This window comes from Dermacentor albipictus, chromosome 4 (genome assembly GCF_038994185.2).
Source record: "Dermacentor albipictus isolate Rhodes 1998 colony chromosome 4, USDA_Dalb.pri_finalv2, whole genome shotgun sequence".
Lineage (NCBI taxonomy): Eukaryota > Metazoa > Arthropoda > Arachnida > Ixodida > Ixodidae > Dermacentor > Dermacentor albipictus.
This window is the reverse complement of record NC_091824.1, coordinates 130,695,526-131,235,134: the sequence shown is the minus strand read 5'-3', so window position 1 is coordinate 131,235,134 and position 539,609 is coordinate 130,695,526. Positions and strand designations below refer to the sequence as shown.

Below are 539,609 nucleotides of genomic sequence, written 5' to 3'. Positions count from 1 at the left end.
CAAAACGATCGAGCAGCAACGTGCAACCCATGCACGTTGCTGCAGTGCATGGGTTGGTACCTGCTGCGTTGCAGTGCAGGTATCTTTGCTGGTGTAGCAAAGAAACCTTCGCTTTTAAAGCAAATTGTTTGTACCTCACAGAACACGGAAACATGCAGGTGGCACTTACTTGTCATAAAGGGGGAAGCAAGTGGTCTTGCTTGATGCTTGGTTTATGCTTGATAAAGTGGCCAAGCAAAGTAAGTGTCCCTAAGAGTTATACTGCGTTCTTTATTGTTTTATTTTTTGACATTAATGGTCGGCCGCGGAATTCTCGAAAGTTTGTCTCGAAATGCGGCTCTTTCTCATGTGCAGGCGAGGGAGAGTCTGAACCTGCTACATCGCGGTTTCAAGCCGTCGCTGCACCTAGCCAAGCGGAGAGGTACCCACGAGACCGAGACTACCAGCAAACTAAATATGAAAAACGTGAGTATACGCTGCTTTAATTTGCTTACACATATTCTGTTGTGCCGCATTCTTTCTTTGGCATTTCCCTTCATTTCGCCATTTGTTACAAGCTATGCGCGCACGCTTTTTCAAGGAAATACGTGATACGGGAGCAAAAATGGAAAGCAGGGTGATTGCGGTCGCTAAAAAGAACTCATTTTGTGATTTTAGGCGACAAAACAGCGATTTAATTATGAGGCACGCCTTGGCGGGGAACTCTGAATTAAGTACCACCACCTGTGGTTCTTTAATGTGCACCCAAAGGTGAACTATCGATGAGGGCTAGGGCTAGGGTTAGGGCTAGGGTTAGGTTAGGGTTAGGATCGGGATTGAACTCGTGGCTTCAAACTCAGCAGTGCGACACCACGGCCGCTGAGCTACGGTGGCGGGTAAGAGAGCAATTGAACTTGCCCTTGTAACATAACCTTAACGGGAACAAATCCAGACAGAGGTTGCAGTAACAATTACTATGAGAGCCGGGGAGCAGATGAAGATGACAGAAAAAGAAAACGAGAGAAAACGCCGAAAAAGGATTTTTACTACCAAATGGGCTCCGCTGTTTTTTTTTTTTGACGGAGTTCTTTTCAAATCACTATTGTTTGATTTCAGACAGTATTCGGAACTGTGAGCAGATAATACTGTTGGATCAGTGTAGTGTTTCGTTGCGTCTGTAGTCCGACTTGCATGGTTTATTTATTTATTTGTTTATTTTATACCGTCGACTAGCGTGACAAAACAAGACTTGCTGTTGTAGTGCACAGGGGGAATAACAAACACAACGTAGTTTTAGTAAAAACAATAGCTTTTGCAAAAACCAAGAATTGAAAGGTTATCATAAAAACAAACACGCACAGAAGGCTCAAAATGACATAATTCAAATGAGCATGACAGTACATATATACCGGCGTTCTTGAGAATAGCTCTTCAAAAGCGTGGAATGTGCCGTGTGGAGTTTTTTCGACTAATATAGGGCGATGCATAGCCCACGCCGTTTTCCAAGCGATACCCAACATATATAGGAACCTGTCTTCGTGAAGATGAGCTTCGAATTTTCAGTTTCTGCACTTATTTTGACATTTGCTACTTACTCAATACAAAGGGGTCAACATTTCTATGCAATAAAGCACACATGCGTCCGTTGCTTGCTGTGGCAGATGTCGCTACGTTCGCAATTAAAAATAGGCAGTAAATACCATTAACAACACTACTACTATTACTACTTGGAAATACCTCGCACCACATGCACGCTAAAGCTGGGTTCACACGACGGACCAAATTTCGCGGGATGAACATTTCGTGACTCAGTGCAGCCCGGTCACACCGCCGACAATAACAAAGCAGATACGGTAGCGCAGTTTCGCTGCGGCTCAGCCACGTCATGCTCGTTCGCGGAATTCGGTCCTTATACGCGTGACGTCTCGGGTTACTAACCGTGCAACACTTCTCTGTTCTCCAGTTCCAGCATCAGGACGAGATCGCCTCTGGAAGGACCTTTCTCGAGAGTATCGGACAGAAGGCGAGGACGGTGACTCGGAGGGTGCTGCAGGTCTCAGCCGCGTGTGCTGTGCTCGTAATGGGCCTGTTGTTGACCATCACTGCTTACCTGTTTCTCTCCACCACGCTCTGGACACCATTAAAATACTGCGACTCTCCGCATTGCGCAGACCTCGCCAAGAGACTTGCGGACTGGATAAACACCAGCGTGGATCCGTGCGACGACTTTTACTCTTTCGTCTGTGGCCGTACTCACGTGACATCCGTTCTCGACGATGCGAACGAGAAGGCGACGCAAGACCAGCTCGCGGAGCTCGCCCAGGACGTTTGGCACGTCGGGAGAGCAAGCCACCTGTACCATAAGTGCCTGGAACCCGAACCAAAGGAGAGAGCCGCCAATATTCGCGCAATAAAGGAGCTTTTGAGAAACTTATCGCTTCGCTGGCCTGAAGAACAGCCCCTCCCAGACGACAGGCATCCGATGGACGTGATGCTTGAGATGGCTATCAAGTGGGACATCAGAACAAGAGGAAGACGACGACGTTTCCACGCAGACGTGGTTTCCTTGTGTTCCTTGGAAATTGCTCGACAGCAAAGAAAATCTCGCCCTTATCCGGATACGAAGCTCATCGGAAGCCTATGGGGACCTGTGGACTCTGGTGAGGACTCTTCTTTGCCTTGTCCTACTGATCCTGCTCGTCTGATAGACTCAAAACAAGCACGGTTGGCGCTTAGGCTTAGTGCGGCCGAGCCGCCGCGCTCGCCCGACGAAGAAGAAGTGTTTGTGCCAGATGTGAGCTCCTCATCTGTACCTTCCACCGGACTGCTGCGCGTGACAACATCCATGCCAACCATGCAGCCGAAGTGTGCATCCGATAGCTCGAATACCCAAGATGAAACACCGAAGGACAGTCCTCTGCGTGATGTGAATGTGAACCTATCCGCAGTCGTGCCGACGGACACTGGTGACCATATGGACGTGCAGCCCTCTGGCGGTTCGACGAATGCAGCCAAGCGAGGTCCCCCTATCAACGTGCTTCAACAAGACGCCATCGCATCGGAGCAACCGGCAAAAAAGGTAAGGGCCACCCCAGACTATTCCTCCACGGCCTCCCCTACGCCCGCTCCCTCTCAGTCTTACCCAACGCCCACCCCTTCTCAATCATATCGAGTTCACATACGGCCCCTTTCATGCTACGACATAACTTCAGTAGCCACAAAATATGTCCAAAGGGTCATCGACCAATCTCTTGAAACCACCGGATACAAAGGGTTCGCAGCATATAAATCTACCAACTCGATCACTGTGCACTTGGCATCTCTCAGTGATGTGCAGAAAATGTGCACTTTAACATCTATCCCGCTGTCAGAAGATCAACACCTGCCTGTGCAGTGCTACTTTGCATCGGGCCCTAATATACAGAGGTGTGTTGTCTATGGCATTGACCCAGAAGACACCCCTGAGGTAATATGTCGTGAATTGACCTCCACGACACACAGGGTGCTCGCAGCTAGATTCATGGGCAAAAGCCGTACATGCTTAGTGACGGTACAGGGCCCTCAATGTATCCCAGAACGGTTTTATTACTATGGTTGCATATTGCGACCTAAACCATACCTCCCTCGAGCAATATTCTGCTACCGCTGCTTTCAACGTGGACACATGCAGGCATTTTGCCCACAGCGTACTATTGATCCAGAAAAGCTCACACCAGAAGGCCAACCACGATATCGATGTGGCTTATGTAAATCTGATGAGCACGATTTGACAAGCACAAATTGTCCGACTAAACAGAAGGCCACAATCCGGATACGAAAGGCTATACCAAAAACGACTATAGTAACAACACACAATCGTTATGAGGTTCTTGCAGAAGAGCCAGAGATGCTCCTGGCAGAAGAAGAAAAAGCCCCAGAAACACAACTGTATTCTTCTGTTCTTAAACGTGGCAAGCAGTCGCAGACAAAGAAACAGAAATTACCGGAACCTCTGCATCAGTCAGATGATGACCATGATGACATTGACGCTCGGATAGACGCACTGGCCAGAGAGATTGAGCGACTACGCAAACATAAAGAATTGGTAATTCTGCGTCGTCAGAAAATAGGACCGACACGTGACGCTTCAACCACTGCTAATGCCACCGTTACGCCTGGATCCCGTCCGGCACCACAGGTCAACCAAGCTGTTTGGACAGCAGTTTTAGATCAACTTGCTCAGCTAACGTTGCTCATTCAGAATTGCCTGCATCATGGCTAATTCTCTGCAGCAGCTGTCACAGGATGGAATTCTTCAGTGGAATTGTCGGGGCCTAAACTCCAAGTTAGGAGAAATTAAAACCAAGCTTCAATACAATAAGCTACATGTGTGGGCACTGCTTATTCAAGAGCATAATAAGCTATGCTCCCTAACCAATTTTAATGGGTACCATAACCCATCTATTAGAGATAGACGTGCTACTACAATGGCTTCAGCTCCGGGGAAAGCTGCAGTTTATATATCATCGCAAATTGCTCACACAGTGATTGACCTGGAGCCATGGTGTAGTGGTAATCAAGAAGTTGTCGGGGTCCTGACACGACCAGTGAAGACTCCTGTCATTCTAGTGTCATTCTACGCCAGACCGCAGCGCACACGTTTGAACTTGGGGTGGATAGCCCATCTCCGGTCTACGTACCCGGGAATTCCTATTCTCGTGGGTGGAGACTTCAATGCCCCACATACAGAATGGGGGTACAAGTACAACTCCCGAAGAGGATGCCAAGTTAAAAACATCATGAGCGATGCCACTTTTACACTGCTGAACCATCATGCTGTGGCTACCTGTACTGTACCCGCAGTATCTAGAACAAACGCCCCAGACCTCACGTGGTGGTTGGGTCCTGGAATGCCGCAGTGGCGGGTGGAACCAGATACATGGGGCAGTGATCATATGCCAATAATAATTGGTTTGCACAGAACGTGCATAAAGAAAATTCGACGACGAGTAACAGTCACGCATTGGGATAAGTTTCGGGAATCATCGACTGATAAAGTACCCTCAGAGCCCTCAGAAATTCTTCCCGCTTTGAAAGAACTGCTACGGAGGAACACCACTGTAACCACAGTTGACGAGGAACAACCTCAACCGGACCTCACCCTTTTGCAGCTTTGGGCAAAGCGACGTCAGGCAGAATTGTATGCGTCGAGAAATCCCGATGCACCAGGTAGCCGTGCACGTGCTAACCATATAGCGGCGAAGGCGCGTCAGCACGAAAAGCAACTTTCTCGACGACGATGGTATGAGTGGTGCGAGAATCTTGGATCGGGCATTGGAAACAGAGCACTTTGGCGCACGTTCCGGTCAATGGAACGCGGTCATAAGCAACCTGACCCTGCAGCGAGCGTTAGGTTAGCGATGCAGAGTTCGCCGCATCAATTTGCAGAACACGCTGCTAGAGCGTTTTTCCCGAAATACGATCAAGCGTCACCTATAAACTGCCCCGAAATTGATGAGTGTGACACAACTTCCATATCCGATATATCCAGCCCTTTCACCATGGCCGAACTAATAGCGGCGATTGAAACTTCTAAGAAACGAACAACACCTGGTCCCGATGGTATTCCTTATGAGGTTTTCAAGAACATGGAAGGAGCAGCTCTCGATGCACTTCTTCAGGCTATTAATAAAGTATGGGAGACTGGAAACGTTCCACCTGATTGGAAGCACTCAATTGTTGTCGCGATTCCGAAACCAGGAAAGTCTCCAAATAGCCTGCAATCTTTACGCCCAATTTCACTAACCTCAACTGTCTGCAAACTCGCTGAAAAGATGCTGGCCACACGAGTTTCCTGGTGGCTTGAACGCCACGATAAATATCATCCTGCTCAAATTGGATTCCGTTCTTACTTGGGAACTGAAGACGGACTTTCTATCTTATCAGACGATGTTTTACAGGTTTCTCCACACAGTCACGCTGTGCGCACGGTAGTAGCAACAGACATAACGAAAGCTTATGACAATATAGACCATGAAATCATTATATCCAACCTCATCGACCTGGGACTTCCACCGCGGGTGATAAGATTCATCTACTCATTCCTTCAGAATCGCACATTTGCGATTAGAGTAGATGGAAGGCAAGAAGGATACTTCACATCGAACAGAGGAGTCCCACAAGGTTCGGTTCTGGCTCCTCTTCTCTTCAACGTTGCTCTAATACCTCTAGCCTGGCAACTACATCGGATTCCAGATGTGAGGTTCTTAATCTATGCAGATGATGTCACTTTGTGGTCCGTGCATAAAGATATATCTAGACAAACTCAACAGCTTCAAGAAGCCCTTGATGTGCTGAACAACTACGCTCGGAAAGCAGGATTGGACATTTCCGCCCAAAAATCAAGCTATGTTGTGGTGGCCAACAAGAAAGGACGCACAAGAATCACGCAGCACCCCTTTACATTTAGACTCGGCGCAGTAACAATCCCTGAGGCTTCTGAGGTCCGCATACTGGGTCTCGATATTCACCAATCCGGCAGTGGTGCACACTGGCTCCGTAAAACCAGACAGAGTTCGACAAAAACACTTCACCTTATTCGTCGCATTGCAGCAAAAGCAGCTGGAGCTCGTACTGACGTAGCTCGACGGTTGGTGCGTGCAGTCTTGCAGCCACGAATTTTATATCAAGCACAATTTCAACGGCTGACGTTGGCACAGCTAGCACAGTTGGAGACGATTAATCGCGATGCTATGCGCACAATCACAGCACTGCCCCGCATCACTCCGATACCAGCCCTACAGGAACATGCCCAGCTCAACACAATTGCAGAGCTAATTTTGCAACGTGAAAAAGCACGTGAAATAAAAAAGCAACTTATTCCGGCTGTCGCTGCGCTGCATGCTCATTTTCACCGCGGCTCTCGGATTGACAATCAGCCCTGTCCAATGCCTCCCTGGGAATTCACCAGCATCACAACTAATAAGCCAACGAAGTTACGACGCAGCGATACAACAGGTACTATTGACGAACACAACATCGTCGCTGCATCATGCGTTAACACCTGCAAAGTCTATACGGATGCTGCCATTCTCCCAGACGGCGGAAGGACATCATTCCTGAGTACAACGCATAACTTCATCAGCGGCCACCAGCGCTATTTATCTACGGAAGCCAGCGCTCTAGTAATGGAACTTCAAGCCATCCACGACGCTATGCAAGATGCGACATCTAAGCTGCCTACCATCAAGCAACTAGACATCTTCACGGATTCTTTAGCGGCTATGCAGGAACTCAAGAAGGTCGATAAGGCGATGGAAATCTGCGAGAGAATACACACTATGAATAGTAAGACAGCTACTTGCGTCAAGGTACACTGGATTCAAGGCCATTCAGCGAACCCTCACAACATTGCTGCTGACCAGCAGGCACACTGCCCTCCTAATCCTGATCCTCCACCTATTCCCCTCCCACCCCAACCCCGTAACTCGCTGCGAGCCCGTAAAAATGTTCTCCGGCAGGACACACGCGCTCTTATCCCACCGTGTGTCTGCTCCCTCCCCCTTCACCTTACTAGGGCGGAGGAAGTTGTGCTTAGGAGGCTTCGGGCCGGGGTGGCCCTTACACCGGCTGTTGTCTCAAGGTGGAACTGGTCGCATTTACCACTGGGTGCTACGTGTCCATACTGCTCCGTTCCTGCGGTGGAATCAGATGCATACCACCTAATATGGACATGTACGGGTTTAAGTTCGGAACGCTCGCGTCACCTACTGCAAGCCGGCCTCCGCTACAGTGTGACAACCAGCTATGACCGCTGGATACATGATAACAGATTTCACAAAACACTGCTTCAATTCATACACAACACAGGCCTCACAGCACACATATAATACACATATACGCTCCAACAATTATGCCTTAAGGGCAAGCCTTCATCGCAATAAAAAAAAAAAAAAAAAAAGTGGGACATCAACTTTCTGTTCGGTTTACAAGCCATCGACAGCCATCTCACTGGCAAAGTATTGGTCTTTCGCAAAGCCCGTCATACCGCTGCATGGGTAGATCGCATTGAGAATCCCTTAAGCTTAGCCGAGTACGCAGGGCATGTCGAACAGCACCTGAAGATCATGGAGGCGTCGAGCAAGGTAAACCACGCAATCCTGATGGAGTTAGAGAGGTCGTTCACCGAAGCCATACTAAGCACGTCGCACGAGCAATCGTGGCTCACCCTAAGTAAGTTCGACAGCAAGACAGCGTCGTTAGGGAAAGGCATTTTTCTAAAATACCTCCGCCTTCATTATAACAAAGATCAGTTGAACCACTCATGGACTTCAGACGACTGGGCAGTACTTGAAGACGCCAATGCCCTGACAAACATCGACAAACTCTTCGAGAAACACAATCGGGAGCATCTTCTGATCGGTATTGCGTGGCTGTTCATCCAATCTCACCTGTGGGCGGTCACCGGTGAGCCAGAACTCATGTTCCGCAACGACATAGACGAGAAAAAGAAGCACGCCTGCCTGGAGTACGTGAACTCGCGCTTAGGTCTTCTCACCTCCGCCGAGCATTTAACGCAGCTCTTTCCGACGTCGGAGTCCCGCCAGGAAGTCTCGGATTTCTTGCTCAGCCTCAAGAGCGAGCTCAAGTCGCTGGCCGAGAATGCCCGGTGGATAGACCTCGAGACCCGAGAGATGGCAAAGCGCAAGATTGATCGCGTCGACCTGAACGTGCTGCCGGCCGAGAAGTTCTTTGCGCCTCTACAGCGCGCATTGCTTTACGAAGCCTTTCCATCCATGAACGATTCGGTGTTCTTCGAGAGCTGGCTGAAGGCTTCGAGCACGTACCAGGCACTTCAGAGCCACAAGAACTTCCGGGATGTGTACAGCAAGAGGCGGGTATGCGGCCAGGAACCGCTGTCGTACAATTACTTACTCAGCGTCGTCGACGCCGCGATGGTGGCGCTCGAACCACCGAGATACTATGTTGGAGCGCCCTTCGCCTTCAACTATGCCGGCGCGGGGACGCTGTTCGCCCTCGAGATTTCCAAAAGCTTCGACGAGCTCGGCACGACCGTGGACAGCCGTGGCGAGACCGTGCACTGGTGGGGCAGAGCTCGGTCGGCCAACTACGACCGTCGCCTGTCTTGTGATCTCGGCAAACACGTGACGATCCCTCTCATTCCCGCGATACCGGCGCTGGAGGCGTCGTACTCGGCGTACAAGACAGCTGTCTCCCGCGAGGCGGGCTCGCGCGGTGTCAAGGATGAGCTCAGGGTTCGAGGCCTCGACACTTACAGCGAAGAGGCGCTATTCTTCATGACTTACTGTTACGCGCTGTGCGGCGGGAAAGGCAGCACGAGGCTGCAAGAAAAGTGCAACGTGCCGCTCAGGCACTCCTCATAGTTCGCCGAGGCGTTTCGCTGTCCCGAAGGTTCGAAAATGAGCGCTTTGAAAAAGTGCACGTTCTTTTCTTGAGCGCCCAGATGCGCCGCACCATGCTTGGAGTGTTGCAAAGTAGTCGCACAAGCAGGCAAGAACAAAATAATGCTTGTGGTCTTTTGTTTCCTTTAAACTAACAGACCTGCAGTAGTATTTCCGTGACAGTATGATAGTTTTTTCTGTGTCGTATTTTTCCCTCGCTCGGTGCTAATTATGCCACCTTGCTATTACTTAAGATCCTCAACTGCGTTTCCTAATGTGTTTACGAATTTCTAGCCTGTATCTTCTGTCGTGAGTCTGTGCTACATTCTGCAATGTAAAAACGTAGCCTATGTTCGTGCACATTCTTGGACAACGCTTGAGCTATGCAAAGTTCAGCTTGCTCAGGTTTTTCAGTAACGAGTTCCAAGGGAAGTCGAATGCATTCCAACACTGTGTTTTACTGTAAAATAGGATGTTCGGTTAAAGATAGCGATATATTTTTTGGTATTTGGACTAAGGCTTTCTTCGGGCATGACAGTGTAGTAAATTATTGGTTTAATATTGCTGCGTAGTCCGTTTTCTAGTTCTTTTCTTTTCTGCTACCGCAGGGACGTAACTACATGGTTACTAAATGGTCATTTGCATGACTGCTGAGATGATCAGGGAAATAATACGTATGAAATTTGACGAAGGACAACGCAGAGCGGAGACGTACAATTGCATATTTGCGTACAGCAAAATTTACAGTAAGTAACGTAGGGTGTGGTGCGAGAGCAAAGCGAAAGTTTTAAGCGATACCGCTGAAGCAGGGCTTACAAATTGCTCTTACCACTGCACCGACACAGACAACAGAATGATTTGGTTTGTTTTGCTTGCATTGATTATGTGCTCCTTCCTGTCTGAAAAATCTTCTCGCGGTCATGGAAAATGTCGGTACTGGGCCAGCACGTATATTACTGCACGTTCCTCTGTCACATTTCGGCACTTATTTCTTCACTTTATCTGCCTAATAAAAGGCTATTCGAGCATGTTGTAGCATTACGCCGTCACCCAAGAATTTCGTTGATGCAAATAAAGCCGAGGCACGCAAGAAAGCTTGGTTACCGCTGATGTTTGTGCGGTAAATTTTACTGTCCTCAAATAAAATTAAGTTGCCGATAATACCTTTTTTAAAAGTATTTCAAATCCCTTGACCTGGTGAGAAGAGGTTCAAGCTCACATAAGCTACGGACAGGACAAGCGCAAGCTTGAAGAAGCAATCCGGAGCGAAGAACTCGCTCCCCAACTCTGGGCCGTCCAGCAGGTCCACGACGCAGCCAGGAAACTCAACCTCCCGGTTCCGTCGTGGGAGACGCGCACTCCATGAGAGCCCAAAGCTCTCGTGGCCTGCAGGACCTCGAATAAAGTTGGTTTCCTTCCTTCCTTGCTTTTCACCTCTCATCTTCCTTTCTTTCCCATCTATTCCTCCCCTTTCCCCTTCACCTTGATGTAGCGGAGTAACCAAGTGGATGGCTACTCTGAATAATCTTTTTTGCGATTCATCTGTTCCTTACTCTCTGTCGCTCGTTTGTCGGTTTTCTGGCATGAGCGATATATTACTGTTTAACAACTATTAGGAGTTTGTGCCGGCTTAAACTGTTCTTAGTGTGCAAAGCTTTCCGAGTGAGTTTGTTTTCGCATCGCCGTTAAAAAGCGTTTTACATTTGCTGAAGCTAGTGACTACGAAATCATGCCACTCTGCATAATCAAAAATAAACAATCTTTTTTAAGATGACCTGCGTGCGTACAGATACTAAATTAGCGCAAAAACGAGCAATAAACGCTGTCAGTAATCTTTCATAGGCAGTTAAGAAATTACCAATATTCTCGGGTTACTCTGCTTGCTGCGTTGTTTAACCTTCGATCACTGGGAAGGTTAGGAATGATTCTCTGCGGGGTAGTTTAAACCGACAAGCTTTAAGTATATGCCTGGAAAAAAGTGCACTTTCAGATATGCTAAAATAGCACCCCTGTGTTCCGATAAAGTGAAGGCGCCAATAAGCCCGCTCGTGGCTTCGCTGCTGGCAGCTAAGCAATGAAGGCTTTATTCACAGATTTGAGTCTGCAGGATCGAACCAATTTACTAAACGAACAGGCTTCTTATCTAAGCTCATCTGTGCTACCCCAATACAACACCAAAAAAAAAAGAGATAAAGTATATTTTCCGACGTGCAAAACTGTAGCGCCAACGTACGCTTCTGTTCAACATTACTGCCCGCTTGGGCCTTCCGTGCTAGGTCACTTTCATTGGGGCAGGAACGTGTATTTGACAGAAGACTCATGCACGAAGAACATGAAATAAAGAAGCTCAATTACGTGCCGATGGGCTCCATCATGTTGACGTTCGAACGGACTACAGCAATATTTTCTACCTTTTACTTCTTATTCAAACATGCTTGCACTAAAGAGAAGAAAAAAAAAAGGCATGGTGAAGTTCACATCGGCCAAAACGTTAGCGATAAGGAAGAGGATGGGGCCTAAAATAGAAATCAAGGCAAAAAGTGAGAAAAATCAAGGTGAAATGCCGTGAGAACTTCTAAAGAAGCCAAGTAATCGACTGAACTAGTGGGATGTGGGTAGGAGCGTGCACTTGTCTCGAATCCCGCAAAGGGTCCATAGGCGACATAGCAAGCGGACGGGGAAGATTAGGCGAAAAATGATCCGATAGGGCGCTCTTATGGTAAATCATTCGCGCGCCCCTTTCTCCGCAACCAGCATCCGCAGGGTGTGTCGTAGTGATCGGCTCAAATGCGTCCGAGTAAAGGACCACCGCTGGCACTCCTAAGTGGAGGCGACGACCAGGGCTGCTGATGGAGACTGTTTCTTTAGTTATCTCCGGAGCTCGTTCCGCTATTACAAACCGAGACAGCATGGCGAACAAAAGAGAGGAAGAAAGGAAATGAAAAGCGAGGGAGCAAACAAAAGGGCAGACGTCTTGTTTTCCTTCAGTAACGTCAGCAGGAACCGTCCACAAATTCTGTAAGTACGTCAGAAAACTCGAGGGAAAAGTGGGTATAAAGCCATGTACGACGAGCAATAGGCTGCTTGATTTGTGCGTTTATTAAAAGCGCAGGACAGCTACCTAAGTTCTATTCTGAGAGATGTTTCATTTCATTCATCTTTTGTCATCGAAGATTTTATAGAAAGGCAAATAATGTGCCAATTGCTTCTTCATTCTCTACCGCTATTCAGGCATCTTCGAATAGCGCGAGTGCATAGTTTATCTTTTCTCTTTTTGCACATTATTTCTGCCTAATTGGAACAAAGAAGGAAGTGTAGATAATGTGGAGTGTACTTCATGGCACCTGTACACAACCTGTTCTATTTATTGTACATCATGACTGGAGATTGGGGCGCAGGCTTTGTACTACCTTTATTTCGTATCTCCTATTCAGTTTTACTACGACGACTGCTGCCCTCTCATTAATGCTGAAGAGTTCATCAATGCTTCCCGCCATGTCCTTATGGATTAGAAATACTGCCCCGTCTTTTCTCTTCTCCGGAAGGCCTCTGTAGAAGAGGACGTGGCCGTGAGTCAGTGCTGTATAGGCCTCACTCCTTTTAACCTCACTAAGGCCAATAAAATCCTAGGCAATGCCTGACAATTCTAGCCTCACTCGAGAGGGCTCGTGTGTGAAACGTTGACAGGTTCAGTTTCCAGGGATGGCCTGTCCGCATACCGAGATTCTTGGTACCCTCTGTCGCGTCGCAGGTCTGACTGCCGTCTTCATCAGGTGTTCTGTAGCCGGTGGGGACTGAGGGTCATGGGTTAATTGCAGGAGTAATGTGGGAGAAAGAGAGAGAGAGAGAGCGAAACATTATAGAAGAAAACAAATTTGAGGTACCGTGGCTGGGGCCCCTGTTTTACGATACGATTATACGATACATTTACACGGTGATACAGTATCACACTTGCCGCACGATGACATTGAATGCAATAAACAAAAATGCAAGAGCACGTCTCAAAGGGATGTAGTAGATTGTAAAGTGCTTATTGAAATAGCTATAGAAAATACTACAGCATCATTTTAATGGGATACAAACATCGGGACATTTGTCAATCTTATATGTCTGAAAAGAAACAGCGATTTCATAAACTGCCTAAGACGAGATATGCTTACTCAATGTTTTGTAACTATTGTGCGTATGTGACCTACTTCGTGTGTTTCTTTAGGAACTTTATCATTTGCGAAAATGCATATTCGACAACTTAAAACAGTGAATTGTCATATCGAGAGTGTTCGATCCATATTCGAAATTTTGAATATTCGCAAATGCCTAGTAAGAAATACTATAGTAAATCAAAATAGGTAAGAACACTGGTGCTTCTTAACCATGAACAACGACAGCTTGCGCTAGACACCGCAACGATATTTCTTACGCAAATGCATGTGGCGCAGTCTGGCGCTGACTAATTGTTGTCAAGAAAAAAAAAACAACTCCGAACCGCGCATATTGTGCCCTGGAAAGAATTTTAAGAAATCGAGGAGCATTGTTCTCTTCTTAGAGGCGCCAAACGTGCATTGAACCACGGCACTGAACAAAAGCCAATTTCCCGTGCGGTCTGCAACCTTTGTTACCGCGCACTGAGAAGGTGACGGCATTCATTAGCAATCCCAGTATTATTCGATGTTATTCTTAGAAGACTCCATGTGATGAACTAGCTGGTTTGACCATATGTTATTTCTCGATGACGCCGTTTTTTTATGCGCTTCATGGGTAGCAAACTGGCCTAATGGCCGAAGTGGGAGCTTCAACAGAATCGGCGATTCTGCGTTGCGCCTGAAACAACGTTACGGCGCGGAACAGAATTGGCATGACCGGGTTCGTAAGTACAAGCGTCTGGGTCGAGGTGGCCGTGCGCTTACCAACACGTACCTATAGTATAGACTCACTCCCGCATTAACTCAACTCGCGAGTCGTAACAATATTATCGTGGGGTACACAGACAGAAAGGGTAAGTATCTTGATGAAATGCTTACGTATTGAACACCCGCTTGCTCTCTGTATGCTTAAAATGATTAGTGCCGAACCGGTAACCGCTATAATTCTTTTGTTGTTGAGCTCAGGTTCAGGTTCAGCCACGTTCTAAGGCTATCCGTAAGAATATAAGAGTCTAAGTATAAACCCACATATGCTACCTTAATGCATGAATATTGATGCCTTCAGGTAGCATGTGTGGATTTATTGGCTACTTGCCTTCAACCAAAAAGCTGACTCACTCGTGACGCCTGCGGTAGAAAGGATGTTCCACATCCGCCGCCAAGGTTTGTGAGTGGTGGCGCTGGCTAACACTCCCAAGGTTAGTTCAAGTTGAAAACACAAATACCCAAGAAAATAGATTGGAAAACGGCGTCACGGCAGCTGAATTGGTAAGATCATCTCACGCGTAATGCGAAGATGTGGGATCATTCCGCACCTGCGGCAAGTCCTTGTTTCATCCGCTTTCATTTCCATCAACTGATCTTTTCTTTATTTCAGTTAGTAGGCACAAGTAATTTCCCCGATTTTGCCCTTGGTGTCCTTGCTTTGTTAGCTTCTTGTGATATGACTAATAAAAATTTGGCCCCTCGGTTAACTCCCTTTCTTCTAATCCTAGTGTAAAAATTTTTGTGAATTCGGGCCCTACTTTTTAAAGAAGATCCTGTGTTTATTGCAGAAAAGAATTCTATAATAAAACGAAGTTTCAGCAAGAATGCTATGCATTGTAATTGTGGACGGGTTAAAAAGTACAAGGAAGAATGAAGTGAAACATACAAGAAAGGTTACAAATAGTTTCAATACATACAGAAAATTTAGTACAGGAATGGAATCTCTTGTTACAATCAAATTCCCCGTTCCGCAAGCCCCGGATTTCAGCTATGCGTCTTGGGTCTCCGCTGAGTCGCGAAAGAGCTTTAAGTTTGAACGCAACTCTAAGATTAACGCGAACAAATTCATTAAGTTAGGCCCAAGAATAATAATTGCAAATTTGTCTAGAACTAATGTTTTTCCCCATATATCTTTCTCTGTGTTCTAACAGAACACTATAGGCATTGCCTGCCATCGACCTTCTCGAACAAAAATACATATAGAAAATCGATTGCAAAATACCTTGACGACATGGTCAGTTTCCTCATGCATTCGAGCGTACTTCCGTAAGTAAGATAGCTTTTTTGAAAGAAAGGCTTTTGACGAAGGAGCTTAGACATCCGGTTGATTTGTCTATCCTGTTAGACAGGCAAAATCAATAGCCGTGCCTCTTGAAATTAATGCTGCTAGCAGCCAAGGTATTTCGTATATGGAGCAAGACAGTAAAATGACTCTCCAGGAACCTGGTAAGCTGGATGAATTGGTTGCATCTGCTGCGAGTCTTGTCCTTACAGCCGCTCGTGATGATGATCCTCATGCCTTTTATTGAGTAAGACGACTACTGATATTTGCAGAAAGGTAAGGGTAGTGTGCGCCTGTTGCATTTCTTTAAAAATCAAGAGTTAGCTTTCTTCTCCAGCAGTATGTTTTTGTTTTGCTCGAGTATTTTGTTTTACTCTCAGCAAACTGAGAAAAATAAGAAAAGAAGGAGGCAGAATCAGAGGATGCTAGAATACTTAAATATCAAAGCGTATGGCAACCAAATAAAAAAAAAAGAAAAAGACGAAAAGGAATCAGGGCATGGAAGCGACAAAATATAGTACAATGGCGAAATAGAACAATGCGTTTTGTAGATTATTGCACAAAACATTAACCCGCGATTCTGCTGAAAAGGAAACAGCCTCCTATGCATTACCCCTCACGTTTCCGCGATGTGACCCGTCTCACGTTTCCCTTTAAACGCCTCACGTAAAGGCGCTTAGCAGCATCACATTACACATTCATGGCCCATTGACACGTGCCGGCAGTTCTGCACAACCTCACCTGCATCCCGCTTTTGCTTGTTTTCATTTCACACTGGCATCTTTGCGAAGGGATTGTCGACGCCTTTTCCCCCAACCGCACGGAACCTCGGTCGCAATATCCGGTAAGACTTTCGCTCTTAAAAGCAGCAAGAGCGCAGTGCATCCATATTAATATTTAAAGTTCCCTCCTCGCCTCTTTATTTTTTTTTGTACGCTGCACGGTATAACGAGCGCAGTTTTCAGCATAGAAGGAATGAGAAGCGTAACAAAATGAAGGAGAACGCCCGAAGCTAAAAGTGCTAAAAGTGAACCGACCGCCTACCCTTTACGTTACAGCAAAGGGTTTCGCACGTTCGCGCATTTGCCAGCGTCAAACGCGCACGTAAGTGCGCTGCGGCTTGATACGTTCCAACGATGTCTGTACGCGTGGCAGGAATGCATATTCAGGAAGCGAGAAGCCGGGGCCTCGCATCGCAATGATCAAAAACCGGGGCCGCACGAGTGCTCCTTGGTGCCGGAAGCACGTGCCAGACAGCCTCAGGGCTCTTGCTATTGATAAAAAAAATTCTAAGTACCTCATTGTTAGAACGACCTGCAATCGAACATTTTGTCATCGGGTCGAGTGGCAGAAGAGTGAAATCTAGGCGTAAAAGCACCGTAGTGAAACGTGCCTTAAAGCACACCCATTCCATACATCTTCCGTAATACTGTGGCAGAAATGACGTGCAATTTATATTGAATCAAGCGTTCTGTAAAATGGCACCGAATACGTATGTGACAACTTGCGCCGATAAAGAAAATAGGTCGACTACGGCGATTGCCCGCCCACGTTCAGAGTGCATTGTGCCGTGGCGTTGTAGTCTTATGAATCGTAGAAACTCTTGCTTAAGAAACTTTTGCTTAAACTCTTGCAGAAGCCGCAGAATCGCGGCTTCTGTGGAAAGCTAGGCTTGCAGAGACGTCGTCTCATAAGAAACACAGTGAATGATTGTGAGGCCAGCCAGACATTGTAGAAGCCGGCAACAATGAGATGCCGAAGAAAACCACTGATTTAATGCTGCTGCAGAAGAATGTCGACAGCTTGAGCGAGAAGGCAAAAAGGAGAACGATTGCAATAAGAAAATAACACAAAAAGCACGGTTTCGTGCTATGACCAAGATGTTTCACTGAATTATTTTGTGAAAGTTGTGAGAAAGACATGAAGCTTACGTTTACTGCCTTATGCACGAACGCTTCTTGACGCAAAATTAAATGAAGCAGAATGGCACTCGGAGATAATATTGAAAAAAAAACATCATAGAATTTTTTTACTAATTCTTGTGAGCTGTGTGCAAACAGAACTCGCCACAAAGTAAACATGAAATATGCTTTTTTGTGAAATGGTTAGCCACGTGCTTATTATATTTTCTATAATCGAGGAAAGCAATGGCACAAGCTCATAATTAATCAGAAGCAACATTTCCATTTCTACATATTTGCTACTCACAGTGTTTTGACACGTGGGTGCGCTATGCACAGAGTGTCATGACCGGCTGAATTGTGTTAAGCCATGGAATTAAGCACCGGCTATGTCAGATGCCTGCAACAGGTATATGTGCCAGACGCCAGACTGCTTCGTTTCAAGGTTCACCACTGTTCGTGACCTCTGAGGACGTGTCACAAATGTTGCATGTGCTCTGGAAGACGAGAAGGAAGGTAAAGGTCGTAAACGTGAGGCTGTTTTATGTAGTGCGAAATGGGACAAGGGACAAATAAAAGAGAGCACAAGCGCTTGTCTCTTGTCCTGCTGCGCACCGCACCATACAGCCTCATGGATAACCAACTGGCCCAAACCATCAGGCTTCCAAGTAAGTGTGAGACTACCGGCAAGGTTAACAACGGAAGTACTAGCTGACTAAGAAAGGTTTGCGACTGCGATGAAATAACTTTGTGAGCACTTTATAGTAAGCCATGGACCTGGGGGGGGGGGGGGTGTACAAGATGGCACCGAGTAGGTCGCACGTGCTCCCATCGGCCCCTGCTTTTACTCGATGTCTTGGAGGTTTATGAAGTGGTTACTTTTGAACTTTCGAGTGTATTACCTCCGTGAAGTTCTGCCGAACTCGTGGATAGCAATTTTTGGAGGTGGGTGGACTTTATGAGAATTTATCGCCGATCTTGTGCCAACCACGCCGTACTGAGTGCTAACCCTAACGCTAATCGTAAGGGCGCCATTCTCGGTGAGGCGTTCGGCCTGCTGCCACTGGCCTGCGTTAGCCTGTAAGAGCTAGTTCTCCGCTTTTTGTGTGATGGAGTGCCAAGTCGATGAGGAGAATGTAGCCCCCGAAGGTTTTCGAAAAGATTCTGGCTGCATGACGGTCGCCAAACGGCGCGTATACAAGAACGCTGCCGGGCGTCTTGGCGCCAACTCATCCGCGGCCCACCTTGACGTACAAAATATGCTGCCAGGACGAAATAGGTATAACGATGCTAAAGGCAAGGTTCTCCGGGGCAGCAAGAGAGAGAGAGAGAGAAAATAATGTAGAGAAAGGCAGGGAGGTTAACCAGAGGTAGTTCCGGTTGGCTACCCTGCGCAGGGGGAAGGGTTAAGAGGGATAAAAAGAGAAACAGAGTAGAAGGGGGAGATAGAAAGAAAGGGAGACAAGCACGAACAAAGCGCGTACACGACAGAGCGGTAGGGGGCGGCATTCTTAGAGTCTGTCGTGAAGCCCCGTGGACCGCAAGAACCTTACTAGCGCGAGTAAAGCCTTCAACGCAGATGTTCTTTCGGAGCATTGGCCTAAAGCTTTTAGTTCTGAAAGTGGACGATTGTCCAACTGGTCCAGCACTCTGCACATCACTTGTCTCTCAGCACTGTATCGCGGGCAGACACAGATAATGTGTGCGAGTGTCTCGTCGATGTTACATGTGTCGCACGTGGGGCTGTTGGCCATTCCTATGAGGAAAGCATAGGCGTTTGTAAAGGCAACGCCTAGCCACAGACGGTAGAGCATAGTCTGTTCACGTCGGGGTAATCCAGGCGGGAGGTGCATCCGTATGTCCGGAGACAACGAACGCAACCGACACATTGTGAAAACATTCGAGTCCCACAGGGGCAAAGTACACTCACGGGACATCAATCGCAGCTGAGCCGCAGCGTCTGTTCGCGAAAGCGGAATGAAGACTCGTTGACCACTTTCATGTGCAGAACGGGCGGCTTCGTCGGCGTGGTCATTCCCGCTGATGTTACAATGTCCTGGAAGCCACTGAAAGATTATGTTGTGTCCCTTGTCATAGCTTTCGTGATATATGTGCCGAATTTCTGAGGCCAGTTGTTCATTGGGTCCGTGGCGCATTGGGCTTCGTATGCACTGAAGGGCTGCCTTGGAGTCACTAAAGACTGTCCATTGTTGCGGTGGCTTCTGCTTAATGAAATCAAGTGCAGCACGGAGCGCCGCGAGTTCTGCACCCGTCGATGTGGTCACACATGAAGTTCTTAATTTGATTTCCTCAGATGTTGCAGGGATGACGACTGCAGCAGCAGAGCTGTTGAGTTTTACCGAACGGTCTGTGTATACATGTTGGCGGAATCTGTGCACGTTGTGAATGTGCTCCAAAGTTGCTTGTTTCAAAGCAATTTTGGCAGCAAGATGCCACCACTACCCAAGGACGAAATGAAGATATTGGGCACACCCAGGGGCGGACTGAGTATTACCAAGGCAGGCCCCATATTGGTCACAGACGCCTTATGGGCTTCTGGGTGGAAAGAGTATGGGACGCTATGTTCCCCAATCCGGTGTAAAATGTGATGGTGATCAGCACATCTAGCCACGAACACGCGGTTCGCTACACCGCTATGGAGAGCATTACAGTCACCGGGCAACAGGATGAGGTGAGCGCCTATGTTGGTGCGCCGCACGCCACTTGTAAGGAGGTAATTCGGCGCATCGCAATCGAGGACGGCCCTGATGTCATTGACAAGAAGATCGTGAACCGGAGAAATCCGCTCATGCTAGGTTCCAAAATAATCAACAACACTGAAACTGTTGTGACGGTATTCGATGGATATAATGTCCCAAATTTCGATGCATATGGGGACACTCTGATCAGGTGCATGATTACCGCAAACAGATGGATACACCTGCGGACGCCTTGGGCTCCGCTCAGATCTCTGCCCGTCACCAAAGGAAGTGGTATACACGGGCTGTGGAGCAACCAGTCCCGATGAACAACACAGCAGCGATCCAAAATGCAAGTTATGCGGCGAGGCCCACCTCATCGCCGCTAAGGGATTCAAGGAACCCTTCCAGACGCCGTACGTGGTTCGACGCCGAAGAGGAAAATGTGCTCGCAACACTGAGCGGGAGGAAAGAAGCAAGCCATCACCACCCTTCAAGGATGGCCAGCATTTTCCAGCTATCTTCGGTGAAAAGCACCCACACTCTCAAGAGTCGGACTCATGGGCCCCATCCACCACCAAAGGCCGTTCCCGAACCAGAGGGCGATCCAGATCCCGGCGGTGCTCCAGATCCAGAGGGCGGACAACGTCCAGAGGGATAAAAATCCGCATCAATTCTGGAAGCAGCATAAGTCCCGATAGCCACACCAGGTCAAGTTCCGTCCCAGAGGGCACCAGACAGGACCGGTTCTTGTATCATCGGGACTGACCATCTGGGCTGACATAATGCGTGGAGGACAGGCGTAGATGAGGTCGGGGGCATCCTCAGAGCATGCGACAGGAAGCGTGCATAAAATAGCACAACTTGAACGCGAGAATGCGAATATAAGGGCCGACTACCAACTCTGACTACCAACTCTGAGCTGAGCGTAGACATTAGCACGGAAGAGTTTAAGAGCATGCTGAATCAGCTTAACGGCAAGTCTCCTCCTGGTCCTGACGGCATCGCAAACAAGACCCTGCGTAACCTGGACGATCACTCGATAGAATACCTTACAGAAGTCATCAACGAATCATGGAAGGAAGGCAAGGTTCCGGAAGCGTGGAAGCAGGCGCTTGCAGCAATAATCCCCAAATCTAGCAGGTCGTCTAGTCTGGACGATTGACAGTGACACGCGGGACACTCGGCACTTCCTTGAATTAGATTTGGAGAAGGCTTTCAATAAGATAACCCATCAATTTATACTGCCATCGATATCCCAACTTAGTCTGGGCGTAAGATTTCATGATTACACCAGGTCACTTTTACACCAAAGGGCGACTCTCCACGCAGGAGACATGATGTCGAAAGACGTGAAGCTTGGAACAAGGGGCATTCCACAGAGCTCGGTGATCTCGCCCACTTTGTTTAAACTGCATGATCGGCCTTTCTAGGACACTCTCACGAGTCGAGGGCATCAGGCATACCATCTATGCAGATGACATTACCACTTGGTGTATTGGAGGAAGTAGCAGACATGTTGATGGTGTGTTACAGGAGGCCATCGAAGTCACGGAGAACTATCTTCAACCCACGGTATTGAACTGTTCGGCTAAGAAGTTACAGCTCTACCGCCCCATAAAAAGAGGTCTTAAGCCCATGGGCTGGAGACCACTGTCTGACAGCGCCATTTGTCTTCGCACGGGCAAGGGAGACAAGATTTCTAGGATCGACGCAATACGATTACTCGACATGCTAGTCGAATCTACTGGATCGAACGCGCAAACGATAATTGAGCTCTCGACCAAGATGGACAACGCAGTGCGATTCATCCGAAGGGCGACTAACCGCCGTCATGTCCTTAAAGAAAACAATCTGTTCGGCTTGATTAACGCCTACGTGGCGGCTATGCGCAGATGGCAAGGAGCTCAACACGTAGCTCAGGAAAATCACTAAGCGAGCCCTGGGTATACCGATCTTCACAAACACCGATGGTCTCGTTCAGCTAGGTGCGCACAACACTCTGGAGGAGATTGCAGAGGCTCAGGAAAGAGCACTACTTGCCAGATTCTCTATGACCACCGCCGGTAGGAGGATATTACAAGAGCACGGCTACCCACAATCAGCAGAGGCACCAAGAAAATGCCAGTTACCACGAGACATACGACGCTTGATTGTCGCTATAAAGGAATGTATCTCGTGATTACAACAAGGGTAGCAAAAAAGCAAGAGCTTCCACCATACTCAAACGGATCCAGGAAGACAGGCGTAGAGTCTGCTTTGTTAACGCGGCCGCATATCGGAAGGGGTACTCCTCTCCTGCGGTAGGGCTGGATTCCAAACAACGCCTCATGAACTGTGCATCTGTACGAACCTGGGATCCGGCGATAGCCGAGCAGGTGGCCATTGCCTTGGCGATGCTTGATGACAGCATCGACGTCAGGTACAGTGACTCATCATTGACCATTAGGGCATTTGAGTGTGCGGTAATCTCACAAAAGACTTTGCGGCTGCTTCGAAGGGCAGGTCCGGATAGAATCAAGCATCACTTGCTCATTTGGTTCCCAGCCCACGTTGGGCACATGGTGGGTGTCCCCGCGAACCTCAATGAGACGGCCCACGCTGCCGCGCGCACTTACTGACCGCGCTGGTGGCGTAACGGCCGAGGAGGGAGTTACTGATGGTAAGGACGCGCCCACCACCAGTTATAATTTACTTACTAAACACTTTTATATCTCGCAGCGAGAATATCCTCCTTCTCACCCCAAGCTCACCAGGGCTACCAATCCACGCCTATTGCAATCTGTTCACGTTACATGGGATATATCCGGAGATTCACCCTGAGGTCGTGTGCCCTGCTTGCAGGGATAGGACAACACTTTCACACATGCTCTGGGGTAACAAGCCCTGATCTCAACTCAACTAGGTGGGAAGCGGCCCTCCGCAACCCATTCCTGGCTGAGCAACGCTGGGCCGTTCAGCAGGCCCACGACGCGGCTGGCAGGCTAGGCCTGTCGGTTCCGTCGTGGGAGCGGCCTGCGACGTGCTAATACGCGTTCTGCAGAATCAAAAAAATAAAAATTAATTAATTAATTAATTAATTAATTAATTAATAACTAATTATTTATTATTCACTTAATCAATCAATCAATCAATCAATTAATGCCGCTGCGGGATGGCGTGTGCGAGGCAGAGACGGAGGGAAGGTGGGGAAGAGGAGACGGAGGAGGACGAAAATAAGGAACGTTGCTGAGCAACGTTACTTTTGTCCTAATCCACAGTTCGAATATTATTTACAAGGCTGCGTTTTGCCGCATTCCGCCATTTAATTTTTAATTGCACAGATGTGGTCTGGTGGCATTCCCTTCATGCTACCTCTGCGAGGAGCCGGAATCCGTCGATCATTTTTTTACTGTCATGTCAGCAGTGTTCTACTGTACGAAAACGATGTTTGGAAATTCCGCTACAAAATCTAGGACTGCCTTTATGTGGTACAGTTACACTTTCACTTGGAGCAACGGTATCAGGATACAGCCACAGGAACGTTTGCCGAGTGATCTACAAGTTTCTCTATGACACAAGAAGGTTCCCTGGTTAACATTTCCCATGGTCCATAATTTTATCCTTTAATAAATTAATAATTTAGCAAATTGAAATAGCAATGACATAAATTCACAGTTACAATATTATTAATGTAATTGTTCAAAATTTACCTTCCTCATGTTTTACGTCTACACTCGCAGGCGCAAGTTGGAATCCGTTGGCGCAGGACGGGGATATTTTTAGATCGCTTGGAGAGGCCTTTATCTTGCAGTGGACATAAAATAGGCCGACGATGGTGATGATGATTTATTTTACGTACCCACCATATTAAGTTCATGTTATTATTCTTATATATGCAAGGCTGACTAACTTATTGTACACTACTGAATTTTATTTAATTTCGTTTTTTTCTCAGCCTTGATTATTCAGTTGTAGTTCTTTTTTTCTAAATCATTTTACCCCACGGTTTGTGGCCCACCCGCGACAATGGGTTTGTACTAATGAATAAGGAATCGTCGTCGTCGTCGTCGTCGTCGTCGTCGTCGTCATCATCATCATCATCATCATCATCATCATCATCATCGTGTCGCAAGGAAGGCACCGTTGCAAGGCGTGCATCAGACGCACTTGGGATCTCCCTTCAAGTGTTTTATAGGGCTCACGTCGCATCGAAAATAACTGACCGGCACTTCTAGCTCAGCTCTATGTGGAGATGAAAGCTTGATGAAGGGTAAGACGAGGGGGGGGGGAGGAGAATGCTAGTCATAAGGCATTAGAAAAGAGGCACTACAAAGGAAGGGTCAGGAGGAAGAGCACAACGTCGGAAGAAATTTGTGTCCTTGAGACGTGAGCGAAAGGACGGCGGCCGAGGAGAAAATTGAGGCATTTTACTCACCACTCGTTTCCACGGACGCCGCGTCATTTCAGCGTTCCGTCTTCAGCGACCTGGTTATTTACCCGCTGAAGTACACAATCGGAAGCAAGAAGGAATATACGACCAGCAATAAGAGAGGATCTGGGCATTTAGCGTGTAGCTCACGTCGGTCCTGGTGGTCCTCCAGAGAAAGGCTTGCAGTGTGTCTTCTCATTCGTTGATGTGCCCCTACTTCACGTCTTTCTTTCTTACCCGCGCTTTTCTTACAACATGTTGAACAAAGCAACGTTGCTTTAGGTGCTGCTAGCGGGACTGCTTTTTGCAGTATTCAATGTATTCAACTCGGCTGGGCAGGAGAAAGGCAGAGATAAGCAAAGAAAAATAAAGAAGGGAGAAAGCTACGTCTCGTAGCGACGTTGGTGCCGTCTCGTAGTACCGACTCGGCACTCGTAGCGACATTGGTACCGTCTCATTGCTACGTCTCGTAGCAGCATCGTCTAGAGGAAGAGGACATGTTCGACTGAAAATCGATACCGGAGAAATGTATTTGTCGGGTTTTCTCTTTTCTATAGTGTCTCTGTGCGGTGTTACTTGTCGATGGCAAGCACTCACTTAATATATGTCTTTCTGTTTCCTAGTGCGGGAAATGCTAGCGTAAATTTTTACCCTCCTGATGAAACCCACTGTGTTTCTAAAATAAAGAGACCGATAGCCGCGACGACAGGGTAAACACAAGACAAGTTAGTTGGCGTGGAGCTATAGTGATTATGAGTGCTATTTACGGTTATTAATTCGTATGACTTGAACTTTGATTTTGTATGCGTGTAATATATTGCACTTACGTTCGGTGCATTTTGGTGGTAAATCCGCCTGCATGCATGGCGATAATCCAGTTCAGAAATCATTCTTTTCCATTGATCAGCATAAAACGAATAATTTAATTCAGGTTGAGTGTTCAATCCTCTTTATTGCATTTTTGCTTTTTTTTCTGTTTGCAACTGAAACTGCTTCGAATCCATTGTCATGTGTCATGCATGCTATGACTTGTCAAATATTCATGCTGTCCCAGGATGCTGTCAGTATAAACAGACTGGCAGGCATATGAAGAAAAAGTCGCGAGGTAATAACGTTTACTAATGAGCGCTAAACGAAAGAAGAATGCGGCGACGGTGAGAGTGGCGAGGAGATTGGGAAATTGGCGTGTCTCTACGGACATGCGACTCCACTTCACAGGAAGTGAACGCGCATTGCAGGCAAACAGGCGCCACTTACAGGCACCGCTTACACTCTGCACTGTAAAAGGCATCCTTTTGTTTTTACAGGCATATACTTAAAGCCTTATAGGCATAGACTGGCATATTCGGGATTGGACAAGCGGCTGTGAGAGTGACGTCGCGTACCATGCCAGAATGATGGACTCCAACGGACGATGTGTGTGTGCTGTGATATGTGCTCTCTCTCCCTCTCCCCCTTCCCCATCTTTAATCTCCCCCATCCCTCTCCCATGTGTAGGGTAGCAAACCGGTTAAGCCATACTGGTTAACCTCCCTACCTTTCCTTCTCCACTTTTTCCTTCCTTCCTTCCTTCCTTCGGGCTTTCAAAATTTTTCTGTAAAAATAACAGTAGACGGTGTTTCTTTATAATACATCACTTATTGTAACATCCACATCAGTATTTAAAAATGACATACTTAGAAGCGTGCAATAGTGCGTTGTTTTTATAGGAATTTCAACGTGTATTTTACAAGAATAACAAAAACGTTGCGGGAATCTTACAGATACTTGATGCTCAAATTCACTTGCAATATCGAGTAAAAAAGAAAGCGCATTGCCCCCGCAGTAAATGGTTTTCCTGTAATTTGAACCTTTTTCTATAAAAGGCACATGTGGTAGTTTTCATACAATCTGCATACTCATGATTCGTACCTACAAAGGAAACAAATTTCTACTTTGTAGACTATATCTCATCTAGCGAAAAAAGGTTCTACAATAATATTTTATTAAACTCTTACAGAATAGTCGAAGGGAAAATATATCCGACAATTACGATACTGCCTAATGCGAAATTTGAGCACAGCTGCATAGTGGTTTTCACTTGGCAATATATTGAGGCAAACAATTTGACACCGGCACTGGCACTGGTTCACCGAACCGACTGGCAATGAACCAGTGCCGTCAGTACCTTCACAGAAGGAGGTTCAGCGTGGGAACGCTGGCATGACGAGCAGCATCGGAGCCAGCTGTGGTAGAAAATGACGACGAACGCGCGAGCAGTGACACGAGTGCGCTAGCGCGGTTACGCCAAGGGACGCCGACACTCAACCCGGAACGGGTGCTTAAGCTGTTAGCTTTCCGCATGAGCTTAAGACGTCGTGTTTCTTTGCGTACACATGAGGAATTCCAGGTGAAGAAGAAGAAGGAGAAAATCAACTTTATTAAAACGAATGGTACGGCAGTTTTGGTTGTGGTGGCCCCAGGAGGCGGCTGCAAGTCCCCGAACTCGGGCCGGGACTACTGCTTTATTATTTAGGGGAAAATAAATCGTTATTTAGAGCAGCTGTCTCCAAAATGCGCACTTGTATGCGTTGATGTCGGGTGAAATGAAAAAAAGAAAGAGTTATCTTATTGAATTGTTAACACATGCTATTGTTATAATAGTGTAACAGCATATGATTGGTAGTGTTAGCAAAAAAGAACAAAGAAATACTTCGTGTAGGGCCACAGAAACAAGCACCATACATGCTGCACTTCTCCAGTGTAAGTGCAAGCAGCACGCATACTAAAATAAAGAGAGAGAATTCACTAGAGGAAAGGCAAATAGGTAGGCTGCAACTACTACGCTGTATACTAAAATACTTACCTGTAGGTTCCGGTGGGTTACATAATTTTTAAAGCACGTTAGGGACCCGCGTGTTTATTTTGGTACTTAATTTCTTTCTTTGGCTGTCACCATGAGGATTAATCCCGAGAAGAGCCCTGAATACTAGATATTGAAAAAGAAATGTATGAAAATTATATATTGATCCACACTGCCGCAGTGTATTAACATTTGAATTGTTACAAAAAGCAGAATTGCAATAATGCCTCTGAATCCCTAGCCTGAAGCTAGCTGGGATTAATTCAAGTATACCTACGAAAAAGAGCATGTTACATAACAAAATAACAATATGAACAAAAATATTTTTATTAACATTATGACATTTGAAAAGTAATTATAACCCGATTATTACGCTATAATACTATTTCAAACGTATGCTGCATTTATACAGGTGAGTTTCACAACATTAGGACCCGTAGTGTTAACACATTCATGTAAGTACAGAGCATAACGTATGACACAATTACACGTGGTGGTCAATTAAATATGGTTACTCGTCTTGAAAAACTTTTTTTGCAGTTGATATATTAAGTGGCTACATATTAGAAAATGTGTTTTCAATGCAAAGGAGAAAGTCGTACACTTTTTTAGTTCTAGTGGAAGGTTGTTCCATACAGTGACTCGATTAGCTGCAAGTTTTCTCTTACCATATGTAGATACTTTTTGTTTGCTGAGTGAGGTAGCTACCTTTTACTTTGTTACAGCTTTCGTCGCGAGCACATGAAAATCTGATAAGCAGAATGAATAGTTGGTGCTAATACTAGAACGGACCATTTAATTAAAGTGGTCTGTGGAGTGGTAGACTACCGCTACCACAGACTTGAGGAGGGAACGTAAGAAACTGGTACATAAGAAGCCGATCAATGAGTTAGTGGTAAGAGGGAAAATAGACTAATTCCGGAGGAAGCTACAGAACAGGTATTCGGCTTTAACTCAGGAAAAGGACATTAGTGTTGAAGCAATGAACGACAACCTTATGGGCATCATTAAGGAGTGTGCAATAGAAGTCGGTGGTAACTTCCTTAGACAGGATACCGGTAAGCTATCGCAGAAGACGAAAGGTCTGATCAAGAAACGCCACTGTATGAAAGCCTCTAACCCTACAGCTAGAATAGAACTGGCAGAACTTTCGAAGTTAATCAACAAGCGTAAGACAGCTGACATAAGGAAGTATAATATGGATAAAATTGAACATGCTTTCACGAAAGGAGGAAGCCCAAAAGCAGTCAAGAAGAAACTAGAAATAGGCAAGAATCAGATGTATGCGTTAAGAGACAAAGCCGGCAATATCGTTACTAATATGGATGAAATACTTCAAGTGACTCAAGAGTTCTATAGAGATTTATACAGTACCAGTTGCACCCACGACGATAATGGAAGATGGAGTAGTCTAGAGGAATTTGACATCCCACAAGCAACGCCGGACGAAGTAAAGAAAGGCTTGGGAGTTACGCAAAGGGGGAATGCAGCTGGAGAGGATCAGGTAAGAGCAGGTTTGTTGAAGGATGGTGGTCAGAATGTTCTGGAGAAACTGGCCACCCTGTATACGCAATGCCTCATGACCTCAAGCGTACCGGAATCTTGGAAGAATGCTAACATAATCCTAATCCATAAGAAAGGGGACGCCAAAGATTTGAAAAATTATAGACCGATCAGCTTACTGTCCGTTGCCTACAAAGTATTTACTAAGGTAATCGCAAATAGAATCAGGAACACCTTAGACTTCTGTCAACCAAAGGACCAGGCAGGATTCCGTAAAGGCTACTCAACAATAGACCATATTCACACTATCAATCAGGTGATAGAAAAATGTGCAGTATATAACCAACCCTTATATATAGCTTTCATTGATTACGAGAAAGCGTTTGATTCAGTCAAAACCTCAGCAGTCATTGAGGCATAACGGAATCAGGGTGTAGATGAGCCGTATGTAAAAATACTGAAAGATATCTATAGCGGCTCCACAGCCACCGCAGTCCTCCATAAAGAAGCAACAAAATCCCAATAAAGAAAGGCGTCAGGCAGGGATATACGATCTCTCCAATGCTATTCACAGCGTGCTTGCAGGAGGTATTCAGGCACCTGGAGTGGGAAGAATTGGGGATAAAAGTTGATAGAGGATACCTTAGTAACTTGCGATTCGCTGATGATATTGCCTTACTTAGTAACTCAGTGGACCAATTGCAATGCATGCTCACTGACCTGGAGAGGCAAAGCAGAAGAGTGGGTATAAAAATGAATCTGCAGAAAACTAAAGTAATGTTTAACAGTCTCGGAAGAGAACAGCCGTTTACGATACGTAGTGAGGCACTGAAAGTGGTAAGGGAATACATCTACTTAGGGCAGGTAGTGACCACGGATCCGGGTCATGAGACTGAAATAACGAGAAGAATAAGAATGGGCTGGGGTGCGTTTGGCAGGCATTCTGAGATCATGAACAGCAGGTTGCCATTATTCCTCAAGAGAAAAGTGTATAACAGCTGTGGCTTACCAGTACTCACCTACGGGGCAGAAACCTGGAGGCTTACGAAAAGGCTTCTACTCAAATTGAGGACGACGCAACGAGCTATGGAAAGAAGAATGATAGGTGTAACGTTAAGGGATACGAAAAGAGCAGATTGGACGAGGGAACAAATGCGAGGTAATGACATCTTAGTTGAAATCAAGAAAACGAAATGGGCATGGGCAGGGCATGTAATGAGGAGTGAAGATAACCAATGGTCATCAAGGGTTACAGTCTGGATTCCAAGAGAAGGGAAGTGTAGCAGGGGGTAGCAGAAAGTTAGGTGGGCGGATGAGATTAAGAAGTTTGCAGGGACAACATGTCCACAATTAGCACATGACCGAGGTAGTTTGAGAAGTATGGGATAGGCGTTTGCCCTGCAGTGGGCGTAGCCAGGCTGCTGCTCTTGCTGACGATACTCGTAAATACGCTGTAATCATGTGTAATTTGCGTAAAAGAATAATTCCATCCTTAAATAAGAAAATTACTTGTATCTGCTGCATGAAAGTGTTTGCTGTTGAGGAAGATGTCTTCATGTTATCTCTTAACCTACGCCCTGCGTAAACAACGGCAAGTTTACCTCACAAATTGGGTTGTGGAGCTTGTAAGGCAATGACACGTGGGGAATCTAGTATCCACCGAAAATTCTCTTAGCTCCATGTGCTTTTTACCAGAGAGTTCTGAAGCGCAAGCAGAGTGGGGGGGGGGGGGGGGCGAGAGCAGAAGAAGCTTCGGCCCTTCCGGTCCTCAAGGCACCGGGCTGCTCAACAATTCAATGCGATCAAAAATTCGATCGAAATAACGAAGTAGAACTAGGGCCGGGAAACGCCTTTATCACGATCTTGTAGCGATGCCTTCTGCTCGTTTCTGTATCACTCTGGCACCCAGCTTTCACGGCCGGCTGATCGCATTGATAACGCGGTCGGAGTGTCGCTCTGACCACATACGAAGTGCGAAAAGCTCTAAAAAAGTACCACAAGAAAAATTCACGGGTGGCTAGCCAGTGTCCCGTGGTCTTTACTGATGGGAAGATAAACATTGTAAATCGCGCTGCGCAGCTACTGTTGTTACCTCCGTTGTTACGAATTTACTATACGTGTTGCGTTTGCCAGTTCATTTCAACGCTGTCTGTTATCTGCTGTATGAGGCAATGAGTTTAGGAGTCTGCGCTTGATGTGTGACTGTCGAGGTATGTTGATGCTCAATATGCATGCAATTTATGTTGGGTTTATTTGCAAGTGAATAGCGCAAAACGTGTGTGTACAGTGAGACAAGGACAGGGACGAACATGTGCGTGTTCGGTGACTGTGTACAGCAACCCAAGAAAGTGTGCGTTTGTGATTCAGTTCGTGGGCGCTATTTATTCGTGCGACAAGGTCTAGCTGCATTTTTTTGTTGGCGTTTATGAGACAAACCTTGCGTCAGGCTGGCTTGATGCATGGCTACAGTGAAGCAGGCATTCGATGTTGGTACCTGGTGGCAGATGTAGCGTTGCCTAGGCAAGCTGCCTAATAGGCAATGCTAAATGCTAACACTATATAATTAGACTGACACTTCTAGGAAACTACAGGAAGTATTTAGGCACATTTCATCAAAAGAGAGGTTTAATATACAGAATGCAGCGCCACAGTGCAGCTTCACCGCCTAGTGCAGAGCAGAGGTTTCAGAAAGTGTTTTTGAAGTGGAGGGGCTCGAAACATTTGCAGAGGCTGCAAGGGCAGGCTGAATAGCCCCCCCCCCACATGCCAAGCCGTTCCCGAGGACCAGGGGGCAGGTAGAGGGGGAGGGGGCTCAAGTCCCTCCTATCCGAGAATCGACGTTGAAGTGGTGGTTTGGAATGCTGAATTCCTTGTGTATATTGAAAACGGCGAATATCGCACAGGCAAGCGGAACGCTTCCCGTCTGCATGCTGGCCTATGCTACCGGGCCACGACCAACTATGCTCGCTGGGTACGCGTCAACAGATACCACAGAAGAGAATGCTGCTTGAATTCATACAGGACACAGGCCTTACTCTACACATGTGATACACGCTACACAATATGGATTAAGGCAAGTCCTGATCGCAATAAAAATATAATAAGCTTTTCATGGTGCTGTTGGTAGCAATAAATTGTGTTGGTCTGCTATTCAGGTATTTATTATCTCATGGTACACTACGAGCTTTTATTAGCGACGCACACTTGTAGCTGTTTTTTTTCCCTTTCGCTGTGCACCAACTTTCACCTGTCTACATAGGTAGAAGCACTGTGTTGTGTCTCATGTCAGTGGGTGACCAGGCAAGGGATCAACAGGAAAACGGTGTTTATTGCCCGCAGCTTACGGGCTTCTGGTTACATCTAGAATCAACGGTTGACGCACATAGCAAGACATTATAAGTACTTGTGCGCACATGCGCACTAACACAAGTCTGCTTATCAGGCGCGCTATCGCCGACACAACACTTCCTCCTCTTTTATTATGAAACTATCAAAGTTCACGTTCCTGCTTGGAACCTATCAGGTGGTCGACGATTTCGAATTGGGTAGCGTCGATCATTGTCACCCCGTGCAGTGTCAGCCTGTGACGTCGGTGGTGAGAGAGAAACACTAGCTGGTGGTACCGAAAAGGCTTGTCCCGATCCGGGGTCGCTGTGTGGCCCCACGGCGAACCCATCGCCTTCCACGGAGTTTTCCGCAGCTGATCCCGATCCGAGGTCGCTGTGTGGCCCCACGGAGAACTCGTCGTCTTGAACGACGTTTTCCGCAGGCACGGTCGTGCTTTGAAGCAACTGGTTCTTGTGACGCCGCCACTCCAAGCATCCTGAAGGGGTTGATACACGAACCTTGAAAGACACTGGTCCAGTCTGGGCCATCACTACTGCTGGCATCCATTTTGGCTGTCCCCTGTAATTGCGTGCGAGAACATGATCACCAAGAGTGACTTCGCGCACTCGACATGGTCGGTTCACCGTCTGTTTGAACTGTTCGTAAGCCACCCTCTCCCCCACCACAGGTTTGAGCACGTCAAGGCGCGTACGCAAACGTCGACCCAACAACAAGTTGGCCGGCGCCTCGTGCGTTGTAGCGTGAGGAGTGTTCCGATAGGCGAGCAGAAACTTGTTTAACTTTAGCGTCAGTGGTTGGCGCGTGTCATCCTTTCGCAGCGCATTCTTCAGAGTTTGCACGAAACGTTCAGCGAGCCCATTTGCGCTAGGATTGTAGGGTGCTGTTTGCACGTGTCGGCAGCCCATCTCTCGGACGAACTGTTTGAAGTCCTGTGACGTGAATTGTGGCCCGTTATCCGACACAATTGTCTCCGTGAAACCGAAACGTGCAAAAACATCTCTTAAACACTGAATTGTGGCCTCTGTAGTAGTCGACGGCATCACAAAAACTTCCGGCCACTTGGAGTGGGCATCGACCACTAAGAGAAACATAGATTGTTGAAAAGGTCCTGCAAAATCAATGTGTATGCGTTGCCACGGCGCTGTGGGCCAGGACCACGGGTGCAGTGGTGCTTTGCCAGGGGCACTGCGTTGTTCTTGGCACTTTGCACATGATTGAACCATACGCTCAAGATCCGCTTCGATACACGGCCACCAGACATAACTTCGCGCGAGCGCCTTGCTGCGAACTATACCTGGGTGACCCTCGTGTAACTCTTCCAAAACTGCACTCTGCAGTTTTGCGGGGATGACTACTCGTGTTCCGAGCAATATGCATCCTTGATGCAAGGTTAATTCATTGCGCCTGGTGACGTAATGTTTCAGCCTGTCTTCACCGACGGATCTTGGCCAACCTGTACTTATGAATTCTTTTACTTGTACAAGCTCGTTGTCGCGTTGCGTGGCACGCGCGATTTCTTTACTCGACACTGGCAGGGAGGCCAGTCGCAATGTATAAAAAGTTTCTTCGCTTTCTTGCGTCTCGTCCTTGACATAGGGAAGCGGCAACCGGGAGCAAAAATCAGCTTCGGCGTTATCGGCTGACTTCTTAAAGAGAAGGTTGTAGCTGTACGCCGATAACGTCACTGCCCAACGCTGTAATCGCGCAGCTGCAATAGGCGGGATCCCAGTTGTTGGTCCCAAAATTTGCTGTAACGGCTTATGGTCCGTGATTAGAGTGAATGATCGACCATAAATGAAGTAGTGAAACTTCCTTATGCCAAAAATTATGGCCAATGCCTCTTTTTCAAGCTGGCTGTATTTCTTCTCAGACTCGGACAACGTGCGCGATGCGAAAGCAACCGGTCGAGACCTACCGTCCTCGAAAACGTGGGAAAGTACGGCACCTACTCCGTACTGCGATGCGTCACAGGCCAGCTTCAACGGTCTATCCGGGTCGTAATGGGCCAGCACCTGTGGTGATGATAACATTGTTTTGATTTGCTCGAACGCTGCGTGGCAGCGGTCGTCCCAGCACCACGAAGTGTCTTTCTGCAAAAGCCGGTACAAGGGGTTAGCAACAGTTGACAAATTAGGTACGAACTTCCCGTAATAGTTGACGACACCTAGGAAGGACTGCAGTTGCTGCTTTGTTGTCGGTGCAGCAGCCTTAATAACTGCCTCAATTTTGTCCGGTGACGCAGCGATTCCTTCCGCACTTATTTTGTGCCCCAGGTAGCAGAGCTCGTTTTGAAAAAACGCACATTTTTCTTTTTTCACCCTGACACCTCGCTCTGACAGACGTTTCAGGAGAGCTTCTAGGTTTATCAAATGCTCTTCAGTGGTTTTTCCCGTGACTAGAATGTCATCGAGATAACAGCACACTCCGCTCAGGCCCTTCAGCATCGTGTCCATTATTTTCTGAAAAATACCTGGCGCTGACGCAATTCCGAAAGGTAGCCTGTTAACTGTAAACAGACCTTTCTGCGTGTTTAATGTCAAGTACTTCTTTGACTCTTCCGCCATGAATACCTGCTGGTATGCCCTGTTCAGATCGATCTTCGTAAAATGTAGCCCCCCGGCCAGCGCTGCCAGTAGATCATCTATCTTAGGCAGCGGGTAGTGTGTGATGTCAAGTGAGGGGTTTATCGTCGTCTTATAATCCCCACATAGGCGTATGCTGCCATCTTTCTTTATCACGGGCACTACGGGCGTGGCATACTCCGCTGTATTCACTGGCGTGAGAATTCCTAGTTCAACCAATTTTGCTATCTCGGCTTCTACAGCTGACTGCAATGCGAACGGCACATTCCTTGCTTTCAGAAACTTCGGCCGGTGGTCTGGTTTGAAAAACAGCTCGGCCCGTTCGTCTGTGATAGCACCTAACTCATCATTGAACAGAGTTTCGTACTTGGCTAGCAAGGAATCGAGCCTTTCCTTCGTTCGAGAAGACGAGTCAAACACTGACCTTGAGATGTAGTTCAGACCCCAAATACTGTCCCAGTCCAGACGCAGTGTGTGTAGCCATTCTCGTCCTAGCAGTGGTGGTCCTGCTTGGTCGACGAGGTAGAGCGGCAGCTGCGCCGTCCGTCCACTATGCTGCACGTTGACAACCGCGACGCCACAAGGTCGGACGAGAGCTCCGGTATAGGTGCGTAGGGTGACGTCAGTTGATCGGCAGCTGGTAGAAGGAAGCCGCTTCTTGAACTGCTTGAAAGGCATGATTGACACTGCAGCTCCCGTGTCGAGTTCCATTTCTACCGGTGCATCATTTATATTTAGTTTAACAAAAATGGGAGCGCGGCTGGCAGCCCCTTGTTTGGAAATGCTGATAGTCGGCTCCTGTGCCACAACATTTAGCGTTTTCAGGCTCCGTTTTTTCTTATACCCGTCATGAGAGTGCCTGTTGCTGCTCCGACAGGCTCTTTGAATGTGTCCTTTCTTCGAACACTTAAAACAGGTATCGTTAATGTGAGGGCATACTGCATGAGTGTGGCTCGGGGAACCGCAGCGGTAACAAACTAGTAGCGGCTTACCAGCTCTCGCTTGCACCTCGTACAGATCAGCATGTGCCTCTCTATTGTCGTCTTCAACTTTGTGCAGCTGTGTGGCCAATGATTCCACGACTCGAGTCTCGGCGACATTCTTCCGGGCTGCTTCCATGGCCAGCGCGCGGTCCACTGCTCTCGAGAACGTCAATGTGTCGCCCTCGGTAAAAAGTACTCGCTGCACGTCCTCACGGAGCAGTCCGCACACGAAACGATCCCGCAGCGCTTCGTCTAAACTGGCTCCAAACTGGCAGGTCTGAGACAACTTTCGAAGTTCGGCAACATATTCCGGCAGGGGCTCACCTTCCTGCTGTGTTCTGCGGTAAAACTTGGCTCGTTCACCGATTATGGACGGCACTGGGGCCAGGTGGGCGTCCAAGATGCTCTTCAGCTGTTCGAAACTTTTAGCCGACGGCAGGTCAGGCGCCGTCAACGACTTCAGCAGCCCATACGTTCGCGGGCCGATGATGCTGAGGAATGCGTGCACCTTGTCGCTGTCAGGAACCTTGTTGACAATCAGAAAAGATGTCAACCTCTCCTTGTATGCCGTCCAGTCACTTGCGGTAACATCAAATGACTCCATCTGGCCAAGCTGTCCAGTCGACTGCATTGTCGCTTCTTTGTTATCCATGCACAGACAGCCGCAAAATCAGCATTCTTCAAGTCCAACTTGGAACAGAGGCTGACTTTGAAAAGACTTGCCTTCTTCACCAAACTGACAGCGGCCTTCGGGTCCCATCCTCGTCGCCAGTGTTGTATCTCATGTCAGTGGGTGACCAGGCAAGGGATCAACAGGAAAACGGTGTTTATTGCCCGCAGCTTACGGGCTTCTGGTTACATCTAGAATCAACGGTTGACGCACATAGCAAGACATTATAAGTACTTGTGCGCACATGCGCACTAACACAAGTCTGCTTATCAGGCGCGCTATCGCCGACACAACACACTGTAAAACATTTTTTGTGGGTCCTCAGGAATAGAACACACTAACAGGGATAACGTATTACGCGAACAACACGCTGCTAACATAACAAGGAGATGATTTTACCGACGTTATAACCCTGGAAACCTGTAATAAAAGGAGGTATTTGGAAGTTATGCAGCAGTTTAGTAGTGCGTGTGCGTTCATTTCACCTCGTTCATTTTTCAGTACGTTTCTATCGTTACCAGGCGTCTCGCCCTGCTATTCGCTAACCTTAGTTAGCTAAATTCTCTGGTTGACTAAAGAAAAGACAATCAGTTTGCATATAATAGCAATAAATTGTCGATGAACCAACTCAAGGTAAAGCGGGGACATGTACTCCGCCCATTCATTATGTATCCACTTTTTTTCTGCTGACCAAGTTACACGAAAAACGGCTAAAATGACTGTCAGAAAGGCATTCCGTTATTGATGCGTAAGGATTCTTTGGCGAGTACCTCAGCAAAGTTTGTCCATCTCGTAACGCCTTATATCCGCAATATAAATGCATAATTGGTGAAGTTAACACATGTGATTGTTATAATAGTGTAACATTATATCACTGGTAGTGTTAAAAAAAGAACAAAGAAATACTTCTGACCGGGACTCGAACCATGGACCGCAGCCTGCTATAGGCACATATCTCTGTGAGTCACATTACATCCATGGGAGTGAAAGTTTCTTTGGCCTCAGTGTATATCCCACCCGGTTCAAGTCAAAAGGGCATTAAGAGGTTTATCTTCATTTTCTTAGTTTCGTACTGTCCTGCAGTAATGCGCGAGTATTCCCTGGCAAGTACCGGAGCGAAATCTGTTCGTCACGTGACTCCTTGTATCTGCAAAATAAATGTAGAATTTGTAAAGGTAACACATGAAGTCGTTATAGTAGAGTAAGAATAGATTTTTTTTTTGGTAGCGTTAGAAAAAGAATAAAAACATACAAATTTAATCCGGTTACGTCACTGCCGCCACGTGAAGCTCGTAACAAAACAGAAAAATAAAGATTTCACACATATAATTGTGATAGTAGTATAATAGAGATGATTGGTAGCGTTAGAAAAACAAAATACCTGTAAAAATAATATAAAGTCAAAATAAAAATAATAAATAACGCGTGAAGGTCACAACAAGATGTAATAAAGATAACAAGAAAGCCATGGTGTGGAAAAAAAAAAGTCCGGTTGCAACAACGTTTCGGCTTCGTTGATACGATGTAGCTGCAAAATAAATGCACAATTGGTTATCACATGTAATCGTTATAGGAGTGTAATAGTAGATGATCGGTAGCAATAAGTAGACATGCATGAGGTAGTTAAATAATAAAGAAAAAGCGAACACCGCTTTCGCATTAACAGACAATTCTCAGAATTTCTGTAGCATTTTTGTACGTCAATTTCTTGTCTGCGCAACGGCGCCTAGCACAGCAAGGCATATTTCTCTGGTCGAAGCATGGGGCACCCACGTAACAAAGAATTTTTGGAGAAAAGTAAGGCCAGAAAGTCGTCGACGAGACTCCACAAGGCGAGCGAAGGGTACGCGTGCCTTAGTGAGCGCGCACGTGTGCGAGCGTAGAGTTTTCGCAGCAGCGGCAAAGCCCGCATAAGGCGAAGCGTATACGTGCCACCCATAAATATCCGGCTCTCCAAGAAAGGCGTTGCCCGACTCGAGGGACAGGACAATCTATCGCCCACATACGTCAGCTCCGAAATTGGTGTCCCGTAACCCTCGCCGCAAGGCGTCGGCCTCGACTCGACGACGGAAAACAAAAAAAAAAAGAAAAGAAGAAAAGGAAAGAAGCCTCGGCCGCGCCTCCGACGAGTATAGTCGTTCTCGGTGCGCTCCTCCCTCGAGAGTCACAGCTTATATATCACGTCAAAGCCGCGCTTCAGCGAGAACCGCCGCAGGATTATAAATTTTCGTGGGCCTCCCTCCTTTCGCCCTCCGCATTGAGACAGCTGGCTAGGAGCGGGCGTTTAAAATTCGCTTAAAGCGAGAAAAAAGGTCCCGGCGTGTCCAAGAGGAAAGCTCATGGAAAACGAGACTCTCTTGAAATTTAGGCGCTCGTTACACAGGCGCCGGGGCAGAGCTCTGGCAACGCTGAGTTCTTTCAATGCTTCGTTGCGTTGCTGGTATTGTTTTCCGTTATTTGGCTTATCTGTAAGGACTCGCTTCCGTTACACCTTTTGGTTAAATAATGGCGAAAGCTGGTGACGTGTGTGGGGTCGATGTCTTGAAGCAGGCGACACCACAGAGGTAATCTTAGGTCGGCAAAGGTCATGTCAGAGGAGCGTTTACCTGCTAAACCTGTACAGTAGCCCCCGGGACACGAAGCAGAGTTTCAAATCTCTCTTGACCAAGGCAACCAATCTGGCTAAGGATGCACCGTTGCTTATTGGAGGGGACTTCAATGCACCATATCATGTGTGGAAGTATGCTTATAGCACTATTAAGGGGGAGAGACTATGGCAGCAGGCACTAGACTTGAATTTAACTCTGATTACAGACCCCTCGTATCCCACCACATGTGGCACGTCGACATGTAGAGATTCGACACCTGATCTCACTTTTGTTCGGGGGGTGGTGGATTCGTCCTGGTCCAATTCTAATATAGATTTTGGTAGCGATCATTACATACTTATGATTACTTTGGTAGTGGCTAATAAAAAGGAGCGCACATTCAGGATGGTTGACTGGGATGCATTTAGGAAAAGAAGAGCGCAGAGAATCGATGATTAGGGAAATGAGTTGACCTTGGAACAGTGGACTAGTCAGCTTAAAAGTGACGTTGAGGCGTCCACTAAAGAGGTTAAGACCGATATTGACACGGAACACATGGATAGTCGCCTGGCACATTTGTTGGAAGCAAAGCAGTCGATGTTAGCGGGATGGAAGGGTCAGAGATTAAATAGAAGGCTTAGAAAGCGTATAGCAGTGGTTAATCAGGAAATTGAAGACCATTGTCGGGTACTGTGCAAGCAGCAATGGGATGAAGTGTGCAATTCTATTGATGGTCGCATTAAGAGGGGAGGCGCCTGGAGTTTGCTCAGACATTTACTAGATGAGACAAACACTAAGTCTAATCAGAGGACTGTGATAGGTAAGCTGGTCCATCAGGCGTGTCGGGACTCCACGGAGCAGGAGTTGCTAAAGGATTTGGCTCAGAGATACCTTCCGTTGGAGACCTGGCACGATACACCTGATGTGGTTTTCGAATATAGTGGAGACGAAAATGCAGCTATGGACGCGGAATTTACTGAAAGTGATATAAGGATGGCGCTGCAGAATCTTAATGGTCGATCGGCATCAGGGCCGCATGGCATTACGAATAAAATGCTGCGGAATTTAGACGATGGGTCAATTGAGTTCCTTACGCGGCAGATCAATTGCCTATGGAAGGAAGGCTCTTTCCCGGATGAGTGGAAACTGGCAACTACTGTTCTGATACCCAAACCGGGGAAGGCCATAGGGCTTGAAAATCTCAGACCCATTTCCCTGACGTCGTGTTTGGGAAAAGTCGCTGAGCATGCCATTTTAAATAGGCTAACGCGTTATGTTGAGGGCAATGGGGTCTTTCCGCACTCGATGATAGGATTTCGGCCCGGCCTCTCGACTCAGGATGCTATGATCAGGATTAAGCATGAGATCCTTGACCGGCGAACAAGGGATACTAAGGCACTAATTGGACTTGATGTGGAAAAAGCTTTCGATAAAATCCGACATTCTTTCATTATACGGGTGCTATCGGACTTGAATTTGGGGCAGCGGCTTTTCAATTTTGTGAAGGCTTTCCTTACGGATAGAAAGACATGTCTCAGGTTTGGGGAGATAAAATCGGAAGTCGTTAAATTGGGTTGCTGTGGTACTCCGCAGGGATCCGTACTCTCGCCTATGTTATTCAATCTGGCGATGTCGAAGTTGGCTAATAGACTGGACACTGTCCAGGATATTGGCTATTCTATCTACGCGGATGTCATTACTATATGGAGTGTCGGTGGTAGTGATGGAGAGCTTGAGGCTAGGCTGCAGCAGGTGGTAACGCTTACGGAGGAGTATCTGGGTCTCATGGGGCTCAAGTGCTCCTCTAAAAAGTCGGAGTTGTTGATCTTCAAATCTAAGAAGCTAGGTCGTAGGCCGAGGGGTTGGGTACCGGACGTTGAGCCTTGCATTAGAATTCATACTAGGGAAGGGTCAGTGATACCCAAAGTTGAAGCAATCAGGGTCCTGGGTTTTGTACTTGAAGCGAACGGATCGAACATTAGAACCATTCAGCGTATTACCAAGAAAACGGAGGAGGCCATATAAGACTTATAAGAAGGATCTCTAATAGGCATAGGGGTTTAGGAGAAGAAGGTGCAATGCGCTTAGTTCACGCATTTATTATGTGTCATTTCTCGTATGTGGCAGCTATGCTAAATTGGAATAGGGGGGAGAAAAATAAATTGGATGCATTAATCAGAAAAGCCATCAAGGCTGCGCTTGGTCTGCCTATGACTACGTCAAACGATATGTTGTTACGACTGGGTTTGCATAATACTTTAGATGAAATTGCTGAGGCTCAACGTTCCGCACAGAGGGAGCGGTTGCTAGGTACACCACCGGGTAGGTATATATTAGAGTCAATTGAAGAATCGGTGGCTGTGTCGCACGATAGGGCGCCCCTACACGAGTTGAACGTGAACCTTAGGGCAGATATCATGGTTCGTCCATTTCCGCGGAATGTGCACCCCGTGCACAATGTAGGGAGGCGGGTCGCGAGAGCTAGGGCTTTGTTACGAGAGGCAAAGGATCAGGAGGAGGAGTCTGCGTTTGTTGACGCCGCATGGATTAATGGTAAAAATGCTTATTCGGTGGTGGTAGTAGATGGCAAAGGGAGCGTTAGAAATGCTGCTTCCATTTATACCAAAGATCCGGGAGTTGCTGAACAGGTGGCTATTGCTCTAGCACTAATTGATTCTAGAAGAGTTTTGGTGTTTAGCGACTCGCGATCTGCGATTACAGCCTTTTCGAGAGGACTTGTTGCGGAACCGGCTAACAGACTGCTGCAGGGTAGGGATATCACTTCGCATACCGTTACTTGGTTCCCGGCGCACATGGGGACAGTGGAGGGAGCCCCGCGTAACCTCAACGAGGTGGCGCACAGGGAGGCACGAGGATTAGTGTGCCGTGTACTCCCTGAAGGGGCTGGATCTCCCGCTCCTGAGTACAGGGACCAACTGTTAACCTACAACGAAATCACCAAGCATTATTACTTAGGGCGCAGGGCATTCCCGTTGCCACATCCTAAATTAAATAGGCCGCAGGCGGTTACATTAAGGCTTCTGCAGACACGGACGTACCCTAACCCTGTCATCATGAATAAAATTAATCCGGACTGCGGGGTTTCAGTCTATTGTAGTAAGTGTGGGGGTTTGCTCGATTTACAACACATGCTGTGGCGCTGCTTGGCGTTGGCCGGTGATGGTTCTCGAGGTGAACAGTGGTGGCAGCGAATGCTGCACAGTGAAGTGCTGGCGGACCAGCTCAGGGCTGTCCAGAGGGCCCGTGTGATAGCAGAGGGGCTCGGCCTCTCTGTACCGACGTGGGAGTGGCCCGCATCAGTCCCAGACTGATCCCTCAGGACCTAAATAAAGTTCTTCATACCATACCATACCACAGAGGTACGCGGCTTAATGGGCTTTGCCTTTTTAAACTGGTCCAAGCTGAGCTATGAATGGCCTCGTAAACGTATCATCACGTAGATAAGCCAGTCACTTAGCAGGCGTTAACATGGCGCATTATCATCAGCGTCAGAGCTATGCCCATAAAGTTTCGTACAATAATTAGTAGTGGGAACTCTGACACTAGTGTCTACGGAAGCTGCAATCGGGGAGATTCAGCCAGCATAGAAATTATGGGAAGTACATGGATTTGCCTGAACTTCGGCCTTGTGGCTTTGAAACGGCTTCGTGACTTTGTAAGTTCGACATTTTCAGTCAAGCATTGCGTAGTAGACCAGTAATAAACAATATTAAAATTTTCCGAAGGATGGATTCCAACGCATGATCTTTGGCACAGAAGCCGATATTGAGGCCATTACGCCACGGCTGCACGCATCGACAAGTGACATAAAGCGCCCATATAAATTTATCGCGGACAAGCCAGTACCTTGAGACGTTTGGCGCGTTTCGATTTGACCCCCTCGACAAGCTGAACGGTTTGCAATTAGTATCATGGCTGCGTGTTCGCGGCGCCTTCTGCACTTCAAAAAGTTTAGATTGTTGTGAAATTTACGACAATGAAGGCATATAAAGCACAATAAACGAAGCCACAAGAACGCATGAATCGACAAGCACGAGGATCAGACAAATCCATGTATTTCCCATGGTGGCTGGACGATTGCAGCGCCAGAGAGCTCCCTCTAGTAATTATTGTAGGAAACTTTATGGCTATGCCGATCACTCTGCCGATCGAACGCGCACCGATGTCACGGCTCCCCGGTACCTATCTTGTCAACACCGGTGGTCAGCTTTTCTGTGCGATTCCAGTAGAATAACCTACCATCTCCAGGAGAGCGAATAGCCGAATGTTTCCAAAATATGAGTACTTTAATAATCATGTTCCCACAATACTTGTCCCAGAAGATTGCCCGTTTCGATCTCTGAAACCACCTGCTAAGTTTAGCGGTTAGTAAAGAGCACGGAAAGTACAAGCGCCTGTAATAATATAGGACGCTTCACCTGAGTACCAACAGTGCTACGCTATTGAAACGTTGATTGAATTGTATTTCACTCCGCAATGCACAAGAAAACTACATACATGTGCCCAATGCACGTTGCGCATTTATTTCATTCCAGCAAATCAGAAGCATGTACTAGTGGTCGACTAGGGAACATTATGTTTTTTTTTCTGAGAACTTGGGTCAGTATAGCACGGGACCAGTTTTCTGTGGTAGCAAACAGCTGGTACCAAAGCGCGGAGTGAGGCTTCCCTTCGCATGTTCAAGATAAATGTATCATAACTTGTAGCTTAAGCTTAAGTGAAGTGCATCAGCAATGACCAGCAAGAAACATTGGAGAAACGATGGGCTTAGTGGAATGAAAGTGCTCGCCTGCTGATGCTCTTGACAGGAAATGCGTAACTTTCACAATATCACTCGTGAACGCACCTAAATCTCATGGCTAAGACCAGCGACGATTTCACAGAAAATAAAAGCATCAGTTGCTTTAACAAGATTCACGCCGAGTGCGGATATTGCTGAGCTAACCAAGCAGATACACGAAAAGATCGAATGACCAAGTGAACACATACAGGTAGAAATTTGTGCAAACCCACTTGTGGTGTCGCAATTAAATTTTCGCATTAGCGGTCCGTCCTTGAGCTAAACCGAGCATAAAAGGCGCTCGTGTTTCATTTCCTCAATTACTGCTCCTTATTTTAGTAGATTATGTTACAGCTTAGAATATCGTGTTTCTCCAAGTTGCGGCGTCATTATAACTATGGTGCCACAAAAAAGCTATATAATGAACTGTTTCAGGCACCACAGCAGACCATTAAAATTTTTGGGTTCTCACATTCGGCTGTAAAGTGAGAAGCCATAAATGGTGTTTCCTTTCTTTGATATTTCTTCCTTTTCTTTGCCTTTTGTTGTTTTATATTTATTCCTTTTTTGTCAGAAAGCGTTTGCTTGATAAGTGCTGCTTTCGCGGATCGACGTTTATGAGGATGCTAAGCTGAGGTGCCTGATCCTCAAGCATCCGTCGTTTCGCGCTCCTTTTCCTAAACCACAAGCAAACATGTCCTAAACGTTCAACACGCTACTTATCATTTTTGCTCCGCCCATTCCTTATAATGCGCATCCTCCGGCCGTGTGCTTCCTTTACAGGCTGAAATTTCGCTTCCCCATTCTTTCTTAGCATTTGTTTCACGCAGCAGTTGTTTGGCGGTCCTCCCACATTTAGCTCTTGGATACACTTTCAGTGGGACTACTTCTCGAGCAGCATTGGATTCATGAAGGAAGCAAGGTAAATTGATATCAGCATAAGATGGCTCAATACAAGAGCGCCATTACTTCCATTTCAAGCGAACCTACTGCTCTCGTAAGAACGGTGAGGCCAAAGAGCTCCCCCCACTGAAGACATTTTTACGATTACTATACGTCGTGCGCCTGATTGCTTAGTTTTGAATTCATACGAAGATACAATGAGGAAGCAGTTATTACAACTTCCAGTGCGCGTTCATTTCGAATCAAATTTGGTGACGCTGCCTTTTATTCTTTTACATGTGATGATATCACGCCTTCTTTCCTAGCACCCAGGGCTCTTGATTGTCGTTAACTAAAGGCTATCTGTGTGTGCGTAGTATGGGTGCTTCGGAGTACTTTTACGCTGCCCATTTTCAAAACTGGCCCTCTGTTGAAAACAATGGACAGTCGCACAACAGTGGCAGCTTCTACTCCCATTCATGTTGTCGCATGTGGTGCTCTTGATTTCATGGTTGCCACTTGTGCAGGGGCGGTAGCGCAGTTTGTGTATCTCGTGAGCTAAACCGGACTATTTGTGTCGGGTTACTTTCCACGCAAGCTGCATGCTTCTTGCGCGAATCGGACGCAATTTCCATGCTTCGTGGCTGACATTACCAGGTTGACCTGGTTGTATATCATCATCATCATCATCATCATCATCATCATCATCATCATCATCATCATCATCATCATCATCATCATCATCATATCATCATATCATCATCATCATCATCAGCCTGGTTACGCCCACTGCAGGGCAAAGGCCTCTCCCATATTTCTCCAACAACCCCGGTCATGTACTAATTGTAGCCATGCCGTCCCTGCAAATTTCTTAATCTCATCCGCCCACCTAACTTTCTGCCGTCCCCTGCTACGCTTCCCTTCCCTTGGAATCCCGTCCGTAACCCTTAATGACCATCGGTTATCTTCCCTCCTCATTACATGTCCTGCCCATGCCCATTTCTTTTTCTTGATTTCAACTACGATGTCATTACCTCGCGTTTGTTCCCTCACCCAATCTGCTCTTTTCGTATCCCTTAACGTTACACCTATCATTCTTCTTTCCATAGCTCGTTGCGTCGTCCTCAATTTGAGTAGAACCCTTTTCGTAAGCCTCCAGGTTTCTGCCTCGTAGGTGAGTACTGGTAAGACACAGCTATTATACACTTTTCTCTTGAGGGATAATGGCAACCTGCTGTTCATGATCTGAGAATGCCTGCCAAACGCACCCCAGCCCATTCTTATTCTTCTGATTATTTCTGTCTCATGATCCGGATCTGCAGTCACTACCTGCCCTAAGTAGATGTATTCCCTAACGACTTCCAGTGCCTCGCTGCCTATTGTAAACTGCTGTTCCCTTCCGAGGCTGTTAAACATTACTTTAGTTTTCTGCAGATTAATTTTTAGACCCACTCTTCTGCTTTGCCTCTCCAGGTCAGTGAGCATGCATTGCAGTTGGTCCCCTGAGTTACTAAGCAAGGCAATATCATCAGCGAATCGCAAGTTACTAAGGTATTCTCCATTAACTTTTATCCCCATTTCTTCCCAATCCAGGTCTCTGAATACCTCCTGTAAACACGCTGTGAATAGCATTGGAGAGATCGTATCTCCCTCCCTGCCTGTATATATCAAGAGTGTGTAATTCCTGACAATGTCAGTGTCGCCTATGGTAAAAGGGCAGCGCGCAGGCTATAGCTCAAGTGTCTGTGATCAGCGAATCAGGATTTGTTCGCGGCTCGAGGCAAAACGTTCACCTCACCTATGGCTGCGTAGTATTTGCACAAGCTCATTAACACAACTCCATCAAGAAAGACGTGTTTACGGGACGTCTGTTGTGCGCTATCCCTAAAGTATCTTAATGAGCTGAATTCACATTCTAGTGCTTTTTTACGTGACATCTTTTGTGAGTTGTCCTTCCTGCACTTGTGTAAGCCGACTTTATGTTACCGTGCGTTTTGTCCTGTGATCTTTTTTCTGAGCTCTTTGTTGTGCATCTATGTCAGCTTACTTCAAGTGTGACATTCTGTTCTTGTTATACATTTTTTTTGTTCAGTGCTGCTTCATTATTTAATTTTCAGTATGTGTCAGTTCTAAGTGAGAACGAGTAGCAAATGCACGTTTAAGGCAACCAACCTTTCGAGAGATTATGTAATGCAGAAACACAAGTCCACCTACCAGCACCTCCTCGCCTTTTAACATTATCACATTAAAAATAAAGTGAACGTAGAAACCCGCACAGCGATGCAGTGAAAGGAGCACACTGTCTCAGCGCACGGAGTTTCTTACAGAAATTACTACAGATAACCCTGAAAGAGCTAGCGTCTATGGGCGCTGAAAGCATGATGGTTTATCCAGCATGTAGGTGGTTGTTAGCACATGGATTTGCTTAAACTTCTTAATTCTAAGCTCAAGCGGCTTTGCGACATTCTCAACTGATAATTAAAAAAAAAATATTGAGACAGAAGCCCTACAATTTTCAGCGATTATGCATGTATATGTCGAGTCTTATCACCTACTGCATCAAGAAAAGTAGAAAGCCTCCGAAATTTCAGCCAATAAAGGCAGATACAGCGCAGTAAGTAAAGCCACAAGAACGTCTCACGCCACATCGATGCACAAATATCAGACAAATCCGTGACTATAGCACTAACCATAACTTACGGGGCTGGTGAATGATTGCAGTGCCAGCGCCATTTCTAGTAATTTCAGTACATAGCTCTATGGCTCACCTAACACGACAACGTGAGAGAAGGAAGGAAAGGGGCAACAGGCGAGACAACTAGGCAGCAAGCCTATCGTCGGCTAACCCCCCTGATATGTCTTCGCGAAGCCATCACTTAGCGCGCCTTCGTGTTCGAGCTTCCGCGTACTTCACTCAGACGCGCCATGTACCTCACTTTCGCGCGACAACCGACGCCCGACAACGGATAGGCTTGGCACTGTCCCAGCGCGATGCTATCACTTCTACCTCTCCTCCCTCAGCCCTCCCCCCTACCACTCGTGTCCCCTATGAGCTGCAAGTCAAGCGAAAGCAATCAATGGCAGGCGCTCTCAGCTGCCAGCCGCGGTTAATTGGCGGTTCCGTGCTGGCCAAGCGCATTCAGTTTACCGTTGCCCACCTCTCGCTTGCGCGGGAAAAACGCGGTTGTTTGTTGGACTCTTACAGAAGCGCCTCGAGGACCTTTCGATCCTTTTTCGGGAAAGATCCCCCGAGGCGCATAACAACGGCATCATCGTTTCCTTCTTAATATTTCCGATCGATGTTTGTTTGTTTTCGTCCTATTTGCGCGGTTTGTTTGTCTTGCGTTCAATGTTTGTTTCCTGTAATACTAGGAATGCTGGCGGCTCACGTTGGAGATTAGTTGCCTCATAGGCTGCTCGCTAAGAATTAATTAACGCTAAGCCTTATATTGTAAGGAAAATTAAACTGCACGTTGTTAGTAGTGGCCTGAAAACGTATGCACCACTTCTGTGTTCTCCTTAATAAAACAGTCGTAATTATTAATTGTAATCGTAATGGGCAAATGAATAATAATTAACTGACCAACTTCTAATAATAAAGTTATCGACCAATACGTCGGTACAAGATTTCACGAGGAAACTTAAAAACACTCACTTGATTGCGGTGCTTATACTTACCGCAGCTCTTTCTTCCGCTTCTAAATTAAAAACGCGCGAAATTTGTATACGTCCGATGCGACATATAAGTTGTGCGCCACTGTATACGCACAAACCAACTCATGGATGACACTGTTATGTTGCGAAGTCCCCTAAATACGTTTTTGTTCAGAGTAATAAATCGGCGGAACGGCGCGTTAGGGCTGCGATTGCAATTTGGCTGATCAGCTGTGACCTCTCGCCTGCGTCTTCTCTGAGTGATCTTATTATTTGATTGGCGCATTCGTCGCACCATCAAGGCAAGATAATTGGGCAAACAAAAAAGGTTGTAGGAGATGGAAAGGACGCCGTGAGGAAGGCAAGGGCCTAAGGTAAATTAACACCTTCCAGTCACTGTGGCATTTATCGTTTTTCTCAGTTGCGCAAGTGAAACGGAAGTTCCTGGTGCTCACTTTAAATAAGATATTAAAAAGCCTCTTCCACTATGTTTAGCGAGAGAAGGCGCGATGATTTAGCCCACTGCAGCAGTGGTGTGTAAGAAACCCACAGTATAATCTTGAAATCCTACAGATTAAGTTTAAACATACTATGCATCGTAGCCTGTAAGCGTCTACGCGTGTCACCGGTACAGCGCTTAATTCATTCAGAACTGGAATGATGGGTACGACATGGATTTGCCTAAACGTTGTCCGTATGGCTTCGTACATCGCATTTTAGCCAAATATTTTCATCTCAGACTTGCTCCAACGCAATAGTTAGTATAATTTGCCCTGTTATTTGTACCATCGCATTGTCTTCAGAACAGTATAGGTAAAAAGGACTCTTCATGGTATCTATAGTGGTCACCCATTACGGTTGACACGACTCCAAATCCACTGAGATTAAGCGACACAAGCACTCAGTAGTGTCAGTATTTGTTTATGGAGTTGAAATTTCGTGACAGTGTAAAACAGTTGCAAACTTAAAACACTGCCCTGCTCTAAAGAGATGTACGAATAGCATGTAACACAGCTGAACCACAAAAAACATTAATTAGTTAACTAAAAGAAGGTGTAGTTGGCTTTCTCAACGAAGCCATCCACAATCGAAGTCCGAAATCCAAAATCCTATCATTTCCAAGGTGGCTGAGTGACTGGAGCGCCATATTTCCCTCTGGTAAGTCTGGTAAAAGAGCTGTATGCTTAAATCATGTCCTTCGAGACCTCATATGTTGGAGACTGTGCTTAATACTGCGCAGCCCTTTGCAGCTGTGATAATATGACTAAAAAAAAAAATTGACTCACCTTCCCTGCTCTGCGTAAGTGGATGTCCAGCGAAGCTGTTGAAAACGACCACTACAGCTGCTCAGGGGTGTATTCAATGCTTTATTGCTTTAGGGTAATGGTAGTAAGGGTAATTTAGAGTAATGATAGTAATGGAAGTAATGATATTTTGACAGTACGCCGCCGCCCATAGCGGTGCTGCAACAACGCTGAAATTAGTTGCTAGGCTGGTTTTTTTATACGAAGTGCTAGTGACGTCACTCCCCCACGTCGCAAGCTGCCGTCGGCGCGGCAGCTTGCGCACTAGTAATCTTCCCCGAGAAAGGCATGCAGGGGGCGCCACATGCTTCGCATTGTTAGCAGGGGCGCATTATGATAAATTATGTGGTTCGGATGATTGTTTTGTGCTTGTACTTTACTGAAACGTGTGTTCTGTTTGTTGTACGCGTGATTCCAAAGGATGTATGCACTGTTCGATTCACTTTGCTGACTGCTTCAAGCATCTGCCTTACGGGTATACGAGCCACTTGCTCCTGGCCCGGCACTGCCTCCGGAATCGGTCCACATTTTTGCTGGCGGACGCGGACACGAAGGGAAAAACCAGCCAAAAAACACAAAAGACAAGAGGAGAGGTTCCCACCACAACGACTGTCGTTGTGGTGTGAACCTCTCCAGTCGTTGTGGTGTGAACCTCTCCCCTTGTCCTTTGTGTTTTTTTTACTGATTTTTTCCTTCAAGTATGTACCAACTGGCCCGGATTTCAACCCTTCTGTGGATACGAAAAGTTCCGACCAACTAGAGGCTAACTGCTTCGCTGTAAAATCAAATTCTGGTGTTTTGCGAGCCCAAACCCACGATCTGATTATGAGGCACGCCGTAGAGGGGAACTCCGGAATAATTGTGACCGCCTCGTTTTCTTTAAGGTGCACCCAATGCACGGTGCATTGGTGCTCTTGCATTTGACCCCTATCGGAATGTGGCCACCGAATGTGGACTCCGTGCCTTCGGGCTTAGCAGCGCAACGCCAGAGCCACTACGTCACCACGGAGAGTTACCGTTTCATGATATTGGAAAGACCAGTTCCTTGATATGGAAAGATCAGGATTAAAAATTCCTTAACAATATGGTCAACGTTTATGGCACTGCTAGATGCGGAAGGTTTCCGGTACAGCGAATAAAAAAGGATTTCGGAGCTTTTCATAACGCCTGTGTTTTGTTAGGTTACGTAGTGGTTCTCTCCAAAAACCATACATTCCAAGTATGTGCATTTGTAAATAAAATTGAATGGAACTAGAAAAAAAGCATTGTCTAAGAAAATAAAACTTCGACGTTTTTCCTTTTTCAGCGCTTTCACGCAAATTGCTTTCTAAACGTTACCACTAATATTCAATTTTATGCCCAAAACTGCTATAGTTTTAAAAATCGCAGTAGACCTTTTCAAAAGGCGTTCGTCGTAGGTGTAAGCTATGACCCTACATTTTTAAAGTTTATCTGAGGAGCTATATAAGCATTAGCCACTTAGGCTCGTCGGCAGGGATTCATACTCGCGCCCTCGGGCTTAGCAGCGCAACGTCATAGGCCCCAGGTCATCGCGGTGGGTCTCATCTCTCCTGCATCCGACTGTTTCTGAGAGCAGCGAAACCTTCACATCGCTATAACTTAGTTGCTCAAAGCAGCCAAAAAATAATATGCGCAACATTTACCGCATCGTGCTCGTGCAGGAAACGCGTATCGTCTGCAAATTGTTTCCTCCTGCATGCGCTCTCCCCGCCAGCCAGTCTGTTACTTTGTGCCTGCCGCCAGAATCGAAGGCAAGAGCAGCATTCTTCGAGCATACTTATGTATCTATATTCAATGCCCTCGATTCACCTAATCCAGCTTTGTGAAAATACCTGCAGCAGGGGGGGCTCAGGGGCACGAAACGTTCTTTAGTCACGTACGACGCCGTACAATGCGGCCAAAATTTCTACGTATACTGAAATAAAGATTGAAAAAAAGAAGCGTAACTGAAACCAGCCTCCCTTGTTTCATTATTTGTCAGCGTTTTGAAAGAATTTTCCCTTTAAGTTCGTAACTATGCTGGTACAGCAATTATCAGGATAGGCGCATTATTTTATCTCATGAAAGTGGTGCCCTCCACCACTTGCGAGTACATTACAAAGAAAATTGAATTCATTTGTTCATTAGCTCAACGTATCGTCCGAAGAATTGTTCATTAAGAGTGATCCGAAGCAAACGTTAAAGAATGTTGAAGGATGTATGTTTTATTGTTCTCCTCTTCCAACTTTATTTTTTGTCTTTGTGTCTGAAATGCTTATTCAGTTTTTTAACTGAAGCTTTCCTGCTTCCTACTTGGAGTTCAAAGCCTGGATTTTCATAAATATGCGCAGGACGTCTGTACGAGTGTTGCTGTGTGCGTCTTATTTTCTTCATTTGCTTTAGTTATTTTTCTCCGCTGTATTAGCAGTGCTATGGAATTAGCGCGCTCAACCGAGACACGTTAGCAGCCGAAGAATCCGGCGTCTCAAACGTCGTTGCCGCTTCTGGCAGAACGTGCCCACTGTAACAAACCGTAAGAAAATGCCGAGATATTTAAAGCAATTCTGCGCCTGTAAAATCAGGCGGCGCTGTGGGAAAGGATTGTGTACTCTCCCAATGCTCTTTCTCTTTCTTGAGCGCTTTGGTGTATCGGAAGTTCATGCGAAAGAACGAAAGAGAAATGGGAGGACCGGCGAGCGCCTTAGTCACGATTTTGTAGCAGTGTCTTCTGTTCGTTTCTATGTCACTCTATCGTCCAACGTTCGCGGCCGACTGATTGTATTGATAACGCGCTCGCAGCGGCGCTCTGACCACAGAAGAAGCGCAAAAACCTCTAAAAATATAGCATTGGAAAAATTCGGTCGGTGGCTAGGCAGTGTCACGTGGTCTGATGCTGATGGAAAGATAAACGTTGTGGATCGTGCCGCACTGCTACCGCTAGCCCCCCAATACTGTGAAGTTATTTTACGTGTAGCGTTTGCCTGTTAATTTCGGCGCTCGTTGTTGTCTGCTGTTCGATGCAGGGACGTTGGGAGTCTGCGTTTGGTCTGTGGCTATACAGGTATGTGGTGGCTATAAATTTATGCAATTTAGATTGGTTTTATTTGGAAATGAAGAGTGCTAAACGCGTGCGTATAGTGCGAAATGGACAGGAACGAACGTGTCCAGTGTCTGTGTGCCACAAGCAAGAATGTGCACGTCTTTGATTCCCTTCGTGGGCACTATTCGTGCACCAAAGTGTACCTTGATTTTGTGGCGTTTATGAAACAAACCGTCAGGCTAGCTTGATGCATGGTTACGCTGAAGCAGGGGTGCGATGTTGCTGCGTGGGGGCAGATGTAGCCTTGTACAGTCATGCTGCCTAGCAGGTAATGCTAAATGCTAACACTTTATAATTGAAGATACACACTTCTAGGAAACTACGGGAGGCATTTAGGAACATATCATTAGAAACGATGTAGACATAATAGAATACAGCACCAGAATACAGCTTCACGTATGGTACAGAACGAAGGCTTCGGAGGTATTCTTCAAGTGGGACCCGCCGTGGTTGCTTAGGGGATTTATTGTTGCGCTGCTGAGCACGAGGTCGCGGGATCAAATCCCGGTCACAGCGGCCGCATTTCGGTTGGAGCGAAATGAAAAAACACCCGTGTACTTAGATTTAGGTGCACGTTAAAGAACCCCAGGTGGCGAAATTATTCTGGAGTCCTCCACTGCGGCGTGCCTCATGCTCAGATCGTGGTTTTGGTGCGTGAAACCCCATAAATTATTATTTTTAGTTCTTCATGCAAGGCGAGGGGAGGGGGGGGGGCTCAAAACATTTGCGGTAGCTGAAAGGGTGTGCCTAATCTCCCCCCCCCCCATTCTAGAGGAGGGGGAGGAGGCTGAAGCTCAGCCTGCCCGCCTTACACTTCCGAAGCTCCTGTGCTAAAACCATGAACATCCAACTGCTAGCTGAGAAATGTGAAACAGAACATTTAAAATAAATTCAATAATGAAAGAATACCATTTCGTACATCTTACATTTACAAGTACTTAGTCATATACCGCTTGTTCTAACTCACTCTACGAGCATTCCCATAATTCCGCCACAGTTTCTTCGCCAAATGTTTATCAGTCGCTGTTTTTATTGAATGCGTATACGGGACGACGCCGGCTGCTTGACAACAGCATGACTTTTCCGTCGCCCTACCCGTAAGACCACAAGGACATCAGAATCGCAAGGTCCTTGAGGAGTCACTAAAAATATTCGTCAACGCTGAAAGAAATCGCCTACGCTTTCTGCTAGGTATCTTCAGCCCATCGACGCCCCACCTGAGCCCTACACCAGTGTAGGTTTGGACGTTCTCGGGCCCTTTCTTACACCGGCTTCAGGAAACAAATGGGTTGTCGACGTTACCGATTACGCGACGTGCTACGCAACAGAGTTATAGTGTGGCGAGCCAGCGGGCCCAGCGGGCCAGCGTAGACGACACTGCTCATGTTGCACCGCGCATGTTCACTGACGTCTACGCTGGCACACTAGGCCGGCTGGTCCACTGGCTCGCTGAACTCTAACCCCTATAACTCTCTAATGACAAGAGCTCTGGCAACCCCTTGGGATACAGACGTGGCGGACTTTCTACCCCGTGACGTTATTTTAGTACACGGTGCCCCATGTCAACTGCTGACTGACCGGGGCAGCACCTTCCTGTCGAAAGTCGTCGACGATATCCTGTGCTGCTGCTCCTAGCAGCACAAGATCACCACGTCATACCATCCCCAGGTTAACGGGCTCACTGAGTGCTTGAATCGGACCTTAACAGACATGCCTTCAAAGTACGTGTCGGCTTACCACCGTGATAGGGATCTTCCACTGCTATATGTGGCATTTACGTCTAATTCTTCCCGCCACGACGCTGCTGGTTACTCTGCCATTCACCTTTTTGTTCGGACGTGAACCAACTTTAGCTTTGAACACATTTCATCCTTCCCCTGCAACTTCGACTAGTGAATATGCACGAGACGCCATTGCACGGGCTGATTACGCGCAGGAGATAGCCCGTAGTAGACTTGCTGTTTCCTAACACAATCAGAAGCGCATTTACGACCAGCGACACCACGATGAACGTTTTGCTCCTTCTTCGATACATGGGCCCATACCGCGTCCTTCGACAAGTGACTGACGTCACGTACGAGATTATGTACGTTATTCCCACTACATCTTCTTTTCTGTTGTCCAGCGACGCCATCCACGTTTCGAGACTGAAGCGTTACCACCCTTCCTCTGCTGTGGGTCTTTAGTGGAGCCGGCCCGGTGCTTCTGCCACCGGGGGTAATGTTGCGTACCACTAGGAGACGATGATGTTGACCCTTGGATATCATGGGACGTGCCCATAAGCGGCCACTGCTAATCTGATGACGACGACGTGGCTTGTTTGATGTTGGCTGGTTTTTATGTTGTCCACCGCTTGCTACTCTTGCAAATGCACCCTGTAAATAATTTCGCTACTGTGCCTTCACGTAACGATATTGTGGAGATAGAGCTTATAAATGCTATTCGCAGTCACTCAATTAAAGGAAGGAACGTCGTTGCAGTCTGGTTATTTAGCTATTTTGATGCCTTCAATTATATTTTCAAAGGTTCTATTGGATGGCAAACAGGATGCGTCATAAATGAATTCTCTGGAGTTTCCAGTTACACTCTTTTGGACCCATAATGATTTTGTTATCATTGAGAATCTCCCAGTAGCCAGTTCCAGTGGGCAAGGAAGCAATTAAACCGCAACCTATATGAATTACCGAACAAACTTGTTTTGAGCTAACCATTCCCTAAACGTACACTTTAAAAGAAAGCGTGGAACTGCTCTAACTGCGAAAATGAGCAAGTAAGTTGCGGCTAGCGTATGCAATCTAATATTAAAAAGAAACACTACTCAGACCTCGCACAACAGTGCAAAACCCATTATTTATTTTCAGGCTCCCTACCCAGTCCTCATACTGTTTATTTGAATTTTCTTTTATAATATCTTCTGGATTTTATTTTGTCTCGTCTCTCCTTGTATTTTGTCTTGTCTCTCCTCGTCTCTCCTTGTAGTTTGCTTTGCACCCTCCCCCGCAAAGGGTAGCCAGCAGGTCTTTAGAAGGGCTAACCTGTCCGCCTTTGTCTCTGTTGTTCTTCTATCCGCTTGGTGTGTATCTCATTTCATTCTAGAAGTGTTAATAGATGTTGACAGGTGCTAGATATTCATCGTAAATTTCAAATACAGCTAGGTATTCAACTGATCACTGCATACATTGGAGTCAGCTTTATTTGACATTTCAAGAAATGCGCGACCTAAGAAATTTTCGCCGCAGTGCCTCCACACTTTGCTGGCGCATTAGAAATAATTCACTGATTTAACGCTGTAAAATAATTTTAGCACATTTCTTTTATATACTCAAGCATTTTTCCATTAGCTGGACACGAGTGATTGCACGCGTACAAGGGCATTTTGCAAAGCATTGCAACATTGAAAAAAAAAATAGTTTATTAAAGGCAAGCAAGCCATGTTCTTTTTTTTATTACAAGCAAAGCTTCCGTGTAAAACGCAAGACTTCAGTTATATTGACTTATGTTCATTTCATCTTTAAGTAATATTTTGGCCGGTGCTTTGTATTGCAGTTTGGTGCAGGAAAATAAATAATAAAGAATATTAGCACTTGAATGTGGCATGTGCTTCACTAGCTTTTCGGTTATTACGCTGTGAAGAATGGAACTGCATCCCACGTCTCTTAATGGCAGCAACTGTATTGTCTTAGTTCATTTGATATATTTCTCATATTATTTTTTGCACAAGTTCATTCAATGGACGCTTTGGATGAGTAAGCAAATGGCAAGCGCACCAATAGTAGCCGACTTCGTTTAGGTGAGGCAGGAGTTATTTGCATGGACGCAATTCATACAAATGCTTCCTTGATGATGCAGTTCAGTGAAAAATGCGCTCTAAATGCTAACCTTATTCGCAACTGCATATTTATGTTTTTCGAGACAACCAGTAACCGAAGACGCATATACTAGAAAGTGCGAAATAACAAATTTTCTTATTAGAAACCTGCTTCTTATTTTTATGCTATTGAAATTAGTCCCAATTTAAGCAACATAGGCGTAACAGAAGATACGTTCGAAACATGGAAACACAGGGGCCATAAAATAAAACACGGCGTAGTCAAATCAGTAGCTGCATTTCTTGAGATCCATACAGCGACGAGATATGGCGACGAAACTGTTTCGTCTCAATATTTACTCCCTTTCTCCTTGCCCCATATTCGTTTTTCTTCGCTCTCTTTTATTTATATTTTTTTTTGGCAGCGGCAAACAAATTTGCTCCCACTAGCTCACAAGTTCTCCGAAGGAAATCGCCTTTACGACTCCTATTTGCCAGATGTAAGGAGCAGGAGAAAATGGTATAAAGCAGCAAAAAATAAAAATAATAAATAAATAGAAAAAATAGAAATACAAAATAGAAAGCGAATGCACGCTCACCGAGCTGTAAGGCAGTTCCCGCTTCCCTACCATTTCCCGATGCAAAGACTACTGCCAAGCTCTTTCACATCGTTTCTCCCGCGCGCTCAGCCTATTCAGTGCAGTCGAAAGCTTGTGCTTCTGCTCTTGAATTCCTGCAGGCGCTAATGAGATGGTCTTCTGGAACGGAGGCTCGTTAAGATGACCGGAATGAGATGGGCTTTTAAAGGGGCTCCCGTACGTCTTGTGCAAGGCCGCCTCGTCGAACATTGAGGAACGCAGTGAAATTGTTGCTTTCAGCGCTCTCATATACGCGGCTTTTGCGGGTGATTCTTAAAATCACATTTCATTCCGATAGCAACTACTCCAGGTGCATTCCTGCCGTCGCCGTCGGCGTGATGTTCCGTGTAACTTCCAAGGGTGATAACACTGTCCCCACGCCTCGTGTGCTGTATGTGCGAGTGGAAGCATGCGAGAGAAGCGGACGATCGCGGCTCAATATGCTGCGCTCGAAGGAGAAAGCTGAGGGTAAACGCGCTGTTTTCCGTCGGGGGAAATTCCTTGAGGGAAATGGGAGGGAGGGAGAGGGGGGAGGCGTAGTGCTCCGGCAGCAACTGCGTATTTCGTGACCGGGCGCAAGGGGAACTGACAATCGCGGCTCAATCTCGCGCGCTATATATGGAGAGAGAGAGAGAGAGAGAGAGAAGCGCTATATATGGAGGAATGCGGGGATGGGGCGCTCGCGAGGGAGGGCAGGGGCGGCTTCTACTACGCCAACAAGTGCGTACTTTGCACGGGCGCGCACGGTCACGCGCGCTTTATTTTCAAAGGGTTCTGCAGACGGCTCATACTTCTGTGCGCGCTGTATTCTCTCTCTCTCGCTCTCTCTCTTTTTTTATTGCGACAGCATGCCTCCTGGCATAAGGAATTATTTACAAGTGTCGATACACGCCGGATTGCCGGAGGAAGTCCAGCAGAGTCCCGTGGTTCTCGCCACTCTTGCGTTGAAGCCACACTCTGCACGAAGGTAACTTCGCTCGCTGCTGCAGCCGCACTTGCTCACACCAGCGTCTGCCTTTTGGCAGCGAGTGTCCGTGCTAATCGAGTGTGATGTGTTCATGTTTGCTTTGCGCGCGGACACCATGCTTGTTAATCGAATTAGTAAGCGAATGTTTCCAAGTTTATGCGGCCGATAAAACGACTGCCCTTAATTCATATAGCTGTCTACTAATTCGCCATCTCAATCGAGGCTTCGCCTTTCGGGCGAAAGTTCGACTTTTTCATTGCGAATCTATAGATTTTTTTTATGTATAGTGCTTTATATGCCGTGCAGAAACAGGAACAGTGCCATCGTTTTTCACAGTGCTGTAAATAATAAATAAGTGTCCATCCTTCCTGAAAAAAGAAAAAAGAAAATGTTCTAAGTGATCGCGGCCTGTTAAACGTGACTATTTCTCAGGTCAACATAGCGTGCAGGATGTAGGCGCATCGTGATCACTCGGCTGTTATATTTTTGTCGGGGTCATGGAATCAGATGCCTGTATAATGATATGTTAAAATAGTTTAGCTAGTATATGTAGCTTTTCTTTATTTTTAGAAGATGGAAGACGTAGCTATTGTAGCCGACTATACCACTAAAAAATAGGAAACGAAGGAAAATGAAAATTGACATCAAAATGTTTGTTCTTTGCTGGCTGTATTATCGCATTATAATAGCTTGAAAATAATCTTGCAACTTCTTGGCACCTGAGTCGACAGCCTGTATGTAACTATCCTTTCATATTGCCTCGACCGTGTTCATTCTGATAAAAAAGAAAATAATTACATGATAAGTTTTAGCAGAAAAAGACGTGGAAGTGGCGGATTGCAATTTCATTAAGGTGCCTTGCGGTGCCGAAAAATCACTCGTTTCTGCTTTTTAATTATGGAATTTCAAGCTGACCGGTATGTGCTAGTCCTAGTTAACAAAACGTTTATCAAAATTAACACATCACAACAAATCTGTTTACAAATGCCATTGTCTCGTAAGAAGCAATGAACATGGTTCTTTGTTTCCTGGCTTTATGACAATGACAACATCAGAATATATGTCTTTGTCATATTTTTGAACTAAACAGACGTAAAATAAGCCTCTTCTGTTCTGAATATAGTATTATAGTACTATATCTTGTAAATTTTGTACCACACTATAGATCTGTTCATCAACTCTCACACGCTGTTTTTTACGAAGCCAACGTTAAATGTATTTTAGTTTAGAATGATTGTTTTGAGAAGGATAAAAAGGAAAAAGTTTCTGAAGTTAAAGCCTCGGAAGACTGACACACGTCGACCATGGCGAAATACCACGTATACTGCCTTAGTTCTTACATACGGATATTCTGTTATTTGTCTATGGCTGCACGACGCAAGAAGTTTATACGGTGTTGCGATACGGCAAAGACTCTCACTACTGCAATGACCACACGGAGCACTGCGCGAGTGCAAACAAGAACCTGCGCAGGTGTGGGATCGCGCTCATTGTTCGAGCGGTGCAGCAACTGGTGAGGCCTGTTTCTAGTCGCTCCGCTGCCCTGTTAGACGTGCCTGACAGGTTTCGTACTCGCTCAGCCAAACTGAATGAATACTCTTCCAGCCTTGGGCAATATACCATCACGCATTCGGCCTGCATGAGGTTTCATGTGCGGTCGTTGGCTAAGCGTCGCACCCGACAAACTCGCAAACACGTCATCGAAGAGTTACGCTCGCCGCTTCATAGAGGGCGATAAAGGCGCTTAGATGGAAGCGAAAGCGGCCGGGAGTCGGATTTGAACGCCAGGATTCGTGTACTTACCCATATCGTTCGCCACAGCGATCCATATTGACCGGAATCTTCGGCTCTCGCTTACGCCTTACCCACTGAGTCGGAAAGCGAGCGTTCGCTGCTACCAGTAGGATAAAACAATATTGAACGGCACATTCATATGCCTTATTTTTTGTTGAAACACATATGCGATACTTTTTACGTGCATTTGGCAGACTTCAATATTGTGTTTCTTTTAAGTTTAGGTTTGGTTGCATGGCTGGCACGGTCAGACGAAATCACATGGGAACGGAAGGTAATTTAAACATGTCGGGGAGAACAAGTGATAGAGGTGAGAAGTTTGTACCTAAATTCTGATTCGTGTGTTTGTGATGTGCGTGGTGAATGTGGCACATGCATCAGCAACGCACCATAAAAGCATAACGACCCATGAAGTCGCCAGTATATGAGCAGTTGTATGACAAATTACACTTTTTATAAGCGAAAAAACGAACGCGCGGAAATTAAGACACAGGTCCAGAAGGAGGCACACACACACAGTCGCCGGTCTTACAACTAATTTATTGATGCACCCACGTACATTTAAACGGCGCTTTCCTTCGCAAGCATACTTGATAAAGATACAAATGAATCAAACACATTGAAGATGTCAGTCAAACTCCGTTAAAAATCGCCACTCTTTCTCTGTGATAAGCACAGATAGGTCGCTTATGAAAAACCCGCTCGTTCTTTTTGATTTGAAATACTTCAAACCATACGCGCACGTGCTCGCACTTCCCCCTGCCCACCATGCTAGTGTGGTGAAACAAAGGTGAGCAGCAGTAGCAATCTTTTACGTGCTAAAGCCAGGTTGTTCCCTGTGCCTCTGAGGCGTTCATTTAAGCACTGCTCCGTCTGGTTGATACATATACTTTTCCACAAACCGTGGGGATTGAATCCCTCCCCCCACCCCCAACGCACTCACTGAACGTTTTTCGGCGCTTGATCTGCAGGCTGATTCTCGTTTACAGCCAGTGATGTGGGCTTTGCATGTTTAAAAGTACGTGGATGCATCTATAAATCAGTTGTAAGTTCGGAAACTGTGTGCGTGTGCCTCCACTTGGTCTTGGTTTCCACTGGTTCCTTTTCACTTAAAACAAGAACCAACTAGCCCAGCAATTCACGCATCCATAACTTTTATAAACACTAAACTCAACAAACAACGAAAGACGCATTTGAGGAAGCCACTCCTGGACGGGAGAACAAATGGCGAATTTGAGTGCGTAAGATTATTTACGGCTTCTTTTACCCAATTAATGTGCAGAGAGATTGAGCACTCATATGAAACTTCGCGCTATACGTGAGTGCTGTTCAAGATATCAGAAAAGCATGTGCGAACACTGATTGTTGAAACTGAATCGAAATCAAATATTTGTTACATTGAAGAAATAACGTCACCTATCATAAGCCTAATATTGCTTTTGAATATTTTTAAGTGTCGTATGTATCTCTAATGGACGCTTAGATAAAAAAAAAAAAAACATTAATAGTTTTTGTCAACTCGTCAACACTCCTCAATAACGCTATTGACTCTCGAATCTAGCAGACATTTGATTAACTTGCTACCGTAATTCGATCTGGTGGAACATAAATATATCCGCATCTGACAGAAAACGAAATAGATCTAAATGGCAATGTATGCGAATCGATGGTAGGAACCATTCATTAAATCAGTGTTTTTATCTTTCGTCTAGGGCATGAAATACTTTGATGTCCAGGTATTCATTAGAGCGATCCAGATGCTCGTGAGCCACACACTGCTGGCTGATAAATGACAACATGCCAGAGAGGTCGCACGAAAACGCATGCCGTAATCTCCGTAGATGCATAAGCAAGAACTTTTACGCATCTTACGTACACAGAATTGCAGTACCAACGGGAGTGAAAGAAAACGCGGCTGGTGCGTTTAAAGTGCGAATCTTTTCGCTTCACCGCAGGAGTCGAAATCTTATGCAAAAACTTAAACCATAAATAGACAGCCCCTATGAGACCTGGCAGATTGAACGTCCTTTTCTCAAAGAGTGACTCCTTTTTTTCTGGCGAAATTCAAAACTATATCCAAAGCAATCCAAAACGGGACTTCCTGGTGGGATGAAATGCAACCATACTCGAAGAGACTGGCGTATTATGCCGGATTTCCCGGCTGAAGGAGGCATCGAAACAAACTAAGAACGTTGTGTAAGCTGTCTATTTGTGCCTAGATTTAAATAGATGGATAATCTGAGGAGAAGTCCATGTAAGCACTGTGTAGCATTTGAAGAACCTATCGCCAACATATGACGCGTTCATAAGAAGAAATAATACAAGTAAGATAATATGCCCGGGGAAGGCGAATAAATGAAGCGAGTTCGCGCTTCATTTTGCTTCATTGAAAGAGGAAGTAATTTATATGCAGGCACTGTGAGAATAGAAACGCATGCATGTCATTCCCTAGTGACAAAACGGGGTGCCGCTCGCTATGAAGAACCCACACGCACAGAAATAAATACGCTTGCTACCAGGCGTATTCATGGTCGAGGTTCAAACTCGAAGAGCGAATGCTGAAATTCTCGGAAACAGGGCGCTCGCAGCTCTAAACTCATGCCTTGCGCAATTGTGACATGAGTCACTCTACAGACTCTCTCTTTTTTCAATACGAAGTAGTCTTCGAGGAAAGAAGAATGAAAAAAGAATAAAATAGAAGGAGCCCCAATGTGAAGATGAAATCGCTAAGTCATGAGCTCTGAACGGCACGATTTCGTGTGATACGTGCAATTCTATTCCTTTCGCACGCCTGCTACCCCCCTGCCCCCTTTAGCCGTAAGGAGAACAAAAAGATCAGTCACGGATGAAGAACAAATGAAGCATGTAAAGTCAGCTTTTGGCTATTCATGGAGCTGCATGATGCAGTAAAAAAATGCTATCAAGTATCAACCAAAGCTGCGGAAAGAAGGAAAGGGGAGAAAAAAAGACAGAGAAATAGCTGTTTGAGATGAGCAGCTGGAACAGAAATTTCAGGAAATGCCAAAAACCAGAAACCCTCCTTTTGAATTGAAATGTCGATGAAGCGCGAACAGAATTCGTCTTTGCCGTATGCGGAAATGAAGAGCTGTGGGGGAAAGGGGATGCCGACACTTAAAAACCTCGCGAAGGCATACTTGACGTAGACGTTAAAAGAAAGAAGGGGTGGGAGGGGAAAGGACAGCGGTTGAGGAGAGCACAGTAGCGAAAGAAAGACAGGCAGGAAACGAGGAGGAGGAGGTCGCCCTTTAAGCGTCGTTCCTTCTTAACGAAACCGTCTGCCGCAGCCTCTACAGTGGCTCGCGGGTAGAAATCGTTCGGCAAGGCAAGTACCACGCACGGGCATCCTTCACTTGGCACCCTCCATATTTCAGGAAACGCGCAGCTATAGCTCCCCATCGGCTGCGCGCCTGCGTGCGGTACGCGCTTTCCTGTTCCACGACGTCGGCGTAGACAGGCCTATAGACGGGCAGCTGAGCGAACCTGCGCCTACGTTGATAAAGCCTCATGCGCGGGCCCGTAGCTCACGCCGTCACCCGCACCCTTCGTACGAAGTACGTTGCAGTAACGCCGGTGGAAAGAAGCGCATATATAGTGCGTTTTGGGCCCGAGTCTTATATACGTGACATTGACGGACGTGCGCCCAAAAATGGCAACGCAGCCTTTCTTCTGTCTCAACACCACGTTCTTGTTTCGCGTTCTTTTTTTTTTTCCTTTTCACGAGCATGCACTCTTATGGCAATAATTTAAAAAAAAGGCAGCACGAATTTTCCTGCAGTCCAAGCACGCCTGAAGCGAATTCGGTGTTTGCTGGGAATTTTCCAAGCGGGCGAAACCTACCATGTCTAGCCGAATATGTGTACGCAACACGGCGAGCCTCAGCGAGCACTGAATTTTGGGGAAAAGGAAACAAATTTTTCTTCCTGACTGCCCGCCGTCGCTGTTTCCTCCTGAGTCCAGCGGAGCCGAAAATGAGTTTCTCGGAACCAGGATCTCAAGCTTAACTCGGCGTAAAAGGCGGTGGTGGGCAAGTCAGACGGCCAGTCCTTCATTTTGCGAGCCGAATCTCGTCGACGGTACGCTCGGTTGCGTCGTTTTCACTCCGATGTGAACATTGCGCGAGTTAAAAATTAATTAGGAAATGACTGTGGGCCTAACCAAGGGGTCAGGAGTGGAGGCTCGAAAATCTGCAGCGCGTTTGGAGGATTGCTAAAGTCGTGGACCGAGGATTATTAGTGCCCTGAATATTGAATTTTTAATTACTGGGTTCTACCAGTAGTAACCTACGCGGCAAAAACGAGGAGACCAACAAAACTGAAAGGAAGATTCATTACAGAGGGCAATGAGAGGAGGAAAGGTAAATGATTGGCATGCTGTCCGGACACGTAAAGTACACCAAATATGGGTTGAACGTGACAGAGTAGACTATATATATATATATATATATATATATATATATATATATATATATATATATATATATATATATATATATATATATATATATATATATATATATATATATATATATATATATATATATATATATATATATATAACAGGGTGTCCCAGCTAACTTGGACCGAGATTTTAAAGATACCCCAGAGCTCTAGAGAAATCGTACCGACCGCACAGTAGCCGTAGTCGCATGTACTTACGGCTAGAATTTTTTTCATCACGAAGTATTACTTCATTGCTTTTAACTAATGAACTTCTTAATTATTGTTTGAATCGGAAACATATCAATTACAAAGTTGTAGGGCACATTAAGCAACCTCCGAATCATGCATTTATTTCGTGCTGAAGGGGTCCCGGTTGTTTTTTCCAAGAAAAAACAAAAGTCCGCGAAATACGCGAACTACGAAATGGATGCACACTTTCACGCCGCTACTCAAGCGCCTATGGGCAACCAGCGCTGAAGCTTCGCGTGCCGACAGCAGCGCCGTAACACATAGCCTAGCGAGCGGTAGACACAGTTTCCAGTAGCACACGCAGTGATTTCGTGTCAGCAAATTCATCGATTGTCTTGAGTCACACTTTTCACGGCTCACCAAACGGCAGGGAACCGACGTGCTAGGACGTAGCAGCGCATGCGCTCTACGCAGCGCGCATGGCCATGGACAGAACTTGGCTGGCCGCATCGGGCTAGACAAACATTGATACAGGCGCACGTTTCTTATCGCGAAATATGTCGTGCCATCTTCGTAGCCTCCCTATCGGACGGTTTCAGCATATTTTAGTAACGCATGAAAAATGTCGTAGCGCCTCCTGGCCAGCGCTGGTTCCCCATAAGCAACCATTGAAGGACATACGGCTGCATACTCTTATCGCCGCATCGTGCAAGGCTCCGCTACGCTTATCAATGCGTCAGCGGCGTGTTCTCTTGATGCCGTGACCATCACATAGCGTGAAGCCCTGTATTGAGCTGCTGCCGCTAGTAAAGCCGTGTATCCGTGGCTATTCGCTTGGGAGCGCTTGAGTAGCGGCGCGTGAGCGCCTATTTCGTATTTTGGATGTTACGCGCACTTTTCTTTTTTCTCGGAAAAACCAACGAGGCAAAGCTGAGCACTAAACAAATGCTTGATTCGGAGGTTATTTGAGGTGCGCAACAACTTCGTAATTGATATGTTTGCGATTCAAGGAATAATTAAAATGTTCACAAAAAAGTAATTAATAAAGTAATACTTCATGATGAAAAAAATACTGGCCGTAAGTACATGCGACTATGGCTACTATGCAGTCGGTACGATTTCTCTAGAGCTCTTGGGTATTTTTGAAACCTTGGTTCAAGTTAGCTTGGGCACCCCGCATATATATATATATATATATATATATATATATATATATATATATATATATATATATCAGAGAAAAGGCAGTTCTGGATCCGGGTAAATATTCACAGTGAAGTAGACGCACGTGCGACGCGGTTTATTGACATTATTGACGAAACGTCAATTCTGATGAAGGCCGGACCCCGGCCGAAACGTCAGTAAACCGCTTCATACGGGCGTCTACTTCACTGTGAATATATATATATATATATATATATATATATATACATATATATAATTGTGGCGTAATTGTGAAATTGTGAACACAATTACGCCTTTGCCGAAAATTTGCACCAGCAGCAAAGCAGAGTAAAATAGGTTACTTCAATTTTAGCTTTGTGTTTGTCTGGTTGAGCTCTACAACACCAGGCGGCTGCACTGCTCCGGCCGCTCACGTTTAAGCCCCCGACCATGCGGTAATCCGCATAAACTACCCCCATTTGCCGGAATAGCGGACACGCTAAATGTCTCTACTATCTCGGCCGGCTTGTTCCCTCACAAAGTTCCTAGTGAAAAGCTCTAGTGAATAGACGTATTTAGTGATGTCGAGAATTTTTTTGATGAGAAAGAGAGAAATTACCTTTCAAGGAATGCTCAGCAGTGTAGTTACAGCAATAAATCATCATAAACACGTAAGTGAAAGACTTCTTAGCTCTAAATGGGGATGCACATCTTAAGGACGAACAGGAGAAAAAAAAACGTTGCTATGCGAAGGAAAAAAAGAACTGAGGAAGGACGTTATAACGAAGTTTTATTATTTAAAGGAAACGCAACGCAGGAGGCTATAAGCATGCAGAATGTGTTAAGGGTGAAGTGGAGCGGAGATAAGCGTTTGATGTTTATGACATTTTTGCTTGTGCCCAAGAAAAACGTCACGTATAATCAGTTCATCACGGACGCTCCTCGGTTGGGAATCTCCAGCTAGCATCACCATTAATAAAGGAAAAATGAGACATGTTCCTTGTATTAATTGCTTCTCTCCACTTTTCAGGTTTCTGCAGAACTATTATGTAATAGCATCACTATACGCATTCAATGCTGAGAGCGAGGTGTACGTGTGAAGCAAACGCTCTCTAAGGAAGACTGAAAAAAAAAAGAAAGCCAGGAAAGAAATGCAATGCCCTTTACCCAGTTCGGCGCTACAAACTGAGAACCCAAATCCGTTAATGGCCTGCATGTCACATATATATAAATGATAACGGAGGCTCTGACGTAGTGCCCTCCAATAAATCCGACAAAAAATTTATTTTCGATTTTTTTTTTGCAACACCATGCGGCGTGGGTTATCGGTTGGTTATCGGTTTCTCGTGTGATAGTGATGTGAGCCAGGCTCCATAAACTGGCATTTGTATTATGGTCTCTTGCCAGCTACTTTAGCATACCATGAAAGAATGAAGGTAAAATTCTGCCCGCTCACAAGACATGCACTGCATTACTTGACGTTTTCATTCGAATGCCATGTTACTTCCTATTACTTGTCTTCTATTTACTTGTTTTTCAATCTAATTGTTCATTGTTTCCTAGACATTGCCACTGGTTCTGCGTGGTTAGTGGCACGTTAGAACAATCATGGTAAGTATATGAGGGCCATTAAGACACATACGCAGTTTCCCTGGATTCCCTGGAATTTCTTGTAGCGCAGGCAAAATGAGGCAAATTAGACAAACACAAAGCTCTGACTTTCAACAACAGATTTATTTTCATTTCCCACAGGCGTTCCCACAAGCGTACTCCTCAAAACGTCATAAGACACATGCACATTGCTCGGCAAATATGAACAAAACCGGGAAAATCACACGCAGATGCCATTGTATGAGAGCTTGACTCGGTATGTGGAGCTTAACTCCAGCCAGCGTGAGGCAAGGGATGCTCAGTTTACTAACGACTTGGCGTCCTGTCGCGGTGTGGGAGAGGCGTTCGTATTGAGCTAGGCGCTGGCGGTGTTGTGGCTTCATAACACTCTAGATGAGCTGGTCGTGCCTATGCAGGAACGAGAACCATGTCTCGAAGTGTATATGTAACATAGAATAGCTACAAACACATTGATGTTCAGTCCTTTCGGTGGGTTGTCAGTTTGTTGACCAGGATGTACATGGCGCGAGCAACCTATTGTAAGGATGACCGCAGACTCTACCCTCATCGTGCAAACATAACCACTTTTCGTGGTTATAGAAACGCATAAGATGAAAAAAGACACGTCGTGTCAGCTAATATCTTGGCAATAATTTATGAAAGTCCACTTGCGAAGAAGAAAAAGTACAGACTAACGCCGGTTTTTCATGTATTGTCGCTCAGGAAAGAAAATGATTTTTTTTATCTATTCAGTTTTCTATGCCACTGCATGGTAGCAATAAACTAAGTAAGTCAATAAATGATGCACAATGGGTTTTTCGTTCTTCTTGATCTCACCCCCCTCCTTTTTTACTTGTAATCCCTTAGGAAAACAAATACATATAAGACAAATCAAATCTGGCAGACGTAAGGCTAAGCTACAGCCTACATACTACCAAAAATACTTTCATGCAACGGAAGTAATATAGACAAATTGTTACTCACGATATCTGGCGAACGTTCTTTATTTCGCGATGCTAGATATATCCCAGTTACGAACAAGCAGCGCGGTTCTGAATACGGGTGTTTATTTCACTGTTATTTCGTACTTTCCGTGCTCGTTTCTTGCTCTGAGGAAGCGTACCGAATACAGGCGTTGCCCTCCAACACATACGTCAGTTGGCGCCGCCGTGCCTCACAGATGGCGTCTGGGCTCCGTGAGGCCGGTCATTTACTTCGATACTTCTGCTCGATACTCCGCCAGCTGTCCTGACCGGCTCTTTGAGTACAGCAGCACCCTTCTTTTCTTTTTTTTCGCGTTGCACCTCCATGTAATAGACCAGAGCCTGATCGAACCAATCATTCATAGTTAATGAAAAGGTGGGCAGGTGAATCGCAGCTTCGAGCTAGAGGCAGAAGACGAACTTCTTTTCCTGGCTGCGCTCTGTAGTTGGCCACCACATTGCTTTTCTTCTTTCTTGTACTTGTCCTATTCATTAAACCATAGTTCGAGATTTTTTTTGCGTATCCAGCACATTTCTCATTCTCAGCTTCTGCGAAGAGGGGTGAGTGACGAGAAAGAGAAAAAAGAAACACTGATGGTGTGCAGACACAGAATGACTGCTATGCAGCTGCCAAGGGAAGAGGATATTATTTGCTCTGCTGGCTGCGGAAAAATCCTCATTCTGCAGTGTCAGCTCGGCTGCTACAAGCACTCGCGACGCTCGGCCAGTGCGAGTAATCTTCCTGATCAACACTCCACACGTGTCGGTCGCCTTGACTGGCTTCATTGCGGGCGCGAAAAAAGAACAGAGCTGCCATAGCTGACTCAAGGCATGCTTCACAACGAGGTGAGGGTCATAAAATTGATTTCGATCGCTCTATCTGCCGCTCTAAGCACAATGCCCTTAGCTATTTCTTTTAGGTTGGTTGAGAGTACTCATTTCTAGCTTCTCCTTCTATGAGCTTTAAGAAAACTGTGTTAATAAATATAATTCGTGCTCGCGCTTTTGGGCTGAAATCGGTGTGAGAGAAAGATGCTGTCTTTAAATAAAGATAGGGGTGTTTGACTGGCTGGCTGCCCGATACCTTATTCCAGGTTTTGCGTGATAGTTGTGACACATACCAAAAATCGCAAGCTCACAAACGGCACATACACCAACAGACATGCACTCGCACACAACCAGCTCATGGTCTCAATAAAGCCCGTTGTTCTGAAAAGTCTTGAAACAACTTTCGTTGCGCGCAATACGCATGAGTTGTTTCGGCATGGACCAAGAGTGTCCGGCAGTTTTAGGCTAGACTCATGGTACAGATTATTCAATCCACAGCCCTAATAGGCTATCTCATTGCATATAGATTCACTGCCAGAAAGGAAGATATGATACAGTCGCACTTGAACTCCGTAGCTTATGATTTCATTGAGGGACACACAAAAACGAACAAACAGATTTTGTTACAGGCACCTACCAAAGAGAATAAAAGGATTTCTTGTTCATGAGAACACTGATAATTATTGCATATTGGCGTGCGGGTCGATGAATAATCGCGCGTTCACTCTGTAGGCAAAATCAATAGCAGTAGTCGACGAACTAAACTTACAGGAAACCACGTTGCAGTACTTTAAATTTAGATTTTTAGATATGTATCTCTGATGGGACATTGGATTGGGTATGATCAGCCGCGATGAAGACCTGTTAGAAGAGCTGGTAAAGGGTGCTAACTTGGGTCGGTGGGTACATGTTGAAACGGAGAGAGAACGAAAAAGAAACGGAAAGGAAGAGTGGCGAACCAGGTTGCAGCTAAGTGTAATAACAGCGCATGGGTCGGGACTAACAGAAGAAAACGCATGACGTGGTTACGTGGTACTATATTTACGAGAAATGCGACACGCGCGAGTGCGGGCCTCTGATGCCGCTTCTCATCAAAGGAATCGCGCTTTTTTTTTCTACATGAATAATGACGGTGGCCATTAAATGTCCTTTTTTTCTTGTTCTGCCTCTTTAATTTATTTCTTTTGTCGCGTAGTTCGCATGATTGTCTGCTCAATCCTCTCCTCAATTTGTTCCTCTTCACCTTTATACATTGCACTGCGCGCAACTAAATTTGTTTGAAAGTCAGCGCTTCATACGTTTCCTTCTGTTCGTCCCGCTCCATGCGCTTTTACTATATTTTCCTTATGATTATTAAATTCAGAGGTTTTATGTGCAAAAACCACGATATGGCTACGAGACATGCCGTAGTGAGGAACGATGGACTAATTTTAACCACTTGGGGGTTCTCTAACCGACACCAAATGCACATTACACGGACATCTTTCACAATTCACCCCGATCGAAATGCGGTCGCCACTGCAGGGATTCGATTCCGCGCCCTCGTGCTTATCAGCGCAACGCCGAAGCCACTACGGCACCTCGGCGGGGGTAGCTTCAACCTCAAAGATATGATAACAGGGAGAATGAGAAAGAATGGATAATGAGAAAACTTCGACGTTACCTCGTCTGCCACGTGCACTCAGTGATTTAGTGCATATAGGAAGGGAAAAGAAGCCCATCCCAACGTAACCAAACACACGCAGTTTCACACTAACTGATGTACAGGCCGACTGATCAGAATCGTAAATAAAGCCCGTGTGCCTCTACTTGTCCTGATCGAGGAACGTATCCCCAGCGTCACTATCTAATGGCCAGGTCGGGCCTAGAACGTGTTGGCAGACAAGAAAAAGAAAAATGGAGCGCGTCACACTAAAACAAATAAGGAGGGAAGATGAGATGGTCGACCTGCTGCCGCTGCCTGAGAGAAGCTTCGCGATGAGCCGACTCCAAGCCTCGGCAAAGAAAAGGATGGTAACGTCTAGTGCTTTGCTTGTGATTTAGTGATGTCTTGTCCAAGCTCTGCATCGGTGCCTCTACAAAGAATGTTTAACCCCTAACTGCACGTACGCGTTTGTGAGCGATGCAGCTTTCTTAATAGAACTTTTTGCGCCTGAGCTATGGTTCATATTTGAAACTTTAAACGAACACTGAAGAGAACCGTGGAGCAAGTTTATATTAATAAATTATTGTTGCAGAAGTCTACATTCAATTAGTTTCCGGTAACTGATTGATTGTTAGAAGAGACAATGATGGGGAGAGTTGCATTTTCGGATTTCGTGCCAAAAACACACTGCTTGTATGTCAGTGTGACCTCACGGTTTGCCAAGTGTGTTTTTTAGCATTTCGGCCGTTGTGCTTTCATAGACGTTCTTCACATTGTCAAGGTCAGTCTGTGGTTGTTTTGCAGTGCAGTGTAGTTCATTTTTACCGATAACAATTTAACTGTGCTCAAGCAGACAGCGTCAACGTCGATAACGTAGCGGTGCTCTGGGGTCAGAACTTTATGGTGGTGTCGTCACCAATCTTTATAGTTTTTGCAGCTTTTTGGGCTTACCAAGCGTCTTCTCGCACTCAGGCTGTCTTTTCTGGTATTTTTCTACTAAATCCTTCAACAGCTCTTTCTTGCCGGTAGCTATTGCAGAATGGAATAGTTTGCCGGACCGCGTAGTAATCGAACGTAACCCTACCAAGTTTCGAAACATACTAACGAACTTTCTGAGTATTAATGCTTAATGGATTTTACTTTTTACTACATCACCCTTTTTTGAGTGCATTGGTTATTACTTTTTGTGTTTGACATTCATTTGATTGCTCCTTCTTTGCCCTTCTGAATGTTTATTATTATTGTTTCTTAATTCAGTCATGACTGTTTGTACGTTTCTTTTTCTTATGTATGCTCCCCCCTTATGTAATACCCCAACAGGGGCCTTTAAGGGTCAATAGATGATGACGATGATGATGATGATTTTGGGAAGCTAATTTACTAGGCCAGCTGAAATAGTTTTGCTATTTCGTGTCTCTTCAACACGCGCGATCCCTAGACGTGACAAAGGAGGCAGTCGTGTTTTGTTTATCTTTCGTATGCGTTTTCTTATGGAGGGGGGATCTCAAGCCCACACCTTATCTATACCTATTTACGTCGCTGGCCCCTATCCTCAGGACAGAAGTTAAGCCCTCCATTAGCTTTCTCTCCCTCTCTCGCCCTCGATGAGAAAATGCTGAGGTGTCTGAGCCACTCCTATTTATCGAGACAACAAACACGTTCACCGCTCGTAAACTGAACCGAAATGGGGTCCGTGGAGGTCTTCGGCGAAATGGCCACCGGCATCGCTGGCACCGACGAGCACTGCGAAGAATGCGTTGTCGAGCCAATCGGCTCTCGTTAAAAAGGATCCTTAGGGAGTAAAATCGCAATGGTCTTATTATCCAGGCTTCGCGAGCGCCACATGCGCACGTCTCGATAGCAGCGCCACCGCTGCAGAAGCCCATCCACGCACCCTACTCCGCTCACTTACAGAATGCCACGGGAAGAGGTGGACAGAAACGTTGTGTGAGAGGCCGCAGCATAGCTCGCGACCTGTTAAGTAGAAGACAATGGCCGCCGCCATCACTAGCCACATTTCACCCTTCCGAATGAACACCATAACTAAGGCGTTTACTATGCACCAGGAAACAGAACTCTAGGGAAAATAACGAATTTGCGCTCTTGCTCGCGCGTGTGTAGGAACCGGAAATTCGTAACTAGTTTCGCGAGAAGAGTTCTGTGTGCTTTAGCTGAGATGACTACTGGCGGATTTTCTATCTAAGCAACGCCCCTGTGTGAAAACACCTCCGTTCTCGTAGAGTAGTCCATGAGACAAATCATTGTGGCAGAATCCCGCAAGGTGACGGAAGTGTCATGATAGGGAAATTGTCATCCACCCGAATGTAGCACGAATATATATATATATATATATATATATATATATATATATATATATATATATATGTAAAGAAAATGCATACGAGAAGCTCATAAAGTCTTTCTCTATCAGTAAACCATGTACTTATATGAAATAAGCCGTGCTTTGCAGCGCTGCGTGCGTAGGAGGAGTATGGAATTTTATTATTGCAGAAATCGTTGCGCGGTTTATTCCTGGGTGGTTCCCTCTGACAGGGATCCACTGGCGATCGCAGCTCGCCGGGCCTGATCGAGGGTCGCCAGTTGGCTTCTCAGGTCTAGTTAGAGTCTCGCCTCCCAAGACCATGTAGTGAGTGTGTGCTGTGACTCGTGGCAAAATTGCGTCGCCCGGACCAGAAGCGCTGTCGCCTGACGTCTGTGAGCGTGCTCCCCAAGACGAGGGGACAAGAGCGGGACAGTGGGAAGGCGGCGAGAAAAGAAAAGAAAGAAAAGGAGAGAAAAAAACGGGGGGGGGTGCACCAAGAGGAAAAAGAAAGTTCCCTCGTCTTGGGAACCACACTCACAGACGTCAGGCGACAGCGCTTATTATCTCTGAAGTCTCTCCCTTTATAACCAACCGCCACCGGCAACAACCTCGCGTGACGTCACTGCACTAACCCTTTAAAACTAACATGCAGAGGATGACGAGGCCGCCTTTGACGAAGAGAGGTCCTCCTTTCGAAACGTTGGTCAGACTTTCTGAGGGACCTTATCCCTGTTTATAAACTTTATACCACAGTGTGCTATTCCATCTGTCAGCCCCTCTCTTGATTTTGGGCAAGAAACTGTTGAAATTGTTGCTGTATTTGTTGTATCATTTGTTGTTGAGATTGTTGCAGTGCTTGTTACAATCGGTCCTGGGTTACCAGGTTGCTCTCAGATGGTGAGTGCGCCTGAGGCTGCATTGGCGGTGTTGTTCAGGGGGAGGGGGGCAGTTGTGTTTGTAGGGGGGGATGCCCGATGAGAGTGCTTAGCTGTGGTAATTGAGATTGTGGCGATCGCTCATGGGTCGCAGCCTGTGCCGATTCAAGCATGGCCACTCGTTCCGTTAAAGTTTCGATTTTGTGCTCGTAGTTGGTTAGACGTTGTTTTTGCTGCCTATTTTCCTCAATGAGTCTCTGGTATTCCGGATTTTGTGTGATCGGTGTGGATGTGTTTCGTGGCTTAGGAGAGACTACTTCCGCCCACCTTACCTCGTGTGATGGCTTCTACTTCCTTGCCGGAGGCGACGGGTTCCTTTTGGGTGTTGGTGGTGCCCGATGCTCGCGGCGGCTGGCTTTGGGCCACGGGAGAGTTGCTCGGTATTGACCGGCCGGCCGCGAGTGTCCGGTCTGTAGGTCTCTTCGTCGTCTTCCGAGGTGAACCATCGTGGGGCTTTCGACTTCTTCATCGGGGCTGACGATAGTGTGGGTCGGGGTCGAACTAGTTTGAGTCGTTGCTTGCACGAGTGGTCAGCGGTTGGGTGAGCCTCACCGCACGAGGTGCAGTTTATCTCGCATTTGTGTCCGTTGGTTGGATTAAGCAATCCACACAATCTACAAATGGGTCTGTCCCGGTTTGGGCACACGTCGGTATGGTGATCCCTTTCCCTGCAGATCTTGGAGACTTGAAGCGTCGGTCTAAATGGGTAGCAACGGATTTCACCTCCGTAGTAGTACACAAATCGTGGTGGATGGGGACCAATAAAGTTGCAGCGCTGCACTTTGCGTGGCACCGATCATCCTGGCTGTAAGGATTTGCACGCCTTGTGTTCTCACTCTAAGGTGGGCCATGAGGGCTTTGGTGGTTGTGTGCAACGATATTCCATGTGTATTCCCCTGAGGGTGCCTTCTCCTTGGGCGGCGTGTGCGCGCACTGCGTGACTTCTGCCGCTAAGCGTTAAGGTGTGGATGTGTCGCACTTTTTCGGCGACCTCTTCGTACTGGGTTGATAGGATGGCTATGTTGGATCCCGGGTTGATTATCAGAATGAATTTGTCATCCGTGAACTGGTTCGGGCACGCGTCGATGATCGCTCGCGCGAGTGTATGAGTCAGCACGTTTCTTAATGGTAATCCTTGATTTGAACGAATGATTATTTTGTAGTCATTTTTCGGAAGCGGTGGAGGTCTAGCGACTCTCCCCGTTGTTGATGATGTCTTACTGGTGGTTGTGGGGTCTTGTGGCTTTACACTACCGCGTCGCCCCTCCAAAGCTTCCTGCTTGCGTTGCTTTTGTGTTCGTACTGATTGCCAGTTAATATCTTCTCTCGCGGTGTTATGGTACAGAGTTTCTTGGCTCACCCGTTCGGTAGTCTGGTCCATGCGTTCTTCTTCGGGTCCTCCCGAAGTTGTATGGAGGGGGTCAGTGATCCCAGTCGCTTCGTTCACCATAGTTAGGCCAAGTGCCGGCACGGGAATCCCCGTCGGCGAGGGGGGTGGCTGCCGCCGCCGGTTTGGGATAGCGACTCACCCGTAATGACGAAATTTTCAAAAATTCTCCTGGGGTCCTGGGTGGTCGGATTTCCACGGGGGTGGTGTAGACGCGGTCCTTATAGCTTTAGGTAGCTGGCGAAAGCGTTTTGGGGGCGTTTTCTGTTGAAAAAACTATCGAAAACTCACGAAGCTACGGAGGCCGACGCGAGCCGATGTTGTTACCAGTAAATTGAACGAATAACTAGACGCCATTAATTTTTTATTTTTGTTTTGGTTTACAGGGCCGTATTGAAGCATGGAAACACGGAACTAGGCTTTTATGGTGATTCCCATCAGATATTCAATATACAGATTGGCCGTAAAATTTGTAACAACGTTAATTAGTGAAATTAGACTAATTAGCGCATGGCTTGGTATGGTTTCTGCTGTAGACGATGTCTGCCAGCGCAGATAATTATTCTGCAGTGGCGTGATTTCGGTAACCTTTGTGGGCTTCGAAGAAAAGAAGATTCGAAGTAAAAAAAGAACAAAGAAAGAACGGTGATTATTGCACATACAAACTTTAGCCACTACAGGCAGATGGTCCCCGCAGTCTCCAGAATTCCTCAACAAGAATAATCGAGCGTGCGCTTCGTGCTTTGTTGAAGCATATTGACACGTGTACTTATCTTTATCGGGCGACCACGTTTCGCCGCTTGACAACTGTAATCGCACAGCGAGGGACGCGCCTGAATGTATCCGATGTTTCTGGAAAGTTCGCGATGCTTCTACCCGGCTGTCTGTTGTCGCCGAACCTTGTGTTATCTGATTTCATCGCGTAACGCGAATGGTGTAGAACTTTGTGGAAGGCACATGGGTCCGAACGATTAATCTGGAACATTCGACGACTGCTCTATAAAAGCCGACGCGCTTGAACCGCTGATCAGATTTTCGACGATCGCCGACTGTGTTCGCCGCTATCGTTGTGCTTTAAGTGTAGCCTGTTTTGTGGGCACAGGTTCGCCCAATAAAAGCTAGTTTTGCCTTTCACAGTACTGCTACTGTGTTCTCTCTTCACCGTCACTACCGCGTGACATCTGGTGGAGGTGCTAGTGCGTTCATGTACCGAACGCCCCCGCAAAGCCGCGATCCGAGCCCGAAGCCCGAGGACCAAACTAACATCGCCGAAGACCAGCGTGCTAGCCGCAGACTGCAAGGACTGCCCCCAGAGCACGGACTTCTACCTGAGTCGACAAAGAAGATCGTGGTCAAAACAACTCCAATGGCTGCCCCAGCGTCCCCCGTTACCCTACAGCAACCTCGGGACCCACCAACTTTCCATGGAGCAGCAACTGAGGACCCGGAATACTGGCTGGAGACGTACGAGCGAATCGCGACTTTCAACAACTGGGACTCCGACGACAAGTTGCGGCACGTATACTTCGCCCTAGAAGACGCCGCCAGAACGTGGTTCGAGAACAGGGAGTCGACATTGACAACATGGGACCTGTTCCGTACCGGCTTCATGCGCACCTTTACAAGCGTCGTGCGCAAGGAAAGGGCCGAAGCCATGCTGGACGCCCGAGTGCAACTACCGAACGAGAACGTTGCCATCTTCACGGAGGAAATGAAGCGTCTCTTCCGCCACGCCGACCCGGATATGCCCGAGGAGAAGAAAGTCCGCCTTCTCATGCGTGGTGTGAAGGAAGAACTTTTCGGCGCAATGGTACGAATCCCACCGAAGACCGTAGAAGAGTTCCTTCGCGAGGCAACCAGCATCGAGAAGACACTCGAAATGCGAAACCGGCAATTCGACCGCCGCACGAACGCGACAAACTACGCCGGACTTCAGTCACTGGCCACCGACGACCTGCGCGAGACTATCCGAGCTGTCGTGCGGGAGGAGCTACGAAAGCTGTTCCCATCATCACAGCCTCAGGTGGCTTCGATTGCCGATGTCGTGCGTGAGGAACTCCAACAACAACTTGGAGTAGCCCCTGAATCGCCGCAGCCCGAGCCGCAAGCAATGACCTACGCCGCCGTCGCACGCCGTCAAGGCCCCCCTCCGCGACCGCGCCAGGGCCCTGTCACGCCACAGTTTCGTCGTCCGCCGCCGCCGCCGCCAGCACGACCACCCGTCGCCCAGCGCACCTACGCGAGGAAGACGGACATCTGGCGTGCTCCTGACCACCGCCCGCTCTGCTACCACTGCGGAGAAGCGGGTCACGTCTACCGACGATGTCCGTACCGGGAGATGGGACTGCGAGGTTTCGCCGTCAACGCGCCGCGTCCACAGCTTGGCGAGCGCCCACGTGACATCGCCGATTACCTCGCCGCTACTCAGTGGAGCCCTCGACGGCCGTCCCGTTCGCCATCACCAGGCCGCTACCTGTCGCCGCAGCGCCGACCATACACTGGCCCAGCCCGGGGCCGGTCAGCGAGCCCATATCCGGAAAACTAAAAGCAGCAACCGATGGAGGTGCGGTTGCTGTTCGTCGAACTGACCAAGATCCTCCGCCGCCGACGAAGACGACGACGAAACGATCTCGACGACATAACAACGACACGCCGCCGTCCCGACGAAGTCAGGAAGGCAAGACTACACCGACGAACGACGACTCGACGACGCGACGTTCCAACTTCAGTTCAACACGACGCAGCCGTGATCCGACGCCACGACCTAACTGCAACGCGAGACAAAGAACCACCGACCTCGACGTGCTTCTCGACGGCCACGCAGTCACTTCCTTAGTCGACACAGGGACTGATTACTCCGTCATGAGTGGACACATCGCCGCCCAGTTGAAGAAAGTTAAGACTACGTGGGAAGGTCCTCAAATTCGAACCGCTGGAGGACACCTCATCACGCCGTCTGGAGTCTGCACGGCAAGAATTACCATTCATGACCGGACTTACCCTGCCACCTTCGTTATCCTCCAACAGTGTTCTCGAGACGTCATTCTCGGTATGGACTTCCTGAACCAACACGGCGCAGTCATCAACCTGAAGTCGAAGTCAATAACGCTGTCGGAAGATAAAGCGATACCGCCAGAGAGCCCTCGTAGTCACCACGCCTTGAGTGTGCTCGAAGACCAAGTGAGCATCCCGCCCCGCTCCAGCATTGTTATTTCGGTCGGCACCGAAATACCCGCTGACGTAGAAGGTGTCATCGAAGGCGACCAACGTCTCCTGCTAGACCGTGAAATTTGCATCGCAAGAGGGATCGCTCGACTGCATGGATGGAAAACTGATGTGTTGCTGACAAACTTCAGCCCGGAGTTCAAGCACATCAACAAGGGCACGACGATCGCGTACATCGAGGAAATTCTGGAAACCGGTAATGCGTTTGTCCTCTCGGATTCCGCCGCATCTACCCCGACGACCATGGTTCCCGAACAAGACTACGACATTAATCCAAGTCTCCCAGTGATTAAGCAACAGCAGCTCAGAAGTCTGCTTCGACGATACAAAGACTGCTTTTCGACGTCATCGAGGATTCGACAAACCCCAGTCGCAAAGCATCGCATAATAACCGAAGAGTGCGCTCGACCACTCCGCCAGAGCCCTTACCGAGTTTCGACGCGAGAACGCGAAGCTATAAGACACCAAGTCGACGAAATGCTGCGCGACGACATCATCCAGCCGTCGAAAAGCCCGTGGGCGTCTCCAGTTGTTTTAGTGAAGAAAAAGGACGGAACCCTACGTTTCTGCGTCGATTATCGTCGATTGAACAAAATCACGAAGAAAGACGTATACCCCCTCCCACGGATAGACGACGCATTGGATCGGCTCTGCAATGCTAAATACTTCTCATCGATGGACCTCAAGTCTGGCTACTGGCAAATAGAAGTCGACGAAAGGGATCGCGAAAAGACCGCCTTCATCACGCCAGACGGCCTCTACGAGTTCAAGGTTATGCCATTCGGGCTGTGTTCGGCGCCTGCAACGTTCCAGCGAGTCATGGACACAGTATTAGCAGGATTGAAGTGGCAGACCTGTCTCGTTTACTTGGATGACGTCGTCGTCTTCGCCGGAAATTTCGACGATCACCTTAGGCGGCTTGCCACAGTACTAGAGGCCATCGAGTCATCAGGGCTCACTCTGAAGCCAGAAAAATGCCGCTTCGCTTACGACGAGCTTCTGTTCCTAGGCCACGTCATCAGTAAATCCGGAGTACGCCCCGACCCGCAGAAAACAGCTGCCATCGCAAAGTTCCCGCCGCCCACCGACAAGAAGGCAGTGCGTAGATTCCTTGGCATGTGTGCCTACTACAGGCGCTTTGTCAAGGACTTTTCACGCATCGCCGAGCCGTTGACACGTCTAACTAAATGTGATGTTGAGTTCAAGTGGGAAACGCCGCAGGCCGACGCATTTGAAGAACTCAAACGACGCATGCAGTCGCCGCCGGTACTTGCGCACTTCGACGAGTACGGCGATACAGAAATCCATACTGACGCCAGTAGCCTAGGCCTCGGTGCCGTTCTAGTCCAGAGGAGAAACGGAGTCGAACAGGTGATATCTTACGCTAGCCGGTCGCTGTCAAAAGCGGAAGGCAACTATTCTACGACCGAAAAGGAATGCCTCGCCATCGTTTGGGCTACAGCTAAATTTCGCCCTTATCTTTATGGCAGGCCATTCAAAGTCGTCAGTGACCATCACGCTTTGTGTTGGCTAGCGAGTATAAAGGATCCTTCAGGACGACTGGCGCGGTGGAGCCTCAGACTACAAGAATACGATATCACTGTAACCTACAAGTCCGGACGAAAACACTCCGATGCCGATTGCCTGTCGCGCGCCCCCATTGACCCGCCGCCGCAAGATGACGAAGATGACGATGCCTTCCTTGGCATGATAAGCGCGGAAGACTTCGCTGAACAGCAACGGGCAGACCCGGAGCTAAAAGGCCTGGTGGAATATTTGGAAGGGCACACCGACGTTGTCCCCAGGGCATTTAAGCGCGGACTATCTTCCTTCACGCTTCAAAACAGTCTCCTCGTGAAGAAGAACTTTTCACCAGTCCGCGCCAACTACCTTCTTGTTGTCCCGTCAGGACTTCGTCCAGAAGTATTGCACGCCCTACATGACGATCCGACCGCTGGACACCTCGGTTTTTCCCGGACACTCTCGAGAATACAACAAAAGTATTATTGGCCGCGCCTGACCGCCGACGTCGCCCATTATGTCAGAACATGCCGAGACTGTCAGCGACGTAAGACACCGCCGACAAGGCCAGCCGGATTACTACAGCCAATCGAGCCTCCTTGCCGACCATTCCAGCAGATCGGGATGGACTTGCTGGGACCCTTTCCGAAGTCAACAACCGGAAATAAGTGGATCGTCGTGGCGACAGACTACCTCACCCGCTTCGCTGAAACTAAAGCACTGCCGAAAGGTAGCGCAGCCGAAGTGGCGAAATTTTTTGTCGAAAACATCCTGCTTCGACATGGCGCCCCAGAAGTCCTCATCACCGACAGAGGAACGGCCTTTACAGCGGAGCTCACCCAAGCCATTCTGAAATACAGTCAGACAAGGCACAGGAGGACAACGGCCTACCACCCGCAGACGAATGGTCTTACGGAGCGGCTGAATAAGACCCTCGCCGACATGCTAGCGATGTACGTCGACGTCGAACACAAGACCTGGGATGCCGTCCTGCCGTACGTGACATTTGCTTACAACACGGCGGTGCAAGAAACAACACAGATCACGCCGTTTAAGCTGGTTTACGGCAGGAACCCGACGACGACGCTCGACGCCATGCTGCCCCACATCACTGACGAAGAGAATGTTGACGTCGCTAGCTACCTCCAGCGCGCCGAAGAAGCCCGACAGCTCGCCCGCCTACGGATCAAGAACCAACAGAGGACCGACAGCCGACACTACAACCTCCGACGACGCTTTGTTGAGTACCAGCCCGGCGACCGTGTTTGGGTTTGGACACCGATACGCCGACGAGGACTCAGTGAGAAACTACTCCGACGCTATTTCGGACCCTACAAGGTCATCCGACGTATTGGCGCTCTGGACTATGAGGTCGTGCCAGACGGCATTTCGCATTCACAGCGGCGCCGCGCACGATCTGAAGTGGTCCACGTGGTGCGCCTTAAACCCTTTTACGGACGCTGACGAAATTCTTTATTTTTTGTTGTTGTTTTCTTTGCTACGGGTGTTTTTATTTCGCTTGTATGTAGCATCGGGTCGATGCTTTTTAAGAGGGGGGTATTGACACGTGTACTTATCTTTATCGGGCGACCACGTTTCGCCGCTTGACAACTGTAATCGCACAGCGAGGGACGCGCCTGAATGTATCCGATGTTTCTGGAAAGTTCGCGATGCTTCTACCCGGCTGTCTGTTGTCGCCGAACCTTGTGTTATCTGATTTCATCGCGTAACGCGAATGGTGTAGAACTTTGTGGAAGGCACATGGGTCCGAACGATTAATCTGGAACATTCGACGACTGCTCTATAAAAGCCGACGCGCTTGAACCGCTGATCAGATTTTCGACGATCGCCGACTGTGTTCGCCGCTATCGTTGTGCTTTAAGTGTAGCCTGTTTTGTGGGCACAGGTTCGCCCAATAAAAGCTAGTTTTGCCTTTCACAGTACTGCTACTGTGTTCTCTCTTCACCGTCACTACCGCGTGACAATATCGCATAGAGATCGAGTATGGAAAGCTTCAAATGAAACACTGAAACAAATCTAAGAATTTTCTAACATTCTCTTTACACAAAGGGCTGCTTTGAATATAGTTTGACGCAGCATGGTGGTTATCTTTTGTTGATTTTGTTTTAATTGAAACAAGTGTTGAAATTGCAAAACTAGCGTAGCTTATATTTGAGGTGATTGGAAACTGTGTAAGCTTTGCACATTATTTTATTTTATTCTTTTTTTATTCTTTTGAGCCACATTCTAACCTAGTCAAGGAAACGTTATTTTATCTTTACTGTTCCAGTGAGACAGTTCGCGTATCCATTGGCACATGAGACATTTATAGTGTGCACAATCTTTCATTTTTTGTTCGTCTGAACCGTTGTTTACATTATGGTACAATACAGCCAACTAACAAACTACACTAGCAATAAACAAGCCTAGTGTACCTGTTGCAGTCTAGCAAATCAACCGGCAATAAATTTCATTTGAGCGCTCAAACTGAAACAACACAGAGAACCGGTACAGGAGCAGTAAGGAAAAGAGTAAGTAAATAGCAACACTTGTATTTATGTTGACTAACAAAAGGAATGACACAAAGCGCGTATACTTATACCTGATGAATTGTGACAGTGTAGCTGCGAAGTGAAAAAAGAAAAGAAAACAGTTATCAGCAATACGTGAATATAAATATAAAAGAAAACCAGAGCTTCGCATTGTTGGGCAATCACTTAGCGAAGCAGTAACGAGGAACAATCTTTGTTCACTCCGGGCTTTATTTATTTATTTATTCTTGCACTTTACCATGTTGCACAGTTAAAGAAGGCTGAAAAGAAGTACAGTTAGTTTCTAAATTTATATTTCGCGTCGACATGTCATTTATATTCTTTGGTCCCTAAAGCACAGAGGGCATTTCACTGTAAGTTTCATTTCTTTGGAAACATGCCCTGTCGTAGTCTTTATAATAGCCTGCTCCTCATCATTCTTTCAGAATGAATTAGGTGCTAGAAGTAAATAATATTAGGAGATATTCACTTTAGTAAGGATGGCGCGATGTAAGAGCCTAATTTTTTTTTCCGGAATATAAGGCTTCAAGCTCGAGTCGAAGCGGCTATCAATACGCGATTAAAGCACCATCGTCATTCTTGGCCCAATTTTTATGCCGAGCGTTCATTAAAGTTCACGTGGCGTGCCGTTAAAGCTTCGTTCCGAGCAGCCGCGAAAAAGAAATGACGGGAAATGATGCAGGAACGTTCTCAATCATAGAGCGCATTCCAGAAAGTGGTACCCAGTTTTTACTTCTACGGCGTTGTGCAATAATGGCTTGCAGCAGCGCCTTTTATCCCAAATATTATCTGTGAGCAGCAAAAATTGGCTTACGAAGGCGGTTGTAGAAGTTTTCTCGAAGTCCCTTGACGTTTCCAACGCCGCAAAAGCTGTGATTCATTTCTTGGAATAATACTATGAAAAACGTCGAGGCAAGGACACCGCGAAACAGTCTCCTGTTGGCGTCGCTACGGTGTCTTCGTTTCCTCTTGAATTTTTTTGTGCTTTCAAGAATTTACTAGAACCCATTTTACTTCTTCGCAGTCCCCCCCCCCACCCCCCCTCTGTTTTAACCAGGCCCTCACTAAATTCGAATAACGCGTAAAGCTTAAGCTACATCTGCTACAGTGGACGTGTAAAGTAGTTCCTCCGCGTGTAAAGCAAGGAGGAGAAAAGAAAGTTTGCAGTTTCTCAATTATAAACCTAAAGAATCGCCACGCCAACCATTTACTACTATTAAGGATTTTCACCAAGGAGGACAAACCAGCCTTTCTCTCTGTGGACATTAGTGAGGATCAGTTGGCTCATTTATTCTGGCGTGAAGAACACTTCCTATTGGGAACAGCAATATCGTATAACAACCGACACCTTTGTTGAAAGTTTACTCGACCAGAGTAAAGCATGGTTTTGACTCCTTCGCGTCAGCTGGCGCACTTATGAACGTGAGAGAAACGGATTTACTCTTTAATGTACCGGAACGTCAAACATCCGACACGGAGACGTTCGGAGTCAGAAAATTTACAGACAACACAAGCGCCAGTGTTGCGTTATCGCCCAGTCTAGGAGCCGTGGCTTTGATTTACCTTATTCCGATTGCACAGTTACTGCCTGGCCCGAGCTGTGGCACTAAACAAATTTCGAAGGCTGGCAATGCTCGGGCGTTATTTGGAGCTCGGTGCGCGAACGAGGGTACAGCGACCATTGAGTGTTGTTTCGAAGGTGGTGAGGCACGTGCGTTGAATGGAGGATAGTAATGCGGTGTGCTGGTCTCATTTGGATCGAAACGTGTAAATACGTACAGCTAATACGTACACACGTATTAAAAGCGTAAAGCGTAAATACACACACACACACACACACACACACACACACACACACACACACACACACACACAAACACGCACACACACACACATACACACACATACACACATACACATACACACATACACATACACACATACACACATACACACATACACATACACACATACACGCATACACACACACATACACACATACACATACACGCACACGCACACACGCGCGCGCGCCACAAAAAGAGAAAGGTGCGGCTGTTGCAACTGCTGTGAAACAAATAGTAGGGGAAGCGAATTTATAGAAGCTTCAGTCCTACATGTAATACCGCGGGATTCATCGTTTCGAAGGGCCGCTTTCAAGTGAGGATCTCCACTGCCGAATGCCGAGTTCTCCAATTTTATTGAAGCATTCATGCGGAACTAAGTGAACGGGCCAGAAATATATACTTTCTCTCGGAGTGCGTAAAGTGGGAGCTTAGGCGAGAAAAATGAAAATAGGCGAGTGGCTTAGTCGCCTTGCGTTTCTCTGAGTGTTCTGTTCCATCCGATATGAGGCAGAAGTGCCCGGCGCTGCCACTTACGCCAGCCAACTGTCGCGGGGTATGGAAGCGACGGGGGCCTATGGGTGGCAACCGGGCTGAGTTGTTCGGTGCTCGAAGCAGGACTTCCTCCCTCAAGTGCATTCGAGCAGTTTTCGTCTCCTAAACGCCTCTGTGGCAGAAACAACCGCTAAAAAAATTACTCCAAGCTTATTTTTTTCCTTGCAGCGTATACCCGTTGTATTTGTCGCCATTTCCTGAGTCTCGCTGGCGCCGGTGTCAGGCACACGTGCTATTCTGCGCTCGACAGGGCACTTCGGCGCCTGCCCCCGCCAAGAGCGGCGCCTTCCCTCGGCGCCTGATAGAGAAATACAGGAGGCTTTGAAGCAAACTAAAAGCGAGTTTTCTCATCATGAGTATAGGTGGAGAGAAACCAATCCCAGTACGTAAGACTAGAGTTCTTCCTTGATGGAAGAATGCACCTACTACAAATTTGATGTGTTTTGGACTATTCGTAAACAACCTTATGCGCTGACGGAAGAAGTGCTTTGTCTCTTAAGTGCTTACAAGGTCGCCTATTGCTAGGAAATATGTTCTTGGAATCCTAAAGGCTCCTCTATGCAACAGAGACATGGCGCCTTGTTTTGGCACCTTACACATGTGCTCTCTGTTGAGCCATATCAGGAGTGAACACCAGGCAGCGCGCTGGAGATTCATGGCAAGTTGCTTGCTTTCATCAGAGAAAACGTCTATACTCCGACTGTTTTATTTTGCAGATCTCAATTCGCCTCCTTTCTTCCGTTTTTTTTTTTCTATAAGCGAAGCTTCCTTAGCGAACGTTCCTAGGCGGTCTTCCAATACTCGCCGTAGATGGCTAAGTAGACGGCTAAGCGGACAGCAGCCACCTTAATTCTCGTTCCAATTCTCACGAAGACGTCAAATTAGACAGCTTCCCGAAGACAACATCGACGTCAAAAACTATGAAGGCTACTTTCCTGTCCAAACAAGATCGCAGCGAAGCAGGAAGCTGCGAAAGCCGACAGGAAGGTTGTCTGAGCACGCCCTTAATGTAAGCTACATCATGTTTTTCATAAGTTTGCAGGCGCAACTACTTAAAATAGAGAAGTAATGTGTGCTATTCTCAACATTTCTTGTCGCCGCGAGGTGGCGTCACGTCGCAGAAGCGTCTTCTGTGCGCCTTCCAGACGGCTTGAAACGCGTTTCATTACATGGTCTCGAAGTTTTCTCAAGCTGTCTCCTTAGCTGTCTACGTAGACTGTCTCCGATGTTGACCGAAATTCGAACACACCCATGGACATTACTGACCGCGGCTGCTGCTGCTCTCTTACCAAATAGGTGCGTGCCTCACGTCGTCGCATTGCACATGCGCACGAGACCACGTTCGCGCATGCCAATTTACATTGGACCATAAACGCAGGAATACATCAGGAATTGGCAACCTTATGCCCTAGTATTTTGCATCATTTTAGAGCGCAGCCCTCGTCCTACCTCGTAACTGAATGAGCGAGCACAGCGAAAGATGAGAGCGAACGAGGAGCGCAACGGGAAATGAAAGACGGGGATAGCAAAGAGAGCGCTAGGAAGGAAAGCACGGCAGGAGGGTGCTGCAGAACCATGAGGCGGAAAGGGGAGGAGGAAGGTATGGTGATAGCGTGTCAAGAAAAGCGTTCTGCCGCACACGACAGGCTTTGCGGCGACGATGGCTACGAGATGGCGCGAGACTAGCGCGCGTCGTCTGTATGAAAACAAAGCACTGCATGAATGGAAGTCTGTCTGCGGTGGCTGCCGTGAATCGCGCGAACGTGTCACGATTAGTGAGGCAGTCGCGCCGCACTTATCTCCGTTTGCAACGGGCCGCACGAGACAGATTGTCTGCGAAATGCAAATACGTATACAGTTGCGCTCAAATTTCGCATTAGGGAGTATTGTAATCATCGGTGAATATTTTTTTCTTCTAGCATACATGTGGCCCCACCATTCTTCTCTCGACAAACATAATCTTAATCTTGGTCCTCGTGACATCTCTGCGTCGACGTCTGGCCCTGCGCATTCTCATGAACTACTGCTGCATGCATTTCGTTTTAGCTCGAAAAGTGTAGCGCATAAACATAAACATTGCGTGAGATTACACCTCACATAGATGACAATAAAGATAATTGTACAGACCCCATTTTGGTTTATAGCATTTCAGTAAAAATATTAATCCGTCCACACTGTAGAGATATTTGGATCTTATTGCCCCAAGGAGTGCAGCCAGTTTAATTAAGGACAAATGGAGAAGTCTTAAACAATCACAGCACGAAAACTTCCATATCAAACTGGCCGACGTTTTTGCAACCGCAACAATTGCACGAAGGTGTGTCACACATCTTAAGAATAAACATGTATTTAAATTTAAAGGCAACCCTTATCGATAGCAGACAGAGAAGTGTTGCGTTGTAGATAAATATGGTGGAGATGTTGCAAAACTATGAAATATCTTGCATTCTTCCGTTCGCATGGAGGCGGGTTGCTAGTAAAACATTGCTACCTACTTCAGTTTTATATGAGAAGAATTCAGTGTTAAAAACGTGGTTCACTAAATAAACAGAACGCGAACAACTTTTGGTTCTCGTTGCTCGAACACTTTAGTCTAAGCACATTCGTAAGTACGTATTCCTAAAATTGCAGAAAACCGCAGTCATGTGTCATGAATGACACATGACTCACTCACCGGGGTGAGTCAGTGGCTATGGCGTTGCGTTGCTGAGCATGATGTCGTGGATTCGATTGCCGGCAGTTGCGGCAGAATGTCGGTGGGTGAGGAATGCAGAAACGCTCCTGTATGCACAGTGCTTTGGGCTCACCTTAACCAGGTAGTCAAAAGTAATGCGGAGCACTTCACTATACGGCGACCTTCATAGTACACTTGCAACTTTGGGTCTTTATAACCTCCACATTGTATTTTTTAACCCATGACCCAGCGATTTGTGCAAGTGCTTTTTTGTTTTTAATGAAGGTAAGCGCAGTTGACAGACAACAGCTGACCTGGCACGAACTGCCAACATAGGCCATCTCTTATCTCCATGAGTCAGTCCTTCTATTACTCTTGCTGGCAGAAAAAGTGCGCACAAGGCAGTGCATGCTTGAACAAAAAAAAAAAAGAAAGAGAAAGACGGCGTTCATGCAACAATGGCTAAGAAAAGAAAAGGACAAAGAAGAAAGTGACTGCATTGCGTGTGTTCAAGCTGAACCATAAAATAGAGAAACGTGTGGAGTCCGAAATAAGAGAAGGATAAAGTTGAAGCCAGCACCCTTTATGTTTTTAGTCACGCCAGGCGCGTCTAGATGGTGGTCTTATCATGTGGCAAATGACCGCCGCACAACCCCAACCCACTTTCATTAATATATTTTTGAGTTCGTGACGTTTTTCTGCAAAAAGAAAAAAAAAACTAGGCAACGAATGCCTTCCTTTCATCTTCTCTAGGAGTAGCTGCCAGTGTCACAACGCTTACCCAAGTATCCCTCGCTCCGCCATCTTGCATCTTCCCTGTTTTTTGTTAATTCCATTCACATTATCGATTGCTTTCCTGCCTAACTTAATCGCGGAATCGGAAGATGCTTCTTCGTCTTCCTACTATCTACTATCTTGTGTTTCCTGTTTTTCGTTCCTGTTTCACACACAGACTATTACAGATGCCTTCCTTCTCTCCTTTCCAACCAACATTCTGCTAACGGTGTCTTTCCGACAAGGTTTCATCAAACGGTATTAAAGGATAAATAAGCAGACGAAAGAAAGCGAAAAATCTTTACCTGTTGCCTATCATCAGCCTTTTTTTGTGTTGCCTGTCTCCCTGTGGTTGCGCAGAGTTACACAATTTATCAATAAGAAAGCGAGAACACGCTGGTGGTATTGTCCCGAGGCAGGCATCTGATAAGCCACGTGCACAGGCTGTGCCACCGCTGTGGCACGTGGGTGCATGGCGAGAGCAAGCGAGGCGCGTTTAACGTCACAAGACCGACGCAGCTGACCGCTGGCAGCTGCTTCTTCCTTGGACCTTGTGTGCATAGCGCCGAGTACTGGCCATGCTTATTTAATGAACCAGTGATCGCGAGAAAGGCACCAAAGAGGGAGAACAGCAATCGCTTGTGTGTTCACATGTTTATGTGCTTGTCCTTAGACAGAGATGCTGACTCACTGGTTCATGGAGAGAAAGGAATAGAGGGAGAGGGGAGCTTAAGGGGCAGCGAGGTTAACCAGATATAAGTTTCCGGCTCCCGCTCTGTGGGATGCTAAAGAAAAACGAAGGAATATAGAGAAAAGCGCAGACGCTGAGAACCAAAACCAGCATCCCTGCTACCGAGCAAATCACAAGACGCCATTCCGGCCCCTAATGTTACGATAAAGAGGTTACCCATTGATAATGCACGACGTTTGTCCCGTCAGTCCGCGCAACCAGGGCCGCATCGTGCTGCTGACTTGGAGCTTCTGATGTCGTATCGGTGCTCTTTCATCAGTTTTGTTCGGGCTCGGTAAACAGCGGTTTGAAGCTGCATATTGATGCCTCCATAATTGTGTGCTATCGAAGGCTGGACCAAAGCAGTTGCATTTTATATGCAGTAAAGGGTCCTTCACTGCTGCCCATCGACATTCTTACGATACGTAAAGAAAACAAGAAAAAAAATCATGCGGATCCCACGCACTGTGGGAATCAATGTAAGTAAAAGTTTCTGTGCTGTTTACTTTAATTAACGATAATTAACGGCTGTGTTGACGGCAGATGTTTAATTTATTTTGCGTTTAGTGCGGTAAGGGAATGATGAGTTTATGTTAAACGTTAACTTCCGTGCGCCACTGTTGTTTGTGCTCAGACAACGGATCGAGACGTGTTTGCTTGAGGAGTTGTGCGCTATTGTTCATAACCTTCGACAAGGTAAGCGCCATCATTGCCTTACACGCCACCTGGCATGATGGCAGAAATGTTAAACTGCGATTGAATTATGGGGCTGTACGTGCCAAAATCACAATCTGATTATCAGGCGGAACCCGCGATCTCGAGCAATGCCATAGTCGCAAGGTTACCGCGGCAGTGACAGAAGTGTTGATTGACATCTGGCCGCTTTCGTTGTGCCAGCTAGGCGCTACGGGGATTAGAGAGCAACTCCAGCGTTTTTTTTACCGATATTAAGATATTGTCATTTTCGGATGGCATTGACAGTCCTGTCACCGGTAGAGTGGTTCAATTTGCTTAGAAATTCAGCATTAATATTAAAAAACCAATATACGAAATACAGAAACCGAAACGGGTAGCTTCTTTGTGTGACGTCACGATGAGTCGATGACGTCAGATCTTACACTACCATAATGTAAACATGCAGAACGCGTGCTAAACGCGCCATACATGGGGCACTAACGCCAAAGAAACGAAGCTGATTATGTGTCCTCATGACATGGGGAGCTTTTAGATATTTTCCGAAATAGCCAGCGGCGATTTCAGCGATGATTTCAGCGACAGTGGCGGTGTAATCTCCGACGTCACAAACACAGGGTGGCCAGTAGACAGTAATGAGTCGGGAACGCTACCAATCATTAAAATTCATTTTAAGGAAAACTAAATGAGTTGCATCCATATTGTTTGGTGCAGATAATCAGAGTGTAAAATAGAACGTACATTCAAAATTTTATGAATATCAGTGGACATCGAAGAATCGCTGGAGTTGCCCTTTCATGCAGCTTTGCCTCTGAACGCTCTGCGTCACTAGTTCGCTTGACAGAGTTGCAAGTCATGTATTTTTCAGAAATAGCAGAAACGTACCATTACAGAAATTTAAGATATTTATCCAACAAACTCCGCAATCGCTGTCGTGTCTAGTAGTAGTGATTTCTTGCCTTCTTACGTGCCTCTTTCCGTCTCCCTCCCCCCCCCCCCCATGTACGGGAGTTGCGAGCCAAGAGTGGCAAGAGTGTCATTCACTCTGGTCAGTACTAAGTTAGGCGCTGGAGTTTCTGCTATGCTTTTGCGGGGAGAGGTCACGGATAATTGCAGTCGCCAAGAGGCTATTGTGGCGACGCCCAGGCAGCGGCAGAAAACATTTAGGCAGACGAAATAGAAAGGCACAAACAAGTTTGTCGCCTTGCCTTTCCTGTCTGCCACGCCTTGCCATGTATATGCATGCTCTGAACCACCAGCCGACGCAGCGCATAAGACAACAACAGTGAAGAAGGAGAAGCAGGAGAAGAATAAGGAGCAGAAGGTGGAGGATAAGGAGATGAAGGAAGAGGAGGATGACTAAGGGGAAGGAAAAGGGGGAGGAGGAGAAGTAGAAGGAGAAGAAGGAGAACGAGAAGCAAAATCGGAGGAAGAGGCAAAGAAGACTTCTAAAGAGGAAAGCGTAAAGGTTATCCTGTTGTTGCGTGCAGTGGCTCGCTGGCTTTTACCGAGAGGCGGGGTTTACGCGGTGTTTCTCAGCCAAGTAATGTTTCTTGGGTAGTGTTCTCTTATGTGGCAGGACGCGCCTGTGTACGTGTAAGTCTGTTGAAAATGTAAAACTTACTATGGCTAGCTAGCATTTACAAGAGAAGCTTCACTCTCACGTCCTTCGTCCAAGGTTTCATTCGAGAAAGATGGTTTCTTCCAACGTGACTTAGTTTCACTAAAGCAGTTCAAGCCAGCTCGAGACAATTACAGTGCCATCGCCGGACTTGACTCCTTACAGAAACGGAATGTTAATGATGAAAACATATAGGATAGTTTACAACTGCAGGAATCAAGTGGTTGCAATTTGATCGGCGTTATAATTTTAAACTTGAGTGAGCCAAACCTTTCATATCATTCCACAACATAGTAATGCAGTAAATTTTCTTAGAACTGCTAAAAAGAAAGTTATATATTCAGTGGATCACATATTCGTGCTTTCTTGGAGCAACGCCAACTCGGTTCATCCAATTTCATATCTGAAATTAGACAGCCGGAATGGTGGGCCATATCATTAGGAAAACGCACAAGAGCACACCCACCGAGGTTCAACCATCGTTAGCATTAGGGTTCTAAGGCATCGTTTTTTTTTTCTTCTGAACAAACGCCTGAAGGAATATGCTGCACCCTATGCCAAAGTGACGCAAGCGACAGCCGAGCTAATGACGTTCGTGCGGTTCAGGTTTTTCTAGGGCAACGAGCACTGGATCATATTGCAGTCCTGATTTCGCAGAACTTCATGAACGAAATCGCGAAACAAAATGCAGAAAAGGTCTGTTCTCGAACAGGGCGCACAACTTGCCTTTATGATGTCCCTAACGAATCTCGTCTAAATTAGATTGTCCCGAAGAAATGTGGGGATGACGAGCATTTGGCAGTGCCCTACAATAAAAACATTTTTGTTCAGTTTTCTTTTCGCTGCAGACACATGAATAAATGATATAAAATGAGTTGGGAGCCTCTAATTCGCAGTGAAGTAGCTTTAAAATAAATTGACCAACTGTCAGGGATTATTGTAAAAATTTGTTCGAATTGTCACCTTCCTTGTTATGGGTGGGAAGTACGAGGTGTGGTACATCGACAGAAGTTTGCAGCTAATGAGAAAGACGAAGCCATAGGAACATATAAAATTAGTTTTTTTTTGTTGTGTCATCTATTTTTATTTCGCCACTTTTTTATTTTGTTATATCTCATATTGTGTATACCCTCAGGAAAGTTTTTGTTTTGTTGGCTCTATACATTATTACCCCCTCCGTCCCTAGCTCCTTGGCCTATCCATTGTTGCATCATTTCACGTTATTCCATTCCTCCATCATTAGACCATCCACCATGCTCAACAGAAATGACCACAATGTATTGATTTATTTTGTCTCACTTCATTACGGCCACACTATTCCAGCCCCGGGCATTGCTGCATTGCTACATAGAAGCGTAAGCATCTGTTGGGGGGCTATTCTAAAGGTATTTTAGCGGTGGGAAATGCGCAACCTTCATGGATATCGAAAGAGGGCCAGTTACCCTAGCCTACGATGTTTCACGCTCGAGCACTGTCAAGAAGCTCGTCACTGCGTGAACAGTTTTGTTCGAGACGAGCCACGGACCTAGAATGACATGGAACATCGTTTTCTTTAATGTTAGGGAGGGCGGTTGGCTTCACGCCGAGATGCACCGCCCGTACTGCGCTGCTTTGCTTATTGCCTCTGATGGACAGTTTTCTGGAATGCTCAAATTCACTTTGCTAGCATGCCCACACGCGTGCTTTTTTATTTTGCTATCTCCTGCTTTTGATGCCTTGTCCGCGTTTCTGCCGCCTTCTAGCTTGCTGCCCTTGAAAAATGTGACACGTTCGTCACACGCTTCCAAAGCTGTTCAACGAACTTCAGCAATACGGAATTAAATTAGAAACAACTGGGAACTGTGCAATCGGGGCATTTTTTGTTGCGAAAGATTGATGCATTTCTTTTGCGTGAAAGCTACAGATTATGTATAATTCTATTCCAAATTTCAGAATTATTTTTTTTGCCGTGTTACAATTGTATGAATGAATTATTGTCGTGAAGTTATTGTCATGAATGCCTTAGGGAATTATCATTATTCAACGTGTACACACATTTTGTATTTCCACGTTCTCGCTGTATGTCATGTAAAGGGGGGCTTGAAGCGTCTCAAGTTGATAGATCCACTTTTCTTCGAGACCTCGTTTTCCACAAAAGAACAGATTTGTGGATGGAATAAATTTTTTTGATTGATTGGTAAGAATGACACAGTCAGGAGATTCGGTGCGGTTATGTAAGCATTGACGAAATTCAAACCGAGTAGCTGTGACTTAATGAATTATATGCAATGTTTCATGTAGTTTTAATGTCAACACTTCAACGTACTTCTGAAATGAATGTTCTGAGATAACCATTGCACCCTTTCTTTTATGGTGCAGCAGACACTCTCATCGATCGCTCTGTCCGTTTCTTTCTATCGTTATTTTTGTAAGGGTGGCTCTAATTGGAACGTCGGTAACCTCAACATACTGCTAACACTGACACATGGTCAGGGCTGGTACAATGGTGAAATTCCTTCGCAGCTTGTTAGCTGTATGCCCACAATTATTGAAAAAAAATACATGCTAAAACTTTGTGCAGTGAGCCCGCTTCGGTTTGTTGCCAAATGAATGAGAAACAAAAACACAGAAACGAGAAATTGCCATGTCACAGATGGAGAAGTTTGTCTACTAGCGCGAGTACGGGTTGAACAGCTTGCTGGGAAGGGGAAAGCAAATGTGACCAAACACCGTTCCCTAACTGTATGGTTGCCGATTACAGACGGAAATAATGTTATGGCTTAGCTCAGCTTCGCAGGCAGGCAGAGAACTCACCCGGCCAAGTCACAGGCACACACGCATGAAAAACGAAGCGAGTTTTTGTCGGGCACAAAGATGTATCTTGACATTTTTGTTTGCTGACTCGAAAACGCAGTCGATGAACACATCATTTTGTGTCGCCTTTGAATTGTCGCTTTCTAGCTTTGCGAGAGTCTCGACCACGACACGTTTTCTTTCGCTGGGTAGATGCAGGAAGAAGCGAGTGCCATTTAAGATTTGGCGTCAACGATAATTTCACCGACACATGAGAGAACGCAGAGGGCTAACCATTCGAAAACGAAACAAGATTTGTCTCAATTTAAACACTAGAAATTACTTTCGCCTCACTGGTTGCATTGCTTCTTCAAGCCAATACGTTTACGCATCTAGCGACACGTCGACCAGGTTTTATTCACAAGTCCTGAAGGCTTGCAAGAAAATATGGGAGAAGATGTTTTGGGTGCAACACCTACATCTACCATCTTTTCCCTACGTCTACATTTCAAGGTCTCAGAAAGTGCTAGAAAAGCATACCAAAGTTCTGCATTGCTGTTTGTTCTTTATATTGGTTAAGGGGACGAAATTAAATGTACAATAAAGATTGAGCGAGCTCAGCCTAAGAGCATGAAAGCATAAAGGCGGAAGTGTAGAAGATGGTATATCATTCCTGAAGCGAGGTTGCTGTAAGAAAGGAAGCAGGTGTGGCATAGCACGAGGGGTACATTTGAGCAGTTCGTGCAGCGCTTGGAAATAGAGACATTCTCATTGCGACCGCGGGTGTTTATTACGCCCTGTGCAATAAAGCAGCGCCATTAGTCGTCGTAGTAGTAGTCACGCGACTTTGGGCGATGGCTGTTGAAAGTGCCCATCTGGTCCTGCCTTGAATCCTGCAGTAAAAACAAGGTAGAAGAAGGCTGGGGTTGCCGGCCAAGCGAGTTCCACTCACTGACCCGAGGGACCACGCTACTTGTTCCTAGAGTTACTGCTGCTGCTGGTGTTGGTAAGGCTTGCCCTTACTATGAACTATTTTAATGCTAAGCATTCTACTCCGAGCCTAGTCAGTTTTTTCGAACCTGGCTGTTTTCATGGGTCAACTAGCAGACGACTACTGTCGTCTGCAGACAAGGATGGGAAGTGGCTGACGCTCGTGGGACGACGGGGGCGACCCAGCCAAATACGTTGAGTGTGGGCAAAATTGTCAAGTAAGCTGAGTCACAAAGCAATAATACAAAGTGGGGGATACATTCACGTAATCGAATTCGGCTCGCCAAGGGTAACGCACACCCTTTCTTTGTTTTTTTCGGTCATCACGACAGCCAGACAGAGAGCTCTTGCATAACCAAGTAGCCACATTGCAGATAGACTCCGTGGCCAAGCAATATTGAGCGTCTGTCCTCCGTACGGCTGTCTCACTCCATGCCCGCGTGTCATCGGCCACGAGATTTGCATGTCTTTATGCATACGGCGATGCGCCTATACAAGGCTTGAGCCACTGAGATGATACGGAGGAAGTCAACACTGAGGTCACTGCGATCGCCGTGAAGCGAAAAAGTTAGTTGCCTTCTTTGCTGATAAGCGCTATAGGGCGTGCCTTTCGGATAGCGGACCGAATGTTAACCAGCCTCACTTCATGCCGAGAAGCAAAGTAAGCAGCTTTCTTGTACTCTCCGAAAGTTTAGGCAAATAGCGAGTTTGTGTTGTTGGAGCCGACAAAGAAAGCTGAAACCGAAATTGTCTAGGTGAATTACAAAACGGTGGGTACATATACAGCGAAAAACAGCGCTGTGGTACACGAGATAAGAGCACGCACACAGGCATGGTTTCTGCAATACGTGCAAGAATTGTAGAGGAGTAACAGCTCGCGTTTCTTTTTCCGTAAAAGCAAGTTGGGTGCTTGAAAAAAAATGCTGAATCTATCCTTCCGTTGATAGGCAAAACAAAAAACTGAAAAAAAAATCCCCATCAACATGCAAAAAGCCCAAGCGCTTTTTCTTTCTATGGCTTTCGTGCGGATGCACTATTAAACATGAAAACGCGCGCAGCGAAAAATAAACAAAAAACATTCTTATGACATCTAGGCGCACTTGTAGCATACTCTCAAATTGAAAAGCGTCGTGTCATTTGTCTAGCTCATGCTATAAATTGTCTAAAGGAGATAAGACAAATGCGAATTTCCATAAAAGCAACAAACTGCAAATCAAGCAACACATGGTTTTTATGCGTGCGGAAGCTTCTCGTTTATACTGCGTCCTACTTTCTTTTACGTCTTTTTTTATTTTGCATCACCCAGGATGTCAGGCAATCACAGAAAGACGTAGTAAGAAACATACGTTTTGTTCTCTATAAAGAAAATGAAAAGAATGAGAGAACTCAAAGCGCATCATCGTTCTCCGATTCTAACGATGTCGCGATGACTTCGCGACATCCGACACCCGTGATCTCGAAATAAAGACCCTCCGCGACCCGCCTTTCAGCGTCGAAGAGCCCGTCAAGGTTCATTTGTCGACTTAAAGCGCAGTTAGGGACAACGGAAGTTTCAGGGTGCCGCGTCGTACGTCAGCAGCCATATGTCGGCAGGGGATTCTGCTGTGGCGCAGCCAGCGGAAGGCAGTAAACCGGGAGGTAGGGAACAAGATGAGCGTGGAAGGCGACGACCTCTGGAAAAGAAAGAAGCAAAGCGAACGCGTCAGACTGACTATGGGGCCCACGATGGGTGAATACTGAACGCATTTGCACATGACTCACCGAATTGGCTCCTCCTGCTCTGCTCCAACGCGTCTCCTCACACAAGTGGGCGTATTGTGTGTGCGTCTCACGCGCCACGCCACCGCGAAGCCCACTCTCTGGGTTGAAAAGTACATCTGACCACGTCACCCTCTGCCAAATGCTCTGCTCCTACGCTTCCCTACTCTCTTCTCCCTTATTCCCACTCCCACTCATTTCGCTTCGCCTCTTCTCCAGCTTACTTGTCTTGCTGGTTATGCCTGTCGGTAGTTGCACCGTTTCACCCACATAATATTTTGTCCTGTGCGCCTCTGTTCGAAGCCTGACTATGAAGATTCGGCATCCAGTTAAGATGGCAAACAAAGAACGACTCAGTGCAATTAGTGTGTTGCGAAAATATTCGTTCTGCGTGTGGATTGCGCCGGTTACTTTCATCGCATGTGTGCACGGCCATCGTTACAGGAACTTTTCTAGCTCTAGACGTATCAAGCGCACCATGGGGACGTCCTCATATGCAGTTTTAAGCAATAGAGTTTGTAGTGTTTAAAATACTGCGGTTGGGGGGACCGCCTTCATCAGTCTAACAAGTTGCATTGATGGATGGATGACTGGATGGATGGAAACAACTTTCTTGTACGTTCGGCAATGTTTGACGCGACCCGAGCTCAGGTCTGCCACGGGGGAACGTCCAGGCCCTGCCTCAACGCCGCCTCACGGGCTTGCTGGACTGCCCACGTCTGGATTCCGAGGTCAATCAATCAATCAATCAATCAATCAATCAATCAATCAATCAATCAATCAATCAATCAATCAATCAATCAATCAATCAATCAATCAATCAATCAATCAATCAATCAATCAATCAATCAATCAAAGTGTTAGCTATTTGTAGGAGAGAAAAGACCTAACGTATGATAAAGCTACAAAATCTACTGCTTGGCAAGCCGGTCCATTATGTAATAAATCGGCAGTGTGTAGCCTTGGCACACATCCCTGGCGCATCTACTATTACGGAATCCTAACTTGGGCTGGTTGTTACATGTTGAAGGGAAATCGAGCGACGACGTAACGGAAAGGATAGACAGAAGGAATCGGACGAAGCGCTGTACTACATGCTATGCCCACAAAACGAAATACCAGAAAGAAAGTTCATCCTAATACGCCATAATTTCGTTAGACACTCCGCAGTTGCTGGGATATCGGCGTAATTTTGGCACGTGTGCTTATATCAGTCTATATCGCCTTTCACGACCAGATGCATGGTGGCGTGACATCAAACACTCGAGCACGTGCGGTATTATACTCTTCGAGCGTAGCTCCTAGGCAGCCGTTTCTGCGCTGAGCGTAGGCTTGCCTCGGCGTCCTTTCTCGGCGTAACCGAGCGAACGAGTGCCGCTAAACATGAAAGCGAACGCGGAGTGCAACGGGAGATGAAAGAAGAGAACGCAAGGAGGAAAGTGGAGGAGGAGGCTACCGTTAAAGCATGAGGTGGAAATTGGAGGAAGAAAGTATGGCGAAAGGGTCAAGAGGAAAGCAGATTGCCACACGAGACTACGAGATGGCGCCATAATACTTCTAATCTGATTGTATGCGCACCGCGAATTGTGTAGTACTCTCTGGAAGCCACGCGATTACACTGGAACCTTCGACGAGTCATGTATAAAAGCCGATGCGCCTGACCCACAGATTTTCGACGATCGCTGACTCCGCTCGCCGCTATCGTTGTATATGAGTGTTACACGCTATGCTGGGCACATGTTCGCCCAATAAAGAATTAAATTTCTTACTAAGTTTCGACACTGTGTCGTTCTTCACTGTCACTACCAAGTGATATTGCAATCATAATACAAAGTAATGTCAGCCAATGTTTTCTGGACAATGAGCGATGTAACCGGTAGAAGTCCATCTGCCGCAGCTGCCAAACGAGCTACCCAAGCAGAGGCTCAGCTGCGCCAACGTCAGAATCCAGAGGTGCGCGTCACCGAGGCTCAAGCTAAACGCCGTCACCGAAAATAAAGAGATGTCTGTAACTTTACGTACATACAAGTCTCTCTCAAATTATTTGCCTCAGTATATGGCGAAGTGAAAACACGTGTAGAGCTGCTTTCAAATTTCGCATTAGGGAGCATCGTAACCGTCGCTGATTCTTTCCTGTCATTGCGTGAGTATAGTAAAGGGGCTATTACACAATATTATGAGCACCACAATAATCACTGCAGCATTAAACACTTTTTTGAGACTAGTTTGAGAATGAAAAAAAAATAGTATCGTAGGTGAACTTAGTGTTGTAAGAGTCAGCGAACGCAGGAAATTAATCCAGCTATCGATGCTTGTGCAGCATCTTCTGCACAACAGGCAATTGAAGCCGCTATTGACACTTGCCTAACGGGATAAATAGCAGAAAGGAAAAAGCTATAAGGAATGACATGGTGCGAAAGAAGAGCCTGATGAAAAGAAGAAAGGGAAAACTAACTTTGTCTTGCAAGAGGACATCCCTGTGTAAAACTCTTTCGTGTAAGAAGGATGTGGTGACCTATCTCCTGAATGTTCAAAACGTCTTCAACGCTAGCGCTGTTTAGTGATTCCTGGGTGAACCTCTATGATGAGACCTCTACGTCGCCTCTGACACTCCTCAACTTTTTCTCGTTTTACTTCACTGATTGCACACTCTGAATAAATTATGTATGAATGCAACTGAGGTATAGCTTTTCCGCCCCGATAGTTTACCATCTTTCCATTAAGCGAAAGCTTTAGCTTGGGAGCTTTTATCAAAATACGTTGAAGTGGGAAAAACATGTTTTTTTCCCGCTGCACACAACTTGATGAGATTTGCTGCATAAAAACAAAAGTCAGAACCTAGTGACCGTGAGATGAAAATGTTATATTTAGCGTGCTATGTTTTTTTAAGAAATTTTTGAAAATTACATGAAAAAAGAGTAAAGTATCAAGTGTACAGCTTAGTAACTCTGCAATAAAAGATAACTATCACAATTATATAGAATGCGATGTTGGGCTAATAGGTTCATGCTTGAAATGTGGTTCTGGAGCAGCAAAACTAAGTACAAAGAAGGGCTTAGAAGGCCAGTAGCGCTCCTGTTGCCGCTTCTTCTTCCCGCTTAATTTTGCTGTGCCAGAACCACATTTCAAGTACAATTTAACTGCACCTAATAATAAATCTAAAGTGGGGAAAAACGTTCAGCATTATAAAATCTTTTAAAAGATACCACTAATTTGTGAGTGCCACTTTTTTCAATATCCTCGTAAACATTGTGACAGTATCATGTAAGGTGTAAAATTATATATTTGCATTGCCCTCTTCGGATGCCCTGTGAAACGGCGACATTTGTTGTTCGTGCAGAACTACAAATTCGAGAACTTCATGCTTCAATTTTTTTTAGTTTACCAGTTTTCAGTAATTTTCGCAAGAAACTGAAGGCCCGAAATAAGAATTCTGCTTACTGGACTTAGGAGAAATTAACTTGATCTCTTAGATGCAACAAGATTTATTGAAATCTGTTCAGCGGTTTTGTCATAAAAGCATTTCTGCGTTTTACGTGTACATGAGTAGGAAAATTGCAGTTGGCCCTGAAGATGCGGCTTAAGAGAGTTCCGCATAGCTCCTGCAGTATTACAAGGCATTTATTAGCGCGGTCATACCTATGGAACTTCCTTAGTAAATTTTTATTTTTTAAATTTTTAGGGAGCCCTAACACACCCACCCAATGAATAAATTACATCGAAAATTAACAAGATTATTTCTCATTCGTGGCGATAAGTGATCGATATGTCACCTCTAGAAATCATAGAACGTAAAATATGCACCAGGTACTCCTCTCTTATAACCACGTATGAATACGTTACAGTGCATAATATAGTCGTCTCTGCGATTTCTCACACGTTCTTTGGTGGGAGAAATATCTTTTTTTATTTAACAAACGTACCCACTGAATTAGAGATAGAGATTGCATATGGTTACAGAGCAAAGTAACTGCAAGCTTACACACCAGCGCACACACGAAACGTTGACGGGTGGGGAAGTTCTGCAAAGATTTCTGTCATTTCTCCAGATTGGATTTGGGGAAACGTCAGCTGTAGCCGAAGTGAAAGAGTGCTTTGCAGCGCATGACAGTTCCCGGTCGACAGAACTTGGGGTGGTCGCTTTCTCATTTCGGTTAATGGAAGCGCCGGAAGGGGCCCTTTGCTCGGCCGTCTTTCGCAGAGTGAGGACCCTGACAGAATGACACCTCGTTCACCGAGGAAACAAATTGACTGACTGTCGTCTCTGCGTAGTTTGTTCGCGGTTGCATGATAAGCTAGTCAGGCGCCTGCGAATGTTTCGATCAGGTTAGTTGATTCATGCAGACGGATTCATGCAAAACAAGTTGAAAAGTTGCCGTAACAAGCGTAGCAAACAAACGCAAACAGAAACTTGCAAGCTTTTTAGATCGTTATTAGAAACATGGACAAGTTTTTTAGGAACGTCTTTGCATTTAACGAATGGCCCTTAGAGAGAATTATTGTAAGACCGCAATGTCACAACTTTGGAATAACAACAAACAATCTTCTTCTTTATTATGACAAGAACATTCTTTAAAATTGCCTTTAGGTCTTCAAAATACTTGTGTAGAAACAATGCACAAGGCAAATACGAACTGCGATGATTAGCCTTAAGGCCACACTGCCTTCCTCAATAGCTGACTATGCAGCGGAAGAGGAAAAACACTGAAAGTATTCTAAGCAAGAACATACTTGAAAAGCTGATAACTTTAGTAAATAAACAGGTGAAAAAAAGTGGTGCAGTAACATGCACAAGCATACAACGTTTCGCTAACTATCCGCATGGCAGGAAGAAAATAGTGTCCGAAAGGGAGCAATACTTACGGTGGCATTGGTGGTCAAGTGTGACAACTTGACTGACCTGTGGCAATGATTCAGCAGGTTTTCATAAGGGTTCCAAGAGGACTCATCACTGCTGCTTGTAGCAGCTGAGTTATTTGAATCAAAGCGACAGGGCAGTCTGCGATTTTTCTCGCGTACTTTTGTGCCTCGGATAGGGCCGCAGCTCCAGCAAGGAAGAAAAACGTTAAGTACAGACCCCGAAAAAATGCTATTTTATTTTTTTTTCTTATCATATTTAGGTCGTCGATTACTCGCCAAATTCTTGTCTCCAAGAAGAAGTAGAAAAAAAGAAGTCTCCCCCATCTATAATGTTACACATTGTCATCACACCACATCATTCTCACTCTCTTCGATCATAGACTGAGTGACTATTTAGTTTCGTTGTTAGGCTTTTTAAAGCAAGTGTCCCGACTGAGCTTTGCTCTCGCTTTGGGTTATTGAAGTCTTCTAGCCCTGAGACTGACGGCTCGTCACCAGCAGTCGCCGGGAGCGTTTGCTAGCCACTGCGAAAATGAAAGCGCCGTACAGACGAGAATGGCAAGAGCTTACAAGATCAAAAAGCGCGAAGGAGAAGAACACGAGAGAAAATATAGCTCGACAATTACATCCCACGAGGGACAGAGTAACACAATATATACCGGGAACGCGCATCACAGGGAAGCCGACTCGTCAGGACCAGGCGCGCCGCCTGCGGGTGACCTTCCCGTCTGTCCTCCGTTATCTGTTAGGTTGACGCGGCAGTGCGCAGCGTTTCTGTGCCAAGCGGAATCGTCCGGGCGTTCTTATTAATAGGCGACCGGGCTGACTCGACCCATTGAGCTTCAAAGGGAAGGCAACCCGCTCCTCTCCGCTGGGAGCCACATCGCACAATGGGACGCGGCGGCGCGGCGCGGAGGATAAATAGGATGCCCCGGCATCTCTGGAGAAGAGAATGCTCGCGCGCCGAATGCATCCGCCACAACTCGGCGTGCGTCTGTGCCACAAACCGACATCTCTATCGTTGTGTACGGTTAGACGTATATATAGACACACACGCGCGCAGATATGAGAACGAATCAATGGCAGAGGTCCTGCTCGACGGAAATAAGAAAATGGAAGGAGGCTTGACATAAACGAAGCGGGCATGCCTCCCGCGCGGCCCCGTTGTCGATGTCGCCATGCACTGGAATTCTTGACCAGCATACTCTCGCCCACTCCCTATTACAGACGATTTTTCGACGATGGGGCAACGTTTCCTCCTCACATCCGAAAGAGCTGTGGCAGCATTCCAAGGGCCAGTCGGAATTTCCTTCCATTCACCTCGGGACGCCATCCTCTTTCACGACTCGTTCTTTCTGTATCGTTCGTCCCTTCCTGGCAGTGTGCTATGACGCCGCTTTTGAACGCTTCCCATTGACTTTCCTATAAGTGTAGCTAGGTGCTTTTTTTCTTTTGCTGAAGTCGGGAACAATTCAGCCGCCGTTCTGTAGAACTATCTCAGAAATGCATCCCGTGTAGTCACGCGCAACGCTTACTATACGGATATTCAGCGCACGTAAACGCACGCCCACGCCGTCTAGAATGCTCCAATAAAACGAGCCTGCGTGAGTCTATGCAGATGAAAGGGTACGACACTAGGGATGAAAGCATCCAATATAGAAACTCGAAAACAGTAGGGCACACCGAGGAAGGATCATTGTATATCTGTTCTTCTCGTATATAAAGCCGAGACATGGTACACATTTATACATTCGACGTCCCAAGTTCTAATCCTCATCCAGGCCACTACATTTATAGTCTTGGAGTGGCGCCTGAGACCAAGAAAAAAAGATCGTCTAGAGTCAGTGGTGCTATACTATATTGCATGTGCAACCAAGTTACGAAGGCCCACTGAGCCTAATAAACAGACACGAATTGACCTCACTGGTGCTGCATTTGGCCGCTACCTCCCTAATGGCTCTTGCAATGGCACATACTTACAGAGAGAATATTGACAAAGGACATGTTGCAATGGTCCTGCACCCTACTTCTTTCCTAAGAACGCTCGTGTATTCCATATATTGAATCATACGAACGTCTCGACTAGCGAAATTTTTAGCATTCAACATCGCTAGCGAATAATTTTCTTTGTGTTTAATAAGATGCGCTGGGTTTTAGCTTTCTGCTTATGTAGTTTTTATAATTCGAGAGTATTAAAAGTTCGTACCTCCGGGTACCACGTAACCTGCTCCTTGAAAAGCTCACGCGCCAATAATGCGATACAGCATGGTTTTATCAATGACTATAAACCGTGACCCTTCAATGGCACGTTTAGCTGTTCAACATACAGTTTAAATATTGAGCTTACTTGCAAGTGAACCGGGCGCTACGCTTAGCCGATACTATGGAAGCGTAAAGGAACCGTGATGTCTCCTTTTGATAGCTGAACTAGTTGTCTGTTGCTGAACTGTAGTAAACGTAACACATCAGCAAGGTCAGGAGCGCGGAAAAAATTATTCGTCTGCTGTAAGCCATCGAGGTTCGTTACGTGTTTGAAATGCTCTCTCATTTATGTTGGTTGAGGTATGCTCTCCCTCCATTGCCTAACAGCACATATTGCCCAAAGGAAATCGCTGCACACCGCTTACATGTGAAAACTGTCATGTGAAAGGACGGGGCCAGTGCCTGCTTCTGAGGCGCTTTTGTAAGCATCACCACACCGCTCGTAGCATGTGCCAGGAAGCCTGCTGGCTGCAGTTGTGCGATAATTTGCGAAACGTGTTTTCTTCTCAAACATGCCAAGCTCGGTACTCAGCAAGCTTGCATAAACTCAGTATGCACGTAGTTCTTCTTCACGCTGGGTTGGGCAGCACATTTATCTCGCAGTGCGGACATATGCCGCGTCAACACGCATGTGCACATTTAGCGCAATTAAGGCGACGCTTGACCGGACGCATGTTCGATAACATGCGCGATTTGAGCCCACCGCCGAAATCGGGCCAATGCTGTAAACAAGTAATCACGGATTATCTCTTCGTTTCTAGTGGTGGCCGAAATTCTATGGAAAACATCGCAAGCTGAATACAGCATAGTCAGCGAAACTAAATAGACCGGTGTCACACAACGTACATTGCGCCCAGTAAAAAAAAAAAAAAGCGGAAAAAAAAGCGGACTTCAGAATTCTGAAATACGCTAAAAGCGATCTCGCTCAACACTGCAGTGTTTTTCCAATATCAGGCTTTGTATTTCTTAATATTACTGCAAGTGCACTGCATAGTAGAATCTCTCACAATAAACAGGAATAAACTAACAATATATAAACTAACAAGATACTTTTTGTGTTTATACACTCCTCTGCTAAATAACATTAGTGAAAAAGTATCTCGTCTGCTCTTTCCGCACCACTCCACCATGTTCCTTTGCTAATGATAATTTTGTGGCATGACACACGAAATGACTCTTAGGTATTTACGAAAATGTCCAGGCTTCGGGATTACGTAGTGAACGTTTGCCTGTCGCAGAGGAGTTCGATAGCCCTTTTTGGAGCTTCTGCTTTATAACAGCAAAAAAAAAATAATAATAAAGAAGAGGCAGCTTAAACAATGATGCTGCCGAAAATGAGGAGAAAAAAATTAACCGGAACCTTCCTGAAAGGGAGCTGTGCAAGATGTGCGCAGCCTTGTATGGCGGTCGGCGTGGTGCGGAATCTGTCATGCGAGGTAATGATGTGAGTGGGGTTATACTCATGTAGTATGCGTTATTTATTTGTATGTGTGAGAGGACTACGAGCAGAGAAATGCACATACTTACATCGGTGAACATATTCCGCGCCACGCAGACCGCCATATAATGTTGCGCATATCTTCGCCAGTTCCCGTTCAAGGAGGTCCCGCCTAATTTTATTTGCGTGATGCCCGGCGTGGCATAACCAACGTGCTAGTGCCGTATAAGGCAGCGGAAAGAGGGGGGGCGGGGGGTGCCTGCGCGTTCACGCGTAATTAATGCACGAGTGGTGCATCCATTCGTTTTGTGTCCCGTTTAGTCGCACTCCATCCTCACTGGTCGGGTGTCTACCAGGGCATTCCATACTGTTTGCTATTCCCCTTTTAGTATAGGCTGAGGCATTTCTGGCCTAGGTTTAACGCCTCGTTCCTACGTATAATGTATGGGAAAATGGGAAACGGCGTAAGCGGACGGGCTCGTAGAATGTTTTGTGCCGGTACGGCCAATGTTAACGCAGACAATGGGTCTTTTGTCACCGTACTCCGGGTGGCAGCTATCAACCGCGCACACAATGGGCTTAAACTGCGCATTTTCGCCCTGTATTGGGAAAGGGGTTTTCCTGCTGCCCACGGAATTTTTCGACCGGCTGACCATATAGGGCTACGCATTAAAAGACATGTAGACAAAGGATAAGTGCCTCAGACATGCTTTTGAAACATATTTGACGTCTAGGTAGCGATACTGGCTTGTCGATACCATGAACAGTGTTGAATTAATTTTATACAAACGAAGCATAGCTACTTCTCACCGTGGTTCTGACGTGCTGGAAACAATTAAAACTGATTTAGTTCGGTGTCTTGGTGCAGAACTCGGCACTGAAACGTGCACTGTCCATAACTCAGTATGAACAGTGGTCTATGACTGGCCACTGTTAAGCTAGATAAGCGTACTCCTGTACAGGCTGTTGAGGCTGACTAGTGATCCTGAGTCCTTGTTCCGTTGCCAGCCTATTGAACATTAGCTTTGTCTTCTGCACATTAATCTTCAACCTCACTCATACAATTTCTTCAAAGTCTTCATTCATTTGTTGTAATTCGTCTCCAGTGTTGCTGAACAGGACGATGTCACTTGAAAACCGAAGCTTGCTGAGATATTCGCCGCTGATCCTCACTCCTATGCCTTCCCAGTCTAATGGGTTGAATAATTCTTCTGAGCATGCGACGAATACCATGGAGAGATTGTGTCTCCTTGCCTGACCCCTTTCTTGATAGGTAACTTTCATATTTTCTTGTGGAGAACCAACCTAGCCGTGCAATCTCTGTATATATTTTCCAAGATATTCACGTATGCCTCCTATTCCTGATTAAGCACTGCCGCTATGATACTTGGTATATCAACTGAATCAGATGCCTTTTCATAATCTATGAAAGCCATATATAGATGTTGATAGTATTCCGCAGATTTATTGATTACCTGATTGATGACATGGATGTGATTCGATGTAGAATATGTCTTCCTGAAACCAGCCTGCTCTCTTGGTTGACTGAAGTCAGTGTTGCCTTGACTTCATTTGAAATGGTCTTGGTGAATATATTACACAACACTGAAAGCAAGCTAATGTGCCTATAGTTCTTCAATTTTTTACCGTCTCCCTGCTTAGGGATTAGTATCATCTTGGCATTATTCCAGCTTTCTGGTAGGCTTGAAGTCGCGAGGCATTGCGTGTAACGGTCCGCAAGGTTTTAAGGGATGATAACTCCTTCATTTTGATTAAATCGACAGGTAATACATTTTCTCCAGCCGATTTTCCAGTGTCATGCCTTGCAAGGCCCTTCTAATTTATTCGCTTTATATATATATATATATATATATATATATATATATATATATATATATATATATATATATATATATATATATATATATATATATATATATATATATACATATATATATATATATATATATATATATATATATATATATATATATATATATATATATATTGCACCGATCACCTCAAACGACGGTTCACTTCAGGAGATATGCCTGCAGTCATGGAGGCATTGCGTATAATCAAGGAATAGCGGAAGCATACTTGAATGCCTCAGCAAATATCTGTAAAGATTACACCATCATTAATCTTTTTTTAGATAAGCCGCGAAAATATTGGTTAATGAGGGCGTCAGGCAACGAAACACCGACCCACTTCAGTGCATGTTAAATTCACTCAATTCAGTCAATTCACTTCACTTACTGCATGCTTAAGCATACGAGCTATATTATGGGAAGGACACTGCTTCTGGTAATACATAGGTATCTAGTTTTATATTGTACTTTGTCAATCTGTTATTACTCACTGATCAGGGAATTATCTATGAATCACTGTAGGGGTCTCTTCAATAATACGGATCGCGAAAGGGCAGACAATTTTGCAAGAAAAGAAGAAAACACCCTGAACTCAACAATAACAGTTGCTTCGACACAAGCAACATAAGACCAAACTAAATGGATCTTGGACGGGCATCCAGATCTTCCCATAAAGAAAGAACCTCGCTTTCAATTATTCAGCTGTAAACACCAAAACAAGTCTTCATCATCGGAAGAAAAATATTAATCAAGAGGACCATTTTTCCGCATTTCGATGGGGGCGAAATGCGAAAACATCCGTGTGCTTAGATTTAGGTGCACGTTAAAGAACCCCAGGTGGTCAAAATTTCCGGAGTCCTCCACTACGGCGTGCCTCATAATCAGAAAGTGGTTTTGGCACGTAAAACCCCGAATATTATTATTATTATTAGGACCATTTTTCATCAATATCTTATTTCATTCTTTTATTACATTGCAATCAGTTAGACCCGCAATCACCCACCCACCTGGTTTCCGCCACGCTATTGCGCATGTTCTCTTTTTGAAGTATTACTTTATTGTTTTTCTCCCTAAAACATTCACCTTTGACACATGTCCGATTAACTTTATTTCGAAAGCCTTTGGTTCTTAGGTGCGACAGGCGGGGCATAAAACTTTATATTCTTTTAGGTATCCTTATCCCTGCCTAACGCCAATTTTCTCTTCTGTTCTGCTTCTGGTGAATCAGAACGCTGGATTGAGCAACAAGGCACTCAGTTGCGGACCATGCGAACCGACGAGATTCGGTGACGGGATGAGCACAAACCCGATTATTCAGTCCGAGCTTCTTGTTGCCGGGGGAAACCTGGCTCGAAAGCAGGCATTGCCTCCATTGTCTGGCCTATTCATCCTTGAATGGTCCCCTGCCGATGTAGGCAGCCTGCTCGATTGGCAGCCCTTTCACTCCTCTTCATTACCCACCTCCCCCTCCTTCACGCACCAGTTTCCGTTTCCGTGTGTCGGTCTACGCGCCTCGCAGAATGCGTGGGGCACGGGGGGAGGAAGGAAGGGAGGAGCCCTTCCATGGTCTCGGCTTCTCTTGTATTGGCTGCTACTGCTGGCTATATACTGCTAAGAACAGGCGGAAAGTGCTCAGCCTGGCGGTAGTCTGGTCGTCTGACTGGCCGACTCTCCTCGGCTACGTTTTCATGGCTGAGTCGGTGTGTGTTTCGATGTATGTATCGGCGTACTTAGATGGAGTGATGCGGGTCGATTCGACTGATTGTGCCGCGCCGGCCTCTTCACTTGTACATTCTCTAGTGTCCTTCAACGCAAGAAATGCAAGGAATGTGCTTCCTCTGATTCCGTTCGTCAAGATTCTTTTTTTTTGTTACCTTGCTCTGCACAGAAGCAGTTGTCTATAGGGGATAGCTCGTTGCTATGACCATGCATACATTGGATATCATACCTCTGTTTCGTGCGTCCTGCCCGAAAGCAACACCTAAGTTATCAAGAAAAAAAAAAGAAGGACCGAGGTGGTGGGGATGGTAGAACGGTTGTTTAAACATTATGGCGTAACACAGGATCAGTTGAGACTCCGGCAACGAACAAATTAAACGCTTTCTTTTCCTATATATTTCCTTTGGTTTCCCACTGCACTATAGCATTATCTTTTATACAGATGCTGAACGTATGGTATGTATAAAACATATAGATAGCTGTGTCGCCATAGCGCTAAGATTGAAAAGAAATTCCAGCGCTTTTTTATACCCATTGAGGTCGCTGTGCTTGTACGAAATAGTGTAAAGGACCGAGATTGCGTATAAAACTTTCTTTTTTATTGTTGAGGTGAAGAACACGTTACTTTAGTAATGGTCTATATAAGTTCGTTGAATTTAAACAAATGACAAGCAGAATACTTTACTTGTATTGTTCGGAATTACATGGTGTGCGCTGGTGTAGAGCTTGGCTATGTGAGGAATAAATGTCAGGATAATGTTTTTATAATATTAAAGCAGGCTAAGTATGGTCCTGTATGAACCGAAATGATTTATTACGAAGTTACGTGCCTGTGTTCTTTTAAATAGCTACATAATGTGTAAGAAAGCGGCCACTGTTATAGAACTACTTCTGGTCACTGCCGGGTATTTAATTCGTTCGTAGGTGTCCTTACCATCGCACACAAAGGCCGTACTCTGCCGCAAAAGCCTGAAACGCCACGTGAGGAAGAAGCACGAAAAGCTCCAAAGAAAAAAAATCATTGTTAAGTGGGATATAATCCGCGTCGCTTTTCAGGAAATCTGTCTTGCTTATAGCAGGAATCCGTTAAGCCCTCTTCGTGACTTGTATACTAGCAGCTCGAGATAAGGAATAAAGCATTACCCATCCAATTTGCGTAACAAGAACGCTTAAGCAGGCTTTCTGTATCCTTACCCAACTTCTTCCCGCTGAAAATCTCGAAAAAAAAAATAAACGGTTGGGCACGTGCGTTCCTGTATCCATAGAAACGTTACGTGGTTTATCGTTACCGCGAGCTGGGACTCCTCTCCTCCCACTGCAGCCTTATTTAGCTTAACGGCATGCCATGTTCTATGGCGGAGTCTCGATGTCTCACAAACAAGAACAACAAATGAAAGAAAAAGTTCGAATGAAGAAAGCCATGGTAACGGGGTTTTTAAATGTAGGAACCGCTCAATTACTTACACGAGTTTCGTGTACCTTTCTTGCTTCTGCAGCTCTCGTTACATTATGCAAAAATGGTGAATGAAGAATAATGACCGACTGTATTAACGCTGTACAGCGCGTCCTCCATATAGCTTTATTCAACGATAACCAGTTTCTTTCTGGCGATCTGTATTTACCAGCTTTCCGAAAAGCAATCTTGTTTTAACCCGTTGCACTTTCTTCTATATACTCGCTGTTTTTTTTTTATTCTGTAATAGGGACGCACAGGCACCGCTGATAGGGTTCATCAGTTCTTTTTTTTGTTTTATTATTTGCGGATCGCTCTTGCCGTAAGAAAGTTTGAGTTTTTATTGAGGGTAGGATCCCGGATCATCGTCCCGGGATTACGGTACGAAGCTAATAGACCAATGGAAGCCAGATGGGTAATGTGGAAACGATACCAAAGTGGAGCCAGCAACTGATCCCGGCTGAGAGGGCCTTCGTAAAGGGAAGGGTGATTCAAGAACAAATGGCTTGGAGCGAAGCTACAAGCCAGTGAAATTAGGCTTTTCCTGGGCACGGAAACGGTCATGGATGAACCTTGGTTGACATACGAGTTAGAAGTGGACAAGGAGTTCCCCTGCTGCATCTGCACCCCCTGTAGACTTTATAGGGAACGAGTTTGCTCTCACAAAGAGACGACGGCGTTGGTAATCGAGGAGGCATAAAAGGGTTTTCTGGGCAGCCAATCGACCAATGCTTGCTGTCCCGCTTACATGCAAGGGGCGTAACAAGGGAAAGGTTGCGGTAAGGCTGCAAAATGCGAATAAAGTAAGAATTTAATCTCTGTTTCTGGACACATTTCATTCGTGTTTTATTTGCCCATAAGAAGCAGACATTTGCCAATAAAAAATAGAAAAAAAATGAAAAAGGAAGTACACATTTAAGATGTCTCACGCGACATCATCAACTACTGGAGGGGTTGAGACCAGAATGTAGTGGTTATTTTTTTTTTCGTACCTTGTTCTGTCTTTCCAGGCAGGAATAACAAGCCGAAGGAAAGAGAAGAGAAAAAAGTAAGCGATGGTTACAGGGCAAGGGTATAATGCCGCTTCATTGCTTGCTTCATTTTGCTTTTTTGTTCATCGGTCGCCCTAATTCCGTCACGTTCTCAGCTGAAGTTTGTTGATAACTACAAGATTTTTTAAGTGTGTTGGTACAAGATTTTTGCGTGGCCTGTACAGCGCGCGCAAGGCATTAATGCTGCTTTCGGTGTGTTATCCCAGCAAAACATGCACGTATTTTACGATGCTAGTAGAGTGAATTTACATTTTATAAGATTTACTGAATCGAAAACAGACAAAGTATTCAAAATTTTGGCACCATTGAAAAGTAAAGGCCATTATCACAGCAAAAAAGAAATCGCTTCAAAATGATTGATATTAAAGCACTTCCATATATATATTTAATGACAGCTTGCCGATATTTTTTTTTCACATGCACCAGTAGTTTTGTCACATGTTAAGGCCATGCGCTTCCAGATATCTGAATACTTGCGAGGCAATAATACGTTCTTTCTCTCTCTTTGCTTTTTGGACTCAGCGTGAGTGACCAAAAAACTTTGGGAAGTAAGTCAGTGCACACATTTGTGGAGCCTCCACAAATCAATTGACATTTTATTCATTCATTCATTGCATGTTTAGAATTATCTGGCGTTACACAGACGGTGAAAAAAGTTATAACGACAAAAAGTTTGAAGATAATGAAAAAGAAATAAGAAACTTGTTTCCCAATCCTGCTGAGCGAATGGCACACTTCTAATACCTGCACGAGCCCGTCAAAGTACGCAGACGCCTTATTTAACTATGAGCTTTCCTGCAACATAGAAATTGCAGTGAGAGCTTATTTTTTCTAGTTACGATCACCCGTTTGGCTGCTGTGTGTGTGTTTGTGTGGAAAAAGAATAAACATGTAATAGTGTGTTTACAAGTTCCTCTAACTCTGAAGTTTAGGGCTCTTCGAACTCGGCGCTGCTTTTCCAAAGATTAATAAGAACCAGCGCTTGCGTTTTGAAACATTATACAATTATGATTGCGCCGGTACAGTGAGTGAGGGAGCTAGTGGTGTTCCGACAGTAAAAGACGTCGTCACTCAACGCTCCACTTAACGCAAGAACACCAAGAGAAAATAATCACAGAACTTTGGCGCCCTTCAGACTCACGTTCTTTTTTGATTCCCACGCGCTAAAACGAAGACAGAAACAGCGCATGCAGGGTATTCGCGAGAAGGACGAGAACGAACAATTTGTCATTATGTTTTTCTTTTTTGTGCACCAGTTGCAAGAAGTATCCAACTCTGAAGGGGCTTTCTTTTCATATCTTCATTCGCTTTCAACATACTTCATTGTCACAGTGGTACATTTGTTCTTTTGTAAAGCCTTTCCACGAGTGCAGCTCAGCAAAAGGAATACGTTTCGGATTCAGAAGAAGAAAAAGAGTGAGCAAATTTTAATGGCTGACGAGGGAATCCCAAGGAAAATTGTTCACTTAGAATCAAAGTCCTCGTCATTAATTTTCGGGGCTACTCGACACTCCTCACTTTTTTCACTGTTAATTTTTTTTCCATTTCGAAGCTGTCAAAGTGATAACTGAGGTCCATTTCTCAGGTTACCGCAAACTTGTTTTTAGAACGGAAGTATGTCTTTCTTTCCGACGAGTGTAAGAACTGGCTGCACTCTGTAACTTGTAAGGTCCTCGAAGAAACGAAGGAAGAAAAAGAAAACAATATTATAATTCGGGTTTAGGCGGCGCGTGTGCTCTTTCACATTCGCCATGAATATTTTTTTAGTATAACATAGCAGTTGCAAAGCCTTATATTCTGGAACGAGATTACTGGCCTGTTGATTTGTGACATCGCCACTTTCAAAACAAAACTATTTGATTCTGTATAATATAGAATGGGTGCCAAATGAAGGGAAGGGAAACGCAGTCGAGGAGGGCACAAAAAAATTAGGTGGGGTGAGGAACTTAAGAAATGAGCAGGCGCAAGTTTGAATCAGCTAACACAAGACAGATGTAATTGGATGTTGCTGAGAGAGACCTTCGCCCTGCACTGGTCATAAAAATAGACGGCTGACGGCGATGATAAGGATGATGATCAATCTATTAAATTTACGAACGACGTGAAACTTCCTGTAAACGCTCTTGTCAGCCCTCTTTGTCGCTCATATTGCGCCACTGAATAAAGAGTACCACCACTGGCCAGCTTATTCGTACTGGTGCATATATTACGTTTAGGGGGTCACGGATGAAAGAGCAACGTAGAAAGCACAGCATGGTCATGCATGGGTGACCAAGGGCCTCGATCTTATCACCTCATTTTACAGATGTCGCTGCTGTATATTTAAGGTCCTTTCTTTTAGGTAAAAGCCGGTAGCGCCCACCTTTTGCACCCGGAACCAATTTTATGAATATCGGGTTAAACCTGATCTTTCCCTGAAGTTTAACCTTGCATAAATGATGCTAATAAATGTAAGTGTTGCAAACCGAATGAAAGCTGTCCAGCGTCTTAGAACAAGTGGTCAAGATATATTATTATTATTATTATTATTATTATTATTATTATTATTATTATTATTATTATTATTATTATTATTATTATTATTATTATTATTATTATTATTATTATTATTATTATTATTATTATTATTATTTCACGTACACGGCATGCGCCTTCTCTTCCCCTAACACTCGAGCGAAAACTGGTTTAGGTGTATAAAAATATAGTATACTCAGCATTTGCCGGCGCTAACTGAACGACAGCTCGTTGTTCTATCAGTCACCGAATTTACATGAATAGGACAATAGCGTATTATATCGCACTTCCCGCAAGTCGCACACAGTAAATGACGGTAGTGTGCTGCATGAACCGAATTAACGCAGTGCTGTAGTTGCTCTGAATTTCGAGCGCTACATGAGACGCTGAGAGGATGCTTACCGAACTGGGTTCAAAGAAGGGTGACTGATGCGTGTAGTTGGGATTTCATTAATTTCGTTGCAAGAATATATACCTGTAACAAGTAAAACATGACGACAACAGAAGAGAAATACGAAATATCTGACAGGTCCGTCTTCCCTTAGGATGGACGCAGACATGCTGCCAATGCACATAATAACGCACAGTGCACACGGAATGGAGCGCGTCAATTTAGGGCTAACGAATGCGCATACTTTCGTTTCCATCGACTGTAGTTCGTGTCACATCGACGTAATTTTGACGCGTACACTCGGATTCACTTAAATTGGAGTCCGCTTCACCTTTGGTCCCCAGGGGAGGTATTCTGTAAGAGTCTACCTAGTGGACGTGTCTATTTCGTCTTCTGTTGAACTTCTGATTGGCTGGGCTGGGCTGCGCATTAGGGCAGCAGCGAGGCGCCACAGCCAATGAGCACTTCGGCAGCAGACGAAATGGGCTGGTCCACTATGTAGACGCTTACAGAATACTTTCCCAGATTCCTAGCGACATGACATCGTACTCTTGTGTACTTTGCACACATGCAGGATCCTACTAAATGCCCCCTGTCGCGTTTCACTCAGTGAGCGCCGTGCGTCAGCAAGGGCTCCTAAAATGCGGAAAAGCATCACACCTCCCACGAAGCCATGCCAGTGGGAGCAAATTTCGTACTTGTTTCTTTGTGTAAAAGAGTGCAGGTGTAATGTATTAATAATGCTGACAACGAAGATTTGTAGACATGAGTTCGCTACATAATTTGCGAGCAGCAGGATTTGTTGTAGCGTGTTGCTGTGAGTGACTTCGCTTGGTTAACTAGAACGTTTTGGCCCAAAAGGAGACCATTGCTGGTGTTCATCATTTGTATATGTTTCCAGAAAAATACCGAAATTGGAGCTGCCAGTTAACAACACCGTCGATTTCTCGCCAATTTTTCTGCCAAACACGAAAGCACAAGATTTGTCCCCCGCGTCGGCCTCTTAAAAAATAGCGGTCGATGTTTACCCCCCTAATTTATGAAAATATAAAACCCAAAAACGAAGGACCTATGTATATTAAACATTATGCTTGTTTGCCTGTCCATGAACGGTTCGTCGCTTTATTAAGTCAGCAGCATGAAGCTCAACATAGGGCGAAAGGGAAGCAAGAATCCGGAAACCGGAACGTTTCAATAAGAAAGCGGCTGACGCCATCGGTTAGTCGTTATGCAACATTAGCGTATGGCTGCCTGGTGATAGTGATAAACTTTATTGAAAGGGGGAAGGATAAAGAGGGACGTGGCTGAGGGTTTGGGCTCAAGTATGGCCCTGGGCCTGCTTGGCCTTTTCCGCCCAGTCCACCAGTTCAAGTTGTCGGTCGACGTCCCCGGAACTGAGCCAGGCTGTCCAGTCAGTCTCGCTGCTGACGGGGGGATGAGAGAACGGGAGCGAGGTGCATTCCTACATTATGTGTTTGAGCGTTCCTGATTCTGAACAGAGCCTACATTGGTCGCTTTCCTCGCCCCCTGTGATTTTGTTAATGTATTTTGGGTGTGGGTATGTGTCTGAAGTCGCCGAAACGCGACCGCTTGCATTTTGTCGAGTTGCTTGGCCGGTGGTGGGAGCGCGCGACGCCTCAAGCGATACCGATGGGCTATTTCATAATAAGTCTCGGAGGGTTCCTCGTGTCCCTCCTCCTCATTCACGCCGTCCGCATCCGCGGACGAGGCTCGGCGCACGAGATCTCGAGCCAAACTGTGAGCCGACGCGTTGCCTAGTTTATTATTTATGAGTAGTTTGAACCTGACTTGGTGCTACAGAGGGTGTATTATTAACGGTGTTCACTTGCATGCACACAAACGGGCAAACCAAAAGGCGTCCTCCATCTACGTTCTGAATTAAGAAAGCACGGAAAAAGGAGATAGAAGAACACAAGTACCAAAATCACCGCAGAACCACCCTTTGGTTGATATCTTTGTAAGCAATATATTTGTAAGCGTCCCTCGGTATACCACGTTGTGCGGTAGCTAACCGATACACAAATATATTATACGTATTGCATATTTACGCATGTCCATGCTTATTTTTTCAAAAGAGTTTTCATTGAGTGTCCATACTTTCTTTATTTCCTTCCGCATGATTTTTTTCAAGTACCTTTTCAATACGGTGCTGTTGATATTCTTATTCACTACTGATGATGTCTCCCGAGATGACGCAGATCTTCTTCCTTTCCTCCTCGTTTCGTTGGCGGCATATATAATACGTTCAGGCTCCGCGGGGCGTCGTTTGCATTCGTCTAGATCGGCGGGAGAGTCCTTCTTTGGACGACCCATTGAAGGTGACTGAGAGAACGCGGCCACGCGTCCCTGTTACAAGCCGTAAAACCTGTATCTATCTCATTTGTTAGAACATGTACCGTGACTTGTTGGAACGCGTACCATAACTTCTTTTTTCTTCATTGTCAGCAGTAAGGTACGGCCGATAAATTATTGTAAGTAAACTGTTGCTATGCGACGTGTCTGACGCGCAGAGTAAGCGGTCCTTATATTCTGCATTAAAACACGTTCACTAACAACACACGACGTGCATGACCTTGTAGGAACGTGCCACGGCACCATAGTAGGATGAGACAAGCTTAGCTAATTTTGGGGACGAATTTCTTTCTTCATAGTAAGCTAGAAGAATCGCACTCTAACTTCTTATGCGTAAACATTTGTCATGTGACACGCCTGTTTGCTCTAGTTTATTCCGCATTTTCAGATACGGTTTTATGATCTAATACAGCATCAGTATTCTGGGCTGCGGGGCCTGGGTACGAAGCCCACAATGGGACGTTCTTATTTATTTATTTAGTTTATTTCTACTGGCAACTAGTGACATCTATAGCCTGCCAAGTTGGCCATAAATGGCCAGAAACTGACACGCCGCGAAGAGGGGAGCAGAGCGTAAGAAAGCTATTGTGTAGATAAGTTAGGAAATGAAAAAGAGAATCGCTACCATTTCCCGATCTCAAATACTCGCACATTTGCGATAACGTAGAATGTGCGCTTCGCGTGAGGATTCGCTAACCGTACGGGCGTAGATGTGATGAATGCGTTTGCGCTACAGTAGACATGTGTATTTTGTCATCTCAGACTACGCAGAACTGCAACGACGCACGATGCCAATATTTTCCTGAACCACTTTCAGCTAGAGCGTCGATAGGGGGTAACCTTAAACAGTGAACCACACTTTTCATCTGTTAACAGTGTTGTAAACCATTATGGCTTTGTGCTAAAATGCGAAGAAAGTTTTTGTCATGGATAGAACTTTCTTATGCGCATCGAGATGATATGCAACGACCAAAGGTGAAGCTGATTGAAATGCAATAGAGTAAGCAAGCGAAGGGGCCTTTTAAAAATAAGCTAGAGGAGTCGGCGCTGGCAGCAGAAACGTAGCCCTTCAACCGCACAATGATCGCGCGCCCGTCATACAACTCTTAAGTAACGAAAGCCCAGTGAACAGCAACATCGCTCACCAGCGCCGCTCTGGCAGGCTAAAAAAAAAAAAAAGGCGTCACTGGCCAAGCGGCAAATGGCGAGCCCGTTTTCTTCCCGTCGAACGCCTTATGTTGCACCCACATCACGTCAAGAAATAGCTGACCAGCACTTTTCGCTTAGCACTGCTGAGAAATAAATGTATATGGGAGGTTGGTAGGGCTGAGGAGTGAGTAAATGTGGCAATGAAAAAAAAAATCCAGAGCAGGGACGAAGGCTACCAGACGTGGCGGAAAATAAGGCGGCGGAGATAACACGATGGAGCGCAGAAGCTCTGAGGACTAGCTTGCAGGGGCGCCGCACCACCTTTTTTTTGGGTGATGGGTTTCGGTGCGTAGTTTCCAGCGCGTTCCGTACGTACACTTTGAAACCAATGAGCAAAGAAAAGGACGACCAGCCATGGCGACAGGGACAGCAATCAGCGGGGATCCAGGCTGTTAGCTTGTACCTCACGTCCGCCTTGGCGATCATCTGGAGAAAGGATTGCCAAGCGTGTCATATAGCCTTTCGCGTTCTGCTCTCGTACCTTTATTTATTTTTCTTTCCTTACATCCCACCACGCAGCCATGTTTTAATTCGGCCGGTTGCACTTCTTTCTCAGTTGTTGTTTTTTCTGTGGAAAGGCAAGAGAAAGAGTAATGAGAGATCAGAAACTGTTGTTCCTCTAGAAGAAAATGAAAACATTGATGTAAAGGAAACCAGTGAGGCACGAATTGATTACAACGTCAAAATTTTATTGCCGTTTTGCTCTTCCTAGCACTTCGAAAGCAAGCATTGCTGACTTTCTTTTTCATTCTTACATGAAGATCAGCTGCGGCTGATCCAATGAGCTGAGCGGATGGCCCGTGCCAGTGGGACCTCGGAATAGGGTCAGCACCCTACCGGACAAGCTCCCCCTATTCACCCCGCTACTTCCTCTGGGGGACTGGGGCTAGGAGCCCGTTTGGTTTCTGTATATAATAAAATTTTTCTACTACTACTACTGCTACTACTACTACTACTACCACTACGACTACTTTACCAATGAGGAAGAGATCGTCGTGGTATAAAGAGTATGAACATGTGATTTCATTCTATGCTCGTGCAACGTGAGAAAATTTGTGACGAATGTTATGAAAGGCCTCATTAACATGGCTACGAATGATGCTGTTCAACGGTAGCGTTACAGCGGGCGGAATGTTTTTGAAGCAGATCGATATTACAACTTATGTGTTGTTTGCCGCATGCCCCATCTACCGAGTTGTCATTAGTATCGCATTTTTTTTTTAGTGTGGAACGCGCGTGGTGTAAACGATAACGTCAGCTGTGTTACGTCATGCTAGAAGCTAGAAGCACGGACTCCGTGTGACCAGATTTTACGCGCCTCGTTATTAGTGGTGTAGAGATTCTGCAAACATAACAAGGGACATTTAATATGTGTTCATGTGGCTGTTCCTGCAAATGCGTATGTTCGTAGTTCCCGCATTGCTATTTTCCACTATGATGAAACTGAATAGGTAGGTAGGTAGTAAACTTTACTCAGGTCCGGTAGAATCTTCACCCGGTTGTTATAGGGGAAAGACTGCGGGCCCTATAAAAAATGGATAGAAACATCTATAAGACATGTATAATACATGTATAATACATGTATAATACATGTATAATACATGTTATACATGCATAAAACATGTATACTGAAACGAGAATAAAAAAAAAAAAAGGAGCCATTGCACTCTTTGATGGTGAATGACCAGTGAAGCTACTGCAGAGCACACAGGGTTAGAGAAGTGTACATGTATTTATTTTCAGCATTTGGTAATGATAGTGATGATAGCTTTGGTATTGCTGGGATATACACTGATTTATTCGAGTACAACCTTAGGCATATCTTTGGTCAAAGTTAAATCTATACACGACCATTGCCGAGTAGCTCAGTGACTTGGGTTGGTGTGCCACTTTAAACTAAGCTCTTCTAGCCCAACCTGAGTGAACCATTTCTTGTCCCGTTTTTAAAGGTCCACATTGAAGACTCCAACGATGATCACAAGGGTAGTGTCATCACGGCCAACCCATGCAATATGCGTGGAAATGGACTTCTCGATATCACATTTTGGTGTGCCTGGAGGTTTATACGCAGTGCATATCACCAGTCCGTCCTTCGTTTGTACGCCACAGACATTCCCACAGTCGGTGGCGTTGTACCTTTTGTGAGTCAAGGGTGTATGGTGGTACAGTCTATCAATCAATCATCAATCAATCAATCAATCCTTATCAATCTTTCTTGGACAGAACATATCACGTCAATTTCAGCTAATGCCTCCCAATCGTTGGGGTACTTGCGACGCAACTTAAGAAATGTTCCTTCAAATGTTCGCAAGCTAGCTTACCTAACTCTCGTTCGTCCCAAGCTCGAGTATGCATCTCCCATTTGGTCCCCTCACCAGAAATACCTAATTGAAACGCTAGAACGGATCCAGAATAGAGCAAGCCGCTTCATCATAAACGATTACAGCTACCAGTCTAGTGTTACACAAATAAAACTTAAGCTTTCATTACAATCCTTGAGCACTCGCCGAGACATTGCCCTTTTAACACTGTTCCACAAATTCCTTCACTCCACTCGAACACCCGCATGCTTGAAACGACCCTACTCCACGTCACATAGGCTTCATAATCATTTCAGCTATGCCCGCCTTTTCGGGTCTACAAAGGCATTCCATTGCTCTGCTCTTCCTCGTGCTGTCAGAATATGGAATTCGCTCCCTGACAGCATTGCAAGCCAATCTAACTACGATTCATTCCGTGATGCCTTGACCGAATACATGAATAAAGAAAAGTGAAGTTTTACGTTTTTCGCACAATGCTTTCTATACTTGCACTATATTTTACAGCTTATTTTCGCATTATTACTGTTATGTCGCTATGTTTACCGTTTCGTTGGAATGTCGCGTCCGTAACTTTTCTGTCATTGTTTTTCATCATTACTGCTTTTATTATTTAACTGACTTCACTGAAAACAATCTGTGTGATTTATTCCTTGTTATTATATTATGTTTTTTATGTTTCTTCTTTTCCCTAGTGAAGTGTGATCTAAATAATTCTTTTCTCATCTCAGTTGTACTCTGGTTGTAGGTTGTAAACAGATACGGTTTATAGATGTCTTGTATTCAATGTATTTTCTATGTACTGCCCCCCTTACTCAATGCCTCACTTTGAAGCCTGTAAGGTATTTTTAAATAAATAAATAAATAAAAAAGCTTACAGGATACGGATTCCCCTGCGAATTTGAATTCCTGCACTGCTAAGGCAGGGCCTTTCTAATTTATTGAATTAGTGACCAGGCAGGAGAATGCTGCTACATGCTGGAACATTTCATTCGAGGCTGTGTGACCACGCTTCGCGAGAATTCAACTTCTTGTTAGATCCTGCATCCCGTAAACTATTGCGGTTGACGTTGCATACATTTTGTCCTTTGGGTATATGGCAAAGCCATCTGCTCGTGAGTCTATCTGCTCTTCACAAAAGATTCCAATATAGCCATAGACCTGAAACAATGCATCTTGATTTATTGTGATTATTATTATTATTATTATTATTATTATTATTATTATTATTATTATTATTATTATTATTATTATTATTATTATTATTATTATTATTATTATTATTATTATTATTATTATTATTATTGTGCCGACATGCCGGGCCAAGTCACGCAAGCCACTTCGTTGGCTTTGACGGGCCTGCCTTCTGATGTACGATTATTGTAAGATGGCAACAATAAATATTATTATTATTATTATTATTATTATTATTATTGTGGGCGGAGTGCTTGAAGCCTGCATCACCTTCGCCGTGGGTCGGCCCGCTGTTGGACTATCTCCGCGGTCGGCCCACGCTCACGTTTTCATTGTTAACACACAAACACGAAAAATACAAGGAGCCCTAGCCATATACCACTTCGCTTTAAATAGATTGGAGGACGCTTAAGCTTCACCTTTAAGAGTGGACCGCAATAGCATTCACAAATTTCTGACTGCTTCTCACGATTCTCAGCAACTCTAGCTTACGTAACCGAATGGTTAGCAGGAAACGCTGGCCGCGAACGATATATGCACGATGGGGAGCTTTCCGGTAGAAACGCAGCCTCTTGTGTGGGCCGATCTCGGAGACAGTGCACTGCGGCGCTAAAAGAAATTTCATAATTTTGAGGTTTCTGTTATCGTTTCGCACTTTTAATATTTACGTCTGAGGAGATTTAACATAAAAGGCATGCGCTGTCGGTGTTTTGTTTCATGACATTTATTTTTGGGCTGTTATTCTCAAAATTTAGAGCAATAACTTTGTCAAGAATTTAAGACAAGCAATGAGCAACTTTAGTGATAGAATGGTGTGGCAATTAACCAGTGTATACCGCATGTCATACAGCAAGGCGTGGCAAATACATTTACCTAAATATATTCGGGAATTTTCGCTCACGGACAACTCCGCCGGCGCCGACACCAACACCGAATTTTCTGCGACACGGGGCCCTTAACGCTCTTGCGATAAATCTAACCAAGTGAAAATCTAGTGCTGGTAAGATGCATGGCGTCAAGAATGGAGGACTTCAAGAGTAAATAAAAAGTAATAAGAAACGTGAGAGGCACTTGTCGGACATAACATCGAAAAGCACAGCTCCTCTCTAATTATGGTAATTTCCTGCACGCACCTACGACACCTGAAGACCAGAGCGTATATTATACCACATTTTTTCTTTATCTGCGTAGCATGGGAGAAGGTCAATATAACGCAAAATGTGACAAAGAAAAAGATACCTCCTTTTTGCAGCGTGTTTACTCTTGAAAAGCGGGATACTTAGAATGCAACACGTGTGCTCGTTAATAGTGACAGGCAAGCTACACGCGTGCTTTAGCACGGAGAGATGAGCACCGACATATATTTTTCAATGTTTACTTACGCCATATATGATCCTTATCAAGCGGTAAAAGAACTACAACTGAGCTGCATTACAATTTGTATCTGTCCATGCTCTTTTACTTGGTCTATTCATGTGTGTCTTCTCCTGGAGCTTTCTTTGTATAAAATTAAAGAATCCATTGATGCCTTTCTTGACTCCGCCTACTCTTCATTTACTGTGCCAGCAAAACTAAAAGCACAAGATGACTCAAACGCACTTGCGACCGTTAAAAAGTACGGAAACTTGCGAAATCACGCGCCTGAGTCGCGGAAGGCACAGGAGAATGTGAAATTATAATAGGAGACACACACCACTCAGTAAACAAGGGAAAATGCAGAAAAGACATTGAAAACAAGCACGAGAGTTGCAAGTTTTGCAGATTAAGCAGCTGACGTTTATGCGCCTGTGTACATAACAAGGCATACAAACAACTGACAAAATCAGACGTGAACTACACATATACGATATTTGGCATTAAAAATAAGAGTGGCCTCAACCACTAACGTTTAGTATAGGCTAATGTTTTCGTCTTTTCCGCGAAAATGTTTGAAAGAGCCTCAAGTGCTCCTTTCTGTAGCCCCAGTGTTGGCCAAGTATCTTTTTTCCGGAGTGAACGAGTATCTGGACAATAACATTTCCTACAACTCGCAAAGGCAGAGCCAGATAAAGGCAATGAATTGAGGGCTGCAAGGAATTGTAACTTAGCGGCACACAAGACGGAATGAAATATTTTGTAGATTACATTTCCAAACCACGAATCAATGAAGTGTCAAAACAATGAACAATGGTAGAGACGAGCAAAAGAAAACAACATTTACTGCTGAATCACGGAAAGCTCAGGATGCTTAAAGAAAACTGACTAGGATGCCGCGCTGAAGAGGCTGTCCCGAAACGTTTACTTTCATTCACTCCCTGCCTTCTCGCAAAATTCTCTTTCCCGTGAACCCTTCACCACGTGGCAGCAAACAAGCTTGATTTGTCGAGGGAGACCACAAGTGCTTCGTTATTGTCATCCTTGTTTCCGTTTTCTCTCTTTGTAGACGCCCTTCTCCAAAAAGAAAGATCGTTCTTGCTTCGGGAACACGTCCTCGAAGGGAATTGCTTTTAGGACTTTTCTTTACTATACTCAATGTAAAAAATGGCTGTGGCTTAGGTAAGGTTAAGCCCAGGATGCGAAGCATACTAGCCTTTATTTTAGTTGTTGAACCACTGTTTAGCCTGGTGAACTGCTGTTGCTTGGCTATATTTGGTTCGGCTAGACGAAGAAACAACTCATGCATTACTGCTTCGCCTTCAAGAGTGGAACGCGACAGCGTTCCCGTCAACCCGCCAAGGGGTGAATGGGCTACAGGGCAGCGACTACGCACCCCGCATTGGACGCGGTGAGCGTCGAGCAAAGCAGCGTTCGGCGCGGCAACGAAATATGCGCCTGAGCAAGAGACGCACGCCTTAGAAACAGCGCGTTTCTAAGGCAACACCGCATTCACTAGAGGCGCTTTTGTACCGCTTTGAAGCATCGTACTCGTGGCTCAGTGGTAGCGTCTCCGTCCCACACTCCGGAGACCCTGGTTCGATTCCCCCCCAGCCCGTCTAGCAAGAGTTGAGCCAAAGCCACTTCTCCTCTGTCGTGACGTCACGGTGTCACGTGGTTTCAAGGCGACACCGCCGCGCCTGAGGAGCTGGGTTGAGCTCTCGTAATATGCTTCGCATAAAAAGAGGAGCAAGCAACGACGAGAACGTGGTGAAGACAATGAGGATGAAAGTGGGTTTTCGTTAACGAAATCGAAAGTGAATATGAAGTTATGAAAACTTCCCTATACCGGCGAGCGGCTCTCCGAGCGCGATAAGCGTTGAAGTACCTAGGTGAGCACCGAACTGTAGTGCCTAGGAAGACAGCCTTTAGATCGAGAGGGCCGTGTGAAATATGCGTGCGGCCTTTTTTATCTTAGTTGGACGTGCTGACACCACGAAAAGCTTAGGAACAAGTCGCTAAAATGGGCCGGAATGGAATCGGCAGTTAGAAACATCAGGTGCGCAATGCCTACAGCGTTTCGCTTTCTAACGCCTGGAAAAACCTACAGGAAGCTTGCTTTTCGAAATTGAGTGGGTGGTTATTAGGCAGTTTTAGTACTGCGTACGTAGCGTACGCAACGGCGTTGCGTACGTAAGATCGCTGCGTTCTGCAAACTGCGCATGTGCAGAACGCAACACAAACGGTACGAGATGCGTACGCGGCCGTTGCGTACGCACGCATCCGATTCTTGCGTGCGTACGTAGGGAGCCTTGCGTGCTGCTCTCGTGGTTCTCGTTTGTTCGGGAGAGCGCGAGACAAAGGAGTTTCCCAAGATGGCAGCGTCAAAGGCGACTCGCGGAATGCGGTACTTTCAATGGCCTACGATTTGGCTTTGCTGCGTGAAGTGAACGCGCAGAAGGCATTCCCAGACCCTGCACGTTGGGAATGCATAGGAAAAATAGGAACTTTGTTTTTGAGGAAGTGTTCAGTGTGTGCTGTTTGCGCGAAAGGCTCGACCTGCTTTTGGCGCAGTTTGTCGCAAATGACCGTGCCAGCCTGAGAAAGCAAGTACTAGTTTTTTTATTTTTCTCGATATGATTCGTGCATTATATCCGCATTAAAAGTAGAGTCTTTTAAAGGCCTAAATATAGTCCGACGAAGCGGTAACGCGCCCACACGATTGCGAGATCAACAGCGTCTAGTTTGGCCGACGGTTCGACGTACTGGCGGACACGGCCAATGCGCTCCGACGCGCCCGGCGTCTAACGCTCACCCTCTTACGTACGTAGGCATTTCGCAGTACTAAAAGCCCCAACGCGACACGCGCTCCTACGTTCCGCAAAGCCCTTGCGTGCTGCGTACGTATCGTCATGACGCAGTACTAAAACTGTCTATTGACTTGATAATTCAAATAAAGAATTATTTTCGCAAGCAGGGTTCACTTTTGTTTCTGCTCATTCAAGTGAATCAAGAAACGTCTTCCTATATTAAGGAGCTTCACAAATAGCTCCCCTAAATGGTTTTGCTAACCCCATGTCTCTCTTGCGTTTCTTGCCGTACTTTTTTAGTTCTTTTGTAGGCCTGGTGGCTAAGCATCCTCAAACTTTATATTTCCATATGCCAAAACTTTTTGTTATACCAAAATCATTTTGTTACACGCTGTTCCTTTTCTCGTATTCATCTGCGGCATCTATAACAAGACCATCCTTTGTTCTCTGTGTTCAATACATAGCACAGTTCCTGGCCTCGGCTTTCGGGCCAGTAATGTTGAAGGTGCTCTGCACTTCACTGTGGTACCTGACCAGGAAGTAGGATATCACCAAATGAATGCATGCTTGAACAGCGAAGGTTTTGAGCGTCTGCATAATTCCCGCATGGCAAAACCTTCCGTGATCACATTTTCGTTTACAATTACGAAGGCTTGCAAAAAAATGAAGGCGGCCACAGGTCAGCAGTCCGCCCTTCGACGACGACCAAGATGTCCCAGTCATACACACTTATATAAAAAGCGGTGCGACTGTTAATACCGCAAGTGGCTTTGCGCACTGAATCGCTATCGGAAACGCTATGGGGGACGCTATGAGAAAATTGCGTGCGAAGTTGAAGGCATGTGAATAATATAAAGCTTGTTCTTGCGAAGTGAAACATGTTTGGATTATTTATTGCCTTAGTGAAATTCCTCAGGAAGGGCTCGAAAGCGATATATGCGGACCAGGTTTCAAGCCGGCCGGTAAATATGCGGGAAACGCTACCAACTTTGTGATTTCTGTACAGGCACCTGATATTTTTAATACAGCTACTCGAAAGAAACAGATTATCTGGAAATTGCGATGCGATTTTGTAAGGTCGAACAAGTGTGCAGTCTTGCGGTGTTTTGGGCGTGCTGGTACCTGTCTGAAAAATGAACAGCACAAGCAAAAACAATAAAAAATAAAAAAATACGACACAATCAGCGCTCGTCATTGTCGTCCTGTCTCCGTCCGTTTCTTTTTTTCTTTTATGCGTTACCGCTTTTTCAAGTATGGAGTCTCTTTTACCTTGAAACTTCACATGGCGTGTTTTTTCGACTTTTGTTTCATGTAGCTATCTTTTTTTTTTCATTTGCAGGCTTCTTTCTTTATAAGTATCAGTAAAGTATGTTAACTCCATTTAAGAATGTTATAATTTGGTTACGAGGCACTGAATTTTAAGTGCGCCCTCTTTACGCACCAAATGACCCTGTTCCCATTGAAAGCTTCAATGCGGTGGAGCTAATGCGATTGAAATTCGGCGTTGTGTTACCGGGGGCCAGCACAAAAGACACGTATACTTCAGGGATAACAGACAGGGAGGGCTTTGTTTGGTCACGTGTCATGCGCAAAAATAAAACTAGGTACAAAGGATTGAAATTATTACTGAACCGTACCCCGAAGAAATGACTTCAGGGAACTGTACACCCCATTCGCTTGTGTATTCGTGCGCATATAATAATGACTAAACCACACATAAAAGAAATTGCTCGCATTGCTAAACCCATAAGGTAGTCCTCGGTATCTTTTTGCGTGACCACTGGCACATACCTAGTGCTCAGACATGCAAGAAAATATATGTCTGCAGCTTATTCGAGCTTTAGTTGTGTCCGTTTAATACGGCGTAATGAAGAAAAAAAAAACGTTCCCATTTTATTATACAACTTGTGCATCAGAATCTTCCATCATATAGGTTTTATTTTTTTGCTAATTTATATATAACTTTTTTTTTCTCACGAGGTTGTACGTCCACTTGTATGCGCGCTGTGTTAAGTGTCTCCCTCTTTGCCTCTTTGTATTCCCCCCTCCTTTACTTTTAGTGTATAGAGTAGCAAACCAGACGCTCGTTTGGTCGACTTTCATGCATTTCTACTAGTTCTTCTCCCTCTCTCTCTCTCTCTGCTTAGACTTAATGTGTCCGATTGACAGCCATAAAATTAAACAATGTTGCCACTCAGTTGTATCATCCAGTAATGTACCGATTGGAGATCCGCTTCACTCATATATAGTAAGGGAAAATCCGTTTATTGAAATGCAAAGATTTCTGCAGACCTATACGTGCGTGCGGCGACGTGCTACTCTGCATAGGGAAAGGGATCGGGTACAGAAAGACTTTAAGAGTATAGGGAGGGCAGGATCGAAAAAAAAACAAGACAAGAAAATATATCATCATGGTATGTACAGGTGGGACAAATGTCATGATGCTGATCTAAAACAGGCTCGAGGTATAATAACAGATAACACAAAACCAATAAAAGCAGGCTCATAAACGGACTACCGCTCAAGTCACTTCAGCCCCTAGCCGCTCAACCAAGATACCCTTGTTTACCTGTGGAGAGCACGCGTGGGCCGCCTGGGGATGCATTAACGGATTATCGCTAATGCTTGCAGCGGATACCGGAGATATAGAGGGATCACACATTGCAGTGACGACACAAACCATCGCTAATTAAAATGTGCAGAACGCTTATTGCAGTGAGCAACTAACCTATCGGCTGATGTAAAAAAAAACAACGAAGGCTTTATACATTTCGTGAAGTTATTTTTGGCTCGGTGTTTTTTTAGGGCAGCTGCCGTGTAAGACGAGAAGGTTAGTAACGGAATAAGATTGAACGCAGTGCCGCATGGCGCCAGGATATGTTCTAATCTGCGTCGCCGATATAATCATAATACGGTAATGCTAAATAAAAAATATACCTGATGCTAAACATCCCTGTTACTTCACGAAAGGCAAGTTCTACCTCTTGACCTAATCCCAACTGGCTTCTCAAAGCCACGATATTTCCAAGCGTGTTATCACCCTTTTCTCAAATCGACGGTGATGAATGAGTTCACGACGTCGCACTCGGACCTACCGTGGGGATACTGTTGCAGAAATGAAAAAATCCACCCCACTAGGCATGTTGGTTACAAAAGTAAAAGGAAAAGTTCGTTTTCTATAAGCCTGTTAGGTTTTGTTTTTTAATTGTTAGCTTGCTCCATGGCATAAAACGGGTGAGGCATTTACAACTGTGCGACATGGATGAAGCCCGAATTTGAACGCACAGTGGCGCATGGATGAGCGTAGTCCGTTTTGTGTTTATCATTGTGCAAATAAGCCGATATCCAATATCACGAAGAGGGAAGTTCCCGTGTTCTACTCTTCCTCAATACAAATGGAACAGCGCACCTTAACACAATTGAGTGCGGTAACGGACGTCAGACTGATCCCTCTATCTCGTAGTGGGCAGGGAGAGAAGATGGATAAGTGGTGTCCCATTCTCCTGTGCTCGACAGAGCAGCTGTATTTCAAAACTTTCCTCTTCTGGCGCTCTAACCAGAACACTCGCAACAGACACCACAAGTGCCACAGAAAAGGACTTTTTAGCTTCTGCGTTTCTCCTGCGGGAAGCCATGTACACACCTGCAGAGTGAGCTATCCATCAAGCCCTCCGATTCCCACACCTATGGAGTCCTGTCTTCTTGTAGTGCTTTCAAAGTTTGGTGCTTCAAAGCTGCTGTAAGATAGGAGTGGTGTTGGGGTACACGGACGCTCCTGTTTTCCGTTCACTTCGCACAACATTGTGCCTTCGAGCGTAGTACGCCCAATCCACGAGTTATTACACCGGTCTCTGTTTACGCTCCTCTCACGTTTGTCGTACGTAGAAATTTCGGCCCTTCAAACATGAGTTGATTAATTTCTCCGCTCAAAAAACGTTCATATAATTCTAACACACACCATCCTTAACTCCCCCGAAATCTTATGCTTGTGCCTAACTTCATTTTTACATTTACACCATATCCTTAACAAAACAGTTCCAAACAGTTTAAAACATCACGTTATTTAAAGATTAACGTTTAGTAGCCAGGTTTCTCTGTACACCGAAAATTACTTTTATTCTCGCCGATCTACTTGGACGCGTTGCGGTGGGTTGCTTTTATACAGCGATTCACACCACGACACACACACACACACACACACACACACACACACACACACACACACACACACACACACACACACACACACACACACACACACACACACACACACACACACACACACACACACACACACACACACACACACACACACACACGCACACACACACACACACACGCGCGCGCGCGCGCGCGCGCGCGCGCGCACGAGCACGCACGCACGCACACACGCACAAACACACGCACAGACGCACAAACACACACACACACACAAAGAAAAAAAGCCTTCAATTGCTTGAAGGCAAAGGCGAAGCAAACAGCTTGCCATGCCTAGGGAGAATGCCTACATTTCGCACCTTCATCTGAACAGTAACATTGCATATCTCTCCTTAATATAAATGTTTCTAACAGGCACCCGTACAGCACGAGAATCCGTTTTCTATGCGCATCCCAGTTTTTCTAGTAATCCCGTTCACTTTCTTCAATTCCGTGAAAACTATGGCTAGAGGTGCGAGTGCTATCTAACAATAAACTGTTTTAGTTGAGCGTCTTTACGGTACGCTCCGCTCCGAGTCGCCCCGCTAAGCCACAGCGGAGCGGCGGGCGATTTTCACGTTTTAGTTGCACGTTTAGCGTAGCGGAACGGACCTTTCGTAGTTGCAGCGCCCTCTGGCGAAATTCAGGGTAACGAAAGAAAATAAAAACACCCATTGATCACTTTTATAAAGTAAAACGTATATGTAGAACTTATTTGTCCATGAAGCATCTAGACGTGCGCTTGTAATGCGTTACCGGTCCATTTTATCCAGTGGAAGGAACGAAGGAAAGAAAAAGTGGAGAAGGAAAAGCAGGGAGGTTAACCAGTTTAGCTTAACCGGTTTGCTACCCTACACCTGGGAGAGGGATGGGGGCGATGAAGGATGGGGAAGGGGGGGGGGAGAGAACACATAGCACAACACATACACATCGTCCGTTAGAGTCCATCAATCTGGCATGGTACGTAATATCACTGTCACAGCCGCTTGTCCAATCCCGTCTCTTCCAAAAACCGAAGTAGTCCCTTCGTCGCCTTCACCTGCGATGTCTTCTGTCGGCGACATGTGAAAATCGTGTCGAGGGACAATGGTCTGGTGTCAAGGTAAGCTAGAACGGATGCCAGGTACTGTCGCTGAACATTATATTCAGGACAGTCGCACAGAATGTGTTCCAGCGTCTCCTCGCAAAGACAGACATTGCAGAGAGCGTTGTCGGCCATTCCAATGCGGAACGAGTAAGGTTTCGTGAAAGCCACCCCTAACAATAAGCGATAAAGCTGAGAAGAACGCCACGTGATAGCCAGCGAGCTTGCTTTCTGCATCCAATGCAATCCTTTATGACGCCAACGCTAGCCAAAGCGCTGCGCAGCACGCTCCGCTCAGGCAGCTTCTCAGCGGACCGTGTTCCTCGCTCCACTAGCCCGCTTACGGCTAAGTGGACGGCGCATGGGCATTCGCGCTTCCGCTCCGCTTAGCTGCTTAGCGGAGCGTAAACACGCTCAACTAAAACGCTCTAATGTAGGTTTACGCATAAATCAGAAAAGCAAATGTAATTCTGCAACGAAGCACAATGTCACCAATATGTGTTGCTCCAAAGTATACGTCCCGCCTGTCGGAAGATGGCAGAATAGCGAGTGCTCATTTCACGCCCGGACCACCATGGGCAAGAAATCGTTGCACGACTAATCGTAAAGCAGTGGTGATTGAGACGCAGCCCAAAAGGTGATTCGACAAACCCATCAGGCCGTGCCACTGTCGGCGTAGGAATTTTAGCGTCAATCCCGGTGAATGTTCGCCGTCACCATGACGTTCCGGATAACGTCCAAGTGCGATAAGATCCTATCATGCTCCAGGCCCCTTGAGCTTTGGCATCAGGAAACGCAAGCGAAAGTGAGCCGAGTAGCATGTAGCTTGATGCGCGCCGTCTTCCCGCCCGTCCGGTGTTGAAAATCACGTGATCAAATGCGTGCTAGGTGGAAGGCTGGTGAGGGTGCGTCTTTTCCTCTAGCTCGGCCATGGCTGGGCATGGCTAACCACGCGGCTGAGTGCATACGCGGCCCGCACGCTCTGTTAAAGCGAATTGAATTTTAGCCTCTTTCACCAGCTTTCGTGGTTGGTGGCCACGAGTTAATGGTTGGTGGTCGGACTTGCATTACAAACGCGCCGAGGGAAAGGGCGCGTGCTCTCGCGCCATCCAGTTGCGTGGAGGAGCATTGGGGGGGGGGGGGGGGAGGTGCAGATGTAGGAAGGCTGTCGCGCTTGAGCTCTCGCGCAACCGAGCTGCAGGGAGGTAAAGTAGCGAGGGGAAGGGGGGACTGTTTTGCGCGAGCTTTGTGGAGTGCGCTCGTTTGCTCACTCGTTCGTTCGGACTATTGGCCTACATTAACAAACATCGTCGATAGTTTCTGCACACTTTTTCCCTCGCTATGATGTGCAACGCCTCTCTCTGCGGGCAACCTTAAACCGACATATCTGTCACTGGTACGAAAAGCGATTTGTGCACTAGTACAATACTTGAAGTGCAGCGGCTTAAGGGACCGTTTATAATGTCCCTGCGCATGCTCCCACATGCACTCAGTGCTTACTCTCTCCCTTTCTTCCTCTTTCTATTCCCCTTTCTCCCATCCCCACTGTAGGGTAGCAAACCGGGTGTCCGTCTGGTTGGCCTCCTTGCCTTTCCTGTCCTTGACATCTCTCTCTCTCTCTCTCTCTCTCTCTCTCTCTCTCTCTCTCTCTTTGGCGCTCATCACGCCCGCGCTGGGATATCGAGGGTTCGCGGTCATCAAGTGAAATCGGTTCTTGTTTCCGGGAGCGCATGCGGTGCCATGCTTGTTAATTTAATTAGTAAGGGAATATTTACTGCAACCTATGCGGCCGATATAACTGCGAACATAAGTTCGTGTGGTTGTCTAATACTTTACTATCGCCATCACTGCTTCGCCTTTCGGACGAAAATGACTTTCTTGTTTGTTTCATTTTTTAAAACTGATTTCACGGCGGCCGCATTTCGATGGGGGTGAAATGCGGTAACACCCGTGTACTTAGATTTAGGTGCACGTTAAAGAACCTCAGGAGCTCGAAATTTCCGGAGTCTTCCACTACGGCGTGCCTCATAATCAGAAAGTGGTATTGGCATGTAAGACCCCAGAAATAATTAATTTAGAACTGATTTCATCGCTTGCAGTTTTGCAACTTTAGCAAGGGTGGCAGATAAAGGTAAAACTTGGATGAGAAAAATGGGGAACTGTCAAGCTGAGTGACGTGCCTCTACCATGCCACTCCAAGGGATAATAGTAAAGCAAAGAGAATAATGAAGCTGGCGAAGTCTATTGTTTCGGTGCACAGTGCACATGCATGCTTCGTTGTGCGACTACTTTGGTAAGGAGTGGTCGAGGGCACATACTGAAGTGTAACCAGCATAGGGCCCAAAGAATGCGTGATTAGCCCAGTTGTCGTGGCCGCAGGCGTATTACGACTGAGAGAGCAGCTGCTGCATGAAGTCAATTATTTGCCACAGCACCGCATTGACCACAGAGCTCGATAGGCAGCAGTGAACCGCAGAACAACTTGTATGTATTCAATTCATACATGTAATAAAGAAGGCCACCACACAGTTAAAGCAAAGAGCAGTCTGGAGGCCGACTTCTCATCAGCAAAAAAGAAAAAAAAACAGACAAGTGCCTTTAATTTATTATTGTGGTGTTGATATTTATAGTTATATTACCATGGCGTTGATAGATAATGAGGCACTAGAAGTGCACGGTCATTCACTTGTGCTATTCGCGGTAGTCTTGCAAACGCTTCCTTTCTTTCGATTTTCACCTTCTCTCTAACGTATTACGCGACCAAATGCCCCCTGATGTCTTTGTTGCCTGCGTTCTTTGAAGTTCGTGATGTTACACGAACAGGGGCGCGTGGAAACGATCCTAACTATCTTTAGTTTTCATAGAGATATGGTGATCACTTGGTTTTGCACGCCATCTACATCCAGTACCACGGAAACTAAACACCCGGTAAAAAAGAAGAAATCATGAGCCATTGTACTCCCTAAAGGTGGACCACCATAATAGGTAGGAAAGTATATATATATATATATATATATATATATATATATATATATATATATATATATATATATATATATATATATATATATATATATATATATATATATATATATATATATATATATATATATATATATATATATATATATATATATATAAATATATATATATATATATATATATATATATATATATATATATAATATGCAGGCGCTTGGAACGCTGACAAAGACCCGCCGCGGTTGCTCAGTGGCTATGGTGTTAGGCTGCTGAGCACGAGGTCGCGGGATCGAATTCCGGCCACGGCGGCCGCATTTCGATGGGGCGAAATGCGAAAACACCCCTGTACTTAGATTTAGGTGCACGTTAAAGAACCCCAGGTGGTCGAAATTTCCGGAGTCCTCCACTACGGCGTGCCTCATAATCAGAAAGTGGTTTTGGCACGTAAAACCCCATAATCTAATCGAACGCCGACAAAGACAGCGCGGTGCGAATGTAGACATGGACGACGTGTGTCAAAGTCCAGTATCCGTCTTTATTAGCTTATTACCTGATACGGGTTCTACTTATACCCAAGATAACAAAGTTATTCTTATGAGTTGGCATAGTGCTTGTAGCCTGTTTCGACTCAGCCGCGGATCGGCCTGGTATTGCACTACGTTGGGGATTGGCCCACGGTTCTTGCTCGCGGAGAACAAGAATGCACGGAACCCTAACAGCTTCGCGGTAAAGTAAATGACTGAGGCGGATAGACAAAGAAAAGTGAGGCGCAGTTTCGTTTTGGGCGCTATTCAAAGAGAACCCAGGTGAAACTTTCTCGCTCTGTTTTTGCTGGAGCATGCGATCGTATTTCAATGCTGTTGATCTTGCGATCTTTTGGCCTGGATGTTTTGCACAACTTACCACTCCCCAGTATAAAAGAACCAATGGCTCTATATAGTTAAGCAAAAGCCACCGGTAAAAATATATATAAGGGTTCGGATTTCTCGCTGCAGATGTTTCTGCCAGCTTAATACTTTTCTTTACTAAAACATCACTGCTAATAATGAAGCCACCGAGCTAGCCAGTGCTCACTTTTTCGTGTCCTGTACTTTGCTGATAACACCGGGCAGACGGCCTCATTCGGGCGCGTTCTCATTTCGTTTTCCTTTTCAGTTTTGAAATTGCATTCCATTCCGGCCTTGTGCAGCGTTCCAAAGCAGGGTCTGAATTACGCATCTCTTGTGTGCGCTGGAATTCAAACCAAGAGGTTAAGCCTGAAAACAGAAAAGTAAGATGTGGAATGTTTTCATACTGAGCAAAATGAGCGTATATGTATAAAGGAGGTTTATTACACGACGGACTGATGGCGGGTAGAGCGCTTCACCGAGCACAGAGTCTAAGCTCGAGCATCTTCGGCACGCGATGCTGTTGGCAATCCTGCTGCCTACGTCCACGCGTTCTTGTTCATTACAATATATATTGCAGGCAGGTAATCCTGTACTTTTATTCTCTGCGCTCACTCACGCAACGCTTTCCCGTCCATAGTTCCAGAAAAATATTTGAAGCGTAGTCATAGGGCAGACGGGATATTCGTTGCCGCACTTGCATCAATTAGTAGAATGAATCCCGGGCACCCCATGAACGAAAACAATATTTGATTTTTTTTTTAGCTTGAGTGAGTTCTTCCTGTAGAACGAAAAGGGTGCAGGAGACCACCACGACTGCTCTCCTACAAGTTTCACAAGAATAGCGCACGTGGCTCAGGCTTTTGCGAGTTACGGTTTGTAGAGTAAAATTATACACCGCTGTTTGTACGCTTTGATTACGTAAGCTCTTTCTGCGCAAAAAAATAGCATAATAGACCTGTTTCACCTAATTAAAATATTTTTTATGCGAAGCATATTACGAGAGCTCAACCCAGCTCCTAAGGCGCGGCGGTGTCGCCTTCAATACCACGTGACACCGTGACGTCACGACAGAGGAGAAACGGGGCTCCAACTCGCGCCGTCGCGGCGGTATATAAACAGCTGCGCTTGCCTCTGCTAGACACTCACGAGGTGAGATGCCTCCTGGAGACAGAGCTGCTCGTTGGAATGAGAAGCGGAGGTTGCGGCGTGCTACAGAGACTGATTTTCTAGGTGGCTTTGGCTCAACTCTTGCAAGATGGGCTGGGTGGGAATCGAACCAGGGTCTCCGGAGTGTGAGACGGAGACGCTACCACTGAGCCGCGAGTACGATGCTTCAAAGCGGTACAAAAGCGCCTTTAGTGAATGCGGTGTTGCCTTAGAAACGAGCTGTTTCTAAGGCTCAGGCGTGCGTCGCTTGCTCAGGCGCACATTTCGTTGCCGCGCCGAACGCTGCGTTGCTCGACGCTCACCGCGTCCAATGCGGGGCGCGTAGTCGCTGCGCCGTAGCCCATTGTCTTACACCCCTTGGCGGGTCGACGGGAACGCTGTCGCGTTCCACTCTTGAAGGCGAAGAAGAGTAACGCATGAGTTGTTTCTTCGTCTAGCCGAACCAAATATAGCCAAGCAACAGCAGTTCACCAGGCTAAACAGTGGTTCAAATAAAATAAAGGCTAGTATGCTTCGCATCCTGGGCTTAACCTTAGCTAAGCCACAGCCATTTTTTTTTCTGTAACTGTGAACTCCCCCTTTTTTCTCCCGCTTTCTTGGTCATTTCTCATTGCACAATCAAGTTATCAAATTAGACTACACCACTTGGATGCCCATGATAATTAAAGCACGCCATTTTCATAATGTATAGACTACCGAATATTAGACTACAGTTTACTAATTAAATGCGAGGCAATATATATCCATGCAAACCACCGGTTAGCGCGCCCAAGGCGATCTGTATTTTTTTGGTATTTGCTTTTTAAGTTACGCACTCTCGTTATTACCTCTGCTGCTGTCTGTGTATATGTTAGTATTTCTTCCTCGTGTGTGAATTAGATTAGAAAAATTCGTATTGCCTCCAAAACTGCCGTCTTTTCTTTTGTAGTTAACTTGTCAGGGCTTAGTATTTATTGATTGTTCTTGCATCTGTGATTTCTCTTTTCTTTGGAATTCGCAGATTGCCGCATAGCCACTGCGGCGGAACAAAAAAGATTATAACTATCCAATAGAAAGATAAATATACACCTGTTACTTTTTACATAGAGGTATAGGATAATCACGAGGCTCTGCGAGTTCCTTTTAGCATGAAAGGCGCTACTGTAGTGCAGATCGGACATGTAGGAATACCAAAAGCACGCGATGAGCTCTTAAAATGGTATGTTAGAAGTGAGATACACAAAGCATGCTGTAGATGAAATGTCTCACTTCAGCAATCATCATCCTTCACTAAGTTACCAAAGTTGCGGAGCCGGCGACATACTGACACGTATACTTTTTCATCATTTTCCGGTGACCACTTTTCACAGGCTACCTAATGTTAAGCGTTATCGCTCGGCACTGAACGCGCTTACATGTATCGGCTGGAATGTTATCGATGGTTTAATTCGTTGTCTGTTGTCACTGAACCTTGTCTAACAAGATTACATGCGCGACGCGATAGTGTAATGCAAATAAGGGTCAAGGTGGGCGGACACGGATACTAGAGAAGTGGACAACACGAACGCCTTCTCTTGTCTGTGTCTGTGTCTGCCCACCTTACCCCTTATTTGCATTATGAGTGCTTACCAACTAGTTCAGCTTTCTCTCATACTAAGCGACATTGTGTAGTACTTTCCGGAAGGCACGCGGGCGCCAGCGATCACGTTGGAACCATTTCTTTCTCTATGCTTGAACCTTCGATGAGTCATGCATAAAATTTTGCCAACGCGCTTGACTCGCTTGTAAGATTTTCGACGATCGCTGACTGTGCTCGTCACTGTTGTTGTGCTTTGAATGTCTATTGTTTTTAGGGGCACAAGTTCACCCAACAAAGAACCAGTTTTGTGATACACAGTTATTGCTAGTCTGTTCTTCACCGTCACTAATACTTGTCAGTATTGAAGTTGCTGCCAACATGTCGAAGAACCCATAATAAATAAGTTGCAGATAAGGAGATCGGCACACTATGGTGTCGCGTCGTTATCTCGTGTCTCGGGGGCCTGTTCGCCTACCTAGCTGAGCTCTCGACCCCACCTCTCCGCTTCTGGCTGCCTCTCGACAACCAGAATAAACCTGCTTACCAAATAAATAAATAAATAAATAAATAAATAAATAAATAAATAAATAAATAAATAAATAAATAAATAAATAAATAAATAAATTCTCCGTTAGCATGCTTGAACATCAGATTGTTTAAAGAAAGCCAATATGAAACGTAAGTATATTGCAATATATATATGTATGTATGCGTATATGTATGTGCGGATATTTCAAGGATAGCTTTTTTCCAGTCCCCCATCTATATATGCACAGGATGGCAAATAAACATTTTCAATTTCTAAGAAAATGTGCGTGACCCAGAACCTTTGGGCTTGCGTAATATGAGAGAGAGAGACAGAAAACAGGGGAAACGCTGGGAGGTTAGCTAGAAGAGAAGATGCGGTCTGCTACCCTACGCTGCGGGAGAGGGACGTAAAGTGACAGGAAAGCAGAGAGAAGAGAGGAAGAAAGAGAGCACAGATACGCAGTCACAGTACGTCATTGTCACTGCATACTGTCAGCGCACAGCGCAGTAGCCCTTGTGGCGCTATAAACATCAGTTCAGGCTACAGGCACTTGTATATATCTGTTGCCCTTACAGATTGCAACAGTGCCCTCGTCGCCTTTCGCTTCGATGGCTTGTGATGGCGGCAGTCTAAAATGATTTCCTCAGTTAAAGAAGTTTGGTCAAAGTGTGCTATCGCGATTGCGAGTGATCGTCTATGCAAATTGTAGCGAGGACAGTCACAGAGGAGATGCTGAGTCTCCTTGTTACAAGTCATCACACTTGGTGTCGTCGGTCGAACCGATACGGAAAGCAAAATATGATTACGAGGAAAGACTATGGGGTCTTATTATTACTGAACACACTCATTTATCAAAAATTGGAAGTGAACACTGCTATAAAAGCATATCAAACCTACGCTATAAACGGTTCCAATTAAGATGCCTTCTTGAAGGATGATGCCAATCTTCCGAAGGCTTAATAATTGCTATGAAAGCGCGTTGAACGTTGAGAAAGCTTAGCACTTGACGTAGCAGTTCTGCGGAAACCCGCAAGGTGGAGATAAGTAATTAATTAAGGGAAAATGAGACATCCACCTAATCGTAGCAATTGATACAAAGGAAACCCATACGGGTTTCTCGAAAAAAAAAAGCCTCTTAGTTGGAAAAAAAAAAAACTAAGGAACTGCGAGGCTTTTCTTTCGAGGAACGCGTATGGGCTTCCTTTGTCGCACTTGCTACGGTTGGGTGGATGTCTCATTTTCCCTTAATTAAAAACTTAGCACTTTGGATAAAAGTGATATAAGTGATAACCTCTCCTTGAGAAGAAAGGGGGTTAACCGAGGGACCCTATTTTTATTAGTCATATTATAAGAAGCCAACAAACACTCACACCGAGGACAACATAAACCTCTGCTTGAGTCGCTTTTGACACTTGAAATTATTATTTAATTAACAACTTTCATCGAGAAGAGTATCATAGTGAAGAAGCAATGAAGGAACTGTGCTCTCGAAGGTTAAACACTGAGCCAGAAGGTGACCTTCAAAAGACATGAGTTGGTGGCGGCCCCCTTCTCGTATTCTTGTCCATCGCAGACGGCGGGTGTAACTAACACCCCGCAGATGGCGAGCGCATCTAACCAACTTCCCGCAAACCCGAAGCCGTGTAGTAGCTTCGATTCATGTACATGGACAGTATCACGCAGCCAGACTTGCCTTAATAGCCGCTCACGTGCGGCACAAGTACTGTAGGAGAAAGTCGAGCTTTAAGGTATCTTTCCGTGCCCCCAATGGAGATTCACTTCGCCGCCACCTACAGCTGCGGCAATGCCGAGACACAGAGAGCGACCCTCACTCAACCGCGGCGCTAAGTCGCGTTCACTCAGGGTAGCTTCCTCGATCTTGATAATTTGCTATGAGCCATTTGCTTTCGCCCCAGTGCCAGACAGTTCCGATTAATTATGCAAGAAAACGGTGTGCGAAGTTCCTTCCCGAGGTGCGCCGGCCAGGGGGCCATCGCTGGATTCCCCTACGCTTAACGTCCCGGTGGCGACGCACGTTTCAGTTGTGAGTGAGCATAGAGCGACTCATAATTATGGTGAAACAGCCCGAGGGTGGCGATTGCAGAGCACTACCTAATGCAGGGGATGAAACGATGTATCATCCACAGTGACCACAGAAGTTCGGTTCTGGGCTCCACTCGGCACGTGCCACGCCAGGAAGTTTCCCGGCACCGTCGACATCTGCTGTTGGCGCGTAGTCTGTGAGCTTACAGCAGTTAGTCGCGGTGGTTTCGTGCATCACGTGCGACGATGACAGCACTGTGCCGTCCCAGACACACCGACTTATACGAAAGAAGCGCTGTGATTTATTCGTCCTTTCTCGCTGCGCGTAAAAGACGTGTAGGTATTATGTGGGTTTTAACGGCTCTGTGTGGTTTCTGCTGAAGGTGTATACGGTTCTGCAGGTTTCACCTTCGAGAGGACGTATTCCTGTCCCTCTAAAGGTTGCGCAGTTCTTCGACAGATGTGGCGGCAAGTTTTTGTTAAACGCGCACTGCAACATGACCATTCTGGAAATGACGCATTCCGTGCTTTCCGATGAAACATGAGCTAGAAGTGACGGCAACGAGAAAGTGCTATATAGAATATCGCCGTAAATTGGTCTCACCCCTGAAATTATTTAACGCGTCTTTATGTGTTGCAGACTGTTTGGAATAATTATGTAGGTGAGGCATCCATTTGTTAAGACCCCTACATTTTTCGCTATATAACCAGTCAATAATATAAGGCTGCTGAACATGTAGAGTTTACATGACTCCATGTTTAGTGAAACTTCCAAATCTTGCCGCTGCCCTGCTTAGCACGAAGAACATGGTTAATGTTTTCCGCTGTCACGCCGTCTAACACGCTTCAAACACACTTGGCCTTGTTATATGACCTAATTTAACCAAACTATATAGGGCCTGAATGAACCTCGTAAGCTGTAAGCAAACATTGTGAAATTAAATATTCGTAATGCGGATACATTTCGAGTGCAAGGGGCGAGAGAGGAAGTGACTAAATTATGGGAAGCTGTTCTGATAAATTGGCGGGAAAGAAAATGTGTCTTTATACTGAGCCTGGTTGTATCGATGGAAAGGAGGCTTACTTTATTCAACGGACAGATTGATCATAGTTATTAACACTTGAACTGTTACCAAAACGCGGCTTCTTATTTCATGATCCGTAATACAACTTTGGAACTCGCAAGGGCTTATCACGTTTACGTAATTCCGCCACAATGTTTTCATTAATTTGTTCATTTTACAATAACCCTCGTGCGGAGAAATCATGCGATATGCGCACATTATGTACCCACTTGCGGGTTCATGAAGCCTCCTTCAAGATACGATATAGTTAAAGGAAGCGGAGCGCGCGAAGCTTTGATGCACCACAGCATGTGCAACTTGCCAGCTTGCTAGAGTGGCGCCCAAATTAAATACCTGCAAGAGCAATGTATGAACCGGTTGTTTCAAAGGAAGCAGACCACGGCCACGCTAATGACTTAGTCAATGCTTCGCAGTGAGACCAATCTGCGGGTGAGCATTCGGGAAAGATTCTTCCGTTCGTGTAGTTTCGTGACCACTCAAAAGCATTGACCAATATGTCGCTTGTGTCGTGCGTGCCATACAGGTCAGAGGAAGGCATTTGCGCGTCAATAATTATAGTGTAATGAGACGTGTATTCCGCGTTTGAGAGGTAGCGAAGATCTGGAGAGAAAACTTTGCTATGGGTGAATTCAGGCTTTTCCATGTAATAAAACAAAAATTTCTTCTTTCTAGTAAAGATCTCTCTCTCTCTCTTTCTCTCTCACTCTCTGTAGGTACAAGAAGTTGGCGTTAAATAATGCGCAAAATTGCTACAAATGTTTTCAAAAAGTAGATACATTGTAGCGGTTGACAGGTGATTGCAGCGTGTAGGAAATATTTTGCTGACGCAGATTACTTGTCCTTGCATGAGAGTGCCTAGTTCGTACTTCTCGCGTTTTAAATATCAAACGCTGCAATGGAGCATCGCTTGCTACCATAAAAGATCACTTTGGCTTTCTTCTTTTTCTTTGAATACTCTACCGGACGCCATTCGGGAAACCCTCGTTCATCTGCATAGGTCCATAATTACCACGATGTCTCACCCGCTTCGATGGAACATTATCTAAGGTGGTTAGTGTCTGAACACAATATGTTCAAGCACAGTCAAGTGACTTTCGAGGATTTCCCATGCCACTCTCCATGTTTTCAAGTTCAATGTCCCCGTTTTCGAAGTTAGCATAGCTAGGAGCTCAACTCCTCTTTGCGGATCGACATAAATCTACCCTGGCAGCAAGATTTTTCCTCAGCTCAGAAAGCTGCATGGGCATTTGTGGCACTCCTAAAGTCAAAGGGCTTGAATGGTCATACACATACATGCTGCCTCTTCTGCCGTGCAAGTCAACTGTTAGGCTTCAGTGATCATCTACCATAACCATGTTCACGAGTGTACTAATTTGTGCATCAAAAAGTTACCTTGCTCTACACGGAGCAAGACTAAAGAAAAAGGGGTTACATACTCACATACTTTCTGTTTCTCTTAATTATGTGGCTGTAGTGCGTGTTACATTTGTGTAATTATCATGCAATAAACGGACAGTAAGGTTCTGGCAGAGTACATTCATTCGAGTGTTTAAATTTACCCCAAGACCCATGCTTCTTGTTTCATTCATCGAGGTGACTACCTGAATGCTCTTGAAAATGTGTATTAGTAAAGCTTCGGAGGACATAGACTGCTCAACACGCCTGGATGCTCTCGAGACACCACCTATGCATTATTTTAAATAACTTTAGAAGCGAAGTATGTGGCATTTCTTATATTTCTGGCAAAAGTATGCGAATATTCGAAATATCGAATACGAATAGACTAGTCTTAGTTAATCGAGTCATATTCGTTCCGAATATTAATGGTCTGAATATCTGAATATTTGTTCTCGGCGTATAGTGCGGGGTATGAATGGTTGTTAATCTCTCTAAGGTGAAAACAAAATAAATAAAAAGGCACTGAAAGATTTCACAAATGCTTACTGTTAGTTCTAATTTAGTACAGAGAGGGACCTGTATCAGAGCTGACGCATGGAGCAGCTTTTTTCCTTTCCTTTTTTCGCTTTACCGTGCAGGTACTTACCTGATTAAGAATGCCTCGTCCCTGGGCTGCCTCAAGATTTTTCTACATCATGTTAGGAGAAATAAAGTTTAGTGAACTTCATTATAGTTGCACTGAAACGGGGCGTTATTTCATTGGTTATAAAGGAAATATATGTTATTTCATTCGATATTCGAATGTAAGATTTCCGAGATATTAATATTCGACACGTTTTGAAGGTTTTGCTAGTAGGCACTCCTTATTTCGGGGAATCGATTGGTTTTCAGTGTAACAACTTTGTGACCTTGTCACAAGAGAACAGACTTAGAGCGTTTGGTGAGATCGAAGGATCAGGAGAATTTAGAAGCAGAAATTAATATAATAACGCTGGAAGAATCGTGTCAGGAATGGCTGATGGGGCGAGGTATGAAAGTGTGGCTGAATAGAAGCAAAATGGCACTGCATAGCAGCTCTGAAATTTCAACGATGGCAACAGAGGAGTGTCTCTGTCACCTTAGGTGTGCCTGTCTGGCGGAAGCTTGCCGCATTTGTGAGACATCGGAAAAGAAGTCAGATATCGGAGAAAAAGTACCCTGTATCTGACGCTGCCAGCCGAGTCCAATTAATCAAAAAAAAAGACTAAAAAAGCTGCTGTCTTGCATCTCCACTTCGCATTTTCCATTATATTTTGTATGTGAGAAGCCTCGAGTCGTAGTGGTAGCAGCGGCTAGTCGCAGTGGTATGGTGGTAGCAATGTTTCACCAGGAATTGTGCCCGCTGTTCCGGATTTCTCTTTCTCGCAGATCACGTTTGATCGCTGTCGCGCTCGAGGGTGGCTGAGAACTGGCAAAAAAAAAAAAAGATTTTGCTTCCATTCAGTTGTGCTAGTTTCGGCAATGTCGTGATGGGTCAGGGGTGAAGCATAGAAGAGTTATCAGTTTCAAGTAAGCGGCCTTCTCTGACGTCAGAGACATGACGCTTACCAGGCCATACGCGCTCTAACAAAGCACGTTTCTGCTGCGGAAAATGTCCTGTAAATCAATATCTGTAATCACTTTTTTTTGGTTTCAGGGCGCTTGGCGCTTCTCGGCACCTAGTTGGCGCATCGAAAAAAGAAAATCATGTTTTCATAAAGGTATAATCACGCTTGCACATCTAACCTTTAGAGCAGGCGTAGTTGTCTGGATACGAGAGATAGGACTTCAGGCATGGAAATCAATGATAAAGGGTAAGTAGCGGCTGTCTTTTACTCGTGAGGCTGTTCCCTTGTAGTGCTAGTTCTAAGTTAGAGGGAAAAAAAAGCAGACAACTGGGAGGGGGTGATGGCGGTTAAAAAATTTACCTCTGGACTTTACGTCCCAAAACCCGGACATAATTATGAGGCAGACCGTAGTGTAGGAATCCGCATTGATTTTTACCGCCTGGGGTTTTTCAACACGCTTTGTACACGAGCGTTATTTTATTTTTAATTTTTTTTTTATTTTAGAAAGGAGCAGCAGGCGCATTCAGTCAATGGTGCAAAGGTTGTCCAGGCACGGGACAGTTGCAAGACTCACTGTTGCCTAGATAATTTTTTTAGAAATATTGGAACGTATTTGCAGCCCGTAGATGCGGTGCATGTTTTATATTCGAATGCCACGCGCTTGTTTACCCTAGAAACGAAATACTGTCGAAGTACGAAACACTCGTTGTATAAGTGTTCATTTCGAGCGCTTGCTAAATATGCGATAGCTTTTGTCTAAATATTCTTTGTCCTGATCACGGGCGTTCGGAAATATAGCTTTCTTATTTCTTAATATTTTCTTTGATTGATGAACCGTAATAAACTTATTTGCAAGGAAAATCACATTCAAGTTAATGACTTCACCACATATCAGCGAAAGCAAATAAATCATAGCTCAATTAATATCTATCGCGCGATTTCTATAAGATTCTGCAGTTCTGCATTAATTAACTAAAAAGGAACTGAATCACTCTAAAATTGTGACAGAAAATCGCATCACATATTGCTCGAGACAAAATTATTTTCTCGAGCCTAACTATATTATGGGTATGAAAGCAGAAGAAAAAAAGGAATACCGAATTACACTCTTTCAGCAGTCGTATACACTTTCATTGATTCGCTGAGTCGATGATCTTTTCAATTGTCGATCTTCTATTACTAGTTCATTTCAGTATCACTTGCTCAGTGATTAATACCGCGTTCCATTTCCGATGTCCTGGAAGCATTTAAAATCTCATTCTTTCCACTTAGCGTCTCCCAGGCTAACAGGGTGTTCATTAGTCGTGTTGATCCTCAGCACTATCTGTCAGAAATCGTTTGCCCCTTTTAGCAGCTTTTGCAGTGGACCACTTATACGAAGTCTCTGCAGGGCCGAGAACGTATGCGAAAACGTTAATTAGAGATAGCGTTGATCTGAAGACGCATTCTGACCAGGCGATCATTAAAATGTCTGCGAGCAATCGGGTCCAGTTCCAGAGCGCACTGTATTGGCGCACGAGAGTCGGCTGCAGTTGAATCTCAGTCGTGACAAATGGAATTCGAATGGACGTAAAACGTCAGCGTGGGCAAGATTAATTGCGACGCCACCACAAGCTACTTCCTTTTTGGCGGTTTCGCTTCTCTTTCTTTCTTTTGCGGTGCGTTTTATGCCGCGCCAAGCGCCAATTTGTCCAGGACACGTTCCTTTCGTTGCCGCAAGCAAAACTTGCTTGCATTTAAGGCATAGGTGCCAATCTTCAGTAAGAATTCAGTAAGTCATCAAAGCAGTGGGAAAGAAAAGGATGTCGTGTGTTTTCGTTTTCTTCTTTGATTGTCGCCACTGCGTGCGTAAAGAAACTCTACCTGTGCCTCGCTATCATTACTGTTACATTAAATGAATAACAGTCATAGAAAATGTACTGCACTTTTTTCTGTCATCCTAACTTGGACTAGGCTAAACGTTTACGTCCTGAAAAAAAAAAACAAAGAAGATAACCTGGTCAAAGGATTTCTTAAATGGAAGACTATGTCGTTTTGTTTAATAGACGGTAGGGAATGGTTGGTTAATTCATTGTCGCCACTGCGCGCGTAAATAAACGCTATCTCCATCTCGCCCTGATTACTTTTACCTTAAATGAATAGGAGTGATAGAAAATGCACTGCACTTTGTCTGCGGTTTTACTTGGACTGAGCTAAACGTTCAAGTCATAAATAAAAATAGTTAGCCTCGTCAGGAAATTTCTTAAATGGAAGACTATGACAGTTTATTCAAGAGAAGTTAGGGAATGGTTGGTTAGTTTAGATTCCATCTGATGTATTTCACTTGTAGATATAGCATTGCCTTTTTATTCATACCTTGCTTGTCCTAAATCGCTACTTGTATACGAGCTTTCCTGTACGATTGCTAACTTTGGGACATTCTTAGGTATGTAATTTTCAGTGCATTAGCTTTCTTTATTGCGAAATCAAAGAAACCGAAGTATGACTCCGAATTTTTGCATCCACGAGACTCTCCTGTTTCCATTCGCAGCATTAGCAGCATTCGTGTAATTCGGGTTTTGTTACATCGTGGTCATGCACGCTGGCACCACCAGACTTAGGATTCAGTTGGCGAAACAGAAGGTTAGGGATATTCGGGTTCCGGGTTTGATTTTATACTCAAGCATTTGTCTTTTTTGCATTAGGTTATTGACGGCGGATGCAAAATGTTACATGACTTTATTATTATGTGGGCGCGGACTTCACTGCAATTTATTATTTCTTGAACGGTGTGAGTCCCATTCATGAATTTAAATACAGACGTGCATAGGGAGGTCTTTCTTGGCGCCTCGCAGAGACATCCGCTACACCTCTGCTCAAACTTCCGGTGAAAAAAGGAACACCCTGAGAAGAACAAAGACATAGTACTTCAATATACGATCTCGTCAGTAGTTTTTAAACTTGTGTAACGTTAGCCGCAAGTTCACGATTCAAGTTCACAAGCCAGTAGACAGGCTCTGTGCTGCCCGCGTGAAAGATGGTAAAAAAGAAATAAAACTAAAGACCATCGAATATGCCACACACGGCAGTATAAGAGCATGCAATGAACAATGAACATACAGGAACACATTTCAGGAATCAGGGTCTTGTTTGCCACAAGCGCTGCAAACGCTGATGCACATAAGTGCAATACGTGCAAACGGAAATAAGAAACAGTATATGATCTTCGAGGTTATACTGAAAAATGTAACTCAGTCGTTCTATTGTACAATCTCTTTTCCTGAGATTCCTGTTTCTCAGAAAAAAGTCGATGAAATTTGCGAGATTGTGCAAGAAGCCGGCTATGATGTGGCTGATGGAATCTCATGAGCTTGTGGGTCATTGCCCACTAGTATGAAATTACGAAATTGAGTATGTAGGACTACGTTGGGCTTGTGCCATATACTACTCTATGTTACAGGCTTCACGAATACTAAACCGTATTCCGCCTTCCACCGCTACTGTTATTTAAGATGGATAATATGAATTGAGGGTTACAAGAACAGGTTTCTTAATTTACATCCCGCCCACATTTTGGACGCAGCCTCTTAGTACTCCCATATTTTACTGTCATTGGAAGCAAAGTAGACAACACAACGATTATACTATAACAACTCGTAAACTTATTAACGTCATTTGGAGCGGGACAGTGCATTTCTGTTTTGAATCATTTCAATATCAAACGAAAAATGCGCGAGGGAAAATGGTGCAGGCTTCAAAGGGCCCTTGGCTTTTTGCCTTCATAATGTTATATGAATATTGAGATTCCATATTCATGTTCCTAGCTTTATCTTCAGAAAAGCACTGACCAAAACCATAGCCTGCTCACTAGAATACCGCAAAGTCTGTTTTTAAGACCACAGCAAGTCCTTTGCAACGAAAAATACTAAAGGAGATGGTTGTTCGAAGTCATTCCTAAGGGCAGTACATAAAAGAAAAAGAAAGCTTCGGCAGAACTCATCTCACGATAACTGTCTATGGTAATGCGATGAACACTCGAGCAGTTTCGCGACACACCGTATTTCTGAACTCAGGTTTATTTTACATTTGTAGGGTTGGTCTGAGACTTGCACTGCTTCTACTGCTTCGACCTACTCCGGTATTGTCCAACTTTGGTATGATACTACGACAGTACGACGATGGCGTAATGACAATGGTATGACGTTCATGAGAGTATATACGAGTATGTGTATATATATGTATCTATACATATGTATATGTGTATGTGTATATATGTATGTATGATGCACATGTGCTTGCATGTATGCTGTTGCCGAATATTCTGTAGAGGGGGCTGCGGGCCTCGTCAAGCTGCCTACTGGAGCAGCTTTTACTTGCAGCCTCCTCCATCAAGTAGATGGAAATAAAGCTATTCTATTCTATTCATACCGAAGTGATGACGATGGTAAAACGACAGCACGATGAAGACAGCGCGGCGACAATTTTTTTGACGATGACTGAGTGACGGCGTCGGCATTACTAAATTCGGATGATGAAGTTGGAGTGGGGACGATGGAACGACTACGTCGGTACCACAGCTGCGGCGTGACGACGAATGCCTGACGACTATACGACGAAGATGGCACAAGAACGACGGCAACGACGAGAGTCTGCGACAAAGCTGAAATGGCGACGATGCAACGACCACGATAGCGTAATGACCACGGGCGCATATCTAGCCACCAAAGGCTCAAGACAGCTTCTGCCCCTTGCTTGGTGTGGAATGCGTGACGACGACCCTGTGACGAGAGTCAGATCACGAAGCTGAAATGACGACGATGGAAGGACCGACACGACGGCACTGCAACCATGAGCACACACACCTAGTGGGCCAAACTGGTATGCTACTAGGGCTACGGGTCGGCGAAAGAGAATGGATTTCAATAGAATAGCAGCTTGGGCTTGTTGGTTTTCCATCCTGGTGTTAACAGCACAACACGTATATAGACGGGACACGAGACGAGAGGACGACACCACAATCACTAATCCTCGGAGTGTTAGCCCACCTGCGGCAAGTTGGGTTAGTTCTAGTAGCAACACATAAATACACAAGAAAGTGGATGGGGAAACGGCACCGCGGTAGCTCAATTGGTAGAGCATCACGCTCGTATTGCGAAGATGTCGGAACGTTCGCCACCTGCGGCAAGTTGTTTTTTCATCCGCTTCCATTTCCAATAAGTTATTTCTTTAATGCAAGAAGTGCAAGTAGTTTCCCCTATGTAGTCCTTGGTGTCATTGTTTGTTGGTTTCTTGCTATATCCCTTGTGTCAAATTCACGCATACCCATTCTGCAGTGGCACATAACCATTATGGAGGATTAGCCAAAAATGGGCTGATACTGAGAGGTGCATACTTAATGGCTAAATAATGAAAAACGAAACAAGGCATTGAAGCCACTGAATATAATCCCCTCCTATATAATATTCTCCTAAGGCCGGTGTGCGTTAGCGATGCCTTTGAGCCGACATTAGATGTCGAGGCATTATGTAGGAATCAATTTTGTATTACGCAGAACGAGGTTGCGCTTACTCGTGCAGCTTTGACGGTCAGTCATACAGGCTTTGTACAAATCCATTCGCTGGCGTTTGCATCATGAGATCATATAAGTTTCGTTTATATATATATATATATATATATATATATACATATATATATATATATATATATATATATATATATATATATATATATATATATATATATATATATATATATATATATATATATATATATATATATATATATATATGTATATATATATATATATCCAGCGAGAAGCAGACGACCTATGCCAAACCATAGGGTAGAGGCAAACAGAAAAAATAGCTTCGCTTTAAAACACAGGTTCTGAAACCGCCCACCGCCCCCAAACCCGTCGTTAATTTTCTATTTCCGCGCATGTAGCCGTTTCCGTCTGGATATGGCAAGCCACTGCGCCCAAGTGCTCCTCTGCACTGCCGCTCATGTTTCCTTCGCTACTGCTGGCAGTATCGCTTTTAGGTGCGCTGTAAAGATTAGCGAAAAATTATACGTTGCCTTTTATGAGCCTCGTGGGGGCCTGAAAGCAGAGACCGGGGCCAGGATGGAGGGAGCTGCGGAAGTCGGTACCGGGGAACGAACCACGCCAGAAGTGAATCAAAAATCAACTTAGCCTAATGGTCCGAATTAGCGATCCTATTAGCTGCGATGCTGAGCTTGCCATATTTGCCAGTACGCGCCGCCAATGGCTAAAAGAGCGCGCATTGTTAGCCCCGATGAGAGATTTTATGGACAGTTGAATATAAGCAGGAAACGTAATTCACGGAGAGGGAGCGAATGTGCATTTTGTTTTTGAGGTTTCTTTGTTCCTTTTCCTCCTCCTTTATTTATTTTTTTTAAAGGTTTTAGTATTTTTCAATCAATGCTCTTAGAGGCGGCCGTCTGCGAGATCAGTCTGGGTATACTGAAGACACACGTGCTTTGTCATCGATTCCAGGCGTCTGTACGAAGCAGTTTTCTTATATCAGGCGTGTGTCAAGTGCTTTTGAAGCTTTCCATCCTTGTTTCGATCGTAGTAATAGCAGTTGTTGCTTTGCAGCGCAAGAACAGCTAGCTACTGGGCTAGCTATTTCCCAATCTACAATCCTCGTTGAATCCTCAACCCTCGATGAATAGCGTTGTATTACGCGTGTTGATAGAAGCGATCAGTTTTTTTTAGAGGTTTCTTGCCACTACGAAGCCTTCGCCTTGGGCGCGAGGGACGCCGTAGTCAGGAGGCCATATTATTTTCGATAATATATAATGGCAAACTTCAGCCGTTCAAGTACGTCTGCACACAGGTTGTGTTGGATCCTAACTTATCAAAGTTATACTTCTGTGGCAGGGCACCAAACAGTACTCAAGAGTAACACGTGACAGCCGCTAAGGAACTACCACCGTTTTGCAGTGAGAAGTCGCCCGTTTTGAAATTTTGCACACCTATTAAACTTATTATTATTCATGGCACAAAACATCGCGATTCTATTGGTTTTGCGTCTTCACAAAAACACGCTTTGACATTCCTAGACATTCTACTGAGTTTGAATAGCCTTCTGTAAACTTTCGTCATAAGATATACAGGTATTAATTTTCTTTTTGTATGTTTGCAAGAAATCTGCATGCACAGATATCGTTGCAGCCATAAAGCTGTTCATTCCCGATATCGTTTTTCATTTATATTTGTTTATTCACTTTCAGAAACGGCGTAAGAAGCCGAGACAGAAAGCACAGTTAACAGCTCAGTGCTACATAACTACACTAGGAGGCAGGAATACCAAATTCAAACATTTAATTCTATACGTTTTCATAAATCCCTTATCGACTTAATCTAAACCAGTAATAACTCTCTCTCAATAGTACTAACTTCTTTTTGACTTCGTTGAATTATGTGTGGATTCACATTACCTTTGGCAGCATTTGCACTCACCTGCACTGAATTGTGTACTTTCGAGCTGAATTGTATCGAATTCGCGTGTATCCTGCATTTACTATAGCACAATGTTGGTTCTTCTGACGCCTTGCTTTCATTGAACAGTTGGTATAGGGGCGCTGGTATGATGTGTGGTGTTATCTTTGTGGTTTTTGATTAGTCTTTTCAGAGCCGGCGTTGGTTCAGAGCGACTAACGTTGGTTCAGGGGAATTCATCCGCGTTCACAAGTGCGTGCCTTCATACCCTGGACCCTAATTTACAGCTCCGTATTCCGTCCAACATTCCTCGACGTGATTGCACCCTCCTAGTCCTTCTATGGCTTGGAGTAGCATTGTCAAATGCGTACTCCGTTCTTATCAGAATGGCCAACAGCCTACTGTGTGACTACGGAGGGTGCAGTGAAACGATCACGCACCTCCTTAGCGAGTGCCCTCGTTTCAATACGAAAAGAGCAGCCCTCTCAGCCACGCTAGACTGACTGGAAAATCGCCCAATAATGGAAAACAACATCCTTGGAAACTGGCCTACGCGAACCTCAGCGAGATCCAGTATGAAGGCGCATCTGCGTTACGTAAAAGACACTGGACTTCATGACAAATTGTTACTGCACACTGTGTGACATAGGATTGGACGATGACACTGTGTAACACTATAGGAACGCCTTCGCAGATTGCGTGACAGCGCCCACAGGAACAGTTACGTATTGTGTGTGCGTGTGTGCGTGCGTGTGTTTTTCGTATTCTTTTTCCCTCATATATCGCTTCCATTTCCGCCTCCCCCGGTACAGATTAGCCAACCGGAGACAATCTCGGGCTAACCTCCCACTCTTTCCTTTGCCTTTTTCCCTCTGTTTTCTCTCCGCTAAAAAGAACCGTAACAGCTTGCCCAGCAACAAGTCCTTTTGAGCTATAACACAGGTTCACTCTATACGACACATCTCATAAAGCCATAAACAACTTAATGCATAAAAAATATTAAAATAACAAGATATCGATAGACGAACAGTGCACAGGAAAGGGTCACGGGAAGGCAAGTGTGCAGCCCTGCTAGGTTTGATAAAGCAAGCAACTAAGCGATCTCAGGCGACACTCCGTGTCGTACCTTGCTCTTCACTTCGACGGTGACAGCTGCTGTGATGAACGATCGGTTCGCACACGAGAAGTCAAGGCCCAGCGGCGCAGCGCAGTTCAAGCTCTCTGCAAAGTCCCCGGTCCGACGGGGAAAAGACCGGATGAAGAACGCAATCAGCCGTCACTATACCTGTCATCTGTCACCGAGGGCACCGAGGTTTCTTTTTCTCATCGTTGCGCGAACGCTGTGACAGAGCGCCTTCGCGGCCTTGATCTCGAAATGTTCGGGCAATAGTCGGACAAATCGAGTCGGCGCGGCGCGGACATTCCTTTTTACGCTCAGTGCACCGTAAGCGCTCGTACTGCTCCATCCCAAGCTCCATGATTGCCAGCGCCCGAGCTGGAGTGCTGAATTACATGCTGCAGTACACAGCGTCAAATATGACTAGAAGTAAAGTTATTATCTGATGACAAATATTAAAAAGCTAAATATTTCAGAACTAGATAACAATAAAGTAGAACATCGGCTACCTCCCCCCCCCCCCGTTTGTTCTCTAATCCACCCCCGTTAACGTTACGCCTATAATTTTTCGTCCCATGGCGGCTTTCGTGTTCATTGTGGGCTTATTACATGTTATGCAGCTTCGGCAAGAGCATCGGATGATTACGCTCACAAAAACGGACGATATTCATGAATGCACGTGAAGGCCCTAACGAAACAAAGCAATCGTTATTTCACCTTGCTTTTTCTCGTTGCGAATTTTTAAGAACCGTATTTTTTTATATTTTTACACGAAATAGAAAATGCTCGTTTCATTTTTTGCCTATGAGCAAGCGACGCGACCAATTCTTTCTCGCAATCTAGCGCGCGCCGATGTTCCTGATTGCAAGACGCAATGAGTCCCGCTCAAAACTCGAGTACGTAATGATAGACTGCGTGCCTACCCTCTATGATAGAACCACATGCGTTAAATAAACGAGAATAAAAATATAAAAACATTGCGAGCTAATTACGAGCCTTTCCCATCGGCCGAGTGCGATGCGCAATTCACTGTTGTCCCGCTTTATTCTGAGACATCATTATGACAATGCTCAGCTGTTGTATACAGCTTGTTTTTTGTCATTCCCTAGTTCAAGTTGATGTCATTTTGATTGCCACCCCATAATTTTTTTTTACGACAGTTGAATTTTAAAGGCTGCAACCCGAAACAACTTTTTCTTGAGCCTTTCTCAGCGTTGGAGCTCACGGTCACGTCATCTTATGTGCTGCATTTTGTATTATGTACGGTGCTGTTTGGCGCTTACCGATGCGTGTTGCATATTCATTGGAAATTATTTATCAGCCAGATTTCGGCCTGATCCCTATATAGGAACACAGTGCTTGTATACACTCCATTGAAGTAAGCATTCTACAAGCGTAGGCTAGCATTTCTAATAGAAATGTGCTTTTGCAGAAATGCCGGCAGCAAAAGGCCATTGGTGGTGATATTCGCCGATCTCTATAATCTTTAAATTTTTCACCGATGAGTATATGGTTGGCCCCACCCATTTTGTCTTAGTTCTTTCAGTCGAGCATTGTCATGGATTGTGGATAAAGATGTCACAACTGCACATTGCTATTCCAAAGCGCTGCAAACACCGTTGAAAGCACACAAAGGTAGTAGGATGATGTTTGCCGCATTTTATATTGACTTTTCATGATGCGCAATAAATAAATAATTATATAATACAGTCACACAAGTCCCGCTTCTTCATAAATGTAGATTTTATTTTTGGCTTGAAGCATACGTAAGGCATAGCTATTGGCTGCAGATATTACGACAGAGGAAAAACTATTATATCGCTGTTTCTAATGGAACGCGGCACGTCGGACATGCGGTCAAATGTGAAAGTGCCTTCATTCAATAGTCGTAAGTATAGCAATACTCAGTAGCTTCTATAGAAATACGCAGCAGTATCTAAAGGAATACTCAAATAATTGCCCCCCCCCCCCCCCCCCCGCCTTTGTTTTTCTTACGCCGTTGGAGGGAACGGCAAAAAACAAGTCGCGTAAGACACATCATTCACGGTGCTGGGTGTGAACCTCATCGGTTAAGTGCTCCTCTTTCGTTTACGCTGCATGGCCAATGTCCTTCTCATCATCATCAGACTATTTTTATGTCTACTGAAGGCAACAAAGCCTTTCCCAGCGATCTCCAATTAACCCCCTCTTGTATTAGCTGATTCTAACTTGCGGCTGTAAATTTCCTAATTTATTCATGTCACCTAATTTCCTGCTTTCTTCGGGTGCACTTTCCTTCCCTTGGCACAGATTCGTTTACTATAATGATCCACCGGTTATCTGCTGTGCGCATTGCATGGCCTTCCCAGCTCCATTTTTTTTCTCTTAATCTTAACTAGAATATCGGCAACCCCCGTTCGCTCTCTAATCCGCACCACTCTGTTCTTGTCTTTTGACCTATCTTACAGATGGCCGATCCTAGATATTAAAGAATACCAGGAAGCGGATCAACGGCTCTACCAAGTTTTTTTATAATGGTCCGTCAAACTAACCACGGGTAACAGCTATTTCTTCATCGACGTTCCTTAACGAGAGAATGTGAATTGAGTGCAAGACGTTGGCTGAACGTTGCACAAATAGCCAAGCAAAGATTCAGGCTACGAAGGTATAGGAAACAGGACAGAATGGAGAGAAAGAGGGAGGCATAGCGGTAGAAGATATAGAGGCTCTCAAAAATAAAGAATGGGCCTTCGGCAATACCAACGAATTACCACAATGGAATGGACATGAATGTACGCAGTGCTATCTCCAAATACCAGGTCTCATTGCTTCAAGTAGCAAAGCAGCCGGAACACGAGGTGTACTATTGCGCGGAGCTACTAGATAAGTAGGCTTGCGCAGCATTCCACCCATGCCCTTTATTGTTGCTGCTGCAATAAAGCAAACGTCGTCGTAGGAGCTAGCACAGAGTAGGCTTGCTTCCTCCATCGGTGTTTCACTGTAAGGAAGCCTCACGTAAGGTTAGGAAGTGGTCTAAGGAAAGGAACGTTTCATTGTTTGGCCCTAACTCACTGTCGCTGAGCCTGGATACACATGGCTTCACAGTGAGCTGAAGCAACAATCCAAGCTGGAGGCCAGTTCAGAAGTGAAACGAGCGAATCCCTCGTCGACTGCCTCGAGGAATCACATTACCTGCTGCTGCTAGCTGCCACAGTTTTCCCTGTTGCTGCGTGCGACGCTGCCTTCTTTCCACCAGCGTCAATCTTGTGCGTTATTTTCTCTCTGGAGCTCCTTCGACCACCCGATCTGGAGGTTTAAAGGCCTGAACAAGCCACGCCAGTGAAGTGCGCCGAGAAGAGAGATTGCAAATATCGAGAATGACATGTAAACGATACCCCGATTCGATTGTTGTCGCAACAAAGGACACGGATCAAATTTCAATTTAATTTAGACTGCACCAAGCGAGGCATCACGCAAACACAATACATTTTGCATAACATAGTGTTCAAAAAAAAAGAATAAATGCTTTGGAGAGAGAAGGTATTGACACTTGATTCAACACGCCCCATCAGTGCATAAAACCGCTATTCGGCAATGCTGCACACAACTACTTACACACAGCGGACGTCCCATAATGGTGTGGGATTGTTTTCAATCAATTTCAAAAACAGGTACGCTTTCAAGACTAAGTGCGCTTGTAAATACTTGTAGTGTCATCGCTGCTTTAAAATCATCTTTCTTTCAAAATCGGCTCGTCTTTCTTTTTCCGCTCGTTGCTCGTTGACCTCATCTCGATGCGTAGATCCATCTCTGAAATGTTCATCACCCGTGTCGGTTCTTTGCAAGAATTTACTACTGCCGTCTTAATTTTTCCTGTCTATGCAACATTCTATACGTCGCAACTTTTGCTCAAGGGTCATCAGTTTCGGTGCCATCTTGACACAAACCTTTTTCATTTCCAAATGTTCAGTAAGATCCGCTGAACGAATGACTTTCCCAGGATGTGTGAAGATTGTGGGATCGTCCCTCACCTGCGGCAAGTTGTTTTTTCATCCACTTTCATTTCCATTATATTATCGTTTCTTTATTTCATTTCTTAAGCACAAGTCATTTCCGCTATGTTGTCCTTGGTGTCAGTGTTTGGTTCCTATGACGTGACTAATAAAGATCGGGCCCCTTGGTTTACCCGCTTTCTTCTTGTTTCCCAAACCAAGCGCCTCTGCTGTTATTGTGATTTTGCCAATATTGAGCACAAGAGGACGTATACACCATCAACGTTTTCATTTTCTCCCAATGCATGTGGAGGGACATACAGATCTTGCATCATCCGTGGGGTCATCACGGGCTTCCCGAAAACGCTGAAACGACTCGAACACAGTTTCCTTCCTTTAGAGCACCTCTTCCACAGGCCTTTTGCAATATCGGTGAGTTCTTGCGTAATTCTTGTCCAATTTTGCAATAAATTTGATATTGATCTTTTTTTACGTCTGTCCGTCGATCTCCATTTCGGCAAAGACTAAAACCTTATGGCACAAGAGCATAAGAAGTGCACGCATAAACACCTGCCTTGTCGTACAGCAGTGCGGCTTGTACTGTAGGTCGACCGTGCCCCGTCCAGCGAAAAGAGCGAGAGAGGGGCACCACCGTGCTCCCTCCCACTTTTTTCGCTGACTGACTGCATCATCTTTGTAGACAGACCTCGTACACTTTTGTTTGTGTAAATTTTTAAACATCTCGAAAACAAAATCAATCGTGCGGGCAATGCATCCGGATCGTAATGAAACGTGAACCCTCGCCATGCGGGAGCAACGTAAGGACAGGTTAGCATGCTAAGGTCAATCGGCAATACATCTTCGTTATCTGTTACCAAGAATCGAACATATGGACCTAACGAAAAATCATATGAACCATACGGACCATCTGAATCTAATGGAACATTTTTCTTGGCAGTCCTCTGAAGCCCACCCTAAAAGATACAGCCCTTCCCAAGAATGTAGCAATACATAGTCTATTGTTTCTTGTTTCAACCTTTAACCAATAAAGATAGCAGAAGTTGTACAGAAAGCTACAGTAACGTGCTCAAAAGTCAGAGATTGCGGAAATTGCAGGTACTTTCATAAAGGCCACTGTATTTAAAGAGAAATATACTGCATTAGGACCTCATCCTTTAGATATGGCTTTCGCTCCTATAGTCAAATTCATGCTGCGAATTAAGATTTACGCCTTCATTTCCTGTCTTGAAAAAAAAAAAAACGTACGTTAAACTGTCTTTCGAGAATCGAAATATACTTTGCCTGCTTACTTTATTTCTTTTATTTCTCTCTTCTCATGTTGATTTTTTTTCCTGCAATAGAATGTGCTCTTATTTCCGGGCCTATCGCCGTTCATTGAGATTATAGTCTTGAGCATTTTGTTTTAGTCTGACAGGCCCGGGAATTCTGTCATAATGGCTTCAGTAAAAAAAAGGCTTTACCTTATAGATATACGTTATAGTTTAGAGCGGTCTTCTAGGTTTGTTTAAGAAAGAACAAAAATGCTCAAAATGCATGAGCGAAAGTATTGAAATAGCAGAACTCTGAGTATTCAAGCGAAGGTGAAAAGAGACCAAGAGAGTAACAGCAAGCCTAGGATTGAAATCTTTGCACCATCAATTTCCTTTCCCTACCGAATGAAGTCTGAACATTTAGATCCATAAGAAGCTGTGTGCTGAAGTGAGTTCTTTTTCCGTGCTTTTTTTTACATGAACTTCAAACATAAACTCAGGAATGGCAGATTTGTCTCTTTTCTCGAGCGGCTACGCATTTCTTTTTTTTTTTGCCCAAGCACTAAAAGTAAGCACAAAATCGAACTGAAATGCGGTTATTGGTGCCAAAAGAGAACGTTTTTGTCCTCCTGCTGCGACAGACGTCTGAGAGATTTAAACCCACTTCATCTTTTAACAACGTGCGGATGAACGCTCCTTCAAAGACACTTTAGATAAATATGTTATTTGAATTGTAACTTGGCGCCGATAGGTTTCTGTGGGGCGTGCGAAAGAAAGAAGCCAGGTGAACCATTATGTAATATTGAAGCCTACTAGAGTATTAGTCACATCGTCTCTGGCTGAAAGTCGTCCGCATGTACTTACCCTACAGGCGTGGACTTACCGTACATATTTGGCGTTTATAATTTGTACAGACAAGCGTGCCAGCCTGGTAAATGCGCCACTCGAAGTTGCTGAATCATTACTGTCCATATTGTTCGTTTAGAACAAATAGAAATATATGCGGTCGATAAGACGTAAGGGCATGCACAAACCACACTTTGTATTCACGGTCCTTAGATGTGCAGGTAGTATGCTGGCGATCAGCTTTCTACGTTACTCCAAGCGCAGTCCGTCACAAAAGAAGCGCCGCACAGCTAACGATAAAAAATTGCTGGGCGCCGCAGTGCGCAGCATCAACATCTCTTTTGGCCAGGAGCAAATTTTCACTTCATCAAAGGCTTTCATGTTGCCTGAAATACTGTGAGCAGCTGTACAATGGCGAGATCACTGCACTTTGCTTGCTTTTGTAGAGAATCGCTGGTCGCGCATCGTGAACTCTCGTGAACTGTATAGTAGAGTTCATGAGCGTTTATGATGCTCGGCCAGCCATTCCTACAGCGCTGTGTCGTAATTTTCCCGGATGCTCGTCGGAACGCGCTCTGTGCTCACGTATAATTTGTCGGAAGTGGACAATGCTGGCATCAAACTACTAGCTCAATATAGGCTCCGATAGACTAAGAATGTTATTAAGTACTGGAAAGAACTTACAACACAGTGCTCGAAGAGTGCATCTAGACAGAACGTATCAGCTGTTTCCGCTGTTGGCAGCGTATTCAGACTGTGCAAGTCGATTGCCGACGGTCTGGTTCTTGCACGTTTTATTCGGATGGTACATCCTGCCGAAACTGAAAGTGCTAAACTGACGTGGTGCGTATAGCGGAAAATTTTGAGCAAGAGAGAGACAGATTGGGGAGGCAAGGCTTCGAGTGTGCGCTCTGTCATGTCGGAAGAAGGTACCACGGGCATTGGAGCACGAAATCCAATAACACGGTCCTCGTGTAAAGGGCTTATGGACAGGAACCAAACACGAAATGTCCGTAGACCTCATTACTACCAGATAAGAGAGGCTCTTGTTGCCTAGAGAACCCTGGCTTGAAAGCAAGCGTGATGCGCATTGGCAGGCCTATTAACCCGTCGATGGGTCCGTGCCGGCAACGTGAACGTCTTTCTCTCGAGGGTCTTTTCATTTCCCAAGCTTTACGCAGGTCTCCCTTTCGGGCTCCCGTCCGCACGCTTCACCGCCGATGCTTGGGGAGGTAAGAGGGAGGGGTGGTTCTCGCTTGGCCTGAACTCTTCCTGGCCCATGCCACTGATGTGCACATAGTAGAGCCCCAAGAAAGCTTGGCGGAAGTATAGTTCGGTCGTCTAGACGGTGTTCTGCTCCGATGCACTGTCCATCGCAATGTCTGCAGTGCGCATCTGACCTAAAGAGGTACGATTCGTCCAGCTCGATTGATTGCTTTTTTCACTGCCCTTCACTTTTTGTGCCCTTTGATATCTAGTGGGGCGAAAACTGAAAGGAGGTGTTGGTTTTGTTCGCCGTTTCTTATGTGTTTTCTGATCATTTTTGTGTTTTTTTTCTGATCTGACCTGAACCGCAGTCGCTTCGCAACGGCCACCCCGCGTCTGTGGCCATGTTCACTTGACCCTTAGCGACGGCTTTACGTAGACTACAAGGGAGGTCGTGTTCCAGGTTTAAAAAAGAATAGACGTTTTTCAACCTCGTAGGATGAGACAGAGAACGTAAAGGAGCAGGACAGACTCCATTCCCGGAGATGCAATTATTTCACTCAGAACAGCCGTCGTCTTACTTATTTTTCATGAAAGAAGTAATATTCAATTTCAATCAAGCACATGTGCTGCAGTTCCCACCAGTACCCTTTGTTCAACCGGCCAAGGGCAGGTATGGCCGAGAAGGATTAACCGGGTCCCTACTGGAGGGGTTGTAAGTTGCTTGCTTGCGGTTACTTATGTTCACTTACCGAGGAAATTGGAATTTTTGTAAAGGTAATAGTGCACAGAAAAGAAATTAAGAACGGCCTCAGCACCCTAAAAAACTAACACACGTTTGCAAGTGAAAACACAGACTGATACTAATAAGAATGCTTCATCGATCTTTTTTTATGTCTTCAGATAAGATTTGAGGTTGATAATGATGTAGTTATGCTCTTCAGGTTTATATTTGAATGGGCTAGGCGTCGTGACGGCGAATGATAAAACATCACTGTAACGTTTATCAGCCAGACTGTCCATGCGAGACAGCGATGAGTAAGGCTTGTGTGTTTTTTCAAAACATTTTTCAGAAGTGCGCTCTTAGTCTGTCGGCAGTTTTTGTTTACTGCGAGTAAGCTCTTTTCCCATTTAGCACCGCGTAGCCTGATGTGTCACTCAATATCCCGAAGTGCACTTAGCTTGGCCGCTTGACAAGAGTATAAATTCCTTTACAACCGCAAAGGACAGATGTCAATAATATTCTGAGACAAGGCGAACCATGTGAAGCCCTCGCACACAACCCCCTCTTCCTATTCCATGTAATCTTTTCCAAACTGTTCCGAGCGCCTCCAGATCAGCTCCGCTTCCCCCGATTCTTTATTTTCGCCAGGTACACCAAGATGCGATTCCTTTTGTTGCCCGGCTTGCAAAACACCTTAGAAAACACGGGAATCAGGTGGGTGAAGTGAATCCTTCCTTAAACTTCGCCGCTGAGCGTACGTAGTTTTGCTTGAACTAAAATTATCGAGCGGATACACAAAATGTAGACAGCGTCTTAACAAAAAGTTCTCGTTTCCTCAAGCTTGGTGTGTGTATTTTTTTCGAGAACTATAATCATAAACAAATGTGACATCTACCACTTCTCGCTTTTCCTTTTTTCTTTTCTTGCATCCTCTGTCACGGCGTCGCTCAAGTATTGTTCAGGTGGTACATTTGTCGTGGCCCGACACTGCATAGCATTTTCTTTGTTTTTTCAAACTTTCGTAAGACTCTCTATTTCGCCCTTATTTCCTGTAATCTTACCCGTTACTTTCCTGGCTTTGTTTCTACGCTATGGCTACCGCTGCAAAAGCTTTATTTTTTTTCGTTCGCTGACGTCTCGAGGGGCGGCGGAATAACACGACGCTGTCTCCTGTGGCGAAAAGCCTAGCGCCCGCAATAAATAGGGATCACGGCACCTGTTCCTTTGCTGTCAAGCTGCGTGTCTGTGCCTGGTACACGGGCGCCTCTCGTGCGCAATGCCGAGCTAGAATGGCATAACTGCGCTGGTCCTTCGGGTGAAAAGAAAACGCTTGCAGCTGGAACAGCAATGCTCGGTGATTTAGGGCAGATTGAGGGGGAAAAAAAAGAGGACATCAGAAACTTGTGGACGCAGAAATAAGCATTTTGAAGAGAGCCCTCTTTCTCAAAATTTTATTTTCTTCTTCCGATGGTTATATATGAACGCAGACACTAGGTTCCTTTATTCTGAGATGTCGCTGGGGCCGAGCATCTTCTCAGGTATTGGACATGCTGATATGGTTGCATGCGAGAGCTGTGCGCTCTGCCATGCACATGCGATTGGGCTTGAAAACAGAATTGAAATGTCTTTACATTACCAAAGGGGAGGGGGGAGGATTTTTAAGGGGGGAGAGGGAAAAGACGGGGGAAATGCGTTAACAAAGAGTTATGCTGTTTCTACGTTTACAAGCGTTCAGCGCATTGTGTAAAAGTGCCTGTGTGCCGTCAAGCGGGACACCAGCAGAATGCGCAGTGGCTCCTTCACCAAAGTTGTGCAGAATGCGCAACTTTGTTGAGGGAGCCGCCCTTGTGTTGGGTAAATAGCTTAGCGATGTGGCTTTTTTTTTAGTGTCGCGCTTTCCCCTGTTAAAACAGAAAAATATAATATTAAATTCTGTTTAGTACGTAAATAAAGAGAGCAAGAAAAGAAAAAAAGAACGACGACGACGACGAAAACAACAAAACAACAAAGAAAGCGTCGGAGAATTTTGCATCGAAGTTCGGAATTCACTGTTAAAGGAGGGTGTATTTTGTTGGGAAGGTATCTTTGTATTCGTGAAACGAAGCGTTGAACTAGCTCCTTGTTAAATACATGATTGCACTTACGCCTATTCCAAGCTTCTCGTTTTTGTATTAGCAACTTTGCAATAATATAAAGGCATAGAACTGATTTAGTGCTATGTTTTATTACTGACAAAATGTAGCCTGCCGCTGGGGCTCAGTGGATATATTGTTGTGCTGCCCAACACGATGTCGTAGGTTCGATTTCCGATGTCAACATTCCACATTTCAACAGCCGTATTGAACAGCCGTTCAGATCGACGCCCCTTATAACCAACTGTGCTGTTTTGGGAGGTCAACACCTCAATCTAACTTTGAGTGAGATAAGTAATCATTTGACGAATTACTTGCATTATTATATATCTGAGAGGAGCTTTGATCATATGGTGTAATGTCTGTCGTGTATTTTGTAGTGCCTGTGTAGCGTGTGCATTCAAAGAGTACTTCCAGGGGTCTTATGCACCCAGCCGAATGCGTCATCGTAACAAATGATAACTTGAAGAATAACTTTGGAAGCGTACTTGGAATTTGTCCGCCATTGCACTGCAATTAAAAGAAGGAATAAATAGCACGCACACGGTAACCTTTACAAGATACCATATATTCAATTTTTTTTTATTACAGGTTGCCCGACGAAAACACTGCAGGTCCATTTGTAGCTTTCACAGATTATCAGCTATGTCAGTTCAGCTCAATCCCCAATCGCTGAGAGATCTTCAGAACAAAATGCACTGGTGGAATCAGTCCTGCAGATAGTAGCCAGTCAATATTTCCGCACTTGAAATTTCCAGAAATTGAAGACTGTAAAGAAACAGAAAAATAGTCACATGACTTTCACAGCATTTAGCTTTTGGCTTAACCGCTTCCTGCCTAATTGAAGCCAGAAATTAGAGCACTATATTGGTAGCACGGTTGAAGGTTTTTTCTCGGTAACAAGACCAATGAAAAATAAATTGCAAAGAGGGTAATTTTTAGCAGGCACTCTGATAAACAAGCAGGTTGATCAGCATGAATGCTACGTGTGTTAATCAGCGTTCGCGGGCTAATGTAGAGATAGCTATTTAAATAATTTAAGCGCTTGAAGCGAATGAAATAGATCTACAAACACACAACCGTTCACGGACAGTGAGAGCCACATAGCAATCAGATTGTCAGGAATCTCGGGCTACTGCCTGGAGTTCAGCAAAGTTACTTGATCATCACACGCCATTGCGGACGATGTACAGTCTCTATCATACTTAAACCTAAGATGCCTTAAGCGGCTTTTTATTTCTGCTGTAGGCGTTGCTGAGTGTTTCGCGTTGGGGTGGTCCGTCATTAGTAGAGGCACATCTGCCGAGAAAAGTTCCTGTACAGCATCAAATGGAAAAATACTCAAATGCATGGAGGTCTCAGCGTGAGGTTTGAAGTCAAAACGCTATAATGGATCGTAAATACACATTTCAGTTTTGGACTGCATGCTGCGACCACAAAGTACTTGGGCTCTTTTTTCAGATTCCTGTATTCTGAAAGATTTCTGCTATGGAACTGCTCCCATGTTTTTGCAGGCAGAGGCATCCAGATAAAAGGACTTATAAGGCACCTAAGCAATTCTTATGATGTGTAAATGGGAGGGTGTTACTTGTCGCTGAGTTATGCGCTGAGTTTAGTGTAGCAGCGAAATGTTGCTCAGTTTAGTGCTATTGCGTTATATTTCCGAGTGTTATTGCTGCTTATGAGATCGCAACAACGCAAGGCCACAAATCGGCCATATTATGATCTCTCAGCTGAATTTTTGCGGAGTTCTCACTGAAGTAGTGTTTCACGCACTTTACAACACGTTTCAGCGCGATGATACCACTTCGCGGAGCGATGACAGCACTTTTCTGAGCGGCACCTTGATGTTGTCACTACATTTCTTCAACCAGTTCGTAGGAGAACTCCCCCTCATATGTTAGGGGGGTATGCCGCAGTCGTCGCCCGAACGGGTATCTGAAGCGCGTTCCATCTTACTCGTCGTCGTCGTCCTCTACCATCGGCTCCGGCGACGGCCTCCGCGGGTCCAAGTTGATCGACAGTAGCATGTCTTTGCGATCGAAGCAGTATCTCGATCCTTTCGCGTTGTCGGGGGCTTCGGTGGTGAACGCTCTTTCGCTGCAGCACCTCGCTTCGCACGTACGCCGCGTTGCGATGGTCTGGTACTTCTTCGGCAGTGAACCGGGCACCTCCGGCCACGCTTTGGTGTCTCACCTGATGACGCAGACGCGAGCGATGCAACTTCAGAATATGAAGACTCCACAGTGCCGACAGCGGCACCACTCCTATTGTGCACCGTCTAGTGAATCGCTCGCCAGCCACGTGCCAACCACGTGCGCAGCCTAGTAGGTATTCATCACTGTCGCTTGTTGCAATCCCACTGGTTAGCATGCTCGGCTATGGAGCAGTAGGAGTGACAGTGGGATAGAGAATAAAATCTTCACTGTGACCACTTGTTTTTTTGTTAGATGAAGATTACGCGATTGTGTGCCGCATTTAAGCCCTGGCTTTCATATGACGATGGCGCCGCACAATGAGCCAAATAATGCTCTCGCATTAAAACATTTCTGGGTTATGTGGTCGTGCGTTTCTCGCGCTCCGGGCCTAATAAAACTATGGAGATTGAATATGGCAGTTCACTACACATACCCTTTTGGTAGAAAGTTACGAGGTTTTACAGTGACGAGCCTCATTGCACAAAAAAAATTAAATAATTGGGTTTTACGTGCAAAAACCACTATCTCATTATGAGGCGCGCCGTAGTGGTGGACTATAGATTAATTTGGATCACCTGGGGTTCTTTAACGTGCACTTGAAGCTCAGTACACAAGTGTTTTTCGATTTCGCCCCCATTTAAAGGAACTCGCAGTCACTGGGATTTGATCCCGCGACCTCGTGCTTACCAGCCCAACCCTATAGCAACTAATCAACAACGTTGGGTCCCCATTGCACAGCTCACAAAGTCTTGCAAACGCCACGCTCTGGAAACTCGGATGGTATTAAAGACAATGTCTTCCTCACCGTGTCCCCTCCCCCCTTACCACTTTTCCATATAGGGTATGTGTATTTCCCGCCTCTCTTATGGGCCGATCCCGGGGGTAGTGCGGTCTAAATGTATGAGCCAATTCCGAAGGTTGTGTCACCTACAAGTGTGGTCTGATCCCGAAGCTTGCGAGGACTAAAAATGTACTCCGTTTCCGTGTGTATGTGCACTCTTTAAAAATGTGGGCCAATCTGTAAGATATGTGTAGTAAAACAGTCTACGCAGTCCGACGCTTACTCCCTTCACGCGAGGGATGACGCGATAGAGTGCCATGCGCAGTGACTCTGCCCCCATTACAACTCTCAACTCGCTCAGTAAAAGATTTTCTTCAAATGACTTCAACTAAAGGTTGAAGTTCCAAACTTTCTTTTTAATTCGGGTAGCTTCGTTTACCTTGGTCTTGGCCTTTCAATAGCGTCCATTTGGCAGGGTGTCCCCCTTTGAAGTGGTACAGCATTTTCTTGCTTAGGAGTTCCTATGACCTCTACAGAAGAATAAGATGAAGAGATTTAGGCCAACTTGGCTAAAGGTGAACCAGACCTAATGACAAAGCAATGACTGAAAATATTGCTACCATAAAAGCTTCTTGACATCTTCATGCTTTTACAAAGCATACGAGAATCAAATCATCACAGAAATTCACTTTCATAAAATGCAAGGACAGGTCAATCTGTGTTACTCGCCTCAAACAGAAAAGGAAGCGAAAAACAACAGTGGAGCCTCATACAGCATGTGAAGTGGCTGTTTTGTATGACGCTCCACTGTTACATTCATCTGTGACAATTATCCTTCATGGAGCAGGTATTATACACAGCAAACAATGAACTAAAATATAAATTTATAGAAAAAGTTGTAAAAAATACTTTTAGAAACGTGTGTAGTGGCTACAGCGCAATATTATGTAAAGAACTGCTTCCTCTACTTTCTGTCTATAAAATTAAACGTGGACCTCTTTCATTTCATGCAAGCGAACGCGCCTTATATAGACGATGAGCTTACATGTGAACCCGTGCTCAACACCTTAAGTGCCCTCGGTGCCAAGTTGATAAGATAAATAATTAATTACGTTATTTTTAGGCAGTGCAAACATCATCATATGAGCAAACATGAATAAACAAGTTTCAGTGGCTGTGCTACAGTATAAACATCACGGCGGGTGAGGAGCACATGAGCTGGCACTCTAAAGTAGTCTATGTTTACAGCAGGGTTCAGCGGGCCTTGCGCGTCTCGAACGAGAAAGTGAACGTATCCTAGTTATTCTCTTGCCTTTAGTCTTCTAGATCAGATGTTTTCACATGACGGGCTATTGGAAATCCCCCGTTACCTGAGCCATGCTACGTGAATATAAAAAAAATAAAGTTCAACACGCGAGGAAGTGCGGCCTCTCCCTCTTCACTTACGACTTGACGGCCTTGCTATACATGACGTGTCTTGTCAACTGACTTGAAGGCTTGACAGTTATTATGGACGTGTTCCATTGTCGCAAGGTCTTGTCATACGTTTTGGAAGTGTGTGCACAAAGGCTACGGGCATTTACGTTAGCCTTGGTGATTCGTGACAGCGTGCGACACGGAAACGGGAAGTCGTTAGACAAATGGAGACACGTGGCAGCTGAGCGGTAAAGTGCTAAAGATCACGATGTTTTCAATAAACTCTAAATCTCTTTCAGCTCATTGTAACCTCACTCTGGCATATTTTGTCTACGGCTTAAGTGCACTCGGAGTCGGCAATAAGAGGTGAGGTCTTTGAGAAACGCCTTCTTATCACGGATGTCTTCATTTATTTACACATGGGCATTCGGCACGCAGATATTTTTCTCCGTTAACTATGCCTGCGTGAGCGAAATTCAGGTCAAGTGTTGAACCCTTGTAGTCCAATCGACGTCGCAATAACCAGTCTGAAGTATAAGGACTCACCCTAAAACCCGTGTCAGCTTCCACCACTTCTCAGTGGGTCGGAAAAGGCAAAAAATAAGCTCATCCATGCTGGAAGTAGCCAGCTGAGTTTTGGTTTTTCTGAAATGGCAGAGAGCAACTTAAAGAAATGGACATATTAGGATGTATAGGAAATTTCAATTAAATGTTGTCAGTGCCGCTTTGTTTAACTACTAAAACTAAACATTCATGTTAGCTTCACCAGACACATGAGCCGCATGAATCCGCACAGTGCGAAATACTCTCCCAACAAGCGGTCACTTTAAACGGATGCCCTAATTTAGGGGTAGCTCCTGAATAAATGAGAAAACATCTCAATTATTAGTCGATCCTTTTGATGAGATTTGCAAAAAAAGAGCGAAACAAATGCTTTGAATGAGGACTTCTTGAGGATGACAATAGTAAATATTAAACTTCTGCGACTTCGACAGTGTGCAGACTCTGAACTGATTTCTCTGGCACTCACAGACACGCACCTGACTCTTACCTGCAAAGGAGCTCTCCTCAGTGAAGAATAAGCTTGCCTGGTGTGTGACGTTGAGAAGCACAGCGGCATCGTCGATGCCCTTGGGATTTCTAGCAACGAACAGTATTTCTCCGCCGTCGTCGGGGTGAACTGACCTGATATCTAGAGACGTGGTTCTACAAAAGGGTGTATCGGCACTCTGAAAAAAAAAAGAAATGAAAGGTGCAGCATGCGTTTAAGGACATAAATGAACAATATCACAGCTAAAACACAAGGTGAAATAATTAATGGCAATTTTCTTGTCATTAGCCTAATTTTCGAACGATGTTAAAGACCCTTCTATTCTGCGCAATGATGTTTCAGTATATTTGAAGAGCGCTTGTTATTATCGAAACTCTTTTCCGAAAGCATACTGCCGAGTCCGTAGATAACCTTAGTATTGAGGGACGCAGAAAGAAAAGTTGTCTGGAACAAGCGAATCATAGTTGAACGGAGGCATTAACTCACCTCTGCCCCATTTCACTGCATTTGCCTGCTTATTGATCTACCAGTAGCTGATTAGGTGTTCTGCGCATAATGCGCACCACTTCTTTTTAATGCATTAAGTTCCTTGGAACTCCGAGAAGTACTTTGCTGGATCGAGAACGTTTTTTTCGGTCCAACAATACCGATCCGATTTAAGCGTGTCCGATAGTTAATTCTACTCAACACAATAATAAAAACATACTAAAGATATAAATTCGTCTTCATTCTTTTAGCACTTTCTGCCGCATTTTGTACGTATAACATGAGGAGCAGAGCGAAGGTCGTGAATCTCCCATTACATCACTAATGCCTCAGTTCTACTATGACCGAAACCTCATGAGCCCGTGTAAATCTCGAACGCCGCGTAGCAGGGCTACAACGGCCACTGCAGCGCTTAGAACGAGCTTTGTTCGACCGTTGCGCAGGCCTTCAGTGTATTCGGAAAGGCACACACTCACACTTTTACTCTAATGCGGCGAAGATACTGCCCCCACGTCCTCACAGAATGACTCACACTGTAGTTGTTGGCGACGTAATGGGCGTGGGACGCGTCTCCCGGACTCAGAAGCACGCGCCTCACGATCCAGTAAGCTCGTGTCGGAGGTGGATTGGCACAGACCAGCACCGAGATCCTGACAGGCTTTCCCACGATCGCCGTCAGGGTTCTATTTAACGCTCTGACGTCGGGTCGGCCTGCAAGGAAAGCGATAAAGTGGCGGCACAATGAAACGTATTGATACTTGACAACGCGGCTTCAAGTGACTAGATCTTAGCCAATTGCAGTGATGTGCCGGAAACACGCGCAGCGTTAGACTCGTTTAAGTGAGGAAATGTCTTCAATGAAGACAATTCTGGACAATTGCATAGTTCCTAAATGTGGGTTCCTTAAACCAACTGCTTTAAGCGATCAAAGTTTATTTCGTTGCATTTCAAGGATTTTGGGGCGTCCTGAGCACAGACACTGTGGAAGACAACATGATAACTGTCATATACGCGACCATCTCCTTAAACGTTTGGCTAACTGGTGTTCCGTGATCAAACTTCTTAGAGCGTTAAAAATGAACGAGACAGAGGGGGAACGAGATACACAAGCACTAATTTTTACCTAATGCACTATTTCTGCTAACATGAAATTTACACATAAAAAACCATGTGCAGGAGCCATATTACAGTCCCCATATAGGACGAAAAACCAAAGAAAAACAAACAAGACAAACTAACAAGTGGTGAACGTACGCTAAATGTAGGGAAGAAAATACTAAAATTCAAATAAACATAGTGCAGTTCCTAGCTTCTAGGACGCTGCCGTTATCGAACTCTGCTTTACATTTAGAGCTTCTGATATGCACCGCCACGCGTTCTTGCAATCTCCCACGGACGTTGTAGCAGTGTGGATTACAACAGCAATAAATGACCGCCTTCGTCAACCGCCTTCGGGATGAACACAGCTACGGCATCCGGGGGAGCTGTGGTTGTGAAGCAGAGTTTGAAGAGGGCGACGTTCTGTACGAGCATGTTGACCAGTGGAGGAGAGAAATAGTGGAAGCTGCAGAAGTGGCAAGGGGGCACCGTCCATGCGTGAGTGTGCCATCTATTGCTTTGTCAAGCAAGTAATTATGCTATCTAACTGCCACATGTGTAAGTCATGTCTGATGAACAGATCCTGGCACGTTAGTTGAACGTGTATGCACGTGATCCATTTTACTTGCTTTGTACTTGCAATTGTTATTCATATTTCATTGGACCCGCAAATAACCTGTGGCTATGGGTCCAACCAGTTTTGGTATTTTTGTATGTTCTATGTCTGCAAATAAAGAATTCAATTGAACTCTAACATTTTGCGCCCTCACATATAGCATACGATTGTAAATTGTTGATTTATTTTGGCATTCATTCGATTGCATTATGCCTCTTGCGCATGAGCGTTTATGCATAAATATATTGTCATCAGAAAAAAAATTGAGACAGAAAAGTTTAATGATATGAAATGCAGACAGGTCGGCTGGAGAAGCATACTCTAAGCTTGAGTTCGAAGTTAAACTCTTGTGCATGTCGTTTCAACTCTGTCTCTTCTATTGCTTCCGCGCATAGACGTTTTAACATTGAGCGGCGTATTTTATTACTTATTTTACTTAAACGCAGCAGTAAATGTGACACTTATATTTTCAGTTTCCTCAGCTAACCTGATTGAGAATGTAATACCGCATTCAGGAGAACTATCACGCGTGCGCGCACTGCCTGTATAGCATTCCCTTCGTTGCCACAGGAAGTTGTTCGCCAAAAGTGTAGTTGCGCACAGCAAAATGCTAGACAGTATCAATCCGTGTTATGTACGCATTAGGCCCATCGCCAAATTACTGACAAGCGAATAAAGAGCTAACCCGATATGGTCAGCAGGATGTTCCTGGTGCGGGCCCTTTCCTCCTTCCATCCAAGGTGATTTGTGGCCGTGCATTGGTAGCTACCGGCGTCCGAGTACAGCACCGGGTCCAGCATGAGGGAGCTCTCGGAGGTCATGCTTTCTAGACGGCCAGAACGCACGCGCGTCCAGCAGTAGGATGGCGGAGGCTTTCCGTCGGCCTTGCAGTCGAGTTGCACTGGTTCACCGAAGTCGGCCGACACCTGCGATGGTGGCTGCTCCACAATCTCAGGCCCGTCTGCATCGAAATTTCCCATGAGTAACGTTAGAACAAGGCGTACAAATTAATCAGCACGCCTCTGGCACGTCGCCTCAGACATTTCTATAGAAGGGAATATGGTCGCGTTGCAATATGTCAATTTGCGCTCTCTATCAGCCTCGCTTGTTCCTCTCTCTCACGCACACTGGTTTCTTGTAAAAAAAAAAAAAAGAAAAATAACGTCGTGCTTTCTCAACTTGTAGATAACACTTGTTTATTTTTCTCTTTTCCATGCTGGGTTTCGTAACTTCTTCCAGGAATCATTCAGGCGTATGCAAGGAAGAACTTGTCCAATTTTTACTAAGCACGACTGCTTTCGGTTTTTTTACGTCTCTCCCGAGAATTATAGGACGTAGCGCAAGGGCTGCGTCCTTAGCACTCGCAATAGACCTGCGTACAGATGGTGCTGTTTGTTGGAGCTGCTTGTTGAAGCTGTAGCCTTCAGGTCGAAGTTACTCGTTTCAAGAATGAATGTGGCGGCTGTTACGTTATATACATCGCCTTTCTTTATTTGTAGTAGGCATGACAGGATGATGATAATTACCAAGGCAACGCTAAAGTAGTACCACAAATGTACCTGAAAAATACAGAGCTTCCTAAGTTATTGTAGGAAACTCTATGATACAAAGTACGTACAATAGCCGCTGTGGCGAAGCTTAGCTGTCGCTTCACTCAGGAAAAAGAAAAAAAGAGAAATGTGCATGTAAATAATGCCTGCCTGCAGGGAAAAAACAAACACTTGTTTTTCCTGTCCCGCGCTAGAGTCTAAAAGCAGGCACCCGCCATGATTGAACGCTTTCTCAGGGTCCAATTTTCGGCCTTCGTTTTTGTTTATTAGTGCCCGCACGCTCTCGTAACATCTGGGACAGTCAAAGCAAAGAAGTTTCAACTGAACAGGAAAAGGGGAACGCGTGTAAAGGGTACGCAACATGTGCTGTCGTTAAGTCTTCTAAGCAAGAATGCAGCATCTGCTTCACGACCCGCAAGAAACACGCTTTCTAGACTATAAAGGCAAAGAAAGGCGTCGCCTCCACTCTGAAACGATTTTTTTTGCTTATTGGCTGCTTCCAAGAAGGAGTGGGAAAGACGGGCGTTTCTTTCTATATGTAGCAGATGAGCTGTTAACTTCTCCCTTGTTTCTCGAAATTTGTTTGAAGCCAGTGGTCACTGTAATAACAATATCTCACCCTAGCAAGCTACGTTAGCGGGATAAGGAGGACAAAACAGGAGTGACAGCAGTTGACTGGCTAATTAAAATCTTGTCACAGCGTGCCATTTCCCCTCCTTTCTTAGCAAACTTCGTCGATCAGAAAACAGCTCGTCGGGAAGATGGCTGACATCTTTTTAAAATCCTTTGTTCTTCGAGAAATTGTTCTTTTGTGCTTTGCTTTATTTTCAAACGTTACGGAAGTTTATACAGCGTGAATAGCGGGTGTTAGCGTTCCCGGACTCAGCAGCACATATTGTTCGTGTCTAGAGGAGACAGCTTTGGTGAGGCAGGAGGCACAAACCTAATGACAAAGCTATAAAAAAGCCTAATGAAGTGCAATAAATTTAAAGAAAAAGAAAAGTTCAAATGCGGGAGGCATTTAATGAGCGCTCCTGAAGTTGTATACCGAAAGGGTCGGAATTATCGTACTGTACCCGGCCCGTCATTCTGTTTCTCCCCAGAGAAATTTCACCTGTACTCAAATCTTGAAGGACTGCAGCGCTTTATAATGGTGTTGTCAAGTGCATCAGAGACAGTCAACAATAAAAACTTTCCTATGGGAGCAACGAGATTGCCGATTATATAATAAAAAAACGGCCCATGATTTCAATTTATTAAGTGCTCAAGAAGGTAACTTTATGAGATTTGTGAGATTGTTGTAAACGTTAAGTCCCGTCACACAAGGAACGTTCAGTTTAGCCATGACAAGCGACGCTTTACGGAGAGCGGACTTATCGGTGCATTGAGGCGCTGTTAAACTGAAGCATTCTCTCGGCGCAGTTGCTACTGAGCGAGGACACGGTAATAAACTTATTCGAGTTCACTGTACACATATTACAAAACATCGATGTTATATGTTACTTGTGGTGTAGTTACTACAGCAGCTAACGTTAATTAGAAGACACTTCTATGGGCCCTGCTATGTGATACGGAGACGACCAATTCGGGTCGGACAGTAAACAGATAATTCGGAAAGTGAGCCAATTCGGTGCCAACATCGGACACTGCGTCCATCATGTTATACGATGTCTAACGTTTCTGACCGGAACGGTAGTTGTTTTCTGCCCAATCAACACGCGCAATAAACGCATTCAATGCATGAGCGGGACATGCTAAAATATTCATTATCATCCTCATCTTTGTATGGCCAATGCCGGACAAAGGCCTTCACCAGTGATCTCCAATCACTACCGTCTGTTCGACGCGTTAATCTTCATTTAGCTAAGACACATGCAGTTTTTCTTGATACCAAGAAACCGTGAGCGTGTTTCTGCTATTTGTTCCTCAACCTGCTCTCCAAAAAAACGTCTTGCCAATGGTCATATCTGCCTCAAGCCTAAGTGCAACGTTTGGGGCGTTTGATTACAAGAATGCACACTACACTTATTGCACTCACATCGCACGTTGAGGTAGTATCCGAAGGAGGCGAACGTCCCGAGACGATGGACGGCAGCGCAGCGATACCAGCCAGCATGATGGCGCTCGATGGCTGAGAAATTTAGGTATCCGTCGGGGCTCTGAGGTACCGGGGGTGGCCCGTCGTCCTTGAGCCATCGCGGGGCGCTTTGCGGGTTGGCGTCCACCGCGCAGTGCAGGGACACCGGCATCTTCTCCAGGATTGGGAAACCGAAACCCGGCTCCCGGGAGATCGAGAAGGACGGCACGTCTTCGGAAAATAGAGAAAGACGTCCTGCTCACTCAGCTGTGGGGACGTGTTATCTAACTCCACAATACGTGCACATGGATCTAGCATCACGATACGTGACTCAGATTAGCCCACGCGCCTCCCATGGCCGCAATCAGAATTTTTGTAGTGAATGATATCGCGTGGTAAAGAGGCGTGCTTCTATGGAGGGCTTGTCTTGTTGTCGTCTTCCTCAGAATCTTTTTCCGTCGAGCATTGCGCCTTATTTAACGATGAGCAGTTAAGCACTCCTTTAATTGGTATTGCAGTGCCTTTTCGGTCTAAAGAGATGTATTTAACGGTGAAGGCTTTTGCAGTAGCTGGACTAAGTGGTATTGAGCTTCACAGTAAAACTGCGGAACTAACTTTAATTAGTCATTACCACAGTGACCGGCAAGTGCAACGAATTATATTTCTTCATCCTAGCTGCGCTGGTATGGAGAATGGCCTACGACCTTGCCAGTTCTCTAATCAGTAGAAATAAAAGAGGCGATGCACAGGGCACTTGCCTGCACAAGGAACTCGTACAAAGTTTTCGTGTTTAGAATTAACCTATGAAACCGGACACTTTGCATCGTGTATGTCATTCTGAATTTCCGTCCTTGCTCCATTCACGCATTAATTGGCTGCACTCTAAGACCTACCTGAAGCGTGCATTCCTTAAGAATTGAGTTTTTTTTATGTGCATGAAGTCCAGCGGGACTAGGTGTCGTATGTGCGACAGCGGTGGCATCAGTTACATTGGATAGTTTTGACGAATGATTTTAGCTGGAGGGCCAGGCATAAGCGCAACGATAAAAAAAATAAAGTTCAAACGCATGCACACTGTCGGTGCTTTGAGGCTTAAGTGCACGAACCAAATACATTTTTCACAAGGCAATGTGTGGAGGAAGCCCCAGTCTAAGATTAACCAGTTAAGAGAGCTAATGATTGCCCATTGCTAACTATGACAGGAATTATCCAAAAACACATGACTCACGATCTGCAGGACCTCAATAAGGTTTTACTACACCATACTGGCAGGAAGCATTAGTTTACTAAAATGAAGACTAGTATTGAAGGCTTTTTCTTTTTAGTCTAAGGTAATAAATAAACTATAGCAAAAGCGCAAGCATCACATCACCTATAGTCATCGTGCTAGTACCAAGACAGCGAATGAACACTTTGTTCGTCCATGTAGAACAACTAGTGGCTATTCTTGATGCATATTAATCAACAAGCTGCGCTATACTTTTGGCCTTGCGTTCATCGGACAGCTGGTTATATTTTCTCCACGTTTATGAAAACCGACGACGCAAGGCGATAACACTGACAACTCACAGAGGACATCAAGCGAGGCGGCGACGGCCGTGGAGGTTGGCCACGACACGTGGTACACGTGGCAGGAAAGCTGCAGGCCGTGCAGGTCCCGCGAAGCGTTGAGGCTGAGCACACTGCGCGTGGTGTACGAGTCCTCCTGGGGAGAGAACTCCACGAACAGCTGGCTGGCTCCGGTCATGTTTGTCTCGCCCAGCATCCAGTGCATGTTTCGGACGGCGGGAACGGCACGACGCGCCACGCAGCCCACTTCCACCTCCTCGCGCTCCTGGACGGTGACGCGGGAGCCTTCTTGCAGCCGCTCGCCACTCAGTGTCAAGAACGGCTCTTCTGGAGCACCTGCGCAGAGTGATTACCTCCTTGATGTAATGCAGTGATTTGGGCTCGTTGGTATGACATCGTGAGGCTTATAGCGCGTGAAAAGAGCAGGACTAAAGTAAGACATGACACACACAAACGCTCTGTGTGTCACGTCTTCCTTTCGTCATTGTCCTTTCAGGAGCTATAAGCCTCACGATACCTTCTTGAATAATTTGATTACCAATATAATGTTTTTGTGAATAAATAATTGCTGATATAGCTTTGTATGAAGGAATAACTTCCCAGGTTTCTAACTTCCCAAATAACTTCCCAGCAATTGCATAAACGTAGGTCTAACCCAGCCACAGAAAGATTAGCAGTGGTGCGAATTCGTGCACTTACGAGAAAGAAAAGAAGGAAAGGAAATGCGCATGAGGAATACGCCTTTCCTTTTCTTGCAGCGTAAGTAAGGAATGAAACGCAGTATTCAAGTCATTGGGTCTCTGCTACACTCAGTGCCTTTGTGAGGCGTTCACTGTTCCGCCAGTGGAATGACATGCAGATCGGCCCGAACGTTAATACATTTAATCTAGAACCATCGGTAAACGGAATTTTCTGAGCATGGCTTGACTTTTTTTGTTCGGCTGTTTCAAAGGACGCATTCTTTTATTTGCTCCTTTTGTTGGTTCTCCAATGTATCCAGCCTACTTTAACACCTTGCTCGCAAAGCTGTCAGGATTGTGCTGTTCACAATTGCTGTCAAGAAGGTGTTTTGCTACGTTGAAGATTTTCTGGTGATCCTTTCTGCCCACCCTAATGAAGCCACAACCCTGGTCGACCAAGCGTTTGAAAATTCAGGAGCATCTATCGAGGTTTGACGTTCACAAGAGAATTGCCGGAAAAAGGCCAGATCCACTTCCTAGACCTTGCACTACACCTCCAGGAAGGGCACACGTGTTGGATGTATGCCCCGCGTTCCAAAAAACACCTTCTCCCCTAAACATCCAACCATTCTAAAGTGGTGAAGCACTCCATCGACCTAGGGGCCCTTAGAAATGCGGTCGTTCACTCTTGCCACCACTCGATGTCCAGCAGACTCTCCAATCAAGTCCAGCGGCTTAAATCAAGTGGCTATCCTGAACAACTGCTGTCATCCTTGGCGGAAGTTTATTGCAAGAGGCTCGTTCCCCCAAGAAACAGCGCGAAGCGGGTGATGTCTTAACCAAGACTATTGCGATCCCGTATATACATGGTGTGTCCCATCGCATCAAGAAAGCCGCAGGCCGGGATAGTATAAAGGTCGTGTTCACTGCGCCTCATAGGTTGGGAAGGATGTGCAAAAAAGTCAACGAAAACCGGAGAACACCTGGACTGTGCAATGCAATCAACAACATGTCGCCAAGCCTGTAGATTACAGTACCAATGTAGTGTATTCCATTCCCACCTCTTGGGGCTGCACTTACATAGGGCAAACAGGACGCTGCATCAATGAACGGTTGCGTGAGCATGCGCACTGTGCCAAGATTAGGACTGGCAGGAATTTGGCTGTTCATTGTGCAAAGTGTGGTTGTTCACCACTCCTTGACGACACACGTGTATTGAAAAGGTACAGCAATCAGATGGCCAGAGAAATATTTGAGGCATTTTCAATGTGTCAGTTAGGAGCCAATGTCAATGTTAGTTCCCCTTCCATAGCACTTTGTGATAAAGAACTTAAGTTCCTTAGAAGTTAATCAGTTTGGCTTGTGTCCGCTATGTTGTGGTTACTTTTATATGGTTTAATGTTATTCACGCATGCGCAGCAGGAGTTCACGGACGATGACCCACTTTCCCCTTCTTTTTTCACTCTCTTTATGCCCGTTGCAAATTGTATATATTTGCGCAGGCTCCAATAAATGTGTTGTTGGCAGTCAGCGCTCGTCTTGGGTCCTCCCTTATCCGTGTTTTTTTGGCGCTGTTTTAAATATGAATGATCCGCACAACTTAGCTCGCACCGAAACCCTTCAGAGAAATATATATTCGCGGAACGATCACAATTCCTTTTGATCCATCGTTTACTGCTCTACCAAGTTAAATGCGAAACCCGACTCGTATTGTTTTTTGGGAAGTTGCATAATGATGCGTGGCTGCCAGTTCCGTACAACCGCGCAGAGCGCAGGACGCTGAGGTTCTAAACGCATTCCGCCCACCACGGAATGTTACAAAAACAACCACATAAGCAAAGAAGAGAAGTGGCTACGTAAGGCGGCTGGACTGATAACTGTAGAAGCGTCCCTCAAAACACCCAGAATCCTTCTCCATTTCGTTGATTCATAAATATTTTCACGAACAATGGTTAAACTTGTTAATTTTCCCTTTTCATTCCTTTTCGGCTCCCTCCTTTAGTAGATCGCTTAATTTCTCGACTCCTTGTGACTCTTGTTTCCAGTTGCTAATTTCGCATGAAAAGTGCTGTACAATTAGGGGAAATCAAGATGAGGTAACGGGTGACATTCATATTGCTTATGGGTTTAACAATTATTGCAGGGTTCCATCATGGACGCTGTTTCGCGTGATTTTATTTTCCACCTTATCTAACCCATATCGCCTGTATGTGGTTCCGAGGATATGCCAGCGTTGCGGCGAGCCGTCACTCGAGGAAATGATGAAGCAAAAAGAAGAGTTGCACGCAACTGGCATTAGAAAGTTTTAGAATAGCGTTTGTCGCCTTGTACGTTAAGAGTAATCACTTTTTTTGGGACGTTACGGTGCGCGTACTTTACAGACATTTATCTTACCGTACGGGAGCGCAAACGCAAGGAAGACGTAATGAAACAGAGCACCATCTGGTGCCTCGTGCCAAACGTATCCAAGCGAAGACAATCCATTACCAATCATCCTGCTGTTGCTATGCCGACGCGCCTCGTATGGTGTACGGGCGTCGGCATCGCGAAGAATTTCAGAAATTGGACATGCTATGCGCTCATCACTAACGTTACAGGTGAGTTTATAGAAAGCGAACACTCATTACAATAGTTACTGGCGATCAACGCGAGTCAGAGCGCAGCCATCACGAGAATTCACGCTGCAGCGAGAGTCATGGGTCCCGCCATGTTCGCCAACGCTATTTCTTGGCGTACGTAAACATTCGAACGGTAAACTCGCCAAGTGGCGTACGTTGTCATAGCGCATGTAAACAGCAGAAACCCAATAACGTTCAGAGCATGCGCAGTGGTGACAAAGCTATTTCTTTACCTACGTAATGCGTTTACATTTCGTTGCAAACGCTAAACTAAAACTGTCTATTGTCTCAGGCCGCAACTCGTTCCACGAGCATACGGACCAGCTGACTACGGACTGAATCCTTTTCATGGTAACTGGATTAGTCTAAACAAAGAAGGTTGAACTAAAAACGCAACAGCGATGCGCGTGGCTTTTGCAATACATGATGGCAACTGAATGCATCTCGAGTTAATCGCGCGGGCACCGAATGGATGAGAAAACTGGCTTTCACACCCTAGGAGATGTCGATAACTACCGCCATCCAAAAGGAGTGAAAAGGGCAGCAAAATGTGGACCGCCGAGTAGCTATCAAGTCTCAAGAATTATTTGGCGGCGCTTTAGGAATGTGTGTGAGGAGTGGTGGCACGAGTACGGGGGTGGGGGGGGGGGGGGGAGGAGGGGTCGGCATGCCGCATAGTTTCGGGGCATGCTGATTCTTTTTCCGTTCTGCTAATTAAGGGACTGTGCACAAAGCTGATTCACTAGCGGCGTAGTTTTGTGGCTCCTCAACCTCGTAAAATGCGCTGCAGTTCATTAGTGAACGGAGGCTAATATTACTTCTGAATGGAGTGATGCTAGCTACAGCACAACCACCGCGCATATTTCAAAACGTCTTCTGTGGTTGAAAGTAGACGTTATCTTGTCGAAGCTGGAAGGCTTGGCTCCTCACACTGCGGCGGACCCTTTGCTCATAGCATTTACGTTGTATGTTCCTGCAGCCGTCTTTCACTACTGTTAGAGCCAATGTAAAGAGCGACACATCGTTCGCAGTGTAACGTTGGATTTTCGCTTGCGTTCTGCCATTCAGAACGCAGCCAATCTGCGAGTAAAGAACGAAGTCGGCTAAAATAAAAAGACAGAAATTTATAATGATTGAAAATTGAGCAAATTGGTAGTGCGTCACGTTACTGGATTGTAGGCGTGGAACACAGACACGAACAGTAACGAAAAGGACAAGGATGGTTGTGTTGTGTTTTTCGTTACCACTGAACTTGAACGTAGTAGTAGTTCCACGCAAATATAGTTCTATTATGGTTGCTGTTGCGGGCATCCTATTTTACTGGAACAAAGTAGTGCTCTCCGACTGTCAGCCTTGAATGCGCCTGCCTCTGCATCGAGAAATCTCAATAATTTGGCCTATCTTCCCACACGCTAGAGGACGGCTCATAGTCGTGACAGCTGCTGTCCGCAACATATTACATCTAGCTACTGGTAGTGAATACTCGAGGCTCCTCATAGACATCGACATCCGCAGTTTTGGCAGCTTGGCGCTACAGCACAGTTGTGGCCTTGCCTCCGGCAAAAGACAGCTGTCACTACTGGGAGATATTCTCTAAGTCTCCGCCTAGTGGACATGTTCATTTCGTCTGCTACTAAAGTGCTCATTGGTTGGGGACGCCTGTCTCCTTCTGGCGCGTAACTCAGCCCAGCCAATCACAACATCAGCAGCAGACGAAATGGACATGTCCCCTAGGTGGTCACTTACAGAATACCCCTCCTACTCTCGCAAAACGTGGAGTGCGAGTCTGGATTTCTCCTTTCAAGTGAGTGTCCGGTACTTCCAGCATTTCTTTTCGGAAAGCAATGGAAGGCTGCTTCCAACTGATATGAGTGGAAAAAGCTTTTTTTTTTCCTTTTATTTTTGCGAACACTCACAACTTTCGCAGCTCAATGTCGGTTCAAATGCGCCAGTCAAGAAAAAATGCACGGAAAAATATAACTAAGGACAGCCCCGCCAGCGAGGCTGGAATCTGAGCCACACTGCGCATTTGCGCCATTCAATTACCGACAGGGTAAACACACTCTCGTCTTTCTTGCTTCCAAGCTCTGCCGAATATACTTCTTATTATCTTTATCCAATTAAGTCGATGTGCCATCCCGTCTCCACTGCCTGGATGTCTCGGAGATGACGTAAAAGGCTTCCCGTACATTCTAGTTCTGCATTGGAGCCGGCGCCGAAGAGTACAGGAAATACGAAGAAGTGCAAACAAGCACGCGAGACAGCGGTGACACCGAGAAGTCGAAGTGCCCACTCCCAGTTCGTATGCACGTGTCCTGGGGGATGTGGAAACTTCCTCGCCTTGAGCGTTTATCGGACGGCGAATATCCGATGTTACCTTCTTGCGTAATGACTTGACTTGTGCGCGTGTTGGATTTCCCCGTTCCTTACATGGTGGATGCTCGTGGAGTACCGAGAGAGCCTTGGCGAATTAGGAATACTTGCTTACCTACTCGAAGGCTTTGACTGGAACCATAATCACAATCCATTCTCGGACAAAGTGTTCTTGGATTCCCTAGTTATATCACGCCTGAATTCAGTCGCATAAAAAAAATTAAGGAGATTTGGTTCAGTACCCTGGCTATTTCGTTGATGCGTTCTCCGATATTATCGGATGAAATAACATCAATGCAATATCTCAGCAAATTTGAAGACCGCTTCGCAGGCACGTCTGCTAAATTTACACGAATGAGATATTTGTGTAACGTTGTGGGACGGTGTTACGCATAACAACACAACGGCGAAGTGCATGTAGATGTGAATTCCAAGAAAAGCTTGCACAACTTAAAAAATTAAACATTGACGTTTTACGTGCTAGAACCACGATCTTATCGAGATGCATGCCGTAGTGTGCGACTCTGGAAAATTGCGACCAGCTGGGGTTCTTTAACTTGCACCTAAAGTAAGTACACGAGTGTTTTCGCATTTCGCCCCCATCGAAATGTGGCCACCGTAGCCGGGATTTAACCCCACGACCTCGTACTTAGTAGCCTAATACCATAGCCACTAAGCAACTACGGCGGCTTGCACAATTTAGAGCCTATATTAGTCCCAAGAAATAATCGCTACCTACGAGCGTTTCAATTCTCTAACGTTGTGTGCTGGGTACTTCCAGGTCACGAATGACATGCGCATATGAGCTTGACACATTTTTTTTTCTATTTCATTGCGAGTAAGACTTACCTTAAGACATAAGGCAGGACGTGTATTACACGTATGCCGTTAGCGCAATATTGTGTAGGAAATCAAGCAGTAGTTTCACAGAAACGTTGCAAACGCAGAGTGTTGAAATTTACCTTATATTCTGGGGTTTCAAGTGCCATAAGTCCCCCTATCTGATCATGAGGCAAGCTACACTAGGGGGCTCCGGTATAATTTTGACCGGGAGGAGTTATCTATTGTGCACCTAATGCACAGTACACGAGAGGTTTTGCATCCGCCTCCTTCGAAATGCGGCCGCCGCGGCTGGAATCGAACCCCCGACCTAGAGCTCAGCAGCGCAACGCCATAACCACTGGGCTGAGCGCAGGTTGTTAAAGAATGTAACTTCACCCAAGATATATGGCGAGTGTTTTTTTAGGATAAAATAACCCCCAAAGGAGGACTTTTTAAGTGCGTAGGTATAAACAACTTTCACTCGAGGTATTTGTTTCCGTTAATATTGCAGAATTCTGTGACAGTCTGTCTAATGCTTATATGAGTTAATGAGTTGTAAAAAATAGCAAGACGATCCTGCAGATGTCTTTCACAGGGAGCAATTTTATCACCTTTACGGCGCCACGTGCTACAATGGCCCTACGTTCACACCAGTTGTCTAGAGGGTCCATTATGGCAGTCTGCCTATAGACGCAAACAGTTGGAGGCTCTTTATCTAGTCAGCGCACACTCGCCCAGTTACGACTTGTTTCTTACCTGTGACGACCAGCTTGAGCACCTTGGTCACCCTCCTGACGGAGTCGTCGTCGCCAAACTCTCGGCACTCCCACAGGCCGTCGTCGGCTCGCGTCACCTGCGTGATGGTGAGCGCGGCCGTGCCGTCGCGCGAGATGTTCCACTGGCGACGGCTGCCGGCAGCGCCCGAGCCCAGATCGAGAACCACGGGGTGGCCATTGCGCATCCACTGCACGCTTCCACCGGGAGTCTCGAGGAAGCACGGGATGCTGAGGCTCTCGCCGGGGTTCACCACCTGCAGCCACCGCGAGGCCAGAAGAGTGCACGTTGGACATCAACGTATTTACGTATCCTTGCGCCATTATATTTATTATTTTGCTAGTACATAATGCAGTTGCCATAATCAGAATTACGGAGGAGACGGTATTAATTTATGGGGCTTTTGCGTGCCAAGACCACTTTCTGATTATGAGGCGCGCCATAGTGGGGGACCCCGGAAATTTGGACCACCTGGGGTTCTTTAACGTGCGGAGACGGTATTCATCACGGAGGTAGTGCGAGTTGACAACGTTAAATAAGAAACTTATAGCCAAAATACATTTATGTTCTCGTACCCGAGCCGAAAATGTTTGTTCTTACTTTTTGATTCCTGGTGCTGATGCGGTCGGCTACATGGTTTTGATACAACTGCGCTATTTTCTCATTGCTGTCAGAGTGATAGGCTGGGACAAGCATCTGTTTGTCGCAGTGAATGTCTAACTTCATCGATGGTTGCTCAAAGCTACGGATGTGAGTACATTTACCTTGCCTAATGCATTAGTGTGGTCTGAAAAAAATAAGTGAAATCAAGCACATGATTTATCAAGGTTACAGCAAGTAACTTGTTGCTTAGATGCATTGCGTACAAGTATAGTGCACTGCGCCAATATCGTATTCCCACTGGGCAACCTTTCTGTTCCCCTTTTCTCGTACTCCAGCGTAAAGTAGCCAACAGCGCAGGATAGCTCTTCTGGCTAACTCCCCTGTGTTATCGCTTTGTTTCCTCCTCCTCCTCCTTCTTCCACTGGTTAAGCGTCCCGAGCGGATCTTCTGAGGTTCATTTCTGACTTCTGCTAGCGTCTTAGGATGTCTCGTGCGTCACAGTGTGCATCTCCTCCCGTTTAACCCCTTCTCTCCTTTTCTCACGTTTAGCACACTTTCGCCATTCCCTACTGCGCGATACACACCTGGGATAAGCGCAGTTAACTTCCGTGCCTTTCCTTCATCTCTTTCTTCTGTATCTCTTAAAGAAAAGTGAAATGTGCTCATTTTAATTTTTTGTACATTTACCATCACATTTATCTTACAAGTGAGGTCACAAACTATCTAAAACAAATGAACACGCATTCAGTTTCAATCACGGACTCCTTGAAGAACATGCTTGCACTGCGAACCCACACTATCACTTAATTGAGTGATGAAAATAATGTATTAGGGGCTCTTAGGCATGATTACTACTTTGTCTTGAATGCCATTCAAAACAAAGGTTCAAGACGGGGTCTGAATGTAAGACTCCCAACGGTCATGCAACGTGTAATGTTGTCGCGAGGAACCTCTGTCTGGCAGTCTTTCCAAGCTTTAGTAAATACAAAACACTGCTATAGACACGCTCTATCTGTGAATGCACGCTGAGAAGCGCGGCTCTTGTCAGCAGGCGTGTATGGTACACGTTAATGTGCGACCCCGCTTAAGTCTTCAGTCACTTTGCTTATACTGATGCAGCAAGGTGTGATAAAACTCTTACTGCGCCTGTAGCCTTTGATTGCAATACTATACTTGAGAAATTTCAGGGTTCAGCTTTATCGTCTTCACAACCCCTAATCCCCCCCCCCAGTGCAGGGTAGCAAACGGGAAACTCGCCTCGGGTTAACCTCTCTGCCTTTCCCTCTCTCTCTCATTCCCTCCCTCCCTCCCTCTCTCTCTCGCGGGGTTCATTTTTTTAGAGGGTAATTACTGCGTAACTGTGAGCTGCAGATTTCCTAAATAATGCGTGTTCGTCCATTTCATAAGAAGTTATTTTAGTAACATTAACGGTTGATATGTTCTTGATTCTGAGGACATAAGAAAGATTTTAAGGAAAAAGGATACAGCGGGGTGCGAACGTATCTCGCAGCACATTTTGGGGGCGAACATCCAAAAAGTCGTGTTAAAACCAGGACTAATAGCAAATTGACTATTTGTGAGCTCTCAGCTGCTTTAATAATGCCTTCTTTACCTGTGACCGTTCGTTAATTTGTAAACCAGCGAATTGAACGTTCTGACTGCGTGTCATTCAAGTAATACATGAGAAATATCTTACATGCTTCACAAGTGTAATAACACAACCACATGCGGATTTGCCGTTATTTCGCAGAGCATACTTAAAACAGGGGCAGCTGCATGTTTATCACCGGGTTAATCCCAACGATTCACTAAACGACGGCTTGGTAGGCTGCAGGATCCTCGGTACGCAGTGGCTGCTTGCGCTCTGCTGCACGAGCCTGTTCTTGTGCCCGGGCTGCAGCATCGGGACGGCGTAGCTCGTTCCCTGTTGTGCTCGTGGCGTTGCCGATCGAAAGCTACCTGCTCGTCAGCGGTACACATGACGCGTGGCCTACCAATTTCGGGGCCGGAGAGAAACTGTTGCTCGTGCGCTCGGCTGCGATGGAGAGCAACGACGTCACTACTGGCGCAGCCAATCGCACGCCTCTCTTTCTCTATCTTTTTGCGCATGCGCATGGGATTGCACCGGAGGAGTTTTCAGCGTACAGGCGACAGACAGACGAACGAATAGGCTAGCCAAATACAGCTTCGTTGTAGTAAATCAACTTGTGTATTTGTCGAATCCCCTATCAAAATTTTAAACATAATCTATTCTTATGGCATAACATTTTGTATCTTTGTTCTTCGTTTGGTTCTTTTCTAATATGTTATGAAATCTTGAAATACCTGTAGAACCGCGCGAGAAATTTTCACGCGCATGAGCGGTTCCCATTCGTTAAAATATAATTATCATCTGTAAGTAATAAATTTTAAAGGTCTGCATGCACATTTTATTTTCATTCACTTCGTTTCCGAACCCGAAAGGCGCCTACCTTTTCTGGTGGCTCCCCGTTGTTTGCAGCCGATCCTGCTGAGCCGGGCGTGACTGCTGCCGCTACCAAGAGGATAGTGCAGATCACAGCTGTCAGAAGGGTTTGTGTAGCTCCTAGTTGTGATGCTGAAAGCAAGAATAATTAAAAAGCATGTTAATATAACCGTAAATATGCTTATTGATAACGCAGGGTGACATAATGCCTCGGTGAAACGCATATTACAAACAGAAATCAGACGAAGAAAGGAAGCTTGTACCCTACTGCTACGTATTTTATAAGAAATGCTCAGCCATGCAGGAGATGCAATTTTATTTCCCTGGCAATGGCTAACAGAATAGCTGGAGCATATACGCAGCGGCTTGGCGAACACATGGTGCCCCTACAGGTCTTCGCAGTATCTGTTCCACGCTTGCCTGCCTCTGGTGCCGTGTTAGTGTTCACTCTATTTATGGGCGCTTGGCTGGCCTGGTTCATGCCTTTATGTTTTCCTTTGTTTTATGTCCTACGTGTGACTGATTTCTAACTTGGCTGCTAGACACGTGGTAGCAGGTAAGAAAGTTTGCACCATGAATGAAGTGCACGCATGCTCGCGATCGTTGCCTTACCAACGATCGAAATTTGCAGGAAGCACTAAAGATTTCTTTGAGCAAGTTGGTTGTCCTTAGCCCGTATAATAATCGTGCTCGTGCTAGAAAACCTTGAGGAATCGAGAAGTACACCCGTTGTCAAAACTTTGCAATTTGCTGACCGTACTACCGAGGTTAACATCGAACCACGTGGCACATAATTTATTGCATCCCAGTTCCATAAATTTTGGAGAAGAAAAAGCACTATTGTCTACACCTTCTTATACCTTCATAGGATTGGATATGCAATAGAAGATGCACTACATAGCCGGGAGTAAGGTACGATAACACGGGAATGGGGTCAGCGCTTGGTATGGGAAGAACATGCTACTACTTCTACAAAGCTCAACTGAAAAGAAACGTGGGCGAGAGGTAAAAATACAAAAACAAAACAAAGACTTGGCTTCAGGACGGGACAGATTAGTGAGCTCGGCTTTGGCCTTACTAAAGCTAAGCACAAGCGCTTAATAAAAGCAATCGATAACTACCTCTCTAACATTTTTCTCCTTCCTCATAAAGATATGGTCCAGTAAACAAAAGCACGCAGCTATATTGCTATTCAAAATTTATACGTTCTCACCATCCCTGTGCTTGAAGAACGCTTCCTCGCAGTCCAGACAGCAGCTCTTTGTCGGAGCACGCCTATGTGCATCAATTCGTGTGCGTCAATGTATTCGCTTGTTCAAGCGAATGTTTTGGATTCTGTAGGCGTTTGAGGATTCCGTCGAGATAGGGCCTTACTATAAGTTTTCTGAATGTACTAGCGCACAAACCACCATGAGATCCCAACAGAACGCCGATAACAGTAAAATATATGGTAGGCGACCCTATTCTTTCGCTTAGGTGTCGCTTAGTGGCCCTGGCACGTCAGCGTTTGTGTTCTTTAGGTTAAGCGAGCGAACGTCTTTCCCATGGCGCGATATGCGGGCGAGGAGTGAGGGAAGGCGAGGAGGAAGCTCAGCGCGCACCACCTGGCGGGGCGTAGTCCCCTAGCGAGCGGTGCACGAAGCGCACATTACGCGCCCTCCCTGGTGCTGACGTCAGTGCATGTAAAGGGCGCGCGCGCGCGCGCAGCCGCTGCGAGCAAGCGAGCAGGGAGCGCCAGGAGAGAATAAGAGAGAGAGGAGGGAGTGGCGTCACATCCACTCTGCTAGGCAGATGTTCAGTTCGTGCCGCGGAACTGTTTTCCATTAATTAGCCGGTTAAATATCACGCCACCTTCTTGTGCGTGACGTCATTACTGCTGCTTTCTACTTAAGTGTTTCCAGGAATTTCGCGAAAGTCGTGCTCACATGGCGGGTCTATGTAAAGTCTACGATTATGTAGAAGGATCGACATTTGGGCGAGTTGGTACTGGTTGAACATCTTGAAGGGGCAGCGCAAAAAGACGATGACAGAAGGCAGGAACACACAGGACAGCGCTGATTAGCGCTACGAATATGTGCTCTGGTTCGCGGTAATCAGTGATTTCTAATTATTTCTAATTATTCCAGACACTTCAGTAGCTCAACCTGTAACTAAACTTGTGCTCTGACATCATATCTATATATATATAGTGAAACCTATTAAATTCGTACTGTGCTATTTTTTTTTCTATGTTTCTGTCTGATTGATTTTGAACTTCATCTCCGGTCGTCTCGGAAGGTGAACCGAAAGTGCTGCACAAGAAAAAAAGAGTGCCACTCGGTGCTCGCGCCACTAAAAATGAAGAGAGAGTATTTGTTGTCGCACTCTCCTGCGATGTCGACTGCATGACAACGAGGTCCCCACGGATATTATGTACTTTGAAAAGCAAGAGACGGCGTGCGCATGCATGCAGAAACCGTGGTTATCGTTCAACTGCGGCTCGTTTTCTTTCGCTTCGTCTGCGGCCGTGCCAGGTGCACGTCTGATCCATACCTGCAGAGGCGAAGCGAATCAATATTCCGCCTTCCTGTGCCGGACAAACCATCATCACGCAGTGGAGCCAGTGTGCGGCGTACGAGGGCTCATCGGATAAGCGTGTCGCTCTGGATAAGAGCGCGCGCACGCGATCGAAAGTCACGCTTGCCGTCTCGTCGGCGCGGAACAAAGAAACAAAGGATAAAGGAGGCGACGGAGGGAACGTGGCTGGTGATGTGACCCTAACGACGGGATTTGCATATCTCTGCCGCGCGCTGTGCCCGACTTGTATTGACGCGAAGCTCCGCCTGCTATCTTTATCTTCAGCGTAGGGTCAGAAAGCGCGTTTTCGCAGTTGCGCGCAGGTAATGACATGTGTCGCACACCTGTATCATTACAGATGCATTGCCCTTTGCCTCATGTTTGTTGCTGTGACAATTTTAGAATAGCAGAGTCTTATAACGCAGTGATCCCCAAACAGTACTGCCCACAAAGGAGAGCTTGAACAACTTGTACAACTTTACTTTTGCCCATGGACGATAAATTTGTACAAATAAAAACAGTAAAACATTTGCAAGGATTTACTGACGGGCTACTTGGTTCATTATCAGAGAAAGACCAGCGCTTCAAGACGGGACAGCCAGCGCAGTGTGTGTGGTTCCTCCTTTGTGTCCCGTCTTGAAGGGCTGCTCTTTCTGCAGTAAAAGGCTATTCGAGTTTTAAGTTGTTTATCACGTGAATTAAATATTTTAATTGATTTGCTGAACTAATAATAATATTGGGGGTTTTACGTGCCAAAACCACTTTCTGATTATGAGGCACGCCGTAGTGGAGGACTCCGGAAATTTTGACCCCCTGGGGTTCTTTAACGTGCACCTAAATCTAAGCACACGGGTGTTTTCGCATTTCGCCCCCATCGAAATGCGGCCGCCGTGGCCGGGATTCGATCCCGCGACCTCGTGCTCAGCAGCCCAACACCATAGCCACTGAGCAACCACGGCGGGTGATTTGCTGAACTATGCACAACTGAAACCTCCGTGCAGCGTATGAGGACGCGTTACTATAAAGTATGTGTTAGATTTCCCGCGTTTGAATGACAATTTTCAGGTGCAAAAATAGTCAATTGAGTCTGCTTTTGGCATTTGGCACTAAGAAAAACAGAAAATAAAAACGTATTTCCCTGTCCCTTACGCTCGTAAAGTTCTCGGTGCCGAAGTGAAACTCTGGTTCAGCAGGCAAGAACCAGCAGCAAACTTTCTATTGCAATGAACGAATCCAGCTGGGGCGGGCATGTTTGTGCTGAGTGAGGGTTTCTTGCTTTTTTCGGTGATACGGGAATAATTGAGGCTGAATCGTGCCTTCCAATACATTAAGGCCACCATCACTTCTCTCGCGCTCGGGCGTTGTTTCGATGCAGTCAGATTTAGAACGCGGGGGAGCCCATTGTTCACAAACGATAAGTCATTAGTTCCTGCGTATATGAAAAAAAGAAAGCTGCTTGGTCGAATACATGGACGATATTCCGGCTTGAAAAGCGGACAATGTTTGTTCACGCGCTGCCTAGGTGCCCGGATCAGTATCTCGCAACACGGCATTGTGACAGCGGCGTCAACTTTTCCTCGTTTTCCCAAATAAACGGCCATTTTCACGGTAGAAAAGAAAATCGGGCAAATCACCAGATGGTGTCAACACAACCTTAAGCACAGTGTCAACGTCAGTCAGCGTGCGAATTTTATCGTTTCGTTCAGGGGTCCTGCCACGCGTAATCCACAAATGAATAGTTGAAACAAATCACCACCCCTTCCTGTCCGTGAAGATGGTCGAAGAACGAAGCTGTGTTTGTTGCACCATGTGTTACACAGCGCAAGCCGAACTTCGCAAGCAGTCTATATTGTAAATCCTTTGTTTCACCAATATTTCACATTTTCGCTTTTGTGTGCTTCGCGTGGTGAGCATGCTTCAGGAGTGTTTATTTTTCGGTTCTCCCAGTGTATGTGTGTGTGTGTGTTTTTTTTTTTTGCTTAGTAAGGCAGGTCCTACGACGACGAAACCGTTAATGAATCAACTCTCGCTGACGCTCGCGGTAGGCAGCTTCTTGCTGAGGAGTACGCACTACTCGTGGCCTTCCCATAGTTGTAGCTGGGGTGGAATGTGCAGAACCACTAATCCAAAGCGTCGTATATTGGGTGCAAGGACACCACTGGAAATGCGGCCTCTGCCATCGTTTTGACAATTGGTTGGATTGGTTTGACGATTGACGTCTTTGTGTTCCTAATGAGGTTACACAAACGTTCGGCTGTGACGGAGAGAACGACGTCAGTGACGGTATGCCCGCAGTCCTCCGTTGTCGCTTGCGTTCGATGTCTCAAGTTTGCGCACTGGCGTACTTAGCAACATCCGCCCGGCATTTCTGCTTTCGATTCTTCCAAATTAAATTACTTCAAAATCAAACAGCGTCTTCAGACACGCTGTCGTGCATCCATTGTCATGTCATAGTTGTCATTTCGTAGTCCGGTTGTCGTATTACGGTCGCCATACAGTCATCGTCAGCTCATTGTCATGTCGTAGTCAGCACGCTGTTGTCGCTACACCAAATCATAATTTCATAATTGACATCTCATTGTCATCTTGCCGTCGTCGTTATACTGCATTTGTTGTTCGATCGATATGGTTCCTCCTTCCTCATCTCATCGTCAATGCATTGGCGTCACACAGCCGTCATCATGCCTCCATGTTCATGGGAGATTTTGGCAAGCGACAGCCAGAGCAAAGTTGGACGATAATGGAGTATATGGAATGTAACCTAAGCAACGAAAGTCTCAGAATTACCACTACACGTGTTAAATAAACGCGGCTTCAAGAATGAGGTCTATCGCTACATTGCTCGAATGCTATTCGCATGAGCATCGACAATCATCATGAGATGAGTTCCGCAGTAAATTTTTAGCTTGCCACCGGCTATAGCGCAGTGCACGACATCCATCAGCGTGGTATTCGGAGACATTGTCGAAGGTGGACACGAACCTAAATAAAGAAAAAAGAAAGAGAAAAAGAGAGGGTGGGGGATGAAAGCGAGTGCCTCAGCTTTTGGCGAATGTAAACTGAAATAAACATAGCTCCGGAATCGCACTTACACAAAATATCGCAATTCTTGACGAAATATGACGTTTGTCGATAAAGCATGAGCGAAGTGTACCTATGCTGTCTGAAGAAATGGTGAGACCTCTGGAGAAAGGCGACTGCCACCGCTTACAATTTTCTCGGGAGCTAGACAGCCTATCACTAGAGGCGAACATGGAGAGGAGAAATCAGAACGGAGAGTATATGCATTCGAGCGAAAGGGGGGCGGGGGGGGGGACGAACATGCGGAATGGGAAGCAAATTCGCCTTTGAACAAGCGGCGGCAGCAGCCACAAAAACTTCGGCGAAGAGCAGCATCGCTCAGCTTGCGTTCTGCTCCCGAAAGGACTATTCACCCAGACTGATTGCTAGGCAGCTATAATTAGCAACCCTGCGGCAGCACGCGAAAGGTAATTCTTTCTGACGAAGTACGCGCCCCGACCGACAGAGCGAGCATAGGTCGAACGCCCACCAAAGCAAGCTTGAATTTCAACCATTAAAGACTGATGCTGATAAGAAATCACCCTTGCGGTGAAAGCAGCACAATATTTCCCTTCCACACAAAGAAATTCCAAAAAACGCCAAGTAAATGCACCGAGCGAGAGAGTGAGAGAAATGAAAAGGGAGAAGTAGGGAGGTTAACCAAGTACCGAGCACTGAAACCTCTGTTTTGTCAGTAGGTCCCTTAAACTATAGCTTTTCGACTGTCTTCTTCTTTTCTTTTTTTCTTTTTTGGGACAGCAGGATGCACGTTGTAAAGTGAAACCGACGACTACTCTGAGGAACGCGGACGGGAGGTTCACTTTTGTCGCCGGACAAACGATGAATCCTGCAGAAAGAGATATCATTAAAGACGATTTATTTTCCGGTGTGTCGTCACAACAAATGACTGTCGTTGTTTTTGCAGCATTTTTAGATGGTGCTTGAACTTAACGTTGATCTTGGCAGTAAAACACGGCCCACTGAAAACAGCAATTTCGCTCACCATCTGCAGTTGGTGCACGTCTGTCTGGAGACTTCGTTCGCGTAAGCCTCTTAACAATCATTTAGAAGATATGGCCACTGCTACATTAGGAACTCGGCTATCAAAGCTGGGCCCCTTGTTGGAGAATGGATGCTGCAGCAGAGCGGCCCACAACATCTGAACGAGGGCGCTCCGGAACACAATTTGGCCGCCACCCGCATGTTTCTAATCGCAAAGCACGTAGGATAAACAACGTAATTGTTTTCGTGTTGTAATAAGTGCAATGCAACCGAAGCATGAAGCAGTCGCTATTGTTAAAGCTTACCCATGTGCGCCTCGCGGAAAGCACTGCTCAGGGGAAGCGGTGCAGAAGCTAAGGTAACTGGATAATGAGTTCTCTCGACTATATTGAGGTAGAACAACGGTTCCGGCTAAAGTAGTCCGAACAAAACAAATGTAATCGCAGCGCACCGCTGGTTATAGCGCGTTGTATTAGGCTTTTGCCTTCGAATCTCTGACTGGCAAAACACCATTCCCGCCCATTACGAGTGCCCCAGAAATTGCACGTTTGTGTTGGCAAGATCCTTGCTGTTGTGGTGGCCTTTACTGTGGGCCTAGGATTCTGGCCCTAATTAGGCCTGGAACACTGAGGTGCTTAAAACATGCTTCGTGTGTTTTCACACCGAATCTCCGAGAATAGTTATCTGTGCTCCACTTTGGACTGGCAGAGGTAACTGTTGTTTTACATTGCGGTAGTATGTTTTTCTTATGATAAAAACACACTTGGCTTAGGAAACATCATATGTTAATTGCACCAGCTCCACGTGTTAGTTCATCCCACTCTAGTGAAAAATTTTACACGATGGAAAAAATATTGCGTTCATCTATGTCCCATATTTCTTGAACGAGGCAAAAACATCGCGTTTAAGAAGTAAATAAAAAAATCGCATTTAATATAACTTTTACAAGACGGTGGCAGTCTATTGGAGTGCGCACCTCTTCTCAGCGCTTTTATGTGAAATAGCATTCGTGTGCATGATAGTTGCAGTTATCCCTCCAAAAGCAAGTTTTTACTGCAGCTGTAATTGCGACTGTATGCATGAATGGAAAGCCTCCTGCTGAGCTCTAAATATCCACTCCAACAGTCATCAAAAATTCACACAGAGAACCACTCACGCTACCAAAGTCAAGTTTAGCGAAAATGTTGAGCATGTCATGGGTGATGTACGGGTGAACTTGACTATGTGCGAATATTAGGTGTGCTGAGGAAAATTCCCGTGGCGATGCTAATCGCGGCCTTTCAGAATAATGCGGTATTTTAGCTTCAAGTCGGCAGTGGTGAAGTGGATGGGAAGCAGGATGGTGTAATCTTACAAATAAAAGCTTCTTGAAACGAGACACTTAACTAATCAAAATTGTGATAATTGGAATTCCTCTCTGCTCTAGCAGCACTTTCTGTTCGCGAAAGAGCTTCCGTTTGCTAACTACATGGCGTGTCAAGACGGAACTTTCTAATTAAAGAAAAGCGTAGGGAGAAGGTAATATGTAAGTAAATGTTTAAATATGCTAATGAAACTATATCTTCCTAAAATTAGAAGCGCTAATTGGGAGCAATCGTGCCCTCAATGACCCTGTAGCCAGCGCAATTAACATCTGTGGTTTGGCGTGGCAGGCGAGGATGGTTTTAGAGGGTACAAGGGCTGCAAGACATTTCCTCAGAAACAGAAAAACGCCTGTTTGCTGGGGGAACCATCCGAGCTCGCAACAAGAAGAAAGCAACGTTTTTTTTTATTATAGAGCACTTAGTAGATGTCGCTTTTAGTTGGCGCCGACTGCTCCTTTTCACGCAGAGATTTAAACAAAATTAACTTAAAGCATTAAAACTAAAAGTCAACTCCAAATCATAATTACAGACATTCCAGTTACATAAGTACACTAATTCTACACTAAAACTGAAAGTCAACACCAAATCATAAAAACACGAAGTCCAGTCACACAGCTACACTAATGCCACACTAAAACTGAAAGTCAAATCAGAAACGCAGCAACAAAAAGTCCGGTCAGATAAGTTCACTAAAATCAGGGCGCATCAGAAAGCACGGATTACATTCAAGTGGCGGTACATTAATCCAGGCATTGAATTGGCCAGAGCCAGGTTAAGAAAAATCCCATAGCATGAGCTTATCTCATATAAACACTCTACTTAATAGTTACCGAGAAGATTGCTCGCTTCTAGACATTTTCGAAGGGCCACAGAACCCTAGTTGTGCTGCACAAACATATCTCATTTGCGAATAATTCCTTCAAACGAAAGTTCGATTCGGAAAGCAATATTTTTGTGAGCCTGCTACATTTCTCAAATATGTCTGATGTGCCACCAGTAAGCATCAAGTGGGTTAAGCTAGCCAAGTTTCCTAAAATCACAGTAGCAACGTGTTCTCCCTGTACTTGCATCATGTCGGTTAAGTGTGTCAGCGGAATTTATGTCGCCTGAACGTGTCAATGCGGTACATTTACGGGCAGCTGGTTTCAGTAGCTTGCTTCTTAATACCGTGACTTCTTTTTTCATTCTTTCTCATTTATAGGGCTCTCGTCACCGAGAGGGTATTGAAGGTCGCGAACTTAGCTGCAAGTCCAGCATTCGTACAAGAGCATTCATAATAAGTACTTCCATGCCAACCCTTTCTGACGGTTAGAATGTGCATGCAGAATACCTCGGCGCTTCATTGTTCAAGAATCCCTAGCAGGCTGTTGCACTGTTCCTGCACTGTGCATGTCCCCCAAGCAAACGGAAAAGCTCACACGGCAATTAGGTTATGCCTCATCACCAGTTATTCCGCGAGCTTGGAGCCGACCTTTTTGGGAGAGCGCAAGAACACGCTCTTTGACTCGAACCTCGCAATTTCCTTTGTATACAGCATTGTAGAGTCAGGTACTCGCAACACTACAGAGTACACTAGGTGCACTACAATGAGTGCCAATGGAACGCGCAGCGACAACTTCTGACAAAAGTCCACAACGACACGTGCTGTGCCAGAAGCCTTCTGAACTGAGTAGAATAGTTCTCGGAAGATAGCCGACGTGTCGAGAACAAAGAGAACAGTATGAGGTGGCTGTCCAGCCCTGCCTTGATGTCCCTTGTGGCAGGCGCGCTAGACGGAGAGAAGTAACAGATGTCAATTAGAGGCCTCTCCGTCTTGTCCCCTACAGAAAAGAAAGACAGAAGCGAAGCTCCAGTCTCCTTTTATAATAGAAACAGGTGTCTTTCCGCGCTTTCCCGGTTTGGCGTAGCATTGCTATAGTGCGCGACCGAGAGTGCCTCAAGACAGGAGAAACTTTCGTCTTCAGGCACTCCCCGACAATGGGAGAGAGCCACGGTATTTTATTGTTGCTTCTGCTGCTGTTGCCGCTTGTTACTGGCTATGTCATGCGCACGCTAAGACACTCCTTGTTGTGAGAGCGCTATCCATCAGGAAAGTGAAAGGGCTTCCTGTCAAGCACTGCACCCTTGACGCACACTAGGAGTAATAGTGCGGCACCGGCTAGGTGGTGTGGCACTTAGCAAGCTTTTTCCGGCAAGGGTACACACCGTCTCCCAATGCCGCAATATTAGTGCTCGACAGAAATATCAGTCGATGCATCGTATCCCCGCATGTTGCTGGCTACGTTGGTTTGCTGTTTTGTCGTTAGCTAATGTCATTTCTGGTCCTCTTACACCATAACAAGGGCGTCGATCTTGTGCATTCCTTACGTGCTTCGTCTCAGAACTACGACATAGCGGGAAAAACAACTGCAGCCACGAAAAGTACACGTTTCAAAGATTTTGCCCAGCTTATAAACATCGGCTATACCCTGCCTCCCCCACCCCTCCGTTAGAAAAAAAACAACTAAGAACAAACAAACAAGCAGAAGAAAGACATACGGAGTGTATTTATTTTCTTCTCCTCTTTCAATCCTCTTTACCGGTTCCCCAGTGCAGAGTAGCCTACCAGGCTCAACTTGGTTAACCTCCCTACCTTACCTTGTGACTTATCTCTCTCTCTGTCTTCCAGATTGTTCAGTGATGTTCCTTGTCATATTTCTGACTACACTGATATGACCCAAAAATAGATACTGTGTGCTACAGCCTTCGACAGCGCCATCGCAAGGAATTGTAGGTGTTGTCTCTGCTTGGGCTCATTGAAAGAATGCTCCTCCAGATACTAGCCGGACAAATGAATCTGTGGTTCTGTGATTGCACGGCGACTAGCAGATGTCAAGAAATCAGGAAACCTAATATAATTGACGAGAAGTACACAAACTAATACAAAGGCTCGTGTACAGTGGCGTGCTATTGTAAAACTATTCGCGCACACTATTGTGGGAGGTGCAATAGCATGGACGAAGGCGTTCATTAATCAGCCTTGAAAAACAGGGATGCATTTTAATATGCGACGCTACAACGAAAGAACTATCGTAAATTCGAAAATACGTTCGGTATAAAGCCCATGTTCTGAGTACGTCTCTCGTAATGATTGTCGAACAAAGAAGGCCACTCACCTCGACTAAAAGCCCCACTGTGCTAAAAGCACCCACTGTGCTTGTACTTCTCGACAATTCGGCCACTTCCCGCATTCACCACTCTCGAACTTGCATTTCCCCCAATCTGCTTAGCTTTCGCAACATTACACTGCAGTAAGTTGAGATGCTCGGAAAGTTTTCGTCGAATGGATGAAGTACTTTCGCAAAAGAACGGCTTATTGAATGCCTGTCATCAACTAGAACCAACCGCGCGCATTCCATTGCAACAACTCAGCCTAAGCAGCTTGTCTCTCTGTGGTAGCTAAGCCACAGTTACAATAGAGGCGGGCTGCTGTTTTCCAACTTGCACTTGTATATGTGGCTACGAATGAAGAAACGGAATAGGGATAAACTTTATAACTAAAACAAAATTCGCAAGTTGGCTACGAGACGATGAAAGAAGTCATTTCATAGGTTACCTGCAGTTTGTTTTTGAGGCATTGGAAAAGAACCCGCGATGGGAATTTCAACGGAGTTAACCGCAATAACGGGACTGCCAAGAACGTAATTAGGCCTGCATACAGAACTAGCTTACTCAAGCTTTAAACTGACAATGTAATTATAAGAAAATACTTGTGCCCCATTTATCTCATCATTATTTGTACAAGGAAAACTAGGAATTCCTTCACATACCTAACCAGATATCCTCGTTGCAACAACTAATGCAGGCGATACTGAGAGCGGTAACTGAAAGCGGCTCACAATGAACAATGCGGCAAGGTATCAACATTCCTTGATGCGAATGAAAAAATGTATACTGCATTCAGTATTGTTGTAAAAGCAAACACATCAACTATATTTAAACTCACTTTTCATGTCCTCCCAATCAAAGTTGCAGGCGTTCAAGTTATTACTGCCGACGTAGCAGGGGAGCAGCAGGCTTCACACATTTTCTGAAACAAACGGATAAAAATAGTTTTAGTCGTCCATACTGATACGGAGGAGGAGACTAGTGTCAACACTTGGCATTCATCGCATTCAAATTCTCTCTCTTTCTCGCTTTTTTATATTCACATTTTTTCCTTCCACAGCTTAGGGTATTTAACCGGACTCTCAGCTGTTAAGACCATGTCTTTTGTTTTATTTCGCTCCCTCTCATTTTCTTGAAATAATATATTTGCCTGACAATTCTCAGTGAATCTATGGTCTGCAACTTTATGCGGCGCACATTAGAAACATTCTTCTAGCAGTATGATGACTTGGCGTACAGTGCTTATTCCAAAACAAAGAGACCGGTATTTTGTACGCTATTCAGCCTTCATCGCAATAGTATTAATTTCATATCTGCCTCTGCAAGTTGAAGACGGAATTTATATGCCGTTGCGTGTAGATATTGTCCTCTCATTTCCTCGCAATTCATTCCTTCGTGCAGAGAGAGGAAGTGAATCAAAAGAAAGGTAGGCAGATTAATCAGAAAGTAGTCCGGTTTGCCATCCTACACTGGGGGAAAAGGAAAAAGAAATTTCTTACAGGTTTAACACACGCTAACCTTAAGACGGCAAAAGGGAAGGCTCACAAAGGACAAACACCTGTCCTGGGTCTTAAAGTGTGCACTTGTTAGACCTGAAAGTGTGCACCAACTATCCGAATTACAGGTTTCAGTAAGTTTTTTTACTGTTCACTTGTCACGTAACGAGGACCTGCACTATAGCCGGACAAGTGAAAGGCACAATAATATCGATACTACATGAATTGAAATGTACACGCACCTGGGATACAGTTTTCTGTTCCGAATGCATTACTAAATGGAACTATTGTCTCCTTGCATGCTTAGCTTTCTTTCGACACAGCTTTGTCAGTAGCCTGCAGGAAGGCCCGAGCGACCCCGTGTCTTGTAATATTGAATTTCCTAGTCGGCCTTTCTCGCTCATATTGACCTTACAGCAATATTTCTAAGCGATGATAAAAACCAAGCCTTTCTTTCTTTTAATTATGAAATATCATACATTCATGTGCTAGCAATAATGCCTGTCTTATAACTAACTATACAGCCCCTCTGATTTTAAGATTGTTTAAAAAAGTTTAAGCCTGCCTAAACGTTACCAGCGTTAAGCTTTCCAGAATTGTTACATTTATGAGACCCGTGCCATGACGACGTTATTGTAGAATAAAGATAATATTCCGACCTAGTCTGGCTCTTCTACTACTCGTGAAAGAAAAAGAACTTTTCCTGCGGGATCGTTTTCGTCAGGAGGTCTCTTTCTTATATTGACGAGGCAGAAAGCGACCGCAAATGTTGCTTTCAACTGATTGTCTACATTTTTGCCGCGGCAACTGTCACAAGACAAGCGCACTCAGAAGTATGAAAGCCACAAGAGAGTGCACAAATTCCAAACTCAGGTTTGCGGCTCTACGCCACAATGCTAGAGAGAAGCAAACATCTTACTTCCGTTCCTGTACACAAGGCTTCGGAAACACCGCGCATTCACCCGCAAGAGTCAATTTCCCGCGTACAATAAGGTACCGCGTTTTCTTTGTCATCTCTCTCCTTTCCTGCCCTAGAGGCTTGGCTCCCACAGAGAGTTGACAAGCGAGAATAAAGGCAAACCCAGAACGCACTCCACGGAGCATAGGGACGAGGACGAGTCGGGAACGGAACGAGACGTCAGCATCAGGCGTCTTGCTGAAATACACGTCAAGCTTGCGAACTCCCGCAGAGCCACACACGTGGTGTCACGCCAAGCCAGTGGAATAGACAACAAGAACAACGACAACGACGACAACAACAACAACAACAACAACAACAACAACAACAACAACAACAACAACAACAACAACAACAACAACAACAAAAGAAAAACCATCACACCGCTACTCGTAGTGAAGCGTTGGTAACCTTGGACGAAAGACGTCGCATCTGACTGACCCGACAACTTCGTGGTCACTATACACTTCGTATTTATTTATTTATTTATTTATTTATTTATTTATTTATTTATTTATTTATTTATTTATTTATTCATTCATTTATTTATTCTTACAGCGAAGCTCTTAGTGTGGCTATTATGAATTCAATGCTCCGAAACGTTACATGCATATTCTAGCGGTGTCTTGCAAGAATGAGAAGATCCAGTGAGCTAGAGAAAACGAACAGTCATGATGTCATCATTGTCATGATGGCCATGGTCATGATGAGCCTACAGAGCCATTTGAACACAATTCATGGTTGCCACCCAAATTGACACATGTCTTTGAACACTGCAAAATAGCAACTCGTATCATTTATCCGTAAACGTGTCCCGGTGAGAACAGTTTATAACGTAAACGGACTTCTCCTTGAGCGGGTTTGACATTACAAATATCTAGGGGCCTACGTTTCCAAATGTGATGTGTAACAGACACATTTAATTCATAAGATGTATCTTCATAAGGCCTACGAAAATGGGAACAAAAGAAGCTTTACAATACAATGTTAGCCCAGTACTCGAGTATGCTTCCACGTCTTGAGCATCTAACTCGAAGAACACGAGAATTTTTTTGCATTCCACCGCCTTCAAAGTGCGACCGCCTAGGCCGGGATTGAAACCAGTGGCGTAGCTAGGTCACGTGGCACCCGGGGCCCTTAGGTCTTCTGTCAGCCCCGCCCCCCCCCCCCCCCCCGCTGGGTGTAGCCGGCGGAAAGAGGGGTGTCTTCAGACGTATATGACACCCCCCCCCCCTCACTGGCCCCTTGCACCCGGGGCCCACGGCCCCCCGGCCCCCCCTGTTGCTACGCCACTGATTGAAACCATGACATCAAGCTCGGCAGCAAAACGCCATACGCACTGGGTTACCGCGGCGAGTAGCACGGGATCTGCTCCATTGCATTGCACAATGTAGCTCACGGCCAGGAAGCTATAAACTAATAGAACTTGTGACCAGGCAAATTAGTCAATAGATGTGCTGAGCGTTCTAAAAAGAAAGGTATTCCGGAAAATAAAAGAGTAGTAAAAGGCACATGAAACAATGCGCCCCTTCGCTTTAACCCTGTTTTTTTTTTCTTCGCGTTCTTTTTTTTTTTTGTCTTCCTTCGGTGGCAGCCTTTTATTTCTTATTCACGCAGAATAATGGCGACCGTGTAGCAACACGTTCTTCGTCTGGTATATGTATAAATAGACCAGTTTTAGCGGCGCTGTTTTGCAACGTCTTTTATTTCGTGTCATATGTCAGTCCACGAACTTAGAGAACAGGTGAAAAATGCCAGAAGGGGTTTGGTCTCTCTTTGGTTTTGTATTCATCGCGTTTTATTAGTGTTCTGTTGCACGTGCTTGACATTGCTCTATCTTATAGAAAAAAGATGACGCCATATTTTTTTGTTCGTACTTATACAAGCATTTTGAAACAAGCTGATACGACTTCACGAGTTTTCCACATACAGGATTTCACAAGCAACAAGAAGTAGCACCGCAAATGCAAGCAAAACGTCCAATCTGTACATTGGATACAAGTGTAATTACGGTAACATGCATTTCGACATTACAAAGCGGGCGGATGCTCATCGCGATGATTGTGTGTTTGATGAGCACAGGATATTTGTGCGCGCGTGTTTGTTTGCCTGGGAGCTTAGCGCTCGCAGTTCCAAACTTCGGTGGGTAAATAAAACCTCAGCAATAGTCATCACCAAATCGAAGTTCTCACACGACAGACAGCGCGCGTGCGCTAACGAGTTCGTGATTACTTTCCGATGCTATCAATCCACCCATTCTCGGTCACGCTCGGCGAACAACCCTGTTCTTTTTTTATTCTTATATGTTTGCCACGTTTTTCTATATTTATCAAAGATTTATCTCGGCAGATTCAACGTGAACAAATATGATCAAAGCGTTGCTGTCGTAGTTTCTGGAAATGTCCCGCAGGTTAGAAGAATGTAGTTGTTCATCCTTAATCAATCGTAACGATAAGTCCATTTCGTACAAGAGACGCATCAACTAAGGCTATGCGAAAGTGCTGAAAGCTCATTATATTGATCGACAATCGGTGGGCTGATTAACTTTACGCCAGGTACTCTGCATAAGACAACTTGACGGATGATAATCTTTTCCGCTACCTTTAAAGAAAAAAAAAACGTTAGCTTTGCGTCTTGTTATATCTATTGTGCTCATATCTTTGTTAAAATGAAGCATCCGGCCCTAGAGTAAAACTCATACAAGGCATAAGAGTAGCCACCACCATCAATGACGCGGTTCATGGTTGGGTTTCATGCGCTACTATGCCGCTCCATACCTCCATCACGCCAAAACGTTCTCTTTCTGTCTTTATGTTGTAGTGTCTGAGTTAACGAAATAGAAGTGCTTATTTCGCGCACGTCCCGATGAAGCATCGCCGAAGTTACCCGATTGTCTGTGTATTGCAACTGATGCTGTAACAATTTTGTGGCACGCCATCGCTTGGCGCCACCAGCAATCCTTCCTCGCTCGCCGCCGTGCTTCCACCGAGGGGCAGCAACCAGAGGACGCCTGACCGCAGCGAGTGACCGAGAGGAGGTTTGAGAGGGACGGAAGTTGCGGAAAGACCCGGCTGGATTAGGAAGGAAACAGCGTGACAGCGGCAATTTAATAGGCACGAAGGCCAGCGCCCACGGGGTGGCTTCTCGCACCGGTCGGAGCCGACGGGCGACAGCTGCGGGCGCCGCTGACTGCGTGGAACAGCACGCGCGAGGTTCGCACAGAATCTCGTGCTCTGCATAATACATTACAGGAGACACTAACGAACATGCGGGGTAGCGGGGAGTAGGGGCGGCTTATAGGAAATTATGCAGGCGATGGCTGTAATACGCCTCGAGGATCTGCGTCGCCTCGAGCGTCGCCATGTGTGTGACGCTCTGCGGTGCCTCGGAGGGCGAAGCTGAGCGAGCCCTTTGCCGTGTCGCTAAGCAGAGCGCGCATTAACAAATTGGCTCGAAGTGAGTGCATTTCGGGTCCTGTCCTCTTTGCTCTTTCCCGCTGCTCTGTGACGCGCCAGAAGAGCTGCAGGGAAGTTCGGGGACTCCGTCCGAGTGCAGGATAAGGTTGGGGGGTAGGGGAGCGGGTTAGGCGCGCTGCGTGATACTTTTGAAAGCGCAGTCACCTCTCCGGGGAATAAAGCACGGCGGCGGAATCAAGCTGACTGCCTATTAAACTCAAATTAGAGCGCGAATGCGTCTCCGCTGGGTGGCGCTGCTTTACTTTTGGCGTTATCTTATGCAGAGATTTTGTTGCGTTATTTTATGCACGGTTTGCGAATGCAGAGCACGGAGCGAGACAAATTAGTTAAAGGGTGGTGTGAGCGTTACATCCGGGAAAAGCAAGAGGACATTTGTGCTCGTTGTGTAGAAGACTGACGGAAGAAAGAGATTCCATTAGGTGGAATGCAGTAGTTTTTGGACTAGCGAGAACTCAGCGGAAAAGCACACTTATCCTACGAGGGCCTTTGTGGAGTACTGATAAATTCGCGCTTCCTGAGGTGAACCGTGGGACAACGTGCAGTTTAGATAGTTGCCATGTCCTGCGTTAAGATACTTGTCATTGTTACGCGTATATTTCTGATGGCTATAAGAGCAAGTGAGGAGACCGATTTGGAGAAAAGTTGCGTACTGAAGTTTGTTTTCTTGAAGCTGCTATAACAAGGCCAATCAACTGTTCTACGCCACCCAAAAGCGCCCCTCACTCGTACTCATCGTAATTGTAACATTTCATCAAGATAGAGAGAGAAAGTTAGGAATGGCAGGGACATGGTGCTGTGCAGATAAGTAGGCAGACCAGCCGGCTATTGGCGAATTCCTTGCAAGAGCTCTACAATGTCTCTTGAATATTCCGCACCTTTACTTTAAACCAAGTATCACTCTTTGGCCAAAGCACGCTTGCACAGTTTTCTAGCCAACAGCGCTCTGTTTACTGCATTGTGGTTCATTGTCACGTGCGCCGGCCCCATATTTGCAGCATAATATTCATCGAAATAAACATATTTAGGAGAGGTATATGTGCACTTTGTTTGATGTCCCAGTGGCATGGGGATGAAAAAAAAAATGAAACCCTGGTGCGCTTGCTTACTACAGGGTGGGGTCACTTAGGTGGCAAGCTAGTTGCATTCTCCTTTTTTTTTCAAATCTTGAACGCAGCATCAAATAAGTAGTTTGTTTGCGTTTCCTCGACTCATACATGTCGCAACACGAAGAGAAGTTCATAGTGAACGCAGGTTAATCAGCAACAGTCGCACGCAGAAACTTGGAACGGCACTGGGCAGATTTTGTCATTAAGTGCAGCTGTAACAGCAGTGCCAGTGAAAGCGGCAGCGACGTGAGACACATAAAACCAAAAGCATAAGATAGAAGTTCTTTCACTATTACGGAACTTGCCTGTGCTCTCATTTCTTCGAAGATGATTCTGGCAACAACAAAAAGACACAGCAGCACGAACGACGGGCGTCCCGACATCGTACGCACCAGCTGATCAGCATCGCAAATATAGCGCGTGCACGCCTATACTTATGCCCCTCATCGCCGTACGCACTTCGTTGTGTTCTCGCTCAGAGCGCCGTCTTATGCGCAGGCGTTGTACCGCACAGAGCTAGAACAGTGTGTAAGGCAAAGAGAAGATGGAGAAATATACAGGGGAGGAGGAAGCGGTCAGGAATAGGGGGTAAGCGCAAGAACAAGAAGAAATGATAATCAATGCACAGCTGGCTATGTGTGCGCGGAAGCGCTTTTGTGATCCGCGGCGAAGAAGGGGATGCAAATATCTCGAGATCTGCTCACGACGGCCGCCCAGTGCAGATGCGCCGCAGAGGGCTCTCGACGAGAAAAGGCCGCTGCCTCGGACACCACTCTGTGGTAACGAACGAGACCCGTGTGCTAGTCGTGTAGCGAACAGAGAGGGAGGTAGGGCGGTGGTTGCCGAAATAACGACTGGTGTCGTTACCACAGCCGGTGGGTGCGAGGCGGGTACGAAACTCTCCTATAGACGGTCTTAGAGCGGTGGGGACGGGGAGAGGTATATCGAAAGCTAATGGTTTTATTATCCGGGGCTCGACGACCGTGCACTGTGGCCCTGGTGATAAGCCGCGCGCAGCCCTGCTCGCGTATACAGCGGCACTGGAAGTGCCAAAAGGGAGCGTGTCAGAGCAGGGGCCGCGTTAACCGTGACGTGTTAAACGTGACGTGTTAACGAGACCCACCCCTTTCTGCCATCTCACTGACCGCAAAAAGCGAACACCATTGCCCCATTTCAGCGTAACATGTCCCGAAACAACAGAGATGTCCGCCGTTTGCAAGCTTGTGGAAAGCGTGCGTCTTGTAACACGAGAACACTTCCGCGGGTCCTGCAAGAGACAAGAACTGAAACTCGGGCGAGTTTCTACGAAAGCATGCCTGTCGTAATAGCGCAAGGAACGCAGCAATGACTCTTGTCCTGTCGTTTTTACTTGTCTATCTTCCTTGCACTATGAAAGCAAACATGCTGGAATAAACAGCCACAGTTGTGCTTGCTACCTGCGACGAGGTACAGGGTGTCCCAGCTAACGTTAGCCAAGCTGTTCAAGGAAAAAAAAAAGATCAGAAAGGACGGTGTAAGGTACAATTTTATGACCGACGGTGCTCGGTTGTCAGACCTTAGGGGTGCGATCTTGTACGCGTTCCAAAATAGAACGGAGGCGTTCCGTTCCACCGAGCCGCACACGATTGGTCAATTTGAACGATGATGAACGCCATGACGTCAATTGTGATATGATATCTGCTGTCAATCATTTCGTGTCGTCTGCTATCGGACGAACGCAATGGAACGGATGGCCTATTTTGAGACGTAAAGAACGGACCGCCTCCGTTCGATTTTGGAACGCGTACAAGATCGCACCCTTGATGACCGAACACTGTAGCCTTGTAATTGTCTCTTGGAAAGTGCCTTCTAAATCTTTATTTTTTCTCGTTGAGCAGCTAGGCTAACATTAACTTTGACACACGGTAGTAGGGTCACAACAAATAGTACTCGGGAAAGACTCCACCGAAAGTGCGCTTTACAGCGTCGTGCGACGGCGTGGTCGATACAAAATACATAAATGCAACGCAACGTGTGTCGGCGCCCCTACATTGGTTTGAAACGGGATTCTGAATGCTAACCAAAATAAAGCTATCTTGCCTATATCTCATTCGAAAACAGAACAACCTATATGCACGTCCTATTTTTTTTCATCCACTTCTGGACGGAAACTGGATGGAATGAAGCGACAACTTGATCACGCATGTGTAGCGTGCACAGATGGCGCCATTGTCGTGCAACGCAACGGGGCCAGAGTGTATGCAATGTATAAAAGTGGGGGCAGGATGCTTTGTGTACGCTAAGAATAGAAAAAAAAAACATGAAAATTTACAAGAATGGGAAGGAATAAATTAGAAGGGAACATCTGTACGAGAACACAAAGAATAATGCCTTGCTATTTGACGCTCGAGCTGGTTGCTAACGGACAAAAACGTACCGGTGCAAATAGGCGCAACAAGATGAGGCATGTGTATGCTGCAGGAAAGCATCTGGAGGCCACTCAACGCATCCTAACGGAATGCGAAAGGATTCACTCAGTCAGACCCGTAGGTAACGTACACCTTTGAGAATCGCTTGGATTTAAAGTGGACGCAAGCATAAACCAGTCAACAATCGAGATAAGCTGAAGACGTTTAGAGAATTGGTGAAAAAATAAAGCAGTGAAAAGGTGGATACGAACGGATCCGTTACAGGCATAGGTAGCGGTAAAAGATGGAAAAGTTTGAGGAAGAGAAAGAAATATTGATGAAATGTATGCAAAAATTCTCGAAAGAAAGCATGAATAGCATACCTGATTAACTCAAGCAGGCTTGGTGGCTATTTGACAGCTCATTTTCAAAGGAGATGCCAATCAATCAATTCAATATCATCATCATGCAGGATCGGAGATAAACTTAGCTTTTGGCTTGGCGTTCAGAGAGGAGTGGCTCGACAGTACGTTTGTCGTTTCGAGCGGGAATGTTCGCGTTTCAGAGAGCTCACTCTGCCATGGTAGGCACAATTGATCACACACCAACCTGTGGTCATTATGAAATAGATGGCTTACAAGTGGGCAATTTTTGGCATACATTTGACGGTTGATCGGCATGATGCCCCGCATTCGACACGCAGGGTCCAGAAGTGACGTGAAGAGATTCAGGCGGCAAAAAAGAGGGATGCCCGTCCACACCCACCACTTTTGACTACGGTGGGCCCGGTACTAATAGGGAGACCCCGATTGTAAGGTTAGACTCTTCGGTAACACTCTTCATCAACCTTGCAGTATCATTCTTCACTATAAATGATGATGCAGACAAAGCCTCTGGGATGCCATACGAAGAAGACCACTACGACCCGTTTCCACTTTCTATAGGACATATTCTGAGAGGTGGCTTGGCCTTCTGGCACGAACACTCTCGTTTGTTGGGCGGAATACCATTCATTTAAAGGCACCAAATGGCGCGGACTGAACCCTTCTCTGCAACTCGGAGCTTTTCCCGTACTGCCCCGACGCGAGGCATCTCTTTGTCGGTTGCGGTAGAGAATTGCTTTAATGAAAGCTTATTCAGAAGTAATTGGAATGGCTGACAATCCTACATTCGATGTCTGCGGCTGTGAGGAGAACATGGACCACCTATTGCGGCTCTGTCCTCTATTTGACATATAAAGACGATCACTTTCTAATGCATTGGAGTTGCTAAATATGATAGACAAATGAGCAAACAGACAATACAGGAACATGGTCCCCGCTAGTCATTAGCCCGCAAGGCAATAAGGGCACTTTCGTGACTTTTGCAAACAACTGGCTTGTGCGAGCCCCTTTGGCCTCATGGTGCTGTCCACATTGGTACAAATTCAACGCTTTCCTTTCTTTCTTATTTCTATTTCTACGTTCCCCTCCCCCAGCATATACATGCTGACCAATAAGACACTTTTGTGGTTAACACCCTCGTCTTCTCTTTCTGTTCTCTCTCTCTCTTCTCACGCGCAGCGAAATTATCTGCACGCATGGTAGCGTTTGTTCTGACTCAGCTACTGCGCTTAACGCTGTTTCCAGGAGCATTGCTAAAAATGGAGTTTGACTGCTCTCACATTTAAAAACAAAACATTTGCTACAAGCTTGTGTGGAACGACAGAACGACAGAAAGCTGAGCTAGTTGGTAAGGATATATTATGCAGAAAAGAGGTGAGGCGTGCCGACAGGACACAGTAGTAGAGAAGTTGACAACACGAACGCCGACTATCAACTGAAGGGAGCACTGAGGCACGAAAACAGAAAGAAGAGACAAAACTCATCTGCACAAGCTCAGGAATGGTATCACCATGTGTTAGTCGGGTACATGTGCCGGTCTACGAGTGAGATAACTCTTAAGGCACTTAATCTCTTCCTTATGTAAAGTAATCGAAGGCTGACTCACGCACGCACTTCCACCATTATAGATATGCCATGCCTCTACCATAAGACTCGTATCTTCATTCTTATGCCTGTACGATATCGCGCATTCATCTAACTCTGACGTGCAGTTATAATCTTGGCAATGTAGGGAGAAATTAGAAGGCGATCCACCGGTTAACGACCTTCTATGTTCCATTAGCCTCTGATTGATACACCGTCCCGTTTGCCTTTGGTAGAACTGGCTAAAGCTAGGGGGAATTTTATAAACCACAACCATACGACAGTCAGTAAAGCTGTTGTTCTTATTGTGCTTCACTGGACAAATATCTGTTGTTTTTTTGCCTTCTACCTGCTCTGTTTTTCTCTGTACGGCAGCGCATATCTTACCTAGCTTATTCGGCAACATTAACATCATATCTACTTGCAACTTTTTTAAGCCTGTGCGACACTGAATGAATGTGCTGTATAGCCACTACTCTCTTTTTTTTCTGTTACTGCTTTCTGTAATCACGTCCATCCCCATTGAAACCGACTTCTTTAGGTGCTCAGCCACAATGGCCACTGACACGCTAGGATAACCTGCTTCTAATAGGCGCCGTACGTGCGCATTAAAACTGGCGCTCATTTTGTGCATGCAGGGTCTGGTGAGAGAAGACTTAAGGCGCGACATGGCAATTCCGCTTTTTACTACTTTGTATAATGCTTGGATTGAAAGTTCAGCAACGGCTTCGAATATCTTGGGGAGTATGGCCGACAAACGTCATTTTGTTCGAAGACCAAGGAAATGTCAAGAAACACAATTACGCGACGCTGAAGAAATTCCTTGGTAAACTTTAATCCTCCTCCATGAAGGTTAAATTGCTCACTTACTGAGGTAGCAGCGGAATAGTGCGCGCATATTAAAAAACGAAGTAAGATCGTCTTGTCATAGATGTCGTTGACATATACATGTCAATTGCAAGTCCTAATATTCCGCATTTCTAGCGGACAATGATTAACGGAGTGTTTTAAAGAGACTGACAACCAATTTTCATGGTAACCATAAAAATTTATATGTACAATGGAATGCTTACCGGTCAGAGTGTTTATTCATCAAGTCATTACGCGGAAAACACCGTGGAACATTTTTTATCAGAAGTTTTCCATCTGGAGTGAGTATATAGTCGTTCAGTGGAAGCATGCTGCAAACAGTGATAGGTGAGCGTGAAAGCGATTATACGCCTGCATTAGTGGGAGGCAGACGACAAGTACGGTCGTAGATGTGAGAAAGCATAATCTCGTTGATCAAGGCGATGTTCCTGCGTTTCATATTTTCAGTAGCGTTAAATTAGTTCTACATAAATAGCAATGTGTTTTAGTGGTTTTTTGACCAACTTACTTGGCCATTAAACAGTCACGAGTGTTCTTTAGTCAAGCCAAGTTAAGTTCTCGAAGGCGAAACGACGCTTTTACACGTGATACACAGTTCAGCGTGTTGTCGTAGCCTTACGTGTGCTAATATTGTAGTGCAGACACCGATTTAGAATACAACTAGTTTATGATATAAAGAGGAAGAGTGACGAATATAAATAAAGAGGAAGAGTGACGAGTGTTGAGAAAACGTGAGCGTTGCGATCCGGAAGGTAATTGTTGAGGTCATCACCATGTGCGCCTGTACCCCAGTGGGCAGTAATATTCACAAATGTAGAATTCTGAATTTCGTGTCTCTGCTCACAAATATGCAACGTTTTTGTAATTTGTTCGAGATGCTTAACCGCTCTGAGGGTGTCAGTATAAATGTGGGTTTCGTTGATGTTAGGCAAGTAGACAAGGCTTTCTATCGCATGGTGTATAGCCTGCAGCTCAAATAATTAGGGGTCTAAATAATTAGGGTAACGTGTTTGTAGCGAAATTTATGTGTCGATATACGTATTCGTGTGACACACCAAGAAAGTTTTCGCCGTTGTTGGCATTGTATCTCAAGGTCTCTGTGAGTGGACCACAGTGTAATGTTGTTGGGAAAAATGGGAAATCTTATATTACCAATGTCCTGTAGTTTAGACACTAGAGGTGTGAAGGCAATATTAAATAATAACGGTGTTCGAAGGGAGCCTTGTGGTACCCGACGATCTGACGTAAAGGAACCAACCGATGCAAAAAAATTAGCACAGTTACACAGTCATAACCCTCGGTGCTGGAAGAAAGGTCAGAGTCTATATATGTAGAAAATATAGTATTGTTATTGATTTCTAAGAGAAAGAGCGAAAACAGCTTATTTCACCACACGCACGACTCGAGTCATGAAAAAAGTATTAAAAAAATTAGAAGAAACAGTGCTTGTCAATGACGGAAATAAGGGGATGAAATAGACGCTTTCTGGCAAAAAAGATATCAGCTTCCCTCTATAGGTCTCTTTTTTTTCAATCTTCTTTTGCTACATTTAATATAAACACAGCGAAAAATAAGAGGTACGTAAATATGGCTTTCCGCCAATGTTTTTTTTACTTATTTTTGTTTTCTCTTAGGTAAGAAAGCAACCGTCCGTAAGTTCACGCGCGTTGTACTAGTCTGGACTTCCTCCAGTCGGAACTCTATTGATAACTGAGAAGTTATTGCGGCCCACATGCGCTTTCACATTTAAAAAAAAGTAATAACACAAATGTTTGGTCGTTATCATTTAAAGTAATCGGCCTTGTGTGATAAAACATTGAAAGGGAGAACTAAGAGTGATACAAAAAATTAATTACGCTAGGTCTATTATCGGGAGCAATGACATAGTACTCGGCATCCGTTATATGTTCAAGTTTGTAAGCCTGTGTGGCCCTACATTCCTTAGCTATCTTCAATTATATATTCGCTACGATACGCAGGAGCTGCTGAAAAGAAGCAATTGCAACTGTGAAACATGTGCCCGTTGGCCAGTAAAAAGCAGTTAAAGGAGGTAGACAAATGGTAATGTGTAGTGATAGCGACTTCAACATATTTTTGGGGTTACGGAAATATGTTTAGGAGTTTCCGACGCTGTGCGTTGGAACCTCGACTCCGTAACCACGTAAGGAGTGTGCCCGCCTCGTCCACGTATCCACACCTGGGCAACGTGCCTCCCAAACCTATACACTGCTTCGTACATCAGGTGCAACGCTGTGAAGGCCAGAGATAACTTTTGCAGTGGCTGCGTTCGCACGTAAACATAGTTCGGTGCATTTTGACCAACTTTTGCGAAAATGTTCTTTATATAAGCTCAGTTCTAAATGAACAAAAAAATTACCCTTAGAAACAAACAAACCATGTACTATTATGGCTGCTAACACGTTGTCTTAAATCAGGTTACCCTTCGTTGTGTTTTATGTGCAGCCCATCGCGGCAGCCTCACCTGCGTGCTCGCGCGAGCAAACGCTGATGGCGCGCAGCGAAGCATAGGCAGAACGCGCGGAGTGATGATAAACTTTGGTGACCGAACTTCTTGCTTAGCTTCCACAGCATTGCACCTGATGTATGAAACTATAACGAGACACCAACACACGTTTCATGTTAACCAAAGTTTGAGTGGCGTTGTGTCCAACGACAATTTGTGCAAAATCACGTGAATTCTTGCCCCTTAGTTATCCCACTTTCTCGCTTATTTGAAAAAGATTTGAAAAAAAAAAAACATTGCGGTGTTTTAGTACTAACGTGTTCTTTTGCGGTATTCAAGCGCCTTTCACTACTCTCGGTATACGTTTTAAGAAATCGATCAATACATCTCTTAGAAGTCCTTATCATCATCGTGATTGTTATCCATTTAAGGCCCGTAATGTTACATTACGTAAAAGAGAACCGACGTCTTAAATCAAAGACACTCCTATTATTTCATTTACCGCGCATCAAATACAATGCAATTATACATCTGTTTACGTTGAAGAATTGCAGAAAACACAAGTGGAGCGTGTATAAAAACTGTAGTACAGAAAACAGCTGTTATAAAGTTACCTAAAGCTCCTAAAATTTACTGAGCGTGAAAATAGGCCAAAAGCGGCAACACTACCGACTTCTGAGCTATGGGGAAATTCTGCGTCTGCAAGCAGTAGGGGGGTGGCTTGGTGTTGCTACTGCTGCCATTCTAGCTGCGTAGTCCGTCTGCAGTCAGGGCTTGATGACATGTGATGTAATAATGTCGTTTTTTCTTTCTTCATAGAATGTACACTTGAGTGAGTCTGGCCACCATATCAAGGCTAGCCGAGCAATTTTCTCAATTTCATCTGAGATGCTTCCGTCGTGCACGCAGTACTAATGACAAAGTGCACTTTCGTTTTTCGTCCATTAGCTGAAGTGCAGCCTCCACCGCCTTCAACGCCATTAGAAAGGAATCACCCACTCTGTTGCAAGACTTGGACGCTGGGCTACACTCGACGAAACATTTTCCGTGTTGGACAGCATCAAAAGTGGTTGGCTCTTTTACATTTAGTTCAACATTGACATGTTGAGTAAGGGGCCCTTGGTTGCCGGGTGAAGAGAGAGAGAGAGAAAGAGAGCAAGGGCAGGGAAGTTAACCAGAGCCGAGTTTCCGGTTGGCTACCCTGCACTACGATTGGGCATAGAGGGGTTGTAAAGACGACAAAGAGCAGTGACGGGTGAAGAAAACCAAATAGACCAATGGAGGCGATAGAGCTAGCACTGCGGCCTTCATAGGTCGAATGGTATCTGTTTTTTGGGGCGAAGTAGCTTTAATATAGCTAAATACATATAAAAGATACATATGCAGATGCGATGCACACGTTAGGAGCTACATAAAGCAAAGCTTCAGAGGAAAGCCTAATGAAGTGCTATAGAACTAAAGTCTATGCGTAAAATTGGCTTTAGTTTCATCATTTGCGACGTATGGTCTTATGCAAATTGTGTTTATACACTGTAAGGAAGAAAAAAGTGGAGAAGGAAGGCAAGGAGGTTAACCAAGCTTAGCCGGTTAGCTACCCTACACATGGGAGCGGGATGGGGGGATGAAAGATGGGGAGAAGAGATAAGGAGCACATAACACGGCACACAGTGTTTACAAGCTGTACATAGAGAAATGAAAACACGAAATTAGGCGCACGCACACAATGAAACGTCGACGCAACGAGGTCACGAGGACGCTGTCCATATATGGGGCTTGTCGTAGGAAGAATGGTGATGAGAGGTGTACGGGGGCACAGAGGAGTACCGCAAGTGTCTAAATACTTTGAAGGCGTCTGTACCTGTCGTGTCACTGTGTCACATACTAATTCTACAGGATTGTCCAAGATAGCGCGCATATCCTTTGCACCAAAGCATGGTGTACAAGTCAAATCTAAAGATAAGTCATTTAAATATTGGGTGCCATTAATCCGAGAGGTGCGTGTGCTCCCTATGACAGTGTGTGCCCTACTACTACAACATTTTTTGCATGTTTATGCAATGATTTAAGCAGCAGCATGGTTTTCGCAGAGGCTATTCGTGTGACACTAAGCTCGCTGGCTTTATTCACGAGATACATTCATCAATAGACACCGGAATTCAAGTAGATGCCGTATTCCTAGATTATTGAAAAGCATTCAACCATGTCCCTCATCGTCGACTTATTCACAAGCTGACACAGCTGAACATCGATTCTACTGTTGTCACATGAATAAAGGACTTTCTTTCTAACAGGATACAATTTACATTGGTTAACAATCACAGTTCACCTCTAGTCCTCGTAACATTTGGTGTACCACAGGCAAGTGTCCTTGGGCCCCTACGCTTCCTAATTTATATTAATGCTTCAGAAGAACTTCAGTTTGGCCTAGTTGGTATTTACTGCAAATCATATTGACCGCAAAAAAGACGGGGACAGAGGAAGAAAACACATAAACAGCACACCGCCTGTGCTGTTTATGTGTTTTTTTCCTCTGTCCCCGTCTTTTTTGCGGTCAATATGATTTGCAGTATATTAATGATCTACCAGACGGCATCAAATCCAATTCAGACTATTTGCTGATGACTGCGTCATATATCGTAATATTCACTCTAACCATTATCATGACATTCTTCAATATGACCTAAACGCAATAAACGTATGCTGTTCAACCTGGCTACTGTCTCTAAATCTTGCTAAAACTAAATTCAGGTCTTTTACTAATCAGGTACCCCGAACTTCAACATATTACGTCTTAAACGAGAGCCTTGTTGAACAAGTTTCCAGCTACAAATATCTTGGCGTACACCTAACCCCTAACTTGACGTGGAATAATCACATTAACCACATCCTCGCATCTGCAAACCGTTCGCTTGGTTTCCTTAAACATAAACTCAAACATGCTCCCGTACGCTTACGCAAATTGGCATACACAACACTAATACGCCCTAAAATAGCGTACGCGTCAGCCATATGGTATCCCATCAGAAATACCCAATAACTGACTTAGAAGCCCCGCAGAACCGTGCTGTACGCTTCATCTTTTCAGATTATTCACGAGAAACCAGTGTAACAGCATTAAAATATCGCACCGAACTTGAAGCCTTGTCCCTTCGTCGTAATATATCTCGTTTAACACTATTCCATAAGCTTTACTATCACGTATCTCTTCATAACGAGTTCATGTGTGAACCCTCAGCTATTTTTCCGCCTCGGGATAATTCTTGCAAAGTCATTTGCATCATGTGTCGTTCCCTCGGATTTGGTCAGTCATTTATACCTCGCAGAGCAATAGAGTGGAATAATTTGCCACCGCACATTATCACGGAAAGAAATGCCTCGAAATTTACAGACACTCTACGCAGTACCATGCATACCTAATATATGATGTTTCACTCTGATTTGTAAAGAGCTTTTTTTTTCTTTCATGCGCCGATAACCAAAGCCTCCACGACGTTGTCATAGATTGTGCAAATCATTTAATGTTGCTGTACTGATAACTATTGTTATTTTTTTTATGTTTTGGTTCTTTCGGTGTTTATACGTTGATGCACTGTAATGAATTTTGTGCCAGTTTTGTTTTTGTGTTGTATTTACATTTACGCACTTTTCTTTATCTCACCGATGTAACCTCTACCCTATGTAATACCCTCCCTAGAGGGCCTTTAGGGTTATTCTGAAATAAATAAATAAAATAAATTTCTTGTCGGTTACGCGTTGCAGAGACGCTACCACCGGTAGTACTCATCAGCACGCAGTGTCATAATTATAATATATCTATGAATTGGGCCTGTATGCTTATATTTAGCTCCATTATTGCGTAATGCTGCATGACAACCCAAGCGAAAAAAAATTATAAGCCGGCTTGTATACATTCATAAGTATGTTCACCCAGACCCACACAGAGCGAGCGACTGACAAGCGCTGTGAGATAGGCAAAATTGCTTTGCTTTCGTTAACAAATCAATTTACGCCCATATGGAGCACATTTCAGAACATAAGTCCATGCATGCGCTCGTTCCCAACAAAGGGATTCTTGACCTGAACGATTCAGGAAACATGGATTGTCGAGCGAGCATGTGTTTAACGTGGGCGCACATGGGGCGTTTCTCCTGGTTAGCCTTATCAATGTGAAAGCGTCAAACGGCTCATTGAGCGAAAAAGCCGGCGTCAGTAGCAGCGTCAGTAGCTGCGACGCACTTCGACGCAGTTCCCATTGCCGAAGATACAGTGTGTACATAGTTCCCAAGATACACTGTGTACCTAGATAATCATAATACAAAATATTGACTCGCATACTTCTTCCACTTGTAGAGCTGCGCTAAAATTTCGCATTACGGAGTATCGTAACCGTTGCCTAACTTTTTCATGCCTGCACTCCCCTGCTCTGGTCCATATTCGTTTCCTTCGAGTCATCCTGCCAAACACATCTCGGAAGTGCCTGCGTTTGTACTGACAAGAGCAGCAGAGCCTTCGTAATCTGTATTTCTGTACGTGAAACATAGGCGCCGCGGACTGTTGTAATCGTTATGTGCTTCATATTAAAATGCTCGCACCGTCATTAGTTTAACTTTTTATTCCGTCTAATGTTATGCAGCTGTCGGGTTTTCAATATTCAAAATCATAAGTCACTTTTATTTCTGTGTATATATCAGTTCTTGAAACATCTGAGTCTTGATTTCAGCAAACGGGTGCGTACTGTTAATGTTTCCGCGCCTCCTCCATTGATTACATCTTTTTTTTTTCAGTTTCTGCACTTGCAAAGGTAACAGAATTATGCACCGTTACTCAGTCGAGGTCTCTGCCGAGTTGGGAACTACAAAAAAAGCGATCAAGAACGGGTGTTGAAGACTGGTGCTTTCTGAACAGCGGAAGCAATAAGTCGCCTTCCCGCATTCATCATGTTTGGATGTAGAGCGTATCGGCGCACGCGATCCGCTCCAGTGAAATCGCAGCCATGACAAATGGAAGCGGAGGTGACGTGGATGTCAGTGTCGACATAAATTATGGCACTGCACACCAGATCGCTTTCGTCGTTTCGCAGTCCGCTTTTTTGCAATCTATGCGAAGCGTATATCTGGGTTGACCTAGCTTCGTTACTTCTTGCAGAACTCGGTAATGAAGTGACTTTCATTGCAGAGCTTCTGTGTTCTGCATGGTTGCAAAGCAAACCTGAAAACGAAACCAGAGCTTTATTGTTTTTGTCTTTCGTTGTCCGGGCAACACCACTACAACACCACTATATGATTGATCACTGTAACCGGAATGAAACAGAACAAAGACTCGGTTTAATTTTATCTGTACTAAGCAATTAGCCTTGCTACATTACTTATATTCGATAGCCCAGTGGCAAAACAGCTTTTCTACATGTGCAGCAATGTTTATCAACACGGCGATTCTTCCGCACGCTGATATTCCCTTGCAGTAGAGCGGCAAGTTGGGCTAGTTGGTGGAGAAAGAGAGAGGACAAATGATAAAGGAAAGGTAGGGAGGTTAACCAGGACTGAGCCCGGTTGGCTGCTCTACACTGGGGAAAGGGAAAAGGGGACGGAAAGATTAAAAGAAGAGAAAGTCTACTGGGGATATCGTTCGGTCACTCAGTCCGGATCACAGACGTTGACTCAATCCAGTAGCTTTCAAATATCGCAGCAGCGCTTTTGTGGCCTTTTTCGTAGCCTTGTAGACTAGTTGGTGGAGGTTCATCTTGTAGTAAGGGAGTTAGTGCGCTAATAAGGCACGGACAACAGAAGTAGAAGGGAGCAGGACGGGCGCAGTCTCACAACTAAAATTCAGATGTAAATTCAGTTGTGAGTCTGCGCACGTCCAGTCCACTTCTACTTCTGCTCTCCGTGTCTTTATAGTACAATAATCACCTTACTACAAGGTGGACATTTAGTGGACTAGGTAATGCCATTGCATTTGTTTCCCTACTGCCCCCACTTTTGATATTTTCATGCACTGAAGTTAACCTATATAATTAAGTGAGGTGTCGGAGACGTATATACAAAGCGCTTACACAAGCAACAAAAGAAAAAAAAAGAGTGAAGGTGGATTGGGAAACTAACTTAAATGTTGACAGATTAAGGTACCTATTACATGAGACCTGCTTTTAATGAGAGCCACGCAGTTTACGACAATTTACGGTAAGCGCAACGGTTAAACTTTGCTAAATTAAGGCTCATTAAAGGCTAAGCGATAAATTGTGATAAGTGAAAAAACTTCTAAATCAACTGACAGAACTAAGAAATGGCCTATGAACGCAGTGTTGCTTTTGTTTTGCATGCCCTTTGTAGTTCTTCAGATTTACAGAACGCCCTTTATCATACCCAACTGTAGCACCTTAATAGCTCCGTTTTGAAATTGTCCTTTTCCATTCGGTCATAACTTGCATCGAATGGACATATTATAGTATTGTTCTGGGGTGCCGTAAGTAGTTATCGCTGCGCGTAAGATGAGATGCCCTAATAATAAGAAAACACAAAAGAACGAAAGACATAGCGTTATGGCCAAGTGATAAGGCGAAAACGTAAAAACTACTAGTATTATTCTTCATATCAGGAGACGCTAACAAACAAAGACACCAAGGACAACATAGGCGTAATTACTTGTACTTACAAATTGAATTAAAGAAATGATAAATTAATGGCAATGAAAGTGCTTTGCCATGGTTTGTGAGCGGTGGCGCTGGCTTAACGCTCCCAAGGTTAGTTCTAGTAGTAACACATAAATACCCAAGAAAGTGGATGGGGAAACGGCGCCGCAGTAGTTCAATTGGTTAGAACACCGTACGCGTAATGCGAAAACGTGGTATCGTTCCCCACCTGCGGCAAGTTGTTTTTTTCATCCACTTTCATTGCCATTAATTTACCCTTTCTTCAATTCAATCAGTAAGTACAAGTAATTTGCGCTATGTTGTCCTTGGTGTCTTTGTTTGTTGGCTTCTCATGATATGATAAATAAAAATCGGGCCCCTCGGTTAACCCGCTTTCTTCTCGTTTCATTCGTGTACGCTGGAGTACATGAATGCTACTTGCAACGCCTGCCAGTGTGCGCAATAACCATCAAGAGCAGACCTCCAGTAGAGCTCGCCTTATACTTATATATATACATCCGAAGAATTTCTTTCATGTGTGTCGTTTAAGTCTAGCAATAAATTATTATTAATTATTATGAGACACGCCGTAGTGCGGGACTCCCGATTAATTTTACGTATTGGGGCTCCTTAACATGCACCTAATCTAAGTACACGGGCGTTTTTGCATTTGGCCCCCTTCGAAATGCGGCGCCGTTATAGCCGGGATTTGATCCCCCGACCTCGTGCTTAGCAGCGCAACGCCATAGCCACTGAGCAACCACGGCGGGTAATAAATTATCGATTCTATTCATTGTAGACTTGGTGCAGATGGGGATGGGTTGGAAGTGGGTGCAAGTGAGCGCACCGCACGAGCGCAGAAGCGGAAATCGATGCAATGCTCTGAATCAGCTGGGCTTATTACGACGGGGAGACCGGCCAAATTCGCCACGGACACTTGCCAATGGCTAAAGAAGAGTTCATCGTGAGCCCCATGGTGGGAGGCATTATCGCTATAGAAGAAAATGACCGGACTCGTGGCTTATCCGCTTCCAGCTGTGTCGCTTCTTCGTCGCACAATGAGTGCTCGCTGTACTGTACGCGTCCGACGGGTTGCGGAGGGCGAGAGAGTGCATGAATTGTGCGAGATTTTATGAATGTTGAATCTGATCATCGTCTCAATGGGTTCGTGTTAGAAGGTATAAGCGAAGTTAAATGCTTTTCCTGATTCACGTGTTTGAAAAATGTTGGAGCTACCACAGGTAACGAACACTCTCTGTCTTTCATTGTTCGTCCCCAAGGTTGTTTTCCTTCCGTGTCACAAATGTGGGCCGCCTTGGAACAATCTTTCGTGCATTTTCAGACACAATGAACACTGTAGCTTAGCGAGACGCCTGTGCTAAAACCGTCTTTTGCTAGCTCTAGAAGTTGCCATGCATTTATTTATTGCCACATTCTACATTGTGTAAATAGCTTCCTCCGTCCTAGTCTATCCTCCCTCCCTCAATAGCAATGCTAACAGCATGAAATTTGAATGAATCATTCATATGACCATAAAATTTCAGAAGTTATGATGTCGGCTCTCTTGGTAAACTACCTGTTTTGGCACAGACCCATAGAAAATTCAGGGACGCACTCCCCTTTTGATTACTACCATAGTAGTAAACTACGCATATATATCGTGATATATAGCCAAAGGGATATATATAGAGTACAATGAATGGCTGCTTAACGTGAAAGCGGGGAGACATAGTCTCCCAAATTTTCAGTAACAGTGCAAAGCCTTACATATATATTCGTTGTACTTAGGCATTCATTAATCGTGAAGTGTGGCACTGTACTGCATTTTTTTCGTAAGCAATAATCATTAGCTTTGTGAAGACAAATAACACGATTTACACAGCTGAATCTCCAAACTTTACAACTTCGGCCCCGTTGATAGAACGTGTACAAGAACGTTCAGGCGCGACAGAGGACCACGGGATTCTCCTGTTTCCACTACTGCGCTGCAACGTTCTCGAGCAAATGTGACGAGGACGCATAATTTACATTCTAGAAAGAATGTTGCAGTTGTTCATTTGCCCACCGTTTTCCGCTGTTGATGTAAAAAGAGCGGCTCGACCAACGAGTGCTATATCTTCCGATTTTTCCCGCAGGCGACAACGTAGTCACTGTAGGCAAAACTAGCTAACAGGTAAGCGGAGCGTACAGCCAACAGATGTTCTCGCACGCGTACCAGCAGGGTAGCCATCAAGCGATTGTGTTCTTGCTCCAGTGATCGCGACAAGCGCGCCTACATACCCCCCGTACATAGGCGAAAGAAAAATGTTTCGCGTAACCACGGCCAGCGCAGGAAAAAAGAAATATTAGTCATTGCGCCGGGAAGTTCGCGAGCAGAAAAAATAAACATGAAATGAGGTAGGCACGGAGGTAGCATACGCAAGGTATACAGATGCAGCGAAGCACCGAGATGCAAAAATTGAAGCGAGTGACCCGGCCCGCTCTCTTTATCTTCTTTAGGCACGTCAGTCGTGTCTGGTCGGCGGCGTTATCTCGTGGCAAATGACCGGGCATAGTGAGCGAGCCGAGAAACCCCGCCCGCTTTCATTAATCTTTTTGCGCGCGTAGCATTTTTGTTTTTCTGCGCTCAGAAAGCACCGCCACACCCCCTTTCCTATGTCCCTTCGCTTAGCCACTGGCGGTATCAGTACTCACCCCGTGCTGTCCCTCGTTTCACCGTCTTCGCAACTCCCCTTTCGATTTGTTTCATTCATCTCGTTCCCCAATCTTCCTTTCTTTGTGCGTTCTCTAAAGATTTACTTATGGAAGCTCGAGGCGTTACCCAACTACCGCGAACGTATCTATCAGTCCCCATTTTTTATCTCGATTTTTTAGGAACTATTCCAGCTTACTCAACTTTATTTCTTTCCGTATATAAGGTTAGCTCGCTCTAACGGCGCGTCTCCGCCATTGTTTGGCTGGCCAGTCACAGAGGGCGAGGGGGGAGGACAGGGAGGTTAAGAAAGTGGAGCGGGAGATCTCCGCTTTCGCTGCATTTTTTTTTCTGTTCTTTTGCCCCCCCGCCCATCGTGTTTGCGCAGAGCCGCATGTTTTATCAATGGGTACGAGAACGCTCGCTGATGGCCGCGTCCCGGGGCGCACATTTGTTGGAGCACGTATACGACCACGGCCGGGGCTGCCGGGACACGCGCGCCCATGACCAGGGCTAACGAAGCACGTCTAAGGTTACACGTCGGACGTGCTTCCCTGCCCGCGGACGCTGCTGGATCAGATCTCGCGGGCTGTAAGCGCTCATTCCCTGCGAGGCTTGGTGTCGACAGCAAAGGAGAGAGAGAGAGAGAGAGAGAAGGGGAGACAGTGGAGGCGAAAGAAAAGAACCCGTGAGCGTGCTTTTGTGTATTTGCTTGCGCGTACTTGCTGCCGCTTTTGCGATAAATTCGGGGAAGGAAACAGAATGCAGTGTCTCACGCGATCGGGGGGGGGGAGGGGGGGGACTCTGTACGGGAAAGAACCGCACCTAAAATGAGTAACTCCGTAAGGAGGGTCATCGGCTGATGTCGCGCCAGCTAAGACGCTGTTGCCCCTAACGCTGCCGTAAAGAAGAAAGTTCATTGATAATGCATAGCATTTGCGCCACCCGTGCTCACCTGAGTATGGCAATGATTCAGGCTTTAAGCCTCTGCCAGCACTTTTTACTGATTTGTATGCTTCTCGGCGCAAGTTCGTGGAACACCAGTTTGAGCCCGTACGGACACATTAAAGTAGAACTTTATGAACTTTGAGAAAGAAGGAAAGATTACGCCTCCCCTTCCCACCCCATACCTTCTTCTGAGTACATATAGACTGGCACAGCAGCCAATACACATGTAAACATAACATATCAAACAACGCTCGTATGTAACAAAGTGTCCAGATCGAACAGTAGCCTATAGCGATATGCGACCGCTCAGCATAAGGAAAGGAAAGCAACATGAAAGTGTGCGTGGCGCATAAGGACCATTTCTATCCAATGCTGCTGTCACCCGCCGCTCCTATTAAGACGAATATATTTAACGCCCTGTCAATGCATCGTTTTCATTGATACAGTGTGGTTACACTATTACTGCGCCCCTCATAAGAACATAAAAGAACAACACAAATACATTTTTGCTGTATAATGGTATGGACATCTTTATAAGTGTTTAATATGCCCCACACGTTTCTGTACGCATTCATTTGCACTCTTAATTGTGGCTCATAACATCCTTCTGAGAGCATAAACTTCCGATCTGTACTATTTGCAGCTGCGTAATGCACAGTCTGGCCCGCAAGAACCAGGCCCGCAAGAAAGAGTCCATGCGGTTTGTTGTGCAAATCTAATAACCGAAAGTGCGAAACCATTTTTAGTCTCCCAATTATGGTAGATGTTCCGATCTGTGCACAATGCATGCACCACCAAGTACGTGAAATATTAGTCAACTGCGGCACTACATTTTTATAGAGCACGTCTATGTCCGGTAATTCATCCGTAAGTGGTCTCGATGCTGGTTAGTGTATTCTCCACCACATTTAAAGACAGATAAAATGAACTGAAGTGACTCAGACGATATCATCACTGACACAGTAAGCTACTTTTATACCCCCTGCCTTCTAAGCCGCTATTTGTGCCTCTTTTATACAAGAACGCGTATGGCATACAAAATCATCGTGATTTTAACTTGAAGAATAATTTAGCACCAGCTCTCACTTGTGGGAATACGTAGCTGATTTGTTAATAAACTTTTTTCCTGCGTAAAAATGTTTTTTTGTTGTGTTTTATGTACTGATTTCTATGAGTGTACTGTGCGTTCTGGTATCGCGTTCCTAGTGGTATGCTTCGTCACCTTAGAAAGCAGTTTCTTATTTTCCACATGAGCAGTACTAGTGGCATCGATCACGCACAGTTCAGCAACTGCTCGGTGCTTACCAAGTTCCAGTACTGTCGCTTTGTATACCAAAAACGACTTTGAGTTCCCACTGCTACCTCTTTAACGATGTAATACATGAAGACGACTTGACGGGTCTCGCGCGCGTGTGTAGTCATGGTTATATGTATGATGAAACGCATGGCAATATACGGTTAATAAACATAGACTTCACTTAGGATGCACCTCTGCACACGTATGCTCTCGTCTTTGTCGTTAAGTATAAGTACTTTAACTGGGCGTGCTATATATAGAGGTTGGAAGAAACATGCTTGCAACTATTCAGTTTCACTTTCCCGCAAAATAAATAAATAAATACTGATCGAATTATTAATTAATTAATTAATTAATTAATTAATTAATTAATTAATTAATTAATTAATTAATTAATTAATGCCGTATCCAGATTAATACTTCGAGCACATTTCCGCGAAGATGTTTTTCGTCGCAATAAACGTTCTTTAGCAAGTTTACAAACTCAAATGTTCGATCACAACAAAGCAAGCGGAAATGTTTGAACCCTCAGAACCTTAGTGCCAACATTTAATTAAAGTAGCTGCGCTTCGCAAGCATATTTGGAAGCATCGCTGCAAGGAAAGAGCGAGAAACACCATCACAAACTTTTTAAAAATTTTGATTTTCTAATATATTGTACTTGGCGTTTCATGCTCCCTTTACACTACTCTCGTGTTGAAGGAAACGGATTCTATTTGTTTTAAACCTCCTAGAACGAAACTCCGAAACCTAAACATATATCGAAAGCTGCGTCGAGTCTCCTTCGCAGATTTAAGAGAACTCACGCGTTCTTGGGCCAAACGCTCATCACGGGCCAAAGCGAAGAAAATCCCAAAACAGTCGGGTGTGCATCACAAGCCGAAAAATCCCTGACGCTGCACACAGGCTTCTTGGCTGGCACGCACAGCTTCCTTTTAGTTTTTGTCCCTGCGATCCAACAGCCTGGGCTAAGCACCAGCATGGGTCCACTGCGTTGCGTTTTCTCGCGTCCTCGGCAGCGTTACAAAAGCAACGCTTGTTGCTTGCCAGCGCATTTTGTCACACAAGGCGTAAAAATCTCATGCTTTAAATAAATCTTCCAGTTGGAACGGACAGAGAGAGAAATAGAAGAGCACAGACAAAGCGGTTTGAGCAAAATAAATGACCAGTTTGTTCCGTTCACCGTAGGAAGGGGAAATGGCAGACAATACAAGAAACTAAACGCATTTGTAAAGAAAAAGAAAAGAAATAAAAAAAAGCGGTACTGTTCACACAAACTTCGTGAGGCGCTTGAAAACGCAGTGAGTTACGCAGTGGCGCTGCTTAGAAAACATGAATTTAAAAAAAAGAAGAAAACGAAAAAAAAAACGCACCAGAGCTCCTAAAGCCGTTCGAGCCGATATCGGTTGAGACGAGGGTCCGAGTGGCATGTTTTACTTTAGGAGACTTTCCAGAGTACGTCACAGACGAGGGAGAGCGGTGTTCTTAGCGCAGTGAAACTAGAACGCACGTATAGAATGCGTGCAATCTGTTTTTTTTTTTTTTTGCCTGAACAAGCTTTCCATTCGGGACAGTCGGTCATCCGGGTGAGAGGGAGTGTGCCTTTGTAAATGTGACTTCTATCCAAACGCGGCATGAAAAAAGAAACAAAAGATGTTAGGGTACGCCGTCTAAAAGCATGGATGTAAGACGAAGCGGTAAGCAGGAATCCAGGGGACAAGAGCTCTGGTTTACTCAATCAATGTGATTTGATTCAGACAATACAACCTTGCGCCCAAGCGCGACGACAGCAGCCTGAGTGCTAGAAAACTGTCAAAAAACGCAGTTGACAGTTGACGCTATGACATGAGTAGTTCGGGTGGACGCATATGCTCATACATTTACAGCGCAGTGACTTGGTAGTTACTGAAAGACGATGTTGCTTACTCTTTCTACTGCCCTGCAGTGAATTTTCCTTACACCCACAACGATATGTAGATGAGACCCGTGGCGTAGTGCTCCCAGGGACCTTTGAAAAGCTGTGTTGAAGCCGCAGACAGCAGAAAGTCGTCGGTCGGAACAAAGAGAGTGCCGCAAGTTGGTCTACAGTGCCTGATGGTGTCAGTAGCGTCATATTCTATAGTTTGACTGTACTCACGATAAACTTAACCTAGAGGGCCATTGCAGCAGCTTCAACGGAACGAGTAACCAATTAATTGGTTGAAACACGCCTACGGCCCTGATCGACTTTCTGACTGACTGAATAAACTTTATTGAAACCAGCAAGAGATGGTGGCTGGGCCTAGGCCTCCCACGTGATCAACTTTCTGTGAAATAAATAATTTTGCCCATTTTAGTGATGATTGGCGGTTTCATTTATTGCGATAGCAATTTATATGGACACTTCAGGCTCATTTACGCCAGCGTTAGCGTCCCCGTGATGTTGCGCATAAAGTCCAAGTGCTATGTCACCGTCGCCGCACGCTGTATGCTGTAAGGGTGAGCGAAATCGTACAAGGGTGAGCCGAGTGCAGTCGCTTGCTCTCGCACACGCAACGGCGAAAGGCGGGGCAGGGGGGGGGGGGGGAGCGCGCCATCTTTAACTGTGCGCTAGGCGCCCGGGGGCGTCCTACTGCGGCGGAGGCTATGTATAGCGCGCCTGAGCGTGGACGCTTGGGCCATGTCATGATAGCGACCTGCGATGAGTATAGACTCTAGGTACGCCGAAGGCTGATGGCTTCGTGTGCGCTGTGTGATCGCCGTTTAGTTCGTGTTGCAGCAAGAGGCAGCACAAAAGTCCATTCGCTCGCTGCTGCTGCCGCTCCTTTTCACGCCAGCGTTTTGACAGCGAGTGACCACGCTCGCCGAGTGAGATGTGTTTATGTTTGCCTGTGCGCGCGTGACACCGTGCTTGCAAATTCAGTTAGTTACCGAATGTTTACGAGTTTACATGGCCGAGAAAATTACTATTCTTTCTTCGTATAGCTGTCTGCTAATTTGCTATCGCGATAGATGCTTGGCCTTTCGGGCGAAACTGCGACATTTTTCATGCCCGCAATAATAAAGTGCCTTAGTCATGTAGCGCGATGCCAAGGAGACGGGGAAAGCAGCAAGGATACGGCTTAAACTCGCACAATGCCTATAGCTGTCGATAAGCCGGCTAAGTTCGTGAAGTTGTATTTAGGTGACATGTCGAACATACTACATTCATGGCGTCGACAAAATCGCACGTAGCAATCCAGCAGACACGCGCTTTTCTGGCAATACACGTGTAGAAAAAAGAAGAAGTAGAGAAAGTCAGATACATGTATCTCGGTCATATATTCAGCAGAAGGAAGACACCTAGGTCAAGGCTGTTAAAGATCGGTGCACGGTGAGTTATAGCCTAAGTTCTGCTGATCCATGACTACCGAAACCGATGAACCCCCGAGTAGGAAGTCTTTCTGCAGCGCTGGCTCCTAAGCTGTCACGACGACGCATAGCTGTAAGGAAACTTCAGCAGAACACACACACACACACAAAGAAAAAAAAAAGAAAAGAAAAAGAAAACCTCTATAGTAAGCCTCAAGATGTAGACAAACACGCGAGTGCTGAGTGAAAACTAGGAGTGTAGTTTGTCCACAAGGAGGCCGACAGGATTTCTGGGCGAGAAACAACCCGGCAAGTTGCTATAAATGACAGACCACAGGGCCGTGAATTTATGACACTATTGCTACTGCGGGTGCACTCAAAAACAAAATAAAGAGGAACTATGCAACGATGGCGTACTGAAGAAAAAAAAATGTCAGCGGAATCGAAAGAATCGTCTTCAATGCGCCAGAGCTCCTGTACGCGCGCGCAAGCCGCGAATATCCTTTCTGGCAAGCAATGAAATATAGTCGTCCGCAGTGCCAGAGATAAGACAGCGCGAGGCGCCTTCTCTTCGTCGCTTTGCTACATTTCCTTTATTTGCGCCTTTTCTTCGTCCTTCCCTCCCTTTGTCGTTATTTTTCTCCGACTAGTTAGGGATCATTTCTTTTTTTTTCTTACTGCTCCATATTTCTTCGCCCAAGTTCCAAGGTCCTCGCGACATGCGAAATGCACTCGTCCATTTGTTCTCGTTGCACGCAACTTTTGGTACAATTCCTTTCTTCTGGGTCCCGGTCGTACTCTCTTCTTTTCTTTTTTTTTCTTAGTCTTCTCTGTATACGTGCGTTAGCTTACTTGGTTTCTTTAGTTTTGTTTCCTTGTTTCTTTCATTCTTTCTTTGTTGTTTGCTCTTCGTAGCCTTGCTCTTGCAGTGTCCTTCAAGCAAGGGCAAAACAAGCTTCACACTCAATGCTCCATTTTCTGTTTCCTAGCAAGACATGGTCCCAGGGAGACGCTGCAATTGGTTTTTTGCTTCAACAGTTTTGTTGCTCTCGATTGCTTTTGTTTTCTATTCGCCTGATAGTCATACCAAACAGAAGTATGAGAGCGTAAAAAGCGAGGGGGAAGGCATGTTCTTCCGTACACCTGCATGTTTGCCTTAGTTTGCATGCCCGGAAAAACATGTAAACAAAGCTGTGGACGAGTTTCCACTGGCTGTATCCTTTCATTCACTCGTTCATTTCTTGTAGGCATTCTTGCTGGCCAGAAGTTCCACGTTGCTGCTCTGCATAGACACTGAACCGTTTCCGTTCAGGCTTTTACTTAGAAAGAAAAGCAAGATCCATTGCAGAACATGTCACGGAAACATTCTTCTTTGCCTGGAGCGAAACTACGCGACGCGAGACACGTGGGGCACTTGAGCTTTGACTCCTTAAAAGAAGAAGGCCGCGTACACTAGTCAGAAGAGACGCAACTGTCTGTAGCAGCAATGCATTCTGAAAATGGATGTTGTATTCAATCCTTGTGTCACAACTTCGCTTTTTTTGTTACTTTGGCACTGACAAGGGCTGACTCCTATCTTGTGCTGTTAACAGCCGTAATTGCATGTCATGTGCTCTGTTGTTCTCTTTCTCTATTTCCTTGTCTTTCTGCCTAGACCTTGCACCTCCCCCTTTCTCTCTCTCCCTTCGCAACGTAGGTAGCAAACCTTTGACCTTTGCTTTAGTTCATTTCGCTATTTTTCTGTCTTTCATTACAGTCAACGCATGCATCCAGAAAGTCGCTTCCTGTTTCTGCGTGGCCGAAAAACACAAGCATTGTTGTGGGAACTGATGTTCGACAACGCATCATTGATTTGTTTTCGCTTCTTTGTGTGCAGGTTAGATGAGAGTCTAATGCCTTCTCATTAGTGCCCTCTTCGATGCAGGTGCTGAGAAGCCTGATGCGACTCCCAAATACGACTTTGTGCGCGAGCGTGCGTACGAGCAGGGTTTGAAATGAACAGAACTAACTCACCAAGTGAAGACGCTAGCGTACAGGGCGTGTGAGCGAGAAAGACGAACCAAGACAGCGTAATCGAATTGAATGAGTAATAGAATTCTTAATACAATAAGACATTTCTAAACGAGTATGGCACTATCGAGGAACATTTCCGAATCACGCGGTATGTGGGCTGTTGCTTTTGAATCGAATCCAAATTCAATGCTTACAAGAGTGCGCAGTAGGATAGCAAATAAATGAGAATATAGCAAAAGAAGAAAATCCCTGTGTGTTCCGGCATCCTGCGCAATGCCACCCCTTGTGAAGCCATATGTCTATTCGATTCGCATAGACTTTCTCAACTAGTTTACTAAGTGGGGCTATTCGTTTCACAACTTCAACATAGCGGCTTATGCACGTCGCCATTTGTTTCACGCAGTGCAGGCTTCGTGCAGGACGAGTGCAGAGTGTTCCCTGCACTCGCTAGAGAAGTATAGTGCAGCGTTTGTGCAGGAGGTGCCCTGCCGGTTTCGCAGAAGCAAGAACTGGCACTGAACTGACGGGAACTACACTTCACAAAGCGCAGGGAGAATCGAATCGACGTCACACAAAGACAATACAGAACACTGCACGTCCCGGCCATAACGCAAGGCACGTCATTACCGTCCTATCGTTGAAAATGAATGAACTTTCACTTTCACTTATCTTGCTCATACTCTGGCATGGATTCAACTGAAAATTAGCGGTAGGCTCTAAGTATTTGTAAGAGAGACATTTAGGTTCGCAAAGGCTACGTTTGCACGATTCATAATAAGTCTCGTAAGCGTGTTACAATCGTCTGGATTACTGCCCCTAGAAAGTGACCATAAAAGGCAAACTCAACGAGCACTATTTCACTTACGCGAGTAGGATACCTGAGTTCGATAATCAAAGCGCAAATTGAACACGCATTCGTCTTTCTACAAGAACAAAGAAAAATCTCAAAAACAAGGTCAGCAATATTTTTCTAACTCCCCGCAGTGTAGTACCCGAGTTCGATAATCGACTCTGAAAATGAACACGTATTGCGGGCGGATAGGCCTGCCGTATCCCAAAGTGGGTGGTCGCTTTGTTCCCGTCGCTGAAAGTGCGGTGAATCCACGTCGCCTGCGGCCCCGCAGGTCCTCGACACGCGCCATCGCTCAGCCGGATAGAGCGTCAGCGGTCTGCGGACGGAGCCCGCGGCACGCGCGTGAACTGTGCGTTGTAGCATCGAGTGCACCCAGGGGAGCTGTAAATCGACGCGCGGGAGCAGTCCCGAACCGGCCCCGTGTCCCTGCCGGCAGCGCTATTCATTTCCCGCGCTAACAAAGCCGGTCTCGAATCGATGCTGCTCCTTTGCTTTTTTTGTTAATATTATTATTTCCATTCCGTCTCTTTCGCTTCGACGTCGGTATTCCGGCCTTTCGAAGAGTCAGCCGTCACGACATGAGAAATAGCCCGTTGCACACGCCCAGCTCTTATTGTGAAATGCAGAACGAGAGCGGGGTGAACACTACCCCCGGCGGTCGTCAATTGTGCATAACAGCGGCCTGGGAATGTGTAGACGCTCGCGTAAGCTATGCTGTCCGGACCACTCGTGGAGAAATCGTCCTGTATACCTGTCTGGTATACATCGACCGCGGATGTTTCGCACTTGAACGCTTGTTTCCTGTGTGATTCCTGTGTGATTCCTGTGTGATTCCTGTGAATTTTTGTGACTTGGTGCATTTACCTAAGCAAACACTATTCGCATCATGCTCTTGAAAACTCGTTTTAATGGCAATACAGCAGGAGAAGCGAACTTAGGCATGCCACAAAGGAAGTGCTGGTACAAGATATATTGCAAGTTGTTTTTAAGTTTGGAGTATTTTATTTGTGCAAATGAGTGACAACGTTTTAAACTCCCTTTGAATGCTCCTTTCAAAGAGGTAGCTGCCGTTGCCTGTTCCGGTCGTTTTAGTGGTTCCTTGTCGATGTTTCGACTTTCACAGGCGATAATGCGAAGGAGCCGATGCAAACGACCCGTGCCCTCCTGCAACCACTAGTTGGGGGTTTGCGTTACAGCTACGCAGATGCACATGCTATAGTGTGAGGTCTTTGGGGCGTCGTAGGCGCGGCGCTGGAATTCCCAAGAAGGACAGTGCACTCCTCTTCTCACAACGTGCTCTCCCTCTGTGGGAGCTGCGTGCAAGGGCTCGGGCGGCAGGAGAGGAGGACGGCAGTCGCCTTTATTGCCGGCACTCGCGCCGCTGGAGAAAACGCGCATACGACGAATTGGCTCGCACGGTGCAGCAACCTATACTGCCGCCGCCGATGTCTTAGTTAACGGTTGTGTACTCTATGGAGCTGCGGAATGAAACCACGAAGGCTATACACAAACTGCCTCGCTGCAATGAATGTACGGCTCCAAGTGCATTATTCCTTGAATAAAGCTAGTAGCTTTCAAGAAGCGTTCTGCTATTCATTTACCTTGGCAATCATTACCGATGGTTTCTCCACAATTTTTTTAATTGTTCATTTGATGCGACCGTATGTGGTTATTTTTTTGCTTGCTTCTGCTACCATTCTGCATTCTACGTTTTATTTTTTGCTTTAGTCTTTGTGGCGTGGCACGGTTTTCTTTGTTCCCTTCTATACTTTCTTTTTCCTTTTCTCCCTTTTCTACCTTTCCATCCCCTTATTCTTTATGAGGAAGCAGATGTTGCGTGCCTTCCAGATGTCGTTTCCAGTCTACTGCTTCCCATTTTCTCTATTGTATATATTACTATGTCTCCAAATCTAATAATCCGAATAATAATGCTTTGTGCATGGCACAATAAAGATGAGATGGCTATTTGCAATTCTCCAGCTGCTGCAGTGTGCGTTGCGAACATCGAGTATATATATATATATATATATATATATATATATATATATATATATATATATATATATATATATATATATATAGCCATGCGTATATATATATATACGCATGGCTAAACATTGTGCAGAGGATATATATATATATATATATATATATATATATATATATATATATATATATATATATATATATATATATATATATATATATTCTGAATAATTCCTTCATCTCCTTTAACTATCTCCTCTGCACAATGTTTAGCCATGCGTTGCGTGTACGACTGCAATTACCTTGGAAGTTTGTGAACAAGCGGAAAATTTCAACCGCTTATATATTTCTTCGGTACCGTTTAGTTAGCATATATAGCGTCACGTAAACATTACCTAGAAGAATCCGACTCGGATATGCATATAGTCTCCGAAATAAATGGGGAAGCAGCTGAAACATGGAATAGCGCGGCATTCCCTACTGTCGCCATCCGCCACGTAGCTCTGAAGCGTGAGAAAAGCTGATTCCATCAGCTGCGCAAGGGGACGTAATTCTCCAGGGTAAATGTTGGGCAATATCTAGGCATAGCAGTTGTAATATTATACTAACTACCGGAGGATAGTTCGCTGTGGAAAACTTGTGTGACGGAGGCTGCGCAAGAGCCAGAATCGAAGCACACGGCCTCAGCTCCTCATTAACATTGGCGTGTGAGCATTCGTTAAATTGCGATGGTCCTCTCTGGGCCGCAGGCAATATTTATGTATTTATTGAACATACCTTACAGGCCCCTTAACAGGGCATTGAGTAAGGGGGGTAATAAAAAGTACAAAGTAACTTGTCAGTGTACAACGTACGGCTCAAATTTGCAATTTAACACAAAGGAGAGGAATGGATGATAATGTGGTATTACGGCAAATACAAGGTTAGGCGGGGAAAAGGATAACACGAAGAGGAAAAAAAATATTGGCTGGCATTATAGATATGGCAAAACTGCACACAAGAACTATAAAGTATACCGATTACAGTGACAACAGCAACAAGAAAAGAAACTACAACCGAAGATAGACTGACAAATATGCGGAATCTTGGCGCATGAACTGTTGGCAGGGTTTAAAAGACGCACAATGGTAGGGCTTGATAAAAACGCAGGTACTAATTGCGTGCACAGTAAAAACATTTATCAATTTAAGAAATGCAGTCGGGCACAAAGTAGCATACTCAAAAAAAAGAAAAAGAAACACGTGCAATGGTACAAAAAAAAATGACGGATGTCTTTGGTCTTAAAGCTGTCAAAATAACAAATAAATAAATACATGGGTGGTATACAGAACGTGGCACCGGAAGTAAAACAAAATTGGAACAACTAGTGGCAAGTTTTTATTACGAAAAGAAAGAGTGCAGGAGTTGACGGAATTTGTAGTGGTCTGGTTCGGATGCGACGTTGTCTGGAAGACCATTCCACAAACGTATGGCGCGAGGAAGAGCAGATGAGTTGAAGGTGTGAGTTGACCCATATAATCGCGTGAAACTTAAGTGATTATGCAACCGACGTGATGTGATGGAAGGAGCATCAAGGTGAAGTGGGAATGGTCTGTTGCTGTATGCGCATTTGTGAAAAAGGCATAAAAGGGCTATGTCGCGACGAGCACTAAGGGGCTCAAGTGAAATATTGAGCTTAATTTGCGTTATGCTGTTATGGTTGTCATAATTGCGTGAAATGAAACGGGCGGCCCTATTCTGAACCGCTTCAAGCATGTTAATTAAGTAATTTTGGTAGGGGGACGAGATAGATGCGGCGAATTCAAGCCGTGGGCGAACGAAGGTCTGATGAGCTATGTGACGAACGTGAGTGGGACAGGTATGTAAATTTCGACGTAAATATCCTAAAGATTTGGAAGCTTTTGCGCATATGGTGGTAATATGGTGAAACCAGGAGAGGTTGGGTGTAAAATGAATACCAAGGTATTATAAGATGATGCCTGCGACAGTTGGTAATTGTTAATGGTGTAGCAGTAGTTGGAAATGTTTTGCTTGCGTGTGAGAGAGATCATTTTGCATTTTTCTGTATTCAGCGACGTAAGCCATTTTTCACACATTTTATAACTAAGCACGCAGCACTGGCGTAGTGCGGAGACACGAAACATAGGGGCACATATTTTAAAGATCACTTCAAAAACTCAATCGTTCTTTCTTTACATCCAGTTCTAGTTCTCTTCGAGAATTCCCTCTTCCTAACTTGACTCACTCAGTAGCCTTGTGGTCCGTACGGCCACGCCACGCAACTAAGTCTTGATACTGCAGTAGACTAAGCTTTCAAGGAGAAACGTCAGTGATCGTTTGTTTTGTATGTCGGTTGTCATCATCATCTACACAATGGCAATTCCAGTGCGATTAAGCCGTATGTTTTCTTTCCGTGAAATGCAGTTAACTGACGTTCTTGCTTTTACTTGTTACTAGATAAATTCGCCGTATGTGCAGTCTTCTTTTAGTTATTTGCACTTTACGTTTCACGGTGGATAATAAGGAATTTCTAGTACAATCAACCAACCGAGCTTCCTTTGCCTATATACACCACGCATAGAGAAACACCCACCACATAGTGCAGTTGGACACATTGAATTACCGCTAAGCTTATGTCCGCGTGCACATCCAAATAATAACGTCTTTTCCGATGATGAACACGTGCATTCGTGATTCGATCCAAAGTGTTTTCGCGTCAGTTCTACCAATAGCGCGGCGCGGTCTCTGTTTCTGCGGCAGCGTCAGTCGGCGCTGCCTCACATGCATAGGACCCGTCCCTCTGTACTGGCATTCTATCCAGTCGCCACGACTATACCCGAGGGCGTCGCTTTCATTGACAGCGACAAAGCCTAACCGGGAATGTATTGAGTTAACATAACAGGCCGGGATTCCGGTCCCGCTCTCGGGTAATTGCGCAGACGTGGCTGCAGGGTTCCCGGTGCCAAACATTCGCTTTTCTCTGCCATTTGTTTATTTCTCGGCACACACTAAGTTTTGGTAGAGACGTGTAGCCGAGAAAGAGGAAGGAGGAGAATTCTTGCGGCGATGTCTGCGAGTCAATAGGTGCTGCTTTGAACGGGGCAATTTTTGCTTCATTGTGCTGACCAGTTACAGTCGCTCAGCAACGACGGCTTGCAGGTGGTTTTCTTCTCCACATACGAAAACAGTCCTGTTGTATATAACAAGGTCAGTCATCGAAGTTGAGTACTTCCCTGACGAGGCAAGCTAGTCAAAGTAAGCGCCTTCGAAACTATGGGCATTCGCCTCCAGACGACACGTTTATTCTTGCTTGCAGTTGTCTCAGAAGGAAATTACATCCGGGAACGTGGGAAAGTGCACCCTGTAAGCAAGTTATAAGAAGGCTGTATGGAAATATGGAGCCTGGGTGGTATAGACTGAACAGAAGTTTCTAGCCAGGGGGCACACCAGGGCGGCGATGCCTTCAGCTCGATTTTATACCACTGTTATGATTCCCCTTTCGCGGCTGGCTGATCACATTGATAACGCAGGTTCGGTGTCGCTCTGATCACTGGCATAGCGCGAAAAGTGGGAAAAAGAGTAGCCCCCCAAAATGAGAGAAAAGAATGCACCACTACAAAATCGCGACCTAGATTTCGTTATGTGGATACGTGCGTAATGAGGAGATTCATTCATCAGACTATATCTGAACCTGTTTTCGGCCGATATTGGAGCGACTGTAAAGAATTACACAGGTTGAATTTGCACAAGGTTGAATTTGCCACACAACACTCTTACGAAAAAGGCCTTACACGCGCCAAAACTTCAACATTTCAAAGAACGTAGCTACCCATAGTAACTTCTTCACAAAAAGTTGAGTAAATGTTATGTAAACGGCACCTCATAAAGCATTTAAAGAGGGTGAAGCCATAGAGAGAGAGAGAAAGGCAGGGAGATTAACCAATGTATCGCCCGGTTGACCAGCCAATGTGTGGAGAAAGAGGAAAGCGAAAAATAGGAAGAACGAGAGAAGGAAAGCGTAGTATATTAGAATATCTCATTGACTCGAATATTCCAATAGAGTTGCTCGCAGTGTTTGTATAATACATACAGAGAAGTAACGTTTCATGCTGTATAAAAGCACCGGCTTTGACGTTTCCGGAAGTGAGTTCGCAGAACGCGGATGCCTCTTACGCAGATGTAAACGTATTCCTTCTGAAGGTCTTCGAAGGTTCCCAATTTTAGAGAACCATGCAAATTATTTGCGATTCTTGCGGAAAATTACCTTTCGGCAAAATCCAGCATAACTCACGCTGCACTACGTTTCCTGTCTCGTTCGATGCCCTTGCATATACAGAAAGAGTAATTTTGGTGTAGACCAGTCCCTTTATTTAGTCTCCTGTGCCTAACCCGCATTCTGGCTTCTGTACAGTGTAGTATCATGCGAACTTAACAACTTCGACGGCTTCATTGGACAGCGTGACAGTAATTTAGCTTCTCTGCGCTCGCGTTCCTTTTTCTGCCTTTTTTAAGACACTCTTTCCTCTGTATAGACAAGGCTCCCTGGTTTTAAAGGGAGCTTCCAACTTTACGTATTCATTTAATCCCTATGCCCTGAAGCCAAGTGCAAACTTATTTTCTCATTCTTGACTATTTTTCATATTTAGGAAATGTTAAGCGCATAGATTACGAGAACGTGAAAGAAGACACGCACAAGCACTTTCACGACCTCGTCATCTATGCGCTTAACCATTCCTTAGTATGGCATACCAACACGTCAGAACGTCCAGGCTTATTTCTTTTTTCTTATGCTCATTTAGTTTGTAATGAACCCGTTTCATCATTCCCTTTTCAATTCTGTTGACTCACGCTCCATAGCTCATGTTTCCAGTGACTTTCTATCCCACGAACACGGGATCCTTCCACTAGTCTACAGCCTGCGCTGAGCTCCATCCCTCGTTACCCCACGTCGCTTTAGATGCACCCAACCAAGTAGGAACTGCGCCATGCAGAACGGCACACCATGGCGGTCGTGGGAGGCAAGGATGAGAGCCAGGCCTAGCGGTAAAAACCCCGTGGTCTTGGGTATTGTGACTGATTAAAAGTAAGGATGGCCACTGATGGGCATGGTTCAATTCTGGCCCCGTGCGACTATATAGAGATGAAACAGGCAGGGGAAGAAGACTGGGTGTCAGTCGGAAGCCGAATAGGAAGCTGGTTGATGGGCCGGTCGTTTCCCACAGCGATGAAAGAGAGTCCTGATTGTGCGCTTCGGGCCTCTGGCAGGGCCACGTGTGGTAAGTGTGTGTGGGTCACAGTGCATCCGAGCTACAGCAGTCTTGATGGCGGGACTTCCCTTCTCGCACAATGACTATAGTTTCTGGTTGCACGTAGCGCCGATGCTAGCCACATGAATGCAATGAGGAATCCGCACTAATTTTTTTTTTATGTGTGATTGTGTTGATTGTATAATGATGCATTTTGTTGTAGGTAATGCAGTTTGTTCCTCTGTGTTCAGTTATTTATTATGTCCCTATGTCTTTGGGATGCTACATGTCAAAATAGTTTTGCAAGCGACAAAGTTATGCATGCCCACTCCTGCCTAAGGCATGGAACCCACGCTAGCAGTACGACATAAACAAAAATTAATAAATAAATATTATGTACAGTGAGGAAGGGAAAAAATTGATTTGGCCGAGATCATTCTTCAAGTGTGACTTTTCTTTCCATACGTTTAATTTAAATTAAATTATGGGGTTTTACCTGCCAAAACCACTTTATGATTATGAGACACGCCGTAGTGTAGGACTCGGGGAATTTCAACTACCTGGAACTCTTCAGCCTGCACTTAAATCTAAGTACACGGGTGTTTTCGCTTTTCGTCCCGATCGAAATGCGGCTGACGTGGCCGGGATTCGATCCCGCGGCCTCGTTTTCAGCAGCCCAACACCATAGCCACTGAGCGAACCGCGGCGGGTGTCTTTTTTTATCCGTCCTTTCTTCTACTTTTATAGCTTCTTTTTTCCTATTGTTTATTCTTATACATTGTACTTAGAATTGTAGCAAGTGTGGTGCATGTCATTCAATTCAGTATAACATTCTATATTGCATATAGTTCCCCCATTTTCGTTCCTATTGTGTGTAGTTACATGCGTACAACGTTGCTAAAATTTGGTATAAGGCAACATTACTAATTAAATAATTATCAATATTAATTAATGAAATAATTATAGTCACAAAGGTCAGTAAATGAAAACCTTTAATTTATTATCGAATTTGAAGATTTCATGCCACTGACCTGTAAGATGGCAAAATCGTTGCCACTATTGTATCCAATATTTTAAATATGGCGGAAGCGTGGACTTAGTGAATTCGGGCGCACCTAAGCCTCTCTATGAGTTGTGAACGTGAAACATTAATGTCCAGTTGAACGCCGTTAAGCGGTCCTTCGAGATTTGCGCTGCGAGTGATGTACCCTAGCGGTACGTGCTGCCCGAGCGAGCAAGCAGCAGCAGCCTGCGGAGCCAACGCCGCATGCCGCCGACGTTCTGGGCAACGAGAGACTCTCCCCTCACCCAGCATTATGCATTCAAAGAGAGACTCTCCCTTCATGCAACGCCTGGCGCGCTATCACATTAGCAGGTGCTTTCTTTTGCCCTCTCTGCTCCGTGGAGGCGCGCTCGAGGCGTGGGGTCGTAGCCAGTGGTAATTCAGGAGTCGTGTCGCTGCTCCAGACGATAGACGCCGGCTTTCTTGCCCAATGAGCCATTTGATGCTTTCGCGTCGAAAACGTCATCCCACTCCAAGTTCGAACATGGCTATCCCACTTGCGATATGGACGACATAATTTCTGTGATGAAATTTTCGACACGTGAACCCTATTGAAAGTCATTGAAGAATGAAAGTCAAGTATGGTAATGCACGTGTGTCACAGCAGCAAGGCGTATGAATGGATTAGAAATTTCACGACTGGTGTGACACCTGTGAAAGATGCCCATCGCCTGGGTCAAGCACATCGAGTTGCAGCATATTATCATGATACCGCTAGTCCTCACGCTACCTGTGCAATAGACGCGGTCATTTAAGACCTGCCATTTCATTGTCTACGGATGTTACATCGAGTGGTTATCGAATCTTTTAACCGCTCAAGCAGGCACTGGAGGTAAGCTCAATCAGATGAAAGAGGTACGGTACACCAGGCGGTTCATGACCTGATGCGCAGCCAAACGAAATAATTTTTTTTTAGAAACATTTAGACACTTTGCAATCCTGAGAAACTTGTATTATGTGAGGGGAACTATGATGCTAAAGCGTTTATCATATTTTTGGACAATAAGGTTCTTATTTCACTGGACTTCTTAAGACGCCCGTCAGAATATGAAACATGTCGACTTCGGCTTGGCAATCACAAGGAAGCGTAGTGTGTAACAAATTAGGAAATAGGCGGCGCATCCTTTTCATTTAGGAACGAAGCTATATTTACAAGCCGCGTGTTTATTCTTCCTTCACTGTTTCCTGATGATGAGGCGCTGAGACAATTGCCGCTGATGCCTTTACTATGCACGCCAAATGCTATGCAAGTCCCCGAGAATGTTAAGAACACTGTGGTGTATAAGTAAAAGAAAGAAAAAAGGAAGTCAACAAAAAAAAACACATAAATCCAAGTGGATGAGAGAAGCCGACCGCCATCACCCATTTATTTATCACACTTTGCTTTTCGAAGTCTGAGCAAGTCTCTAAAACGTACACGGGCGGTGAAAAGTGCGTGGCACCTACATTGGGGAAGTAATTGGAAGTCATTTATCACGACCTCACGTCGCGCACTTGCTCGCTTTCCTTTTAACGAGCGCGTTGAGCTTCCGATAGCGTGCTCTCTGAGAGGCGACACATCTGTTAAACAGTCTTTTAAGCTTGCTTTGAGAATACATCCCACAGCGGAAGAAAATCTGAAACATGCAGCTTTACACCTCGGCAGCAAATATCAAGGCGCTCATTGTGACGGCTGCCGTCAGCTGATCCTTGGGACAAATTACGAACACTTCGCGCCGCTCTAGAAACAGCACTTAACGCACAATAGTGTTAGCAGGCTGCATGATAAATTGCAGTGCAGGCGGAACTTCAGAAGCGCACACACCTTATCTTATACGGTAAGCCGACATCCAAACTTGATCCCACTGCAATGCTTTTCTTTATCGCCGCAGCCCACGTACTGTACACAGCTTTGCAGGCGCTGACATGCGCTATCTCAGGTCCTGCTTTTCTCAAAGTTAAGCAACACTAGCGCACGCAGACTTCCAATTATTAAGGAGGCGGAAGGTGAGCTCTTCCGTGCTATAACTTTTTTACTTTGCACTTCCCTGGTGCACTTGTAACCTTTCACTTCAGTTCAAAGTGATCTGGAAGCGCATCAGCACGCGCGGTGGCAGCGGTTGCGGCGCGGAAATGGAAGTGACGGTGCGTCAGGGCCACTTTTCCTGATCTGCAATCCAGCGCGAAGTGCTCATTAAGCCGATCGAGCCAGGCCGATGAGCCAGACATGCGTGCGAACGCTGAACGATCACCCCGGCGACGGGAGCGTTGATGGCGCGCGGCGAATGCTGCTTCTCTGCTAGCTCGTTATCCCCAGACCCCACCTTTATGCTGGGATGCCTAACAGAGCAATGCGGTGTTCACCCCGCTAAGGAGATTTCCCCTCCACCAACGCTCGCTCCAACGAAGCAAAGCTCTGAACTCATTAAAGATTGCATGATTGCTTTGCGAGGAGCTTTCACACAAGAATTTGTCATAAAAGAAGGAGTTGGCGTAAATACTAAATAGGTATTGCATAACGGTAAGTGGAATGTAGATTGGGCTTACAATAGCAATTTGTGAAGCAATAGCGAGTTTTGCCAAAGCTTTGTGAAGTGGTAACATTTTGTTTGTGAATTCTATAGTCTGTTTCGACACGGCTACTCCCAATGCGTTCATTTGCTACTCTGGGAAATTTTCATAGACGCATGCCACTGCAATACAGCTTACTGTGCTGAAAATTGCAAGTGGGGTACTGTTCGGAGCAATCCAACGACGGCCTTTTGGTTATAATTACGTCGCTCAACTGTCAGTAATTTTTGACATGGAGAAGAAAGCGCAGGGTACGCGTAGTAGGCGTTGCGCGTGACCATTTACGGTGCTGATTATGCCACATTGTGAAACCTTTGGAGGTGTACTCAAGGTGCGGAAATACAGCATAATGATATCATGATTTCATACTCTTCTGGACGGAAATGTTTTCATTTACACTTAATGCAATGAATATTGTAATCATGTCTGCACCTTCTTCATGTTGAGAGAGCGAGCGAGAAATAAAGCAGAGAAAAGGTAGGGAGCGACTGGTTTGCTTTCCTACACTGAATGTAAGAGAAAGAGAAAAGGGAGGAGAGAATAAGCACTGCTCGCATGTAGAACATTGCGCAGGACTATAAAGAGTCACAGAGGCCAGTGAAATAAGCTTTAAACCTGAAACAACTCTTTTCATATTTCTTTGCGCGCTACATCTGCAGCATGCAAGATATTTTTGCTGTATACGTGCGGCGACTGGTGCTAGCTGCAAGACAAACGAAGCAGTCATGCCTGTTTATAAAAAGCCAGTGTTTGGTGACAACTATGGGCATCATTGCTGGATTGCTTATACATCAAGCATTGTTTTAAAAACCACATGTTTAGGGGTTATCTGGTGACGTGAGTTACTCCTTGACGTCGAATTTATGTTTTTAGGGATAGTCTACTTAAATGTATATTACAGTGAGAAAAACGTTTAAAGTAGTCGATGGTCATCGCTAAGCTAACTTGGGAACGTGACTAATGATAAGGACTTTTCAGCAACATTATTGTTGTTGCCTGTTCATTTTTTTTCTTTCTTTGTGAAAATGTTGCGTAGCCGCAGGCTCTTTCGCTATTGCTGCACAATTAAATTCCTGTGGTGTCATTCTAGAAATGTGTTTTCATGACTCATGCACTCGAAAGAAAAATAAACGCAGCTATACTTAACTTTTACTGCTAAGGGGTCATATCTTTGTTGTTTGTGAATGGTCACAAACAGCAAAACGCACTAAATTTGTGCAGCGGTGAATGGCAAGGCTTCCAACAGTGAAGTGTTTTATTGCTGATGTCTCCCAATCCCAGCGCTATCCGGTTCTTTATGAGTAGCGGAAGTTTCATTGCCCTTTATGAAAACGAATTTAAGAGCTTGAGAAATGTCATTGGAGTTCAACTCTAACTATGGCTGTTCACTGGAGGTTTTGTCTGTGCAAGGTGCACAAACAGTCTGCGGAAGCCGTTAGCAAGTTCAGATCCCTTGGCGCATTATTGTTCAAGCACGTTCAAATGAATTATGTGCAAGAAGTCGTTGCACAGTAATCGACAAAACAAATATGGCCTGGGCAAACTGAATAGGCAGTTATAAGCGTTCTGTAAACTAACGGAACAAATTCTTCGCGGTGCCAAGAACTTTGAAAATTCAAGAAGATTTAACTTCCTTCATCGTTCTCTTTATTTCCTTAGCCTCGAGCATTGTGTGGTTATGGACGAGTCCACATCCTCGTCGGATCTCTATAGGTTTCGTCTTTGTAACTCGGTGATTTTCATGTTGGAAAATAAATCAATAAGAAGGAAAATGCGACTTCGATGAATCCCTACTGCGCGATAAACTAGAGCTTGGCACTTGCAGAGTCATGTCCGCTGTCTTTTTCGAGGACGACTGTTCTGTGCCAACGCCTTTAACTGTGTTGCACTGCTTGAGGCGTGCACACGTGTGACAGAGCGACGAACTGGGTTTAGTGTACTTTCATTGACCTGTGCTATGTGTACAGCTTGCGTCAGAGGAGACGAGAACACCGACAGAGAAGGAAAGCACAAACTAGCATGAAGAAGTGCTTCTTCTGTTAGTTTGTATTTTATTTTCTTCGGTAACTTTTGTAATTTCCTACAAAAATTACTTTGATGAGCTGTAATTTAGCGATCATTCAGCAACCGTGGGAACGACCTGCTGTACCTTGATTTGTGTAATCTTCGTGCTTCGTTCTCGTGACGTTATTTCTTGTGCTTTATCTTTCTAAATTTCTAAGCAACCGTAGTTTTCTGTACTCGGCAGGGCAATCTCTCAGCGCACATGCATAGTCATTGCAAGTTGTTGCTATTATGACACAACATATTGCTGAAAACAGTCTGTTCACGAATGCGCAAGGCTGTTTGAAGAACGAAGAACAAAGTTTAGACCAAGCTATGCATAATGAACTTTCTCATGCTTGATAAACTGCCATACTTGCAGCTCACGTAAATACTAGCGCGGAGTTCCCTCTAGTAATTGTTATAGGAATCTGTACACTTCTAGGCCGATGCTTATTTTGTACCGATGTGTGTGCATTGTGAATATCATTGTTATTATTATTAATGATGTAAACGAATATAAACACCAAAAAAGGAAGAGAAGCGGACTAGCAACTGTCTCCCAAAAGGGGCATCACGCCCACCCGACAGACCGATAAAGAGAAAAAGAAGAAGGAGATAAAGAAAATAGGATGAAGAGGAATTAAGGCACAATACAACACGTCGCATCACATGCAGGGTACGAGTTTTACAGACGTCAATCTATAGTCGCGCTGTCGTCAGGTATCCCTGGACAGCTTTGCGAGCCTCATATCGAGTTGAAGGACGACTTTCCGAAAACAAGATATTGTTCGGCGCAGTTCGAGCAAGAGTAGGTTGCTAGAACTTGCTCAGTAACAAAGCGCGACAACTGTGTAATGTTGGGCATTCCAACGGCAAGTGCCTAAGTGTGTTGTTGTGCATAGCGAAAAACAAAACAAAAACAAAACGAATGCACGAATTCAGCGCACCTTTCCTCCCTCTCCTTCTCTGTCGTCTTTCAATTTTCCTTTTCCCCTTCCCCAGCGTAGGGTAGGTGACCAGACACTTTCTCGCTGACTTTTCGGCTTTATCTCTTTTATTCTTTCAACCTGAAACAGTGATGCGGATTTCTCGGTTGAAGTAGTGGACCATTCCTCAACTCTTCAGATACAGTGAAAAAACAATGACGCACTCTTTCCAATCTCTTTCGAGCCAGTGGAGTAGCCAGTGGGTGGCACACCTGCCACATGCCCCCCCCCCCTCCTACCCGAAATTTCTGTGTTAGTATGCACCCTTCCCAGAGCCTCCCCCTTTTCTCCGTCACATCCCATGTCAAGTGGGAGCCAACCATCCCCCTCCCTCCCGAGAAAAAGCTCTGGCTACATCAGTGGCTCGAGCTTGATAGTCTGCTAAACCACGCGAAGCAAAAATTAAGTTGTCGATTTGTTTTTTGGAAAGAGAAGAAATCGTACTTTTTCTGCTCTATCTTTCGACCTGTTTATTGATCTTCACGTAACCTCGTTATGCACGGGTGTCCGCTTGGCCTCCTAATGATGCTCGACAAGATCGATCACTGGCCTTCCGCTTTTAGACATGTGCGGCTCGTTCGGCGAAACTTTAATGAATTCATGCTCTTGTCATTTCCACTTGTTCGCGAGGGAAGACGAACTTCATTTCAACATGGTTCTTGTAATGCTCATGGAATAACGATCGTACCTTTCAGAATATCACCGTGCACACTTTTTTTGAGCGAAGCCTTCTTTGCCTACCCTTCTTTTGTGGTAGCTGTGTCGTGACTAAAGAATTTTCAGAAGAACTCTTCCTTGAGTGTTTTTATATGCTGCTATAACTGTATTCGTAGCAAAGTGATTTCTTTCTTTTTTTGTCGCACGGCAGCGCGAAAGAGTTGGCAGTGTCACTAGAGGGCAAAACTTTTTTACACATTTAGATTTTAAGGAAGTGCTGTTCTTTTGAAAGCGGAAGTAAAAGTCACTCTGGGCTCCTTGTTCATTTTTTCCACAATCACAGGCCCCATTTTCACCTCAATATATTCCAACCAAACGACGTATTTATAGGGGCAGCCTGTGACCAGCAAAGTTCTCAGAAAGCAATTTTGGCGGTTTACGTTCCTTACTTATAGGGACTTAACGTTGAAAACCTAGTATGAATAAAGCAGGCATAAGCTTTCGAAAGTGTTCAGCACATTGTTGAACCTCTCACGTCGGGAAGGCGAGTGAGAGACACTTATAATGTATGAGTGCTAATGACCGCTGATTTCACTGCTTTCGCCGCTAAATGTATTCAACGCCCACGAAAAGCATAGGTTGCCGTTCTCGCAAGAGGTGTCAACATTCTTGATAAGGTTCGCTTTATTGTAAGAGACCTGCCTACATATAAGTGTAAAACAAAAATGTAATCAGCAGATTGGAAACTTGTTTCTACTCACGCGGATTAGCATTCATTTCTTAGAAAACGAGCTTCAGTGTACCTATTCATGTTCTTGCTATAGTGCTTGCGACGTGATGAAACATGACGTGTCGTAGATTTTTGTGCGAACACTCTCGTACCAGTTCCGGTAATAATTTCTTTTCTTTCAAATAGGGTACTGTTTCTTGAAGGGCACAGTTCCTTAGCCCTTGTTATGGAGATTTTGTTATGGCGTATGCAAACTGCGTAATAAAATGATCAACGGGATGACTATGGAAGAGAAATACGTTTCTTCCTCAGATGTATATTATCCACCATTTCTTGCTTTTAAATAACACCCATTTCTCATGACAGCTTCATAAATATCTGCGTATTCTAAAGGTACGACAGCACGGACGAAAATCTGCAGGTGCTTACCGGAAGTTGAAAAGAGCGCATCGACCCGGGACCACTTCGTTAGAGTCATCCGAAATTTCTCGTGGCCGAAACGGTGGTGGTCAGCAGAACGGCGACGGCGAAGAGACAAACAGCCCAAACGTTAGCGGTGGTCAGTTCAAGACTTCTTGCGCTGACGGAAGTTGCGATCCTGGCAGCCTAACCCATGTTCGAACTGGTGCCGGCGAGCACGTTAACGAGTCCCAAGCTTCGGAGACAAAAACAGGCGGAGTGTAGCGAGCGGTCCGCTAATTCACCGATCAAACAAGCGGAGCGAACGGTGTTCGATGGGCAGAACGCGCGCCCCCGTTGCCTCGGGGACCGGTCAAAGAGATTAGCGCCGAACCCTCCTTGCCTCTCAGCCCTCCGTACACAGCGCACTTTCACTCCGTCCTAGCAGGCAAGCAGCAGCAGCAGTAGCACACAGCGGTTCTCCTCCACACGTCGTCGGCACGGGTGCTGGAGCGCGTCGTCGGTGCGGTGCGCGCGTCTGCGCCGACTGGCAGCGCGTGTGCCAATGCCCCGGGCGCGCGGAAAGCCGGCGTCCGAGCCGCACCGTGGAGCCCTTCTTCTGGGCACTCCTCCTTCCCCACCGACGACGGCGTGCGGTGGGTCCCTCGGGCTGATCGCATTCCCTGCTTCGGGACTGCCTGTATTTATATGGTCGTTTAATATATTCTCTTTTGTCTTAATCTCCTCCGTCACCCTGTCCCGTCTTCTCTTCCCAGGAGCCTCCTCTCTCACCACCGACGTGTCCCACACGATTTCTCTTTGACATTTTTCTTCGTGTGTCGCCCTCGTTTCCTCCTCTAGCGGCACGCTCTCCGGGAGCTTTCGCCTTTCCTTTCCTGCCGTGTGACGTCACCTCCGGTGCCCCTCCGTTCTCCGGTGCCCCTCCGTTTTCTCCCCATCGCTTCCTCCTTTTCCGACTCCCCGCGTCGGCGCAAGCGGGCCAGTCAAGACTCGCGTGTCTAAAGCATAGAGGAAGCGTCTGGCCACTCGCCCCCCCCCTCCTCTCTCTCTCTCTCTCCTCCTGTCCTCCCTCAAGACCCAAAGAACGCTCGTGTGTATTGGCGCGGCGGAAGGCCTGAAGCAGCGACGGGTTCTGCTTCGAGCGTCGTGCACACCGCATTTCACTGACTCTACAGCAGGAGAGGTTCTCGTGTATTCGTTTATTATGCTTTGTGAACCCCTTTAAAGGGGCGGGCAAAGTGAGCAAAAAAAAAGAAGAATATATTATACAAGAAACCACAGCAGACTTGCATAAGTGAGAGCGCGCGTAGGATGCTCTGCTCAGAAGTTCACTTGTAAATTACTGAACCCTTCGTGCGCCTCATGGAGGGGGAAGGCACCGCCAACAGCTGAGCGATAACGCCTGCAAAACCAGCCAGCAGAGAACGCCGCTCGCACGCCTGGCAGGGAGCGCTAGTGCTTTCGACGGAACCGACGCTGTCCATGCCCTCGCGCACATTTGAAGTACAGCTACAGGTTTGCCCTGTTTAAGTCAGACCAAGACACACAGATGAGCTGCTTCCTGTGGCATACTTGTCTGTTTTTGGTTATTTCTTGTTCGTACTGCCGCTATTTTCCATTCATTGTGATGTAAAAGGTGGACTTGTACGAGGTATACGGACTGTAACCAATCTTGATCACTTCTTTCAGCTAGTGATCACTGCACTGTCTTTTGGCTTGTTACCGGTCTATTTTCTTAGGCCTGTAGCATTCTACGGCGAAGTCCAAGTCTAAGGCGAAGTCGTATTAATGCGTCTTGCTTTGGAAAGGCAAATTAAATGTGGAAAGGCAGGGAGGTTACCGAAGTTGCACCTAGTTTGCTGCGCTTCACTGAGACAGCGGAAAGCGGGTAGAAGACAGAAAGAAGAAATGCGAAGTTCAACCCTGCGTTTTACTTCACACACACACACACACACACACACACACACACACACACACATATATATATATATATATATATATATATATATATATATATATGTGTGTGTGTGTGTGTGTGTGTGTGTGTGTGTGTGTGTGTGTGTGTGTGTGTGTGTGTGTGTGTGTGTGTGTGTGTGTATATATATAGCTCATGATAAATCATTGTCATTCCAACCTCGAGGAAACAGCGTATACCTAATATTTCTCTCTCGATATCATCTACTACAGTACAGCTATGTGCCAAACTGGAAGCACTGAAGTTTATGGCCGGTAGTGATGCCCCTTGGAGCTAAGCTGTCGGCTCGGGCTCGAAGACTGCGCTAGAGCTTCTTTGTAGCATCCACGCCTAGGCATGACAGAGTGAAATCATTGTCTGAATTGTCAAATATGTGCACAATACAGCGTCTTGTAAACATGATGCTGCATTTGAATGGATTCCCAGACCCATTGTACTATTGTACTATCTGGGAACGACCACATAGACAAAATGACAAAACACGGCGGCATTTGCATTATTTCTCTTTGAGACACGACATATGACGCATCGTGATAAAACTTTCCCACAGAATGGTCTTCCGCAACATGGTTTGATGATGCAGCGAAAATATCTATGCTGTGCGCCGTGGACCCTGAACTGAAATTTAGCCTTTGTTAGCTAACTGAGAAACGCGTGAACCTTACTTAGGTTCGGGCTTTGCTAACCACTACTTGCGTAAAATAGGACGCGCTGAACCATCAGGATGTGCTTGTAATGAACCAGATGAGGACATCTCCCATGTGCTATTATCTTGATCGCTTTATTTCCAGTAAAACCGAGAATGGTGCATCAAGTTTAAAGCAATGAGGAATAACGCGATCTCTTTAATGACTGTTCTTGGAGCTGGGAATCCTCCTGACATTACAAAGGGTGCCTTAAGTTCGGTGTGGAAATGACTCGTTTTGTGCAAACTAGCCTCGAAGTACTGACCATGTGCATGTGTACGAACTTTTTTTTAAATGCTTAGGAGTAACATTACGTTGTCCATTGCTGTTAGTTTTTCTTTCAAATTTCTTTTTCAGCGAGCTCTGCGATCATCCTACTGCTTGTGCTGTTATTTCTTGAGAAGAAAATTAGCAGCAGCAGAATGAACAGAGTTGAGCCATGCGCGAAATGCCAGAAAAACAGGCGCCACTCAAGTCGCAATAGGGCACCTTTATTGCACCGACTGCAATATAGCAAATGCCTCTGTCGTCGGCGCTGGTGCCTTTAATCCACGTGTGCTGAAACAGCGCACTTGTGCCCGCTTTCAGCCCACGCGCAGTGATTAGCATATGTTATAGTAGGGTTGTCCCAGATTGGGGTTCTCGTTTGGTTGCGTCAGAGGATTACGCTGTTTGCTACTGAAGCACTCCCGCCCTTGTTGTCATTTTTTGGAAAGTGGGAGCCTGTCATAGTGCGGAGAATTTCTCGAAAGGCAGACATTGCCGCCGCAGGAATATCCAAGCAAAAACAATATGCCGGGATCAGTCCTCGTCATCAGTACGGATGACACGGTCGAATGCGCAGTCGGATTCACGTCTCCTAGGCGACGCGAAACCTCAGGCGCGGAGCCGGCTCTGCGAAGACCTCTTGTACAAGGAATGAGAAAATAGCGCCATTACAAATAGCACACGGAATAAGAATATACGGAGACCTACTCTTGGACGCCACAGCCCAATCCTATACTCACTTTGGACTTTCTGTAAATGCCCAGACTATGTGGAAAAACATCAGTACTTGAAGGAAGTCCTATTTGTTTCCCACCTTTAAACCACCTACTCCAGACAGCATTTACTCTGGAGGACATCCGACTCACTTGAACGGGCACCGAAGTGGCATCCGCGTTTTATGTTGGCCATAGGCGCCCTACAAGTAGTGTTTCTTATGTAGCGCGTTTCGTTTCTGTTCCTGATATTCTCGCGGACGAATTTCAGTGGCAGTGAGGCGGAAGCTTTAGGCGTGAAGCTTCTGTAGATCTGTTGCTGCATCAAATAGTGAGACATAGACAGACAGCACCTTCCGTTTTTACATTGTTTTTGTTTATAGGAGCAGATGCTGATTCAGCGGAGCTTGCTACTTGCGACGGTTTCACATTTTCCAGAACACAAAACAGCAAAGCGAAAAACAAAATTCAGATGTAACGCTGAGCTTGGTATGTCACGTCTTATTTTGGTATAAGTTCTTCAAAAATAAAACGTTTATGCTTCCTGTTCTCCAGCTGAAATAAACACGAATTCGTTGTGCCACTATATTATGCAGCGCTCTCACATGTGCGCTTCGCCTCCGTAACTTTGGCGTCATTGATACAGAAAACTGTTCGCGCGAATAGAAACGGCTTGCTTAGTTGCCGAACGAACCTAACCGAGTCGATGCTCCTGGCCGGATGCACGTACTGTACGATGCCTTCTTGATGTAGTTATAACAAAATGTCGCTGGCGCGTATTCTTGCCGTGAGACCTGTGCAAGCTTCTTCTTCAGGGCCCTGTAGTAATATTCTTTTTTTCAAGTTATTAAGCGAAGCAAATTAGCCATCAGCACAGAAGGGTGACGACCACTTTTACATTTGCTGAAGGAAGGAAGGAAAAAGTGGAGAAGGAAAGGCAGGGAGCTTAACCAGTTTAGCTTAACCGGCTTGCTACCCTACACATGGGAGCGGGAGGGAGGATAAAAGATGGGGAGGAAATTTCAACAATAGTGTACTAGCAGTGGACATTATCCGCACTTTCCAAAATATCCGCCATTTCCTGCCACATTCTTTTCTTATGTTTTCTTGTCACCAAACAGATTTTTTTTTCAAACCGCATCTCACGCTTTCTTTATCCGCATGTACACACTTTTTTCCTCATTCTGTGAAGGGTGTCCTTAAACACCACCAGCTCCATGCGCTGCTCCTCAGTGCACACAAACACTGCTCTGAAGCTACCGGCGTCCAAATTTTAAAAAAAGAAAAAAAACAAGAAAAGGAGGGGAGAGATTAACGCGTCGTTTCACCGCACATTTTGCAATAAATGCTGCTTGCTCCCCATTACCCATATATTTCTTCATAGCCAAGATTATCGAACATACTTGGGTATAGCTGAAGTAAATAGATTTTTATTGTGACATGCACTTCTAACGAAGTTTCATTTGAAAACAAAAGGAACATTATTGGGAAATTGTACTGCCTGAATAGGAAAGAAGAAAAGGGAAATAAGCGCGCTTCAATTTACTTAAGGAGGACAAATGATGAAATAAAATATACTGCGGGCATGAAGAAAACAACCACAATACGGTATGACGTCATGACTGCCTTGAACTGGCAATGAAAGCAGAAGATTTAATAGAGAAAAGTGCGTGAGAAATAATTGACGCTTCCGACCTACTTCAAATGGGACACACAATTGAAAGTATCTTTGGATATGAGTGTCTCATTCTGGTTCAAGATGTTGCATGGATGATGAACTTTTATTGCGAAACGCACGCCACCTTGCAAAACGATGAAACCTCTGTACCCGCAAATAACCTTTCTTCCTTTCTGCCAAGAAAGCACAGCAAATTGCTCTCTCCAGCAGTGGGCACTCGTTCTAGCAGGAGACGAGCTCTGGTTGCTATAGCTAGCAGTGCCTCTTCCCTCTCACTCTTCAAGTCTATCGCGCCTTTGACATAGACTTATACATCTATGAACGCTGCAATCTAGCATCACGTACCTTTCCTAACTAAAGTCAGACATCTATCCTTTATCATTTTAGTCATGTATTATGATAAACACTTTCGCTCTAGAGGATTAATGCAGGCACGTACCCAGGGGGGTGTGCCCCCCCCCCACTTCCGAATTCAAGTGGCATGCCCCCCCCCCCCCCCCCTCACCGCCCACGCCACTACTGCCCACACACATTCCTAAAGCACCGCTAAATCAATGTTGATACTTGACAGCGAATTGGCGGTCATTGATTTTCTGCCTTTTTCACTTCTTTTGGATGGCGCTAGTTGTCGGCATCGCCTGGTTTGGGGGAAGGCCAGTTTTCTCATCGATTCGGTGCCCGCGCGATTAACTCGAGATGGATTCAGTTGTCAACATCTATTCAATGGTCACGCGCATTGCTGTTGCTTCGTTAGTTCAACTTCCTTTGTTTAGACTGACGCAGGAAGCAGGAAAGAAATTTGGTGCGTGATCAGCTGGTCTGCATGCTCGTGGAACGAGTTGCGGTCGGAGAAAACGCCATTTGCGTTTAACTTTTCCTTTTGTTTCATTATTTCCTCGATTGACGGCCCACCGCGACGCTGGCAGATCCACGGAACCATATACCCGCGGTATAGGTTAGATAAGGTGGAAAACAAAATAATGCGAGACAACGTCCATCACCAAACCCGGCTATAACCCTCAAACTCATAAGCAATATGACTGTCACCCTCTACAGCGTCTGGTTTTTCCTTAATTGTACATCACTTTTGTGCAAAATTGGTAATTAGAAACAAGAGTCGTAGGAGTTGAGAAATTTAGCATTCTAATAAGGGAGAGAGCCAAGGCAACAGCCAAGCAGGAAGGAAAAGTGAAAATTAACAAATTTAACCGTTGTTAATCAAAATATTTATGGAACAACATGTCTTTATTTAGAAAGGAAGTAGAGAGAACACCATCGGAAGTGGAGAATAATTCCGTGTGTTTTGAATGGCGCTTTTACAGTTACCAGTCAAGCCGCCTGACGTATCCACTTCTCTACCGTGCTTGTGTAGGTGTTTTTGTAACTCCGCGGTGGGCGCAGTACGTCTAGGACCGCAGCGTCCTGCGCTTTAAGCAGTTGTACCGGACTGGCGGCCACGCATCGTTACGCAACTTCCCAAATAACAACACGAGTCGGTTTTGGCACTTGGTAGAACAGAATACGAGAGATCCAAAAGAGCTGTGATTGTTTAGCAAATATATATTCACAATTCTTCTCGAGCTAATTAAAGAAACGCTATAGCTATAGTCGGATAAAACTTAAGTCTGCAGTGAAGCCCCGCCGACGCCCTCATAACCGCCATCCACCGTGCCCCCGTGAAGCTGTAAATAATTCGCACTTCAAACTTTTCCTGTTACGCAAATAAGGTGATAACCACAAAAAATAAAATTATTAGCGCGTAATTTTGTACGTTTTCCTTCGGCTATTATAATGGAATGGCGAAAGCCTAATTCATTATTGAAGTGAAATAAATTGCTTGCTTCTGGGCAACTATTGAAGTTTCACTTCGATTGGTACTGAAGTTTCATGAGTAAAAAAAGGTTGAGCAGTGAAATAAACTGAACCGCAGACTTTTGAATAAGAGTGAAATGCTGAGACTCCATACACTTTGTCCATGTCTGTTGCACACCTCACTGCTTCCGCCGATGAAAAGACTCTTCAAGGACAGCAGACGCTCCGGAGGTACGAAGTACGACACCATTTTGAGAAGGCCGCATGACGACGATTTTGTTTGCTTCTGTGAGTGGCTGGCGGAGTAACACAATCCCGCGCGGTCTGTGTGCCTTGGATACCAACTGCTGTTCTTTTTTTAAGTTGTATTCTACTATACAGTAATCTTCATTTTACACTTTCGCTGGTTTACTTGTTTTTGGCAGTGTTCTTCCAGCGCGTCTTTCCTGCGCGAGTATATTTGACGCGGTTCTTTTTTTTCCAAGCAAAGAAGAGGTGTATCGCACAGGTCTATCTGTGAGATACACCTTATCTCATTTCTCTTTTGCAGATTGACGCGTCTCTATGGCGACTGGTGGGCGCTAGTAAAGGTACCCCCCCCCCCTCATTTTCATAGAAAAGTTACTTTGGGTGGGGGGGGGGGGGCTCCCCCCGAAAAAGAATCCTGGGTACGTGCCTGGATTAATGGCTACAGCAATGCACCCCCCCCCCCTTCCTAAAAAAAAGAAAGAAAAGAAAGAAAGAAAGGATAGAAAAATTATTACAGTTCACTTTTACGACAGTCTAACCCGCACTTTCAAGCGTTCTTCTGCATCTTTGGTGATCTAACCTGCAGGATGCGTGACAGTATTACAGCGAAGTCATCAATGCTCTCCTTTCCCGTCGTCAGCACAACGTCATAGCCTTCACAAAGCGCTTTCTCGGCCTGTAGGACAGCAGCCGTTCCATTCCGTGCCGTGCCTTGGAACATAATCGAACGTGGAGTCCGAACTCGTCACAAACTGCCGAAACGTTTTTCTATTGCTTTGAGTGACGCGGCTCACGCCAGAAGGAAAAGTTGATTTCAGCAATCACAAAGACTTCGCACAAGTAGTGAAAAAGCAATGCAGCAGCCCCCAAAAAATGATCGAGACCGAACAGCGTTGTATAACAGGAAAATGCGTTGTCGTTCCCTCGAGGGCCCTTTAGAAAGGCTGACGCAATCTGCGCCCTGCCGAAGTTTCGTACTTCTCCTCCCTTCCTCTTTCCCTGAACTTCTGCCTGTGATGACCTCAGGGTGGCGCTATTTTCCCGGAGGAAACTGTTCTGGTTCACAGGCAAACTCGGAATGGTTGCCGGACCTCGCGGACGATCAGCTGACATGTGAACACGCAGGTGACAGCGGGCCCGTAGCGGTTCAAAGTAACACTACCAAGCCAGGAGACACTCTGAGTGGAGCCTTAAGAAGTAAACGCCAAAGCAGGTCGAAATGAAAAAGTGCGACGGGAGGGCTAGCAGACGTGAAGGCGTCCCAACAAAGAAGCTCAGCAGGAAAGAGAACAGAAAGTGACTCCCATGCCTTTCTTTTTTGATGTTGACATTGATTCCAGTTTCTTTCTTTCTCATAATCCTCTTCTTTCACAGATCTTTTTCTCACTGAATTCACTTGCGAAATGGAAGGCGGTCCGGAATTTGAATAACAAAATAGTTTCGGTGGTCCCTGGTTCGCAGTTGTTTGACTGTCCCCTCGTCACGCTTGGTCGGCACCAACGTACACATCCACAAGGAAACGTGGAGCACAAGCATCTAAAAACAAAATAAAGGCAGCACGGGCTTATATCCACCGTGAAATAAAGGGGCGTCAGCTTTGCCACGGAGGGACGTAGCGCCGAGAAAGACTTGTTCGAAGATTATGTTCGCACCCATGCTCAAGATTCCGCTCTTGTGTAAGCTATCTTAGCTTCTATTCAGGGACGGCGCTTGTTGTCATGCGTGTGATGTCATGTTTGTAGTCATGTGAAAAGCCTGACGCGCCAGCGCGGCAAATTTACCACGTATAAAATCGGTTGTGGTATAATGCGTTATTCGGTAGGGCAGAAGCGCGAGTGCTAGCATATTACGCTGTCGACATTCCCATAGCGCCTCAAAATCGTGATCATCACCCAACACCTTGAGTAGCATGTCAGACGAACACCCAGGCTAACATCTTCAGCATATCATTAAATGTTGCTTCTCTCTCTCGCCTCGAAACCAAGTATACGTAAAGCACAAAGCCTGCTTTCAAAAAGACCTCTTTATCTCACTATTAAGATCGTTCTTTGGGCCTGAAATGTGACAAGGTTGAAATTAAGTTTACATTGCTCACAACACTGCTGCGCGAAGATCGCGTGGTAGCTCGCGCACGGACACATCATAGCGCTTCAACGCTAAATGTTTCAACCTTATTTTCGAAGTCATCGAAAAATGCGAGGCGGTCATGCTATTTATTTGAGACATTAGTGAAATATTTCATTTCTTTGTGCTCTTACACCGAGTGTGTTATTAATAGTTTTGGAAGTATATCATGAGGTATATCACGAGGTACGAAGTACATCGTGTGGAAGTATATCACGAGGTTTTCATACTAGACTATTTAAGCATTTAAGCAGCTTAAGCTTTCTTCTTGAATCAGCTTATACAGTTTTCCAGTTTCATATACGAAAAAAAAAAGAGAGCTCCGCTTTTATTCTTTTAGGACCTGTCGTGCTCGTTAAAGTGCAAAATTAGTGCTACGGAAAGACAGGCGAAAATAAACGTTTCAGCAAAAGTTTCACGGCCATCGCAATCAAAACAGTTCGCTGAATAAGTACGGGACACTGAAAGTAAAACTAATGAAGAGTAGTACATTCGCGAAGGGCCGCCTTTTTTGCATTTCTATCTTCAAAAACTTTAAACTGGCGTGAAGCTGGTCGCGTTGCTTAAGTTGGATTTGTTGCGCGCTACGAAGAGAGACAGCCGCGTGAATCTAATTATTCGAGGTAGGGTTAATAAGAACGCAAGATTCGATTGTCCAAGACACCTCAAGGCACGAGAAGTTTCCTCCACGAGAAGAGAAATTAAATCGGAGGCGTCACGCAAGGCAGGCGCTTAAAGGATTCTAAAGGTCGACACCAACTTAACACCATTCAATGGCTCTGCTGATAGGTTGATAAAAATCCTGTCGACTTTCGCTGCGTGCAATGTCAAGACCTGTTCCCACTCTTTCTTATCGCCTCCTGACGGTACCGCACCTTGTCAATACTTTTTTCCTTCCTTTTGTTGCATTCCGCGCATTTTCTGCCGAGAGCACAGGTATCGATAGATAACAGTGGTAGAAGGCAAGGATGGTACAGTAGTTGCAAGACAAACTGAAGGAGTTTGCGTTGCTACACACCTAGCAAGCTACTTCAGATGAAAGGGATGATAATTGAAATTCTCGCAGGGTAAGCCACTGCCACTCAATATGCACCAGGCATACCTCACCACACAGCACGCAAAATTGAAACATCTGTCTGAGATCACCACTATCTCTCAGAATTGCAAAAAAGTGTATTTGTAGCGAGGGAAAGTGCCTTGGAAAGTGCCCGGGCCAAGTACCATGTCCGAGCCTTGCACAGCCAGCTTTTGTATTAATGCGATTGGCATTCTTAGCCTGATTCCCTCATTTTGGCGTGCTGCTGCTGTCTGTGATCTGGCTCGTGAAACCCGTCTCTCGCTCCTGAAAAAAAAAAGAAAAAAAAGATTGGATAGATAGATAGATAGATAGATAGATAGATAGATAGATAGATAGATAGATAGATAGATAGATAGATAGATAGATAGATAGATAGATAGATAGATAGATAGATAGATAGATAGATAGATAGATAGATAGATAGATAGATAGATAGATAGATAGATAGATAGATAGATAGATAGATAGATAGATAGATAGATAGATAGATAGATAGATAGATAGATAGATAGATAGATAGATAGATAGATAGATAGATAGATAGATAGATAGATAGATAGATAGATAGATAGATAGATAGATAGATAGATAGATAGATAGATAGATAGATAGATAGATAGATATAGTGGCGATTTAGCGACAAATGCAAGAGAAATGCGTTGGAATTATGTGTCACATCTGTGACGTACCGTATCCATTATTCAAACCACGTTTATCGCATTGTAAAATGTTGTTCACGAGATCACTCGACACACGTCCAGCCTCTTCGAGGAGCGAAGTGCTATATATATGTGGCATGGCCTCCGTCATGGCCTTTGTCAGAGTATGAACATACAAGAAATAGGCCACGTATAAGGGCCAACACATTGGCGCTTATACGCACGGCAAATAACGCTTATACACACGGCAAATAAAACCCTCGTTGAAGCGTTTTGTGTTAACTAGCATGATAAAAAAATATCAGTAATCCGATTGAGAACAAGTGGCATGAACACATATAGTTTCAAGTTCCCCCGTTCCCTCTCTATCTCTGCCACGTGACCAGCTTCCCACACTTCACCCACATAAGCTTTTTTTTTTCAGTTTGACGCTCCTAATCCCAACAGCTTAACAAAAAATTACATCTACGCGAGAACGCACGCTCTCCTAGCTGACCATGAAAAAGATTTAGGCCTGGCAATGACGCCTACGCGTTTGCGCCATAGTTTGTTCGAGGCCACGTATAGCGAACCACAATTATATAGTGCCAGCGTCAGTAAAGTGGCTGCGATTGGGAGACCGTGTTTAGTGAAGCAATCTTTTGTGGTGTGCGAAGACGTAGACGTTGTAGCGCATGGGTGCATTAATGCGACTAGCGTTCTTAGCCTAATTTCCCCGCTAAAGATTGCGAATAAACATGTCCTCAGCAATGCGGCGTGTCGCTACATTGCTTGAATGCTAATTGCATTACGGTCGACAGACATGTAAGATGAGCTCTACCAGAATCTGTTTAGGGCACCCCATTTCCTAAGAGTACGAATGACAGCATTTATTTGCTTTTTTAACGTTAAGCGAGGAATCAGTAATCGAAGGATAAGTACACTGCACCTGTGATGCCGCATCGTTGCACAGAAAGGAGCGCTCATTCAATAAAATAATCCATATAATGACGCTGCTTATCGGTGTTCCGCAGCGGATTATATTAGTTAATAAATATACAAAACATGAAAGCTGCTCTAAATGTACTGTATAGCATAAATATTTTTAATGTAAAATATGCGTCGCAGTTGTTTTGCCATAGACACATAATTAAATATAGAAAGTTGCTTTCTGATTACGGTAGCTGTGCAGGATTGAGACAAGCAAGCGACTACTTCCATCGACTACGGCAGCGTCTGAAAATTCTAAACAAAAATGTAGCATCCGGACTTTCTCGCGTTTCAATTTTCAATGAAATAACTGTCTGTCATCTGCGTAGCGGCAACATTATTCTGAAAGGCAAAAAAAAGAAAGAAAGAAAAGGTAGCTGTATATGCTAATGAAGACGCCTCAACCTATAGTCCTGCTTTCATCGTACATCATATCCTTTTTTTTTTTTGCTTTGCAATGGTAATTTGTCAGGCAAAAACACAGAGACGCAAAACAAAATGTACGTTTCCCTTTATACGAAAAGACGAATGGTGAAATAAAAATCACATCACCATTGTGTCGCTTGAACGACATCGAAATGACTTCGCGACATCCGGTGCCTAGATGTCGGAATAAGGACGGCCCACGTTTCAAAGCGTCGCAGCGCCTGTCGAGGTTCATTTGCCGAACTAAAACTCAGTTAGAGACAAAAAGCTGCTGCGCTGCTCTGCTTCTTCGGATATGGCTCCTTCGTTGAGCGACGGCTGACTGTGATGCGCCGAGAGCGATGTGGGTGGAAGACGAATAGCTTCGAACCAAGCAAAGTGAATGTGCAAAGGGAACGACGGTGGCAGGCTTTGCGAATACCGAGAGAATTTCCGCATGACTCACGCTATCGCCTGTTCCCTCCCATCGAGGACTCCCATTCATGCGCAAGTGGGCGTATTGTGCAGGCATTGTGCTTGTGGGAAACCCTCTCTTTGCTGCCACGAAGACTCCCTGCTCCGGCCCCCCTGGTTCTATGCACATGATCCACCAAACCGTCTCTCGCCGGAACGCCTCTGCGTCGTCCGGTTACAGTGCATACCCTGCCTGTCGTTTTAGTTGAAGATTGTTTTGTTACGCACGGGTTGACTCGAACACAGTATGCACGTTCGCGTAGCAAAGCACAGGCGTGACCGCAGCGACCATAAGAAGTGTGTGAAGGGATCTTTGGCTTGGCGTACCAAGAACGCCTTAAGGTGGTGCCTTGAAGACAGTGACAAGTACTTTATTAGAGTGTCCTGAGGAACCCGATTGGGGGGAACCGAAGGCTCCCCGATCAAGTTTGTGGCTCCGCCCACGACGGGACAGGGAGGTGGTGACTATCCGCGACGTCGCGGGCCCTCTGGACGGCCTGTAGCTGGTTTGTGAAATCCGAGCTTTTCAGCAAGGCGTCCCACTTGGACTTGTTATGAAAGTCGGAGCCCACGTTGTACGGGCACAGCCAGAGCATGTGGTCGAAGGAGCAGCACGCGCGACCGCATTTGGAGCACGATTGCGGGAAGTTCGGGTCTATCCAACTAAGCGCTCTCGGGGTGAGGTAGGATCTCGTCTGTAAAAGCCTGAAAGTAACAGCCTGAGCCCTGTTCAGTTTCTGGCTGGGGGGAGGGAATTTCCTCCTGCTGTGTCTGTAATGTGATGTAATTTCATGAAAGATCGTAAGATTATCTTTGAAGGGGCAATTCTGCGGGAGAGCCGGACCGTTAGCTCGGGTGCGGTTCGTGAATTCACGCGCCAGGCAGTTGGCCCGCTCGTTAGGGTTGCAACCCGCTTGGTTAGTTACATCGTTCATGTGCGTTGGGAACCACGCTATGGTATGAGGCTAAAACATTTATGAAAGCAACGTTGACACAAACACTCATACGCGAGATATCGCACAGAGTAGTAAAAAGAGAACGAAAGGACGTGTCACGCAACAAACACCCAAATAGATCAAAGAAATTGTACGGGGATACGGAATATTCTACGCGACATTTTCCTTTAAACCATTCGAAACAATCTAGAGTGATGTATCACTCTAGGATTCGCTGGGATGACTAGTTCCAATGTGAAGTACTGGCTCTGTTTTGAAGTGGGAATGGGATGCATTAAAAAAGACTTGTTCATTGACTTCATGCCTTTGCATAAACCGATCCGTCTTTTATACGCTGGTATCGAAGATAAATCGGTGTAGCAAGAGATCTTACAGTTACCGTCTCGCTCTTCTGAGCCATTCAGCGTATCTACAATTATAATTTCATTTGGGCCGAGAACTTCACGCTTTTGCAATAAGTGAGAATCTATCGCAACTCTCTAATAAGCACCAATATTATTTACCATATTGACGATATCCTGGTGCCCTGTCCTCCAAAATAGCGCTTGAAGGAAGCGCATTGCACTTAAGTGTAGTCGCAAGCCTCAGTACGCACATTGAGCGCTGTTTTCTTTTTCAGCTGTCAGATAAGGATCGACTTTCGCTTGACCGTGAGCTCAAAGAAGAAACTTGTCCACCAATAGTTTTCAACCTTATCATCAACACATTTCTCTCTTCGTCCTTTTACTCACATTTCTCTTTCCCAATTCTGAGTCGCAGATCACAACATTGATTCAGGCTAACGTCTCAGCTTTTATATAACAATAAATATCTCTCTCACTCTCCACAAGCAGATGCAAGGCATGAAAGGGAATAAAATGAATAAGATTCAAGCCGGGATCTGCCCTGAGCGACGCATGTATACAAAGCGCTCGGTGGCTTGCGCAATCACTTCCGCCGACGTTCTCGACACTTCGATAATCGCGCACTTGTGACTGGCGGTGGAGCTGGATAATGAGACAGGCTCCCTCCCATGCATCTTTCACTTTTGCCCCACGGCGCTACAAGTTGGCCTGCCGCACTGGACTCTGCTCAGCCTACGTGAGTGTGCTGCCTTACAGCTCGCTTAATATGCCGCCAGAGGCGGCTGGAAAAGACCCGTCACAAAGTAAGGTCAGAACCGGGACCCGGCCCCTGACTGCGGAGCCTATCCATTTGCAAAGGCAGGAGCCGCAGCAGGTCGGTAGCAGCTAAAGAAAGCAAAGAATGAGGCGGCATCCATCAACGTCGCCGCGCTGCCACTGTGGCCCCGTGGTTCTGGGCCGTCCCAAGTTCCCTTCGTAGTGCAAATGGACGATGGCGGACGGGCGTAGCCACTAGAATACATGAAGCAACGACGGAGGAAGAGCTGGCGAGTCAGACGGTCCCTATGGTGGCGTAGGATGCAGCGCACGGAGAGCGACATGGCCTGGAGACGAGAGGATGGCTGGATGGGACGTACGCATAGACCTCACATTTATTTTCAATAGTGCTCTTCCACTTGGATCGCTTAGTAAGTGTTAGCAGGTGTAACGACCGCTAACTCACAATAGCTCTACTCTGCCCATTGTCAAGGTCACCTGGCTGTCGCCGCACATTACCACGATTTCCAGCTAACGCCGTAACGGTGCGAATCTCGACGTCGACATGCTTGCGTTCTGGCACGGATATTTGTGAAGTCGCACGTGTGTTGCCATTGTGGCCTACGTGCACGCGAGCTATTTTGAGTCCCGGCCAAGATGCTAAGGTTTATATTACTTGTTTTATTTACAAACATGAAGCGGTCAACGTTAAATCACGCAATTTTAGGGTTGTAATCAGTGGCAGTGCGTAAGAATATCACGTAAAAAGCACCGGAGGGCAAGAAATCGCAACATTGGTGACGTCAGCGCGGTTTTAGAACTAATTTTTGGTGGCACTAAAGAAACCACTTTCTCAACTTGCCTCTAGCCTCGTATGTACCTGTTCTTACGCCACTCGCGCAAAGTTGTAGCGACAGCAGGAAGCAAGGAACCACTGACTAGCCCTTCCACAAATGTTCAGAATTTGCTCCCCTGGCATGTGGTGACGCTGATTAACAGGCATGCTGATGATCAGCTAGCGCTTCTCCATGTGAAGTTTGATTGCTTATAGTGTTCAACTGAGCCGAGGTGGACAGTTCTATATATACTTATTCCTCGCTACACTACCACAACCGCGAGCAGGTACGCTTAAAGTTAGGTTGCGTGGCAGTCTCGGCAAGGTGTAACAAGAGACCCATAATTATTATTCAAGGCACAAGTTACAGACACCAGTTTACGAGCGTTTGAAAAGTGGCTGATCATCCGAGTCACGCCGCTCCAGTGGCGCTGACATATACATTCTTTTCTGCCCTACGTTCGGCTGTTAGCAGAAAGCAGTCTTGTCTTGCCTTCATGTCTCCCAGGAAAGAAAAAAAAATAGGCCAGATGTAAAATAAATCCGAGAAAGCCGGATACATGCCAAAATCAGTAAGAACAAGCGATGGCAAAAATACAGAACGCACTTGTAAGAGGGACGTGTAACTCAGCAATGGGAAGACAACCACGAAATGACGGTTACCATAGCAAAGGGGGAAAAGAAAACATATATATCTTAGGGGCTGCAGACGTCGGGAGGGAAGAGGGGGATGCTTCAAGGAATTGTGAGGAAAACAAAAGCGATCATGCGGTGGGGAGTGTAGTATTCCCTCGAGAACATGCCTCCGGTTACGTGGGTAGAGAGATTGGGCACTGTTCCACGCCGTTCACTCGCGCGAACCCCTGTCAGCTTGCGGTTCTACGTCGACGCGCGCTCTTTCTAATCATTGAATCGTCTTAAAAGCCCGCCCCTACCGGTCGGGTCCCAGGGGCTCCCCTTTGACGTGGGCGTCCGTTAGAACACCAACGTCACTATCCATTTAATTCAACGCCGTCTGGGCAATGGATGACTTAATTGCGCTTCACATTTTTCATTCGTCCTTCTGTCGTAGTGCTTCCCGGACGGAAAATTACACAAAGTGCTATCTTTAATAAGTCATCTCGTGTACAGTTGGGAGTATTTCTTCAGAATTCATTTTCTTATCAACTTTCCATCCGTCGATAACAAACTGAGTTAGTGCGTTTCCAAGGTGGATGCTCGTAAGGCTAGCGCGGGTTTAAGTGGATCGGTAAGATAAATTATAATTATGCTTAACAAAACACTTTGCAGGACTAGTTCATGATGCATTATTTTCCTTCTCTTGAGAAAGTAATCCAGCACTACTTCTTTAGACGAGGACACATAAAGACATGACAGGACGGGTGCTACTCCAACTATGTCTACTGCAACAGAAACAAGTTCCATTTATAAAGAATGAAGTCCCTGAGCACATGCGCTTTCATGTCTGCAGGAAAAAAAAAACCCGAACGCACAATAAACGGTAGGTTAAGGTGGGAATACTGCATATTATTACCTTTTGTGTAATAATCTGGATTCACTGCAGGCACAGAGGGAGACCGATGGGCTGACGCATGTGTCACCTCTCTGCATGATAAGAAAAGGCTTCGGATAAGTGGCGAGCTAATCTGTGGCTTAATTAGTAGCTCTGGATTACTTTCTCAAGAAATGAAATATTAATTATAAGGAAGTGGGTATGTTTCACGTGTTCTTTACTTCATCTATAATTTATTTATGAAGGTGCAATGCCCCGAAATTCTAATTATGTGTGCACTCTTCTGCTTTTTCTCCCTTTTCAGCTAATAAGCGATGTTGTAGAAAGGGTAAGTAGGGCATTTAATCACTGAGATAAAGCGTAATAACGCTGTTTCTTCGTAATATTATTGTTCACGACAGTGTGGTTCATTCGGGCAAGAAAACCTCTTAATTTACTTCAAACAAATAATTTTAATTTTTTCGGATTCAAGCTTTATTTTGCCCTAGCTAGTGACACTACCTCACGAAAGCAAGAACAGTTTTTTTTTCTTTTTGGTAGGAAGCGCTTTTGCCATGGCGAATGGTTTTAAACACAAGGTCTACAGCCGCCATTGTTTGAATGTTATCGCTGAAATGGGCACAAATGGGCCTCAACGGGAGAGAGGCTTTTTCCTTTTTTTTTATACCGCTTCGCAGTTCAATGATTCCTTCTAAGGAGCATAAGTTTATTATGTGCACTCGTTGAGCTCTCTCAATTACTGACTTTGAGCCGCCACATTTTTCTTCTTAAATCTCAAATTTTGTCTTACGAGTGCATCGCCACATTATGCAATGACTCACAAAGATAAAAAGGTGATGCATTTTCCCATTTTTCTCGCATTCTTTAGGTAGCTATTTCGAATGGGCGGCCTTATGGGCCACGAAGAAGCAGCCTATTTGTAGGCACCATAACTGAGGCGTAGAGAAGCGTATGCAAATATAGGGTTATGCATGGAATAACATATTGGCTAACTGGCCTCCACTGGTTTGTGGGCACGTGCGCACTCCTTTGCTGAAATTTTCCACGACCGCTTTGCGTAAATTCGGCTCAATTTCAGTGATGCAGCGCTGAATTTCCTCTTTCAAGGCGTGGGTGGTCGTGCGCTTGTTGGCATAGTGGAATGACATCTGGCATGGCGCAGTAAAACACGGACGCAAGAAGAAACGGCAGACGGACATGACCGCTTGCGTCCGTCTATCGTTACTTCTTGTGTCCGTGTTTTGCTACCTTATGCCGGATACCATTTCATGATGACCAACCATATTGCCACCTTTGTTGGCGATAAACCTTAGACTTAAAAAAACAACCAATCTTTTCACAGTAGATAAAGTTAAATCACTGTCCGACCATATTTTGCGTGAAAATTGCGGATTGCAGCTTCCATGCCTTTATTATTATTTCAATATTGCTCAACAATAAAAACGCGTTCTCCTCTCGTGTAGCGCTCCATTTGCACGTCATGCAATTTCTTTTTTTTCATTGGCAGCACGTTAACGCACAAATGTATGAAAATACAAATCTTGCGTGAATTCTGCGACACCTTGTATGCCTACAATCAAGCGGACGACACCGGTTCGAGAGAGGTGGCCTCTGAGCCTGCGCTAACATAAAGGGCCTCACAAAGTGCGCCTTAATTTACGTGGTGCTGGATATCCTTCGCGGTTCTTTCTTTATAAAAAATTGTGTTCATTGTGATGGGAACTCACGGCAACTTGACTTTTCGTAGCCAGAAGTAATGCACTATATACGCTAATTCAAGGCAAGTCAGTCACGACAAAAGCTGAGGTGAGAGGCCCACAGCGGACGCCTGCTTCTGAAGACAGCCAAGAGACTGTAGCAGAGGCGAAGTTGGATTCCCATAGAAGGTCTTGTCTGCTTCGTTTTTCTTTACTACACTGCCTTACAATCCCGACAAAGAAAAATAAACAGCCTTGCAGGAAGCTATCCTGAAGTCGATGCTTTCGGTGCCCAAGCCGAGACCTAGATAGTTTCCTGTGCAAATTAAGATTGACGTCTTCATTTCCGGCCTTTCATTGAAGCAATGTAAGCTCAAAGCTGCACCGGTATTAGAAGCTGACTTGTTTAAATTTGTTATTTCATTTCTTCAGTCGCCATTTCCTGGACTTTTTTGTTACCTTATATCCTAAGATAAAATCGATTCTACCTTATTTCATCTTTGCGAATCGGTAGTCTTTTCCAGCGGATATTGTTTTCAACATCTACTTCAAGCCATCATTAGAAATTGTGCTGTGCTGCATTCTCATAAGCACCACGGGGAGACCTTGACACCGCCAGAAGTAATATCTGTCAGTTCAAGTCAAGACCCGCCAAATTTGTTATCGCTAGTCCCAGGGTACTAAATTCTTTTCATATCCTTTGTGCAGGCGAAGAGTGTTTTATATTCTTTTATCTTTCTTCCATTTCTAGTTGTGCCGTACTCGATCGAAATTCAATAGGAACAAGACCTTTACGCTCAAGGCACATCGGGTATTTGGAGTGGAACGGACCAATCGAAAAAGGCCAAAAGAACCAGGATATGTAGCAATGCTAGGCTGCTTCACAACAGTAAAAGCGAATCTGAAGCCATGTACCTGAATAGGAAAGTCGAAATAATAAATGGTTTGTAGAGGCAGCCTAGGCCCTAAAGCGCGCTTAAACAATTTCCTTTCTGCCCAGTGCCGAATCAAATAATAGTTTCTGGAGGCAGAATCGATGAGCTAGTTTTTCGTATTCTCTTTTTCTAGATTTTTTATTAGATATATATGGGAGAGGTCGGAGCAGTGGACTATCTTTTTTGTAACAGCGGGTAAGCCCTTGCCAAAAGACTATAGTGTCGTGTAACGGAAAAGTACGTGATAACCTAAAATAAAGAAATAAGTTCTTTTTTTTCTTTCTTAAGCTTCGACAGATCTACGGGCCATATAGACAGGCTTCGTGACTGGAAAAAAAGAACGAGTTCGCGGATACATTGTAGAAAAACTTTTTTCTGTAAAGACGAGTTCGTGTCGGGTGCCTTAAGTCATTCTTGGGGCTGTTCAAGGAAACAGATTTTAGTTATCTGACTTGAAAGCTCTTGGTGGTGGCTATGTATATCTGCTGCCAAATCTATTGATCCGTGATTAAATGTTAATCATTCGATGGGATTTTCTTAGAGATTTTTACTGATTATGAAAATTCTATTGATTTATCAGAAGGTCTGACCTTTCAACCTATTGAACTTTTCTTGAGCGCAGTTTGAAAAGAACGCATAAAGAAAACTCGTGTACAGTATTTCTACCGTCATTCGCGGAGTGCGTTATTAACTGTTAAAAATGTGCAGAAAGTCAACTTGAATATACTGGTTGTATATGTTCCACGCTTTAAACTTTCTCTCACGCAAAAATATACTTAACGCCGATGCTCCCACTCAATCAGTGAATGCAGGCATACGAAATCTTGCAGGAGTGACGCGTAGTTTGCATAGAAACGAGACATTTGCATTGTATTGTCTTGTACGCCTTCTTCATATTCGCGCTGTGTGACATTTCTACATCTCCCCGAAAAAATAAAAAAAGGTTGTTTCGAATTGGTATCAGAAAGTAGCAAAGGTGGGGGGAAGGGGGCGTTGAACACGTATTTTTTTAATTGAAGTAGAACTTTCAGATGACAGACTTCTGTCAAGCGACCTACAAAGCCTACGTAATTTTTCACTTGTATTGCCGCGCGTGCGAGACATCAGCATACATAGTGCTGCCTCAAAATGTCAGAGTAAGACTTTCTTTTCTAAAAAAAAAGAACAGAGTGAAGGTAAGTACTCGAGGAAGATCGAAGTGTTAATGTATGCGCTTACGATTATACTTCTCATGACTGCGTGTTTGAAACTGTGCTCTGCCTAATTAAATGTACTCATGCCAGTTAATTAAAAGAAAAAGAGAAGGAAAAGGACAGGGATTCCCATTATAGGCAGTCACACAGACAGGTGGATCGCAAGAAGCACAGTAACGCTTGCACGGTCTTCTGACATGATAATTGTGCCGTCATTCCTGTATAATTATTTCTTCCGAAAGGAGCCCTTCGTCAAACTTGTTGAGCGCGACGAAGCATGATCACCTCTCCCCATCTCTTTTTCTCATCAGCAGTGTGGGCATCGGCACAGAACATGAGAAATTGTATCCTAGTTAAAAGGTAAACAAAAACCCGGGGCACTTTGCCGACCAAATAAATATTTAAAAGAAAAGAAGACGTTCCGGCTCCCACACGGGAGCCTTGTTCACAGGTTGTGAACAAGGCTCCCGTGTGGGAGACGAAATGTCTTCTTTTAAATCTTTATTTGGTCGGCGAAGTGCCCCGGTTTTTTTTTTACCTTTTAACCATGTTTCATCCCGACCAGACGGGCTTCCGTCAAACACTGAACTTCAATTGTATCCTCGTCCCCGCAGTGGTCACACGCTTCGAGGTCCACCTCTTCCTCTACACAGATCACGCAGGCATTCGTGAATGTCCCGCACAACCATAGCCTGCACAAAATGATCGCGTCTTTTCAGTGAACTCTCGGTGGCAACCGAAGGCACCGAGTATCGGTGAAAACCGAAGCTAGGATCAAGAGAATATAGGCAGGTATGCCTGAAGTACGGTTCATTCTTTTCAAATGGGATGCATTTGTGTGCAAACATGCGGTGCCTTCTTGCCGTGCCAGTCCTAGAAAGTGGTGCTGAGAGGTGGCAGCCTTCTGAATGGGCCAAACGAGCATTTTCATCTGCCCACAAAAATTTGGCACCTTTTTAAATAACTATGCCTCATGGGCCCGCTGACACAGCACATGTAACCTGCATTTGCAACTCTGGCAGCAGTGCCATCGGCATGACCGGCGACGCGAAAGCATCCCGACCGAGCCAAGAGCACGAGGAGTGCTCAAATTGCGCGCCTGCCTTGGCTCGTGGAATAAAAGAAAAGGAAGTGATTTGACTCCCAGTATCAAATAGCCATAAACGGTATCGCGGGTACGAGCCATGTTTTGAGGCAACAACAACAACAACGTGTCGTCGTGTTTCGGCCTCACGCGCGCTCTGCGAAACCTCTTCGCTCTCCAAAGATCTATGCAAATGAGAGTACTAAATGTGCCACCGACTTCGCACCTGGCGCTACGAGATGTACGTAGACAATGGACTAGTGTCACCTGTATGTCACGCGCTACGAAGGCACTCCTAACTTTTCGGAGACAGAGTTACTTCGACGAGATACTGTAATTTTGTAGGATGTCATGTGTGTTAGGTACTGTATGTCATTTGCTAATCGTTTCATTTATTATCGCTTCCACCTGAACTAATATTCAAGCCGTGCCGCATACGTATTCGTCTCTCTCCTTCATCTGCGCATTCGTTACGATAATGCTGCAGTGTCAGTGCAATTATCAGATCTTATATTTTCTTCTGTACCATCTATTTCTTTTCTTCAACTTCCGGTTTTTCATCTGCCTTTTTTTAAAGCACGTACATGTTGAGGTTGTATTCTTTTATGTCGACTTTGGTTTAGGCGCATTTTTTGACCAGGAAGTCAAGCGGGCCCATCCCGCACACAATGCAGTCTAAATGCAATGCGGTTCATTTTCGACTATATCGGCGATGATTACGCCCATACTGTTGATTTTTTTTACTCACTTATTGTCTCGCTCCAATTTGCATTCTGATACCTTTTACGACTCGTCACGACGCTCTGGAGGCGCTTTATAGGTTATTTGACCACCGAGTCTACATATATATCCAGATCTCATGTACTTAAAACCCATCTTAAGTCCCCGAAGAAGACCTTGTTCTCAAAAATGAGATGCGAAACACAGGCAGGTTAACTGGAAGGAAAGCATCCCGTTCCCTATACCGTACGGGAAACTAGTAAGTATAGACTTAAGGAAACGAAAACACAAGACAGAAAACAGATGCAGAAAAAAAAAAGACGAAGCAGAAGATAAATTAAATTCTGGAATTTTATGTTCCAAAAGCATGGTATCATTATGAGGCACGCTAGAGTGGGGGACTCCGGAACAATTTTGACCCTTGGAATTCTTTAATGTGCACCACGTGCATTGTACAGGGTAGTTTTTGCAGTTCACCTTCATAGGAATGCGGCCACAACGGCCGGAATTTTATCCCGTGCCCTTGGGCATAACAGCGCAATGCCAAAGCCAGCACGTGACCACGGCGGGTACAGAGCACAAGCAAGTGCATCCTGGTTGTTGTTTTCTTGTTTATTGTTTACCAGGCTACATCCCGTCTATTTTACCACGTCATGAGGGAATGGGAAAGACAAACTCAGGGCCGAACCATTCAGGTAGGTGGAGCACCATAGTCACGCTGTATCCCCTCTTGCATGGTAAAAGGCATTCGGGAAGGAATACCTTCAGAAGCTACGCCTTCTTATGAGATACGCAGCTTCGATGGCCCGGTGTACAGGCTCCAGAAACCGCACCGTGTATTATTCTTTTGGTCCAATTACACCCCTTTTTTGCCATTCGTCTATCTAATGCGTTGATTAGGGTACTAACTGAGGTGTTGCGGCGTGTCGGTCATCGACGTTTAGTAAACGGAGTAGACCAGGGGAAAAAAATTAACCCGCTCTATTATGCCTGGGCCCTGAACGTACTCTTTCTTCTCGTACGCAAGAACTTGGCAATAATGCCAGCTCATATTCCCTGGCTCCGCAGAAGCGATCCTCACGCAATAGACGCTTCGAAAGATTGTGAAAGATCTAAACTTAAGAAAGGACGTAAATGGTGCCTGTTGTCCCACTTCAATGTGGAATTTGGAAATATGGTCACTTAGGCGCGTGCGTGTGTGCGCGCGCACGTGTGTGTGTGCGCGCGCGTGTGTGTGTGTGCGTGTGAGGGGGGGACGCAGCACTGAAATTACTGAGAAAGGCGAAAACGGCAGCCACCGACAGCACAGCGACCCTGTTGTGTAAACCGAAAAAAACAAACGCATCCTTCTGGTGAAAGCGTAAATGCAGTCCCATTGCATGGCTGTCAGAGTTGACGCCGCTGTAAAAGGCAGAGCCTGGAAAACAGTACGCAGCTGATTACACGTGGAAAAGTCGTTCTCAAGGCAGCCATGGCCTCCCATAGGAAGGACTATTCGTCCGTTAATTGCCCCTAGCGAACGTTACCACTCTCCTACCTTCACGTGCCTTTTCATTTATTTTCCTTGTTTCTTTCTGCTTGCGTTAGGCGCTACACTTCCATATTCCTAGTCGGAGAATCTTGCCTTTCCATCGAGCTCCTTGCTAAAGAGCTCACTTCGAGCAACTTTCCAGTCAGGTGCATGTTTTCCGAAGCAATCAATAGCGCTTTGAAGCAGCCAGAGGTGTGCTTTCTTGCCGCCCTTGTTGACTAGATGGCGCTTTTACGGAGAGTGCTGCGCTATTGGTCTGCGAAACGGAAATTTAAGTTCTATCAGCGACACCGTCGTCTTTGCAATAGTTTCTTTTGTGGCGCACTTTTCCATACTCTCTTGTATTTGTGCGTAAGTGAGAAGGCAAAGAAAAAAGAATGAAATTAACTATGCGAAGATCCTGTGTCCCCGAAAAGCACGTCATTGTTGGACAGCAGAGCGCATACACCAAAGGCTACCTCTTGAAACGGGACATACAGCTCTGACGAGGGTAAAGGGAATAAAAAGAAAGGCTTGCGTATAAAGGGTGGGGACTTCGGAGGACAATATACGCCGTCGTGCAGAGACGGCGTATGATTGAACGATGCAGTAGCGGGCGTCCCGTCTAGGCGGCAGCTACAAAGGCAAGAGGACGGCTGACGCGGTAAAGGGAATTTCATCGGCCGCAAGAGGAGGGAAGCCATATACAGACATGCAGAGGGAGAAGACAAACAAAGACGCCGTTGCGCGCAATCCACGTGATTGCATACAATCTTCCAGCGCGGCCTTCGCGCCCGCTACGTGGGTACGACACGGAGCTTTTTTTCTATAGGCGCATGAACATGCCGATCTTTCTGTTTTACTCCGGTTGCAAAACATTCCGAAAAGCGCGAGGAGAAGCAAGAAGAAATACGTCCTTAGCCGTCCATCTTGAGCGTATCTCCTTCGGTTCCTCCATAGAAAACCCCAAACTAATGAGAAGAAAGAAAACGGACATAGGATGCAGCACGAACGAAGACAGTGTCTCGCAAACTTTTCGTTTCGCGCAAAGCCTCCCTATTTCTCGGGGGAACGCATTCAGGAGCCGACCTGCCGTTCTTGCTCCTTCCTACTCGTTCACGAGTGTCTACTAACCGGCCGCGCGCTTCGGTCGGCCCTGAATTGTTCTGCGTGGGCTTTCAGCGTTCTCCCAAATCCGCGCAACCGACTCGTCTCCCTATTTTCCTTACTTGCCAATCTCGTTCCTTTTCTTCCTCACACGTCCTTTGCATTCTCAGTCTTTTTCTACGTTTCGACTCTACACCACCACTGCCGCCGAAAAGTGGACAGTTCACTGGTGTCTCCAGAGGGGGGGGGGGGGGGGGGGGGGGGCTTAAACACCGCTGCGCCGTCTCCTGGCAGTGTAAACCCTGAACCCGCAATAAAAAGGGATCACGGCGGCTGTCCTTCCGCTGTCAAGCTGCGTGTCGTCTTCAGGGACGCGGGCCCGCTTCTCTCACACTAGCGCGGCGCCTTCTGTGGAGATGCTACAAATGGACGAACTCGTCGGTGCGTGCACTCCTTGCAGATGGGAAAGAAACAACAAAGCTTAGCAGCTTGAATGCGAAATGAAGTAAAAGTGAGAAAGCAGCGGCAAACTGGAGAGCCGAAAGAAGCACGCACACGTAAAAAGTCTAATGGTGTGGCACTCTTTCTTCTTTTTTTTTAGCTTCTGTCGTTAAGAAAGTAAGCACGTGCGAGGCACACTTCTTTCTCCCTCACCACACAGGTGAGGTGAGGGAGAAAGATAGGAAGGCAATATATGGAGAGACAGAGCACATGTACACGATCACAGCCGTTTAGACCCCAGGATGACAGTTAACAATATATGGTAAGCTATGAAAAACTTTATTCAGGTCCTTTAGGTCGCGCTAGTTTCCTAGCCCGAAGCGGGCCGCTCCCACGTCGGGACCGAAAGGCCTATAGCCTCTCGGCCACATCGCGGGCCCGATGGACTGCTCACTTCTGTTATTCTAGTTTGGGGCTACCGAGAGCCGCGTCCCAAGGCTATTTGGTGTTGTCCTTGTCGCTACGTAACGCGGAGCACCACCAGACCATATACTCCAAGTCTGCTACGCCGTACCACATCGCGGGCAAGTGTATAAATATTTTGATTATTGATAGGGGATTGGGATAGGTCGCCGTTTGCAAGAGCCTCAGGTTGAGAGCTTGGGATCTATTTAGCTTTATGTGCGGAGGCGGATATGATGTGCGCGCCAAGTAAACGTGTTTTGTGAGTTTGTTGTATGAGAGAAGATGGTCCCTGCAGTACGTAACCTCTAAGCCTGGCTGCCCTAGCGCCACGTGGTCTGTAAGCCCTCGCGCAGCGTCGTGAGCCGACGAGTCGGGGCTCCGTCAATTTCCTCCATGTGTACGGGAAACCAAATGATCGTGTGCAGGTTAACGTCCTTGCCGCGGAGGATCGCCAGGGCCTGTCTTTAAACACTAGTCAATGATAATATCACTTGTGCAGTTTCATTGTGCTAACGAGTGCCACTATTCAGTTATAGGTCTCTCCTTGTCTTTCCTTTTCCTTTTTTTCTCTCATTTATAGCGCTCTGCTGTAATGTCAGTATTTGGAAGTGACACTATACCTTTCTCAATGGCTAAACGCTTAAAAATTCTCTAAGCCTTATTTTGGTCGATTACATGATTCTAAGCAACAAGTTGAAAAAGCCAGCAGAAAGATAATTAATCAATAAGGTTGCTTGAGCAAGCCTCTTTACTTACCCATGGTTGAATTTCTTGCTCGGGCGTTCTATGTTTTCAATTATCTCGTATTTACATATGAATCAAATACCACCAGCCGTGGTCGCTCAGTGGCAATGGTGTTGGGCTGCTGCGTACGAAGTCGCGGGATCAAATCCCAGCCACGGCGGCCGCATTTCGATGGGGGCGAAATGCGAAAACACCCGTGTATCTAGATTTAGGTGCAAAATAAAGAACCCCCGGTGGTTTGAATTTGCGGAGTCCTCCACTACGGCGTGCCTCATAATCAGAAAGTGGTTTTGGCAGGTAAGACCCCGTAATTTAATCTGAATGAAATACGCAACGACGAATAGTGGGCAATTTTTGTTAGTTATTTCACATGCAACATAATAAGTGATCAAAATAGCTTTTGTTAGCATTACCAGCATTCTTACATCGCACTTTCTTTTTCGGCTTTTCGTCGACTTCATCGATTTTCTTTTATTTGTATTCAAACTTTTCTATTCAGATATCTCTTGATGGTGCCTTGTCACAGCAAATTTACCGCTGCAGGCTGATTGTTCCTTGCCCAATCTAGAGCGCAAGACGCCACCACAATACCTAACAGGCCGTCCAGGGCTCTGCGGAGAAGGCGGTGCCGCTATGCTCCGGCGACGCTCATTTTCGCTATTGACCAACACTTCCTGCCTTTGCTCACAGAAGAGCCCGAGATTACCATCCCAGGAGTCTGATGAATCGAAAGGAAAAGCAGCCTAGATAATAGATAGAACTAGAGGAAGTACGGGGATGCGACGAGGAGGAGGAGGAGGAGAAGGGGGAAGGGGGTACCGGCGTGGTAACGTGAAAATGATGCCACATTACCGCTGCCAATTCATTCCGGCCAAGCAAAAGAAGACGGGGCAGAAATGATGTGGTGAAATGGGTGTATGCCAGCGAGGCCAAATCTGTGCCCGTGCTTGAAACGAAACTGTTACGAAAGATGAAAGAAGGGGCATGAGGCCTGTTGGGTCCGTAGGGACGATCGGGAGATGACTGCGGTGAACGATAAAACGAAGCGAGTAGGTGGGAAGGATTCCGTTGGGGCACATATGTGACGAATGATTTGTGCGGCGCTTTCTCCCCAGCTAGTATCCGGTAAAAGATGGTCTTAATGAGAGGTCAAAGTAAAGAAGACGAAGAAGCCTCAGTGGATGTGATGAGGGGCCAAGACGGACGTGACCGTGCCTCCCTTATTTTTTTCCCCGACAGCTTGCTTCAACCTTCCGATCTCTCTCTCACGAACTTGGGAGATCTGTCGCAGGAAAACAACGAAAAAAAATTTTGATAACTAGATTAAGTTCTCGCCGCGACCTTGTTCTTTGTCCGGCGACCTTGGTTCAGCGATCTTCGTCCGGTGAGTTTGGTAAGCACATCTCGGTAAAGTCGCAAATATATAAGTGCCGCTCCATGCGGGTAGAAAAATTTGGACCTCATTTTTGGCGGCAACTCTGGGCATTTTGACAGTTTTTGCGTTGACTGCCTTCTGAAGCCGCGCAAGAAAAATAGGTGCATCTGTGTGTTCACACTGTGCGGCTTGCATTCTTCGCTTACAGTTGGTAGCAGATAATGTGGCTACAAAGGCAAATTAACTTGCGTGATAGGAAAAATTAATGCCTATTCCTACAAGAACTGATCGAGTAAAACATGCGTCTAATTAAGACAGGCTATCAATTCGTGTGTCCTAGTTCAATGTGTTTCTTCACACAATAATTCCGTTACATTACGAAGCGTGTCATTTACTTGAGCAGAACCCAACTGACATTAACCTACTTTTCTTAATGCGGATGCAGAAATTATAAAGAAAAAGGAAATTGAATGCCTTGGCCACCGACTGTTTTGCCGTGTCTGTAGCGCAAAGAGTCTTCAATGACACCATACCTCATACCTCATCACCTTATGGCAATGGCGACAGCGGCATAATGACTTCGACCACCACATGGCCACCTCTGCAAATGAGATGATATGCGTGCTTAAAATAACCAACTCCAAATTTTTATCACCTCGTGTGGGAAAGCGAAGTACTTGAGACATTCCCGGTATCTATCAGCCTAGGAGGTGATGGTGACGTCGCTTGAGGACTGGTTGTCCGGCCCCGGTCTAACGCCAAAGAGGCACTTGAATCATTATGGAGCTTGGTGTGCCAAGCTTACATAGTGAGGAGTACTTAGCTCCCGTTCTTTGACGCAATTACCCAGGCAGGCCTAGAACCATCATTTAAATATAAAATACCTTTCTGCTTTATCATACGTCACGCTGCGTCGTCACTCGAACACCAGTGCGTGTTTGTGTTATTAACGACTACGACTGACGTCACGTTCTTCTCCCTGCGCAGTGCCCGGTCCGAAGCCCGCAAGTGCGCACCTCACTAAGTTTGCTGCTTTTAATTAATTACTCTTATTTTTGCGATATTCACATACCGAGCGGTATCAGTATGCAGAGTGACCCAGCTGAGAGTGCAAATATTCATTACGATGTTTATAGTTTTTTGTTTGCAACAATCGCTTATAAATATCAGAAACACTCTTGAGCTATATTGCAGCGATCGCTGGGCATGTATACAACGAAACGCAATAATTATTTCGGCTCGTTCTGATTACACCATTGCATTTCTGAAAGTAACTTCAGTCTTTTCTGCTTTTATGCTATACCTGTACAAAATTACAGCTAACTAGTTCGTACATATTTGTTGTTCTTATAATTACCCAACTTATATTTAAAACAGGTTCTGCCTTTACGAGTAGTGCACTACATATGTACGAAGTTGCCCTTCGCTATCGAGGTACCAAGTTTTGTAAGATCGCTTGAAGCCGTTCACCAACCGGCGCAGACTGTGTGTACAACACATACTAGGACAATAAAGTGAGAGATATGAAGTCATGGTGAGATTCACTGTTCCCGTATTATTCCAATCTGTGCGATTTCTCGAGCAGAAACTTTCGCTTCACAAAAAAAAGGAAAGAAAAAAAGCTTTTCCAACGTTTGTTTCTGTAAAGCGTGCATTTCTAATAGCACACGTACAATGTGGCGACGACGGATGCAAGTTAAGAACGTACATTGCAAGGTTGCAAGTTGAGCGGGCTTCACGGCCCTTCACTGTCGCTTCAACGGTGACGTCGTGAATTGTATAGCCTTTCCTTTATTTCAGCCAAGTGTTTTAGAAGTGGAGAGCAAAGGCTAAGCTCACGCATTGAAGAAACTACTGCCAAGTGACGTAGCGCAATATTTGTGATAGTTTTAAGCATACTCGCACGAAATTTATAACAGCGCGCCGTCATAATTAAAAGTCTGGGCATATGACCAGTAACGAACACATTTAATTTCCTTTCCTTATCATGACTGGTTAAAAAAATATTGTGCAGATATTGCGCTTGTGTAAACGGCAAAACACAGAAGTCTGCCAGAAAACGAACTGACCACAATTTCTTGCGGCATCATCCGCGCAGACTCATCTAAGGCAAAAAAAAAACTAAGTGGTGTGCATCATAAGAAAAAAAATATTGCTATTTCTTCGGCTCTAATTAAGTTACTTCGACAGCAACATTCTGCCACACTGGACGCCTTCTTGTGTTCTCCTGCCTGAATTTTTATATTTATTTGTTATCAAACAGTTAAGCTCACCCACTATGGGGAAATCGTAAAGAAGCCTGCGGTATAGGCTTGCTGGTTTGGAGGCGGGGAGTTATGGTCGGAAGATGATGTAATAATTTAAATCAAGAATACAAAATAAATATATAAAATGATGCCTGATATTAAATCATAAATACCGGGATAACCGAAAAGTAGTGCAGCATGGATAAAGAATGGGGGACTTTGTCTCCTTTTTGATGTACCTTCCTCTCTGTGTGACACAGTAATCCATATTAATAACTTCGAAATATCTGAGCAGACTTGAGTGCCCAGACTGCCTATATCTAAATAAAATATAGGTTTGTTCAGTTAATGTACAGCTTTAAGGAAACTTATCTGAACCTTATCTTATCTGGAGACAAAATGTCACATAAGCCCATTCGGCAAACTTTTGCGGCATTTTGTTTTTGTTGTTCGTGGTGAAAATATTTTATTCAGACTATCTTGGTGCTGGACGTTTATTTAACTTCTTTTGTATGTTATCATGTTGAAGTCGCCATGTGGGGCATGTAATAAGACACGAAAAATTGTGTAAAGCAGTCATATTTTCTATGTCCATTATTCAGTTGGGCAACGTCCAGAAAGAGAGAGAGAGCAAAGAGACGAAAGGCAGAAAGGTCACCCAGAGGAGCGTCCAGTTTGCTCCCCTACACTGGGAGAAGGGAAAGGAAGAACAGAAAGAGGAAAGTGGGATAGAGAGAACACTGCGTGTGCACGCAGCAAAGCGCCTTGAAATCAGTCAAGTCGAAGTAAGTGCCCCGCCCATGCATTAGGCTGCCATCACTCTGCCGTTTGAAGCTAATCTTGGTCCTTCCCCATAGCTGGTGATGCACGATGAAGTCACCTTTGAAGGCCGAGGTGCCACTGGTCACGAGCAGTAGGTTACCGTCTATCGTTATAGTAAACACTAGCCTTTTTGACTTCAGTGCGAATATAATGGCGCGGGTGAGCCATGATTCTTGATGAAGATTTGCAAGTACTGAATTGAAAACATCCAGCACTTACATCGCACTTCGCGCTGATGGAGTGTGCAGGTTATTCAAAAGCATTCGAAAAGTATTCGTCAGAGGCTGGGCATCATAACCACTTGCCGGTCTTCTTTGGGTGATTTGTCAGAAACCCACGCTGTGCACTCTACAGCGGTGCGCAGCTGTATCACTTGACGTGGCTCCGGCTCCTGCTGTGGCATCGGCTGTGGCATCGGCTGTGGCATCGGCTGAGGCTGCGGTTGTGACTTCCGCTGTGGCTCTGGGTTTGTCTGTGGCTTTAGTAGTGCGCACAAAGTTGTATTGTTCTCTGCCATGACCTTCTTAGATTTAGATTGGATTCCGCCAGGCCCAGAGGGCAGAGGCAGATGTGTTGTTGGATGGGGCGTACTCTTCACAGAGGCATCAGCGTTCTTTGAAGTCCGACGACATCGGGAGCGTCCCTTTCTAACGGCCGCAACAGCTTCCCGACGAGACGAACGGACTCTCGCCATCTGCTTCAAGATCGCCTTTTCCTTCTTCATTTTGGGGCAGTCCTACGAGGAAGCATCATAGGACCCAAGGCAACCAGTTCATTTGAGTACCGTGGCTGCACAAGGATCTGTAGCGTGGGGGTTGCTGCAGCGTGAACAAACTCTCGTGTTCTAGCACACGGTGCTCACGTGTACCAGCCTCATATAATTGCGGCATTAGTGTGGCCTTGGATTGAATGGTCACACGGGGTGCTAAGTGGCCCACCTTGACGTGCGAAGGGAGAGTCTCGCCCTTGAAAATTATTTTCACACAGTGGGATGTGCCGAGGCGATACACATGGGTTAGGCGACGCCATCAACGGCAGGCTTCACTAGAATGGACAAGTCAGCACTGGAGGTTTATTTATTTATTTTTACATACTGCAGCTGTTTTAGGGCTATGGCAGGAGTGGTAATTTATACAGTTGTATATTGTACAAAAATGTGCGGGGACGTCCACGTCGTAGATGACACTAGTGGTGTAACCCCTGTCTAGCGGGATGTATGAGCGGAGCTTAATGCCACCATGTTCTGTAAGCTTACTCAAATTTCACAGCGCAGTCTCACGTATGACGTCGATAGCCAAAACATTTTTTCGTGGATTGACTCTAACGTCTGTAACTTGATTTGGCGCCACCGCTTCAAGTTGCACCGATACAGACTGTCTGTTGAGTCACCTCAGGTTGTCGGTAGCGAGTTTTGGTACAAATAGAATCGCACTGACTGCGGTATTCCGAGTTGGTCCTACCGTTGGCGTGCTCGAAGACATGGATGCCCTGGTGGTGTGTCTTCGTCTCGTCTTGCGGCTCCACACAAGCTTGAAGGTGTCATCGGAGAAGTCCTGACTGCTGAGCGAGTAGACACTGGTGTCATCGCTGTCGGAGTCGCTTTGGAGACCGGTCCGCTTCCTAGACGCAGCTCCCGTTGAAGTTGCCATCCCCGGCAGAGGCACGGGGACGTCAGCTTGCATCATCGCCACGAACCATGGCGGCTTTCCAAAGGTGTACGCAGAAATCAGGACAGAACAGCTGAGCTAGATTTGGTTTGGCTTGGTTTGGTTTGGTGCCTACGGATATGGCTCAACCCAGTATACAGACGATCGGCCATGAATCAGGTTGTAGTAGGCAAGTAGAATTTTGTAATTTAGAAACGGTATTAAATATATACTAATCATTATTCTCGATTTTCTGGCTCTATTATTTTGAAATGCGAAGCTAATATTTCGTGTTCACATTTAGGAAAGTAAAACAATGAAATTAACAGGGCAGTCTCTTTGTTTCATTTGCAAAATTAAATATGGCGTTAAATACGTTCCTATTGCAGTTTCCTAGTGCCGACGCCCCAAGAGACAATATCACAGGGATCGTAATGCCCAATAAAAGTTGGCGAAGGAGACTTACCAGAAGTCGTTTTCGATGCATGTCGAACCTACGACACTCTACAATGAAATATTCCATAATTTCAGGTTCGTTGCAATCAAAACAAGGAGGGGAAGGTGCTGGACTATACCTGTGGGAACAAAAATTAAGCATTGGTATTTGACAAAGCATTCTAGTTAATGAAACTTCAAATTTTTTTGAACACCACTTCCTCTGCCAAGGGAATCTAAGGTGGTGGAAATTCGTGTTATTTAATACACATGATTTATCGTGTTCTTGAACACAAAATGTTCTAAATCTTTCAGCCATGATGTATGCCAAAGGTTTCAAGATTCATACTACAGGGCCTCCAGAGATGCCGCTGCCAGCGCGTTTGCTGACTCATCTAAAGTCAGTCCCATGTGTCCTCTTACCCATACCAAATGGATGAGGTGTAAATTTTGGGGGATAGATGGATCAAATTCTCGGAGAATGGTAGACGAATTTGGCACTGTTAAAGCAGAACTTGCCACAGGTGGGGAACGATCCCACGCCGTTGCACTGCGCCTGCGATGCTACGCGTAATGCGAAGATGTGGGATTCTTCCCCACCTGCGGGAGGTTGTTTTTTCATCCGCGTTCATTGACATTAATTTATCATTTCTTTAATTCAATTAGTCGGTGCAAGTAATTTACCGTATGTTGCCCTTGGTGTCTTTGTGTGTTGGCTTCTCATGATATAATTAATAATAAAAATCGGGCCCCTCGCATAACGCTATTTCTTCTCGGTCATATATATATATATATATATATATATATATATATATATATATATATATATATATATATATATATATATATATATATATATATATATATATATACAGAGAGAGAGAGAGATGTCACTTAACCTGTGGTTTGACCCCCCCCCCCCCCCCTGCTCGAGAAATAGTTGGTACGCCACTGTTGCTGTTGCAGACAAATTAATTAGTGGCCACCACACCTGTAGGGCCGAATGCTTGTGAGATTACCACGGGAGTAACTTGCTAGGCCAGACGCGTGCTACACAAAGTACGTGGAGAGAAATATGCGTAGTTAAAGTGCATGAATCCATGACTTTTTTTATTTCTAAAACCACCTCTATCACAAGACCATCTTTTTTTTTTATTCCCGCCAGGTACAGTGACGCGCTTGCTCAATCTTCTTGAACACTAAACGTCGCAGGAGTCCCACAGTAAAATGCAATTCTGGAGTTACCGGAGCATTTATTCACAGAAGAAAGGGACATAGCGGCAGTCTCGTCTTTGGTAGCTTTCGGTGCATGTCTCTGCGATTGTATTCAGCGAAAGAGCAATGTACGCAGGAGAATGGACAGGGCAGCCTACAAAGCTCTATAAGTTCGCATTCATATTCTTCTGTGCTTCGAGCAAAAAATTGAAGTCGCGTGGCGCAACCTCAGGATGAATGAACATGAACAAACGCAAGTCCTTGCACTTTCTTTTCTGTGTCAAGACGGCAAGTTTGGCCGGTTGGTTGTGATTCATAGTAAGGTTCGTTACAGCGCAACACAAGACGAGGACCTTCTTTTGTCCTCGTCTTGTATTGCGCTGTAACGAACCTTACTGTAAATTATTTTCTGTGCTTTTCTAGGACATTACCCAAGATACGTTGAATAAAGCTTTCATGTCTCAACCGCGCCATCCCCTTTTTCTAGATTTCTGTTTCCTCTGGTAATAAGTTGAGGAGGCATTCCACTCTAGGAAGGTGGATCACCAGAAAAGCTGTAGCACATCACACAGTGTTAGACAAGGTTAAATGTATTTATTTTTATCTTAATATTCCACAAGCTTCATCCCGACACTTAAGCCACTAGTTCTTGCCGGCACTGCAATGACATCGCTAGCTATAGAACATATGCTCTGGCACTGCCCCTCATTACTAGGCACAGAACAAATCAATGAGGACAAGTGGCTCTCCGCTATCAAGAGCTCCGATGCCGGGGCGCAACTATGGGTTGTCCAGAGGGCCCACGATGCGGCGGTCTTGCATGGCCTGACTGTCCCAACGCGGGAGCGGCCCGTGGCGCGCTGAGTCGCGTACCTCAGGACCTTCATTAAGGTTTGGCATCCGTCCATCCATCGTAATGGCAGTGATGATAGCTTTGCGATTACTGATTTATTCGGTTACAATCTTAGACAGGATCTTGGCCAATGTTAAATCTATACGTGACCATTGTTGAGTAGTTGAGTGACTTGGCTTATTGTGACATTTCAAACCACCTTTGCTAGCACAAACTCAGTGAACCATTTCTTGTTTGGTTTGGAATGCCCATATTGAGGTCTCCAATGATGATCACAGGGGTAGTGTCATCATGGCTGACCCATGCAAAGTGCGTGGTCATGAACTTCTCAATACCCCACTTTGGTGGGTCTGGATATACATGCAAACACATTCTTTGATAATGTCAAATCGATGCACGCACGCCGATGGGTGGCCGGTTGGGACGGATTGGTGTGGTATCGCAAGTGATGTGTCGGCAACATGATATGTGTAAAGCACTACCTTTTCAGTCCCGACGTATCCACATTGAAATCACGGACAGCAACCACAGGGGTAGTGTCAACGCAACTAACCCAAGCAGAATGAGCAGCCTTGAACCTTACGGGGCTATGAGCCATTGGTTCTCTCTGTGTTCCCCGTGTATGACCCATTGATGAGGACAGTTTTCGACGTGCTATTCTCTATGGTGTATGAGTGATAAAAAAATTAAATTATGCGGTTTTACGTGCCGGAACAACAAGCTGATTATAAGGCACGCCTTAGTAGGGGATTCCGGAAATTTTGACCACCTGGGGTTTTTCAACATGCACTTAAATCTAAGTACATGAGTGTTTTCGCATTTCGCCCCCATAGAAATGCGGCCGCCGTAGCCGGGATTCGGTCGCGCGACTTCGTGCTTAGCAGCCCGACACCATAGCCACTAAGCAACCACGGCGCGTTTATGCGTGATAGGAAAGAATGCAAGTACTGTTCGCTTCTCTTTGCTGAGTGCGTGTAACCTGCCTCTGCCTTGCGGAGCTATTAGAGATTGCATTTTGTGCTTGCTTACGGAGGTATGGGCTCTTACGGGGGTAGATAAGCCATTGATGATAGTTTTTGTTGATAGTTCTTGCTGTAAAATATGGTTTTGAATTGTGTATTTGGTGGCTTACCTAACCTGTTATGAAGACGCATTCGAGTAAATGGAATGAGTCTGAGACTGAAGAGAAAAGCCTCGGTTGTTAATACTGAATGTGCGGCACGTCGACAAAAACGAAAAAGACATTCCAAAGATCAGGCAATGAATCTCTGACAGAAGTTTTCAATGTGAGAGGGAATCTTCTGTCTTTTGTTATTACTAGCCAGGTCCAGCTTTTCGTTTCTTCGTGCTGTGTTTGACTTTGTGCAGTCTTCTCAACGATAGCTTGGAACCATTTTTCAAATTTTGTCACCAGTAGATTGCAGGAGCTGCACGGAAGTTTCAAGCAAGAGCGACTCCTGCCGCTCTTCGCGGTCTGAGAGCTTCCAAGTGCCTTCAAAGAAATTAAAAAGGCATCGACGTCCCTGCTGCAAAGAGGTACTCGTATATTTTCTTCGGTGTCGTATTCTTAAAGCTACCTTTTTACCAACTTATTTATTTACCAACTTATTAGGGAGGGAGGCGGCTGCATGGGCGATGTGTTTGTGATTTAAGTGTAGCAGCCGTAATGATTTACCGCGCCCGGCCTGAGTGCGGAAGCTTGTACGTTTTCAGTTTATTTCTGCGAAACAAAGGGATCGCCCGGAGGACGGGAACACCTGCCTTCTAGATTAATCATTGTGGCTAGAGCGTATTGATATAGTATTTGGCGTATCAGTGGTTTTGCCGTTTTGTTGACGCTCGTTGGGGTCTCCTGACGACCCACGTTTTGCGACTAATGTTGAAACATTTGTTGCAACAGTGAAAGACGGCTCGTCGTATTCTGTTTGGCAAGCTTGCCTATCCACTCTTTAGAAGGAAACCAAGTACGTCTCAAAGTGGTCGCTGAAGAATTTCAAAATTGAACCATGATGTTGATGACCACTGCAGTCACTCAATAGCTATAGAGTGTGGCTGCTGAGCGGGAGGCCGCAGATTCGATTCCGGTCATAGTGGTCGCATTTCAGTCGGGGCCCGGGGCATTTGGATGCACGTTATAGAAGGCCGGGAGGTCAGAATGACTAAAAGCGACAGCGTCCATTGTAGCTCTTGGACGTAAAGACTCATTGTTGAACTGAACCACGATCTTGTATTCCTTTCCTGATTGTTTTATAAGCAAACATTTATTTATTAGTAGGTGTGAAATGTGGAGCTCGGGCTATTAATGTGCGCAAATAGAGTAGAACGACATTGAAGCTTGGCTGAATGTGCGAATGAAGATGTACCGCATTTGACTAATAAAATGTAGTAACCTGAGCATTTCTACACTATTACATCTTCGTTGAAGCGATAAATACGGTATGTTGTAGAAGATGGTGATGCTTCCGCCATCGAGCTATTTCTTTTCTTGGGAACCATTACAGTAGCTCTGAAGTCTCGCAACATAAATAACCGTTACGAGAGAAGGTTTCTGATAGTTAAAATCTATGGTGGTGGTCCCATCGTAGAAGGCGTGCTCATCTGAGTACGTTTAATTCCTACGGGATTATCTACGGACAAGGTAGAATGACATTATAATGAGTTCTGTTTGCTGAACGTCGCTTGTTGCACACAAAGCTTGCACACAAAGGCGATACAAAAGTCAGTTTCCCTGCTAACAAACCAGACGCAACAGCCTTAACAGTTCTGCTTCTTGCTTCGCTCATACGCATGTCTACTTCTGCCGACCACTAAACCTGCAAAACCTTTCCTTAACAAATATGCGTATGTAAAATCACAGAAGAATGGAGCAATGTACATACAAAGGTAAGGTGTAGCTTATCATTCCCGTTACTTGAAACTCGCTCCTTTCACAACTGCAGCCATGAATACCACCCCTGACGATTATTTCTGAATCTAATTTTTTTCTTTTTGCTCCGATTCCCCTAAATAATTAAGAGAAGCTGTTCTCGTAGTTTTGTTGCAGGTAATTGTTTGTCTTGTTCATTTGCAAGCAACGTTGATAAATTGCCGAGTGAAAATTTCCGTAAGATGCCACTATTTATTCGCCTAATCTCGTTGGTTCATGCACGAGCTTCAAAAGTTTGCGCAGCAAGAAATCGGCTTCTCAGTGTGAAGTGCAATACCAGACCGTTTACTTTGCTCCTTACGTAGAGTCTTTCCTCAAAAATAAAAGTACGCGTATCATTGAAACACAGATGAACATTTACCGTGGTCAAGCAGCGAAGCTTTACATGGAAGTACAACGAATAAACAAGAAAGGACGAAATGTTTGCTTATATATGTCGTAGCAAAATGTTGCTCATACTGATAAAATTTCTCTTGTTCATTAATTCCAACCTAGCATCCTCTTCGTCTCGTTCCCATAAAAAGAAAGGAGAAGAACACCTGCCACTCCTTTACTGCCTTAAAGAACACATTGGAGGCCCTTAAAAAAACAGTATCCTCTCGAGTGAGTCTCATCCTTTTAGTGCGTGGCCTTCGGCAATATTTTCCGTTAGAACTTTGGGAATGAAGGCGGCCGCAATCCTGCCAGGGAGACAAGAAGAGGCTCCTTTTAGTCTTTCTTAACAATTCTTTTTTTCTTTTTTATCGGCTGACAACCACTCTTACTCTAGCAGAATTGGTCGCTTGAGCTGCCGAAGGAAACAGCCTTAGAGATAGGATAAATATTTTCGCAGTCAGATAAAGAAAACTCTTCTGTTTAGTGGCTGCTTGACTTTTTTCCTCGTAGGACTTATTCCCCTGAAAAGAAATGCATGTGGTTTATTACTTGGAACATATTAAGCGTTTATTCTAATTCATTTTCCATCGAACTTCAACTCTCTCCGCATTATCTTGCCCTGCACGTGAGCTCATATATATCTGCCCGCAACAGATTGGCTGTAATATTTTGAAGATAATGACAAAAATTAAGCGCGCTTGCCTTTCCTCCCGTAAAAAGCACGTTCACCGACGCTTCTCATTAGAATACTTTCAGGCACTTCAGGCTCCGCGCTTTCTGAAACGTGAAGAGTAACGCTGAGTACAAAGAGCATTTGTTTCATATCACTGTGCCTGAACAAGTATTTATTAGCCTATATATGTGCATTACAGCACTAAGACCTCTCCCAGTGATATCCCGTTACCTTTGTCTTGCTTTAAGTGATTCCACCTAGCACGTGCAAAATTCTTAATCTCATCACGCCATCAATGTTCTGCTCCCAACGTCTTCCTTCTCTGGGCATTTATTCTCTTAACTATATATTCAACTGGGTGCCTCCATCCTTTACACGTTACATGGCCAACTATACTTGATCTTATATTCACAAGAATATCAGCTGCCCTCATTTGCATTGTGATAATTGAATAATAGGGCTCAGTGAGGTTAGGAGGAGAAAAGAAGCATATACAGTGCTAAAAAGCGGGCACGTACTGTGCTACCGGGGCTTAGCGGAGAGACGAGAACTAGGAGTCGGATTCCTGATTAATAAGGAAATAGCTGGTAACATACAGGAATTCTATAGCATTAACGAGAGGGTGGCAGGTCTTGTTGTAAAACTTAATAAGAGGTACAAATTGAAGGTAGTACAAGTCTACGCCCCTACACCCAGTCATGATGACCAGGAATTCGAAAGCTTTTATGAAGACGTGGAATCGGCGATGGGTAAAGTCACAACAAAATACACTATACTGATGGGCGACTTCAATGCCAGGGTAGGCAACAAGCAGGCTGGAGACAACTCAGTGGGGGAATATGGCATAGGCTCTAGGAATAGCAGAGGAGAGTTAGTAGTAGAGTTTGCAGAACAGGATAATATGACGATAATGAATACCTTTTTCCGCAAGCGGGTTAACCGAAAGTGGACGTGGAGGAGCCCGAATGGTGAGACTAGAAATGAAATCGACTTCATACTCTGCGCTAACCCTGGCATCATACAAGATGTAGAAGTGCTCGGCAAGGTGCACTGCAGTGACCATAGGATGGTAAGAACTCGAATTAGCCTTGACTTGAGGAGGGAACGGAAGAAACTGGTACATAAGAAGCCGATGAATGAGTTAGCGGTAAGAGGGAAACTAGAGGAATTCCGGATCAAGCTACAGAACAGGTATTTGGCTTTAACCCAGTAAGAGGACCTTAGTGTTGAAGCAATGAACGACAATCTTATGGGCATCATTAAGGAGTGCGCAATAGAAGTCGGTGGTAACGCCGTTAGACAGGAAACCAGTAAGCTATCGCAGGAGACGAAACATCTGATCAAGAAACGCCAATATATGAAAGCCTCTAACAATACAGCTAGAATAGAACTGGCAGAACTTTCTAAGTTAATCAACAAGCGTAAGACAGTGGACATAAGGAACTATAATATGGATAGAATTGAACAGGCTCTCAGGAACGGAGGAAGCCTAAAAGCAGTGAAGATGAAACTAGGAATTGGCAAGAATCAGATGTATACGTTAAAAGACAAAGCCGGCACTCTCGTTACTAATATGGATGAGATAGTTCAAGTGGCTGAGGAGTTCTATAGTGATTTATACAGTACCAGTGGCACCCACGAAGATAGTGGAAGAGAGAATAGCCTAGAGGAATTCGAAATCCCACAGGTAACGCCAGAAGAAGTAAAGAAAGCCTTAGGAGCTATGCAAAGGGGGAAGGCAGCTGGGGAGGATAAGGTAACAGCAGATTTGTTGAAGGATGGTGGGAACACTGTCCTAGAAAGATTGGCCGCCCTATATACACAATGCCTTATGACCTCGAACGTACAGGAATCTTGGAAGAATGCTAACATAATCCTAATCCATAAGAAACGGGACGCCAAAGACTGGAAAAATTATAGACCGATCAGTTTACTGTTGGTTGATTACAAAGTATTTACTAAGGTAATCGCAAACAGAATCAGGAACACCTTAGACTTCTGCCAACCAAAGGACCAGGCAGGATTCCGTAAAGGCTACTCAACAATAGACCACATTCACACTATCAATCAAGTGATAGAGAAATGTGCAGAATATAACCAACCTTTATATATAGCTTTCAGTCCAAGTGGGACGCATTGCTGAAGAGCTCAGATTTCACAAACCAACTACAGGCCGTCCAGAGGGCCCGCGACGTCGCGGAGAGTCACCACCTCCCTGTCCCGTCGTGGGTGGAGCCACCAACTTGATCGGGGAGCCTTCGGTCCCCCAATCGAGTTCCTCAGGACACTCTTAATAAAGTTCTTGTCACTGTCACTGTCATTGATTACGAGAAAGCGTTTGATTCAGTCGAAACCTCAGCAGTCATGGAGGCATTACGGAATCAGGGTGTAGATGAGCCATATGTAAAAATACTGGAAGATATCTATAGTGGCTCCACAGCCACCGTAGTCCTCCACAAAGAAAGCAACAAAATCCCAATAAAGAAAGGCGTCAGACAGGGAGATACGATCTCTCCAATGCTATTCACAGCATGTTTACAGGAGGTATTCAGAGACCTGGAGTGGGAAGAATTGGGGATAAAAGTTGATGGAGAATACCTTAGCAACTTGCGATTCACTGATGATATTGCCTTGCTTAGTAACTCAGGAGACCAATTGCAATGCATGCTCACTGACCTGGAGCGGCAAAGCAGAAGGGTGGGTCTGAAAATTAATCTGCAGAAAACTAAAATAATGTTTAACAGTCTCGGAAGAGAACAGCAGTTTACGATAGGTAGCGATGCACTGGAAGTGGTAAGGGAATACATCTACTTGGAGCAGGAAGTGACCACGGATCCGGATCATGAGACTGAAATAACCAGAAGAATAAGAATGGGCTAGGGTGCGTTTGGCAGACATTCTCAAATCATGAACAGCAGGTTGCCACTATCCCTCAAGAGGAAAGTGTATAACAGCTGTGTGTTACCAGTACTCACATATGGATCAGAAACCTGGAGGCTTACGAAAAGTGTTCTGCTGAAATTGAGGACGACGCAACGAGCTATGGAAAGAAGAATGATGGGTGTAACGTTAAGAGATAAGAAAAGAGCAGATTGGGTGAGGAAACAAACGCGGGAAATGACATCTTAGTTGAAATCAAGAAAAAGAAATGGTCATGGGTCGGACATGTAATGAGGAGGGAAGATAACCGATGGTCATTAAGGGTTACGGACTGGATTCCAAGGGAAGCGGAGCGTAGCTGGGGGCTGCAGAAAGTTGGGTGGGCGGATGACATTAAGACGTTTGCAGGGACAACATGGCCATGATTAGTACATGACCGGGGTAGTTGGAGAAGTATGGGAGAGGCCTTTGCCCTGCAGTGGGTGTAACTAGGCTGATGATGATGATGACCTACTGCTCATTTCTAGTCGTTTAACATTGTGGTGGTGTATCTTGGTTTCATCGTTTGCTGTGAGGCCCCTAGCTTCTAAAATTTGTTTGCTATCTTTCAGGTTTCAGCCGCATAGATTATCACTGGTAAATGTAAACTGTTTGTGCACTTTTTTTACGAAGTATATCGGTAAGGCTCATAACGCTATCTCTGTGTTGTCGCTTCTAGCTACAAGCATTGGGATTTGCAAGCGTTGCAAGCTTTCTGGGAACAACTGCGATTTCTTTCTAGACTAAAAAAAAAAGAAAAGAAAAATTTTGTCCCTTGTATAGTCAAACAGCGTGATCTTGTTTTGCTTTTTCACTCTATAGGTGAACTTCAGCAACTTGTTTCTTTCATAATCTCACAACTTTCTTGTCGGGGTTAAGGCTTGTTGGTATCCTCCAAAACCTTCTTTCCGACTTCATGATGTTTTTTTTTCCTTTTGTTTCAGTGATACATTTTGTTATACCTAGCAGGCAACAGTGGCTACTTGCTATTTGCTCCGGCGCTGATGTGCCCATGTTTTATGTTGCTTTCGAGATACGACAAATATGATTACTTGGAACCCTTTAAAAAATGCTACTTTGAGGGATCGCGCCACTCTCGGCGGTATGACTAGGACATCCCAGCGAATGCTTTTTTCGGAAAAGTTCGAATTGCTTGCATGCAAGTGCCATTAGTCGGTTGATGTTGAAGTGGAAAGTTCATTCCAAAGCTGTAGCATTTGCTTTATGTCCTGGTGACTGGCAGCCTTGAGAAGCATGTTAAAACAAGGAGGATTCGAGACATTGCCTGAGCAGTTGAGTTACGCTGGTCGACTTCATTTCAAAAAGCGAAAGATCACAACGAGTTTTCGTTTTTTTTCTCATTATTATTGTCTCTTTAAGAGATTGGCGCGCGGTGATGGTCCGCAATACACTTGTGGTCACGTGAATGAGGAGGTGCAACATATTTTACTCGAATGTCTGTGTCATTTTGCTTAACAGAAACGTTTAATACGCGATCACACAATAGCCTTGGACCACAGGCTATCGGAAAAATTGTCTCATAATGAGTGAGTTGGACAATTTCGTAATCTATGATGAGGATGAATATAGTGCTTTGTTGCTCAAGGGCCAAGTAAATTTCGTGGTCTTCTTGAAACAGGTATGTTTCTTTCAATTTTCTTTTTTTTTTTGCTATAATCGCCATGTGCAATTTTATCCGAAGCATTAGGTGTATTTGGGTGCTATAACGTAAAACTATTCCAAACCTTTATCTTACAATTTTGCAACCAGCCCTCCGCGATTGGTCAAAAACTTCTTTGGACCACCCCCACTCCACCTGTCTGTCACGCGACGTCATGACTGCGATAGCTCGCCATCTGATATGACGTGTACACACTGATTATGCATGAATTGTCCGAACAAAAGAAAAATTGTTAGTTCTGATTGGACACCTTTTCGCCTTTAGCCCTCGGCTATTGGTCAAGATTTTCGGGCTGCAGCCACTTCACCTACTTGCCACGCAACGTCACAAAACCGCAAAAACGAACCGCGTCAAAGTGACGTGTACGCGTTAAAGATGCATTAATAGAGAGTTTTAGTTACACGTACGTAGAGGCTTTGCCTACGTAGAGCTTCTACGTGTGAGCAGTGCGCATGCGTAGAACGTAGCGGGCGCGTGCGCGTCTCACGGACGTACGTGAGATTCAATTCTTTGCGTGGGTTTCTTGCGCACGTAGACAGCTTCGCGCGGGAGTTCCGCAAGATCACGTACAAGCGATAGCGGGCCATGCGCGCGCAGACGGCTCGCATCGAAACACGGCGACAAGATTTAATTGGCTACCGCCGTGTTCACATTCCCCGATAGATGAAGCTAGGGGGTCCCTCTTGGCGTGCGTCGCGTACGTGTAGCTAAAAGCGTTTCAGACGGCGTGCACGTAAGGTACGTAGGCTTTTCACGTTTGCGTACGTGAAGCCTCTGCGTACGTGTAACTAAAGCTGTCTAATATGTCGAACGAAACTGAATTTTTTCTGAATCGCCACAGGCTGCCCCGTTTTGAAAGGAATACAAGATGGCTGCCGCCGATCGCTCAGGCACTGACTACTCGCACCTGCCGGAAAGCATGGGTTTATTTGCGCGTAATAAATCTTTTTGCGTGGCCGTGTAACGTTTTCGAGCACTTTCGGCACGTTTACGACCTAGCCTTTCCTCCTTCCCCACAAGAACCACTTCTCTCTCTCTCTCTCTCTTTCTGCCGACTCTTCTTTGCTGAGGATCTGTTTTAGCGTGATTCTTAAGCTTCCGTTGCATGCCGCCGCGATTGTAGACTAGCCACCGCATGCTAAGTAAAGGAAAGCGGACCAATCACAGACGCCGGCACGACCCTCTTGATCCGTTTATCGGTTCTGAGTGCAGTGGCTCGGCCCCATCAAATCCCTGTCCACTTGAGCATGCTCATCGCCTCTTGTGAGCCAATTAGATAAGACAAGCCGCTCAGTGTAGGCAATGTTATTCGTTTTTCAAGCAAACAAAAGTGACTTCCTATGAACGAGGAGAGCCTTTGATTGGCCTGTTGAGACCACCACCCTGCGGGTGACCGCCTTATGCTTGCATCGGCGATTACGCAAATTTGACGTCAGAAAATTGGAATAAAAACATATTGGAATAGTTTTACGTTATAGGGCCCTTTCTTTCTTTTTTGGAGGACGCACACAATGTGTTCTGCCAGCGTTGGCAATGACCGGCATGTAGTTACTTGCTACTGGAGCTGCGAACTAAAGTGCAGAACTATAGAGACTGTGAGTTTGAGCCAGCAAGTCTGGGCGGAGCCGCCAAGCTCACTGCAGGCACTATCCGACGAGCTTCCGTTCGGCCTGAAGCAGTATTGCTATAATATCAATGCATGCAAACCATTTGTTTTGTGCAAAAGCTCAAACCTCAAATGCAATTTCTACTTCTCTGCTTCTCGCACTTGCGTGCACTATATACCGACATACACCATGTCTCTCAGACGCTGTTGCCTCCCCCTCCCTCCCCCCTCCCCCTTCCCGGCAGCGATCGGCATTTCAGGGACCCGATGACGACGTGTTGCCAGCTAAGCGGCATAGCTTCAGCTATCGGCTTTTGCGGCTAGCTCGTCCCCTAGCTGCTTTTGCTTGGAAATAGCCCATGATATCCCAGCGGAAGATAATCACAGCGGGGTTAGTTGGCTTCCCGCTGTTGCTATTTCGGTGGCGTCCCAACGGGATTGCGGGGTCATGCGTGCTTCATACAGCTCGACGGGCGGCATATGCCATTGCAATCTGCGTGGTCTCGCTTCTACAAAAATCAGATTGGGGAAAGAATGACGCCACGCTGTCGTGTGTGGCGTATATATGGCGACACGTATGTAAAGAAAAGGGAAATGTGGAAATGTTTAGAACGAGATCGTGCCTGATCGCTCGATCAGCCCCATTTTACTGTAGAATGGCACCTGTATAGTGAATTTTATGTGACTAAATGTTGGCGTGCCCGAACACACGCAGAAAGAAAAGCAGAATATGGCATATGCCGAGACTCGGTATTTTGAAATTGTGCTCAGCGTACATAAACGCTTGGCGCTGTCAGTTTACTGCTTCCCAAAATGGATAGATGCAGGAGTTGAACGAACCTTTAAACTTGTAACTTGCGAACGAACCGCGTTGCGGAGCATCAAAAGGATCCCGCATGTATGCTTTAGTGTTTTATTTTCATTTGCTGTACAACCGCTTGCGATTCAATTCTGCTGCAAAACAGTGCCTATTAGGAGACACTGTTGTTGCTTTCTGTCGTACAAATGAAGATGCGTAAAAAAATTTGGGGGTGGCTTAAGTTTCACCTTTAAGAGTGGAACACGATAGCGCTTAAAGATCCCTGACTGCTTCTTAGGCTTCCCAGGGACTGCAGCTTATGTAACCATAATGTTTACCTGAAAACGCTGGCTGCGAACATTATGCACGAAGGCGAGCTGAGCTGTCTGGTAGAAAGGCGGCCTCTTGCGTGGGCCGCCATGGATGGATGGATGGATGGATGGATGGATGGATGGATGGATGGATGGATGGATGGATGGATGGATGGATGGATGGATGGATGGACGGATGGACGGATGGACGGATGGACGGACGGATGGACGGACGGACGGACGGACGGACGGACGGACGGACGGACGGACGGACGGACGGACGGACGGACGGACGGACGGATGGATGGATGGATGGATGGATGGATGGATGGATGGATGGATGGATGGATGGATGGATGGATGGATGGATGGATGGATGGATGACGGGCGGACGGACGGACGGACGTTATAAGCGTCCCCTTTGGAACGGGGCGGTGAGCTGTGCAACCAAGCTCTTGTTATTTCATTGCCTAATGTCGTACCTACGATACAAAAAGGAAAAGGAAAAAAAAAAACACCATGAATTACCATAACCAAAGTTTTTGAACCCCTATTGTGAACTTTTTTGTACGCCTCCATTGTTTGTCGTTTTCCTACTTTTCTTACTTACTAATCTCTACTGCGGACATGCCTACTTTCCCCCTGCTCTCGCTGAACCCAACGGCTTCAAGGAGGCCAGTGATTCCTAAATCGACTACTAGGCAGATATCTTTACATTCTAAGAAAGCATGCTCCATCGCTTCCCTACCTTTGCTGCAGCAAGCACATGCTTCTTTTTTCCTTCTTGTATCTCGTCTTATAAGTGTGTGTAGAAATGCTACGAAGGCGAGTGCTATCTGGAGGTGTTGCAAGGAACCGGGTGCATCGCTTTATGGCCTTTGAGATTTGCGCGCGCCGGCGTGCTCAAATCTCAGAGGTCGTGGCCGCTCCATGAATGGTTGAAACGCTGGAAAAAGGCTTTGGCTTTTGAGTTTGCGCATAACAGTATTGTGCTTTCTCGTATACTCAACTTACCATCCGACGCTATCATGTGTTTAGGTTGTGTGTAAGTCATGCTTTACGATTTTTCTGACCTATTTTAGCTTGAGAAATTCAATTAGTTCAGTAATTTACTTGCGCTACATCGCGGGCCTGCGTGGATGGGTATGCGTAGTGCGAAATTATTTTTACCGTAACGATGGTGGACGCTGGACGCCGGACACCCACTCGGTATTTTCTATGGTATGGGGCACTTAACGCTATCGCATTTATGAAGACAGAAGGGTTGACTAGTACACAATACTGAATTTTTCATATATATAGGTGCGGAGCCTTATGTTGCGATGGCTCGTAGCTATGCCGTGGTGTTGACCGAGAATCGGATAGACCAAAACAATAAGTTCCAAGACACAAAATGCAAAAAAGAAGAAAAAATAATGAACGCTGGCTTAGAAAAGGTGGGCTCATGCAAGGAAGTACAATCGGGTTCATGACAGAATAAACACAAGTGCAAAAAACTTAGCCCAAGCCACTGCTAGCCTTCACGTTATATTGGGCTCGAGCTGCGTATTTCTTGAAAACCATGTTGCTTCTGCCAAATCAAGAATGAAGAAATAAAATAACAATTTATTAATACGACGTCATTCTTGCAGAGCGCATGCTAAAGCAATCATAACAGAACCTTGCTATCTCTATTTTCTCGGTGGTTATGAAAGCTGAGAGTCATAGCCTGTCCGGTGTTGCTTTTTGCTCCCAATGTTTGTTATTCTGTGTGGCCACAACGAAGAGCATCCAGTTCGCCCATCTTACACTGCAGTTTCTGCTGCAGCGTCCATAATGAAACTTTGCGCCTCGTTCATTTACAACACGATGACGCTGGACAAGGCCATTGTGCTGGTTCACGTTGCGATCAGTTAAGATATATTATGCTAGATGTCCCGACTCTGTGACTGAAACTGCTCCAGAGGAAAGCTACCTAATGGCCACGCACCACTTTATCCCTCATTTCTTAGCATTCCGGTGTGTCTGGTGTGTGATCAATCTGCTGAGAACTCCTGTTTCAGGCATTTGCTTGTTTGTCATATTTGCTTGTTTGTTATGTATTATAGACAGCTGAGAGTCTGGGCGCGAGTGGTTGCATCACTGTGCGCCTTTGTGATGCAACCACTCGCGCTGCCTGAGCCATTTTTCAGCGCTGCAATATCTTGGGGAATTATGCGCGTGGCTCAGTACAAATGTGGTGCAATATCATTGCCATCCAGACTGAAATGGCAAGTCTAGCCTGTATTTTTGCACAACACATGTGGAACTGTCGTAGCAGTACTTCTCTTACGTAACCACCGCTGCGGTGAATCGGTGTTTATTGCGTTGCATTGTTGGGCACAATGTCGCGGATTTAATCTCGATCCCAGTGGCGGCATCCCGATTGGGATAGTATGCAAGGAGGCTTGCGCTCCGTGCATGAGGTGCAGGTTACAAAAAAAGCCTATGTGACGAAAATTAATCGAAAGATCTCCCTTGTGGCGTCTCTCATAAGCTACTCAGCAGTTTCGGAATGTTATAAGTCCAATTTGATTACAACAATGGCATTCAGAATACCATAATGCAACGTGAAGAAGCCATGGAAATATGGTGCAACGTAAGGTGCACTAAATGTTGAACACATGGTCGTATCATAAATAATTTCTTGATAAATAAAGCTTTCCAATCTTCCAACACCAAAGCTCTTCTAGTACGCGTATCGCACTGCAGGAAGCTCCGATGAACTGCAGCAAGTACAGCACAAGCTGGTGAGATATACGTTTTTCGCAACCATGAGCTGGGCAGGGCCATCGGGTATGATACGCGCACCAAAGGGTAAACTATCATTAATACAAACACAGAAAGAAAGGATAAAAGACGAAGTGCTACTACAGTATCTTTTCGGTCTACTTGATGTCGTGTTTTCAGGCACTAGCAAACGCCGTCGAAGTGCGTGTGTGTGTGTGTGTGTGTGTGTGTGTGTGTGTGTGTGTGTGTGTGTGTGCGTGTGTGTGTGTGTGTGTGTGTGTGTGTGTGTGTGTGACTCCTGCTTATAAATATTACCACGCAGTACTATTTGTTGCGTTGTATTTGTTTCATTATGTCCTTCGTGTAACTTTTTATATGTTTTGCTGAATCTGTCCTTCAGCGTACCGTACAATGTTAAAATGTGCTCTTTATAAGGAGTTTCCGTCAGTGCACCTACACACAAACCTTTAGAGATAAATACCATCCTGCCGATGAATACCGAGGAACGATCTTGGTTCGAAGACGGAATATTCAACTCTTCATTCATTAACGCCCAGTGTGGCCTTCTTTAATATGGCAAAGAGGAATGGCTCAGTGCTCAAATTGCTTGCAGACCAGTGATATATAATCTGATACAGCCTAATAGCCCAATAGCCTAATAAGGAAAAACATTTTTTTTGTTTAGGTGCTGAAAGGACTGTGTACAGACTTCTAATTACAAGTATAATTGTTAGCTACTACTCTCGCTTTTGTTTTCTTCTGGCATATCCTATGGCAATACTCACTGATATATCTTTATGCTTTTTTGCCTTACGCTTGTAATACCTTTTTTATATATTATATTTATATTTAGATATTGGCGCCTAGGTAAAGAATTCTTAACAAGGTCTTCCCGTATCTCTTTAAAGCTCAACAACAGAGGCAGCGGTGCTATGCGGACATTAATTACGCAGAATTCAAAGTTTTGGACCTCCTGTAATTATTGGAAGAAGCTAGAGTGGCGTTTTCGATCGAGTGATGGAAATAGGTCGTGCGGTTGAGTGGTTCGAGCAGCCAGCAAGGGGGGGGGGGGGGGGGCGAAGAGAAAAGTAGAACGCAGGCAGGTTAGCAGCGCACAGTACCAATGCTCTGCCAACTGCCTACAGCGGTGGTATAATAAATCTCGAGAGACGCGAACTTTAACGAAGAAGGGAACATAACAAGGCTGACATTGACTACGCTAGTGACGGTGCCTGTCATAAAACGTCGTGCTATTAGGGCGCTGGCCCCGTCGGATATGGCAGTTAGAACAGCACTCGCTTTCATAGACGCCATCTGCGTCGGGTTTTTTTCCTGTAAAATTGGTTATCGCCTGTATTTTTGTATTTGATTTACTCTGTTCTGTTTCATTGTGCAAGTGTTGCTGTGGATAGGTTGAGGCGTAGAAGAACTTCAGCTACCCCTTTATCAGTGTCATAAAGCAGAAAAAATAGAACATCAACTATTAAAACAAATAAATGAAAAAGAAACTGCCAATGAAGGTAATGCAGATAACGCCGCCATTGGACGTCTGCACATGCCCCTACCAAAATGGAGTATACGCTTTGTAGTCCGCACTCAAAGGTGCAAAAGGTCCTCTACGTATTAAATTCATGGTAGGTTTACACAGCTCAATTCAAGTTACGGCAACAGTACAGAGTGTATCCTTTATCTTGAATTTAACATACGATGGTAAATATTCATCCCTATCTGTTTTCTTTGTGATTTTTTTTTCTGAGTACCACTCCTTATTAGATTGATCGGCACGTTTCTTCACTGCCACCTTATAACGGCGAAACATTTGTTGCAAATACAAAAGTATTGGCTCACCCACTGGTGTAGCCTCCAGCGGGTTGCTATCATGCACTCGCCCAGCAATACCTTTGTCTTAAGGAAATAAACAACAATATTTTTCCAGTTTGTTTCCTGCTCACGCCGCAAAGCTACCTAGTCATTCACGTGTCTTAATCATTAGCATGAGAAAACAGCAAGCTGCGCCGTCAAATGGCGAACGTATAGCGATTCAGCGATCACAAGGGGATCTCCCCTGGCGGTCGTGGCTAAGGCGTTTTCTGCCGAGCAAGTCACCATCAGAGTGCACTCTGATGGGGACCAAATGCAAACGTACTCGCGTACTGTGCTTTCAGAACATATTCGAGAACTTCATCAAAAATGATCCAGAGTCTTCAGGTCTGCCCTTTGCTATTTCCAGATAGGGGTTTTGGACTTGAGAATCGTATACCAAAAGTGGCAAGAGATAAAATGCGACCTATGTAATGGGTTAAACGAGAGAAGTTGAGCCTTTTCTTCTTCGTTAATTTCTTAATTAGCTTTCTAGTAGTATTATTGCCGTAAAAACTGGCTGACGAAAAAAACACTGTGAGATTATACATGATCTTTCCATTTATCTATGACAACCGGAGGACTTCTTGCTCCTAATGGTACTTATGTCGGCTGTTACACGAACATATGTAGACTTTCTGCATAGATCAAGGATAATGATAGGAAAGTGGAACCTTTACTATAATTAGCATCAAGCAAGCCTCGTTTTGCTGCCGTACAGCCATGCCATTAATGAAGTAGATGCTTCTAATGCCTGGCTGTTTTGATTATGCCTTTGTCATGTTGCTAAAGGTAAGCACGCAAAACCTCTCGCTGCAACAGATGCCGAAAGGTTCGGTGCTAGCTATTGCGGCTTGCCCCACATCGGAGTAGAACCAGCTCTCCGGCTTAATCAGACGCAGAAGATGCTTGAAAAGAGAGTCCTCCGTGTAACAGAGTAGTACTTTGGTTCAGTAGGTATACAAAACTGCTTCCTGCTAAAGCTTATCCCGCCATCCTTCAAATCGACTCTATTTGAATCTCAAACATAGCTCGCAAATGTAGCAGAGCTCTCAAGGTCGACATTACCGACAGAGTCGGCTTATCCAAAATGTCAAAGCCCTTACGACCTCTGTTGCTTATTCAACATGCTTATATGCCAATTCCTTTTAATGAGACGCCTACTGTCATGTAATCAAATGCAAAGTCTGTACATGCTCTTTTGTTCAACCTCATCGGTGCAGCTTGATACTGCCCCACCCGTCCTCTTCCTCTACCCTACAGAAACGTACTAAACACAGGTCAATGTTTGCTTTGAAATCCAGCCAACATTCAGCACTCTGTTCATCCTGTCTTTCCATTTCGCATTGTGTAAATTCTCGCTGTAGCTTCAAGTATGGAATACCAACACGCCTAGCATACGATTGTTACGGGCAAGCAAAATGCTCGTAATCATTGCTTTCATTAAATCGCGAAGGATCCGCACACAACTCCATTAAGTGTCCAGCATCGTGTTCTTTTACCGTGAGTCCTGTTTTGTAGCTTTCCGAACAAGGGTCGTAAACACTAAAGGAAAGTTACGCCGACACACTCAACGCCGGTTCGCTTCCTTTTGAAACAAGAGCTGTGAAAAATTGATCGTTTGCGTGTTTAAACCAACGACAACTGTACTCCCGCGTTGCTCTCCATTTTATAGCGACAGAGGGACACTGGCTGCAAAATACACTGTGTTCAGTCGTGCCAGCTTACATATGTGTGCGTGCGCGCGCGCGTATGTATGTATGTATGTATGTGTGTATGTATGTATGTATGTATGTATGTATGTATGTATGTATGTATGTATGTATGTATGTATGTATGTATGTATGTATGTATGTATGTATGTATGTATGTATGTATGTATGTATGTATGTATGTATGTATGTATGTATGTATGTATGTATGTATGTATGTATGTATGTATGTATGTATGTATGTATGTATGTATGTATGTATGTATGTATGTATGTATGTATGTATGTATGTATGTATGTATGTATGTATGTATGTATGTATGTATGTATGTATGTATGTATGTATGTATGTATGTATGTATGTATGCTTGCGCGTGTGTGTGTGCGTGTTCGGATTTCACGCTCTAGAAAACACAGAAGATGAAGAACTGCTCGTCGTAACTCACGCATGGTCCGTCCTCTCTTTCGCAACGGGGCAAATTCGAAGCAAAGCGTGCCAAACGAGCAAATGTATACCAAACCGCGCGGCGCAATAACCTCAACTCTGCTAGGTAACAAAATAAAATAAAAAATAATATATAACAATACAAAGGACAAATAAGAAAACGTGCCACAGTAAGTGTGTAAGAAAAAGAATCGAGACACTTCGCCCATTACCGCACATCCCATCTCCCGCGTTTTCTCTAGAGAGAAAAGAGCCCGCTCTTCGTATTCCTCACCCCTCTTTGGGCGACGCACCTCACGTCTTCGTTTAAACGCCTCACGTAATGCGCTTTGCCCTTACCGAGTTACACATTCATGGCTCACCGACGCGTGCTGACAGTTCTCAACTTCCCACAGCCGCCTCCTTTTGCTGCGCGCCTCGTGGCAAAGCACCTGTGGACGTCTTTACTCCGAACAACGCGTTAACTCCTGGGTGCAATCTTCGCGGAAAGGGGTTTCTTCTAATGGCAACAAAACTCTTGCAACGTTCCTACACTTTTCGCCCTTCTTCAGAGCTCTGACTCTAGCAGGACCGTTGCTACAGAAGGGGTAAGAAGCAAAAAGAAATTAACAATAAAGAAGGACAATGCTCCTTTGAGCAAAAGAAGCAGGACAGTAAACGCAAGGCGAGGATAGCGAAAGAGGAAAATTGCGGGCACGGCATGTCACCGCCATTTTAAGGCATCGCCGCTGTTTCGCACCTTCGCGCCATTGTTAAGTCGATGACATGCTGTGCGCGCGTATGCGCGCGTATATGCACCAACAACGCGCGTGTGCCAGGAATGCGCCTCTTTCTACAAATGGGACGCTGATCGCTGCATCCCAAAAATATCTGCAAACGTGGCTAGGCGCGACCTGCTTTTGATGCTCGAAACCGCTACAGAGGCTGTTTCTGCTCCCTGCTGGCGAACTGTATCCCCAGAATTCGTTTAGAAACCTTTGAAATGCATACGCTGCCGTATACAAACGCGATAAAGAGGAGGTAAATGCCTTTCACGTTATGCCGCCTGTAATTAATATGTATAGCGCGCAGTACATTACTCGCGCACACACCATACCAAAGCTGCTCTGTGCTTCAAAAACTGTGTCTGGGCCTACTGTCTTGCAAAACAAATGCGTTCAGAAGCTGCGCTTTTGATGAACATTTTTAGCAAGAATTCTGGCAATTTAACTATTCCGATCAAAACTCTCACAATCATTGAAATGTACGCCACTCCACAAATAACAGCAAATTTGTTTACGAAACGGTAGAGAGGGTGACCAGAGGTAGGCTCTTGAAGCCGTACTAATCGTTATCTCAACTACAGTGTGCTCATGATATCAAGTGTGTTGTCTTCTGAGACACGTTTGTCTCGAAGCACAGAACGTGCATCAGGCAAAACCTGTGAGCCGAAAAGCCATAGCTTGAGTTGTTTTTTTTTCAATGAACCAGTAATATCTCCGTAAAGTAAGCTTGCAAAGATATCTGCGGCGTATTTCCAATTATGTCCATCATTGATGGCTTCCGTAGTGTTGGAGATTTTATGAAAAAGCATTAGAGTATTCTGAATTAAAGACACGTGTGATTCAAGCTACGTTTATTTAGAGATGCGAAGTCACTTTTTAAGTGTAAGGTGACGATTGTCAACCGTTACGAATATATCACCGAGCTTCCGTTAAAGCTCTTATAGGTGGATGAGCTGACTTGATGCTTCCCGTAAGAAGGGCGTGCTTTTCAGTTCGAGCACGAAACGACATGCTTAATGGAGCGCATGGTAGCGCGCCTAATACTGCCTCATGGTCTCGTACCATACTATCGAATAATCAACGCAGAACTCAGGTACAATGCAAATTTGGCATGGATACCTGTCGTGTGGCCGGTTGGTAAGGGGCATGGGTTGTGTTGTTTTGGGTGGCCTCTGACTGTTGTGCTGCAACTACAGTAAAGACATCCGCAGTGTGTTTCCGCGAGGCACCAGCAATGTAGCCGGTGCCTCGAATATTATGTTATGCTGACAACGTGTATATATTTAACGACAAACTCGTTCTCACAACAAAAGACGGCATGCAGGCGCAACTTGCGCCTGCTTTAGACCAGCTTTCTTTTTTTCGCTATTAGGCGGTCACCTTCCCTGCTAATACGTTCGCCGTCTCGATTGGCCGGCGCCTGCTTTTACGAATCTTCTTAAGCATGAACTGCTGTGTGAGTACGAACCCACAATACACCCTCACTAATGCACCACCAGGTGAAGCCATGGGCCTATGCAGGTGCATGCCTAAGCAACCAGTTGTTAGAGACTAATAAAGTAGTCTTGCTGTTCACTGCATCGATTGTATCCTTTCAGAATTTTATTATGGACTATATAGTCATCATCATCATCAGCCTGGTTACGCCCACTGCAGGGCAAAGGCCTCTCCCATACATCTCCAACAACCCCGGTGGACTATTTAGTAAGTACGGCCATATCCAAGGCACAGCTACTAGCACGGCTTCCTCTGTACCAGCGTTAGTACTTCAAGTGGTGACGCTTTTTGTAGCTTTGTTTTACACTTCGCCACAGCGGGATTTTGTTATAAATATTTTTTTTTCTGAGAATACCCAACCACGGCTCTGCTGATATCCGAAAAGGGAAGAGTCACGTGCAGTCGCCTCCTTATCAACTGAATCGCTGTTCCGGACATTCTCTCGATTTATGGCGTAGTTGCCAGCACCTTGCACTACGCAAAGCACCACTTCTGGCCCAACCTTTATGGCTACGGACTCCGTCTCTCAGCGTCGCTCTACGCTGACGTGTCTTAGAGGCCAGCCTTCGTAAAATAGTTTCCTTGTGTCCGGTTTCTTTATGAGCCTGGAAGCACTGGGAAGGTCGCAGAAAAATGGCCACGTTGAGCGTGGACGAGGGCGAGGAATGCTGGTCATGAGCAAGTATCAAAGCTGTCAACACAAACAACAATCTAGGAACAATAATTTGACGCTGCAGCGTAATGCCCGCATCCACATTCTGCTAGCACAAGTGTGCGGGGACAGGGAAGTCGTACAAGAGGAGAATAGGGGCCCGGGCGCGGAGGGGGGCTGGGGCAAAGGGGAGGGGGAGGCAAAAGCTATAGAGCGCAACGTTGCTCAGAAGTGCCGCCTAGTGGGCAAGACGGCATCACCAGCCGACTGCCTCCCAGACACAGGAAGCAAGCTTTTTCTCCGGGAGCATTTCATTGCACTCACGTCTCGTCAAAGAATTGCTGACCAGCAGTTTCAGCGCAGCGGGGGTTAAGGTCTGAGCGCGTAGTCCCGACGAGTGAGGAGAAAGAGCAGAAGGGAATGGGCCGACGGGGAGGACGTGGGAAAAATAAGGTTTTGGGGATTCCACGGTGAAACAGGGGGAGGACCAAAGCGCTGATGACTGCCCGGGGTAGACGGGCCGTTGTCTTATTGGGCGTTGTGTCGCTCTTTATCGTCCGCGTATAAGGTTGCGTTCGTTACATTTTTAAATCTATAAGTGAAACGACAGAAACCAGAAAATGAAAAAAAAAATAGACGAAGAAGACACAGGCAGAAATCTGTGGGGACCAAGAACTTCAGCGTTCAGATCACGTCCATCTGGGCGATGCTCCGGATAAGGGATCACTGAGCGCCTCCCGCAATAGGTTCCCGATCTTCTTTTCTTTATTCCTCGCATTCGTTCGCGCGTGGTTCGTCAGAGCAGACAGTTTTTAATTTTGGTGCCAACGTTCTTTCATTCTTGTTGTTGTACTTGTGTTGGCGTGCACGTAAAGCGACAGATTGCTACTTGCTGAGAAGAAGGCGAATTCGTCGTGGGAGTTGTCGGGTGAAAAGAATCAATTCTTGCCGGCTGTCATTCTTTCTTACTTGTGTCTTATCCTTATCGCAAAACATGTATTGAATCAAGGCTGCTTATTTCTTTTGAGGTTGTGAAATAGTACGTGTATACTTTAGGGCTTTAGTTAAATGCATTTCCTATATCTGGCAGCATAATATGATGGCACAACCAAAATCCCTATTAACGGGCATAATAATAGTTCTTAAAAGAGCAACGCTAATTTCTGGCACGTTTTTCTTTACCTTCATTATTTGGGGTATAAGTCCTTTGTTTTCGGGTGTTACATTTCTTTGTAAAAGAGAAGGGTAGGAACCGCCTTTTATCCTTAAAATGAAAAACCGCGGACATTTCGGGGGCTTTGTTGTCTAGCAGCCCAAAGTGTCTCGCAGCGCGAACCCTTACAAAGGGTCAATACAATAAATTCTCACTATTAGGGCACAAACATTCTATTTAACGTTCTATTCTAGGTGGGGTGATGAAATTAGAAAATTTGCAGGCACGAGTTAGGATCAGTTGGCACAGGAAAGGGACAATTTGAGATCGCAGGGAGGCGCCTTCGTCCTGCAATGGACAAAAAATAGGCTGATGATGATGATTCTTTTTAAACAAGTCAATCTAATTACATGAAAAGGTAATAGCAAAGAGAGCTGCTTGCAAATCATGTGACCAACTCATCTTTACAAATCCTCGTTGTCAGGAAATATCAATACATTTAAAAAAAACGTTAACAAAAGCAACGGATTGCTAGAGACGGGTTTGGCGATCCTTTTCTTTTTTTACTTCGTTGTCTTTACTTCCTTAAAGAATAAAAATATAAAGATTTGTGCCCACAGTTAAGCTTCGCAGCAGGTGGGATGTCTTTCCTTATCATACAATTCCTTGTTGGCGTACATTATCATGTGCATTGACAGCGTTTCTGTGTCCATCCTTCGCCTGTCGGGCTTTCCTCCTTGTTCGTTGTTGTCTTGCGTTATTGATTAGCATAAACGCTCTTGGAACGAAATTCTTGAAATGCCAATTAGACGAATCAGCCACCCTACTTCGAACGTAACGTAGTAGGAGAAAAAAACACTCTCAGCGTCGCAGCTTATGTTCGCAATGCAGAACAACGCAAGAGCTTCGTTATTTCGAGTCTTAGCTCCTTACGGCCGTCTACATGTATGCGACGTGAGGGGAAACGCCATGAGATGCTCCATTGTTGTATTCATGTAAACGCGGCTGCTAAAACAGCAACAAGCTTTCGTTCATTAAAGTCCGCAGGGGCTGGATATATTATACTTCTATATATGCCTGCTGACGCTGGAGTGTTAAGCAAGAGCGAGGTGCCTACCACATTCATATAATAATAATATGTTCTGTACATATTTTTCACTCCATGCTCAGAAAACAAGGAAGCCCTCATTAGTTTTGGAGCACCTGCATTTCCTATTATCCTTTATGAGATTAGCAAACTTCGGTGGGAAATCGGGATTTATCTGGTTTTGCCTGAAAATTAAATATTCTAGGTACAATGCTGTCCGGCGTGGAAACTTTGTTAACGATGCCACCTTCAATCTTTGCGCAACGATTGTCTCTTTTGAATCGCACATAGAGAGAGAGACAGCTTGGCGGAAGCTGGAGATGTCAGCTCTGCCACATACAATACTTGCTACTTCAGATGGGGCGTTCGAATTGACATGAACGATATAATAATACAAACAAAAACAAAAAATCAAGAACCAAACAAATTAAACCCAGGTGATTAACAAACTGTCAGAAAACGTCTACGTCATTCCTTCTGTAAATTTTTCATGCTCATAGCTGGCACATAAATATGCTGAAATGCTGAACATACAAGTGACTGCTAGTAAATGGACAAAGCATTTCGTCGCTACTCGTTGATCATATCAGGGTTCTCGTCTTTTGCTATTCCTGGAGTGGAATGACTAAACAGGAAACAAGAAGCAAAATACATACTGTGCCCGTTAAGCGGGGAAGTGCAAAAAAAGAAAAGAAAATCGTTGAAGAAACTACATAGAATGCTTGAAAAGACTTTCTTTGGATATGTTATTCTGCTTACTTTCCATGCGCAACCTGTTTGCGTGCGTCAGAACCATCTCACGTTTCTTAACCAAGCTGCTGAAGCAAGCGCTTCCTCGAATTGGGATAAGACAATCGAGAGGAATCGGCATTATTGAATTTCGAGAGGTAAATCTAGGCTCTGTGGGGAGGGATCGCACGAAACGCGCCCGCGCGGAATGCCAGACAGTGCTGCGTGTTTTTGGAAACCGGAAATAAGAACCAACAGGAGTAGAAAATAAAGTGGTCTCTGCGTATCTACGTGACCCGGAAGCTAGGTTGAATATTTCATCTCAGGCAGCGCTGAACAACTCGATTACGGGGAGCATACGCATATGCTCTTTTGCGAAACAATGTGGCGCAGTTGAGAGTAAACAGTTTCCGAGACACGTCACGGCAAGTTAGGTTTACAGAAATAAAAAGTAGAACGCCTCTTTTTCTGTGCTTTTATTTTGTGGGCTGTCTTATTTGGCGTGTTAGTGTAGATAATCTTCTAAGCACGAGGTCGGCGGTATCAAAGCACGGCCACGGCAACAGCATTTCGATGGGGGTGAAATGCAAAAACACCCGTGTACTTAGATTTAGGTTCACGTTAAAGAACCAGAGGTGGTCAAAATTAATCCGGAGTCCTCCACTATACGCCGCGCCTCATAACCAGATCGTCGGTTTGGCACGTAAGACACCGTAATTAATTACTGCAGATAATCTTCTCGAAGAAGAACTCTGCTGAATGATCAGTGTATCAGCAAACTTCCTCGGTTGAATTGCCGATCTGGGCATAATTAATAATTTAGAACCTGCCGCACAGACGGGGACATAAATGTCAGCGAAACGAACAGAAGAGCAGATGTCGAATGAGGGATAAAGGCATGGAGCTGCATCGTTGGGTGTACATAAGGTCATTAGAATACTTTTCTGCAAATACCGAATTACGACGTTTCGTGTGTTTGTCAGTTGCATCGTTTTGTCTATTGTAGCAACGCGATGCTAGATGACTCCGGATCGAAAAGTTAAGCATTATACTTATGTATATTTGCGCTCTGTGAATAAAATTTCCTGACAGCCTATTATCAGTTGTGATAGATACCATTGGAGCTTGTTTATACCGCTATTTTCATAATTAGGACGTGTATCACAATTTTCCCATCTGGAATGGCGCGACACGCAGAACATGTCCGCGCATGCTCGGCGTAGCTTTATATAACGCGTTTTTCTGAGAATAAATTTAGTTGTGAGTGACGCCCTTTCCTACTATGCTTCTGGTTTGCTAACTCTTCTTTTTATTGCAAAGCATTTCTTGGCGAACATTTGCCACTTTGACAGAATCTATCTATCTATCTATCTATCTATCTATCTATCTATCTATCTATCTATCTATCTATCTATCTATCTATCTATCTATCTATCTATCTATCTATCTATCTATCTATCTATCTATCTATCTATCTATCTATCTATCTATCTATCTATCTATCTATCTATCTATCTATCTATCTATCTATCTATCTATCTATCTATCTATCTATCTATCTATCTATCTATCTATCTATCTATCTATCTATCTATCTATCTATCTATCTATCTATCTATCTATCTATCTATCTATCTATCTATCTATCTATCTATCTATCTATCTATCTATCTATCTATCTATCTATCTATCTATCTATCTAGCCGCCAACGTCTTGGCGCTCTCGTGGTCGTTTCGTTAACTTGGTAGCTACCAAAATTTACATAGTGTGACGAGAGTGTATGGCAAACATAAATGATAGGTCCTGATATGAAGGCCGTGACATGCGTATGATGTAAGTCATGAAACAGCGACCTGCATCTTGGTGCTGTAATGGCCGTTTCCTTAACTTGGTAGGCTCCCCGCACACTGATTCGCATAATAATGATTTTCACAGGACATGCCAGCTTCCTTTCTTTCTTTCTTTCTTTCTTTCTTTCTTTCTTTCTTTCTTTCTTTCTTTCTTTCTTTCTTTCTTTCTTTCTTTCCTTCTTTCTTTCTTTCTTTCTTTCTTTCTTTCTTTCTTCTTTAACTTCCAGTCTGCCTCAACTGAGCTATTGTTAGCTGTCTTCAGATATTACGTTATATTAGTGGGAATTACTGCGTTACGTCAGTGGTTTCTTTTTTGCGGAGAGTTGAATATTTCTAGCTAAAATAGTTTCCTGCGTTTGTCTGCTTTTTCAACGGGAGAAGAGAAAGGGCAGCGTGTACGCTTATGCCCACACACTGCCTTTTTAGAATGTTCTGTACACTTTCACTGCCAGTATGTCTCCTTAAAATTCTAAAAAACAATCTCTTATTTGTGACAATGAAATAGAATGCAAAAAGCCTCCTCTGCTAACATAACGGTGCTACCATCTCGTATGAGAAGAAATGTTTTTCTAAAGTATAGGTGGCGCTTGATGTGGCTTTTGAATTAATTTACCATAACGGCTGCGCAGTTATACGTAGTTGTACGTGAAGTTAGCTAGTTTCGAAATTCGTGTTGCCTTTTCATTTACGTTACGAAATGTTCCTATCGTTACCTTGGTGACTGGGGCTGCGTCTGTAGTTCGCCTGCTTAATAGGCAGACGGAAATGAAGCAATGGGTTACATACAGGGTTGAGACGGCTGTACCTCTTGGCAACTAGGGCGATAACTGTACGGCTTGGTTCACTAACCGTATTTCTTCAAGTAATTATTCAAACGGTGCATTGTGTTGCTTTGTGTGTACGGTGTTCCTAAAAAGAAAAGAAAGAACATCTGTTCATTTGCACTCCAGAATTTAAGACTGTTGCCTGGAAGGTAAATCATATGTCGGTGTCTTTGCAGTCATGAGGGGGCTTCAAGTGCTGACTAAAGGGATCTAAACGCAATGAAAATCGAGGACAGCGCCCCCATTTTCAATGTGCCTCCTTTTGTCCTCGCCATCCTTTACGCTAAACTCCCTTGAGTGACAATTCATCAGCAAGCCCATATCGCTACACGTGTACACTTCAAGTACGAGCTATACAGTGCACTATCTGGGATTGGAATTTCTGAATGCAGCTGTTAACTTTGCTATGCTAGGGTGGGGGGGGGGGAACAAACCGATTACGAGGGGCATACGCATATGCTTTTTGAGAACTAATCTGGCGCAGTTGGGAGTAAACAGTTTCCGAGACAGGTCACGGCAAGTTAGGTTTACAGAAATAAAAAGTAGGACGCCTCTCTTTCTGTGCTTTTATTTTGTTGGCTGTCTTATTTGGCGTGTTATTTTAGATAATCTTCTAAGCGCGAGGTCAGTGGTTCTAAAGTACGGCCCCGGCAGCAGCATTTCGATGGCGGTGAAATGCAAAAACACCCGTGTGCTTAGATTTAGGTGCACGTTAAAGAACCAGAGGTGGTCAAAATTAATCCGGAGTCCTCCACTACGGCACGCCTAATAACCAGATCGTCGGTTTGTCACATAGGACACTATAATTAGCTACTGTAGATAATCTTCTCGAAGAAGAACTCTGCTGAATGATCTTTGTATCAGCAGAGTTTCTCGGTTGAATTGCCGATCTGCGCATAATCTTTAATTTAGAAGGTGCCGCACAGACGGGGACATAAATGTCAGTGAAACGAACAGAAGAGCAGATGACGAAAGTGGGATAAAGACATGGAGCTGCAACGTTGGGTGTACATAAGGTCATTAGAAAACTTTTCTGCAAATACCGAATTACGATGTTTCGTGTGTTTGTCAGTTGCATCGTATTGTCTCTTGTAGCAACGCGATGCTAGATGAGTCCGAATTGAAAAATTAAACATTATACTTATGAATATTTGCGCTCTGTGAGTAAAATTTCCTGGCAGCCTATTATCAGTTATGTTAGCTGCCATTGGAGCTTGTTTATATCGTTATTTTCATAATTAGCACGTGTCTCACAATCTTCCGATCTGGAATGGCGCGACACGCAGAACATGTCCGTGCATGCTCGGTGCAGCTTTATATTACGCACTTTTCATGAGAATAAATCTAGTTGGGAGTGACGCCCTTTCCTTCTATGCTTCTGGTTTGCTCTTTTTTTTAATGCAAAGCATTTCTTGGCGAACATTTGCCACTTTAACAGTATCTATCTATCTATCTATCTATCTATCTATCTATCTATCTATCTATCTATCTATCTATCTATCTATCTATCTATCTATCTATCTATCTATCTATCTATCTATCTATCTATCTATCTATCTATCTATCTATCTATCTATCTATCTATCTATCTATCTATCTATCTATCTATCTATCTATCTATCTATCTATCTATCTATCTGTCTGTCTGTCTGTCTGTCTGTCTGTCTGTCTGTCTGTCTGTCTGTCTGTCTGTCTGTCTGTCTGTCTGTCTGTCTGTCTGTCTGTCTGTCTATCTATCTATCTATCTATCTATCTATCTATCTATCTATCTATCTATCTATCTATCTATCTATCTATCTATCTATCTATCTATCTATCTATCTATCTATCTATCTATCTATCTATCTATCTATCTATCTATCTATCTATCTAGCCGCCAACGTCTTGGTGCTCTCGTGGTCGTTTCGTTAACTTGGTAGCTACCAAAATTGACAAAGTATGACGAGAGTGTATGGCAAACATAAAATATAGGTCATGATATGAATGTCATAACATGCGTATAATGTAGGTCATGAAACAGCCACCTGCATCTTGGTGCTGTCATGGCCGTTTCCTTAACTTGGTAGGACCCCCGCACACTGATTCGCATAATATCGATTTCCACAGGGCGTGGGATATGCGAGCTTTTTTTTCTTTTTTTGTTTTTTTCTTCTTTAACTTCTACTCAGCCTCAACTGAGTTATTGTTAGCTGTCTTCAGTAATTACGTTATATTAGTGGGAATTACTACGTTACGTCAGTGCTTTCTAATTTGCGGAGTGTTGAAGATTTCTGGCTAAAATTGTTTCTTGTGTTTATTTGCTTTTTCATCGGGAGAAGAGAAAGGGCAGCTTGTACGCTTATGCCCACACGCTGCCTCCATAGAATGTTCTGTACACTTTCACTGCCAGTGTGTGTCCATAAACTTCTAGAAAATGATCTGTTATTTGTTACAATAAATAGAATGAAAAAGCCTGCTCTGCTAACACAATGGTGCTACCGTCTCGTATGAGGAGAAATGTTCTTCTAAAATATAGGTGGCGCTTGTTGTGGCTTTTGAATTAATTTACCATAACGACTGCGCAGTTATACGTAGTTGTACGTGAAGTTAGCTGGTTTCGACATGTGTATTGCCTTTTCATTTACGTTATGATATGTTCCTATCGTTAGCTTGATGACTGGGGCTGCGTCTTGAGTTCGCCTGCTTAATAGGCAGACGGAAACGAGGCAATGCGTTACATACAGGCATGAGACGGCTGCAACTCTTGGCAACTGGGGCGATAACTGTACGGCTTGGCTGACTACCCGTATTTCTTCAAGTAATTACTCAAATGGTGCATTGTGTTGCTTTGTGTACACCGTGTTCCTAAAAAGAAAAGAAAGCACATATGTTCATATACACTCCAGAAATTGAGACTCTTGCCTGGAAGGTAAATCATATGTCGGTCTCTTTCCAGTTATCAGGGGACTTCAAGTGCGGACTAAAGGGATTTAAACGCAAAGAAAATCGAGGACAGCCCCCACATTTTCAATGTGCCTCCTTTTGTCCTCGCCATTCTTTACGCTAAACTCCCTTTAGTGACGATTCAACAGCAAGCCCATATCGCTACACCTGTAGGCTTCAAGTACGGGCTATACAGTGCACTCTCTGGGATTGGAATTTCTGAATGCAGCTGTTAACTTTGCTATGCTAGGGGAGGGGGGGGTAGTAGACAAACCGATTACGGGGAGCATACGCATATGCTTTTTTGAGAAACAATCTGGCGCTGTTGAGAGTAAACAGTTTCCGAGAGACGTCACGGCAAGTTACGTTTACAGAAATAAAAAGTAGAACGCCTCTTTTTCTGTGCTTTTATTTTGTGGGCTGTCTTATTTGGCGTGTTAGTGTAGATAATCTTTTAAGCACGAGGTCGGCGGTATCAAAGCAGGGACACGGCAGCAGTATTTCGATGGGGGTGAAATGCAAAAACACCTGTGTACTTAGATTTAAGTGCGCGTTAAAGAACCAGAGGTGCCCAAAATTAATCCGGGGTCCCCCACTACGGCATGCCTCATAACCAGATCGTCGGTTTCGCACGTAAGACACCATAATTAATTACTGCAGATAATCTTCTCGAAGAAGAACTCTGCTGAATGATCTGTGTATCAGCAAACTTTATCGGTTGAATTGCCGATCTGGGCATAATTTTTTTATTTAGAACCTGCCGCACAGACGGGGACATAAATGTCAGTGAAACGAACAGAAAAGCACATGACGAAAGTGGGATAAAGGCATGGAGCTGCAACGTTGGATGTACATAAGGTCATTAGAATACTTTTCTGCAAATACCGAATTACGACGTTTCGTGTGTTTGTCAGTTGCATCGTTTTGTCTCTTGTAGCAACGCGATGCTAGATGAGTCCGGATTGAAAAATTAAGCATTATACTTATGTATATTTCCGCTCTGTGAGTAGAGAAAGAGAGAGAGAGAAAACTTTTATTGTGAAGTCTGAGTGGAGTTTTCTTTCCCACTGGTGTGGGCTAGCGTCGCGTCTGCTTTGCCGCGACGCTATCAGCCCATTCCGCCAACCGTATCTGTTCTAGCGGGTTGGAAGTTTTCGTCTTCGTCGCCCACTCGTCACGTGTGGGAGCTCACCTAAAGAGTTCTCTCAGGGGAGGGTTCTTTTGGCATCCCCACAAGATGTGATCTTGGTCCGCCAGGGGGCAGCTACAATGTTTGCAGTTTGGTCGATATTCACCACCGGTCATTGCAGCTAGCCTTTTTGGACTAAGTACAGACGTAGTCTGTACTCTCTGAGGTTAGTGGCCTGTATTCTTGTTAGTGTCTCGAGCGGGGATGGATATATTCGCCTGGATTCGCGGTAATAAACGGTCATTTCGCTATAGGTGTGGATACCTTCGTGTCGGTCAACCCCGTCGGGCAAGCCCACCTCCCGGTTACGAGCTGCTCGGGTGGCTAGGTGGGCAGCCTCATTGCCAGGGTTGCCCGCATGAGCGGGTACCCACACCAACTTCAATTGATTGAGATTTTTGTTGATGATTCTAAATGCTCGAGGGGAAATGAAACCTGAGGTGTAGTTACGAATCGCTGTTTTCGGGTCGGATATAATAATCTTTGTGCCCGGAATGAAGGTGCCCATGGCGATGGCGGCCTCTTCCGCCTCCAGAATGGAAGATGTTTTACCGTCGCATAGCTGATGGTGTGTCCGTCGCCATTGGTGACGGCTATGGAGTGTCGACCGTCACTGGTGCGAGCAGCATCCACGTATATGGCGGGTTGGTTTTTGTAGCATTGCCAGAGTGCCGCCGCCCTAGCTTTGCGTCTACCGCTGTTTTCAGTGCTCATGTTTTTAGGAAGCGGGGGGATAATGATCTTGGTCCGGATAGTGTTAGGTATCCGCTGTCGTTGCGGGATGTCTAAAGCTGGGCGATACCATAAGGTGTCGAGGATCTGCTGTCCCGCGTGTGTGCCGGATAATCGAACTGTTTGAGCCCATTTGTGAGCCTCTATGATTTCCTCAACGTTATTATGCACGCCTAGACTCAAGAGTGCCTCCGTATTAGTCCATTTTGATAGCCCAAGAGCCTGTTTGAATAACGTTCAGTTTAGACCGTTAATCCATTCCAAATCACTCTTCCTGAGAAGCAGGTAAGGGCAAACATACGCCACTCGGCTCAGATAAAAAACCTGGATTAGCCTGCAGGCATCTTTCTCCTTAACTCCGTGCCGTTGGTTGGAGACCCTCCTGAGAAGGTTCTGTAATTGCCTAGCTGTAGTTTGGAGTCGTGCTACGGTTTCTTGGTTGTGCGTGTTTTGCTGGATCCACAATCCTAACACTCTGATTTTAGGAACGGGTGGGACCGGTTGTCCAGCTACCTGCACCTGAATGTGTGTGGGCATATTGGCAGCCGGATTTGCGGGATTTTTGTTCCGGACTATAAGCAATTATGATGTTTTCGGCGAACAGCTGAGGCCATTGCTGCGAGCGTGTTTCTGCACTGCGCCAGCCGCTGCCTGCTGTGATTCTGAAATTTCTCCATCCGACCCAGTGCACGTCTAGAGCGTTACGTCATTGGCGTAGATCGCGTGCCTGATATGAGGAATCTCTTTGAGCTGTCGGTATAAGCCACTCATGGTGGTATTAAAGAGGAAAGGGGAAAGTACTGCTCCCTGCACTGCGCCTCTAGTGCCGAGCTCCATGGTTTTACTTTCAATATCGCCTATGTTTATGGTGGCAGTACGTCCCTTGAGGAATGTGGTAATATAGGTAAATGTTCTCTTACCTACGTTCATGTTGGATAAGTTTTCTAGAATGGCTCGATGTGAGACATTGTCAAACGCTTTGTGTATGTTAATGCTAACACTGTTCGATTTGCACGTATAGGCGCTGGGTTAAGGATATCATTTTGTACTTGCCACAGTATGTCTTGGGTGCACAGTTTGGGTCGAAAGCCGATCATTGTCTCTGGGAAGAGGTTGTTGGGTTCGGCATAGTCAACCAGCCTATTGAGAACTACATGTTCCATAGCCTTACCAAGACAAGATGTAAGGGATATGGGTCTGATCAACTCTGATGTTCTCTAGACTGAGTGACTTCCCCGGTTTAGGAACGAAGACCACGCTAGCGTGCTTCCACTCTTGCGGGATAGTACCGTTTTTCCAGTGCTGATTAAAAAGCTTGGTGATCATTGTTATGGTAGGGTCATCTAGATGGCTGAGCATTTTGTTGGTGATCTTATCTTTACCGGCTGATGATGTCGTGCGTAGGCAGCTGAAAGCGGCGCGTAGTTCGGCCTCGGTGATGTGTTCGTGTAATGTTGTGTTTTCGTCTCCTCTGTACTCTATATATGCACCCGGCTCCGGTTCTGTATTAAGATATTGCCCGATCAAGAGGTTTACGAATTCAGAGTCTGTTCCCGGGAAACTGTGTACGATTTTCTGAATCCTTTTATGAGCAGCACCTTTAGAGTGTTGTGGATCTAGCATGTGTTTAAGCAGGGTCCAGGGGTTCTTTTTGCTCAACTGGCCATTCATGTTGTCACATAATTGGTTCCATTGCATAGTGCTGAGCTCGCTAGAGTAGTCCTGAATCTCTTTCTCTAGGGCTGCGAGTTCGTGGCGCAGCGTGCGGTTGATCTTATTCTTTAGCCATCTCTGCTGAAGGTCTTTATGCTTTTCCCATAGACCCAGGAGTTTTGAGTCTGGAACGGGGCCTTCCTCTTCTACCAGTGCCATGGTTGGGGCATTGTCCACATCCTGGATAAGCTCATTCGTCCACGCAGAGAGGCCTGTTATAACGGTGAGCTGTTTGCGGTTTCTTACGTATCGGAATACATCCCATTTGGTATGTGGAATTAGCTTCATTTTACTTTTATGCCCTTTGGAAGGGATAATGATAACAACGAGATAGTGATCGCTCCCAAGACTACTTTCGGTATTATCCCAAAGAGCCCCATTGGCATTTTTTACGAAGCATAAGTCAGGTGTGGTATCTCTGCTTACACTGTTGCCGATACGCTTGGGTCTATCTGGGTCAGTGATGAGTGTAAGTTCAAAGTCACTTGTCACTGAATATAGCGCATTGCCCTTCCTAGTGCAGGTTTGCTATCCCCAGACTGTGTGCTGAGCGTTGAAATCTCCTACAACAACTAGTTGTTCCTTCTCTGCGGCTTTACATCCTTTTTTCAGGAGGGCAATAAATCTGTTGCTTTTATCTTTCGGGGAGCTGTACAAGTTAACAATGAATACACATCTGTGTTCCTTTTTTCTAGGCAGTAGCTCTACAAACGTGTAAGGAATTTTGTGTTCCTCCAGATCAATTTGCATTGCCGTAAGGTTGCATTGTATCGCAACTGTCGTAGAAGGTTTGTTGTCGGCTTCAGTTAATTCATTGAACGTGGTATACCCAGTAATTTTGACTTGTGTGCCTGTTTCCTGTAAGGCTACATCTACCTTGGGATCAAAGCTAGCGAGTTGGAACAGCAGTGCAGCACGCTTTTGCTTAAAAGTTTCGCAATTCCATTGTGTAATCTTAATAGTTTCAGCCATGTTTTTCGGTGTACGGTTCTGCCCTTACCGGCAATACAGATGTCATTTTGAAGCCCTTAGTGTTGAGCACTTTGGTGGCTGTGGTGGCAAGTTGTTCGTGTTCCGGGCTTTGTGTAAGGCCCTGTGTAAATTCGGTAAAATTTCCTGGCAGCCTATTATCAGTTCTGTTAGCTGCCATTGGAACTTGTTTATATCGTTATTTTCATAATTAGCACGTGTCTCACAATCTTCCGATCTGGAATGGCGCGACACGAAGAAATTGTCCGTGCATGGTCGGCGCAGCTTTATATAACGCACTTTTTTTTAGACTAAATTTAGTTGTGAGTGACGCCCTTTCCTACGATGCTTCTGGTTTGCTAACTCTATTTTTTTAATGCAAAGCATTTCTTGGCGAACATTTGACACTATCTATCTATCTATCTATCTATCTATCTATCTATCTATCTATCTATCTATCTATCTATCTATCTATCTATCTATCTATCTATCTATCTATCTATCTATCTATCTATCTATCTATCTATCTATCTATCTATCTATCTATCTATCTATCTATCTATCTATCTATCTATCTATCTATCTATCTATCTATCTATCTATCTATCTATCTATCTATCTATCTATCTATCTATCTATCTATCTATCTATCTATCTATCTATCTATCTATCTATCTATCTATCTATCTATCTATCTATCTATCTATCTATCTATCTATCTATCTATCTATCTAGTCGCCTACGACTTGGTGCTCTCGTGGTCGTTTCGTTGACTTGGTAGGTACCAAAATTGACATAGTGTGATGAGAGTGTATGGCGAACATAAATGATCGGTCATGACATGAATATTATGCGTGTCATGTAGGTCATGAAACAGCCGCCTACGTCTTCATGCTCTCATGGTCGTTTAATTAACTTTGTAGGTACAAAAATTGGCAAACATAAATTATAGGTCATGATATGAATGTCATAACATGCAAACAGCCACGTGCATCTTGGCGCTGTCATGGCCGTTTCCTTAACTTGTAAGGGTCCCCGCACGCTGATTCGCATAATGTCGATATCCACAGGGCGTGGGATATGCCAGGTTTTTCTTTCTTTCTTTCTTCTTTAACTTCCAGTCTGCCTCAACTGAGCTATTGTTAGCTGTCTTCAGTTATTACGTTATATTAGTGGGAATTACTACGTTACGTCGGAGGTTTCTTATTTGCGGAGTGTTGAATATTTCTGGCTAAACTAGTTTCCTGTGTTTATCTGCTTTTTCATCGGGGGAAGGGAAAGGGCAGGGTGTACGCTTATGCCTACACACTGCCTTTTTAGAATGTTCTGTGCACTTTCACTGCCAGTGTGTTTCCCTAAATTTCTAAAAAACGACATGTTATTTGTGACAATGAAATTGAATGCGACAAGCCTCTCTGCTAACACAACGGTGCTACCGTCTCGTACAAGGAGAAATGTTCTTCTAAAATATAGGTGGCGCTTGTTGTGGCTTTTGAATAAATTTACCATAACGACTGCGTAGCTATACGTAGTTGTACGTGAAGTTAGCTGGTTTCGACATGCGTGTTGCCTTTTCATTTACGTTATGAAATGTTCCTATCATTACCTTGATGACTGGGGCTGCGTCTTTAGTTCATTTGCTTAATAGGCAGACGGAAACGAGGCAATGCGTTACATACAGGGTTGAGACGGCTGTTCCTCTTGGCAACTGGGGCGATAACTGTACGGCTTGGCTGACTACCCGTATTTCTTCAAGTAATTATTAAAACGGTGCATTGTGTTGCTTAGTGTGCACGGTGTGCCTAAAAAGAAAAGAAAGAACATATGTTCATATGCACTGAAGAAATTGAGACTGTTGCCTGGAAGGCAAATCATATGTTGGTCTCTTTCCAGTTATCAGGGGGCTTCAAGTGCGGACTAAAGAAATTTAAACGCAATGAAAATCGAGGACAGCGCCCACATTTACAATGTGCCTCCTTTTGTCCTCGCCATTCGTTACGCTAAACTCCCTTTAGTGACGTTTCACCAGCAAGCCCATATCGCTACACGTGTAGACTTCAAGTACGAGCTATACAGTGCACTCTCCGGGATTGGAATTTCTGAATGCAGCTGTTAAGTATGCTTCGCGTCTTCCTTAGGTGGAAGCTGCATGAGTTGAAGACATAAAACGTTGCGCAAGTGCGCAGAAGTTTTTCATCGAGAAAGCTCATTTTCTATCATGGACTCAAATTATTTTCGCTCATTTGAAGTTTAAAAGAATAAACAAGTTACTTCGAATAAAGATCCAGAAGCTAGTCGCTTAGCTCTTGTGGTTCGATATTTCTTGAGGCGCTATCACCTCGTAAAAAGAACGCGATCGCTTGAAATCAAGCTCCGACGGTGGATTTTGCTTTCCAGATTCACCAGCGTTGGCGCCACTCGTGCGCTTTATACACTGTTGATCAATGTTAAGGATGCGAATCACTTATCACCAGGCTACGCCGCGATCACGCAGCGTAATTAAGTTGGTGTTTCTTCCCGATTGCGTTTCATTCTAGGGTGATGCACTATTTATCCATTCTTAGGGCATGGAACGTAGCTTGTGGCCAGTATTGTATTTCATGGTCAGCGCAGATAGCGTCGATGAGCAGAGGACATGTGGCTGCTACGTTTGTCACGTTCTTCTTAATCGCATGGCGACTGATAACGAAGAAATGTTGTATGTGTACTATGTAAGCTCCTTAAAATATGAGTAGGGGAAGAACTAGCGAAGACAAGCTGTTCGCTTAAATCGCAAAAAAACAGCTGAATGAATCGCTTATTTATTAAAGAATATGCGTCTGCTGTGCATCGCCAATTCTTTCCCACAGATGTGGTACATGATATGCTGTCTAATCAATTTAGTATTCTTTCTTATATTCAGCCTAATTTACCTTGGAACAGATTAACATTTGGTGACACAGGTAAGAGCGCACTAGGTTGACGCTTCGCGGATCCGTCTTGCCAGATTCTCGGACGACGTACAATGCACTTGTCGCCCCTCACGAAGCGAACAGCGCTCGCGAATGCAACCCTATCGTCGTTTGATACTGTGAGTAGCCGACCGTCCCTTGGACCCGACTGGCATAGGTATCGGCGAACACGTGCTTGCAGTGACATTCAGCGAGTGTTAGTGCAAGGCTGACTCCATCAGACCAAAAGAAGAGATGAGAGCTGTGGCAGTCCGTGGTGGTGGCGAATTTTCAGGCGGTCTTTTTCAATCTGCCTTCAAATCTTAAATAGCAGCTTAAGAATTTTGAAATGGGCAATGTCTTTACGTGCTCTTTTGTTTTGATATAGCGTCCAGCATTAGTTCATTGCAAGTAACTTGTCTGCATGTTCTGATATTTAAAGGAAGCACTGAAAATGAACTTTCAGACGCGTTAAATGAGGATGGAGTATGGACATTTAAAATACATATATGGAATTTAAAGGCTTAACAGAGTACTGTGTTGGGCTAGTTGGTGCGTAGCTTAAGAAATATGTCTGACCCAAGGTTAAAGTCAACAGTATACGCCTGTTTCTTTCTCCTCATTTCTTTTGCATGTTTTTTAACATTGCGTCACACATCTTTCTTAATACTCTACGGGGTGGCGCTGTTGTCCAGTAACATGCCATGTTCTATGCAGCCTCAGTGATCCACAGGCTGGTAACTTTTTGCTAACGTGCCGAGCGACCATTTGTTAACGTACTTATTTTTTAATGTTGCTATTTCAGGCTTTCTTCTCCAGGGAGCAGTGCCTTCGAATTTTCCATCAAGTCGGTTGTATCATTTTGAAGTTTTCTTTTACTAGCTATTTTTAAGCCTGTCATAGCTGTATTAACACTAAAATTACGTACAAATAAGCAATGCAACATGGAAGCATGATCATCGTTTGAATTCCTTGATGTTCCTTAAGCACGTGAATCATTCGAATTTGTGTTTGTGACCGTATATATGGTAACGCATGGTGCCATAGTGCGTACCATTCGGTTTTCTTTGGTTATAGGTGGTAACTTACCGACATTTTTTGAATTTCTGGCTGTTTCTTAGCTGCACGCATTCTGTGAGTGGTACGCGGTGGCAGTAATAAGAAATACAGGTACAAGCGTTTTTAAATGCGTAGCTTCTCACGCGAAGACTGTGCACTAACTTTTGGGTTTGTGACTGCATGGTAACATGGTCGGTTAGTGTTTCTATCGTTTGGACTTCTAAAAGAGAAGCTGAAGACTCTGTCGAATTCAATAAGACGCTCATATACAGATGCGAGAACCTTATAAACCATGCAGGTAAAATTGAGGGGGGGGGGGAGGATTTTCACTTAGGAGGGACGTAATCTATGGTTAAAATTGCGCTGTCTCTCCGCCCCCCGTCGAATACCGCGCGCTGCTGCTGACGATGCGAGCGTAGTGAAGACAACGCTGGTGTTCCGTTCCTTCGTAGTCTCCGCGACCGTGCCTGACCATGCTTGCTTCTGCGTGCGTGCCGTCACAATCTGTTTCGCTCGACCCTGCATTCTTTTGTCTGTGTGTTTGTGTGTATGTAAAGTGGTAGTTAACGTGCGCAGCATCGATTGAAATGATGGACCGATCACGCCGGCATTCTGTGCAGCTTACCATTGCACGAGCGCCAGTGGGCGCGACGATGCTGTCTTCCACTGCTTCCCGCAAGACAAGAAGCTTGCAGCTGAGTGGGAGGCTGCTGTGAAGCGAAAAAAATTTCAAGCGCTCAAGAACAACAGTGCTGTGCTCTAACCAGTTCCGTGACGACGATAACTACCAGAGTTTATCAGTAATGTGTGCACGGGGTTCTCCTTCATGTTAGCACGCTGAACGTAAGGGGCATGTTTATCTCCCACCATTCACGCAGGTTTCGTCGAAAAGCGCCGCGAATTTTCTATTCGCGCGTATGTTGTGAAACAGCCTTCATGTGGCTAACCAAAACGCAGTGCAAGTGTAAAGTTCGCATGTGTTGGAAAGCCGGCGCATGCAAGGACGCTGCGTTCCCCTTTCTCGCGTAGCCGATGGAACTCGCCGCCGTTACGGCCCCGGTTACGAGTATCGTGCGCATGGCGCTGTGTTGAAGGTCACTACACGCGCTATAAGGGCCGCGAAACTTTTCCCGCGCTAAAACCATCTGCGTACATTTTTCAACAGCTTTGGGGCCGCGCACAAATGCCGACGACCGCATCCCCGTTTATGTTTCAAGAGGAGGCATGCAGGGACATAAAAGTATAGTAGTTTGCCTGGAAACGAACTCACTGCATCGCTGAATGCAGCTTTGCAAAAAAAAGCATACTCACCAAAGAAAATTTTCAACACGACGAGCCGCTAACCCTTCGATTTCATTCGCGTCGAAAGCACTTCTCGCACCAGCATTTTTTTGCTTCTTGGTGAGGCCGGCTATCGCAATCGGCTCGCACACCCATGACCAAAAGTATACGCACCACAGGGTTGCCGAAAAAACTGAATTTTAACGTAATTAACACGCGTATGCGTAAACTGAAGAGTGCATCAGAGAATTTGTAATGCCAAGTTTGGACTGCAGTCTTTGAAAAGGAGCGGGAGAATGGCCGTTCTGTCATGACAAAATTGCCCTGTCTTGTCGGGGCTAATTAATTTCTAGTTGCTTTCGCAGACAGAGGATTAAATTAGTTTTATCGCGCAATCCCTGGTTCGTACACTTTTGCTCACGGGGGTACATGCAGGACGTAGCGCCGAACTCCTCAGAGAAACGCAAGCTCTCGAAATTTTCCATTACCATCTCAGCAAAACAACAGTACCAAACTACCTTGCACCGTGCTTCATGTGTAGCTACAGCGGTCGGTCCGGATCCGGACGAACACCATTGTTGGCGTCAAGAGGTGCCCGACCAATAATCACAGGCGAAAACGAGGCGCTCGAGCTGCCCCGAGTCTGCTGCTGCACTTCTCGTCGAAATAAGATCTGCTTGCGCTTTCTTTCGCTCAATTTCGATGCGTTATTCGAATTCGGAGGGTTCAGAACAATTACGTACAGCTCTTCACTAATGTTCTCTGGAAAACCTTTCTGCTTCCCTTTAAATGTTATAATTTGGCTCACCCTTCTTTGAATCAATGCAGTTCAGTTATTTTTTTTATGCGTTCAGCATTTTCCGGGAGATTACCGCGATTTCATGTGACTGTAACCGTTTTTGTGGGCTGAACCCGAAGATGGCGCAGAGTCTAACTCGAAGTTGTGCCGGTTGTTTCCCACATAGGGATCGTACGTGGGAAACAACCGGTACAACTTCGAGCAACACTTCCTCAAAGACCAGTTTGGAATGCCGTGTAGCTTCTGCACACTAAATGAATAAATAATCCACTCATTAGACCTCATCTATGCAACCCCTAACATCACCCATAACACATAGTGCAACATAGTGGCACAAATGAACGCCTCTGAAAGCATGCTAAACGCATTCTTCTATAGCAGCCGCGATAGGTTCTTCTTAATTTGCTTTAATTTAATGCTGGACTTATTTATTTATTTATTTATTTATTTATTTATTTATTTATTTATTTATTTATTTATTTATTTATTTATTTATTTATTTATTTATTTATTTATTTATTTCCAAATACCTCACAGGCTTCATGGAGGAGTATTATGTGAGTGGGACTAGACAAGAATGTTTAACAACAGCACGAAATAAAACAAGAGGAATTCAAGAACCAAGTATTACACAATAGTAAAATGTAGTGAATATGGTGTAACCTTGTAATAATAAAGTACTTAGTCGGTTTTATACAAAACTGAATGGGCCTACATGATAGCCCTAAAAATCTATAATATGATTTCAAGTGATCATATGGTTAGCAAGAACAGTCATAGATGGTTAATGTTTTATTTCTATATGCCCCACGGAAGCGTAGATGCGTAAAAGGCTTCGGTACGGCTGGAAAGACGAGTAAAACTATGTTGATTAGGAGGCCCGCGAGATGTGCAATGTGGTTCTGATAGTGGCAAGATATTTGCGTGCGCACTGTGGACTATTTTAACCAATAAACAGAGAGTGCCTACCTTCCTACGTGATTCCAATGATTATAGTGAGAATGAAGTCTTCATGTTGGTCACACTGGAGTGTCGGTTATAGTCTCGAGCCATGAAACGTGCAGCGCGGTTTTGCATAGATTCCAGTAACTTGATTAGATAGACTTGGTGAGGTGACCAGATAGGTGATGCATATTCGAGTTGTGAACAAAGAAATGTGTGGTATGCTGGTTTCCGTGTTATGGAAGGTGCCGCATGAAGACTACGTTTCAAGTATCCTAGTGTGCGTGATGCTGCGGCAGTAATTTTTTCCATGTGTGTTGACCAAGAAAAATTAGAAGTGAAGTTAATCGAATTAAAAAAAATTAAATTATGTGGTTTTACGTGCCAAAACCACTTTCTGATTATGAGGCACGCGGTAGCGGAGGACTCCGGAAATTTCGACCACCTGGGGTTCTTTAACGTGCACCTAAATCTAAGCTCACGGGTGTTTTCGCATTTCGTCCCCATCGAAATGCGGCTGCCGTGGCCGGGATTCAATCCCGTGACCTCGTGCCCAGCAGCCCAACACCATAGCCACTGAGCAACCACGGCGGGTTAAAGTTAATCAAGGTACCTGTAGTTGGGCATTACCAATATAGAGTTATTGTTAAGAGAGTACGTGTAAGTCGAGTTTGACTGCTTTCGGCTGAACGTCATTAGTTTGCATTTGAAAGCGTTAACTGTCATTTGCCACTGCGAGCACCAGAAAGTGATTTTGTCAAGATCCTGTTGTAGTACCAGATGATCTGCGTGAGCCATAATTTTACGGTATATTCTGTAATTGTCGACAAACAAAGGGATGCTAGATGTTATATGAGATGGAAGGCCATTATTGCAGATAAGAAATAATAAAAGACCCTGCACGCTGCCTTGAGGGACACCAAAAGTAACGTCAGATAACGAAGATGAGGTGTTATTAACTCAAAGTAAACTGCTTCCGTGAGGATAAAAAGTTCGATACAAATGGCCATCGGTACGCGTCCAGCGCAATTCTAGTGACAGTGACGAGCATACATGTGTTTGCACCATATTATGGTGTTACCAAAGGAAAACATAAAAATTTCTCATTTATTTCTGAAATAAAAGAATTCCTTCATGTACAAAGGTTTGCAGCTGGTTTAGTACGCACAATGAGCCAGGAATATTTTTTTGCAGTTATTCTCTCAATATATGGCCCGATAGACGGTTGAGAACTTTGTAGATTTCTTTTTCATTCGGACCCGTGCTCATTTGAGAGCTGGTCACACAGTACATGCTTACAAAATAGTAGCGTCTTGAGCTTCGTGCAGTTCCTGGCTCTCCAACGTAGTCAAAATGCATCTCTCAGTCATTTATACACTTTGTCTCGAGAACTAATACATTTTTTACATTAATTTTCATACAAAGATAGGGGCAATGTGCATAGGTATTTACCATTTACAAAACATCAAATGTATTTAGACATCCAGAAACATGGTTGGACTGTATATTTTTTATTCATCCACTGTTCTACTGAGTACCATATTTCGTGTCGCTATTTTCGCTTTTTACGCAAATTTGTTTCCTTTGCCAAGTGACAAGGAGTAGCCGGTGCCACCATAAAGGCGCCAACCTCTCCTAATATTCACTTCAATAAAAACAAAAAAAAAACAAAAAAAACGTGGATTCCATCAAACTTTTGGTGTGAACAGGGTTTCAGCAAGCGCTGGGCGCAACCATGAAACAAGATTTTACAGTTACTTCTAAGTATCCCTACGCGAAACAGCTCATACAATGCATCAGTCTCCGCAGTTTTCCACAGTGTTCACCGCAGAGTTGCCGACCGGTAACTGTAGTTGCTGCAACTGGCTTCAAACATGCCGCCCCCTGAAAGACGAAAGCTGCAGACGAAACCAGGAGCTCGGCCGCTCGGCGCTCTGCCTTCTTTTTCAATGATTACGTCATGCTAAGCAACGTCATGTGAAACGCCGCAGTCGGTGAAGGCCGGCGCGCATGCGCGAGGTAAAGCCACGCGTCTGGCGCCGATTCTCTCTCCCCGGAGCCCGGGATCACCCTACCCAGCGTCCGTGCGAGCGACAAATATAAAACGCGCGATTGTGTCGGCGTCCTTTTATAAAATGTTCCTTTTCGCCTGACGCGAAACGTGCTTCGACCAGACAGAGAGCGGCGTTGCCTCTCCGTCGTTTTTCGGACGTGCCTTTCGTTTGATCGCCTGCGACAACGGCTGCAGGTATAGAAGCAGAGGTGAAACAAGCCCGACCATTTTCTCTCCCGCTCTAGACTGGTCATTTGCAATCAGGATTCCGGACTTCTTGTCCGTATTTTTGGCTGAATTTCTAGCTGTAGTTCTAGCCTTACGCAAACTAAATTCGCCAATATAATCGGTAGTAATAATAACAGATTCTTTATCCTTACGTTCCTCGCTCACAGCAAATGGTGTCACTAACCTTTTACGTACATTTCATTTTCTAGTGCCTACCCACATAAATTTAATTAGATTGTTTTGGGTGCCTGGACATAAAGGATTTGTCACGAACAAAATGGCTGACAGTCTCGCGAGAGCGGCCCTCAGTGGCCCTGTATTACCATTACTTCCTACAATAGCTTACCTAACGACTACTAGATTCAGGAGATATGCAATTATTCAAGACTTTTTGAACCCAGCTGTAGCTAATTTTTCAGAATATCGACACCTCCTATTCCCTTAGCCCAAAAATTCCTTTCACACCAGAAAAACTGATGTCATGTTTACCCGATTACGTTGTCGAATACCAAATTAAACTTCTGTCGTCACAGGGATCGTCTGGTGCCCTCCCATCTGTGCCCAGCCTGTGGAGAAGATGAAACAATAGATCATTTTTTCATATTCTATCGCCGTTTTACTTCTTTAAGAAAAAATATTCTAGAATCGAGATTTACACAGCTTGCTTTAAGCTTTTCAATTATAAATATCTTTTCTCTAGGAGCCTCCTCACTTGGAAAGTGCCACAGGGATATTTGCTCAACCATGGAGGAATTTATAATTGCTACAAAGAAATTGTCTTGAATTCTTAAACATTTTATTTTTGTTCATTTCCTCCAGTTAGCTTTACCAATTTTAGTATTTAATAAAGATTGCCTAATTTCACCCAAACCTTGGCCAATCCCCCACAGTTGGTGTGCGCCATCGCATAAAGAATACCATACCATACCATACCATACCATACCATACCATACCATACCATGACGAAGTGCCCCATCGTGACGCTGGCTGACGGCAATAAGATTCCGGCGCTCGGCCTTGGAACCTGGAAGGTAAGCGCTCCCTCATTTCTGCACTCTCCTCTCTCCCGGAAGTTTTGAAAGTGTGGAGGAAAGAGTGCCAGACCGCGTCTGCGAGCGCTGGACAGTTCGCATTCCAAACCTCCAGTGCTGCCATTCCGTGATATTCCTTTTTCTCGATTTGCGCGGTGTGCCTCAAGGCATTCGCTGTAGTAATTACGACCAGAATATTCCAGTACCTTATGTGGGTGTTGGAGGGCTCTCCTTCGTTATTTACCTAATTTTATGACAGTTCATCCTTAAAGAACACGCAACCAAAAAAGAAAACCGGCGATATAAACACTTATAACAGAGGTCGCGCTTGGTAGCAAAGTAATGTAACGACTGCAGAAAACGTCTTGTGTCGCCGCCATCGGCACGGTGACCGCTTTCTTCAATAAGTTCAGTCCCGTTGTTTATTAAATCCAACCAAACCTATAGAATCAGTGAGGGGAAATTGACCTGGCTCCAGTTTAGTGCATCAGTTTTGAACAAACCATAAATGGCACGGGACAAAACCGCTCAGCCTGTCATTTTTTTTCTTTTTTTTGGTTGCTATTGAAGTACACTCGCAGTATCTGCATTTTTAGTTCTGTATCTTCCAGTTAAAGTTTTAATTTTACTTAAGCGTTAACGGGCAAGTTACCATTGCATCACCAAGCTCAGCTATTTACCCTGCTGGGACTCCCTCGCCTTTTGCAGTTGGCTCCCTCGCAAGCCGTTGAGGCCGTGAAGGAGGCTATCCGCATCGGCTACCGGCACATTGACTGCGCGATCGCCTACCGCAATGAGCCGAAAGTGGGGCGGGCCATTGCGGACGCCATCAACGAAGGCATTGTCACCAGGGAAGAGCTCTTCATCACCAGCAAGGTGGCTGCATTCGGCGCATTTTTTGCCCCATAATTTGCTAAAGGGGCACCATAGAGAAACACTGAAATTAGTTTGTTCTGATCAATTATTCTTCCAGAACTCTTTTCATTTGCCTATACATTCGTGGTAATTGGGTGGCACCAACTGGTTCGAGAAAGCAAACGTCAGAATCCGCTTATAGAATTTTTCGCTGAAACTTCAACGTCGGTACGTCATTGTGACGTCTCGCATTTCAAAGTAAAATGCCGCCCCCCGCCCCATGCCCCCTACCCCGTATTTGGGCCGTTATGCTTCAGTGAAAATTTTTATATCCTGCTAACTTCAGTACTAAGCTCTTTCGGAATACAGTACAGTCCAGCTTTAATCATAAAAATAGATGACTGGGCCCGAGGAGATACCGTAGAAATCCATCACGTCAAGATGAGTTGGTGCAGGAGGTTCAGCTTGGCACTGGCTGCCGTCTATAGTTATTGCGTTTTTACTGGCTGACCAAGCCTCCTGTCTAAGAAACATCGGCCCCTTTCGTAACTTTCTGAAACAGTTCAAAATATTTGTCTCCTTACTGACCCTTTAATCAACTGTGCACTTCATAAAAATATTCCCCGACTTTTCTTCAGGGCTACTTGTAAACGGTTCCGATTCTAGGAAACTCGTATGCTTAACCCTGCTGTTCCCACATATGGTTCTATTCCGATTCTGAGAGTAGCGTCTCATAAGGAACGTCAAGAAGCGTTGTGCACTGCTCGTCATTCGATTATCCTTCGTAGTATATGAAAGTATTTTCATATATTGTATCAAATTAAATTCGCTCGTCGGTTCTTGGTTCGTTTCTAGGCTGTGGCAGGCACACTCCTATAGGCGCGGAAGCCCGGGTGGTCAAATAAAATCCGGAGCCAATCACTATGGGGTCCCTCAAAAGACACTCAGTAGTTTAAGATGGTAAAGTCTAAAATTTATTATCAATGTTGTGCAGGATGACATGGGTCAGATCAATCGGCGGCTAGCTTCATGCAGGACGAAGTCACACCAACCTATATCATTGCATACCATAGTACTGGCTATAGTAACAAAAGTTCAAATATGTCATATAACCAACACTTTATGATGGAGCTAGCTCCATCTTAGACAAATGACGTCAACGCTCAATACAAACCCAGCTACGAAAGGCGTGCATGCACTGGAATGCACTGGCTTCTAAGCAATCGTGAAATGCAAATCGAAGACGATTGATGTAAGGATTAGGAACATAATTTATCCAAGTGAATAAATCTCAATGCTGAAAGCGCTAAACGAAAGTGAGAATTAGCTTCGAGTACGACCGACGGGGCGCTGCCAGCGCCGCTCGCATGACGTCAGGGCAAGGACTCGCGCCTCTCGTCTGCTACATTTCGGGCGGCGTCCGGGCGCCTTTTGCAGTGGTTCCGTTTGTTTGCTTTCATCACCTATCCTGGTGCACTTATGACGGTCGTGCCAAATTTATTTTACTATGTCGTTGTTAGTCGAACTTTATTGAAAGATCTTATTTCCTAGAGAACAATATATTTCTCAAAGGTAACGTTGCAGTGCCAACAGACGGAGCTGAGTTCTGAGCGGTGGGGTTTTTTTCGTGGGCAGTGATACAGTCTGTAGCGGTAGCTTACGTAGATAATAAAAACGCCTAACCACGAAAACATAGAACTATGCAGTTAAGCAACCCTACTTGCGTTGTAGAACAAGCACGTAACAAACACTGGCTATACACAGTGTTTCACGTAACTTGTGCCAATGATCTAAAAAAAAGTGCTTAGCCGCAGCTGAGTGAAACCAACGGCAGATGGTTTGCCGTCTTGTGGCGCTCCTTAGGGTATTACTTATATTCCGCCTAATTAGTTAATAACTGAGATGCATTGTGCAAAATTTTTAATATTAACTGAACATTGAAGAGTGGGTTCAGGAATGACCGATCCAATTTTTTGTGGCAACGCACCTGCTGCGTGGTGATCTTATCGGCGTTTAAAGAAGGCCCGCGAAATATGAAATAAGACTATGTGACTGCGCTCATGCGCTATTTACTGTATTGCAGCGCTATATATCGCGGTTCGTGCGAAAGAATCGTGCGCGCAGACCGTGGCGAAGTCAGCGGCCGCGGCTACATGCATCGGCTTCACGGTGCGTCAGCATCTTTGGCGGTGGCACACGGAATGGAAGCGCCGTCATCCCTGATAAAGCGATAGGCTCGACGCACGGTTGTGAGCGCTGCAATCTGACAGCGCCGGAGCGCAGTCACGTGGTTTTGTTTCATATTTTGCGGGCTTTCATTAAACGCCGAAAAAAATCGCTACGCTGCATGTTCCCGCAAGAAATTGAATTGATCGTTTCTGTGACCCCTCTACAACACAGCCAAACGCACTTGGCTCTAAAGTGAATATGAGGAACTTAGCCTAATTCATCTTAGTTAATTAACTAATTAAGTGCAATATCAAAATGCTGTAAGGAACGCCAAATTATGTCATTGGTGGCATTTAGCAGCGGCTAACCACCTTTTTCAAATCCTTGGCACAAGTTACGTGAAACACCCAGTATATGACTACTACATTTGCCTCGATCGTAACCCGCTAAAGCTTGTTTTCTCACGGCGATTAGTCCATGGTACAATATCGAATTTTCCCATTCATTCAGAGAAACGTTCGGCAGTAGCGCGAGGTCTAAATGATACTACAGTCTAGATTCTGGCGGTGCCCTTTGCTTTCACCCGTATTCACCGAAGGAGCTCAAAAAATAAAGTGAATTAATATGAGGCGTGCATATAGCGTCTTCTGTATGATGTGTGACGCCTTAAAAATTTTACATGTACTGGCCTTGCGCACGGAGTTAGGGGAGTCTCCACAACCGGTTTGACTGCTAAAGAATCACCGGTAGTCAGCTGCACCTGAAACGCACAGGCTACATGAGGAATCGAGCTTGGGAAATCTACCGTCGTGATTGTCCTTTAAAAGTACTGAAGTGGTTTTCGTTCTGAGGGCATTTTTACGCGTTGTTACCGAAAAGTCGCTGTCACTACAGTCTGGATGAAGACCGCCGACTTCGTGCGTAGCAGAATAATACGGCACTGTCTAAACCATAATTTAATGTCAAAAGAACCAACGTTTTTTTTTTCCAACCATCATGGAGTTGATTGAAAAAATGGGAAGAAATGGTGTTAAAGGTGTGCCATTCACTGAAAATGAAAATCTTTTTGCAGTAGTAGCGAAGCTCGGCAGCCTGGTCAATGAGCCTTTCTGTGACGCAGACGTCGATGTTTGTCACCGTGTGCCGCGGAAAGACGGTGGCTGTCCGAATATTGTCGTTCAGTTTCGTTCGCGTTCAAAGCGTCATGGGTACATTGAAAAGGCGCGAAAAAAGCGTATATCTGCCACTGATCTCGGTCAATCTGGTCATGCTTCTATTTTCGTGAATGAGCACCTGTGCCCAACACTAAAGAAGCTTCTTGGGCAAGTTGTTGCGCGAAAGAAATACAAACAGTGGAAGTACGCGTGGACTCGTGATGGTAAACTTTTCGCGCGGAAAACTGACACGTCACGGGCACTACGCATATCTGCAGTTCAAGACCTTGATAAAATGGAGTAAGCGCTTGCAAGTGGGCATCGGACGTCGTCCTTGCTGCAGCAGTTAAACATGGCTGAAAGAAATTTCACACCAACCGATGTTGGTAAAATATTTTCTAAGAGAAATAAGTGCACGTCCTTTTTATATTTAAACACACAATCTGCACGTAATAAGGACGATGATCTCAACGCATTGCTGTCTTCTTTTGGTTTTTTATTTGACATTGTCATGCTGGTGCGAAACATGGTATCGAAACGAAGTACTGCAAATATCAGACTATGTCTCTCATTATCTGAATCAGTGCAATAAAAAAGGTGGTGGTGTTCTTTTGCTTACTAGGACTAACTTACATTGCGAATTGTTGAAAGACCTTACTCAAATTACTCCTGACTTTGAAATTTTGATTGTTTTTCATGATCGCAGCATTTTTTCTGTGGTGTATCGCCCACCGGAAGGGAATGTGGTTAATTTTCTTAAATACATCGACAACCTGTTGTCCTGGGTTAACGACAACGACTACAGTTTAGTTTTGGGTGGGGATAATAATATTAACATGTTATACGATAGCCCATTTCGCAGAGACACATTGCGGGTACTTGAATCAAATGCTTGCATTAATACAATTAGTGCTCCTACTCGTATTCAAGGTGACTGCCAAAGTTTACTTGATGTTTTCATTACGAATGTTGACACACAATACATTGAATCAGGCGTCATCACTGCTCACGTCAGTGACCACTTGCCTGTTTTTCTACTTGTAAATTCACCTGCGTTGCCCTCGCGTTTTTCTAAAGATCAACACTTCACATTGCGGGATATCAACCCATTCACTCTTGAGAAATTTCGCAACGATATATTGCGCATAAACTGGCAATACGTGTATAACGAGAAAGATTGTGACAAAGCGTACGAGTTGTTTTTATCCTTTTTTCAGAGCGCTTACAGAAAGTCATTTAAACGCAAAACAAAAGAAAGCCAAAAAGCAAGGAAATCTTGGATTACTGATAGTACGTTGAAGTTGATCAAACAAAAAGATGCTCTTTTCAAGCAATTCCTAGGCACAAGGGATGCAGCAGATTAAGCAGAGTTCAAAAAATTCCGGAATAAAGTTAATGGTACTCCAAGGGCAGCAAAAGCGCAATATTTCGAGAAATTTAATGAAGAAACGATAATGCGAACCGATATCACCTGGCAAAATCTAAACAGTTCACTTCGTGTAAACAATCAGCCAGAGAATGCAGCAGAGTTAGAAATAAATAATCAGCCGACATCAGGCACGGCACTGGCTGACGCTTTTAACAATCACTTTGTATCGCTGGTGAATAGTTCCTACGATCCTCGTTGCACAGAATACATAAAATCAAAAGTCGTCGAAAGTGCATTCCTAAGCCCTACTAACACATGAAATATACAGCACGTTTCTCAGCCTTCGAAATAGCAAAAGCTGCGATATCGATGATTTGCAGATTCGCCCACCTAAGCATGTTCTGGACCTAATCTGTCCTGTCTTAGAGCACGTGTACAATCTTTCATTGGCGAATGGCATATTTCCTCGGCGCATGCAAATAGCGAAGGTAACAGCACTTTTCAAATCTGGCAACAGAAACGCGCTTTCAAATTATAGGCCAATATCGATCCTGCCTATATTTTCTATATGTCTCGAGAAATTGATTAATACAAGAGTAACCTCTTTTTGTAAAAAAGCACAATGTAATTACAGATTACCAGTATGGGTTTAGAAAGGGTCGTTCAACAGAAATAGCTTTACTGATGCAAAAAGAGAATTTTGCTAGGCTTTGAAGACAACTTATTTACTCTCAGTGTCTTTATTGATTTTTCGAAGGCTATTGACACCCTTAATCACAATACTCTACTAACAAAACTTGACATTTATGGCTTTAGGGGAACTTCCCTGAACTTAATTAGAAGTTATTTGCAGTAGAGGTATCAGACCGTAGTCGTAGGTAAAAACTGTTCAAAAAATTTGCCTATATTCACTGGAGTTCCTCAAGGAAGCATGCTAGGACCACTGTTGTTCAACCTGTACATAAATGACATAACTAATATCAATACCGGCGCACAATTTGTTATCTATGCCGACGACACTAGTTTATTCATAACTTCTAAGGACGTGAAAGAATTGCTATGTGTTGTTAATGATAAACTAGCCCAAATAAACAAGAGGAGCTTATTCAACTCATTCACTATTAATACTACCAAAACAAAAGGCGTGTTTTTCAACCAAAAAACAAAAGGCATAGTATTGACGGACATCTAAGAATAGCTACTTCTTTCATAGACATACTACTATCGGTTAAAAGCTTAGTTGTCATATTCCAAGAGAATATGCTGTAGAATGACCATGTTAACATTATTGCTAACAAACTTGCATGAGTTGTTGGAATACTAATAAGATTACGCTCCCTGTTACCATTAAAAGTGAAGCTCCTACTTTATAATTCTTTTTTTTATGTCATGTTACCTATTGTCACCTCGTATGGGGCAACATGACTAGCAATGACATCAACATTCTATATTTATTGCAAAAGAAAGCCATCCGCGCAATTTCAAACTCTTCATTCGATGCGCGTACTGATCCTCTTTTTTGTCAATTAGATATAGCGCAGATGAAATCGGTCTACAAAGAAATTTTGCTAAAACGCTTTTTAACAGAAAGAAAAGGTAGCTATAATTTTCTCGAGCACTTGTCAAGGCTAACATTAGATAAAAGCAGTTTCAGTACACGTCACAGAGAAACTTGGCATATTCCGCACTCAAGAACTAACTACGGGAATGAAATACTGCGCCATGAACTACCATCTCTACTTAACTCTCTTCATTAATCGCCATACTTATTATCATTTCAATTAGGTGCCCGTACTTGCGACTTATTTTGGCATTCACGTCAATGCTTAGTGCTTTTATTTGTGTTTTGTTCTGATGTACACGCATTCTAAACTGTAATTGCAGAGTGACCTATTTAGTTTTGTATTTCTGTGAATGTTACCCGTAAATTAACAGTGATTCATGCTGTCTGCATTTTGTTGTTTTCTTGTTCCTGTATGACAAGATCAGGGGGCTCATCAGTGCTCCAACAGCTGCCGCATCTGCTTCCATTGCGTTGATGGGCGCTTTCAAAGAAAAAAAAACGCATTCCATTAGTCGCTCCTCGACGCCACACTATGACGACGTGTGCTTCTCTCAAATAGACCAATGATGTAATTACGCTCCGCAACCGGTCAACTTTAGTGATTGACGGAAGTGCGTCCTTGTTGCACCATGTCGCAATGAAGATGTTGAAATCGAAACGGTGATCCATAAATGAAGGAAAACGTTAGCTAACCGTAGCAGAAAAACACAGCTCTTCTCCGAGCAGTGCGCTCCTCTGACCGCTCTTAAAGTCATCTTCAGTTTTTGTTTCGAAATTGATTTTACTGAAATGTTGAATTCGCTAGTGACCTGAACAACTGATATAGTGGTCATAATAAAGCCTCTGAAGACTTGCCCTACCTCCCAGCGTTTACGACGGAACCGCCAACACAATAGCAGGAACAATCGCCGAGTTACGTACAAGAAAGTTTCACCCTGCTGTGAGGTTGTAGGTGTCTGCGTGGTGGTAAAGGTTCAAGAGAATCTTATATTGTATTAAGGTGCCGCACTACCAGATAAATAATTGATGTGTTTTAAGTATGGTACCCTTATATGAGGTCACCAAGGAATGCTTAACGAAATGCAGATACATTGGCGGTGGTGTGCCGAAGACAGCATGATATGACAACATACAATATGACCTGACGTTTCTCTGATGGCCGTATGCTTTGACCACATTCTTGGTCGTCCTCTAGGGGCTCGTCGAGTTTGTCATCGTCGGCGCAATGTATAGCAGACTGCCTCATTTGTGCTGATACAGCAATGGGATCTCTAACGGGCTTTAATGTAACACAATGACTACACAACACGGAAGGATGTTCACATGGGGGAGTTGAGAAGGAGCGTCTATATGTCAACGTGCCTTTGTCCAAGCGGTCGTGTGTTGCGGATCGCTTTGGCTGTGTCTGGTATTAAATTAAATTGTATGGTATAACGTCACTAAACTGCACACTGGGTTGTGAAGGGCGGCGACCACCTGGCTTCTTTAATCTTCGTCCAAAGCACGGCACACAAGCGTTTCTTGTTTGTTTTTTGTTTTTTTATTATTTTTGCCGTCGTCGAAATGCGGCCACCGCGGCCGTAAGTCAAACCCGCGATCTCGTGCTCAGAAGTAGAATGCTGTAGGCAATGGGCTACCACGACGGGTCACGCCTGGCGTTAGTCATCAGGTGTTTCTTTCAGCAGTACGACAGCCAACACCGACCGCCAACATAGTGACAAGACTACCAGAGAAGTCGCTGGAGCATTCCATATCATCAGAAAATCTAATAGTTGTGTTAGCAAAACATCTTTAATCTTGTCAGCGAAAGAAATGGCATTGCTGCATAAAGGGTAGATTGCAAGGCAGATATCTCGCGTGCATATTTGGCTGTCCGGAGTTTGTATCTGATCATCGATGTATGAAGGGGCGCATGCGGGCCCAGTTTTGTACGTATAAGTTGACTTGTTACTTCAAATAAATCAGTTGTAAGTTCAGCGCCGTGTTTGTCTCCTCCTCTTTCTGGTCCTGTCGTCTAGCGCTGTTTGAATTTTATTCTTACCTCTTTTAATTAGGCCTTACTTGTCAGTCATGGTAACATCGAGAAGGTGTAATGTGAAGTGTTTATATTATTTTTTTTTTCAGTGCTGGAACTCGTTTCATAGTAAACAAAAAGTTGTGGAGTGCTGCAAGATGAGTTTGCGGGCGCTAGGAGTTGATTATATCGACCTCTACTTGATTCACTGGCCTTACGCGTACAAGGTAAGCGAGGGCAAATACAAGGCAGCAAACGTTTCGAAGGAAAGTTTTGCCATATGTTAATTTTGCACCTGTCATCTTCTGTTGTTGTCGCCTCGCAATGTACAGGAGGGTGGCGACCTGTTCCCAAGAGACCAAAATGGCGACATCCAACTGGCCGACACTGATTACCTGGAGACCTGGGAGGTACGCTTGTTTTCTTCTGACCTGAGCTTTGACATAATACGTGCAGTGGTTCGACCAACCGGTTTCAATCACAAACTTCTTCTTCCGCCTTAGGAAAAGAGGTTCTGAAAGTGGTTAAACCGAAAAATAACTAGTTTCCGAACTAATATAATACAATGCGCATCTCATTCTGAAGCTGCTATGCAGTTAGATATGATGGAAAGTCAGCGGGCAGTGTTGCGTGCGTAGCCATGCCATACGAACCTCGGCGCTAGCATACCTAAACCAGTCAAATGAGCTTTGAAAGAAATATAACTATGTCCCCTTGGATTGTAGAACTGATATTTCTTGTTCATTCTTACGCTGAACTGGGAGACAAATCACTTTTGTGTCCTTATCCGCTGTTTGCTCTCCATCAGTGTGCTGGCATTGAGGAAACCGTAATGCTAGCAGTAATTTTGTGGAAGCCAAATGCATGCAGCAACACTTATCGCACATTTTTTTTTTGAGCTGGTACAATTAGAAGGTTTATTGAAATCCTCAAGATGACTAGCATCGGAAAAAAATTAATTAATGTAATTGAACGCACAATAAAGCATGTATGCCGCGCCCGCTATGAACACCGGAAAGAGCACATCATCGCGCTGCAGAAAGACATAAGTATAGGACGAGAGGGTTCCCGACTGCGCCTCTGGGTGCACGAGCCAGGAATAAGAGCCCAGAGCCTGTTTGGTTGACCAAGTCTACTTAACCCGGGCGTATGCATAAATGAAGCAAAGGCTTCTCAAGCGTCCCCACTAAGATAACCTAAAAATGAAAGGGAGGCGGAATATATCAATAACGAAACATAGAGTACTAGTTTGGGGCTACAAAAAATACGAGGTGGTGCGAGGAAATTTAAAAACTGTAAAGGTGCCAGTGCTGACGTTCGCAAATGCAATTCTGTACTGTAAATTAGAAATGCTGCCAGAGTTGGAGATTAACCAGAGGGCGGTAGACAGAATGCATTTGGGGGCCCACGGTAAAACCACAAATGTGGCAGTCCAAGGTGACATTGGCTGGGCTTTTGAATCCAGAGAAGTGCTGTGCAAGATTAGATTTGAAGAAAGACTAACGAACATGGAGGAAAATAAATGGCTGGCTAAAGTACGCAAATATCTGCACCTCAAAAGCGTACAGGGTAATTGAAAGTGTAAATATACAACCAGGAGCCATTAAAAAAGAAGAAACAAATTGAGAAAAGCAGAGATGGTAAATTAGGAAAAAGGATGGAAACACGAAATACCCTGGCTCTTTAGAAAAACGGCAAGAAAGAAATCAGCAGGGAAAATTTGTACGATAACCGAAAAGTTAGTGCCGTGCTGTCGCAGCAAATATGTCGCAGCAAATATGTACCAGAGGATGAGGAATGTATGTGCTGCAAAGAAAGCCCTGGAAGGACTCCGCACATCGTAATGGAATGCCAAGATATTGACACAGTGAGGCCTGTAGAGAGTGTCCCCCTTGCTGGAGCGTTGTCATTCAAAGAACATGGAAGGATGAACTGGTCAGCAGTTGAGATAAGTAACAGATGATGATGTTATTGGTGGAACAAAAGCAGGAAAATTATTGATAGTACTGGAGTTATTCAAATGTAGGTAATGGGAAGGTATAGCGATAGAGGTTTTAAATACTAAAGCTAAAATTGGAATCAGATAGATAAAAGACTAGATAGCGATCATCAAATTTTAGTGTTAGAAGAAATAAGGTGTAATGGAGAACCAGTGCTGTAGTTTCGAGCTGACACACAACGTCCCCTTGCGGACATCACGCGCATTGCTAAGTCGTACGAACAGAAGAAAAAGTCCAGCGGTGGCACCGCGGGTGACGTGCAAGAACAGTGAAAAGAAAAAAAACTTGGAGGTCGTCGTTATTCCTGCGTGGTTAATTGCCACTAGAAAACCTTAACATAGCCCTATGACTTCATTATTTTTCCTGATAACTACGAGCATGAGCGACAGCAACGTTAGACTTATGCAGGCGCGATCGCTCGCCGTTTCAACTATTTCTAAAGCTTCTCTGGGGAAAATCTCCGTGCGCATATTATTTTATTGACAGTGAGAATGGGAATGTTTCTATAGATCCAAAAGCTTATTCGTCTCCTTAGCACACGCATATTTACAGCCGGAATTTTTTCGTGGGAGCGTGGGATGAGTAATATTAGTGCCAGCCGCGGCGTATAAATGCCCACTGGATTTCCAGCGGTGCGTGATGTCTCTCACGGTGCTTGGTGGCAACACGAAAAGGAAGTAAATGACAATGCTGATCACACAATCTCAAAGCAAGGATAAACGGTGAACACTTCGCGTTTCCTGCAGAAGTGGCGTATCGGCGCTGCACCGATGCGTGCGCCGCGACTGGCAACACCAACGTCGGTTATGCAGCTTATATTTCAGGCAAAATTATGTGCGCTAGAGTAAATTGACGGGTAATGTTCTTGTTGTTAAAAGCGATGTACACAGTGAAACGTTTAGGACCAACGAGAGCTTCGATAAAAGTCAAGCTCAGCTGCATGGCTGCTGACGCCACAAATATCAGAACGTTTTCTTCTTCATGAGAAATTATAGCGAGGAGAGGATGAAGCGGCAACAAGGGTAACAATATATTGCTCCTTGAGAGCGTCGGCGGTTCATTCCGAAGCGGCCGACAGCTACAGATATCAAGTCAACCGGAAAAAAAGGCACATATAGCGGTGATATCGCTGGCGAGCAATCACTGGCGGTGAGGGTGAGGCCGTGAGGCTGCCGGCTATGCCAGAGCCTGTCGCTGAATTGCCATGTCGCTGTGCCACATGGAGATATCGCAGGGAGATCATAAAGGGGACATCCTCTGTGTGGCAGGCAGATCTCGCCGTTCGCCAGCAAGACCGCCGTCTGTCGGCGGTCCGCGAACTTCAAGTAGCGTGCGGCAAGTCTTCGTGTCGCGAACGGAGACGAGCTTTCAATTCCGGCGCCGTGGACACCATGAGTGGCTGCAATGAAATCAACGTCAGTCTGCTTACGAAGCAACTTTCACTATCGTCTGAAATATGTAGGAATGGAACAAGTTATGGCTTATTTGAAGTCCGAGGGCGTTTATAGCTTAGTTTCCCTCGTAAAATGTGTTGCGCTGAAACCCTCAACCGCCATTGTCAGCTGTCGTTTCCTCAACCTAGAAAAATGTTTACTGTATTCAATCCACTACCCTTTCGAGTTATTTCGCATCAAGGAGCTTTTACAGTGAGTCGATTGTTCTGACACTGTACCAGAACAGGATGACCGCTATATACGCTTGCAGCTGCTGGTGCATGGCTCTTATGCAGTTTTCTGAAAAAAGAAAAGAAAAAAAAAACCTGCTAAGGCGTTTTCCCCAAGTTCGTCCTGAATGATCGTAGCCTCTTCCCTGTTTACAATATTCGCACTGAGACAAATGAATAAAGAAAAAAAGGAACAGGACAACCTCGCTTAGGTCACAGTTTCGTAAAACGTAGAAACAACGTGCTCCCTGCGGCTCCGCGTTCATTTGGGAGACTAAAGGTTGCGGCTCTTTCTCACTTACGGCGCTGAAGGCCATTTTTCACCAACATTCTCTGCGCGGCGCCGGTTTGCCAAAGCGCAGAATGTAATTGATCAGTTTATTAGCCTCTTTCAGATGGTTTCTCGCATTGCAATAAAAGCCTCCAATTTGCTGCAATATTAAACTGCGGGATAATGACAGCCCTGTATAAGGCTGCTAATACCGAAATGGAAGCAGTGTATGTGTGCATATAGGCACATACATAGACGGCTTCGATATTTTGCATAATATGCTGCGAACAGAGCACGTTTTGTTTGTAAATGTTTAAAAAAAGTGTTAAGCTTGCAGAGCCAGATCATGCATAAACCAAAACCCGTCCTTTTGTCTCCAGGGCATGGAAGAATGCAAGAGGAAAGGCTTGGTGCGCTCCATCGGCGTGTCCAACTTCAACTCGGAACAAATAACTCGCCTGGTCAAGTCATGCCAGATAAAGCCAGTGATTAACCAGGCAAGTTTATGGTTAAAATGCAATAGCACAAGAGCTAACAAAAAAAATTTCGTTGGCGTATACCAATCTGAGGTACTGATATGGCAAAGACGTCGAAACTGTATACTGGAGATTTCACACCCTTCAGAAACACTGTAGGTTTCGGGCTAGTGCTTTTTGTGATGATTCATCACCGCCGCCGCGGGCGCGATCTAACCGACGGCCCTGTCATACGGTCGCTCCTGCCAGACAGACTGCGATAACGACTGCTCTCATACAAGCGCAGATGTACAATATGTCTATAACTGGATGTCTATAACTGGAGTCGGTAAGACACGACGTTAGAGAATAAAATTTGAGTACTCCATGGCGAAAAAAGAAAGAAAGTAAAAAGAAGAAAACTCACACAAAGGTATCGATTCGCATAAGACCTACGGAAGGTTGCATCTATTTGATAAGAAATCATAATTACGCTTATAAGAAAATTTGGGACTTCGACGGACGTTGCATTGCTGATTGATATCGACCAGGCCGTCACACGCCGGCCTTCATCGCCGCATGAAATCATGAAAACGGCTGCGCAAATCCCCTTAGCAGCTTAGTTGTAAAAAAGCTGCCAGACCGCCATGTTTGTGGGCTAATATACACGCGTGGTTTAGTGGGGCCGTACTAATAACGTGCATTGTCCAGGGCTAGTTCACGAACAAAATAGTAGCCGTCCCTCTATGTTTCACGTTATGTTATTGCGTTAGCTAGTCTGTCAGGTCAAATCCGGCCACCCTGAGCAGCATATTTTCTGCGAATTTTCGTCGTCATGTAAACCGGTGACATTAGCGACACGTCCAAAATCCGTTCGGTGAGGTTGCTGCATTCCGTGACAGTCCGATGTTCAAGATCGTAGGGTCAGTGAATTGAAATTACTTCAAGTTACTTGTCCGCCATTTCGTAAGGGCCGCTGTGGTAGTGCATGACGTGACGGGCAGATGACGTTCTGGCTTAACGTAACTGTGCATTGATCGGTACAGCTGTATGAAAGGCGAGGGAAACCGTGCCGTGATGTCTCAATGGTTATAACATTCTGGCGCCATGCATGAGGCCGGGAGTTCGATTTCTGACCGCGGCACCCGCATCTCTATGGGGGCAGAGTGCAAGAACACAAATGTGGGGCGAATTGGATACGTTGTCACTGTCACATTGAGCTTAATGCGCCAGCGAACAAACGCCAGCTAAGTCGCCGTCATCGCAATGCTACTCACCAGCGTTCACGTGTTTTCTCACGGCGCAGATCGAGTGTCATCCTTACCTGACGCAGAAGAAGCTCATTGCCCTGTGTGCTGACTTTCAAATCAAAATTACTGCGTACAGCCCGCTGGGTTCACCTACCCGGCCTTGGTATGTGCTTATGTAATGTTTCTTTCTTTTTGTTTGTGTGTGTTGTTCATCTTTCTCCAGTTGTAGGCACCACTGTTCTCGTATCCGTGACTGCCTTTTGAACATCTATGATTTGTACATCCATCATGAAACGTCACGGGGTTTTATAGCGTCACTGAAATCTCGTCGCCTATTCGTAGGCGCATATATTCAATTTGCAGCATCAGTTCCACTCTTGGACATAGTCTACAGTGCTTATTTGATTCTGGAGTATACAGAGATTGAAAAGCGTCCCATTTTTTCGCTTAACAGAAAATGGCCAAATAAGCAAACTTTACGCGCGTTCGGGTCGTGCATTCTAGTTCGAATAAAATTTGGTTGCACTTGGAAAACGGAAGCGTGAGCGACAAGATTCAAACGAGTCCTGCAATATTATCGCGTAAGATTTACCATTTATTTCTGTTTGCCGCTTTACCAAGGACGCCTTTTGCCAACCATCTCTCGTGAAGTCAAGAACATCTCTCTCTATATATGTCGTCCATTAGTTCAAACGGCAGAACTACACAAAGGTAATGTATTTTAATCTGCCTGGATAGCGCAGCGGCTATGGCATGACGCTCTTGAGAGGGTTCAGTTCCGATCGTGACGGTGGCATTCGGATGGTACCGGAATGCCAAGACTCTCATGTGCTTAGACTTAAGCGCACGTTAAAGAGTGGCAGGCCAGAATCAGTCCGAGGTGTTCACTACGGCGTGGCGCATAGTCGAGGTGTGCTCTTGGCACTTAAAACTTGAGAATCAAATCTTTTCGAAAATATTTTTATAAAATGTCGTGATTACATTTTGCAATAACGCATCTGGCACAGTTATTAATCATCATGTTCAGCACTGCCTATTTGGACGTTACTTTTTAATATAATAGAATTCGTTTATACATTATCATCATTAATGTCCTTGTCGTCTTACTGCAAGATGCTCCCGTCTGGTGCTGGCCAAGCCCAGCGCCATGTCCGAAGGCGTTCCAATATCGTCGCACAGCTAATACTTCATCAGCCGCAGCTGCGTCTCCCTTGCCTTGGCACACATTCATTTGCCTTATTGGGCTGCAGGTTATCTGTTGCATCCATTGCACAATTAAAACAACCCTCCTTCCTTGTGGTAATATTAATTATAATATTATCCACATGTGTTCACTCTGACATTTAAAGGGAAGCTGTCCTTGCCTACTTTTCCGTGGTTTGACATGGCTGGGTGCTGTCTCACCGAGTAAACTTGGCCGGATCTGGAAGGATGATATTAACGCGAGCTGATCTCGGGGACTGTAATCAAATGTGGTCACTTGTGAAGGCGATCCTCATCCCAATACACGATATGTGCTTTCGCAATCCTGGAGGCAGTGCAATGAAAGCTAGACGCGGGTGAGCCGTTCCTGATAATTCTATTGCTTAAGGCCACTGGGGGCCTAGCTTCTTTGTTTCATTATCAGTGTTTTGTGTCGGTATCCCGCCGCGTGGGTGTAGCGCGGGATATCTCACACAGCTGAGGTGTGAAGCGAAAAGTCACGAAAAGCAGCTATCACATTAGCTTAGAGCCGTTTCAAGTGGAAGCACTTGCACAGTTCCGTTGATTTATGCGTAATTAATAGTGCGGGCATAGGTCAGCGTACCACTAAAGGAAATTTACCAACGTCTCGATGGGGAATAGCAGTTGGTCATGTCTTTGCAAGAGGTGCTGACGCGTTTAACGTAAGCATTACTTTTCATCCGGGGCCCGATAGCGTTAAAGCCATTCAAATCTGTTTTTATTCCAACCTCCTGCCGTCAGATTTACGTAACCACCTACGCGAGCCTCGGGCGGTGACTTGTAACGTTGTTTTCACAGGCCAATGAAGCGTTTTCGTCGTTTATAGGCCAGCTTTCAAAGCGAATCGCATTGCCTTCTGTCACAGTTATGATGCGAAAGCGTCAAATGGCCATTGAGCGAAAAAGCTGGCGTCTGCCATCTGTCGGAGGGAAATGGCACTTAATTTCCTATTGGCTCCGATGCCACGTCGCAAGCGCGTCTTGATAGAGCAGAGCGGCCGAAAGGGTACACCTGCTGCCTCCCTGGCATGCCAGGGTTTACGTGAGGGGAGAGGGTATTGTCGCGACGCCATGTCACCTTCACTCTTGCTCTCGGAAGCCTGCGCTATCCCCGCCTTCCTCTCGCAAGCTCTCGTTTGTGTTTTAGCTGCGCCTCTGTAAGGTTTAATCGAAACGCGCCGAGCGTTTCAATGCGCTCGCTTGAACGTGACGAGTTTATGACTCGATGGACCGCTCAGTGCCATTTAATTGGACATTAATTCTTTTGCATTCACAACTCATAACTGTTCAGTTGTCCTAGGAAATTTTTTGTCTAACTGATTGACAAGAAGCGAGGAGTATACAGAAGTGCAGAAGATTTTGATGGGACCGGGCTATAGCGCAGTGGAAGTAGATAGCTGGATGAGGAGGCTAGTGCCGGCGTTGGCAATTCGCCCGTTTCTGATTGCTTAGCTTTCGCTGGCTGGTAGAAAATCGTGGCGGCGTGCAACGGAAGGATAAAAATGGTTTTTAAACGGATACTCAGCAAATAAAAATTGACAGAACGATGACGCCATTCTGACACGCAATTTTTTTTTTATTATACGCGCATAAACCCACCATTCCCGGTATCTCCGAGTAGCCAGTGTCATAGCGATCGGCGGGCAGGCACCTTGTCCAGCTTTTTTTTTCTTAGTTTTGTTCGAAATATTAATGCATCTTTAAAACGTAGACGTCACTTTGACGTGTGCGTTTTCGCAGTTTTGTACCATCGCCTTACAGATAGGCGAAATGGGCGCAACCCGCGAACTTCTGACCAATAACGGTGGGCTGACGGCGGAAGGAAGGCGTAGAATCGGAAACATGTTTTTTTTTTTTTCTCAAATCACGCATAATCAGTGTGTGCATGTCATATGAGATGAAGAGTTTTGGCTGTTTTTCCGAATTCGCGTGACGGACAAATGCAGTGGGTGTGGCCCGAAAAATTTGGAACCAATTATGGAGACCTGATTGCAGAGATGAACTAGAGAAGTTTGAAATATCTTTACGTTATAGTGATCATGCTTCTTAGAACTTACAATCCTAGTTCCATATTTTTACTTCCAGAAACTGGGTCATGGGAAAGTGGGAAACTGTCTGGCATAAACATACTTCAGCGCTGCTCAATAACGCAGTTGCCAACCGTGAACTCTTTTTATTCTTTGAAGCGCGCTGAATCATTGAGCAGAACATGCTCTGCTCTAGGATTCAGTGCAGATTAAGAAACAGCATAGCCCAACTGTTTTTTTTTTCATTCCCATAATTATTGCATAGTATGAGTCCTTGCTCATTGGCTACGCTATTGACCTTCACTTTAGTTCCCGGATTATTCATTTACGTTTTCTGCATTCATTGGCGATGAATTAACAAGCTGCGTTCTTACAGGGCACCCAAGGGGGAGAAGAAGTTGATGGAAGACGAGACGGTGAAGGCGATCGCCAAAAAGCATGGCGTCACGGCGGCTCAGGTTTGTGGAGACAGCATGGCATTGATTGGGCCTCTCAGAACTCATAAACTGCACCTTATCCCTTTGATTTTGATGCCGCTGTGCCGCTGAAATGCGCAACTATGTGCAAGAACTCTTCATGCTTTCGCAGGTGCTTATCCGCTATCCAATCGAACGCGGTCTCATCAGCATCCCAAAAAGTTCGAACAAGAGAAGAATCGCGGAGAACTTCAAGGTTAGTATGCTAATATGTCGCATACATTGCAGCCCTGCCATTGAAACGTTCCGATATTTGGTATTTCGCTGATTAGTGGGTATTAGAGGAATGCTGACACTAGTATAAATAAAGGGATCACAGTCACTTAGTCTGTGCGAGAGGAAAAATATTTAATCAGAAGCTCCGGATCAAGAACTTTCGCCAAAGATCCCCCCCCACCTAAAAAAAAAATCGGTTTTCTTTATTTATATATGGTACCCGATGTTCCTGAGATGGGAGGTACGTTTCTCTTATGTGATAAAGGTATATGATCTCTATAATCGGCTTAATGAATACTTTAGAACGCACCGAATTGGCAAATTTTGAAATAGATTAACTAACGTGTTTACCAGGGCTAAATAATTTGTGTACTAGAACAATACCTTCGAACAAAAGAGAAGTCTGTGACGCCACCAGCTAAGCACATCGCCGTACAGTCGTACAACGTAGCAATTACTGCTCGATAGAATGACATTTTCGATCACGGAATATCAGGTAGTTCAACCTCATACTGAGACGTTTATATTTGAGTTTATTCACATTTCTTTGCGTGCATAATAACAGCATCAGCGACGTTATTACATTCGGTGGCCCCATATTTATGAAACTGCCAGGAGGACCACCAGAGGGACCAGGTCATATGTACGGAACTAAGAGCGGTACAGGTACAATACACGCCAGCATTCCATCTGGAGCTATTGATACAAGCCGTAGTTTCAAATTGTTAAGAAATTAGTAATGTAGACTTCTGGTTTTCTTCGAAATCAGTTTTTTACGTCCTTCCCAATTTCTAGCATCCTAACGATTGTGTCTCGTCGTTGATACTTTGTGGTTGCATGAGTTCGCGCTGCAACAATTTTTATTTCAAACGATCAGAGTTTGGTACGACAAATTCCATTGAATCTTAAGTGATGGACTTCTACACATACCAACGCTACACAGAGGATGTGATGGACTAGCCGATCGCGGAAACCTTGGATTTCGAACTGCTGCCTTAAACTGATAAAAAAGAAAGACAACCTTTATAGAAAGTTCTTGTCCACGAGATACCCTGAGGACTGGGAACAATTTAGGCAACATAGAAACAATACAACCGCCTTTCTTCGTAATGCGAAAAGGGAATACCTATTTACATCTTTCAATTTGGAATGTAATGCAAAGGCAGATGTAGTATGGAAAAGGATAAATGAATTATTGAATCGTTCACCTGCGGCTCAAAGGCTCAAGAGATAAGCGTAAATGGCCTGGTTTTAAAGGGCGGCCAATTGGCTGAAGCATTCAATGATTTTTTTGTCAATCTAGTGAACACGTCCCACTATCCTGAGGCTGTTAATCAAATCCAGAGTAATAAAAATAGTATGCATCTGAACCCTACGAGTGTGCATGAGGTTAAAATGACATTTAACCTGCTCAAAAATAGTAATGTCTGCGATCTGGATAACCTACAATTAAAACCTGTTAAGTACACCATTGATATAATTGCAGCACCACTCGCACATATTTATAACCAAGCGATTAGTACTGGAAATTGCCCCGAGCGGATGAAGCTCTCTAAAGTAATTGTTATTCACAAAGGAGGTGACAAAAACCAGTTTTCTAACTATCGCCCTATTTCCATTCTTCCAGTGTTCTCAAAAGCACTAGAAAAAATAATACATGGTAGAATTGAAAATTTCGCCTCTAACTTCAACTTAATAACTAACGCTCAATACGGCTTTCGTAAGGGCAGATCAGCAGAACTTGCTTTATTAAACCAAAAGGAAATAATTTTAAAAGCTTTTGAAGAGAAGGAATTTATAGCTGGTATATATATTGATTTTTCAAAGGCCTTCGATCGCCTGAACCACATAACGTTGCTAAAAAAAACTCGAGCTGTATGGTATACGAGGCACACCCCTACGACTTCTTACCTCTTACCTAAAATTTCGTAAGCAGGCCGCAGTGATAGGTGATTCTCTTTCCTCATTTAAAAATGTGAATGCTGGTGTTCCCCAAGGGAGCATCCTTGGTCCCCTTCTATTTAACTTTTACATTAACGACATAATTAAGATAAGCGTGAAACCGACATTTGTTATTTATGCGGATGACACGACTCTACTATTCCGAAACTCTAACACTACGACACTTCACCTCGATATAAACAATTGCCTTGACAAATTGAACTCCTGGAGCAAGCTAAATTCATTGGAGATAAACGTTAATAAAACAAAGGCAATCCTGTTTTCACCCAAACAATCACGTGCTGTGCTAGAAGGTAATCTTCTCCTCTGTAATGACATTGTGGAAGTTGGCGACTCTGTTAAGGCACTTGGTGTCCATTTTCATAAAAACATGTCCTGGGATCTGCACATCAAGCACATTGTTACCCGTATTGCAAAGTCTGTTGGTATTTTAGCAAAGTTTCGATTCTTTTTACCACAAGAGGTTAAACTAAAAATTTACAATGTTCTGTTCCTTTCTCATCTTAATTACTGTATCCTTGTCTGGGGGAAAACCACAACAACGAACTTAAATCGCATATTCGTACTCCAAAAGAAAGCTCTTCGACATATAGCCAATGCAGATTACCACGCTCATACTAAACCAATTTTTCATCGTTTTAATTTAGTTTCTACTCACAATCTTTACTCATATCATCTGGCGATAAGATATAAACAAAGCATCAACAATCCTGGAAATTTATTAGCTTCCCTTGCAGACCTGACAATTCGAACGCCGATATATGACACTCGTAGCACGGAACCCTGGCAAATACCATTTTCGAGAACATCCTATGGGGAGCAAATGCTTCGCTGTTCTCTTCCTATGCTAATAAATTATCTACACAAACAGACATTAACGATAAAAAATAGTAATAGACAGTTTTAGTTTAGCGTACGCAACTATAACGTACGCTATACGCTATAAAATAGCGTACGCTAAGCAGCGCACGTTTTCTACAATTTTAGTTGGCCGACGACATCTTTGGATCTCTGAGGCCATATTCCGTCGTTGCGGCTATTTCGCGCCTGTAGCGATAGGTGGCGCTGACATCTCGAACGTTTCTTTTGTTAGGATTCGACTCGTTCGAAACGAGAAGCGATCTCGAAAACACCACGAAGTTATCCACAATACTCTGTCGTCGAAGCGGCCTGAGACTAAGCGAAAGCCGTTTACACAGTCATTTGCTACGAACGAAGTGCATTCTACAAAAGCAACGCCAAATTCAATTCGAAGCGGGCAGCCGGGATCGCCGCCATGTTTCCCGCAAACTCCGCAAACCCCGCAAATACGCTAACGCTAACTCGTTTGCGTTGCATACGCCCGCTATACCCGCTATTTCGTTTAGCGTTCAGCACATGCGCAGTGACGACCCGCTATTTTTTAGCGTACGCAATGGAATAGCGTACGCTATACTAAACCTGTCTAATAGAACAAGACTCCGCAACTTTTTTGTACATGCCGAATAACAACTTTATAAGAAAATGTAAAATTCACTCATATGTTGATAAGATTGTTTTCTTCTCATTTGTACGCCTGTGCTATTCTAAACTAGTTATTATCTTGTTATGTATAATTGATTCTATTGTTTATTTGTCGACTTGTCACCTTCGCTGTGCCTTGTAAAAGGGGGTCTGAACCCCCGTCAAGTGGACTAGCTTACACTTTTTGTTCGGGCCTCCTTCCAATGTTCCTTGGACAAATAAACATGATTTTCATTTCATTTTCATTTTCATGTAAATGATGCCAGAGTGGACGGCTCTGGAGTAATTCTTTTTTACTGAAGCAGTGAATAAAAAAAAATAAATGGCTGATTTTCTTTCCCCGAGATTTGGCGTAATGCGGTCGCTGAGACGAGAAATTGGTCACTATAGCATAATTAGCAACGAATGCTGTCTCATATAATCAGCCCTGGCTCTAGCGTATCTTTATTGCAAAGGCAAGAATCAGCGGAAAAGCACATCAGTGGAGCATTTCTTTTCAGTATAGCCGAAGGAGCGAGCTTCTCTACATTTACCTTACTGGTGCCTCTTTTTCAGGCTTTAAACTTTTCGCTTGACCCTGCTGACGTGGAAGCTTTGAATGGTCTTGACAAGAACTACAGGGGGGGCATAATGATCGCGTAAGTGTTGACGCAAGGTGGCCATTGCCTATCACTTTTTGCCTCATGTGCTTTGCTCTCAATTTGTATTGCTTTATTACATTTTACAGGGATGTAAGCAGCAAGTACTACCCCTTCAACATCCCCTACTAGAGCCAGGCAGCGCCGGGATTCATTCAAGTTACATTAAATTTTCACCTTCAGCATTTCGGGAGTCTGTTCTGTTGGTACTCGTGCCACTTTCATTTGTGTTGATGTCGGGTCTAGAGTCTCAGATGCAACGCTTCACAGGTTTTGAAGTCGAGATGTTATGGACAACGTCATATGCTTGATGTACGATTATTGGTTTTGTTGTGAATTGGCGTTCAGCGCCATTCATTACTACGAAAAGGCAGAAAGTAACCTACGATGGAGTTGCGCAGTGGAAGTTGAAAATAGTACAATCAGGTCAAGTGTATCAGATCGGCTCGCTAATGTTTCGACTGGTGGAACTGTCTCGCGAAGTACGAAGTGCCACGCGACTACAGGTCCACGTGTTGAAACGTTAGCCAGATGATCCGAGGCACGTGACCTGATTGTATTTACCTACCGCAGGACAATACCAAATCGGAGGCTTCGAAAAATCCTTATGCCACAGGAAATACTTCCAAATGTTAGGGTCGCAGTGTATGAGTATTAATAAGTATCAATATTCATACATGGGAATGCACATGAATATATATATATATATATATATATATATATATATATATATATATATATATATAGAACTTGAGTGGTGCTACAAGGTAAACAGAACAAGTATTTAATTTCGACAGTTTCGATCGGTGGACCGATCTTCGTCAGGGTTTAAACCCTGACGAAGATCGGTCCACCGATCGAAACTGTCGAAATTAAATACTTGTTCTGTTTACCTTGTAGCACCACTCAAGTTCTTTACGTTTGAAAGGTAGCCTGAAGAAACCCTCTTTGCCTACTACATATATATATATATATATATATATATATATGTGTGTGTGTGTGTGTGTGTATATATATATATATATATATATATATATATATATATATATATATATATATATATATATATATATATATATATATATATATATATATATATATATATATATATATATATGTATATATATATGCCAAGCGTAGCACTTAATTTACTTCATGTGTCATCGCGCTAGGATTTCTTTCACCGACTGCATTCTCCTGTCACTTAGATAACACCAGCTTCAGTGAACTCTCATACTTTAAATGCAGGCTTCTATGGAAGCTTCAAAGCCGCGCATGCAGATAATTTTCTGAGACACTCAACGGGGCACGGCGCTACGGTATAGTCGAGCCAACTGGCACAAAGCACGGAAATGTTATGCGTATAAAAGGACGCGTTGACGTCCTACGCTTTCGTAACTCGGCACTATCGAGTGATCTGGATACGTCCTCGTGCATAACGTTCTTTATTTATTTCCTTATTGGTTCGCTGTAAGATGATTCGATGATGCACAAAGCTTTTAGCGGGCGTTCATTACGAAACAAGCCTGCAGTCGACTGCAATATAGCGATGGCAAGCTACCTGCATGTTTCCCCCGAGCACATGTACACTTTATCGCGCGCGGCTTTCTAGTGTACGCGTGAAAGGCGCTTTATACATCCCATTCCACAGTAGCGCACTTTCTGGCTTCATCCATTCTACGGCCACGAAATTCTTTTAGGCCGTAAATGGTTTATACGAACGCGGCTGGGCGTTCACTCAGGAGAGCTCCGCGTTATTCATTTATCGCGAAGCGCTCACGTTGCCCTCACTAAAGGGGGTTGCGTTCCATGCAGCAACAGCGACTGAGCCAGAAAGGAATGCATAAAGATGGCGTTACGTTCATCACGAGGCCGTCCTGCCTTAGGAGAGATGGCAGCCCGCGCTTCAACGTGGCTTTTTTTCGTCGCGATATCGCTCCCTGAAAGCTCTGCTCACGATATTATATTGCGTAACAACTTTGCTTGCACTATACACGCGCGCTTTTTGCCCGACAGAGCCGTTCTTCTAAATGGGATGAACTGAATTTAGAAGTATGATCTTTTATTCCTAGGCCTAGTGAACATTTACGTAAGAGCATGAATTGCCTATCATATTTTTAAAGGGCTCTCTAGAACCATGCCCCTTCGCCTGAAAACTCTATTCATCTTGAATGCTCGGCAAATTGCTGTATTATTCGCGTGATTGGGATTTTAATTTAGCTCGTGCGGACAATTCACTCTTGCACAGCTAACTGCGATATTAGTTCTAAAATATTAAGAACTCATCACTGATGTCTATCTATTGAATCGAAACGTTCTCAATTTTGACGAACAATGGGGCACTCAAACAGAACACATGCTAAGTACAATATTCAGGTCTCTTTATTTACGGATTACGACCTGCCCGTCATTTCGGCTCGTTTATTTTTTTCACGTTACGTAGCTGTGTGGATCTTTTGAGGGATCCCCGTTCACAACTGAGATAAATAGTCTTCTGCAGTCTCTCTTATATGGGTCTCATGACGTCAGTTGCCTCTTTCTGAATGTCTAGTAGTTCAGAGTACCTTTGTCCATTTACTTGCGAAAGGCACCTTCTCTTGGTATGCTACCAAAAGACACCGTGCTGACGATATCTGCGCCTTAAGATTGTTAAATTATTTGCTACTTTCCTCAAGCGTCATAAATATTATGAGTGATCTAAGAAAACGTGTAGCACGCAACCGTCAAGCGACAGTCGACTAACACTGATTAGTATGAGAGTTACTTAAGGGTGCAAAAAGGATGCCCGGATACGTGGTTTGAATTAAGCACTTTATATGTCGGTACAAGACTATGCTAAATCATGTGGCGTGCCTTCCCTGAGTTGCCTTCCCCCGCCGCGCTCGCTTGGTGGCTGTAGCGTGTGCGGCTAAGCACGAAGTTACGGGTTTTAATCCAAGCCGCGGCGGCCGCATTTCCAGGAGGGCGAAATTCACAAACTCTCGTCTACCGTGCATTGGATACACGTTAAAGGACCCCTGGTGGTCAAAATTAATCTGGAGCCCCCCACCATGGCGTGTCTCGTGATCATGTCGTGGTTTTGGCGTGTAAACACCACAGAAATTATTTTTTTCTATATTTACATTTGTTGTGGACGTACGGCTTATTGATGGCGTTGTGGAGTCTGCGGACCTGCGCAGTTAATAACGGTTAAATGAAAGAGATGCCTCCAAATTCGCCGAAAGTAGCTAACAAAGATTCGATTGAATAGTTAAAAGCCAACAGAACACTCCCAAGTTAAGCATTCGAACCATTTAGGATTGCATACAAAAATATGAGTTGTACATATCGTATAATTGTTTCTGACGCTGACTGTTCCGTTAAAGCCTTCAGTACTGTTCAGCGGTATATCGTGTCCTCTTCTGCTCAGCGTTGTTTTAGCAGCATTTCTGTTAAGCTGTTATCAGCAAGCAGATTCCGTGCTGAGTACATCAGAAGACATGATAAGGTGGGTTCACTCTGGTAAGATTTAACTGCAGCAGCATTTGCAAAGCAGTATCCCGCAATAGGACGAATGCCACAATTTGTGAGAAGGTGTGTTCTCGAGCTTGAATGGGACTGGTGGTCAAAATAATAAAACTAGGAACGTACACTTCTGCGTATTGAAATAAAAGAATATAATAAATACTGACAAGAGAAAGCTCTATGCAGCGCTCACGAGAGCATACAGTTCAGATGTCGGAGAAGTTGCCAATAATTGCCACAAAATTTCTGACATTGCCTTTTTTGTGAGTTTTAACCAGCGCAAATTTCCACGATGTGCCGAATGCAGTTTTTTATTGGAAGAATGGCGTTACTCAACCAATTTAATTATGGTGTTTTTGGTCTCATGCCCGGAACATTGCTGCAATTAGGAGATGTATATATAAAGCGTATAACAGCAGTTATATGTTTTAGGGAAGATCTGATGGGAAAAGGCATGAAAAGAAGCGTGGAAAGGCGACGTAAAGCAATTTCAAAGTTCAACGCCCGAAGTGCGCAAGAAGGTGCACTTAGGCGTTCCGGTGGCCAAAATTACGACGGGGAGAGACGATACACAGGCAAGCAAGATTACCACGTATAGTTCCAGACCACCAGCATTACACATAAATCGAAGGCCAGACCTTTCCTCTTCCTACAGGGCAACGAGGAAGCAATTGCGTTCATGAATATTGTGCAGTTACCACACGAAATAAAAGAAACAAACAGGAATCGCGCCCGAGTGTTCGCAAAATCGGAACCTTTATTGCCTCGCCAGCTGTAAATATTTCGCACAGCGGAGCGCCACCGAAATTTAACAAGTTTTCATATCCAAAGTAGTCGAAAAGGCGCGCGAAGGTGGCGGCGGGATTGCAAGCAACAGAGGATGGAGATAGCCATTAAAGGCACTTCAGCACCACCTTCAGCTGAACCCTTGCACGTTCGCTTCCCTGCGTCACCGGGCCTGGGGGTCGCATCACTGGGGTGTCGCTGGATTACACTTGACCAATTGGAGTTCTTTACGTGTACCTAAATATAAGTAGACGTGCGTTTTTGCATTTTGCCACATCGAGATACGGTCGCCATGTCCGGGGTAAAACACACGACTTCGAGCTTAGCAGCGCACCTCAACAGCCACTATGCTACAGCGGCGGGCCCTTCGTTGAATCGAGGTAGCAGTGAAGAAGAAGGAGATCCTGCCCTAGCCGTACGCAACACGTCTCTCCCGGCGTGTGCTGCACACGGAGTTATTCTCAGCTTAGTGCGACGTCTGAGGCGTTATCAGTAGCTCGACTGCCGACGAACCAAAGCTGTGCGGGTTTTGCGCGTAGGGAAAGTATCTTGAAAACCGTAGAACTTTGCGGATGGTACTGCTAAGTTCGCTGAGCAGGGGTTGAAACTGAACAGCTTGTCGCAACTATATACATAAAAAAATGGCGGTGATTAAGTAGTGAATGCGAGAGGAGTGTGTTACGTCGCACATCTTTGAGGGCCCAGATCCATGATTTAAACGGTGTTGACCGCATTACGTATTGTTGAACAGGTGCTCACACGACACATGGCCGGCCGCTCCCAGGACCAGGACCGATGTGCAACTGACGGTTGTCCAGAACGGACCCCCGGCAGTTGTACCATATGTATATATATATATATATATATATATATATATATATATATATATATATATATATATATATATATATATATATATATATATATATATATATATATATATACGTACTACACCTACATACATACACGCTCTTCTAAGCTTTCCTATCACCCCTCCCCCCCTCCCCCTCTAGCTCTACCACATGACCGGCTTCATACACTTGACATTCGTTTTTTTTTTTCCAATTTGACACACCTAATTCTACGCATTAAAATTGTCGATCATGAGGCGCCAGTTTAGCCTGTCGTAATCTCGGCTGCCGTGAGTCACGACTTGTAACACACGTGAAAGTTCCCGCATCGTCCCCTGTGATTAGTCCACGCTATCTCGAGCATGCACAGACTGCGTCTATTCAGCGTGTGTGTTTAATCAAAGCAGCATGCCTTGAGCTAGGCAACTGAGGTGTAGGAGCGACGCGAGAGTGTAATGGTGGCATGCGCCTATGCTCACCTCTCGTGATGCATATCAGGCCATTAATTAAGCGCAGAGCAACGAAGCTTTGTGAGCATTTACCGTGCCTGAGAGTGGCATTCGAGAAGCCTACGCGCATGGTTGTTGTACGCGCTTATATCAACAGCGGGAGCGAAGTTAGAAATTTAATTAGTGACGTTTTTACCATGCTGTTACGGCGAAGCACTTTATGCTGGCTCTGCGCCATTGTTGCCGGACTTCGCTAAAAAGGGGCCACGTGACCTAGCGGGAGAGGATAAAGCAGCCCAACACGGTAACAGATGTTAGAGTGACCCCTCTTCCCCTGTGAGATTGCTATGTTACGCGAATTTTGTACAGTAGTCACACGGTGCGTTTTCGGCGATCGAACCATATCGGCATCGAATTATCAACGATTTATTCCACCCTGCCGCGAAAGAAACAAATGTTATGCTGGTAGTGTGCGGCCAACGAACATTGCCCAGCAATTCAAACAAGATTCTAGGAGCGCGTGACTCCCGGCACTTATTGCTCCAGCAAGAAGTGGCGGCAGCCACGTCAATCGTCAAAACGATTGCAGCGCCCACATCTCCAGTGGTGGGTCTTGCACCCAATATACGGAGCTTTGTATTAGTGATTCCGCACATTTCCTCCCAGCTACAACTATGGGAAGACAACGAGTAGTTCGTACTCCTGAGGAAGAAGCTGCCTACCGAGAGCGTCAGCGAGAGTTGGCTCGTGAACGGGCCAACTCGTCGTAGGGCCGAAACCAAGCTGCGCGCCAGAGATGCCGAGTTTAATCGCAAGCGCCGGGAGGCCGACCCCGAGCTGCGCCATGTAAATCCCCGCCCCGACAGAAACCTCACGCGCGAAAAAAAGAAGAAGAAAAAAGTAAAAAAAAAGAGGGAAACACTGGGAGAACTGCAAAAAAAAAGCACTCCTAAAGCATGTTCACCACGCGAAGCACACTAATGAAAACTTCTTGCGAAGTTTGACTCGCATGGTGTAACACTCGGTGTGACCAACACAGCTTCCCTGTTCGACCATATTCACGGACTAGAAGGGGCGGTGATTTTTATGCGAAGCATATTACGAGAGCTCAACCCAGCTCCTCAGGCGCAGCGGCGTCGACTTGAATACCACGTGACACCGTGACGTCACGACGGAGGAGAAACGGGGCTCCAACTCGCGCCGTCGCTCGCGGCGTCGCGGCGGTATATAAGCAGCTGCGCTTGCCTCTGCTAGACACTCACGAGGTGAGATGCCTCCTGGAGACAGAGCTGCTCGTTGGAATGAGAAGCGAAGGTTGCGGCGTGCTACAGAGACTGATTTTCTAGGTGGCTTTGGCTCAACTCTTGCAAGATGGGCTGGGTGGGAATCGAACCAGGGTCTCCGGAGTGTGAGACGGAGACGCTACCACTGAGCCATGAGTACGATGCTTCAAAGCGGCACAAAAGCGCCTCTAGTGAATGCGGTGTTGCCTTAGAAACGAGCTGTTTCTAAGGCTCAGGCATGCGTCGCTTGCTCGGGCGCGCATTTCGTTGGCGCGCCGAACGCTGCGTTGCTCGACGCTCACCGCGTCCAATGCGGGGCGCGTAGTCGCTGCGCCGTAGTGCATTGTCTTCCACCCCTTGGCGGGTCGACGGGAACGCTGTCGCGTTCCACTCTTGAAGGCGAAGCAGAGTAACGCATGAGTTGTTTCTTCGTCTAGCCGAACCAAATATAACCAAGCAACAGCAGTTCACCAGGCTAAACAGTGGTTCAACAAATAAAATAAAGGCTATATATGCTTCGCATCCTGGGCTTAACCTTAGCTAAGCCACAGCCATTTTTTTGTAAGTGGCAATGAAACTAGCCCGACAAAAAAAGAATTATGCAGAACCAACCTCTCGAAGGATGTGTTTAGCATGTTTAGGGAGGTGCTTATTTGTGACACTAAGGTTGCACAACGTTTAATGGGTGGCACTACCCTTACAATCATGGCTTACTTGTACGCCGGAGCCGAGCGTCACTTCCTCAATGAGCAGTTCGTAACGCGGTGCCTCTTCGACCAGAGGCGTAGCGTCTGAACTACAGCGACAACGGCGTTTTAGCTTCGCCTTTAAGAGTGGAAGGCGATAGCATTCAAAAATCCCTGACTACTTCTCACACTTGCCGGCAACTGCAGCTTATGTAACCGTAATGTTTACCGGGAAACGCTGGCGGCGAACGCTATGCACAAAAACGAACCTTCTGGTAGAAACGCGGCCTCTTGCGTGAGCCGTGATGCGGCAGACGCAAACGCTATCTGGAAGTGTTGTAAGGTAGAGGACGCACCACTTCATGGCCTTTGAGCTTTGCCCGGGCCGGCGCGCGCAAATCTCAGAGGCCATTGCCACTCTATGAGTGCTAACAAAGTTGGAAAAGGGATTTGTGGTTTGAGTTTCGGCTTAGCAGAATTATGTTTTCTCTTGTATTCAAAGTATAATCCGACGCTATAATTTCTTTAGGTCGTATGTAAGTTGTACTGTACGATTTTTCTGACATACTTTACCTTGAGAAATTGAATGTGTTCACTAGCTTCTTTGCACTACTTGGAGGGCCTGCGTGGTTGGGTATGCGCTGATCATAAAGCCGGCCCATGAAAACGCTTGGTCATTAACAAGAAATCGAGTTTAGTTAACATAAGCGCTGAAGGTCACAGGACATGCGAACGTTTCCGATGGCAACGAACGAGCTCTACACCATGTGACACACGCAGCACCGATACTGAGCTCGTTCATAAGTGTTCAAATTTGCGCACATTTTCGTAACTATAGACTCGTCCGCACCCGCTAACATTTTTGCATTCAAACATTGCTGTATATAAAAGCCATCTCTAAGCACGCCGCGGACTTCAATTTACCGTGTACGGCCTTTGTATTTGTAACGATATATCTGGATGTTCCACTCAATTTTCTCCCGCATATTACGACGGAGGGACCTAAGGAGAAATAATGTGATATGCTTAGCATAGTTGCACGCCATTTACCTTCGTTGCATTTCTTTCATTCAGCAAGGCAATTTCCAAATACAAATTTGAAAACGCAATTGGATATTTGAAGACACAGAAAACAAGTAATGTCGTGTTGCTTTATCCTCGCGTTCCACTTGGATTGACTCGACAGGGACTGTTTGCAAAGTGGCAGGCATAGTGGTATAACAACAGTAACTTTGGTTAAAAGCTTTCTATGTACACGTATTGCCTACATATGACAAGTCTTATAGAAGATGGTTCTTATCGTCTTATTATGCAGGAACTGTCTTCTGTATTCTGGCCTGATGAGAATGAACGGTACTCGGATGAAAAGGGTACTTTCTCTCTGACTAACCGTTTCGTTGGGAATGAAGTGAGACACAGTTAGCTGCAACGATATTTATTTATTTATTTATTTATTTATTTATTTATTTATTTATTTATTTATTTATTTATTTATTTATTTATTTATTTAGTTAGTTAGAAATACTGTCAACCCTCAGTTGAGGGTCATAACAGGGAGGGATGTTACATATACGTTCATACAAAACAGCCACCAGTAATGTTGCTTTACTCCTTTCTGTGTCTTCACCTGCGTCGAAATATGGTCTTCATCTTGACCAAGGCAATCTGCACATCTGCTTCCATTGTGCATGATGACCCGTGATTGTGTGAAGTCAGTAGTTCTTTCTTCAAAGGTGCCGCGGTGAAGTTCCGTTGATGACCGCTTGTGTCAGCCAAATTGAACGAGGGTGACAACGGCCGAAGATTAGGTGCTTTGGAAGCGTTGATGAGAGCCGTGTCCATCTAATATCTTTCAAGTAAAAATCCCAACTTGCGAGCAGCAAGATATAGCACTGCGCGCTTGATTAGAACCCGCCCGCATCGTGTCCGAGCGACAGCTGCTGGGTCAAAGAATACAGAACAAGAAATTTCTGATGCACTGAATACAAAATGCACGTCAAGATGTTCGTATTCGCGAGCTTTGTCGATTGTCAAGACTTCCGTGGGCTATCGAGCATTGTAATCTTTGCCTTTATCGTTGATTCTTTTTTTTTTCTTGGTCTTGACAATGCGCTATCTCTTTCTTATACGCAGTGGAAAGCCTCTGCAACGAATGCCACTACAACAAAATGACCGGCATAATTAGGGCTTTCGTATGTCCCGACAGCATTCTTACCTTTCATATGTATTGTTAACGACTTTACAATGAAGACAACTACAACAAGTTTGCATGTACAACGAAGGACTTTTGATTTCCCCCACGGCCGATTCACTGCTTTTGAACGAATGCTCGTAGGGACTGGCGTCACCACTGCACTCCGCCTTTGAGGGTTACCAGTGTGTGTAATGTAGCGTTCCTACTTAAAGGACACAGTAAACGTAAAGCATTGCTGTGGAACTGGCGTCCATCTTGTCTACATTTTATTCTCACTTCCTTCTTCTCTTCTCCTGAACCCAGACTCCTGCGCTTCTTCATCTTCTATTCCAAGGCTCATACCGCTTCACCCTTCCAGGTTTCTTTTGCTAACCCCTCCTGGGGTAATACTTGAAAACGTTTCCAATCGAAGCACATTCAACTGAGCCACGTTCGCCAATGTACCACACAGTCTTCAATATTCCTTTCTGAGTGGCCGTCTTTGTCACAGAGTAAGGACCATAAAATTTGGCATTGGATTCTCTTACTCCTTTCCTCACTAGAATGAGGTCGGTGACTTGAATGTCTGGAATATCTGAGCAATGTCTCTTGTCAAAATTTTTTTTCATTCGTTTACGGTACCTCTCCTCCTGCGATTTCTGTTTCCTTTCCTCGACGATCTGGAGATTTTCTAACAGCCCAAGTTCACGGTCCGCCTGAAGAATAGGGGTTTCTCCTGAAGAAGCGAATTGCGGGCTGCATCCCAAGCCGCTGGTGTAGGAGCGATTGTGATGTCTTACAGCTGCTTCTAAAGAGCATTTCCAACCACCAGGGAAACTATCGTACATCCTGATGTATTGTTTAACATCTCGTATAGCACGCTCTGCAAGCCCATTCGCTGCGGGATGGTATGGCGCACAGAACTGGATTGATATATTATGGTCTCGAGCCCATCTTGCTAGCTTTTCGCTCTTGAATGCTGGACCGTTGTCACATACAATTGTCTTGGTTGTCCTAAACATATCCCGTTCGAGAAGGGCGATGACACTATTCGCATCTTCTTTTCCTGCCCGTGCCGCGACCATCCTGGTGCATTCATCTATGGCCAGAAGAAAAGCTTGCGTTTTTCGGACTCCTTCTCGTTTCTTATTTAGCTCGGCGAAATCCAGGTGTATAACTTCAAAAGGCACGTTTGAGTGGCAAGGTATTATCATGGCGTCCGTAGGCTGCTTATATTTCACTTTGTTGATTTGACAAATGTGGCATGAACGAACGTATCGATTGACGTCGTCTTTCATGTGAGGCCACGTAAATCTCTTGACTAGCTTGTTGTAGGTGCGCCAAAATCCGTCGTGTCCTCCAGATTCTGGGCTATCGTGGTACAAATAAAGCACCCTGGAAACCAGCGTTGGCGGGACTTGATAGCGACCTTCCCTAAAAATCAATTGTTCAGTGCCTTCCCACAATTTAATTTCATTGATTTCTGCCGATTGTTCGTTGTTGGCCTGTATCATCAGTCTAGACAATGCATCTGCATCAGTCAAAAGGGGTCCAGGTCTGTGGGAGATGGTGAAATCGAACTGCTGCAAATAGTTCACCCATCTGGCGATACGTCCCTTAGGTTGGGTCATATTCAAAAGATGAGTGAGGGCTTGGTGATCGGTGAACAAAGTAAACTTCGCACCTTCTAGGTACGTACGGAAGTACTGAATTGCTTTGAGGACTGCAAGAGCTTCCTTTTCAGTAGTGGTGTAGTTGACTTCAGGTGGCTTGAGGGTGTAGCTGTAGTAACCGACTACGTGTCGCTTTTCTCGGCCGGATGCTTCTGGACATTTCTGGTACAAGACTGCACCTGTCCCATAGTGTGAGGCGTCGGTATTCAGTTCAAAGGGTAAAGTGAAATCTGGTATACGTAGAATAGGGTCAGCAGATATTCTGTGCACCAGATCACGGTAGACTCTCTCACATTCCTCATTCCACTCAAATGGAACTTCTTTCTGTGTTAGGCGCGTGAGGCATCTTGTTTTGATGGCAAAGTCTTTTATGAAGGGCCTGAAATGTCCTGCTAATCCCAAAAATACACGCAATGAGTGTACGTCATATGGTTTTACCAGTTGGGAAATCCTCTCGACGGACTCTTGTTTCGTGCTTTTGGTAGTCCCATCAAAGACTCTTCCAAGAAACACCACTTTTCTTTGAAAGAACGCACTTTTCTTAAAATTAACCTTGAGGTGTGCCAAGCTCAAGGCATTTAATACCTGGGACAGGTGTGCCTGATGCTCCGTCTCTGTTTTGGAGAAGACGATAATATCGTCTATGTACACGTTACAAAAGACACCTAGGAAAGGCTTCAGGACTTCGTTCATAATCTTCTGGAACCATGCTGGTGAGTTTTTCCAGCCGAAAGGAAGCCGGTTATACTCGTACAGGTCGAAGGGCGTGATAAAAGCAGTGTACATTTTTGTTTCTTCGGTTAGCGGGATCTGCCAGAAACCTTTGCACAAGTCAATACGTGAAAAACATCGGCAACCACCTGTCTCATCTATAATCGTGTCTATCTTCGGCATGGGAAATGGTATAAGTTCTGTCTGTCGGTTGAGAACCCTGTAATCTGTGCACAGTCTGAAAGTTCCATCTTCTTTCGGCGCAATAGTTATGGGAGAGGCGAAGGGTGACACCGAAGGCCGGATTATATTGGCGTCTAGCATCTCCTGCAATTCCTTCTTCAACCATATCTTGCGCTCTCTTGACATGTTGTAAGGTGATTTTCGGATGACGGTCTTGTCGGTGAGTTCGAAAGGCACCTTGTGTGACGTCATCGCCGGTGGATAGCTTCCTATGCATACTAGTTAAGGATAGGTCGTTGCAATATCCTCCGCGCAATTGACAACTCGCAGGTTATCCTTTCTATCCGGCTGTGTCTCTTGCCTTGATAGTCCTTCCACTAAAACCGCATCGTCCCAGTATACGTTGATTTTTAGTTTCTTTATATCTGGTCTGGATAGCAGAAAGTCATACGTCACCCCCTCAATCACCAGTACTTCACTCGCTATTTCATGACCTTGGAACTCGATGTTTACTGAGGCCCACTGATTATGCATTGTCACTTTTCCATCGTAGCCTTGCACCCGTAGTACTCTTCCACTATGCAGGTGACTTGCATCTACCAGCTTGGCATTTATTATAGACACAGAAGCACCGCTGTCAACCAAAGCCATCATGTGTCTGTTTCCCACTTTCACAGGGATGTGAAGTAGGCTAGAGCAAGTTAAATAAACAGTCTCAGTTGTGGTCATCGGGTCGGACTGATCACCCTTGTTTATCAGTTTTTTTGTCGTCGGAGCCTCTTCAGCGTCCGAAAGTAGGGGAACAGGGTCGCTGTCGATGTTATGCACCCGACCTCTGGGAGCGCGCCAACCCAAGCTCTCTGTGCCGCCTGCAAGGCGGCGCGGTTCTCGCTGATTACGGCTTGACCAATCCGTGCCGGACCGTGTGAAGTGACCGCTTGAGCTAGCGTTTATATTTTCTTCTGAAGTAAATGATATGTCGTGAAGGCACTCCAGGAGCCCGTCCATAGTTTTAGGTGACCGTAGTTGCACTTGCTTCAGGACTTGCGCGTGCAGTCCGTGCATTATTAGTGCTACTACGGCAGACGGAGGAAGCATAGGCTCGGCCAGCTTTAAAAGGCGGCATTTGTCAAAGAAATACTCTACGAGGGAGCCTTGCTTGAATTTGAAATTAAGCGCGGCGTCCCACCTTTGCACTGGGTTGCTTCGGAATGTCGTCAAGAATTTTTCTTTCCACTGATTCCAAGAGTTGCCAGCCTCTTCAATAATGTGCAAATCATACCACTTCCGTGCAACACCGCTTAAGTAAATACGCATGTTAGTAATCTTGTCCTCATTAGAGTGCCAGTTGTTCTTTCCAGCGGCATATTCATAGAATTCAAGCCAACCTTCTGGACTTGATGACATGCCGTCGAATGCATCAGGTTCTACAAATTTAGTCACTGGCTTCTCAGCGTTTAAAGAGCTTATAAGCGATGTCACCAGCTGGTTTTGTTGCGAAATCTGTTCTTGTTGTAGCCGAAGTGCTTTCAAAACGAGGCTCACCTCTTCCGTCGACGACTGTGATCCAGAGTCCTTCCGACGCATCGGTTGAAGAACTAATTCGTCGAAGATCACCAGAGGCAAGTTCACGTTCACAGCACCCTTCCGACGTAGTTCATCAGGGTCCATGGAAGCCTTCTCTAAAACCAGGTTCATGAGTTCTGCCGAGTTGAGTTCGCGAGGTAGTTCCACCGCTGGTTCATCTTCAGCTTGGTATCTCGAAAAGATGATCTTGTCCGCGGAGGTCTCCTCAAGGAAAAATCTCACCCACATGTTGGAGTTCGCTGTCGGCTGCGCCAAAATAATGTAGCGTTCCTACTTAAAGGACACAGTAAACGTAAAGCATTGCTGTGGAACTGGCGTCCATCTTGTCTACATTTTATTCTCACTTCCTTCTTCTCTTCTCCTGAACCCAGACTCCTGCGCTTCTTCATCTTCTATTCCAAGGCTCATACCGCTTCATGTAATAGTGTAACAATAATAGTATAATGATAATTCTGTTAGCCGGCACAAGAAGAAAGCCATGCTGCACTCACTAAAATCTTAGTGCACCTACTTAATGGCATCGCTAAGTATGCCGAGTTGTAGGAGCTACCCATGGAAATAAACGCCAATTCAGGTTAAATAAGAATTTTCGTCTTCTGGCCGTGCTTCAACGGCGCCAATAATTGTCAGAGGTGCAGTGCGCAATTTTAACAGCACGGTCTCCTGGGTAAAGAAGGACTTTGGAGGTCTCAAGCGTTTCGTTAAAAAGGCGTTGGAATTTACATGTAATGCATACGTAAGCAGCAGTCACGTCAACGCAGAGGCTGGAACAATTTCGTTTACGTTCATCACGTTTCTTTTCCGAACCACAAGAAGACGAATATCTTTGAACACTATTATCGGTAGGCTGTTCGTGTAATCATTGCAGCTGAAAAAAAAATAATAATCAATGTCATCTTCGCTTAGCCCGTTATATAGGAACATAAGTTTTGGGGCTTTCGTATGGTGCCAAAGAACAGTATACCACAGAAAACACGCGGAAATGAGGAACAACGGCACCAAACTATCTTGCATCGCGCTTCATGTGTAGTGGCAGCGGTCGGCCCGGATGCGGACGAATACCATTGTTGACGTCACGAGGTGCCCGACAAATCATCACAGGCGGAAATGAGGCGCTCGAGTTGCCCCGAGTCTGCTGCTGCACTTTTTGTCGAAATAAGCTCTTTTTGTGCTTTCTTTCGCTCAATTTCGATGCGATATTCGAATTCGGAGGGTTGATAACCATTACGTACATCTCTCCACTAATGTTTTCTCGAAAACCTTTCGGCTTCCCTTTAAAAGTTACAATTTGGCTCACCCTTCTTTGAATCAATGCAGTTAAGTTTTTTTTTTATGCGTTCAGCATTTTCCGGGAGCTTACCCCGATTTCATGTGACTGTAACCGTTTTCGTGGGTCGAATCCGAAGATGGCGCAGAGTCTAACTCGAAGTTGTACCAATTGTTTCCTATGTATGGCTCGTACGTTGGAAACAACCGGTACAACTTCGAGCAACACTTCCTCAAAGACCAGTTTGGAACCCCGTGTAACTTCTCCACACTAAATGAATAAATAGTCCACTCATTATACCTCATCTATGCAACCCCTAACATCCCCCATAACACATAGTGCAACATAGTGGCACAAATTAACGCCTCTGAAAGCATGCTAAACGCATTCTTCGAAGGCAACCGGGTTAGGTTCTTAATTTTTTTTAGTTTAATGCTGGAGTTCTTATTTATTTATTTATTTATTTATTTATTTATTTATTTATTTATTTATTTATTTATTTATTTCCAAATACCTCACAGGCTTCATGTAGGAGTGTTATGTGAGGGGGTCAAGACAATAATGTTTAACAAGAACACGAAAACAAGCAAAATAAATTCAAGAACCACTTATTATACAATAGAAAAATGTAGCGGATATGGTGTAACATTGTTATCATAAAATACTTAGTAGGTTTTATACAAAACTGAATGGACCGACATGATATCCCTATAAAATCTATAAACATGATTTCAAGTGATCATATGGTTAGCAAGAACAGTCATAGATGGTTAGTATTTTATTTCTAACTGCCCCACGGTCATGAATACAGTTGACATCATCAAGAAGGTCCTTCCATGGCCCAATCACACGTGGTAGCGTAGATGCGTTAAAGACTTGGGTACGGCTGAAAAGACGAGTAAAACTATGTTGATTAGGAAGCCCGCGAGATAGGCAATGTGGTTTTGACAGTGGAAAGATATTTGCGCGCGCACTGTGGACTATTTTAACCAATAAAACAGAGAGTGCCTATCTTCCTACGTAATTCCAATGATTACAGTGAGAATGAAGTCTTGATGTTAGTCACACTGGAGTGTCGGTTATAGTCTCGAGCCATAAAACGTGCAGCGCGGTTTTGCATAGATTCCAGTAACTTGATTAGATAGACTTGGTGAGGTAGCCAGATGGATGATGCACATTCGAGTTGTGGACAAAGAAATGTCTGGTATGCTGGTTTCCGTGTTATGGAAGGTGCCGCATGAAGACTACGTTTCAAGTATCCTAGTGTGCGTGATGCTGCGGCAGTAATTTTTTCCATGTGTGTGTTGAACAAGAAAGATTAGAAGTTAATCAAGGTATCTGTAGTTGGACGTTACCAATATAAAGTTATTGTTAAGAGAGTACGTGTAAGTCGAGTTTGACTGCTTTCGGCTGAACGTCATTAGTTTGCATTTGAAAGCGTTAACTGTCATTTGCCACTGCGAGCACCAGAAAGTCATTTGTCAAGATCCTGCTGTAGTACCGGATGATATCCGTGAGCCCTAATTTTACGGCATATTATGTAATTGTCCGCAAACAAAGGGATGCTAGATGTTATATGACATGGAAGGCCAATATTGTGGATAAGGAATAATAAAGGACCCAAGGTGCTGCCTTGAGGAACGCCATAAGTAACGTCAGATAACGCAGATGAAATGTTATTAACCCAAGTACACTACTTGCGTGAGGATAAAAAGTTCGATACAAATGGCCATCGGTACGTGTCCAGCGCATTTCTAGTGACAGTGGCGAGCATATATGTATTTGCACCACATTATGGTGCGCTGTTACCAAAAGGGAAACACACCAATTTCTCGTTTATTTCTGAAATAAAAGATTTCCGTCATGTACAGTGGTTTGCAGCTGGTTTAGAAAGCACAATGAGCCGGGAATATTTTTTTTTCAGTTATTCTCTCAATATATGGCCCCATAGACGGTTAAGAACTTTGTAGATTTCTTTTTCATTCGGGCCCGTGCTCATTTGAATGCTCATTTGAACAGTAGATGCTTACAAAATGATAGCTTCGTGAACTTCGTGCTGTTCCTGGCTCTCCTACGTAGTCAGAATGCATCTCTCAGTCATTTATACATTTTGTCTCGAGAACTAATGCATTTTTTACATTAATTTGCATACAACAATAGGGGCAGTGTACATATGCATTTGCCATTTACAAAACATCAACTGTATTTTGACATCCAAAAGCATCGTTTCCGCCAAACTTTAGGTTTGAGCAGGGTTTCAGCAAGCGCTGGGCGTTACCATGAAACAAGATGTTAGAGTTTCTTCTAAATGACCCCACGCGAAACAGCTCATACAATGCATGTCTCCGCAGTTATCCACAGCGTACACCCCAGAGATGCCGACCGGCAACTGTGGTAGCTTTAACTGACTTCAAACATGCCGCTCCCTGAAAGACGAAAGACGAAAGCTGCAGACGAAACCAGAAGCCCGGCCGCTTGGCGCTCTGCCTTTTTTTTTCGATGATGACGTCATGCTAAGCAGCGTCATCTGAAGCGCCGCAGTCGGTGAAGGCCGGCGCGCATGCGCGAGCTGGAGCCACGCGTCTGGCGCCGTTTCTCCCTCCCTCGGAGCCGGGGATCACCCTACCCAGCGTCCGCGCGAGCGAGAAATATAAAACGCGCCATTGTGTCGGCGTCTTTTTATAACGTGTTCCTTTTCGCCCGACTCGAAACGTGCTTCGAACAGACGGTGAGCAGCGTTGCCTCTCCGTGATTTTTCGGACGTGCCTTTCGTTTTATAGAAGCAGAAGTGAAAGAAGCCCGACCATGTCGAATTGCCCCATCGTAACGCTGGCTGACGGGAATAAGATTCCGGCGCTCGGCCTTGGAACCTGGAAGGTAAGCGCTCCCCCATTTCTGCACCCTTCTCTCTCCCGGAAGTCTTGAAAGCGTGGAGGAAAGAGAGCCAGACCGCGTCTGCGAGCGCTGGACAGTTCTCTTTGGAAACCTGCTGCGCTGCCATTCCGTGACATTCTTTTTTCTCGATTTGCGCGGTGTGCCTCAACGTATTCGCTGTATTAATTGCGCCGAGAATATGCCAATACCTTATGTTGGTGTCGGATAACTCTCCTTCGGTATTTACTTAATTTTATGACAGTTGATCAATAAAGAACACGCAACCAAAAAAGAAAAGCGGCGATATAAACACTCGTAACAGAGGTCACGCTTGGTAGCAAAGCATCGTACTGTCTTTGTACGCTGGTACTGCCAGATTGCTCTACGTAGTAACCAAACGTATTTCCACAAATTTAACCCAAATGGCAGAAGCACGGAGTCGACGTCGGCGTGACTGACATTAATAAGTTCGTTACAGTGCGAAATATTCAGATGTGTTTTGCGCTCGCGTAGCACCACAGTTGATGTTGTTGCAGCTGGCTGTCGAGCGAGATAGCGCGGTGTTACATCTGTTGCTCCTGTACAAGTTCACGTCACACTATGCCCGCTTCTGTATAACAGTAACATCTCTGGCCTTGCAGTTGTATTGCTATAATAATACAGGAAGTCAGAAATCCAGGACCTTGTCTTGTCTCGCTACATAGTTCTAATGTGTATAAACTCCACATACTACTACCTAGAGGGGGACTTGTTCAATATTACGGTTCATCAAAACTTATTTGACACTGTAATGTTCAATGTGGAATGGGGCACTGTCAACTTAAAATCCTCACCTGCTTTAAGGTAGCCCTACCGCGAACATTTCTAATCAGCGCTTACGTAATTTGATGCAGTTCGTCTGAACTTCAAGACCTCACTACTACAGTCTGTATGATTGGATGACAATATTCTCAATAATTTCACACTGCCACAAATAAAACAAAGCAGGACGAGTAAAGGAAACCGAGGCGCTTGACATTTCTTTAGAAACAACTACAATTATCTAACAGACAATGATGCCAAGAAAAGCATACGGGTAATTACCTGAAGAAGGATGTAAGATAGGGCTTGTTGGTAAAATATGCTTTAAAGTTTTGATTAACAGTGCAACGACTCCAGAGGGGACAGAGGAGAGAACAGAGCACTCTATTCTCTCTTCGGTCCCCTTTGACCTGTTTTTTTCATGGAAATGTAGTCCAGAAGAAATCAAAGGGAACGAAAAGAGAGCCTGCCACCAACAAGATATGAAGCAACATCTTTCACGTTGTGCGTGCTATGCTGTATGCGTATTATGCAATGGGAAAGGGTGTTCTCCCATAAACCTACTATGGCATATGTTATGCGTAGAAAATTGCAGCCTTCATTATGAGCCACCAATGCTGCCAGATTCGAGGGCCTCCCTACAAAAAAAAAAAAAAAGGTTACCACGAAGGAAAGCTCTCTTCAAAATTGTCGGAAAGAATACAGATATGGAATAAAACCTTTCACACAGAGTTCCCGGAATACTCCCAGCTGACGAAATAACTGAATAACCAATCCAAAATAATTGTTGTGGTATCGGTGCTGCACGAATTTCAGCGGACAGAAATTAACGAGTAATGTAATGACTGCAGAAAACGTCTTGTGTCGCCGCCATCGGCATGGTGACCGCTTTCTACAATAAGTTCATTCCCATTGTTTATAAAATCCAACCAAACCTATAGAAGCATTGAGGGGAAATTGACCTGGCTCCAGTTTAGTGCATCCGTTTTGAACAAACCATAAATAGCACGGGACAAAACCGCTTAGTGTGTCTTTTTTTTTATTGCTTTTAAAGTGCGCTCGTTGTATCTGCATTTTTAGTTCTGTATCTTCCAGTTAGAGCTTTAATTTTACTTAAGCGTTAACGTGCAAGTTATTATTGCATCACCAAGCTCAGCTATTTACCCTGTCGGGACTCTCTCGCCTTTTGCAGTCGGCTCCCTCCCAAGTCTATGAGGCCGTGAAGGAGGCTATTCGCATCGGCTACCGGCACATTGACTGCGCGCTCGTCTACCTCAATGAGCCGGAAGTGGGACGGGCCATTGCGGACGCCATCAAGGAAGGCCTTGTCACCAGGGAAAAGCTCTTCATCACCAGCAAGGTGGCTGCATTCGGCGCATTTTTTGCCCCATAATTTGCTAAAGGGGCACCATAGAAAAACACTAAAATGAGTTTGTTCTGATCAATTATTCTTCCGGAACTCTTTTCATTTGCCTATAATTTCGTGGTTGGCGCAGCACCTCGTGGTTGGCGCAGCATAGCCTCAGCCGCTTTTGCGCCATTAAACCCCATTTAACTAACTAACTATAATTTCGTGGTAATTGGGTGGCACCAACTGGTTCGAGAAAGTGAACGTCAAAATCCGCTTATAGAATTTTTCGCTGAAACTAAAACGTCGGTACGTCATTGTGACGTCGCGGATTTCGAAGTAATCCCCCCCCCCCCCATGCTCCCTACCCCGTATTTGGGCCGTTATGCTTCAGTAAAAATCTTTATATCCTGCTAACTTCAGTATTAGGCTCTTTCGGAATACAGTACAGTCCAACTTTACTCATGAAAAATAGATAACTGGCCCGAGGAGATACCGTACAAATCCATGACGTCAAGATGAGTTGGTGCAGGAGGTTCAGCTTGGCATTGGCTGCCGTATGTAGTTACTGCGTTTTTCCTGGCTGACCAAGCCTCCTGTCTAAGAAACATTGGCCCCTTTCGTAATTTTCTGAAACAGTTCAAAATATTTGTCTCATTACTGACCCTTTAATCAACTGTGCACTTCATAAAAATATTCCCTGACTTTTCTTCAGGGCTACTTGTAAACGGTTCCGGTTCTAGGAAACTCGTATGCTTGACCCTGCTGCTCCTACATACGGTTCTATTCCGATTCTGAGTGGCGTCTCATAAGGAACGTCAAGAAGCGTTATGCAATGCCCGTCAGTGGATTATCCTTCGTAGTATATGAACGCATTTTCATATAATGTATCAAATCAAATTCACTCGTTAGTTCTTGGTTCGTTTCTAGGCTGTAGCGGGCACATTCCTATAGGCGCGGAAGCCCGGGTAGTCAAATAAAATCCGGAGCAATTCACTATGGCTTCCCTCAAAAGCCACTTAGTAGTTTAAGATGGCAAAGTCTATAATTCATTATCAATGGTGTGCAGGAAGCATGGGTCAGATCAATCGGCGGCTAGCTTCATGCAGGACGAAGTCACACCAACTTATATCATTGCTGAGCATAGTCCTCGCTATAGTAACAAAAGTTCAAACATGTCATATAACCAACACTGTAAGATAGAGCTAGCTCCATCTTAGACAAACGACGTCAACGATCAATACAAAACCAGCTTCGAAAGCCGTACATGCACTGGAATGCACTGGCTTCTAAGCAGTCGTTAAATGCAAATCGAAGACAATTGATGTAAGGATTAGGAACATAATTTATGCAAGTGAATAAATCTCAATACTGAAAGCGCATTAGAGAGAATTAGCTTCGAGTATGACCTACAGGGGCGCTGCGAGCGCCGCTCGCATGACGTCAGGGGAAGGACTGGCGCCTCTCGTCTGCAAGAGTTCGGGCGGTGACCTGGCGCGTTCTGCAGTGTTTCCGCTTGTTTGCTTGCGTTAACTACGCTGGTACGCTTATGACGGTCGTCGTAAATATATTTTTACTATGTCGTTGTCAGTCAAAATTTATTGAAAGAGCTTATTTCCTAGACAACGATACATTTCTCAAAGGCAACGTTCCAGTGCCGGCAGATGGAGCTGAATTCACAGCGGTGTTTTTTTTTTTTTCCATGGCCAGTTCTGCGGTCTGCAGCGCTATATCTCACCTAGATAATCAAAACACATAACCTCGAAAACTAGTATTAGGATAGGACTATCCAGTTAAGCAACCCTACTTGCGTCGTACAACAAATACGTAACAAATGCTTGCTATACAGAGTGTTTCACGTAACCTGTGCCAAGGATTTAAAAAAAGGTGGTTAGCCACAGTTGAGTGAAACCAACGGCATATGGTTTGCCGTCTTGTGGCGCTCCTTAGAGCTTTTTTTTTTATTCCGTCTAATTAATTAATCAGCTGAGATTAATTATGGAAAATGTTTAATATTAATCTTAGGGAAAAGGGCGTTTCGTTGCGTCGAAGAGTGGGTTCAGAAACGACCGATCCAATCTTTGGTGGCAACGTACATGCTGCGTGCTGATTTTTTTCGGCGTTTAAAGAAAGCCCGCGAAATATGAAATAAAACCATGTGATGGCGCTCATACGCTACTTATTGTATTGTAGCGCTATAAATCGTGGTTCGTGCGAAAGAATCGTGCGCGCGGACCGTGGCGAAGTGGGCGGCCGCGGCTCTATGCGTCGGCTTCGCAGTGCGTCAGCATCTTTGACGGTGGCACACGGAAAGGAAGTGCCGTCATCCCTGATAAAGCGATAGGCTCGACGCACGGTTGCGAGCGCTGCAATCCGACAGCGCAGGAGCGCAGTCACGTGGTTTTGTTTCGTATTTTGTGGGCTTTCTTTACACGCCGAAAAAAAATCGCCACGCTGTATGTACGTTGCCACAAGAAATTGGATCGGTCGTTTCTGAATCCCCTCTACAGCACAACGAAACGCACTTGGCCCTAAAATGAATATTAGGAACTTAGCATAATACATCTTAGTTAATTAACTAATTAAGTGCAATATAAAAAATGCTGTAAGGAACGCCAAATGACGGCGAACCATATATGTCATTGGTGGCATTTAGCCGCGGCTAACCACCTTTTTCATATCCTTGGCACAAGTTCCGGACTTTTCCCTTGCGAACGCCACATTATATACGTCACAAAAGCTGCTGCATGTCGCGCACAGGTGGTTATCATTCATTTTTCCGATCTTTCTCTCCGTAAGTTTTATAGGTTCCTTCATTCTCTTTCCCAGCTGCAACGAGCAGACTTACGCCCACGATCGTCCGATCTTGATGACGGTAGCAGCTGTTCACCGAGAATCAATGTGTGTGACGCCTTAAGAATGTTGCATGTACTGGCCTTGCGCCCGGAGTGAGGGGAGTCTCTACAACCGGTTTGACTGCTAAAGAATCGCGGGTAGCCAGCTGCACCTAAAACGCACAGGCTACATGAGGAATCGGGCTTGGGAAATCTAGCGTCGTGGTCGTCCTTTAAAAGTACTGATGTGGTTCTCGTTCTTAGGGCATTTTTACGCGTTGTTACCGAAAAGTTGCTGCCACTACGGTCTGGATTAAGACCGCCGACTGCGTGCGTGGCTGAATAATACGGCACTGGCTAAATCGTAATTTCATGTCCAAAGAACCAACGTTTTTTTTTCTTTCAACCATCATGGAGTTGATTGAAAAAAACCCATAGAATTCGACTATATTTATCACTTCATTTTATCCGTAAAATTTTTATTCGTCTAATGGCGCGGTTAACCTTCTCATAAAGAATTGGTTCAGGTCGTGCACTGATACATTCTATTTAAGAAGTATTTTGGATGTCTGAATCGCTGAGTGTTGATTTTGGCAAGTTAGTGAGTTGACCCGACCACTGAAATAAGCTTTATTCCACAATTTACAATTCGTCCTGGCCCGACAAAGTGCGATCGAAAGTAGAGATTCTGGATTCTTTACTGACGCACAGGTAAGGCTATGAGCCATGACATTTAGATCAGCTCGTGGACATGTACATAAAGCATATATTAAGATTATTAGAGTCTAAGGTACATAACAGCGCTAAGGAAAGAAAACTTATGCGAAAGGCTGTGGCTGAAGGTACGTCCGACGTGTCCCTCTAGCTTGTTTTTTTTCTTTTAATTTTGCAAGTACGTTAGACAAATCTGGCAGTTTTTCTTTTTATGAAAGTACGTCGGACGTACATGGTTGGGTTTGGCATGTTTCGCGTTGAGAGACGTCGAGCATAAGCAAACTGCGCAACTAAATACGCGGTTCCCTGCCGTCAACGCTCATTATGTGTGTGCTGAGTGCAGCCAGTCTGTGTCGGCGCAACCCACGCAAATCAGGGTGCCCATCAGTGCTCCAACAGCTGCCGCATCTGCTTCTGTGGCGTTGATGGGCGCTGTCAAAGAAAAGAAAACACATTGCATTAGTCGCCCCTCGACGCCACGCTATGATGACGTGTGCTTCTCGCAAATAGACCAATGGTGTAATTACGCTCCGCAACCGGTTACTTTTATTGATTGATGGAAGTGCGTCCGTGTTGCAGCATTTCGCAATGAGGAACATGTTGAAATCCTAACGGTGACCCATAAATGAACAAAAACCTTAACTAACGGTTGTAAAAAACGCAATTCTCCGAACAGTGAGCTCCTCTGACCTCTCTTCAAGTCATCAGTTTTCGTTTCCAAATTGGTTTTACTCAAATGTTGATATCGCTAGTGATGTGAACAACTGATATAGTGGTCATAATAACGCCTCTGGAGGCTTGCCCTATCTACCAGCCTTTACGACGTAACCGCCAACACCATAGCGGAAATATTTGACTGCTGATGTGCTAGAAAGATTCACGCTGCTGTGAGGCTGAAGGTGTGTGCGTGGTGATAAAGATTCACTACAATATTATTTCGTATTATGATGACGCACCATCAGATAAATAATTGATGTGTTTTAAGTATGGTACGTCTTATTTGTGGTCACTAAGGCATCCTTAACGAAATGCTGGTACATCGGCGGTGGTGTGCCGAAGACAGCATGATATGACAACGTACGATATGACCTGACGTTTGTCTAATGGCCGTATGCCTTGACCACATTCCTGGTCGTACTCTAGGGGGTCGCCGAGTTTGTCATATTGTGCGCAATGGATAGCCGATGGCCTCATTTATGCTCATTCAGCAATGGAATCTCTAAAGGGCGTTAATGCAATGACTACATAACACGGAAGGGTGTCCGCATGGGGGAGTCGAGAAGGAGCGTCTATACGTCAACGTGCGTTTGTCCATGCGGCCGCGGGATGTGAATTGCTTTGGCTGTGTCTGGTATTAAATGAAATTGTATGGTATAACGTCACTAAACTGCACACTGGGTTATGAAGGGCGGCGACCACCTGGCTTCTTTAATCTTCGTCCAAAGCACGGCACGCAAGCATTTCTTCTTTTTTTTTTCATTTTTGCCGTCGTCGAAATGAGGCCACCGCGGCCGGAAGTCGAACCCGCGATCTCGTGCTCAGAAATAGAATGCTGTAGGCGATGAACTACTGCGACGGGTCACGCCTGGCGTTAGTCATCAGGTGTTTCTTTCAGCAGCACGACAGCCAACACCTCTTTTAATTAGGCCTTACTTCTTGTCAGTCATGATAACATCGAGAAGGTGTAATGTGAAGCGTTTATATTATTATTTTTATTTTTCAGTGCTGGAACTCGTTTCATAGTAAACAAAAAGTTGTGGAGTGCTGCAAAAGGAGTTTGCAGGCGCTAGGAGTTGATTATATCGACCTCTACTTGATTCACTGGCCTCAAGCGTACAAGGTAAGCGAGGGCAAATACAAGGCAACAAACGTTTCAAAGGACAATGTTGCCGTATGTTAATTTTGCACCTGTCATGTTCTGTTGTTGTCGCCTCGCAATGTTCAGGAGGGTGGCGACCTGTTCCCAAAAGACCAAAATGGCGACATCCAACTGGCCGACATCGATTACCTGGAGACCTGGCAGGTACGCTTGTCTTCTTTTGACCTGAGCTTTGACTTAATACATGCAGTGGTTCGACCGACCGGTTTCAATCAAAAACTTCCTCTTCCGCCTTACTAAAAAAGGTTCTGAAACTGGTTAAACCGAAAAATGACTGGTTTATGAATCAATATAATACAATGTGCATCTGATTCTGAAGCTATTATGCAGTTAGAAATGATGGGAAGTCAGAGGGTAGTGAAGCGTGCGTAGCCATGCCATACGAACCTTGGCGCTAGCATACCTAAATCTGTCAAATGAGCTTTGGAAGAAATATAACTATGTCCCCTTGGATTCTAGAACCGACATTTCTTGTTCATTCTTGCGCTGAACTCGGAGACAAATCACTTTTGTGTCCTTATCAGCTGTTTGCTCTCCATCAGTGTGCTCGTATTGGGGAAACCGTAATGTCCATTCTTACGCCGAACTCGGAGACAAATCATTTTTGTGTCCTTATCCGCTGTTTGGTCTCCATCAGTGTGCTAGCATTGGGGAAACCGTAATGCTAGCAGTACTTTTGTGGAAGCCAGATTCATGCAGGGACACTTATCGCACATTTCCCGGGGCTGGTACAGTTAGAAGTTTTAATGAAATCCTCAAGATTACTAGCATCGAAATAAATTTAAGTAATTTATTTGAACACACAATAAACCATGTATGCCGCGGGCGCTACAAACACCGGAAAGAGCACACCATCGTGCTGCAGAAAGACATAAGTATAGGACGAGAGGGTTCCCCACTGCGCCTCTGGGTGCACGAGTCAGAAATAAAAGCCCAGAGCCTGTTTGGTTGACCAAGTCTACTTAACCCGAGCGTATGCATAAATGAAGCAATGACTTCTCAAATGTCCATCAAGATAACCTAAAAATGAAAGGGCGGCGGAATGTAACAATAATGAAACATACAGTACTAGTTTTGGGCTACAATAAATATGAGGTGGCGCGAGGAAATTGAAAAACTGTACCAGCGCTGACGTTGGCAAATGCAATTCTGTGCTGTAAATTATAAATGCTGCCAGAGTTGGAGATTAACCATAGGGCGGTAGGCCGAATGCTTTTGGCGGCCCACAGTAAAACTACAAATGTGGCAGTCCAAGGTGACAGGCTGGGCTTTTTTTGAATCCAGAGAAGTGCTGAGCAAGATTAAATTTGAAGAAAGACTAACGAACATGCAGCAAATGAAATGGCTGGCTAAAGTACGCAAATATCTGCACCTCAAAAGCGTACAGGGTAACTGAAAGTAATTGTGGGTAATTATTAGTCCTGGTAATTATGACTCCTGGTTGTATATTTAATACAGCCAGGAGTCATAAGTAAAGTGAGTGAAACAGAGACGGTAAATTGGATGAATAGGATGGAAACACGAAATACCGTATCCCTTTAGAAAAATGGCAAGAAAGAAATCAGCAGGGAAAATTTGTACGATAACCGAAAAGTTAGTGCCGTGCTATTTGAGGCCAGAGTTTGCTGCCTGAGGAGAAACACATGTGGCAGCAAATATGTACCACAGGATGAGGAAGGTATGTGCTGCAAAGAAAGCCCTGGAAGGACTCCGCACATCGTAATGGAATTCCAAGATAATGCAATGCCAAGAAGCGTTGTCATTCGAAGAACATTGAAGGATGAACTGGTCAGCAGTTGAGATAAAAGACTATGATATTATTGGTGGAACAAAAGCAGGAAAATTATTGATACTACTCGTGGTCTCATTGCAAATGTAGGTAACGGGACGGTATAGTGATTGAGGTTCTAAATACCAAAGGTAAAATTGGAATGAGATAGACAAAACACTAGATAGCGATAGATGCAGCAAAACCTAATTAAATCAAGCAGGCTATGGGACTATTTCTCTCCGCCCCGCAGCAAATAGGACGCCAACAAATGTCGTCGTCGTCGTCGTCGTCGTCGTCGTCATCATCATCATCATCATCATCATCATCATCAATATCACTTTGAACCATTTTTGTTGTCGTCGATATCGAATCATTATTTGCACATTTTAGTGTTAGAAAAAATGAGGTGTAATGGAGAACCAGCCTGAAGTTTCGGGCGGACGCACAGCGTCCCCTTGCGAACATCGCGCGCATTGCTTAGTCATACAAGCAGAAGAAAAAGTGCAGCAATGGCACCGCGGAGGACGTCCAAAAATAGTGAAAAAACAAACAAACTTGGAGGCCGTCTTTATTCCTGCGTGGTTATTTGCCACGAGAAAACCATAACGTTTCCCTATCACTCCATTATTTTTCCTGAAACTTAAATTACCAGCGAACCTTTCACGACGTGAGGCAATACTGCTCTGTCGGCTATGTGTAGGAGTAGCATTCACCATCTCCTACAGCTATCGTATTTGAATGGCGGACTCACCAATGTGCGCTAAGTGCAAGTGTGAAGAGACGATCAGCCATCTTCTGTGCCACTGTTCTCGCTTCGATAATCAACGTCGGACTCTCCAGTGTGCCTTAAATAGACTGGATGACAGGCCAATAACGGAAGCGAAGATATTATAGGAGCCTGGCCTCACAGTTCATTAGCCTAGAAAGCAGTTCGAGCGCTTTTTCACTGCCTGAAGGCAACAGAATTGAGTTCCCAACTATAGACATCCACACCTCAGTTTTCTCTCTCTCTCTTTCACTCCTCATTCCCCTCCCCAGGTGTAGGGTCGCAAACTGGACTCAGTCTGGTTACCCTCCCTGCCTTACTATTTACGTCTGCAATATGTAGGAATGGGACAAGTTATCGCTTATTTGAATTCCGAGGACGTTTTTGCTTATTTTCACTCGTAAATTATGTTGCGCTGGAACCCTGAACCGCCGTTGTCAGGTGTCGTTTCCTCAACCTAGAAAAATATTTACTGTATTCAATCCACGCCCCTTTCGAGTTATTTTGCATGAAGCAGCTATTACAGTGATTCGATTGTTTTGACACTGTACCATAATACGATAACCGCTATATACGCTTGGAGCTGTTCGTGCATGGCTCTCATGCAGTTTTCTGAGCACAAAAAAAAAAGAAAGAAAAACTGCTAGGATGGTTTTCACAAGTTCGTCCTGAATGATCGTGGCCGCTTACCTGTTTACAATATTCACACTAAGACAAAAGAAAAAAAAAGGCCAACCTCGTTTAGGTTACAGTTTTGTAAAACGTAGAAACAACGTGCTCCCTGCGGCCCCGCGTTCGCATGGGCGACTAAAGATTGCGGTGCTTTCTCACTTACGGCGCTGAAGGCCATTGCTCGTTAACATTCCCTGGGCGGCACCGGTTTGCCAAACACAGAATGAAATTGATCCGTTTATTAGCCTCTTGCAGATGATTTCTCTCACTCCAATAAGAGCCTCCAATTTGCTGCACTATTAAACTGCTGCAAATTGACAGCCCTGTACAAGGCTTCTAATACCGAAATCGAAGCAGTGTATGTGTGCATATAGGCACACACATAGACGGCTTCGATATTTCGCATAATAGGCTGCGAACAGAGCACGTTTTGTTTGTGAATGTTTAAAAATGTTTTGAGCTTGCAGAGCCGGATCATACATAAACCAAAACCCGTCGTTTTGTCTCCAGGGCATGGAAGAATGCAAGAGGAAAGGCTTGGTGCGCTCCATCGGCGTGTCTAACTTCAACTCGGAACAAATAACTCGCCTCGTCAAGTCGTGTCAGATAAAGCCAGTGATGAACCAGGCAAGTTTATGGTTAATATGTGATAGCACAAGAGCGAAAAAAAAAAAGAAAGCTTTTCTTGGCGTATGCCAGTCTGAGGCACTGATACAGAAAAGACGTCGAAACTGTATACTGAAGATTTCACATCCTTCAGAAACACGATAGGTTTCGTTTTAATGCTTTTTGTGATGATTCATCACCGAAGCCGCCTGCACGATCTCACCGATGGCCCTGTCATACGGTCGCACCTGCCAGGCCGACTGCGGTGATGACTGCTCTCTTAGCAGCGCAGATGTACATAACTCCAGGCTCACCTCTATAAGTGGAGTCATTAAAACACGTTAGAGACAGAAATTTTGGAGTTCTGACTAAAACATAAAAATAAAACACACCCAAAGGTATCAACTGGTATAAGATGTACGGAATGTTGCATCTTTTTTTATAAGAAATTTTAATTACGTTTATAAGAAAACTAAGGACTTCGACGCACTTCACGTTGCTGATTGATATCGGCTTTCATTGGCGCATGAAAACGGCTGCGCAAATCTCCTTAGCAGCTTAGCTGTAAAAAAGCAGCCAGGCCGCCACGTTTGTGTCTAATATAGAACGATAGTTTAGTGGGACCGTACTAATAACGTGCATTGTCCAGAGCTAGTTTCCGAACAAAATAACAGCCGTCCCTGTATGTTTCCCGTTATATTATTGCGTTAGCTAGTCTGCCACGTCAGGCCTAAGTCGGGGCCGCTAAATCCGGCCACCCTGAGCAGCATATTTTCTGCGAATTTTCGGCATCATGTAAACCGGTGACAGTAGCGACACGTCCAAAATCCGTTCGTTGAGGTTGCTGCATACCGTGACAGTCCGGTGTTCAAGATCTTAAGGTCAGTGAATTGAAATTACTTCAAGTTACTTGTCTGCTATCTCGTCAGCGCCACTGCAGTAGTGCATGACGTGACGGGCAGATGCCGTTCTGGCTTAACCTAACTGTGCATTGATCGATACAGCTGTATAATAGGCGAGGGGAACCGTGCCGTGATGTCTCAATGGCTATAACGTTCTGGCGCCGGGCATGAGGTCGGGGGTTCGATATCTGGCCGCCGCACCCGCATCTCGATGGGGGCAGAGTGCAGGAAAACAAATGGGTGGTGAATTGGAAACGCTGTCACCGTCACATTGAGCTTAATGTGCCTGCGAATAAACGCCAGTTAAGTCGCGGACATCGCAATGCTACTCACCAGCTCCCACGTGTTTTCTCACGGCGCAGGTCGAGTGTCATCCTTACCTGCCGCAGAAGAAGCTCATTGCCCTGTGTGCAGACCTTCAAATCAAAACTACTGCGTACAGCCCGCTGGGTTCGCCTGACCGGCCTTGGTATGTGTTATTGTAATGCTTCTTTATTTGATCGTATTATTCATATTTACCCAGTTTTAGGCACCGCAGTTGTATCTGTGACCGCCTTTTGAGCACCGATGAAGAGTGCGTCCGTTATGAAACGTCACAGGGTTTTCCAGTGTCACCGAAATAGCGCCGCGTAATCATTGTCGCACAGATTCAATTGGTGGGTACTCTTTTTCATATGCAGCATCAGTTACACTCTTGGACATAGTCTACTGTGCTTATTTGATTCTACAGTGTACATAGTTTCAAAAGCTTCCCGTTTTGTCGCCTAACAGAAAATTGGAAAATGAGCGAACTTTACGCGCGTTCGGGTCGTGCATTCTAGTTCGAATAAAATTGGGTTTCACTTAGAAAACGGAAGCGTGAGCAACGTTTCCTGATTCAAACGAGTCGTGCACTAATGTGGCGTAGGATTTACCATTTATTTCTGTTTTCCGCTTTACCAACGACGCCCTTTGCCAAAATGCTTCGTGCAGTCAAGAACATTTCTCTTTATATCGTCCATTGTTTGAAATGGCTGCACATACCAGGCAGCGCAGAAGTACACAAAGATAATTTTTTGTTTAATCCGCCTGGGTAGCCCAGTGGCTACGACAGGATGCTCCTGAGCTGGTTCAATGCCGGTGGTGACGGTGGCATTCAGATGGGACTGGAATGCCAAAACGCTTGTGTGCTTAGACTTAAGTGCACGTGAAAAAATTTGAGGTTACTATGTTCACTACGGTGTGCCTCGTAGTCGGGATGTGGTTTTGCACGCAAAAATGGGGAATCAGATCTTTTCAAAAATATTTTTATAGAATGTTGTGATTACATTTGCGATAATGCATCCGGCGCAATTATTTATGATCATGTTCAGCACCGCCTATTTATTTCGACGTCACTTTTTTACATAATAGAATTCGTTGACACATCATCATCGTTAATGTTCTTGTCGTCTTACTGCCAGATGGTGCCTTCTGCCGTCTGGTGCTGGCCAAGCTCAGACCCACATCCAAAAATTTGCTATTATGGGCGCACATTTAATATCTTATCAGGCGCAGCTGCGTCTTCCATGCAGTGATACACAGTTTGTTGCCTTATTGGGCTACAGGTTATCTGTTGCATGCAACGCATGATTTATACGACCCTGCTTCCTTCTGTTAATATTAATTAGAATATAATCCACATGTGTTCACTCTGACTGTTAAAGTGTCCCTGCTTCCTTTCCCGTGGTTTGACATGGCTGGGTGTTATGTAGCAGAATAGAGTTGGCCGGATCTCGAAGGATAATATGAAAGTGAGCTGATCTAGGAGACTGTAATCAAATGTGATCACTTGGTAAACCGATTCTCAGCACACGATATGTGCCTTCGCAATCCTGGAGGCAGTGCAATCAAAGCTAGACGTGGGTGGGCCGTTCCTCATAATGCTATTGCTTGTAGCCACTGGGGGCCTAGTTTTTTAGCCTCATTATCAGTGTATTGTGTCCGTATCCCGCCGCGTGGGTGTAGCGCGGGGGGTCTCAGACAGCTGAGGTGTGGAGAGAAAAGTCACGAAGAGCAGCTGTCACATTAGCTTAGAGCTGTTTCTAGTGGAAGCACTTGCACAGTTCTGCTAATTTATGCTCAATGAATGGTATGTACATAGGTCAGCGTACCATTAAAGGAAATTTACCGCTGTCTCGATGGAGAATTGCAGTAGATCATGTCTTTGCTAAGAGGTGATGACGAGGTTAATGTAAACGTTACGTTTCACCGGGGCCCGATAATGTTAAAGCTATTCAAATCTGTTTTTATTCCAACCTCCTAGCGTCAAATTTGCATAACCACCTACGCAAGCTTAGGGCGGTGACCCATAGTATTGTTTGCACAGGCCAATGGAACGTTCTCCTCGTTTATAGATCACCTTTCAACGCGAATGGCATTGCTTCCATTCACAGTTATGATGCGATAGCGTGAAGTGGACCATTGAGCAAAAAAAGCCGGCGTCTGTCATCTGTCGGAGCGAAACGGCACCTAATTTCCCATTGGCAGCGACGCTACGTCACAAGCGCGCCTCGACGGAGCAGAGCGGCGAAAGGGGACAGCTGCTGCCGCGCTGGCGCGCCAGGGGTTACGTGAGGGGAGAGGGTATCACCGCAACGGCACGTGACCCTCGCTCTCGCTCTCGGAAGCCTGTGGTAACCGCTCCTTCCTTTACTGCGCAAGCTCTCGCTTGCGTTCCAACTGCGCGTCGGTAAGGTCAAATTAAAATGCGCTCGCTCGCCCGCGACGGGTTTATAACTCGAAGGACCGCTCAGTGGAATCTAATTGGACATTAATACTTTTGCCTTTACAACTCATAAGTGTGCAGTTGTCCTCGCATTTTTTTATCTAACTGCTTGACAAGAGGCGAGGAGTATACAGAAGTGGAGAAGATGTTGGGACCGGACTATAGCGCAGTGAAAGTAGATAACTGGATGGGGAGGCTAGCGCCGGCGTCGGCAGTTCGCCCGTTTCTCAATGTTTAGCTTTCACTGGCTGGTAGAAAGTCATGGCGGCGTGCAACGGAAGGATAAAATTGGCTTTAAAATGGATTCTCAGCAAATAAAAATTGGCAAAACGATGACGTCATTCTGACACGCAATTTTTTTTATTATACCCAAATAACCCCACTCTTCCCGGCAGCTCCGAGTAGCCAGTGTCATGGCGATCGGCGGGCAGGCACCTTGTCCAGTTTTTTTTTTTCAGTTTTGTTCGGCATCTTAATGCATCTTTAATGTGTAGACGTCACTTTGACGTGTGCGTTTTCGCAGCTTTGTATTGTCACCTTACAGACAGGCGAAATGGGCGCAACCTATGAACTTCTGATCAATAGCGGTGGGCTGATCGCGGAGAAAAGGTCTAGAATCGGAAATGTATATTTTTTTGTCTAATCACGAATAATCAGTGTGTGCACGTCACATTGGACGAAAAGTTTTCGCTGTTTTCCTGACGTCGCGTGACGGACAAGCGCAGTGGGCGTGACCGGAGAAATTTCGAACAAGTTATGGAGAGCGGATTGCAGAAATGAAATAGAAAAGTTTGCAACATCTTTACGTTATAGCGCTCATGCTTCTGAGAACTTACAATTGTACTTTCATATTTTACTTTCACAAACCTGATCATATGTAACTGTGTGGCATACACATACTTCAGCGCTGCTCTGGTGTAGTCGACAACCGTGAACGTTTATTCCTTAAAGCGCGCTGAATCATTGAGCAGAACATGCTCTGCTCTATAGGATTCAGTGCAGTTTAAGGAATAGCATAACCCATCTTTGTTTGTTTTTAATTACCCCATTTATTGCATTTTACGACTCCTTGCTCTTTGCTACGCTATTGACCTTCACTTTAGTTCCCGGCTTATTGATTTACGTTTTCTGCATTCACTGGCGATGAATTAACCAGATGCGTTCTTACAGGGCACCCAAGGGGGAGAAGACTTTGATGGAAGACGAGACGGTGAAGGCGATCGCCAAAAAGCATGGCGTTACGGCGGCTCAGGTTTGTGGAGACAGCGTGGCATTGATTCGGCCTCTCAGAACTAATAAACTGCACCCTTTCCCTTGGATTTTGATGCCGCTGTGCCGCTTAAGTGCGCAACTACGTGCGAGAACGGGCTCTCTTCATGCTTTCGCAGGTGCTTATCCGTTATCCAATCGAACGCGGCCTCATCAGCATCCCAAAGAGTACAAACAAGGGAAGAATCGCGGAGAACTTCAAGGTTAGTATGCTAATATGTCGCATACACTGCAGCCTGTCATTGAAACTTTCCGATACTCGGTATTTCACTGATTAATGTGCATTAGATGAATGCTGACATTAGTTTAAATAACGAGATCGTTGTCACTTTGGCTGTGCGAGAGGAAAGATATTTAATCAGAAGCTTCGGATCAAGAACTCTTCCCAAAGAGCCCGAGCAAAAAAATTGCTTTCTATGTATGGTACCCGATGTACCTGAGATGTGAGGTACATCTCTCTTACGTGGTTATGCGTATAGTAATGCTTCTCCTTTAAACGCAGAAAGTACTTCCTTACAAATCTTAGCAATTTTCAAAAGCTTTTTCGAGTTGATTGTAAGCAGAAAGGCAGTATATAATAATCGCATATCCGGTATTATGCGGTACCAGTATTCTGCCTGAAGGTCTTTTTTTCTTTCTTTAGTTTTTCTTTTTGTCGATCACCACTCTTGCAGTGTGTTCATATATGTGCCAGTAACTCAATTTTATGGTTGCCATCACGCGAACAAAGGTATTTGATTGCTGTAAAGAGCTTAATGAATAGTTTAGGAGGCACCGAATCGGGAAATTTTGAAATATATTAACAAACCTGTTTACCAGGACTCAAGGCTCTGTATTCTAGAAAATTTCCTTTGAATGAAAGACAAGTCTGCGACGCCGCAAGCTTCGTTCCTGAGCAGATCGCCTTAATGTCACGCAATGTAGCAATTACTGGTCGGGAGAATGACATCTTTTATTATGGAATACAACCTAAGGTACACTCATACTGGGACATTTATATTTGAGTTCAACTTCAAGTTTATTCACGTTTTCTTGCGTACATGATAACAGCATTAATGACGTTATTACATTCGGTGACCCCATATTTATGAAACTGCCAGGGGGACCAGCAGAGGGACCAGGTCATACATACGGGAGTGTCGTGAACGGAACTAAGAGTGGTACAGGTACAATACAGCTCAGGATTTCACTTGGAGGCATTCATACAAGCCGTAGTTTCAGAATGTTAAGAAATTAGTAATGTGAACTGCTGGTTTTCTTCCAAATCAGTTTTTTTACGTCCTGCCCAATTTCTCGCGCTCCAACGATCAGAGTTTGGCATGGCAAATTTGATTAAGCGTTAAGTGATGGACTTCTACACATATACCAACGCTACACAGAGGATGTAAATAATGCCGGAGTGGGCAGCTCTGTAGTAATTCTTTTTCACTGAAGCTGCAGATAACAAAAAAAAAAAAAAAATACACGGCAGCTTTTCTTCCCAATAGATTTGTTCAGGGTGTCTACCAACCGGGAAAACCGGGAAAACCGGGAATTCTCAGGGAATTTGAACAGTCTGGAAAAACTCAGAGAAAACTCAGGGAATTTGTGCTTCTATCAGGGAAAATTAGCTGTAACTTTATTGAAAGGGAACGAAAGTCGTGTTAATGCTGGCTCCAGTAACAGAGGAATCGCAACGAATCGTCATTGACGCCGTGTCATCGGCACGATGTATTGCCAGAGTAGTTAACGATCGATTTTCTAGACGCCCGATTTTTCGGACACGCCCGATAATTTGTACGGTTTTGCGGCACCACCACGTACTCCATATAGTCAACGTATATTGCCCTGACTGCAGGTCTGAAATGGCATTAATCAAAGCCGCCACCGCCGCTATTTTGATTATCTCGCCGCCTCGAACCGGCACTCTCGCAGGCAGATCCGCTGGCAGCCGTAACCACCACCGTGGCAACGTTAGGCCTAGCTGTTTCTATGTTCGCTATTAAGCTTCTTGCCGTGCGGTGCCGTGTTTTTCATTGCAAGAATTCGCCGCTATCACCAATGGCACCGACTCCGCCTTTGTAATCCTCGCGATTGGCCTTGAAGCTCGCAGAGCACAGCGCGTTGCGTAATGCCAGTCTCCGAAAGTTAGCTTCGCTTCAGTACACTATTGTTAGGGGGTGAAGCATAACAAGCGTGGGAAGGGGGCAATTGTCACGGGACACAGTATGTATTCCTTAATTACACATGCGTGCACCCCGTCTCCTGTCACAGTACAAGCCCTGATATGCCTAATAAGGGTACTGGCAGGCCTTCAGAGCTTTTTCAGACATGCCTGTGGTAATTTTAGCCCTTAAAGGCAGTTAAAGACATGCATTAATTTTTTTCAGACTGCCCGTTTTTCTTTCAATTTTTTTTGCGGCCCCTCGGAAGTCTGAAAAATCAAATGTTGACTGTACAACTGACCAAGAGGATGCTTCAGATGATCCATGTGGATAAAGCGTGGTAGAAGGAGGATCAGAACAGAAAGGACCGACGCACTGAGGAATTAACGGGGAAAGAAGGGTGCCGCCGCCTTTTTGAAGGAGCTTGAGCTAAAAAAACTAAGTGTTGGCTGACGCTGAGACACAAGTGTCCCTCATCCCAACTAAAACAAATTGTTTAAGCAGTGAAACCCAACACTGAGATGTTGTGTACGGGCTGAGAGTATGTCAGGACAGTTGAGGTTGACTTCCCAGCTGCTGAGAGAAAACCTTAGTTGTGACAAAGTTCAGGACATCATACAGATGAGCTTGCTATCAGTTGATAGAAATAGCTGATGTTAGAAAATATTTACTTATCTATGCATCGCCTTTTCATTCGTATTTGAAAATGTTCGACTCAATTTAGAATGGGCTTTACCATTTCTTTCGCTGTGCATTTTACTAAAACTTTCCTTCTATTTTCTTTTTAAATAAAATAGATATTACTCCTTACTATTCAAACTGGATTAAGTAATTTTTTGTTTCAGCATGCTTACTAGAGAGTGACAGCATCGGGCAACGTGGTCAGCCTGTCTTGACATAAAACAAAGTTCTGGCTCATTCAGGAAATTTCGCAAAGGTGCTCAGGGAAAACCTGGAAAACTCAGGGAATTTGGAAATGTCAACTTGGTAGACACCCTGTTTGTTGTAATGCGGCCGTTGAGGCAAGAAATCGGCCACTATAGCATAATTAGCAACGAATGCTGCCATATTTAACCAGCCCTTGCTCTAACGTCTCTTTATGGTATGGGCAAGAATCATCGGAAGATCACATCAGTGGAGCATTTCTTTTCAGTATAGTCGAAGGAGCGAAGTTTTCTACATTCATCTTACTGCTTCCTCTTTTTCAGGTTTTAAACTTTTCGCTTGACACTGCTGACGTGGAAGCTTTGAACGGTCTTGACAGGAACTTTAGGGTGTGCGTACTGGATGCGTAAGTGTTGGCGCAAGGTGGCCATTGCCTATCAATTTTTGCCTCGTGTACTTTGCTCTCAATCTGTATTGCTTTATTACATTTTACAGGGATGTAAGCAGCAAGTACTACCCCTTCAACATCCCCTACTAGAGCGAAGCAGCGCCGGGCTACATTAAAGTTACATTAAATTTTCACTTTCAGCATTTCGGGAGTCTGTTCTGTTGGCACTCGGGTCACTTTCATTTGTGTTGATGTCGGGTATAGAGTCCCAGGTGCAACGCTTCACAGGTTTTGAAGTCGAGCTGTTATGGACAACGTCATATGTTTGATGTACGATTATTGGTTTTGTTGTGAATAGGCGTTCAGCGCCGTTCGTTACTACGAAAAGGCAGAAAGTGACCTACGTAGAGATGCGCAGTGGAAGTTGAAAATAGTACAATCAGGTTAAGTCTATCAGATCGGCTCGCTAATGTTTCGACTGGTGGAACTGTCTCGCGAAATACGAATAATTGCCACGTGTTGAAACGTTAGCCAGCTGACCCGAGGCACGTGACCTGATTGTATTTACCTACCGCAGGACAATACCAAATCGGAGGCTTCGAAAAATCCTTATGCCACAGGAAATACTTCCAAATTTTAGGGTCGCAATGTATGAGTATTAGTATTCATACATGGGAATGCACACGAATATAATAGATAGATATATATGCCAAGCGCAGCACTTAATTTACTTCATGTGTCATCGCGCGAGGATTTCTTTCACCGACTGCATGCTCCTGTCGGTTAGATAACACTAGCTTCAGTGAACTCCCATCCTGTAAGTGCAGGCTTCTATGAAAGCTTCAACGCCGCCCATAGCGATAATTTTCCGAGACACTCAACGGGCCACGGCGCTACGGTATAGTCGAGCCAACTGGCACAAAGCACGGAAATGAGGATGTTATGCGTATATAAGGACGTGATGCAGGGTGTCTACCAACCGGGAAAACCGGGAAAACCGGGAATTCTCAGGGATTTCGCGTAGTCTGGAAAAAGTCAGGGAAAACTCAGGGAATTCGAGCCTCTATCAGGGAAAATTAGCGGCAATTTTATTGAAAGGGTCGAAAGTCGCGGTAATGCTGGCTCGAGTAGCAGACAGGAATCGTAATGAATCGTCTTTGACGCCCTGTCGTTGGCAGGAGGAGTTGCCAGTGTACAGTCAACGAGCGACTTTCCGGATTCCCGATAATTTGGACGGCTTCGCGGCGCCACCTCGTACCCCATAGTGTCAACGTATCAGAACGTGTGAAATTTCCGACGCTAGAACTCTTTGCCGTCCGATTTTCCGGACGTTTTGCCGCGACCGCAGGTCCGAAACGGCATTAATCAAAGGCACCACCGCTGCCGTCTTGATTACTTCGCCGCCTTGAACCGGCACTCTCGCACGCAGATCCGCTGGCACCCGTTGCCACCACTGCGGCAACGCTAGGCCTAGCTGCTTCGACGTTCGCTATGAAGCTTCTTGCCAGTGGGTGCCGAACTTTTTATTGAAAGAATTCGCTGCTGTCAGCAATGGCACGGACTCCACCTTTGTGGTCCTCGCGATTGGCTTAGAAACCTGGAAAACACGGTGCGTTGCATAATGCCGGTTCGTGAAAGTCAGCTTCGCCTCTGTACAGAAATGTTACTCGGTAAAGCTTACGGAAAAGTATTGCAGTGAAGCATAACAAGCGTGGGAAGGGGCTATTGCCACGGAATACAGTATGTATATCTTAATTATGCACGCGGGCACCCGGCATTTCCTGTCACAGTACGAGCACAGGTATGCCTAATACGTGTAGCGACAGGCCTTCAGAGCGTTTTCGAACGTGCCTGTGGCGGTTTGAGCCCCTAAGGGCAGTAAATGACACGCATTTATTTTTTTCCAACTGGCCGATTTTTCGGATGTTTTTGCGGCCCCTAGGGAGCTCGAAAAATCGGTCGTGGACTGTGCAACTGATCAAGATGCTTCAAATGGTCCTTGGGGCGAACGAGTGGCGGAAGGCGGACAAGAACAGAAGTGACCTACGCATTGAGGAATAAACGAGGAAGGAAGCTTGTTGCCGCCGTTTTGAAAGAGCTTGAGCTCAAAAAATAAAGTTTTGGCTGATGCCGAGATGCAGGTGTCCCTCATTCATCCAAACCAAAATACACTCTTTGAAGCAGTGCAACACAACACTCGGGTGTCGTGCGCGGGCTGAGTGTATGTCAGGACTGTTGAGGTTGACTTACGAGCTGTTGAGAGAGAATCTCAACTGTGACAGAGTTCAGGCCTCATCCCACTGAGGTTGCGATCAGTTGATAGAAATAGCTCATATTAGAAAATATTTGCCTTTGTATGCATCTCCCTTTTATTCGTATTTGATAATGTCCGACCCTATTTGCAATTGTTTTCGAAGACACTTTATTTGCTGTGCATTTTACTAACCCCGGCCTTCTATTCTCTTTTTGAATAACATCAGCACTGCTCCTTAGTATTCAAATTGGATTGAGTTGCTTTTTTTTTTCATGTGCTTACTAGAGAGTGACAGCATCAGGTGATATGGTTTCAGCCCGTGTTGATATAAAACATAGTTCTGCATCACTCAGGGAAATTTGCAATGGCACTCAGGGAAAACCTGGAAAACTCAGGGAATTTGGAAATGTCAACTTGGTAGACACCCTGGTGCTGACGTCGTACTCTTTCGTAACTCGGCAATATCGAGTGATCCTGATACGTCCTGATGCATAAGCTTCTTTATTTATTTGCTTATTGCTTTCTTGTAAGAGGATTCGATGACACACAACGCTTTTAGCGGGGGTTCATTACGAAACAAGCCTGCAATCGACTGCAATATAGCGATGACAAGCTACCTGCATGTTTCACCCGAGCACATGCACACTTTATCGCGCGCGGCTTTCTAGTCTGCGCGTGAAAGGCGCTTTATACATCCCATTCCACAGTAGCGCACTTTCTGGCTCCATCCATTCTACGGCCACGACATTCTTTTAGGCCGTAAATGGTTTATACGAACGCGGCTGGGCGTTCGCTCAGGAGAGCTCCGCGTTATTCATTTATCGCGAAGCGCTCACGTTGGCCTCACTAAAGGGGGTTGCGTTCCATGCGGCAACAGTGACTGAGCTAAAAAGGAATGCATAAAGATGGCGTTGCGTTCATCACGAGGCCCTCCTGCGTTATGAGACCGGTAGCCCGCGCTTCAACGTGGCTTTTGTTCGTCGCGATATCGCTACCTTAATGCGCTGCTCATGATCTTATATTGCGTAACAACTTTGCTTGCACTATACACGCGCGCATTTTTCCCGACAGAGCCGTTCTTCTAAATGGGATGAACTGAATTGAGAATTATGATCTTTTATTCCTAGGTCTAGGGAACATTTACGTAAGAGCATGAATAGCCTATATATTTTTAAAGGATTCTCTAGAGCCATGCCCCCTCGCCTGAAAAGTCTATTCATCTTGAATGCTCGCCGAATTGCTGTAATATTCGCGTGATTAGAATTTTAATTTAGCTCGTGCCGACAATTCCGCCTTGCACAGCTAACGGCGATATCAGTTCTAAAATATTAAGGAGAACTCATCACTGATGTCTGTCTATCTAATCGAAACGTTCTCGATTTTGGCGAACAATGGGGCACTCAAACACAACACATGCTAAGTACAATATTCAGGTCTCTTTATTTACAGATGACGACCTGCCCGTGGTTTCGGGTCGTTTCTTTTTTTTATGTTACTCAGCTGTGTGGATCTTTTGAGGGAGCCCCGTTCACAACTGAGATAGCCTTGTGCAGTCTATTTTATATAGGTATCATGACGTCAGTTACCTCTTTCTTAATCTCTAGTAGTTCAGAGTACCTTTTTCCATTTTCTTGCGAAAGGCAACTTCTCTTGGTATGCTACCAAAAGACACCGTGGTGGCGATATCTGCGCGGTAAAATTGTTACATCGCTTGCTACATTCCTCGAGCGTCATGAATATCAAGAGTGATCTAAGAAAACATGTAGTACGCAACCGTCAAGCGACAGTCGACTAAGGCTGATTAGTATGAGAGTTAGTTAAGGGTGCGAAAAGGATGCCCGGATGCGTGGTTCGAATTAGGCACTTTATACGTCGATACAAGACAATGATATCTCATGTGGCGTGCTTTCCCTTAGTTGCACCCGCCGCGCTGGCTTACCGGCTATGGCATGTGCGGCTAAGCACGACGTTGCGGATTTTAAGGCGTAAGCCTTTAGTGGCTCACGTGTGTCCGTGCACAGTCCGTGGCGGACGCAGGAAAGCGGGGATCAATCACAGCCAGTGACGCTGCGCTTGCATCCCATGCTCGCGGCCACGGCGGCGTCCGTTCGCAGAACTGTTCAGACAACAGCAACAAAGGCAGTTATAGATAGGCTTTGCCTGTCGCAGTTTAGCTCAGCAAAGTGCCCGTAGATTTTTTAAATCCCGGCCGCCAAGGCCGTATTTCCAGGGTAACGAAATGCACAAACTCTCGGTTACCGTGCATTGGGTACACGTTAAAGAACACCTGGTGGTCAAAATTAATCCGGAGTCCCCAACTACGACGTGTCTCATACTCATGTCGCGGTTTTGGAGCGTAAAAACCCCAGAAATTATTTTTCTCGGTATTTCCATTAGTTGTGGACACGCGGCGTATTGATGTCAGTTTGGGCTTTGTGTAGCTGCGGACCTGTCTCTGGACTCTGTTGGACCTGTCTGGACCTGTTGGACTCCGTGGACCTGTCAGTAATAGTTAGGTGAAAGTTATACCTCCAAATTTGCCGAAAGTAGCTTGCAAAGATTCGACAGAATAGTTAGAACCAACAGAACACACCACGTGTTTAGCATTCGGAACATTTAGGATTGCATACTTGAATATGAGTTTTGCATAGCGTATTATTGTTCGTGACGCTGACAGTCCCGTGAAAGCCTTCAGTAGTGTTCAGCGATATATCGTGTCCTCCTCTGCTCAGCGTTCTTTTAGCAGCATTTCTTTTAGGCTGTTATCAGCAAGCAGATTCCGTGCTAAGTACATCAGAGTACACGATAAAGTGGGTTCACTCTGGTAACATTTAACTGCAACAGCGTTTACAAAACCAGTATCCCGCAATAGGACGAATACCACAAGTTATGAGAAGGTGTGTTCGCGAGCTCGGACTCGACTGGTAGTCAAAATAATAAAACTAGGAACTTACACATATAATAAAAACAGACAAGAAAAAGCATTATGCAGCGCTATACTCACGAGAGTATTCAGTTCACATGTCAGAGAGGTTGCCAATAATTACCGCAAAATTCCTGACGTTGCTTTGTTTGTGAGTTTTAACCAGCACAAGTTTCCACGATGTCCGGAATGCGGTTTGTTATTGGAAGAATGGCGTTACTCAACCTACTTAATTCTGGTGTTTTTGTCTCATGCCCGGAACATGGCTGCGATTCAGGGATGTATATATAAAGCGTATAACATCCGTTATATGTTTCAGGGAAGAGCTGACGGGAAAAGGCGTGAAAAGAAGCGTCAAAATGCGACGTAAAGCAATTTCAAAAGTTCAACGCCCGAAGTGCGCAAGAAGGTGCACTTCGGCGTTCCGATGGCCAAAATTACGACGGGGAGAGACGATACGCAGGCAAGCAAGATTACGATGTAGAGATCCAGACCACCAGCATTACACATAAATCGATGACCAGACCTTTCCTCTTCCTACAGGGCAACGACGAAGCAAGTACGTTTATGAATACTGTGCAGCTACCACACGAACAAACAAAAAAGAAACAGTAATCACGCCCGAGCGTTCACAAAAGCGGAAGCTTTATTGCCGCGCCAACTATAAATATTTTGCATGGGGGGAGCCACCAAAATTTAACAAGTTTTCGTATTAAAAGTAGCCAAAAAGGGGCACCAAGGAGGCGGCGGGACTGCAACAGCGGATGCAGATAGCCATTAAAGGCACTTCAGCACCACCTTCAGCTGAACGCCTGCACTTCCCTGCGCCACTGGTGCGGGGGGTCGCATCATCGTAGGGCCGCCGGATTACTCTTGACCAATTGGAGCTCTTTACGTGCAGCTAAATATAAGTAGACGTGCGTTTTTGCATTTTGCCACATCGAGATACGGTCGCCGTGGCCGTGGTAGAACACAGACTTCGAGCTTAGCAGCGTACCTCAACAGCCACTAAGCTACAGCGGCGGGCCCTTCGTTGAATCGAAGTAGCAGTGAAGAAGAAGGAGATCCTGCACTAGCCGTAGGGAACACGTCTCTTCCGCCGTCTGCACGCGGAGTTATTTTCAGCTTAGTGCGATGTCTGAGGCGTTATCAGTAGCTCGACTGCCGAGGAACCAAAGCTGTGCGGGTTTTGCGCGTAGGAAAAGTATCTTGAAAACCGTAGAACTCTGCGGATGGTACCGCTAAGTTCGGTGAACAGGGGTGGGTTGTAACTGACCAGCTAGTCGCAACTATATACATTAAAGAATGGTGCCGAAAAAGCGGTGAATGGGAAAGAAATGTGTTAGAATTACGTCGCAAAGCTTTGAGGGCCCGGATCCAATGACTTAAACCGTGTTGACCGCATTGCGAATTTTTGTACAGGAGCTCACTCGACACATGCCCTGCCTCTCCGAGCTTTCCTATCCCCCTCTCTAGCTCTACCACACGGCCGGCTTCACACATTTGACACTCGTTTTTTTCTCCATTTGCCACACCTAATGCTACGCATTATAACTGTCGATCATGAGGCGCCACTTTAGCTTGTCGTAATCTCGGCTGCCGTGAGTCACGACTTCTAACGCACGTGAAAGTTCCCTCATTGTGCCCTGTGACTATAGTTCACGCTATCTCGAGCATGCACAGACTATGACTATTCAGCTTGTGAGTGTAATCAAAGCAGCATGCCTTGAGCTCGGCAACTGTGATATAGGAGCGACGCGAGAAAGTAAGTGTGGCATTCGCCTATGCTCGCCGCCCGCGATGCATATCAGGCCATTAATTAAGCGCATAGCAACGAAGCTTTGTGAGCATTTACCGTGCCTGGGAGCGGCATTCGAGAAGCCTACGCGCATGGTTGTTGTACACACTTATACCAACAGCGAGAGCGAAGTAAAAAATTTAATTAGTGACGTTTTACCATGCATTTACATAGAAGATGTTTATGGGGGCCCTGCGCCGTCGTTGTCGGACTTCGCTAAAAAATGGGCCAAGTGCCCTAGCGGAAGAGGATAAAAGAGTCGAACAGGGGAAAAGGGGTTGGAGTGACCCCTTTTCCCCTGTGAGGTTGTCATCTTATACGCGAATCTTATACAGTAGTCACACTGTGAATTTTCGGCGATAAAACCATATAGGCGTCGAAATGATCGACGGTTGACTCCACCCTGCCACAAAAGAAACAATTGTTATGCTGGCAGTTTGCTGCCAACGAACATTGCCCAGCAATTGAAACACGATTCTATAGGAGCACGTGACTGCCGGCACTTATTGCGCCAGCAAGAAGTACCGGCAGCCACGTCGATCGTCAAACCAATCCGATCGATCCTCAAAACAACTGCAGCGCCCACATCTCCACTGATGGGCCTTGCGCCCAATATACGGAGCTTTCTATTAGTGGTTCCACACATTCGCTCCCTGCTATAACTGTGGGAAGACCACGAGTAGTGCGTACTCCTGAGGAAAAAGCTGCCTACCGCGAGCGTCAGCGAGAGTTGGCTCCTGAACGGGCTTGTCGTTGTAGGGCCGAACCCGCGCTGCACGCCACAGATGCCGAATTTCATTGGCAGCGCCTGTAGGGGGCCGACCCCGAACTGCGCCATATAAATCACGGCCCAGACAGAGACCTCACGCTCAAAAGCAGCACGCTAAAGAGAAAGTGAGGTGAAAGAATGCTGAAACAAAAGATTTACGATATTGACTGCTTGCGAAATATGACTTTGCATGGTGTAACACTAGGTGTAACTAACACAGCTTCGCTGCTCGACCATCTTCACGCACTAGAAGGGGCGGTGATTTTTTTGTAAGTGGCAATGAAACTAGCCTCACAAACAAGAATTATGAAGAACCAACCTCTCGAAGTATGTGCTTAGCATGTTTAGGGAGGTGCTTATTTGTGACACTAATGTAATGGGTGGCACTACCTTTACAACCGCGGATTACCTGTACGCAGGAGCCAACCGGTACATCTAGCGCCACTTCCTCCATGACCAGTTCGTAACCCAGTGCATCTTCGACCAGAGGCGCAGCGTCTGAACGATAGCGACAACGAAGCTTTAGCTTCGCCTTTAAGAGTGGAAGGCGATAGCATTCAAAAATCCCTGACTGCTTCTCACGCTTGGCGGCAACTGCAGCTTATGTAAGCGTAATGTTTACTGGGAAACGCTGGCGGCGAACGCTATGCACGAAAACGAACCTTCTGGCAGAAACGCGGCCTCTTGCGTGGGCCGCGATGCGGCGGACGCAAACGCTATCTGGAAGTGTTGCAAGGTAGAAGGCGCACCGCTTTATGGCCTTTGAGCTTTGCCCATAGAGCTGAAATTTCTTTCTCTATGCTTTGGCAGCGCCGGCGTACGCAAGTCTCAGAGGCCATTGCCACTCTAAAAGTGTTAGAAACGCTGGAAAAGGGGTTTGTGTTTTGAGTTTCGGCGTAACAGAATTATGTTTTTTAGTTTATTCAAAGTATAATCCGACGCTATAATGTCTTTAGGTTGTGTGTCAGTCGTACTTTACGATTTTTCTGGCATACTTTACCTTGAGAAATTGCATTTGTTCACTAACTTCGTTGCACTGCATTGAGGGCCTGCGTGGTTGGGTATGCGCGGATCTTTAAAACCGGCCCACGAAAACGCTTGGTCATTCACAAGAAATCGAGTTTAGTTAACACGACCGCTAGTGGTCAAAGAACATGCGAACGTTTCCGGTGGCAACGGACGAGCTCTACACCATGTGACACTCGCAGCACCGATACTGAGCGAGTTCATAAGTGTCCAAATTTTGCCCACATTTTCATTACGAGAGTCGTCCGCGCCTGCTTACATTTTTGCATCGAAACATTGCTGGGTATAAAAGCCACCTCTAAGCCGCTGCGGACTTCAATTTACCGCGTACGGTCTTCGTATTTCTTACGATATACCTGAATGTTCCACTCAATTTTCTCCCGCATATTACGACGGAGGGACCTAAGGAGAAATAATGTGATATGCTTAGCATAGTTGCACGCAATTTACCTTCGTTCCATTTCTTTTATTGAGCAAGGCGAATTTCAAATACAAATTTGAAAACCCCATTGGATATTTGAAGACACAGAAAACAAGTAATGTCGTGTTGCTTTGTCCTCGACAGGGACTGTTTGCAAAGTGGCAGTCATGGGGGTATAACAACAGTAACATTGGTTCAAAGCTTTCTATGTACTCGTATTGCCCACAAATGACAAGTGCTATAGATGCTTATTTCTTATCGTCGTATTATGCATGAACTGTCTCCTCTATTCCGGCCTGGTGAGAATGAACCGGTACTCTGAAGAAAACGGTACTTTCCTTCTGACTTACCGTTTCGTTGGAAATGAAGTGGGACACAGTTAGCTGCAATGATAATGTTGTTTTATTCCTTTCTGTGTCTTCACCTGCGTCGAAAGATGGATTTCATCATGACCAAGGCAATCTGCATATCTTCTTCTATTGTGCACGATGACCCGTGATTGTGTGAAGTCAGTAGTTCTTTCTTCAAAGGTGCCGCGGTGAAGTTCCGTTGATGACCGCTTGTGTCAGCCAAATTGAACGAGGGTGACAACGGCCGAAGATTAGGTGCTTTGGAAGCGTTGATGAGAACCGTGTCCATCTAATATCTTTCAAGTAAAAATCCCAACTTGCGAGCAGCAAGATATAGCACTGCGCGGTTGATTAGAACCCGCCCGCATCGTGTCCGAGCGACAGCTGCTGGTTCGAAGAATACAAAACAAGAAATTTCTGATGCACTGAATACAAAATGCACGTCAAGATATTCGTATTCGCGAGCTTTGTCGATTGGCAAGACTTCCGTGGGCTATCGAGCTTAGTCATCTTTGCCTTTATCGTTGATTCTTTTTTTTTTCTTGGTCTTGAGAATGCGCTATCTCTTTCTTATACGCAGTGGAACGCCTCTGCAGCGAATGCCACTACAACAAAATGACCGGCATAATTAGGGCTTTCGTATGTCCCGACAGCATTCTTAGCTTTCATATGTATTGTTAACGGCTTTACAATGAAGACAACTACCACAAATTTGCCTGTACAAGGAATTAATTTTGACGTCCTCCACGGCTGATTCGCTGCTTTTGAACGAATGCTCGTAGGGATTGGCGTCACCACTACACTCCCTCTTTGAGGGTTACCAGTGTGTGCTATAGTGTAACAAATAGTGTAATGGTAATTGTGTTAGCCGGCACAAGAAGAAAGCAATGCTGTAGTCACTAAAATATTAGTGCGGCCACTGGATGGCGGCGCTAAGTATGCCGAGTTGTAGGAGCTGCCCGTGGAAATAAACGCCAATTCAGGTTAAATAAGAATTTTCGTCTTCTGGCCGTGCTTCAACGGCGCCAATAATTGTCAGAGGTGCAGTGCGCAATTTTAACTCTACGGTCTCCTGGGTAAAGAAGGACTTCGGAGGTCCCAAGCGTTTCGTTGAAAAGGCTTAAGAATTTACCTGCAATGCATACGTAAGCAGCAGTCACGTCAACGCAGAGGCTGGAACAATTTCGTTTACGTTCATCGCGTTTCTTTTCCGAACCACAAGAAGAGGAATCTCTTTGAACAATATTATTGGTAGGGTGTTAGTGTAATCATTGGAGGCGAAAAAATAATAATCAACGTCATCTTCGCTTAGACCGTTATATAGGATCATATGTTTTGGGGCTTTCGCACGGTGCCAAACAACAGTATACCATAGGAAACACGCGGGAATGAGGTCACTGCGGTCGACCAAATTATCGCTGACGTGAGGAACAACTTCCTGCCAAGAAAAATAAGCGAGCAGGCGCGAAGAATGGACGCCAACATCTCCGTTTCTGCCTGACCGCAGAGAGCGAGCAATCGGATACGCTATCGGCGAGGCCGGTCCCCTGTATAGTGTAGGCGGCCCATTTCCTGACTCTGTTCCCCCACTCCGGAGCAAAACATGCAGGACGCGGTCTCACATTTTCCCTCGGACATGAGTCTTCTTACATTAAAGATAGCGATATTTTTCCATTGACCAAGAGATGGTAAAAGCGGGGACGGCACGCTTATTCTGTTTGGTTACACGAAAGAAAAAAAAAACAACTTTTGAAGTAAGCAGCAGTGGCTGTCCAGTTTATCAACATTCAGGAGCGAATCAAGGAAGAAATGGACAGCTCGTGAATATTCTACTCCGGCGAAGTTGTCTCTGTCTCCGATTTATATTTCGTGGACAGAAAGTGTATCAGGCAGCGAATGCATTTTGCGGACATCTTATACGTGCTTCGCGTAAGTACGATGGACTCCGCGGAAACTTTTTTCTCTTCGGGCACGCTTATGAATAGGCCCGGTGGTGTCAAATAATTCTTTCTGACAGACGTGTTGTAGTAACGTTCTGGCCCGGTCACATGTCTCTGTCTATTCCGTTCTGTCTTGTAATATGAGCCATTCACTATACGCAGCACATTACCCACGGCGGCCCAGGTTTTGAATTTGTTTCATGCGACGATATGCATTAAGCTCCGACTTCTCGTTGCCAATGTAACATCTATGGCTTGTTGCTTCCTGTATAGGGTGTTTAGGACGCATGACTTGCTGTGTGCAAGACGACAACTCTAGTTTTCTGTGCCGATGTGCCGTGACTGCATTCTCTGCCGACAGATAATGGACCTCTGCAGCAAAGCGTAGCTCTGGATCTTACGACATGCACTGACGATCGCGACATTATATGTTTTAGTGACGTATGTCGAAGCTGGTATCACGATTACGGCTTGAAAATCCTGAGTGCAACTCAATCACATACATTCAACATTGTCTCCTGTGACATGCAGATCCGAACCGAAGAACGCATATTGATGCGGTGAGAAATGTGCCCTGGTATGACGTACCTGTCAAAAGTGAATCAACGGTAATGAACTTAATGAGTACGTGTAGGCAAGAATAAATAAGTAACGGTGGATAGAACACATTTCTTGTCATTTCGTGTCCATAAATGCTACCTCAAAATCACAATCGCATACCAGTATAGTCCTTATTATTGTTGATCGGGTGAACGCTCTAAATAAATATTTCTTTACTCAACAATGTCTTTCTAGTAAGGTATTCAATCCGCCTGAAATCAAACAAGAAACCCCGCTATACGAGAGTGCGCATTATGAAACAGTGCATTAAATACACTAGTTAATGAATAGTTATTCGCACTGATGTACGCATTGGTCGCTGAACCTAGTAGTAATGTACAGAACATGTGTTAAACAAAGCACTGCAGCCATCTCAAGACGGCTATGCAGGTGTTACTATTTTGCCTCTATTGCTTCACAGGCAAAGACAATTGTGTCTTCAATATCGCAGTGCTTCGAAGTTGCATTTTTACCTTATAGCCTAGCGCTCTCTTCGTTTATTTGCCTGGCATGACCCTGATGCCATGCACCAGCTTATCCTGTAGTATGTCAGTGAATGAGTGCTCCACATGGCTTTGTCTGCCGCAACGCTGACATTTTGCATTGGCACACCTGGTTTTCTCTGGGTGACTTCTTAAAGAGTCTCTTCGAAGGCTGGAGGTGCAAAGTATGAGTGAAATTTACATTTTCTTTGACTACTTTTCTGTTCAATTCAATTCACTTCAGACGACAGCAGACACTACATTTCTCTCTCGTTTTCCTGCTTAGCTTTCTTAATAGTGACTGCGAACACCGCTATCCCTTTTTCATGCTGCGAGGCCTATCTAACGCTCGCCAATATAACTACGCTTATTGTAGTGTCGGCTCGTATACGGCGCCCTGTTCTTGCAGACTTTTCTTTCTGGCTTTTCCAATACTTGCCGCGCATGAAATATCATGAGACGTATTAATGAACGCCGACAATCATCGATCACTATGCCGACAAGGGAGCGCGCGGAGATCAATACGCGGTTAGAAAAAACACAATTTTTGCCTGGTCTTGCACCTCCGTGACATCTTTTTTTTTGTTCTTTTCTGTTAATGTGCACTTCGGTAACTTTCATCATGAGTGTTGTCGCCTCGTCACAGCAGCCATAAGCGTGAAAAACACAGAGAGAAATAAAAAGGAAGGCAGAGACGACTAGCTACTAGGGCCACCAGCGTGAATCCAAGAAAGTATTAACGGGTCAGTGAAGGAGTGAAACCAGGAGGCGTCCACATAACGAAGCTGCAGCTGCTGCCACGCCTCTGCTTTCACCACTTCGACCCTTTCTGTTCCCCTCTGGAAGCCCTTGGATGGATCACAGAGTCCGAGACGAGAGACGACGTAGTGAAAGCAGCAACAGCTGCGTGACAGCACAAGCACGGATTTTGTCGCTGGGATACACCGCGTGAACGCAATTTTGGTGTAATTAGAGACCTCCGTACGGCACATCGTTTGGTCATGACAAGCCTACGAACTTCTCTGTCTTCGTGCGCGCACATTGTTCATTTTCTTCCCTTGAGAATGAGGGATAGAGATTGATGAGTACATATGTGTATTTACAATGGGTGCGACATTTAGCGAAAATTACGCTGTGAGTATGTAACACTGACTTCCTGCCTCTTTATTACTTCTCTGATATTTTCTTTTTCTCCTCTATCTTCCCACTTCTTCATTCTCCAAGTGTAGGGTGACAGAATGTCACCGACCGCACATGTTCAGATGGTGTTATATCATAGTCGCATGACCTTAACACGTGCAATCGTTACATATATAGAATCTTTAATCACCCGATTCGATATGTACGTACATATATTTGTTGGCATCTACGCTAACACTTGTGACACCGGAGAAGTGCCCAAGCGACGCAAATTGCAACTGATCTGAATGGCTGTTCTCGCTTCACGAGAGGGTACTCACGTAAGTAAGTTATACTTGTTTCCCTAAGCTGACTGCTATACTTGTTTCGCGTATACACGTTTCATAATATATATCCCTAATAAGGTAATGCACGAGGTTCTGCCTTGTGATGTCTTCATGGCAGATATCAGCTGTACCTTATGTTCTTATACACTATCACTTGAGCAATAACACTTGGCAATTCACTGAAGCTCACTGAAATTTTATCTCATTGTAATTTCTCAGACTTACTCTCATTAGGGCGCATCCTGCAACCAAGACTCTTCCCAAAGACTTTATGATACACCTAACTCCTATATCTGTAAGCGGGGAAGATAAAAATACGGGAACTCGAGTGCTCGTGAGAGTGCTGGTGCAACCTATCTAGCTTTGCACTAGCTATAGAGTTAGCGAAGCGCGAATAGTGAGAAAAGAAAAACATAAGAGAAATAAACTAAAGGGCGCTGTAGAAAAATAAAATAAAACGAAAAGAATGAAATGGAGCCTACTTCCCAGCTCCAAGTCATAGGTGCCCTTACAGAGGTGTCTTATGTCTTTCATCCATGTTATTGTGGTGATCAGATTGACGGTTGCAGTATGCGCAGTCGATATAAAGAAAGCCGCTGAACTTTCCGACAGATGGTACAGACTTCGGCATTCGAGTCATCATAAACTAGCACAGAACACTGACGCATGTCCACTTGGATACGTAGAAAAACAATCAAGAAGAAGTAATGAAAGAATTCTGTCGGGGCACAAAGATGTAGTTGCTATGGGAACGCGGCGCCGCGTAAAAGTCGCAGTAGATTGTCCGCATCGAGGCCATCGCATAAATTGAGACGCCGTAAAACCAGCTACATACCAGTCGCCTGCGACTTATCTGCGGGTTTCTCCTGCTTCCTTAAAGACTGCGCAGCGCTATTTCCGCACGAGCCTTCGGCCAAAGTGCAGGACGGTCTAAGCCACGTGTACAGCCAAAGACTCGTATAGAAAGAAGGCGACGAACAAACAGGGAGCGACCGAAGCTAATCCTTCCGAGAAGTCAATTCTGCGATCACACCACGAGGCAGCGCACCCAGCACTCATCAGCACCCAGCACCCAGCAGTTTGCGGCTGTGCGTGTCAGACGATCTCCTTTACTGTTTTCTTTTAGGGAACGGATCAAAATATGTGACTACCAAAACTATGCTTCCACCATTGCGTTCTTTCCTTTTTATTATTCTTTTTTTCTTCGTTTCTCTCCTGGGGCAGTTTTTCCTCGTTTATAGCAGACTGCTTTATGAAAGGGCTCTGGGATCGCATAAGAAGTTGCGAAAGTTTATGTTTGCGACGTGACAACTGTATGGTTGCAATCGTGCACGATGTGTGGTGCGCGTTTTTTTATGTACGCGTGAAGTGAACCCTTCAACGGAAGGCTTTCCGTTTACGGGCTCGGAGTAATCGCTGAAAGAAGCCGCAGTATACTGGAAGCAGCACACTTCGTCGCACAAAAGAACCAGTGCTCAAATAAGGACATTGGTAACAATGGTTTCAGTCGAGGTTGCTGCTGAACAAAAGTTTTCACAAAGAAGAACAATGATTGAGCTTCTTTGATTTCGGGAGAACCTTGCCTTCTTTTCCGCGCAAAAGCTAAAAAACTAGCGCACTCGTTAAGAAGCACTGAAATAAGCAGTGGGATGGTTTCCTCCTAAAAAATTACTGAGCATACAATGTCATGTATAATATACAATGCAGAGAATAATTTGCATGCTCGAGCGGCATTACATAATCTGTGGTGGTTGTTGCAGTGGCTAGTTCTAATTCGAAACCTCCCTAAATTGTCCGCCTTCGTCGTAATAAGTGTCAGTTCGTTATCTGTGGCCCTCCAATTATTCAAGCGGCGCTTGTAGTGATTCACTGCAAACGCCGCTGGGCTAATGGAAACTCGATGTTGTGATATATTGCTTATGCTTTCTTCTCAGTTAGGTGACGTTATTTCTCGGATGCCAACTATAGCGGATGTGATATACTATACGCTCGAGTACCCGAATTTTACTTGAAGCGCGCTACTGCGTCAGCGGTCATATACATTGTTGACGTTTGAGGAGAGAGATCCTTCCAACTTGTCCGCAGGAAAGATGAAATATTGCGAGCCTGTCGGTTCAACGATTTCATGAATACAAATGAGCGCTTTGCTGGCGAAGCCACTTAGCAAATTGCTGCACAAGACAAACAGTCGCCACTCTAGCTCCGACAATATATGCCACCTCTTTGAAACGTTCTCCCTGGAATTGGTATTCGTGCGAGAAGGACCAACAGGGCTTAGGGCTCCCGCCTTTTGTTTCAGTGTTTGCGCAGTGAACCAATCTTGGAAGTGACTATAACACTGAATCAAACGTTAGAGTTTGAAAGAAGGAGCGAAGCCCAGAAGTGGTGGCTCAGATTTAACAGCGCGTGCAATAAGGGCGATTCCGCCGCTGCAATAGTTCGTGATATATATCGACCAGTGTGTCTATACGAGCAATTTCGCTTGCGCACACGAAGAGTCACAGCGCCCTGCCGTAGCTGGCCCATGGGAGCACTCATTGCTGGGGCTTTGTGTTCACGATGTTTAAAGGAAGGCCGGGGCGCTTGTCACCGTGATTGGTGGTCGCGGCGTACAGATTAAAGTAGCGAGACCATTGCCATTTATTATTGTTATATTTTCGAAACATTTACGTTTGCTGCGCTGGGATCCGGATGAAGCGCCCGTTCAAAGATTGGAAAATTTCGGGAAGTAATTGAAGTTCGGCTCCCTCAGACTGAACGAGGAAAATTCATGGAGCGCATCGACGCGGGAAGCCGTAAGCTTTCACGTAAGGAGCGATCAAATATAGTTGAGATGGTGTCTTTTTGTCTTCGAAGTTATCTTGCGCCGGAAAACAACCAAATAAGCTGCAAATGGCTGATAGCATGTCTTACGGCATAGACCTGAAATGACCGCTTCACGCGCTTTCAGTAATGTAGCTATACGCAGCTAGATAAGAAATCTGTAACAGGGATTCTGCTATAGATAAGAACAACTGTCGTTTCTACATTACCATAAACAACGTGGTGCAATGCTGCCCCTCCCCTGCCCCCTTTAGACTTGGAGACTATCATGCATTTGTTTAAGAACATAACTGTGTGAAGGGACTTTATCTTTATTTTGTAGATGCATTGGCGCGCTCTCGGTGTAGAAGGGACGAATAGAAGAAACAGGAGCACAAAAATTGAGAAATGTTATAAAAATAATAAAGATATACAGAGGCAGATATATGCTCTAATAAAATCAGAACCAGTATAACGTAAGGATTCTCTTTGCTTCTTATGAGGAAGCTTTAGCTCGGGCCGAACTCCGATGCGGCCTATTCAAATACATGTAAAGCGCAAAAAAATCGCTTATCTGAGATAACCCCTGGACCGATTTTAATGAAATTTGTTGTATTTGAGAGATAAAGTTAAATTCTAGTGACTGATGGAAGCGGAATTGCGATGTAGGGCTTGAATTTTGTTAAAAGAAATTTAAATATTTCACTGCAAAAAGTAGACGCCCGAAGTTTGTAAATAATTAGCTCTGCATCAAAAATACATACCGTGGTTCTGCAACTTAGATCAGCATGAAAAATACATACCGTGGTTCTGCAACTTAGATCACTCAAAGCGGATAAATTCGATATGTCAATTTATATGTTACGTGAATTTATTACATTGTGTACAAGGGTTCTGCAAAAGCTGTATTACCGTATTAATGATTTTCTTGAGGTTCATGTGTAACATATAAATTTTGTCCGCTTTAGATGTCCTATGAGGTGCAATTCACAGAATTGGGATATCATTTTCTTTGCTGAGTTATAGAGTTGTAAACTTGATAGTATTGTTTTCTGAAAATTTTCTATTTTAGCCAATTCTTCATAAAAAATTGACTGCCTAAGTTAAAAATGCGGAACCAACAGTCACTCGATCTTAAGTTTTTCTTTTAAATACAACAAACCTCGTCAAATTTGCTGCAATGGTTGCCGAAGAAAGTGAATTCTCCTTTTACGTGTATTTAGATAGAAGCACCCTAGCTAAAGCTTCCTCTTAATTGCATTCGCTTCTTATTATCCATCGTTCATGGCATGCCGATCTTAGTGATAGACGGGGCCATTACCGATTACCGAAATGAATGCCATTGGAATAGGATTGTTACGATATCCCAGCCCCGTCATGTATCCGTGTTTGGCCTAGACATACGAGGCATTATTTGATGGTTGCTCTGTAATATTATCGGTGTGTTAACAAACCTGACTTTTACATTCAACAACATGCTAAAGACCTCAATTAAAGTCCCGCACATTTCTCTTTACTCAGCTTGCCATGAAATAAGCTTGGCGTGGTATTTTGAGAAAAGGTCTTTCTTTTGTCTACCTTTGTTGTTCGTCAGTGCACGGCTCGTACGAACTCGATTTTCCGCTGTCGCGATGATTGTTCCATCATCGGAACGGATGGTTGATAAGAATTAAAGGAATCGAAGAACAAGAATAGCTATATATATATATATATATATATATAGATAGATAGATAGATAGATAGATAGATAGATAGATAGATAGATAGATAGATAGATAGATAGATAGATAGATAGATAGATAGATAGATAGATAGATAGATAGATAGATAGATAGATAGATAGATAGATAGATAGATAGATAGATAGATAGATAGATAGATAGATAGATAGGGAAGCAGGGAGGCCTTGGAGCTTGTATATTGGCAGGATAACGCGGACCGCGTGTATAATATCACGATGCGCAACAAACTTCCTGGCACACTAACTCTTTTCACATATCGTTGGTGTTCGCGTATGCACTCGTTGACACATCGGGTAGCTTTCAAGTAACATCTGGCATAAAACCCAGAGTTCTCACATTCATGTGTTTTGTTAATACTCCGCAGCTAAACTTGCCCTTCATCATAGAGGAGTGATTGAACTGTAAGAATTTCTCATGGCATTATTGAGTTAATTCGGTTTCTGCTAACGTTCACGCAATCAAGCGCATCTACATAACGCACAGCACACACACACACACACACACACACGCACACACACACACACACACACACACACACACACACACACGCACACACACACACACACACACACACAAACGCGCGCGCACACGCACACGCACACACACGCACGCACGCACGCACACAAATCTGTACGCACTTATACTTGCCTTCTGGCAGATAAATTATGTGACTGCCTCTACAGCTAGTGACAGCGACACCTCATTGTCACTCGCGTCAGACCTTGCGAATATTCTTGCACATGATGTGCCGAAAGCAAGGGTCCAACCAGTAGATAACGGGGAACTAGGCCAGCTGTCCACAGACTCGTTCAGCTACCTCCACCCATGCTCTGTTTGTCCAGCCAGTTTTTTTACCCTTTTGTTTGCCACTGTACTGACGACTTCGGTAACCAAGCGTCAAAGCTTCCGCGGAAAGTGACAGAGAACAAAAAAGAGCAACATTCAGGAGGCCCGCGGGCCCAGAAAGGAATTGTGGCTTCGCGGCCGCATATCGACCCACACGCACCTCCTCTCGCAGAAAAGATCGATAATTGTCACTCGTTTTCTTCTTTTTCGCTCTACAAACCGTGCTGCATCCTCTAGTCTGAGACTTTCTGAGTCTACCATTTCTCGCTTTTTATTTGTGCAAGGAGCTACCTTTAAAATAAAAGGCATACAGCGTGCAGTCAAAATAAGGGATGCTCTTAGTGTCCCCGTCTTACAGTCTGCTTACCTTTATTTTCTTTATTTGGTTTGTTTTTAACGGCCAAACCTGGTATGCGGCAGTATGCCAAGCAGATTGCAGACATTATATGATTTCCCTGCAACTAGCAGGAAGTAGACTGCGCTGCATTATAACGGCCACATCATTAAATATATGCAGAAGGAAATGATTAGAAAACTATATGTGTCAGTGCACCACCTGTTGAAGATGTAGTCGGCACCATATTTGGTCACCTTCATCTCCTTCAATCACGTGAATAAAAAATTAAGGCGCTAGAACTTTCATAAAGCGCCATTACTTGAGAAGTTTCTGTTTTTCCTGTTGAATGCGCTATCATATGAACGACGGCGGTACCTTGATATTTTTACGAAGAATGTGATGACAGGAGTGTTTGGAATAGAGTACGGGAAGAAACTTGTGCTTCTAATACACATTGAAGTGCATTACGTCCTTCTGTAGGCGTTGGCGGAAACTTAAACGAATTCCTAGACGCTGACTTAGGAGTTCACGCAAATAACTTTTCGTATTTGAAATCGGCTGCCGCTCACCAAGCTTACCACGTCATTCTTCCTATTTCAAGTCCCTGCATTCGAAATTCCCAAATTGCTTTGGGAAAGATTACCTTTCGTAATAAGCCAGCAGCCTCCATCTTGCTCTGAAGCTCTAAGGACAGTGGCCTCTAAACTAAGCCACAGCTTATGAATTTTGAATGAGAGCTGAATAGGAAACCTTGTCGCAATCATCGATCGTGGAATGATCGATAGTGGAATGACCGTTAAGCATATTGTAATGAGCATGTTTGCTTGCTCATTACAATGTCTTGCTTGTTTTTTTTTCTTGTATGTAACCGTGGTGTAGTGTGCACTATTAAGAGGAAGCTTCAGCTCGGGCCCAACTCCAACGCAGCCTATTCAAATACATGTGAAACGCAGAAACAATTTTCTGAGAGAACCACTGAAACGATTAATGAAGTTTGTTTCATTTGAGAGAAAAAGTTAAATTCTAGTGATTGTTGGAAGCGGAATTTCGATTAAAACCCAAATTTTGTTAAAGGAATATTCAAAAACTCGGAAGTTCGAAAAAAAGAAAAAGAAGCATGTAGTTTACAAATCAATAGCTCTGCATCAATAACAGATACCGCGGTTTTGTAAATGGCATCCATTAGGTCATTCAAAGCGGACAAGTACAATATGTCAATTTATTTTATAGGTGAATTTGTTACGTTGTGTACAAGGGTTCCGCTAAAGTTGTATTTCTATGTTACCAATTTTTTTTCAGATTCATGTGTAACATATCAATTTTCTCCGATTTAGATGTATTGTTAGATACAATTTTATTTTTGCCAATGTTTAATAAAAATTGGCCATCTAAAACGAAAATTCGAAACGAGCAGTCACTAGACTTTAAGTCTTATTTTAAATGCAACAAACCTCGTCAAATTTGATGCAGTGATTGCCGAGAAAAACAAATTCTCATTTTGCATGTATTTAGATAGGAGCACCCGAGCTAAAGCTCCCTCTCAAGTCAAATTATGGCTTCACTTTTCGCTGGTGTGTGGCAAATTACTTTCTGTAACTGAATTAATTTTGTGCACGAGAAGTGATTAACAATTACAGCGAAGAGTAGTTACTCGTTCGTGTTGAGCATCTTGTCCGACGTTACCTCGACGTCCTTTCAGCGCGCTCAGGTGCCTTACAATTACGTATTTGCTTTTCGCGCTGGGCGAACCAAGAGAATATATGCATGCTCAAATTAATTCAATTTATTTCTTAGAGCACTTAGTACAATTTTCGCCAATGCAAAATTGCTTATGTACGGCCACAAGAAGGAATGCTCATTGAATAGAGCGTGTCTCACTCACCCCATAAATGGCAGGGGGTAAGTAAAGACAATTTATCACCATTGCTCTGTCGTCACAGTGAACAAATAAACTTCGAGAACATATTGTCTGATGAACCACAAGGTCGGCAGGATCCTGCGTTTATCATGATTCTTTTATTGGAAGCAGATCAGCACTGGTTAACTTCTTTTAATTTTGCAAATCGAAGCTCCGGAATAAAAAGAAATGCAAATTAAATGTGATGGTGACACTGCGCTACTGTGCAAATGGATGTTAATACCGAACACGTCAAAGGAGTGCACGCTCTTCCGGAATTCTCGGTAACAAAGAGTTCTCAAAATAAGCAACTGAAGTTGCAGCTTCCGATGTTTTTTGTTCCTGTTTCTTTAACGCTACTAACGCCCTACCAAAGTCTCGGCGTCTCACTGCAGCAGATGTAGTTTCCGGTGCACGTGGTGGTCTTGAGCAGCAGGCGAGCAGGCTTCTTGCAGAGGCCAGTGAGCTGCGGGATGATGCAGGTGCCAGTACACGCAGGCACGACAATCTCGGGCGGGGGAGTTGTCGTGGTGGGCAGGCAGCAAACCCTTCCATCCGCGCACCCGTATTCCGTGCTCGTTCTCTCGCAAAACCACGTGAAGTAGGTCGACATGCAGCTTCCTGGACACGGGTATGTCAGCTTCTCCGATGATGTTTCGACGTCTTCTGTATTTGGTATCGATGCTGTCGGGTGTGCGCTCTGAGCCAAAGGAGCCAGTGTAGAGTTTCTAGAGAAAGAGTCATTTTGTGAAGGCAGAGTGCCTTGAGAAGCCGCATGTCCTTGAGAGTAGACATTCTCGTCGAATGAATGTGAGGGTGCCAGTTGAACCCCGCTGGAGCTTGTGGTGGAAGGCGTAGTGGAAGTTTTTTTGGAAGCGTATACAGGTGATCCTGTTTTGAAGATGTCGTTTTCTTCCGGCCAAGTAGGATCGTATCGTTCTGTTGAGCTGGGAGGCGTTGGCTTGTCCGCGATAGCTTTGTACTCCGAAGCCACGGCCGCTCTGAGATATGCAGTCAAGATCAGCTTTAGAATGTCCAGGTACGCGTTGTTGGTCTCGCGCGCGCTGCCTTGATAATTGTTGACCCTAGCCGACCACACTGGTTTTCCCAATGAAGCTGACTCGTCGTCCGTTGTCCGCAGTGGTTCAGGTTGTCTGACTTCACCACAGCACAACTCGGTTCCTGCATTGCATGGTGGGGCTTCGAAAGCGACTTCACAGAATATTGTTGCGTGGATAGTCTTGAGACAGAGCCCGTTGCAAACGCTGGTATTGAGATTACCTGCAAAAGTAGTAAAACATGGAACGGTCAAAAAATACTTCAATGTGACTGTGGTTTTACAAGCGTAACATCAAGAATAACCACGTCAGCGACAACTTGCTGTGCTTGGTTCTGCCATCGTATGCTCAGTGGGAACTGTGAATGTTGGGCTAACTGACGAAAATCGTTATCTGTAAAAAGTGCTTATTATTGGCTCGGTACCTTTGCTAATAACATGCTCGCTATGACAGGTGCTTATTCACAAAGCAGCTCTTACTCTGGAGTGCTTCGTAAGGACAAGCTCCTACCAGTCATGACAGCGAACATAAAGCGAAAAACTATCAAATGACAAGCATGCGTAAAGAATAAAAGATTCAACTCCTTATTATGCTGACTATCTATATGATGACGTCTATATGCCGACTTCTACCTTTCAAAAATCTGTTTATCTTTCCATAAACAATGCACTATATGCATAGGCGCTGAATTTTGATGTCGTACAGTGAATCTATTGAGATCAACATTGAAACAAACTCTTAAAGAGATCCGGCCTGCACTGTAATGACACAGAGTACATTTAAGTCGCACATGGGAAATAACACATATAATCCTGTCAGTCGCCTGATATGGCTGCCAGAAAGCACATTTCACAGTTAAAATTCGGAAGCGAACTTTGCATATGCAACACCCAGCAGGACCAGCTTCGTAAGGCTCTTTTTATTGCAAGCGCATTGATGTTGACCCTCGATTCTTTGTTTCTTCTTTATTCTTTTTCAGTCACTAATTTGGCTACAAGTGGTCTCTGTTATTTTGCAGTTTGCGAGGAGACACGGACGCGTAACATAGTGTATGAACAAAGCGCGTGTACCTATATAGAACTATTCGAACGCGAACACGACGGTTATAAGGTGATGGCCGATCCGAGGTTCGTTTGCTACAGATTTCGTTTTTCTTAAAATTTGTCGTATAGGTCACAGTGATGAAGACACGCTACTCATTTGAATTGACTTCTAACACGTGCCGCGTGATTTTTAGCGCTAAAGCTTCTCGTGATCACGAAGCACGCATACACGCGTTGAACAGGTCAAGTAGGCGGATCCGGCAATATCGGTTCTTGCCTTTTCAAGCGTTTCAGTCGTTCGTATCCCTTCACTCAGCCTCAACATGCGCGAGGTCAGTGCGAGCGTTCCGCATCGGCGGCGTACATAAATACACAGGAACAAAAGACGGCTGCCTCCTTGACTTTGTATAGCTGCTTGATCGGAATTGTCGCGCCATACTATTTACCATAACATGTTTAACACTAGTTTAACACATGAAATGTGCGGTGTCGACGTAAGCCTACACGCGTATCACACGAAGATCTTTTTCCTTTAATTATAATACTTGATGTTCCTCGCGCCACGCAAGGCCGTGGTTTGAACGTTACAATTGCAGTTTGTATCCAGAGTTAGGTGAACCGTAACTCGCGCAGCAAGTGTACAACATTGGCCATCACCAGCGATGCGGGCGTTAAAAATCAAATGGCACACAAGTGCAGGGAACACAGAGAAAATAGATAGGCACTCAAGATGGACGTACGTCTCTGAAGGATCATATGGTATTGTCACTACCCAAAAACTGCCACAAAAGACGTGAAATTTCGTAAAAAGCCGCCGCATTCATGCGATGAGTATACTAGATGTCACGCAGAAGTATACTCACTTCCTAATGCACACTGCATCCAGCAAACGAACAACAGTGCAGGGAGCAAGACGCAGGTCCTGTGGCTAGCCATTTTTCTGTCGTCGCTTACTTGGCTCGTCGCTGAATATTGGGAGGTTTAGACTGCGCCCGCTTTATTTATCTACACACTCCGCAACTACGTCTCCTTTCCTATATTTAAAATCTTGTTTAGTCAGTGAGAGAGAACAAGCAGAAGAATACAGCTTCTTTAATGTTATCTCTTGTTGTTAACGGATGGATATCGCTATCTCTAATGGATGATGGCACATTTCCGGAACGCTATAGCACATCCCGGCCGCCCTGATATGTTTCTTCCGTAGATAGAGCACCAGATTGAAAGAGACTCGTGTGTAGGCTTGCAGTATAGAAAAGCACGGCCTTTTGGATGGTGTATCCGATTGCTTGCCTAATGCTACCAAGCAGAAACGATCATGCGTATTTGAAATCACTGTTTATTTATTGCTGTTGCCAGAGGTAGTCATTTCTAATTCACTTTCGACGATGATTGCTTTAGCCGCTGTCGTAGTCTCGGTTGTTCTTGAACGGTTATCTACGCCGCTCGGTGCATGTCGCACTATGCATTGTTTGGAACGCGTTTTTTTTTTTTTGTAGATATACTTCAATAATTACGTCTGCAGAGGAAATATGAATGGTTGTTGAGACGATTTGGTTTCCAGGCGGCGTGGGAAAAATAAAATTCCGCATGAAATGCGGTTATAGGCCTGTCCTATAGACATCTCAATGTCTTGTTTAACGAACCCTATCAGCGGAACAACTACGTTGCGAAAGGGCGGGTTGACAGAGTCTAAGAAAAATAACATGAAAGCCAACGGTCATTCAAGAGGGTATATTCATATCCAGATGGAGCGAATCATGTATGTTTGAGACGCAGGGGCCCTTGTTATGTTTTTTTTCAGCCTATTCATCTTAAAGAGCGGCTAAAAAAAAGAAACGTACGGGCAAGGAAGAGCACAGGACCAGCGCTTGTCCCGTCCACTTCATTGTCCGTTTTTTTTTTGCCGCTGTTTAAAATGAACGATCTGTACCAAATAGCTCGCACCCAAACCCTTCTAAGTTTTCCAGCTTACTCATTCGCTTTCTCTCCAAGACCCGATAAAAATTGTTTGGACAAGCCATCGGTGATTTGTAATAACAAACGTTGGGACATAATCGTGGAGGGCAAAAGCTGTTTTCAGGTCAAAATCTTAAATGCCTACAAAAAAAGACTTTCGTCAAAGCTTCGCCGTCTAATTGTGAGTCCTTGTCACAGTCACTTGGGCCATGTGTGACAAGAACAGCCGTACCCATGAGCGGAAATTCGGATGCGTCGCACCAAAGGAACTTATTTTTTTAGTGTATATCCAACAGCCGATTTCTTTTATTGTAGTTTCTTTAGGAAAAACAGAAAAAGAAAACTGCGTTATTTTTATATTACGTTAATCGAAATCAGTTTTTCATTAAAGCACTACTTTCACAACATTTGTTCTTCGAGTAAGTTGTTTAAGATAATCGTCTATAATGTGAAGTTTGGCCTCTTATCTGAATGTAAAATTAAAGCTCTCATGTCAAAAATTTGTACTTGTACTCTTTGTACTTCGCGTGAAGGTGCCTTGAGACGTCATCTGTCATTTCATTTGAAGGATACTCCTTGAAGAACCTGTAGATATAAGGGTTCGGAAATAATAATTCGGGCTAGAAGCCTTTTATTCATTTAACGACTGTCTAAAATAGAAAAAAGCAATCATGGCTGAAAAAAATAAATACAAACGTAAGGGTACCGGCTACGTTAGTGTCATTAGAATAGCGATTGGATTCAAGAGTTCCAGTTAAGACATTAATGCCTACTTGCTGCACTGCGCCAAACTTGTGGAAAATATGGGACTATCGCTATTTTCTGTCTCCGGGAGAACGACAGTTTCACTGTAGAATATACCGTTTCATTTTATCGAAATAATGGCCTGAGAGGTTTATGCCTTGTTCAACTGCTTTGGGGGAACTTTCTTGGCCGTGTCTGCGTGATTGCTGGTTAAAATGTTATATACATGCTGGAATGTTCACTGTGCTAAAAAAAATACATAGTGAACTAGGACAGTCACTGAATGTTAGAATAAACGGGCGTCATGCTGACACGATTAAGAGACATCATAAAGCAGTAGTACTCCACCTAAACTTTTCAGGTCCTGACTTTGATGAAATTAAACTTTATATTCTACAGTGAAACATTTGTTCTCGAGACAGAAAGCTTAGATTCAGAATTGTGCGTAATGAACTACATGTACCTAATTACTTATAGTGAATGAAAGTTTTTTTCAGTAGCCTTGTCATCGATCCATTACTTTTTACTTGGTTACGGCGTCTGTGATTCAATTTCTATTTTTAGGAACAAATTACATGTAACCACTTGCTTCACTGACGAGGCAAGCTGTAACTGGTGACGAGGTCTGAGCACCGCAGTTCGCAGGGAGCTGCAGCATGCGCTTGAGGTGAGTTTAATGGTAAACCACCGATGAGCAATATAGCTAAACATTCTTTGTTCTGCCACAGCTCATCAGCCATCCCATAATGACGCAAATGTTTCGGCACAGGCACGGCCCCTGTTTTAAGGGCGACATAAATGTACATTAAATGCAAATATTTTTTTTTTTACATTACACATCGCCAGATAGGTGTTACTGTTCGTAATCGCTGACGATGTAATGCTGACCCTTGTTTAACGTCGACTGGGTGACGAGGGTGAAGAATGGTAGGTGTAACGTTAAGGGATAACAAAAGAGCAGATTGGGTGAGGGAAAAAACGCGAGTTAATGACAACTTAGTTGAAATCAAGAAAAAGAAATGGGCGTGGGTAGGACATGTAATGAGGAAGGAAGATAACCGATGGTCATTAAGGGTTACGGACTGGATCCCAAGGGAAGGGAAGCGTAGCAGGGGGTGGCAGAAAGTTAGGTGGGCGGATGAGATTAAGAAGTTCGCAGGGACGGCATGGTCACAATTAGTACATGACCGGGGTTGTTGGAGAAGTATGGGAGAGGCCTTTGCCCTGCAGTGGGCGTAACCAGGCTGATGATGATGATGATGATGATGATGATGATGATGAGTGACGAGGACGGAGTAACCACGGCAGAATGACGGTGGTGGAACCATGATGGCCTAAGGGCCATGGCATGATGTTGACGGAATGACGACAGCGACATGATTAGGACAGCCTGGTGATTCCCGTTGGCGCGAAGACGAGAGAATGACCATGACAGCATAACGACGGCCAAGTGACGAACCAATGACGACGACGGAATGAGGATGGCAGAGTGACGACAACGGAACAATGACGGCAACATGGGAACGAAGAAATGTAGCTGACTACGCAATGACGACGGTGGAAATGAAGGCGACAAAATGGCGACAAATGAACGACGGTGACCACGTGTTATCGAAAGTGTTTCTGTAGGAGTTCAAGTCTATGCTTGCGTAGATCAGATCATTTGGTACCCGGGGCCGCCTCATTTTGTACTATATCCGGTACTGGTCTGAACTATGACCGGCACGGCAATCTTGCAAGACAACAGCCAGCAGCCAGCACCCTGAATATGTCGGGACGAGACTGAGAAATAAAAAATAATGAGAAAGATAACAAAAACCTTTGCTTTAATCTTAGCTTTGGCTGAGTACTAATATAATGATCTTTTAGTAAATGTTGCAACACGTTCAGGTTTCATCCTGAAACCAGTTACCTAAAGATATATCTGTACGGTAAGATCAGCCGTCCTAAACACCCAGAAGAACAGCTAGAAAGTGCTTACATGCCGGAAATTAGTGATCGTAATTGGCTGGTGTAGCTACACAATTTCTCTTTGAGTTATACAGTGCTACGCATGCCACTCCATCTAAGGTCTCCACCGACTATACGTTTACGCAAAATCTCAAAGCATGTTTAGACAATGTAATTCCCGATTGAGTTAGGGAAAATGCGCGAGCTCACCGCGGTCTTTCCGCTCCTTCTCCTACCTCTCTCTATCTCATTTTATATTCGCTATTTCCCGTCCCCCAAAGCAGGACAGCCAACCAGACGCGTTTCTGGTTAACATCCCTGCGTTCTCTCTTTATTTCCTGCTCCTTCTATATAAAATGCGGCTACAAGACGATCCTTTCTGTATATCAATGCGACCTTTAACCAGACCTATCAGCGAAGGAACGATGTTCCCCAGCAGGCAAGATGACAGAATCGACGACAAGCAATGCCAAAGCCAAAACCAAAGCCAAAAGACGAAAACAGCTCATCTTGAGGGTCAGATGAGGTGGATAATGTTTGTGAAGGAGAGCCTTTTCTTGCGTTCCATATCCGGCTGACCGGTTCGTTTTCTTTCCGTGGTCCGATAAAAATTGCCCGGACAACTCATCTGTGGCTTCTAATCAGAAACGTTGGGAGATAATCGTAGAAAGGAAAAGCCGTTTTTAGGTCAAACGCTGCAGATGATTCGGGAGTACGAGACTCCATCAAAGCGTCTTCATCTAATCTTAAGACCTTGTCACAGTCATTTGGGCCTTGTGTGACAAATATACCCGTACCAAAAGCAAGAAGGCGGATGTATCGCACCGAGGGAGCTCATTTCTTAAATCAATATCTGCCAGCCATTCTTCTTTATTGTAGTTCCCTTAGTGAAATAAAAAAAATAAAACATATGTGTCATTGTCGTAATACAACCTTAATCAAAACCAATGTCTTCTTCAACAAAACAAATCTTTCAGCAACATTTTTTTGTTTTGACTTTATAAAAAATGTGACTACATCGTGAAAATTGGCTGGTTGCCAGAACGTACGCTTATAGATGTCAAAAATGTGTACTTGTACTGTCTGCGCATTTAGATTTGCATGTCGACTTCTAGTGAAGGTTTACCGAGACGTTGTTTGACATTTTATTTCAAAATGGTGCTTTAAGTACACTAAGAGATCACAATTACGATTACCGCTGTATTAGTTAATTCACTGAGTGAGTTTCATCATCATCATCAGCATCATCATCATCATCATCATCATCATCATCATCATCATCATCAGCCTAGTTACGCCCACTGCAGGGCAAAGGCCTCTCCCATACTTCTCCAACTACCCCGGTCATCGACTAATTGTGGCCATGTTGTCCCTGCAAACGTCTTAATGTCATCCGCCCATCTAACTTTCTTAATATAGAAAAAAAGACGCGTTGGTGCATAAAGTGTAGTTTAGGAGCAAAAGGGTTGTCAAAGTGCTTTAGTTGGCACTGTGTTCAGGCTCAAATGCGACAAAATTTTACTTTGGAAAACTTGATTCTCTCATGTGTGAGTAGCATGTAATATTATTATATCTTGGTAGAGCTGCAGGGCTGGTGCTTGTCTAGTTTTCTGATTAGTACCCTTTAAATTGCACTGAAGCAGGCGACGCGTGCACGTGGTGGTTAGCGGATATCACTTAAATTTCAACAGGTCCCCTACGATAATTTTTTAGCGTGCTGTGGGCACTAGTAGTCTTTGTCTAACATTGGAGTTCATGCCGAGCAACCGCACTGGTTGTCAACGTTCCGACTCATGCGTCACTTCCGGCAAATGGCAACAACAGCGTTTCCCCTTTTGATTTTTTTTTTGGTAGAGTGTTGGTATCAAAATATCTAGTTTTGCGAAAATTGTGATGCAATCACTTGCATTTAAAAAATGAAGTTTTGGACGCTGGCTGCTCTATATCAACATTTTCCAAAATCAATAGGTCATTTACGCAGTCAAAAAACTTCATTGGAGTTGGCCTTTAGAGTGCGAAGGCTCTCCTCCTTCTCTTCTTATCTCTCCTCCTTACTTCCTACCACTCTGCTCTGTGTGACTTTCACGCACAATGCGCGGGACAAATGAGGCCGTGAGGAGACGATCAAACATATCTTCTTTGATAGCAGCCGTATCACTGTGTCTAGAAAAAAAACTGTCATCCACGCTAGAAAGACTCGACAGTCGCCTCTTCACCGACGGAAAGTTTCTCGCACACTGGCCCTGATGATCCGGCACAATAGAATGCTATAAACGCGTCGCTCTGCTTCTTGAACACAAGCAGGCAAATTTTTTTGTCATTTTATTAACATCTTTAGGCAATTACAGAGCAGCCGGTTGGCTAACCCACTGGGTAACCCCCTCTCTCTCTCTTGGGTTGAGGTGTTCACCACCGATTGAGACACCTTCCACGGTTTTGGTCAAACACACACACACACACACACACACACACACACACACACACACACACACACACACACACACACACACACACACACACACACACACACACACACACACACACACACACACACACGCACACACACACACACACACACACGCACGCACACACACACGCACACGCACACGCACACACACACACGCACACGCACACACACACACGCACACACGCACACGCACACACGCCTACGCACACACACATTCTCTCTCTCTCTCTCATGCACGCACCCACGCACGCATCTTCCTTTCTTCTGTTTCCGTGGATAAGGCGCATAAGGCGATGATATTTAAAGCCATACGCACCACAGAGCTTTCCGTGACGTGAACTGAACGTCTGAACAAGCTACTGCGAATTGAAATCGATAAGTGTATTTGGCTCATGCTGTGCTGCGCTACGCTTCTTGTTCACAAACCATAATTTCTTCAATTCCGATGTTGACGTCCAAATATTTGCCAACTTATCCAAGGACATGCAAGCAACCCTGCCGTTGGCAGTTCACTTCTTTGAGCATTTGTATAATACCACCGTGTTTAAATATAGCAAGGCTCTAAGTCAAGTAAACAAAAGCTTTAACCATTAGAGCTAACCGCAGCATGCCCCTTTTAACTATGTGTGCTTAAAGAAAAGCCCTCAAAAATACCGAAGATTTTTGCGCTTCAGACTCTTGCAGCTGTTTGACTACAGCGAATGCGGCAAACTGGACTTTGTAGATAGAGTACGAGGAAAAAAATTCTAACCACTATAGAGGACGTGAACTTGCGCCAACTGAACCCCCTCGTGACGAACCAGCACATAACTTGTGCTTAAAACCGCGCAGATAGATAAACTGGCACCGCCTCTTTAGTAAAACTTGCCCCGATGGTGCACACAAAGACCGTTCCCGCGAGCGCCCACTCACATCGACCTTTCACGGCCTTTTTCCTCTTCCGCGGAATATTTTGGGCGCCCTTTTCAAAACCGAGCCGCTAATTAAATCTGCGACGCCCTTATCATGATAATTTCACGAGAGATGCTTAGAACACAACGCGCACCTCTCTCTAGGTGCACTGCGACGTGTTGATGAGTTCGCAGAACCCCGCTTCTTTGTTTAATTAATGAACTGATATTCATCGCCAAAGCAAGCCGTAGCCGCTTGCCACCATCGCCGCCTCCATTCACATCGGTCGGACTACTGCGCCCGCTACGGCTGGGACGCGTGTTCGGAACCATGTTATTTTGGACCTACTGAGGCTGACCCTCTTACTGGCTCCTCTTCCTCTGAGATAGAGCCAACACGTGGCACTTCTTTAGCTGCGTCTCAACAATAGCGTGCAGCGAAAGCAAATATCACATATAAGGCACTGGCGTTCACAAAACGGTTTGTACACGCTATATTGTTTCGTAGGAACAGACGTTAGGCATAGTTAACATATCCTCAGTCAAGGTGCCCAGCCAATCACAAAGAGCGCTTTCGAATAAGAACCTCTCTCATTTCAACCCCATACAGGAGCCCCAGTTACAATGCTGGTGAAAAGCAATTATTCGCCACTAGCTGGCGCCTGCCCATCAACTAGCCTTTCTAAGGCTAGTTATAGCGTGTAAATGAATAAATTAAATACAAGCCAACTATAAACCGCAGGGAGAACTCTGGCGCTACCGTGTATGGAAGCTGCAAGCATGGTGGCTCAGCCAGCGCATAGGAGTGATGGTTAGGGCACGAATTTGCCTAAACAACGTACTTTTGGTTTGATCGTGTTCAACAAAATAGAGCCCTTCAGAAGCAATGTTTCGCAGTTAATATGAATTTGCGCATAGTCTCATTGCCCTCTGTGTTTAGAAAAAATTGGCTTGCTTCGAAATTGAGGCCAAACACAGTGGATAAAACGCGGTACGTATAAAGCCACAACAACGTCTGACACCACGAGCATGAAGACAAATCTATGCACTAGCCATCCTTTTAATGGCAGGTAAACAATAACAGAGGCAGATTTCCGTATAGTAATTTCATTAGAAAACTCTGTAGACTAAACCATGGCTGTGTCCCACGTGTAAGCATTCTTATTCGAGGAAGAATATATCGTGGATTCAAATCGCGACCATCTGACGCCGATAACATCTTCGTCGGCGTTGCACCTTTTTAGTCAGGCCAGAGCCGGGTTTCTCTCGCCTCTGGCACGGCGCACACAGCTAGCGGCAGCGTCGGGGCGGCGGCGACCAAGCCGCAAGCGTCGCGCGTTCCTAACGCGAACCGCTTATTCAGCGCGCGCGCATAAAATAGGAAAAAGGAACCGCGAGCGGGGCTCGGCGCAAGCTCGGCGTCCGCCCGCGATTAATTTCAACGGACGCTAACTAAGCTTTCCGGCCAGCTGGCGACAGCGCGGTAACTTCCTGCCGCCTCTGGATAGACAAAAGATTGGGGAAGCGTGGGGGAAATAGCGCGGACGAAAGGGCGCGGAGAGGCCCGAAGGGAGAAGACCGGGAGGGGCGAGGGGAGCGAAATGAGAGGCTGCGTGAGACGCCGCATGGGCTGCAGATGCGTTGATAAACAAGGAGAAAAGGAGATAAGCCAAAGTGACAAAAAGCGGCAGGCCGGGTAGGCAGGCAGGCAGGCAGGCAGACGCACGGGCATGCCTGCCATAGCAGTCTTTGAGCTCCGATTGTAGCAGATGTGCGTTTAATGGCATTCTCCTTCCTCCGCGCTTCCACGGGACCACAGGCCGCACGGCAAGGGCGTTTTCGTTCGCGCTAGTCTGGCACCTTCCAACACTCTCCCTCCTTCTCAGTTCTCCGCTTCTTTTTCCTTCTTTTCTTTTTTCCTTTTTTTGAACGGAAACTTCTTAGTTCCGGCGGCTGCCGCTTTACGCAAAATGCACACGTTCTGCGAGAGGGGGGGCTGATCGGGGGGTTATGGGGTGAAACGCAAGCGGTGCGCGCGTTTTGCGCAGTTTGCTCGGAGTCAGCACCTGGTACGCATTTCATTAGCGTGATAATCATGTGAATGGCAAAAAAATTCAACGCGTGCATCCACGCTTCGCACAAAATATATACGGCTCAGTTCTTACTGTCGCTACCAGAATTTATTGTAGAGATCACCCACGCCGGTAAACCTGCTCAGCTTTTGTTTTTTAATGTTCCCGTGTTGTTTTTGGCGGTCGTTGTCGTCGTCATCGTTGTTGTTGTTCGCTTGATTCTCTCCCTGTGTCAACGAGTGGGGGAGAGAGATGGAAGAAACAGAGAGAGGTTAGCCATGATCGCGCATGGCTGGCCACCCTACACGTGGGGGAGCAGAAAGAGGGAATTAAGGTCACGGGGAAGGAGGACAGTCAGTTTGCGCTCAATCGCAGATGAATAGCCGAGTTGGCTTCAAGAAGCCTATGCTTGTGTCGAGGCATAGCTTAACTTTTCAATATAAGTTCTTTTATACGCAACTTAAGCGCAGTCATTTACCATTGTGTAGAGGTTTTCTTTGATTTGGTCTTTCGTAAACATTTTCCTTGTTGGGAGGTTCGTGTGAGCATAGAAGCAATATCGCACGTATAAATGGAAACACACGCCTTTCTTGAAGCCTGCGAAGGTCGCCTCCAAACTTCAGATGTTCGTAGCGTCTTGGCACCGTCTCGTCTTGTGCGCTTAAAAAGTTCATTCTTTTAGTATAGGTTTTACATCCCCCTATATCGCGCGTTTGCAGCGCTCCAGGAGGCATCTGATGACGCATATGATGATTTTAAAACAAATCGTACTGTAGAAGCGTCTGTTGTAGGTCGCTAAGAGAATGTTAACATTTGCCGTGCTTTGTTTTTTTGTTTGTTTTTTATTAAGGCACAACGCGCTAAAAGTGTGCGTGGTCATTCAAGTTAGCCGAAGTTATATCACCTATCATATCACCTATATTTTTATTTTCCTCACATTGCATTGCAATGAAGAATTTTACCACGAGATGGGTGGAACGGCCTTGAAGTTACTTTCTTTCATCATCATCATCATCATCATCATCATCATTTATTGGTCCTTAAAGACCCCTAGAAGGGGCATTACATAAGGGGGGGGGGACATTGAACACAACAACGCAGGTCACTGTCAAACATTGTCACAATCAGTGATCAGCAGGATATATACAGAAAAAAAGAGTACAAGAACCCTTTAAGCATCTACAAATATAAAAATAGCAACAGTAAAGTAAATAGCGGCAAACAGAAGAAGGAAATAATTTCCACATCACGTTTTCAAATAGGATAAAACACACACAAACAATTCTTTCATAATGCTTTTTTTTTAGTTCAGAGGCGAGTTCAGACGCACTATTAGGCATTTTTAGTGACAACATTTCAATGTCTAATGAACGAGTAAACAAAGGCTGAATTAAGTTTTAAGCAACTTTATCGATGTCAGTTCAAGCCAGTGTGCATGATTTGCAGTTAAACAGGATTGGCAATAACCTGATGTTCTATAAAATTTTTTGAGCAAATAGCGAACGACACATTAGCCAGCTATTGTTCCCTTAAAGCGTTCAAAATATCTGAAATCGTGGCAGTTCATAAAAACCTAGGGACATAGGCGCCGACTAGAAAACTCCGACGCCCCGTCCAGAAGGGGGGGGGGGGGAATGAAAACTGTTCGCTTATGCGTAGAGAAACAGTGCAATACTTTGTCTTAAACCTGCCTTTATTATGAGCGGTTGATCAGTTTTCGTAAAGGTGGTTCTTATAATTGAAGAAGAGTTCCGCGAATTTAATAGAGTTGTTCTAGCTATATTTGGCATTTTCTGGCAAGGCTGTATGTCACTTGCTCGGTCACGGATTACACAAAATTTAACTCCGTCCTCCCGTCCCCTGTCCCCCCCTCATATCGTAGAAATTCTTTTGGCGAAAAGTATTTATGAAACAGGCTGTTGGTAGTACTCTTAAACGCCGAATATCCGTTTAGAGTAGCTCGAGATACATGCTGAAACGCTTAGGTTGGCACTGTTTACGTGAAATGTTTCGTAACAAAAATGGACAGGAAAGAAAGCATGTTCCACAAATCCGAACACATTTATTTATTCCTAAAAAAAGAAAACATTCCGCGGAACCTCTCAACGATGGTTTCTTTGAGTTCATCCTTCCCACACCGTTCTTTAAAACAACGCAGGCGCATTACTGTTGCAACTCAGATGCTGAGCGATACCAATAAGGCACTCAAGACTTCATTCACGCAGAGGCGCGCATGAAAAACGCATGTTTTCGCTTCCATTCCGCAGCATTTTGCACATTCAAAAAATTGTTCAGTCTTCTTAAGCCGCCCTGCTTTGTTGTGGTAAGTGTAGCCACGGCCAGAAAGGGAAGCTCCGACACATACCAATTTCGTTGTCAAAATTCAATAATACAGATGCCTTCTTATTGACTTATTCTGAAGAGAACCGGCTTTAGCTTTAGGGCTACGAAAGGCGAAAAGCTTTTGAACCACGAGCATTGGAGTAGATATCATGCGAAAATTTTTGTCAATAAACAAACTAAATCAATAATATAATAGGGAGTAGAGACAAATCTTTAAGATTATTTGTCGAATAATTATATCTGCTTTATCACGACCTTATAAAGCCAACAGGCAGTGAAGGCAAGGAAATTATAGGGATAATAAGCTGCGGTTGAAATTGAAATGAAGAAAATATCGAAGAAAAGAAAAATGAAAGGTGGCAAGGTTCTGGGGTTTGATCCCGCTGGTGAAAATTTATCTTCGTTCTTTTTCATCTCTCTCTTATTAATTATTTTCTATATATACATTTCAACCGCAGCTAATTGCCCCTATGCTTTCCTTGACTTCATTACTTGTTGGCTTTATGTGGTCGTGATTACCAAAAGTAGAGCCTCTTTGTTTCCCCGCCTTCTCTTTGTATCTCGTTTGACGTTTACCTTGCTGTTTTTCTTATTTTTCGGAATCAAAGATTAATGTTGCTTTCAACTTTTCCGTGGCTCCAGTGCAACGTTAGGCAGGGAACATGCATTCTTTATGTGATTAGTGGGTAGCCACGTCCAAGTTTATTAGCCGCCTTGGAACAAGGCACTTTGCAATCTATCCCAATTATCAGCTTAGTTTCTTACGGGCTCAGACTTTGGAGCTGTACATTTAAAACGTGCGGTTGTATCAGTGCTACCTCTAGCTACAATATCTCGTGCAATAGTGTTGCGTCTTCTCCGAACGAAAACGGAATGCGCTGCACAGCGTATAGACTATGAATGCTTGTAATCGGCAGCATGTACACTTTGCAACTGCAGTAGATATGCGCGTGACCTACAGCTACCATAATATAACGCACGAAGTTCCGAATATGCAGGTCGAGCCAGCGTGCCACGCTGTAGCTAGAACAAAAAAATCACGTGCAAAGGCGTCTGCACAGATGCGTCCTCACTTTTAAATAAACGATGAATGTGAGTGGGGTGACCAGTATGGTTAACGAAAATTGGAAGGATATTTAAATAGAAGGAAAGAGGTGTGCCGGGTAATAATAAAGAGGTGTGGGATCAAAATTGTACTTGCGCCTACACCTTGTGCAAGTAGAATTTTAAAAAGAAGTCGTGGAAGGTCACAGGTAGCAGAACAAAACCAGCCTTTCATCGAGAGTGATGCAAATATCGCTATAATGACCATATAAAGAAAAAGAACACGACGTCTTACGATTATTCATGCCACCGCCGGTGCCGTGAGCTATACGTGCTGATTTTTAATATCTACAGTGATTGCTGCGCAAATCGCCCTGCCGTTCTTTTAGTTGCATTAGAGATTATAGTTATTCTTTCCACTTGTACCCGAAGCCTAGCTCTTGTTTGAAGCCTCTTGTGCGTCAAATGTGCATTTATAATAATAATAATAATAATAATAATAATAATAATAATAATAATAATAATAATAATAATAATAATAATAATAATAATAATAATAATAATAATAATAATAATAATAATAATAATAATAATAATAATAATAATAATAATAATAATAATAATAATAATATAAAATAATAATATAACTTTATTCTAGAGAGTTGCAAAGAAAGCAGCGTACATATCAGGCCTGCCAAAGCCACATAGTGCTGGAGCGGCAGTGCCTGGTAAGCAGCGCAACCAAACAGTTATTCACTTGACATACTTTTCACAAAAAAATAAACGGGTAGTTCCCTGAGGCGACTAGTTGTCAATTCGCCTGAGTGCCCTTTTTAACTTCTATTTGGTTTGAGCGCGCAAGATGGTTTGAGACAATTTGTTAAAATATACAGGAACGTAGTAGTTTTAAAGCATTTAAAGCAGTTCAAGAAATATCGAAATAACCTGACTAAGCTGCAAAAACAAGCTAAATGCGACTATTACTACTCCATGTTCGATGGTATTGTTGATGCAAAACAGACTTGGAATAAGCTGAATTCTGTTATATCATCAAGGCGACCCGCCAGCACTATTAAAGAGCTCAAGGTTGGTAATGAGGTTCTTAAAGATGAAGCACTCGCCAATAAAGTTTATGACTACTTTGCCTGTCTAGTTGAAAGCACTTATGATCAAGATGCCTTGATGTATTTGCCCAGTCCCCTTACACATTCTTTGTATATTGATGAGACTGATGACACTGAGGTTTTAAATGTGTTCAAAAATTTTAGGCGATCTAAAAGTGAGGATGTGCATGGATTAAAAATACAACCAATTCTTTTCGTTATTGACCTGCTCACCCCTTGCCTCACTCACATTTACAACATCTCCCTAGCCTCTGGCATTTTTCCTCAACAGATGAAAATCGCAAGGGTAGCTGTGGTTTACAAAGGCGGAGAAAGGGAAAACTTAAGTAACTATAGACCAATCTCAATTCTTCCACTGTTTTCAAAAGGTTTAGAAAAAATTATTCTCCTTAGGATGACTGCCTTTTTTAACAAGTATTCTGTTTTAACACCATGTCAATATGGCTTCAGGTCAGGCTGCTCGACTGAAACTGCTCTTCTTAAACAAAAGGAACTAATTTTGAAAAATATAGAGGCGAGGAAACTAACATTGGGAGTATTTTTAGATTTCTCAAAAGCTTTTGACAGAATTAACCATGGAACACTATTACAAAAATTGAATTGTTATGGTACACGCGGAATAGTTTTAGATTTAATTAGAAGTTACATAACCAATAGAAAGCAATGCGTATCAATAAATAGAAAATTATCTTCGTTTAAACTTATTAAGCAAGGCGTGCCTCAAGGTAGCATATTGGGACCACTTTTATTTATCATTTACATAAATGACATTGTTAATATTGATGTTTCGATTACCTATATTATTTACGCAGATGATACTAGTTTATTCTTCTCAGGAACTAAGGAGGATCAACTCATCAATTTTGCTAATGAAATACTTGACAAGATATATAACTGGTCTGTAAAAAATTCTCTCCAGTTAAACTGCTCCAAGACAAAAGCGGTCCTCTTTAGAGCGAAGTCTACGCCTTGTGATCTCACCCAATGCCTCACACTCAATGACACAAAAATAGAACTTTCCGCTACAGCAAAACATTGGGTGTTATCTTCTATGAATTGATGCTATGGGACCACCACACCGATTACTTACGAAATAAACTTAGTAAGGCGTTAGGTATGTTGCGCAGATGTCAGAGGCTACTACCAATACCACAGAAACTTATGGTTTATAACGCACTATTTGCTTCTCACCTGCGCTATTGTAACCTGGTCTGGTCAAATAGTACTAAGAAATCATTAGGAAATTTAGTTTCAGTTCAAAAGAATGCCTTACGTGCTATTTCAGACTTACCTTACAATGGACATACGCGTGACATATTCCGGAAGTTCAAGATTTTACGTGTAGACCGCCTTTATGAGTATCAACTTATGTGTTCTTTTAAACGTGACATAATTAAGGGTACTAATCATATCATAAACATCGCGAACTTGCAGCGTAATCCTTCTTTTCGCCTAAATCGATATACGGAACACTGGGAAGTCCCGCGCCCTCGGACTAACTATGGCCTTCAAGCACTCTCCTACTGTCTTCCCTCTACACTTAACAAATATAGTCTAAATGATGTAAACATACGCCATACATCCAAGAGCACATTACTGCAAAAATTTCTGTGAATAATTAACTTTTTGGTTTGTCGGTTGAAAAGTATTTCCTTGCTATTTCGAAGTTGTCATTTCTGTTTTTCATGCATACATGTATGCGTATATGCATGTGTGTATGTATATATATATGTATAAATGTGTGTATATATATGCGTCTGTGAATATCTATATATTGACCTTGCCACAAGAATGTACTATGAATATCTTGCCATGTTGCTGCCTGTTGTTCATGGGGAGGTAGGACTAGTCAAGCTGCCGTTATGCAGCTTTTATCCTGCCATCCCTACCACGTTGTATATATCAGTGTACTTATGTGGTAAAAATAAACTTCTTCTTCTTCTTCTTCTTTTGTCTTCTCTTGCCGTATCTTGTACAGCGCATAGGTACGAGGTAAAGAAGCACATAGACTTCACCAAGACGCATGCACAGCATGGACGTCTTGTTAGCACAAAGTTCGCTAATCTGTACCCTTAGCTGGCGTATTACCCGCGATAGCAAGGTATACCTAATTTTTGCGCTGATTGTTGTCTTTTCAGAAGCGTTTTGCATTTCGTGTAGTACATAATCACAGAAGAATACAACAATAAAATCTATGAAAAAGCGGGAAAATATACAACGGTGTGCACGCAAATAACAGAGGCAGTCATCGTGCGCCAAGTACTTGCTCGAGGTGCTACAATACCACGACGCGGCCAACACAGAGACTTAACCAAGACGCATGCACAGCAAGGGCGTCTTGTTAGCGCAAATTTCGCTAACTTGTACCCCAAGTAGCGACTGATGAGAAAACGCACGTTACGTCTGTGATAAAATGAGCAAAAGGGACTGAACTTTTGTTCCTCTCAGTTGCGGTTTTCGATTTATAGCTCTTGTTTCGTTTCATTAGACTTTAGACTTTCTTTAGATTATCTACTCGAAGAGGGCGAGTAACATATGCACAAGACAGGCGGAAGCAAGAATGCCACACCTGTTAGAAAAAATCACGTGGTGTTGCTTAAAGTATAGTTATCGACGCTTGTTTCCACACCTATTTAATCGTTCCGGTGTGCTTATTTCTCGCGACCTGTTCCGAATGGTGTCTTTCTCATCCTATGTGCAGCTTTGTTCCTTTGCTCTATACGGCCACTCGTCCTCTACCGGATACCCCGCAGTGCGAAAACTAGCGGCCAGCTTTTACTGCCGCTCATACCATTTCACGCACCGTGAGTTGAATAACGGACTTGGAGGAACGTGCTCGCTCTGTTGACTGGCCTACTAGCACCGTCTTCTTGTCGCCTTCAGAAGGCGTTGCTATAAGCAACGTTGGCACCCAAGACTCGTTGATACCCAACCGTCCACATAACGTGTTAGGCCCCATTTCAACAGGACCGTGAGGCCTGTATGGGCGTACTTCGCTGCTACATTGATATTTTACTTACTTGGGCTCGTCCTGTTAAAGGAGTTCCTACCTTCTACTCAGCGTTACTTTTTTCATGGTTGTTTGCTGGGATGTGCAAAACTTTGCCACGTTCTTGACCTCTCTCCCGTGCTTTCCGGTTATTCAAAGTTGAACACAAAACCGCACCCAGCATGACGGCGTACAATTCCGGTAAGCAGAGCAAGGCTTACGATGATATGGCTGACACATGCTTTTGTGCATTTCGAAGCAAAATATTTGAACGCTATTGGTCATTATACATGGCATAACGGGACCTTCATGGGGCATGCCGGCTAGGGCTGTTTTTTGTGTGCTTGCCAAACACAATAAAAACAAACCGAGGCAATTAAACCCACAGTTTGTGGAGAGGTTGGCTCAGTCGCAATAATAATTTCAGTGATGGAAATTTAGTCAACGTTTCAAAGCTAAAGTATTCCATGGCTAAGGACATGCTGCTGCAGATAATGAAGGGCATGGTCAATATATTAAGCAAACATCTTTTCGAAGTTGCCCGTGGCAAGGGCTTCATGTTCAGATTAATACAACCTACTTTTATTTTGCATTGATGCAGATTTTCTATTCTCCATTGTTCACTCAGTGAAAGCGCCTCGTCCACCTGTTATTTTGCCAACGAAAGTTCATGCAAAGAACGCAGGACACTAACATGTTCTGCTGTTGGCCTTTTGCGTTGCCTCTGTTGCCGTGGATGATGGCGGCCGGTAACCATTCTCTCACCGATTTTGACCAGAACGACCGTCCCGAAAGAGAACGAGGCAGGTCCGGTTGATGAAATGACGTACAAATAATAAAGGCGGAAGACTTACTGGTGTGTTGGCACAAAAAAGATCTATCTCCTTGTGGAAAACAAATGTACCCTCTTCTAAGATTATTTTCAGAGCAGTATGTAAGAAAACGCAATGCAAACACCGCTGTCATATCCGTCAATTCAACGCGTTGACAGACTTACTACTTCTGTTTCTAAAAACGGCGGAGAACGACGTCGCGGACTGTGACACTTGGCAGTGCGACGGTCGCACTATATGCCGTGTTATATAATTAACGCCACTACAACCCATCGGTTGGAGCTTGAAGTCATCGGAAGGGTTCCGTAGAGATCCAGACCAATACCGTTGAAGGGTCGGACAGGGCAAGTCATTGGCTGTAAATCATACGACCAAAGGCACAAGGAGCGATTTGGGACGTCGACACTCACGGCGAACAATACAAAGCCTACGGTATACCACGCGTAGCGGCGCTGGCAAGAGTTCTTGTCAGCACTTTTAGCGAGCCAGCCACAAGCAAATGCTTCCGGCACACAAGTGGTTCGAACGCCACGGAGGACTCGCGCGTGGTCAGTGGTTTCCAGCCTTCTCGCTATACAAGGACAACCGCATCTGAGTTGAACCAGATGCATTCTCGACACGCGCGCGAGTGTTCGCGGTGCATACTTAGGCAGAACCTACATTCGGTGTGCGGAAACGGCGCAAACCTGACAATCTCCGAGGATGCAGCAAAGTGGGGCAAACGTGCTTCTCGTGCAGTCTTTCTCCTCATCGCGTTCCGATTCCGCATGCAAGGAATCTGCTTGCTTTTCTAAAGAAAATGCTTGTTTATTTACTATTGCGCTTGCTCGAATGTGAAGTAACCCAAAGCAGGGGCTTCGGGAATAAACAAGAACTGAGCCATGTTTCTGTTGCTGCACCACGCGACCCTCTTTCGCAGATATTGAGAACGTGCGTTGGAGCGGTAAAAGAACGACGTGGACACGTCTTTTGTACTTGCTGGAGGAGGAGACAAGTGTGAGAGGGGGAGAAGTTTACTGTGCGCTTAGTTTTGCGAAGTGTAGCTGCCTGTTGGTTAACCATGAATGTTTATTTCCATCAGGGTGAGTGCGCTTACGTAGGGTTGAAGAATAATACGCAGAAGACAAACGTAATGTTCAATAGCCTAGCGACAGAACAATAATTATTGATCGCCAGTCAGCCTCTAGGGTCTTGCAGGAGTGCGGTTGTCTAGCTCAATTACTCCCAGGTGACCTTGACCATGAGAAGGAAAGTGACAGAAGAATACGAATTGATAGAAATGCATACGGTAAGCATTACCAAATCCTGACTTGGAGCTTAACACTGTAATTAAAGAAAGTGTACACTCGTTGCATTCTACTGGTGCTAACATATGGGGAAGTAAGTACGAAGTTAACAAAGAAGCTCGAAAACAAGTTCAGAACCGCGTAAAGAGCGATGGAACGGAAAATGTTAGGCATTACGGTAAAAGACAGTAGAGATGTTTAGCTTGTACGCTATTCCGGTAAACGGGAGTGGTTTGGGCGGATTACCGGATGGTCGGGGCGTAAACGTGAGCGGTGAAGCCGCCTGGCGTTGTAGAGCTCAACCAGACAAACGCAGAGCTAAAACTGCAGTAACTCACCATATCCTGCTTCGCCACCCGTGCAAATTTTTGGCAGCGGCGTAATTGTGAACACGATTACGCCACTGTCGAAAATTTACGCCAGCAGCTAAGCAGAATATAGTAATTATCTCTGTGATTGTGTGGTTAAGCTTTGCGCCACCAGCTGGCGCCACCAATCTAGCCGCTCAGGTTGGCGCCCCCGCTAAACCGGAAAACCGCCCGCGCTTGCCCGAATACCGGACACGCTAAAGGTCTCTAGTGAGAGAGCGGTGCGGGTCAGGAGCAAACGGGGATAGCGTATAATCTAGTCGATATTTTAAAAAATATGGAGCTGGGCAGGTCATGTAATACGTAGTGCAGATAATCGATTGATTATTAGAGTTACAGGATTGTTGCCAAGAGAAGGGAAGCACAGTCGAGGATGGCAGATAATTAGGTGCGGGGATAAAATTAGTAAATTTGCAGGCGCAAGTTGGAATCAGCTAGCGCAAGACAAGGGTAATTGGAGATCGCTGAGACATGCCTTTACCCTGCAGTGAACATAAAGAATGGGATGATGATGATGATGGTGATGATGATGATGATGATGATGATGATGACGACGACGATTATGATGATGATGATGATGATGATGATGATGATGATGATGATGATGATGATGATGATGATGATGATGATGATGATGATGAAGAGGCAGAAGAAGTGCGCTTACCAGAGAGAGTTGAATATTTCCGTGAGGCGAGCTACCTTTCTGCTGAGAGTTTCATTACAACTTTCAGTCAAAAGACGCGCGTACTGAACTTATTGTACACGAATTGGCTGGTTCATGCTTGTGCTAGTACTCGTGTTTACTGTCTTAATATGTTAAACAGAGCCCAGACAGCTTAATTTCGCTTATTGTGTGCGTCTAAGTGCGTGTGTGCGTATGGGTTGTGTGAGTGCTCGTGTATAATGTATGTGTGTTCAGAATTCATCAGTTTCTCCCACGCTAATGCGCTGTAATTTTGCTGGAAACTTTCTGTCTTGCAGCTGTCTCAAGGAACAACTGCTCGAATCGCGCAGCGATGCCCCATGATATCTACGTTAATATGTTCCCGCAATGTGAAAAGAATTCAGCACTTAAAACAGCTATCATAAACGATTCACTTTACGGCACATTATGAGACTGAATTTCTAGAAACTGTTGTTAAGTGCACTGTCAACACTATACTTTGAGAACTGCCTGACCGCAATTGTTACCTCTTATTCAACATTCCTGCTACACACTTTAGTTTTAAAAATTATTTTAAAATGTTTACTATAATAACCGTAATTGCGATTGCGATTATCGTTTTTATACTGTCATCCGCCACTACTGGAAAGCTTTGTTAGCAAAAACAATAATTTTGTCTCGAATCTCCTTTATTTTATGATTGGATACGGCCTTCGCAGAAACATATAGAACGCTGTTATAGAACGCTGCTCCGACGCCTAGCATTCAGCATGGTGCACAAACTCTTCGCAGGACTGCTCCTAGACAAAAAACAAAAAAAATAATCTGCGGCGGAATTACTTGCTTAAAGCTCAGTTTGCAGCGCTATAATAAAGCTAACACGGAATATTGCAACGATAAATGCATTGCGTCCTGTTTCCTGGCGTTGTACGGGTTGAATGTGAAGCTAGAATATGAAGAGTGGCACCCGGAAGTGCGCTTTTTTATGACGACACTCTGCATTTTAAGCAAGACATTACTCCTCAACTACGTCGCGCTTTCTGCTGACGTTCGAGGCGCGTTGACTTTTTAACCCGGCTTATACGCAGCTAGAAATCGCCTTGAAGAACTTGAAAAGAAAGCTGTGCTAGCGTAAGGCAGATAAATTGTTCACGGAAGCGGCATTGTAATGCGGTCGTAGAGTCCGCAATCATTTTTCGAGGCCCAAGCGAAGTACTTGCATCAAATAACTACAGTGAACAAGAACACAATGAATGAGATTCTCAGCGTATTTTCCTAGCAGCGACCCGCCTGGAGGCTGAGATAGCCATGCAATACGCGTTCGGTCGGTGTTGAAGTCGGGAAATTTTAATTTTTCTTCCATCTTGCGTTTTCATCTTAGGCTTCAGCGTTGGTTCTCATTTTTTTCGCCAAATCATGCCAGATGACTAAGCCTGCCCGCTCGGACTATAGACGCCTCTATATGCTTCAACATAGCGGCTTCAGGAAGGCTGGCACAAGCAAGCAACCAAATATGTACGTTGCTAGATAGTTGGCTCCTTTGAATACTCGCATGTTTGTTTTGCCATCATTGTATTAAATAGCTTCAGGGTATCTGCTTGAGAATGTGCCAGTAATGTTGTCTTTGAACTGAAAGTCAACTAAAACTGAAGCTGGCGTCAGCGCGACTGTGTTTCTGACTTCACAATCTCCATATAGTCCGCAATAATGAGAAAAGAATACGAGTGGTCCTTAGTTTCATTAAGTGCCGTAGAAACGTTAAAGCCTTAAAAGCACTCGTTCCTGAACTTAGACACTGCAAGAGCCTTCCCACTTCTATTCATTGGTGGATGCGTCTGTGTGTGTGCGCGAGGTCCGGCACGTACACCCATCCACTTGCGTACTGGAATTCGACCAATGCGTTAAGTACGCGTTCCCACTATAGATGCAACAGAGTTCATGACGCTTTCTGTCTGTCCCCCGCTGTACACAGTAGGCACCGTTAGGGGGTTGCACGACCCCTCCAGACACGCTCAAGTCGCGTGCGCGCTTCCCCGGGATGCTGAATGCACTGCGACAGCAGGCTGTTTATTTTTTATATGTCACCGTTCTTCCTGCGACATGGCCCCTTGGCGAGTTCCCGGCGAGCGCGGTTGGCCCGCGACGTGTTCGCGCAGCAAGGATCACCGATTCCCGAACTCCGGACCGAGAGGTCGGCCGCGGGAAGCCGGACAACCCCCCGGGGATTATCTTCCGCACTGATATATGACCTCTTCGAATCCATGGTAACGATGTGGCGGGAGCGATCCCCCAACCACGGAGGAGGGAGGCTTAAGGCGCGTCGCTGCCCTGGCAACGTGTCGCCGTCGGTGGCGGGACAGAGGGTCGCGAAAGCCGCTTGCCGAAGCTGCGCAGCGGAAGTGTTCTGTGCAGGATAACGGGATAGCAGTTTTCGCAGCGGGATGGCACCAAGCAGGGAATTTCCAAGCTGGGGTATCGGGGAAAAAATGCGGTATTAGGAGTCGCGGCGAAATTTGGGCGAAAGTGACGCGATGAGTCGGCGCATGCTGAAAACGCTTATGTATTGCGCGATTGCGCATGCTGCTAAGGGACTTGACTGCGCCACGACCAATTCATAGACATTGAAGGACTCTGCACGCCACCTGATGGGGAAGGAGGGTGCTCAGTCCCGGTCCGTATAACAACATGAGTAGAGATTATATTTTGCTCGATAACGCATATTTCTTGTTTTAACCGAATGATTGCAAGACTGAAATGAAAGTAATAAGTACCCAGCAACTGTCTATCGAAATAAGTATGCATCGAAGGGTAACTGGAATAGATCGGAACATGTAATGTGGAAATAATGCAACAAGCGGATAATCCGCTCACTTCATCATCACGTGGCGCTTACGGTGTGGACGCTACAATGCTACGAGCGACAGATTTCTCCTGTAGCTCGTAGCGAGGTACTTTACAGGGGAATTCAGAAGAGGGTGATAATCATGTCCCTGCTGCACGGGAGAGGCAGAGAAATGCAGAGTAACCGTTTGTTATCAATGAGGATGCGTTTAACCACAGTTGCTTCAGTGAAATAAATATATGCCAACAGTAACAAACGTTATTGTGCTGAACGCTAGGCAATGTCAATGGCAGCTAATTTCACTACCGCTTGTGGCTTGGATGCTCGCTCCTGGATCTCGTGCACGTGCCGTCTGCTCTGTAGTTGCCTACATTTTAAACGAGAAGGAGAGATGCGTTATAACTTATTCTATCGTATGTTGACTGAGACGCAATTGAAGAATACGTCAGGACATGTTGCTGTTCCATACTTGCTAAAATCGGTAGCCTATACCAACTTGCAAGATCATTGGCACGTGGTTCGAGATGTAATTCTGCTACGTTCATGTACGGCAATCCGAGATATTATAGGTATGCACTTAGAATAGATGTGAAGGATGTTGCAACTCACGTTTCGATCCTGGGGCGGTAATGCGGCACGAAGGACTCAGCTCGCTTCTTCGCTTTCTGCTTGGGAAAAAAATGTAGTGAACACCAACGTAGTGGCGAAATAGAATTTCATGCGTAGCCTCGGCTGAAAACACAATGCAAACTATCGAGCGTAGCGGAGAGGTATAGGGTAGGAAAGTGAGAGAGCGTAAATGTCTTGTTTACAACCTTGTTGGAGATATAGGTGGGGAAAGATGAGGAGAAAGTAAACGAAAAGGATAAAAACGATGGAGTGAGATAACACTTTATTGCAGCTCAGCTGATTAAATAGCAAGCGGTCTCAGTCGTATCATACTCTGTTAGCGTACTTGATGGCGGATAAGATGTTCGCCGCCAAGCATTCTAGACCCTGGAGTGTGGTCGAACGGCTGCATGCGAACGATGAAGTGTATAAGAACATTCACAAACGTGCGTGCAGATCCGACGTTCACAGAAAACGCAACGCCGCCTTTAAACCGATCGAACCTACGATGGTTGGGATCAGTTTTGTAAATATATTCAGTCGGTGTTCAAGCTAGGGCATCGTTCATTTTTGCCTTATTTTGCAGAGAACAGAACCAGACACGAATGGCCGCAACTTCAGCAGGCAACTGGATGGATATTGATGACGTTAATTAAGGGTAGTCGGAAACTAGAAAAAAAGAAAGCTGCCTGCGCAAGACTCCAAACAGCGTTCTATACACCTACTGTGAAAGTGCTGCCATGAGAGGAAATCAATTGAGCGAAAGAGTAAATATATTCCTCGCGACAGAAGAACTGTCTGGCTTGCTTGAGAGAAGAGTGAGGTGACTGAGGAAGAGGCAAAGAAAGCATCTCTGGAAGAAAGCTTATTCTCCCTGGCTGCGCAAATATTTGTCCTGTCTCTAAGGCTTCTGGGATACAAGCACCCCTTCTCCAAGCTCGGTGGCTGTCGACAAAAAAGAATGCACAGAGAAAGAAGACAAAAGACGTAAGAGAAGGAGTGGCAGTGTCTCTCTTGCAGATTCCGACCTCCGTCATTCCGAAAGTTTCAGCCGAACATATTGCCGAAGGCTACGCGCTAAAAGGATCTAATTCTCAGGAAAAAAAAATAACATTCTGTTTTTATAAGGATCCTCGAAGTGGTCTCACAGAAGTGACAGCTTCTTTTTGTACTTTACCAGTATTGCTATTCGTGAAGGGCGCAGGAACAACAACAGTTGCTGGCGGGAAGAAAACGGCGCGAGGCTGCTGTGACCGAGAGACATAGAAGGAAAGAAATCGTTGCTGAAACACCAGTGTTTTTTCACGGGATGATACGGGGACAAGGATTCTGCCTTTCCATATTTCGATGCGCCTTCAACCGAAAACTGTATGGTTCCCTTTGGCGGTGAACCTTTAGCGCTCTCTCCTGCTTGACTTTACTTCTGTTTTCCTATGCGAAAGAAGCACCACTGTGGAGGTAAAAAAGGCACGTGGATGCAAAGTAGCAAAATATCTGGCAAAAGTTTTGTCACAACACCCGAAGCCCTCGCATGTGGGAGAAAGATTAGGCGCACAAGGGAAGTTCATTTGGAACTCAGTTTGCCTCGAAGAGTTATCGGTAGAGTTTGCGGGAGAAAATGACTGAGCTATGCGCTTCGTCATTCCGATTGGTGGCCGGGTTGAATTACTTGGCCGAAGTACGCAGAATATTAAACGGGTGAGTTAAGCTTAACAATATACGAAAGATAGTACTGAAGAACAGTTGGTGCGCAATGACCGTACGCTACGACGAAGCATTATATGACAGCGTGGAGACCGTGGATACATTTTTCGAAACCGTCATTCGTCAGCGTGCATCGTTTACATCGAATTCATGCTCGACGCCCGACATTCCAACGTTGCGCGGTACTTCACAAAACTCGTTTCAGTCTTGTTTCTGACATTCGAAAGAAGGGCCACTCGGCAAGCTATGAATGGAAACACTTTGCTTTACTTACATCAGCGTTTTCTGAAGTACGTGTTCTGCCCCTTTCCGTGGCAGTTTCGAGCTTGCTCTCCGCTTTCCCTTTCCTGCCACGTGTATATATGTCTTAAAAACTAATAATAATAATAATAATAATAATAATAATAATAATAATAATAATAATAATAATAATAATAATAATAATAATAATAATAATAATAATAATAATAATAATAATCAGGAGAAGAGGAAGAATATCAGCTGCGACCTCATTATGTGTGCATATAAACGAATGGCTATTCTACAGCGGAGAACTCGAGAGCAACGCCGTAATAATTCCATCAGTTGTATTGATATCAACTTTCAGTGCTCACATACCGCACAATCGACAGGATTGACACTTGTGTATCTCAGAGGCTATATTAACTGCATATCAGCAGCCAGATAACAGGTAGCTGATATTTTCTGTTTCCGAGGTGGCCCATCACGAAGGAGAGAAAGCGAGAAAAGCATGCTCACAGGCGATAACGTATGGGTACCTATTGCCTCGAGCGTTATTCGCACAAAATACCATTAGACATCTGCTGTGCACACTTCTTTTACGACAAACCTGGACTGTGCGACCCTCTTTCAATGCGCAGTGAACGCTGTCGTATTAGTGCGCGCACCACTCTACGACATTTTCCTTGTTCCCCACTACTCCAGTGTAGCGTCGCGAACGTAGCGAAGCCTGCAGGGTTAACTTCCCTTCGTTCCTTCTACACTGCGTCCACCACGAGAAAATCTCTAGCTATGACCTCGTGGCAAAGTTATACACTCTTGAATTGTAGGGTTTTCAGCCGTTTGTTAAAGTACGAAACTGCGTGAAAAAATTGTGATAGTTGCTCACTACTAATCACAATAGAAGTTAGACAGTTTACTAATAAATTGAGCACACAATTTCAGGTGGGCGGTGGAAGGACAATATAAAAGTAGGTATTTCTGTATACGTCTAGGTTAAAGCATCGATCAGCATGCCGAGAACTTCATTTTTCTTTTTATCCGTGCGCGGCCGAGGCTTTGTGGTTTAAACTATGAAGAGCCATCCATGAAACTAAGTCAGCATTGAAGACAAATGCCTGCGATAGGAATTAAAAAAAAGTGTTCGCTCTGCATGGTTGAACAGGGCATATCCCACATTTATCCTTCATACAACGTGAGCAATGGGGATCAATGTCGAGGAGTCTACTCACTTAATCGTCTCATGCAAATAACTTGCGGAAAGCCCTAAGGATGACTTCGTGCTAGTAATATCCAATTAATAGAGCTTTAATGCAGGGATATTGCTTGCGTATTGGGCACTTGCAAATTAATCTAAAGCGCATAATATTCTTCAGGACGCTTTATTGGCGTGTTTTTCACTCCTATGATTTCAGCTTACTGTACGCAGACTTTGCCACTAGTGTCCATTCTTCCAGAGGGCGAAGTTGGCCTTAAGCAAATATAATGATAATTCGATGGGCTTTTTAGTGAGGCGCTTAATAAATGTTAAATTTGAAGAAAACAAACTTAATAAGTTCCTGCAATTGTAATCTCATCCGTAATCTCGGCCCGGCTCGAAAGACGCGAACTGCTGCAGTGGCAAAGTTGTTTCGAAACAATGTCCTCCTCACAGACAGCTCCTTCGCGGGAATGGGGTATTTCGGTTGAACGTGCTCGCTCAAGCGAGTAGTATTTGCAGTTTTATTACTTGGATAGCATTCGCAACCTTACCATTCCCACATAATTATCCTTTATATGTCGAGTCGTAGTGGGTTCATGCTCGCAAGCGAAAGCTTTTATCACCGAGCATCAGCAGCACTTTGTGTGGTCGGGTGCGAGCTTTCGTAAAGAAAGAAGCCGGATGCTCTCCTTGCGAATCTCCGTCACATGTGTGCCTGCAACACTTTGTGCTTCGACAGCGCTCGGCTATAGGCCGTGAGAAAGCTTCACGCCTTCTTCCTACAAGAGACACTGATTTCTTGGACGCGTTCTAAAAATGACAGCGCAAGAGACGCTTAGGGGGAGCGATTGCCGGCCTCGGTAAAACCGAGGCCGGCAATCGCTCCCTCTGAAATACCTGAAGCTATGCAATCCACCACCACAGCAGCATTTTGCCATATTCAGGCGTACTTGATAACTAAATATGGCGGGTGGCCGACATCGTCGATAGCAGTACGAGAAACAACATTCATGAAATAAAAATGAAACAGTGTACTTATTTATTTATTTATTTATTTATTTATTTATTTATTCTGTAGTTGCAGTCACAGTTACGCACCAATAGTTGCGAGGTACATCCTAGCTTTTTCTTTTTGTGTGTGTGTTCATGATTTGCGTCCCGAAACGATGACCCGAATCCATAAATCTTTCGTTTGTAATAATTGTGCTGAGTTATCTTGGTTATGGTAATTGACAGGCGCTTGTTCTTAGGCATCGCTCCTAAATGCCGCCTTTGTCCTTGTCGACTTCTTACGTATTTCAGTTCGTCCTCTTCTTTAGGGTGCTCAGGTGCCTTTATTAACTATGTTTAGCAAACTCGCGGAAGTGCACTTAACTGCACTAGCGTGTAAACAAAACGTGATTTATGTAGACAAAGTTCTATCGTGTTTTCATATTGTATAAGGTTCTCGAGCCCATGTCCAGAGGCCTCACATGAAGGCACGCACATTCTTCCGGGAAGAGTTGCCAGCGGTCGATGGATCAGAGCTAACCGAGACGCGTCACGTCTATGCTTTGTAGGGAACACTACCAATTTTTCTTGCATTTGCTCCGGTTATATAGACTCCCCTACCCTTATCGCTGTCGTTTTTTTTTTGTTTTTTTTGCGCTCCGGAGTCAAACCGCGAAGCTTCGATCGGTTTATTTTATTCCATTCTTTTTTTTTTACATCAAGCCGTGTGTACGCGTTGATAAGCGCGCCCGTTCAGAGCAGTCTACCGCAACAGTGGCAGCCAGCGCGAACGCAACCGTGACAGTCGCGAGTGCGTGCCGTGCGTGTCCCAGGCAACGACACGCAGCTTGACAGCCGAGGGACAGGCTCAGTGATCTCTTTTTATTGCGAGCTGAAGAGTTTACAGCGCAGAAGACAGCGCCGGTGATATCTGAAACCCTTGGGGACGTCAGTGAAGTGTTGTCCCTTCGAATAACGGCGGTGTCGAGTGAAAAGAAAGACGACGTACAACAACCATGCACCCGAGGAAGTGGGGAGGTATAAAAAAAAATACTGGGCAACATTGGTGAAAGAAACGTAGCAAGTGCGATTTCATCGGACGTTAAGTCCTCCCGCTGAACAATGCGCGACCGACCCGAGCACACGCGCGTGGTTATAAAGCAGAGAAAAGCGGCTGGAGGGAATGCGAGATCGTCTCCTCAATGCGCTCCCTCGAGGAATAGGGATACGGCGCTGAGTAAAACGAAAGCTGCCGCCGAGAATCGGTCTTCACGTTTGCTTTGTTTCGTAATATTTAGTTTTTGCTCTTAATTTTTGTTCAAGGAGAAGAGATAGGTTCAATGAAGCGAGGAGGAAAGATCCCCCCTCTCACCCCTACCCTTTGCGGGGCCTCCTATTCCTCCTGTTTATCGAAGCCGTTTTGCAAACGGAGTAACAAAGGGAGATTCGCATCTTCCGGCACCCGGCGAAAGAGTCCCGCGTTCGATCCGCGTTGCGTGCGCTGGAGCCACCGAAGAAGATTGCATGCAATCACGTGGATTGCACGCGAGGTTCGCTTCGTTTGTTTGCCGTCTTCGGTGGCTTCCGTTCCCCCACCGCCTCGAGGAAACTTGGCGTGCGGGTTGCCTTTCTTGCTGTGGCTCTTGCGAGAGCGCACGTGACCGTCGTTCCATCATCCGGCGTCGCTGGCCGAACACTTGGATGTTCCTCGCAGCGACCCGACATATGCACAACTTTTGTTTCGTCCTCGGTCAACCCATGTGTCCTGCTTCGCGAATTCCTCTTTCGGGTCTACGTGCAGGCCTCGCTTTGGTGTGCGTACATCTTCTTATTTGCTTGCTTTCGGACATTTTGCATGCTGAGAGGAGAGTACAGTAAGCACAGAATCTGAGCATATCTTAGCGGCGTCTGGGGCTCGGTTCTAGCTGCAATATTGCCCTGAGTCAACCTCTTATTCTACGCCGTGAGGCTAAGGCACTGAGTACGCATTAGAAGAAGCTTTCACGTTTCACTGTCACGCTGCATGAAAATAAGAGTGGGCGGGCGTTTGCCCCCATTGCATATAGGGAGTGACACTATTATGTGTTGTTTCTTTCTGCTTCTTTATTTGCAATAATGCGTCATATTGCATCATATTACGTCATAATGTTTAACTTCCTTTACCTCTAGAGCCTTCGAACGTGAGTAATTTTGCTTGCCAGGCTTTAGCCAGAAACACGATGTGCCGTGACAGATTCATATTTATAGATGATGGCTTGCTAGTAACTATGTCCACTCAGAAAAAGAATTCGAAAGAAATATTTACAAGTAGAAAGTGACGCCCTGATTCAATGTCGAAGCTCTAAATATATTCCCTCATTAAAAATATTTTAAAAAAAGGCGAGAAAGAACAGGTGGTTTAACGGGCTCGTGCATTCTTGGAACAGAGAATTCTGATTTTCACTCACACAATAAAAGTTTTCCGGGAAGGCTTTGTTCGCAGAAAAAAATCGAGTCTGCAAGCGTTATTAAGCATTCCTTATTTTCTGTCCCTCTCCTCACGCCCTCAGGCAAGGTTCTTTTTTCTTATTGCGATATCAATTGTATGGACACTCCAGCCACGTTTTTCATATCGCCGTTATGTTCCATATGAAGTCCAAGGGAGCTAACACCGTCGCCGCGCGTAGTATGCTGTATGTGGGAGTGAAAGCACGCTATGAAATTCGACCACGGAGGAAGGAAACTAAGGAGAGGCCCTACCCCCTCCACGCGCTAGGAGAAAAGTGTGGCGGAAATGACGTAGTAGGTTCTAATTTTTTTTGCTGCTTTTTTATTTTTTTTGCTGTATGGCCACGCCTTTTGGGCCACAATGGCGGCGTTGTTAGGGTTTTGAGCGCTCACACGTGTTGCTCTGGTAGGTTTCGTGCCGTGGCAAAGGCGCTGTGTGGGCGGGCTTGCGTTAGTCACCGTGTCTTTTTGCGCTGTGTTACCTGCACCGTGCTCTGCCGGATGTTGCGCGAAACCACGCGCAGCGCGGCGTGGTTTACCGAAAGATGTAAACAAGAAAGGAGGGCGGCCCAACAGGCGGAGCATCGCCATGAGCAACGCCAACTTCCGTCTTCACTTTTGCTTCACAAAGAGTGACGTCAGGGCCTCTCCTTAGTTTCCTTCCTCCGTGAAGTCGACGATCGCGGCTCAACCTGGCACGCGCAAGTGAGGAAAGCGGAGAGCAAACTCGCCGTCTTCCGACGCGCGAGAGGCTGTGGGGGGATGGGAGGAAGAGAGGTGGGGCGCCGTTCTGCTGTGGCAAAAACTGCGTATTTCGCGAATGAGCGCAAGGGGAGCTGACGATCGCGGCTCTCCCGCGCGCGATATCGTGGAAAGCGGGGAGGCACTGCGGGAAGGAGGGGGTGGCTTCCACTCCGCCAGCAAGCGCGTACTTTGCACGGCCGCGCGCGCCGTATCTTGCAAGGAATCTGCAGACGGCTCGTACGTTTGTGCGTGCTGTGTTCTCGCCGCTCTTGCGTTGAAGCGATGTACCACACGAAGGTCACTTCACTCGCTGCTGCTGCGGCGCTTGCTCACACCAGCGTCCTTTAGACGAAAGCGTTTCTAGGCTCATGGTAAAGTTTGTGCCAGCAGACGGTTGTGAATTCGTGGTGAAGTACGAAAGACGGACTCCAAGACGAAAAACAAACGAAAAACATTATACAATATTTACACGTAGTAGATGATGCACGACCGTACAGGACCGGGGTAGTTGGAGAAGTATGGGAGAGGCCTTTGCCTGGCAGTGGACGTAACCAGTCTGATGATGATGATGATGATGATGATGATGATGATGATAGCATCAATAAAAGGCCGTCAGACCAACTGGGCGGCTGGAAGCGACTCTCTCTTCTCACAATGGGCCGGTTCTTCCTTAAATCCCATCGGCGACCTTTCGTCGGCAGGAACCAGTTTGGACGAGTTATTGTCGGCAGGAACCAGACAGGGCAGGGTGATGACGTTGCCCGCGTCGAATTCTTGATTCGTCGCGGAGATGGCTGGGGGCCGCGGAGATGGCTAGGCGCTTCTTGAAGTCGCCTCCCGTGTCGAATTCTTGATTCGTCGCGGAGAAGTGGGAGCTCCCGTCGCCTAGTGGTAGTCACGTGGTGCATGTAGTAAGGCAGCTCCCGTCGCCTCGTGGCAGTGGCGTAGCCAGAAATTTTGTTCGGGGGGGGCTACGCCAATGGCCCAATATATATATATATATATATATATATATATATTTGCACGTTGCAGCTCAGCCTCCTCCTTAAGAAGAAGCTTTAGCTCGGGTGCTCCTATTTAAGTACATGTAGAAAGGGAATTCGTTTTTCCCTGCAACCACTTCACCAAATTTGAGGAGGTTTGTTGCATTTAAAAGGAACAATTTAATTCTAGTGACTACTGGCTTCGAATGTTTTATTTAGGTGGTCAATTATTTATTAAAAATTGGCCAAAATTGAACATTTTCAGAAAACGAAATTATCAAGTTTAAAACTCCGTGACTCAACAATGAAAAATGATATCACAATTCTGTGAATTGCATCTAATAGTACATCTACAGCGGACAAAATAGATATGTTACACATGAATCCCCCAAAAATTTAGTATTGTGGAAATACGGCTTTTGTACACAACGTAACCAATTCACGTAAGATACAAATTGACACAGCAAACTTGTCCGCTTTGACTGTTATAATAATGCCGTTTACAGAACCACAATATCTGTTCTTCATGCATAGCTATTAGATTGTAAACGTCGTGTTTCTATTTTTTCAAAATTTCGAATTTTCCAAAATATTTTAAACAAAATTCAGGCCCTAAATCGAAGTTCTGTTTCCAACAGACATTAGGATTTAACTTTCTCTCTCAAATGCAACCAATTTAAATAAAAGCGATTAGCAGGATTATCTCAGAAAAGCGTGTCTGCGTTTTACAAGTATTTGAATAGGCCGCGTCGGATTGGGCCAGAGCTAAAGCTTCCTCTTAAACAATTTATCGAGGGATCAAATACATGAATAATATCTGCATTGTCATTGCCAAAGATGCTGCAAACGAATTCTTGAAAGCTACGCTCGGTAAATACAAACAAAATATGTATTTTTTCATAAGATATTATACTCGTATGTGCCAAAAATTGTGCCCAACATAACTGACGTCAATGCTTCCATGTTTTTTGTCTATTTATTAAGTAAAGAAAATATCACACGAACTTTAGAACTATATCAGTTCGAAACCAGGAAAGCAGTGCATGCCGCTGATATAAAAAGTTAAAAGGCAATGAACTGAACAAGTTGAGGACAAATATGGTAATGAAACTTTGTCATTCAAGAACCGTGCTTACATTTTTGTATATATGCAATGGCCAGTGAAAAATCTCAATGACGCTGTCGTTTGTTCCAATGTATTACGCAGGAGTAGCGGTCCCTTGTGTATCGTGAGTAATTGCACCGAAGGTATAGTCGCGACAGAGAGCACGTATAAAAAGCAGGAGTTTTGCAAGATATATGAGGGCAAGTCAAATGAATGAGCCAACAACGGGGTACTTTATTTAAAAGTAGTCTTCATGAGAATTTAGACATTTGTCCTATTGACTAACGGGTTGCGTGATTCCCGTCTTATAAAACTCCTTGGGTTGCTGCTTCAAAAAGTCTGTATCTGGTTCCCTTGAGCTGTGTTTTCGGTTGCCCCAGAATGTAGAAGTCGCAAGGTGACAGGTCTGAGCTGTATGGCGGATGTTGCAGCGTTTCCCACTTGAACTTTGCCAGTTTTGTATTAACCACATAAGCGACGTGGGGACAGGCATTGTCGTGGAACGAGATGACCCCATTCGACAATTTTCCACGTTGTTCGTTCTTGATTGCGACACGCTGCCGTTCTGGCGTTTCACAATATCGAAAACAATTGATAGCCTCTCAAGATTTAGCATATTCTATCAGTAATGGACCCTGTCGATCGAAAAAAAAAAAGTCAACACCTTTCCAGCGGAAATGATGGCCTCTACGTTCTTTTGGAGTGATAAATTCGTATGTTTCCACTGTAAGCTTTGCCGTCGTGTATCAGGCTCGTAGTAGTGGCACCAAGGTTCGTCCCCGATCACAGTTGCAAACAAGAAGTCGTCATGCTCATTGTGATACCCGATCAGATGAGTCAAGGCAGCGCGAAACTTCTCCGTCTTCTCGCGATGGATAAAAATCTTGGGGATCCATTGCGCACCAAAGAGCCGATAACCGAGAAGCTCATGAATTATGGCGTGAACCGAACCGTGACTGATGTTCAGACGGTCTGCCAGTTGATCGATGCTTATCCTCCGTTCTTGTTTCAGCAGCTCATGAACCTTTGAAATTGTGTGGGGGCTGATTGCACGATGGTTTTGGCCCGGTCTTGGAATGTCTTTGCAACGTCCTTTGAACCGTTTGCTCCAACGCTTCACAGTGGTCAATGAAATGCAGTGTTCAACGTACACGGCAGTCATATGGTGATTAATTTCTGTTTTGGAAACACCTTCAGCTGTCAATAACTTCGCGACACCGAGCTGTTCAACTTTTGAAGTGTCCATTATGTGACGCAACCATATTCAACCCAGTCTATGAGAGCATTAAAGAACATTTATCTTCACACCTGCGTGTCACTTTTGTAAATGAGACATGCCGTTCTCCTACGCGCATGCCTCGCAGATAATGAACCGAACCGTTATTGCGCGGTTAGGGTAGGCTCACTTTCATTTGAGTCGCCCTCGTACATTAGAAATGCAAAGATACAATGGGATATGCAAATGCGAAAATACGGCTTGATAAAGGACAAAACGTGTCACTGGAAACAAAGTTCACTGCATGTATACACAAAACCTCGCAACAAGATATTTAAGTATACGTTATAAGTCTCCAATGAGTCTATGTATGTAAGAAGAAGTAACTGTATATAATGCGTCAAACAAGGCAAATAAACATGTTGCACAATCATAGATTCACAGAATCCTAGATTCCGCCCCCATTCCATCCGCTCCCCCGATGTATTGCGCGCGACGGAAGGTGGCGCGCTTGCTTCCCTCTTTTCTCCTTTGCGCACTCAACACTGAGCCACCATCGTCGGCTCACCCATTCCACCTCCCCTCCTACGCGTTCACTCGCACATACAGCATGCAGCGCGTGGTCACGATGTTATCACCCTTGGACTTTAAACGAAACATCAGGGCGATGGCAGGAATGCGCCTGGAGTGTCAATATAATTGCTTTCGCAATAATATAATAAACGTATCCGGCAACTGAAGCGTCCCGTCGCCCATTACTTTCCGCAAAAGAAGTATCAAAATCGAACTTTCACCATGCGACAATTCGCTGCGCCGCAACAATGTATTTTTTTTTTCTGTGAGGCGGAGGCACCGAAATGAAAAAAAAAACGCATAGGGAAGTATGCTGGCCAGAATTTAATGCCTACTTCGGGCACCTAATGGGGCTACGAAAGGAATACCGAGGAAAACATGAGACGCTTGCTCCACTGAGAACCATACGCATAGTGCTCAATATATCCTACAGCGGCGAAACAAGACTTTCCGGAAAGGCTCCGCTCAAGGAATGCGGTGCAATCCTTCGAGTCCCCACAGTGATGGCGGCGAGCGACCATTTTTTTTCTCGTCTGCTAGCCAGAAAGCGTCCAAAACCTTGTCCCGTGAAAATCCACTTGGCCAGAGCAAACCGAACGCGCACCGAAGTGCACCACACGGTGGTCGGGGCCATACGAGAAAGACGTATGCGCTCTGGCTGGCTCTGGCAGCCCGCGGGTAGGGTAGCGAGAACACGGGGGAAAAAAAAATGAAGAGGCTCAATGTGTCCTCGCGAATAAAAGTCAAAGTAGAAAAAATAAATAAGAGCTTAGTTACTTTGGCTGGCTTTAGTGTCTTGACATCGATGTTCTGGCGTAGGTTAAAAAAAATGTTGATATTTTTTTATGTGCTATGATGGCACAAATGAACCACCCCAACGCTTCGTCTCATTGGACCTCGCTGCCTGCTTTGTCAACTCGTCTGCTAGTGTGTTTATTTGGCTTGTCTCGTTGTATGTTCCGATGTAAGACTTTAGAAAAGTCAATAGACCCTTGGCGTCAAATGTTTATAACAACATTAAACCCACAAAGTTCCGCAATTGAAAATCTAAAGCACAACTTTGGAAATGTCAATGCCGCTTTCACATCAAGAGCTTATGAGATTTATACCCATAAAGTTTCGCAATTGATATCCATGCGCTCCATAGATTCGGTGGCCTCAGTGAGATGCCGCGGCGAGCCCGCTCTCCATCAAAGCGCCCTTGAAACTTTGCGCTTGGATGGGACTGCTTAGCGTTATGTGACTCCCGGTGTATGGGCGTCGCCACGAAATCCAGCCCGAGTTTGCAATCTTCGCGGTTAAATGTCTTTTCGAGCGTCAAAAAGACATTCTAGACAAAATCCAGAGGGATTTCCGGCGCCGGGGGTCGCTTTGGTCAGCGGTGCATGGACAGCACGAAAAAATTTCGGGGGGGGCTGAAGCCCCATAAGCCCCCCCCCCTGGCTACGCCCCTGCCTCGTGGGTGCCACGTGGTGCTCGTAGTATGGCACAACAACATCCTCGCTGCCAGATAATACATCCAGAAGTCGAGCTGTTCGACGCGGCTCGACGTATGTGATGTGCTGACTGAGTGACGTCCTTGATGGGGCCAAGGAAATGGCTTGGCCGTTCTTTCATCCGCTGGCCTTTCCTTTGCTTGGATCTGAAAAAGCTCATGAATGACCGAAAATCAACGCCATTCACTTCGGTGAAAGTGAGCACCCTCTAAAGGCTCTCCTCAACACCAGACCGAACTCCATGAAAACAAACGTTCTAACCCCATCTGTGCTCTCAACAGCACCATTACGGTTGTTGTACTAAACACGAAACACGCACCCGGCAAAGAGCCCGGGATACAGAACTCCATAAATAGTGCTCTCAAAGAAGACACATTCAAAGAGAATAAACAGCTAAAGAATATATTGCAAAGCAATTCTTAACAGTCATTCGGGTAGGGAAGACACAGCTGAGGGGATCAAAGAAAGTTTATATTTTGCCCTGTCTCACTCTGAGTGAAATTCTGTCACTTGTCATTGGATTTACCAACTTGCTGACATGCGTCGCATGATCGAACAAGTGTTTCAACTTCTTTCCAGCATCCTGGCCAAGAGGAATCTTGCGCTAGCCTAGTCTTTGTCTTCTTGATACCGAAGTGACCCGCCCAAAAATTTTCATGCGCTAACTCTAAAAGCTGTGGTCGGTACTTTTCTGGCACGAGTAGTTGGTTGTATGTCCGACCCTTGGAATCCTGATATTTCCGGTACTTGCGACCTGACCTAGTGTAGAACGAGATGTTCTTTCGGGCAACTCCTTCATTCACATTAGCCTGCAGCGCAGTTAAGGAAGGGTCACTTTGCTGTGCCGCGATAAGCGCCTCTCATTCAACCCTACTAAGCTGTCATTTTTTAGCAAACAAAGAAAAAAATATATTTATTTGATAGCCGACGTTCCTTAACATATGGCTACGGTTATTTGAAACCACATCCACAATCACATTACAACCACATTAATTCAACCTAGTTGCAAATTTTGAAAAGCCACTCATTGCTGTTAATAGTGACATATATATAGAACTGCCGGCTTTCTTCTAATTATGCAAATTGTCTACTCATCGATGTTTTTTTGTTGCTTCAGACTCCAAGTAGGCGTGATCTCTCAAGTTCTTGTACACTGATTGATCACATTTTTTCTTCATTCGATTGTGATTGCTCGTCTGGAGTAATCGATTATACAGTCACTGATCATGACACCTTGCTTATTTTTGGCTAGGTTCAGGAGCACTTAACAATTGTATGAAAATATCTTAAATCCTCATTCAATAAAATACAGTTTACTCATCAAATTCAGGCCACACACTAGAATGACGTATATATGCAAAGCTGTCCTGACAAGGTATTTTCTATGTTCTTTTCTATATAATAACTAAATGTATTGATCACTGTACTCCTTATTCACAAGTCACAAATTGTTATTTTGCTCCAACAAATCTTTGGATAACACATGTCATGTTGCGTTACATAAGAAAAAAATATTAATCTTCACCAGAAAGGGGAATTCCAGACCGCAAACATCAATTAGATAGAATCACTTGCGTACTTAAATAATCTTTCCGTCATTCTGAGGCTTTCGAAACGAGACTACTAAGAAAACAAAGTACTTGAAAACTCAAACGATACTAGGCGTAATTGGAAAGTAGTTCGACAGCTCTTTAATAAGAAAATGTTTGTTTCAGGTGACATAAAAATTATCCTCCGCGATCGGAAATACACCAGTATTAGGATTGTTGTTAACTCATTAAGTTATTGATTTGGGCTGCTGATAATAGTCTTCCAAGTAGCACACTGCCAAGTGTTTCACGTAACTCATGCTCATTTTATCTTCGCCTTGTTGCGCCATGAGGAAACCACAATGGCATTTCTTCCCTGAAGTCAGCTGGACCTGGTCTTGATTCTGCCAGAACAGCAAATACGAAGCTTGTTTTTGCTGATACCTCACATGGACCTGCTGATACTTTAAAGAAAATGTTCCCTACTGGAGTATTTCCTAAGTCACTTAGGGTTAGATAAAGTAACTGCCGTCTTCAAAAAAGGCAGTCTATAAAATAATACATTTTACCGTTCCATTTGTATATTGCCAGTTTTTAGCACGGTTATTGAGAAACGTGTCAAATACTCGCGTCATAATCTACCCAAGTTTTACCTCATCACTCCCCTCCAGTTTGGGTTCCGAAACGGCTATTCAACTAAATTAGTGCGTTTTCTTAACTGGCACAGGTAAGCAAGTCATTGGTCGGGGAACAATTATATGCGCTATATTTATCAATCTGACAGGGATGTTTGACACATTAAATCAGTGCATATTATGTCATAAGCTAGATCAGTCCGACGTGGCTGGTGCACCTCGAACTTTTTCACAGGTACTTGTCTAATATTTGTATTGTTTTCTTTGTTAATCAACACTTTTCTACAAATAAATTAATTACCGGTGGTGTTCTTCTGATTTTTCATAAAAGACTGACGCAATGTACTTACCAATTCAGACTGCATGTTACCTGCCGATGCTACCATATTATACTTATCTCAGCATACGCTAACGGCTTTGCAAGCTGCCCTCGATAGTGACTTCCCCAACGTCCACACGAGGAGAGGTCAATATACCAATGGCATATAAATCTCGTCAAATCAACGTTTGCACTGTTCCGTAGTCCTCCAAAAGTAATAGAAAATTTCATAGTAGTTTCTTTGAATATTTACAGACTACCATTATCTGAAAAAGTGAAACTTGACAACATCTAAAATGCCACTGCGATCTCAATGGATAACTGTAAAAAATTGTCATTTGGTAGTTATGTTATCATGAAACACATGTATATTTGACGTCACATATTCTTACTTCATTATATCATGCTCGCATAGCTAGCCATTTAACATACTGTTTGTCTAGATGGAGAGACTCATGTCCTACCCACTTAAGTTAATATAAAGCAGTAAAACTAACTAAATTTATTCCGCTGTGCGGTTATTCCCTTCCTATTTGTCCACTTCTTCGTATTCTACCCCTTCGGCGCTTACTTTTATATAAGTTATCGCCTATCATGTTTCGCTTTATTCATGATGACGCGTTTATAGATGTTCTTTCAGTATGTCACGTTACCTCAATCTACACTAGACTTCCCTACCACATTATAGCCTCATTATACGCAAAATCACGTCAAATTATCGAAACTTGATATTCAGATTCGTCGGTGTCACAGTCTGGGATTCAATTCGTACGTATATTAAGATTACTTCTTTCTTCTTTGTGTTCCTTTAAACGAAAACTACAAATAACATTATTACAATAACTACCTTCAACATTATTTTTTCCTTGCGGACTCCTGTTTTGTAGTATTTCTAATAACTTTTCCTACCTCTTCGCAATTTATGCAATGTATAATTTGATTCACTCTGGCTTGTTCATATTGATTTTATGCAAATGTCGTTATTGCATTCTTGAGTTATATGATCGTGTTATAAGGTGCCGTAATGCTTCTGTTAGCTTATGATAACATATTCTTTGTTGATAGCACATCTTTATTTTATGGGATTATATTGTAATCTTGTATGCATACATCAGTCTGTAATATGTAATCTCTCCTTGAATGAATCCTTCTGCTTATGTCATCTTGTATGCATTGTAGAACAGGAGCTCCTGTGCGCAGTTCTACTTCGTGGCCTCCTAATTTACCACTGAAGATCTCTGATTGTTTTTCTTTTAGGCTACAAATAGACTTCGAGCGTAAACAAAAAAGAAGTAAAGAAAGAAAAATTGTTACATTTGAATGATCCCAAGCAGACTAACACGTGCCGCATCTCTGCATACAAGAACACACGTCTCTACTCAACTTTCGTTACTAGCCAATCGCAATTTTTTTTATGGTATGCTACTGTTCTGAAAGTGAGAAATGACGAAGTCATCCCTTAGTAATGAAATAAGGAAAAGAACACCTCTTGACTACCTTGAAGTTCCCTGAAATTGGAGTGCTCAAGAATAATCTGTCACTTCCTTCAACAAAGAGTTAGGGCCTTCTGCCTGCAGGTTGACGTGACAAGTAAAAAGAAAAAGGGAGAGAGGATGGGAGGAAAGAAAATGCATCCCGGAAGTGGGCCTCAAAGGAAGCAGCTTACGATTCGAGCGCTGCGTAGGTAGAAAAGTGGTTAACAGCGCTTTTGAAGGCTGGCTTCTTTCCTTATTCTTTAAGCTTTGCTCCTCGGATTCTAACTGCACCGTTCAATTTTATCACTGTCACTATTTTTTCACCCCCCCCCCCCCCTCCTGCCTGCGTTTCTTCTTCCTGTGTCTTTGTTCATTTACCAATAACTGGTCAGTGCTTTTAAGCCGTTGTTGACGTGTATGGCTTCTATTCAATTTCGATCCTCTTTGGTAAGGCTTAAAGTGTAAGAAAAAGACAGAAGCACTCTGTCTGCGTGTAAGGGATGTGAAAGAAAGCCGCTAACAAGCACAGCGGTAAAGACAAGAAAACGTATATGGTTAATCTGTACGTGAGCTGACGGTTATTAGCTTCCGCAACGTCAGGATTTCACAGCCGCGTTTATGAGGACCAGGGCAGCACAAGTATCGAGGATGGCCTGAAAAAGAAAAAAAAGGAACAACATTGATAATCTTAAGAAAAGGAAGATAACTGTCAAGCATAGAAAAATAAAAATCGATGGCAAGGACCAGTCGTTTAGGTTCACGAAAAAGAAATAATGAAGAGAAGGCAAACAGAAAAGAGAGGAAGTCGGAGTAGCACAATTTAGGGCCTGGGAATTCTCATAACGTTAATGTCCATTCGATGGAAGAACGGAAATAAGAACATCAGTCTTAATTTGCGGAGGAAACTAGCTTTCTCGGCGCTCTTAGCTCTAATAGTTTTGACTTGCAGATAAGCCTTTTGGCTCTACATGCGCTTCCTTTTTTTACTTCGTGGTTTCCTCGATAGATGGTTGCAACAATATCAAGCTGTCATCTTCCGAGGTCCCAGTTTGTGCCTGCTGCAAGCTTTCTTTTTAATGCGAAGGCACTATATGCCCCATTACGTGAAAATCCGGTGTTGTCGTTGGCGGCGTGACAGAAAAATGGTACCAACAATGGCCGACGGCGCGACGAATAGAAGAATGTCGAAAATTCCCGGATTAACGTCATATTTGTCGGACAGGATTCTGTAAACGCGTCCCCCGACGCCATAGTGGCTCCAAGGTTATGATAGACTAGAGTTGTGCCTAGTGCGTGTGTCATTGCACACGTCACGCCACTGCCTCTGTCACAGCACCCCCACCCCCCTCCACCCCCCACCTGTCACTTGCCCTTCGGATTTCATCGGCGCTGCATCTACTGCTATGCTCTCTCGACGCCAAATCATGAGCGTATAAAATGAGGCGTGCCAAGTGCGTGCGTCATTGCACACGTCAGGCCGCTGCCTCCCGCGCTTGCTGTTCGAATTTCATCGGTGCTGCGTCTACAGGGATGCACTCCGAAGCGTCTTGCTCAGGGGCAACTGTGAAACGTGGTCGCCCACGGAAGCACGCCTCGGAAGACGAAGCAAGGAAACAAAAAAAAAAGAAAAGGAATGTCATGCAAGTTTACAACGTGCACGACGACATACGAATGAATACCTAGGCGAAAACACCTCCCCAAAGCGACTACAGCACTTTTGTATTCTTTCATGAAAGCAAAAAAAAAAAAATTGAATTATGGGGTTTTACGTGCCAAAACCACTTTCTGATTATGAGGCACGCCGTAGTGGAGGACGCCGGAAATTTCGACCACCTGGGGTTCTTTAACGTGCACCTAAATCGAAGTACACGGGTGTTTTCGCATTTCGCCCCCATCGAAATGCGGCCGCCATGGCCGGGATTCGATCCCGCGACCTCGTGCTCAGCAGCCCAACACCATAGCCACTGAGCAACCACGGCGGGTCTTCATGAAAGCAGCCTTAAGTGTCTCTGCCGAAACTTTTTTTTGTTGGACTTGAAGGCCTAATATGGTTAACAGTGCTGAATCAAGACAGACAGACAGACAGACATCGAACTTTATTTGATCCTGAGGAGCTTCAGCGGAGGCCCCTATCGGGGACCCGCGGAAGCCGCTGGCCGCGTCCAAGTCGGGGCAGGAACGCCGTGATGTTCCGCCCTTTCTCGGGCCCTCTGGATTGCCTCTAGTTGTGTCTGGAGCGATGGGCTCCGGAGTGCCTGTTCCCAGTCGGCTTCGCTGGAGAGAGGGCCGTTAGGTAACGCGGGGCATTGCCAGAGCATGTGCGCTAATCAAGAGAAGGAAAAAAAAGCTAATTGTTCGCAAGGTTCCTGCCAATCACAGTCGATAGTGTAGCGGTGATTGTGACTATTGCTTTGTGTGTTTTCGTGCTACTTACAATGTGAGAATGTACAATGAATCACTCGGTAGCATTGAAGATTATTCTGTAATGCGGCCGTAGTCATGTGCCTTTTCATATGAATGCAATATTCCGCTTTCTTTTAGTTGAAGAACGGGAATAACACGCCGAAACTGCCTCGGCAGAATTACCAGTGCAGTTTGATCTTCCTAATTAACGAAGTGGATTACAAAACTGCAGAACAACGTTCGTTTCATATAGTGCAAGCACATTTTCATGACGCGTTTCAGGACTTCAGTGATAAAATTAAAATCTCGCATCTCGTTTAAACGGCCACGTTTCTGTTAGCAATAACATCCCGTAGACGCTGTAAAGGTGCACTTATTTATCACAGAATAAGAGAGAGATAAATGGTACTAAACTTTAGGACTTGTAGAAGCCGGTTGAAAGCATTCTTTTAAGGTTTAGCGAAGACCGATTCTTCATGCATTTCGGCAAATAAATTACGAAGCATAGATGATGAGTTTGAGATTTATAACATGGTTCTGTTGTTCCGTTGTTACGGCGGTCCCTTGTACATTCTTGCGGAAAATATGCCACGGTGAGGTAAGCGCTGGCAGGCACGTACAATTTGCATAATATCCCGAGAAAAGACACATGGCTGCCATTTGACTTGCCATGCATAAAATTGCCTTCCTTGACCTGCGGCGAACGTCGACAGACCTGACAGTGCCGCTGCCAGAACCATAGTAAGCATAATTGCACTACCTTATCGAATAAATTATGTCTTCTGTTTTCTAATCGTTGCGAATCGAGGCAGCAGACGCGCAATACCACTTGACAGAGCACAAGTTGGGGGTGTGCAGATATTTCTACGTGTCAAATTGAGATAAAAATCTCTCTCCCTTTGCCATTATATATTTCCGTGTGTTCCGAGCGTACTCCGACTGCATTTGGACGACAACGGCGATTTCATTCTGGCAGATAGCAAAAACGCAGGTATATGCATATGCAGGGTGTCCCAGCTAACTTTAACCGGAGCTTAAAAATATGTAAATGCCACGTAGCTGCATAGAAGAAAGGTAATGTTGTTTGCCGACGCTTGCAGATACATTTTTTTTTCATTCCGCCTATTTAGATAATTAGTCTTGATTAATCAAACAACTTGTAGAATATTATAATTAGATGAAAAGTGTAAATGAGAAAATTGTAGAGTGACATGAAAAACTTCCGATAGAGCTTTTTGTTCCTGAATACGTGCTGCATAAAAGTTTGTCCGCGTGTGAAAGAAGGCCGCAAATACGCGCAAAGGGCCTCGAGTGGCCAGTCGCACGGCAATATTGCGTGCATTTGCGGGTTTCTTTCACACTCGGAAAAACACTTGTACTTACATGGAACATGTACTAATGGACGTTTATGACATAAGAATGTCAGACAGATCATGTATATGTAATACATTGATATTACATAACTATTTGACACCTTATTGTCCACGTAGGTCTGACTGATGTCCCCTGTGTATTCGATGATGTATGCATTTATTCATGGGTGCGCAGTCGAAATAAATCAGTTTAAAGGGCCTCTCGTGTTGCCATGAATGCTTTCTCTGTGTCCTTTTTTTTTTACTTTACGTCTTACCAGCAAGTACAAACTGGACCCAGAACAAGTTCTATTAACAAGTTCTGATGTAACATGAGATTACGTTTGTCATGTAGCAAAGCAACGCTACACGCAATAATTCCTAACTGAACGAATGAAGAAACAAATGATAGCGGTCCACTTTGGTTCCTCGATGCGGGGGCTGCTTATGACCCCGTTACCAGAATGTGTATGACCTGTACTGCGTGGCGACGTGCTCGCGTAGTCCAATGGGTGGAGCAGGAGGACCACAGTTGAACTGCGAACGCGGAGCTGTCTAGTGACGCAAGTGGTACGTAGTTAAAAGAGAGGAACTTAAAGAAGCAGTGGCTCCCCAGTGTAGCAGTAAACAGGGTCCGAGCTGAGAGTAAACGGAGCATGAAAACTGAATGCCTCAAATCTGTGTTGAGAACCCGAGTGGGGTTGCAACCAAATGCGCCATTAAGAATGGTTGTGAAAAAATGTACTCCCGTTACGAGCCTGACGGTTTCTGCGCTCTGACGGCGTCATTCTCCGACCGTGGAACTGCGGGTGCTATAAGGATCTCTGCACTGCGAGGCCGGCAGTTAGCGTCCCTTTCCGGAACGCTAACTGTGTTCGGTTCATATCGTGTAAGTTGCGTCTCTTGAAGCAGCATGTCTTTTGTCAGCCTCAGAAGTATCTGCACTTAGAATATTAAACTCAGAGATCTCTACGTGACGCTTACACTTTCTGTTTGTCTGAAGAATTTTTGTATTGTTGGCAGCTGGCTCGTCCTGTTTGAGGCGTCCTACGTCATTCTTAAGTGGAGAATAGCGAAGAAATGAAAAGAAGAGCTTCTATTTCTGTCCATGGCGTGTCTCCTCGCTGTGCACAGGGACACAGAGGAATTGGGAAATTTTTACAGAAGCCGCTGTTTTCGGTACGGTATTATAGTTGAGTACTACTCCGCCGAAATAACAGAAACATGAAAACAAGGCAAATATGTTTATATTTATTTCCACGGTTTCCAATCGTATGCAGAAGTTACTTATATCTTTTTTTCGGAAGCATTTTTGGAAGCGGAGGTGGGTGTCAGAATCTCTAGCACGCCCACATCTAACTTTCAAGTGTTTACGCGTTCTACGTCCTCTGTTTCAATTTATTTGTTTTCACGTTTCGTTCTCCACTGGCAATCGTGCATCGTGCAATCCGGAGATCGAACGCCTATAACAGAGTCGAAAAATATTTTCATAAGCATGATTTCTTTTCTTCAAAAAAGGGATAGCTTCGGCAGGGCAAATGACGAGTATGTATAAAGGTGAGCGGCGCTCATCTTTCTGTATTCATAGAGCTATATCGCGAGTTCTGCGCCGCCTGGGCTTTGTAGGGTAGAGACTCGTATCTTAAGTTTTCGCTAGAGGAAACGCTAAACGCAATTCCTGCAGCGCGGTTTTGTAGAGTCGCGCCTGGGCAAGCTAGACAACCAATAAATGATAACAAATCATTATAATGAAAGTTGGAATGTCTTTAAGCCAAACATCAAAAATTATAAAAGCAGTCAGAAGGCTAGACATTGAGGACGATGACAGAAGGAATGAAAGGAAATGGCGGTCCGAGGTGAAGGGAACGAAATTGTCGTATATATATATATATATTACACTCCCTGTTCAAGAATCCCATCATCGGCGACCTCCGCGAAGGCCTGTCGTAGCCGTCGTCGCTTCTCCTGCCGGGATAGCGTCACTTTTGGCCTTTTAATTCTTTGCGGCATGGCTGATTGTGTTGCATGCCTTTTGTCTGTGGATATATCAGGACGTATCTATACGCGATAATAGAGGTATCGGTCCTCAATGCGTACACCAGAGGATTGCGGGGGATGCCTGCGACTTTTCGTTATAGCGAAACAGTGTGCCTGGACAGCCCAGGCGTCCTACTAATCGATTTAGCCTTCGTAGGGGCTCTTTTGTGCGAAGCACCCTGGAGATGGACATGGAGGCGTGGGTGTCAGTTCTTCGTGAGAGCAATGGGTCGTCACCACACTCTGAAGAGCGATTATTACGAAAGCCACCACCCATACGGTTGTGAGAATGACGTTGATCTAATAAGTAAAACAGGTCATTCAAAGGTCATCTTAAGGTCCTGCGTCTGCTCGCGACGACTTGGTTTCCTCTTGATGGCATTGAAATCTCCCCAAGCACTATCGTGTGTATGGCGTGCCATGCGTTACAGTTGAATGGAGGTGTCTACCTCAGTAGCCTCCAAGTTGGGTCCCACCAGCCTAACTGCTTTCCCTTCTCCACAGAAAAGATGACTTAGCCTGCTGTTAGTGATGTATGAACTTTTCGGTCCGAGGGCCATTTGTGCGAGGCGGGACGAAACCATATTGGTGGTTACTAATATCAAATGTTTTCTTTTAAGTTTCAGAGTTGGCGTGACACACGAAAATTTTTTGTTTCTGTTCTTTATTTCTTGCTATCAATTTCGTGCCGTCTTCCTAGCACTTATGGCGTTTAACTTTTATCAGCTCTCGCCATTTCATTTCTTCGGCTATGCCTTTTTCCCTCGTCTTCTTTATAGTGTCCTTCCCGAAGAGTAAGCGTCGTGCGCCTTCCGGTGGCAGTAGTCAGGCTGTTCTGTTTTTGTTGTTGTTAACCTTGCCGTTCATTCAAATTGCACCTACACTTTCAATTAATACTTGTTCAAATTCACAGCTCGAACGGTGAGCTGTTGAAAAATTCCGGTCGACCTATCTCACAATGAACGTCGGCATCATTGCGATTAGCATTGAAGCAACCTAATGACACACCGTTTCACCAAAGTCGAAACGTGTATGCAGCCGGAGGTCCTCTCTCCCATTTCCCACTGAACATGTTGCGCCATCTAGCTGCGCCACCGCGAAGTCCGTGCGAGACGCGCGTTTAATTCCTCCGAGCACTGGTGAAATTTTAAAGATTGTTTTTGGTCATTGAAGTGCGCCACATACGCAGTGGCACGGTTACCCGAATCGGTCTCAAAGAGATTAATTGAAGAGCGGCAAAGAGCAAGTGACACCTACCTAGCGCCACATACCGAGTGTCCGAAGTTGGCGAGAAAACGAATAGATAGATAGATAGATAGATAGATAGATAGATAGATAGATAGATAGATAGATAGATAGATAGATAGATAGATAGATAGATAGATAGATAGATAGATAGATAGATAGATAGATAGATAGATAGATAGATAGATAGATAGATAGATAGATAGATAGATAGATAGATAGATAGATAGATAGATAGATAGATAGTGCCCGGAGAGTGCATGAAGTATTCTAAAAAATGCTAATCGCATTAATACGTATGTTATCTGGCGTTTCTCATATGAGAACAAAAGCAATTGAAACGAAAGAAAAAAATCTGCGCTCCACTCAATAGAGTTAAACTAAACAATATTTTATTTGTGTCATTGAACGCAAAACTTGCTACCTTATTATTCAGTCAGAATCATAATAAACAAAAAAGCGGTGAAAGCTAGAACACGAAGTTACTCAAATTGTGTGTTTTAGAAAATTAGCAAGGAAAGTTGACGCGACGCAGATGTATCTCCCCAACATGTACATACCATTTGGAGCAACGAATTCTAGTCCAGAGCCGACACAATTCAGCCCCATAAGCGCACAAAATTATAAGAGTGCTCTTGCACTATACTTCACAGCACTGAGAAAGGGTGATAGCTTATAGCTCGGCATTTATTACGTGTTAGGCAACATCTCCTGGGACGTTTTATCTGAAACCACGGGAAATTAGATCAAAACAAACTAAAAAAAAACACCCGCAAATCTGCGTTTGCAGGGAGGTAAATTGGGGAATAGCGGCACTGTCCCAGTGGAGTCGTGTGTCAAAGGGGTGCCATCAGGCATCAGCTAAGGAGCCGGGCTTTTAAGACGATTCACTCGTTAGACGGAATACGCCAAGCAAGAACCGCAGGCTGACAGGGGCTCGGATGAGCCGATGGGGAGGCCCCCGATCTCTCCACCGACTGTCCGGGTATACTATGTTCATCTGGGAAGCCCGCACAGCAGGATCTCCTTTGTCTTCCCCCTTTTCTGAGCTGTCCGCCCATATATCCCCCTCCCTCTCCCTAAACGTACGTACACTGACCGTATGTCATTTCTTTCTTTTATTTTGCGTGTTGTGCGAATGATCTTTTCGTTTCCTTCATCTGTTTCTTTTTCGCCTCGGTGAGGCTCACGCACCACGTTCAGTACGAACGCCCAGGAATATAGTTGCCGCCTGTACTAATCGAATTGGGTGTGGCTTCCGCTTATCGATCTTTATTTTACCTCTCCGCCAGATCTTTGCCGTTGTCGCCTATAGACCTTAGAGCACGGACATTGATTGTGCTCTGCTCACGGCAGAGCCGAATCAACGCATACACGGGTCAGCGCACCCGCGCGACTTTTGTTGCTTGGCGGTTTCCTGTTCGGACATTTAGCTCAAGTCTGTAAATAATTGATAAAGTTATTCCCATTGTTGTTGCTTTCTTCTGCTCAACTTCCTGAATAATGCAACCCGCTCGCCAAAGGCCAAATAACATTTACACAAATTTTGATGTCGTATGCGGGGTGATATCTCCAATTCTCCCGATATCTTCTGTCGTTGTGAGTAATGTTGCACTTGCGCAACCAGCAGCCGCATTACGCGCCCTTTATGAAGGCGACCAGCAATTTTCGACACATTCTCTGAGCTATAACAGAGCAAGTTATATAGAGAGCGAACATAAAGGGATCAAAATGCAAAGGCGGAACATGACCACGGTTACCTTTTCTCCCACTTTCATTTTCAAACTTTTCTGCCATTTATATACATATCGAATAACACCCTATTTAATTTCACTTGTGCTTCCATTGCTCTCATTATCTATTGGCTTCATACAGTTGAGACAAAGAAAAATTGAGCCTTTCGGTTCCATTCTTTCTCACTCACAGTAAAGCGTGCTCATTTCTTCCGCGGTCGCAGCTGTGTAGGATACTTTCGTGGCTTATTGTTGTAAGATTTAAGCGCATACGAAATGGATGTAAAAGACGAACTAAAAGGATAACAGAAACACCGTCGCTGTTGTATCCGCGTTTTCCACACCTAACCTTTCAAATTGTATATCTTTTTTACTTCGCTCAGCTGTATGTTGCTGAAACTTTCGTGGTTACTATTCGGATGAACAATTCTAGTGGTTACACAAGCGTTTGAGGCGAACTGCTTTGCCAGATGGCCTCGCACTTTCGCGCAATTAAACGAGGAATTTAATATTCGCACTTCTTTCTCGTTCACATTTATCGCAGTATACGCGTACGTCTCAACAGACTATTAGTGAGCTTCTTAGTAATGGAGGCACACAGGCGTAGTTGTATATCTGTATATACTTATGTGGAAGCCCAAGTGCTGGTGCTGATATTCTGCGAAGGTTATGTGAAGCCAAAACGAGATGAAAAGTTCTTGCATTGTTTGGCCGCATGTGCGCTGCTCTTGCAGTAGCATAAATGTGCACGCAGCGGTGCAGTTATCGCATAGGGATATTCTTGCATCTCCTTTTTTTTTCAATGAAAGAATCATGCTGCAAATATATTTCCTCGTGCTTTATAATCATTTTCAGTGACACAGCATGCAGTCCTGCTGTTCCATCAGCCCTGCTGTCCCTGAATAAGGCCCTTCTGTCTACACATCGACTACATCGACTACATCGACTACATCGACTGCCGCGGAGCTTGCTGCTATTCGTTGTGCACTTCGTGTAATTTCTGAAGAACTACCCAGGAAATGGAGCGTGTTCACTGACTCCAAGGCTGCTCTTCATTGTTTGGTTTCTGCCCTACGCCGAGGACCCCACGAACAACTAGTTATGGAAATCAGACTGCTGCTTCACCACCTCGTCGAGCAAGGACACGACATCACGTTGCAGTGGATTCCAAGCCACTGTGGCATAATGGGCAATGAACTTGCCGACGCAGCAGCACGATCTGCACACGAGGAGGGCTTACAAGACTCCATTCCATTCTCAAGAACAGATGCTGCAACGAAAATTCGTGTGCTTGCAAATGAAGCCATCAAAACTTTATGGAACACACCCAGCTTAAAGCATACACGTCTACACCGACTGGACCCATCCCTTCGACTTCGACCCCCGCCTGGACTCTCTCGACTCGAAACATCAGTACTTTGCCGACTGTGGCTTGGTGTCGCCTATACAAGATCCTTCGCCTTCCGAGTGGGTATGGATGACAGCGCGGCTTGCAGACACTGCGGCGGCGAAGAGACTATCGACCACGTGCTTTGCCACTGTCCTCGATACAGCGCGCACCGGCTGTCACTAGCGACCGCGTTGGCGAGCCTTGACGACAGGCCACTTTCAGAACAGTCAGTTTTGGAATGCCGACGTGAACTGTCGTCGCAGCAGAAGTCGGTCAAGGCTCTGTTGACTTTTCTACGTGACAGTGGCCTATTAGAAAGACTCTAATGACCCGATTTCGTCCCTTCTCATATTTTTTTTTCTCATGCTTTCATTTTTGTCACGCTCTTCTTTCCGTCTTTATTTCCCCTTTCCCTTCCCCTAGTGCAGGGTAGCAAACCGGACGTTTTAAGTCTGGTTAACCTCCCTGCCTTTCTTTCATTTGCATCTCTCTCTCTTCTGTTTATAACATATCCGGTTGTCTCATTCTGGCCATATTCTATATGATATACTTACCCTTATGACTCGCGAGTACCGCCCCGCTGTCGCTTGAAACCGACTTGCCAGCTTCTCTCATTGCAAGTATATTCTTCTTGCCGTCGCCTGTCCACTATCGTCTATTTGCACAACAAAGGGGAACTGTAAACGACTTCCATGGGCCACTCGGTGACACTGATGGATGTTGCTTTATTCTTTGCCACCATTGAGTGCAGCAGCCGCCCAGCTCTTTTCTGCCTTGTCCGATGCATCGGCCTTAAGTCGGGAACCATTTGCTGGTTTTGACGCTATTTTGCTGGGCCCGTTTGCCAGCCGCCTCACTCACATACCGAGAGAAGCTTTATAGAAACACAAATATTTAGTTCACCGTGCCAGCCGAGATCCGGTAACCAACTTGTAACGATACAGGGCTGCATGTTAAGAATCACAAATTAAAGCGTGTCTCATTATACAGCGCGGCCACGACGCTCAGCAGAGCGATTATCCAAATATCGAGAAGCTTACTGGCAGGAACCCTTTTCCCCCTCCTGCTGTTTCAGATTGATGCACCCGCCTTTTATATTGTGGTAGTTTGGATAACAGCGAGGCCTCTTCTATTCTCGTGTCATTTGCTTTCGGCGATAGAGGATGGCGTTCCTGGTTATTCGATGGAAAAAGGATGGAGATGAAGCTGGGTGCATGCCTGTACATGCATGTGTGGAGAAAATTTTCGGGGGGGGGGGTGGTAGAGAGAGAGGAGGATGCCTATACGCGTGCTACGTATGTGTTCCACCCAGGGTGAATTATGTCGCACGCAAGCGTAGAGGAGACACTGAAGATTGCAACAAGAAGCAAGCGGAGAAGAAGCACCGCACCATGTTAATGGCCCAGAAAGAACCAAAGCAAAACAAATCGGGGGAGCAAAAGAACGCGACAGCTGCGCAGTATGGAGCGCAGCGCTTCCTACACATTGATTTATGCACCCACTTCACAAAACCGCACACGTGGCCATGGACGCTCTGTGTGCGTCCTCTATTTCTTTCCTCCTTTTTACCCATCCATTCTTTCAAATGCGTTGAAATGCACCCGCCGTTTTTCGAGCAAAAACCGCAGCTAGCGGAAAAGCGTGTTTTATGTTGGCCATGACAACGTAGGCTTCGCGTAGCAACATGCTGTTATGGCCGCGCTAACGCGGAACGGAGGTAGAGGATGGGTGAAAAATGGCTTTATATATATGTATGTAAATATATATATATATATATATATATATATATATATATATATATATATATAAGAACCATACGGAGATGCATAGGAGGGTCGCGGTGGTGCTACTTGAACAATGGCTGATGTGGCGCACGCGTAGTGCTTGACGGAAGGAAAAACAACCACAAAGAAAAGCAAAGGTACCGTCGTTGATATTCCAGGGCGAGGGCGAGCAAAATAGGAGTGATCGCTGACAAAACGTTGCATGGCATCGCGAATGTGCAGAAAATCGAACACATAGAGGAACAGCGCGATAATACACCAGTACGCAGTCAAGCAGGCTACAATAGCCACGGTGTCTGACGAATGACCCATGCATTGGACACAGGAATGCGTGTGCCAGCTGCTCTACTTCCTGATGAAAAAAAATATGGTTACGGTATCATTCTCAATAATTATCGAGTAATCACTTAAAAACGCCTCACACAGTAGAAGCCTCTTACAGTAAAATATTTATACCTGGGCAAAATGTTTCATATATTCAAATATTCGCTGTCCTGGAAGTCGCTTCAAACTATCCACAGAACAAAGAAAACTGCTGTAAGCTTTCGCACACGTGTTTCTGACTGTCCAACAAATGGCAAAAATACAGCAACGACATTTGCGTTGTGGCAGGAAAGTTGGTTAGAATGGTCTGTCATGCATACGGGATAAAATTATAGCGATGTTAAAGAAAGAAGGAAATAATATCGTAAGACTAGGAAACAATGCAAAAAAAATTATAAAGGGCCAAATTCACAAAACTATTCATTCGTAAGTGCTGGAATTCCATTGAACAGTGACTTCCAGATTCATCTGCAACATCATATTTGGCTGTCACCTGCTATTTCGCTTTTTGCGTGACAGTAAATTCCAGTCAATCCTGATGCTAGACATACTATTAAATTTAGCTTAACGGTGAAGGTATAAGACACTTTTTCTGGGTGTCTTGCAGCATACTGAGCAATCAGGTAGCCCAAGCTGCAATGAAGGCGCCTTGCCAGGTACAATGGAACAAGCTGTGCACATTTTTGCGATATACGTGTGGCATGCCCAGCCAAGAAGGCTCCCTTCCGCCCCCAGATTCATCAGCTTTCATAACAACGTCCAAGAAAGGAGTATTATGCAAGCAACTTTCAACGGAGTTGTCTCACGGCGGTTCATTGTCGGACACGCTGCTCTTCGGGCCATGGCCACGAAGGCAAACGACATACCCACAAAAAGGCATTGGCTCTTCTTGTTTATTTTTATTTTTTCAAGATTGTAGGCTTCACTGGGGTTAAAATGTTTTTCCACGTTTGCGTGAAATCTCACTTCATTACGATCAGTGGTTTGAGCGGGTCCCGCACACGTCGCTAGAACTTGCCAGGTGGTATACCGGATAACATTTCTACGAAGGTGAGTGCCCGGTCGTGAAGTGCGCGTGCCATTCGAATTCAAGTTGGGGTGAATTAAATAAAGACAGAATGCTGTTGTACCAACATAACGATTCTGGTCGCGTATAGCGATACTACGAAGCTGGGGCGAAACTGAGAAAGCTTTTGGTTCGTAAGTGCTTTTGGCCATTCGCCGACCGCCTTCGCTAAGAATAAATGCGACATCAGGATAGGCTGGCACCTGCCTTTAGGAATCGTTCTCGCATAAGGAATTTTCGTGAAGGCGGGCCCTGTTGGGTACGCGTGTACAAGCACCGCTGTCTCCACTGACCTCGTATCCGCCAGTGTTTCAAATGTAAACAGGGGCTAAAAGTAGACGTTTGAGAGACCTCGGAAATCGTTTTTATTTCAAGTAAAGCAAATGCTTAGTTACTCATATCACCTCGTTGGTATTCAGGCAAACATCGCGGAGAACGGATGCTAAGCAACTGCCACATGCGATAACAGAGTTGCGTTGACATGCGATAGACACGCCGAAATGAACACGGCATGCATTGAACATATCACCGGCGAGCAGCATTATTGTTGCTGAAAGCTAACGTTGGGGATCGATCTTTGCCATGGTCATTAGGACCAGAATAGGATGCACGGGCATAATTAAGTTACTCGAAACTCAATTAAGGGTGCGAAGGATGGCATCTGGAAAGAGCGGCGCTCTTGTTTTTTTTTTAGAATAACTATCGATAACGTAATTATAGCTTCTCGTCGATTCGCGGGATATCATATGCATAACGTTGAAGCGCCTCTGTGCGATGCTATCGTGAACATGTTCATGCCCTATTTGAGGATCGTCCTAAAGAGCGTACGTGGGGACCTCACAGCGTGGAACGAGACGCTCCAATCCGCAAACGCACTCATTTCTGCAATGCGCGCAGCACACGCTCTGGCTACTGCAAAACTTTTGTGTTGCGGTTTATACCTGAATACTGATAATATTCGTTGGATTCACAGCTACGACAAAAAAAATGAGGACATAGAAAAAAAAAGGAAAATCATTATGCGAGTGAGAGAGAGAGAAATAGAGAGAGAGAGGAGCTTTCTATGTTTCTCGCCTGTTTTTTTTTTTTTTGGTACTACATACTAAAATATAATTCTTGTTTTATTCTAAACGCAGCCGTCCGGCCGTTGCACAGCAAGTTATTCTACACTTATTCAATTATTTACTTATCATGGTACGCTAAAGGCTCCAGAGGGGTATTATTTTTTTTTATTTGATACCTGCTTCGCTTTTGCAGGCATTACAGCAGGGAGATGCATAAAAATAAGCATCATATTTGAGACCAATAACAAAGAAACTAATTACACAAAGCGCGCTAAAAGTCATCATTAGAGACAATGGAAACAATCGTAGGCGGAAGATCATTCCACTCTCGTATAGATCTATCAAAAACTGAATAGCGCAAGACATCACTTTTAAAGGAAAATTCATTTACTTTGAGACTGTGGTCCCTTCTTTGGGATATATGTAGGACGACGCTTGGATGTATTTCTCCTTATCGATTCCAGTTTTGGAATGATAGATATTATGAAAAAATTTCAACGTGAGGTTTCGTCTACGATCTTTCAAGTCTTCCCATTTAAGTTTACTTTTGCTTTTTCTCATACAAAGTTGACGATGCCAATTACCTAAAACGAATCGCACTGCCCTATTCTGTATTTTTTTCAAGTGTATCGGCCAGCTGTTTGGTATACGGATCCCAGCAAACACATGCGTACTCTAAATATTACCCTCTCTAAATGAGTGAAATACAGTTGTTCTTTTAAGTTAGGTGGAAGTTCGCTGAAATTTCGTCTTAGAAAACCCAAAACACGTGCAGCCTTAACTTTATGTCGTGTACGTGCCTAGTCAACCTCAGATCACTCGTTAAGTAAGCTCCTAGATATTTACATTCCCTGGCCGTGCGTCACGCGGGGTGAAGGGAAAGGAGGGGGAGCGGACGGAGAGCGGCAAGGTACACATTCAAGTACCTTATTCAGAAAAAAAATGTACATCAGGCCCATTTAACAATAGTTCACGGAGTATCAGAGGCTTCGGCACTTGCTTTGAAATATTGCACTTGGGTGTATTCAGTAAAAAAAAAAAGAAAAGTAACGTGATAACAGTAGTAGTGTAAGATCTAGAAAGAAATATATGTGTAGTACGTATACACATAGAATGACGAAGGGAAGCACTGCAGACATTCATATTTACACTGAGCACCAATACCGCATTCGGGTATATGCAGACGGATCGTCCAGTTATCAGTAGAGACAGAAAGAGAAAAGTCATAAGGAAAAGGCAAGAGTTTTAACCAGGCTTAGCCCGCTAGGCTGCCTTCCACGGAAGGAGGAGGAAAGGAGATTAATAGGGGAGAAGGAAGGAGGAAGTTCACACTTTGCACTGTTGCACAAGCGTTCATCACTGAGTTATCCAGTTATCAAATTTCTGACGCAGTGTTCTTGACTGCAGTTTACAAGGAACAAGCAGCGTATACAGTACTCCATCAACCATGGCAGAACTTCGCGCAATTCTTTCTGCATTGGGCAGTAAAGGTTATTTGCTCACAAAGACAACCACGTTAATGAATAGGTGTAGGGCCATTCTTAAGTATGACTACTGTCCCTAAGAAACACAAGATTTTGTACAGTGAATGATGCTTTAACACCAAGATCGTGCTTCATACAAGAGACATACAAGAGAATTACATCTTCGGAAAAGAGGAACAGGAAGTAGTACTCTAGCGGGTGCCAATTTATTGTGGAATTTTAGGGAATGGTGCTGTAAGTAGATGCTTCAACACGCGGGCTATATAAGCAATTAAACTGAACTCATCAAGTAGCATTCTTTCCAGGTGAAAATTAGTGTGTTGTACATTGCTTTGGTGTTTGTTGATCATTGTACGCTTTATACACTTTATACACCGTTATTAGCAATAAATCTTTTGATCGGTGTGTAATTATTGGTGATATGTTTTGTATGTTATGTGAAATATGATGAATTGTGGCACATAACCACTGGCGCTGGCTCCGAGAGGTGCAGTGAACTGCGACGCGTACCCTGTACCCACGTGACCAGTCACTTAATTTGTTTTAAGATCGCACCATCATCAGTACAGCACCATATATTTGGTTATATAGTTAGATAGCTGGAGATAAAACCGGTCTGACAATGACAAGATTGCTGTTCTCATTCAAAGGGATGAAACTTCGCTCCTTCCTTTGTCAAAAAGGGGTGTGCATCGCGCTAGTAACGAAATCGGCGCCCGAATTACGAGAGAAACTGGGTTTAATATATGGGCCTAAACGTTCAACGTTATTCAGGATTTACATATTAATGAAGTTCACCGAATCGATCAAGTTCATCAGTGCTAAAGAAACAGTGTTTCACAGAAAACAATTTGGCACTGCCGACACAAAGGGCTAGATAGACAGGAAAGACATACGAAAGATAGGAAAATCAAATAGCCCAATTTGTTCCTGTGGAGAAACAGACGAAGATATAGAACACTTTCGCTTCCACTTTATCAAAGACTCAGCCTGGCGCCAAATGCTCGCAAGAAAACTGGAGATTCTTGACAGAAGACCGCTGTCTTTGAAAAAAGCTTTTGCGTGTAGGACCAGCAGAAACATCACAGCAAATACGGCGGTACGTGCGTGTGTAGACTCTCTTAAAGAACCGATAATTGCGGAAAATTATTAGCGGTATTAGGATAATTTGAAATATGTTGTATTTTTTTTCCTATTTACTTATGAGACAGGTGCCTCAAGGTATAATCTCACTTGCGGTAACATATATAACCCATGATCCCAGAGGTGCGTTTTCGTTTGTTCATTCAATTTACATTCTCATGTTATGGTGAATTGCATAGTACGTTTTTTTATTGATTCATTTTTTTTCTGAGGCTGCATTATTTGAGTTCTAGCTTGTGAACTTTGACTGGGAACTTGCGGCTCATGTGTCACGACTTCTAAACTACTCGCAACATCTCTTTCTTGAGCGCTTTTTTATTGCTATGGCTTTGTTCTTCTCAGAGTGTTCCTCCTTTTACTGCACGTCGGATCAGGGGATTAGGCGGCGCCTCTACGGGGCGACAAAATCTCCTTACACACATGTACTAAAATGTTTAGCATTAGTGACCCTGCTTGTTCTGAGTTGCAATCGGTTGTTGCTCCACAGATTAAAGCAAGTCCTTTGAATCCCGGCGTCACGCTCCAACAAGCACGTGCTTGCACGCGCAGAACGTTTATTTCGCTGCACGAAGTTTGCCTTCCAATTCAAAGCTGTGTAAGCGCTGTCTTTGGAATATAGAAATAGCTTCGAGCATTGTGCAACGTCCTGATATATTAATCGTTATGCCCTTGTTGTCATTCAAGTACTACTGTACGATTAGATGTTAGCGCTTTTACACTGGTATCTTCTTCAGCTTCCTGCAGATGGCGAGGTTTTCTTTCGGCGCAATTGCAAAAAGTAGTAAGGTGGGGTCAGATCAGGGAATGAGCAAGAGTAGTGCGGTGAAGTGGTCTGCGATGCACCACCATTCAATCACAGATTTCGTTCCCTACATCGCTCATTGCGAACTTTCTTTTTCAGCATCAGTAACAGCAAATACTGAGGTCACGTCATGCAAGAAAGCGCCTGCACTCTGTGAGAGGGGCTTCTGGATTCGTCGGCAAATAAGCGCTTAGCGCAGTTTGGTCAGTTAAGCGGCGACGTTGTGAGTCAACCTCGCTATGATGCTATTTACCTTTGATATTTACAGACTAAATATAGCCGCTTGCGCTCATTATTGAAAGTCGATATTTGAAATGTGATTTCCCAACATTATTTTGGTCAGCTGCGTCAAATAGGGCTTGCAAAGCCAAGTTTTTTTAGTTAGGTTGGATAAATTATTTTTTTATCAAAATTATTGCTTAAAAGCCAGTTTTTATAACCTGTCGGCACCAGTATTTTGTGCATTTCAAAATGAATAAGAAAGATTTCCTAAATATGTCGGAAAACGTATAATCTGTCCGTACTACCAAGAAGTCAGCAGACAGCGGTGTATTTATTACGTGTTTATTCTTTTATTACAGTTACAGTCAATGTTTTTTTTATTTGTCACCCGCTTGTCAGCAACGCTTTTTCAATGTCCGTTCTTTCGCTGAAACAAAACAATTGTTATAAATTTTCTTAAGTCTTGCTCACTTGTGCTCACAGAAGCTTTCCTAGGCCACAAGAAAATGCAAGGGCAGAAAGAAGCTGTTAAATCTGCAGGCCTGCGACACCTATTGCACTGGCAAAGGAGCGGCAACATCTTATAAACCAGAAAATGTAAACTAAAACGGCTTTCTGCATGTGAACCTCAGGAATTTCAATTTCGTTACCCTGTGAGACACTTGCGAGAAAATATCGCTTGTCTGCTTAACAACATTGCTGCCTTTTTTTCCAGCGTACCGTAGCAACGGTAACGCGGCTGTTAAAGTGCAACAGCGCGCAACGCACAGCTGTGATAAACGACGTTCAATTAGTCGCCAAGCGTAGGTGTCACGCACGGTTTAGGTGCCTGCGGCCTCCACGAAAAGGGCATAGTAACCAAAAATAAAAAAAAAAAACAAGGAGACCGGCGTATGTCGATTACTTCGCTGGCATTTTCCCTGTGAGCTTCCTTTTCTTGGCAGTGATACGCAACATTTCCGAAGTAGTGCCGCTCATTGCGAAATCCCACGCTTTCAATCACGTCACGCAAATTTGTGGCGGTGACGAGATTTCGGTTGCGTCATCTGTGGGCTTACGTACTTTAGCCGTCTGCAAGCGGAAGCACAGAACTTTAGCATGAAGTTTGCACTGTGAAGCTCGCAAACACATGCAGGCAAGCAGTCCATGCAAACATCGTTAGCCGGCCTCCAGATTTCTCTCCATCTGCTTAATGTTGAGAGCGAAGTATCTGGATAATTGAGGTGCGTTTTAATTAAAGGGTTGTAAGTTTTGCAGTGAGGCAACTCGTCTGCGGAGCTGGGGACGCAAACGCGTGCAGCTGTCTTTTGTAAAACGCAATTCACTTGGTGGATCTACATGATTTCTCTTTTTTTTTCTTGTCTTACGTGTTTGAGCTTCACAAAATCATCTCGCATAGTTTCATTTTCTTAGTTTTTACCATTTTCTTGGTTCGCATCTCTCGATAAGCTTCTATAAAAAGCTAACGACTCAACCCAACACATGAAGCCAGGAAAAGCATAAGGAAAACTGTCAGTTTTTTAAAGGTAGTAATTGTAGAATAAATGATAAGCTTAATTGTCTTTATAAATTAAAACTGAAATGACAGAGGAAGAAAAGACATCAGGTCAAACGAGGGAGCTGAAGTTAGTCTGTGCGTGACGTTTGCGATACTCAACCGATTAGTGATCAATTTGGGGTGCAATAGTTAAATTCTGAGCTTTTATTTGTTTATTTTTCATAGGAAGGGGCGCCACTCGTATTGTAAACCAATGCTTCACGCACTATTTATTGAATATTGTGATTGTTACGGTCGGGTAATGTACTTGATTAAAAGAGGTGCAGATTCCTCGACTAGGGCTGGCTCCTATGCTCGGGAGGAAATAGTTCATTACTTTTTTCCTTATCTTCTTTTTCTCAAAAAGACGCACCGTAATCTACACTCAGGATATTTTCTCAGAAAGGCGTAGTTTAAGTCTGGAACGATAGAACTCCCTAAAATGCGCACCGTGTTGTCTTCTCGTATAAGTCTATCACACTCCCCTTTACCTCCCGCTGCCCTGCGTACTTGTTTTGTTTCATTTCGGGACTATAGCTGCCATGGAGAGCGCTCTCTCGGCAAGGTGAAAAAGCTTAAACTTCCGGAAGCCCCTCAATCAAGGAGTGAAGCTTACGTCCTTCACTGTCAGGTGGCAATCCTCGCACTCGTGAAATGGAGGGAGAGTTTACCGAAGCGACAACACAATTTCCGCTCCACGGGAAGAAGGAAATGAGAGGGCACCAAATCCCTTACAATGCTTCTCCCATCAGCTGGTTGTCTGTTGGCGTGCGCACTCACTTTGGCGCTCGGGGCACGGGTCCACTCCCTCGTTGATACCGCTGCATAGGATATCTTATTTTCGCTCCCGCTGAGTTCGTATTTGGACGAGAACACAGCCTGTACGAGTGAATAAAAGGAAGATAATGTCGGCAGGCTCCGGAAATGGCTGTATCCGCCTCTACGCAATTATCGTCCTAGAAAACTCGCAGCTCCATCACTCCAGTTAAATCCATAAGTTCACTGGCTTTGTCTCCTTTAGCGAAGGTGGCGCGTTCGAAGGCGCATGTCATTGTTCCGACAGCAGCTGAAAAAAAAAGTCCGGGTTAGTTTGGTAGGTAGGTGGCCCTCCGACCGCTTCTATACTCAGAGCCGTGTGCTTACAGCTTCGAAATAATGGACGCATAAGCGGCTTAGGTAGGATGAATAAGAAGTGGTGTCCAGTTACGGGAGAAACAGGAGGATTGTTAGGTGCAGTACATACTAACATGAGCTAAACATAATAACAAACACTGCTCATAAAGCAAGAACAGTGCTCTTGGTTGCGCCGTGTCCTTGCTAGTGACTGACTACGGTTTCACAGAGAGGAAGCGAATGGCGTTGCGTGATTAGCGAATGATGATAGTGAATTGCTTGTACGGGAGAACAGGAAACAAAAGTGCCCTTAATTAAGATGGCAGAACCAGGAACGTATTAGAAACATGAACAGGTTGGTGCTTTTCTCTTTTGTCTGCATTACTGCAATAAATGGCAAAGTATATTATCCTAGCTGGAAAAGGTAGAAGTAAACCTTGTAACGTTTTAAAATCAAATCATGGGGTTTAACATCAAGAGGGAGAGAAAGAGAAAGAGAGAGAGAGAAAGGCAAAGGAAAGACAGGGAGGTTAACTAGAGATTATCTCCGTTTGGTTACCTTGTACCGGGGGAGGGCCAAAGGGATGCGATAACTGATAGAGTAAAAACGAATTTTTAAAAATCATACACACACATACACACGACACAGAACTGTTTCTGTGAGCACTGTCACGCATTCTGCGAAGGCGTTCATAGTGTTACACAGTGTCATCGTCCAATCCTACGTCACACAGTGTGCCGTCACAATTTGTCACAAAGTCCAGCGTCTTTCAAGTAACGCAGCAGCGCATTCATACTGGATCTCGGGGATGATCGCGTAGGCTAATTTCCAAGGATGCTGTTTCCTGTTATTGGGCGCTTGTCCAGTTGGTCTAGAGGGGCTGAGAGGACTGCTCTTTGCGGGTTGAAACGAGGGCACTCACAAAGAAGGTGTGCGATTGTTTTGTTGCACCCGCACAAGTCACAAAGTGGGCTGTTCGCCATTGCGACAAGAAATGAATACGCATATTAAAATGCTGCTCCAAGCCATAGACGGATTAGAAGGGTGCAGTTACGTCGTGGAAGGTCGGGGGTGGAGTACGGAGCTGTAAATTAGGGCCCAGGATATCAAGGTGTGCACTTATGCATTCGGCTGAATTCCATTGAGCCAATGTTAATTCATTCAGGCGCAAGTGCGGAAAGTTTTTTCGCTGCGTCGGCTCTCGAAAGAGGAATGGCAACGCAGTTGACGCCGTCACGGGCTGATCGGGCAGCTGCGTCCGCTCGATCATTGCGACGTATGCCACAGTGACTAGGTAACCACCGATATATTATATCGTGTCCTTCGTCAACTGTGTGATGGTGGACATCTCTGATCTCTGCGACGAGCTGCTCATGTGATGCATGGCGCAGTGTTGAGAGTACACTCTGTAGCGCTGCCTTGGATTGACAGAAGATCGACCATGCATGGGGAAGTTTGTCCTGAATGAAATTAAAAGTCGCACGCAGGGCTATCAGTTCAGCAACTGTCGTCGATGGTACATGTGACGTTTTTAGCTGTATTTTGACTGATATTGCTGGTATCACCACAGCAGCAGCTGAACTTGCAGATGTGACTGAGCCATCGATGTGAACGTGTACGTGGCCAGTTTGCACCTAATGTAAAAGTACTAATGTGGCCTGCTTCAGGGCAAACGACGGTATGCAAGCTTTCTTCGTGATTCCTGGGATGGTGAGGCGTATTTCAGGTTTGTGCAAGCACCATAAAAGTGTGGATGGTCTTGCTGCAGGAATGTAGTTCGATGGCAACGAGTTATGATTAGCAACAATTACACAACTGAAAATTGTGTGCGGCCTTTGTGCAGGTAAATCAGGAAGATGGTGAGAAGGTAGTAGGGCAATGTGCCGAATATGCGCCCTGAGAGCGTTGGTGGCTATGTACGTTGATATTGGGTGATCTCGAGCTATGACAATCGTTGCCGCTGTGGACATCCACTTCGGAAGACCGAGACACGAGCTTAGGGCTTGAGCTTGTAGTCCCTGGAGTACACGCAGGCTTGTTTTGCAGGTGTTACCAAGCAATGCATGAACTATGAGGAACATCACAATCGGGCGCAGAGTTTTTGCTTGAGCTGGTTGGTCAGACATACTGGTTTTGATCAACCAGCTCAAAACAAAATACTTGGCGCAAAGAAATATACTAGTGCCAAAGACAAAAAGAACTGCGGACTAGTAAACATACTTTAATAGGACGGACGCCAACTACTAAATACACTTAATTATAAGCAGAAGTAAGTTCAACCGTGCGGGCTTCTGTACCGTGCATATAAATGTAAGCACGTAAGCATTTTTGTAATCCACCTTCATCAGAATGCGGCCGTCCCAGCCGGGAATCCAAGCCCCAACCACGTTCCCAATTACATACTGCCATAGAAACGTAGCCACTATGGCATTATTTTAGCACAGAGTGACAGTGAATTCGTGGGCTCACTGAGAAAACTTAGCAGTGACGAGGTCAAAGAGACCTCAGTATTTGAAGCGAACTAAGCAAAAACGCTTACGTTAAAATATAGTTACGAAGCTTTACTTAAGCAGCGAGTACAATGTTTGCTCACGCGAGCATTTCAGACAAGGTCGGTCGCCTATATGAGCCGCCAACGTAGCCATCAACATAAGTCATTCTAACTTGACAGCTAAATTTCGACATACTGACGAGGTAATATACAGGAATAAGAAAATTAGTTCGCTTTAGGTGATGCTTTTATCCTGCGAATATCAGCGTAGTTTCCTTCCAAGAGTTCCCTCTTCCGTTACAACCAATCTAAAAGTGGTTATGCGCGTCGCTTTCATGCTGACTGGTCGTGGCAGTGGTGGGGTGGTAAGGCAGCAGGGGAGGGGGTTGCTCTGTACTTAAAAGGTGTAGTGAAAAAGCAGGGCAGAATCTTATCTTATGCGTAAAAGCCAGGGAAGTGCGCCGCGCCGAAAAAAATTTAAAAAAATGTTCCAAAGAGGATCGCAGACTAAGAGTGGGGAAAGCGAAGATATATACAAAGTCATGTAACAGCTACACCCATACCTGTCGGAAAAACACTTGAAGACATGATATGCTGCTGAGTAGAGCGTTACAAGCGACTTTCGTTTCCCCATTTAAAGACTCTTGTCTCGGTGGCGAGATGCCAACCCCTAACAATGGCCGGTTGTGAGCAACGAACGAAGCTATTTCTTGAGAAGCTGTGCACTGAGGAGTTTTTTTATATGATGTTTACACATTCATTTTTTTTGTCCTTCGTCCGTCATGGTAACAACAAAATAAAGAATAAAATTGAACTACTAAGCTTTGCGGACGTCTTTCGTGAGCCGCTCCTAATGTGCGCAATCGGAATTGTAAATCAACCAGCGTTCTCTGGCTCCAAGATGGCCGTCCACGCACGGCTTGCATTGCGCTTGGTTCACCCCAAAAGGAGTGCCTCGGCCTATGTCCGATGCTGGACGCAATTGCTTCGGCATTGCTCAACCTCTTCCCATAAAAACGGTCTTGTTGCGTGGCTGACAGCACAATATTTCGCTATTATTTATGAGTTATGTCGGCTTCTTGCGAAAGTAAGGACGCGTACTGTGGTTGTGATTTTCCTCTTGCGATGCTTAAATTTCACTGGCTTCGATGGCAGCATCATCGCTTGCGAGATGTCCTGATGCATTCCAAGACGTCTTGCAACAAACGGAAATAGCTGTCTCCCAGACGCTTTAATTTACCGCTCTCCGAAATGTCTCCTTTCATAACTTTTTCTGTGTTAGGGCAATTCTAAGTTTGCCTCCTGAAGGGCAGCAGGTAACAGAGAAAGAAAGCACGCCCACAAAGGAGATATTTTTTTTTCCTTTTCGTCATTCATACGTATACAGGTATACTTTTTTTTTTGGTCCGGTAAGCTTATTTCATAATGTAGCTTCTTGGTTAACATATACGTGATGTTCTTTTTTTTTATGAAATCTAGAAACTTATTTTGCTCAGTTTCGTGCGTGTGTATCGATCCCAGTTACTTGCAACATCATTATGGAAAAAATCTAACTTCTTGACACCTTTAGAGAGGGATGGTTGGCAAATAAGTGGCAGAAGTAAACGCAGTAGCATTTTAATTGGGTCTGTATATGTTTCCTTGTTTACCAGAAAATACTATCAGTAGGCAAGCGTTATAAAACAAGCAACTGTTTCTCTTTTTGTATTTGCGGCATATGACTGTATATTACAAAAAAATGACAGGCGCTTACAAAAAAAAATGGTGTGCATAAACAAGAAACTGCCAAGGTATGTAGCTTATGAATTGCAATAACGCATGCAATTAAACAGATGCTTGTAATGCGCTGAATAACACGGTATTCTAGCCGTAAACAGGGGGTATCGCAAGGTATCACAGAAAAAAAAAAGAACTTGCGCAGTGATGGCGAAGTTTTCAGCAAACGCATCCAGCGAACCTTGTTCGTAATTCGGAAAGCTACAATCTAATTCTACCGCTCTTGAAATAGCATTCAATTGAATAATTGACGATGCTGTGGAGATTCAATACCGGCACGCTATAGAACGGCCCTTTTGCGTGCTGCGCGAACAGCGCTGCAAACATGTGGATGGGGGGTCAGTCTTATATCGCGCACTGATCGGCCGTTGACCCCGTTGCTGCTCCAGCGTTCACAGCAACTTCCAGACATGTAACCAGCAATTTCTAGCGTCGTGGCTGTTGTAAGCTATGAATATCTTGGTTTATGACATCGAACTGAGCACAAGAGACACTGAGATAAAACAGAAATTCACACAGGTTGAAAGGTAATCGATTCTGGCATGCATTGTTAACCAAGGAAAAGAGTAGCGTTCGCGACAGGGAAACAGCAGGTGAGGGGCTCGCGCCCGACGTTGATTCACAGATTGCCCTGGGCGCATTCAGTGAGTGTTTCAGAGCTGAGTCGATGTGCACGCAGCTAGACCAATTCCTTTAGCCCTGTGCTGACAATTTGTTCATCTGAGCGACACCACTTTTTAAACATTATTCATAAAGGCTTAGACACCATCGGCTACACTAGCTTAGTATGATGTGAAGGATGGTGACGCAAAGGCACATATTAAATTGATGAGCTCAGCAATACGGGAAGGGTGGCGCCTTATATGGACAGCAGTGAGGAAACAACGCGTCCAGAAACGCGCCTGCACTTACACCGGAGAGCGGGAAAGGGAGGTCAACATGTTCATTAAAAGACTGCATCTATGTATAAGTTCTAAATAAAAAACATTGCATCAGAAGCCCTCAAGAAACCTAATAACTTAGTCACAACTCCAAAAAGAGGAGAAGGACGTCGAGTGTTACCAGCTGCAGGCTATTTAGAGTTGTCGGACGACCCCACCGTTGGCATACAGTTATAGGCGTTGTCGGGCGATCTCGCCGCTGCCACCATTTGTAAGGGTTGAAGGTCGTAGAGAGGAACTTGGGAGGAACTAGGCGTACATGATTTATTTACAGTATCTACATAAGGACGTTGCAGTTCATCAGTCCAGCATGACTGCGAGAGAAAGTACACTGAGCAGCCGCACAACAGCGGTTTATAAACACTCGGTCCTGCCTCGATCCCAAGGTGAGGGGAAACGTTCGACCAGGCACCGTAGGCGGGAAGGCTTAAACACAACAATTTCCGCACAGGTTCATGGTCCCCAACCGAGGTCAGATGGTCTTCGCAGACGCAGAACTCGGGGCTTACGTCAATAAAGGCGCATTTTATTCCCCGAGCTGACACCCGCAGCGCGCCCGCCGGTTGCCCATTGTCTTGCGTCTTGAACGGCGTGTGGGAAGGGAAAGGGTTCTTATTAATGAAATCAAGTGCAGCACGGAGTGCCGCAAGCTCTGCACCCGTCGAGGTGGTAAAATATCAAGTCTTTAACTTGATTTCTACAGATTGTCGGGATCTTGCACTACAGTCCCGGGATTTCACACTACAGATTTTGCACTACAGTGAAGCTGATAACGGTGTCGCAGGCGTGAATTGTGTTAGCAAGTATATGACTGGTGTTTTACAATACTTCTGACAAAAGTTGAATGTGGCCTCATTGCTGGCAAGCAAGAAATGAGTCCAAGGATGACTACATCATGGATTGCGACAGTGGCCATTCTCCTTTGTCCGTCTACATTGCTACAGGTATCCTGAGAGCACACATCCGACACCTGCCTCGAATTCCCTCAGATGACAAAAAGAATGGAGAGAAATGAATGAACAAAGAATTCAACGCAGGGTAAACCTAGCTAAGGATGAACAATACCGAAATTATACCGAAAGGCGAATGCGGTTGGAAGGATCCACACATAGCACAGTGCAAGCCAGAAACCTGCGTCTGCTGCACTCCGCCTTTCAATAATCGTTAGAGAATGTTTAGTTTTTTTTTTTCATATTCGGAAATAAGCCGAAGAGAGTGCCTAACACAGTGTTCTGCGAAAAGAGTTCCCCGTCTTTTTCTTTTAAACACGGTCCATCCTTTGCTGGAAATTCAGTCTTTGCCTAAGCAGCTTTGGCGACATAACGTTCTGCGCTTTTCCGGGAATTCTCAACGGACAGCCCTGCTTTTTGAGCGCGCCAGTTTCGTGCGATCTGCCGCACTTTATATCTTCTTACCTTTTCCATATCAAATACTTGTGCGCACGCGATTTTGGGTCCTGAATTCCGCGAAAGACTCCCCGAAGCATAAATATAGAAGTAGCACTGCTGCTCACTTCGTATTGTCTTGTGACTATACTCTATGAGAGCAATCACAAAACAGACGAGCGAGCGAGTAATGGTCAGTGGTTAGCAAAGGTAACCGTGAAGTTTTCCAGGAATTTTCACATTAACCTGCAGTAGACAGCGTTATTCTCGTTATTGAGCTGGATTAGTCCAAGAGGTGGACATTACTAGCACGAAAAAATCGAGTCACATATAGAACGAGAAATGGCGCTGTAGGCGGATGCTGTTACTCTGTTACGTATGATGCATGCCGTGGAAGAGGGCCGATCGAGAACGGCTGAAATTCCCATCCAAATAATAATAATAATAATAATAATAATAATAATAATAATAATAATAATAATAATAATAATAATAATAATAATAATAATAATAATAATAATAATAATAATAATAATAATAATAATAATAATAATAATAATAATACCAATATTATTATTATTATTATTATTATTATTATTATTATTATTATTATTATTATTATTATTATTATTATTATTATTATTATTATTATTACAGCGTTATGTCGTGGCATAGTCAACTATAGCACATTTGCGATAAGCTTAGGAGCGCTGCGTGGTTATTCTTTCACGTTAAATATATCGTTCCGCTTCAAGTAGAAAGAGCTATTGCGCATGCCTTGGTCTATAGCACTCTTCGATATGGTATTACTGTTTTTGCTTCTGGGGGGGAAGGGGGCACCCGATGGCGAAACCGTGTTGATTCTTTGTTAAAAAACATGCTAAAAACATATCCTACAACACTCCTTCAATCTCAAATGGTAACATCTTCTCAGCGCTTGGCCTTCCATTCTTCTGGACTCTGTTTACGCAAACTGTGGTGCTAAGGCATTGTTGGTTCAGTGATTTTAAAGTATGTTACACAGCCCCCCGAAGCCTTCGTAGTACTGCTCGCTTTATAGTTCCATGATCCTCAACAAGATATGGTGAAGCTAGGCGTTGTGTTTATGTGCCGGAAATTCTGAACGATTTGCCCGATGATGCATTCTCCATTACATCAAAAAAGGCACTGAAAAACATGATTTATTAACTGTAACACGGTTGCTTCAACATTTGTAACAAATGCAGGTAATCATTTCTAAAACTTGTACATCTTGCTGTTTTGGTGTTTATTATTGATTCTTGCTATATGTTTTGCTCCTTGTTCGTGTTAAGCTTCCTAACTGTTAATCCTCCTGCATTATCTTACCAGATGTCTATGGTAAAGTAAATATTGCACGCTCCTGCGATGATTTTGCCGTGCCAAGTCCCTCAAGCCACTTGTGGCTTTGACAGGTCCGTTTCTTGTATTCTGTTTTCCTTTGTGCAATAAAAATTATTATTATTATTATTATTATTATTATTATTATTATTATTATTATTATTATTATTATTATTATTATTATTATTATTATTATTATTATTATTATTATTATTATTATTATTATTAGGCTGTGAAATTCAGCCACTGTCGGCCCTACTTCATGGCATTGCATCATGAGCAACAGAGCTCCGCCATCTCCCTACTGCGCCATTGCTCGCTCGCCATCAGACTTGCGTTATCTAGAGCTACCCGTTCCTGGGAGCCCGAAACTGCAGTGCTGTCTTCGTTTTGCGGAAGCCCTTACTCCTGGACTTGTTAACAGCCTCTGACTTCCCGGTCATTCACAAAAGGTGTCGGAGAGGGCGATTCTCCGGGGCACTCGTTAACCCGTCGCGAACGAAGCGAGCTCGACCTTTCACACTTTCTCGGCCGCCAAGTCGACCGTCGCCATATACGGGAGCCTATCCGAGCCACAGGGATCGTAGAGGCCAGAGTGCACGCATCTCGGGGCCCCCGGATAATAAAAGCATTAGCATTCAATTTGGCCCAGGCCTTCTGCAGGAGATCCCGTTGGCACGAACACGAGCGCCACACGGTCCTCGGCTGTGGCACGATCGGCCCGCGTCCACTTCCCCTGCGCCTCTGCGTCCCTTATTTCTTCCTATACGACCGACGGACGTGTTTGCTTTGTCGCCGCGAAGCGGTGCTCAAGGCATTTCAGCCTGGCCTCGTCGAGGGGTCTCTGTGCGTAGCACTTACACAAGCGCGCACGGAGGCCGTCGCCTGCAGGGCACGCCGCATTAGCATCCCATAATTTTTTTTTGTCCATTCGTGGCAACTCGTCAGGGCGTTTCTGTGCGAAGCCGTAAACCGCTGTGCCTAGGTTCCCTTGCCGCTGATGCTTCTGCTCTTACTCTATGTTACTCGTCTTCCCCTGTACTTCGTTATTTGCTTCCAAGTTGTTCTCACTCCGTTCCAGCCGACAGCTGCGCATTAGGACGGCGTGCTCAGCTACAATCCACGATGGTCGGAAGAAATGGGCGCGCGGCGCGTTATATTTGCGATGCTGATCAGTTGGCGCTGAGGCCGGGCTGCATCTTGTGCCGTGCCTTTGAGTCGCTGCAGTTCGTTGCGTTCATCTCCATAGCGTATGTGCGTGGTGTACGGCTGTGTTCCCAAGAAAATGAGAGGCGTAGATACGCGTGTTTCTCAAGGCTGGTACTAACGAGGAACTTCCTGCACATGCGCGCCTTTCCACTTCCCTTTTTTTTTTTTTGGCGTTACCACAGATCATCAGGCCTCCTCGTGCTGCTGCGATGCCAGCAGTTGATGACGAGAGTTACCCAATGCGAGATGTTCCACGTGCTTTCGGGCGGCTGCTGTTTATGAGCTTGCGTGTGGAAGGACCACGCGTTCAGTTACCCTAGCCATGATCTAGAGATGAACGGCTCGGAACAGTGACGAACGCAGCCAGATGCGTGTCTGTGCGGACTACGTTACCATGGGTTACAGAAGAGCCGAGCCGAGGCGCCAGCATCTGTTTCTTCAATGCTAAACCCGAAGGCATGCGATAGATGAGACGTTGCATGCCGAATGTGTGCCAGAGGTGCCGAAACATCGACAATAAACAGTTGTTTTTTTTCAAGAAATGCCTCAACTTTTCAATTATTGTCATGCGGCAAACATAGGTGCCTCTACTTCGGAGTCATATATGTATGAAGAGAAATAAGGAAAGCAAGAAATTGACGCGGATTTCAGAGACAGCAAGAAAGCTTAGAACATTGCTACCGTAACAGCGCTGTAATGTTTATGCTTCCACCCGTGGAGCACATAATTATATGGGTCATCCTCAGACTACGAGCGAATAGGATGTAGACCCACTAAATGTGTCCGCTGTCTCAGTGGATTTACCGAAGCGACGAGTTGCGAAGCTAAAGGAAGGGGGAGGGGAGGGGGGGGGCGTGCTCTTTGCGAAATCTTTGCCCAGAGGTTGTTGATGAATACATAATTCTCTTCTCTCCTGCTGCTGCCATGGCTGGTGCTCCATCCGTCCTCATAATTGAGTACCACTCTCGACTGTCCCGCAAACGTGCCGAGAGCACCTCGTCTCGAGAGGCGCGCAGCGAAACCTGGTTATGGCAATCTGGTCGGGTGACCCACCCTTCCAACCAGCAGCGCTTCTAAACCACACGAAAGCTGAGAATTATTCTCTCTCCAATCATCACGATAATTAATCGCGGCTCTCTAGAGTCTAGATTAAAGCAAAGTGCTCCTGAGAAGTCGGTTAGTAAAGCCAAACGCTCAGTGGTCGCGACTAAGTTTCGCCGCCTTAGTGAGAGCCTGCTCTGACCTAGCAAACATATGCGGTGCTCTCTAAGAGATGTCGGCGGCGGTACTGTGAGAGATGCTTCCAGAATAACCTGTCGCCATCTCATCCTACGATGTTCCATCAGAAGGCAGCCCATTAGCGGACGCGTGATGTGACTGCAGGATTCCGCTGCTTCCGCACTGCAGACGATGGTTCCTTGAGTAGCGTAGTGGTGGCACGACGAAAATGATTAATGCCGACGTCCGCCGTGGGCAAAGCTCCTCAGATGCTGCAGATTGTGTGTTCAGTTCGCTCTTCTAGGGAGAAATGCTCGCTTGCCTTTAGGAACGCGCTCTTGGTCTGAACGGTTCTTAAATGAAAAATTGAATCTGTTGGAAGTAAATGAAATCGAGTTTCAAGTTTACTTGAAAAGTTAGCGACGCTAAACGAATCACTTGTACTTACTTAACGACTCCTTGTTCGGTAAACTCCTGGTTCCCTTGCCGCCGATCTTTGGTACCCCGCTCGCCGAGGCTACGTCGCTCACAATCCACATATCGCAAGAACTTACAAGCATTTCAGCGAATGTCTTTTCTTTTTTTTTTTGCGAAAAGTAAAAGGCGAAGTGGACGATAAGTCATTTTACAGCGTGTTAAACTCCAAAAGGCACTTCGACGTAGTGGCGCGGATCCGATCCTGTAAAGCCCGTATATAGAAATGCGTCTTAACTTGAAACCCATGCTTGACTTGGTCTAAATGAGGCATGGCGTAAACGTGCCCAAGGCGCTCATTGCTTTTCCTTCAACCCGTTCATGACATACGTCATTTAGATCAAGTCAAACATGAGCTTCAACAAGGCTGATTATTGGGCTAGTTGGTACGGTTTACTCATAATGGCAAAGTCTTTATAAAGACTTTGCCATTAGCGCAATTAAAGAAACAGGCATGGGACAGAGACACAGGACAGCGCTGTCCTGTGTCTCTGTCACGTCCCTGTATTTTTGAATTGCGCCAAAAGCTTTGCCATTGTGAATGAGCTTCAAGTTAAGATGCATTTCTGAATATGCGGGTTATGTTGAGTAACGTCTTGTTTTTCCTTGTCTGTACGCTAAAAAACACGATTCTGAGGTGATATTCTGTTCACCTTTCTTGGCGCTCTCAAAGAATGCACGACTTATTACGCTGAATCGTGAATTCTCGATGTGAAACTACGCGCAACAGAGTGAGGAAGCACTTTTTTATTATTTAAGGTACGCCGAGTTTCAAAGCTGCTGGAAACAGTTGCTCCCACATGAAAACGTGACCTACCTTAATTTAATATAGTATAACCTAACGCAGTTTTACCTAAGCTGCATTCCGGCATGTTCGAAGCACCAGCACCTTAATTAAAGCGTGGCGATAGGACGCGTGCTATTGATGGATGCGGCTTTACGCAGCGCTTGATGAATAGCTCTATCACGGGAGCGCTTCGCTGTGCATACAGGGTTCCCGGTGCAAGATCGCATCCGATACAAATGGTCGCGTCACCCAGATTGAAACATTTCACGCACGGCACACGTCATCTATGTTACCTATGTTCAGAATGCCGAAAGGGAAAGTGGCCGAAGGTGGCTGTCTGCCTCGTGCGCAAGCAGATAAGTGCGTTCTTTATCTTCTTCTGCATCAGCAGAAAAGGCAAACTGCTTTATTTGGTGCATTCACGTTTCATCAAATGCATTTCCGCGCCATGTGGTCGAACGAAGGGGGAGGTTACTCACCTACGTCGGGTTCTCTCTGTGCATCTTTCAAGGCGCCTGCGCTTTGTCGATAGCTGATTTGTTTTTTAGTTTCAATCTGAGTGTTGAACAAGAAGCAGTCGACCGTAGGCAAGAAAAAGAACGACATATATCCAACGATATATATATATATATATTGAAATACTACGGTTGAGACGACGCTTTATTCCAAGAAGGAAAAATGGCGCCGACGCAAAAAACGAACACGAGCCGATGATTGATGATGACTTTGTACAGATGAAGATGAAGTCCGCATAAATGCTTACACTAATTTCCCCCGTGGACGGAAGCGGCCAGCCTGGCCGCACATTAGACAGTGGAACGGATATGAAAGGGCTTCAGGCGAGAAACGTGCACGATCTCTGTTCCGCGGCAGCGTCGGTCGGTTGGGGACTCAACAGGTGTAACGCGATAGTTCACCGGCGAGGTCTGCTCGATGACTTTGTAGGGGCCAAGATATCGAGACTCAAGCTTCTCACATAAACCGGGTGTGCGAACGTAGCTCCAGGAGAGATCTTGAAGTGGATTGAGGTCGAAGGGATCTTAAAGCACCTCCACCACTTGAAATACTACGGTTGAGACGACGCTTTATTCCAAGAAGGAAAAATGGCGCCGACGCAAAAAACGAACACGAGCCGATGATTGATGATGACTTTGTACAGATGAAGATGAAGTCCGCATAAATGCTTACAATATATATATATATCAAGGGATCCCAATAGTCATTTTTGATTCGCTATTCATGCTTGAACTTCGAGTGCAGTCCTTACTTTGGACGAAAAAATAAACAACATCGGCTACACTCTGACGGATCGACTCACAAAGGAAGGCACTGGTCTGGTGATCGCTCCATGGTCACCTTAGCACGAGAGTCACTACCGAGTTTGAGCCTTTGCCTAGAACTCGTTTTTGGCATCGCTGCTCTTTGGAGGGCGCGGATGTCAACCCCAGCTCTAGCGTGAAATTTCTTTTCTCTTCTCTAAGTTGAGAGTTTTGCGAGGGTCAACCTAGGGTGCACATACATTGGACTGGTCATACCATTGGTCGTTGCAGGAATTGATCGCGTCCCACTTTCTTGAGTATATCGGTGGACTGAAAGAATCGCTATTTTGTTTTTGTTGTGATGCCAATTTCAAGAAAATATTAACTTGAGTGCAGCTTTTGACATAGACATGCGCTATTGCAGCTCAGTATTTATGGTTTGACACAGCACAATAGATTTCTTTTTTGTATATGTGAACATGTGATGTCTTCTTTGAGCGTAGACAACTGTGTCTATTAAAAAATTTGCCTGAGCACATTCTCTGTAGAGCGAGCATCATTAAAAGCCTACAGCGGCAAAATAGGTCGAGGTTATTGAATTTTAATGTTCTTGATTGGTGTGCAGAAGTATGGATTCCACCACTATACCATGAAAAATAGGTGAGGTGCAGCAGTAAAATCCATTATTCTCCTGCAGTATTTCTCGAAAAAAGGCGATTCGCTTCACGGGTTAGACTAATAGAATTGTTTGGCGTCAAAAACTTAAAAAAATATATAGAAAGATCGAACACTGGACAGCACGCTGATTCCACAGAAAACAAGCAAAATGTCCATCTTTCACAGTTTTTATCTCTGGTGCACGAGACCTATATTAATAACCTGCGGAGCAGATGTCAAATCAGAAGTGTCTTTCGATGTATGCGACGTGTTATAGGCACCGTGATTTTCATTCATACTTTTAATCATGATGTCTAGTTTTTTTTTTTAATAGAGAGTTTCACGAGAGAAAGATGGGGAAGCCGGCTTGAGGTGCAATCTTCTGACCAGCTACCATGTGCTGCGAAAGAAAGAAAAGAAGAAGAAGCATGGGAGCTTTATTGGGTTTATTAAAAAGCGCTAGCTTATCGACGTTTTCTTCGCCTCTTCTGCCTTCGGTGTAACACATCACTTACCACAAGACCCGCACAAGGACCGCATGTCATGAGGGCGCGTGTTATTGCAAAGCCCACAACGTAGCACTCTTTTCTTTGTGAAGGTTATCCACCATTTTTCAAATAAAGAGTCTCTAATGCACATGTACATTAAATGCATTCTCTCGCGGTCAAAACGGGCATGGAGGCAACGAATGGTAATTATTTTCTTCATTCACGATGCGTTATATGAAGCCTTTTGAACGTCTGTGAACTGTGCTTTGAACTGAGCCAGCCTTATCCTATTGGAAGCTTATTCCTTGCCTTCTGGCTTCGCTTGTACGGATTCGCGATGCTGTGCTCAGAGGGAAATGCCGACATGATCAATGCGACCTTGTTCAGCAGGGCTACTGTTGCGAATGTAAGTCGTTTAGACTACGAGTCTAACGTTTTTCATTATTGTACAAGCAATGGCGGATATGGGACAGGCCCTTACGATGCCACCTTGACACATGCAATGTAGGAAGAGGTAAGACAGTTATAGCGCTGCTCATTCTTGGTAAGTCTTTGTGCGTTCAGGAGAGGTGGGCGGAGGCGCCTTCTAGTCGAATGATTTCAAGCGAAGACATCTGAGTGAAGTTTATATTGCTAATGAATACACGTATACACGGCACATATTCCCTTTTCCTTTATTTTCTTCTTGCGCCACGATGTTTTTAAAAACCTAATAATTTGCTGTTTGCACGGGGTAAAAGATCCACATGGGCAAAGACGGTGATGGGATTCCTGAAGAAGGAAGATGAGGTCATGCACAACATCAAGGATTACATATAAAAGGGATAATACATAATAAGTTCAGTTTATTGATAAGTTGTAAACAACAATTATTCTTGTACCAAAGTTCAGAATGAAAATAAATATTCTCCTTAAGAAGGTTGTTACTTTTTTCTCCGCATACCTTGTTTTCCACTTCGAGACGTCATCGGGCATCGGACATCGAGACGTTTAAGAAGCAATATTTAACTTAGGTATTGGAAACGTAACAACTACTAAGGTGTCCGCTTTAGGCAGTTTAGCCTACGGCAACACGAACGCAGTTTGTCAGTGGCAAACTTTCAGTGATAAGCCATGTCTTTTAGAAGCCTCAGTAACAATCCCATTCCATAACTTTGTAGCTGTCATGGAGATAAAAATTGGTGTTTTTGATTACATGTGTGCATAGAGCGCTGAAATGTAGTGCAGGAAATGGGAATAAGCTATTAGGTTTGACATTACTTACCTGCGAGTACAAACGCAGATTTCCATGTCTATAGCAGTATACTAGGATTGAAACTAAACCTTCAGCTTCATGTGTGCTGCCACAACTGAAGATGAAATGTGTGCAGCCCAGACTCAAAGCCATCCATACTGATTTCTATTACTGTCCTCTCCGTCCACTGGAAACAGCGAAGCTAGCCACGAGAGCAAACTATTCGATCCCACCCGCAGGGACCTCTTTTCGACTCTAATCCGACGACTATGAGTGACATTCAATGCCGACATCACGGGGCTGCGACTGCGTGTCTGGCACGGGAAGTCTATTGATCTGTTTTTGCTGCACATATATGGAGCCTAGGCACGGCTGGCACCGCCGCGGGCAATGATAAACAAGCCTGGACAATGACACCAGAGCTACACAAAAACAACTTCGACACGCGCGGGAGTGCTTATTTTGTCTGACACGTGCAGTTCGCCGGGAACTCGTTGACGGGAACAGGAGCTGCGACCTGCAGCGTGAATGCGTGTATTGTTTCTATCTTTGAGCCATCGTGTGTTGAATTTCGTCACATGCGACACCTGCGAGAAGTGTAATATTCACCCGAGAACAGCGCCTTTATATGAATTCTGATAACACCAACATGACAATATCAACAGGCGTAACTCCAGACGCCAGGTCAAATTTTATGTGGCTTGAAGAGATGAGTTGAAGGAACCATAGATATATATGTAAACATTTGGATAGTGAGAGCTAGAAAATAAAGTTAGGTTATCTAGTTGTCTTTTATTTTGTAGTTTATGTGTAAAGTTTGAATTGTATACGGTGGCATGGCCAGACAACTAACTGACTAAAAGATCCGCCAGAATGAGGGAGGGGCGGACAGGGTTTTAAACAAATTTCGAGTGCCTATGTTGCCTTAACGTGCATTCAAAAGACGGCATGAGCGTTTTCGCATTACTTGTTCATCTGATAACAGCAGATGCGATCGGAGGTCGAACCAGTGGCCTCGTGCTCAGCATAAGATGCCTTAGCTACTGATCCATGCGGTGAATTAGTAAATACACACTATCTTCCAATTCATCAACAAATATTCATAGGAAAGCCTATTAAACGAGCATTTAATAGGCTGCTAAGTCAGATGTGACGCTCGCGGGCCGGAAGCGTGCCTTCTCCTGTTAAATGTAGGCTCAATAATGAATAAAACATGTTTTATTCCTTAAAAACAAACAAACTGAAGCATACGGCTACTAATACGTTGTTTAAGAGCATTTTTATTTGTGTTGTTAGTTGCGGTTTTTTTTTTTTTTTTTTATTCGCAACCCGTCGCGAGGAGCCTCCCGTGTGTCCTCACGCGAGGGAACGCTGTTGACGCGCAGCGAAGCGTGGACGGAACGCACGGTGTGATAATTTTTCGTCACCGACCTTCTCGCGTAGCTTCCACAGTGTTGAGTGCTATGTAAGGAAGGAAGGATAGAAAGAATCGCATTAAATAATCTTAGCACGTCACTGCCGTTCCCCGCAGTTATGTCCTCACGGGAAATAGGCCACGCGAGTTTTCGTTTGAGGGTCGCTTACACACCCATGCAGCGCTCGCACGCGCGTCGTAGTTTTTGATGAGTCAGCACAAATCGCTGCACGCCTTGTAATGGTACTCCCGGTGGTACGCTGGAAACGCCGGAGTGTGTGCAAACGAGCATTTACGTCCAACAGTAGCCGTCACGCGAAACTTGACACGCTCCTATTGGAACACCGGCAGAAAGATCGGAGAAGATGCTTCAAACGCGAAGCGGCACCTCGACGGCTCTATAGCTACAGTATTGGATTTGTGCAAACGCGCTTAACAAAGCGACAGCCGCTGGAAGTAGTGTCCATGTATGTGCTTGGGGTGTATGCGTATGCAGGAACAGCAGGAAAAAAGGGACCCATGCGCCCTCTGGGATTCTGCGACAGCGTCAAGGGCTTATCATGCTTACTTCAGTTAGTCAGTTCCTATGACGGTACTTTCTACGCGCATCGCAGTGCTGCCTCGATTGGGATTCATGTCATTGTCTGGCTTGAAGAAGCCTCGGGAGAAGCAAAGAGTGAAACACGGGAAGAAATAAGGACTGCACGTGCTTCATGCTGTCTGCTGTCTGCTGCCTCTGCTAGTGGGCACACGCGTTCGTCAAACAGAATAAAGGTAAGGCCTTATATCGAGGGTAAGTCCATGCCACGACAGTCCATAACCAGGCAGAACTTGTAGGTGGCTCTCGGATTGGTAAATAAGTGAATGCGCCTAAGAGTGCCACGTAACCCCATTCAAGGAAAATATAGCTATGAGGATCTGGTTTTAAAGCAGCGTGCTCTTGTACGTCAAGCTTCTTTCTCGCCTGTGGCGTTGAAAACAACGTGTGCTTTGCTTTGGTGCGTTCAAATACTTGAAATAGCTCCGAAATTCGTCCGCCCCGTTGCGGCTAAACCTGCCCCAGTTTTCTGTCTCGGCTTCCGCCCATGCGCTCACGTGAGCGCTGCTTGGGGTACTGCGGGGTGATAATCACGTCCTCTGTCCGCACCCTGAGCGCATTTATTCGTTTATCTGCTTTCGTTAGCCTTGTTTCTAGTGTGGAAGCAAGCCTCTTGGCCAACTTTAGGCCAAGAAGAAGCGTGGAGACAATGCGTTTTCTTTTTTATTTCAGGATGTGATGGTTCGCTCCAATTACAAGGTATATAATTTTAACCAGCTACTCTGTTTCTGAAGCCCGAATAAGAGAGCAAAAAGCTACGAAAGGCGACAATTTGTAAATAGTAATGTGATTTGCCTCACCGAGTGACGTATTACCGCACTATAGGTGGCACATCGTCGCCTGAACTAAATGTTAAGGGCTAGAGTAATCAATTTTAAATAGTTACAAAATACGAACAGGGGTCTTATTTCTTCGCGTGAAATATGGGGTGGGAAGATGTGCTTTCAGACGGTCAGAAATTATTGAGCAAGAACTGCAAGTGCATTATGGAGTGACGTAGACAAATTAACGACAACGTACTTTGTTAATGCGTGACCGTTTATTCATTCTCTGAACCTCAACCGCTGTTTCCTTCAAAAGCAGGTTTAGATCCGAGGTCGATCTCGCCATACCTCGGTACGAAGCCATGGGAATGGACATTTTTAAGCGCCGTCTTTTTATGTTCCTTCTCATAGTCTACTTGCTCGCCAACTGTCTCATCCTGCTTCAGCAGCTGTTCTTATCAAGATATGGCTGGCCTGAAAGCAAGCATGACTCGATGTCCGTCTGTGTTACGAGCAATGCGAGCGTATCGAACAACACAGCCTAGTCACATGGCAGCCCGGCAGTCTGGTTTTGGTAACCTGCCAACTCGTCCAAATCCCGCTCGCTGGGTTAGTCACTCGACTGTATATTTGCTCCGTTAAGCAAAAGTTCATCGTCAGATCAAAAAGTAAAAAAAAAGAGCTTCTGTGCTTCACGACTTCTAACACCTGCGTGAATCTTTTAATGCCTCACCATTCTAGGGCAACGCCCGGAAATCGGTTCGCCTGTTCTTGCGTCTGTAATGCCGGTAATGCGTGACAACTTGCGCTCCACAGGTATACATGGGTTCCCGTTACGGTATATATGTGAATAAGTTATGACTATGCCTGACTAGGGAGATTGCTAATATATATATATATATATATATATATATATATATATATATATATATATATATATATATATATATATATATATATGTGTGTGTGTGTGTGTGTGTGTGTGTGTGTGTGTGTGTGTGCGTTTCAAGCAATAATTAAACAGTTCACTAATTAAAGGTTAAAGGTAATTAAATAATACTTCGTGATGCAAAAATACTGGCCGTAAGTGCATGCGACTACGACTTCTATGCAGTCGGTACAATTTCTCTAGAGCTATTGGGTATATTTTAAATCTTGGTCCAAGTTAGGTGGGACACCCTGTATATATATATTATGACCATAATATGAGCGACTGGACAGACTGCGTACACAATACCTGACAAGGCCCAACAGGGTGTTTCTCTAATAATTTTTTCTACTGTGTACGAATTTCTCTCTAGATAGTAACTACTTCTTGCTTTTGTTAAGTTCACCAATCGATGCTTGGTGGACGAAAAGCAGGACGCTCACAGACACCATTCTTATGAGCACGAAATGAACGAGCCAGGGAAAGCCTCCGACCCAAACTTTCTAGCAGCGGAACGGTTCAGCGATGCATTGCGGCTACCAAAATCATGGTCCATGAAATTTTGATCACGATAGCATTCATATGCAGGAAGTTGTAGTTCTAACGAGGTGTCAGGTTTCCTAGGTATATTTGATTGGGGCGCGAAATACATTTCGTGACAAGCGACAGAAAAAAGACAGTGAAGCGCCAGTCACTTCACTGTATTCTTTTTCTGTCCCTTTTCACTAAATGTTTTTCGTGCCACGATCAAGAATACCTATGAAATCTAAACACCAACTTGCTCAAGAAGTCCTTCTGGAGGTTTCAGGCATCTACGGTTTTATATCCCCAAAGCGTAGCTGATGTTTATATGGCGCGACGGTTGTTAAGAAAGTTCTAGTTGGTCGCACAAAGCATATTCAATGTGTTCACAAAGCTCAATGATCCTGCGGACTTCGCCACCAAGCTCGCGTTGAACACGTGTAAACATCTGGAGAATCCCCCTGAAGATAGTTTTCGAGCAGCGCTGCTGGTTATAGTAATTTTCTTTTATTACTGGGAGTTTTTTTTTTTATTTCGAGAAGTTCACACCGTGCGCCGCTTTAATTCCTGCAGCTGCGAATGAACGCTCTTACTTTGCACCGGTCAGTCGGGAGCACCGAATCTCAAGCTTCACGGCTTTCATTAGACGATGAGGCTCAGAGAGGTTGGAGTTGGCTCATAGGAGCTTGAGCCTTACTTCGCGTTTGCGCGCTTAATTCGCCGTCATCAACTTTCTTTGCCCGATACAGCACCCGGACCACCTGCGGTGGAGAGCCAAGCGCACTTCTTGGTGCTCCACAGCTGCGCCTAATCCTTCGGGATGCCCTTGCTGCGGTGCTTAAGCTTTTTCGTCCTATCCACCCAAGAATAGCTAGCTAAAAACAGCGTTGCCAGTGATACAAGCACATCGAGCGGAGTAGAAAAGGAAGAAGAAAGAAATAGAAAGCCACGAAGGCGTCCTACACGGCTGTAGCGCTCCTCGGGCGTGCTTTTTAAGAAACGGGAAGAAAGGTTTCGCAGGATATCCCATCCATTGCCCGTAAACAAAATGGCTAACCTCTCCGTGTTTCCGTAATTATCTCGCCCCTCCCCCCCCCTTCCTCTCTCTCTCTTTCCCATGCGATGAAACTAATCCCACACCACATGAAATTCTGACTTAAATTGAGCGAGAGAGAGAGAATACCTTAAAGAAGCTAGGTCAAGGAATAAGCTACAACGAGAGAAATAGCAATAAAGAGCGTATAAGAATGCAGGCGGTTAAGCAGGGTTTGTTTGGGTTGGCTATTCTGCACGTAGGGAAGGGCCGTAGGGGGATAAAAGAGGAAAGTGGAAGGGGAGAGAGAGAAATAAAGAAGACAAGCGGAAACAAGGTAACACTATATATATATATATATATATATATATATATATATATATATATATATATATATATATATATAGCCGTAGCAGGCGGTGCTTTTAAAGTATATCATGAAAGTTCGTAGACTTCAGGAACCTGAGCAGCGCAAATAAAGCCTTCTGCTCGGAGTTCCTTTGGGAGCACTACCAGTCTAGAACTTTTTATCGCGGTAGGGAACAAATCGCTGACGGCCATTGCGGAATTTTCCAACCAATTAACTTCCTCTTCAGGAGTTAAAGACATGGGGCAAGACCAGGTTAAGGGGAAGGGAAATTTATTGGATTCATGCTCGACTTCCGGGTACCCGCAAACGCACGAGGCTTACGTAACGCGCTTGAGCGACAGCTGTGCCGAACAGCGCGGGGACATTACCGTGTGCTGCAGGAGGGCATGTAGACAAGACAGCGCTAGTGCCTGTGGATAGCCATCCTCAATCGTAGTCTGTCTTGTACGTTGGCTTTTATAAGTCCCCAAACAATGCAAGACGTCACTCTATACGTTACGCGCCCGCTTATATTTCCTACAGGCGATAGAGGAGCGTGATCTATATGAACGTTACCGACGATGACAGGTATTGTCGTGACGAAGACAACCAGAGACATCTTTTGTCCAACCACTGTTAATGATTTCTTCGTCTCTGTATAGGTACATTAGCCTTTCCTCTCACTGGCTGCTCTCCTGCTTGTAGGTCACGCGTGCACTGCGAAACGGGCCTGCTTTTGTTTTCGCATTATGTCTCTAAGTTTCTAAACGGGCCTGTATGTCTACTTCCGCGTGGTTTCCCTTTGGGTGCATGTGTTTTCTTACGATGGCGCATAGGAAAAATTGCGGGGCCATCTGTCCCGTTTTATATCCAAGGTGGATGCTTTGCTCTCACGAACATCGCCCGAGTCAGTGCTGAACATACATTGCTTCAGAATTATGCTCAGATGAAGAGGTGACGCAGTTTCGCTCTGCGTCTTTTCCACACGTCATGCGAGCATCGTGGTGGACCTCATTAGGACGCAGTGCCAGGCTAATTTGCGTGCATGACGTAAGCATTCGAGTTTTTGGATAGCTTATCCGTTTCAGCACCATAGCATTTGAACAACCAAACGCAGTTTCCCACATCTCCTTTATCATATAAACTCGAACTAACAAGAGAAGTACCCCTCCACGTACACGTACCCGGCTGTGGTGCGTGTACGCGTACTAGAGCATACACGCGTACCGTGCTGTATCTGCGTGCACGTGCTCAATCGCGTACGCATGTCCAGCTGCTCACCTCGAAGCCATGAAAGACCCAGAATTTTCGCTTCGCCCCTCGAAAGCCTAGTAGGTTGTCAATGGTTTTGAGGGTCAGCAGGATAGCTTGAACGACCGTAATTTGTAGGCAATGCGGAGTGCCAGGGACGCCAGGGACTGTTCTTTCAAAAACAGAAGTAGTCACTTCGTCGCCTTCAGCTGCGCTGTATTCGGTCGGTGACATGTGAAAGTCGTTTCAACTGACCATGGTCTATTGTCAAGGTGCGCTAGAGCGGACGCCATGGTCTGTCTCTGAGCAATATATTCAGGACAGTCGCACAGAATGGGTTCTCGCGTCTCCTCGCAAAGATAGGCATTGCAGATAGCGTTGTCGGTAATTCCAATGCGAAATGGGTAAGGTTTCGTGAATGCCATCCCTAGCTATAAGCGATAAACAGAGTGGCCTCTCTTCGGCGGAGTCTAGTTGGCATACACAGATGCATCAAATAGGACAGGTGGTATTGACGATTGCTCTGGTTGGTCTGGCTGCTTAGTGTGCACCATAGAGAGAGCGTGATCTCCTGTGCAAGCACTCGAAGTCTGCTGGCTGCGTCGGACCGTGAAAGTGGTGTGGCCTCTTCCTGTCTGTCTTCAAGAGCTGCCCGAGTGGCATTATCAGCGTCTTCGTTTCTTATGACGCCGCAGTGACTTGGCAGCCACTGAAACGTCACGTGGTGTCCTTTCTCTTGTGATGTATGGAGTAGGCATCAAATACTGAATACGAGCTGTTCGTATGGCCCGCGACGCAGAGCTGATAGCACAGATTGTAGGGCTGCCTTTGAGTCACTGAAGACTGACCATTGTCCAGGTGGTTCTCGATTAACGAAACAAAGTGCAGCGCGAAGAGCAGCTAGTTCCGAAGATGTCGATGTCGTTGGGTGGTCACTCCTACAGCTGATGGTAATAGCTCTTGCTGGGACAACCACAGCGCCCGACAAACACGGCATGTTTGTGGAACCATCAGTATAAATGTGTACACATGTCCGCATACCTGTCGTGCAGAAGAAGCAGGCACAGTTGTTTCAGCACAGGTGACGACAACTCAGACTGTTTCCCAATTCCTGGTACTGAGATGGACTGTGGGGTTGATAAAACCTCAAGGGGGTATCGATGGTTTAGATGTAGCGGTGAAGTCCGAGGGAAGTTTGTCGTTGTACTTGACGATACATTTAGAGAATGATGCTTGATGCCTGTCTGAAAGTAGTGTTGCAAGGTGGTGATAGGGGGCACGTGCAAAATGTCTGATATGCGTTCTCAGGCTTCCACCATAATGTGAGTTTGCATTGGATGGTCTCGAGCAATCGCAATAGTTGCCTCTGTTGACGTGCATCTGGGTAAACCAAGGCAAACTCTGAGTGCTTGAGCTTGTGCAGCCTGCAGAACACGAATATTTGTCTTGCAGGTGTTGTTCAGTGCAGGTAGACTATATCTTAAAAGAAAACCGAGAAAGAGAGCTCTGTAGAGTTTCAGCATTGCGTCTACTGACATCCCCCTCGTCTTTCCTGTCAAATATTTAAACGACTGGGAAGTTGCTGACAGGCGCCGTTTCATGTCCACGTGCCGGCTCCAACAGAGGTCTCGGTCAATAATTACGCCAAGAAATCTGTGGGTTCTGACATAGGAAATATCCGCCCATTGATTGAGATGACATAAGGCGTCTTTGATTTGCGAGTAAATGCCACTAGTGCGCATTTTTATGGTGATATGCTGAGACCTTGTTTACACGAGTAGCTTACTGTCAAAGTTGTCGCTCTTTGAAGCCGCGCACGTATCTGAAGACGTGTAAGTGCCGAAGTCCAGACACAGATGTCATTGGCGTATATTGAAATATTGATGGTAGTTGGCAAGTATTCAGCAAGCCCAACAAGAGCGAGGTTGAATAACGTCGGGCTGAGAGCACCGCCTTGAGGAACGCCTCTGCTGGTATAGCGTCGCGTAGTTGGGCCATCGTCGGTTAACACATAGAATGATCTTGCGGATAGGTAACTTGCAATCTACAAAAAGACTCGACCACCTAGGTCAACCGTCGTAAGACGGTCGAGAATGGCCTCATGTAATATGTTACCGTATGCGCCTTTCTCATATAAGCATAAAACTGCAGATAAACGCTTACGGGACCTTTTCGTGCTGGACATATGGAACGAGATCTGCTAAATTCAACGTGTTCCATATATACAAGTAACGTTTTCAGCGGCGTCTTCACGGCTGTCAAACATCCTGATAAAGCTCCAGATTATTGCCAGTTGCGACTGCTTTCGTTATTGCAAAGTTCCATGGATTACTTACAACGCGTTACCTGTTCGGGAAGGTCAATTGTACTAGTAAGTTTTTTCGTAAATTTCTTCCAGATAACACCAATTCATATGCAACCTTATCGAAAACCTGCAAAAGAATGCGACACAAGTGCACAATGACACAAAGAATGCCTGTGATGTCCCTTTTAGAGTAGGGCAAATATTCTCGCGTTGTTCCGATGAAGTTGGAAGAATGATCTATGCTTGCATTTCCATATATCTTGTGGCACTCATTTCAATAACTATTTCTACAAGGAATTTCTGCGCTCGCTTCGCGATGCAAAACAATGTTCTTGTAGCGATTTTTTGTGCTGACACTTCGGTGCTCCACAACGTGAACATTCTTAAGCACACTCTTCTAACGCACGGCGCCAGACGCTTTAAATTCCAGATAAATCTTACTTCCAGGCCTTTAACGCTCTAAATCAAGATTATGTAAAGCGGCAGCAGTCCCTAACTCTTCATAACGCTTTATTCTGGCATGTGTCGCAAACTCGCCTTACCCAAACCCTGGTATTTGCATCAAAGCATTATTTCCTTCACATTCCTTGTTGTCTAAGAAAGGATGCCATCGACGAAGCCACCGTAGAGTTATTGAGTTCATCGCTCCTTCTAAGCGGGCAAATAAAGCTGCTTGAGAAAGCCCCTTTTTCAAGCTTCCTATTTTGCAATGTGGCACAGCGTAGTTTCTCAGCAGCGTTATGCTTTGGTACAGAGTGGAACCTGCCGCATTTCTTCTAGCGAACTGCTGCGCAGCCAGTTGAATTATACGAATTGAAAATGACGTTATAGTATAAGCCTGATGAATTGTTCATGAAAGAAAGAACACTGTATTTGAGGCAAACCATATTTTTTCTTAATTAAACGTGAAGCGATCGTGAAGTAGAGCGGGGAGGGTGCAGGGTGCATTCAAGCGTAGGGAAATGCGCGAAATACCACTTCCACGAAAATAAAAACCAGCGACTTCAAAATATTGAACGGCTTAGATGCGGCCTTAGCGAAGCCATAACCGAAAAAAAAAGCATCAGCTAGCAATTAGTCACATGTATGCGGCACAATGTATCAATGGTTTAATAACATCGTTGCCGTCATGTTTCAATCACGTTGATGGCAATTTGTGCAAGGCGGCTGCTCTGTCACTATTATGTGTCACTGCTCTGTATTTCAATATTAGTTCCACTCCCCTATGTAAAGTAAGTTCACAACGTGTGATATTACTGCAAGCTAAGCTACGAAAGGTAGAACTAGCGCAACTTTTTCATCTTTGAAACACTAGTTCCTTAAAGATTTAGTGTTCCTTAAATGAAACTGCTGCCGCGATAGAGCACTTCAATTTCCACTGTTACATTCCTACGTGACAATAATTTTGTTGTGTTTAATATAGGACATACTGAAGAGGGCTTCCTCGAAAGTAGTTGACCTTGACGTCCTGAAAATGGAGGCGCTGAAAGGTTAGATAAAAATTTCAGCAATTTCGGTGGCAGGGTAAAGGCGAATAGAATGCATGATACTGCCGACGAATAGAGACGTCTGCAGTGGCTAGCGAAATGGCCTGAGCAAGCGGATTGACGCGTAGTACGGGGTTGACAAGCAGGAAAGGGGGGGATTCTAGCGTGATTAAGCGGACATATCCAAGGAATCCCAGCCCTGGCCCTGCAGGCGTTGCCGTGACAGCGAAATACTCATTAATTACGAGCCAGAGGTACCTTCTAGGGAAGGCCGAAAATACCTAAGTCCTCCAACTTCTTAATCCTCACATGTTTCTTTCTTCTTTGCTGCTGTCTTGTCACCCGCTCTCTCTTTAGGCAGCAGGACACAGTGGCAGTGACTGGACTGTGTTGTGTTCCTGGCCACGAAGGTGGCGAAAATGTTGCGTTATACTCAAAAGATGAAGACTGAGCCGATTTAGTTGTGCTTTCTAGATTTAACAGGTTTATGCGTTTCGCACCTTGGTCACCGATCAGAGGGTTAACAACGAGCATGTGGGTTGTTGCGATTAAGTCAAACAGGCAGGCTCTTTTCTTTATTAACATTGCTGCTTCTGGTATAGTGCGAATCACGTGAAACCATTCATGAAGAAAGTCTACGAATGAATTAATGAATTCCGAGGTTTTACGGGCCAACCAGGATTTGACTATGAGGCACGCTGTAGTGTGGACTATAAATTAATTTTGACTTTAACATGCCCCCCGTGCACTTGACAAGGGCATTTTTACATTGCACCCCAATCGAAATGCGGCCGCCACGGCCGGGATTCCACGGCCACGGCCGGCTGTGGTGTTGTGCTAAGTCCGAGGTCCCCATGACCTCGGACTTAGCAGCGCAACACCACAGCCGCAAAGCCATGACGACGGGTAATAAAGTAGTTGTGGGAGCGATGATGAGGAACAGGATACCTTGAAATATTGTGGCATTTTCAGCAGTTTCCATTTCAATAAAGGAATATGTGTTAATACTTGCCGTAGTAGAAGCAAGATTACAAAACAGATAGTGAATTTTTTGTTGCCTTGTCTCCTTTGAAACTGCATTTTCTTAACCATTCGCTCCGAGCTTCGCTCACTACGTTTACCTTGCATGAACTTTGTAAAATTTGTTTTCAAAGTTTTCATTACGAAACCGTACAAGACTGAGAAGCCGTACTAAGCTGCAAGCTTCGTGAACCCATCAATTGAAGTTCCGTTTAGGTCGGTTCACCTTGCGGCTTGGCTTGTCCTGACTAGAAGTTATAGTCCAGTAACCTCACTTATAAATCAACGACTGCGCGTCACTTGCACCCCTTTCCTGCCGCTGCGTCGCCCAGAAAAGGTAACTGCTAGGACAAGTATACGACACACTTTTCTCATGAAATGATTGATTAGTTTTTCCGGGCTCATAGCATTGTAGTTTTCGACTCGCAATTACAATCCGTGAGGACCAGAACCTCGTCGTATATGCTCGTCTTTGAGTGTGGTTGGCTTAAGAAGAACTTGTGAAGGCTTTTGAGGAATCTCTTGCGACGCTCTAATAGACATGAGCGAAAAGTGACTGCAATTGAATTATCAAGAAAAAATTCAAGGCAATTCCACCTTGCGAAGGAGGATGACCAACGAAGCTGTAAATATCATGGTAAGAAAACTTGTGTTATAGACTTCACTGGCATCACTCATTCTCACTTAGTAACGACTCTAACAATGGCTATGATATGCACTTATAAAATACGTTGTTGGGCAATTTGGTGCATTGCATAAATAAAAAAACCAGCCAAATTAAAGACGCAAGCAGGAAACATACACAAAGAGAAAGGAAACAGCTAGGTTGGACTACCAACAGTTAATTCGACAGAACGGGGCTCGAATTTATAAGGTGTGCTGTGTCATATGACCATCGCGCACTCGGCTTATCACCTTATCAGATACATGTGGTCTTTGGAATCTATTGATTTTTGCTTCACCATTGGTTGTGACGTTTCATTGTGCTGTCTCGCAGCGTCTGTCCCCGAGACAGGAATGGGGACGCAGCAGTCTTCTTGGTTTGACATCCCGAGCTGCCGTATCCGCCTCACCATTTCCTATGATACTACAATAGCCTAGTGTCCACTGAAAAGTGATATGATGGCCTTTTTCTTTCACCTGATAGATGCTTTCCACGATTTCACTCGTCGGTTGATCGGGTGCTCCATGTCGGAGAAATGACTGCATACATTATAAGGCTGGCCTTGAATCGCCGAATACTTCCCATTTTAATGCGTGAGCGTTACGGAGCTCGTGTCGCAGAAAAGCCGGTGTCGTCGGCATTGGCGGCGTTGGCCGTGAGCAGAACATCCCGGAAGGTAATTCATAAATAAAAACAACTTACAAGATGTGCTGGATGGGAATCGAACCAGGGTCTCCGGAGTGTGAGACGGATACGCTACCACTCAGCCATGAGTTCAATGGTTCAAAGCGCAATGAAAGTGCCTCTAGTGAATGCGGTGTTGCCTTAGAAACGTGCCGTATAAAGTTATACTGTGGTGCATATAAGTAATTATGAGCATGTAAATTACAGAAGTCGCAGTTAAACGAGTAGTGAAGTGCGTTTCCGCTACATTTCTTCTGCGCTTGGCGCACACGCAGAGCCATATTGCGGCAAACACAGAAGACCCCCTCCTCGCAATGTACCGCACTCCCCGACAGGTGTCGCGCCACTCGCCCGCTTCTCCGCTTCGTCTCGTCTGAGCGCATTGGGGCCGTGCGGGGACCGGTGCGAGGATGCCCCAATACCCCTGCGTTTACTAAGCGAACGGGGTGCGATAACGCTATCGCGTTCCGCTCTTGAAGGCGAAGCTTAAGCGTCCTGCAATTTTTTTCAGGGCTCTGTGTTGATCGCATGAAGTGCACCATGGGGAGCCGGTGAGCTCTGCAGCCGTAAATGTAGTGATATGGGAAGTCCTGAACCGCTGGGTTATTCTCCTTGTTGGTATAACTGCAGCGCCACCGGAACTGGTTGACGTAGTTGAGTCATCAGTATAGACGTGTGTGTAGTCGCCGTATTTCTCGCGCAAGAAGAGTAAAGTAAGTTGCTTGAGTGCTGATGACGGCAAGTCTCACTTTTTCCGAAGTCTTGGGATTGAGAGGATTACTTGAGTACATATGCACGCACCGAATACGACAGTGAATTGGAGAAGCTTCGTGCAAATAGTTGCCGTGCAGAGCGAAGATATAGGCCCATGAAGTCGGTACATGACTTGAGGTTGGCCGGACGAACTTAAAAGAAAATTCTGCGTCGCAAGGACCAACTCGCATCGCAAACGTGGCTGTCGTTCTGCGAGTCTTTTGATCCTTTGGATCCGAGAAAACCATTGAAAAACCTAAAGGTGCGAAAATCCTAATACGGCAGGATGAACAGTGTGCAAAGAAGATAATTATTATAAAGATCAAGTAAACACAATGGCGTACTTATTCTTTCGTAGAAATAAAATGGTAGAGATAACGAGGAAGACGATGACTGGGCATAAAGACCGGGAGAGTAGACTTCCTTTCTCAGCACAAATATTTATCCTGTCTCTAAGGCTGTTTTTCTCTAGACAGCCGGCACACCTTAGCTGAATATAGGGGTGGCCACGACAAGCAAGATAAAAATGGAAGTAAGAAATATTTCCGAGAAACGTACTCTATCTCCATTAAAGATTATACATTGCTCTATTTATATCTCCTGCCAGCGGCTTTCTGAACGGTTCACCGGAAAAACATTACCGAAGGCTGCTTTCTAAGGAGACTCGCCAGAATAAGTACAATATTCATATTGGTGCCCAAAGGTATTTTGCCAGACTTTAGCGATCCTTTCTTTAAGCGAATAGCTTCCTTTGCCTCTTCCGGACATTTTCGTGTTAGGTCGGTGGCATGACAGTTGGCTGTCTTGGGGGACGGAAGGTGAGGAAAAGCATCGAAGAAAAGCGTGTGGGCTCTCGGGCAACTGCGTTGCGAAAGGGACAGGGGGGGGAAGGTTGAGCGGGGGAGGGAGGGTGGGAGTTTAGGGGTGGTTGAGCCTGAGCTCTCGCCTAACCAAGTGGCGGGAAGAGGCGGGGAGGATAGGGGTTCGCACTATCGCTGTTATCCGCTCACTCATTCGTCGCAGGAAGGCGAGAAAGAGTGCCGGAAATCCGATGACCCATAGCGGGTTCTTGCCCACGAGAAATACACTGCTTGTTTGTTCTGGCTATTCGTTTACATTGACAATCATCGTCTATTGCTTCTGCATATTTTGCTTCCTCTACACATTCTTCGAAATTTCAGCAGGGGGAAATGTACGGGAAACTGGAGTGACCAAGAGACACGCGACACAAGACATTCTTGCCACGTATGCAATGTTTTCTCGTGGTTTCCAGAAATTCAAACAGTTTCTAATGTTCGCTTTTCTTCTTGTCCACTCACCGCTGCAAGTTCTGCATTGCTTTTTCATAATAATCACTCAGTAATTTAGTTCCTCTGCTGTGTATTGGTTATTTATTTTAACAGGAGAAATAAAGCTATCTAATGGAGGGTGGAAACATACACCGTAGTTCATGCCCAAACCGAAAGTTCCCACAAGTTCCCACACAAGGTTAGAGGGTCGTGCGCAGACAAGTTATATTAGGCTATCAAGGGCTGCAGTTGCTTCGGAATCCTCACTGCGCAGTGGTACGCCTCCGTGACGCTTATTAGAAATATACGAGAAGAAAGGGGCTTAACCGAGGGGCCCGACTTTTATTAGTCATATCATAAGAAGCCAACAAACACTGACGCCAAGGACAACATAGGGGAAATTACTTGTGCTTAATAAATGAAATAAAGAAACGATAAATTATTGGAAATGAAAGTGGATGAAAAAACAACTTGCCGCAGGTGGGGAACGATGCCACAACAGTTGTTTTTCCATCCACTTTCATTTCCATTAATTTATCGTTTCTTTATTTCCTTCATTATGCCCACCTATCTTTTCTTATGTTGTCTTTGGTGTCAGTGTTTGTTGGCTTCTTATTATTAGAAATGCAGCATGACAGGATATTGTAGTGTAAAAGACAGGAAAAGAAGGATTCTAAGTGACAGACAGAAGAGAAAGAATGATGGTGCTAACACTCATAACTGTTTATTCGGCACAAAGCTTGCTTGCATATATATCGCGCACACTCTCGACATCAGGGGTAAGCAAAAAGCAAGTGACAGGTCATCTTGTTAGCTTCAAACCTAACAATCTCATTTCCGCATCATATAACTAAAGAGTTGTTTGACTAACACATGCTTGACCACTCATATGAATGCGATAATCCTCTAGCAGTTCCCGCGCGGTTTTATCTCTACTCCAGCCTAGGATTCTCACCTCAGCACAACGTGGTTTACAGCAGCACGTTCTGCAATGCGCAGAGAGATGGGCGCTCATATTCTTTTCTTAATTGTTTGTCTGTTCTCTCATTCGGTCGTTCACACAACGACCTGCCTGCCCGGCGTAGGTTTTCCCGCAACTTAGCGGTATCTGGTAAACCACAGCAGTCGAACACTTTTCCACGTAGCGTTTTGCGTGCTTCATATTGCACGTTTGCACAGTACATCCCATGATTCGGGGGCATAGGTGAACCAGTTTGTTCGGGACACATCAGGTACCTCATAATTACTTTCTTTAGTGCAAAACAACGGACACAAGAAAGACGACAGGACAATGTGCTAGCCCACAAGGCGCACCAACTAGCCCGCCAACGCAAGGTGACTTATACCTGTTCACCACCTTTTTGACATTGTGGCACACCTTGTGGAAGTAAGGTAGCACCTGAGCCTTTCTTCGGGGATACTTATCACTTCCCTGCTCACCTCCCTGCTCACTTCTCTGCTCACTTCCCTGCTCACTTTCTTCGGGGATCCTGCTCACCTTCCGGTTTCTTGCGCTACAATATCATGTCGTTCATACACTATCGTGTTGTGTCGTTCAGCAAACACCAACTCGCCCAGGAAAAAGTTATTGTGTATAAATGGCGTGTTTTCTTACACTTAACATGTTTTAAGCCTGCGAAATGTACTCAGATCACGTCCCCACAGATCTGCCAAGGGCCCAAGGCGGACCTTATTTGACGACAAGCAAACAAAACAATTAATTTATTATTACAGTAATAAGCTTTCTAGTTACAAACTGTAAAATGCTTGTTTATATTATAAACTTAATGGACATCGTCATAAGAGGCCATTTCCGTGCATCTACGTAACAAAATGGCAATGTAGGCTGAAATAACCAGCGTCAAATCATTAGTTCCATTTGCCTGATTACGCATGCAGTGCTACGAAGTGCGGCTCAATGTGCAACCGTTTGGGACGTAGTATTGCGGCACAAAATATTCGCCATATAACGCGATAGGGTGGTCTGTCTCAACCCAGCTGCTGAAGTGACCATGCGTACAATCGATAATTGCCCAAAGCGCCAATCGGAATAAGCACGTAGGAAGAGAGAAGCGTGATGGTACCTTAATTCGAGAATTCTTTCGAGGTCATTCGAAAACCACAAGCGGTCACACACCACCCGGCAACCCAAAATCTGTTCCCCACAAACTCCTGCTGAAACCTGGCCGCTGCTTCGGTGAAACGTTCCAAATTTTCGGAATCGGGGCCACATGGACAGTTCACATTTCTCTGCCTCGTGGTCCTGGCGGGCAGCAAGCTTGCGGGACCACCACCATTAGAGAGTGGAAGACAGGGAAGGAGATACACAAGCGTTTGGGACGCGACAAAGTGAGGGCGGTACATACTTAGAAATTGTCGACGCGGGTCAAAGTGTAGTATCTGTTCTGATGAGCTTAATACTTGGTACGGGGCGTATTTGCACATAAGATAGTAAGCTTATTTTTGCAAGTTGGCGGAGTACCTAAAGCATGCTTCACCTACGGCGCGAATCGGCCCGGTATTGCACTATCTGTGGGTTCGATCCACGTATGGGGAAAAATTCTCGATGTACACGGCTCGATAGACACGCGTATTTTTTTCCAAAACCTAGCCACATACAGCTGCGCTGTAAAAAGTGCATTCGCTATACTTATGCCAGCAATGCTGTGTGTCACTCCTTTGATTTTCATGGTGGTACAACGGTGTAACAGCAGAGAGAAGACCAATAAGAAAAAGAAGTGGGAATGATCATTCTTTCTTTCCTGTGTCGTCATGACACCATGAGCAGTATACAACTTTCGTATCTTGGTAGTGTAAATTTACTAACAGTCAGCTTCTTTTTGCAGTGTTTCCTACTTTTCAATTAGATATGACTGATCGTATGAAGCTTATTTTGAAGAGGAATAAATCTGCAAGGTAATGCCTCATTCAAACGAAATCTCCGTAGGGCAAAAGTGAACAATGCATCTCCATAACTTGTGTCAAGTGAGTAAAAACATTATTCTGATCATAAAGGCGTGGTTGCTCTTCAGCTTGGCGGGTAGCTTCTTCATTTCTGAATTCCACTGACTTTGTTTGAACGACTCACTTGTTTTATGCGATGTCCTATACATAAATGAGAGGATAACTTTACAAACTGCTATGGCTTATTCTCTACGCGCTTTTTTCTCGGCTTCAGCATTAGGTTTTGCTTCGCTCATAACAATGGCAGTAAGCATAGTGCACTTAGTACACAATATACCCTCGAAGCACGCATGCAGTTCGCATTGCAAGCATACGAGCAGGAGAGATGGTCGCCTTTAAAGAGCGGAGCCCATTTTAATCAATATTATACTCCAGTGAATCACCACAAGCCGGTGGACAAGGAAACCAATAGGACCTGACTTGAAAAATGACGGCGCTCAAAATTTCTTTCGCCCGTTCGTGTCTACTAGTTTCCTTTGTGCATGCTTCCACTCCTCCCTCTTCATTTCCCAAAGCGAAAGCGCCAAGATAAGCCGATTTCAGTCATCTAGGAAGAAAAATTGAGCTTACGGCAAGACTGGGACCAGTCGCCTAATGGTTCCTGCCGGAGTTATTAGAATGATGCATTGAAATATTCGCCTTGTAGAGAGTGCTAAGATCCCGCATTTTATGGCGGACGCGAATAGGATTCGCTTAAACTTAGCCCCGACCATCTCATACCCACCCGAAACAACAGAGCCCGTACAGGTGAATAAACTTAGTTCTCGAAGATACGCAGCAGAAAACATGGTGCTTAGCATATGATGCTAATCTCGGGATGCTCGCCCAGTTGTAAGTGGCCATGATTGGCATTTAAATATATTTTTTAAAGTTTTGACAACATGAGCATGTTCTGGGCCTCCGCAGTGCTGTTTTTATTGCTGTGTGCTGAACGATAAACTTAAATTTTGAAAACAAATTTAAAATTAAATGTGGACAAGTTTTGTTCTCTAGTGTCAGTAAAGAAGCCAGCTGTCGCATCACTCACTGAAGCGCACCTCTTGAGCTGACCAGAGAGCTCTATATAATATTGAGCGTCCGCACCGCGCCTCCAATGATCAATCGCTCCTTGATCGTCTGATTCAGCGCCCGTTTTCTCGCATGTGAAAGTGGCGGCGTTATTTCTAAACATTTAAGACATTTCTGAACATGCTACTTCCTCTGCGCGTCCGTCTTCGAAAGATATCACCAAACACGTATTGCCCATTTACCTCGCAATCCATGACATACACAAAACATTTGATATGCCTGTTTCGGCAATATTTCAATTGACTCAGTCTCACTTGTTAGGAAGATTTCTAGATTATATTAAAGTAGGCACAGATGCGTCTCTTCGCAGCGACGGTCAAGGCACCTCTGCAGCTTTATTGGCCTTTCGCCACAAGTACGATGTATATTTCATGTACCCCATCCAAAGCTAAAGCTTTCTCTTAAGAGGAAGCTTCTCAAGCCGTCAAGCATCTCAAGCCGTCGAAATAAATTGCACACAATCACGTGCGTTTGCCGAAGCACCGTCTTAGTTGTTGGTGAGGCATCTCTATCTCTGCCTCAGTTGCCGTCCGCCAACTGCTTCCGCTCGATTGCCTTGCTCACTGCCTTTTCAAAAAGATACGCGCTACAGTGCCTTTCCACGTCCTTAATCCATGGCCGCTGGCAACCTGCCCATATTTGCATATATTCTCGCTGAAACCCGTCCGAGCCATGCACCCTCTTTGTACACCTCATCGTTTGTGTCCATGCTCCACCGCAGTGTGACAAAGGCACGGTCTTGGTGTGCATAAGTCTCCGGTGTCATTCGATCGTACTTGCTTCTTTTTTTCATTTTTTTACGAGCACAGGGGTAGCAGCGGTGTCGCAAACGAACAGACCTGTGCTTCTAGCTTTCCGCATAAGCCTGATTTTTATTCAATCACTTGGAATTCCCTTCTGTTTGCGAAACCGCGGCATCCAGTTACAGTATGCGTCCGAGCTGGCCGCGACCTCTCTGACATCGTGCTTTTGCAAGAGCTAGCACGGTAGCTACTCCGAACGTATGCTTTGCTTTAATCTCGTGGATTACAAAACGGCATCGAAGCTAAGGTACAGGTTCTTAAGCTTTCTTAGAGTCTCCTAAGATCTGTAATTCCCGAAACTTCTGTGACAGCTGGCAACCAGTACTTTTGTAATGACATGAGGAGAACAGAAAAGTACAGATACTCAAATAACGTACTTTCTTAGAGCACCAAATTACGGTTTCTTTAAGTTGTCTGTAACGCTCACTTTTAGGCTCTTTTTCTTTTCACGTTAGGTTAACTACGTCTTGTAGCTCTGGTACGTATTTTTTCGTCCTCACTGGAGGTGATTTCTAGGTGTCATTTGTCCAGGATGTCTGTTGTCGCTAATGCCACCCCTAATGAGGGGATAACGCAGGATTAAGGGCGATTCCTCGCTGCCTGCCTGAGTCCCAAGTGATTGGTGCACTCTAATGGTCTCGTAGCATCCGACATGCTTCCTGCCAGATCCTTTCGTAATTGTTCAGAAGGCCAACGGTCACGCCGGATTGGCGCGGCTGCTCCTGGCGGGATAGTTTTACGTAAGCCTGGGCATAATAAACATGTTTTGACAAAGAACTTGGACACGGCTATAGACGACACGAATGACGCCGACTGACAGACGCAACAGCGTAGGCTTAGCCAGTATCACCCGGAACAACGTCTAGCCCGAGCCCCTCTTGGTTAGCGCTGGCGATGCGGCTGCGAAGCTCTGCACATGTAGGCACTTCTTCATTACATCTTCCCCCCTTGCTGAAGACGGAGCCACACAGGTGGCCTAAAGTGTCGTGAGGAGACTTGAGGCAATCTACGCAAGCACAGTTTCACGGTCTCGGCGACGCAGGTGCGTAGGGGGCGTCAGAGGTTCGATCACGTAGTTTACCGTAGAAGTTTGCTGTAGCAGCCGGTAGCGTCCATGGTATTTAGAGACAAACTTGGATGAGACACCTGGTGTCGAAGTAGGAGGCACGCACAACCAAACGAGAGCGTCAGGCAAAAATTGGTGTGAGGGGGGAGGGGGAAGGGGAGGGCACCCGTCGTCATAACGAAATTTCAGTAGCGCTTGTTCTTGCGTTCTAAGGGAGCGTGCTATATAGTTGTCGACATTCTTCTGCATACCGGGCGGCTTCGGAAACCAGTGTACCCTGTGACAAGTCGGCACGATAAGGAATAATAGTGTCAATGGGAGATGACAGTTTTCGGCCATATAGTAGCAAGGGAGAAAAGCCCGTCGTTGTCTGGGGTGCCGTATTGTAGACGTACGGGACGTGGGGAAGGACGAAGTCCCAGTTGCTGTGGTTATTTATTTATTTATTTATTTATTTATTTATTTACAGATACTGCTGTCTCAATACATGAGACATAGCAGGAGTGGATACATCAGAGATTCGATCAACACAACATACAATGAACTTGAAACGTAATTACAAATTATGGTTAGACAATTCTTCACAAATTCACAAACTCTTCACAAACTCTTCATTAGGTTTTTCCCGCAAGGAACCAGCTAGGTTGTTCCAAATTTCAACAGTGCTTGGAAAAAACGAATACTTAAAACAATTTACAAAAGACTGGAAAGGAACAATATTAAGTGGGTGTGAACGGCGCGTGGCACGCCCAGTGGGATGACTGAATGAAATCGGGGCATCAATGCAACTTTGGCCGTGTACAATCTTGTGTAGCAAAGTGATACGTTCAAGTGTGCGTCGATAGGCCAAGGGTTCTATTGATAATGCGCATGCGTGAGATGAGGGAGAAAAGTTGCGGTCATATCGGCTAAAAATGAACCGTATTGCTTTCTTTTGTATAGCTTCAAGCTTACTAATGTCAAGTGCAGTGTATGGTGCCCAAACCACTGAGGCGTACTCTAGTAATGGTCTGACGAGGCATTTATAAGCTGTTAATTTAATTTGTTAATAAGCTGTTAAGAGGCGACACACATTAAAAGCATGACACCAAGAGTTCGGTTAAAGGGCTCTCTCAAGCCGTTTCTTTTTTTGCTTGTAATATGCGCTGCGATAGGTAGGAATAATGCGCCATTCAGTGGGAAGTTCTCGAATGACATCGGTGAGAAAGACGTGGTCTCGGTCGCTCAAGAGTTTGCGGAGAGTGCCGTTACGTAGAACGAAGCGTTGAAGCAGGAAGCACTCAACCTCATGAGCCGTCGCGGCTGGCAGAGCGGCCGTTTCTTCATACCTCGTGATCGCGACAATGACCAAGCGATTGCCAGCAGCTGTGTATGTCAGAGGCCCGTATAGGTCTATCCCAACCAGGTCAAAGGATCCCGAAGGGCACGGCAAAGGTTGCATTGGTCCAGATGGGCACCAAGGATCAGGCTTGCGGTGCTAATATTCTGTGTAAGAACGAATGTGCTTTTACACAAAGGTATACATACCGCGCAAAAGAAAACCTACGACGTAGTCTGGTGTATGCCTTGAAGATACCAGCGTGTGCGCACTGACGATTGGCGTGGAAAGCGGCGCACACATCAGCGCGGGTATGCCAGGTTACTACTAGCAGGCATTTGCGGCCGTCGGAACGATAGTTACAGCGATAGAAGATTCCATCACAGATGGCGAAATGCGAAGCTTTTCGGCGTAGCTTGTCGGCGTGGCACGGCGCAATTACTTGGGAAACCTTAGGGGGGGCTCTTCGAAATAAGCACTTGAAACGCACCCTCGTCGACACTCTTCAATAAATGATTGATCTCATTGCTCTCGGTCATTGACACATCGACCCGTTTAGAGAGGTCGATGACATCTTCGACATAGCTGGAAAAAATCTCACTAGGTTGCTGAGAGTGCAACCGATAGAAAGTTAAAAACGGTTTAATCGGACATTTCGCAAACCGCTCTACAACTTTCTAATTGGAATTTTTTGCCTATCTTCGGTGCTTCCGAAGTTGGTTAATTAGTTTTGACTAATTAAGCAATTAAGCAGAATACAAAAACTAGCGTGACTTACTCCGTACAATAGTCAGCAAAATGCATTTGGTCGCGTCGTATTAGAATGCATCGGAATATTTTTAAGCTCTGAATAAAGTTAATTTGGACAACCTGTATGTGCATTGGGATGGCCGGCCGACATGACAGAAGAAATAAAAAAAAGGCATTCTGAAGAGAATGGAAAGAAGTTCAGCTTCTCCCTGGAAAGTCGCGAGCGGTCTTTGGATGAGGGCGGACGCTATTCGTGGTTTCGCTGAATATCTACTCTTTCTTTGGCAATCCTCACTCAAGAGGGGCAACGAGGACATCGAGAAGGGGTCATCGTAATCGCCGGTTCTTTTACAGAGCTACATCAACTTCGTGTTTTCCATTCAGCTAGAGTGAGCTGCTTGTGTGTCTCGGTATATCGATATAAGTCCCTATGTGACAATACGGGCGTAGACTCAGCGTGCACATGTTACTGCGCTGTTGTGAGTGGACATGCTATAGTCTAAGGTGTTCGAGTCATTCTATTTATTGACGACACCACGTCGCTTACACCTTTGTCTGGCAGGTGACCTTCTGAGTGCTACGAGTCGCGACTATCGGGGCGACTGTTAATAAGAACACCCCATCGATTGCAATTGCGCGCCGCAATGATTCAAGGGATTTAGTTCTACATCGATCTAACACATGTAGGTAAACAGAGCAAATAAAAAAAAATCCCTCGCAGGCGACGCGTCTGTTCACGACGACAAGCGTTTCTTTTGGTGTAGGCCGGCGCCCGTGTTTCTTGTACCTCTTGTTGGGGTAAATCTTTCGTGCAGGAATCCCTCAGTTCTTTTTTTCTTCATGCGCAACGTTTGATGTTGTCTTTGGTATGTTTTTTTTTTCCTGTCTGAGATAGCTGAAAAATCGTAACTCACGCACTGAGCAACTTCCAGAACGGCCTTGGAACGCTCGATAATTTCAGGCTCCAAGGTAGTGCGATAACGTGATCTAATATAGTGACAATCCTGTGTTAATAACTGAAATGTTGAGTCTACAATAAATTGGAAAAAAATTGACCACCATTCCACATTGTGAAGATGGAATGACAGAGAACGTTGACGACAGTCAAAGCTCTCAAACGAAAATCAAAGTGTTTCACCTCCGCTTTCATTTGCCTTAAGAGCAAAGAAGCTCGAGTTTGTTCTTGTTTTTTTTCTATTTTTTTCTATTTGTTCTATTTCTATTTCTATTTTAGTGGAATGCCCGTGGTCTCAAATCAAGAATTTCAGATTTTAGACATTTTGTCTTCGAAAACCGTTTTCCCATCCTTGTAATTTGCGAACCGAACGTGCAGAATGTTATACGTATTTCTGGCTATGAGGCATTCATGTCCTCTACCTGTGGTGATGTAAGCAAGATAATTGTATATATTAGAAGTGATCTGACTTACGTGTTGCACCCAGTTCCGCCTCACGACGACAACCAGTACGTTTGTTTAATCGTGAAATCGAATAAGCTTACGTTCACACTCGTTGCTGTGTACATTGCTCCTTCAAGTGGCTTCGACTCTAAACGACTACACGACGTGCTATCAGCGACACCCGGCCCTACGATTCTCACAGGAGATTTTAATGCTCACCATCCGCTTTGGGGGAGCCTGAAGATGGACTCCAGGGGAAGGCGAATAGCATCCTTTGCCACACAGCACGACCTTTACTGCCTCAACGATGGTAGTCCGACATATTTACGCGGGCCTACCTACAGCAGCTGCCTAGACTTGACCCTGGTTTCTCGGCTTCTTGAAAGAAACGTGCAATGGTTTACAGACATTGAAACACATGGAAGCGACCATATTCCGACGTACCTGAAGATCAAGGGACTATCGAAATACTCCTCCATGACGCTCCGGCGAATTGACTGGTCGGCGTTTCGGTCGCACATGGAGGGAGTATGTCAGCAAGGGAACCCTTCAAGTCCGGAACACGAAATTCAAAAAGCCATGCAAGAGGCTACGCGTAGTTTCCAGCCTTTCCCGAAATATGCAGAATTTGAAGCAGAACTGCAGCGACTACGAGCAATTCGCCGGCGGGCTGAACGAAGATACAGGAGAACTAAATCCATCCATGATCTCCGAGAGGCAAGGCGGATGCAAAAGAAGATTCAACGTCGCATCGATGCACTACAATCTCAAAGATGGAAACGTTTCTGTGAGTCCTTGGATTCACGTCAGCGATTATCTCAAATATGGAGAACCGTGCGTGGGCTTCGCGTATCACCACAACAGCGTGTCCCTTTCAAAGCCCTCGCTTTGCACCAAGGTCGCAGCGAAATTGACATTGCTGAAGAATTTTGCTCGAGACTTTCCAGCTTGCAGTTCCAACGCGCAATTACACCATGTGCTACTCCTGTGCCACGGGATTCCCACATGCATCTAATTTTTTCGCTGGAGGAGCTTGAAGCGGCACTGGCGACTTGCAGGCGCTCTTCGTCACCTGGCCCGGACGGGGTTACCTATGCGGCGCTCGCCAATCTTGGGCAGACAGCACGACTCATGCTACTAAACCATTACAACGAGTCTTGGCGCAACGGTTTGGTTCCACGTGACTGGAAATGCAGCCGCTTGGTTCCACTTCTCAAACCTGGCAAATCACCGTTAAACTTGTCATCGTACCGCCCCATCGCTCTGGCCAGCTGCATAGGGAAAATAATGGAACGAATGATTTTGACTCGCCTGGAATGGTACCTGGAAAGTTACAACGTGTACCCAGATGCTATGGCTGGCTTCCGGCGTGGGCGCTCATCCATAGATAATGTCATCGATTTGGTTACATTCGTTCAGCATCAAAAACGCCGGAAACGACTCACTGCTGCATTATTCCTAGACATAAAAGGCGCCTATGATAATATAGCACATTATGCCATTATAAATGCTCTTACTGAAGCCGGAATCGGTGGCCGCACTTTTCAGTGGCTGTGCAGTTATTTGACCGACAGGCATTTCTTCGTGATGACCGAGGATGGCGCCACGACTCAACACCAAACGTGCCGTGGAGTACCACAAGGCGGAGTGTTAAGCCCGACGCTTTTCAACCTAGTGCTCGTTGGCCTAGTCCAATCCTTGCCCAACACAGTTCAGGTATCAATATATGCCGACGATATCTGCATTTGGGCGTCTGCCGTAACACGGCTGCAGGTACGAGCACGGCTGCAAAAGGCAGCTACGATAACATCTCTGTACTTGCGAAAACAGAACTTAGAGCTGTCTTCAGAGAAATGCTGCCTTGTTACATTCACTCGGAAGGAAATGAAGCGTTACAGTGTAAAGGTCAATGGGCAAGCAGTAGCGAATGCACGAACACACCGCTTTTTAGGGGTAATTATTGACCGAGACCTATCATGGAGCCCGCATGTTTCATACCTGAAGAAGAGATTATTGACAATAATACATCTCCTCAAATTTCTCGGCGGAAAGTCATGGGGCACTTCGGTGCGGTCAATGCTGCAGCTGTATAACGCCTTGTTCCTCGGCTTCGCAAGATACAGCCTCCCTGTGATTGGCAACACCTGCAAAACAAACCTGCGTGTACTCCAGGGACTACAAGCTCAGGCCCTAAGGACGTGTCTCGGTCTTCCGAGGTGTGCGTCTACAGCGGCAACGATCGTCATAGCTCGAGATCACCCAATATCAACGTACTTGGCAACCGACGCTCTCAGGGCGCATATTCGGCACGTTGCCCGATTACCGTCTCACCATCTTGCCGCTCTACCCACAGAAAGGCCACACACAACTTTCAGTCGTTTAATTGATGCCAATCGCCCCTCATTGCCATCGAACTACATGCCTGCAGCAAGACCATGCTTACCTTTATGGTGCCTGCACAGACCTGACATACGCCTCACCATCCCAGGAATCATGAAGAAAGCCAACATGTCTTCGTTTGCCCTTAAGCAGGCCACGTTAGAACATTTACATGAGGTGCACAGTGGCCGCGTACACGTTTACATCTACGGTTCAGTTACATCTGCAAGCGCAGCTGCCGCTGTGCTGATACCAAGAAGATCCGTCAAGATACAGCTAAAGACGTCACATGTATCATCAACGACAGCTGCTGAACTCGTAGCCCTGCGTGCGGCTCTTCATTTTATTAAGGAGGAACCATCCCAGGCATGGTCAATCTTCTGTGATTCCAAGGCAGCCCTACAGAGTGTACTCTCAGCACTGCGCCATGGATCACATGAGCAGCTCGCCGCAGAGATCAGAGAAGTCCACCATCGACTAGTTGACGAAGGGCACGATATAATATATCAATGGTTGCCTAGTCACTGTGGCATACATGGCAATGATCGAGCAGACGCAGCTGCCCGATCTGCCCATGACGGCGTCAACTGCGTTGCCATTCCTCTTTCGAGAGCCGACGCAGCGAAAAAACTTGCCACACTTGTGCGTGACCTGACATTAGCCCAGTGGAATTCATCCGATTTCACAAGTGCACGCCTCCATACTCTAGACCCTAATTTACAGCTCCATATTCCGTCTGAGCTTCCACGACGTGACTGCACCCTTCTTATCCGTCTATGGCTTGGAGTAGCATTTTCAAATGCCTACTCTTTCCTTATCGGAATGGCCAACAGCCCACTGTGTGACTTCTGCGGGTGCAACGAAACGATCGAGCATCTTCTTTGTCAGTGCTCTCGTTTTAACTCACAAAGAACTGTCCTCTCAGCCACCTTAGACAAACTGGACAAGCGCCCTATGACAGAAGACAAGATCCTTGGAACCTGGCCTACGCGAACATCAGCGCGATCCGCTATGAAGGCGCTGCTGCGATACTTGAAAGACACGGGACTTTCTGACAAATTGTGACAGTACACTGTGTGGCGCAGGACTGTACGGTGACACTGCGTAAGCCTAGGAATGCCTTTGCGGGTTGCGTGACAGTGCCCACAGAAATAGTTCGTGTGTACGTGCGTGTGTGTGCTTAGGTTTTTTTTTCCTTTTTTTATCCTTCTTTCTTTCTCACCTATTGCATCCCCTTTCCCTTCCCCCAGAACAGGGTAGCCAACCGGAGATAATCTCTGGTTAACCTCCCTGTCTTTCCTTTGCCTTTCTCTCTCTCTCTCTCTTTTCTATTTTTGAGCATGACAGCGCTGTAAACAGTTACAAGGGCTGTGTGCTGTGTGTGTAAACGTGTGGCAAACAGCCTCATACAAGAAGCACATCGCCCGTACTGCTGCTGACCATACTAACATTTGTGCCACAGCTAGTCATCGGAGGGCATAATACATATTCAACCATGTCTGATATGTAGGTCCAGTCCTCTTCTATTACGTTCTTCACAGATTCCCGAGATGCAATTTTGCACCGAGGCCTTTTCGCTGTATTCAGGCATAACAGTAAGATGGCTTTTCTGAAGCCGTTCTTCTTTGCACAAATTGCTGAGGGGCGTTATTGATGCGAAAGCATCAAATGGCACATTCAGCGAAAATTCAACGTTTGTTTCAGTGAAACGACACCTAAGTTCCCGTTGGCCGCGACGCCACGTCACGATCGCGCCTTGACGGAGCAGAGTGGGTGAAACGGAACATCTGCTGCGGAGTAGCGCGCCAGGTGTCGCTTGCGGGGAGGTGGCTCTCGGCTCGTATCTCTCTCTCTCTCTCTCTCTCTCTCTCTCTATATATATATATATATATATATATATATATATATATATATATATATATATATATATCCTACTGGAATTAGATGCTGCTCGCGCATGCCGGTCTTGCTGGCCTACAGGCATGCGCAGCAGTTAAGGCAAATGGAAGCGTGAGTGGGAGGTACTGGATTTCGCAGCAATATCAACCAAATTATTCCGGTCCACACCCAACATGATAACGTAGAAACTGTCAAAAAAATAAGTCGCACCCATTTGATCGCAACGTTTCGATAAGATAACCAGCAGCAAAAGTAAAAAGAAAACATTACTCGCAGCGCAAAACTCGACGAACCGCGGACCCGCCGTGGTTGCTTTGTGGCTGTGTTGTTGGGCTGCTAAGCACGAGGTCGCGGGAGACGAATCTCGGCCACGGCGGTTGCATTTGCATGGGGTGAAAAGCGAAAACACTCGTGTACTTACGGTCAGGTGCACGTTAAAGAACCGCAGGTAGTCCAAATTTCCAGAGTCCCCTCCTATTGCGTGCCTCATAATCACATCTTGGTTTTGGCAGGTACAACCCGATAATTTATTTTTTTAACAACTCGTAAAAAAGGCTCAGGTGTCATCGGAATTTTTGTGACACAGTCCTTACTTCAGCAGGACGACAGCGTTGCCATCCAGTCGGCTGTGTTCAGAAGAATCCTCAAGTGGCTACGATGGTTTAAATATGGAGGTTAGGCTTGTTCCTAAGCCTCTGCCGGATAGGAAATCGGCTTAGTCCGTTGCAGAATCGGTTCGCCCGGGTAACAAGATATTCCGCAAGTGGGACTAGACACGCCTGAATAGCGACGCGAAATGAGGGACAGAGTGCTGGGGGATGTGTGGAGGGGGCCTTCGTCATTTCAAGGAGATGCGACACCAGAGCTGCTGCTTTTGACCCGTGGTAAGCGCTTCGCGGCCACCGTGGCGACCGGAGTCCCTATGCGTGGCACCGAGCACAGTGTGATCTAACTTGAGAGCGGAGATGGGTCGGGATGGAGAAATAGGAATAGGACCCGTTGTGTGAGTCATGTGCAAATGAGCTTAGCCTTCGCATGTCGTGCGCCTCTGCTTTATGCATTTGCTTTGTCTAGTGCTGCACCCTCTCATCCTTCTGTCTCATCATTTGAGTTAAGCGTGGAAAGTGCCAGTTGCTTAGCCGAGGTCCCCGTACTGTGGCGGTAGCTCACGTGCGGCTCGTTGCGGCACGAGAGTCGTTTTCTGCCACAAGGCGAGCTTCAACCCGGCAAACGTAAGGCTTCTTTTTTTTAGCTCTTCGACGTATAAAGGCGCTTCGCGAGGCCTATTTACGGTATGCAAACGACGTTCTGAGCTTGATCTCGTTTTATATGCTCGTAAAAAAAGTAATTTCATTGGGGGAGGCACGTCGTAGTCAAGCTTCTTCTTTAGGGATCTCTGTCCTCACCTCCCAATGAAGGTACGATGAAAATAATAATAATAATAATAATAATAATAATAATAATAATAATAATAATAATAATAATAATAATAATAATAATAATAATAATAATAATAATAATAATAATAATAATAATAATAATAATAATAATAATAATATTTATTCCTCTCAAGCAGTGTATAACAAGGGACAGCTAAATGTCATATATCTTGACCTCGGTGAGGCGTTTGATGTTGATAACGCGAAACTTTTCAAAGCGGTAAAAAAAAATATTTCATGATTGCGCCGCTCTTCAGAAGCACATTGCGAATTTTGCCTCATGGTGCGTTGGAAACAAGCTGATCATAAGCGCATCAAAAACGAAAATTGTAAGCCTCACGCGGAAGACTAACAGCGTCTTATTACTCTATAGCGTTAAAGACGTTCTCCTGCCAAGAGCTCAAGGAACAAAGGATCTTGGAGTGTACTTCGATAGCTCTCCGAGTTTCTCGCCCTACGCTCAACAGACAAAGCAGAGCGCACTTCAAACGCTCGGGACAGCATGTCGGTTGACGAGCGACTTCAAACAACCTGTGTCATTTGTAACTTTATGAAGAGCGTATGCCTTCTAGTTCTTGAGTACGCCTCCATCGTTTTGGGCTGCACTTGTAGCTCAAATTGGTAACTTCTCGAAAGTGTGCAAAAAACAGTTGACATTCATTTCTATTTAAACATGGATTCTGTCAAGAGCCTTCCATCTCCATAGAGCTAACACAGACACTCATGTTACCTACACTCACCTGTAGAGACAACAAATCGGATGTTCTTTTTCTTCACAAATTAATACATGGAAGAATATTGTGCTCGCACTTCCTTTCTATGTGCACTTTTACATTTCACAGAAAGTCACAAGGAAACAGCGCGCATTTCAACCTTAACATATTTGTGACCCTCTATCTAGAGTGCAGGCGTCTTACAACGCCCTTTTAGAGTTCCTGGATATCTTCATGCCTAAACTTAATATTTTCCTGAAAGAGTTTGCAGAATATAAGACAAACCCTATGTTCCTGCGCCTGAGTACTCTCGATTGTGCGGATGTTGCTTCCGCAGGTATTGCTTAGTACAGGTGAGCTGTACCTCAGATACCCAAGAAACAGCGCCCTGTATAGTTGTAAAATCGCGTGTACTGACGTACTCCGCGTTTTCCCTCCAAGAAACTTGAAAACGTCTGCCACATGGGTACTCCACGAGCCACATGGGTACTCCACGGGCCACATGGGTACTCCACGGGCCACATGGGTACTCTAACTGAGGTCTCGATCAATTAACACCACTAAGAATCTGTGCGTCCAGGTGCAAGGCAGCCTTTGCCCATTGATAGATATTGCGCAGGACATCATTAGCTTCCGCGTAAACGCGAAGAGCGCGTTTCTCAGGTGAGATCTGGAGGCCTTGTGCACTAAGCTAAGCCGATATTGAATTCACGGCTTTTTGAAACCTCGCGCGCACCTGAGTGCCTCTTTACCTGACGCCCACGTGCAGATGACGTCTACATACATTGATGTTCGGACGGCGCTTGGTATGTGTTCCACGAGACCGACAAGAACAAGGTTGACTTGTGTGGGGCTCAAGACGCCACCTTGGGGAACACCACGGTATGTGTAGAGTTCAGAGGTCGGAGCGTCACCAGTCTGCACAATAAAGGACCTCATGCGTAGGTAGTAGCGTGTCCGCCGGTACACTCGGTCACCAAGGCCAACTGATTCAAGAGCATTAAGTATGGCGTCATGAGCATCATTATCATAAGCTCCTTTTATGTCTGGAAACATAGCGACAGATAACCGTTTACACCTCTTTTGAACGTAAGTGACCAGATCGATGACGTTATCAATGGGGCAGCGGATACGTCGAAAACCGGCCATAACACTTGGATAAACTTTGTAATGTTCCAGGTAGCACTCCAATCTGGAAAACTTCCCGCATTCCATCCCCTTCCCTACACAACTAGCAAGCGTGATTGGGCGGTATGACGTGAGCTCTACTGGTGACTTGCCAGGTAGGAGGAGTGGCACCAGACGGCACTTCCATTCTTTAAGAACGTTTCCATCCAGCGAAGATTCTTTCAATATATCCAGCAACGCATTTCGTGCTTGCACGCCCAGGTGACACAAGATGCGCTAGGATATGCCGTCTCATACAGGAGACGACGACTGATTGCGCAAAGCAAGAGCCACCTGGAGCTCCTCGCTGGTGAAAGGCAGGTCCATGCGTGAAGTCCGGGAATGTGGCATGATGCTATCCGTACCAAGGTAGCCTGTGTACGTTGATTGACCTGCAGTCTTGCTGCAGAAATCATCCGCTACCTCTATGTCCTCTCCATGTTGGAAAAGCGCCAGGGCTTTGAACGGCACCTGTTGTTCGGGAAGTACACGTAGGCCTCGTAAGTTCTCTATATATGAGAAAGAGGTTTTCGGGGGTGTAGGGATTCTCAAAATTTTGCTCACCACTGAGACTCCTGTTACGCTATTCGGTGCTGGATGTAACGCGAAGATGCAGCGACTCCGTGCGATTCGTCACCGTGCTGAGCGAAGGTACCGAAGCACTAAGTCCATCCATGATCTAAGAATAGCGAAACGAGAAAAAAGGCGCCTCGGATAATCAAATCTCCCGCTTTCTTAATGGTACTGCCTTACGTAATTAGATTCGGACCGTCGTCTGTTTTCGCAAGAAGTTACAAGTCTTGCTTCTTAAAAAGCCCGAGTCAAACTTCCCCTCCGTTTATGTATAGGCAGAAAGCTGAGAACGCGCCAGCTTCAAAAACATTTTTTTTCTTTTCAACGCCTAATGACATATGGTAGAATTATTTTGTTTCGCTTGGAGATCTGTTTTTGGTTTGTACTGAATTTCAAGGGACGTGGAGGGGGGGGGAGGAGGGAGGTGGAGGCTGACGCTCATTTTTAAGAGCTTATGTTCCTGCAAGGTCTCAAATGGACAGCAATTAGAGTCGAGCTCATTATTTTGTTCGCCATTAGGTCATTTGAATGCTCTTGAGTAAGGCACGAGGACAAGTTTAATTACCATATATTTAAAAGTATTCCATGCTTATTGCTCTCAAAAAGAAAGAAGCGTGTCTTCGTACAATGTGCATTCTTGTTTTCATTATAAAGCAATCTCAATTATATTCAGCCAACAAAATTTGCCCAGGACAGCACACACCTCGCCAGTAGCGAAGAAAATTGAAACACTGAAGTTAGTGTGATAGCTCGCGAGTGAGCATTGTGAGCACTTAGGCACTGTGAGACATACCCTGTAAATTTTGCACAGTAATCCAACTACCATTTTTTTACAAGGGCTCGCCATACCTTCGAGTATTAGGAAGAAAACTTTCTCGGGTTGTTGTAGTCAAAGGGCACATTTAACAACTTCTCCATGAATTCGAGCAGCCAATAATTGAATGTGTTGCCTCTAATAAAGAAAAACATTCGCATTACATATGCCGCCGATCAGCGTTTGAAAGAAAACGATTTATTTTCTATTTGATCTACAAACTCGGTGTTAGTTGCGCTTGACAATAGCACGCGGACTCTCGTTTACTGCATTTGTTTGAGTGGGCTGTTTTATTTGAGCACGACAATTAAAATAATTGTAATTAATGTTGTTCCGGTAATTATAGCGATGTATACGTTTTCAAGTTGCTTTATTCGCGTAGCGTCATCACCTTGCCTATGAAGCTCCCTAGTATAGCAGGCCTGTGACTGAAGGAAAGGAGACGAATATTTCAGACCGCGCGACGACGCATGGACTGTGTGTAGTGCTAACGCCTGAGGGCTTAACATTAACTAAAGGCCGGTGGTATAGAATCAGTACGCGACAATACTCGTGACCTGTGTGAACGGCGTAGTCTTTGTGTGAGCCGCATGAAACCGGTTGAACTCAAGACCGTTTTCGGAAATGAGAATCTTCAAGTTTGTTGCCTCCTTTGCAGCACACCATGTCTGCAAAGCGCTAATTAGAGTGAAAACAAAGGAGTGCGCGAAGTGCAGTCGTGGTCAACAAAACTGAATTAGTTAGCAAGTGTAGGTGTCACGCACAATCAGTGGTACGCTTATGATAGGTGACGAACTTTCCTGAAAAGAGGCGCTCGGGTGGAGTAATTGCCGGCAAGCCTTGCGAGGCTAGATCCGTCTGCAGCCAACAACATTCTCTTCTTTATGCAAGGATGTGCTGATACCTGCGTCACTTACTCATCTGAAACGACATGGTAGGATTATATAAAACGAATCTATGGATTGACATGGGCAAGCAAGCAAAATAAAAGAATAATAAACACCTACTGACTTGCGTTCAAGAAAAACTCAATGTGCACATATGTTAACCTGTACAGAGCAGTGGATGAGTGCCCTCGGCGCAGCAGTTGATTTATAAGCATAATTATTACGGTTGAAGTGGTTCACCTTCACCCATACATCATACTTGACTCATACGCTAGCGTTGAATATTAATAATTGATTTGTAAGCCATAAACTCATCAAACACAAAGAGCATAAACCGTTAAGCTCAAGCCAAATATTTTCTTAAAATCTTCGCTATAAGTATGGTAATATGACGTGGTCATATATACGACATACGCGATAAGCTTCCTACAAACTTTTGTACTGCGTTGTGTTGAGACGGCCGCTAAATAATAATTGTAAACGTTGACGCTTCACACAAAAAATGACGCAACGCCAACTGGTTAAATCAGTTACGCTTCTAAGAGCACCTTCGTTGCGCGCTAAGCACTACCATAGCTGCTACAGGTGCAAAGTACATCGTGCAGCTCGAAGTAGGTGCGAGGTACGTTTAAGACAGAGTTTGGAGAAACCCTTGAGGCCGCATAGCGCGTGCGAACACATAAAACGCAAGTGAAGTCGTCGCACGCATTGCACCGTAGCGAGCACGTTAATGACAGTTGGCAGAAGAAGTATGGTTTGTGGAAGAGACGTTCAACACAATGCGGCATGTACACGGGTCTCAGGAATTGCCTCAGAATGTGCACACTTGGCAAAGCAAATGAGTCATCAGATCCCGTGAATGGATCCCTCATACTTTCAGACATCGGGCTACGCACTGCACGCACGGCGTAGTGCAGAAGGGTAACGAATTGGCTCGAATTTCAGTAACAGCGGAATGAAGCCATAAGACAAAGGCGCCTAGGGAAGAATAGCAGAATTTCACTGTTTTCTTTAACACATATATTTAAAGTTATGTTTAAGCGAGCCTCATTATGAGATCCTGGTAGGGGTACGTAAAACTCCAGAATTTAAAGGCTCCGTTTAATTATGTAGATAAGCATAAGAAAGAGCAGGTATTGTGCGCTTTTCTTTTCTTGGTTCCAGTATCTAAGCGCTTCGTTTTCTTTTTGTTCATATCGCTTTTCACACAGTCCGACAATGCACTCACTGATGCGCCACTGCGCACCAGACTTTGCGCATTTCCTATCTGACGTGCTGTTTCGTTGCGCAGCTGTAGCCCAGCATTGTGATCTGAATAACATACGGTGCTCTGTTTCACTGCTTTTATCACTGCCTTATCTTGTGCTTGTATCCTTATGACTTACCTGCATAATATTCTCATACATTCTTGGACATTTTGGATCGCTGCAAGGTCCGAAGTCATAAATGCGCCCCAATAAAGCGCGTATAGTATTCCTGCGAGATACAAGCCTCCAACGAAAATTTATTTATTTATTTATTTATTTATTTATTTATTTATTTATTTATTTCACAATAACCATCAAGGCCCTCTAGGAAGGGTATTACATATGGTAAAGGTTAGTTACATTGGTGAGGTAAAGAACAGTGCGTATATGTAAATACAATACAAAAACAAAACTGGTACAAAATTAATTAAAATTAATTTATACATACCTTTTGCATTACTGCATCTATGCTGGCCTTCGTGGTACTTTGTCTGTGCGTTCTTTCTTGTTTGTATTAAATTTAATCTCGCACTTGCTTTCATCCCTCCCCGTTTCCCCTGGGATAGCATGCCAGGCCTATCGGATATCTCCAGATTCTCCAGATATCAATAAATTTTCTTTCTTTCTCTCATACTTGGAAGCTTGCGAAAAAGGCGGCTGTTATGTGAGAAGTTACGAGGTAACAAACAAGTAAAGTTGTGCCTCACACGGTCTAAAATGTATTGTGTTGTCCCGTGGATAAAATTGATGGCCACTCACACTGTTCAAGGCCAATAGAGAGAGAGAATGAGTAAATTGACCATCATTTTGTTATCGCGTGGAACAACACACACAAAAAAAAGAAAGAGATTACCGGTGTACTTGCCATTTTGCTCTCTCGCGTTGTGGATGACTCAGAATGTTCGCACGTCCCTGAAAAAAAAAACCACCATCAATATGGGCCAAAGAAAGCATGCAAGTGGTTAAAACTGCTTTATTTCGGCTCCCATCCGAAAAGTATACGCGCAAGTAAGCATGAGCAAACGTCCTTCTTCTTTGATGGTGTCTTTATTTTTCTGCTTGCTTCCTTACATCGAACCTCACCATGGCCGCGGCGTACAAAAGGAAGGTGCAGGCAGCAGCTGGTGGCCAATAGGTAAATACGTGCGAACTGAAACTTTATCATGTGCTTATATAGCACAAGCCGGGGGTCCATGGGGTAGGGCTGCGGGCGTGGCCATATACATGCGCCAACAAATGCGCTTTCTGGAACACGGGAGTGTTCTCCTCTCATTGTTTAGAGAGTGTTCCTTACGCATTGATAAAAAATATGACCATGAGACAAAAACATTCACAAAAACATGATAAAAACATTCACAATTTTTCTCCTTGTTCTCGTTTTGTGTTTACTGCTGGGCAGCGAAAGAATGGCAGAGACTCGCCCTTAGGTTGGCTGCAGGCTAAGAGAAGAAAATGAAAGAAGCTCTAGAGCCGGAGAAAAGTGCAGAGAACGAAAGGGAAATGGTTGCCATGACGATGGCCGAACAAGCGACAAATTGATGGAGGTAGAGTAGCAATAATCAAGATGTAATGGAAAGAAACGAGAGAAAGAATACTGAGCTGAAGGAGTATATATAAGGTTATTGGGAAATGGTAAGGCTGTGAGCAGCTTCAACAATTTCATTCCGCGAGCAGCCGCAAAAAAGTGAAAGGAAGAGATGTATTCCCACACTAAGCAAAACGCAAACTCACGCCAGCGGAAAGATTAATGAAAATGTGCAGGGATTCTCATCTTTTCCACTGGACTCGCGCATTTGCCCCAAGATAAGGTTGCCAACCAGACGAGACTGACATGACTAAAGAAGATGAACGGAGCTTGGTCACTTCCTTGAATTTCCTTTTCCCCTCTTGTTTCGGTTTCTGTAGTCGGCTCTGCCGACCTGTTCCGGTTTGCTCAGCTTCAACCACTTCCACTGGTGTTTACATTTCTCTTACTTTTTCTTTGGCTGTGCAAGAACTACATATGCTTCGATATACGCAGTGCAGACGTAACTGTCGTGGTCGACGAAGCAAGTGCGCGAACTGCTGATTGCTGTCAGAACTAGGCGGACTCATAGCTTATGTGTTGGACCATTTACGTGCTGTCGGCTTCGCTTACATATTAGCTTTGTCTGCTGAGGCTAGCTACGTCGCCGCAGTATTACGCGAGATATTGGAGCTAAGTCGTCGTGCGCCTCGTTTGACGTTGACAGCGGAGAAGGAACACGGCAAATGAAAACTGTTCATGCGAAATTTATCTCTAGCAAGTAATTTTATTTATCCCAATGGCGTGCGACTGATGCGGTCACTAAGCGCCAATATGAATACATGGATAATTGTAAAAGTGACAGGAAGAAAGCAAGCCGCAACGAGAAGTGAGACTTACCCGCTGGCTGCTTCAACAAAGGCAAGCTCGGCGTGCTGAATAGTTATCGCGTCAAAGCTAATTCGCGATATATGTAACAAGATGCTTCTCAGAGAAAGACCTCGAAAAAAAAAAAAGAAAGCTGACGGGCGAAAGGAAAGGAAAGACGACAGCTACACTTAGAACTGTTTATTTTGAAAACAGACCATCCTATATATACACAAACATAGTCATGCGCAAACGCATGAAATACGCAAAAGACGCCAGTCAGCCGAAGGCATTGTTATCACTTTTTAAATGCTTAGCAATCTCAATGCCGAATCATAAAGCGTTACAGTAGTTTGACTCACGCAGGCTAGACCAGTGGTTTGGATATAGTAGGCCTGTAACAGTGCACGTGCGGTTTTGTTCTTGCTTTCTTTCGAGATTTTGAGCTAAAAAGCATGATGTTAAGTAAACACCAACTCGCCCAAGAAATCCTCAATATATATGGTAGGTTGCTTCATTCACGCATACCAAGTTTGATCCATTCAGTGATTGGTAAAATTTGAAGTGACTGAGATACCAAATTTTTCATATTCTTCAAGAACTGATAAAAGCCTATATGGCTGCAACAATTTAGTGCACATGAATCGGGAACGTGACGTAGCTGTAACTGGGTATGTTACCATGCATAATCATATTCAAGTTCTGGTGAAACCTCCTGCCAGAACAGAAAATGCGCCGATCGTTACCGTGGCTGACTTCTAGTGAGAAATGCGGTCTACCTCCTCGTACTATAATTCCGAATTATTTGTGAATTTATCAAAATTGTGCAAGGGAATGCTGCGCTAGTGGTCGCAAACTGGGAAATTTTCATAAGTACTCATTTGAACATAAGCCATCTTATCGCTCAAGCTGTAATTTGACCTCGTGGATGAACCCGCAATATTTGTCGCCGCTTCCTATATTATAACAAATCAGAGAATCAAGCTACCAACATGGCATCATAGCTCATTTGCAGTGTTAGAATGATTTTTACGTTAAACATGATTTTCTTTTCACATTTACTTGTACGCATATGCAGAAGCATGACTGAAGAGGCTAATTAGCTGCGAATTAGAAGCCGTAAAATAAAAGCGCAAGCGCGATTGGGACACTCTCAATCATTCTGTATCATCTGTAAATTTGAACACTAAAGCAATTACCTTACTTTGCGAAATAGTTCACATGTGTGTTCGCTTAATGCTGCTTGACGTTCGCAAATCGACAAGGATGCAGCGCAAATAGTCCAGCTTGGCTTAATCGTTAAGCGTTGTATCTTCACGCTGCTTCGCTTGTTTGTATTGACAACCTTAGCAGGATGGCCAAGGAGAAAAGCAAACCATGCCAGTTTTCGCTGATTTGTGTGATCACCATACGTCATCTGGCCCAAAACTACTATTGCATTAACAGCTTCGATAGATGGAAATCTAACCGACGTGCCGCGCGGACTGAAAAAAAGAAAAGTACATAGAAACAAAGTGAAGCAGTCCTTCAGAAAGGTAAAGCGCGAGACAGCAACGTCATTAATTATGTTGGCGCTGACGTCGTTCTTCGTGTGGCTTCCATTAATCATGGCTGAGATTTGAATGCAGCAAACCGGGTGCGCTGTACGTTACGGTCAGCAGGCACGCAGACATGGCGAAGGCACAGAGTGAGCTTATTGTTTACGCTGCTGCGACTACACCACGGTATCGCTGTATGCATACACAGCAGCCGTATTTTCTTTGCTTCCGTTTCTTATGAATAGCTGATGCATTCCGCCTTAGTAAATTGCCGCTCGATTATCAACAAAAAGAAGTTAGAAACGTGGGTTAATATTTGGGGCAGGGGAAAGCGGTTTATCACAGACATGCTTGTCAAAGTAAAGCGTCAATTGAGACAGTACGATATATAGAGTGCCTCCGGAGCAAGAAAACTGATAAATTACCGTTTTAATTAAAAATCTTGCTCTTGAACAGCGCCCCGTAATGAAAGAAAAGTGCGAGTAAACAGCTGAGTAAGCAGATCAGTATATAGAATATCATTTAGGATAATTCAAAGCAACTTTGTATACTTCACCTTCTCTTTTAACGTTTTTACACAGCGCCGGAACAAGAGCAGTATTTGAAAAATGAGGAATGCTGCGTTGAATACAATATTGTTTACACAAAGCAGTCTGCTACATGATTTGCGTGCAACTGTGTAGCAGGTAACCACAAGAAAATCACTTGTAATGTGATACTCCCTCCCCCCTCCCCCCTCCCCAGATTCGGGAAACTGGGGACATCAGTTATTTGTTTTCCACGGTGCATAAGGGGCGCACAGAGTGAGAGGTAGGATGGCTGCTCATGTCGATGCATCTTACTCTGACATTTTAGGCGACAGGAACTGGGAGACGTGTTCAAAATTTTCGCTGTCGCGCTGCCAACGTGCTTTCTCCAACAGGTTCTCTTGCTGGGCAATTTCATTATCACCATGTGAATGTGCCGAGCAGAGCCACGGCTTGGATACAAGACTTTAGCACCGTTGGGTGGTCCTCGATAATAAAACAATTGCCATGTCGGCCGCCACGTTTCCCACTGGCTCCCACGCCCTTGACCCCGTAGGCCCAACCACTTGTACAACGCCTTCGTTGACCGCCCCGGCAGGCAACATTGCGCGACCGCTTTTAGTCCACCCTTCCCCTCATACTAAATAATCCGGTTTCCTTTGCCACACGTAGGCCCTCAAGCAGCTCAGCTATTTCTCATCGAGAGACCTTCCCACATCACTTGCAATGGATGCCCATCGTATACGCAGGGCGTACTTCCGCGTTAACAACTTCTTACTTTTGGAGATCGAGTCGCCTCATTAGGAGCGTCCTCGCTCGAAGCCATATTCCGGCGTTCGTCGAATCGCGAAGGCGTTGCGCGTGTAAGTATGGCAAGATTTTTGTTATCTTCTGACTCAGTTTGCTTTTGATTTTCATCAAATTTTTCATTTGAACTTAAGCTTCTATTATGTCACATTGCTCATTTCCTTACCTAAATGAATCGCTACCAGCTTGACGCTATGGGGATTCACATGCGTTCAATATAATGCTTTTTTTCTAGAGTGTTTATTGAAAATAGAAATCAAGTAAAAAAAGATATGTTAACCTTCATCACTTTCCGACCCATTTCCTTCACCCTCGCATAATTTATATAGTTCATTTTCTACACTTGTTTTGCAGTCACTCTATTCCGCTCAACAACTGCACATCAAGGCATCCTCTATATTGCTAAGGGAACAAAGCGAAAGTGACGGGTCATGTCTGCGATGATGATCAGCCCGTTCGGAGCTTTAGATGCTTGTTGCTGCGAGTCGCATGCTCCGGCGGAGAGTGCTATCCTTTGTCTTTGGTCAAGCTATAGTTGACAAAAAAATGAGGTGTGATGATGTGATTCAGAAAGTGGTCATCGCTTATCACACAAAATTCGTGTCGTTCTGATATGCGTGTAGTTGATGACGAAAGGTATTTAATGGCAGATGCTATTATTTCCTTCCTGTTACAAATGTTGGCTAACTTGCCCATGGAACGATTGTAAACTTTTTCCTCAGTGAAACCCACATGCGGATTTAAAAGCGGCATATTTATTACCTTATCTACGAACAGAAAAAGTAGATAAAAAAATGGCTTTGGCTTAGCTGAGGTTAAGCCCAGGATGCGAAGCATACTAGCCTTTATTTTAGTTGTTGAACCACTGTTTAACCTGGTGAACTGCTGTTGCTTGGCTATATTTGGTTCGGCTAGACGAAGAAACAACTCATGCGTTACTCTGCTTCGCCTTCAAGAGTGGAACGCGACAGCGTTCCCGTCGACCCGCCAAGGGGTGTAAGACAATGGGCTACGGCGCAGCGACTACGCGCCCCGCATTGGACGCGGTGAGCGTCGAGCAACGCAGCGTTCGGTGCGGCAACGAAATGTGCGCCTGAGCAAGCGACGCACGCCTGAGCCTTAGAAACAGCTCGTTTCTAAGGCAACACCGCATTCACTACAGGCGCTTTTGTACCGCTTTGAAGCATCGTACTCGTGGCTCAGTGGTAGCGTCTCCGTCTCACACTCCGGAGACCCTGGTTCGATTCCCACCCAGCCCATCTTGCAAGAGTTGAGCCAAAGCCACCTTGAAAATCAGTCTTTGTAGCACGCCGCAACCTTCGCTTCTCATTCCCAACGAGCAGCTCTTTCTCCAGGAGGCATCTCACCTCGTGAGTGTCTAGCAGAGGCAAGCGCAGCTGCTTATATACCGCCGCGACGCCGCGAGCGACGGCGCGAGTTGGAGCCCCGTCACGTGGTATTGAAGGCGACACCGCCGCGCCTGAGGAGCTGGGTTGAGCTCTCGTAATATGCTTCCCATAAAAGAATGCGAAACCAATTCCTCGAGGCAGCGCGTTCGTAACACGCAAGCGCATGGGCATAACATGGCATTACTGTTCTTTATTGCCCAAAAAGTATATTGCTTGAATAAATGTTTAATAGGCAATGAATCACAATGCAGAATACAGCGGATCTCTACAACCTCGTTTTGTATTTCTGTCTTGTAGAATTTCGATTGAATACAGCAGCATACAGGAAATATATAGACAACTATACAGGTGCCCTCCTCTTCCATCTCGCAAACAGCAAGCCTGTTGCGAATTATGCAAAATTTTCAGAGGTCTAAGAAGAAGACGAAAGGTAGGGCTGCGTCTTTGACGATAATGAAGATAAGAAATTATACCAGGACATTGAAATGCGTTCATACAAGCACTACCGTAGAGAGGGTATAGTTAAACATTATGTATGTCGCGAGTGATGGTGGTCGCTAAACCTGCCTCATCCAATTGACCTCTAAGAAATATAAAACGTTTGTTTTGCCCAGACTATAGAGCACAAGGAAAGCTCCAGATATAAAGTGTGGTTCCACTAAAAGGTTTCCCTGCTTCTATAACGGACGGAATTACGGTCTAAGAGAGAGAGAGAGAGAGAGATAATGGTGCATAGAAAGGCAAGGAAGTTCACCAGAGGCAATTCCGGTTGGCTACCCTGCAAGGGTGAAGGGTGAAGGGGGATAAAAAGAGAAAGATAGTGGAAGGGGGAGATAGAAAGAAATAGAGACGAGCGCCACTGTGTACACGTTTTTCTTGTCTATGTGAGCAGATACGCTGTTGTGCATGGGTCTGCCTCTGAAACAGCAAAGAATGTGGATACAAAAACAATAGAAGTACTTGAGAGCTCAGTTGCTATAGTCCTTAAGGGGCTGAGAACTTCAAGGCTGGGGTGATCGTATGGTCCCCAATTTTAATTACTGCTCTACCTCATTAACTTAAGGGAAGTGAACTTAAACAAGTCTTGACGGAAGGACGACATATGTGGAAACCGAGATCCGTGAGCTTAACGTTCGTAGATGTAAAACATTCGCTCAAGTTAAAAAGAAAATGGCTTCTTAATTTGTATGGAGAGAAATGTCTTTCGTACAACATATAGGCCTGGCCAAGTTTATTGAAACATATAATATGGCTTCTTTTGTACCGAGGTAAGAAAATTAAAACCGCACCCATGGACTCAGTGACCAGCCTAGACCTACAGAAATAATGTACTGAGTTTTTCATCTGACAAGGGTGACATGGGGCATTAAAAACCAGTCCCAAACTCGTTAGTGAGAAAAAAGGGGATGCTCGTTTGGGAGGTTCGATTTAGTAATCAATGCTGCGGAAATTTGATTTCGTCAACGTCCTTTGCTTGCCGCACAAAATACGTGCTTCCGCACGGCAAGTTCGCGGTCCATCGATTTCCTAATATTGCAATGTAGATTATCCGTGACCGCGGGTATACCACAGTGCTGCAGGCTGACTGGACACCATTATGTCCGCCATTTCTGAAGGAAGCTTTCCCGTTGTTTTTCGTGCCTATAGATGGCTCTACATTGGCGAGACTCGTGTAAGCCTAGGCTTATATGTTATTTTCTGAAGCATTCAAAGAAAGATTTCCCAACTTGATTACATTTTCTTTGATTCGATTTTCATGGGCATTTTCTTTGATTCGATTTTCATGGGCACGATGTCACGTGCCCGCTATATCAGCAGCTATATCAGCAGTAGCTAGAACTGATAAGAGGCACAGGGAGCGAAGAAGAGGCGTTAACATTTTATCGCTGATGTGTGACAGTTGTCCACAAATACAACAAAGGCGCTACACCATCTGCTAAAATGAGCACAGAAGTGTAGTGCTGACGCAAGAATGAAAGAAACGAAATAAACAAAAATACTAAAAAAATATGCAAAACAATCAAAGAAGTATATGAGAAATATTCCAAATGTGTAAAGAAAGGGGAGTGTCGGTATCACTGATCAGACACAATGCACGCCATATGAAGCTCATAAAGAAACACGAAGTAGTGGTACATAGTAAACAATCTTAAGCGAAAGTTAATAACGGCAAAACACCGGTGAGCCGCAGGCTGTGTTGCGGAGACATAAGTATAAATAGCAAAATTATTCCCTGCCCATTGGCGCCTGTGGCATTGTCGTCCCCTCCAAGACATTGAAAATCAACAATAGGTAAATTATAAATATCCTACCTACCTTCCCAAGTAAAGTAAGCTTACCTTTGAACTTAACAGTACTTCTTAGGACTGCCTCACGCGTACCGAAAAAGAACCGAAAGGATTTTTCACAGCTTCGTACACTATCCTGTGGGCGTTCGCCCGAAATGTGGTTTGCTCAATGAGCAGCGTCCGTTTCTAAAGGAAATCATTCAGCAGTCTTTGTATTTCCTCTACCTTCTGAACACAACATATTGCGAGGCCGCACAAAACTACATAACAAACGAAACTCAACCCCAACCAAACGCGGAATGAACCTTGTTGATATGGCCGAGCACTGCCTTTCGGCGACGTGCTGCCACTGCTTCGTGACGAGTCATGCGAGAATATTTGTGTATCCAGCACACTTTCTGTGACATGTGCGCGTTGTTCGGGCGACGTCCATAGGCATGACGTCTATTTCAGATCGGCAGCTGTCCCTGTCATGTCACTATTTGGCTTTGGCGAATCTACAAAACAGCCTTGTACATACGTGTATGCCCTCGGGTATTGACGGGGTGCTTCGATTGCATCCCTTCAACATCCCAAGCTCTCTAAGCTGCCAAGCATTGCAAGCATAAACACAACTGGAGACGTTATTGTTCCACTTTTATTTTTCCGCTCTCCGAAGTCAATTTCTATCGCTTGTGGACGGGAGATCGACTTCTGCAGCAACTGCAGTGATCTGAAACGTCGCTTTAGCAGCCCGTACATTTCCGCAGGCTATTTCGTGTACCTAGAAGAACGTGTTATTTGTAAGGCAGAAAAAAAAAACATTTTGATCGGGTGGCCCTACTGGCACTACCGTTGCCGCTCGGCAAGGGCGTCTTCTATCGTCGAATGCAGAAGGAGGTTTGAAGCTACAAGACCTACTGACTGAAAGCCAAGGGCGTCTCTTCTGGCTTTCCTCTTGCGTCATTGCACTAGCTCTGTACTGGTGTGCTCCTTATCAAAGTCAGTGTTTTTCCAGCGCTGACCTCGTCGGTAGACGCATCTATCTGACTTTCAAGATTGCTTATGTTCTTTCCGCTCGTAGTTTTGTTATCACAGTTCTCTAACGATTGATCACTATTTCTGGTGTATCCAAACACTGCTTATAAAGTGCCTTTAGCTTCAATTACAATTATGCCCATTGTTTAAGACAGAGATTCGTTCTACTTACGTCTTATCAGTAAAGCTTTAGCATTGTCTTCACAATTTGTCATGAAGAGTGCATAGTCATCAAAGAAACTGCTTTTTATAAGTGAGCTTTTTTGTCTTATTTTGTGCGTTTTTTTCTTCGTACATGTTCACCAAAGCGCAGATTTGTCTTTCTGTTGAAACAACGCGCTTTAAAAGAAATAGAGGCTAAGCGATCTCATAACTTCAAACTGAAGAGATGGTTAAGGAACAGCACTGAATCACTCAAATTTTAAGTGCAATCTTTCCGATACCTACAGGTCAAGGAAGGTTGTGAATGCTAATAATTTCTCTTGCAGGCACTGAGTAAGCATTTGCACGTACTTACCCTTTATGACACCTTTAGTCTTGTTATAAGCATGCTAGAGTGTAATCTGAGATTTTATTAGCTTTGTCTGTAACTTGTATTGGGAAACAGAAAGCAAATATTTTTCAGTGTCCATGCTCAGCAGCTACCAAAGGAAAACTACGACCAACACGTTGTCCTGGCCACAAGGTGAAAAATGACTTTTCCCGCTCTTGGCTTAGGGGCCTAGTGGTATTTAATCGGCACTATACATGCCTTTTCTTCGTTCCATCCATATCCGCCGCCTCTATCCAACTACATGCATATTCGGCTGAATAAGGGAAGTTAGGTATCTTTAAAGGGAGACGCCTATTTAAAATGTAGTGATACGAGTGCTATATAGTTTATTGGACTTTCCTACTCCACTTATCATAAGGACAGAGCACAGTAAATAGCACGCTGGTGGATCTGCCCTATAACCGCCCCAGTAGCTTACTGCTATCCTGACTCTCCAGTGTGCCTTAAATAGACTGGATGACAGGCCATTTACGGAAGCGAAGATCTTGGCAGCCTGGCCTCACAGTTCATTGGCCCAGAAAGCCGTTAGAGCGCTTTTTCGCTACCTGAGGGCACTATAGACATCCTACACTTAAGTTCTCTCTCTTCCTCTTTCACTCCCCATTCCCCTCCCCACGTGTAGGGTAGCAAACTGGACTCAGTCTGGTTAACCTCCCAGCCTTTCCGTCTTCCCTTCTCTCTCTCTCTCTCTTTACTGCTATCCTGCAAGTACAACTCTGGCTCTATTGTATAAAGAAAGCACGCTTACACCGGGCGAAAACATCCAGTGAAGTCCTAATGCAGCATTCATAAAATATCAAACAACTCTTCAATTTCAAAGGGAAGAATGTTCTTTTAACACCGCGCAGACAAATGGATCAGTGCTCTTTCGCTGCTCGATCCTGCCACTAGTGGTGCAGATGACATTATAAAAGAATAATGGCTTTTGATGAACAGCTATTCTCATTCTTTCCCTCGCACTCTACACTCCTCTCTTCTCCCCGCCTTTTCATAGGTGTCAAGTGGAGTTGGCGAAATCCGGGAAGACGCCGTGGTTGCTTAGTGTCTCTGGTGTTAGGCTGGTAAGCATGAGGTCGCGGAATTGAATCCCGCCCACGGCGGCAGCATGTCGATGGGGGCGAAATGCGAAAACACTCGTGTACTTAGATTTAGGTGCACGTTAAAAGAACCCCAGGTGGCCCCAATTTCCGGAGTCTCCCACTATGGTGTGCCTCATAATTAGAAAGTTTGTTCTTGGTAACTGTAGCCGGTAGCTTAGCATAACAGAAAGCAAACTTAAACTTAAATGACAAGAGCTGAAGGATCGTAGAAGGCATATCAGATTTAAATTTTTTCACAATATTTGTTATTCTAAAACAGGTATAAACGGCGAACAGTATATCCAGGCACAACACTACATATCTAAGTGATTTGACCACTGTTTGAAGGCCAGGGAGGTTTCTTGCAGAGGTGACGTCCTCCGTTATTCCTTTTTTGTTAGAACTGTTCGAGATTGGAACAGTTTGCCATCGAGCATTGTATACACCACAGAAAATGTTGCTTTTTTCACGCATTGAAATAATTTGTTCATGTATTTATTCGTCTGTAACCTCCCTGCGGCTCAGAACCATATTGTTCTGGCTGCTCGTCTAGCCACTCTGAGGATTTGCCTTTTGAGCAAAAGTATCTGCCACTGCATCCTCTTCACACCCAACGTCTCAGCGTTGGGCGGCGCGTCAATATCAGTTCTATCTCATTCGGAAAGACTTCTCTGATGCTTGAGGCAGGCAGACGTGACGGTAAACTGCTTGGTGTACCTCCGTCCATACACGACTGGTGAATTTCCGGTAAGCGCTGAAAGTTTTCTTTCTCTCACTTTATTTTTTTTTTCACACTACCTTTAAGTGCGTTTCAAATTCACCGAAAATATATCGTGTATCTGGCCGCATTCATGACCGCATGCTCACGGGAGGCTCCGTAACCACGATGTTAGAATCATTGAGAAATAATATGCTGTGCCACCTTTTGCGATACATCGTAAGAGGTGGCCCGTATGTCGCGGATAATTCAAGCATCCTTTCACGCACGTAGGATCCTCTGGGCTGGAATTCTGCGACATAAGGTGGCCTGACAGCCCGCAGGATTATCCGACTGGGCTAGCTTGAATGCTCGGTTGCCACAGTCAGAAGTTCGAATCTTCGTGTTTATTTTCTGAAGGTGGGAAACTCGAATTCACCTCCTTCAGTACACAACATCTCGAGGCTTTGAGTGGAGCCTGACACCAGCAAAAAGGCCGGGAGCAAGTGGGGTTATACCAATCCAGCTACAAACCAAATTAGGAAGACCCACTAAGCTTCAACAAGACACTCCCTCACCAGAACAGGAATTGGCCTTCTTAGTGAAGTATTCGGCCACTCCCTCTCCAATGACTCATTCGATTATCCTAGCAGCCAAGCAGCGGCGGAGCTTTTGACCAAGGCGGCGGTCAGACCTGTCACGCAGCAGAGGGTGCTAAGAATCTCTGGACACAGACAGGCTGCCAATGGAAACTGACCCTTGCAATCTTTAACACCCGAACTTTTTCGAGTGAGATACCACGTAAAACGCATGCATGATGTTGTAGGACAGCCGAAACATGGGTAATTTAGAGCTTGACAGGGATAGAAATCCACCCTTGCAGCTTTACAGAGCAATTATGTAATCAAAAGTACAAAGTCACAAATTATTAGTAGATGTCCGGATTTGAAAATCGTTTTTGTTTGAGTGCCTTCTACGACCTTGTTTCATGTGCACTTGTAATGTCGCAGCCATTCCCATTATTTCAACTTGGAGGAACATAAGTCGTGCGGTTTTTCCGAAGGAGTTAAATACATATGAATATGTTGAACAGGACTCGTGTATCCGGAATATATTGTGCAAATTAGTTGGGTGACATTTATATTGCTTTGAGAACGTAATATACAGGATGGTTCATTATTCAAAAAAGAGGTGAGGCGTGCAGATAGGACACAAGAGTAGAGAAGTGGACAACACGAACGCCGACTATCAACTGAAGGGAGCACTGAGGCGAAATAGAAAGAAGACACAAAACTCATCCGCGCAAGCTCAGGAATGCCACGTGTCAGTCGGGTACATGTGCCGGTCTACGTGAAAGATAACTGTTAAGGCACTTAATCTCTTCCTTATGTAAAGTAATCGATGGCTGACTCACGCACGCACCTCCACCATTATAGATATGCCATGCCTCTACCATAAGACACGTATCTTCATTATTATGCGTGTACAATATCGCGCATTCATCTAACTCTGGCGTGCAGTTACAATCTTGGCAATGTAGGGAAAGATTAGAAGGCGATCCACCGGTTAACGACCTTTTATGTTCCATTAGCCTCTGATTGATACACTGTCCCGTTTGCCCTACGTGGAACTGGTCACAGCTAAGGGGAATTTCACAAACCACACCCATACGACAGTCAGTAAAATTGTTGTTCTTATTGTGCTTTACTGGACAAATATCTGTTTTGTTTTTTTTTTTGCCTTTCAACTGCTCCTTTTTCCTCTGTATGGCAGCGCATATCTTACCTAGCCTACTGGGAGCAGTGAAAGCAACATTAACATCATATCTACTTGCAACATTTTTAAGCCTGTGCGACACTGAATGAATGTACGGAATAGCCACTACTCTCTTTTTTTGCTATTGCTGCTTTCTGTAACCACGTCCGTCCCCCTCGAAACCAACTTCAAGAGAAAACAACATACAAATTCAAAGTTGCTTTCTGTATGTTCCTTTCCATTATTTACAAATGCTGGAGAAGTGTTATTTTATGTTTGTGCGTGTGTTCATACCAGCAACAGTAATTTCAGAGAATTCTTTCTCTCACTTTACTGACAGCAAGCCCCAGCGCTAAAATGGAGAGACGTGCACGTGTATTTCGTCACGGGACGAAATCTTGCGATTCGGCCGCAAAGCAATTTCGGTTTAGAACAGTCTAGTAGTTGTGTTGTGCAACTCAAGAAATGGGGCGATTGAGCTGATCGAGCGCCATTTCGCAAACCGCACCCGTTCCCGAAGCGAATCTTGGGCCATTGCCTCCGGAGGTACTGTATATAAAGTCGAAGCTATAGAAAGCTGGGTGCCTCGTCGAGTAGTCGATAGCCCCGACCATGGTTGCCTATACGGAACAGCATTCCTGCCGACTATCTTCCAAGACATTCTTCCTTGCACGCGTCATGAAACAGTGACGTGCCTTTAGAGGGCGGGCGCAGAGAAGTTATCTACACTATACAAAACAAATGGAGTGGCTGGGTGCATTTTTGTACGGAGAGAGCATTCAGCGTAGTTTCAAGAGTAACGGCAAAAAAAAAGAAGTACGTGAAAAAAAAAAACACGAAGCCCGTAGCAGCTAGCCGAGCAAAACACGAATGAAAAGCTAGCACAACAAAAGATCCTAACCGAGACACCACTGCTTAGTCCGTGAGCGGCTCTGCAGGCGACTGCTTAGGCTAATCTTGCACAAGCACCTATATTCGAGAATGTTCACTGGATTATGGCCGCTGCGATTGCATAATTGGCACAGCACCGTATACTTAATGCGCAGGATGCGAGGCTCCGACCTGCGGCAAGTTATCTTTTCGTCCATTTTCACTTACCATATTTTTACCTCATCATTTATACATTTCAATTTAACGTAACCCTTATAACCCCCTAGGCTTTCTCTATTTGGAATGGCTGATAGTCCTGCATCTGATGTTTGCGGATGCGAGGACAACATTGACCACTTACTATGCCACTGTCCTCAGTTTCAAGCACAAAGGCAAGCTTTGTCCAGCACATTGAGGAAATTAGATGATCGTCCTCTGAGTGAACAGACAGTACTAATGAGCACCGTCCCCACCGATCATCGGCTCAGAAGGCAGTGAAGGCACTTTTGTGCTTTCTCTGAACGTCTGATTTGCACGAGCGGCTTTGGCTCAAGTACTGTTCTTGCACGTCTGCATACCTTCTCTCTTCTCTCTTCCCTTCCTCCCTTCCTCTAGCGTAGGGTAGCCAACCAAACTCTTGACTAGTTAACATCCCTGCCTTCCTTATATATATCTCTCTGTCTATTGCTTGTTTCTTTCTTATGGCTGTGATTAAAAGAAAAGTCTAGCTCCTCGATCCCCTTATGCTTCTCGTTCAGCCGGAGGATGTACACAAGACACGAAGGATGAAGCTTGTAACCGACGGTGTACTGCTTAACCCGCAACGCCGAGCTGGGCGGTTGGGTTGGTGTTCGCACTTTCTCAGACGCGTCCCGGGTGTCGCGCGCCTAATCTTCCCGCCTCCGACCATGCCTAACGAGAACAGGGCGTGACGGCTGCTCCGAGTGCCATGCCCACCTCGTCGCCTCTCCTCTCGTGTTCCCTCAGCCGCAAGTCAAGCGGAAGCGGCCGACGGCTGAGGCACCCTGGGGGCAAAGCAAGGTTAATTGTGATTTCCGTGCCAGTGACGAACTGAGCAATTTATTCCTTCAGCTTCGCTTGCATGTTTGTACCTTGAAGGAGGGGCCCACTCTTGCGGCGGGCCACGTACGCCCTTCACCTCGGGTGTGCATAGGCAAAGCACATTTGCTTCCAGGAAAAAGTCAGGATGCCTCGAGGATCTTTCTTTAATCTTTCGCGAATACATCCCCGCATTTCGCAGGAATGGCGAGCGCCAGCTTTTTATCTTGTTTACTCACTTTTCGTTCCTCTATGTGCCTGCTTCATTTGAGTATGCTGGTTACTTTTCTTATTCTTTTTTTTTATTTAGAAGGAGAACCGGGGGAGGAGGAACAATGCATCGTTTTTGAGGCACGCAATTATGGGAGGATTACGTTCAGCAGTTTATAGGACTCTAGTTAGCATTCACTCTCTCCCTCCCATGTGCAGCTCGATTTTGCCTTTACCACGAAAAAAATTGCGCTGTACGGTTGTGTTAAAAAAAAATACATAGTGAAAAACAGATGGCGGTAAAATCGCCAGGCTGAACCCGCCTGTTGCTAAAACCCAACACCACCACCAACACGGGGCAAATTCGAGGCGCTCCAATTAATTACAAGGAGCAGCATCAGGCACCGCTAAGGAAACGCAAACTTCAGCAATAATTGATTTAATGAATTATCTTTATTGTAGGTTGTTTGC

At 45.0% G+C, this 539,609-nt stretch overlaps 5 protein-coding genes, 1 long non-coding RNA gene and 2 other non-coding genes across 19 annotated transcripts in view; 7 read left to right on the top strand and 1 right to left on the bottom strand.

Moving 5' to 3' along the window:
• Positions 1-9,362, top strand: part of LOC135898426 (neprilysin-1-like) — a 22,136-nt gene extending 12,774 nt beyond the window's left edge. The window contains exons 2-6 of the mRNA XM_070537986.1: positions 355-465; positions 1,943-2,228; positions 2,928-3,058; positions 8,073-8,190; positions 8,266-9,362. Coding sequence (XP_070394087.1) covers positions 355-465; positions 1,943-2,228; positions 2,928-3,058; positions 8,073-8,190; positions 8,266-9,362 — 1,743 coding nt within the window. The remainder of the gene's footprint in view (positions 1-354; positions 466-1,942; positions 2,229-2,927; positions 3,059-8,072; positions 8,191-8,265) is intronic.
• Positions 9,363-52,722: 43,360 nt separating this feature from the next.
• Positions 52,723-349,234, top strand: LOC135898362 (aldo-keto reductase family 1 member B1-like). Of its 8 annotated transcripts, none has more exons than XM_070537591.1 (11): positions 52,723-52,801; positions 111,895-111,932; positions 315,057-315,171; positions 335,476-335,592; positions 335,698-335,775; positions 339,680-339,796; positions 341,061-341,167; positions 344,631-344,712; positions 344,843-344,926; positions 348,967-349,049; positions 349,139-349,234. In XM_070537591.1, exons 3-11 carry the CDS (start codon positions 315,106-315,108, stop codon positions 349,179-349,181), a joined length of 777 nt encoding a protein of 258 aa, XP_070393692.1. In that variant the 5' UTR covers positions 52,723-52,801; positions 111,895-111,932; positions 315,057-315,105; the 3' UTR covers positions 349,182-349,234. The 8 variants fall into 8 exon arrangements, with proteins under 8 accessions (XP_070393692.1, XP_070393688.1, XP_070393690.1 ...); XM_070537586.1 differs by lacking the exons at positions 52,723-52,801; positions 111,895-111,932 and adding exons at positions 326,100-326,240; positions 326,949-327,116; XM_065427245.2 differs by lacking the exons at positions 52,723-52,801; positions 111,895-111,932; positions 315,057-315,171 and adding exons at positions 325,033-325,176; positions 326,100-326,240; positions 326,949-327,116.
• LOC135898441 (U2 spliceosomal RNA) lies at positions 134,859-135,042 on the top strand. Its single transcript, XR_010563332.1, has one exon. It is a non-coding gene; the product is annotated as a U2 spliceosomal RNA (small nuclear RNA).
• Positions 163,875-246,477, bottom strand: LOC135898428 (cell adhesion molecule 3-like). Of its 4 annotated transcripts, none has more exons than XM_070537583.1 (12): positions 245,809-246,477; positions 198,469-198,552; positions 186,509-186,633; positions 183,417-183,690; positions 176,168-176,503; positions 174,560-174,829; positions 171,657-171,932; positions 169,790-169,968; positions 168,761-168,949; positions 168,267-168,365; positions 166,744-166,834; positions 163,875-164,093 (listed from the first exon to the last, which is right to left on the bottom strand). In XM_070537583.1, exons 2-10 carry the CDS (start codon positions 198,473-198,475, stop codon positions 168,327-168,329), a joined length of 1,695 nt encoding a protein of 564 aa, XP_070393684.1. In that variant the 5' UTR covers positions 198,476-198,552; positions 245,809-246,477; the 3' UTR covers positions 163,875-164,093; positions 166,744-166,834; positions 168,267-168,326. The 4 variants fall into 4 exon arrangements, with proteins under 4 accessions (XP_070393684.1, XP_065283428.1, XP_065283429.1 ...); XM_065427356.2 differs by having other exon boundaries at positions 168,772-168,949; positions 245,809-246,475; XM_065427357.1 differs by lacking the exon at positions 245,809-246,477 and adding an exon at positions 243,954-244,067 and having other exon boundaries at positions 168,772-168,949.
• LOC135898429 (uncharacterized) lies at positions 179,332-226,235 on the top strand. The gene is made up of 3 exons (XR_010563327.1): positions 179,332-179,444; positions 183,493-183,742; positions 225,897-226,235. It is a non-coding gene; the product is annotated as an uncharacterized lncRNA (long non-coding RNA).
• A 17,521-nt stretch (positions 349,235-366,755) lies between the features above and the next one.
• Positions 366,756-387,004, top strand: LOC139059329 (aldo-keto reductase family 1 member B1-like). Its single transcript, XM_070537582.1, has 10 exons — positions 366,756-367,079; positions 369,070-369,237; positions 374,497-374,613; positions 374,719-374,796; positions 378,372-378,488; positions 379,732-379,838; positions 383,286-383,367; positions 383,504-383,587; positions 386,737-386,819; positions 386,909-387,004. Exons 1-10 carry the CDS (start codon positions 367,008-367,010, stop codon positions 386,949-386,951), a joined length of 951 nt encoding a protein of 316 aa, XP_070393683.1. The 5' UTR covers positions 366,756-367,007; the 3' UTR covers positions 386,952-387,004.
• A 102,288-nt stretch (positions 387,005-489,292) lies between these two features.
• The window catches only part of LOC135898431 (cell adhesion molecule 3-like), a 449,844-nt gene continuing 399,527 nt past the window's right edge, over positions 489,293-539,609 (top strand). For both annotated transcript variants that reach the window (XM_065427360.2, XM_065427361.2), the window contains exon 1: positions 489,293-489,599. The gene's annotated coding sequence lies outside the window, so the exon portion shown is untranslated. The remainder of the gene's footprint in view (positions 489,600-539,609) is intronic.
• On the top strand, positions 504,835-505,024 carry LOC135898438 (U2 spliceosomal RNA). The gene has a single exon (XR_010563331.1). It is a non-coding gene; the product is annotated as a U2 spliceosomal RNA (small nuclear RNA).

Coding starts and splice junctions, on each gene's coding strand:
- LOC135898428 (XM_065427356.2), bottom strand. Junction 171,933..174,559: donor ATACTACCTCAACGTGCGAT/GTGAGTGCAATA, acceptor ATTTCGATGCAG/ACGGGCCTGAGATTGTGGAG. Junction 168,366..168,771: donor TGAGGAGAGCTCCTTTGCAG/GTAAGAGTCAGG, acceptor CTGCCATTTCAG/AAAAACCAAAACTCAGCTGG.
- LOC135898362 (XM_070537586.1), top strand. CDS start 326,169: ATGACGAAGTGCCCCATCGTGACGCTGGCTGACGGCAATAAGATTCCG. Junction 326,241..326,948: donor TCGGCCTTGGAACCTGGAAG/GTAAGCGCTCCC, acceptor CGCCTTTTGCAG/TTGGCTCCCTCGCAAGCCGT. Junction 335,593..335,697: donor ACTGGCCTTACGCGTACAAG/GTAAGCGAGGGC, acceptor CGCAATGTACAG/GAGGGTGGCGACCTGTTCCC.
- LOC139059329 (XM_070537582.1), top strand. CDS start 367,008: ATGTCGAATTGCCCCATCGTAACGCTGGCTGACGGGAATAAGATTCCG. Junction 374,614..374,718: donor ACTGGCCTCAAGCGTACAAG/GTAAGCGAGGGC, acceptor CGCAATGTTCAG/GAGGGTGGCGACCTGTTCCC. Junction 383,588..386,736: donor GAATCGCGGAGAACTTCAAG/GTTAGTATGCTA, acceptor CCTCTTTTTCAG/GTTTTAAACTTTTCGCTTGA.